This window comes from Schistocerca cancellata, chromosome 4 (genome assembly GCF_023864275.1).
Source record: "Schistocerca cancellata isolate TAMUIC-IGC-003103 chromosome 4, iqSchCanc2.1, whole genome shotgun sequence".
Taxonomy (NCBI): domain Eukaryota; kingdom Metazoa; phylum Arthropoda; class Insecta; order Orthoptera; family Acrididae; genus Schistocerca; species Schistocerca cancellata.
Genome location: NC_064629.1, coordinates 132,564,445 through 133,141,160, shown reverse-complemented (window position 1 = coordinate 133,141,160; position 576,716 = coordinate 132,564,445). Strand labels below are relative to the sequence as shown.

The following is a 576,716-nucleotide window of genomic DNA, read 5'->3' as shown; positions in this document are numbered from 1 at the left end:
GAGAAGATGCTAGTTGTGGTACGAGGTACCCTCCGCCACGCACCGTATGGTGAATTGCGGAGTATGTATGCAGATGTAGATGTAGATGTACTTCGCGTTCCGGCATTAGCTGGCTGCACTGGGGCGGAGAGTAGGCCTGTTGATATTTTTAAAAACATCGAGAATCCGATGTATCCATATTTGAGTTAATATCATTATCGGCCAACGATATATCGAAAAATTATCGAATTATCAATATTTCGACGGAGAAAACATCGACGTGTTGTCATAAAACAATATCGACCGCGCATTGTAAATATACTGCTATATATGTAAGTATCCATTATTTATTAGATGTTTGTACATCCAGAAGCTAGCTGCCTTGCTTATCCCTCTTACGGCAAGAATTGAAAGGAAAACAATGCACGTTCACGCTTGGAGATAATCACTTTCCTGACAATGGTAGCTGCAGGTGGGCCCAGGGGTTAGAATAAGCTCGAGGTATTCCTGCCTGTCGTAAGAGGCGACTAAAAGCAGTCTCACACCTTTCGGCCTTTATGTGACAGTCCCCTGTAGGGTTTGACCTCCATTTTTCAAACTTTTCCTGAAGAGCAAGCCAATTGGAGAAGGGCGCCTATGCCCATTTCCCCGGGGCATCGGGACTCCCAGCAATGGCCATGCTGCTGGGTGGCCCTTGCTGAGGTTGGGTGGTGCCCGTGGGAGGGCCCCTGATCAGAATGGGTGGCATCGGGCTGGATGACACGCCATGAAGCGTAGTACGTCACCTCTTGCTGGTGGTCCGGCGCCAACAGTCCCTAAGCGGCCAAAGTCTATCTCCAATGCTAAGAAACATGACCCCAAATCGTTCCCTTCCCTGGCCACACCATGGGAGGAACGCCAGGCTAAGGATGGCAGTGGAGTTTATTCACCCCAGTACCTCGTATGTACGAGAGTTCGTTGGGGAATCTTTCCTGTCCATGAAGCCTCAGTTTTGTTATGAGCATTTGGAGGACATGTTTGGGGAGGTGGAGGGCTTGTCCAAAATATGCTCAGGGTCAGTCTTGATAAAAATAGCATCTTCTGCCCAGTCATGGGCATTACTCGCTTGTGACAAGTTGGGGGATGTTTCTGTTACCATCACGCCCCATAAGAGCTTAAATATGGTCCAGGGTTTATTTTCCACAGGGACCTTCCTTCACAGTCTGACGACGAGCTGCACGCCGATTTAGAGTGGCGAGGTGTTCATTTTGTGCGGCGCATCCATCAGGGTCTGAGGGATAATCATGTTGGCACTGGTGCCTTCATCTTGGCCTTCGAGGGTGACACATTGCCCAAGAAGGTCAAGATGATGATCTACCGCTATGATGTCAAGCCATATATCCCTCTCCCCGATGCAGTGCTTTAAGTGCTGGTAGTTCAGCCATATGTCTTTCCGCTGTACTTCCAGCATCACATGATGAGATTGTGGATGTCCATCACATCCAAATATTCCATGTTCCCCAGCTCCCATCTGTGTCTACTGTGGAGAGCATCATTCACCTTGTTTGCCAGACTGCAGGATTTTACAGAAAAAGAGGAAAATCATGGAATATAAGACGCTGGACCGACTGACCTACACTGAGGCTAAGAGGAAATTTGAGTGCCTACATCCTGTGGCTGTGACCTCCTCTTACGCCACCAATATGAGAACGGTTGTCACCCCATCAGTTCCACCCACTCCTGTCGTCTCAGAATCAGAAGACTATACCTGCCCCCTTGATGGTGAGGGACACTTCCATCCCTGTTTCTCCTGCACCACCTACTTCAGGAGCAACACCCCCCAGCCATTGGGGATATAAATCCCCACTTCTGAGCTGGAGAAGCGTAAGTCTTCTTCGGCTCCTCTCGCCATGAAGGGGTCCCTTGGGTCACTCCCTTACTAGGTTTCTACTAATGGGAAAGATGACACCTGCCAGTGGCTGAAGAGCCCATAAGCAGCTGGTAGTAGGGCTTCATGGTCATCCTCAGTCCCGGAGACTGAATCAGTGAAGTCCTCCCAGCCAGGGAAACCCAAGGAGCAGCGAGCGAAACCCAAAAAGAAGGTCCCCAATACCAAGGGAATTTCAGTGGCACACACACCACAGCTACCTATAAGCTCTGCATCTGTGGATGAGATGGAGATTCTGGCGTCTACTGAAGACTTAGATCTCGCCGGACACTCAGACACATTGGATATAGACTGCTCAGGCAAAACGTCGGTGGCAGCAGGTGACCCTGATTCATAAACAGCTTCATTGAATGTTCCACGCCTTCCCAATATCACTATGATGTCATCCTCCAATGGAATTGCGGCAGTTTTTTCCACTGCCTGGTTGAGCTACAGCAACTATTACATTTCAGTGTGGATCATGGTAGCTACTCGGCCACTGATTTATCAACTTGCAGTCCAGGACTTCTTCCATCTATCCACTGGAGAGCACATGATGACCTGTGTGGTAGTGACTACTTCCCTATCTTACTGTCACTGCACAAGGGTCACTGTTGAATCTCCCCCACATGTACCATTGTTGTGACGGTTGAGCAGGTGACTACATCAATTGTTTCTGTGGCAGAAAACACGATCCCTCGCTCTTTAGGGTGCCCCCAGCGAAAGGGAGTCCCTTGGTGGTCGCTGGAAGTTGCTGAAACAATTAAGGGGCGTCGGCGAGCTCTACAGCAGCATAAGTGGCACCCTTCCCTGGAGCACCTCACAGCCTTAAAGGGCTCTGTGCCTGCATTCGCCAAGTTATCAAACGATGGAAGCAGGAGTTTTGGGAGCGATACGTCTCTCCCATACATCACCTTCCCAAGTGCGGGCAAAGATCAAACATGTTTTCGGGTACCAGACCTACAACAGGTGTTCGCGGTGTTAACATAAATGGTGTGTTCTCTACTGATGCAAAGCCTTTCGCACTCTCAAATGGTGGCTGGGAGGGAAAGTCCTCTCGAAGTCCTCTCGTTTACTACAAGCCACAGTGAATCCTATAAAGCCCCATTTAAAGAGTGGGAGCTCTTCATTGCCCTTGCACATTGCCCCGACACAGCTCCTGGACCAGATCGGATCCACAGTCAGATGATTTAACATCTCTCATCTGACTACAAGCGACATCTCCTCGTCATCTTCAACTGGATCTGATGCGATGGCGTCTTTTCATCGCAATGGCGGGAGAGCACCATCATTCAGGTGCCCAAACTCGGTAATAACCCACTTGATGTGGATAGCTATCGGCCCATCAGCCTCACCAACGTTCTTTGTAAGCTGCTGGAATGTATGGTGTGTCGGCAGTTGGATTGGGTCCTGGAGTCACATGGCCTACTGGCTCAATGTCAGGGCGGCTTCCGCTGAAAATCTTGTGTCCCTCGAATCTGCCGTCTGAACAGTCTTTTCCAGACGCCAACACCTTGTTGCCGTCATTTTTGATTTACGAAAAGTGTATGACACTACCTGGCGACATCATATCATTGCCACATTGTACGAGTGGGGTCTTCGACGCCTGATCCAGATTTTTATCCAAAATTTCCTGTTGCTTCGTAATTTCCGTGTCCAAGTTGGTGCCTCCTATAGTTCCCCCCATATCCAGGAGGATGGGGTCCCGCAGGGCTCTGTATTGAGTGTCTCTCTATTTTTAGTGGCCATTAATGGTCTAGCGTACCCGTGGTCTAGGGGTAGCGTCTTTGACTCATGATCAAAACGTCTTCGGTCCCGAGTTCGTTCCCTGCCACTGCCTAAATTTTGATAAATAAACAGCATTGGCGGCCGAAGACTTCCGGCATAAGAAGTCAGCCTCATTCTGCCAACGGCCTTGTCAAAGAGGGCGGAGGAGCGGATATAGGTTCAGGGCACTCTCTTGTCCTAGGGGTGGGAAATTGCCCCTAAAGGCGGAAGAATCAGCAATGATCAACGACATGAGGATGCAGAAGGCAATGGAAACCACTCCATTAAAGACACGTAACGTGTATCCACAGGGCATGTGGCCTGTAATTGAAGAAGTGTCATGATGATCTCTCCATTGGCAAAAGATTCCGGAATAGTCCCCCATTCGGATCTCCGGGAGGGGACTGCCAAGGGGGAGGTTACCATGAGAAAAAGATTGAATAATCTACGAAAGGATAACGTTCTACGAGTCGGGGCGTGGAATGTCAGAAGCTTGAACGTGGTAGGGAAACTAGAAAATCTGAAAAGGGAAATGCAAAGGCTCAATCTAGATATAGTAGGGGTCAGTGAAGTGAAGTGGAAAGAAGACAAGGATTTCTGGTCAGATGAGTATCGGGTAATATCAACAGCAGCAGAAAATGGTATAACAGGTGTAGGATTCGTTATGACTAGGAAGGTAGGGCAGAGGGTGTGTTACTGTGAACAGTTCAGTGACCGGGTCGTTCTACTCCCAATCGACAGCAGACCAACACCGACAACGATAGTTCAGGTATACATGCCGACGTCGCAAGCTGAAGATGAACAGATAGAGAAAGTGTATGACGATATTGAAAGGGTAATGCAGTATGTAAAGGGGGACGAAAATCTAATAGTCATGGGCGACTGGAATGCAGTTGTAGGGGAAGGAGTAGAAGAAAAGGTTACAGGAGAATATGGACTTGGGACAAGGAATGAAAGAGGAGAAAGACTAATTGAGTTCTGTAACAAGTTTCAGCTAGTAATAGCGAATACCCTGTTCAAGAATCACAAGAGGAGGAGGTATACTTGCAGAAGGCCGGGAGATACGGGAAGATTTCAATTAGATTACATCATGGTCAGACAGAGATTCTGAAATCAGATACTGGATTGTAAGGCGTACCCAGGAGCAGATATAGACTCAGATCACAATATAATAGTGACGAAGAGTAGGCTGAAGTTCAAGACATTAGTCAGGAAGAATCAATACGCAAAGAAGTGGGATTCGGAAGTACTAAGGAATGACGAGATACGTTTGAAGTTCTCTAACGCTATAGATACAGCAATAAGGAATAGCGCAGTAGGCAGTACAGTTGAAGAGGAATGGACATCTCTAAAAAGGGCCATCACAGAAGTTGGGAAGGAAAACATAGGTACAAAGAAGGTAGCTGCGAAGAAACCATGGGTAACAGAAGAAATACTTCAGTTGATTGATGAAAGGAGGAAGTACAAACATGTTCCGGGAAAATCAGGAATACAGAAATACAAGTCGCTGAGGAATGAAATAAATAGGAAGTGCAGGGAAGCTAAGACGAAATGGCTGCAGGAAAAATGTGAAGACATCGAAAAAGATATGATTGTCGGAAGGACAGACTCAGCATACAGAAAAGTCAAAACAACCTTTGGTGACATTAAAAGCAACGGTGGTAACATTAAGAGTGCAACGGGAATTCCACTGTTAAATGCAGAGGAGAGAGCAGATAGGTGGAAAGAATACATTGAAAGCCTCTATGAGGGTGAAGATTTGATTTGTCTGATGTGATAGAAGAAGAAACAGGAGTCGATTTAGAAGAGATAGGGGATCCAGTATTAGAATCGGAATTTAAAAGAGCTTTGGAGGACTTACGGTCAAATAAGGCAGTAGGGATAGATAACATTCCATCAGAATTTCTAAAATCATTGGGGGAAGTGGCAGCAAAACGATTATTCGCGTTGGTGTGTAGAATATATGAGTCTGGCGATATACCATCTGACTTTCGGAAAAGCATCATCCACACAATTCCGAAGGCGGCAAGAGCTAACAAGTGCGAGAATTATCGCACAATCAGCTTATCAGCTCATGCATCGAAGCTGCTTACAAGAATAATATACAGAAGAATGGAAAAGAAAATTGAGAATGCGCTAGGTGGCGATCAGTTTGGCTTTAGGAAAAGTAAAGGGACGAGAGAGATAGTTCTGACGTTACGGCTAATAATGGAAGCAAGGCTAAAGAAAAATCAAGACACTTTCATAGGATTTGTCGACCTGGAAAAAGCGTTCGACAATATGAAATGGTGCAAGCTGTTCGAGATTCTGAAAAAAGTAGGGGTAAGCTATAGGGAGAGACGGGTCATATACAATATGTACAACAACCAAGAGGGAATAATAAGAGTGAACGATGCATGGGGTCTTAATTAAATAAATAAGAATGCAATGCAAATACTTTTTAATTTTCTGTCGCTGTATGTCCGATTACGCAGTCTCGTAAACGGATGGCCCTGACTAGTTTTAGTACGCAATCTGACTGCTTAGAATGACAACAAAGAATGTAAGAAAATTTCTGTTAGCACAATTAATTAATTAAGTCCCCAGCAACTATAAAACCTACGAAACCAAAGCACAAGTATAACTGTTCTGTATGTGGAAGTATGACTCAACGCACATCTGGCACGGTTCTTCTTCAACAAGACAAGAATTTTTAAATACCAATTATATTGACGTGATAAAAGAAAATTAGAAATACTATAATTGTGCAAGAAAACCAAAATTACACTCTAATACAAGAACACAAGCCAGATGCTTTGTTGACTGAACCTGTAATGATGCATTATTTGAGACACACAAATAATAAAAGAACATAGCGTTTTATTACCTTCATATATATTGACGAAATGCACTCTGATCATTACAATATCTCCATTAGAATAACATCTGCTATCTCTCCCATCAAATAACTGCATAAAACATGGAACAAACACTCCCTACTACCACATATCCACTCCGACTTCACGACAAGCAGTGTCCACCACAACTTCTCGGCAAGAACTGCCTGCCGCTACTTCTCAAGAATCACTGCCAGTGGAGGCGGCGGAACAATACTGTCTGGCGCGATCTCTGGCGCTGTGGCTCAGTGTAGCCACCTTTCATATGCCCTTCCTCCACGGGCTAGAATTTGATGGTATTTTTGCCAGCATTGGTGGTGAAAATACCACCAAATTCGTCAAAAAAAATACAGACAAAAATAAAAGATAATATTAATACGTAAATATCATATAACTAGATAAAATTTGGCTTTGTACTGACCTTACAATAGCCTAATATATAAAATACAGTAAGGAATACAAATTCTTTCATACATATGACTTTACATAATAGTTTACACAAATATCATGTGGTTAAACAATTCAATCGATAGCGTCAGCAATGACGAATATGTGCAGGTAAGAGTCTCATAACTTTTCACAAACAGTAATACACAAAAAATCAGTTTATACAAATATTCACATAAAATGTTTTCACAACAAGTAGTTGACAGTTCCAGCAGTAGCACCCAGCAATGTTGAATAGGTGCTACAGCAACAAGTGACATCATCTCAGTAGAAGCAGTCCATCAGTGGCACCCAGCATTGTGGAATAGGTGCAGACACCATCAGGTGACATCATTTCAGTAGAAGCAGTCCATCAGTGGCACCCAGCAATGTTGAGCAGGTGCAGACAGCAACAGGTGACATCATCTCAGTAGAATCAGTTCCATCAGTTGCACCCAGCATTGTGGAACAGGTGCAGACACCATCAGGTGACATCATTTCACCAGAAGCAGTTCCATCAGTGGCACCCAGCATTGTGGAGTAGGTGCAGACTCCAACAGGTGACATCATTTCAGTAGAAGCAGTCCATCAGTGGCACCCAGCATTGTGGAACAGGTGCAGACAGCATCAGGTGACATCATTTCAGTAGAAGCAGTCCATCAGTGGCACCCAGCATTGTGGAACAGGTGCAGACAGCATCAGGTGACATCATTTCAGCAGAAGCAGTTCATCAGTGGCACCCAGCAATGTTGAGCAGGTGCAGACACCGACAAATGACATCATTTCCATAGAAGTAGCTCCATCTGTGCACCCAGTATTGTTGAGTAGGTGCAGAGAGTAACAAGTGACATCATTTCAATAAAAGCAGTTCCATCAGTTGCACCCAGCAATGATGAGCAGGTGCAGAGAGCAGTCCATCATATTCACTATCACTGATGACACTGTTCATCACAGTTTATAAGCAGAAATTAAACATGTCCTATTGGCACCAATCATGTAGAAAAAGTACAAGTAACAGTCCATAATATTCACTATCACTGATCACACTGTTCATCAGCAGAAATTAAACATGTCCTAGTGGCACCAATCATGTAGAAAGAGTACAAGTAACAGTCCATAATATTTACTATCACTGATCACACAGTTCATCAGCAGAAATTAAACATTTCTAAGTGTCACACATCATGTTGAAAAGTGCAGGTAACAGTTCATAATATTCACCATCACTACTCAGACAGTTCAAGCATGAACAATAGTTTGAATACACATACAAATGCTTTTACACTAAACATACAAATCATAACAAACACACAAATGATGTCAGATAAATGTCATATTAACTATTACAAGTACACAAACATCAGTAAACCTATAATATTTATGGGTGTCAGTGCAAGCCACTACAAACAAATAAAATAATATTTAGGAGATAGGTGGGTAGGATTAGGAAAGGAAAACACACAAAACACACTCACTCATCTTTCATCCACATTAAGTACTACTGTGTAATTGAATAGTGTTAACTGTATAATTGCAATTCTGTCAAAATTTGATGTTCATCATGTGTATCAAGTGGTAGTGGCAGCAATGTATAACAGTCAATAATAGTTAAGGCAACGTCATAGTCATCATGTCAAGACCAATGTTTGCCAAGCCAGATCAAAATGTACGGTTGCTGAACAACTGTCAGTGAGCCAAGATATGCAAACACTTCCTCTCTCCCAAAAAAAAGTACATACTGCTTAGTGATTTAACAAAGTGTGTGTAGACCATCTTCCTTCCACTTTAGTGTTCTAGTCTGCTATCTTCATCCTCCTTGTTCCATATAGACCAACAAAAAAAATATGCACCTCACTCACTTTACCTCTTATCCACCAAAACTCCAACAATCATCAACTTCACACAATCTCAATACCTCAATAATACCTCTTTAATACGTCGATACATATAAACCTTATTGCCAATATCATTTCACTTCCATAACAACTCTTTCCTCTAGTCAGTCTCCTCGAACAAGTACAGATAAAATCCTAATGCAAACCTCATCATCCCATACAATCCGATGACACAATGTCAACACACAACCTCTGTGTAATCCATCTGACCAAAATCTTCTGCTCATTATGAATTATAAACAAAAGAAATGCATACATGACCTCAAACAGACTTAGTTCGAATAACTCTCAGTAATTAAGTACGATTACGGAGTGTGAATGATTATAATATTTCACAGTGTGTACACCACTTCAAGAATTATGGCAAACAGAAGCAAACATGTGGAGTATTTCTTGTGTCAAGTGTCACTTCCTATTTCAATTGCTCACGAAAAATGCAGTGTAATAACTGTCAATGGTCTAAACCTAGTTTTGGTATGTCATGTCGTTAGCTTCCTTCCTATTAGCATAAATTTATACAGCTTCCATAAAACCTCCAGCTCATGTGACTTCTATGACGTTTCTTGTACTAAAGTCGCTCGTCGAATTATAGTAGTTCATTTTCCTATCTTAAAAATATAAGGCACTGAGCGTAAGCAAAACAAGCAATAGCGAGTAAATATACCAGTAGAGAACAGAATGTCAACAAGTGGATGCAGCACAATTCTTACAACGAGGCTCTGCCAAGCGAACAATCTGTAGCCTATACCATAGTGTAACCTAAACTCTATGTTCATACACAGTATATCAGCATTTCTATATACCAAATTAAAGAATAGTTATGACAACAAGCAGAAATGTGTAAATATGCAATCCATACGCAATGCAGAAAATATGTATCTTACATAATAAACAGGTCATTAGCATCGTATCAGCGTAAGCAAATAAATGTTCATATATAATTATAATAAGTAAACATGAAGGCGCAAGCAGATAAATCCCAAAGTATAACTTACATACCTAACCACAGTCAGCACAATTAATCAGGTGACAATTATAATTTAAATAAATAAGCACAGCATGCACATAATAAAAAAATATGACATCAGTGAAAAAGCATAGCAGCCAAGCGATGCATAATATACACAAGTTATAACTCAGTTCATTAATAATCATTGTCAAAATCAGTTAACGTACGCAAGCACGTCGCTTCACAAGTAAATTCATAGAACATGAAATTTAGCACAAAGTATGAATCACGTAATCGCGAGCAGCAATTTACGTCTAAAGTACGTACCTAAGTGGAAATATGTTACCTGAAAATGAACTCAATTAACAGTTACCTTTTTTTAGTTTATTAGTTTCTTCTTGGAAATTACATTCTTCCTGAAAATTTCTCGATAGCAAGTCGTCTTAACGTCGGACACGCATAGAATTTACCTGAAGTTCTTAAATATTTTATAGAACCGTATCCTGAAAAATACTGAATGTTAATAACAGAATTCATCAAGTCACTATAGCTTTATACTGAATTTAGTCGGAGAAATTAGACTGTGTATTTGTTTATGGCTGTCAGTGCATTCGCACTGAGCGCTCGATCAGCTGTAGGCGCGTGACGTAGAAAGCAATTGTTTGCGGTCAACGACTGCCTTGTGCGGCGCGCAGACTTGACTGTTGCTTTGAGTATATGCCGCCGCCCAAACACAGCGCGGTATCCTTGTACTCTCTGCATGTTTACATGTAGCTGTTAGTTTCTCACAAGTATGTCATTCTACAAAAATTTTAACGTTTGATATATGATGTATTCCCTTAGATCGTCGTGATTTAAGAGTTTCTACTTCAACAGTGTTATCATGAATAATTTTGCGAATTCTATATGGGCCGTTATAAAGCAGAAAAAATTTGCGACACAAGCCTTTTCCTTTGTGAGACAAACGGTGAGACTTAATTAACACTTTTTGACCAACTGACAAAATTTTTAAACGACCAGGACGCTTAGCTGATTTCTCTCTTCTAGCAGCCGCAGATGCAATATTTTGCAGAGCCAGGTTCACGACTTCAGAATGCCGCAGTTTCCGTGAAGGCGGAAAAGGAACGATTTCAGATATGCGATTTGTCGGTGCTTTGTTTTTTAATATCAGTATAGGCGGTAACGAAGTTGAGTCATTAGGAAGTTCATTCAGAATGTTTTGAAAAATATGAAGATATTGATCCCAAGTTCTGTGATTCTGATGACAATAAAGACGACACAATTTATTGATTTCCTTCATCCATCTCTCTGAAGCGTTAGATTGGGGGAGAAAAAGTGAAATGAAAATTGGTTTAATTTTACGACGCCGTAGAGTACGAAGCCAAATTTTAGAACGAAACTGTGATCCATTATCTGATATAACCTTATCAACATGACCCACTTCTTTAAGAAAATGTTTGATGAAAGCGTTAGATACTGAACGAGCTGTTGCTTTGCGTAAAGGTGTAAAACACACATATTTTGATGTCAATTCCACTGCTACGAAAATGTACGCAAAACCATTAGTAGATCAAACCACTGGACCGAACAAATCAACTGCAGCCATGTCCTTTAATTTCGCGGGAATGATAGGAAACAACGGTGCTCTGTGAGAAACTGTTGGCGGCTTAGCCTTTTGACATAATTTGCATTTGGCAAGAACAGATCGAATACGTTTTTCCATATTACTGAAGTAGCAATTTTCCCGTAATTTATGAAAGCATTTTCTGGGACCAACGTGTGCATAACTGAAATGCGTATACCAGCTTATTAGCTTATTAACCCACTCATCAGGAATACAAACTAACCAAACAGAGTTGTCGACCGATTTTCGTTTAAAAAGAATGTCATTGCGAACTAAATAATGCTGTCTAATCGCTACGCTTTCCTTTCTCCTCCACTTCTCCTTAATGTCCTTCCAGATTGGATCCTTATTTTGCTCCTTAGCGATGTCCTGGAGCGAAGACGAAATAAAGTTCTCAAATGCAACACCTTGAATATACATCAAACAATAATTGTTTTCCTTGCAGTCCTCTTCAGCACTTTGTTTCAAACCCATAGGTGCACGTGATAAAGCATCAGCAACAATATTTGAAGAACCCTGTATGTAAACAATACTAAAGTCAAATTCCTGTAAGTACAACGCCCATCGTGACAATCTGCCGTGAGTTAATTTTGTTGACATAAGAAATTCCAGAGCTCGATGATCGGTGTAAACCTTAGTATGTCTGCCAAACAAAAATGTCCGAAATTTTGTAAAAGCCCAAACAACAGCCAAAGCTTCAAGTTCCGTAATCGAATAATTCTTTTCTGATTTAGAGAGAACACGACTTCCAAATGCAATAGTTTTCTGGACTACAACGCCGTCTTCTTCTATCTCTTGAAATAAGTGTGCACCTAGGCCTTTGTATGATGAGTCCGTCGCCAAACAAAAATCTTTAGATAAATCCGGATGTGAAAGAAGTGGAGCAGCAACTAAAGCATCACGAAGCTGTTCAAATTCTGACTGAGCTTCCTCATCCCAACACCAATGAGATTTCTTTCCACATAGTTCACATAAACGAGGTGTGGCCAAATCGTCTAATCTAACAAAGCGTCTAAGAAAATTACAGACACCAAGAAAACTACGAACATCACGTTTTGTGGTAGGAACAGCATAATTACGAATAGGGTCAAGTTTTTCTGGATCAGGAAGAATACCTTCTGTAGAAATAATGTGACCGAGAAATTTCACCTGTGAACGTCCAAATTCAGATTTTTCCAAGTTCACTGTAATGCCAACTCTTGCAAAAATACGTAATAATGAATCCAAAATTTTGTTATGCTCACTCCAAGAATGTTTAGCAATAAGAATGTCGTCAACATATGAAGTAATATTGTCACGAAGATAAACAGGTAAAATTTCATTTAGGCTACGAATGAATGCTGCTGAAGATACAGTAAGTCCAAACGGTAATTTCCGAAACTGGTAACAGTTACCAAAGGCTAAAAAGGCCGTGTATTTTCTACAATCAGGGTGGAGTTCTATTTGCCAAAAACTTGCGCGCATATCAATCGTGGATAAAACTTTAATTCCATGAAAATGTTGAAGAAGTTCATCTAAATTTTGTGGACGGTCAGTTTCAGGAATGATGATATTATTTATCTGTCTGGAATCCAGAACCAAACGAATTGACCCATCCTTTTTAAGAACAACGTGTAATAAGGACTGACTGCAGGCTCAATAATGCCCTGATCTAACATGTACTGAAGTTCATTCTTAACCTTGTCTCTGTAAGCCAAAGGAATAGCGTACGTTTTCCCGCGAAATGGTGTGTGTTCTTTTACTTTAAATAAATATTGTAAGCCTTGTATAGTTCCCGTGTGATGACTAAATACTGTAGCATGTGAAGTCAGAATGTGGTACAGCTCTTCTCTTGCAACGTCATCTGGCACTTCAGCTTTCTTAACCTTTTCATTAATTAATTCTTCACTATTAATTATATCATCCATCGCGTCTCTGTATCTATTGTCATTGTCATGAATAAACACATTGTCGTCATAACGCTCAACGAAAACATCAGAAGTAAGAAACCTTAAACATTTTGTATCTGACTCAGATCTTGTTAAACACTCGAAAAATTTCAAACATTTCGGCATTCCGGCAACAATCAAATTCACACTTCCTTCTTTAAAGTTCAAAATTGCCTTATGTGCGTTAAGAAACTCCATACCTAATATACACTCCTGGAAATGGAAAAAAGAACACATTGACACCGGTGTGTCAGACCCACCATACTTGCTCCGGACACTGCGAGAGGACTGTACAAGCAATGATCACACGCACGGCACAGCGGACACACCAGGAACCGCGGTGTTGGCCGTCGAATGGCGCTAGCTGCGCAGCAATTGTGCACCGCCGCCGTCAGTGTCAGCCAGTTGGCCGTGGCATACGGAGCTCCATCGCAGTCTTTAACACTGGTAGCATGCCGCGACAGCGTGGACGTGAACCGTATGTGCAGTTGACGGACTTTGAGCGAGGGCGTATAGTGGGCATGCGGGAGGCCGGGTGGACGTACCGCCGAATTGCTCAACACGTGGGGCGTTAGGTCTCCACAGTACATCGATGTTGTCGCCAGTGGTCGGCGGAAGGTGCACGTGCCCGTCGACCTGGGACCGGACCGCAGCGACGCACGGATGCACGCAAAGACCGTAGGATCCTACGCAGTGCCGTAGGGGACCGCACCGCCACTTCCCAGCAAGTTAGGGACACTGTTGCTCCTGGGGTATCGGCGAGGATCATTCGCAACCGTCTCCATGAAGCTGGGCTACCGTCCCGCACACCGTTAGGCCGTCTTCCGCTCACGCCCCAACATCGTGCAGCCCGCCTCCAGTGGTGTCGCGACAGGCGTGAATGGAGGGACGAATGGAGACGTGTCGTCTTCAACGATGAGAGTCGCTTCTGCCTTGGTGCCAATGATGGTCGTATGCGTGTTTGGCGCCGTGCAGGTGAGCGCCACAATCAGGACTGCATACGACCGAGGCACACAGGGCCAACACCCGGCATCATGGTGTGGGGAGCGATCTCCTACACTGGCCGTACACCACTGGTGATCGTCGAGGGGACACTGAATAGTGCACGGTACATCCAAACCGTCATCGAACCCATCGTTCTACCATTCCTGGACCGGCAAGGGAACTTGCTGTTCCAACAGGACAATGCACGTCCGCATGTATCCCGTGCCACCCAACGTGCTCTAGAAGGTGTAAGTCAACTACCCTGGCCAGCAAGATCTCCGGATCTGTCCCCCATTGAGCATGTTTGGGACTGGATGAAGCGTCGTCTCACGCGGTCTGCACGTCCAGCACGAACGCTGGTCCAACTGAGGCGCCAGGTGGAAATGGCATGGCAAGCCGTTCCACAGGACTACATCCAGCATCTCTACGATCGTCTCCATGGGAGAATAGCAGCCTGCATTGCTGCGAAAGGTGGATATACACTGTACTAGTGCCGACATTGTGCATGCTCTGTTGCCTGTGTCTATGTGCCTGTGGTTCTGTCAATGTGATCATGTGATGTATCTGACCCCAGGAATGTGTCAATAAAGTTTCCCCTTCGTGGGACAATGAATTCACGGTGTTCTTATTTCAATTTCCAGGAGTGTAATTTGTGTACTGAGTAATGGAACAATAATAAAATTAGCAGAAAATTCGTATCCTTGACAATTGAAATTTAGGTTGGTCTGTTGTTTAACTTCTACACCTTTTCCAGAAATCGCTCCTCGAATTGTAGTTTTAGAAATAGGTAACACAGGACAGGCCATAGTCCTTTCACATATACGAAAAACTGATTCACTAATGACGTTCAATGGGCTCCCAGAATCTAAAACTGCAGTGAACTTATTCTTACCCACACATACTTCAATAACAGGATGTAAAAATGCGTCTACATTATTTTCCTTTTCGTCTAACAAAATGTCTCTCATGTCTTCCAGGCGTACGTAGGATAAAGCCGTAGTGTCATTACTTTCTGAACCGTCTATATTGCTGCCAGAAGCCGAAGCTGCTAGTCATTGTCGATTGTTTGCGTCACGTCTTTGATTATTCGCGTCATTTCGCGGATCCATTTCTACGATTTGCACTTGTCTCTCTGAAGTTCTGTCACGTGGAGGATGCCAATTAGGTCCCTCCTGTCTGTTAGATACAAATTCTTGGTTGTGTCTGTTATTAAAATTTCTGTTTTCCTGTCTGTCTGCATAGCTACTTCTTGTGTAATTTTGACTGTCACTTCTGAAATTATTGTTGTATCTACTACCCTGATTATTTCTGTAGTAAGAACTTCTATTACTGTTTGAATAATTTCTGTCTTGATAATACCGATTACTGTTTCCGTATGATTGATCATTCCGGTACGAATTACCGTCATTATAATTGTCTGTGTAATTTCTGTTAGAACGTCTGTTATTGTCATAGGGCTGGTATCTATTGTCCTGTCTGTTACGTCTGTCATTCTCAACATTACCCATATAACGCCCGTTCCGGTCACTATCCCTTTTCTCTGAAAATCTACTGTAATTACTGTTACTGAAAAAATTACAGGAAGTCCCATCGTCGTTGTCATACTCAACTTCTTGCAACAAAGTCTTAAAAGTCTCAATGTCGTCTTTACATCTTCCGGCTAAAGCAATTTGTCTTATGGATTGTGGCAGCTTAGTTAAACAAATGCGAATTAATTCAGTCGGGCTGTAAGGGTTGGAAAGGAACTGATTCTTTCGAATCATGTCTTCAAAATATTCCGCTGGCGTGCGGAACTCAGACTGTTTGAAATTACGCTGCATAATAAGACTGTGTTTGACTCTGTCTTGCGTGTTTTCGGACCAATATGCCGATAGAAATGCATGATAAAATTCATTTAGGCTATTACAATCTCTAATGAGTGCGCGCATCCGCGTCGCCGGTTCGTTTTCTAAATATCCACACATAAATTCCAGTTTGTGACTAGGTGGCCAATTTGGTGGAAGTGCATACAGAAATTGATCTAACCATGCACATGGATGTATGTCATTCTTAGAATTGCGGAAGATCTTAAATTTCCGAACAGTCAAAAAGTGTTTATAGTCAAAGTTTTCGCCTCGTGGCGACAAAGACCTACCGCGTCTGTCCCAGTCACACTGACGATTATTGTTAAATTCACGCGCCTGGTGCTCTCTTGTTGCATCCCGTAAATGAAACAAATTATTTTCTTCAAACCCCTCTGGTATCTGTGATTCTAAATTTCTTGTGCCGTCTTTTCCTACGATTTCGCCTTCAATCTGTTTGACTTGCTTTTTTAATGCCTCAACTTCCCTTTTAACGCGTTCATTAAATTTTCCCTGATTTTCAACATGTTTATTTATGTTCTGGTACTCTTCGGTTTCTGCGAATGGTAATGGAGCTGTATCATCCGAATCTTTGTCCCCCTGTAAACTAAGATTTGTCAATTTATCTGATATCTCCTCAACTCTTTCCGCTAAATCACCTATTTTTTCTCTCTGTCTATTTACGTCTTCCGTAAGTGTCGCGACTCGGGTTTCAGTATTGACACATTTGGTAGTTAACTGTTCATATTGTTGTGTTAGATTATTTATTCTATCATTTGGTACGGATTCCTCGATTCTCTCAAATATTTCTTCCTTATCTTTTGCACGTTGTAAATTTAACTCTGAAAATTTCTGTACTATAACGCGATCTCTTTCTTCCTGTTCTCTATCCTGTTCCCTTTCTCTAATCTCTACTGCAATTAATCTATTATTGTGAGAATTCAAAATCGGTTGTACTTCTTCTCTAATTTCTTTCTTTAATTCATCTTTCATGTTTTTGAAACATGTCCCTATTCGTGAATCTAACCGTGTTTCCATTGTTTTCAATTCAGATCCTAACTGCAATCCCAGTGAGTCTATCCGTGATTCCATTGTTTCCCTTTGTGAATCTAACCGTGTTGCCATTGTTTCCCTATTTGTTTTTAATTCAGATCGTAAATTTAATATTGCATTCATCAACTGCTCCATGTTAACTTGTTCGAAATTATTTTCGCCCCTAACATTTCCCGCAAAACCAGCTTCGTTTGTCGTAGCTGTAAAGCTATCTGTGTTCGATACTATTCCAGAATCTTCTGTCGTTAATCTCGTATTCTGAAAATTTTTTGATTGTGAAAAGTTTTGAATTGGTTCCGGACTATTTTCCCGACGTATTAAATTGTTTTCAACTTCATTATTCATCATACTGTTGTCCTGTGTTGGCGAGTTCGCCATGTCAACAATTTCGTCATTCTGACTATCCATCGTTTTTGCCTTTTTCATCGATCGCGTAATCATTTACAAAACATACAAAACTCGTCACTATATGAAAATTACACAATGACACTTTATCACCAACAATATCAATCACACGAAATGCTTCCTTCAAACACGATTAACGAACAATAGAAGAATAACAATCACCAAATCTACACATGCAATACAAACTACAATTACTAAACTACAAATTACTACAACAATACTACTGTCAATTATTTTACAGTCAGAAGAATTCCAAGGGACGATCCGAAGCAGCGGTCGCCACGTGCATGGGGTCTTAATTAAATAAAATGCAAATATTTTTAGTTTTAGTAGCTGTGAGTCCGATTACGCAAGTCTCGTAAACGGCTGGCCCTGACTAGTATTATTACGCAATCTGACTGCATGAAACAACAACAAAGAATGAAATGAAAATTTCAGTTAATACAATTAATTAATTAAGTCCCCAGCAACTATAAAACCTACGAAACCAAAGCACAAGTATAACTGTGCTGTATGTGGAAGTATGACTCAACGCACATCTGGCACGGTTCTTCTTCAACAAGACAAGAATTTTTAAATACCAATTATATTGACGTGATAAAAGAAAATTAGAAATACTATAATTGTGCAAGAAAACCAAAATTACACTCTAATACAAGAACACAAGCCAGATGCTTTGTTGACTGAACCTGTAATGATGCATTATTTGAGACACACAAATAATAAAAGAACATAGCGTTTTATTACCTTCATATATATTGACGAAATGCACTCTGATCATTACAATATCTCCATTAGAATAACATCTGCTATCTCTCCCATCAAATAACTGCATAAAACATGGAACAAACACTCCCTACTACCACATATCCACTCCGACTTCACGACAAGCAGTGTCCACCACAACTTCTCGGCAAGAACTGCCTGCCGCTACTTCTCAAGGATCACTGCCAGTGGAGGCGGCGGAACAATACTGTCTGGCGCGATCTCTGGCGCTGTGGCTCAGTGTAGCCACCTTTCAACGATCAAGAACGAAGTGCTCGTATTAAGAAGAGTGTAAGACAAGGCTGTAGCCTTTCGACCCTACTCTTCAATCTGTACATCGAGGAAGCAATGATGGAAATAAAAGAAAGGTTCAGGAGTGGAATTAAAGTACAAGGTGAAAGGATATCAATGATACGATTCGCTGATGACATTGCTATCCTGAGTGAAAGTGAAGAAGAATTAAATGATCTGCTGAACAGAATGAACAGTCTAATGAGTACACAATATGGTTTGAGAGTAAATCGGAGAAAGACGAAGGTAATGAGAAGTAGTAAAAATGAGACCAGTGAGAAACTTAACATCAGGATTGATGGTCACGAAGTCAATGAAGTTAAGGAATTCTGCTACCTAGGCAGTAAAATAACCAATGACAGACGGAGCAAGGAGGACATCAAAAGCAGACTCGCTATGACAAAAAAGGCATTACTGGCCAAGAGAAGTCTACTAATATCAAATACCGGCCTTAATTTGAGGAAGAAATCTCTGAGGATGTACGTCTGGAGTACAGCATTGTATGGTAGTGAAACATGGACTGTGGGAAAACCGGAACAGAAGAGAATCGAAGCATTTGAGATGTGGTGCTATAGACGAATGTTGAAAATTAGGTGGACTGATACGGTAAGGAATGAGGAGGTTCTACGCAGAATCGGAGAGGAAAGGAATATGTGGAAAACACTGATAAGGAGAAAGGACAGGATGATAGGACATCTGCTAAGACATGAGGGAATGACTTCCATGGTACTAGAGGGAGCTGTAGAGGGCAAAATCTGTAGAGGTAGACAGAGATTGGAATACATCAAGCAAATAATTGAGGACGTAGGTTGCAAGTGCTACTCTGAGATGAAGAGGTTAGCACAGGAAAGGAATTTGTGGCGGGCCGCATCAAACCAGTCAGTAGACTGATGACAAAAAAAAGTGGTCTAGCAGCAGCTGTAGGGCCGTACGTCTCACCTTCTCTATATGCAGACGACTTCTGCATTTTGTAGTGCTCCACAAGTACTGGTGTTGCTGAGCAGCGCCTACAGGGAGTCATCCACAACGCGTAGTCATGGGCTCTAGCCCACGGTTTCCTGTTTTCGGCCGTAAAGTCGTGTGTTATGCACTTCTGTCGGCGTCGTACCATTAATCCAGAAACAGAACTTTACCTAAATGATAATCCACTCACTCTAGTGGAGACATAAGGATTGTTTCTCGACACCCGATTGACTTGGCTTCCTCTCCTTCGTCAGCTTAAGCAGACATGCTGGCAGCAATGCCCTCCGCTGCCTGAACAACACCAACTGGGGTGATGATTGCTCTACGCTGTTGCAGCTCTACAGAAACCTTTTTCAATCTCGCCTTGACTATGGGAGTCGGGTAATGGTTCAGTGGCACCCTCATTGTTGCGTTTACTCGACCCAGTGCACCACTGTGGCGTTCGACTAGCAACAGGAGCTTTTAGGACGAGTCTGGTGACCAGCATCCTTGTGGAGGCTGGAATCCCTCCATTGCAGGTTATGCGTGCACAACTGTTGGCCAGTTACGTTGCACACGTTCATAGTTCTCCTGCGCATCCAAACCACCATCTCCTTTCCCCACCTGTTATATCCACAGATGTGAGAACAAATATTTTTATTAGGTGGAGCATGGCCACTTCTTAATTTTACAAAAGGATAAACTTTCTTATAAAACAAAAGGCTTCTTGTCCTACCAAAATTTTATAACTAGCCAAAGAATATGCCACCTAATCGCGTTGAAATATTAGCAACTAAACTGAATTTACGTTCCTTTGTCGGGTTTTCTCTCGATGCTTTTCGGCGGATGCCGAGGAAGTAGACGGGCGCAGGGTCCGGGGTCGGTGGCCGCCGCAGCGAAGACGTGGCACCTGGACGTTGCAGCTGTGTCGAAGTATCTTCTGGGCGGCAGTCCGCGGCGGATCTAAAGACGCTTGTTTCCCTTTCTTCCGGCTATTTAACACGGCGGCTCCAGTCTTCCTCCGCTCCTCCGGAGCGATGATTGGCGGCCGTTGGCGATCCCTGACTGGTGGATGGTGATATCATAGTGTGACCATCCGCGCTGGAAAAAGGCTCGTGCGCGTGCGTAGTTCGCGGCTGATTGAATGTTTGGGGGGAACGCCTCTAGCGCCGGCTGGCGCAACACGCCGGCACTAAGTTGCAGGCGCCGCTTAACTCTGCGACGGTAGTCGACCGTTTGTGTGGCTCTGCGCGTCGTGGCACCACCCACGGCGGTTCAACTCCCACATTGGCGGCCCAGGTCAATTGCAGTTCGTGTCCGATCCCTTCTTTCCGAACTGGAGTTCCTGCCTTTACCATCTACACTTTAGGCCCTTTAACATACACCTCCATGGTAGGAAACCTAGGCCGCGGCTTCGCCTGGACCTTTCACATGGCCCTAAGGACTCAGTTAACCCCGAGGCTCTTCGCTAGCACTTCCTCTCGATTCTTGACATGTACCGAGGCCACAAAGTGGTTTACACTGATGGATCGATGGCTGATGTTCACGTCAGCTTTGCGTATGTCCACGGATGACATACTGAACAGCATTCCTTGCCCAACGGCTGCAGTGTTTTCACGGCCGAGCTGGTGGCTATATCTCGTGCTTTTGAGCACATCCGTTCATACCCTGGGGAGTCGTTTCTTCTGTGTATTGACTCCTTGAGTAGCCTACAAGTTATCGACCCATACCCTGGGGAGTCGTTTCTTCTGTGTATTGACTCCTTGAGTAGCCTACAAGTTATCGACCAGTTCCAACCGCGTCATCCTTTGGTAGCGACCATCCAGGATCCATCCGTACCCTGGAATGGTCCAGTCGTTCAGTGATATTTGTCTGGACCCCAGGTCACATCGGAATCCCAGGTAACAACGAACGTGCCGACACACTAGCCAAACAGGCGACGCGGAAACTGCTTATGGAGATCAGCTTCTCCGCGACTGACCTGCGTTCAGTACTATGCCGCAAGGTTTTGCGGCTTTGGGAGACGAAATGGCATAACCTGAGCACACACAATAAACTTCATGCCATTAAGGAGACTACGAATGTGTGGCCGTCCTCCATGCTGGCGGCTCCGCACTGGCCACGCTTGGGTGACACACGGCTACCTGCTGCGCCATGATGACCCACCTCAGTGTCAGTGCGGCGCCCGGCAGACAGTAGACCATATCTTGGAGCGCTGTCCTTTGGCTGCCCTGCGACGGACTCTTCAGTTACCGGACTCGTTGTCATTAATTTTAGCTGACAACACCTCATCAGCTAATTTAGTTTTACGTTTTATACGTGACGATGGGTTTTATCATACCATATAAGTCTTAGCGCATGTCCTTTGTCCCTTTGTGTTCTGCACTCTAATGCTTTTAGGGTGGGTGTTTCAATGTGTCGCAGAGTGGCTGGCTTTTCCGTTTTATTCTTGTGGTCAGCCAGCCACGGTCATCTGCTCTCTTCTTTTTACCCCTTCTACCTGTTTCTTGCTTCTCCCTGTGGTGTTCTTTTCCTGTTTTGTCCATGGTAGTGTTGGTTGCCCTTCTATCGATCTTCTGGTTCTTCCTTTCTCCTGCTATTGTGCTGTATGTCTCCTTTCTTTTCTTCTTTCCATTGTGTAATTATTTTACCGGGAACAAGGGACAGATGACCTCGTAGTTTGGTCCCTTCCCCCCCTCTTTTAACCAATGAACCAACCAACCAACCAACCAACTGCAGGTAAGTGGTACAATTAAAGGGGTCCGATGGGTCCGCCGTTCGGTTTCCTCACATATCGGATTTGTCTGGAACACTTCATGTCGACTTCCCTGTTTTGTTTTTTTTTTTTTTTCATTTCTGTAAACGCCAGCCACATAGCAGCTGTAGTGTTAAAACTGCTTGGTGAAGTTAAAAGTTGAGTTTCTGTTGGTAGCGCCGAGCGTCGATTACGTCAGCATTTCCTCTCACACGTCTCCGCCCACCGCAAAGACTAATCCTGTCATTTACATTTTTGTTCATAAGTTTCAGCAACTGTTTTTGAAGAATGCCGATGTGAAGAAATAGCACACTAGTTGCGTTAAAAATTGTACTTTAGTGCAACTGCTGTGCTATTTCTTCAATCGGCTATTTTGTTATTCCATTCACTCTGCCACCCCTCAGAGCAATCGGACGTCTTCTTTGTGCCATTTATACTTGCTCCATACAGTCAAAGAGAAAGACTGGACGTGATGGAAGCTCAAAAACTAGTAGGACTCCTTCACACAATGAAAGTAAAATTGTTCTACTATAATTTCGGGCCGGCAGCGGTGTCCGAGCGGTTGTAGGCGCTTCAGTCCGGAAACGCGCGGCTGCTACGGTCGCAGGTTCGAATCCTGCCTCGGGCATGGATGTTTGTGATGTCCGTAGGTTTAAGTAGTTCTAAGTTCTAGGGGACTGATGACCTCAGATGTTAAGTCCCATAGTGCTCAGAGCCATTTGAACCATTTGAACTATAATTTCGAAAGAATAGCTTCAAATATTTATGGAAAATTGCAGAAAAAATATAATATAAAATAAAATTATTGACATTCGATACTGCCATTTCGATATCAATATATCGGTACATCGGTGAAAATAAATCGCCCTTTACTACATCGATATTTTATCAACAGCTCTAGCATAGAGAGTGACAAACAACCAGTGCGCGTAAAAGTTTAAAAGCTGTACATGCAGAAGACCATAACTGCCTACTGTCAGAACTATGGCCCAAATTTTCGCACAGAATCGACGGGTGCGGCTGATGCCTGATACATAGCAACAGAGCTTTTTTTTTTTTCAAGATATGAGGTCGAGTTGGTGATGTTCCCCTGTCAGTGCCGGTTTTGATGTAGCAGTTTGGTTATAAAAGTACTGCAAAGAAAAGGAATTATCCAGAAGAGTACTGCAGTCCGCTCACGAGTATAGAAACGACTGGTGTTTTGTTGTTGTTCACGCGGTCACGGCGTGGAGCGCAGGTGGATGCATCCAGTGGATGGGAAGCCAGAGTCCGAGTTGGACGACAGCAGTGAAGCGCACAATGACGAATGACGAGTCAGTGCGTGCAAAAATGTTCATAAAATTATTTGGTACAGAATATCAAGAGCGCAAGAAAGACGCAAGTAAAATAATACAACAAGTTTTGTTCAACAACGTGTCGAACATGATCAATGTTGTGCAATCGGTACTAGGTTTGTGTATCAACAATTGCTCCCAGTAAATTGAAAATAATAATCTACAGCTTTAAATGAATGGTTGTTTGTCTCTTGTTTCGCTTAATGACTTTCCAACAAATCAACGAGAAAGTGGCGATGTATGCAACTAGGGCTCACCACCACACTGCAGGCAAAACGGAGAGTATTTCTGGCTTGCTCCAGAGGACACTTTTTCAGATGTAGAAGACAGGTCATGGCACTTTTTGAACATAAAAAGTATGGAATTCTGTGCTCAAGAATAAATATTGCATGTAGCTGACATTTTCACTAACATCTTATTTTGGAGTCAGATTACATCCTGTTGAGAGAGGAAAAGTTACTCTCTCACCTGTTTTTCTCATATGGAAAATTATTAAAGATTTTATTACAACCTGACGCACCTTGAGCGAGACTCCAGAAATTTAGCACCTTGTGCAGATGTGGATGGAGCCTGGTAGAGCGCTAAAAGCATGAGGAATTTTTATGATTCTTAACTCATAGAAACGGCCTGTTGAGAGTTGAAAGCAATTGGCAGCGAGACCATCCCTTAGTAAATCTTGCCAGACAGGTCCACAGCCATACAGGGCAGACAGGGCAGCCCCTCATCAGGATGTGTCTCCAGCAGAGCAATGCCATGATACCTGCTGCCAGCAGAAGCCTGGGCAGGCGCGAAGGTCTAAAGGAATGCGTTTACACAGTGGAGTCGTAAATCGGGCATTTTGTGTAGAGCCATGCGTAATAAAAAATTCGCATGTTTTCGTGTTCACTGATAGTGCAAGAAGACCAGTGAACCACTTCCCTCGGCCGCCCCTGTTGTATAAGAAAACTCCGGCATCTGAGAAACATTTAGAGATGGAATCTTTATTACACCTCATAGCTAGGACTAACAAGCTCCAAGCACAGGCCATTTAGATAAAGATCTTTGAGATTGTATCTGTTCGCTTGTTGCTGTAGGAAGAGACACAACAGCGGAGAAAATCATCTTTTCTCCCTCTGCGAAAACTTAAAAGCCAGTAATTGGCGGCTTCCTTTTTTTTTCAGAGACACAGGTTTCTTAACTCTTGCCTGGTTCGACATGGGTTTGTGCTGTCATGTGGGAGAGGAGATGTAGCGCCTCTAGAAACTTGTGAATGGCTCAAGGTGGTGTGAAGGCAGTGTCGTTCGTACACTTTGCGGGAAAACGGAATTTTTTTCTGGATAGGTGGGAAGCACTCGGGTGTGGGACTTTGGTCTGGGAAGCACTTCTGACCGAAGCTCTGGCATGTGTGGTTGATACTGGGGACCTGTCCTGAGACTAACTTCACTTGCGAGTAGTTTAGACTGGGGAGCCCGTGGTGAAGTTCTTACTGTACAGACAACGTGACTTCAAACGTCTCAGACTACTCGTTTGCCGAGAGCACACTTATTCGTTTTTGGTTTACCAGTCCTGACGTTTGGTATCCTTGTGCGCTCTATCGTATAACTGAGCCAAATTGGTTCTTGGTACGAACAGCGAACGGGTGTGTCACACACTGAAATCTACCGTGATTTCAGGGCTCTGGCTGAGAGTAAATTGCGATCCAGCTACCTGATCGCTAGACCTTGAGATTTTTGCATTTCTTTCGTGGCTGCGATCGATTCACAGGTGCTGCCTGCACATCTCACCTCCTCCGCCTCACACACCTCGCCAGCTGCAAGTCACGCCGCCGCACATAGTAAACAGGGTAACGTACTGCCGCTCCAGCACTGTCAGGGCGTACAGATCTCAATCGCTACTTGCTCTCAGCTGCACCTATGTAGAGAAACTTCAGTAGATTTGATCAATCAAAGTCTGCTCAGCGTCATATCAATTCAGCTTGCGTTATCCACATTTTTAGGGCCAGAGTACTTGCCTCGCTGATCACATAGTTAGACTGTCTTTGCCAACCAGGCCCCACCCACTGGAGTGTTTAATCATCTGTTAGTTGTTTAGGGAATTCAATCTATAACTTCTTTAGTATAATTTATGTCTTGTTTGGTAAAATAAATGTTGTCAGTACACTAAATTTTGTCAACATTCTCAATCAACTAAACAGTCCAAACAACTTACCTTCCAATATAAAAATAGAACCGTAGGGTAGATAAACAGTAAAACTGACATATAAAGAAAATAACATCAATAGTGCAGTTTTGTTATAGGTTAGCTTTGATTTTATTTCATTCATGATTACTTTTTTCTGCCATAACATTGTAACTGGGACCCACTGAAGGCAATAGTTTATTTTTCGACTTCGAGCTTACCAGAAGTAGGAACTGTTCTTTACTACAAAGTTTTCCATACAATACTCATATGAATTGCTTAACGGCTGTACCGTTTTTGACTAACTGGCTATTATCAATAACCTATAAATTTCTGTTCGACAGTACCTGTGGCAAACCACTGCTGATGACAGTAGTATAAACCACTATAGCCATTAAACAGTTTGTATAAGAATTGGCTGAAATAAACTTTATAGTCGATAATAACGTATTCGCTGGTGCTATTTGCCAGTAACGTGGAAAATATGAATAAGAACTGTTTTCAAGTGCTCAGTTTTTACATTTTCTGTTGGAGTCAAAATGATTGATTTTATTTTCTTTTTATTCAAATTAGTTAGACTGCAGTACAGTAGTCAAGCCGTAGTCACAATAAATTACGCAGTTTACATGACTAATTTCGGTGTAGCTCAGTTACCAAATGTAACAAGCATGAAATAAGTCTGTTATTAATTATGAGAACCTTAAATATAAGTAACATCTAACCACAATAGCTTTGTCACAGGAAACAATACTGTGAAATCATCATATTAAATTAAACCTTGTTATGTAGTAATGACAAAGAAGCAACATCATTGCAATTGATTGCTGTGAAGCCTTTATCTAAACAGACATTTTGACGTCGCATATGTTTTATTAGAATCGGCGTTGTCCAACTACCTGCAAAAAGAACCTGACAAGTGAAAATCTTGTCGCATTAACCTTAGCAATTGTGCTGTTATTCTGAAACACACATCGCTCAATTATGACGTGGAACCGCTAATTGAAGTATCAGTATTTCATTAACTTCATCATGGTGCATTCTGATACTTCAGTTAGCGGTTTGTGTTGTTGTTGTTTTTGGGGAAGGAGACCAGACAGCGAGGTCATCGGTCTCATCGGAAGAGGGAAGGACGGGGAAGGAAGTCGGCCGTGCCCTTTCAAAGGAACCATCCCGGCACTTGCCTGGAGCGATTTAGGGAAATCACGGAAAACCTAAATCAGGATGGCCGGACGCGGGATTGAACCGTCGTCCTCCCGAATGCGAGTCCAGTGTGCTAGCAGTTAGCGGTTTCACCTCATACTTGAGCGACGTATGTTTCAGAATAACAGAAGAATTGCTAAGATTAACAACACAAGATTTTCAGTTGTCGTGTTCGTTATGGATGTAGTTGTACAGCGCAGATCGTAATCCAACATGTACGACGTTAGAATTTTAATGTTCTCTACAGATAAAGGCTTCACAGCGATTAATTGCAATGATGCTGCTTCTTTGCCATTACTGCATAACGAGATTTAATTTAATATGATAATTTCACAGTGTTATTTCCTACAACAAAGGTGTCGTGGTTAGATGCAACTTATATTTTGCTCTCAAAATTAATAGCAGACTTATTTCACGCTTGTTACATTTTATAACGGTGACTGAGCTTCTTCTCCGTCTTCTTTCTTCTTTGTCCTCACCTCTTCGAGTCATTCGGGTTCAGCTTTCCTAATCATGTGACGCAATCTATCCTGCTCACAGGCATCATCTTCGCTAATAGTTAGCTTCATCATGTGACTTTCGATGCTCTTCAACCTTCTGGTTTGAGGCCTTCCTCTCCGTCTCCTCTTTGTAGGGACGGAAAGACACTTTTCCCCGACGTATTCTTCAGGTCTTCGTCTTACGTGGCCGTACCACATCAGCCTGCATTCTGAGCATTTTTTGTTTATGAGAATGACTTTAAAATTCTTTCTTATGAATTGATTGTGCACTTTATCGTTCATGCTCCTCCTCGTGCTCATCATAACATGCGCATTTCTACTCTGAGTCTTCTTTGATGGCCAGAATTTATTGGTGTCACAGCCGTTTTATAAATTTAGCCCTGAAAGCATACGCCACTTATTTCAGTCAGATGTTATTCTTTGAGCTATACGTCTTTTTCAGCAGAACCGCCCTCTGATATGATTGGTCCCATATACTTAAAAATTTTAACTCTTGGAAGTGTGACGTTATTATAATTGATATCTGTGGTTTTTATTGCATTGGGGCTGAAACTTCACATCCTGAGTTCGGTCATTGTTTACTGTGCGTAAGCCATTTGTTTCAAGTCCCTTACTCCACTCCCCAAGGTTCTCGTGAACTTCTTCGACGTTACCGGGTATTATGGCGCCACCATCAACATACAACAGGTTCTACAGTGTTACTGTCTGTTTAAATATACTTTTAAGTAACTAATAAGCTGGCTGTGCACCACAGTTGCCAATTGCCAGTAATTAATTTTTTTTTAACTCTGAACTGATTTGTGGATCACAACAGATCAATGGAACGTTGTTAGATGGCCCAGACAGCCAGCGCAATAGACTGAAAAATTAAGAATATTAACCCTGAAGCAAAGTACTCAGCTCACTGACATGCTTTATCTGTATAGTATGATGTTTACGAATTCCGAGAAGATAGTTACACTCATACGATACGTATTGCGTGAGTTGATAGCTTAATGCCGTACTAGAAATCCAGAAATTGCGGGTTTATTCACTACTTGGTTCTACGTTTTTTCTACGACGTACATATCTTTCAGATCTGCCAGTGCTTTACGTTTTAGAAAGATGGCAAATTAAATTGCGAGTTGAAATAACCTAAAACTAGGTTCGCGTGTAACAAAAACGATGAGGCAGTGACATCTCGGGAGGACATAACAGCAAACAGAGGTTTGCGTTGGATAATTTCCTTTATCCTTCACTATAGGATTTCTTTTTTTTATCATCTGACTGATTTGATGCAGCCCGCTACGAATTCTTCTCATGCGGCAACCTTTATATCTCACAGTAGCAATTGCAACCAACGTCCTCAGTTATTTGCTACATGTATTCGAATGTCTGCCTTCCTTTGCAGTTTTTACCCTCATTGCAATAGGACTGAATGGAAGATATAATGAGTTTCAAATTCTGGTCAGAATATTGATACAATATTCCACACTACGTTCCCGTAATTTGTGTCTGAATGACATTTCACTAGTGTTACGTAGGTAAGCAATAACTGAATTAGTCTGGAACGTAATTACATTTCCTAAGATTAAATTCTGAATTAAATTTGAAAGTGGCGAACAGAAATACTACGGCGTACGTTACGGTGAAATTATCCACCTCTAAAAATTGAACGTCGGCGCACCATTCAGTCTCAGCAGTTAACTGCACGCTTGCCAAACGTATACCTGCTACGTAATCTTATATGGAAACATACAGGGCTGTATTACGCCGTTACTCGACGCATAAATCCGTTGACCGCCTTTTTATGGCACCGCTACACGCGTAGAATATTAAGGTTTCCTATTTTCTGAATGTGGCCTACGCCTCCACGAAGCAATTTAGATAGCAGCTGAACTTTTCATAAGAGATTAGTAATTTTCTCAGTTAATTAGAGTTCACTGGAAATAATTTGAAGTGGGAAATACTGAATTTAAGTTTTATTTTTTTGCTCTGTTCCAGTACATTTAATGAGCTCTAAATCGAAATTGCCAAGTTACCCGGAAACATTTCCAGAAGAGCGAAATCTTTACTGTAGCTGAAATATGTTTGAACGTATCTTTAACTAAACACTGTAAACCAAAAGTGACTGAAACTAACCTTCAGAGTAAACTATCTGCACGCATGTCAATCAGTTGGATGAAACGCTTAAAGCAACGAAGAAACAGTGGTCTGTTTTTCAAGACGTTCAGGTAGCATTCCTTTAAAAGAATATTTAAGCAGGGCCTTGAATCTAGGAAGGTGCTAGCCTGCACATCTTAGTTCAGTGCAGTGCAATTTCAGGCCGATTGATACTGCATCGCCCGCATCTCGTGGTCGTGCGGTTGCGTTCTCGCTTCCCACGCCCGGGTTCCCGGGTTCGATTCCCGGCGGGGTCAGGGATTTTCTCTGCCTCGTGATGGCTGGGTGTTGTGTGCCGTCCTTAGGTTAGTTAGGTTTAAGTACACTCCTGGAAATTGAAATAAGAACACCGTGAGTTCATTGTCCCAGGAAGGGGAAACTTTATTGACACATTCCTGGGGTCAGATACATCACATGATCACACTGACAGAACCACAGGCACATAGACACAGGCAACAGAGCATGCACAATGTCGGCACTAGTACAGTGTATATCCACCTTTCGCAGCAATGCAGGCTGCTATTCTCCCATGGAGACGATCGTAGAGTTGCTGGATGTAGTCCTGTGGAACGGCTTGCCATGCCATTTCCACCTGGCGCCTCAGTTGGACCAGCGTTCGTGCTGGACGTGCAGACCGCGTGAGACGACGCTTCATGCAGTCCCAAACATGCTCAATGGGGGACAGATCCGGAGATCTTGCTGGCCAGGGTAGCTGACTTACACCTTCTAGAGCACGTTGGGTGGCACGGGATACATGCGGACGTGCATTGTCCTGTTGGAACAGCAAGTTCCCTTGCCGGTCTAGGAATGGTAGAACGATGGGTTCGATGACGGTTTGGATGTACCGTGCACTATTCAGTGTCCCCTCGACGACACACCAGTGGTGTACGGCTAGTGTAGGAGATCGCTCCCCACACCATGATACCGGGTGTTGGCCCTGTGTGCCTCGGTCGTATGCAGTCCTGATTGTGGCGCTCACCTGCACGGCGCCAAAAACGCATACGACCATCATTGACACCAAGGCAGAAGCGACTCTCATCGCTGAAGACGACACGTCTCCATTCGTCCCTCCATTCACGCCTGTCGCGACACCACTGGAGGCGGGCTGCACGATGTTGGGGCGTGAGCGGAAGACGGCCTAACGGTGTGCGGGACCGTAGCCCAGCTTCATGGAGACGGTTGCGAATGGTCCTCGCCGATACCCCAGGAGCAACAGTGTCCCTAATTTGCTGGGAAGTGGCGGTGCGGTCCCCTACGGCACTGCGTAGGATCCTACGGTCTTGGCGTGCATCCGTGCGTCGCTGCGGTCCGGTCCCAGGTCGACGGGCACGTGCACCTTCCGCCGACCACTGGCGACAACATCGATGTACTGTGGAGACCTCACGCCCCACGTGTTGAGCAATTCGGCGGTACGTCCACCCGGCCTCCCGCATGCCCACTATACGCCCTCGCTCAAAGTCCGTCAACTGCACATACGGTTCACGTCCACGCTGTCGCGGCATGCTACCAGTGTTAAAGACTGCGATGGAGCTCCGTATGTCACGGCAAACTGGCTGACACTGACGGCGGCGGTGCACAAATGCTGCGCAGCTAGCGCCATTCGACGGCCAACACCGCGGTTCCTGGTGTGTCCGCTGTGCCGTGCGTGTGATCATTGCTTGTACAGCCCTCTCGCAGTGTCCGGAGCAAGTATGGTGGGTCTGACACACCGGTGTCAATGTGTTCTTTTTTCCATTTCCAGGAGTGTAGTTCTAAGTTCTAGGGGACTGATGACCATAGATGTTAAGTCCCATAGTGCTCAGAGCCATTTGAACCATTTTTGATACTGCATCAATCTGTTCTTATTTACTGAAACAAGCTTCACGGTACATTTGATCCCTCAATCAAAACTACAAGATCTACAAAACCTAGTTTGATGTGGTGATGTGTTTGTTCATTAATAACATAGGAACATCTAATGAAAATCTAAGCACTTCTGACGCGTAAATCCCGAAACACTGGTACGCTGTTGAGAAGCGGGTAGTTTTAAGTGAACTGATTTTGAAGTTCTTACTTACTTACAATTTGAACTTTTTAAGCGCAGTTTATGCAACTAAAATTTTCTGTTACATACTCGGTTTCTCTGAGTCGAGGGCATCACTATTCTCTGTTCGTTTTACACTTCACTTGTTTTGTGCTGTAGAACGCATCTACATCTGTGTTTAGAATTCCAAAAAACATAAAATTACGGGTAGCCTGCCCTGTGTTTGCCTGTGGATTAACTCCTAATCTTTCCAAATAACTATTTTTCCCAATCAATGTGTAATAATGAATCCTACAGCCCCAAAACTCAGATCACAACCCAAAATTCGTAAAGCTGTACACCCGTTGCACCTGAGTGTGAATTCATTAAACAGTCCTGGCTACAAAGTCACCAAAAACTGTACGAAATCCTCAAGAAAAACTTTTCATTCCCAACCAATTAACCAAAAGAACACTTATGGCAACGTCTACACCAACGTACCTATAATAGATACCCTCCGAATAATAAAAAAATAGCCTAATTCATCATAAAAAGCTAAGTAACGTAGAAATCTATGAGCTAATGGAATTGCCTGAGCTAGTACTTTCCCACAGTTACTTTACCTTCAATATCAAAACATATATTCAAAACGACGGTCTAGCAATCGGCAGTAGCCTAACTGGCCTTCTTGCTGACATTTACATCAATGATCTAGAAAACAAATTATTTAAAACAAACCAAGTAGGAAAAGGCAAAATCATTTATTATAAACGACATGTTGATGACACACTGCTGATGGGACAACCACTGATATTGACACCTTAGCTGAAAAACTTAATAATGTTCATCCCAACATACAGTTTACAGTATAACATCAAACTCAATCCGGAAACAATTTTCTTGACCTAAATGTAACACATCACAACGAAAAACATAAATTCCAAATAAACAGGAACCCCATCACATCAGATGTCATAATTAAGAATACATCATGCCACCCAGATCAGCATAAACTAGCTTTCTTTAAATCAGCACTCAACCAAATAAACAAAATTCAAGCAGAACTTACTATAAAAGTTAATGAAATAAATATTTTAAAAACAATAGCGATGAACAATTCTTATGATCCAACCATAGTTGATAAACTGGATGACAAAATTAAATCCAATAAGACAACATCAACAAGCCAGCCCTCAGCAACAGAAGAAACCAAATATGTCTGTATGCCTTTTTTTAGAAACATCTAGTACAAACTCGCTAACCCAGTCAAACCACACAATGTTAAAATAAGTTTTCACATGAACAACAAAATACAAAACAAAATAGTCCATAATACTAAAAGAGTCATCACACCTTTTCGCAAATATGGCACATACAAATTGACATGTGATTGCTGCTCTTGCTACTATGTACAGCAAACAGGAAGAATCTTTGGAACGCGATGCGAAGAGCACAATGATACACTCGGTATACACAACTTAAATAGGTCCACATTTGCCACCCATCCCGCAGAAAACAAACATTCCATTACGGACATAGAAACCTCCATATCCTACACGCTGTACACAAGGGAACAAAGATGGTCCTTCTTGAACAATTAGAGATTTTCACCCACAAACATAAATCACCTCACACCATTTTAAATTAACAGGCAGAATTAACAAATAACCCCTTCTTTCAGAATTTTAAAGACACTTTAAACTTTAGGAATTAAACTGTCATTCAGAGGCCGGCAGCGGTGGCTGAGCGGTTCTAGGCGCTTCAGTCCGGAACCGCGCTGCTGCTACGGTCGCAGGTTCGAATCCTGCCTCGGGCATGGATGTGTGTGATGTCCTTAGGTTAGTTAGGTTTAAGTAGTTCTAAGTCTAGGGGACTGATGACCTCAGATGTTAAGTCCCATAGTGCTCAGAGCCATTTGAACCATTTTGTCATTCAGAAACAAATACACAGTACACACACACACACACACACACACACACACACACACATTCTCTCTCTATCTCTCTCTCTCTCTCCTCCCCTCTCCCTCCCTCCCTCCCTCCCACGCTCCCCACCCCCCTCTCACTCTCTCTTCCTCTTCATCCACCGCACCCCTCTTACTACTCCCCACCAAATGCCCATATTACTTATTATTTTTAAAGTAACCATTAACGTGCTAATCTCAAATGTTGTATGCCCAGTTCAGCCAATATATCTAGCAAGAAAGTAGCTGTTAAAACTAATTCCAACACCAGTACTATTAACTGTAACAGAAATATCATGTGAAAATCTAGTTTCACACACCTTGTAAATGCACATATCAATTTGCATCTAATTTTACTAATATAAGTTAATTTAACATTTGTATTCTCTGTAAGTAAGATGTAACCTTCACCAATGGGGTTATTTATTTAGTGTATGGCTAATGCAGACATATCATAAAATTAAATTACGTAGACATTTGTACATATTTACACACAAGAAACTTAAGTTTGCTTTACAACTGAATATCCAGCCCTTCAATCCAGGGCACTAAATCTGGAGTTGCTAGTAGCAAGTCCTCTTCAGCACCATGATAGGCTCGAATCCTGCATTGTAAAAAAATGGTTCAAATGGCTCTCAGCACTATGGGACTCAACACCTATGGTCATAAGTCCCCTAGAACTTAGAACTACTTAAACCTAACTAACCTAAGGACAGCACACAACACCCAGCCATCACGAGGCAGAGAAAGTCCCTGACCCCGCCGGGAATCGAACCCGGGAACCTGCATTGTAAAATTGTAAATTTGTGGTAAGATCTTATGGGACCAAAGTGCTTAGGTCATCGGTTTCTAAGCTTACACACTACTTAATCTAACTTAAACTAACTTACGCTATGGACAACACACAACCCATGCACGAGGGAGGACTCGAACCTCCGACAGGGGGAGCCACGCAGACCGTGACAAGACGCCTCAGGCCACGCAGCTACCCCACACGGCGAAACACGCATTCACTGACAATGCGATGAACAGTCTGATATGGAGCTCTGCAGTCACAGACTGGAGTAGGCAGCTTGTTCCACTTAAAGAGTGCATCCCTGCATCGACCATGGCCGGTAGGGATTCTGTTGAGGGTAGTCCAGGTCTTGTTTAATAGGTCGAATCCACTTGGAAGTTTAGCAGCTGAGAAGATGTTATGCAGGCGCACATCTGTCACTGCTTCCCATCGACCTTTCCATTCTTCAAGGGGTTTGACATCCTTAGCAACCATGTCAGTTAGCATCGCACAGAGTTGGATGGCGTGATTTCAGTCTCTTACGATTTAAAAGTGGCAGGTCGCTATGCGCGGGTAGGTTAGCATTCCTGGAGATCTTGTGGAATTCCCTCATAAGGGCAGTACATTTCCGTAGATCTGGAGACATACTGGTTAGCAGTGGAAGCCAATAAACTGGAGTAGTTCTGATTGCGCCAGATATTATGCACATTGACGTATTCAGCTGGGTGTCAACAAGCCTTGTATGACGACTGTTCATCCAAACGGGTGCACAATACTCAGCACTTGAGTGTACCAAACCCAGAGCTGAAGATCGCAGGGTGGTTGCTGAAGCTCCCCAGGTAGTTCCGCATAGCTTATGGAGGATGTTGTTTCGAGTCCTCAGCTTTTGAATTAAGTTAAGAAGGTGTTGTTTGAACCATAGTGTACAGTGCAGAATGACACCAAGATATGTTTGGTTCCAATTATGATGAAGAATTCGGCCTCTGAAACTTACTTCCAGTTTTATATTCGCCAACCGATTATTTAAATGGAAGCAACAATACAGACAGGTCATTGGTTAGAATCTCTTCTGTTGTCTTCATTTCCTAATGTTGTCCGGCTGGAGCCAGGCCATCGGCATAGCAGAATTTTCTGGACGAAGTGTCAGGTAGATCAGATAGATATAGGTTGAACAGTAATGGTGAGAGACCTAATCCTTGGGGCAATCCGTTGTTTAGCTTCCTCTCCTTACTTACGTTGCTTCCAGTGATTAACTGGAACTTCCGATCGCTTAGCATGCTATCAGCCAGTTGAACCATTGTTCTGCACGATATGATGCGTAAGATGGCAATTAGATCAACAAACGCCACAGATGTTTTATGCTTCATTTGGTATCCTGACTCCATGAACGATGTAAGAGACCAGCAGCAATGCCCTGGACTGATGCCTACCTGATCAACTGGAAAACTCTCTAGGATAGCGCTACTTATCCTGTTATACACTAGCCTTTCAAAAAGCTTGTAGCAGCAGCTAAGTAGGGTTAATGGAGCGATAGCTTTCCACCATGTTGCTGGGTTTGTCAGGTTTCAGAACAGATATTATCTTCGCCTTTTCAAACTCCAATGGAAGTTGACCAGTAAGCAGGATGTCAGTGGAGAATTCTGCCATCCATTTCTTAGATTTTCCTCCCATATGGATCAGGAATTCTGGATGGATACCATCGAATCCAGGCGCTTTAAGAGGTTTGAGGTTCTTCAGTTCAGAGTCAATGTCTGACACTGTGAAGGGATGGGCATACTCAGATGAGGGAGATGCCGTCATTTTCAGGTCATGAAGTTCTCGTCTGATATGTCTTGTATGTTTCTTGTCAGGAGGAACTCCTGATGTGGTAATGATGTGGGAAGCAATTTGGTCTGGTGTTACTTCAGAATTTTTTCTGCATGCTCATGCTCTTCCGCCCAGTCTTCTCAGAAGACTCCACGCTTCCCTGCTCGAGTGGGTAAAATGCACATTTTCGATTGTTTCTGTCCATTTCTGCCTCCGTGACATATCCCAGCTAGACAATAGTTCCGTAGCTATCTCTGGGTCACCACTTCGCTGGAAGTGTTGGTACAATGTTTCACTTCCATTATTCCATCCTGGAACATATTCTTTTCGGCATCCTCTTGGCATACACTTTTTAGCCGTTGCTGTTACTTCACCAATGAAACGTTGATAGTTATTATGTGATGCAGGGATCCAGCGAATGGTCTTATCCAGTTCTGCTGACAACTTCGTCCAGTCAGCTTTGTGGAAATTCCGTCGAGAATGCAGGGCTGGTGGTATGACAGGAACTGTGCAGATAATTCGTATTATTACAGGTCTGCGGTGGCTGTGAGGAAAGACATCTATCACTTTTCTTGTGGCATTGATGGGAAAGCCACTTTCATTGCAGCTAACAAAGCACAAGTCAGGATTTGAATCCTTGCCCCAAGCAGTTGACCTGAAAGTGTCTTTATCTTTGGCACCAAACACTAGATAAAGATTATTCTCTTCAACCCATTCTGCAAGCATGCTCCCATTTTGATTATTTTGAGAGTACTTCTGCGAGCTAACATCCCAAAGATGTTCGGGCTCACATGCTGCTCCTCTTTGTCGAAATGTCTTGGCTCAAAACTCTTCTAGGGGTTCAACCAAACGTATCGTATTACACGTCTTAAATTAGACACTTGTGACCTTTTGGTTAAATTGTCTGGTTGATAGCAAGTTTGCGAAATTGTGTGAGACACAATTGTTATATAACATATAACAACAGTAATAATAATATCGGGAGCTAAATTAATGACCCATAAATGATGTAGGCTACACAGTTGTGATATGGTTAGAAAAATGTTTATTCAGAAAGCAAACTAATAGCGAAAGTCATCGTATTTAGAATTACTATTACATTCGAGCGCATATCCATTTGACGCAGTTAGATCATTCACAATCTCATCGCGAAATACAAGTCCAATACTCCACCTCGTTATCTACGCGAAAAGTTGGAGTTCACACCAGGCGCGTGGCTGCCCACCGCTCAGAGACTAAGTCCCGCAATACCACACAACGCGAAATTTTCTAAGTCGTTTTCACTTCCTCGCTACCTAAAGACCGACTGTCCGCTTTCACGTCTCAATCCGACCTGTCCCTTTGGTGTCTAGACCAGACCTGTCCACTTTGGTGTCTCCAGCCGCACTGTCCCTTTCGCGTCTCCACCAGCACTGTCCCTCTGCCCGTTCCGGGCCGCGTTTCCCGCGCGCCGAACATCCTCGCTCAACTGACTAGCGCAGTTCCCTTTCCTGATGCCGTCCATATGATTGGCTACAGCTTATTCTACATTATTTTACATTTTAACATATTTAAATATTCAAAGATTGACCACTTTCACGTTCTAAATAAAGTCACAATAACATCCATTACATAATAAACGTTAATTTCTTTTACATAAAACCAATACAATTTCCTTCTTAACTTTGAATGTCACGGCCAGTAGCCTTGCACCAATGTGCTTTCTGATAAATAAATAAAAAACAAAAGTAACTATTATGCATTAAATTTTACAAAAAATATTATATTATCTAATTATTCAATAGGATGTCATGCTGTCATCGTTCAATGTGTTTTGTGTGGAGGAAATGATGATCTGATGCTTAACTGAAAATACTTAACTGAAAATACTGATAATTTAAATTTACTATATCTTTTAAACAAGTAAAGTTATAGAGTTGATATTTACAACATTTGTCATTTTAATGATGCGCTTCTATATGAAATGCCGATCGTTAAGATCGACCAAAGCGTTAGGATCTTAGTACTCAGGTCTATTATAGATTAGATCAGTATTCAAGTTTTATTGGGGTCATCATGAAAATTTATGAAGGATGGTATATTAAAATTACTGTGGCTTCATTCCCTGAATTACTACAGAATTAAATAGTTTTCATAAATGTTTCCCTTTATGGCCCATCTTAGATTCGCCGTATTTTACACTGCTACGTCTCCCTGGCCACAAACAGCTTCTACAGGGTTTCGCTATGACATAGGTTCTCGTCTGTCTCACTCGCACACTATAGCACTTAGGCCTCATTCAGCATAATATACTCCTGTGAATTTTCCCATCTTTTGTCGGATCTGCGCTCTTTGTGGCACATGGTCCTGGACGACAGGGTTCGTTTCACAGTTCCTGAAGGCTGACTCTTTCAGCCATATACTTAAATGAGAGCAAAATGCTCGTTAACTCACACTTCCAAAGTTCATGGTAACTACTGAAGTCTCCTATGTAAACTGCATGATGTTCTGCTGTGTGCATGACAAAATCGTGCCATTTTGTTTTGGGTGGTTTATAAACATTTGTAATAGTAATACCGTGCAATTGTACGACAACTGTATTTATATCTGCCTCCATACTTATAGAAATCAGTGAAGCTTCGTTTATGTTGTTACGGACATATGCAGCAATTCCATACAATTCATGGTAAGTTACACCAAGTGCAGAATATCCAGGAATTCGACCTCACCTTCGGACTATTTCTTCGCTGAATTGGCGACGACATCGATATTGTTGTCCAGCAAAAATTTTGACAGGTAGTCACACTTCGCCCTGCTAATGCATTCGATATTCAGTTGAAGGAGTCTGACAATTGGTCAAACGTTTCTTGTTAATGAGCTCTGAAAAGAACTTTTTCTGCCATTTAGTTGATATGCCATTGCCAGGAGATCCTATGGATAGTCTGGCTGCCTGTAATCACTGTTGCTCAATTAGCACTACCCAGGAGGCACGTGTAGGGCATTTTAAGGTTAAACCTACGGACGTAAACAACGCGACCTCCCATCAATGTGAGTGTTAACCAGCAACACCCTTCATTCAACACGAAATCTTTGAGCCTGTAGTTTAATAACACTCTTTGGTTTGTTTACAATTTGTAGAAAGTGGTAGTTGGTGTGTGTGGCAAAATCTCATAATTCTAGTGTGTGAAAGCATAATGTTTCCCGAAGTCCTACAAATAACAAACACATATCTGCAGAATCTATTAACTGTAACTAACACCTGTAAGTAGAACTTATATTGTAAATATTTCGTCAAACTGTAGAACATGTAACGCTTATTTGCCGTAATTTTCTATCTTGCCTCATATAGACAATAAGCCTCTCAAAGTTGCAACAAAAAGGCAGAGAATGTATATATGTACCATATGAAGATGAGCTGCCAGGCAGCTCGAAACCAGTCATGGTTTACTGAAATGCATTTATTTAAAAAGGCGATTGGTTGTGGTAATTTCTGAAAATTTTCGTAATACAGTCGCAGTGTTCCACATCCACAATGGATAAAAGTTTTAAACCGAAATTAGTTGTCAAAATACTCAGTACGTTGCAGTGGATGGCGTACTCGTATCCTCAATATAAACATAAGTAATGTCGCATGTGCTTTGAGGATGCGTAATGTTCTACCTATGCATAAATGGTCGGTCACATTGCTCTCTGACAATACACTTATCTACAGAAAAGTAGCCGGCCGTTGTGGCCGAGCGGTTCTAGGCGCTTCAGTCCGGAACCGCGATTCTGCTACGGTCGCAGGTTCGAATTCTGTCTCGGACATGGATGTGTGTGATGTCCTTAGGTTAGTTAGGTTTAATTAGTTCTAAGTCTAGGGGACTGATGACCTCAGATGTTAAGTCCCGTAGTGCTTAGAGCCATTTCAACCATTTGAACAGAAAAGTAACGTCGTTAGATGATCGTAAAGAAGTGTAAAAGGATTGGAATAGAAATTCTAATTGGTGAACTGAATCGCAGCTCTGTTTAAATGGCGATGGATTCATGATAATGGCCACAACAGGGGGAAAAACCCGGAAATGTGTCATTATGCACAGTACAGTCATATTAATGTGATTATGTTCGATGTGTAATATCGATTCACAGGCGGCAGGTGGTAGCAAGAGCAGTGGAGTGTATACATAGTGCGTCAAGCTCGGGGATGCGGGAAACACTGCAGCCGTCGTCGTATTGCGGAAACGTAGTTATTTTACTGACGTCCAAAACAGCATCATCATTGGCTTTCGGGTTGGGTTGTTTTGGGGGAGGAGACCAAACAGCGAGGTCATCGGTCTCATCGGATTAGGGAAGGATGGGGAAGGAAGACGTCTGTGGCCTTTTCAAAGGAACCATCCCGGCATTTGCCTGAAGAGATTTAGGGAAATCACGGAAAATCTAAATCAGGATGGCTGGACGCGGAATTGAACCGTCGTCCTCCCGAATGCGACTCCAGTGTGCTAACCACTGCGGCACCTCGCTCGGTTTGGCTTTCGAGCCAAGGCTAGAAGCATTTCCGAAAACGCTAAATTTGTAAACCGTCGTCCTCCTGAATGCGAGTCCAGTGTACTAACCACTGCGCCACCTCGCTCTGGTTGGCCTTCGAGCCAAGGCTGGAAGCATTTCCGAAATCGCTAAATTTGTAAAACGTTCGTTTGCCACCTTGGTTAAAGTATACCGTGCATAGCAAAATGACGCTATCCAAACCTGGCACCGAGGCAACTGTGGTGCACCAATGGCCATAGATGTCAGGCGTGAACGACAGCAGTGGAGATGTGTACGGGCGAATAGAAGTGCAACCGTTGAGCAGCTGACTACGCAGATGCACCATGGGCTACCTGAACCGTCTTCTCTATGCTGTTCAGCGACCGTTGTTATCTATGGGCCTCTTCAGCAGGCGCCTGGTTCATGCACCCATTCCAAACGCTGTTCATTGACGACAAAAGCTAGAATTTGCACGCCAATACCTTAACTGGACGACTGCCGAATAGTGACAGGTGGCCGACTCAGATGACTCACGTTTTATGCTCCGTCAGACAGATGGCTGTTGGCGTGTACAGCCCTGAAAAAATTGTCGGAAGGGTGCGAGCGGGAGGAGGGAGCGCAATGGTATGGGGAATGTTTTCGTGGAATTCCCAGGGTGATCTCGACATTCTGGAACGTACAATGGATCGAAACAAGTATGTGTCTATCCTTGGCGACCACGTCCACCCTGTAGCGGCACCACAGTTTAAGACAGGGAAGTTAGATTTGGTGCAATATTTCGGAGCACACAAGTTACAGCCAGCTGCAGTTCGGATTGCAGTAAGCGTCCCAGTCCACAGCGAGTCGTTGGTTCGACCCTCAGAGGCCGACGCGGGGTCCGCAGCCAGCCAGGGCGGGACACTCTTCGGCTCGCTACCGCGGGCAGTCGTCTCGGCTGCCGACACACGCTAGAGACTTCCCGAGGCGAGGGCTGCAGATTCGGACGCCGGATCGTGGGCGGTCGTTGCTGCCGCGTTCTCAGCTACGCCGGCGAGGAAGCAGCAGCAGCGGGGCCGACCTACGGCTCCCGACGGAACAGCGCGGAAACAACGAGGACGGTGGCCGCTGAGTCAGCTGCTGGCGCAGCCATCCTGACATAATCAGAACTCTGTAGCTGGCGTACAGGGTCAGCTCGACACAGCGCATTCAAATGGCTCTGAGCACTATAGGACTTAACTTCTAAGGTCATCAGTCCCCTAGAACTTAGAACTACTTAAACGTAACTAACCTAAGGACATCACACACATCCATGCCAGAGGCAGGATTCGAACCTGCGACCGTAGCGGTCGCGCGGTTCCAGACTGTAGCGTCTAGACTGACGACCTCAGAAGTTAAGTCCCATAGTGCTCAGAGCCATATGTAGCGCCTAGAACCGCTCGGCCACCCCATTCGGCGACACAGCGCATTGCACTGGGTCGTTGGAGCGGTGGCCTCAGCATTGCGGGACCCTGTGACACGGACCGAGGTGAACGGGGCACTGCAGCTAAAAAACTATAAATCATTTGGAAAGTTCTCACCGAGTTTTAATACGGCAACTCCTGGCACCCACCCACTACATTTGGTGTCTTCCCGCTACATTTGGTCATCCTGATATATCTGGTGGCAGAAGTCGCCATTACAACCCCTAAATGCTGTTTATTTTACCTCAGCACGACAGCCTCTACCAAGAGGACAATGCAACGTGTAACACAGCTGGCAGTGTACGTGCGTGGTTCGAAGAGCACCAGGAAGAGTTAACCATACGTCCCTGATCACCAAACTCCCCAAATTTAAACCGAATCGAAGATCCGTTGGACTACCTCATTCGGGCTGTTCACGCCATAGATCCTCAACAGAGAAACCTAGTGCAGCTGGCCATGCCACTGGAGTCGACATGACTGTAGGTACCTTCCAGAACCTCAGTGACTCTCTTTCAGCACGCCTGCACTGCAAAAGGTGTTTATCCAGGCGTTTGACAGGTGGCCACATTAATTTGAGTGGACCCTGTATTATTAGTGATGAATTAAAAACCGATATGAAATAAAATGGATCTGTAAATTCAGTACCAGGGAAGGTGAATGGAAAAGGTAGAACTGATGTTAGATTTTTCGGGAGTTCAATCCTACTGAAGTGAAACTGCGTACAAGACAATAGTAGCATCAGTTCTAGAGAACTACGCAGGAGTTAGGCGTCCTGATCAAGCAGGCACAAAAGCAGTCAAGGGTGTAGGCACTTGATAATTATAAACAAAAGAATGGCGTCAATGTCAAGATATGAAGTAATATGCTACAAGCAAAAACGAATTTTTGTCCAGCAATGAACTATTGGCATGTATGTAGTGCACTGTAAGCATTTTATACAATTTGAGACTGATGTCATTGTCTGTTTTGTTTGTAATTGTCAGATACCAATAGATGGATCGTATAGGACAAAACTAGTAGTAAATTTCAATAAAGTTGATACTGCAGCTGATAGTGCACATAAATATTTCTTTCAGTAAATAAGAATCTTTGGAAGAAAGGTTATATTGCTTTCGGGGAAGCCTATTAGGTTAAATTAGAAAATCGATATTCGAGAAGAACTGACAGGGTTGTGTTGCCTCCACTGTGTACCTCCCACACAGATCATGTAAATAATGTGAGGAAGCTTAGGCTGTGTAGAGATGAAGAGATACTATCAACCTTTCCTCATTCTCTTCGTGAATCGAATAGGACAGAAAACCATGATTACTGGGACGAAGTACTATCTGCCATGCGCTATGCTGTTGCTTGGCCACTTTATGTATAGATGCATTGTAGATGTGTAAGTGTGTCGGACACACATCTGGTTGAGTCACAAGAGATTCAGAGAAGACGTCTGGTATCTGCGCAGTGAGTGGTTTCCGGGACAGTATTAGTATGAGGGGTCCCGCTGTGAGTAGCTAGGCATACTGCGTTGGAGGCAATCTACATCTACATCTACATCTACATGGATATTGTGTAAATCACATTTAAGTGCCTGGCAGAGGGTTCATCTAACCACCTTCACAATTCTCTATTGCCGGCCGGACTGTCCGTGCGGTTCTAGGCGCTACAGTCTGGAGCCGAGCGACCGCTACGGTCGCAGGTTCGAATCCTGCCTCGGGCTTGGATGTGGGTGATGTCCTTCGGTTAGTTAGGTTTAATTAGTTCAAGTTATAGGCGACTGATGACCTCAGAAGTTAAGTCGCATAGTGCTCAGAGCCATTTGAGCCAATTCTCTATTATTCCAATCTCGTGTAGCGCGCGGAAAGAATGAACTCCTATATCTTTCCGTACGAGCTCTGATTTCCCTTATTTTGTCGTGGATGATTTCCTCCCTATGTAGGTCGGTGTCAACAAAATATTTTCGCATCCGGAGGAGAAAGTTGGTGATTCGAATTTCGTGAGAAGATTCCGTCGCAACGAAAAACGCCTTTCTTTTAATGATTTCCAGCCCAAATCCTGTGTCATTTCTGTGACACTCTCTCCCATATTTCGCGATAATACAAAACGTGCTGCCTTTCTTTGAACGTTTTCGATGTATTCTTTTCGTTATTTGGTGTCAACTGCCACTTTTCGCACCATTCAGATATTTTTTCTAAATCGTTTTGCACTTTGTTTTGATCTTCTGATGACTTTATTAGTCGATAAACGACAGCGTCATCTGCAAACAACCGAAGACGGCTGCTCATATTGTCTCCAGAATCGTTTATATAGATAAGGAACAGCAAAGGGCCTATAACACTACCTTGGGGAACGCCAGAAATCACTTCTGTTTTCCTCGATGACTTTCCGTCAATTACAACGAACTGTGACCTCTCTGACAGGAAATCACAGATCCAGTCACATAACTGAGACGATATTCCATAAGCACGCAATTTCATTACGAGCCGCTTGTGTGGTACAGTCTTCCGGAAATCCAGAAACACGGAATCGATCTGAAATCCCTTGTCAATAGCACTCAACACTTCATGTGAATGAAGAGCTAGTTGTGTTTGACAGGAACGATGTTTTCTTAACCCATATTGACTGTGTGTCAATAGACCGTTTTCTTCGAGGTAATTCATGATGTTCGAACGCAATATATGTTCTAAAATCCTGCTGCATATCGACGTTAACGATATGGGACTGTAATTTAGTGGATTACTCCTACTACCTTTCTTGAATATTCGTGTGACCTGTGCAATTTTCCAGTCTTTGGGTACGGATCTTTCTTCGAGCGAATGGTTCTATATGATTTTTAAGTATGGAGCTAATTCATCAGCATACTCCGAAAGGAACCTAATTGGTATACAGTCTGGACCAGAAGACTTGCTTTTATTAAGTGATTTAAGTTGCTTCACTACTCCGAGAATATTTACTTCTACGTTACTCATGTTGGCTGCTGTTCTCGATTCGAATTCTGGAATATTTACTTCGTCTTCTTTTGCGAAGGTATTTCGGAAGGCTGTGTTTAGTAACTCTGCTTTAGCAGCACTGTCTTCGATAGTATCTCCATTGCTATCGCACAGAAAAGGCATTGATTGTTTCTTGCCGCTAACATACTTCACATACGACCAGAATCTCTTTGGATTTTCGGCCAGGTTTCGAGACAAAGTTTCGTTGTGGAAACTGTTATAGGCATCTCGCATTGAAGTCCGCGCTAAATTTCGAGCTTCTGGAAAAAATCGACATTCTTGGGGATATTGCGTCTGTTTAAATTTGGCATGTTTGTTTCGTTTTTTCTGCAACAGTGTTCTAACCCGTTTTGTGTACCAAGGAGGATCAGCTCCGTCATTTGTTAATTTATTTGGTATAAAGCTATCAATTGCTTCCGATACTATTTCTTAGAATTGAAGCCACATCTGGTCTACACTTACATTACTAATTTGGAATGAGTGGAGATTCTCTCTCAGGAGGGCGTCAAATGAATTTTTATCTGCTTTTTTGAATAGGTATACTTTTTATTTATTTTTCGAGGATTTGAGATTACAATATTCATTCTCGCTACCACAACCCTGTGTTCACTAATCCCTCAATCGGTTTTGATGCGCGTTATTAATTCAGGATTATTTGTTGCTAAGAGGTCAAGTGTGTTTTCACAACCGTTTACTATTCCCGTGGGCTCATGAACTAACTACTCGAAATAATTTTCAGAGAATGCGTTTAGCACAATTTCGGATGATATTTTATGCGTACCTCCGGAATTAAACGTGAATTTTCGCCAACATATCGAGGGTAAATTAAAGTCATATGAGTCGGGTACGTGTTTGAAATGAAACAAGTTTTCTTTGAACCTTTCAGCAACTGTATCATCTGAATTGGGAGGTCGGTAAAAGGATCCAATTATTATTTTATTCCGGTGGCCAACAATGACCTCTGTCCATACTAACTCACAGGAAGTACCTACTTCAATTTCGCGACAAGATAAACTATTTCTGACAGCAACAAGCACGCCACCGCCAACCGTGTTTAGCCTATCCTTTCGGAACACAGTTAGGTAGCAATAAAGCGACAGGCTCTAATGGACAGCGAGCACTATATGTCACCCACGTTATCACAGGGTTTAAGTGCTGTGTAGCTATCGTTGTGGACGTATAAATGTCAAAAGCCGCCGATAATTATATGAGGAGACTGACTGCGAGACATCAGCCTGCCTGATGCAAAAACATCCAATTCGAACTCAGAGACGCCAGTGGCTGAAAAAACTCTCTTGCAATAATCATCTATATGGATGAACATCATTTCGCCCCATTCAAATATATATCGACATTGCCTAGATCTCTGGCTCCCCTAAATGCTATAAATCCCTTGAAATCCTGGAAAGACGTGAACTACACCTCGCCTTCCGCATATGCCTCCTTCCTCAACTTACATCCTACACCAGCTCATCCACTTCCCACACCTTGTCTTCTTGGAGCACCTTTGGATCCAATGCAACAACCGCAAAATTCAGTCCCAGCACCTAATTTCCTATGAAGTAATTACAATTTCAAGTGCACCTTCCTATGCAACTTTATGACTCATCCATCTTCTCCCATCAGAACTTCGACGAACTCCCACTTCCCAAACATGAAATCAGCCACGAGAGATATCCTTCTTTTCAGGTATAGTTACAGCGCTCCGACTTACACCACTTCACTTCTTCCTTGTTTCTCCCCCTCAGTGACCTTTAGCCGCTATCTGTGGTTCCACAGGACATCATAGTCATACTCATTATTCCAACTCTATCAGGAACATAACCATTTTCATGTTCCACCAACATCACCACTACACTATAGCAGCATTAACATTATCATCAACGATTTTGTTTTGTAAAGTTAGGGGAAGTTTCCGAGGGACTTGTGGAACCGATGTTAATGTATAGCTAGGCAGGGAAGGGGGAAGAAGGCTGTTAAATATGCCTCGTGGCGGCAGTGTGCAGGAGGTCGAGCGGCCAGGATTTGATAGTGAGCATCCAGGGCTGCCGTTAAATGACAAAACAGGAAATTAAGTACAATGAATAGGATATATTTCAATACACAGAGAACAAAGGGCGCGCTTAGGGTCGGAAGTTAGCAGGTTTAGGCCAGTCTAGGAGGTCGAATAATTAATTAAAATGGGCAACGGAAGGGGAAGTGGTTCATGTTAACTTACGTTGGTGGCCGGTCGCGAAAGGCAGAGCCGGAGGCTCTGCCTTCCAAAAAGACGTCTGTTCTGCTCGAGGTCTGGATTACAAGAGAGAGAAGCAAGTGTGTTCTACTCCTCAGAAAGCTCCGGCGTCCAAACACGTGATCGGTATCCCGCGCACTATATTGGCTAAAATCAATGGCGTGAATTCGCCATCAGTTGCAGCAGAGGGCTCAGGGCGTCTCCTGTCAGCAGCTTTAACAGGACAGAACCGCCTCCGTTTTGAAAGGCAAGCAACTTGTGTCACGTAGACACGGCGTGAATTACTCTGGGAGAAAACTGGACCTGTAAAATAAATTTATTAAACCTGCGAGGTGCCGGGGCTAGCAGTGTATTTAACACTAAATTCTTCTCGAATTTTCATATGGAAATGATGGTCTAAGCCCCCCCCCCCTTTTCTAACTCCTACTTTTGCGGTTGCACATGGATTAAGAAGAAATGCAAACTGACTGTAATCGACCCTGCAAGTGGAGTATAAAAGAGTTTTGCACCTGCAATAATTTAATTTGATAGACATTAATTAAATAAAGGAAAGTTTCAGTAACGTAGTGAGAAATGAAAGGGTTGCTCTACCGATTAACAGAATGAAAGTTCTGTCCAAAATAACAATTTGATTCATTATTACTAAACTCAAAATAATAAACAAAACACATGAAACATTTACAATGCATCAAATTGGCTCAAATTGGATACTCAAATAAATGCTGTGAAGGTGAAGTTGTCCCTAAACTAGATTGTGACATTTATGACGAAGTGGTATGTGGAGCCAATTCCTTGCAACTCAAATCTTAAGAGAAACACACAGCCAACCCAACATTAATTGCTGCTACAGTAGTGAGAACTCAGACAATGAACATCCAAGACAGAACAAAGTTAGAAAAGACGAACAGGCGCGCTCTCCTGAGCTCTGATTATCGCCTAGCAAAAGTGCCTGCTTTGCCGGTGCTGCGGACGTACATTATCAAGCTGTCTTCTTAGCTGCAAGGACACGATCTGGCGTACTGGAAGCGATGGCGGGTTGCTTCGACATCCCGTCGTGGTGATGATAATGTCGCGAGTATAGCCCGAAACAAATTTTCCTGGTCTGGTTGTTCCAGACTAAAGACTTCCTATCAATACAAATGCGCCTCTGAGGGAGACGAAGAAGGCTCGCCACAAAATCACTGATGGTACAGTGATTGATTTTCACAAGCGAAGTCACACAGTAACTCCAATACAGTCAACTTTAGCCAAAACTGCCCAAGACAGACAACGTAGGCCGCTTGTATGCAGAACGCTCAATTGCCAACTGTACTCGGAAAGTTACGTTGAAGTCGAAACTTCAGCAACTTCGTTAAACAGTTACAATCAAATAAAAGTATACTAGACAGCCAACGGAAGGCAGGCTGTCCAGAGCAGCGAGAGCTCAGTCTTGTAACGTACTCCGACTGAAAGGCGAGAGCCGACCACCCACAAGAGCACCCGTACAAACCGAACACAGAACATTCCCGCCCCCACGACAGTGGCCGTGGTTAACCGTTCCAATCAGCAACTCGAAAACTGGCGGAAAATTCCACTCTATTGCCGGAGCACTACCATTCCACCAATGGAGATTCTTGGCGCCAATTTCTGCGCCGATTTTGCTACGTCACGGAGCTATGCCCTGAGCAAGCCAATCACAGTTACGATTTTGCAGAAAGCGCGGGAATTTGCCCGCCACAACTGCCTGGGTACACAAGTCATTCCCACACCTCGCTGGTAGCCCGCCAGAAAGTGTTTTCGCAAAGTTTCTGCGAAGTAACTGAACCTCTAGCCCAGCCGCTACTTCAGGCCCCTGCGAGCGTGTCTGCCGCTATTCTGCAATGTCGGCGTCTGGAAAGCATTCACTCGACTCCCTCACACCCGTCGGCTTAAGCTTTCAAGATCAGCAGAGCCCGCCTGTCACCGGACCACCCGGGTGACGTGAGACGCTGCGTGGTAAGTCCGCGTGTGAAGGAATAGCAACTTTTCACTGTATACAATTAGAGAGGAAGATCGAATTACTCAGAGAAATATGAGAGGGGGCTCATGCCACCTCTCAAACCAATTCCCTAAAATATTCCTTGACTGGCTGCCATCCTGTACAGCTTCATCTTTAATACAAAATCATCTAAAAGCTTGGAAAATCATAAAAATTTGTCCATCAAAGTGTGCTTTAAAAAAGTCACTAGTTTTCATTTACTTTTTATACATTTTAAAAATTCTATTAAATATGTAAAACCTTTGTTTAAAAGGCGGTTTTATCCGCTGCCATCCCGCTTCTTCGTGGAGAAGAAGCTGGGAGGAACGTATACGACTTCCAAAAATTCGTGGACTCACTGCAGCAAGTGTTGTGCGTGACTCCGTACACAGTGTTATGGAGAGATGGGCTACAGAGTGGCGCGGCAACTGTCACTGTAGGAAAGCTGTACAGGAGCAGCAATGTTTAGCGAGCAAGTTGTCACAAGAAACACAAGATTTACTAAACTTATATTCCTCCGAGCGAATGACGGCTCATTGCAAATAAGCAGCAAGAACTAGAGTCTAGTTCATGCAATAGTAACTAGGATGAGACTCAGTGTCCAAAGCACGAATGAAGGTGTCGTAGCGTAGTGGCTAAAAGTGCAAGCGGGCGACTGGCCATCCTATATTGTGGCGGCAGAGGGCGTTCGTAGTACAGCGCTGCCAGAGCACGGGTCAGTGGGCGTGCTCCAGCGGATCCCGCACAACCGCTATCGGCGAGTAAAGGAAACTTGCTATTCAGTTACCGACTTTTCTGGAGACTAGAAATCTACTCTGTAGGAATCAGCACGGGTTTCGAAAAAGACGACCGTGTGAAACCCAGCTCGCACTATTCGTCCACGAGACTCAGAGGGCCATGCACACGGGTTCACAGGTAGATGCCGTGTTTCTTGACTTCCGCAAGGCGTTTGAAACCGTTTCCCACAGTCGTTTAATGAACAAAGTAAGAGTATATGGACTATCAGACCAATTGTGTGATCTCGCGTCCGGCCATCCTGATTTAGGTTTTCCGTGATTTCCCTAAATCGCTCCAGGCAAATGCCGGGATGGTTCCTTTGAAATGGCACGGGCGACTTCCTTCCTCATCCTTCCCTAATCCGATGAGACCGATGACCTCGCATTTTGGTCTCTTCCCCCGAAACAACCCAACCCAACCAATTGTGTGATTGGATTGAAGAGTTCCTAGATAACAGAACGCAGTATGTTATTCTCAATGGAGAGAAGTCTTCCGAAGTAAGAGTGATTTCAGGTGTGCCGCAGGGGAGTGTCGTAGGACCGTTGCTATTCACAATATATATAAATGACATTGTGGATAACATCGGAAGTTCACTGAGGCTTTTTGCGGATGATGCTGTAGTATATCGAGAGGCTGTAACAATGGAAAATTGTACTGAAATGCAGCAGGATCTGCAACGAATTGACGCATGGTGCAGGGAATGGCAATTGAATCTCAATGCAGGCAAGTATAACGTGCTGCGAATACATAAAAAGAAAGATCCTTTATCATTTAGCAACAATATAGCAGATAAGCAACTGGAAGCAGTTAATTCCATAAATTATCTGGGAGTATGCATTAGGAGTGATTTAAAATGGAATGGCCATATAAAATTAATCGTCGGTAAAGCAAATGCCAGACTGAGATTCATTGGAAGAATCCTTTAGTAATCGCGAAAGCGTTACGGAGATGATAGATAAACTCCAGTGGAAGACTGCAAGAGTGACGCTCAGTAGCTTGGTACGGGCTTTTGTTGAAGTTTCGAGAACACACCTTCACCGAGGAGTCGAGCAGTATATTGCTCCCTCCTACGTATATCTCGCGAAGAGACCATGAGGATAAAATCAGAGAGATTAGAGCCCGCACGTAGGCATATTGACAATCTTTCTTTCCACGAACAATACGAGATTGGAATAGAAGGGAGAACTGATAGAGGTACTCAAAGCACTCTCTGCCACACACCGTCAGGTGGCTTGCGAAGTATGGATGCAGATGTAGATGTAGACCTTGCGACGCCTGTGGCGTGGTATCGATACGTGATACCACAGAAAGAAACCCGGGTAGACTGTATCGTGTTGGCATCCCACGAAAACCTTTGCTTCCATTACTAAAACATAAAGAAACTATGTAACCATTCTCTAGAAACTATACCCAACAACATCTTGCCCATCCAAATGCACTAGCTAAATCGCAAATGGCGAATGTGCCTGAAAACTGATATACTGTTGCACATAGACTCCCATGTTAGTTCCATGTAATGACAGTTCATGCTAATGACGCCCATAAAAAGTGTATAACTGTACTGATCAACAGGTAGTGATGATGGCATCGTTAACAGTTACATGATGCTCACGTCTATCGCAGTTTTGCTTTTCTTTGTTCTCTACCTAAACTGGGTGTCTAACTCAAATGGTTCAAATGGCTCTGAGCACTATGGGACTTAACATCTATGGTCATCAGTCCCCTAGAACTTAGAACTACTTAAACCTAAGGACATCACACAACACCCAGTCATCACGAGGCAGAGAAAATCCCTGACCCCGCCGGGAATCGAATCCGGGAACCCGGGCGTAGGAAGCGAGAACGCAACCGCACGACCACGAGATGCGGACGGTGTCTAACTCCAGCTATCTGAGAGTGCCAACTATACATTATCGTACTCTGTTTCATGCCTGACTACAACATTGCCACTTGCATCGATTAAAATAAACATATAACACGTCAGGCTCAGTTGTAAATAGAAACCAATCTTCACCAAGGTTTCAGCCAAAATAATTTGGCCTTCTTCAAAAGCTATTGACGCTAAACTATTGCATGCCAAAGTTTGGCCATGTCGAATTCTTCAAATGGCTCTGAGCACTGTGGGACTTAACATCTGAGGTCATCAGTCCGCTAGAACTTTGAACTACTTAAACCTAACTAACCGAAGGACCGTAGCGGTCGCGCGGTTCCAGACTGAAGCGCCTAGAACCGCTCGGCCACATCGGCCGGCGGCTATGTCAAGTATAAAACTATAGCACCGTAGTACACAGTCATAAATCTACATTATTTAGTTGAAGAGAAACAGCAGGCCCCACTGCACGGACGAGGTCGGTAGGCCGCGAGAGCTGCGCCGGGACTAATCCCAGCGAGCAGCTATGTACCGACCACCGCTGATCATGCGGATGCGAGCGTGGAAATATAGATGCTTAACAGTAGCTACCTTTACGTTACGAACTGGATTAATATAAGCACTAAAACTGTTAATGGCGTAAATTTAACTGAACTTCCTTCTGAGGAGAACGAGAACCCTATAAACGGCTTCGGAGCTCGTAAGAAAGACTAGCTATTACTCGGCAAAATTATTTCTCAATTTTAAATACATTAGTATTCGACTAAAGAAAGTGGGGCCAGGCGTCGGCGACTGCAAAGGCAACGTAATATCAGGCCCGCTGAAGCAAAGGTTGAAAACCTTCGAAAAAGTTCTTATTTCTCAATTGTAGCTGGTCATTAAGTAGGTTTTTTTACAAAGTAACATGTGTTTAAAGATTTGCAACGGCTCAAGGATGTCAAGCCTAGCGTCTTTAACCTCGCAAATAAGACAGATCTATTAGATTGCGAGGTTAAAGGCACTAGGCTTGACATCCTTGAGGAGTTACAGATCTTTAAACACCTGTTGCTTGATAAAGAAAACCTAATTAATGGCCGGTCAGAGTAGCCGAGCGGTTCTAGGCACTTCCGTCTCGAATCCTGTCTCGGGCATGGATGGGTGTGATGTCCTTAGGTTAGTTAGGTTTAAGAAGTTCTACGTTCTAGGAGACTGATGACCTCAGATGTTAAGTCCCATAGTGCTCAGAGCCATTTGAACCATTTTTGAACCTAATTAATGACCAGTTACAATTGAGAAATAAGAAATTTTTCGAAGGTTTTCAACCTTTGCTTCACCGGGCCTGATGTTACGTTGCCTTTACAGTCGCCGACGCATGACTCCACTTTCTTTAGTCGAATAATAATGTATTCAAAATTGAGGAATAATTTTGCCGAGTAATAGCTGGTCTTCCTTACCGGCCTCGAAGTCGTTTATAGGGTTCTCGGTCTCCTCAGAAGGAAGTCTGGTTAAATTTACGCCACTAACAGTTTTAGTGCTTATATTAAACCAATCCCTAACGTAAAGGTAGCTACTGTTAAGCATCTATATTTCCACGTGCGCATCCGCATGATCGGCGATGGTCGGTACATAGATGCTCGTTGCGATTAGTTCCGGCGCAGCGCTCGCAGCCTACCGACCTTAGAGAGCCTGTATAGGGAGAGAGTGGCCAACCGGACGACACGGCGGCCATTTTTCTGCCAAACTGCGGGCGGGACTTTTGAATGGCCAGTAGTGGAGTACACACTCACCGAATCAAAAGCACAAGACAATATGGCGAAATCATTCGTTAAATGCACTTCTTTACAGCTATAATATACTCATAGTAGCCTACTACGTACAGCAGAGGAAAATTTGATACAGTGGCTGTAAAAATTATTCGTTACTTGCATTTATCTCCTTTAAAGTTCGTTTACTAGACATATTGCAATGAAAGTAAGGAAAATAAAAAAATATAGTGTATAGCATTTGCTTTGTATCGGAAGTGCATAACGCTAAAGATTTAACGTACCTGTATTACGCCAGATGAATGAAAGACGTAAGGAGTTGTTTACTTGTGACATGCAAAAAATGGGAGACGTATTAGTACTTCTTGTCACGTCTTCAAACTTTTTGCATGTCACAAGTAAACAAACAACTGCTTACGACTCTCTTTCATATATATATATATATATATATATATATATATATATATAGAGAGAGAGAGAGAGAGAGAGAGAGAGAGAGAGAGAGAGAGAGAGAGAGTCATATACATACAGGGTGTTACAAAAAGGAATGGCCAAACTTTCAGGAAACATTCCTCACACACAAAGAAAGAAAATATGTTATGTGGACATGTGTACGGAAACGCTTACTTTCCATGTTAGAGCTCATTTTATTACTTCTCTTCAAATCACATTAATCGTGGAATGGAAACATACAGCAACAGAACGTACCAACGTGACTTCAAACACTTTGTTACAGGAAATGTTCAAAATGTCCTCCGTTAGCGAGGATACATGCATCCACCCTCCGTCGCATGGAATCCCTGATGCAGCCCTGGAGAATGGCGCATTGTATCACAGCCGACCACAATACGAGCACGAAGAGTCTCTACATCTGGTACCGGGGTTGCGTAGACAAGAGATTTCAAATGCCCCCATAAATGAAAGTCAAGAGGGTTGAGGTCAGGAGAGCGTGGAGGCCATGGACTTGGTCCGCCTCTACCAATCCATCGGTCACCGAATCTGTTGTTGAGAAGCGTACGAACACTTCGACTGAAATGTGCAGGAGCTCCATCGTGCATGAACCTCATGTTGTGTCGTACTTGTAAAGGCACATGTTCTAGCAGCACAGGTAGAATATCCCGTATGAAATCATGATAACGTGCTCCATTGAGCGTAGGTGGAAGAAAATGGGGCCCAATCAAGACATCACCAACAATGCCTGCCCAAACGTTCACAGAAAATCTGAGTTGATGACGTGATTGCACAATTGCGTGCGGATTCTCGTCAGCCCACACATGATGATTGTGAAAATTTACAATTTTATCACATACTGACGAAACTAAAATGTGCTCTAACATGGAAATTAAGCGTTTCCGGACACATGTCCACATAACATCTTTTCTTTATTTGTGTGTGAGGAATGTTTCCTGAAAGTTTGGCCGTACCTTGAATACCTCTCGTAGATAACAAACGAAAAAGATTACAAAAATCAGGTAATGTTAAATGTAGGCTACTGTAATAACAACCAAATATAACAAGAAAACTACTGTATCCCTTCTACCCCACAGTAAGTAGGCCTATTAAAAACTGTATCCAAGAGTACCTGCAATTATTTACTACGAATAATGTTTCAGCAACCACGACAACTGCGGAAAACGTGCTTACAACTTGACTGCGTCAACAGTCAGGCAATAATACTGAAACCAAAATAATGTCTAGTGTTCTGTTTCGGAACGAAATAAAGTTTAACGCTATAAAGTGGAATGAGCATGGCACAACAATTACAGGAACTTTCCGTTTCCAGCAAGGACGTCAGATATTGGCTTCAGGAAAGCTTGTGATGCTACCAGTATGCACGAACTGTTAAAGAAATAAGAGCTTAAAAATGCAGTAAATTGTAATAGGCCTACCTGTTTTGCGTGACTAAAAATAGTTAAAAAAACTGCCCACTGCTTTCGTCATTCTTCATTGCGTGGAAATGCTAACATGCGAAATCCACGCGAAGGAAATTGCCCCTCTTCTTGCAGCGGTGTACCGTAGGTCTCTAGAAGAGCGTAGCGTTCCAAAGGATTGGAAAAGGGCACAGGTCATCCCCGTTTTCAAGAAGGGATGTCGAACAGATGTGCGGAACTATACAGCTATATCTCTAACGTCGATCAGTTGTAGAATTTTGGAACACGTATTATGTTCGAGTATAATGACTTTTCTGGAGACTGGAAATCTACTCTGTAGGAATCAGCATGGGTTTCGAAAAAGGCGATCGTGTGAAACCCAGCTCGCGCTATTCGTCCACGAGACTCAGAGGGCCATAGACACGGGTTCCCAGGTAGATGCCGTGTTTCTTGACTTCCGCAAGGCGTTCAATACAGTTCCCCACAGTCGTTTAATGAACAAAGTGAGAGCATATGGACTATCAGACCAATTGTGTGATTTGATTGAAGAGTTCCTAGATAACAGAACGCCTAGATAAATCAATGGAGAGAATTCTTCCGAAGTGATTTCAGGTGTGCCACAGGGAAGTGTCGTAGGACCGTTGCTATTCACATTATACATAAATGACCTTGTGGATGACATCGGAAGTTCACTGAGGCTTTTTGCGGATGATTCTGTGGTATATCGAGAGGTTGTAACAATGGAAAATTGTACTGAAATGCAGCAGGATCTGCAGCGAATTGATGCATGGTGCAGGGAATGGCAATTGAATCTTAATGTAGACAAGTGTAATGTACTGCGAATACATAGAATGAAAGATCCCTTATCATTTAACTACAATATAGCAGGTCGGAAACTGGAAGCAGTCCATAAATTATCTGGGAGTATGCATTAGGAGTGATTTAAAATGGAATGGCCATATAAAATTAATCGTCGGTAAAGCAGATGCCAGACTGAGATTCATTGGAAGAATCCTAAGGAAATGCAATCCGAAAACAAAGGAAGTAGGTTACAGTACGCTTGTTCGCCCACTGCTTGAATACTGCTCAGCAGTGTGGGATCCGTACCAGATAGGGTTGATAGAAGAGATAGAGAAGATCGTTACAGGATCATTTAGTAATCGCGAAAGCGTTACGGAGATGATAGATAAACTCCAGTGGAAGACTCTGCAGGAAAGCGCTCAGTAGCTCGGTACGGGCTTTTGTTGAAGTTTCGAGAACATACCTTCACCGAGGAGTCAAGCAGTATATTGCTCCCTCCTACGTATATCTGGCGAAGGGACCATGAGGATAAAATCAGAGATATTAGAGCCCACACAGAGGCATACCGACAATCCTTCTTTCCATGAACAATTCGAGACTGGAATAGAAGGAAGAACCGATAGAGGTACTCAAGGTACCCTCCGCCACACCGTCAGGTGGCTTGCGGAGTATGGAGGTAGATGTAGATGTAGAAAACGATATACAACTAATCGGACATGCATGCACAACGCATAACAAGTCTCTCAATAATTCTAAAACCTTTTAATCGTTTCCAAAATTCCTCTGAACTTCAACTCAAAAGCACAGCGAACATAGGAAGCGCGAGAGACGTTTGGCAAAAAATGGCGCCAAAGCTAATCAACCAATCACAGGCAACTTCACCTGTTGCCACTCTCTCTGTATACAGGCTCTCTAACCGACCTCGTCCGTGCAGTGGGACCTGTTGTTTCTCTTCAGCTAGGTAATGTAGATTTCTGACTGGGTACTACGGTGCTATAGTTTTATACTTGACATGGCCAAACTTTGGCATGCAATAGTTTAGTGTCAATAACTTCTGAAGAAGGCCAAATTATTTTGCTGAAACCTAGGTAAAGATTGGTTTATATTTGCAACTGAGGCTGACGGGTTGTATGTTTAATTATCACAATTGCTGCGGGGCTGCACGATGTTAAAAATTCGATTAAAATAGCTTTGTGACTGACAGACTGTAGTGCTGGGGCAGCAGTGTTGTCACCATGCAGACAGCCATGGTTGACAAGGCGCTGCATGCATCTACAGAACAGGCCACTCAGCGGGCATGTGGCGCTCGAGGAAGAAGTGAGATTGGGGTCCCTCACATGTACAGTTTTAATTCTGCGACTGATTGGGACGGATCAGCTCGAGCGTATGTCTGTGAGTAGAACGATGGTGCTCAGGTATGAGAAGGGAACTTTACGGACATGTACTTAACCATGCAAAAGTCGGCAGGGCATCCTGCGCAAGCATATGCATGTAAAGGTGTGCACGGGAAGAAAGCGAGCCGCATGCACTGGGGGTCTAGCACGAGGTGACTTGACCCATGTCATCCAAAAAGAAGAGGCCACAACGTTTGGATCATGGTTTTACTTCAAACTCTGCACACGTTTAGCAGGTCATTAAAACAACATAATACGAAAGTAGTAAGGTGCACTAGTCTCGCAATTCCGGGAACATCGCAAGAGAACTTTTACGTGCCTGTAATGTAAATGATGTATCTGTGTGAAGATATAGGCTGTAATTAGTCATCGTGGTCAAGTGGTTAGAGATTGCACATAGCAAGAGGATCATAGATGATGCGACGGTACGAATCCTTAACACTTATTTTTTTTCTCTAAATTTTTTCATCACTGATTACATTATTTAATTTATATGACGTTGAAGACATAATATAATGAAAAAAACCCACTTGCATTTTCATGAAGTAGTAGTGAATTTCAAATGTTATCTGTCTATTTACTCAAAAATGATTCAAATGGCTCTAAGCACTATGGGACTTAACATCTGAGATCATCAGTCCCTTAGACTTTAGAACTACTTAACCCTAACTAACCTAAGGACATCACACACATCCATGCCGGAGGCAGGTTTCGAACCTGCGACCGTAGCAGCCGTGTGGTTCCGGACTGAAGTGCCTAGAACCGCTCTGCCACAGCGGCCGGCTTGTCTTTTTACTATTTTAAATTAAATTTTCAAGGACGAGGGACAGGCTTGGAAAACCCAAGTCAGACCTCGATAAACAATTATGCAAATGAAACTAATTCAGTAATATGGTATGTCAGAATGTGTCAGACCACGAGAGTAATGTACAGTTACTAGTCGGATGTGCTCTTGACATCACATGTTGAAGGATAGTATTTGTCATACAGACATGGAAAACATAAATTGAAACGGCATCTACTACATCGATGTATGCAGTTTTCCCGCATTTACAGGCAATGTTCAGAGTTTCTAAGGGTAAACACACCTCGTTGACATTTTGAAAAATTTCTCTTTCTTCCGATAGCATAGATTAAAAATTAAGTTTTAGCAGGAGTCAAACCGACACCTCATACATGTTCGTATTAGGAAGCTCGTACGCTAACAACTTGACCGCCATGAATTCAACGTGCAACACCTGCTCACAGATGCCGGCCGCGGTGGCCGAGCGGTTCTAGGCACTTCAGTCGGGAACCGCGCGACTGCTACGGTCGCAGGTTCGAATCTTGCCTCAGGCATGGATGTGTGTGATGTCCTTAGGTTAGTTAGGTTTAAGTAGTTCTAAGTTCTAGGGGACTGATGGCCTCAGATGTTAAGTCCCATAGTGCTCAGAGCCATTTGAACCAACCTGCTCACAGATACATAAGGCACATAATAAACGCGTAAAACTTCTCTCGCGATTTCCTCGGAATTGCCAGACTAGTGCACCTTACTTCTTGCACATTGTTGTTTTAATGGCCTACTAAATGTGTACAAAGTTAGACGTAAATCTGTGATCCCAACGTTGTGCCCTCTCCTTGTAAGAGGCAGCAAAGAATGGCAGCCGGGTGGCGGTGCCAATTCATGCAGCTCCACTCCTGCCGACGAACCGGTGCCGGCACGGTAGCTCAGCGTGTTCGGTCAGAGGGCTGCTTGCTTTCTGTAATAAAAAAAACGGAGTCAAAGAATCAACGATGAACTTGAACGGATGTCTTGTGACGTCCGCCCAGACTAAACGCAACGAACTATTTCGAACAAAATGAATTAAAAAAAAAAAAAAAGCGGGAACGCAGGAGAGAGCACTGCATCCTCGGGGCTTATCCGCGTGACCAGCGATCGTCTACGTCACTCGCTATGCCCGCGCACGCGGAAGCACGCGGCTGGTAGTTCTGCAGCGCTTATGCACGGAGTGATGGACAACAGCCGCATGGCCTTGCCACGTGGGTAAGGAAACATAGACTCTACTTATACAGGCTCGACACAACGTAGCGGCGCCGATGCGCCCGACAAGCGTTCAAATGCAGTTATAATTAGAATTTCTTTTCAGCTGTCGATTTTCTATGGATGAGGTGTGTACCGTATACCTGAGGTTCACCAAGTATTACCACAGTATAATGAAAATTAAAGTAATAACCGAATATTGAATGTTGTATTGTATGTTAACTGGGGTCCTAGAAACGACGTAGAGGCTCCGTCCCCGCCGCAGCCGCAGTGGTCCACAACTCCACGACGACTACCGCAGTCCACTTCGAATCTCCGCCGCCCCACACCGAACGACTCTTTCAGGGTAACTGTGCAGTTTGGCCCCCGGTGGACCCCCCAGGGAATGTCTCACACCAGACGAGTGTAACCCCTATGTTTGCCTGGTACAGTAATGTTGGTGTACGTGTACGTGGAGAGCTTGTTTGCGCCGCAATCCCCAACATAGTGTTGCTGAGGCAGAATAAGGGGAACCAGCCCGCAATCGCCGAGGCAGATGGAAAACCGCCTAAAAACCATCCACAGACTGGCCGGCTCACCGGACGTCGACGAAGTCCGCCAGGCGGATTCGTGCCAGGGACCAGGCGTTCCTTCCCAATCCGGAAAGCCGTGCGTTAGACCGCACGGCTGACCGGGCGGGCGTATAGAATGTTACTGAATATCATTGTTTCAGTTTTGAAACTATGTAGTTTCGTGAAATAATAGCTGATCAAGTTGTGGTCGCTTTCTGTCACCTGCTAAAACCACATTGACATTCAGACATATTTTGAACAGAACAAATTAAAAAGATTTACATTGAAAATGTGACAAAAGACTATACTTGTCGACATTCTTTATAATTAACTAAAAGCTTCAATCTAGCTACACAGTAGACTTTAGTGAGTAAATCAAGCAAATAAACTAGTAGCACTCGTTACATCTGAAAACATGGACAGAAGGAGAAAGGAAACGTAAGGTGTAGTGGTGAAAAGAGATGGGTATTATATGAGTAGATTTCTATCTGCATAATTAATCGAATAAGTACATCATACAATTAAATTTTTTCGCAAATAAATTATACATAAATTAAATAGCGAGTAACATATAATACCATTATATTTTTTGTTTACTTTTTGTACAGAATTAGCATCTGTTCCCATGGCTCAGTGCTGTTTCTGTTTTATAAATAACTTATTAATGTATGTGACTGTAGGCTTTCCCGGCGTAAACTATTGATGAACATTTTTCGGGTCTCCAGCCGGGTGGTAGCGTTGATATCTCGCGACGTTTAGTTGATGATGATGATGATGTTTGGTTTGTGGGGCGCTCAACTGCGTGGTTATCAGCGCCCGTACAATTACCCAATCTTTGCTCAGTCCAATTTTGCCACTTTCCTGGATGATGATGAAATGATGAGGACAACACAAACACCCAGTCATCTCGAGGCAGGTGAAAATCCCTGACCCCGCCGGGAATCGAACCCGGGACCCCGTGCTCGGGAAGCGAGAACGCTACCGCGAGACCACGAGCGGCGGACGACGTTTAGGGAAGTGTCATACTACCCATCTTCTGGCGAAGTGTCGAGTTTCGCTGACGCTGGAATGATGAGCCTGTCCTTGGCTCGTGGTGGTGCAGTTTAGACAAAATTTGTCATTCCTGCGGTTCCTGTAAGAGAGAGAAACATATATTGTCGATTGGTCCTGTCTGGTTTAACCTGAAAAAGAGAAAGACACATTCTGTTGAGGGATTAGTAACACTTAATCCCTCAACAGGTCAGGCCAACGCGTGGCTGGCCTGTGATGAGGTTGTTGGCCCAGTCCAGGGATGAGCCGGTTGCGAGAGCGACCCGTTGTAACGCCGGAAATGCATATCCTCTTATTTCCATCTATTGTACTGTAATTTTTTTCCTTGTTTTGTTACCTCAAGATATGACATTTCTGTCTCTTTATATATTGTAATTGTTTTACTGTTTGTATATATATATATATATATATATATATATATATATATATATATATATGCATTTATGTTGGTTTGTTTCGTAAATATTATTTGTATTTTTACGCTGGGTCTTGCCTAGGGAAAACTGCTATCGAACGATTACATCGATAGGTCGTGTGAAGAATCAAAGAGTGTAGGATCTTTGGTAGTGTTAACTCTGCCTCGTGGAGCGCGGGCAGAGCAGAGGGAGTCTGGCTGGGGTGGTGCAGTGGAGAAGGTTTGTTGTGTGAAGCTCCCGCGAGTTGCCGCGCTTTCGGGATTTGGCAGCATGTAATTGCGCTCGACTTGCGATGATAGTTGCTGACATGGTGTCGCGGACGGGAAGCATTAGCTGGCGCACATCAAGAGCCCGTTTCGTCTGGTGACCGTGTCGAGAAGAAGGCGCGCCAACATCCAGCTTCTGCAATAGCGACGGCCGATAATGAGTGACTGTCGCCACCTCCTCGATCGACGGCTTCAAACCTTCAATCAATCAACAAGGAAGACTGGAAGCACGTAAAGTTTTAGAACTGTATGGCAGACCTCAGCTTTTCAAACTTTTAAAATTGTTGCATCACAAAATTACAGCAACTTAGCATGAACATTTGTTGCTCATTGTCCCAATTGCATTACCAAGCAGGGTCCCTTCCTTTTCCGGAATAAACCCGAGTGTCGTTGAAATTCAAACGCCAGCATCATTCGATTTCACTGCTTTAATTTCAAAGTTCAGTTAAGGTATTCATAGCTGGCTACAATATTCAGATTACACAAGCACAAATTAAGAGTGCGAGTTTTGTTACCGTATTTTAGCTTACCTGTGACTGCAGCTCAGCTTGGTACGTATTAAATTTTACTATTGTTAATTGTTCAGAATCATTTAATTCAAGTTCAAAGTTAAATCTCTTATTTCTAAATTGCGTAGATTCAAGTAGCTTTTGAAATAATTGTTGAGGTAGTCCAAGACTAACCGTGTTTTGCTGAATTTCGATGTGCTTCAGAAAGAAAGCTCACTATTAACTTCAGTCACTAAATTAACTTTCGATTTTCTGGTTTTTGCGGCTTTCCCCCAGATCACGGCCGCATACTCTAACAGTGGGCGAACCAATGTTAGGTAAAGCGTGATGCCGTGTTGCAGTGGCAATGACGACTGCGGGTTTAGCAGCGGATACAGGGCGCGGAGGCGTCCTATTGCTCTCCCTTTCACATCATCCCTTTCACATGAGCCTGCGGTCTAGGGTAACCCCTAGGTATTTCGCCGTCCCTCTCCATGGGATAGGTTCTCCCAGGATTTCGAGCGGCGTAAGCCCTGGCGGCAGAAGTCTTCGAGTGAAGACGACTGCCTGGCTCTTTGTGGCGTTGAATTTCAACCGCCACTTTGTTAACCCATGAGCCCAAGGCGTCGCACCCGCGTTGGAGGCGGTTTCTCAGCACTTGGGCGTTCATGCTGCGGGTGAACAGGGCTGTATCATCAGCGTACAGCGCCAGTTCGACTCCTGCCACTTTCGGCGCGTCTGCAGTGTACAGGGAGTACAGCGCGGGGCCGAGAACCGACCCCTGCGGCACCCCTGCACGTATCTGCCGGTCTGTGGACGTACCGTCGTCAGTCCTCACGTGGAGGGTTCGTTCGGACAGGTACGACCGCAGTAGCGTCATGTGGGACGTCGGTATCTCTTGTTCAAAAAGTTTGAACTCGAGACCGTCGTGCCACACCGAGTCAAACGCTCGGGAGACGTCGAGGAACACTGCGCCAAGGAATTCCCTTGTTTCCAGTGCCCTCATCGCCGGTTCTACCACCCGCAAGAGCTGGTGGGAAGTGGCATGCTCTTCTCGGAACCCGAACTGCTCGTCCAGGATGATGCCCTTCTGGGTGACGTGTCGCATCAGTCTTCTCGCGTACAGCCTCTCGAAAACTTTCGAGAGGGACGGGAGTAGGCTGATGGGTCGGTAGCTCGATGCCTGGCGTGGGCCCTTGCCGGATTTCAGGATGCCCACGACCTCCGCGTGTTTCCACGCAGAGGGGTAGTCACCCGATCGGAGAATCTCGTTGAAACCATCGGCAAGTTGCCGGTGTAGGCCCGGCGGAAGGTTCTTCAGCAGGAAGTTTGTGACGCCATCGCTGCCTCCAGCCTTCTTGCGGTTCAGCGAGCGAAGCTGCACAGCAACTTCCTCCTCCGTTATCGGCTCGATAATGTCGCCTTCCTCCCTTGCGGCGCGGAAGGTTGGTAGTTGCTCGTGGACCCACCGTATGTGGTCGTCGTCGATGACGTCGGCCACCGGTGCGAAGTTTGCTGCAAAAGCCAGGACGCTGGCTTTCGCGTCGGGGTCGCTGGCGAAGTCGTTCCCGACGTGTAAAGGCGGTATTCGCTGTCGCCGGCGTAGTAAGGACTTTACCACCCTCCATGCACTGCCATCCTCAGGATTGAGGGTAGACACAAGGTCTTCCCATTCCTGGTTCCGGTGATGCTCTACTGCTGCCTCCCGTCTCATGCGGTTTAATCGGCGCTTCGTGTCTGGTTGGCGAGTGAGCTGCCATTCACGAAACAGTCGGTTCTTCTCGGTGATCGCGTCCAGGATAGGGCGCGGTAGCTGTCGCGAGAAGTCTCGTGGTCCTTGGCGACGTCTCGGCGTGGGTTTGGCGCGTCCTCGAGCAGTTCGAGGGCTTTCGTCTGAAAGCGCTCGGCGTCGAGCCTGCGATAGCTCGGACGGCTGTCTGGAAGAGAAGCTCCGGCCACGTCGAGACCAAAAATGACAGGTACGTGGTCGGAGGAGAGAACGTTGCGCGTCTCGGCGGTCGCGAAATGCCCGATGCCCTTCAGAAGGGCAATATCGAGCACGTCGGGCTGTCCCCGTGCAGGGAAGATCGTGGGGTCGAACGGCCCCACGGTGAACAACGCGGGAGAGGCGGCGCCCGCTGCGGCTAACAGTTCGCGAGTTCCATTCTGTGTGTTTCGCATTGAAATCCCCGGCAATGAAAGCTCACCCCTCCAGCGACTGCAGGACGTCGAAGTCGGCTTCGTCTAGCTGCCGATAGACCGACACGAAAAGAATCTTTCCGGCGGTGGTGTTGACGGCCACTCCGGTGGCTTCCAGCGCGTTGAGCGCCGGCAGTTGAACTCGGTGGTGGCGCAGTGACTTCTTCACGTAGATGGCAGTGCCTCCCCCGTGGGTGGCTCTGTCATCTCGGTAGCAGCAAAACTTTGCTGCTCGCACGTCGACCCCGGGTTTGAGGAAGGTCTCCTGCACGAGGCAGATGTCGACCGCCTCGTCCCGTAGGAATTGGCGAAACTTTCCCTGCTGGGGGTGGAGACCCCGAGCGTTGAACGTGCATATGGTTAACCCATAAATATGGTCGTTATCCATATTAGGGCTGGCTTCTCCCGGCGGTGGCCTGGAGGGCCGCCGTCACTGCTCCGACGAGGACTGGTAGCTGCGTCATCAGCTGGTTGAGCGACCGCAGAAGCGCGGCCAGCTCGGTGGTGTCTTCCTTCGCCGTTTCGGGAAGGTTTGACTCCTTCGCGACGTTTCCCGTAGTCGGCAGCGGAGCGGCGTGCTGGGAACGCCCTGCGCGGGCGGCAACCCCTCCTACAGCCGCGGGTGCCGGCAAGCCGTCCTCCCCGACTGCAGGCGGCGCCGCGGGCGAGCGCAGCTGCGACGGCTGGGGTGCCGGTGCGGCCTCCCTGCGAGCGGCCGTGGCCTCTCGGAGGGGGCGGCCGGCTTCCCCTTAGCAACGTCCGCGAAGCTGCGGCTCGGGTTTACGCGGCTGGCGCGTTTCCCGCTCTCGAATGCGGCGCATCCCCGGTAACAGGCGACATGGTCCCCATTACAGTTGCAGCACGTCGGTTGGTCCTCCTTCTTCGGGCAGTCACGCGACGCGTGCTCTTCGGCGCACTTGCAGCAACGCACAGGCATCCTGCAGAACTTTGCCACGTGGTCCATCCGTTGGCAGTTGAAGCACTGGGCTCGCCTGCCTTTCGCGCGGAGTGGCTCGACTTTCACGTCGAAGTCGGCAACCTGAAAAATTTTCCGGTTGTCCACATTGTCGACTAAGACCACAAGGAACAAGGGCATGTCCCTGTGGGTCCTGGGTGACCTCATCAGGCCGACGTGGCGGGTCTGGAAGCCGAGTTCCTCCAGCTGCCGCTGTAGGAACGCCAGTTCCATCTTCAGCGGCAGGTGACGGACGACGACCTTCAGCTGCTCCGTACTCTGCGTGAAGCAGAACAACTTCTCGGTCTCACAGAGTTGCACGAGTTGCGCATGGTCCTCTATGGACTCTGCTCTGACCTTGTAAATATTGGTCCCCGCGAACATCTTCAGCGGTTTTGCGATGCAGTACAGCTTCTCTCTGAGCTCGCTGTACTCCTTACTCCAATGGATGGTAATCAGCGGAGGGCGGCGGGGCGGTTTTGTCGCCGTAGTCGGTGTTGTCCCGTCCCCGTCGGCCTCGGCTACTTCCGGTAGATCTGCATACCGGTTTGCAGCCTCGACCTGTTCTGGCGTCACCGGTCCAAACGACCTGGGTCTCGCTGTGTGGCGCCGGGAGGGCGCGATGAAGCCTTCTTCGTCCGGCTTCCTCGGCGATGCGGTCGTCGTCCTGCGGCGTACCATCCTCTTCTTCCGCCTGGCGCGACCGGAACTTGCCTGGGGGGGAGGGAGTGTCCTCTACGGCCGCGGCTGGGCGCTTCCGTGAGGTTTTCTCGATCTCGGCAGGCTCGTCAGGTGTTGCCAGCCTGGACGTTGGTGAGGGCGTGGCGGCTTCAGTAGCCACCACGGCTGGTGCGACTGCTGGCGCGGCAGCTGTCGTGGCAACTGCGACAGGCAATTGCTTGTCGCGACCCACAGGTAACAGGGACCGGAGTCTCGTTAGAACCTCCTCCCTGTCCGCATCTGTTCCCGTGGCCAGACGTTGCATGTCGATGCAGTACTCATCGGGAGTGAGCATGGCCATGGCGGCGGCAAGTTCCTCCTTTGTCAGGGAGATCGGCGGCAGAGAGAGTGTGCGGGCGCAGCGCCGTCCGTTCGCGGAAGTTTCCACGTTCGTCCGACGACCGCGAGCAACACTCTCACTCGTCGTCCTCGTCGGTGATGGGGGGCCAGACGCTGCCGTCGTCCGGGAAACTTCCCTTAGACCGCCACCTGCCTCACCCTCAGTCTCGCCGGAGTGATCGTCTCGTTCGAGCTCCTCCTCCATGTCGCAACCCCGAACACGACAATTTTGCCTATTTTGAAAGACACGACAGTTTGCTTTCTCAGAGAATGGGGTCACGCCACGTGGATTTTGCCGCACGAGTTCCTAAACGCCCTTGCAGACTGTTGTCGACTCTGAAAGAGAAAACGCTGGTTAGCGAGAACACGCAAGGCGAGTAGCCAATTGCGTGAACCCGCGCAACCGATCGCTACAAAATCACGAGCGAGAGGTTTGCCTCGGCAGCTTCAGCACAGAGGGTCCGCACACTTCGGCAGCCACAGCGCAAGTCCGTGTGCGTGCGTCGCTTGTGTCGAGATTCGCGGAGAGCGGGCTGTTTATATGCGCGGTCACCCCCCTCCACTAGACCTAGGGTGGCTGCGGTGGACAAGCGCCGTGCGCGCGACCGGGGGGGGGGGGGGGGGGGATGGCGGTCGCCGCCGGCGGCCGCGTTCGGTTCTCGGTGTAAACATTCTGTCTGCGTCCGCGGCGGAGGACGTTGACGGGCGCCCTCCCGACGGTTGACGCTACCGCAGGGTTCCATGCTGCGCTGAGTTGGTATCCCTCATCTCTGTTGACCAGATTGTCATGAATCCTTATTTCTGTGGATTCTTTGATAACGTTTTCCCAGAAGCCAGATGCTCGGCGCAGTACCTTCGTGTTTTCGAAGTTGAAGGTGTGTTCTTCATTTATGCTGTGTTCTGCTATGCAAGATGTACGTGAAATATGTTATCCCTTTTTTCTAATAACAAACGTACTTTACTGTAATTATAAAATTATTTTTCCGTCGTTTTACTTGCTTTAAGCGCAGCGGATTATATTTTCACTTACATAGATGTTGGAGCATACGGAAAAATATAGTCACTCATCCATTTTTGTGCAATGAATTTTGTGTGAAAATTCGTTAGTAAAAATTTACGAATATCGGAGGAAAACCCCATATCAGGAAGGTGAGTACCAAAGAGTGAGTCATTGTCAGAGACAAGGCATTTGTTATATCCGAAAATTTAATGTGTCCTTATGGACAAAGGAGTTAAACAAACAATAAAAGCACTTCTGTAAACCGACTGTCCCGGACTACGCGGTTTATAGAATACCTCTAGCAAATGAATGGAGAACGGAAATTTTTTCATCGCCCAATGGATGTTCGAGGTGAATTTGCGAATGCCGTAATAAATGCATGCTGTGCTTTCCAAAATAATGTTCCAGAAATAGATGACTATAAATTTGAAGACATAAGAGGGTGGTTTGAAAAGTTCTCGGAATTGAATAGAAAAAATGTACTTACATCACTGAGCCGGCCGGTGTGGCCGAGCGGTTCTAGGCGCTTCAGTCTGGAACCGCGCGACTGCTACGGTCGCAGGTTCGAATCCTGCCTTGGGCATGGATGTGTGTCATGTCCTTAGGTTAGTTAGGTTTAAGTAGTTCTAAGTTCTAGCGGACTGATGACCTCAGATGTTAAGTCCCATAGTGCTCAGAGCCATTTGAACCAACTTACATCACTGAAACTTTTTTTTAATTTTTCAATGTAGTCTTCTTGTAGATTAATGCACTTGGTCCAACGATGTTCCAGTGCCTTGAACCCATCTCTAAAATTAGTTTCCTCCAGGCCTGCAACTCAACTCCGGCTATCAATTATTATTTTGAAGTGAATCTTCGTCCACCTAGAAAAATTTTCAGTTTTGGGAAGAGATGGAAGTCTATCGGAGCCATATCAGGTGGATAAGGCGGGTGTGGCAACAATTCATATCTTAGTTTGTGTAATTTTGCCATGGAGACGGAACAGGTGTTTGATCTAGCGTCAAGAGTTGCGTCACCCATCTCGCGGATAATTTTTTCATTCTTCAGTTAAAATGTGATATACCCTTTCAGATGACAGCTGACAAGCGTGAGCAATTTCATGCGCTGTCAATCGGCGATGCTCCGTGACCATTTAGTGCACTTTTGCAATGATTTTTGGAGTAGTGACACATCTTGGCCGACCACTGCGCGGATCATCATCTAAGCTCTCCCGACCAAATTGAAATTCATTTGTCCACTTGGCAACAGTTGACTATGAAGGAGCAGAGTCCCCCAGTGTATTCTGGAAATTGGCATGAATGTCTTTTGCTTTCATACGTTTCTTTACGAAGTACTTAATCACTGCTCGAATCTCGACTTTTGTCCATCTTCGCAAATCACTACGCGGGAACAAAAACAGAGCCACGCCAACGCCACAGCTCTCTTCCCAGAGAACTGATGTGGCACGTGTTTACAGGTAATAGTCCAATGAATATCACGTGAACAACTCTTTGCGCTAGCGCTGACCTCTCGTGGTGATTCCGAGAACTTATCAAACCACCCTCGTATTATACGTCTCTATATCGCAAGACATTCCCCCAGGTCCTACAAGCTGTCGAAAGTCATCATGAAATTTGTTTGAGGATACAAGGAAAGTCTGGCTGCCTCGACATGTTCATGGACACTGAAGGCGGAGCCGTATTTTGTTCTCCACGAGACAGCCGCATCTAAACTGGCAGCGCAAAGCAGGCTGGGTGTCACAGCAAGCTACAATGCACGTATTTTTTTTTATTGACTGCAGCAGACAGCCTGCCTCTTGTGTTTACAGCTCTACCCGGCCCCCTTCATCTGGCTCTGCAGTTCCCAGTGTCTCCCCATCCCACTGCTAACATGGCGCGAGAATACTACGTAAGCAGCCAACGACGAGAATGCGATCGATAAACTCAATTTTCAAAACCTTTCTTAGATTGCTAACACTATCGGATATGCGAGTCTCCTTAGCAAATTATGCAATTCGTGGTTGTAGTGCTACAAAATGAGTAAACCAAGTGAGAACTCAATGGTTCCAAATGATTAACATCACTAGCCTTTCAATCTAAAGTCTCCTAAAATGTTTGTGGAATGCTGCTGGACGTCCGGAATCATCCAAAGTGTTTTAGGAAACTCTGAGTGAGCTTGCCGTTAGAATATAGAATAGTTCTTCGATCCGACATCCGCCTAGGCAATTACGTGGAAGTTTGAGATTCAAAAATTTCGGAAGAGACTCTGGGTTCGAGTGTATAAAAGACTTCGTAATATTGCAGCACACTTGCAAGATGTGTATCATGAAAGTGTCAAGAGTCGACTGGAAGACGTTTTTTGCCTTTCTATACCAACTGCAATTATTGCAGCGAAGTTTTGCCCACGATTTAAAAACAAGCAGTTCAACTCTATTGCTCTCCATGACCAACGGAGGCCTACAACAAACTTCAGACAAATAATAGCCAAAGAAACGTCAAAGAAATCGAATAACGAGTTTCGAATTATCTTATGATGTAAAAAGATTTTATTTGGAATATAATTTCAGAAGGAGAGTTAAAGTGGCATCACAACGAATTATTTGCCAAAAACTAAAGCGGAATTGATGATTTCTCAATTTCTGCTGAAGAGCTAAAATTCGTATATCTTTGCCATGATTAAAGACGAATTCAGCAGTGCACTGCATGTCTCAAACGTATTTTCTTTAGTGTCACAACGGTAATCTCCGTAAATAAAATAAGGTTTCCACTGAGACATTTCAAAAAAAGAGTTGCCCTGAAAACTAACTTTAAAAAACGAAAATTACATTCGTTTAGTAAATGACAAAGAATTGGAGCTATAAAAGCAATTGTATTTCAAAGTTATCTCTTATTCTTAACCCTTTTTATTCACAGATGACGAGTAAGTGTTTTTATTCGTGTATGTCAATAACGTTTCGAATAATATTTGTTATTCACAGGTAACGAATACTAGTTTATATCAGTATTTGCTAGTCCTGATTCGCATAAATTTCACCCAGGTCTGGTGCTAAACCATGCGCATTGCGCATGTCCACACTGCAAATTCCGCAGCGGCTGTCATCAGCTTCGGTAATCCTCGGCAACTTCCGCCAACGTTCGCGACGAGTACTAGCGCTCTCACACACCGGAATGTGCGGGCCCTGCGGATCGGGATAGACAACGAGGTTGCAGGGATTCTTTTCCCGTTTGCGGCGCGCCGGTTGGCGACACGCTGTGCTGACAGAATCGAGATGCACGCCCTGAAATTTTTTTTCAAACGATTTTATAGAAACTAATCAGTAAAGAAATGATTTCCACATTACTTATGGCTTTATATGTCAACATCACTGTGAAGTGCCCGAAATTTCGATAATCGTTATACTTAATGCGATATTCACATTTAAGTACAAGGCTGCCCAAAATTCGAAACGTTTGCAATGAAAAATAGAGGTCGCCATGATTTTGCGTTTAGTGCATATTACACCATAAAATTTAGCTGAGATATTTAATTTTTCTTTACACTTGGGAGGAGATGTCTACCTGTCTCCAGTCTCAAGAAAGAGAATGATATATTCGTAATATCCTTCATATATCCTAAATCGTTCGACATATCGATACGAGCTTTTGGCAAATGATAGCACACAAAGAGGTATTTTGCTGTGAGCTTAACATACGGAACTTCCTTATCTACGACGATATAGCAGAAGCTATTGTTTTTATTTTATTTTTTCATTCCAGGGCTGTAATCTTTTAAGTGTTTTCAACGGCTATTTAAGAGGGAATTTGCAAGTATGAAAATAAACATGAATTTTCTTCTCTACAATATGAAACAATAAGGTTTTCGTACACTATTGACCTCTCTTGTCACCACTTGCCTGTTTGATATGACACTGTTTCAAAATTATGTCGCAATAGGTACTGAGAGTCCTGTTTGACCATATTATACTATATTTTGGCAAAAGAAGGAAAATTAAACCTGTCATCATGAGGAATGTAGCCGTTACTTATAACTGACGCTGCTTCTTCAAATGAGAAAATATTAACAATTTTGACAAAAATAGCTCGTCGATTCTGTTGCAGTATTGGTGAATCCTGGAAATCATCACATTTTTAATACTGAACGACTAGAACGGTAACTATTTTCTCCCTGTTCTTCATTTGAAAAATATGAAAATGATCTGTATAGTGTTCCATCTTTTTGTTCCCATCTCCATTCAGATGGAAGTGGTGATCTTCACCTTCATTGTCTTTTAATATGTTAAAGATAGAGTATATATACTTACAGTCTATTTCAGACTTAATGAACATTCTCAAGTGGTTCGTAGAGTAATGAGTATCACGTTTTTGTAACCTTTTTATCCACAAATTCACAGGCACCAAATTTGTTATTTCTAACAGAACGACGTTGCATTTTTGCTGTAGAGTAGATCTAGTAAGACTTTTTGTCGATTTGCAAAACCTTCTCAACTATTTGTCAAAGTCAATATCACTGATAAATTAAAAGACATTTGTAATGAGAATATTCACTCCTTCACTCTGTACAGGGATGGGAGCGGAAATGTGGTTCGCTGTTTCCTGTACTGTTTCATGTGTCAAGTATGGCTGAGGTGTATATATAGCTTTGATACGATAAACTCTATCATCTGGTGAGGAAGATGTATGAGACAGGCGAAATACCTTCAGACTACAAGAAAAATATAATAATTCCAATCCCAAAGAAAGCAGGTGTTGACAGATGTGAAAATTACCGAACTATCAGTTTAATAAGTCACAGCTACAAAATACTAACGCGAATTCTTTACAGACGAATGGAAAAACTAGTAGAAGCCGACCTTGGGGGAGATCAGTTTGGATTCCGTAGAAATATTGGAACACGTGAGGCAATACTGACACTACGACTTATCTTAGAAGATAGATTAAGGAAAGGCAAACCTACGTTTATAGCATTTGTAGACTTAGAGAAAGCTTTTGACAATGTTGACTGGAATACTATCTTTCAAATTCTGATGGTTGCTGGGATAAAATACAGGGAGCGAAAGGCTGTTTACAATTTGTACAGAAACCAGATAGCAGTTTTAAGAGTCCCGGGGCATGAAAGGGAAGCAGTGGTTGGGAAGCCCGCATCTCGTAGTCGTGCGGTAGCGTTCTCGCTTCCCACGTCCGGGTTCCCGGGTTCGATTCCCGGCGGGGTCGGGGATTTTCTCTGCCTCGTGATGGCTGGGTGTTGTGTGCTGTCCTTGGGTTAGTTAGATTTAAGTAGTTCTAAGTTCTAGGGGACTGATGACCGTAGATGTTAAGTCCCATAGTGCTCAGAGCCATTTGAACCATTAGTGGTTGGGAAGGGAGTGAGACAGGGTTGTAGCCTATCCCCGATGTTATTCAATCTGTATATTGAGCAAGCAGTAAAGGAAACAAAAGAAAAATTCGGAGAAGGTATTAAAATCCATGGAGAAGAAATAAAAACTTCGAGGTTCGCCGATGACATTGTAATTCTGTCAGAAACAGCAAAAGACTTGGAAGAGCAGTTGACAGTTGAACGGAATGGACAGTGTCCTGAAAAGAGGGTATAAGATGAACATCAACAAAAGAAAAACGAGGATAATGGAATGTAGTCGAATTAAGTCTGGTGATGCTGAGGGAATTACATCAAGCAATGAGACACTTAAAGCAGTAAAGGAGTTTTGCTATTTGGGGAGCAAAATAACTGATGATGGTCGAAGTAGAGAGGATATAAAATGTAGACTGGCAACGGCAAGGAAACCGTTTCTGAAGAAGAGAAATTTGTTAACATCGAGTACAGATTTAAGTGTCAGGAAGTCGTTTCTGAAAGTATTTGTATGGAGTGTAGCCATGTATGGAAGTGAAACATGGACGATAAATAGTTTGGACAAGAAGAGAATAGAAGCTTTCGAAATGTGGTACTACAGAAGAATGCTGAAGATTAGATGGGTAGATCACATAACTAACGAGGAAGTAGTGAATAGAATAGGGGAGGAGTTTGTGGCACAACTTGACAAGAAGAAGGGACCGGTTGGTAGGACATGTTCTGAGCCATCAAGGGATCACAAATTTAGCATTGGAGGGCAGCGTGGAGGGTAAAAATCGTAGAGGCAGACCAAGAGATGAGAATACACTAAGCAGATTCAGAAGTATGTAGGTTGCAGTAAGTACTGGAAGATGAAGCTTGTACAGGATAGAGTAGCATGGAGAGCTGCATCAAACCAGTCTCTGGACTGAAGACCACAACAACAACAACAACAACAACATGATTATGTAGGCTTTCCCGGCGTAATAAGTCTTGAAAGTCACTACGTGTTTGCAGTCGGATCCTGTAATCAACTTGACTCGATATTTCGGCGATCCAACTGGTCGCCATCTTCAGGAAAATGCTGCTTCTGCTGATGAGTCCCGCTGAGAACTGACGCCAGGCTGCAAATCGACGTCCTATATAGGCCACCGTTCAGTACACGGCGCATGCGCCGCCCATCACGGTTTATGCCTTCCTAGACAGGGAGGTGGCGCCGCCCTTAGTGAAACACTGCTGGCAACGATATATCGCAATCAAGGCCGCACCGAAGAACGTTCAGTTTTGATGCGAGATAATACAGGATTCCACGTCTTGCTACGAGGTAACCCATTGTCTCTGTTGATTAAATTATCAGCCAACCTAATTTCAATCGCCTCTTTATAGACACTGTTCCAAAAACCGGAAATGTTGGCAACAACCACAGTTTCATCAAATTTCATACTGTGTCCATCATTTAGGCAGTGTTCTGCTACTGCCGAGAAGCAGATTCGTCGGGCTATGGAGTTTGGACCATCTCCGGAGGTGTATGAAGAGGAACATAGATATGTGGCCTTTCTTCCTTATGCTGGAGGCTTATCGTTTAAGATTGGACGAATTTTAAGGAATTTTAACATTAAGAGTGTGTTCCGTCCACCTTCTAAGATTAGGGCTCTACTCGGCTCTGTGAAAGATGATTTGGGGCTTAGGAAACCCGGTGTGTACAAAATTCCGTGTCAATGTGGGAAAGCTTAAATTGGCCGTTCGATTCGCACAATGCATGGCGTGTGTGGAACATCGCCGTCATACGAGGCTACAACAGCCGGAAAAATCGGCAGTAGCAGAACTCTGCCTAAATGAGGGACACAGGATGAAATTTGATGAAACTGTGCTTGTTGCCAACATTTCCGGTTTTTGGAACAGTGTCTATAAAGAGGCGATTGAAATTTGGTTGGTTAATAATTTAATCAACAGAGACAATGGGTTTCCTCTTAGCCAGACGTGGAATCCGGTATTATCTCGCATCAAAACTGAACGTTTTTCGGTGCGGCCTTGACTCCGATATATCGTTGCTAGCAGTGTTTCACTAAGGGCAGAAGCAGCATTTTCCTGAAGATGGTGACCAGTTGGATCGCCGAAATATCGAGTCAAGTTGATTTTAGGATCCGGCAGCAAACCCGAAGAGACTTTCATAGCTTTGGTATGTTTCAGTGCTGATTATTAAAGATACAGTGAGTTAAGGATTCATCTGAAATTGCAACAGATTTGGCGATTTATTTTCATTTTTTCTTCAGAGAAGTGTCAACAGTGACGAGTTTTGAGTAACGCATACATTTATCTAATTTCAACATTAAAATTTGCTTTTTTGCCGAAACACAGTATGACTTCCGCAAACTCACCTTGAAAATATCTATTACTAAATAATCTTGAGAGAGAGCATCTCATTAAACAAGCAATAGGCAACCAGAGGGGTCAATACCTTACAGGATACCTCATTGTGTCAGTTTGCTGTAACATAAGAACAGAAATTTCACGTTTATTTTCATACTAGCAAATTCTCTTATCATTAGCTATCAATGACTTTTTAAGAGTTACAGCATAGATTGAAAAAAAAATTAAAATAAAACTGTAGCTTCGGCTACGTAGACGTAGATAAGAATGTTCCGTATGTTAACCGTGCTATCATTGACCAAAATCTCGTTTCGATATCTTTAACGGCTTAAGAGATACTTCATTCTCGGGCGCGTGCATTATGAAGTGGACATACTACATAAATTTGTTTTTCCGAGACTGGAGACGGATTGAGGTCTCCTCCCAAGTCTAAAGAAAAATTCAATGTCTTAACTGAAACCCAATCGCAGCAACATGTGGTGTAATATGCATCAGTCGACCCATATTTTTCATTGCAAACTCTTTCGAATATCGCGCAGCATCTTATTTAAATGCGAATAATAAGTATGATCATTAGCGAGACGATAGGCACTTCACCATAAAGCTGACATATAAAGCTATACGTAATGTAAAACTCAAATTTTTTGACGAATAATTTTTGTAAAATCGTGTGAGAAGGACCACAGAGCTAACGGAGCACATATAAAGCTCTTACCCGTAATGACACCGCTACATCTTGACTAATAGACTAATAGTTTGCGCTTATAATGGAATGGCGTGGCAAGATCAGAGCAGCGATGGCGAAACAAACCATTTTTTGTCAATGCTCGCGATTATAGTGACGCTGCAAGCAAGGCGGCGCAGAGCGGCTTGTGGGCGTGGCGAACAGAGCATTCGAGTGACTCCGGCTGTGATCGGGCAATGTCGGCGGCATTCGGTTGTCGCTGCGTGTACTGTTCAGAAAATGGTATCAGTGGAAGCTTTGATAGCAGCTATTTTTACGAGGCGTCCTTTATGGAACCACTGAAACAACTATCATCACAACTGACTCATTTTGGGTAAGTTACGTGATGAAGTGGCAGCAGAATTACAGACTATAAATACAGAATGCATTTCATCTATATCTTATTTGTTTCATTGTTCTAAAACTAAAGGCGACAATAAAGATGAAGTAGCATAACTGAGAAACACATGAAAATCGAATTTTATTATGTGAGAAAAAGTTTTCAAAACTGTGTCATTTAGACAGCTTAGTTTGAAAGTCTGTTAAAGTTTAGTCCTGCCTTGTATGGAACGCTCAGCGTCTACTGCCTGTGTTGCTCATCGACACTCGGGGAGCCTAGTAGGTCAGTGACAGTACTGTGGAGAACATGTGCATTTCACAATACCGTCAGCAAATTCTGGTTGGCTTCCAAAATACGCTCTGCTCACAACTCATTATTCCAAAAGCACATTCTGTTAATATTTGTGGTCTAGAAACGTGTTTGTTGAAATATTTATTCCACGGATCTAAAACACATTGACTGTAATATCTGATAAAATGCCTAAACAGTAGAGATACCTAATCCCCAATAAATACAAAAGGCAATCAGTAGATGTATTTAGTAGTGGAGAGTCTGGCAGCAAATTAAGTTCCCCTTCTTGTATCAATCGAAATACATTAAAAGAATAAAATCTACCACCTTCCCTTTCCTTCCCATATCCTCCAACTTCGGTTAAAATGAATTACCCCTGAGGATCCGCAACTGCTTATAGCACGATTGAATCAAAATTTTTGTAACTATAAAATATTGAACCCGAATTTTGCGGGCATTTTAGATCTGTTTTTTCTGTCAACATCACCGACTGCAGTTGGGAAGTTCTGTATGTTATATAAATCATTTATAGTATTTAGGAAAAAAGCACTCACATGTGGTGAGGCTGGAGGCAATCCCACATTCTGTTAGTTGACTCCACAATATTTACAATGATTGTGAATCCTAGTGAATGTCAGAGCCATGTCTCGAAAACTTCTTCTGGTTTCTAGGAAACTGTAACAATTCTCGTTTCATCGGTTATCGGTGATGTAACTACATTGTAAACATCTGTAATAGCTCACATGTGGTGAGGCTGGAGGCAATCCCACATTCTGTTAGTTGACTCCACAATATTTACAATGAATGTGGTTCAAATGGCTCTGAGCACTATGGGACTCAACATCTGAGGTCATCAGTCCCTAGAACTTAGAACTACTTAAACCTAACTAACCTAAGGACATGACACACATCCATGCTTGAGGCAGGATTCGAACCTGCGACCGTATCAGTCGTGCGGTTCCAGACTGTAGCGCCTAGAACCGCTGGGCCACCTCGGTCGGCTGACTGACAGAGGCCGCCAACAGTTGAAGAGGGTCGTAATGTGTAATAGGCAGACATCTATCCAGACCATCACACAGGAATTCCAAACTGCATCAGGATCCACAGCAAGTATTATGACAGTTAGGCGGGAGGTGAGAAAACTTAGATTTCATGGTCGAGCGGCTGCTCATAAGCCGGTAAATGCCAAACGATGCCTTGCTTGGTGTAAGGACCGTAAACATCGGACGATCGAACAGTGGAAAAAAGTTGTGTGGAGTGACGAATCACGGTACACAATGTGGCGATCCGATGGCAGGGTGTGGGTATGGCGAATGCCCGGTGTACGTCATCTGCCAGCGTGTGAAGTGCCAACAGTAAAATTCGGAGGCGGTGGTGTCATGGTGTGGTCGTGTTTTTCATGGCTTGCACTATCACAGCACAGGCCTACATTGATGTTTTAAGCACCTTCTTGCTTCCCACTGTGGAAGGGCAATTTGGGGATGGCGATTGCATCTTTCAACTCGATCGAGTACTTGTTCCTAATGCACGGAATGTGGCGGAGTGGTTACACGACAATAACATCCCTGTAATGGACCGGCCTCCACAGAGTCCTGACCTGAATCCTATAGAACACCTTTAGGATGTTTTGGAACGCCGACTTCGTGCCAGGCCTCACCGACCGACATCGATACCTCTCCTTAGTGCAGCACTCGGTGAAGAATGGGCTGCCATTCTCCAAGAAACCTTCCAGCACCTGACTGAACGTATGTCTGCTAGAGTGGAAGGTGTCATCGAGGCTAAGGATGGGGCAACACTATATTGAACCTCAGCATTCCGGATGGAGGGCGCCACTTACTTGTAAGTCATTTTCAGCCATGTGTCTGGGTACTTTTGATCACATAGTGTATGCTTATCACCTAAAGTACGATCGTATGAGGCACCAAGTGAAATTTGTGACTGGATTGAAGAGTTTTTGTCAGCGAAGTTGCAGCAAGAGATGGAGAGTCATCAACAGATGTTGACGTACATTCGAGTGTACACCAGGAAGTTATTGAGATCCTCGCTTTTCATGTTGTGCAAACAGTATTAATAGTAGCCTCAGATTCTTGCATGTAATGTCATTATCTGTTATGAAGTACTGTCTCAAGGAAGCTGCGTAAATATTTATTGAGGTATTACTAAAATTTTGATGTGGAGCACACATTGGTATCTTGCTTTAAATGTGCAGAAACATAAAATTGTGCTCTTCACAAGACGAAAAAATGAAATATCATATGACTGCAGTGTCAATGAGTCACAGTTGGCATTAGCCAAGTCGTACAAATATCTGGTTGTAATACTTTGTAGGGATATGAAATGGAATGATCATGTAGATCCAGTCACGGGTAGGGCATGGCAGGTATCAGACTTCGGTTTATTGGCAGAATACTGGGGAAATGCAAACTTTCTGCAAAGGCTATCTGATTCATCTTAGACTATTGCTCAAGTGTGTGGGATCCATACCAAACAGGGCTAACAGGTGATACTGAACGTATATAGAGAAGGGCAGCACGAATGGTCACTGGTTTGTTCGACCTGAGGGAGAGCGTCACTGAGATGTTGAAAGAATTGAACTGCAGATACACGAAGATACACGTAAACTAGCCCGACAAAACCTACTTACGACGTTTTAAGAACCGGCTTTAAAAGATGACTCTAGTAATATACTACAACCCCCTAAGTATTGCTCCCATGTGGATCGTGTGGATAAGGTTAGAGTAATTACAGCACGCATAGAGGCATTTAAACGGTCTTTTTTCCTGCGCTCCATACGTGGACGGAACGGAAAAAGCCCTTACAACTGTTGCAACAGGGCATACTCACTCCCACATACTTCACAGCGGTTTGCACATTAGATATAGAATTATGTCTGGATGCACAAAAAAAGAAGAGATGTCGCTTGGTTCTCTTTCCCTTAAAGCTATTCATTTATTCAAATGTAGTACTGTAGTAGCCCACGAAGCTACCCATTACTGATTATGCGACACAGCTAGCTCTGCAGTTGACTCCGTTATGAGCTACTAGAGATAATATCTCTGTGGCTACGAAAGGCTCAGCTTGATAACTGTTGACAGAGTGCAGATAATATGTTATGTAGTTGTGAAAAGCGTGCTATGTTGTAATGGAAACTAGCTCTCATGTGTTGAAAACGGTAGAATGTTCTACCTGAAGTGAAAATGCGGCTGTTCTGCTTTGGTTCGTATTTGCTAGGTATATGGAAAAACGCCATTTACAACAAAATAAGTAATAAATAAACCACTGTAGTTTTCAAAGTATTTTGACTTTTCTTGCTTTAGCGTTACGGCTCATTTCGCGTTTGGTGTTATTGGTAACAAATATCTATTTGGTGAATTCTTCCCTGAAGCTTCTTTTGCCGGATCTAGGAAATGGTTAAACTGGGAAATATATAAAGTGAAGAACTGACAGAATTTTGTCTTCATTTAATAAATGACGACTGATGAGTGTCGTAACCGAAAATTTGTCAAGCCTTGATTTAAAGATAGGACATGTTTCAACTTTTCCATTATTCAACTGTTGGAATAGAATGTCGTCTTCTTCATAATTTCTTGCAACAGTAAGTACAATAATAATTCGTGATTACTAATTTGAAAAAAGTGCGTAATTTCCCACGAAATGGTCACGACTGAGCTGCAGGCTAGTGGTATAGTGCGTCCTCTCTCCTTGTCAGTTTAGGCAGGTTCATGGAGGTTAAGTCAGGTTAGGTTAGGTTAGAATCTATTCTATGTATGAAACAGGTTAGATTGTAACCTTTTGGGGCGGAGGTGGATACTACGATCCCTCTGTGCTTGCATACGAGTGCTACATAGCGGCTTCTGCTGTTAAAGAGAGCCGGCCTCCGTGGCCGAGCGGTTCTAGGCGCTTCAGTCCGGAACCGCGCTGCTGCTACGGTAGCAGGTTCGAATCCTGCAACGGGCATGGAAGTGTGTGATGTCCTTAGGTTAGTTAGCTTTAAGTAGTTCTAAGTCTAGGGGACTGATGACCTCGGATATTAAGTCCCATAGTGCTTAGAGCCATTTGAACCATTTGTTAAAGAGACGCCGAATGTATGTGAATGAGCTTTCGTAAAAGACGTGGCAAGTACCATAAACTCTGTCCTCAGTTATCGGAATACCCAGACAAGTTTTACAAATATATGAGTTAACGGATGAACCATACATACTCGAGATTACTCGTGGTGACCTTGAAAAGTAAATTATAAACACTCTGTTTCGCTGTATTTGTTTAACGTTGCGCACACGCGTGAAAGCCAAGCATAAAGTGTAGCATAAGATACTCTCCAATCCCAAAGCACTTAAAAGCGAAAATACATACCATACACCATATTTGCAAACCGCTTCATATTAACAGAATCACTACCCTACTGGTAAAAAACGCCAGTAAGCAGTAATAATAATTTGTAGACAATTAATGACAACCTACCACATAGAAGATCCAGTACAGTAGCTATAAGCAAATAAGATACGTCACCTTTTTCACTCGAACTAATTAATTTTTGAGGTTATAGTCTAAGCTTAAAGTTTCCAATAAAGATTTTTCCTATTTGAAGTTAACCTGCAACTTGAGTCCATAGATTCCGAACTGTATCCCGATTATGATATTTTTCATGCTCAGGATGTCACAAACTCAATCTTTCCTGGCCTAAACTTACCAATTTCTCACGCTCCATATTTCGTGTGCGAGAACGTCGGTCGATTTGACCGAAGAAAACAAACTGATCTGAATTTCATCGATTATCGTCCGAAATCTGTACGTTCGAGAGATAAGATCGGCTATAGTGTGACCGCGTAAGTGTTGGCGCATTCATTTGAAGAGAACGGCCATCTCCGGCCGATGTCGGTCGTCGGCGGAATCCACCGATATCAGAGCCATTGTGATCGCAGCCTTACCGCGCCGCCAGGCCGCTTTCTGTATGGCCAGCCGTTAACGCGGGCACGCGCGCCCGTGTACGCACTCTACTGCCTTCCCGCGTCCGGCAGTTTGCCCTTCTCCCCTCTGCTAACGCGCAGCCTGTTTACTTCGTGTTGCCGTAGTCGAAGTCGCTTTTGTGTCAATGGTAGGACAAAATTACTGAGAGGAAAATGGGCGACGAGAAATTAAGGTTCTTAAAACGAAAATCGGTCGTATTCCTACGCTTCTGTCCGCATTGGTAAGAAGATGACGTTTTTATTGAAACACAAACGTGCCCCCAGTGTCTCTTTTGTAATGCTATTCTATCGACATGGAAGTAGTACAACGCCAAACGACGTTTCCAACTTCTCCATGAGAAACTCGTACTTACTTTCGATATGGGCAAAGGAATGCCAAACTTCTCCGGCTAAACAGATGAGAGAGAAAGCAGCAAGTTAAAGTAAAAGTCCTTTCTTGAAAATATTACTGTTATTTATAAAGCGTTATGTGGTTTTTTTTCCTCAATTTTACCTCTTCCTTGTAAACGTATTTACAAGAAGAGAGCCATATCGTTCACAGTGATGGTGTAATGAGAATGAGCTATCACATAGCACTTAAAATAGCCCGTCCCTTCAGATATAGAGCATTTGTTTGGGAGTGTTTTGCTGATGCAGCATTAACCTCGTTCTGAGCAACTCTTTCTAGTTTCGGAACAGTTCATCTTTAATCGGGAACAGTTTGCAGACGCATCGAAGTAGAGGCAAACCACGTGGAAACGGAACTTATACATAAGACTAAAGATTTAATTTGTTTCTCCTTGGCATTGGATGAAAGCGTGGATGTAATGGACGTTGCTCACTTTCCTGTATTTGTGAGAGGTGTTGACGCCGAGTTCAGTGTGAAGGAAGGATTCCTTGGTTTAGTGCCTGTGCACGGTACAACTACAGCCGACGACATATTTTCCTATTTGGAGAACGATACTGACATATATGGCCTTTGTTGGGAAAAACTTTCGTCGTCTTCGACAGATGGAGTTACTGCAATGACTGGTCAAAAGTCTGGTGTCTTTGGCTTGATAAGAAAGAAGGTGAATTAAGCGGCATCGTGAACGTTGTAAAATCAGTTAATAAACTGAGATCGCACTGTTTGGGACTCCGGCAGTTTAATACTTCCTGGCAGAGTTACACTGTGTGTATGGCGGTGTGCCGTTTTTAGTGAAGTACACTCGATTCGAGGTGTTTTTAGAACGTTTTTCCAACTTGCGTAAGGACATTGCGTTATTCACGGACATGAAAGGAACGCCAGTTAATGTGTTTGATGTCCCCAAATCGATATTACAGCTTCGATTTCTAGCTGACCTTAGAAAGCACCTCAGTGTCTTGAGTACAACTTTGCAGGGTAGATAGAAACAAATTACCGACGTTTTTGAGACCGTTTTAGGTTTTAAAAGGAAACTGCTGTTGTTAATAAAGCAGCTTTCAGAAGGATTATCTGTACACTTTTCGAGTGTTGCACTAGTTATAAATGAAATAAATCATGAAAAGAATACACTGAGCAAACATTTTTATTAATTTGTTACTGTGTTACGGGGTTTGTTAGAAAACTTTGATAGTAGATTTAGTGACTTAAATCGATCTTAACTTGATATTAGTATTTTCGCAACTCCTTGGCCAGTGGACGTGAAATTCAGTTGGAGCTCATTATCTTTCAGTGTAGTCGTGTGACCAGGGAGAGGTTTCAGACTACAGACAATGTTGATGCGATTTTCAAGAACTTACCTCGAGAAAACTTCCTGTAGTTTTTTCGAATAGCCCCTTGAGTCTGCAGTATGTTCGAGACCACATATTTGTGTGAAGGTGTTTTCTTAACAAATAAATTTACAAAATCTAAGCCTAAGAGTAGTAATACCGACGTTCATCTGACTGGACCAATACGTTTTATGGCCAGTAATCTCACTTCAGAAGTCGAGAAGTTACTAAAATAAAAAAAACTTGTAGAGTGATGAAAGCAGGGGTATCTTTCTTTTCGTAAGTAGTTAGCCAGCTCCGAACTTAACACTTCTCAGTAAGATGTACTCGTAAAAAGTTAATAGATGTTTAATAAGAGAAACATGTGTTCTTTGCGTCTTATTTTATGTCTGTGTTGTATTTGTGATCAAGAAATTAAGTTTACTTGTATGTTACATTATTCTAATCTTAATCTCTGAACACCCCACCCCCACTCAAGTTGTCCACTGAGCAAACGACAAAAATTTTTCGAACGTATAGTAGTGATATCATGTTCAGCGTATTACTTTGCGGCGTTGCTGTGCTCATTAGTGCAATAACGAGTGAAAAGATTATTCTTTATTTGCTTTTTTGTGGCTGGGTGTTGTGTCTCTATCGAACAGCAGATGGTCAATCGCTTTTCTATCGTGTACCGTTATTTTCGAACGAAGCGAGAACGTTGTATTTGCATTCTGAGGAAAGTGGAATCTGAAGTACAGACTTGTCGCACAGGATAAAAAATGAAAAATGAAAGGTCCCTCACTGACAAAATAGAAAAAAACTTAATAATTGACATGCAAAACCTTATGTGACGAGATGGACGCATAGAAACATGCATATTAGTGTAAAGTCATCTGATTTTCTACACGACGGAGTTTCGATAAGCTAAATATCATTGCTTTTTCATTCGTTGGTACTTCAGTGTAACGCAAGGGAGGTTGCACTTCCGAAAATACTGTGCCCACGTTATATTTGCGGTGTCCTATTATAATAACTATGACAATGAAAAGATTGTTAAATGTAACGTGACTACGAACTCGAGCTTCAGCTGTCGATCGTGTATTGTCGGCAGTCTTCGGTGCTATTCGCGAGTAAGAGAACAAGAGCGGCGAGCCTTCGTGATCGCTCGGCGGTAGTAGTGGGCAGTTCCGCAGACAACTGTGGTGTAAATGGTGAAACCCGCGCGCAAGCGTGGCGTGTGGAGTTTCTTCGGTTCGAGTCTTGTGTGGCGTGTGTGCCGAGACGTAGGCGCAGCTCTGCGATACTCATTCGTGACGCCACTGATGTTTATAAGACTCCTATAACCTGAACCGAACTGCCCGCCATGTTTTCCACGAAAGTATATGGTAGTCATATTTGTGTACATACGAGTCACGATGCGATAGAAATTTCTAATTACAATTAAATGTATTGAAGAATTCGTCGTATATTTGGAGGGCTGCTTAGCTGTGAACTGAATTAACTGTTGCAAAAATGGTTTTCGCATGTTTAGCTTTCCTAGTGACCCTGAATTAAGAAAAAGATGGCCGCAGACTGCCGCAGTGACAATTGGAAACCACTAGACGCTCAGTTGTGTATTGTAAATATATGGTAATAAAAGTAATTACAAACGTGAAACCAGTTGTATGCAGTTGCGTTTCTTCGCAATCGTAAACTGTACTGAAGCAATTCATCTCAAAATTTTTCGATTCCTGAGATATTTTCGCAATTGTAAAAGTGGAAAGGAATATTTCTGATGTATTTATACGTCTTACCATAAACAGACATACACAAAATGAATCATAGTTTATCCTGTTACTTACACAGGCACGGCAGAACGAGTGGTAATTCAGATATTTGTATAGCGGGCTGGCCATTGTGAGGGAACCTGTACAAGTAACATAACCTTAAACGCATAATGTTGTTACAAGTCAACAAGCAACAAACCTATCATGAAGTACATAAAATGAATACTGGAAACTATTAATAAAAGTTCGTTTCGCTGTAAGATGAAACTATTACTTCCCCCCAACTCTGTAGAATAAAAATGCTGCATTTCTTAAAATACATCCTTTTGAATAAAAAAACAATAATCACCTCTTTTACAAGTGGCTATATACAGGCAAAACTAATAAATAGCCACAGACTGTCATCGCATAACACCCATATTTGAAGACATTGGTACATAGTTCTCAACTCATTATTAATTCATCTTTACATTCAGTCACGCAAGTTCCGAGCCTGAGTTTCTATAGTTGTGTAATATTAATTTTCAGCTTTTCTGTTATATGAAAACGACATTCTGAATATCTCTATAAACATTAATACAACTGTTTGGTTCGTTTCATAGATACAATATCAAATACTTTATAAGAAATACTGCAAAAAGTTGCGTGAATAGGTTAATCACCCACATCGTAAACGCTGTTGAATCCTCAGAGATGGGGATACATGGGAGCTCTAGACGTGTACATTTCCATTTTCGACCTTTCGGGATTTCTATCGACTTTCGCGGTCGTATCGAGTTCTGAGAAGCAGGGAAGCCGTACTGAATTTTGTCATTTTAGTTGAAGCTCGTATTTGATAGGTTTTAAATTACGACGTATATCCTGTATGCTTTTTCAAATTTTGAGGATCGTCGTCATTGGTACTGTGTTATAATTAAATGTGAGCTAAAACATATTGGCGGTTTACGTCTTCAGTAGATTAAAGTGAAAAACAGACTCACAAACTGTAAGCTTCAAAAACTAGAGAAGAATCAGTAGAGGCAGCAGCGCGGGCAGCTCTTTAGCCACAACAGGCAGAGGCCAATTCGACGCCGCACTTGCAGCAGCAAGTCGCCAAAACAAAACACGCTGGACCACAAGAACGAAGTCTTGATAAGTAGAACAAGGACAGAGCAGTGCTTGTGCACAAATAGAACAGCGTCCGTTCCAAATCTAAAACAGACACGACGAAAGACGTGACTACAAACAAGCAGGAATCAAAGGGGAAAGCGAAAGCAAATTGCCTATAGAGGGAAATGCAGTTGCGACGCAGACACAAAAAGTGACAAGAGCAGGTGGATTCCGATTCGGTTTCCGATTCGGGTAAGACTCTCCGATAGATAAGAGAAATTAACTCCGTAAGCTCGCGAGCGGGTTCTGTGACGTCATCCCCGAACTCGCCCTGTCCGCACTGCCCGTTTATAATCGTAAACTCGTCAATTCAGGCTGTTAGGGTACAAGTGGGCTTTAGAAACGTAGAAAGGAGAGAGAGTACACGAGTGCGCGAGTATAACGGAGGACTAGCGGCGTTGCCAGTACACTCGTACAAACGTTTAGGCATGACGATTATCCAAACAAACAAAAAATGGTTCAAATGGCTCTGAGCACTATGGGACTTAACATCTGAGAGGTCATCAGTCCCCTAGAACATAGAACTACTTAAATCTAACCAACCTAAGGACATTACACACATCCATGCCTGAGGCAGGATTCTAACCTGCGACCGTAGCGGTCGCGCAGTTCCAAGCTGAAGCGCCTAGAACCTCTCGGCCACACCGGATGAAGAAAATTGTACTGGCAGCACAAAAATGTCTGTCACAAAATTTCATCCTGTGCATATTTCGGGCAGTAAATGGACGTTACAGATTGGCAATCTGGCAACACTGTACTCTCATGCTCGGTGACTACCTCTGTCAGAAGATACAGCAGTGTTGTGCAGTAGGTGCGGTGGATAGCGTTTTGGGTTAGCATGCAAGAGGTCGAGGGTTCGATACTAGGTTGGATATTATTTGTATGTATTTGCTAAAAGTAGTCTGCGTGGTACGATATCTGGCATCTTAATCGTCATACGCAATTACAGTGGGTCTTCTACAAAATATTTGCAGTTGTGTACGAGGGCACTTCAATAAGTAATGCAACACATTTTTTTTCTGAAACAGGGGTTGTTTTATTCAGCATTGAAATACGGCAGGTTATTCCCCAATCTTTTAGGTACACAACACTATTTTTCAACGTAATCTCCATTCAATGCTACGGCCTTATGCCACCTTGAAATGAGGGCCTGTATGCCTGCACGGTACCATTCCACTGGTCGATGTCGGAGCCAACGTCGTACTGCATCAATAACTTCTTCATCATCCGCGTAGTGCCTCCCACGGATTGCGTCCTTCATTGGGCCAAACATATGGAAATCCGACGGTGCGAGATCGGGGCTGTAGGGTGCATGAGGAAGAATAGTCCACTGAAGTTTTGTGAGCTCCTCTCGGGTGCGAAGACTTGTGTGACGTCTTGCGTTGTCATGAAGAAGGAGAAGTTCGTTCAGATTTTTGTGCCTACGAACACGCTGAAGTCGTTTCTTCAATTTCTGAAGAGTAGCACGAGTGTGTTCGCACGCTCCGCCATTGCAGGAGTCACGGGTGTGCAAGGCCGGCCCGCACGCGGGAGATCAGACAGTCTTGCTTGACCTTGCGGCGATGATGACACACGCTTTGCCCAACGACTCACCGTGCTTTTGTCCACTGCCAGATCACCGTAGACATTCTGCAAGCGCCTATGAATATCTGAGATGCCCTGGTTTTCCGCCAAAAGAAACTCGATCACTGCCCGCTGTTTGCAACGCACATCCGTTACAGACGACATTTTAACAGCTCCGTACAGCGCTGCCACCTGTCGGAAGTCAATGAAACTATACGAGACGAAGCGGGAATGTTTGAAAATATTCCACAAGAAATTTCCGGTTTTTTCAACCAAAATTGGCCGAGAAAAAAAATGTGTTGCATTACTTATTGAACTGCCCTCGTACTATGAACATAGAAATGGAAGTACAATCGTTTTCATTGGACAGCTTTTAAAGAAGCCTTTCGCACGTCGTGGATGCGAATTGTTTCTCACCACGGCACCTGCTATACTCCAAACCTGTTTTCTGTGTACTCGCCCCGAATGGGTCCATCAAAATTATTTGCAAAGCACGTTGCTAGACCTACTGGTGACGTAAGGCCCTAACAGAATGTAATGGACCTGAACATGACAAAAATAGTATAGTTCGTATAATCGATGGGACCATTGGGGGAGGGTACACACAAAACAAGTTTGGAATCTAGTAGACGCAGTGGTCTGAAACAAGTCGAGCCCATTCGTTCCAAGTATTTCTTTAAAAGCTGACCAATGAAAACGATTGTATTTCCATTTCTGTGTTCTTCGTACACAACAGCAAATGTTTTGTAAAAGACCCCCTATAGTAGCCATATAACGATTAAGACGCCATATATCGTACCATGCAGACTAGTTTTATCAAATAAAATCAAATAAGCCTCGGCGGAGAATCGAACCCTCGACCTCCTGCAGCTTACCCCAAAACGCTATCCCGTGCACTGACTGCACATCGCTACTGCTGTATCATGACAGAGGTAGTTCACGGTACGTGTGATTACAGTGTTGCCAGATTGCCAATCTTGAACGTGCATTTACTGCCCAAAATATGCGCAGAACGAAATTTTGTGAGACACATTTTTGTATTTGTCGAATCGCGCTTTCAAGTCCGAGTGCGCGAAGTTTTCGTCACCCAGTATATAAGTCAAGGTCCCTCGCCGCTTTTTTCTGTGTGTATGTCGGATATGATCTCAGGAACTACGTGGGGCTCCCGCCCGGCTAGCTGCGTGGTTTTACGCGCTGCTTCCCGAGCGGGAAGGCGTACAAATTAGGAAACTGAAACAAAATCTGAGTCAAATTAATACGCAACACCAAAGAGAAATCTGGGAAGTACAAGATCAGCTGACACAGGTAATACAAGAATTACGTATTTCAAAGGACACTCGCGCTCCAGCACGGGAAGAGGACCATAGAAATACGGAACAGCCACAAAATAATAACACAGGGCACTTCGGAAATTATGAAAGAAATTGGCAAGGTACACCGAATTTTGAGATGGAACCGCCGAAACGACAAGCGTGGCTCCATCAATTCTCTCATTGTTTTCCTCCCAACTGGTCATTAGAACACAGGTTAGAATTTATGTGTGGCTACTTGGAGAATGAACCAGCTGTAAGAATGCGATCGGTCATTCATGATTGTCACAGTGAAGGAGAATTTTATCATGCCTTCCTCTCAGCGTATTGGTCTCAAGCTACACAAGACCGAGTAAAACATAGCATCATAATGATGAAACGTTTCGAACAATCTGAATTTTCCAGTCTTATGAAATATTTTGAAGACATGTTGCATAAGAATCAGTATCTTTCAAACCCATACAGCCCCTCAGAACTCATCCGCATTTGCTTAATCAAACTGCCTGAACATTTACGACATATTTTAGCAGGACGTTGCAAAGACGACATTGAAGCTTTTCAGGGACTGTTACAAGAACTGGAAATTGACACAGACAGTCGCAGGATGCGAAAACAGGGAAACAATCACTACAGGTCACATCCGTCACAATTCCGTGACGACAGAAATAATAACTGGACACAACAAGGCTATTCTCATAACACAAATCGTGGCCAAAACAGACACCACCCGTATGACAACCACTGGCAGAGTAATAGTTACAGAGAAAGATCGCATTTCCGTAGTAATGAATATGATAGAGACAATCATAGAAACAGACAATATGGTAACCAGCACTATTATTATCAAGGGAGACAGAATAATTTCAGACGCAACAGTTCAGTGGGCAGTTACGACTCAGGGAGAAATTCTCCACCACGTGACAGACAAGAAAGAAACTATGGAATCTACCGACATGACGACAGACGATATGATCGTAACGACAGACCTGAACTGCATCAGAACTGGCGGGATTTAAACAGGGCAGGGCCCTCTCGTCACGGTGAATTTGTAGAAGTTAGGCCTCCTAACCCCAGTAACGACGCGCGCCGACAAAAAAACAGACAATGACTCACACCGCAGGCAGCCACTTGCACCCACTGGCTCAGGGAAAATAACATTGACGCTAACCTTGAGCAAAATTCCAGTATTCTTTACGGACGAATACCTCATGATAATTGCATTCAAGTTGAAGCTCTGCGTACTGAGAAGAGCAAAGGGTTACACCGCATCTCACATGTAAAACCGTTTATTGAAAGATAATCTGCTTTTTAACTTTGTCTTTGCCATAAAACGTTTCACTTCACGTTACTAGTATACTTAAGAAACTGTTAACATGCAACAATGTTTGAAGTTAAATATCCAGTCAAGAACCAAGAGAACTTATTTAAACAGAAATTACGAATGCATTGTTATTGTGAACAGACGACACAGTGTTATTGTGTGGGTGCATTCTTGCTTGTTAGTTGCACGATTACGTAACGACTATAAGGCTCACATACTTAGAACATTTACCAGTACTGCTAATGAGATTCTAATGCAACATTTTGGTTTACTTGAAAATACATTCTGGATTTAAAGTACTTTCTGTGAGATACCAGATGAGACAGTGGTTAGTTTATGTGACAGATACACGATTTTATCACGATACTACTAATGAGTGACAAATTACAATGTTGCTTTTGCGGTGTTTCTGTTTTATATCTGCACAGTTTTTCTGAATTATTCTGGAAAGTAAAACATGTTTTAGTAGTAACTTTTGTGGTATAGCTACAAGGAGACAGCCTCTTTCGTAGCACAACAATACGTTACAGCACAGTACTTTCTTCATCATAACAATAAGTGTAATAACTAAGATATCTATACTCAAAGCATTTCACTTTTGTTTATCATGAGGTAAGTACATTGACTTCTGCAGAACTTAGCTTTTGGAGGACGATAATTACGACACTTCCACAGAATTATCTTACAGCAAGACACACAGTTTAGCGCTACAGGACACGCATTTCAGTGATTAATTTTGTACTTAAAACATTTATTTTTAAAGATATTTGAAGTACAATGATACAAAGGTTTTCCGTAATACATTTAATTCCATTCTTGTAATCTGTAACACCTGAGGGTATCATTACATTGATCCTCAGGGGGGTACACGCCTACTTTGTGTATCATGTGTTTGGCAAGCACAAGGAGCCCTAGCTAATATGGTATTTGCTTATACAACCTTACACAATCGGTACCATATTTCTCTAACACAAATTAGGCAGCTATCTGATCATTTAACTGAGAGAGACAAACTTTTTTATTACGTCAGTGACACATGTTTACGCAATTACACTGTTGGATAACTTCACACTTACAAAATTGTATTTTGTCTGTACTTTGTGAACTGTTCATATTTTTTCGGACCCATTGTGATATTATGAGAGCTTTGAATGATATATTTGGTATGGGATCACGATTTTTAAAGTATGTTTGAGGCAGATGACACTTTTGACATGAGCAGAGAATTTTTTTTAATTATTGGAGGAAGCTATGACAATTTTGAGAGTTGACTGAGGTGTTATGATGTTATTATTACGATGACTATGTGTATTATGCTGTTGTGGTATGTTTATGATCAATAAGCTGATGCTATATGAGTTATTTGATTAAGCTACGTATCTGTTATGCTGAAATATTGAAGTGTCGACGAATAAGGTAAGGAATAATGAGTAGGGTTTAGGGACTCTGGTTTGTGAAAAAGGTTGTTGGAAACCAAGAATCGTACTTTAAGAGTTATGAAATGTATGTAAATGCGTGAATGTATTACAATGCCGACGAAAATTTTTTGGACACTGTTATATCAATAGCATTTTGTTTCTACAGATTTGTAACGCAAATTCTTGACCTGTGAAATATTTTTATATGAGACTGTCACTGTAGCGGAAACTGCTGTCATAAATATTTCCGTAAGAAAGTTAAGTGACCACCTGCACGTAATGCGTCGTGGGCATCCAGCTGTGTCAGACGCCTGGAGAAAAAGCCTTTTCAGAGGCACAGGTAGAAAAAAAAAGGGAGGCCATTATCCTCGCTATTGACATTCCTTTGTAGAAAGCATCGCAAATACGACACACTCCAACTTGAAAACATATGATTACACTGTGGAGCTCTTAATTTATGATTTTTACTGAAATGCCTAATGAAATGATGAGAAACATTTTACATCTATTGTCTTTGTAGTTGAGAGATTTCTCATTTTGTTTAATATCTGGTTTCCAGCTGTCTTGCAGCATTGGTTTTATAAAATAAAATTAAATGCATTTGCTAATGTGAACACTTTCTGTCAACAGATCTATTAAATAATTATTTTATGATCCACATTCTTCGAAAAAGGAGTTCTTGGAATGGAAAGAACAATAAGAAGGGGCTAATAACAGTAACTGCATACATAATTTTCTGTTCAAGTACTTGGTAATTTCTTTTGTAGAATAATTTGTGGTGCACCACGTTAATTACATAGACATTAAGATGTGAATATACATTTCCCCTATCTGCATTGTTGTTTTTACTGTAATATTTTTTATGCTTGAGCTTTGTCATGTATAGATATAAGTTTTATATTTTTAATATTTGCTGCTGCTGTTTGCCAGGCATAGTGCTACTGAATTTTAATTTGTCTTACTCTTCTAAGTTAGTATTACTACTGATTTATTTTTCTTGTTTGCTGCACAGTGCCTTATCTTAGTTGTAACATTGTTGCTTCACCAATTTCCATTTTTTTGTCATTGCTGTTTGTGTTAATTGTTTTGTGCTGCTGCATTGTCTCGTCCCTTAGTTTAGCATCTGAGCTCAGTAGATTTAAGTTAGCTTAAGAGGGGGTAGACTATATAAGAAACTAACTATGATGAATTGGAAGAAATGCATTGAGAAGCTATAAGAAAATGGTGTGGCCAAAAAAAGAATTTTGAAAGAGGATATGAACAAAAAAAAGTAGGGTTTAGGGACAACAGGTTTAGGTAGGATTTTCTTGGAAATAAATGTTGAGGTAAGATAATGGTAAATAAATAATGAGGTAAGAAATGTGTGAACAGAATACAGAAAGCATGCTTGGATAGAATTTTTTTCGCTGGAGCAAATGTCGAAATAAGACGAAAGATCTATGGAATGAAGTTTTGGGTTGGACTGCAGTACCAAATGTTACACTGAAAACGAACCCTGTCCTTTCCTTTTGTGTTATCCCACTATGTGTTTGTGTACCCTTGTGTATTTGTTTTCTTCCTGTCTCTGTGTAGTTTCATAGAATTTTTTTCTCTTCTAATATTAAGCTACATGAACTATGATGAGGAATACTGTTATCCTCAAATATAATTTGCATTAATAGTATGTTATTTACCTTGTAAATATGCTTAGACATTATTTATTCTGTTCTGTTTTAATGCTCATGTGTGAAGTTGATGTTTCAAAAGTTATTCTGATCTTTTATGTAGGTACTTATAATTCCTGTAACACTGATGTATATGTTTATTTCTATTCTGTTGTAAAGCCTGTACTACAAATGTTATCTTTATTGTTATGTTTTTAATGATGTATTTTGTACCTTTGTAATTGTATTCTAATGTTATAATATTGTAATTGACACCAGTTCATCAAATTAAGTTACTTGTAAGCATTCATTTCACTGCACACATTTCTGTTGGTCATAGTAATGCACAATATGTGAGAAGTTGGGACTGTTAGTGTTTGCATGTGGGTTACTAATTCAGCAAGGGACTGGATAACAGCATTGCTGGTTCTAAGGACAATTCCAAAAACTTCTGAGTGTACAAGTGGTGGTTTATGGACTTGCTATATTGTCTGCAAGACTTCTAAGGACAATTCCAAAAACTTTGTGCGTACACAAGTGGTGGTTTATGGACTTGCTATCTTCTCTGCAAGACTCTTTGATGGTGATTGTGCACCTGCACAGTCGCAGCAGATGGCTGCTGGCCATCTCTACAAGAACTGCAGTGGGTCTGCACCTCTGGTGGCCCACCAATACCATAATCTCTAACAAGACTACAGTGGTCTACTCTGTGATGACCTACATACCAATATTCTTCAAAACTTTGACTGACTCTGCGGTGGGTTTGCTCTGTTGTGCCCCATTACCTGTCTGCAGGTCAAGAGTCAGCTCTGTCTTTTCGTTGGAAGGACAACACTACTTCTTCAAGACTGCATGGAAATCCACTACTTCCGTCTGCATTTTCTTCTACTGCTCAGACTTTGAGAAAAACACTGCTATTTTACTATGACGAACGATCTGGACTGTCTTTATGGACTGTGAGAAAATTTTAGCTTTTGACCAACATTGTATTAATAAGTGTGTACATTGGATATCTTTGTTATTGTAATTATGAAAAATTTTATCAAATCATTATTGGCCACTGCCCAAAACAATTTGTAAAATTTTTTGTGGGGAGCATGGGGGCTATGTAAGTAGGCTGTTTAGATTTTTATATTGGTAATGCCACGTAGCGCTCTGTATGAAAATCACTGGCTGTGCTGTGTGCAGTCTGTGGCTAGTTTGCATTGTTGTCTGCCATTGTAGAGGGGCAGCTGGATGTGAACAGCGCGTAGCGTTGCGCAGTTGGAGGTGAGTCGCCAGCAGTGGTGGATGTGGGAAATGAGATGGCGGATTTTTGAGTACAGAATGGATGTCATGAACTGCTATATATATTATGACTATTAAGGTAAATACATTGTTTGTTCTCTATTAAAATCTTTCATTTGCTAACTATGCCTATCAGTAGTTAGTGCCTTCTGTAGTTTGAATCTTTTATTTAGCTGGCAGTAGTGGCGCTCGCTGTATTGCAGTAGCTTGAGTAACGAAGATTTTTGTGAGGTAAGTGATTTGTGAAAGGTATAGGTTAATGTTAGTCAGGGCCATTCTTTTGTAGGGATTTTTGAAAGTCAGATTGCGTTGCGCTAAAAATATTGTGTGTCAGTTTAAGCACAGTCATGTATAAACTGTTCTAAGGGGACGTTTCAATGTTAATAACAGTTTATTTTATGATGAACAAAATTAAAACAACAAGGCAAACAATTAAGCAACAGAGCATTAAAAGAATAAACTAGACAAATCGACCCTTCCTGGCTTTCGCTTCCACAAACTCTATCGCTCGATTCGCGTAATTTAGTCGCCTGTTAGCTCGTCCTCAGTAGGTATTGTAGGACCTTCACTTAAACGAGTTGGCTCGTCATTGTTCTGAGATATGTTTTTATCAATTTCAGCTTTGATAAATTACTCTCTCCGCTTGTATCACCGGGAGTGTTAGAAAAATTCTTAGAGCACTGTTAACATTGGGGCAGAAATTATGTCTTCTTATAAATGTCAAAGTCTCTGTTGGTCCTATTCAGGGTTTCACCAACGTTTAAATCACTTTTAAGTTCTTCTCTGAACTCTAGCGCATATACATTGCTTGACTCGTTGTCTTGCAAAACCGCTACGAGGATTCTTCACTTTCCGTCCAGGCTATCGGGAGGCGTGCTCTCCTATTTGCCGATGTCGTACAGAAGATCAACGTGATCGCAATGAGACTTCAGCTGAGTGAATCTCTCGTCCAAAGATATGTTGACTAAGTCTAAATATAATTGTAGAATTCAATTTTATAACATTTCGTTGGATCCTCTATTGTCTCATCTCTTCCTTCGTAGGTAAAGTGTCTTGGCTTCTTGCTTTGTCGTGGGAAACACTTATACTTTAGATCTTCTAGCTCTAAATATGTGGCCAATTCTTTGGAATCCGTCAAGAAAGACGCAAACTTTTCTTCTGTTCTGCAGTTCTCAAAATATGCTTCCGTACTTTTCAACCATTTCCGCGGCCTCGGAAACATTCTGATTTGATCTATTATAAATGGTTTTTTGAAAGCCTGCGACTGTGAAAACAATAGGTATCTTTACAAATAAATAAGCAGATTCTCACACATAGACTACACCAATAGAAATGGCCTAACACACACAAAAAAACACACTTGAAAATGGAATCATTTCCTGAAATGCGTCGTGTGAATAGTAAATAAAGAAAATCGTGACTGGTAGCAGAAGATTTATTTATAAACAAACCTCAGAAACATTGCTGTCAGTGCTTTGGAATGTCTTCATGGCCGATGCGAAACAGAAGGTGGTAACAGATTACCAGAAAAGTGAGAAAGATGTAATTTTTATTCGATTCGCAAATGCCGTGGCTTTGTGAGCGGTCATGCCATCGAATTCTTCTGATATGTGAACAAGCGTGCCCAATTTGAAACCTCAGGGGAGTAATTACGTCGATAAGGTTTTCCGACTAGCATCGCTCAGCGGCTTCAGATACTTCTTCAAGACATCCCAACGCGAAACGGAGGACAAGAAGAAATGTAACAAGATCTTCACTGTCGAAAACATGGAAAGAGCGTTTTGAGAAGACGTAGCGGAATCGTTTAAACAAGATTCAATAAGTGACTGCTACATGCTACATAGAATGTTGTTCAAATCTAAAATTCGTTTCTGGAGACTGGGATGTTTTCACTTCATGTTCGCTCCATTGTTTAAAAATTGTTCAAATGGCTCTGAGCACTATGGGACTTAACTGCTGAGGTCACTCTCCCCTAGAACTTAGAACTACTTAAACCTAAATAACCTAAGGACACCATACACATCCATGCCCGAGGCAGGATTCGAACCTGCGACCGTAGCTCGCCCCATTGTTGTACCCTCGATCTCTCATATCAGACAACAGGATTTTTTGATCTTCCAAGAATTTGAGTACGACCTGTGTCAAAACTGAGCTTGAAGAATTGGGCATTGGAATAAATCCTAGGAAGTGCTCGCGAATTCGGACATTGTGTGCCTCTTCGAGTTGTGTCTCATGGACGAAGCATCCCACAACTGTCATCTGCGTAACTTTTGAAATATCTGGCGTGCAATCCAGAATGTAACAATCATGCTTAACAAATTTCATCATTAATAAAATGTTGTTGGTTATAGCTGACCCAGTTAGATGAATTGTTTCGTTCTGTGTGTCTTTTCCAAGATAATGATAACACTTGCTCTCACCTTCCTTTATTCTGTGCGGGTGGTTCATCATCACAGTCTCGATGCTTGAAAGGGATTTACTTTATTTAACAGTCCTCCTTTCACTCTGCTTAACTGTATTAAGAGTTTGATTTTATATTTGTATCAGTCGGGGTTGCGCACCTCGGTATTGGTAATAAAAAATCGGTCATTACTGTGATCTGAATCAACAGTGGTAGTGATGGGGAGCTCGTGAATGAGTCGTTCAAATGAACGCTTCACTTCAGTGAAGTGTGAACTAACCACTCAATTTCAATGAACTGGTATTTCAAACTCTTCACAGATAGCACACTCCACACTTTTTTCTAGTTCACTCACTCACTTCCCCTCTCCCTCTCCCACTAAATCGGCGCTACGTCACTCATCCTGCCTTCACTTCAGTCCTCCCGCTGCTGCCTGTCGACGAATCGCGCGAGGTTTGTGGGGAACGATAGGTTTACGAGGGGTTGGGGTGGTGAGGGGCGAGGGGAAGGCAGCGTCAGCTGCTACGTGCTGTGCTGACATAATCGTGACTATTTGTGCAGTTATACTTCGCGTCTACGGGTAGCCTACCGTTGGCAGCGCTTGCAGACAAATGAATATTAAAGATATAAACGAAGGGGCTGGCTGTGTGAGCACGCACAGCCAACATGAAAATAAAAGGTTTGTTAATAACACTGAAAGAGGGAGTTTACCTGAAATCGTATCAATGACTACAGGTGACAGTTAACGTTTTGAATCTGGAGGGTTATTATTCTCAACAAAAATAAAATCTACAGGAAAACTTCTGAATAATTACTTAACGTAGGTATATAGACTGTGACAGTGGTAAACATACTCATTCTATTTTGGATTAAATTTTACAAGGAACATAAAATTGGACTGCATTTCGTTGGTAGCCCTATTTTTCAGTTCATGAATACAACAAACGATATTTCATTTGGCAGATAAAGACTTTTTTGGACGCTTCATGAGAAAATTTCAAGCAAGATTAAATGTGATACCTTCTTTATATGTGACAGGCTTCTCTGTTTATCTTTCCTTTGTCCCTTTCGACCATGCTCTATTTAAGTTAACTCAGACGCTGTAAGAGCGTAAAACGTTGCGTGCACGTTATTGCATAGTTCGGTCATCTGTTGGTAAAATTATGAAGTATTACGAAGCTTCATTGTACGAGCGAGGCGAAGCGAGCGTAACAGCGGCTGAGCGGCGAACTGGGCAACTTCGACAGGCTTCTGTACTTCACGAATGAACTACTTCATTTGAATGCTTCACAGCAAAGAGTGAAATGAATGAAGAAGTTCACTGGAATGAACGAGTTCGACCCATCTCTAAACAGTGGTATCACAAGGTTAACATTATTTGGAGACGTTCGATGGATTTGGTAGTGGTGGCTTCATTCCGTGTGCAGAAGTGGTTTTTGGTCGCGGTGGGAGCCGGCGGCCGGGCCCTCACGCCTTAGGTGTTTGCGGTTTGCATTCCTATTGTAAAACCCGGAGGGGGGAGGAGCAGGCGCAGACGGATTTCAAAGAATTCTGAACTGTAGGGCGACTGTAGACAATAGTCGAGGGAGGACTCGCCAGGGCTCGCGCCAAGCCGACGCCGTAATGGCAGGCTGATTTCCAAGGGCCACTGCTAAAAACATTGGTGTCCAAAATTAAAGCAACAAACCGCTATTTCCCCGTATTGTGTCTAATTAACGGCATAATCATAAAAAATGTCAACCGATGTCTGTACAATCGTGTTCTGCACGGAAGATAGCAATCCGGTCAGAGGACAACCACGTCCATGACGACGTCAGGGCACCTATCAAACGGGGTAGTGTTCTCCGGGTAGTCCTACATCCACAATCGCTGTGTATACAGTCCCAGATGGTGCAGTATGGCACAAGGAAGACGCCTGCCGGAATGTCTTGCGGTGGAGGGCCATAAGACGAATGAATGCAGGACAGTCGAAAACTGATGCGACCTGAAGGCTTAATGTGAATCGTTCTGTTGTTGCTCGTATGTGGCGACAATTTATAGAGACCGAAACAGTATCCCGAAGATCAGGGTACTCTTCAATCAAATCACACAGTTGGACTGATAGTCCATATGCCCTTACTTTGTTCATTAAACGACTGTGGGGAACTGAATCAAACGCCTTGCGGAAGTCAAGAAACACGGCATCTACCTGGGAACCCGTGTCTATGGCCCTCTGAGTCTCGTGGACGAATGGCGCGAGCTGGTTTCACACGATCGTCTTTTTCGAAACCCATGCTGATTCCTACAGAGTAGATTTCTAGTCTTCAGAATAGTCATTATACTCGAACATAATACGTGTTCCAAAATTCTACAACTGATCGACGTTAGAGATATAGGTCTATAGTTCTGAACATCTGTTCGACGTCCCTTCTTGAAAACGGGGATGACCTGTGCCTTTTCCAATCCTCTGGAACGCTACGCTCTTCTAGAGACCTACGGTACACCGCTGCAAGAAGGGGGGCAAGTTCCTTCGCGTACTCTGTGTAAAATCGATCTGGTATCCCATCAGGTCCAGCGGCCTTTCCTCTTTTGAGCGATTTTAATTGTTTCTCAATCCCTCTGTCGTCTATTTCGATATCTACCATTTTGTCATCTTTGCGACACTCTAGATAAGGAACTACAGTGCAGTCTTCCTCTGTGAAACAGCTTTGGAAAAAGACATTTAGTATTTGGGCCTTCAGTCTGTCATCCTCTATTCCAGTACCATTTTGGTCACAGAATATCTGGAGATTTTGTTTTGATCCACCTACCGCTTTGACATAAGACCAAAATTTCTTAGTATTTTCTGCCAAGTCAGTACACAGAACTTTACTTTCGAATTCATTGAACGCCTCTCGCATAGCCCTCCTCACACTACATTTCGCTTCGCGTAATTTTTGTTTGTCTGCAAGGCTTTGGCTATGTTTATGTTTGCTGTGAAGTTCCCTTTGCTTCCGCAGCAGTTTTCTAACTCGGTTGTTGTACCACGGTGGCTCTTTTCCATCTCTTACGATCTTGTTTGGCACATACTCATCTAACGCATATTGTACGATGGTTTTGAACTTTGTCCACTGATCCTCAACACTATCTGTACTTGAAACAAAACTTTTGCGTTGAGCCGTCAGGTACTCTGTAATCTGCTTTTTGTCACTTTTGCTAAACAGAAAAATCTTCCTACCTTTTTTAATATTTCTATTTACGGCTGAAATCATCGATGCAGTAACCACTTTATGATCGCTGATTCCCTGTTATGCGTTAACTATTTCTAATAGTTCGGGTCTGTTTGTCACCAGAAGATCTAATATGTTATCGCCACGAGTCGGTTCTCTGTTTAACTGCTCAAGGTAGTTTTCAGATAATGCACTTAAAAAATTTCACTGGATTCTTTGTCCCTGCCACCCGTTATAAACGTTTGAGCCTCCCAGTCTATATCCGGAAAATTAAAATCTCCACCCAGAACTATAACATGGTGGGTAAATCTACTCGAAATATTTTCCAAATTATCCTTCAAGTGCTCAACCACAACAGCTGCTGAGCCAGGGGGCCTATAGAGACATCCAATTACCATGTCTGAGCCTGCTTTAACCGTGACCTTCACCCAAATTATTTCACATTTCGGATCTCCGTCAATTTCCTTCGATACTATTGCACTTCTTATCGTTATAAACACGCTTCCCCATTCACTGTCCAGCCTGTCTCTGCAGTATACATTCCAATCTGAGTTTAGAATTTCATTACTGTTTACATCTGGTTTCAGCCAACTTTCTGTCCCTAGTACTATGTGGGCATTGTGACCGTTTATTAATGAGAGCAGTTCTGGGAGCTTTCTATAGACAATCCTGCAGTTTACTATTAGCACATTAATATTGTTCTCCCCTGTTGCATTTTGCCTACTCCTACCTCGCCGCGTCTCAGGAGGCGTCTTGTCGGGCCTAGGGAGGGAATTCTCAAACCTAAAAAACCCACATGTGCACTCCACACGTACTCCGCTACCCTTGTAGCCGCTTCCTGCGTGTAGTGCACGCCTGACCTATTCAGGGGGACCCTACATTTCTCCACCCGATAGCGGAGGTCGAGAAATTTGCACCCCAGATCTCCGCAGAATCGTCTGAGCCTCTGGTTTAAGCCTTCCACTCTGCTCCAAACCAGAGGACCGCGATCGGTTCTGGGAATGATACTACAAATGGTTAGCTCAGATTCCACCCCGCGAGCGCGGCTTTCCGCCTTCACCAACTCCGCCAACCGCCTGTATGAACCCAGACGGCAGGAGTCATTGGTGCCGACATGAGCAACAATTTGCAGTCGGGTGCACCCAGTGCTCTCTATCGCCGCCGGCAGGGCCTCCTCCACATCTCGGATGAGACCCCCGGCAAGCAGACAGAGTGAACACTGGCCTTCTTCCCCGACCTTTCCGCTATTTCCCTGAAGGGCTCCATCACCCGCCTAACGTTGGAGCACCCAATCACTAATAAACCCCTCCCCCGGTGTGCCTGCTCGGACCTTGCTGAAGGGGCGGGCACATGTCCACTCACAGGCAGAGCGGGCGATGCCACACGGCCAGCTTCCACATTGACCCTCCGCCTCGTGTGCCGCGAACGCCGCTGAACCCGCCACTCCCCTTCGGGAGAGGGTGGCCCAACCGCGCCCGGTCTTCGTGGAATTGTACAGGTGAATCAGCAAGGTTTAACTGTTGTCAGGTATTGTGAAGAGATCTTGGGACCTAATGTGCGAGTGTTGCGCGGTGGTGTGGGCCCAGACTTCGTGTTGATGGACGATATTGCTCGACTTCATAGAGAACAGGTGGTTGATGTTTTCTTGGAAATGGAAGGTACTGCATGCATGGCGTGGTCTGCTCGCTCTCCCGATTTCAATCCCATAGAGCATGTCTGGGATGTGCTAGCGAGGCAGGTTGAATCACGTCAGCATCCACCAACCACTCTCCAAGACTTGCGACCAGCTCTGCAGGAAGAATGGGCGTTATTGCTTCATCGAGAGACGATTGACATAACTCACACCATGCTCCGTCATTGTCCGGCCTGTATTGCTGCCGGAGGTAGTAACACCCCAGAAGGCGGTAACACCCCATGCTGATCACATTAACCAGTTGTATGAATGTGTGTGCAAATCCGTTAAGTTGGTAAAAACGAAGAACATTTTTGTCTACTGTTATGCATGTTGCAGTCGTTCATGTACTGTGTTCTTTACACTGTTTCTACTTCACTGCTACCTATTTACACTGCTTTGTGGCAAAATAAACGCAACCTTGCAAAATTTCCGCTTGTTGCTTTAATTTTGGAAACCAGTGTAGCAGCAGTTGTGGCTGTGAGAACGACGGTGCTAGAAACTTTTGATGTTGACCGGCCCGCGACTCGACAGCTCCGAGCGCAGACGCCTAGTCTCCACCTTTTTACTTTATTTTTGTCAGGCGAGGCTTCGGGCTAATTTTGGTGGAGTGTAATTTTCGATTGGACGGACGCCTTGTGACGTCAGCATCACTGAGAACATTTGCACGTCTCTGGAGCAGACAGAGATCCTATTGGTTCGATTGTACACTCCTGGAAATTGAAATAAGAACACCGTGAATTCATTGTCCCAGGAAGGGGAAACTTTATTGACACATTCCTGGGGTCAGATACATCACATGATCACACTGACAGAACCACAGGCACATAGACACAGGTACAGAGCATGCACAATGTCGACACTAGTACAGTGTATATCCACCTTTCGCAGCAATGCAGGCTGCTATTCTCCCATGGAGACGATCGCAGAGATGCTGGATGTAGTCCTGTGGAACGGCTTGCCATGCCATTTCCACCTGGCGCCTCAGTTGGACCAGCGTTCGTGCTGGACGTGCAGACCGCGTGAGACGACGCTTCATCCAGTCCCAAACATGCTCAATGGGGGACAGATCCGGAGATCTTGCTGGCCAGGGTAGTTGACTTACACCTTCTAGAGCACGTTGGGTGGCACGGGATACATGCGGACGTGCATTGTCCTGTTGGAACAGCAAGTTCCCTTGCCGGTCTAGGAATGGTAGAACGATGGGTTCGATGACGGTTTGGATGTACCGTGCACTATTCAGTGTCCCTTCGACGATCACCAGTGGTGTACGGCCAGTGTAGGAGATCGCTCCCCACACCATGATGCCGGGTGTTGGCCCTGTGTGCCTCGGTCGTATGCAGTCCTGATTGTGGCGCTCACCTGCACGGCGCCAAACACGCATACGACCATCATTGGCACCAAGGCAGAAGCGACTCTCATCGCTGAAGACGACACGTCTCCATTCGTCCCTCCATTCACGCCTGTCGCGACACCACTGGAGGTGGGCTGCACGATGTTGGGGCGTGAGCGGAAGACGGCCTAACGGTGTGCGGGACCGTAGCCCAGCTTCATGGAGACGGTTGCGAATGGTCCTCGCCGATACCCCAGGAGCAACAGTGTCCCTAATTTGCTGGGAAGTGGCGGTGCGGTCCCCTACGGCACTGCGTAGGATCCTACGGTCTTGGCGTGCATCCGTGCGTCGCTGCGGTCCGGTCCCAGGTCGACGGGCACGTGCACCTTCCGCCGACCACTGGCGACAACATCGATGTACTGTGGAGACCTCACGCCCCACGTGTTGAGCAATTCGGCGGTACGTCCACCCGGCCTCCCGCATGCCCACTATACGCCCTCGCTCAAAGTCCGTCAACTGCACATACGGTTCACGTCCACGCTGTCGCGCCATGCTACCAGTGTTAAAGACTGCGATGGAGCTCCGTATGCCACGGCAAACTGGCTGACACTGACGGCGATGGTGCACAAATGCTGCGCAGCTAGCGCCATTCGACGGCCAACACCGCGGTTCCTGGTGTGTCCGCTGTGCCGTGCGTGTGATCATTGCTTGTACAGCCCTCTCGCAGTGTCCGGAGCAAGTATGGTGGGTCTGACACACCGGTGTCAATGTGTTCTTTTTTCCATTTCCAGGAGTGTATTACAGCTGGGCTCTGAGCAGGACATTAGGGTGACGACCACCGTAGCGAGAAGTCTGATTCCGTCGGCGATCGCCATAGTGAGAGCTTTTACTTGGATGATTTGGCCAAGGGCTTCTTGCTGTGTGGCAACCGGGCCAGCCGTTGCAGATTCATCTCGCGGCGCTCACGCAGTTCGACGCAGCCGTGATGCTATTGCCTGCCAACTCGACACAGTACTTTCTAGTGAAATGACCCGGCGCTTTTGCGGTTACGAACTCTGGAGTGCTAACTTGCCGCAGCTTTTCTATAGGATTCCGTTTCATTCAGAGTGGTGACTTTAGCGCAATGTTTCATTTGCCTCAGACGATGTTTAACTGTATGATAGCGGTGCCCGCATCTCGTGGTCGTGCGGTAGCGCTCTCGCTTCCCACGCCCGGGTTCCCGGGTTCGATTCCCGGCGGGGTCAGGGATTTTCTCTGCCTCATGATGGCTGGGTGTTGTGTGCTGTCCTTAGGTTAGTTTGGTTTAAGTAGTTCTAAGTTCTAGGGGACTGATGACCATAGATGTTAAGTCCCATAGTCCTCAGAACCATTTGAACCATATGATAGCGGTCAGATTTATTTTTCGTATTATCCGTTTGTAATTATTGGTGGAGAAGATAAGCTATTGGCATTTTTTGTCAAGACTAGTTTTTGAGATAGCATTATTCATTTTCTCAGTCAGTATTTTGTGTGAATTTTACCATTTAGGGAAAACGAATGTAAATTCCTTCACTCTAGGTTTGAGTATTAATCCTAAAATATTCCCTACGCCATTAATTTGGAGGCGCTGTTGAATTAACTCTTATTTATAACATTTGTGAGAAAGTGCACCGGCACTTACCCAGTAGGGGCAACTGGTAGACGCGTGTCTTTGGCAACTGTGATAAGTCTGTCAGGTGTCGTCTGTTATCTCAGTCTGTAATTGAAGGACAGGAATAAGGAATTTGTACATGTCAGTGACTATTTACGACACTGCACTTTCCAACAGGGGAGCTGTTGGCATGATCACATCTTGCTTTGCAGAAATAATCGAAGGTGTCGATCACGAGCCGGCAACTTGTTTGTTTTGTCATGGAGCTTTGTTTACACTACTGGCCATTAAAATTGCTACACCAAGAAGAAATACAGATGATAAACGGGTATTCATTGGACAAATATATTATACTAGAACTGACATGTGATTACATTTTCACGCAATTTGGGTGCATAGATACTGAGAAATCAGTACCCAGAACAACCACCTCTGGCCGTAATAAAGGCCCTGATACGCCTGGGCATTGAGTCAAACAGAGCTTGGATGGCGCGTACAGGTACAGATGCCCATGCAGCTTCAGCACCGTACCACAGTTCATCAAGAGTAGTGACTGGCGTATTGTGACGAGCCAGTTGCTAGGCCACTATTGACCAGACGTTTTCGATTGGTGAGAGATCTGGAGAATGTGCTGGCCAGGTCAGCAGTCGAACATTTCCTGTATCCAGAAAGGCCCGTACAGGACCTGCAACCTGCGGTCGTGCATTATCCTGCTGAAATGTTGGATTTCGCAGGGATCGAATGAAGGGTAGAGCCACGGGTCGTAACACATCTGAAATGTAACGTCCACTGTTCAAAGTGCCGTCAATGCGAACAAGAGGTGACCGAGACGTGCAACCAATGGCAACCCATACCATCACGCCGGGTGATGTGCCAGTATGGTGATGACGAATGCGTGCTTCCAATGTGCGTTCACTGCGATGTCGCCAAACACGGATGCGACCATCATGATGCTGTAAACTGAACCTTGATTCATCCGAAAAAATGACGTTTTGCCTTTCGTGCACCCAGGTTCGTCGTTGAGTACACCATCGCAGGCGCTTCTGTCTGTGATTCAGCGTTAAGGGTAACTGCAGCCATGGTCTCCGAGCTGATAGTCCACGCTGCTGCAAACGTCGTCGAACTGTTCGTGCAGATGGTTGTTGCCTTGCAAACGACTCCATCTGTTGACTCAGAGATCGAGACATGGCTGCACGATCCGTTACAGCCATGAGGATAAGATGTCTGTCATCTCGACTGCTAGTGATACGAGGCCGTTGGGATCCAGCACGGCGTTACGTATAATCCTCCTGAACCCACCGATTCCATATTCGGGTAACAGTCATTGGATCTCGACCAACGCGAGCAGCAATGTCGCGATACGATAAACCGCAATCGCGATAGGCTACAATCCGACCATTATCAAAGTCGAAAACGTGATGGTACGCGTTTCTCCTCCTTACACGAGGAATCACAGCAACGTTTCACCAGGCAACGCCGGTTAACTGCTGTTTGTGTATGAGAAATCGGTTGGAAACTTTCCTCATGTCAGCACGTTGTAGGTGTCGCCACCGACGCCAACCTTGTGTGAGTGCCCTGAAAAGCTAATCATTTGCATATCACAGCATCTTCTTCCTGTCGGTTAAATTTCGCGTCTGTAGCACGTCATCTTCGTGGTGTAGCAATCTTAATGGCCAGTAGTGTGATTTTAGTGCTGTTGCAACCTATATTTGACAAAACGAGCAACCTATTTCAGTTTTGCCGACCCTGCCAGGATCACGAACCGTTGGTTCGTTTGTGATGCTGCCACAAAACACTGTGGCCAAAACTACTAAATTACCAACAGTGTTTGGACTCCGAACTTGTATTGTGTGGTCCACAGCGAAACGGTTTTCACTGTTTCATTACTGGTGCAAAAGTCAGAGTCAGTAATGCTGGAACTGTTACACGATTTTTTTTCAATCTCTCTTATTACAGATAGGCTCTGATTTCAATTAACTGAGATTCAGTTCTAGCAGTAGTTATTTAGAATAAATAGTGTGTATCGCTGGCGTGAATATGCTAACAATGTGATGTATTTCAACTTTAACTTCTGTGGTTTGTGGTTTCTGCATTACTCTACGATGCATACAACTGCATTATCTACGGCGTTGAGTTTATTTTGGAGGGTTATATTGATTTTTTTGTGTGTGTGCACGTTCATTCACCTTAGATAGGTTTCAGGGGCTCTGATTTTCACACGAATTTCATGTGTATGATTCCTGTATGTTAACGAGGAGCAGGGCAAAGGCTGAGAGCGACAGGCGCGTCCGGAATCCTGTGGAAAAGATGGAATCGCAGAGGGAAAGTAGACTTCATCCATCACAGGAGGAGATAAATTTCTGTCCGGAGCTAAACAGCAGTCGTGACAATAGCCCCACTGGAACAATTCCACGCAGAAATGCGCAGGTCTATTCTGTACATAATAGTTTTGACGATGATGTCATTGTTCATAGGCAAGTTAACGCGGTTGTGCATACAAAATAATTTTCACGTGGTCTGAGAGATGGATCAGTCTGGCCACCTGCTGGAGGTAGTGAGCGAAATTCACGACGGGCATCACCTATCGCAACACGGAACCCGAGTCCGAATTAGATATGCTTTTAAAAACTTTTAGCGCGTTAGGGGAAGCGTAAAGAAGGTAAAGAAACAGAGATTTTTTCCTCTATCTCTCCCACGCGGAGAGAGATAGAGAAGGGTAGGTTGGGGAAGGAAAAAGCAATACGAAGAGGGTGGAAAGAACAGGCTAGGTGGGAAGAAGAGGAGAGAAAAGAACAGGAAATGCGTTTAGGAAAGGAGATACATAGGAAACAAATGGAAAAATTTACAGCGGAAATTCCAGAGTTTGTCAGTAAAGTGACTGGTGCTTTGAACGAAGTGAAAGATGTAGCGGCCAAATAGAAAACTGTCGCCATCGAAGCGAAGAAAGATGCTCATGTGCAAGGTTAGATGCGATACAGGCAGAAAAGCGTTTTTACGTAAAGGAGAAACATGTTAAAGTCGTTCAAAGCACAGTGACAAAGATGAATAAGGTATTAGCCACACTAAAAGAACAGGGCCGACAGATTTTTCGGAAAACCGACGAGAAAATAGCCAAAAATTCGCAAAGGATAGACACTCTGGAATAGAACAGAACAGATTTGAAACAGATAACTGATAAACTGGAGGACATTAGTGCACAACAAAAGCACGTCCTCCATGAGGTAAAGGGAACGCAGCTGCTCATGAACGAAGAGATTACGTTTAAGTACAATGCGATCGTAGATATGTGCGAGAGGCTTCAGTGAACAATGAAAGGTTGCAACACCTGTAGCGAGGGCTGACACTATGCCTGCCACTACAGCAGAAGTGATGAGCCAGCAGTAGGCAGATGACGCGCTCCCGAGATGCAGATCACTTTAGACAAAGCAGAAGTGACACACAGTTGTGCACATCTGCGTCGCACAGAGTCTTTGATTGAACAAGAGGTTAGCTGTACAGGCAGCAAATGGTGCAGCGCAGATCGAGAGTGAAGGGGAGATGTGTGGAATTTTGAGTGTAGAGGGGCATGTGCGGTGAGATCTACGCCGTCCTTTGATCACAGGCATTTCCTTTTCGTGCATAACTTTCAGAATTATATAGATTCGGGCAGTACTTCACATACCGAAAGTTTCATTGCCCAATTTGACTAGACACTATCTCCAAATTGGCCACCAGCATATAAACTTGTATTTACTTGCGGGCACATCGAAGATTCGGTGGCGGGAAAGATGAGTGGCATAGCAATCCTGTGAAGCTCGTACCGGACTTTCGAGAAATATACGTTATTTTCAGAGGCCTTCATAGTTATACAATAGTTCTAGATTTCTCTGTACAAAATTTAAATAGTTCTGCAGAATTTCGCGAAGAAAACAATAATGGCTGAGAAAACTTTAATATTGCAAAAAGTTAATTGCCAAATTTGCGAATAAATAATAATCACAATTCTGAATAGCTCCTCAGAGTTGTAAAGAAAACACTAATGACATTTTTTGTGCAGATAAAACTTAATGAGATAATTGCAATAATGAGGGACCCATTTCTGCAGTTACGTGAAGTTGGCACCTGACTTTCCAGAAATATACATTTTTTCAGAGTTCTTGGTACAATTTCTGTAGTTCTAGAGTTTTCTGTAAAAATTTTTAATATTTCTGTAGAATTTTGCGAAAAAAAATTCTATCACAATTCCAGATAGCTGAATAGCTGTGAAGTTGGCAACCAATTTTCGAGACATACACATTTTTTCAGAGTTCTTTGTAGATATGCTATAGTTCTAGAGTTCTTGTAGAAATTTTTAATAGGTTTGTAGAATTTAGTGAAGAAAAAAACTTTGATCTTTCTGAATAGCTGACTAAGTGTGATGTTGGCATCCTACTTTCGAGAAATATACATTTTCTCAGATTCCCTAGTAGATATGATGTTGTTCTAGAGTTCTCTGCACTGCATTTTAATAGTTACGCAGAATTTTGCGAAGAGAACACTAGTAATCTGTAAAATTTTAATGTTGTAATAAATACTTGCCAATTTGCTAAAATAAAATTGTGATCACAATTCTGAATAGCTCCGTGAGAGATCTGCAGAAAACCTTAATGACATTCTTTGTGCAGGAAATAGTTTATGAGGTAATGGGGGACCTGTTTTCACCATAGAAAATATACGAAATCGCACTAGAGTTCTGATTATGGTTCTGATAACGGTTCTGAATAACACCCCAAGAGTTTCATCGAAAACCTAATGTAATTTCTTGTGAAGGTAATCATTTGTAATTGCAATAATGTGGAACCCACTTCATTAATATGTAGCTTTTCATTTGGAGGCAGAGCTTCGCTGCCTTACTTGTGATCAGTGGATGTAGGTAGGTACAAACTAGTACATATCATGTCAATTGTTGCTGTGCATCCGACGGCTGACAATCTAATTGCTATTTTTTCGTCTACTTATTGTGTTGTATTACAATAATTTCAATTTAATTTGATATTCTTTGCTACAATTACCTAAGTACTGCATTTATAATTTGCTATAATGTGCTTTCACGAACACCTGTTACTTCAATGCTCGATACACACTGGGGTTTTGCAATACTTAGCGAGGTATAAGCTATGTATTTTCACAGATGAATTCAGATGCGTCATACGATTCATTCGCCTTTTGTACATTCATACGATAATTGTCAGGGTTGGAAAACAGGGGCACTAAAGCTGCCAGAGATTCTCGTTTGGTGCAGATACTCTGGGACAGATATCTGGATGCGAAGAGTGAGAGTGAGGAAGTGAGGGAGGAAGAGAGAGAGAGAGACAGAGAGATAGAGAGAGAGAGAGAGAACGCTCGAAGTGAGATGGACCATTGAGGACCTTGGAACGTGGAGTTATCTGTTGTCCTGCTCACTAGAAGGAGTCCCAGATGATGCTTAATAGTGTGAGGTAACAGGCGAATTGTGGCGCCTAGAAAATATTCGAAGTTGGCGTGGCTGCACGGGACGCTTGTCAAAGCCGCGGCCCGGCAGCAACCACGTGGTCCCGAGCGTTAGCTTAGCAACTGCGTTATGCCACACAACGGCTGGTCCAGCCACGTGGTTGGGAATTCCTTGGTGACGCTGTGCGCCGAGAGGGCCAAAGATGGCGGATTGTGTGAAACCTTAATGGCAGACATTTCACAGTTCGTATAGAAATTAATAGTAGCCAGATGAATCAAGATACCTCAAAAAGAAACATGTACATTGCTATTATTTGCACAACGATTCTGATGGTGTAATCAGATTTTCAACATCTTTATTAGTTTAAAATTTAGTATCTGACTGTAAATTAGACAAGTAACACCCAGCAACGAATTTCCGAAATTTAAATGCTTCATCTGATTTGTTCGATCGACGTGTCTTTAGAAAGCTAGTAGTGTGAACCTAAATTGGTATAAATTACAGGCATATAACTTGAATAGTACATGAGTTAAGTGGCCGATTACTATCGATCGCGTCAGGCCATAAGTACTCCACAGTTACACGAAAAAACGGTAGCAGCATGCTTATAAGTATATTTATTCGTTTATGTCTTTCTTTATATCCGATATACACTATTCATGAAGAAATTGATTAAATATTTACTGTGTTTTAGAAAGCACAGAGACATTAGGCTACTGGCCTACCTTTTGTTCTCTTCCTTTGATATATGTTTATTTAATTTGTTTATGTATCTAATAATGTGTGTTAGAGCGTGTTTATGGTCCAGCCGTGGGAATATTTATTTAATTTCAAGACGTTTAAATGTAAATCCAGCATTTCGTATGTGTTTCAATACGTTTGTGAGCTTGGAGACATGGAGGGAGCACTCTAGCCAATCACAGCGCTCGTGAATGGGGAACTGGGTAGAAGTGGGAGAAGAGCATCGTTTCGAGACAGGACACATGAGTACCGAAAGGGGTACGACAGACGCACAGTCGAAAGAGGGACTTGGAGAGTGTGAAGCGGTTTACGCGTGGTATCGGAAGATAGAAATAGTTTTTAGTACTGACTTGTGCACTTGTGAGATTTCCGTGGCTTCTACAGTGAAGACGTGGTGTGCATTTAGAAGTGAATATCTCGCGAACTTTGTTGTTGTTCATAACTAATTACGTGCAGTAGGAATCTATTGTTTCCCTGCTATTCAACTTATATTTTATTTAATTGCTGGACCATCGATACCAATAAGTGTTTGCAGAAATATACCGCATTCTCAAAAGTACTTCTACTATCGTACTCATCATTTAAAATCGTTAATATAACACCTGCAAATTTTATTTAATTGCAATCTTTCATTTATAAATTTATATGTTACGTTCATAATTCGTAATTGCCGAGTGATAGAAACCTTCGACCATCCGATTCATGTGTGTATTCTTATCGCATACTGTAGATCCAACAGCAGTATTTGGCCTGCAGTGCCGCAACAACGTATCTCAGCCCCTAGACAACGAATCCAGCCAAAACTTTTAATATTGCAACGTTAAGTCGGAGGGTGCGTAGTAATTCGAAAGCCCGCAATAGCGTAAAATAAAAGTTGATTGTAGATTTAATTAACATTTTTAAATTATTTAGTTAATGTATTGAAACATCATCGGTTACAGCTCAGGGACCTTGGATACTATTAGTTTGATTCTTTTATCTGTACGTTGTTTTTCCTTCAGTAAGTGTCATGGATGAAAAGCCTTGTATTCATTTGTATGTCATCTCAGAGAGACACAAGCCTGTGTAGTAGTAGTACTAGTAGCTTTATTCATCCATAGATCTCTTTTTATAAGGTTATAGGACATGTCAAAGTATTTACAAGTTCAGACCAATTTAAAATAAGCTAATTCGTATATACATTTACAGACTTTAGTTAGAGACAATCATTAAATTTACTCCTGGTATACAATACTTTTTTACAAATAACTTATTAAATAATGTAATGCCACACTGTTCACTCATATCTCATTATTAGTCACTGCACACACTATACAAACATTGTTTCATTACACCTCACTCACTACACACACACACACACACACACACACACACACACACACACGTGATCTCTGGGCCATTTTCTGTACCACAACTACTCATTTGCCATCCTGAAACACTGAGTCAGCATCCCTCTATAATGTGAGATGTTGAGCTCAGGAAGAGAAAGAGGTGTTAGTATTGTGCTATGCATAGCTTGGGGTAAGTATTTCTAGAAACGGAAAAAAAGAAGGAAAAAGCTTAGTGTGAAGGTGTTATGTGGAATGTTGGATGTTTTATAATCACAATTATTATTTATTTGTGTAACATATTTTTTACCTAATCCTTACTCTGTTTTATCTATGTAATCCTTCAATGTATAAAATGTATTGCATAACAGGTACTTTTTAGCTGCCTTTTTAAATAAGTGTATTTTTGAAATTTCTTTACTCTCTTTTGGTAGTTTATTGTACAGCTTTATTCCTTTATAGAAAATGATGTTTTGAGTTTTATGTTTATTTTTTCTTGGTAAATGTAAGTTGAGGCTAGCTCTTGTTTGATGGCCATGGACAGAGCTATTTGTGCAGTAATTACCAATGTTATTTTTGATGTGCACAACTGACTGGTAAGTGTATTCACACAGAGCAGTTAAAGATCCCCAGTGTTTTGAACAGATCTTTACAATGAGCTTCACTACTATTTTTGGTTATTATTCTTATGGCTCTTTTCTGGAGTTTGAAAATTGTGATCTTATTTTGTGTATTTGTTCCCCAAAAAAGAATGCCATAGCTAAGAATTGAGTGTACATATGAATAGTATGTAACTGAAAGACACTGCATGTTACACACTGATGATAGGATTCTGAGGGCATAACATGCTGATGACATTCTGTTTGCAAGTACCTTTGTGTGTTCACACCACTTCAACTATGAATCAATAGTAATTCCTAGAAATTTTGCATTTGTTACAGTCTTTAGAGGTGCCATGTACAATTTAATTTAAGATTGTTTTTTTCCCGCTTCAAACTGAAATTCATGGCATTAGTTTTCTTTATGTTCAACGTCACATTATTGCTTATTGACAAATCGTGAAGTTCCTTGAGAGTTTCATTTGCTTTTGTCTGCTCTCCCTCTCCACCTCCCCCCCCCCCCCCATAGTTTTTACTTATGACCAGATTCCATACTGATTCACAAGATTCAGTTAAATGTTTAAATGAGCTCTTGACAGTTGATTCTCTCTTGAGAAAAGTTTTCTTTCCTATTTTTCTTATTTCGTTTCGGCATCTGTGTTTCCCAACTGCAAAGTCACAGTTGCCATTGTGGATTGTGTCAACGTCGTTTTTTATACGTCTCTATTCCCTATACCCTACTTTATTTGCTGCATTTTTATATTTTCCCTGTTGTCAGTTCAGTTCAATATATCCAAGGATTTCTACTGTACCTTTTTCTCATTTACATCTTCTGCTGCTGTCACCTCTTCTTTTCTCAAAGTGATCCGTTCGTATTGTAGTGGATTCCTTCCTCTGTTTCAGTCATTCGTTACCTAATGGTCCCTTTAAGATTATCGAAAAACTCTGAATCTTAACATATTCAAGTTCTGTTTCCTTAATTTGCTACCATTTACTATCTCTCTAGTTGTAAACTGCAATTCATAAGCAGTAAATTATCGTCGGTTTGCATCTGCAACGGAAAATGTCCTACAATTTAAAATCTGCTTTCGAAAACTCTGTCTCAAAATTAAAATCTGGTTTCGAAAACTCTGTTCCAAATATCCATCCTGCGTTCATGATTCTTAAGCAAAGTGTTGGCTTTGACTAAATTATGTTCTGTGCGAAAATTCTCTCAGCTGGGTTCCCCTTTCACTCCTTCCCCCAACCCTATGTTTTCCTACTACTTTCGTTTCCTATTCCTGCTAACGAATTCCAATCTCTCACCGCTTTATAAATTTTTGTCTCTCTTAACCAGGTAGTTAAGAGATACAAATAATTTAAAATGCGATGAGAGATTGGAATTCGTTAGCAGGTATAGGAAACGAAAGTAGTAGGAAAACATCGCTTTTCTCATACATTGTTTCAATCTGTTCATCATTTGTGGTGTAGGTAGGCATGTAAACTTGTATCACTTTTGTGAGGGTGTTAGCTTTATGTCTGTCTTGGTAATGATAATGTTAATGGCAGTTTAGAGATGCAGCTGAGTTTGGTGATACTATTTCATTGGTAGTCAAGGGGCGGTTAAAATACATGATCTTAACACAACAAATACTAGGAATCAACTGTCAGACGTTTTCAATTATAAATAAATGACTACCATATAAGAGGTAATTTACTATCATTATTGTAAACTGCGTTTAGGTACTGCAATTTGCAATACTAAAAGCTGTTGTGACAGTAACAATCTGTTCCAGGGTGATAGGTTTTCTAAATGGGATAGTAAATAGTTAAGAACAGTAATCATCAAATCTGTTTATGGTGACATAACAAAACATGAATAATGAAATAGACGAAAGAGCACATCATAAAGAAAATTAAAAAAAACTGGTATGTCTTCACCCAACAATGTCTTTCTGTCATGTAGGTTCACGGTATAGTTAACCAAATGCACTTAGTCAAATGCAGCGGGCGTTTCAGTGTGTTCCACCCCATACCGCAGTGGCGGTCGGTCATTGGCTACCGCTAGCGCCTGCCACTTCTGATGGGAACGCCAATTCCGCCAGCCGCCGCGTCACTGCGGAAAACGCTTGCCGCTGGCGTTGCCGCTTGCCGCACTGCCGAGCTGACGGCCTGAATACAACGGAAGGCAGCGCAGCGCGCCTCAACCACAGTCACGTGGCCTCCTCGGTTCACAGGCGTCGCGTCAGCGAGGGGAAACTTGGACAATGTGGCGCAAACCAGGCACACTCGCTGCTAATTTGGTTCCACGTTGTACCGTGTTGCTTCCTTCCTCTCACTTGGGAGACTACTTCCTTTCTCTTCTACAGACACTTTCTTTCTGCCTGTCTCTTCCACTGCAGCTACTTGTAGCAGGCGTTGCTAAAGTTTTCTTTACGTCGGAGGTTCCTATAGTGCGCGCCATTTACGACGGCGGCCGAGTTTAGGTTCGTTCTGCGCATCTGACGTCACAAAACACAGTCAGCCAATGAACAGAGAACGACGTTGCCAGATCTCGACTGCAGTGCAGAGCACAGGCGAGTGGCTTCAGTTTTAGAAATGTTCAGTCATATATAAAGTAATTGAACAAAAGCAATATCTTTATTGAAAGTTTGGAAAAAGCATTCTTTATACCAATTGCTTCATATTCTATTAATTAACTAAACCAAACAAGCAATAAGCCTCCTAATTCAGGCGATAGCAAGGAAAGGTGTTTGTATCATTTTCACGAACCGCTTTTTCGCAATAACGAACAGCAGTAATTGTTTATTTCCTATTGTACTTCGACGAAACGTGAATAATTCATAGTGTTTGTCGGTAATTTGCGTGATATTTTAGTCCTCCAGGAGATCATTTGAATGATGAGCTGCGTTAGCGTAATAGTTAAGGTGTCTGATTGTTGAGTTAACGGTTTTGAGTTCAAACCTTGTTCGGTGCATAATATTTTCTTTATTTAAAAAAAATATCGAAGTGTCTCACTTCATGAATTTTATTCGTTTGAATGTAATTTTTTTTTAATTTCTAGTGCTTTGTCTCTTCATTATAATCATAATAAGTTTTCATTTTTTCTAATTTTGTCCTCCAATATTTCTTTTCACAGAAATTATAAACAATGAAAAGGCACACATACAATATTCATGTTATCTGTTTTGTTTGTATATCTTCTCTTCCGCAGTCGCTGTTTTACTATTCACATTGAGATATATTCTTTGCGACAGTATTAAAAGTATTATTTAGAGCAGAATTTCGGCTCGTACGTAGCCGAGCTACTTGATTGTCTGACGCAATTCTTTGCTTCGCTGCTTTGGAACATCATCATATTCAATGTTTTGTCAACTGATCTATGTTTTGGCAAGTATTTGCTTTCCGTTGAGACAAACACAAATTGTTTGCACACTGCATCTCATTGACAATATATTTTATTTTCTATGTTTTATTACGTCCACAATTCAGTTTTGTGTACTTCGCCAATTTTGTTTTAATCAGACCTTTTTAGAAGAAAGCGAAATGACTCTGGTATAAATAAAACTTTTATCACAGTCGCGAAAGACGGAATATTTCTCAATATTACACACGACACCTATCTTGTACTTAAATGAGACTTTGTTATACAGTCAATTTTATATGAAATTTAGGTATCTTGTTCACATTTCATTCTCAACATTGTGGCAACTAAAATCGACCATACGGAAAGTATACGCCATGGACTTTTACCTCTGCAAACTCTTCAAAATTTCGTGCAATGGTTTATTACATTTAATGCTGCACAATAACTGCGTTGAACATCCAAACAAAATTAAGTCATCTATGGTGGGAAGGTATCAGTCAAGAAGATGTGTAAAAATCAAATTTTTGAGCCAAATAGTTTTTGTGAAATCGAATGGTAAGTGTGTCAAAGTAGTCAGAACACCATGTGTCAGCACAGGCGAGCAGTGCAGTGATGTCAAAATCGCACACAGCGCGGAATGCGGGGAGCACGTCTCTGTAGCAGCGAAAGGGTTAATACGGCCGTGGTGGCTTTACTTCATAAACTTCGCGCTCCCCCCTAAACTAAGTTTGCGAACTATACTATACTATGGCGCTGCTTCTCTTGGAGCGTACGTATTCAACTATTGTTGCCGCTAGCGTTGCGCCGCGCAGATCTCTCTGGAATCGACAGCCGCTGCGACGGCTCAATTACAACAATGGTAGAAGTAGACTGGACATAATTTACGTGAACAGAGTAGTAGCCGACAACGTATCGCCTTTAAAGGTCTACCCTGTAATAACCTCGGACCACTACTGGTATGAATTCAGCATAGTCTTTCAGAGAGCCGGCCGGAGTGGCCGTGCGGTTCTAGGCTCTACAGTCTGGAAGCGAGCGACCGCTACGGTCGCAGGTTCGAATTCTGCCTCGGGCATGGATGTGTTTGATGTCCTTAGGTTAGTTAGGTTTAATTAGTTCTAAGTTCTAGGCGACTGATGACCTTAGAAGTTAAGTCGCATTGTGCTCAGAGCCATTTGAACCATCTTTCAGAGAGAAATGATTGTTCGAGCGAGAGGCAGCTGGAAGTTGAACACCGGCCACTACGCAACGAAATAGCAGCCACGTGGCAAGAACACCTGGCACAGCGGACCCAATACAGCACTGCGACGTTCTGATGGGTAGCGCGAACAAAACAAATGTTGTGAAAAGTCGATTAATTCGTTATTATGCGGACAGTATATCGTTGGAGTCAGCCGCGACCGAAAACAAACGAGAACTTAATAAGCCCCGCCTCCCTCTGGAAGACTGTCATCCTATGTTCGCGTTCTTTACTTCCACGAAAGCAGAACTGACATAACAGTCATCGGGATCGCTGATTCCATTCGTTGTGGTGAGAGTCGCATTCGAATCCTTTTATGCACCAGGATTAGTCTCTTCACTAACTCCAAAATAAAATAAAAAATGCTAAACACAAATCATTTTGGAGTACATCTACATTTGCCCGACCGTCTAGCCACGCGGTCAAACGCGCAGCTTCCCGAGCGGGAAGGCGTGCCAGTCCCCGGCACGAATCCGCCCGGCGGATTTGTGTCGAGGTCCGGTGTGCCGCCCAGCCTGTGGATGGTTTTTAGCCGCGCGGGATTAGCCGAGCGGTCTCAGGCGCTGCAGTCATGGACTGTGCGGCTGGTCCCGGCGGAGGTTCGAGTCCTCCCTCGGGCATGGGTGTGTGTGTTTGTCCTTAGGATAATTTAGGTTAAGCAGTGTATAAGCTTAGGGACTGATGACCTTAGCAGTTAAGTCCCACAAGATTTCACAAACATTTGAATATTTTTGATGGTTTTTAAAGCGGTTTTCCATCTGCCTCGGCGAATGCGGGCTGGTTCCCCTTATTCCGCTTCAGTTACACTACGTCGGCGATTGCTGCACAAAACACTGTCTCCAAGTACGCGTACATCATAATTACTCTACCACGCAAACAGTTGGGGTTACACTCGCTTGGTATGAGACGTTCCAGAGAGGGAGGGGGGTCCAGTGGGGGTCGAAACGCACAGTAAACCTGGGTTTGGTGTGGGGCGGCGGTGGGGTGGGTGGACTGCTGTGGCCTGTTGTGGGGTCGTGAATCACTGAGGGCTACGGCGGGACAAAGCCTCTCCGTCGTTTCTAGGTCCCCGTTTCAATACACAATACAATACATCTACATCAACGTGATTACTCTGCCGTTCACAATAAAGTGACTGGCAGAGGGTTCAATGAACCCCCTTCAAACAGTCTCTCTACAGTTCCACTCTAGAACGGTGCGCGGGAAAAACGAGCACTTAAATTTTTTCCGTGCGAGCCCTGATTTCTCCCTATGTAGGAGCGTGCCAACAGAATGTTTTCGCAATCGGAGGGGAAAACTGGTGCTGAAATTTCATGAGTAGATTCCGTTGCAACGGAAGACGCCTTTGTTTTAATGATTTAGTAGTTTAATGATTTGGTAGTGTCTACGGTTGGCAGGCCCTACTTTTACCAGTATCTTACGCAGTCATAGTTCAAAACACTCCCCGCCTCAAACTGCCACGATATAATGTCAGCATCATAGCAGTGCAGTGAAGTCCTTTTAGAGGAGAAGCACAGCAGAATTTTAGTCACACTGCCATAAAGACGTTCTGAATCCACGACCGCTTCTGCTTCCAGTGCGGAGAATTAAAGCAAAACTCACGCAGATGAAGCGCAGGCAACTAAGAGCTGTGATCACCAGCAGCGGAACCTACGGTAAAGTAGAAGACAAACCTGTCATAACACAACATCTTAGTAGATACAGAGAAAGAGTGGACAAGAAATTTACAAAGAAAGAATAAAAAAATGGTTCAAATGGCTCTAAGCACTATGGGACTTAACATCTGAGGTCATCAGTCCCCTAGACTTAGAACTACTTAAACCTAACTGCCCGAGGCAGGATTCGAACCTGCGACCGTAGCAGCAGCGCGGTTCCGGACTGAAGCGCCTAGAACCGCTCGGCCACAACGGCCGGCAACAAATTTACAAAGTAGCTGGGTGACAAGGGGGAAAAACACTTAAAAGTAGAAGTAAAAGGGCAAATCGGAGAATATTTCGAAGACCTCTTCCAAATGGAAGAAACAAACAATGCGTTAAATGCAAACATAATGTAGCAAACAAGGCGCATGCTAATAGATACAAACAGGACACTCCTGATAGAGCGCCGATCAAGAATTCAAAGACATAATAAAGAGCAGCGACGAAGGAAGAAAACTGTGTGCCGACGGCATTCCGCTCGAATTCTACCTCGTCTAGTTGGAGGTAATAGGTCAACACACGGAGGTCATGAAACATTTATTGAATGAGGAAGAATTTCCATCTGCGCTAATGGAAGAAACAATAATTGTGTTTCCTTATATCAGTGGGTTTCCGCATTTGTGGCCCGTATTTTCGCTATAATGATTGCCCATTCGTCTCACTTCCTCTTACATTCTTTCCTTACTGCATCACGTAACCGCGACACCATTGGGAACCATTCAACCTTGCGGTGGGCACTGGTCGCTCATCAGTGTTAATGCTGCATTATGTAAGCCAACACGTAACAAAGGTGGGTGTTTCAATATGATGTTGTCTAAAATAACAAGATTACCATTGAATGTGGAAAGTACAGAGCAAGAATTGTTGAGCCCTAAACACGTCGCACGTGCTAATGGCTACCCTCATGGTTTGGTCGAAGACCTTTATAGAAAACTAAGTAGCTTAGTAAGAAAAATAAATGGAAAATGTCACTGAAAACGAACCCAGTATAAAATCAAAACCTAAATTAAAATATATTCCTATGGCATATAGAGGGAAGATTTCAAATAAAACTGAATGAGAATTCCGGAAAATTAAATGTTATTCTTGCATTTAGGACTGCTAATACTTTGACATCAAAACTTAGACAATAACGAGGAATAACGAAGGCAAGTGCAGAAAATCAGGAGTGTATAAATAAAAGTGTGGTGAATGTAACGGCTTTTACGCTCAACTTCTAGGAAGACCCTTCTTCTAAAGATTTGAAGAACATACGAGCAGTCATAACAGAACTACTTTCATGGATCACCTTCGTGGTGAGAAACGTAAAATTACTGACATATGTCGTAATATAATAATCCTACATGAAATCCATAGGGGAAAAAACTAGATATTTTAGAAAACTTGGAGATATGCAGTAACGGGAAAAGATGCCCGAATTATCTGTAAAATGATCAGCTGGGATTCAGTTAAAAATATTTTTTACAATTTTTGACAAGTTATTGTAAAATTGAACAGTTTCATTTTGCAGCAGACTTGAATATGTCTGATGTGTACCCATTGGTAGCTTTCCTTATAGTGAATGGCAAATGATTACGTTTCATTCTCTTGAACAGCAATTAATCATATCCTTTCACGGTGCATGACATGTATCACCTAGGCATTGGTTCTCACACGACTGGGTGGTCGCACATCTGAGTTACGACTTTTTCATTAGTCTTATTATAGAAGCATATCGCTGTGTAATCATACTTTGAGCTTTGAATATCAAGCACACAGAAAATACATGATGTTTCAAGAAGGACTTTACAACTTTAAAAATTCATATAAATTTATTGAAAGAAGATGTAGAGCTGGGTTTAGTGTTACTTTGTAAGGAAACACTTCAAGTTTTTTACCTTAAACTAAAGATGTTGTATGTGGCTTCCGTTGGTTATGCTGCACACATCCCACTGGAAATCAGTTTCTTCCCAAACTCGCTGATGCTTGACTAGTTGATTTAGACGGACTCCGCTGAATCGATTGCCGAACACGATCAACAGTTGCATCACTCACACGAGGCTAAAAAAGGTTCAGATGGCTCTAAGCACTATGGGACTTAACATCTGAGGTCATCAGTCCCCTAGAACTTAGAACTACTTAAACCTAACTGACCTAAGGACATCACACACATCCATGCCGGAGGCAGGATTCGAACCTGTGACCGTAGCAGCCGCGTGGTTCCGGACTGAAGTGCCTAGAACCGCTCGGCCACCGCGTCACTCACACGAGGCCTGCCACATCATCTACATCTATATGGATACTCTGAAAATCACATTTAAGTGCCTGGCAGAGGGTTCGAGGACGATCTTCAACGCTGCCTGTTTCGTTAAACTTTGCATACCATCGCTTTATTGATTTAACGTCATATGGGCTGCATCCATAAGAAGCCCGAAATTTACGCTGAACACTGATGGGCGATTTCGTTTCGTGAAACCAAAGCACACATTGCAATTCCTCCTGCTTCGACGCCATTTCGCCAGCAAGTATCGTGACCTAACAGACCGCATCGGTGTTGTGGAGCACTAGCGCCATCTATTGGTCACAACAACTAGTAACACTAACCTATGTAACGGCATCAAATGTAACTTATTATGCAAACGGTTATTCTGTTATAATTTTTTTTTAATCAGGCTAAGATTTACTGTACGCCTTTTATACCATCCTCTAAGGACTTGCTGGCTAAACTTGAGACATTTCTGGAGGTTTAGTTCAAGTGCAAGTTCTAGCGTTTGGCAGCCCTTGCGTGTGATGAACTGGCTGCATGCGGAAAAATTGCAGTGGATGTATCGGGCATCTTTAGAGTGTGAAATACGATCGCAGTTGCGTAACCTGCGCCGGCAGGAAGTATTTATTACAAATTTGTGTGAAGAACAGAAAGTGCAGTTTGGAAGCAAATTCAACGGAAAAGGAAGCGGAACGTGAACAATAAGTATCAAAAGCGACGGAAATTAGTGATTTGCTGGCAGGTACATTAAAACAGTGCAAGTGTGGAAAGTGTGTCGCCTATCGCAACAAGTTAACGTAGCGGAAAATACAAATCGCGTCCAAAGACTACGAACCTTTCGCGAGTCAAACTCAGCGAACGATCGTCGAGGAGACGTCATGGCAGAGAAAAGAGGAGATAGTTATGTCCAGCATGGCAAGGCAAGCCGCATAACCAGAGGAAACACAACGCGACTTGACGGCATCGCGCGGGAAGCTGCTAAACGCGACGAAGTGTCAGAGATAGGGTGCGTAAGGTATGAATGTATTTATTACACAGAACTGTTTCTGTTCCAGTATGAGAAACGTTTCGATTGCGGGCATTAAAGATATAATATTCATTTTGTACTAAGTTTGCCTGCAGAATCCTATTTAGTACCGATTTGATTTTCTTAAGGCAGAATATCAAATCGCGTAAAACTGCAATTTGCAATAGACAATGCTGTGAAAAGTGTAGAAGATTATGTAGAGTGTGCATTAGTTTCCTAATTTTCCACGTGTGTGACAGTCAAAGTTCTCTGTGGAAATTATTATTTTTTATATAATAAATTGAGGATGTGTTAGAGTTCGTTACCAGTTCCATGACCCTCATTTTCCACACATTGTGAATAATTTTGCTGAAAATGCTGTTGTTCATCAGTTGTTCTTTGTATTCAAGCATTAATATCTATACAGGGTGGTCCATCGATCGTGACCGGGCCAAATATCTCACGAAATAAGCGTCAAACGAAAAAACTACAAAGAACGAAACTTGTGTAGCGTGAAGGGGGGGAAACTAGATGGCGCTATGGTTGACCCGCTACATCAGGGCTTAACAACTGGCCGGTTTTGAGCGCGAGAACTCGCGTCTGCTCAGGCACCTGCTCGCGAGCAGGTGCAAGGTCGTTGAGTAGGGAGGGCGGGGAGGGAGGGGAAATGCGCGCGCACGTATGAATAGGACCGCAGCGTGCCTATTGAATTCGCGCCGACTGTGTAACGTTAAAAGTACTACGATCAGCTCTAACAGTCACTTCGCTGGTTAAGAATCATGTCAAGTCGCCGTTGTGTAACCCCAACCATGCTTTCGCAGTTCAACCTCCATTGGTAGGAATTGTATCTGTTTACAGTAAAAGGTGGTGTTGCAAAATGTTTAGTATGTCACAAAACGCTGAATTCTTTTAGGAAATTTAATTTGCAGCGACATTATATGTCGTACCACGTGAAAGACTACGGAAGTGGAAAATGTGATGGACCACATCGTGCACAGGAAGTTATTAAACTTAAAAGGAAGCTATCCGAAGAAGATCTAGATGACGAAGAAAAATCAACTGAGGCAGCTCTCAGAGTGAGCTACAAAATTGCTTTGTTTTTAGCAAAATCCCTGCGCCCCTTCACTGATAAAAGATGTTTGGTAGTTGCAGCGGAACATTTGTGTCCATCTCAAGTTGAACAGTTTCGAATTGTGCCATTATCTGACATGACCATTATGCGTCCTATACAGGACATGGCAGACGACGTCCACAGCCAGCTTGCAAATATCGATAAAGATTTTATGGCGTATTCTCTAGCTCTGGACGAAAGTGTTGATATCACTGGAACAGCGCAGCTTTCCATATTTGAGGTGTTAATAGAGATCTTCAGGTGAGGAAGGAGCTCCTCGATGTAGTAGCCATGAAGAACACTACAACCGGAGGTGATATTTTAAGTATTTTAAGTATTTTAAGTATTTTAAGTGTTGAAGAAAGTGTTGAAAATATAGGATTGTCGTGGAATTCTTTAGTTTCAGTGTCTGCAGACGGTGCACCAGCGATGACAGGGAAAAAATTAGGTTTCGTTGCGCTGTTGAAGGAGAAAATGCAAAAACTGACCGTGCCGAATGAAATAAGGGGCGTTCACTGTGTGATCCACCAGGAAAACTTATGTGCAAAGAGTATCACTCTAAAAAATGTGACGAGTGTTGTTGTTCGTACAACCAATTATATAAGGAAGCATGGGCTACAACACAGACAATTTAAAAACTTTCTTGAGAATGTAGAAAGCCAGTATGGTAGCCTGCCTTATTACAGCGAGGTCCGCTGGCTTAGTCGTGGCGAATTATTAAATCGAATTTTTGCCTATTAGATGAGATAAATATGTTCATGGAAATAAATAACATGTGTGTTCCTGAATTGAAAGAGCCTTCATGGAAATGTGATCTCGCGTTCTTAGCAGATTTAACTAGCCATCTGAATGCTCTGAACATTTCACTACAAGGTAAAGATCTGCTACTCATTTCATAGATCGAATACGAGCTTTTAAAATGAAATTGACACTTTGGGTGAGTCAGCTGGAAACAGGAAATCTAGCTCATTTTCCTAAATTATCATCCATGCAAGATGTTCACAAAGACTGTGATCGTTATTCACATAGTTTAGTTCCCCTTAAGGAAGAATTTGATCAACGCTTTCAAGATCTGACAGCACTAGACAGTGATTCTGATCTGTTCTCCTCTCCATATTCAGCGAATATTGAAGAGATTCGTCCTGAGCTGCAACTAGAAATTATTGACCTGCAGTGTGACAGAGAATACAGAGACAAATTTCAGAACAAGAAAAACATTTTGGAATTTTACAGACACTTCCCTCAGGATAGATTTCCTCATTTGCACAAACTGGCGGCTACAATAATATCAATGTTCGGTTCCATGTATGTTTGTGAATAACTGTTCTCTGCAATGAAATGTAACAAGATGCGCCTGAGAAACGCATTGTCTGATCGAAATTTAAACTGTATGCTGCGCCTACGATGCACAAGAACAATTACTCCGAACATAGACGCAATTGTAAAGGGCAAAAAGTACAAGATAACAGAGAATCCAACACTTCAGTGACACCTTTTATTGTGTAACAGTTCACAAATTAATACGAATGTAGAGGCATACACTAAGCTAATAAAATTATGTGGCACGTGTACATTCTCCTATATTTGTTTCATTTGTCGCAGTAATAATTCGTGAGTGATATCCCTGCAGGTGGCCGCGGATTTACATTGACTGGCGGCAGCTGTTGTGTGCCCCACGTGACTCTCCCCACTCTCCGCTCTGGTCCGGTAGTGGGGGTAGCGTGCTCGCGCTGCTCCGTGCTCGCGCCTTGCTGCTCACAGCTTGCTCCGCGAGCAGGTATGTTGTGAAGCCCTGCGCTAGATGGTGCTGCCATAGGTCAGACGTATATAAACTGCGTTTTTTTTTTAAATAGGAACCCCCATATTTATTACATATTCGTGTAGTACGTAAAGAAATATGAATGTTTTAGATGGACCACTTTTTTCGCTTTATGATAGATGGCGCTGCAATAGTCACAAACGTGTAAGTACGTGGTATCACATTAACTTTCCGCCAGCTTGTCCCGGCGGAGGTTCGAGTCCTCCCTCGCGAATGGGTGTGTGTGTGTTTGTCCTTAGGATAATTTAGGTTAAGTAGTGTGTAAGCTTCAGGACTGATGACCTTAGCGTTTAAGTCCCCTAAGATTTCACACACATTTGAACTTTTTTTTTTTTCATTCCACCAGTGCGAACGGTATTTGCTTCGTAATACATTACCCGTGTTAAAATGAACCGTTTACCAATTGCGAAAAAGGTCGATATCGTGTTGATTTATGGCTATTGTGATCAAAATGCCCAATGGGCGTGTGCTATGTATGCTGCTCGGTATCCTGGACGACATCATCCAAGTGTCCGCACCGTTCGCCGGATAGATACGTTATTTAAGGAAACAGGAAGTGTTCAGCCACATGTGAAACGTCAACCACGACCTGCAACAAATGATGATGCCCAAGTAGGTGTTTTAGCTGCTGTCGCGGCTAATCCACACATCAATAGCAGACAAACTGCGCAAGGATCGGGAATCTCAAAAACGTCGGTGTTGAGAATGCTACATCAACATCGATTGCACCCGTACCATATTTCTATGCACCAGGAATTGCATGGCGACAACTTCGAACGTCGTGTACAGTTCTGCCACTGGGCACAAGAGAAATTACGGGACGATGACAGATTTTTTTGCACGCGTTCTATTTAACGACGAAGCGTCCATCACCAACAGCGGTAACGTAAACCGGCATAATATGCACTACTGGGCAACGGAAAGTCCACAATGGTTGCGACAAGTGGAACATCAGCAACCTTGGCGGGTTAATGTATGGTGCGGCATTATGGGAGGAAGGGTAATTGGCCCCCATTTTATCGACGACAATCTAAATGGTGAAATGTATGCTGATTTCCTACGTAATGTTCTACCGATGTTACTACAAGATGTTCCACTGCATGACAAAATGGCGATGTACTTCCGACATGATGGATGTCCGTCACATAGCTCGCGTGCGGTTGAAGCGGTATTGAATAGCATATTTCATGACAGGTGGATTGGTCGTCGAAGCACCATACCGAGGCCCGCACGTTTACCGGATCTGACGTCCCCGGATTTCTTTCTGTGGGGAAAGCTGAAGGATATTTGCTATCGTTATCTACCGACAACGCCTGACAACATGCGTCAGCGCATTGTCAATGCATGTGCGAACTATTCGCTGTTGAGAGGAATGTCGTTACACGTATTGCCAAATGCATTGAGGTTGACGGACATCATTTTGAGCATTTATTGCATTAATGTGGTATTTACAGGTAATCACGCTGTAACAGCATGCGTTCTCAGAAATGATAAGTTCACAAAGGTACATGTATCACATTGGAACAACCGAAATAAAATGTTCAAACGTACCTACGTTCTGCATTTTAATTTAAAAACCTACCTGTAACCAACTGTTCATGTAAAATTGTGATCCATGTGTTTGTGACTATTACAGCGCCATCTATCACAAAGCGAGAAAAGTGGTCCAACTAAAACATTCACATTTCTTTACGTACTACACGAATATGTAATAAAAAGTGGGGGTTCCTATTTTAAAAAACGCAGTTGATATCCGTTTGACGTATGGCAGCGCCATCTAGCGGGCCAATCATAGCGCCATCTGGTTTGCCCCTTCAAGGTAGACAAGTTTCATTCTGTGTAGTTTTTTCGTTTGACGCTTATTTCGTGAGATATTTGGCCTGGTCACTATCAATGGACCACCCTGTATATGCAGCGAATTTTACCTATAATAAGTTTATTCTTCAGATACTGCTGTAAATTTCTGTTACTAATTACATAATTTGTAGGTTGTGGAAATGGGCTTCTTTGGAATGCCCGGCTTGTTGTTGCTACGTGACAGTACAATTTTCTCAATACATGGAGGTAGATCTCATCCCTCCAAAACCCAGGCGATCATTGTAGGCAAAACCACCCCTTCCTTCCGCCTCCTTGATTTCTACCTCACCATCTATGGCCGTCCTATCGCCCTCACTCCCACCCTTAAGTATCTTGGCGTCACCCTCGACCGTCGCCTCTCCTGGACTCCCCACCTCCGGACAATCCAAGCCAAGGCACGCTCCCGACTCAGTCTCCTCAAGCTCCTCTCCGGCCGTACGTGGGGTCTGGACCCCTCCACCATCCTCCACACCTATAAATCCCTCATCCGCCCTATCCTTTGTTATGCCCATCCAGCTTGGATCTCCGCCCCCCCTACCTTTTACAAATCCCTCCAAATCCTTGAACGCCATGCTCTCCGCCTCGCCTATCGCATCCGTCTCCCCTCCCCCACGCGGATCCTGTACGATCTCATCCCCTTCCCCCACCTCCTCCTTTTCCTTGAAAGGATACGGATCCTGTACACCTCCCGTAAACTCGATCCTCCTCACCCGCTAGTCTCCCCGATCCTCTCCCACCCCCGCCCGCTGCCGCGCTTGTATTCCCACGTCCCATCCGGTTTCCATCTCTCCACCCTCCTTACCCTCTCCCAAGGTGATTCCGCCAGCTCCCCCTCCCTGATGATGTCCTCCTCCCCTCCATCTACCCCTCCTATCAACTTTGATCCTCCCCCCCTTCCTGTGTCCTTTCCTTTAGGCACCCTCCCTCCCTCCCTTCCCTTCTCTTTCCTTTTCCCCCTACCTCCTCCCCTCTTCCCCCGGGCTTCCCCTCCCCCTTCCTCCCTCCCCCTCTCTCCTCTGCCCATGGCATCTCTGCTCTCCCCTCTCCCATTCCCCTCCTCCTCCTCCTCCTCCTCCTCCTCCTCCTCCTCCACTCTTGGCAGGTCCCTGGACTCGTACACGCTCAGTGAACATTCGCGCGCCGGAGATCGTCGCCGTCAGTGTTTCGTGTGTGTGCCTTCGTTTGTGTGTAGTGTTGTTCGCCGTCACGCCACCACCGTTCACATGCCGTCGCCATCATCCATGTTCTGTGCACCGTGTCGCCTAGTGTTAGTGCTGTTTCTCGACCAGCGTGTTTTTTCGATTTTTAGTGTCTACATTTTTTGCCCACCTTTTTGACTGTCTTCTCTGTACCACCTTTATGTACTACTTGTTGTCAAACTCGAGGCTGAAGAGCGGCGTATTGTGCTGCTTACAGCCCGCCTTTGTATAAGGTGTTTAAAATCACAATAAAGAAAAAAAAAAGAGGTAGATCTCAGTGGGAAAAAAATGGCTCTGGGCACTATGGGACTTAATATCTGAGGTCATCAGTCCCCTAGAATTTAGAACTACTTAAACGTAACTAACCTGAGTATATCACACACATCCATGCCCGAGGCAGGATTCGAACCTGCGACCGTAGCGGTCGCCCGGTTCCAGACTGAAGTGCCTAGAACCGCTCGGCCACAACGGCCGGCGATCTCAGTGGAGATCATGTATATTATTAGGGTACTCAAAATCTACTTTTAAGATATAGCCCACATCTGAATCATCAAGTACGCTCATTATATCGAAACCGTCGACAGGCTGCCGCACAAACTCAGGAATGTGGTAGGCGTTGCATCACGGCCCAGCTGTGCAGACCATTAACATAGAGCTATGTAATTCTTATTTTTATCGTACTCAGCAGTGCACCTGTCGTTTTCAATTGCATGTCTATGATAGCAGTAAATGATACCTCTTCTGATAAAACACTGTTAAACATCTTAAGTTGCAATTTATGTTGGGATTTTTTGCTGTGTCCCAGGCCCAGCCAGATAAGTTCACATAAATAGGTGGGATGTGGTAATCTCCCAAGTTTTAGGATTCAGATAAGCTTCACACTTTGCATATTCTTTGATAATCCTGTTCTTTGATTGCTGTTCATCACTCAGAAATCTTTTACAGGCCTCAGTTGGCGGTATTGTTCATCCGACAAAACGGATTCGTCATTTACGTGCCCATATGGAAAGACGCCTATATTGTTGATCAAATTGAACTGCTCGTTGTCAGGGAAATACCCTCTCGTTATTTTTAACTCTTCGTCTTTAAGTACGAGGAGCGTTTGACCAGAGAGCACGCCAGAAAGTTGCAATAATCTAGAGAGCGAAATTTTATGTCAGTATGATATCCCACCGCGAATGTTTTGTATTTTTTATAATTCTCTGAACTCATAGACATATGTCGTGTATTTATTTTTGCTCTTCTTCTGTTTGTTGTCAGATACTCATTATTATGAAATGTGCATCGTAATTAGATTGTGAAACACAATAGGAACCGTAAAATTAAGTTGGTTGGTTGGTTGTTTGATCTGGGGGAGAGGACCGAAGAGCGAGGTCATTGGTCCCAAAGTCGGCCGTACCCTTCGAAAGGAACCATCCCGGTATTTTCCTGAAGCGATATACAGGGTGAGCACAAAGTCTTGCCCTGATTATAAAAATTTATTACAGAATAACCGATTGACATAATAATTTACATTTGATGGCGTTACATGGATTAGTGATACTAGCTTTTTTAAAAAAAAAAAAAAACACTTACGTTAGTAAACCTCAACGTGTGCTCCCTTGGTAGCTCGAAGAATGTCGAGGCGGTATTCCAGCTCCTGCCAGGTGTTTCGTAATATGTATTCTGTCACAGTACCCACAGCAACTTATATCCTAGCCTTCAGTTCGTCGACGTCAGCAACTGGTGTGACGAACACTCTGTCCTTGATATAGCCCCAGAAAAAAGTCAAGGGGCGTAATGTCTGGAGAGCGGAGTGGCCAGGGTGTTGGACCGTTCCTTCCAATCCACCCAATCCACCGATCCGGAAATGTTTCATCCAGGAAATCACGCACTATCAAAGCCCAGTGGGGGGGGGGGGGGGTACCTGCCGCATACCAATGCTGCCAACTGTTGAAGAGTTACGAAGGTGAAGGCATTACTTTTCAGCCAGCCCTCGTATATTGGGGAAGAATGTAATGTATGTCATTCAGGAGTTTCATGTTTTCAGATGTAATTTTATAAAAATTAATAAATGAAGATTCTGAAAATGAATCTTAGTTATAATTATTTCCGTAGCAGTTTCCACACCAAACACCCTCTTTACATCAGTTCGTAAAGAATTTGTGATCGAGAACACCCTTTCTGCACTAGTATTACTGTCAGGTAGAGATAGCACAAACACAGCAATGAGCTGCAGATTCTTGCAGCAGTTATCTTCAGATCTAAGGAAGTTTAAAATGATGGACTTCGTTCACTTTGCTTTAATCAAAGAGCGTATTTTCTTTATTCTTTGGGCATGAGCACTTTTGTTCTCCATTTGATTATGCTGCACTTTTCTTAAAGACACGCTGTTTCAAAATACACGGGATAGTTAGTAAAAAATGGAACAATATACATCCCACATGTACATTTTCAACTTTTCCCGGCGTAATGAATAGTCCATTAAATTTCGAGCATGCAGCCGCGCAAATAAAATATCAGTGGACGAAGTTTTATTTGCGCGGCTATATGTCGGAAATTTAATGAACTATGCCATATGTATTTTGTCGGAACAACCGGATACTTAAGTTAAATTAGGGATGATCCCGTAAAGTAAAGGACGTCTGATCACATTACAGTATGAACCGTCGTGTGGTTATCACAATTTCTAGGCAGCGACAATAATAACGAAATCTAGTTTTAATGTGACATACAAAGTCAGTTGCTGAGTTCTCGTTCTGCTTCACTATACTGTTTGGGAACGATCACACGTTGATATTAACGCACTGAAAAACGTATGTTCATTGAGTACCGTAGACTGTTTCAGCATATCACTATTCCAAATATTAATCACAAGAGAGGAGTTCTGTATTCTGCGTTGTGCGTAGGTGACCGTTAATGTTAGAAGATATTTACAGTCCTCAATGAAATGTCTACAGAAAGTGTAAACATAAGTCTTTGTACTTCATTCTGTTAAAATGAGAACAGAATGAAAATCAAAATATGTGCATCGGCCGGGAATCGAACCCGGGCCGCCCGCGTGGCAGGCGAGCATTCTACCACTGAACCACCGATGCTACAAGGAATAAATGGGAACAGACATAAATTTCTTGCAACACTAAAGTAAAGTATTAGAAATGTGTTGGCCTTTTTGTGCGGTGATACGAGGTGCAGCGAAGCGTTAGCATGCAGTAACCGTGATGCCAGTAAGTGAACAAATACGAACCGTCCAATAAAAACTTTGGCGCGGTCGACAGACAAACAGCGGTAATGAACAGCAGTGTGTTTGGTTCTCGAAGAGCTACGTTTTTTTGTTTCTGTTTTCTCATTATGTCTCTACTTAATTATTTTCCAGGAATGATATTAATTTTAAGTGAGGATATTTCCATATTTTATTACATCGGTTCTGAATGCAATATCTAGTCCTCAAATACGCAGTACCGTAACATCGTACATAATGACGCAAGAACAAAGTGAGGCCATGGAGAGCTTTATGTAAATTATTTTAATAAAACAGTGTTCCCATCCGCCCCAATGTCGGAGTCAACAGAAACAGACATTTAGTTAACTTATCTGTATGTTTCCAATGTACTTTCTTTGTGCTGAATAGAAACAATGAAAGCATTTTTAAAAAGGTACGGAATTTTACAAAGGTGAATTACATAAATATGATAAAACGGGCACTTAAGCTTTTATTAAGTACCAGCTTTCTCTAGTTTTAACACTTATCACTCATCAAAAGGTACATTAAATTACATGCGTTCCCACCTTTATAGTTTAGGGAACCTTAATAGTTTAGGATGTTTCGGCACACCTACAACACAAAGTTTATTAGTACTATATCACACAAGTCTTCTCTCTGTGGCCATTTAGATATCTGTCCTTTGTCAACTTTCGTCAGCACATTTTTGGGAAAGCTTGCAGTGTAAAGTTCTTTGGGAGGCAAGAATAACTTGTAGAGTCTCTTCCAGTTTTTACGAGATAGCTTGCTATATCCTTCTGAATCATGAGAGACAGCACCCAGAGTTCGCTTGATGTTCTGGGGTATTAGTTGCGACAAATCACTTCTGTGACGTTGGAAAACGCAGAGGGCAAATTCGTAACCTGACATATTGTCTTTGAATTTCTTCATAGTGATACCTAGTCCGTCAAGGTACCGTAAGCCGTAACAATGCACCTACGGCTGTAACTATCTAAGGAATAACTCCAAAAAGAGCGTGTTATAAGCTATTCCGCTATATAAATGCTTTTCGACTGCGGCACTCAAAATAGTTTGTTCACCATTAGATATAATTTTTTTAAAAGTAGGATCTTGTATACCAGAACATTTAAAGTGTTTGAACAAACAGCTGATGGTATATCATATTTCTTCGAATATTTTCTTTGTGGTATACCATTCCCAATTCCGCTTCTGGTCTTGGAAATAAGATCCTCAGGATATTTTCTATGAAATCTGCCCCTCCCATCAGGCTTCGTATTAATCTGAGAAAAAAATTAAATTGAATATTTACAGCATCTAAATGTACATAAAATAACTTTTTAATGTGATTTTGCGTGTTTCTGTCCTTTCATAAGGCTATTTCTTGATATCTTTTTTAGACCGTTTTAACTTTTTTCTGCAAATTACAAACCATATTGTTTTTGGTGTAAAGTGAGGTTATGTCAACCATCATTATCTTAATTAAATTTTTATCGAAACGTTATAAATGTTTTATGTGAAATATTTATTCACTCACCGGTACTTGCAAAAACTTCCTGGACCTGCATACATACATACATACATTAATCCTTGTTTAGTAGATCGTGAATACAACATTTTGTACTGATTTGGAACGTGTCACTTACACATGTTTTCTTTACACAAAATGATTAATTAATTTTTTTTACAGTTACAACTTCATACCTAAGAATTCATCTATTGAGTAGAAGGAGTTGTCATTCAGAAATTCTTTTAATTTGCGTTTAAATATTGGTTGGCTATCGGTCAGACTTTTAATACTATTTAGCAAATGACCGAAGATTTTTGTGGCAGCATAATTCACCCCTTTCTGTGCCAAAGTGAGATTTAATCCAGAATAGTGAAGAACATTCTTTCTTCTAGTGTTGTAGCTATGCAGTTCGCTGTTATTTTTGAACTAGGATGGGTTAATAATGACAAATTTCATAAGCAAATATATGTATTGCAAAGGTACTGTGAATATCCCGAGTTCCTTAAATAAATGTCGGCAAGGTGATCTTGGGTGGTCTCCAGCTATTAATGAAAGCAGTGAATGAAAATAGGCATAGTAGGCAAATTTACTGATATGTTTATCACCAAAATTTGCAATAACCCTAATAGCATAAGTAGCTGAACCTAACCATTTCAGCAGATCATCGATGTGTTTCTTCCAATTCAGTTTCTCATCAATGCACACACCCAGAAATTTTGAGTATTCTGCCTTAGCAACAGACTTCTGTTGATAGTCTATATTTATCAATAGTGTTATGCCATTTACTGAACAGAATTGCATACACTGTGTGGAGAAAATTTAATGAGAGTCCATTTGCAGAGAAACACTTAATAATTTCCTTAAATACATTATTTACAATTTCCTCACCTGACTCTTGCTTGTTGGGTGTGATTTCTATACTTGTATCATCATCAAAAAGAACTAGCTTTTCATCTTCATGAATATATAGTGGTAAGTCATTAACATATATTAAGTAAATAAGGGACCCAAGAATGAACCGTGTGGGACACCATTCTTGATTACCCCCAGTTAGAGGACTTCGCTGATTTTTGCAGACTATCTGTACTGTTAATTTCAACCTTCTGCAGTCTTCCAGTGAAGTGTGAATTAAGCCATTTGTGCACTGCCCCACTCATACCACAATACTTAAGCTTATCTAGAAGAATTTCATGATTCACACAATCACAAAATATTCCAATAGGTGATGTTTGGTTATTCAATGCATTTAATATTTGATCATTGAAAGCATATGTAGCATTTTCTGTTGAAAAGCCTTTCTGAAAACTCAACTGACATTTTGTTAGTACTTCATTTTTACAGATATGTGATGCTACTGAGATGTTTGGTTTGTGGGGCGCTCAACTGCGTGGTTATCAGCGCCCGTACAATTTCCCAACCTTTGCTCAGTCCAATTTCGCCACTCTCCTGGATGATGATGAAATTATAAGGAAAACACAAACACCCAGTCATCTCGAGGCAGGTGAAAATCCCTGACCCCGCCGGGAATCGAACCCGGGACCCCGTGCTCGGGAAGCGAGAACGCTACCGCGAGACCACGAGCGGCGGACATGTGATGTGATGCTACTCTTGAATACATTACTTTTTCAAGAATTTTGGATAAATCTGTCAGAAGTGAGATTGGGCGGTAGTTGTTAGAATCAGACCCCCTTTTTATGCAATGGTTTAATGATAGTTTATTTCAGTCTATCTGGAAAAATGCCCTGTTTTAGTGAGCTACAACATATGTGGTTAAGAATCCTCTTAGTTGTTGGGAACAAGCTTTTAGAACTCTGCTGGAAATGCCATCAATTCCATGTGAGCTTTTACTTTTGAGTGAATTTCTGTAGGATAGGAGAGATGGGTTGAATTTCAATTTTATCAAATTGCATAGGTACTGCTTCTTCCATATACTGTCCCCCCAGGCGGTCCACAACTCTTTTGTGGATACGTGCGTGGCGAGCACGGGGCCCCGAGCCATTGCAGCCTTCTTTCTCTCCAGGGCTGCATTTCCTTTCCCTTCCCCTCCTTTCCCCTCCATGCTCCTTTCCCCTCGCCCTCTCCTCTCCCTCTCTTGGTGTCCTTGCTTATGTTGGCCCCCGCTATCCTCCTGGTTCTGTTGGTTTTACAATTCGGCTTTGTTGCATAATCATCTCCTCCTTTTGGCATTCCTTGGTCCCCCTCTGGGGTTTGACCTCCATTACAAAATTTCGCCTCCGTAGTGTGAGCCATTTGGGGAAGAGCACCTTACCTAGTGTCTCCGACATGCGCCCTCCTAGTACATTCCACCTTTTCTTTCATATCGTTGTCTGATACTAGGGCGCATAGCCAGCACGGTAGCCAGCCCGTGTGGTGGGGTCGCTATGTACCCTTTTGGTTGAGCTCCCTGAACACACAGGGATCACACTTCTGATACCTGAGCTGTGATCTCCTCATGCCTGCCTTGGAGTGGTTGCTCGTCATCCTGGAGCATCAGCTCTCCCGGCAATGGCCGCCGTGCCAGACGGCCCTTGCTGTGGCTGGGTGGCGCCCATGAGGAGAGCCCCTGATCGGAGTGGGTGGTATCAGGGCGGACGCTATGCAAATGAAATGCATACGGGTCCAGAACTCTGGCTGTTCTTCTGCGGCCGTCTCTCTGCGTGGAACTGATTCCTCAAGTGCTGCTTCTCTTGCCCCTTCGGCCTTCCCTTCCGTGGCTACCCCCTGGGAAGAGGGTCAGGCCCGTCGGCTAGGGGCAAAACCTTTCCCCCATTATCTAGTTTGCACCAGGACTGATGGAGATACTTTCACCAAAACCTTTATTCTTTGTGGAACACATTGAAGACAAGTTTGGCGAAGTGGACTCCCTGAGCAAGATGCGGTCGGGTTCGTTGCTGATAAAAACTGCTTCAGCTGCCCAATCTGCGGCCCTACGTGCCTGTACCCATCTTGGCACAATACCTGTGTCCATTACCCCCCACCATTCTCTAAATATGGTACAAGGTGTGATTTTTCACAGGGACCTCATCCTTCAAACTGATGAGGAACTTCGGGACAATCTCGGACGGCGGGGTGTTCACTTTGTTCGGCGTGTTCAGAAGGGTCCTAAAGACAATCATATTGATACTGGTGCCTTTATCCTGGCCTTTGAAGGGGATACCCTCCCTGAGAAAGTTAAGATTATGGTCTATCGCTGTGATGTGAAGCCGTACATCCCACCTCGTATGAGGTGTTTTAAGTGCTTCCGTTTTGGACACATGTCTTCCTGCTGTTCACAGGCCCCTCTCTGTGGTGACTGTGGACGTCCACTCCATGAGGGGAGTCCCTGTGTTCCCCCTCCTGTCTGTGTAAATTGTCATGGTAGTCATTCTCCACGTTCACCAGATTGCCCAGTATATAAGAAGGAAAAAAAGATACAGGAGTATAAGTCCCTCGATCGTTTAACCTACACAGAGGCCCGTAACAAATATGCACCACTCCCCCCTGTGTCCATGACATCTAGTTTCGCCTTGGTTACATCTTCACCCCTTTCCTCCCCCTTCCTTACCCCCATCCCGGACCCCTCTCCTCCCCCCCCCCTCCCCTGCGGCTCCCACACCTTCTCCTATGGGCGCTGCTCCCCTCCCCAGCCGGAGAAGTGTCCCACTCCTTCGGCGTCTGCCGGTCAAGGGCGCCTCTCCCAGGATGCCCCTTCCCGGCACCTTCCAGGCCAAAGGTCTGCTGCCGCGCGACGACCGCGAGAGCCGCGGTCTGTCGGCCCCCAGGTCGCCCAGTCTCTTTCTGTTCCTGATCTTGCTGCAGCTGGCTCCTTCATGCCACACAGCCCCCCTCGATCTCAGCCTGAACGGAAGAAGAAACATAAGTCCCGGGACAAAGAGCCTCTGGTGTCACCGAAGGTCCCTTCCCCGACTTCACAACCGGATTCTGACCTGTCGTTCATGGATGTCGCCCCCTCCTTGTCGGTGACGGCTGGGGACCCGGCGGTATGACTGGATTTAAAGTGTTCAGCCCCCATTTAAACCATTGTTCTGTGGTTCTCCAATGGAATTGTAATGGATACTATCGTCACCTTCCGGAATTGAAATCCCTTCTTTCGTCCTACTCTGCAGCTTGTGTGGTTCTCCAGGAATCTCATTTTACTGATGCTCACTCACCGACCCTCCTTGGGTTCCGTGTTTTCTGTCGAAATCGGGTCGGACCCCTGCAGGCTTCTGGTGGCGTTTGTACATTGGTCCGTACAGACATTGCTAGCACGTGGATTCCTCTTCAAACTACATTGGAAGCGGTTGCTGTTAGGGTCCACTTCGACTCTGCAATCACAGTTTGCAATCTTTATCTCCCTCCTGACAGGACTCTTACACTTGCTACCTTAACCGCCCTTCTTCAGTAACTTCCTCCTCCCTTCCTCCTCCTTCGGGATTTTAATGCTCATCATCCTTTGTGGGGCAGTGCCTTTCCATCTAGACGAGGTCTTCTTATAGACTAATTTATTGCAGACCACGACCTGTGCCTTCTTAATGATGGCTCCCCTACTCATTTCAGTGCCGTTCATGGTACCTTTTCTGCCATTGATCTTTCTCTTTCTTCTCCCTCTCTCCTCCCTTCATTACACTGGTCGCCACACGACGACCTTTGTGATAGTGACCATTTCCCGTTGATTATCACGCTCCCTTCCCGCTCCCCAATGGACAGGTTGCCTCGTTGGTCTTTCCAACGCGCCGATTGGCCTCTATACACTGCACAGGTCGCGTTTTCTCCCTCTTTGTCGGGTTGTATTGATGACGTCCTACGTGACGTGTCTGACGCGATTGTTCGCGCTGCTAGCCTTGCTGTCCCGCGCTCATCTGGACCATTTCCTCGCCGGCAAGTCCCGTGGTGGAGTACGGCTATTGCCATTGCCATCCGTGATCGCCGTCGAGCTTTGCAACACTTTAAGAGGCACCCATCCGTAGCCAGCCTTACTACCTTTAAACGCCTCCGCGCTAAAGCCCGTTATTTAATCAAACAGAGCAAGCGGATATGTTGGGAACGATTCGTTTCTTCCCTTGGTTCTACTGTCCCTCTGTCACGGGTATGGGCTACCCTTTGCTCTCTCCAAGGTTGCCATCGGCAGTCCACCCTCGCAGGCCTTCACCTCCCAGATGGCATTTGTACGGACCCATTAGTTCTTGCAGAACATCTAGCGACCCATTTTGCAGTGGCATCAGCGTCAGCCTCCTATCCAGCTGCTTTCCTTCATCAAAAACAGCGGGCTGAAGCTTCCACCTTATGTTTCACCCCTTGTGAGTCAGAATCTTACAATGAACCTTTTACTGAATGGGAATTTCTTTCTGCTCTATCTTCTTCTCATGATACGGCCCCTGGCCCAGATTCCATTCATAACCAACTGCTTCAACATCTCAGTGCTCCACAACGGCAACATCTTCTTCGGGTGTTTAACCGTATCTGGCTCCAGGGTGACTTCCCTTCTCAGTGGAGGGATAGCATTGTGGTCCTGTCCTTAAGCCTGGTAAGAACCCCCTATCTGTTGACAGCTATCGGCCAATTAGTTTGACCAATGTTGTTTGTAAGTTACTTGAACGGATGGTAGCCTGTCGGCTCAATTGGGTCCTCGAATCTCGGGATCTATTGTCCCCTTACCAGTGTGGCTTTCGAGAGGGACGGTCTCCAATCGATCATTTACTCCGCTTGGAATCCGCAGTCCGGCAGGCTTTTTCCCAGCGCCGCCATTTGGTTGCAGTGTTTTTTGACCTTCGCAAGGCCTATGACACGGCCTGGCGCCATCACATCTTACTTACCCTTCATCATTGGGGTCTTTGGGGCCCACTCCCGATTTTTATCCGCCAGTTCCTGATCCATCGGTCATTCGGAGTCCGAGTTGGTACTGCTTTTAGTTCTCCACGGACCCAGGAGACGGGCATCCCACAGGGTTCTGTCTTGAGTGTCCTTCTTTTCCTCATTGCTATCGATGGACTTGTGGCCTCTGTCGGTCCCTTGGTCGCCCCTGCCCTGTATGTGGATGATTTCTGCATTTGGATTAGTTCCTCCTCGATGGCATCTGCAGAACGGCAGCTCCAGGTAGCTATACGGCGTGCCTCTGCATGGAACCTCTCACACGGGTTTCAATTCTCTCCTTTAAAATCGCGAGTGGTCCACTTCTGTCGCCGTACTACGATCCACCCTGATCCAGAGCGCTATCTCGCTGCACAAAGATTGCCTGTGGTCCCACAGTTTCGTTTCTTGGGTCTTCTTTTCGACAACAAGCTCACTTGGCTGCCCCATATCAGACTCCTGAAGGTAGGATGTTTCCGTAAACTCAATGTCCTTCACTTCCTTGCCCACTCCTCTTGGGGTGCGGACCGTTCCCTCCTCCTCCGACATTATCGTGCTCTAGTTCTGTCTCGCTTGGACTATGGTTGTCAAGTTTATGGTTCAGCTGCTCCTTCCACACTGCACGTGCTGGATCCAGTCCACCATCATGGTATCCGTTTGGCCACCGGTGCCTTCCCTACTAGCCCTGTTGATAGTCTCCTGGTTGAAGCTGGGATCCCCCCTGTTTCTGTTCGGCGGTCCCAGCTTCTGGTGTCTTATGCACTCACTACCCGTTCCTCTCCCACTCATCCTTCCTATTCTATCCTGTTCCCAGACCACGGACGTCGCCCACCCGATTCCCGCCCTCGGGCGGGTTTACCGGTTGGGCTGCGCCTTGCGTCTCTTTGCCGTGATTTTCAGCTTCCTTCTTTGTCCTGTCTTCCTCGCTCCCTCCCCTCTACCCCTCCTTGGTTAGTTCCTCGGCCTCGAATTCGGATGGATCTCCGCCGAGGTCCGAAAGATTCCATCCCCCTGGTGGTGTTCCGTTCCTTTTTCCGCCAAATTTTATGGGAGTTTCGGGATGCTGTTGTTTTTTACACTGATGGCTCCAAATCTGCTGATCATGTTGGGTATGCCTTCACGTCCTCTGTTGGAACGGAAAGTCATCTGCTGCCACCTACATGTGGGGTGTTTACTGCAGAATTGATGGCAATTTCTCAGGCCCTTACCTTTATTAAACAGTCCCAACACAACCGCGTTTTGTTATGTACGGACTCGATGAGTGGCCTTCTTGTTATTGACCAGTGTTTTTCGCGCCATCCCTTGGTCTCTGCCATCCATGACCATCTCGCTGATATTCACCGTGCTGCTTGTTCCATTGACTTCCTTTGGGTCCCTGGCCATGTGGGTATCCCGGGTAATGAGCTCGCTGTTCGTTTGGCTGGGGGAGCAGTTACTTACCCCCCCGTTTTCTGTAACCCCTCCTGCAGCGGATTTACGGCTTCACATCAAATCCCAGTTCGCACAGTCATGGGCCAATTCTTCCCTGTCTAATAAACTTCGTGCAATTAAGATGACACCAGGCCCGTGGAGTTCTTCCTTTCACCTCACCCGAAGGGACTCAACCACACTGTGTCGTCTCCGCATTGGCCATACCAGGCTGACCCATGGTTTTCTTTTGCGTGATGAGCCACCCCCACTATATGGTTGTGGAGCCTTCCAGTCAGTAGCCCACATTTTGGTTGAATGCCCCCTTCTTTTGGCTCTGCGTGCTAAGTACAGACACCCCACACTTTACCTTTAATGTTGGCTGACGATTCCCGGATGTTCTCTGGTTCTCGGTTTCCTCCGGGAAAGTGGTTTTTATTCTCAGTTTTAAGGTTTTTAACCTCTCTCTGGTGTTGGGGCAGGGCAGTGAGTGTTTGGGTGTCTCCCACTGTAAGCAGTGTTCGGAGATTCCCGATTCCCCTCCCTGACCGAAATCCTCTTTTCTTCCTCTTTTACTCTGTTTTTACCCTTTTTTTAAGGTTTGGTTAGTCTTTCTATTCCCATACGTACTTTCTACATTCTAGCAGTTGTACCTTTTACGTCACAGGTGGTCTTGCCTATGCTGCTTCAGCATAGTGTTGGGTTCGTTCTCTTGCCGACTTCCCTCATTTTGTTTTTTACCAGTGACAACATGACTGCCCTTTTACGTTTTTACCTTTTTCCGTTTTATTTTTCTGACTTTACTGAGATGTCCCATTAGCGGAATGGAGCCTATTTGAAACAAGGGACTGATGACCTTGCTGTTTGGTCCCTTAAACCTCAAACAACCAACCAACCATTCATATACTGTCTTGCATTTTCTAATGAATAGCTGGTGCCTATTTTCTACACAACTCTTAAGAAATGATTATTAAAAGTGTTTTCTACTTCTGACTTCTTGTGAACGACCTTCTCATTGTGTTTGATAGAAATGTAGTCTTCCTGTGCTCTCTGTTGCGCTGTTTCCCTTTAACTTTTCTTAATACAGTGCAGTAATTTTTATAATGTTTCACTGTTTAGGGATCATTACTGTTCCTAGCTATAAGATACACTTCCCTTTTCTGTTTACAAGATATTTTTATCCCTTTAGTTTTTACATGGTGTCTTTCAATTATATTTCACTGCTTTATTAGGGAAACTGTTTTCAAATATACTCAAAAAAATGAAATGAAATGGATTAAATTTTAAATTAGCATCATCTTCCCTGTACACCTCATCCCAGTCTAACTGTTGCAAGCTTTCCCTAAAATTTTGAATTGTTAAATTGTTAATTGAATGCACTATTTTCGAGGACTGTTTTGCATTACTGTATGGAGCTATATCATATACTGTAACTAGCTGTGCATCGTGATCAGACAGACCATTCTTAAGAGGAAAGGTTTTTATTTGATTAAATTTATCTCGGTCTATGAAAACATTATCTATGAGAGTGCTGCTTTCCTGTACCACCTGAGTAGGAAAATCAATAACTGATGTCAAATTGAAAGAACCAAGTAATACTTCAAGGTCAAGCTTTCTATTGGACTCTTTCAGAAAATCTACATTGAAATCTCCACAAACAATAATTTGATTTCCTCCGTCTGACAGATAGCACAACAAAGAATTCAAATTTTTCAAAAATAGTTGATAATTTCCCAATGGGGACCTATACGTGGCTACAATTATAAAAGTGTCATTATTATTATTTATTTTATGGCCTTCATTGGACCACTCTAGTCAAAAATGTAAAGTTGTAAACAAGTTGTTACACAGGGATACAATTTGTCTCATAATAACTTAATATGATATTTAGGTAATATAATTGTTAGAGTCTATTCTTATATGAAAGGTATTTTGCTCTTCTGTCTGCCCAATATTTCTTCATTCTTTCAGATGTTTTCTTTCTTTCTTCATCTGAGACCACTTTTCCTGTAATTCTTTTATTGATTTTCATTTGTAGTCTGGTTTGCGGGTCTTGCAGTATTATGGTATTCTCTGTCTTGTTTTTTAGGTCATCTACTGCAATTTGGAGTTACTTTATATCTTCCTTAATTTCTGTGATCCATTTAATGTCACTCTTGCTATTTCATAATTTTTGTATTTTTTTTTACTAAATCTGTTTTCTGGAGTTCTCATCAGATGTCCAACGAATGAGATGCGTTTCTTCCCAATCGTGCTCACGGCTGGTTCTATTTTCTTATGTACTGTTTCATTTGATGCTATTCTCCAATGTCCATTTATTTTATACTGTTTATTTATACATGTCCTAATTATTCTTTTTGCTATTTTAGTATTCTGTCAATTTCTGCTGTATTAGTTGTTTTGAAGGTAGTTTCAGCTGCATACGTTATTTCTGGTTGTGTAACTGTTTTATAGTGTTTTAATTTTGCATCTATAGATAAGCTTTTTTTGTTGTATGTAGTTTTGGTAATGTAATTTGCGTAGTTCAGTTTATTATTCTATTCTGCCATGATGGCTTCTCATTTAGATTATATGTTATTATTTCGCCTAAATATTTAAATTTATCAACAATTTTGATTTCCTGTTCTCCTATTGTAATTTTGTTTGCAAGTAGTGGATCAGTTAGCATAATCTCCTTTTTTTTCAAATGATATTCTAAGGCCTACTTTCTCTGCTATTTCTTGTAGTGATTTCACTTGTTGCCTGGATTCTTGAACGGTGATGGCTACGAGAGCAAGATCATCAGCGAATCCCAAGCAGTTTTGCACTTCCAATTCTTATCATCTTCATATTGTCCTTGTACCATTCTCGCATTATGTATTCCAGTGCACAGTTGAACAGTAATGGTGATAGGCAGTCACCTTGTCTTAAGCCTGTTTTTATGAGGAATGGTTCCGTAATTTCTCCTCTAAACTTCACTTTTGATTTGGTGTTGGTTAGAGTGAGTTGTATTATTTTAATTAGTTTTGGATGGAGTCCTAGATTTCTTAAAATTTTTAATATTGAAGGTCTGTGGAGACAGTCATATGCCTTCTTAAAATCTACAAATGTTATTGCCAGAGGTTTGTTCCGTTTCTTGTAGTATGCCATAATCAATTTTAAACTAATTATCTGCTCGGCACAGCTTCTCCATGGTCTGAAACCTCCCTGACATTCCCCTAACTCCTGTTCTAATTTTCTCCTTGATTCTTTCATATAGGATCTTGGATAGAATTTTGTATGTGCAATCTAGGAGAGAGAGTCCTCTGTAGTTGTCTGGGTTGCTCTTATCTCCCTTTTTGTGTAGTGGGTGGATGATAGCTGTGGTACAATGTTCGGGGAATCATTCTGTTACCCAAATTTTTGTTAGAGCCATGTGTAAGAAGGTCTTCACTGTGTCACTTGCATATTTCCACATTTCAACAAAAACCTGATCTTCTCCACATGCCTTATGATTTTTGGTTCCATAAGAATTTTTTCTGCTTCTTGGAAAGTTAGAGGGTCTAGTTTGTTAGGTTTGGTTTTTATTGGGGTATTTATGTTGATTTGTAAGGGATCTTTGGGGTCCTCGCAATTCAGAAGTTTGTTAAATACTTTTGCCATGATTTCTGCATTTTCCTTGTTACTGTGTTTCATTCTTCCATCTTCATCTTTCAGTATTAGTGTAGGGGCCTCATACTGTTGTAGTTGTTTCCTAAAGATTTTATAGTAGTTCCTGGAGTTAGTTTTATGATAATTACCTTCTATAGAGTTTATAATATGTTTATGGAATCCTCTCTTGCTTCTTCTAATATTTTGTGTCATTTTTTTTCTTTCATTTTTTAGGTTGATGGCTTTTTCTTCAGTTTGTGTGTTTGAAACTTTAACCATGCTTGGTGTCTATCTTCATGGAATTTGTCACATTCTGATGTCCACCATACATGTTTTCTTCGTGGGTTCAAGGGAGTTAGATTCTCGGCTTCTTTTTAAAGATTAGGCACTAGTTGTTCTAGATCATCTGTTAATTTGATGGTTTGTGTTATTTGTTGGTATTTATTATTTTTAGTTATCTGATGTGGGTCAAACCTCCTTTTTATTTTATTACTTTTTCCGGTCCTCTTCTTTAATGGAGTGAATTTGATTTTAATTTTAACTATATAATGGTCTGAGCCTGTGTCTACTCCTCTCAGTACTTTAACATTGTGGATCTCCTTATGAAAATTTTTGTCCATACAGACATGGTCTAGCTGCCACTCCCCCTTCCTCCAGTCTGAATGTTTTCATGTTTTAAGTTTACTTGGCTTCCTCTTAAAGTATGTTGATTTAGATATAATGTTGTGTTCTCTGCAGAGTTCTACAAGTCTTTGACCGTTTTTGTTCGTAAATTTATATGGGCTCCATTCTCCAATTATATCTTTATATTTCCTTTCTTTTCCCAACTGAGCACTGAAATCTCCCAATAAGATTTTTACATTCTTTTTATTTACTCTGTTCACAGTTTGTTCTAGAAGGTCCCAAAATTTATATACGTCTGAATTTGTTTTTGTTAGACAATTTTTTTCATTTGTTGGGGCATGAGCATTTATTATTGTATAGGTTATATTCATTGTTTTAAAGCTTAGAGTCGCAATTCTTGGTGATACTGCTTGGGAATCCGTTACTGATCCTATTATTTTTATGTTTACTAAAAACCCTGTTCCAAACTGGGGACATTGTTTCATTGCCCTCGGTCCTGGTTTCCCATTATAAATTCTGTATCCTTGTGATTCAAATGGGTCCTCTGTGGTGTTTCTCATTTCTTGGATCCCTGTTATTAAAATTTTTTGTTTATTTAGTTCATCTGTGAGCTCCTTGAGTTTTCCGGTCTTAAGTAGTGAGCTTATGTTGTGTGTTGCTATATAATTTATTTGCTCATGTTTAATCTTCTTTTTGTGTTTTAGTGTGCATTTTGGTGGTTGCAAACGCTCCAATTCGTTGCTGTCTTCTAGTTGACTACCCACCGAATCCGATGTAGCCTTTTCCTGCCTTTTTGAGCAGGGCGGTGGAATTTTTTTCCTAAAAGACATTTCCATTTTTGACTTTCGAAGGTTGTCAACCTTAGTTGGAGCAAGCTCCGATTTACAACTACGGTTGTTAACCGCAGATGGTGTGTTTGGTCTATGAGAGCTATTTTATTTCACTCAAGTCCGCCAGTAAACCGGTGAGGACTTCCCTATCCACCACCTGGGATGCGCCACGTAGGAGTATCACCTCTCCTCCTACTATGACTGCATAGTAGGTTCTTGGAAAAGTGTCATTATTTAGTTTAAGCTCACACGCACATACTTCTATATGTTGCTCTACGTAACATTTTTTAGTTTCCAAATTTTTCTTACTATGACAGATATTAACATATCTCTATAGTGTCTCTACTTACATGTGCTGAAAGCTTATATCCACCTACATTTACCATTTCCATACCTGTGACTGTATGATATTCAGCCAAGCATAGTACATGCATTCCACCATCAGTTTCTAAACCTTCTAAACAAACAAGAAGCTCATCTACTTTCCTTTTTAATCCCCTGATATTCTGATGCAATATATTATCATTATTTTTCACTGAGCTTTTATGTGAATCTTGTGACATACTAACATTATTTTCCACTGTAGTGCTATGAGAATCTTGTAGTATTTTAACATCTCTAGTACCTGCCTGTCTGAACTTCTCATTAAGCGTAATTTCAATCAATGTAGGATGATTGGACACTGATCTTAGCCTAAAAAGTACTTCGACTAGTTTCAGTGTCCCCCCTTAAAGATTTTGCTATCATCCCAGCCAGTATATCCTTCCCTTTCCTATTGAGAAAAAGGTTATTCAATTTTTTCTTAAAACAGCATAAATTTTCAACACACATACTGCGACATTCAAACAACTTCTGTAACGTCACAACCAATGATTTGGGCGGGAAATCAGATCAGGAAACATTAACAGGTAAAATATCAAGTTATTCAAATGTTAAATGTGCTAATAAGGCTTAAACCCTTTTCTATAGAAATTGTTGCTATTCACCCCATTCATTTTACAATATCACAGGAAAAAAGTGAACATGACATTAAATAAACTATATCACAACCAACTGAAGGGAATTGTAAAATGCTGTGGCAATGCCAGTGTAAAATAAGAATTCGATAAGACAGGAGTTGGTTGGACCTTTAGAAACTGAATACAGAAATTCGTCTCTCAAACAGAAAAATCCTGCTCACCAATTATATCTCGACGGAAACCGAACGATAGTGGATTAATTCAACTTAAAAACGAGCAACGTAGACGAGGGAAACACGCTCTTATTTATTTTCACATACAGTGGAAAAACTCCACAAGGAAACAGTGCCTTGCTCACTAAAGTCCATCAATAATGCACGGAATATTTATTCAGAGAAGTTATTAGTTTGTTGTAAATTAATATTTTCGTACAAGACATGGGCGTCTGTTGGAACACCTCCAAATGAAATGTTCCTTTATATCTACAGGTGCTTTGTAATACTCAGACACGCTCTGCATGTTCCCACAAGTGTACATGTGCACAGCATTCTGTATGTAGTATTCGTATACACAACTGATGTGCGTGAAAATGAGACATGACGTTGTAAGATGTAGTACACATAGGCGAGGACAACATTTACAAACGGGTAACAGCAACTAGACATACTCACAGTCCTTTAACAGACCCCTAGTCAAAACCATTTTTTTAAGAAATCTGTTTACTCACTACACACTCTGTGTAGGCTTCAGTGGAAAACGATAGGTATTTTCAACGATGTATGGCAGTGTCAAGGACTTTGAGACAGCCGGCCGGGGTGGCCGAGAGGTTCTAGGCGCTACAGTCTGGAGTCGCTCGACCGCTACGGTCGCAGGTTCGAATCCTGCCTCGGGCATGGATGTGTGTGATGTCCTTAAGTTAGTTAGGTTTAAGTAGTTCTAAGTTCTAGGGGACTGATGACCTCAGCAGTTAAGTCCCATAGTGCTCAGAGCCACTTGAACCATTTTTGAACTTTGAGACATGTAATTTTTATGTGGAGTATTTGCGATCCATCGTGTTGGGAATATGTTAGCCAAACTGTAAAGCATGACAACCTAGTCATGCAATTAACTGAAAATTAACAAAAAAATTGTGAATAGGATACAAAATTGAAATTGAAACTCTTGTACCATATACTACACAGCAAAAGATACCAAAAACACAAAAACCAACAGATAATCTTGATAAATACTGTAGATACTGGTGAGTGGAAAAGTAAGTATGCCATTATCAGAAATTTGCACAAGACAGAATCTAATTGCTTCACAAACTTGTTACTTTCATAACTCAACGTCACTCAAGAAAGTATCCATCATCGGAAATAATAAAAACATGTAGCATGTAGTATTTTACAAGCCATATCCATTTTGCTTAGGTGTACGCACTGCAACGCTCTGCCTTTCTTAAGTACACTTGACAAAAAAAATTGTCGCCCCTAGTCATACACCGTCCATTTTCTGCGTTTTATGACCCAATGAAGATGTCGTTAACAACATTTTCAAAAAATGTTCAAATGTGTGTGAATTCCTAAGGGACCAAACTGCTTAGGTCATCGGTCCATAGACTTACACACTACTTAAACTAACTTAAACTAACGTTTGCTAAGAACAACACAAACACCCATGCCCGAGGGAGGACTCGAACATCTGGCGAGAGTGGACTAACATTCTGGCAGTTACACCGGTTACTAATGTATCAAAATTTCACATTTGCAATGGCTCATCTCGCGCTTACATTAACCTGTGCTCTTGCAATGTTACTCAAATATGTTACCTAGACGAATGTATTCCCGAAATTTCCTCACTCTACATTATTTATTTTTTGGTGTTACGACTTTTTCCGTCAATCTATGAATGTATCAGCAACTTCTTCTTTTGAAACTAAGAAAATTATATAATCTCTCGAAAGATAAAAGGCTTGTTAGGATTTCATCCAGTTTCCGATAGAGTACCAGAGCTCTGTTCATATATAATAAGCCCTGTCTTAGCTGAAACGCGTACTTCATAACTAACTCAAGGCATTTTTCCAGAGATGCTTTTAAACCTCTCTTGAAAAAAGCTGATAAAAGAGAGATGTCGGTAACTATCAACATGTTTCACAACTGACACCATTTTCCAAAATTTTTTAGAAGGTAATGTGTTCTAGAATAATATCTCACGTGCGCACGAACAATATCCACAGCAAATCACAGTTTGGCTTTCATCATAATTGCTCTACTGAGAGTGCCATTTATATGTTCACTCACGTAATTTTACAAGCATTAAATACAAAATAGAGCCAGTTGGTATTTTCTGTGACCTATCTGCAGCATTTGACAGTGTGAATCACAATATTTTCCTGGATAAACTGAAGTTTTATGGTATTGATGGCACAGCCAACCATGTGGAGAAATCAATCACGTATGTGCTTCCCAAATGCTCAGTCTTAGGTCTGCTATTGTTGCTCACATATGTAAACGATTTTCTGGATAATATACAACAAGCAGAATTAGTTTTTTTGCAGATGGCACTAGTGTTGTAATCAATCCAAGCAGACATACAGCAACAGAAGAAATGGTAAACAAGACTCTTAAAAGTATCATTGACTGGTCTTTTGTGGATGGTCTCACCATCAATTTGAAAAGGATACACCATATTCAGTTCTGCACATTTAGAGGAAGGAAGTGTAGTACATCGCGAGGAAATAATAAACAGGGCGGAAACTTCAAAATTCTTAGGTTTTCATATTGATGAGAATTTAAACTGGAAAAAAGGACATTTTGGAACTCCTAAAACAAATTAATTCTGCCGCATTTGCACTTACAGTCATTGCAGATCTTGGGGAGAGACAAATCTGTAAGTTGATATGTTCCCCACATTTCCGTTCAGTAACATCATACGGAGTAACGTTCTGGGGTAACTCATCTTTAAGAAAGGACGTCTTCAATGCTCAAAAACGTGCAGTAAGAATAATATGTGGTGCTCACCCACGATCATCTTGTAATTTTTGATAACTTGTAACATAAAATATCTGAGAGACAGCAAAATAAAATTTGAAAACAAACTAAAAAGTTTCTCCTTGACAAGTCCTTTTTTTCTGTAGAAGAATTTCCGTTATCGTAATGCGGTCAGAGACGTTATATTTCACAGAAAGAAGCATGAAGGAAGTAACAAAATAGGAAGTAAATGTCCAAATACTGAATGGGACGCTGTATGGAATAACATCAACATGGGTGGCCTTTCATGTGGTGAAGTAACAGCATGTTATAAAACTGTGATTACTGTAACCAGCACAAACGAGAAGCTGAACGGAATCGGGATTAGCCGAACAAACCTTTGTGTGAGACGTAATCTCATCAGTACAGTAGTCTATAGATTTACATGTGCTGGCAATATACAAAACTGGGAGTGGGTCAGATCAATCAGCTTTTACATCAAGACTACTGTACAGACCGCAAACTCAACAGTATCCTATAGTAAAAAACAGTCATCCGTTAGTTATTAGGAAAGTACATGAGCTAGCTCATTAATGATCTGGGAGGTAACCACACAAATGAATTCCACGTGTACACTAAAATCGAATTTCATAGAATTATGAAGTGCTCAGATCATAAAAGTAAGTATGGAAATATGCTTAAAATTGTTTTTAAAACAGTGGGCTTAAGATAAGAACACCAATCAGGTACATGTAATGAATTACTGCTAATAATGACTGCTAATAATCAATAATTATTATCTGACAATTTTTAAGAAATTAAATAAATTTTCAAGGAAACAAATTACTTCCACTTAAAACAAAGTGGTTGTGCCCTGCAATATATTCCACAAGATCTTAGGTTCGATCCCTTGTTCCTTGTCTGATTATTTTCAAACATACGCTTCGTTCGCCTTTAGCAGTGCTTGTTCGTGTGCAAAATGCCGAATTGTTTAAGTTCAGAACTCAGGATATCACTAAATTTTATCATTATTATAGCCGAATCAACTGACAAAAACAATATAATATACACTCCTGGAATTTGAAATAAGAACACCGTGAATTCATTGTCCCAGGAAGGGGAAACTTTATTGACACATTCCTGGGGTCAGATACATCACATGATCACACTGACAGAACCACAGGCACATAGACACAGGCAACAGAGCATGCACAATGTCGGCACTAGTACAGTGTATATCCACCTTTCGCAGCAGTGCAGGCTGCTATTCTCCCATGGAGACGATCGTAAAAATGCTGGATGTAGTCCTGTGGAACGGCTTGCCATGCCATTTCCACCTGGCGTCTCAGTTGGACCAGCGTTCGTGCTGGACGTGCAGACCGCGTGAGACGACGCTTCATCCAGTCCCAAACATGCTCAATGGGGGACAGATCCGGAGATCTTGCTGGCCAGGGTAGTTGACTTACACCTTCTAGAGCACGTTGTGTGGCACGGGATACATGCGGACGTGCATTGTCCTGTTGGAACAGCAAGTTCCCTTGCCGGCCTAGGAATGGTAGAACGATGGGTTCAATGACGGTTTGGATGTACCGTGCACTATTCAGTGTCCCCTCGACGATCACCAGTGGTGTACGGCCAGTGTAGGAGATCGCTCCCCACACCATGATGCCGGGTGTTGGCCCTGTGTGCCTCGGTCGTATGCAGTCCTGATTGTGGCGCTCACCTGCACGGCGCCAAACACGCATACGACCATCATTGGCACCAGGGCAGAAGCGACTCTCATCGCTGAAGACGACACGTCTCCATTCGTCCCTCCATTCACGCCTGTCGCGACACCACTGGAGGCGGGCTGCACGATGTTGGGGCGTGAGCGGAAGACGGCCTAACGGTGTGCGGGACCGTAGCCCAGCTTCATGGAGACGGTTGCGAATGGTCCTCGCCGATACCCCAGGAGCAACAGTGTCCCTAATTTGCTGGGAAGTGGCGGTGCGGTCCCCTACGGCACTGCGTAGGATCCTACGGTCTTGGCGTGCATCCGTGCGTCGCTGCGGTCCGGTCCCAGGTCGACGGGCACGTGCACCTTCCGCCGACCACTGGCGACAACATCGATGTACTGTGGAGACCTCACGCCCCACGTGTTGAGCAATTCGGCGGTACGTCCACCCGGCCTCCCGCATGCCCACTATACGCCCTCGCTCAAAGTCCGTCAACTGCACATACGGTTCACGTCCACGCTGTCGCGGCATGCTACCAGTGTTAAAGACTGCGATGGAGCTCCGTATGCCACGGCAAACTGGCTGACACTGACGGCGGCGGTGCACAAATGCTGCGCAGCTAGCGCCATTCGACGGCCAACACCGCGGTTCCTGGTGTGTCCGCTGTGCCGTGCGTGTGATCATTGCTTGTACAGCCCTCTCGCAGTGTCCGGAGCAAGTATGGTGGGTCTGACAGACCGGTGTCAATGTGTTCTTTTTTCCATTTCCAGGAGTGTAGCTATCAGTGCATCGGATGAGAAGCCGGAAGCGGATGACACTGTGTTTATGTCGAAAAGAGTCTACGAAGAAATTCCAGTCCCAACAGAAAATGATGTTAAAAGGGGCACAGTTCAATGAGTGTGACATTCACGATCAATGTATTTACATAAAAATAATTAAAAAAATTAAATAAGTTACATAATATCACTTTGATATCCTGATATTTTTTCATTTTGTTGTTCCAGTTCCTTAATTTTCTTTTGTAAAGCTGATATTTCACACCGGAACGAGAAGTGATGTGATGATCCCATGGATAGAAGTGACATAAAATCGGTAAAGTTACGAAAAATCACGGAAAATACATATAGATTGAGGGAAACGACACCGAAATGTGGGGAAATTGAGAAAATACTTGCGTGTCTTCTGGTTGGTGCAGAAGAATTTTCGAACTCGGAAACGAGTATGCGACAGCAAGAGGAGTCCGAGAAAACGTTGACATGGAAGCATTGGGAACCAGGAAAGTGTAATTTTTTTCTTCGAGGCAACATTCTACTGCATGTCTGTTGAGGTAATAGTGATACACATGAGTTGATCTCTGTCTTTGATGCTTTCCTGGAAAAACAAAGAACCATCTGCCTCTAAACTTACTTGCCTCTGCATTAAAGTATAACAGCGAGTGGATGGAGTCATCGGCTGAGATGGAGCTGTAACGAGATACGATTTAATGGCGGACTGATGATGCATTCTAGAGAGGGAGAGAGATGTAGCTGCAGGTCATTTGACCATTTTTTATCCGATGTTCTGTCCGGATGCATCAGTTATGTGACACAGCCTGCGTTCGACTCATATACAACCACGTGTTCTGTGTGTGTGCCTTAGAGCACTGTCTACTTGCAATCGTTAACAGGAAACCTCTCGGTCATCAGAGGACATCCATTTCACGTGTGATGAAACATGACCATCCTGTTTCGACACATTCCTCTAATCGAATGAAGATTTATACGATGTACTCCGTTCCCCTGTCGCATCTTAGGTGTGAAATCCAGGCTCCAGTTTCGTAACTAAGATGATTATAAGTTAGCTATAGGTGTTTCTGAGGCACTGGAATCCCTGTATATGCGTCTGCTTGACAGATGTTCTGTTTACAGAGTTAGTGGTGGCATAAGGTGTAATTTCACATGTCAAACGCTGCTGCTATGTGTCTATCTGTTTCCTTGTAAGAGATATTCTCCGTTACTAACAATCATTTTGTATAGGACGGATGCGGGCGTAGTATAATCTCTGAATCGTGATAGGATGTGAACAGTGGACGCTATACATCTCTGGAAAGCTATATTGTGCATGTATCACACAGAACCGACGTTTTAAGGAAGTAGTTGTTCTCATTTTACAGTTTGTTACCATAGTTTACCGTAGAGAAACCTCCAAGAAGCTGAGATGGAGCTAGATTTCTTACGTTGGATTATTCACAGCATTGCATTCCACACGACTAATAGTTCTGAAACTGAAGCGATCTAACACTATAGCCTGAGTCAAGTGCAGAACCGTGTAGCCGTAGGAGTGCATGTGCTAATGTTCCCTCTTGCCAATACCCTCCTGGTACTGATCCCAGACACTAGAACAATACTTTAAAATTGATAGCGGTAGTTTATTTACGTACAATGGTTCAAACTCCATTCTTCTGGAGCTCTTCACCGTCTGCTATTACAGCACAACACTTTTAAATCTACTACTATACACCGTTAAGGGGTGCTAACCTCCTCGACATGTGTGCATCTGGAGAAATCTTGTGCACTTGGATAGGTGTGGACTCGGCAAGCTCTATTCATTGACGAGACGTGGAATGTAGCGATCTACTCGTCAGATGCACATTAAATCAGTAACAGTGCTGCAGGGCGGGTTGATCAAAGACAGTGCGAGGGGATCTTTCAGTCTCTAAGAAACTTTATCCTCAAAATATGAGTACACCCTGTGACTCCCATCTACATAGAGAAAGATCGTAAATTACGCACTATGCTCGAGGTGTTCGAAACAGCCGGCCGTTGTGACCGAGCGGTTCTAGGTCTGGTACCGCGCGCCGCGGAATTCGAATCCCCGCCAGACGTCATGGGCACCAAAGACCCCTAGAGGTGTCTGCACCATCGCGCCGTAAGCTGTGGCGGCGCACGCGTCCTGGCCCGCATTTAGTGTGAGAGCGCCACGGTGGAACCCGTGGTTCCAGTGGCCAATAGCGGCGCCCCCCGATAGAATATTTAAGCGCCTGCCTCTCGCTCAGCCAGCTGTCAACTACATCCGTCTGATGGCCTCTTTCCAGTACACCTCTTGCAGTATGCCGATGACACCGCATTCCTTGCCCTCGCTCCTACCCTCCAATGGTCCCAATGCCTTCGCCAGAATCACCTTGACGTTTTTGCCACATGGTGTAATCAGTGGCTCCTGAAAATCAATCCTTCCAAGACCCAGGCAATCATCGTAGATCGTACCACTCGCTCCTTCCGGCTCCTGGATTTCTCCCTTACTGTCTGCGCCCGGCCTGTCCGCCCCTCCCCCACCCTCCTATCAACTCTGATCCTCAGTCCCCCTCCTTTCCCCCATCCTTTCCCTGGGCTCCCTCTTCCCCATCTTCTGCTCCATCCAATCCAAAGCCCACAACCGCCTCTGACTCCTCAAACTCCTCTCTGGCCGGACATGGGGGTTGCACCCCTCTACCATCCTCCACACCTACAAATCTTTAATCCGTCCCATCCTCTGTTATGCCAGTCCTGCCTGGATATCTGCCCCCCCCCCCCCCCAAATTCTATAAGTCCCTCCAGATCCTTGAGCATCATGCACTCCGCCTCGCCTTCCGTATATGCCTCCCATCCCCCACGCAGATCCTCTATGACCTCATTCCTTTCCCCCATCTGCTCCTGTTCCTTGAACATACCCGCATACTCTACACCTCCCACCGCCTTGATCCCCCTCACCCCCTGGTTGCTCCTCTCCTCTCCCATCCCCAACCACTGCCACGTCTTCACTGTTAAGTCCCCCCTACCCTCCATCTCTACACCCTTCATCCCCTTTCCCAAGGTGGCTTCCATCAACTCCTCCTCCCGGATGATGCCCTCTCTCCCTCCATTTATCCCTCCTATCAACTCTGATCCTCAGCCCCCCTCCTTTCCCCCATCCTTTCCCTGGGCTCCCTCTTCCCCCCTTCCATCCTGTGTTTCTCCCCGCCTAACCTCTCCCCCCCACCCCACCCCACCCCTGAGTCCCTTTGTATTCCCGTCCTCTGCCTTCCCCACTCCCTGTCGCGTCTGCCCAGTACCCCCCGCCCCTCTTATGGGTCCTCATACTCCATTGGCTCCTTTCCCCCCTCCTCCCCTTCGCTTTTCCTCACCTTCCCCCTTTTTTATCTTCCCCTCATCTGTCTAGTTTCCCCCCACGTGCTCTCGGCTGTGGTATGTCATATTTTAGCGCAGTGTTCCAGTGAATGTTCAGTGTTGTTTCATCTTTTCCCGTGTTGCGAACAGAAACCATGCTGTCGCTGGGTGTGAATTTTATGTCCTTTGCGAACAGAACCCAGACTGTCGCCGTGTTTTTTTTAATTGTCTGTCTATTATTTTACCTGTCTGCTTCGTATGTATTTTTATTAGCATCATCATTCCTTTGTTCTGTGTTACGTTCCACGATTTTTCGCCATGTTACCCTTTAAGTCTTCAATTTTATCGCCTGTTTTTTATTATATATTATCTTCACCTTTTTAAAACAAAGTCTGTAGGCTGAAGAGCGGCATACTAAGCTGCTGCCAGCCCGCCCCCTTCGGTGGGAATTGAAATTCAATAGAGAGAAAAAAAAAAAAAAAAGCTCAGCCAGCGAGTCTAATCGTTGCGTGAGTCTCGACACGTCGCCTCGACAACAGGCAGCGTGTCTATCGTTCTTTGTTTTGATTACTCGTGGACGTCTTGGATTCGTTTGGTTGTCTCTGTCACTCCGTTGCTTCTAACGTGTTGTCATAAGGTCTCGCTCCATCGTCCGTCGTTGTTCGTGTCCGTCCTCTCCGTTCGTTTGCTCGATCGCGGGCCGCTCTCTGTTTGGTCCCGCCGCGCTTTCTCGGCCACCCTCGACCGTTCCGGTCGCGGTCACAACAGGTTACAACACTAGGCGCTTCAGTCTGGAACCGCACGACCGCTACGGTCACAGGTTCGAATCCTGCCTCAGGCATTGATGTGTGTGATGTTCTTAGGATAGTTAGGGGACTGATGACCTCAGATGTTATGTCCCATAGCGCTCAGAGCCATTTGAACCATTTTTTTTGCTAGAAATATGTAGATCGCTATCTCGTATCCTGTGATGATGTGTATATTCGAGAATTAACAATGAATGGACGTACTGCACAGTCACCTATCTACATTCGCAATTGTACACGCAAAGTGGAGGAGGGGTGGTTTAGCGATGATACTGAAACTGGGAAGCATGCAGTCACATCATTAGTCGGTGTTGAAATTACTGCAAAATCGCTAAAATTGTTCGCACTATCAGCTGTCAAACGTATTATCACAGTACGTCAACGGAGTCTTTCCGTCCCATCCGTCCACTGGTACACTGTTTATTACCACATAATGATTCACTGACATCGCTTGTTTGAGATGGAGAAAGAGTCTTGCTGGAGGGGCAACACCTTCTAAGGATGGCTAGCACCGAAACAGTGATAGCGTCCATGACTACAATATGACGAATCAATCGAAACGGAACACAGAGTCATCAGCTGTGCCATCACTGTGACAGATGGGTTTAAATGTAGAGGTCGTCAATCACCTTCGAACAACGGTTTGGAAACGCTCCACAACACTGCAAAACTCTTCCAGTTTCCTTAAGTTGTGACTGTCTTATATTTAAAATCATCCAGAAAGTGTGTGTGTGTGTGTGTGTGTGTGTGTGTGTGTGTGTGTGTGTGTACGTGTTACGGTAACAGCAGCAACAACATGATTTACTGCGTCCGACGTCTAGTTTCCTGTAAGAGGCAGTGGATCAGAATGTGTTAATGTCAGTTTAGAACCCTACACAGACTTCGAAGTCGTGTCAGTAAAAACAAACTGCATGGCAGTGAAGAAAGCGTGTTACAGCAGAAAAAAAAATTGTTTCAAACAACGACGCAGGAAGCCTCTCTTGCGACTGACAGTATAGTCAGTGGGATATGGTCATCCTACAGTTCGGGCGTTGACACTTTACCCTGGTCTGTCCAAGCGAATTTGATTACTGGCCACCTGCTCCAATGGATCAGCACCTGTACATTGAATAGGATCGCCACAGGTCTTCGATGCCGTCACGCAGACGGAATTTGTTTTCGATATATCGGAAGAGAGAGAGAGAGAGATGCGGTAAAAATCTTATCGATTTCCCTATCGGATTAAGTTAGCGGAGCTTTTATATTTCGTAATTTTTCTCTGTTGGATGGTACAGAATAACGATGATAGTTTGTTTCTACACGGACTGCAGAATGTGGTAGATATAGCTTTCTCGGACTTCTGCTCAGTTCCGACTTAACTTGGAACGATCACATGCGCAAAGCTGCAGGGATGTAAACGCAGAGTCTGAGGGGCAGTTGCAAGATGCATAGGGACTATCTAAAACCACGTTGGAATTTTGCTGTAATAGATTGGTTCGAAAAAGGTGACTCGTTTCGAGATATGAGGGTGCCAGAACTATGATTCACTAGTGGCTCTAATCATTAAAAGACATAGGATCCAGTGCATGTATGTGGTAGAATAGAAAGACTTGATTCCAAATCGTAGATCGCATTTTTATCGGAAAGCGTGGCACTAGAGATCTGAAAAGCCTGTGTATATTTCTTAAGACCTCAATCCGCACACCACCTACTGTTTGCGATCATTCTCAATCAACCATCACCTATAACCCAGTGGATATATTGCAGAACCTCTGACGTGCCATCGAGACAGAATGCGTTACAAATGTTGGAGAAATATCTAGCTGCGTCATGAGGGAGTTGCAAAACCTGGCTTCATACCACGTTCCTTAGCCGAATTACTTTTCAAATTCGGTGATTTTATTACAAGCTTAAACCCGTCGGCTACGTGTAACCGCACTATTGGTCTGATAATATACACTCCGGCGGTCACTGTCTATATTCAGTGTCGCTGTATTTGTGTGGAGAAAGAATTTCATTCGGAGGTTACGCCATACCTCGATTTATAAGGCTTGTATAGTTTATAACACAGATATCATCAGTGATACTTGTGAGCACCTGTAGAACCAACACCGATTGTGATAGGAACATGGTCGTTGCGATCGTTTTTTTAACAACTGGCAGTTTGTAAGGCGATTACGCCTCTCTTTCTACGACACAGTGGTACCACTCGCAGGAATAACTTATGAGACATGATCACCCATCGCTGATTTTCGAACGGAATTGGTTCGTATAGCCAGCAGTCAGTTATTGGCGAAGTATTATGCTTAGTAGTAGTAGATGCATGATAGGTTCACCTTGAGCCTGAGGCTTATAAAGTATGTGTGTGTGTGTGTGTGTGTGTGTGTGTGTGTGTGTGTGTGTGTGTGTGTCCTGACATGTGCAAAGAAAATGACCATGTCCAGTCATAAGGAAGGTATGGATTCGACGAGGAATACTGCGATACCGAAGGGAATGGAAGATTTTTTTTACTTGGAAGAGTATCTTAAGTCATAAGAATGGTACAGATATTTCTATTTCCCGAGCCACAGCCGTCAGTAGAGAGTATTTCCGATACTTCGCTCATTGTCGAATGTCGTCCAACTGAGACAGCAATCGTAATATTTAACTGTAAGTATAGCGATCAAGTATGTACGTAGCCGGTTTCGTAGGACGATTCTGTCTGGGAATGCATGGCTCATGGCGGAGGTGACCTGTGGTGGGAATGATTCACGTTTCCGGCTAATGGCAGGAGCTGTCCGAATGGAAAGGCCTGTTAGGTTACAGGAATGTAGCTGACCTAACCATGTCAACCTCTAGACGGCTGAACAGCGAACTAATAGTCAGTATGTGTTGGATAGCCTTCATGATCGCGTGTCGTCCCCGTAGAAATTTGAAAAGATTCAATATGGGTTTGTGTTGTGTGCATCTAGCAGGTGAAAGACGGGTAGAAGACACATTTGCTGGTTTTCTAGACATGAGAATCACCTTGGTTGACTTTGTAAATTATAATGATGTTTTGGAAGCTGTTATATCACCGACATCAGTATTCGTGAGTGGAAATATCAGTTTCCTCAATTTTTTTCGAGTTTTCAGGTAAAGGTCTTCACAGACTAGATAAGTTTCTAGTTACTCAGTCGTTTTCAGCATGCTCCACCACGCTAAAGTTTCAGGTTTCTAGAGAAATAATTTCCAGTCTATAATTTCGGAATTATACTGCCCAAGCGATACTGCTATCCAAGCGATATTGCTATGTGCTTGATATCGAGAAGTATTCCGAAAATGGTACGATATTCTGGTAAATGTGAAAATATGTATGTTTTTGTAATCCCAGAGTCTTGAGATAGGTGTAGAAAGCAAGCAAGCAAGCAGTTTGGGGCCAGAAACAGTAACGCCTTTGTGACGAGGAAAACCGACCCAGCCTTTGTACAACAGTTTGGAGATTGACCTTAGTCCGCTGAGGGTGCTCTGGTCACGAGTCGGGCAAGTGTGTGTGCACGGCAGATGACTTGTGAGTGTTGGCTCTGGTGGATGACCTGCTGAGCTCGGGGGAAATATCTACTGCTGCGAAGATTATATACGGTCCATGCGCTTATGTTGTCTGTCTTTGCGGTACTAGTATATGTACAAGTGTCTGATGGTCGATAGCTATATGCAGGATGCAGAAGTGGCGATTTTGTGTGGCGCAGGGTACGAATTGTGTGTTTACTACATCGAAACGGTATATGGTGATATATAGCTGAAATATTCAAGCTCCTGTCGCCAGCGACAGAGCAGTGTAAATGAGGACGTATCTTTCGGTATTTGACGATCTGTAGACCACTTTTGCAAGGTTTAACTGTCAGTGAAAAATGGCGATCTGTCAAAATAGTTTTGCCACTGAAAGTCATCTGCAGAAAAAAATGGCGGACAGTGTTTCCATACTGGCAGAATCAGTAAGTTTGTGGGTAAATTTAGTAAGAACCAATCAGAATGCTCCATTCATTCACAAGAGATCCTTAGTGCTGGGCATAGCCTTTACATAGCAGTGAGAACGTTTACCATTTCCGAGACTTCGTTGAAAGCATGACATCACGATTTCCAGGAAGGGTAACACGTGATGGACTTGGTGCCTCGTCATCACCATCAGGATGAATGCATTCAGCGTTATTCTGGGCTATTTTCGTGAACAGGTCCTGTTAGGACAAGAATTTCCATGCAGACAAGCTGAGACATCACGAAAGCTCCTACAACAACAACAGCAACCGTTAACTATTTCTGCGACAACCTTTTAGCTGTGCCTATGAGAGTGAGCCACTACGCAAACATCTCGCTAAGCATTGGACCCACAGCTATGAAAGCCACGTCAGCCGTTGTGGCTCGGTAAACACACATGCGGCCAGAGGCGCCTCACATGTGAGACGGGCTGTCCTAAGAGGATCGCTAGGAAGAGTGCTTCCTGCGTTATTCTGGGAAGCATTGCAAAAGATTTCTATAGCGCGTCCAGAGGGGTACTTGGCTGTTATTTACATAGATATGAGACATCAGTATAACACTGTCAACCTTTTAGCTGCCCCAGCGCAGTTGTGTCGCTAGGGAAACATCTCACAGCTACGCGTCATTGCGCCAGCAACGGTGCCTAGGTAAAAACGTTGAGTGCTGCCAGAGGTGTCTCGCAAGTGGGACGGATTGGAGTGGCATGACAGGGCCACCATGGGGTGAGTTCCTTGGGAACTCTGTAGAGAACAGTTCGCTGAAATGTTCTGGTTGAAATTCTTAATGATAGATTGAAAGCTTTTTTACGTGCAGTGAGTGTTTGTGCACTGCATTATTTTCGCCTGTTTAAGCGTTGTGGGCGTGTTTGCATAGCGTAATACATGCATTATTTCGCCAATTTTACGTGTAGTGAATGTGTCTGTGCATCTGTGTACTGTATAATTTACGAGTACTGTATAATTTACGAGTAGTTTGCAGGTATGTGGGCTGTGCAATTCATTGTTTCGACAGCTTACAATTTGAGAGTGTGTTTTCAGAGCATTATGCACGCTTTATTTTGACAATTTATGAGTTGTTTTTGTGTCTGTACATCACTTTACAGCCGGCCGGTGTGGCCGTGCGGTTAAAGGCGCTTCAGTCTGGAACCGCGTGACCGCTACGCTCGCAGGTTCGAATCCTGCCTCGGGCATGGATGTGTGTGATGTTCTTAGGTTAGTTAGGTTTAATTCTAAGTTCTAGGCGACTGATGACCTCAGAAGTTAAGTCGCATAGTGCTCAGAGCCATTTGAACCACATCACTTTACTGCATTATTTCGGTGATTTTCGAGTAGTCTGCAGGTCTGTAGGCTATTTACCGTGACCCTAAGCACGTCAGGGCGAGTTTTTTGTATCAGCGTAATAAGTAAATAAACTACATGAAATCCATCCCTAAATAAATTGTTCCAACTCCTCACTGAAAGTAAATAAAGTACACTCCTTCCTCCCTCCATCTGGAAACAGACTGAGTCCTTTTCCCGCCATTCTACATATACATCTACATCTACATGATTACTCTGCAATTCATATTTAAGTGCTTGGCAACTGGTTCATCGAACCACAATCATACTATCTCTCTACCATTCCACTAACGAACAGCGCGCGAGAATAACGAACACCTAAACCTTTCTGTTCGAGCTCTGATTTCTCTTATTTTATTTTGATGATCATTCCTACCTATGTAGGTTCGGCTCAACAAAATATTTTCGCATTCGGAAGAGAAAGTTGGTGACTGAAATTTCGTAAATAGATCGCGCCGCGACGAAAAACGTCTTTGCTTTAATGACTTCCATCCCAACTAGCGTATCATATCTGCCACACTCTCTCCCCTATTACGTGATAATACAAAACGAGCTGCCCTTTTTTGCACCCTTTCGATGTCCTCCGTCAATCCCACCTGGTAAGGATCCCACACCGCGCAGCAATATTCTAACAGAGGACGGACGAGTGTAGTGTAAGCTGTCTCTTTAGTGGACTTGTTGCACCTGCCAATGAAACGCAATCTTTGGCTCGCCTTCCCCACAATATTATCTATGTGGTCTTTCCAACTGAAGTTGTTCGTAATTTTAACACCCAGATACTTAGTTGAATAGACATCCTTGAGAACTGTACTATTTATCGAGTAATAGAATTCCAATGGATTTCTTTTGGAACTCATGTGGATCACCTCACACTTTTCGTTATTTAGCGTCAACTGCCACCTGCCACACCATACAGCAATCTTTTCTAAATCGCTTTGCAACTGATACTGGTCTTCGGATGACCTTACTAGACGGTAAATTACAGCATCATCTGCGAACAACCTAAGAGAACTGCTCAGATTGTCACCCAGGTCATTTATATAGATCAGGAACAGCAGAGGTCCCAGGACGCTTCTCTGGGGAACACCTGATATCACTTCAGTTTTACACGATGATTTGCCGTCTATTACTACGAACTGCGACCTTCCTGACAGGAAATCACGAATCCAGTCGCACAACTGAGACGATACCCCATAGGCCCGCAGCTTGAGTAGAAGTCGCTTGTGAGGAACGGTGTCAAAAGCTTTCCGGAAATCCAGAAATACGGAACCAACCTGAGATCCCCTGTCGATAGCGGCCATTACTTCGTGCGAATAAAGAGCTAGCTGCGTTGCACAAGAACGATGTTTTCTGAAACCATGCTGATTACGTATCAATAGATCGTTCCCTTCGAGGTGATTCATAATGTTTGAATACAGTATATGCTCCAAAACCCTACTGCAAACCGACGTCGATGATATAGGTCTGTAGTTCGATGGATTACTCCTACTACCCTTCTTAAACACTGGTGATACCTGCGCAATTTTCCAATCTGTAGGTACAGATCTATCGGTGAGCGAGCGGTTGTATATGATTGCTAAGAAGGGACCTGTTGTATCAGCGTAATCTGAAAGGAACCTAATCGGTATACAATCTGGACCTGAAGACTTGGCCGTATCAAGCGATTTGAGTTACTTCGCAACCCCTAAGGTATCTACTTCTAAGAAACTCATGCTAGCAGCTGTTCGTGTTTCAAATTCTGGAATATTCCATTCGTCTTCCCTGGTGAAGGAATTTCGGAAAACTGCGTTCAATAACTCCGCTTTAGCGACACAGTCGTCGGTAACAGTACCATCGGCACTACGCTGCGAAGGTATTGACTGCGTCTTGCCGCTTGTGTACTTTACATACGACCAGAATTTCTTCGGATTTTCTACCAAATTTCGAGACAATGTTTCGTTGTGGAACCTATTAAAGGCATCTCGCATTGAAGTCCGTGCCAAATTTCGCGCGTCTGTGAATTTTAGCCAATCTTCGGGATTTCGCGTTCTTCTGAACTTCGCATGCTTTTTCCGTTGCCTCTGCAACAGCGTTCGGACCTGTTTTGTGTACCATGAGGGATCAGTTCCATCTCTTACCAATTTATGAGGTATGAATCTCTCAATTGCTGTTGCTACTATATCTTTGAATTTGATCTGGTGGATTTGGAAGAAACGGTATTGAGCCTAGCAACAACGACCTTGTGATCACTAATCCCTGTATCAGTCATGGTGCTCTCTATTAGCTCTGGATTGTTTGTGGCTAAGAGGTCAAGTGTGTTTTCGCAACTTCGCAACTTCTTCTTCAGAGACGGTAAGACGACCTGCCTGATGCATGTCTGCCACAGTTTGCTGACCTTCATTGAAGGCTTTTACCCAAAGCGCCACTGTTCTGTAAGAGCAATGCCAATTCCCCGCATGCCTCTTGAAGACCTTGATGACACTGTCATGCTATACGACCTCTGGCACATTCAGTCTTGATCCAGCTCCATTGTTCCTATTTCGAAAACATAGTGATAACATTACGTTAGACTGCTCGCTCACAAGTGACTGTGTTTCATTCGATTGTGCGCATGCCGGTGAAATGGGATGGGCGAGTCCATTTGCTCAGAGGTAAGGTAGGTATGTCAACAACGTGTGCTATCAGCTACAATAGCAGATTCCATTGCATAGTGTCTCCACAGCAGTGTTGCCACTGTTTAAATTACGACCTACATAAATACACTAGTCTTGAACCACTTCTCAGTGATCTTCACCAACTCTTGACAGAACTTACAGGGGCCGGCCGAAGTGGCCGTGCGGTTAAAGGCGCTTCAGTCTGGAACCGCAAGACCGCTACGGTCGCAGGTTCGAATCCTGCCTTGGGCATGGATGTTTGTGTTGTCCTTAGGTTAGTTAGGTTTAACTAGTTCTAAGTTCTAGGGGACTAATGACCTCAGCAGTTGAGTCCCATAGTGCTCAGAGCCATTTGAACCATTTAGCCATTAGAACTTACAGGGCCACACTTTTCAGTGTAAGGTGTATCCAGACGACCTATTTCTGGTGAGTAGTTGGGCAAACTTCGTTTTGGTGTATTTTGTTTGTGTGGGTTGCCTACATCAGGGGCAGATATGTACTCAGGGGCAAACCTATTGTTCTCCTTTGACTGACAGGTCATTAACCTATTATTCTCCTTTGATTGACAGGTCCTCAACATATTGGTCTGCTAAAAGGATCCTTCCTTTTGATTCACAGGTCCTTAAACTATTGTTCCACCACCCCTTCCCCCACTTCTCCCCCAGCTCCTATGGAAACCTTCAACCCGCCCCCGCCCCCTCGCTGCTACAGGTACACTTTCAGGTCTGAATTACTGGAATAGCCCTCTCACTCTTATCAGTTTGATTCACTACTTAATTAAATTGATCAATTAATTAACCTCCCCCACTCTGGTAAACTATCTGTCCTTCCACCCTCCCTACCCGAAATTGGCAGGAAAAAGAATCAGTTGATCGGTCATTTGGAGGGAATTTGATTGCAGTGTATGGAATATTGTTTAAACAATTTAGACAAAATGTGGAACATAGTTTATTTAAACAATTTATGGGTTTCAAGACAGTGTATAGAATATAGTTTATTTATTTATTTAAAGAATTTTTCTGAAAAACAATTCCCCCTCCCCACCACCCCCTTGCCCCCCTATCCGCCTCCCCTCCCCCCCACCCTCCTCTGCTTGGAAATTGGTGGCTCTGCGGTGGAGAGGAAGGGCCTCAAGAAGGGAAATTCGAGGGTATATTGTTTATTTATAAAAAGAAATCAGTCTGTGGGGGTTGGGTTTCTCTTGCTCATCATTCTCCGCCGTTTGGAAAGATGCAGGTCTCGTAAGAAGTAATTAAATCGATCGCCTTTCTTTTTATTCCAGTCCTTCAAGGAATACCGTAATGAAACACCCATTACCTGTAATTACACAGTTAAAAATCTTTCGATCGCGAAGCACGCACCGCCCGCCTTCTCCTGTCCACTGGACCACTCAGAACACCCCCGCACACGCTCCCAGGAGTCAGGATGCACTGGCTCATGCAAGAATAATAATAAAAAAGCTTCGTAAGCGGTGGATAGATGGATCAACTCCCTCTCATTTTTTTCTTTAATTTATAATTTTCTCAACTCAAAAAATTTGGTCAGCACGTCTGACTACCATGCAGGGGCCCAGGGTTCGATTCCCAGCCCGGGGTGGAGATTTTTTTCCACTTGGGGATTGGCTATTGTGTTGTCCACAGTATTATTTCAGCATCATCGACACAGAAGTCGGCAACTCAACGACCGAACTTCCCCAGGTGGGGAACCATAGCCGAAATAATTAATAAAACTTTTATGATCCTTCACAACCAATACTGTCACACCTTGTCTAACTCTTTTCCATTTTGAATTTGCTACACGGATGTAATGGACAAACCACTGTGAAACTCACTCTCTACAGGCAACAATCAGCAAGTTTCAAAGCAGACAATGGTGGTTGACAATTACAAGCGAAAAACAAAACTTGATGAACACATGTTAGGTTAGGATAGGTTAGGTTAGGTTGGGTTAGGATGGGTTGAGTAAGGTTGTCTTAGGCTGGCTTAGGTCGGGTTGGGTTGGGTTGGGTTAGGTTGGCTTAGGCTATGTTGGGTTGGGTTAGGCTGGGTTTAGTTGGGTTCAGTTGGGTTGGTTGGACTGGGATAGGTTCGGTCAGGTTGGGTCAGGTTAGGTTAGGTTGAGTCAGCATTTAAAAATTTGTACCTGTAACATTTAAATTTTAGTACAACATTTTTCAGCATTTATTGTAAAGTAAATAAACTATAAGAGAAATGGAAACTGCTTATCTAGAGCAGCCAAATGAGGATCTGTATATCATTTACGCCTGCTTTGTCCTCGTTTTATTGTCCTCCTCTCCATGATTATCAAATAAAGTCCCTAATTTCTCCTCTCGTTATACATAACACATTTTACGCGGAAATTCCATCCGATAACAACCCTAGTAGATCATCCAAACATAGCTTCATACAGCGATAGACCAATTTGTACAAATTAACAAAGATATGAAGGTTAAATCTTCCACAAAAAACACTACCAGGTTTACAAGAAATTTAATTGTAATCTTTGTCAAATGTAGCCCTTTGGTATGAAAAGTCCTTACCTGACTGGAGAGCCCGATATTTCTGAAACAGAATGAACTGCAATCCTATACCTCTTCCTAGAGTTTGATTCTGCTCCATCCACGCACCTAGCATTTCTTCAATATTCCAGTTCGTCCTCTCAACCAGACACTAGCTCTGGCTGTGTCATGGTTCTCTATGGACGATTTTAATACCATTCCACATACTATATATTTCAGTCAGGATGGAATAGCAAGTGCCCAATAGCGTGTATCGGTCCAGTGCATTAAGTAGCTTCATTTTCACATGTAGTACGCAAGAATTCCTTAAGCTACGTTGCGCATCAGAATTAAAGTTTCACTTTTTCGAAAACAATGACTGCCATTATGAAGCAGACTTCTACAATTTGGCACAGTGATGCCTACAATCTTTCTCTGTAAAGGTGCAAAATGGGGGCCCTCGGACATCACTTTAGGGCTCACACATGCGAATAAAAGGCTAGAATCCAGAAGTTCATGTGATGTGTTAGGTGGGTGAGTGATGTCACATTGGCACCAAATATCACCACAATTCTGCCCGAAGCCATCGTGAACGTATCGCTCTAGGGGAAGGTCGTCACAGCCCTTGTTAACTGTATTTCACCCCTACATTTGACGTACATAGGATAGAGTAACCTTTGGTCTAAGGCAGTCGGCTTTCAGCCGTGATACCGTGCGGACGGCCTCGGCGCGCCGAGCAGCGCTGCGCAGGAGTTGTTTACCCGTTAGCGCGCGGTCGTGCGTTGTTGTATTGACTTACTCGTATACTACTGATACCGACCCACCATGGCGTTATCATATCGACAAGCCACAATCAAACTAGCGTTCAACGCATCGTACACGAGACAGAAGGCCCATGAAATAGAACGCTTTCTTCGAGACGTCATGCAAATAGAACCGCAAGAACTAATAGACATCCAGTTGTCTATTGTATCCAGCGCAGTGTACCTCAAACTGATTGACGAAACGGCCTGTGACAGACTCCTCCAACGATCTAAAAACGGCTTCCGCTTCTGCCGCGCTGACGGTAATGTGAGTGTGGTGGCAATTGACCATGCTGGACTGGGGGGTGCGTACCGTGCGCGTCTTTGAACTACCGTTCGAAGTTCCCGCCAACCTTGTCGTTGACCCGCTGCGGCCATATGGTACAGTTTTGAATCACACACAGGAGGAATGGAATACATTCGGAACGTATCCTGTTCTTAACGGGTACGCTAAGTACGTATAGAACTTACGGTGCATGTTCCATCATATGTTTTTGTTGGCGGCTGCCGCGCAGTTGTTATATATGATGGCCAACTGAGGACCTGGTCAGGTTGCGGCCAGGAGGTCCATGTTAGAACTGAGTGTCTGCAGCACCGCCTCGTTCAGGTGTCCCACAATGAACTTCCCCAACGATCCACGATGACCTCTCTCGCGCTAACATATGTGGAGGCAGCATGACATGGTGTGACGGATGAATGTGACGGATGATCAAAACCTGATACCACCTCTAGCCATTGCAAGCTCCTTTGGAGAGTCGGCACTGACGACGACGACGACGACGACGACGACGACGACGACGCCACCGCAGCCAAACAGTGCAGAAGTTCATGCAGCCTCTGCCCATCGGAGCGTCGGGGGCACCCAGTCGCCATCACTGTCGGGATCGGACACAGGGATTCCCGATGACCGAGACCGTGCCGAGCTTCACCCTCCAGTGGATGTCGAGTCTCGGACCTGCAAGCAAAAATCACCCAAGCGACACACGAAGAGATGACTGTCAGCTGAAGAACGGGACAGGGATGTGAGACTGACGCAAGACATCGACTCCGTTGCTGCGTCTGCAGTTGCAATGTATTCCAGCAGCCTCATTCGCCAGAAGGCGCCTGACGATAAGGGTCACTGTCCGACACGTTTTGTCCCTGAAAACGAGGCGCATCGGATCGACTCCCAAAATGTGGGCTCCTGTGAAAGTGGCCGGCCACCACTGACCTTCCAGTCCTCTCTTGGTGATCGGGTAGACGACATGGAGGCAGATGATGCACAGCACACATTGTTAACTCCTCTGGAGCCCACGGCTGACACAGAGCCCGGTGGGCCCTGCCAGTCAGGGGATCATCCGGCACAGTAATGCAAGCCATGTGGCCGAATGGCTGTGTGGAGTACGAGCTCACCATGGGCTTGCACCTGAACAATGCCTACACCACTTGATATGTCTCAGTCATACCGTGTGGTGTGGTGTGCGTACTGTAAGACCTTCGGTACACACACCATCAGATTATTTGACTTGTCGCTCAAACGAAGTAGGCGAGTGTCAGCAATATGTCTCGTGGTCTTATCGTGGCGTGTTTATCTTCTGCCGTTAGGTCAGACAATAGAAATGCCACTTGCACGCTTAGAGTAGCAGATTGATGGTGACCAACTTTAAACAGAACTTGATTAATTTTCACACACATTTATTAAAATAATAAGTCATAAGCCTTACTTAACTTGATTCTGGATGCTATTTACAATTGACAATCTGAAGTTCCTTTGGTCTTGGTATGTTAATCTTATTCTCACATATCTCTGATACTTGACAAAGTGTCTATACATTTATCTTCAGGGCTATGTACAGGTATATGGTAATCTTATTAGGCGCAGACTCAAAGTTGACTACAGACTAATGCAGACTAATGCAGACTGACTGATCGGAGGTTTGTACACTCATTATAATACCTCGAGCGTTCAGGTATCACTGCGCGAATGTGACCCGTGAGAAGAAAAGGTTCTACGTTAGCAGCAATCTCATTGGCTGCTTTACATACTAATACGCGGATCGGCGGAAGCAGAGTTTGGTCCATCTCTAAGACAGCGCCATCTCGTAGTGCGGAGACGGACGAGCGCTGAGCCTGCGCTGTTGTGCTTAGCGGGGCGCGCTCTAGTGGTAAAGTTGTGTACGCGCTGACTACGCGGAACTATGTACACAACATGTGGGAACAGTCAATGTCAATGGTGTCCATTCCACTGTCAAGACCGAAATGTTACACGACATGATCAGAGCGGCAGACTTGGACATTGCCCTTTTCCAGGAGGTCTGTCCCGACCTGCATTTAGACTTGTATGGCTACACCAACTACAGCCTACGACCCGGTGATGGCACAGGAGGAACGGCCTTCCTTCTCTGAGATGGCACGGAAGCGAAGGACGTAACATACTTGCCGAACGCGTGAGGCATCGCTCTCACGCTTGGCGCAGTCCGTGTCGTTAACGTCTACGCTCCCTACGGTACTTCACACCACGGTGACAGGCATGTCTTTTATTTGGAGGAGGCCACCCAACTTTTGCAAGGAAATATGGACCATTACATAACGGGTGGCGATTTTAACAGTGTTCTGCAGCCTGAAAACCAGTCATCGCATTACGTCCCGTGCCCGGCTCTACTAGCACTGGTATGTGACCTCGACTCCATGAGCCATGGCTCTTACATCATGGGAACCTGCGCGGATATACGCATTTTACTGGCCACTCTGACAGTCGTCTGGACCAGATATACGTCTCACGTGGCCTCCACACAGCGACCTGTGATGCATAACTCTGGCCGATGGCCTTCACGGATCATCTCGCGTATATCTGCACTATTACCGTACCCCGACAACTCACCAGGCGCAGCAGAGGCCCATGCACGCTAAACGTCACCCTCCTTCGCGAGGAAGCGTGTCGGCAAGCAGTTACTGACACATGGCGTCGTCGTTTCAGGCGCCTGCCCACGTTGCTGTGGTGGCTGAGATGTGTCAAACCTGCACTCCGAAAGACCCTGATGCCCTACGGGCGTGACAGATCGAATTGGCAAAGGACGGAATCGGAATTTTACTATACAGCGTTACGTGAGATGGCGATGTAACCGCCGTCTCCCGAACGTCAGATGTCCATACGACGCATCAAAGCTCGTCTACTTCCCATCAGGGCACAGCAGCTGGAAGGTGCCTGCATCCGTGCGCGAGTGCAAGACTGCATCCCCAACGAAACGGCATCAGTGTATCACATTTTGTATGAGAGGCGCCACCGCAAACGTCAGCTCATTATGGCGATAAGCGCGGAGGCATGCAGCCGCGCAGTGACGGAAACAGACGCAGCGCAACGTTCGCCCGACACTATGGGATCTCGTACATGGAAGATCCGCGGAACATAAGTAATTATGACGAGCTACTGCACGATTTTCCCGCGCCTAGGGACGTGGCACCCGATGACACTCTGCTGTCGCCCATCTCATCCGACAAGCTGACATCGGCCTTGGCATGTGGAGCACCGTATAAATCGCCAGGGTCGGACGGTTTACCCCTGGAATTCTACCGCACTTTTTATGACCTTATGGGCGACAAGTGGCTCCAAATGTTTCAAGAACTGGTCCGCCCTGATTTAACTGTCCCCATGGAATTCACAGACGGCATCTTGATCCCAGTACCGAAACCGAATGATGGTTGTAGTTGGTAGGACTTTCGCCCACTCACACTCCTCAATAACGACTACAAGATCTTCGCCCGCATCCTCCGCGTGCTTCTCAACACTGCTATCGGGAAAGCCATCCACACCGATCAGACACGTTTAGGTGGTGTCAGCAGCATTCATGCAGCGTTAGCAGCATACCGCGACGTAATTGCTTTGACGGCGGCCTGCAGAATACGAGGCGCCCTTGTCGCCGTCGATTTTGACCACGCATTCGACCGAGTCGACCACGGCTCCCTACGCGCAGTTTTGGAATGATGGGCCTGTCTACAGAGTCTCCACAGGTGGTCCTTCGTCTGATCCACGGAGCGCATTCCCGCATGACGGTGAATGGTTACCAGTCTGGTCACATTGTTGTTGCACGGTCAGTGCGACTAGGATGCCCCTTGTTGGGTATATTATTTGCGGCAGCTCTTGAACCAGCTTTGCATGGTCTAAGGAGGCGAGGCACTTGCATACGGGACGTGACCTTTCGTTGTGGTGCATTCGCCGATGATGTGGTGCTCCTGGCCAGATCAGAGGATGAAATGCACAAGGCGCTTCAGTGGCTACGCCAGTACGGGGTGGTCGCTGGGAGCGTCATCAACGTGAAGAAGACAAAATACATGGATGTCGGAGGGGAGCTTTCCCACGCAACGGCGGTGCCCTTTGACAAGGTGCCCATAATCAAATATTTAGGGGTGCAGTTCTAGAGCAATGTTCACCACACGGCAGCGGCTATGGACTGCCAGCTATTACACCAGACACGTGCTCTGATACATGGCAACAAATTGCGTCGAATGGACATGCTCCTAAGAGCACGTAATGTCAACACGTATCTTGTCTCCAAAGTGAACTATTTTGCGCATGTCCTTCTCTTAACAATTGCGATGGCCGACAGATTTCAGGCAGCATATGGACATTTCGTGAGCGCCGGTCTTGTTTTTAGAATCTGATACGCCACCCTGACACTGCCGCAGCGGGCGGGCGGTATCGGTTTAAATTCATGTCTATAACCGTGCGCGATCGCTTTATCTCAACACTATGCGTCGCACGTGGACCTCCGCCCACGCCACTCTGACAGGCACCCTGATAGCGGAAGTGGCACCACTCTCTCTGCATCCCCCCATTTCTGTAGGACACATTTCATCGGCACTCGCCCACATCAGAGAGTTCTTTATTGGCCTCAACTACTTAAGATCAGACCTTCCGATGACAAGGATGCCCAGCACGAAAGACTATTATCGCCTTTATCAACAGCAGCAGCCTGTCAATACGGTCGCCCACAGACATACCGAAGTTGGCTGGAACACTGTGTGGCGAGCAGTACACATGCCTTTTCTACCTACGACGGTGCGTTTATTGTGGTACGTGGTTGTGAACGGTAAGTTCACTACTCGTCAGAGGCTACACTCCATTCATCTGACAGACGACCCCTTGTGTCCGACAAGCTCAGTCATTGACTCGGATGCACACCGCCTGACTTGTGCCGAGGACGACTGCTGGCTATTCACGCAGCGCATGCTGGCATTACTCTTACGGCGACTGGCGGAATCAATCTTCCCTGATGATATATTGCGCCCCGACGGCGTATACTTTCCACCGGCCAGGACGAGCGCCGTCAACTGGCTAAAAGGCATGGCCCTTTACCACATATTTCGTGATGCTCGCAATGGCACACTCGACTTTTGGTCCCTACTGATGTCGACACATGCAGGCTTCAGCAGCAACACGAAGTACGGGACCCACTTCCCTAATTATTTAGGTTCATTATTTGCAGACACTCCTGCTCAAAATGGTCCAAATGGCTCTGAGCACTATGGGACTTAACGTCTGAGGTCATCAGTCCCCTAGAACCTAGAACTACTTAAACCTAACTTACCTAAGGACATCACACACATCCATTCCCGAGGCAGGATTCGAACCTGCGATCGGAGCGGTCGCGTGGTTCCAGACTGTAGCGCCTAGAACTGCTCGACCACCCGGCCGGCCCTCCTGCTCAATGGGACGTTGCAGTTGTAGGATCTTTTTTTTTTAATAAAACAAAATTAATTCCATAAATAAAAATAAAATATAATAAAATTAAATTAAATTAAAATTAAAATAAATAAACATAGACAAACCAGCCAAATCCTCCCCTGATCCTATGGCGACGCGATGGCCAGGCCTGGGGTGCCAACCCCTGCCCTACATGTCATCCTGCTCCTCGTAATCAAAACGTCATCAGTCTTGCTTTTGAAACCCGTGACAGTTTACATTTTGATTAATAATCAGCACTGGAGGCAGAAGACATCTGGCATAAGAAGTCACCCTCGTTCTGTCAATGGCCTGGGTGGTTCAAAATGGTTCAAATGGCTCTGAGCACTATGGGACTTAAAGTCTGAGGTCATCAGTCCCCTAGAACCTAGAACTACTTAAACCTAACTAACCTAAAGACACCACACACATCCATGCCCGAGGCAGGATTTGAACCTGCGAGCGTAGCAGTCGCGCGGTTCCAGACTGTAGCGCCTAGAACCACTCGGCCACAACGGCCGGCCAAAGAGGGTGGAGGAGTGGACAGAGCTTCAGGGCACTCCCTTGCCCTAGGTGTGGGAAACGGCCCCTGAAAGTGGAAGAATCAGCAATGATCAATAGCATGAGGATGCAGGAGTCAGTGGAAGTCACAGTATTAAAGGCATATAATGTGTATCCACAGGACACATGGCCTGTAATTGAAAAAGTGTCATGACGATCTCTCCATTGGCAAAAGATACTTGTATAGTCCCCTATTTGGATCTCTGGTAGAGGACTGGCAAGGTGAATGTGACCATGAGCAACAGATTGAAATCTAGAAAATCTGAAAAGGGAAATCCAAAAGCTCAGTCTAGATATGGTAGGTGTTAGTGAAGTGAAATGGAAAAAAGACAAGGATTTCTAGTCAGTTGAGTATTGGGTAATATCAACAGCAGCAGAAAAAGGTATAGTGGGAGAATGCTTTATTATGAGTAGGAAGATAGGGCAAAGAGTATGTTACTGCGAACAGTTCACTGCTACCTCAGGTCAGGTCAGGTCAATTCAGGTTGGTGGGGTGGGGTGGGGCGGGGTGGGGTGGGGGTGTGATGGAGTTGTGGACTGGGAGTTAGGAATTGGGGTTAGGGTTGGGATTGGGGTTGGGGATGGGCATGGGGATGGTTTGGGTTGGGTCAGTATTAAAAAATTCGTACATGTAACATTTAAACATTTTTCAGCATTTATCATAAAGTAAATAAAATAGAAGACAAATGGAAACTTCTCACCTAGAGCATTTTAATAACTGTCTGTGTTTAACTTATGTCTGCCGGCCGGAGTGGCCGAGCGGTTCTAGGCGCTACAGTCTGGAACCGCACAACCGCTGCGGTCGCAGGTTCGAATGCTGCCTTGGGTATGGATGTGTGTGACGTCCTTAGGTTAGTTAGGTTTAAGTAGTTCTAAGTTCTAGGGGACTGATGACCTCAGAAGTTAAGTCCCATAGTGCTCAGAGCCATTTGAACCATTTAACTTATGTCTGCTATATCCTCGTTTTATCATTCTCCTCTCCGCAATTATCAAATAAAGTCTCAATATTCTCTTCTCACTGTACATAACATGTTTTGCATGAGAAATTCTATCAGATAACAAACCAACTCTAGTAAATCATCCAAACATAATTCATACAGCGATCGAACAATTTGTACAAATTAACAAATATGTGAAAATTCAATCTTCCACAAAAAACACTACTAAGTTCACAAGAAATTTAATTGGATCTTTTCTCAAATGTAGCCTTTTGGTATGAATATTCCTTACCTGATTGGAGGGACTGATTTTTCTGAAGCAGAATGAACTGCGATCCCATAGCCCTGTCTAGAGTCGGATTTAGCTTCATCTAGCACTTTTTCAATGCCCAGTTCACCCTCTACACTGGACCCTGGCTTTGGCTGTGTCTTGGTTCACTGTGCACGATTTTAATCCCATTCCACATACTTCATACTTAAGTCAATATGGAATAGCAAGTGCCCTATAGCGTGTGTCGGGTCAGTGTGTTACAAAATTCATTTTCTCATGTAGTACACAAGAATTCCTTAAGCTGCATTGTGCATCACAATTAAAGTATCACTTTCTCGAAACCACTGATAAGGTGCACGTAGGTGAGGCCCTGTGACGTCACTTTAGGCCTTACATATGCGAGTAGAAGGCTAGAGTTCAGAAGTTGATGTGATGTGGAAGGTGGGTGAGTGATGTCACATTGGCACCAAATATGACCACAATTCTGCCCAGAGCCATTGTGAACGTTTCACATTATGGGAAGGTCGTCACAGGCCTTCTTAGCTTCATTTCACCCCAACTTTTGACATTTGTACAAAAGAGTAACCTGTGGTCTAGGGGTAGTGTATTTGTATTTGTAATCAATATGTCATTGACCCTGGTTTCAAAACCCGCCACAGCTTAAATTTTGATTAACAGCCAGCATTGGTGGTGGAAGACTTCTGCCATAAGAAATCACCCTCATTCTGCCAACGGCCTTGTGAAAGAAGGCAGGCGAGCAGAAAGAGATTCAGGGTACTCTCTTGCCCTAGGTGTGGGAAACTGCCCTAAAAGTGGAAGGATCAGCAATGATCAGTGGCATGAGGATGCAGGATCAGTGGCACGAGGATACAAGAGGCAATGGAAATCATTGTATTAAAGACACATAATGTGTATCTGCAGAACATGTGGCCTGTAATTGTTGTGATGATCTCTCCATTGACTAAAGATTCTGGAATAGTCGCTGGGTGGGGACTGCCAAGGTGGAGATGACTATGAGAAAAGATTGAAAACTAGAAAATCTGAAAAGGGAAATGCAAAGGTGTAATCTAGATATGGTAGGGGTCAGTAAAGTGAAATGGAAAGAAGACAAGGATTTCTGGTCAGACGAGTATAAGGGAATATTAATGGCAACAGAAAATGGTCTAATGTGAGTAAGATTTATTATGAATAGGAAGGTAGGGCAAAGAGTGTGTTACTTGAACAGTTCACAGTTGTGTTGGGTTGAGTCAGGTCGCATTGGGTTGGGTTGAGTTGAGTTGTATTGGGTTGGGCTTGGTTGGGTTGGATTGTGTGGTGACAATTTAATCTAGATTAGATCAGTCTGAGTGGGTAATCTCAGGTATTTTGTGGTGGGCATATGTGTGTAGTGTTGCAGCAGTAAGCACCCTGACATACAGGTGAAGGTATCAGCACCTAATAGAAACATCCCAAACCAGTCAATCAAGTAATGTCATTTCATCAGTAGTGTGTCAATATGAGTTCTAATTTTAGGAGTTATAACCGGAAATGATGTCATGTTAATGTCAGCAACTTATAAGCACAAAGCAATCTAGTGTTCAGACCAGAATTACATTCTTAAGTGATTTCTCATGAAAAATGTAATGAGCGGCTAGCTGCAGTATCAAGAAAGGTAGCAGTTTTATGTAAAAAGTAAAAGTAGGAGGAATGAATGATTTGATTTGTATGTGATTCATGTGTATACAAGGTGTGTTTGTGAGAACACAGACCTAAAACCACATATAACTGAATGTCATCTATAGTAATTATTTCTTTAGTTATGTAAGTGCGATATAGGTTATTATGTAGAATTCGACGATCCTACCTGAATGAGGAAATGCTGTACTTCATACGACTTCACTTTATGGAGCCTAACGTCATTAGGGAACGCAATCTGTTTTTTTTTTTTTTCAATTTTGGCTTGAAATCAATGATTTTTTTCATTTAAATAGATTTTCCTGCAGTTTGCATCTAATAGCGAATTACAGAGGATGATTGCTGAAAGTAAATGTAACATACTATGTATAAATAAGTGTAAACCCACTAATGTTCTATTACACTATTGCTGACAAATAAATCATGGATATTTGCTGCTGGGACTTTGTTACTTGTGTTGTGCATGCACACAGATCATACCCCTTTGGCAGGGGGCTTCTTGTAATTTTATCTGTAGTAGTAGTAGTAGTAGTAGTAGTAGTAGTCAATGTGTGATCCATGTGTATGGTTTTTTTCCTAACTGTTTTATGGCCTCATTCCATTTTAGACTCCATCAAATAGTTACTCCCAAATATTTTACAGTTCCAAATACATGTGACTCACATCTCACACTTACTGGGAAAGTGGTTCAAATGGCTCTAAGCATTATGGGACTTAACATCTGAGGTCATCAGTCTCCTAGACTTAGAACTATTTAAACCTTACTAACCTAAGTACATCACACACATCCATGCACGAGGCAGGATTTGAACCTGCAACCGTAGCAACAGTGCGGTTCCGGACTGAAGCACCTAGAACTGCTCGGCCACAGTGGCCAGCTTACTGGGAAAGAATCCCACAAAATTCTAAGACCAAGAAAGCAGTGTCTGACAAATCACACTCCACTAATCTAACATCAGTAAAAAATCACTCAAGGGAAGAGGACTTAGTGCATGTCAGCAATTTATCTCCTTACATTCTTGTGTATACAGAACTAGAGTTTCCAGCACTTTAGTGAATGAATCGATGCTTACCAATTTACATAACAACAGAAGTATATAGCATGCACATATTGTAACTTTCTGTTAGGTAATATGAAAAAAATACGTAGCAAAACATCTGTGCAATACTTGTATCATGTCTGTTAACATTTTTCTCCTGTTATGTAGGTATATAATTAAAACTACGGACAGACAGAGAATAGTTTATAACTAGTCTTGATTGTTAGGTCTGTTTTATAAATATATAACCAAAACTATAGGCAGGCACAACATAATTTATAACCTTTTCTCGATCTTGATTTTCTGTAAGACCTACTTTTACACCAGTCAACTTTTGTGCGTTCTTATTACCTCCTCCTCCCATTGGACAAGTTGCAGAACGAATTATTTAATAGGGTGTACAATCCTACCACCAAAAGAAGTTTGACACTATCAGTTTGTGCAATTTTAGATCACTTTTGAATTATTACCAATGCCGTTTGTAAGTCTCCCTTATTATGATGTTACACTACTGGCCATTACAATTGCTACACTACGAAGATGACGTACTACAGACGTGAAATTTAACCGACAGGAAGAAGATGCTGTGATATGCAAATTATGAGATTTTTGGAGCATTCACACAAGGTTGGCGCTGTGGCGACACCTACAATGTGCTGACATGAGAAAAGTTTCCAACTGATTTCTCATACACAAACAGCAGTTGACTGGCGTTGCCTGGTGAAACGTTGTTGTGATGCCTTGTGTAAGGAGGAGAAATGTATACCTTCACATTTCTGACTTTGATAAAGGATGGATTGTAGCCTATTGCAATTGCGGTTTATCGTACCGCGACATTGCTGCTCGCGTTGGTCGAGATCCAATGACTGTTACCCGAATATGGAATCAGTGGGTTCAGGAAGGTAATACGGAACGCCGTGCTGGATCCCAACAGCCTCATATCACTAGCAGTTGAGATGACAGGCATCTTATCTGCATGGGTGTAACGGATCGTGCAGCCACGTCTCGATCCCTGAGTCGACAGATGGGGTCGTTTGCAGGACAACAACCATCTGCACGAACAGTTCGACAATGTTTGCAGCAGCACGGACTATCAGCTCGGAGACCATGTCTGTGGTTACCTTTGATGCTGCATCACAGACAGGAGTGCCTGTGATGGTGTACTTAATGACGAACCTGGGTGCATGAATGGCAAAACGTCATTTTTTTCAGATGAATCCAGGTTCTGTTTACAGTATCATGATGGTCGCATCCGTGTTTGGTGACATCGCAGTGAATGCACATTAGAAGCACGCATTCGTCATCACCATACTGGCATATCACCCGGCATGATGGTATGAGGTGCCATTGGTTACACCTCTCGGTCACCTCTTGTTCGCATTGACGGCACTTTGAACAGTGGTAGTTACATTTCAGATGTGTTACAACCCGTGGCTCTACCCTACATTCGATCCCTGTGAAACCCTACATTTCAGCAGGATAATGCACGACTGCATGTTTCAGGTCCTGTATGGGCCTTTCTGGATACAGAAAATATTCGACTGCTGCCCTGGCTAGCACTATCTCCAGATCTCTCACCAATTGAAAACGTTTGGTCAATGCTGGCCGAGCAACTGGCTCGTCACAATACACCAGTCACTTCTCTTGAGGAACTGTGGTATCATGTTGAAGCTGCATGGGCAGGTGTGTACATGCCATCCAAGCTCTGTTTGACTCAATGCCCAAGCATATCAAGGCCATTATTACGGCCAGAGGTGGTTGTTCTGGGTACTGATTTCTCAGGATCTATGCACCCAAATTGGGTGAAAATGTAATCACATGTCAATTCTAGTATAATATATTTGTCCAATACCTGTTTATCATCTGCATTTCTTCTTGGTGCAGCAATTTTAATTGCCAGTAGTGTACTATGAAGACAGGTAGACAACAGCTGGCAACATGCCACTACCACTGTCACCGTCACTGCAGCCCCAGCCACAAAAGGTGGCCTCCCTTCAGCCTGCCGCCTTCCAGTGGCCACTGTGAACCCTTCGATCTCTGTCCCGTCTTCATCGATGTAAGATGATGATCCGTCCCTGGGTATGGGTGCCTTATCCCTGGTTTTTCGGCCAGTGTTTCCAGCCATTCACAAGATGCATGTCAGGATGTGGGCAGATGCTTGGCATCCATTGCAGTTTCAGCTCCTACCACCTCTGTGGCACCTATGTTCAGACCACCTCCTCAATGTTGTTTCTGCTAGTACCAATATACAATGACAATGGTAGCAAGGAGTTTTTTTGGGGGAGAAGGGGGGGGGGGGAGGGAATGTGGTGTCATCTGTATCAATACCACACAGGGCAGAAACCATCCCACTCTTGACAGTGCCACCAATCTGCACCCGGCTCGAATACTCACCTCCTGCTGCATGCACACATAGTGTCACCACAGAACTGGCATAAGAAGACACTGCAATGAGGTTACTAGTGGTTTCACCAAAGCCTCAATACTGTTTATAGTAGCTATCTGTGATTATGTATATGTTGGTGACTAGGCTCTGACAGATGTCTTTTGAACTCTCTGTTTGAAGTTAAGTAGAGATAGTGCCATTCAGATTAAGTCTGCTTCTAATCATTTCTGCTGACTGTTTAAGCACCTACCCTAATCCTTGGCATCCACCTCTGGCAGGTACAACATTGAACACTTGTCCTACTACAAATTAATTAAATATTCTGTACCCCAAGGATCAGTAACGTGGCACCTTCTGTACATAAATGATCTAAGCTTAAATGTGGATGCTCTTAAAACAATCACATTTGCTGATCACACCATTCTATGAAATGGGAGGGGGCGGGTGGCAGCAAGGAAGAGGTACAGCGATCAGTAAACAGTGCCACTAAACAACATAGCAACTGTGGACAGAATAATTAGCTTGTAATAAATAGTAAAAAAAAAAATGAGAAATGTAGCAAAAGATAGATTGCTACTTACCATAAAGAAGACATGTTAAGTTGCAGATAGGCACAATTAGAAGACACTTAATAAAGCTTTCAGCCACAGCCTTGATCAGTATATCATTCATACGCACAGGCAACCACATCTAATGCACACGACTGCAAACTCAAGCATCTTGGGACGAAAGCAAATGGCAGTCACGAAATTCAGCCCGAGACGCTGTAGTTGGTGGTCATGTGTGCATGAGGTTTGCTCGCTTGTGTGTTAGAATGATGTATGTCTCTCTTTTACTGATGATGGCTGTTGCCGAAAGCTTTATGTAAGTGTCTTCTAATTGTGCCTATCTGCAACTTAACGTGTCTTCTTTACAGTCTTCCCCTACATTGTTGATATTCCTGTCTGAAGTTTCTATCATTTGATAGCAAAAGAAAAAAAAGCTATTGCACTAAAATTCCAAATCCTCCAAACAAGAATATGTACATCCCATTTGTCTCCATCAACCAGGAACCAATTGATAACAGTATAGAAACCAAATACTTAGGATTATGGCTGGAAAACAATATAAATGGAATAAACATGTTGAATACTTTAATGCAAAACTGAGCAAGACATACCACCTTCTTTGTTCAGTAAAACCTTGCTGTAGTGAAGAGAGCGAGCAAAAAAGAATGGATAGTGTGTCTACTTCCATAATTGCCTTAGATATGGGGTCACTTTCTGGGGAAACTCTAAAACAGCTATAAAAAAAAAAAAAAAAAAAAAAAAAAAAAAAAAAAAAAAAAGGCAATTAGAATCATGTTTGGATGCAAACCTAGACTTGTGAAAACTTCTGTTTAATATCTCTGGTATCTCTGCTTTGCTATGTATCTACATTATGGAAACCCTTATATTCTTTAAAATAAATGTAACAGGTAAAGACTGCAGATTACAAAAAACTGTGATATTCATGATCATTTTACCAGACACAGTAAAAATTTTTTTATGACCCAAATCACCACATCCCTGCATCAAAATGGTACTTTCCAAATCGGAATTAAACTTTATAACAAACTTCCTAAAAACATAAAAGCCATTGCCGAGATCAAAACATTCAGGAAATCTTTAAAGTCATATTTACAGCATCACTGTTTTTACTCCATTGAAGACGATTTAAATTTATGAATACTTAACACAGATAGCATATTATTGTAATCTTAAAAAAGCGTGCATAGAAATCACATTATGAACTGAAATGTCTTGTGCGTAAGTTGCTTTGTGGACAACAGTAGCAATAAAATACAATCTACAATACACACTGCAAAGAGACAAGACATTTTATTAAAGAAGACTGATGAATTTTGCCCTAGGAAAAAACAAAAATCTGTTTAAAGAAACTATGCGTGATGAGATGAAAGAAGAGGCAAGACTCTAATTATTTTCATCAAACTTCTGGGTCATGTATGTGAACGTTTGGCTGAAATTAGCCATTGGATTCACAGTGACACATTAGCTGACAACATTTGATTCATAAACTCTATCCACACAGTGAAATTCATGGTTTCCCTTTTTGTAAGCGAATTCATCTTTAGCTATTTCACTGTTAAGTAGATATCTACAAAAAGATTTGGGTTTAGCTGACACAACCAAATGCTTAAAGCGCAATTGCTAGATATCAGAAAATGTGGAGAAGACAATTTTTTACTAAAGCAAGAATAAAGTGCAAGAAACATGAGGTGCCAATCATTATTCTGAGGACAAATAAATGAAAAGTCAATCGATTCAATATAGACATTGCTGATCTGAATTGTGTTTTTATTCTTTCATTATCTGATAAGAAATAGGGAGCAGGCTTTTACCTTATAAAAATATTCTGGCTTCCATTTCCTGTCTTGTGTCTGTCTCAGGAAATATAAATTATTTTGAAACATTGATCAAATTTTATGATGATTTTGGAAATGGTGCCTTCATCGGAACTGAACACACACATGGTGAATATTTATTATGGAAAAGACAAATGACGGAATTTCCAGACACTAAATCATTAGTTATTGAAACACTCCGCAGACGTGAAAGAGAGATGTTTCCAACCATATATAAACTGATTAGAATAGTTGCAATGATCCCTATGACAGAAGCAACTCCAGACAGAAGCAATAATACATTAAAAAGACTTAAGAAGTATCTGAGGAGTATAAGATGGGAAAACAGATTTACCACTGAGGATATTATAATGTAGACGTTAACAATGAAGTGCTCAAAACGTTAACCCTTGTGATTATTTTTGTGTAATGTGCTGCTTTCTCGACTTGTTCAATTTAATTTTGAATGCCAGTTTATTTTGTTGTGACATTTAATAATAAAATGTGGTACTGGTACCACTTTCTACATTTGTATCATTGTTTAGTATTTAAAATATCAATTACATTTTTTCCAGTTAGCTTGATTGAGGAAACGCTTGTTTACTGTGGAGAATTTCGATACATCACAATGATACTAAAGTTTTATGAGACCAGTGGACTCTCCTCTGCATTTTCCAACATCACATTTATCTGCTTTCCGTATCTGGTGACTTCTACATCCTTCTTGTAGTATCTCACTACCTTCTACTTTATCACTTCCTATTACACTACTACGCCATCAGCAGTCTTAATTCTTATTTTATCCCTTCTGAAGTATCACTGATATAAATTAGCACCAATGGCCCCAATTTACTGCCTTGTGGTACACTTCTATCATCACTATTTCATCTTTCCATTTTGTCTTTGATGAGAGATCGTCCACCTTCATGCTCAGCTGTGACCCAACATACTACCATTTCAAGACCCAGACCTTACAGTATTTGTTATAGTACCATGTGATTTGCCCTATTAAAGGCTTTGGAATGATTGATAGGTATATACTCACATTTCCCTGTCCTGTGTATCACTTCTGGCATATCCTGCCGAAAACCAGCTACCTGTATCTCACATTAAAAAAGCTGCTCTAAATCCATGTTAACTGCTACATTACTATCTTGTTTTATGCAAACAGATGCTTACATATCTGTCGATGACTCCTCCAAAAATTTTATGTAGAACACAGGTGAGACTAACCGGTCTGTAATTTTTGCTTCCATCCACAATTGTAGGTATTAGCACCACTTCCTCCAGTTCATCTGGCAGCACCCTACCATTTATACAAAATTCATATAGGTATCTCAGGTGAAGATTAATACTCCAATTCATGACCTTTAGAATTCCTCCACTTAGTCTGTCCACTTAAACATTGCACCTATTGGCTTTATGGTGAAATATGTGTGTCTTATCGCACATGGTAAGGTAGCTAAGGCAGGCCACCCAAACTTATATATCCAGAAGAAGTAATTATGTAGAGAAACAGTTTTTGGCAAGTTGTAATGGACAGTGGTACAGTTTTTGTTAAGGTATAGTGGACAAGGTGGCAAATTTTCTGATGTACACAGGTAATTTTGAAACTGAACTATATACTTTTACCTGGAGCACTGGAAAAAGCCAATGAAGAGGACTTCAGGAACATATCATCACAAAACAATGTTCCACTGTCAGGAAACGGGGTCCCACAAACATCTGCCCTCCTGTTCAAAATGTAAGTAAACACTTAATAAAGATACAGATCATGTGTTTTCCCACACCCTTAAGCTGTTGTCTGTGCTCTGCTGTTGTAGATATCAGATAACTCATTTGTGAAGCTATTCATACTGTCAACATGTATATCAGTCAAAAAAGTGGATGTAATATTTGTTTTTTCCAAATGTCACCAAACAGAGCAGTGGTGTAATTGTATCAGAGTGCCCAAAAAGTACTTTGATTGTACCTAACTCTCATGATCTGTCTTTGCAAAAACATTATACAAAGTTAAAGGCACTCTCTCATTGTGGTGCTACTGACACTCACTGTTGGTTTTTAACAGGACCATTTGAAAATATTGTACGTACTTGAAAACTACATTTTTAATGTAATATTGAAATTAACATTTTCCTGTTCACAACTAGAACAAAAGTATGAAATAATTAGTTTCAATTCACTTCTCATGAAGGAACAGGGAAAGTAAACACTACAAAAACATTTTTCAGAACATAATGAGGCCAGAATTGGTTTCCCCACATCCATTTACTGGTCATTACAATAATAAATATTGCTTCAACAATGTCTACAGTTTTTGGTAATAAAAAATCTTTATTATGAAATCATATCAACTGAAGGACATATGGAAAAAAATACATATGAAAGTAGTATGGAAATTTCTCAAACAATTCAACACATTCTGAAATCAGTTGCACGTTCTCAATGCAGAATCATAAAAAAAAAGTCATCTACAAATACAATCTAAAGTGATCCCATTTTTTTAAAAAAAATTACAAACAAAACATTTTTCTATACATTGTAGCAATGTGAATGAAATGTAAAGCACTTGTCTCTAAATTACCTAGGAATGTCATACCTAACGCACAATTTCAAAGCAATTTAATGGACAAAAGTCATGTACTTATAGGCCTGACTAAACAAACATTGAAGCTTTTGGCAAAACATAATCCATTATGATATGTAAAGTTACATATTTGAAGTACAAATATCTACAGCTGCTTTGAATTGGTATGCATTTTCTGTACCCACAAATCTAATGCCAGGCCTTATAATTAATCATGTTGACATATATTCAATAAAGATATCAATTAGCTTCCAACTAATACATTTGGAAATTTTGCAAACATTAACAGTAAAATTGCCTGGAACAATGTGTATTTTATAAAAGTTTCACTGTTAAATGTGTATTACAGTAAAATAATACTAACATTCTATCCTAGTAATTACATGGTATGGTATCCATCAATTTGATATGATCATTGAAATGTATGAGACATGGGGAAATGGTATGCCATCTACAGATAATTTTTAACATATTCTTCATTAGAATGTCTTTACAGTTCAAAATAATTTTCAGTTTACAGTTGGCAAATTAAAACAAAAACTGCAACCCAGCTCCAATTTTTTCAACACTGAAATGATGTCAGCAGTATGTGTGTATCAGGGATTTTTTGCCAACAGCTTTCCAGACCCAGTGTAGTTATGTGGCATGAAATATCAGTAATATGGCTGTGTGTGATCCATTTGACATAAATGTAAGAATAATTATTTATTTTTGGATTATTTTGTGACTTTTTCAATGAATAATTACTGTGTATGTAATATCCAGAAATGAAAGCGTCAAATATGAAAATACCAACAAAAAGATGATTTTCAACTGTGAATACAGTCAAGAACACATGTAAGACTGGAAAATGAAATCCCCTTTATACATGTTACAAATGTATTAACACAGCATACAATATTAAAATAGCCACTCTTCTTTTTCACTTTGAGTTCCAGAAGAGAGCAAATACTGACAAGATCTGAACTCAGAATCAACATTAAAATAGTATACAAATAGAAGGTGGAATGAAGACCTCTATATACTCCTATGAAAGGAAACATTGACCACAAAAACTTTACATTTTGGAATACCGGTACATGTACAGTGAAAATGTAATTTTCTCTTAACAGATATATTAGCTTTACTCCATCCACATTTATTCACTTTTGATCCTTTAATGTATTTATTTCTATGTATGGCACACCATCATACAGTATTCAGTCAATTGTTTTCATTACAAACTACTACAGCAATCACATTCGGCATGTTACATCCACATATTCCATAGAGACAATTGCAGGTAAAAAAATCTAGTATTTCTAATTAATCACTGTGAGACAGTTCAAATAAACATGTCCACTGCTAACTTATGGGAGTTACCAGTATCCTGTATCTTTTCCATAGCTTATATTCCTCAAAACTACTGTGATTGATTGCTTCACTTCAACAAAAACTCTGAATTAATGCCAGTACATAACTTTATTTTCCATTTTTCTCAGAAGGGCAATAACTGTATAAGTGAATAATACTACTTCAGAAAAATATGATAGTGGCATTAAATGCACAAATGTAAAAATTGAGAAAATGTGGATGTGACATGCATAGTCAAAATAACATTAACACTACAATAGGGACAAGTATACAAAAAAGTAGTACCATTATTCCATTTCTTTTTTTAGAAATGATGTGACATTGCATTAGTTACTTATATTTATTAGTACCATTCACATATGTAATACTTTACTCAGTTTCATTAAAATAGTCATAGAGGTGATATGTTGTGAATAGGTATATTTTTCAGGAATAAATACCAAAAGCTGTAGTTTTACTCATTATAATCTGGGAAAGAAACAAATTCCATTTGTATATTTAACTAGAAACATTTTACAATATCATTATTGGGTTTTGTATGTAAGCGATTCTAAACACGAATAGTTAATTTCCATATTTATAACAACAGCTTTAAACTTCTACGAAATACCGCAAATTAGAGGGAATTATTTTCACTACTCATTCGAGAAAGACTTGCATATAATAAAATAAAATAATATCATCAAAATAATAGTTCAATTTGGCAATGAAAATGTCAACATCGAAGATATGTGCTATATAACCACCACTGCAGATAATTCACAAATCTCTTTGTCTTACATTCTGCAATTAACAATAACACTACAGTAGCTTGTGCCACATTTATTTTCTCACCATACAGAGTTTGCATCTGTTCAATTTTTCTTTCAATACATATTATTCATAAGCTTTTCCTCTGCTGTACTTAAATTTACTGCAAGTTGCAATGACAATATAAAGTCCTTTCCAATCAAACAATTATCTCTCAAAAGCTAACACATTTATTACTCTAATGGCAACAAACATACATAGAACCATACAGCATATCACTATGGAGGGCCTAACAGCGAAAGAAGTTAGACAATACCAGTTTGTGCAATTTTAGATCACTTTTAAATTATTACCAAAGCAGTTTGTAAGTCTCCCTTATTATGATGTTACTATGAATATATATGATTTTTGAATGTGCACATTTATGTACTGAATATATAAGTGACTGCAGTACTTTGGTCATTTATTTACAAAGATACATCTGTGGTTACACATTAACAAGATTAAACTTACTCTATCTGATAGTATTAATAAAGGAACCATATGTTTCCTTCATGAAGATATGTTACGTAGGATGTGTTTTGGTTTCAAAGTTCAACATTAATTCAGGTATGTAACACTACACTAAATAATTTTTTCGCGTGTGATGTATTTTGTGCAAAGCTGATTTCAGTTTAATATGGAATTCTGGAGCAATAGTGAAAAAGAATTCATCCCAAATTTCTTTGTGAGTGGACATTTAGTTCTCACTGTATTAAAACTGAATGACTGGATTGATTATCAGCCCTTGGTTAACTTACAAAATTAAAAGGAAATCACTCCTGACATGGACAGCTATAAAAGTTAGCTGTCTGATATGAACGTTTATTACAGAGTCTTAAAATGATGTCATTTTTTATTCTGCCTAGCTGAACCATGGTCAGCTTAATTATCATTGTCATCATCCTGTGGGCCCAAATGTGGTTCATCATCTGTCATCACTGTCACAAGCTCGCCAACTGCTTTCCCCAAATCTCCTGAAAATTCAAGAAATCATGCTATAGAATTACATGATTATGTCACAAATTTTCTAACTTAAGGGTGTATCTTCAATGATAACATATCAAACAGTTAATCATTATAAAGTGTACACTGACAGTTTCTCAATCAAAACTTCCTGAATAAAGCTGATAATTATTGTTTCTTTGCCTTCACATGCCTATCAAAACCTATCTTTGAGAGCAAATAATCAACACATAGGTGAATGTAAATCTGCTGATGGTGACTTTGATTTCGAAGCATTATAAATTATGATGCCTGTTATGCATAGAATGCATCTCTAAATTGTGGAGAGGAAATATCAAGCCATTTAAGCTTATGGTGTAAATATTTCCTTTGATAACACAACAAAGAAGTTTTCAGTTCTTCAAGCACAGAAAATTTCCCTTACGAAACAAAATGAACCCAAAGAATGCTGATCAAGCTCTTCTTCATAGCAAAGAACTAGGAATATGACAGAAGTTTTTTTCGTAATGACTCATGCACACAGCGAAGAAGATAAGTAACAGGTGTGAATAAATCTCTTCCCCTGCTTTTTCTTTTGGAAAAAGCATCTAAAATACACATATCTTTCAAACTGTGTAATGTGTATTTGTTAACAGTGATAGCAAGCATGCTCTTTAGAAATTGAAAATAATGATGTAGGCAAAGCATGAAAGTGCAGAAAGAACTGTCATTGTGCAAAACTGTTCCTCAATACAGTATAACTGACAGTTTCAGAAAAAAACATTTAGAATATATTAACAAGCAATTTCAAAGTCTGTTTGCATATAACACAAAATAAGACAAGTTACCAAATACTACAGCAGATGCAGCAAGTTAGTAGTGCAATAGCTGCATATTATAAAAGGCTGTACAAGGGAAAATTCCTGATTATAGAGAGAAATTTTTATTCTGGGTGACAATAAATATGCTGTCTTGAAATTATTTTTCATTGCCACAAGAAGAATTTATTTATAATCCCACATAAACAGAAGAGTTGTCTCATAAGTATTAAGTTTTCCTGATTAAGTTTACATTGAAGACAGTATTATTTAAAACAGTTTTAGTGTAACTGGTATTATAATTAATTTACAGGGGTCCTCTTTGGTTGTATTAATTATTTATTCAAACAATGACTGGTTTCAGGATTTTAAAATCCCATCTCCAGATGTATGAAATTAATGCATTTGGTAACATATTACATGCAGTTGGGACAGCCAGTGCAAGACGTCCAGCAACTGCAGGCTGGTGCAAACTGTCTGCCACCAGGCAGCTGCACGGCAGGAACGCATGGTGGATGACATATAGTTGCTGGTGAACTTAAAATTCAGTTAATATTCATTCAGCACATCTAATACTGTGAGAAAGAATTTTGTTTATTGAATTTCATTACAGTTAAATGGAGAATGAAAACAATACCAATGACACAAGATTTGGTACATAGGACATCCGCAACTGATAATTAATTTAGAAAGATCTGCTTCAGTTGTATTAATTATTTATTCAAATCACAACCAGTTTTGTGATTTTAAAATTCCACCTCCAGGTGTATGAAATTATTGTATTTGGTAACACACAACATGCGGTAGGACCAGCTCCAAGCACTGCATGTTTGCAGAAACTGACCACCACCAGGCAGCCACATGGTAGGAATGCCTGTGGCAGACAATTTCCGCCAACATGCAGTGATTAGAGCTCTTGCACTGACTGGCCCAGTCACATATAATGTGTTAAAAAAAAAGTTCAAATGTGTGTGAAATCTTATGGGACTTAACTGCTAAGGTCATCAGTCCCTAAGCTTACACACTACTTAACCTAAATTATCCTAAGGACAAACACACACACCCATGCCCAAGGGAGGACTCGAACCTCTGCCAGGACCAACCGCACAGTCCATGACTGCAGCGCCTTAGACCGCTCGGCTAATCCTGCACGGCTAATGTGTTAAAAATACACCTCAAGATGTGATTTTAAAATCCTGAAAACAGTTGTGGTTTCAATAAATAATTAAAACAACTGATGTGGATCTCTCTAAATTAATTATCATGCCTCTCAGTTGCCAATGTCCTACATACCAAATCTTGTGCCATTGGTATTGTTTTTTTTTTTTTTTCATTTATCTGTAATGAAGTTCATTAAACAAAATTCTTTTCCACAGTATTAGTTGCACTGAATGAATATGTTTGTATAACAATTTATTACATCAATGAGAAATATATATAAAATATTCGCATTCCCAGTTCTGGCAAACAGCTGCCATCTTCAAATGTGACAAACCTTTGGTACAAAGGTTTGTGGTGAAGTCTGCCACATCTGAACAGGGCAGTTGTTTAATGTAACCAGTAATGTGAATATTTCATATGTATATAAGTGATTGCCCATAATAAATGATCAAAGTCATATGGACTATCATTTCATGGTAACTGTGGAAACTGAACAAAATATACAGCACTAGGTACACTTTTGTAGTAAACTAGTAAATATTAGTGCACAGATGTTTTGTATGTATTCAGATGTGTTGGTCTGGAAATGATTTTACAAATATTGGGTAGTTTACAAAGATAAGTGTATTCTATATAGTGAACAAGCAAAAATATCTTGCAAAATGTTCAGCTGCAACAATTACATGCAAGTGCATTTTCATAAGAGTCATACTTACTTCTCATAAATATTATAACATATTAATTTTCATACTGACATTTGTGTTGTACAGACCAAAATGAATTCAAAACTTGATTACAAATGGGACACAGAAAGAAAGTATTTTTAATACTATAAAGTTGTTATTGCAATTACTTTATGTATTTTGAAAACAAAGTAGTTACAATCTAACACAAAAAAGAAGTCATCTCTGTTAATTTATCTCATAATGCATTAATATCTCTGAGTCTCATGTTATGTGAGTCATTATTTCGTACGAATTAATTAGATTTTGTTTGTGATATTTATTCACAGTTCTTATTTAGCCAAAGTGACCACAGTGGATTCTGGTTTGTTTTACTTTGCACATTCCTTCTCATTTACACCCATATCACATACCTCAGTAAAAAGAATATCATAATGTATTGGAAAAAGTGAACTCCCAAAACATTGTTTTGTAAATAAGTATAACAGGGTAACTACAAGTTGTCTAAAATTATTTTGCATTTATATGTAGAATTTAAAATATTTGTCTTGCATTTACAAACATGCATATTGAATATGGCTTACATGGTTCTCACACATTTATATTATTTAATTGTAGTCAGTTTTTGAGGCAACTAGAATCTCAAATATTTTCTGTGAATCTGCAAATACAGATATATAATATTCACTAACCTACATTCTCCCTGCAGCTTTAAAAACAGTAAATATATATGTCAGTAGAGGAACAGAAGATAAATCAAAAGTACATTAAGTACACATTTAATTACCACAAAAGATTCAATTACTACGTAATTAACAACAGTGTATGTTCTTGGTCTCTGTAAACAGTGTAGTATATTTAAACATGAAGTTCAAAGAAGCAACACTTTGATAACATCTCATAACTCAAGTGATGTCATAGCTCGATTGGGATTCAGTATTTGACCTGCTCCGGTAGTAGACACAAATGTTAGATTTACTCAAGATGTTAAAAATCTTTTTTAGAAACTTAAATTTTTGCAGATGGTTGGCATTATGGAGTTCAAGGGACCAAACAATGAAGTCATTAGCCCACCGGCCACAAAAAAAGCCCTAAAAGAACATTGGTAAAACCCATCTGGTGATACTGCTGCGGTGTGTAGTACTAATAGGCTCATAGTGTATGGAGCAATAATGATGTCTGTGGTTACAGTAGTTGCACAACACATAAAGTGAATGTTGAGTTGTCCTGTGAGTGTGAGTGTGAGCTGTGGAGCAGAGGGTTGGGGGTCCGCCTCCCCCATTCAAGTTTCATCTGCAGCAGTAGACTGCCCCATCCCCATACCTTACCCCAGCCAACTCAATGCAGGGACGAAACACTGATGTAATAAACAGTACCCCATCTCTACTATGGAAGGGAACTCGATATAAGTAAAAGGAAAGGAACTAAAATCATAGTAACAATCAGAAATACACAAGTGATGATATCTACATCTGCATACATATATACTCTGCAAGCCATGGCGGAAGGTACCACATACCACTATGTCATTTCCTTTCCTGTTTCACTGACAAATAGAATGAGAGAAACAGGAGTGTCTAAAAGTCTCCATAAGGCCCTAATTTCTCGCATCTTACCTTCATGGTTCTTATACAAAATTTTGAAATTTACATTAGTGGTAGTAGAATGGTTCTGCAAGTGGCCTCAAATGCTGATTCTCAAAATTTCTGCAGTAGCGCCTTGTGAAAATAGCATCTTTCCCCTCCAAGCATTCGCATTTCAATTAAAAAAGCACTTCCATAGCACTTGTGCGCTGATTGCACCTATCAGTAACAACTCTACCAGAGTGCTTCTGAACTGCTTCGAAGTCTTACTTTAATCTGACCTGGTGGTGATACCAGACACACAAATGCTACTCAAGAATGTGTCACACAAGCATTCTATACGACATCTCCTTTATGGATGAGCTACAGTTTCCCAAAATTCTCCCAATGAAATTAAGCCCAGCGTTCGCCTACCAATCTGACATGCACATTCCTTTTCATATCGCTCTGCAGTGTTATGCCTAGATATTTAATTGAAGTGACTTTGTCAAGCAGCATCCCACTAATGCTGTATTCAAACATTACAGGACTGTTTCTCCAACTCATGTGCAATAACTTACATTTTTATACGTTCAGTGCATTCATCACATCAACTAGAAATTCTGTCTGTGTCGTCTTGTATACTCCTAATCACACAACATCAACATCTTCCTGTACACCACAGCATCACCACCAAACAGCCACAACTACCCTGGGGCAATCTTCACAATACCCTTGTCTCTAACGAACACTCGCCTTTCAGAACAACATACTGGCTTCTATTACTCAATAAGTCTTTGAGTGACTCGCATACCTGGGAACCTAAACCATATGCTTGGACCTTCATCAACAGTCTGCAATGGGGCACCTTGTCCAATGCTTTCCAGAAATCTAGGAATATGGAATCTGCCTGTTGCCCCCAATTCTTGGTCTGTAGGATATCATGTGAGTAAAGCCCAAGCTGAGCTTTGCATGAGTGATGCTTTCTAAATCTGGGCTGATTGGTGGACAAAAGCTTGTCTGTCTCCAGAAACTTTATTATTTTCAAACTCTGAAAGTATCCAAGAATTCTGCAGCAAACTGATGTTAATTTCTCTAAATCCATCACATTGTAGCTAAATGGTGTCCATTGTCCAAGTGGGATGCTAACAGCTACTTATTTCACAAGCTGTGATGTGGTAGTGAATAAAACAGTGTCCCAAATATAGAATAAATTTCCTTTACTCTATGTCTATGGTCACATTTTTTTTTTGTTATCAGATTACTGGTTTTGATCTATAATGACCATACAACAGATCTGAAGATGGTCATTATAGATCAAAACAGACAAAAAAAACTTGTGACCACAGACGTAAAGTAAAGAAAATTTAAGCTACTTATTTGCTTTTTCTAACATAAGTCCTCTCTCAGCCTTCTCAACGGGGTTATTAACTTTAGTAGCCATCATCACTACGATGACATCATATCACTAATCCCTGTCTCTATACTGACTCTGTCAATAGGTCAGAAGTGTTTGTAGCTAAAAGGTCTTAAACATTTTCCCTCGTGTGTGGGTTGTCTAACTAGCTGTTTAAGGCAGTTTTCGGAAAACGTGTTCAAATGTGCTTCACAGGACTGTATGTCTGTACCACCTGCAGTGAATATACAGATGTTTCAGTCTATATTTGGTGGATATCAGTTCCCTCCAACGAATTAAACACGATAAAGGAAAAAGACTATGTCAGCAGGCAGAACAGATGCAGAGGATACATCAGAGCACAGCATACTGTGGTAGGTAAACTTCCCACAGTGGTCCCACACCTGATCTGATAAATTCAAAGTATTAAAGTCAGGAATAACACCCACTCTCATGGAGAAAGTGCAAAACTTATTTCAGGTGTTCTTTCATCATTGGCCAATATCAAGGACAACAAATCCGTGACCTTGCAGTTGTTGAAGTGCTCTAAGAGAACACTCCACTGGCATGTAGGCCACTGTCCCACTGTCAGCAGCATACCGTAGGTACATTGGCGTGAGAGAGTGGGCAATGTGGAGGGAGAAGAGATAGTATCATTATGCAGGATGAAACTCTAATTCAGATGAGGGTGTCAAACACAGAGCCACAATAAAATCACGGATTCCCATCAAGATGAATCGAAGGAGGAACACTGAGCTGCAGTTGTCTCTTAGATGACACAGAGTTTGATGTAGAGAGGGGTAGCCCACCATTCTTTATTCCAACTGTGATAGCGCACCTGTTATGGATGCATCCATATGTTTGGGCTCAGCATCCCCATTGCCAGAATCAGTCATGAGGTTACTTCCCTGACTAGGCCATCAACCAATTCATTTTAGGTGATCCCCTATGACTCGGGGTCTAGAGTAAAACAACTGAGTGGCCATTATGGCTGTGGACAAGTACAAGATCATGAACAGTGGACACTATAATGTGGTGAGGTCAACACTGACTAATAACCTGTGTACTGCTCATCAAGTCATTGCACATCAGAAAACTACTGTTTGTCTGTTTGTGGTATTTCTCCTTACAAAATGGAGAGTGTTGGCAATTGTAACCAATTCTGTTATGAAGACTGAAGGTCTCTGGGCATTAGTATACTTGAGAATGTATCCTGTCCTTCCATGTTTTCTTGTGTGTGTGTGTGTGTGTGTGTGTGTGTGTGTGGATGCATCATGCAGTCAAGTGGTTGGAGAGAAAGATCTGTACAGAGGAATTCCAGCACAGAATTTAAATTTGTAGGCCTGTCCTAGATCAAGGATCAGGGGCTTGAAGCATCTGGGAAGGTAGAAGAAAGAGACATAGTTGAGTAGTAGCTAGTAACACCAAAGCCACAAGGGTAGGGTCTCAGACTCTGCCAGAAGTTTGCCTATTGGGCTCATTTGGAAAGACCCAGTGGTGAGCTCTACCCCACATTGGTTGACAGGGTCACACAATCAAAATGCTGATGATGCTGTTGAACCATATATCTGGCATCCATAGTTCAATCACGCACAAAACAGAGACTTATAAAAGCATAAGCTGCGTCTGAAAAGATGTGCCCCAGAAACCTGAGTGTATTGTTTCGCATGAGACTTAATTTTAGCTGTCAGATGTGAAACATCCACATCAGTTTGTTATTAAACTGGATGTCCATAATGCAGGCCTGGACACATATTTTCAGATTTTGGGTTCCAAGGAAAAGTTTCATGTCCAAATGGATGCATTTCCCGGTAAAAGTGTATTTCCTGCAGAAATGAAAGCCATAGTAGTGGGCCTTCACATGGCTCCTTGGAGTTGACACTCAATAAGGGCCATGGACTGAGAGCTGTTCCAAATATAAAAGTCATTTACTTAGAGGGCAGTAGTAACTGACAGTCCCACAGAGTCCACCAGTCCTTTAATAAATAGTAGGAAAAAGGTAACACTGAAGACAGAGCTCTGGGGTACACCATTCTCTTGCAACAGGGGGAAGCTGAGGTATGTTCCGACTCTAACCGTGACTGATCAGTGAGACAAGAAGTTGTAGACAAATGTCAGTAAAGAACCAAAAAGTCCTCAGCGAAGGAGAGTAGTCAGATACAACTGCACCAGGTAGTATTACAGGCTTTACATAAGTTGAAGAAAACATCAATGGTGATGTTTGGTAAAAGTCAGTAGTATTCCCGTTTCTAATCTGACCAGGTGGTCAGCTGAGGACCACCCCTACCAGAAATCAGAACAAGTGGATAAAAGGCCCGGTAACTTGAGAACCCAGCACATCTGAAGAGCCACCATCCTCTGGAGTAACTTATGTAGCACACAAGAAAGGTTGACTGGTTGGTAGCCATCAATGGAAGTTGACTCCCTTCCTGGCTGAAGGATCTGGATAATGATACTACTCCACCACTCTGAGGGGAATTCACCTCTGATCCAGATACATTTCCAACTCTGAGAAGGTATTTTTTATGATCTGCATTCAGGGCCTGAAGCTGTGTCATGGGATGAGTAATGGGCACTAAGCAACTGTCATTCCATTAATGATTCATTACATGACTCTGAACAGTATACACTACAGTGAAGGATCGGAACGTGGTGCTTACATGCCTGAAAAGCAGGAGGGGAAGAGGCCATCACAAAATGTTCCAAGAGGACATATCCAGTTAAGCAATATTTCCCTGTCTGGTGGCAGGTAAATATAGCAATTAGCGATATCAGTGTTTGTTCGAATCCCACAGCCACCATCTCAAATCATGTTTGTAGGGTAACCCATTCACAAAAGACATCTGTGCAAATGACTACACAGACTTCTCAAAATGCCCTCTTGGGGTTGGCATGGCTCCTACTGTAAATATAGTAGGAACTGAGCTTAAGATAGTGATTATTGGGAAAACAAGCTCCTTGCAGGACAATACAGATTGCAGAATAGAATAGCAGTTGTCGTAGTTCTGGGAGTGGCAGTAGTACCCATTACAATTTCACAGTGATATTTGTGCCTGCAGCAGTGTGCACACTATGGAGCACACATTATGGAACTGTACCCTCTTATGAAGATGCAGCAGGTAACAGTCATCAGGCATTAAGGATGCTGTACTGTAGAACAGATCAGCCTAGTGCATGTTTGATGAAACTGCAGCGACAGTATCAAGGAAAACCAAGAAGGACTCGACAATGGATTCAACCACATGTCAGCATGCTGCCATTCCTACAACTCAAAATTTTATATAAGTGGAGAAAAGGTAACTGACATTGTTGATCACAGACAGAAACAGTCTTCAGTTCAAGACTATTCATTGCATTAAAGCATGTGCCTTCAGAAATACGAATTCTAAGAATTTATAGTGAATTGTGGAATTGACTGCCACAGTGGAAACACTGCTGACATGTTGCCCTATCTCCAATGGATCCAGCAGACAATGGCTGTTGACGGGTAGATTGAGGGCAGATCCAGAACAATGAGTGACTACACAAATAAGCAAGTATATAGATAGATAGATAGATAGATAGACAAATAAATAAATCGAGTATGGGGATCTGGGGCTGCTAGGATCACCTTCACTTGGATTTCTTTGTAAACTTGACTTTTGAACTTTTGGAAGTATTTCATGTTGGAGAAGATTTGTCAGATTTAACACAGGGATTTGAAATAGAGCATACTGCTCTATGGTCCACAACCTGTGGTTCCTTGCACTACAGCCCAGTGACAGGATGAGAGTCTTCATGGTTCTGGGAGGAGGGTTCCCAGAGGCCATCCCTCTACCAGGTAACACAAAAGAAGAAGAAGAATGCTTCTTGAGCTGAGAATGGATGATTGGAGTCCCTGACATTGGCAGGACAGCAGATGATAAAATAGTCTAATCCACCTCGGATCAAGGGGGCTTTATCACGGTGTGATGAGGAGTTGATTTTATTTCGATGAGCAGCGAGGTATTTTCCACAGATGTATCAAAACTGGTCATCACAATAACAGAGTCAAGACATATACACTTCTTTTTAGCAATAGCAATAGCATAGGACAATAATCAAAAGTTTTATATTCTTAGATTGTCTGTTCCTTCTTGTATGGCAGCTACAGATCCAAGTTACAGAATGGATACATAGTGTTCTGTCAAGATGAGTATATCCCCAATAGCCATAAGTGGGTCAACTGGGACAGCGACACATGGAAGCACTTAAAGCACCACATAGGGTATGACATCAATGATAAACTGTGATCTTAACCTTTTATGTGCATGAGGTCCCCTCAAAAACTAGAATAAATCTCCTCATGTCAACTCTATTATCGTCTGGCCCCTTGTAGATACAGTGGATAAACTGCACCTCCCGCAGTTCCATGTTGGCATCTAGTTATTGATCTGATTGTAATAGCCAACATCTGTGAAACATAGTGCCCTGTCTTTTGTTTAAACATCTAGGAGGAATAAAAGGAATTGGAATACTGTACAAAGAAGTACATGTAAACAAGGGTCTAGACTGAAAGGAGTCCACAGTTGTGATAATGAAGAGCCTCTCCACGTCTGTTGCAATGCTGCCACCTCCACAACCACCCTCCAGGGATTTTGTGATTCTGTGAGAGACAGCAAAGGACTTTGAAAAACAGTTGAATGGAATGGACAGTGTTTTGAAAGGAGGATATAAGCTGAGCATCAACAAAAACAGAGCAAGGATAGTCTAATGCATACCAATTAAATCAGGTGATGCTGAGGAAATTAGATTAGGGAATGAGACTATGAAAGCAGTAGATGAGTTTTGCTGTTTTGGAAGCATACTGATGATGGCCATAGCAGAAAGAATAACAGTTGCAGACTGGCAATGGTCAGGAAAATGTATCTGGAAAAGAGAAATTTGTTAGAAGTTTAGGAAGCCTTTTCTTAAAATATATGTGTGGAGTAAAGCCATGTATGAAAGTGAAACACGGGAGATAAACAGTTTAGACCAGAAGAGAACACAAGCTTCTGAAATGTGGTGCTACAGAAGAATGCAGAAGATCAGATGAGCTGATCCCATAACTAATGAGGAGGTACTGAACAGAATGTATGCAGTGAGTAACTGACATTTAGTAATTAGAAAGGTCTCACCATTGGTTCCAGTACAGACTAAGAACTGTGATGAGCAGAGTTGTCTATGTTGACATTACTGTACCTCACCTCATGGCATAGCCAATGGCGGGAACACATTTGGGTTGGACTGATGAGCAGCATAGTAAGGGTTCTCATCTGAAGAGACTGCCACAGTCTCACAACTGTCAGTTGATATAGTTAAAATAACCTACAAAGCCCAAAAATTAATATTAATGATGATGCACTAAGTAGGACTCGGTTGTGTTTGAATACGTTAATAAAGAAACCAACAGATATCATAGAGGGAGGAGGAAAACACACAAGTGAGCTTGCTTTGTGCTTAACAGTGTATCTCATTTTGCACATTCTTCAAATGGCTGTCTTGTGAGATACAATTCTAAAACTATACAGCAACTATCCAAAAAATGCTGATTCTGTGAAATTAAGTGATAAGGATATTGTGTAAAAATGACTGTGATAAATCTTTCAAAGGACTCCTCAAGAATATTACTGTTCTTACACTCACATGCCAGTATAGTTACTCTTTAATAACATTAATGGATTTAATATCACTTTTGAATTAAATGTCATACACAAAATCATAACAAACATGAGTTTTCACTCTTGTGTATGGTTGAATTACAAGTTTTAACTGATTGCTGTAATCACAAATAAAACAATTCAACAAATTAACCCTTATCTGAAAGATGAATTTCCTCAGGCTATACAGTTTATAATAATCGCAGCACAACTAAATATGAGCTGTGTTTCAAAACTTGCAAGAGTAACTTGTTTAAAAATTTTAGTGCAAGCATATTCAAGAAACATATGCAAAAATTTAGAACATAAATGATGAGAGAGAATTCTTGTAGCCCAGCCATGCTCAAAATTTAAGAAAACCATAACAGTTTCAGATCAGAGTCAGATCTCTCTGCTGTCAGCCAGAGACTATATCTACAATATGGTAACTATCTTTAAAACTGACTGCATCCAAAAATTTGTAAAGCAGGTTGACTGTCATTCAGGTACATATCCAGTGGGTGCCAATGCTTGAAATCATACTAGGTAAGTAACAACAGAAAGAGTCATGCAAGTTTCCTCCCCACAATTTTTTGATATTGTAACAATGAAAAATCACTTACTTTTCAATAAAACCAGGGAAAAAAATATGCTACTACTGGAAAAGGCACACAATAAATATGTGAGAAAAATTTAAGGTGAATCACTAATAACAAAACCGATGTAAGTAACTTACTGATAACAAAAACTGTAACAGCTTATTAACTAATTTTAATTGGTTTAAATGTAATTGTGGATAATGGAAATGGCAAATCACACAGGCACATTAAGCACATTTAGATGGAAACAGTGGCTTCAACAACTGTAAATATAGGTGGAAAAATGTGATTAGTAATTAATGATCTGTTAAAACCCAAGACAAATAATTTTGCATATTAGCACCAAACAAATAAAACACACACACACACACACACACACACACACACACACACACACACTGACCTTTATATTTCACTTCAACTACATTTAATTCTATGCTCTATTTTTCTCAGTAAACAAAATATATATGGTATCCATCACACACCAGCCCCAAAATATGCTAAGTTATCTATTTTTCCCAGTAAACAAAATATGTATGGTATCCATCACACACCAGTGTGCCCCAAAATATGCTAATTTAAAGTTAATACAAGTGTTTTCTGGAGGCACGCACCTGCCATATGAAGCAAATTACCCACATTCTGTGCAGTGGATGCAGAAGCTGAAGCCATGTTGTGTGTAGCGGGGGGCGGGGGAGGCCGCATATCTGCACGATCGAGGCTGCTCCTACCACCGTCAACCCAGCGACCACCTACACATGCACCACCTACTGCACTTCTTGCTACATTGTTAGTAACTAATTGTTTTGCACACACCTTATAGTACCACAGCCACATTGGTCACCCCGTGTTAGTTTACTACTTTGATGAACAATTACTCATAAACCCAAAGAACACATAAGCAGTGGAAAATTAAACCATAGGACACTTCACAACATACCTGATTAATTGTCAATACAGACAAGTTAACCGCAAAATAGCTTTGGTGTACATAAATGGTAGTATTCTACTGAGTAATATCAAATTTCCATAATTTATTCATGTAATTATATAAGAGTAATAGAAACATTTACATTCAGTTGTAACTGGGATACAGACATGACCTCTTAAGTTTTGAGGATTCCAATCTTTACAGAGTTAATAATTCACTATTTACTAAAACCTGTTGCCAAAACAATCAAATTTATTTACTAGAGTAACAAAACACAGAAATCAAGAGAATAAGGGAATGTTGTAAAGCAACTTTATATGAGTCTATATTTCAGGTAATAAGTAAACCTAATGTTTGGAATTCAGATATTATCAAAAAGCACTTGGAGTCAATTCAACAGAAAACAATTCAAGCTTCACAGATTTAGATGCAGTGCATGTCTGTAATTAGGGGACTGGAAACTGAAAGAAAGCATTTGTTGGCAAACAGTAATATTTCAGTTAATCAAAGACTGTTAAGGCAGAAATGGAATGCACATTATTGAAAGGAGGCTATGATTTACAGCTTTTAAAAATATTTGTGAAAAATCATGATGTTGCACAATAGCTCTATGTCACTTTGTTACAACTACCAGTTTTGCTCAAACAACAGTCCATCACCAGGTATATAAAAGAAGGACATTAATTACAGACTCAAGCCCAAACATGATCTTTGTGTCAGTATCAACAGTATACATTAAATGCAGCAATCTTTCAGAATACCAGAACAAGAAAATATCCAAGTTATACATAAAGCAGTGTGTTAACTGGGTGAAGGACATGGTGAGATTGAATTGACCTTTGCTCTTGTGTCGCAAGTATATACTTCCCATTTTTGTGACAAGAGCAAAAATCATTTGAGTCAGGCCATCCATTTCACACTGTTAATGTATTACCTTATGTATAAATAGTGTACTTTTGGGCATACAAATGATATAATTGAATGAATGCATGTGCTGTAACTAATATTTTTTGTAAACCTTAGGATGATCTGTCTGACTGAAACTGGTAGTTATTAAAAGTGACCAACAGCTATTGTGCAATCATGAGTTCTCGGAAGTGGAATGCATTTTTTTTTTTTTTTTTTTTTTTTTTTTTGAATGGCATTCAAGTTTTATTGAAACTTTAAGACATGGCTCTTATCTTTGTGGAGTGAGTTTAGGTACCTTACAGTGCCAAATATACAGGAAATACAGTTGAATCCGATATATATCTAACTCTGTTCTGCATAATTCTTATTTATATGTAACGTCTTCTTGGTCTCAGAAAAATATAATTTAAAAACGTGTTAATTAACAAATTCTGGTAAAAAAATTGAGTTTTGCATAACTGTAATGAGCATTGTTGCTTTAAAAGAAGCCCCATCATATTTTCCTCAACTTTATTGATGTACACAAATACAGTGAGTGGGTGGTGCAGAAAAGAGAAGGGACAAAGACATAATTAACCAGAGTGGGCTGCATTAAAACAAAGACACTACTGGCACTGTTGTTTCCAATATGAGAATTTCTTTCATAGTAACAGTCAAGTAGTTAATAGTTGCCAGCAGACGTTTATTATTGAACAGTAGTTCTATCCTTCAGTTGCTTGGAGAAAAAAAAGGAGTAACTTACACACTAGATCAGAAAGTAAAATTCATATGAGGTGGATCTGAGATTGATTCAGTCTTAGAAGTTGCCTATATCATGCTATGTACAGTCATCAACAAGAAACAATATTTTGAATGAGTTTTTAAAATTGGGTGCAAAATCAATAAAATGCAGCTGTCTGCAAAAAACAGATATATGTAGATTTGTAAAAGGCACTTTTTACATGGTTCCAGCAAAAATAGGCTGCAGCTCTACCGATCAATGGCAACATGCTAAAAGCAAAGATGATAGATTTAGCTAGAAGTATGAATATCACTACTAATTTAAAGGCTTCATCAGGATGCTTACAAGGATTTAGAGATCATCAAGGAATCATAGGGAGAACAATTTCTGGTGAATGGAATGCTGTGGACAATGTCATGATGCAACACTGGACTGATGATGTTCTGCCAGGTAACTTAAAGGGACTATCAACCTAAAAATATCATCTAAAACTGTAATGAGACTGGTCTACTCTACAGTCCACTTAGTAGTAAAACATAAGTTGGAAAGGTAACAATATTGTGAAAAGGAAAGCTGTCACTCACCATATAGCGGAGATGCTGAGTGGCACATAGGCACAACAAAAAGACTGTCACAAATATAGCTTTCGGCCAGTAAGACCTTCATCAACACTAGACAACACACACACACACACACACACACACACACACACACACACACAAATGCAAGTCACACACACATGACTGCAATCTCAGACAACTGAGGCCATACTGCGAGCAGCAGCACCAGTGCAAGTTATATTTGTGGCCGTCTTTTTGTTGTATCTATGTGCGACTCAGCATCTCCGCTATAAGGTGAGTAGCAACTTTCCTTTTCACAATATTGTTAGCTGGAAAATGCTGCTCATGCTATGGAGGGAAGAAAAGTAAAATCTGTGTGACAGTTCTTCTCTCCATGAACGCAAGTGGATTTGACAAACCTCCCCCACTGGTGACAGGAAAATCTAAGAATCCAAGGTGTTTCAAACATCTAAAGATGGAACATATGGAATACAATTCCAATAAAAATTCTTGGATGACGATGATTTTAATGGAACAGCGATTTAAAAAAACAGGACATTAGAATGAAAAAGGGAAAAAAGGGGATCCTCCTCCTTATGGATCGATATGTAGCGCATCCACCCCAAGTAGTTTTGGAAAATGTTTCAAGTGGAATTTTCCCTCCAAACTTTACTAGTGTTCTACAGCCACTTGATTTGGGCATTACCACAAATTTCAAAGTGCATCATAGGAAAAAAAAACTCGTTCAAGATATGATAGTGCTGACTGATGCAGGAAATGAAAATCTCTCCATTAAATTACTACAAGCCTGGAATTTATTTTGGCTGCCTGGAAGCTGGTGTCATCCTCCACAATCAACAACTGTTTCTGTAAAGCTGGTGATTTATGAAGAGACTGCCATTGATGATGATGATGATGATGATGATGATGACAGAGGTGATGGTGAAGTCGTATCTGGTATGAGCTATCTCTATCTCTATCTCTACTGGAGGGTGCAGATTTTGACAGTTTTGTACATTTTGATGATAATCTCATCATGTGTGGGGAACTACAGAATGAGGAGATCATTGCTAACATGTGCCAACAACGCAGTGATGGTCAAGAAGATGGACCCTGTTCAAGTGGCAGTGATGGAGATGGCGACTCGAATACTGAAACACTTAAACTGAGTGAAGTGTTATGTGCGATCAATGCGTGCAGACATTATACCAGAGCAAACAGCTGTAGTGAAAAAGCTATGAACTCATTAATAACTTTGCAAAATGAGGGGTATATACACAATGCACAAAAAGTGAAAAAGGCAAATTATCTGATTTCTTTAAAGCAGGATCAGTTTCAAAATAATGTAATTTTTTTAATACTGTATCTTTGTTGCTTGTACAGTGCAAAGCACAACTGAGCAATATTTTTTCTTTCTTACTGTACTCTGTCTCCATCAATTTTAAAGTTTACATATTATGTAGGCCCATTGTATGCTTTTTCCCAGTGAAAAATGTGATGTGTATTACTGTATCTATATCTGACTTTGTAGTAACTCTAAGTTACAAGTAATCTTTTCACTTCCCCTTGATATACATATAAATCAAGTTCAACTGCACTTCAGTAATATATATATATTTTACAAATGTCTGCTTGTGTCTGTGTATATGCGGATGGATATGTGTGTGTGTGCGAGTGTATACCTGTCCTTTTTTCCCCCTAAGGTAAGTCTTTCCGCTCCCGGGATTGGAATGACTCCTTACCCTCTCCCTTAAAACCCAAATCCTTTTGTCTTTCCCTCTCCTTCCCTCTTTCCTGACGAGGCAACCGTTGGTTGCGAAAGCTAGAATTTTGTGTGTATGTTTGTGTGTCTATCGACCTGCCAGCGCTTTTGTTTGGTAAGTCTCATCAGCTTTCTTTTTAGACATATTTTTCCCATGTGGAATGTTTCCCTCTATTTTATATATATTATAATCAACTAAAATTAAGAAACACAATAAGTATCTAGAACTTCAGTTCTACCAATGAAATTGTTTATACATATATGAAAGTGTATCATACAACATCTCTTCATCTCCCTCTACAATTTTTATCCTTCTCCCCTTCTCTCTCTCTCTCTCTCTCTCTCTCTCTCTCTCTCTCTCCTCCCCCTCTGATACCTCAGAATGTGTGTGTGTCCTACCAACCCATCCCCTCTCTTAGAAAAGTGGTGCAATTAACTTCTTTTTGCCCCCAATGTGATTCAGTCCCTCCTCATTCAATATATGATCTACCTATCTATTCTTCAGTATTCTTCTGTAGCACCACATTTCAAAAGCTTCTGTTCTCTTCTTGTCTTAACTGCTTATAGTTCATGTTTCACTTTCATACAAAGCTACACTCCTGGCAAATACCTTCAAAAAAGACTTCATAACATTTAAATTCAAATTAGATGTTAACAATTCATGGGTAATCTGACAGATTTTGTTTTCAGAACTGTATACTGAGGCCATCAGTGCCCACTTTAAACAATATGACAAATGGAGGCCACTGCAATAACAGCATATTTAGGACTAGCAGTGGTTGGTTATGAAGGAACATATTAAGTTGAGGGGAGGAGGTTCACATTGTATCACTGTCCCAGAAGAACAATGTCACAATTGCAAAAATAAGTCATATATAGTGAAGTAAATAAACGGCTTTAAATGCATCTTGGATACATGACAGTACACCTACTGAACAACAGTTATCCTTGTCATGCCAAAAAGTAGTCAAATCATCATCAAAATTTCAGCTCTTTACTGTGTCACTTCAGAACAACTTCACAAGTTGTGTCAGTCATATGGTGGAGGTACAAGCATAGTATCAGTTGGAATATTCTTCACAGTGGGCACTATAGCCAAAAACCTATTGAATGAAGGAAACATTTTTTCCACTTTGGCAGCAATACTTCCATACCCGAGAGGTTCAATTTCAGAAATTTCAACATCAAACAGTAATGATAACACCCACACAATATTTCTTATGTGGAAGAAGGGAGGTGACCGCACTCCAGACCATCACTGATTTAGTTAAAAGGACACATGTCCATTTCTTATCTAAATGGTTTCCAAACACAGACTTCCCATGCGGTCTCAATTTGAAAGTTGATTCATAATGCACCTAAAAAGTTCATGGTGCCTGTCACTGTTTAAGTATGGTTACATGTTACACAGTGACAATCTAGTGAGGAGTTTATCAAACATTGGAGATAGGAAGAGTTCATGAGCTAAGTTACTAGTACAACTTGCTCAGGTAGAAGAGAGCAAGGATATGTTCATGTTATTTATACAGCTTCTCTGTTATTAATAATTCCATTTTAAAATCCATGAAATACCATTATACTCTCCAGTGAAGTTTCACATGCAGTAGTCAATAAGATCATAGCAAATGTGTAGCAAGTACACATTAATTTTCCCATCACTGAATTAACTTTTTAATTCTTTAGAATTCTGTGTCACTGTTAACGGTTCTTGTTCTGAAAGCTGATCATCTCCTTCAGCACAATCTCCAATATCTGCTGGATAAAACATATTAGACAGAAAGCACTCTAATATGTCAAATATCAGATCAGTCATATCAAAACAACATGTGCTGCATGATGTGGAACACTTACAGGGAAAGATTTTAAGGACTTAGATCCAGAGTACAAACAGCAAAGCAATGAAAGCAATTCAAATCATGAAGAAGGTTCTTTCAAATAAAGTGTTAAGCATACACTTAGTGCAATAATTACTAGCAAATTATTTGCATCTCCTTTGTTTGTTTAGCAAGTATATAATACTGCATTTTATTTTCATAGATCTTGATTGCTGCAGAGAAATATGCACAGCCACAATAACTCAACAACAATAATGAAGAACATAATGGGAGACATGGTATGATAAGAATTCATTATAACAGATAGTTAAAGAAAAGAGGTTACATGGATCACCATAAAAGTCACCAAGAGTGGTAAGGAAATAGGCCCTCATTTGCTCAAATGTCTGTGTGCTTGCAAGAAAAAGTGCAGCATGAAGATTGCTAAAATCAAAAGACCAAACATTTTAATGATTTTTGGAACTTATCACCTGATGACCAAAGATGTGAAGTAATTGTGGGGCTAGTACATGAAAACCACAAAAATACACAGACCGCATAAGATAACCAACAAAAGAACAATGAGTAGGATACACACACTCAGGACTCCAATATGTAAAGTGATGTAATGTATTTGAATAGATTTAATGTGTCATAAAAGTCTGTTAAGAGTACTCCCCAATCAGAGAAGAAATGTCATAATGTTGGAATGTTCCTATTGCCAATGAGGTACGGCCCTAATGCTGCATAGATGAACTGCATTTCATCTTACAAGAGAGACTTTTCAGATAATAGTTTTCAAGAAATTGATAGTGTTTGACAATATATAGTTCCTCTGAAGCTCCCACAGCTTCTTAAAGCACTTCTTAGAGTTCTTCTGAAGTTCAGCTAAGTATGCAGACCGCCAGATCTTGACCCAGTGGATCTCACAACCCTAAACAAAATTTTATAGAGCCATATTCACAAATATAAAGGTGGTGATTACTTTGTATGTGAGTGAGAGACTTGTAAAGTTGGAATATTCAGAGCAACACAAGAATATGCAATACTGTATTCTGTTTCCTGAAGCCTTTTTGACATACTTTATTTGGAAAGTCATATCAAATCTCTGTTGTGCTGATAAATAAAATATGTCTGAGGCAGTAAATCATTTATTAAATGTGCTATCAACCTGGAACGGTTCTTCACATAACTTTGTAGACAACAGGTGTATGCCCTATTTTTCTAGATTCTGGACATAGTAATAACCAAGGTGACATTTCTGCATAACAATTACATCAATAAACAGTTCTTTACCGCCATAAAAACAATCAGTGTCATTATGAATGTGTATCAGAGCACCTGAAAATGTGGCACACCAAACAGTCATTTGTTTTTCCTTCAAACTCAATAAAAAGGACATATACTCATTTACCTTTCAGTAATGAGTTTATTAAGACATTTCAGTCAGATAACTAATTTTAGCTTAAATAACTATGTTTGATTCTTTACCTGTGTAAAAAGCACATAGCATTACAGACATGAAACGGAAACACAGTACGGTGAATGTAACATAATGGAAAAATAGTTACCCAGCACAAGATACCATAGACATCACTAGTGTATTCTCACCTATTGCAGAAGCTGCATACAAAGGACGGCTAGCGACAGAAGCAAAAGCAGACTTGATCTTATCTGTCAATCACAACAAGCTGAAGGAAGTAAAGAACTGCACATCACATCAGGTAAAATCCCTGCTTTCTCCCAAGAGAAATACTCGAGTGGAGAGTTGGGGATTATCCCTTTCATGAATTACAACACCCAAGTCAGGGACCAGACCCAACAACCTACTTGGGCAATTAAGCTACACATATCAATTACTGCTGTCCGAGGATAAGGTTGTAAGTGTTTCACAACGTAATTAGAAATGCAATCCTGGTCAGCTTCAAATATGATTACGTGTAAGCATATACGGAGACCAACAGCAGAATACATCAATTCATAACTGTCTTAAGCCCCCCTAACATGAACTGCAATTAACAACCACTGACAGGTTTAAAAGAGAAAAACAATCATAATGACACTAATACTGCCACAGACTCCATCTCCAGCTGGATACTCCAGTATAAACCTAATCTGAAAACCCGCTGAAGCACGAACAACTAAACTTGGTGATAAAACATGAGCATCAATGTCTAGTGATGTATTATAAAAATTTGGTGAATGAAGCCCACTCAATTCTCGATGTACTGAAATATAATCATGAGCAATGTCACCCTATTACTATTTGCCAATGTCCGTCTGCTTAGCTGACTGGTAACGGGCTTGCCTACCACACAGTGGGCCCGGGTTTGATTCCCAGTTGGGTTGGAGATTTTCTCCACTTGTGCACTGGCTGCTGTGTTGTCCTCATCATCATTTCGTCCTCATCATCATTTCATCCTCATCACTGGCATGCAAGTCGCCCAATGTGGTGTCGTCTGCAATAATATGCACTCTGAGGCCGAAATTCCACGGATGGGGCCTCTCAGCCAGCAACGATATGCGATCATTTCATACTTTCATTTGCTGATATGATTCAGAAGATGTCAATCAACTGCCAACAAATTGGCCCTGATAGAGGTATAAATCCAGCAGGCTTTCCTACGTAAAAAGCATTGTTTAGGGGTATTTTTTGATATCAATAAGGCACACAACACTACTTGGAGGCACAGTATTCTCTGAAGCTACACCAATGGGGCTTTCGTGACCATCTCTCCATCTTCATTTGGTCCTTCCTCTGAAGCCACCAGTTTAGGCACAGAGTTGATGGTAGACTGTCAGATAGTTTTGTGCATGAGAATGGTGTTCCCAGGTCATTGTCTTGAGTGGCACCCTCTTTACCATAGCTATTAACAGAAAAACATCCACAGTATGGAGTCTTGTGTCCAATGCTCCTTATTTGTGGAAGATTTTGCGATCTTCTACTCTTCCTCCGGTTCTGAAGCAGCAAGTCATCAATTGCAACTTATTGTGAAGAGGCTGTAGGTATGAGCTGCAAAGACTGGTTTTACAGCTTCTGCGAGGAAGAGTGTGTGTGTGTGTGTGTGTGTGTGTGTGTGTGTGTGTGTGGTGGAGAGGGGGGGGGGGGTTCATTTGAATCGTTGTGATCTTTTTACTTTACCTGAATTGCATATGTGGGACACCATTCTACCTTTTAAAGACTGTGAGGTTTCTGGGCCTCATTTTTACTCCAAAATGTCATGATTACCACACCTAGAGGACCATAAATCCAGGGTTTTAACCACCTACCACCTGGTTATGCAGGCACCCAGAGTAGTTTTAGATTTAGTGCAGTACAGGCGAGGCAGCACACCTGCTTTTAATACATGCTTTTATAACATTTCAACTGAGCACCACGACTCTTTAGCTGTATTTACAGATAGGTCTAAACAGAGTGACTCTGTTGGTTGCTCTGTTGTTTGCCCTGATTGTGTCCTCAAGATCCAACTGTCATCAGACTTTACTATTTGGACACAAAATTACATGTGATCTTGCAAGCACTGGAGCAGATGAGACATGTTTTGAGTGATAAATTTCTTGTCTGTTCTGATTCCCTGAGAGCTTTCGCTCTCTAGAGCACTTATACCCAGCAGATAAAGCAGTCCAGAATATCCAGGTATCCTGAATGCCCTCCTCCAACTACAAAGGCTGGGGAAGGAGGTTTTTTTTCTATTAGGTGCCAGGGTACATGAGTGCACGAAATGAAAGGGTGGATGTGGTGGCTAAGGAAGTGTTGTGATCCTCAGTTCAGCGTGCCACCCCCTGCATTCGGTATTACCTCACTGTTGAGATCAGGAGCAATGTGTATGCAGGAAGAAAAGTGGCTGAGAGTGACAAACAACATACTTAGAGTTTTAAGGTATTATGATATGTCCAACCTGTTTCTTAAAATTTTAGGAACATGTTTTTAATATGTTAACAGGATGACTAGCTCAGCCATGTTTTATGTATGTGGTCAGCCAGTCACAGTTTCCTGTGCAGGTAGTTTAGACCCTTGCTGTTTGATTTATATTTTAATCACAGTTATAGCATCTTTCACCCTTCCTACATTGTCTAATAGCATGCGAGATAGAGTAATTGTGTGGGTAAGCCAAAGTGAGATGGGAGTGAGTGAATGTCATTTTGTAGGTTTAACTCCTCTCCCTGGGTGGCAACATTTTTGGCCATTTTCTCTACATTTGTTTCTTTTAATATTTGTCAAGGCACTGATAACCTTGATGTTGAGTGCCCATTAACTCCAGACAAAACACACACACACACACACACACACACACACACACACACACACACCCACACACACACACATACACACACACACACACACACACACACACACACACACACAAACTAAGGACTCAATTCTTAATTCATAACTATAAAAATTGAGGGGGCATGTTTAAATTCAAATTTTACTAACCATGTAATGTCTTTGGTACCTACAGACATCACCATGCACTTCAAAGTAACTTCTGTGTAATTCTGCATACAGTGGGTCACAAACATGTTCTGTAATCACGTGTTGTGCCTGTATTATCAAACCACATTCCAACAATGTTAAATCCTAAATGTTCTTCCTTTCTTTCGTCATCAAAGACATCAGTAATTTTCTTCATAAATTTTAATAACTGTTATGACCTCAGTCCTTTTATATCTGATGATTTTGAAAGTACTAGTGTCACTGTAGCACACTTTTGTTCACATGAATGACAATATTTCATTTTCTCTTTTCTTTGTATGTTCACTTTTGTATTTCATCCCTTAGTTTATTTAAATAAATCAGTTAATAACAAAGTTTGAACAATGCCTCTGAGCACTATGGGACTTAACATCTGAGGTCATCAGTCCCCTAGAACTTAGAACTACTTAAACCTAACTAACCTAAGGACATCACAAACATCCAGACTGAAGCGCCTTTAACCGCGTGGCCACACTGGCCGGCAAAGTTTGAACAATCCGGAAGTATATGATTAACACACAGATGCTTACATATAGTTCCTTACCAGCAAAGCTTTGTATTACATCAATTAAGTGACTTTTGTATTGCAGTGAAAGCCCCCTTTATGTGATAATCTTGCTACAGACAATTTTATTACTCACCTGGAGAGTCTTGATAATGACCATTCAGTTTTGCTGGAGAATCTGTTGCCAGCTGGGAGGCAGTAACTGATCGTGTCTGCAGGGTTCCCGTCTTTGATGGTGAACCAGAACTTGGCTATAAAATAAACACCACCATTACATGTGAGAATGTATGTCTAACTTTACACAGTACCTGCAACTACAACACGTAATTTGTCACAATAATTATAATGCTCATGTCACAATCACAACAATGAATGTGTTCAGTATTGTCATGTTGAGCATCTGTTGTACTACAAGATTCTAAACAATTAATTCACAAAACTGGTTTACAAAGTAACATGGTCACTCTGTAAGTCCAAATTCACCAGTTCTCCCTCATCAGAAGTCCCTCAGTGTTCTCCATGTGTTTAAAGGATATTACTTACATTATCCCCATTAGAAAATAGCAAACTTGGCTATGAAAATGAAATGAAGCTTGCACACAACATATCCCAAAAGCATAAGAAAAGTGCAAACCTAAAACAAAAGAAGGATAGTTATAGCCAGAAGAAGAATGGCTCTAAGCACTACGGGATTTAACATCTGAGGTCATCAGACTTAGAACTACTTAAACCTAACTAACCTAAGGACATCACACACATCCATGCCCAAGCGCCGGCCGTGGTGGCCAAGCGGTTAAAGGCGCTACAGTCTAGAACCGTGCGGCCGCTACGGTCGCAGGTTCGAATCCTGCCCCTGGCATGGATGTGTGTGATGTCCTTAGGTTAGTTAGGTTTAAGTAGTTCTAAGTTCTAGGGGACTGATGACCTTAGAAGTTAAGTCCCATAGTGCTCAGAGCCATTTGAACCATGCCCAAGGCAGGATTTGAACCTGCGACCATAGTGGCAGCGCAGTTCCGGACTAAAGCACCTAGAACCACTCGGCCAAAGCGGCTGGCAGTTATAACCAGTACATCACATCACCTGAGAGGCATGAAACAATTAAGAGAATGGTTTTCCATCAGATCAACACATTTGGAACAACAAAAAGTCTCCTGATGCCATCTGACAACTGGTGATGCTCATGGGGTTTTTAAACAAATTTCCAACTCTTCAGCTACTGTAAATACACTCTTCCTTTTTACCTGTTCCGTACCCTTTAACCTCTTTACAAATTCTAAAAAGCAGAGATGTAATTGTGTTTTTAAATTTGTGTTTGTAATGCAAACTCCAACAGTACCTCTTTCGATGGTCATTAAATAGTTGCAAGTTAATCAAAATATCCACGGGTATGCTGCCGGTCTATAGTGTCCAACGGGCACAATATTTCGGCGATCAAACATGTCGCCATCATCAGGTGAACTGACGGACTGAGCTCCTGTGAACGTGCCGGCACGGAGATCCGTACGCTATGGCTGCTCAGAGGGAACTGGGTTCGGTCGCGGCGGCGGCCGATTTAAATACCCTCCGCCCGCGGCGCGCTCCCTCCGCCGTCCGCGCCCAGCGCCACGGTCGCGCGGTGGAACAGATTGCGACGGCGTCTGAGATGACGTCGGTGTGATGGCTCTGTCCGCCGTGGTCGTCACAACTATACGTCTGCTCTTGATTAACCCGATCGCTGGTTCCCAAGCCTTGCTAAGATTATAGCCACAGTCCCGGTTTATGAGGTCGTCATTGGTGCGAATTTCGATGGCCTCTCTAACAACGCTGTCCCAGTATCTCGACGTCTGTACCAGAATCCTCGTGCGGTCATACTCCATGGCGTGATTTTCCGACAAACAATGTTCAGCGACCGCCGACTTGCTCGGATACATCAGTCGAGTGTGCCTCTGGTGTTCACGGCATCGATCCTCGACGGTACGCATCGTCTGACCAATATACGACTTGCCACATTGACACGGAATCTGGTACACGCCGGCCTTCCTCAAACCGAGGTCATCTTTGGCGCTCCCCACCAGTGCACGAGTTTTATTTGGAGGACAAAACACAGTTCCGACCCGGTGTTTCTTCAGAATGCGGGCGATTTTCCCCGAGAGTGCGCCTGTGTATGGAATAAATGCAGTGCCTACCTCCTCCCTCGTGACTTCATCCATCTCAACAGGTTGTGCTGCAGTGGTTGGGCGGAGAGCACGTTGAATCTGCCACTCTGAGTACCCATTTTTTCGAAATACAGTTCTCAGATGTTCCAATTCCTGGGGTAGACTCTCTGCGTCAGAGATAGTGCGCGCCCTATGTACTAGAGTACCCCATTCCTCTGTGAAGGGTGGTGGCAGCTGTCTGCATGCAAATACAGATCAGTGTGCGTAGCCTTCCGATACACCCCATGACCTAGGGTGCCGTCAGCCCTTAGGGCGCGCACTATCTCTGACGCAGAGAGTCTACCCCAGGAATTGGAACATCTGAGAACTGTATTTCGAAAAAATGGGTACTCAGAGTGGCAGATTCAACGTGCTCTCCGCCCAACCACTGCAGCACAACCTGTTGAGATGGATGAAGTCACGAGGGGGGAGGTAGGCACTGCATTTATTCCATACACAGGCGCACTCTCGGGGAAAATCGCCCGCATTCTGAAGAAACACCGGGTCGGAACTGTGTTTTGTCCTCCAAATAAAACTCGTGCACTGGTGGGGAGCGCCAAAGATGACCTCGGTTTGAGGAAGGCCGGCGTTTACCAGATTCCGTGTCAATGTGGCAAGTCGTATATTGGTCAGACGATGCGTACCGTCGAGGATCGATGCCGTGAACACCAGAGGCACACTCGACTGATGTATCCGAGCAAGTCGGCGGTCGCTGAACATTGTTTGTCGGAAAATCACGCCATGGAGTATGACCGCACGAGGATTCTGGTACAGACGTCGAGATACTGGGACAGCGTTGTTAGAGAGGCCATCGAAATTCGCACCAATGACGACCTCATAAACCGGGACTGTGGCTATAATCTTATCAAGGCTTGGGAACCAGCGATCGGGTTAATCAAGAGCAGACGTATAGTTGTGACGACCACGGCGGACAGAGCCATCACACCGACGTCATCTCAGACGCCGTCGCAATCTGTTCCACCGCGCGACCGTGGCGCTGGGCGCGGACGGCGGAGGGAGCGCGCCGCGGGCGGAGGGTATTTAAATCGGCCGCCGCCGCGACCGAACCCAGTTCCCTCTGAGCAGCCATAGCGTACGGATCTCCGTGCCGGCACGTTCACAGGAGCTCAGTCCGTCAGTTCACCTGATGATGGCGACATGTTTGATCGCCGAAATATTGTGCCCGTTGGACACTATAGACCGGCAGCATACCCGTGGATATTTTGATTATCAAATACGCCGGGAGAAACTCAAGAATCACAGTTGCAAGTTCTTTCATAAAATATTAAGAAATTATTTTACAACATTTCATTATCAGAAAGATGGTTTTGTATTCTAAGTTTCAATGCATGTGTTCTTACTGACTCCTTATTTTGAGCCGTTGATTCTCTCTCTAGCACATGACAGTCCACCTCCACAATTACCTGATACCATATTCAGAGCATGGAGCTGAGAAACATTGGACAAGAATGGTGAACCAGTTTGACAGCAAGTGTTTTCCACAAAAGGAATTAAAACAAGAAAAAAACTGTCATTTGTCATATTATCTTTTGTGTGGCAGTTTACATGAGTTGATACTAATAATACCTAACTAACACTATCTGGATTTACAAAGGAATAAAACAGTAAAAATAATCCAGCTGATTGGGCAGTTAACGATTATTTCCTCACTTCAAGAGATAGATAATGAAAACTATCTCTCAGTATCAATGCAAAATTCTCTGGTGCACAATTCAGTAAATTTACTGAAACAATTTTCCTCAGTCTTACCACTAAGAAAAATGAATACTGTTTATCTCTGGTGTCACATTTGCAGCAATAGACAAGCCAGATTCTGATCTAAGAGCATATTGTGTTAAATTTTGTAAATGTTTTTAGATTTATACTGATCCCCGAGAGTCACATTTCAGTTGGAATCAGCTCCAGTAAGAAAAGTAAAAGGCCACTTTACACTACACAATCAGAAGAACAAGGGGAGAAGGTTATGGTTTCACCTCTTCATGGTGTCATCATTACAGAGTGGCTAGGATCAAAAGGAAATTTGTTATTACCATTTTGAAACAATCATGCAGCAATAATGAGATTAAAGGAAATCATATGAAACCTGAATCAAACAGACTGGATGATGCACTGAACACGACTCCTACCAATTACGATTCCAATGTTTTATGCAATGTACCATTTTACTTGAACAACAGTCACCTTCTGAAGATATTGGACATATAGATTGCACCTTACAGGACATGACATGGGATGCAGCATGATATGGACATAAGATCCAAAAACTAAACTGGCACTTTCCTCTATGGATGCTACACGTAAATTTAAGATAATCATTAAGGCATGCATTGGGCAATTTTAATTTTGCATTAAGTTTTCTGATGAACTGAAAGTTTCTAACTGGTGCACAATAATTCAAAAAAATTCAGAAAAACATGCCAAGACTTCACTTATTCACCTTGATAATAAAAATAATCATCTCACTACCATGATCAAGTGAGTGTGAATGGCAGAGGTACTTTAGTATATTAACTATTTAAGTTATTTCATTGCAGATGTGTGTAATAGATCAATTATTCCATCATGTAATTTCCTACCGAATCTTACCACAAGGAACAGAAGATGTTTCAAGTCTTCAACACTTAAAATGTCAAGAACATTGTCAGAAATGACACCACATATCTCCAAAGTTTTTATGTATCATTTGTTTTCAAAGAATGTGCACTTCTTTGTAGGCTGTTTCTGAAAAGCTACAAGCTTTCAAAAAATGTGATCCAAAGGCTCAGCAAACATTGTATATTGAAGATATGCTTTCACTTTACACTCTCCAGTTTTGTCACTCGTAAAACTATTATTTTTTAAATGTGAGTGAAGAATGATTTTGTCTCCAAATGACAAAAATTTTGTGTACACAGGCCTAAGAGTATCTGGAAACTGATAATAAAGGTGGTATTCAAGTTGTGGAAAACAAATGATTAATAGAGTCGCCACCAAAATTTCTACCCAAGAACAAATTGGCAACTACCCAATAATAAATGATGGGGGAACACATTTGAACGTGGTTAGCAAACAAATAGTAAAATATTATATATGTATGGTAGTTTCCCATTCTTCATGAACACTCTTAGCATGTGAACTATGTGAAGATTTGGTATTAAAAATGGTCAGGCACTTTAGTGAAATATATATTAGTATCTAGACACTAAGATCTCAATCTGCTCACAAAATTTAATCATTATCTGACAATGAACAATGGCCCGAAAGAGCTTCAGTAAGCATCCACCCCCTGCAACCATCTACCAAGACACAAACGCGAAATTTAATGTACCTGGCTTTTTATTCCTATTAAATTAACACAGGATCTATTACCTATCAACAAAAATGTATATTTCTGGAAGTAGCAGTAACACAACTATCAAATAAAGTAACAGGAGAAAACAGGTAAGTGTGATAAACATGTATTATTTTACTATCAAACAACGGAACATCCTGGCCACTGAGGTTGGACTGCAAGCAACTGCACTTGATGGGAGAAGCAATTCGTGGGAGGTGGGGGTAAGGAGGAGGCTGGGGCAGAGAACGGGAGAGATAGCAGAGTAGGGGTGGATGAGAGAGTATTGCTGCTTGTAGGAGTATGCAGAAACATGCTGGGGCCTACTTGGTGCAGTTGGAAAATTTGAGGGAGAGGGAAGGGGAGTGGAAAAGGAGAAAAGTAGAGAAGGGGAAAAGACTATTTGGTGCACTGGTGGAATAGAAGGCTGTGTAGTGCTGTAGTGAGAGCAGGGAAGGGGATAGGTGGGTGAAGGACAGGGACTAGTGAAGGTTGAGGCTGTGGGGGTTATAGGAACATATTGCAGGGAGAGTTCCCACCTGTGCAGTTTAGAAAAGCTGGTGTTGGTAGGAAGGATCTATGTAGCGCAGGCTATGAAGTTGTCACTGAAGTGAAGTGAATTATGTTGGACAGCATGTTCTGCAGCTGTAAGGTCTTTACCACAGTTTGTCAGTGGCCATTCATGCGAACAGGGAAGTGCTCCACTGTGGCTAGACAGTTGGAATGCCAGAGATGGTAGGTGCCTCGGGTCCTGTCATGACTCACTACCATCCAGGACTGGAGTAACTGAATCATGTTCTCTGTCAGGGTTTGGACTAACCCTTATCGTGCCCTGAAATGAGGAATACTCTACCCACTATCATTCCCACCCTTCTAAAAGCAGTATTCTGCCACCCACCAATCCTACACAATATCCTTGTCCATCTTACTCTAACCCTGCTCCCAATCCCTTTCCTCACAGCCCATATCTCTGCAACAGACCTAGATGCAAGATCTATCCCATACATCTTTCCACCACAACACACTCTAGTCCAGTCACAGCCATCACCCACCCCATCAGTCACACAGCTACCTGTGAAAGCAGACATGTGATCTACAAACTAAGCTGCAACCACTGTACTGCTTGTTACGTGTGCACGATAACCAACAAGTTGTTTGTCCGTGTAAATGGCCACCACCAAATTGTGGCCAAAATACAGCTGGAACACCTAGTCGCTGAACATGTTGTCCAACGTGATGATCTTCACCTTCAATGGCTGCTTCACAGCCTCCACCATCTGGATCCTACCTACCAACACCAGCTTCTCTGACATGCACAAGTAAGAACTCTCCCTGTAATATATCCTACCTACATTCCTGTTAACGCCTCTGGCCTCAACTTTCACTGGTCTCTGTCCTTGACCCATCTATTCCTTTCCCTGACCCCACTTCAGCACTAAACAGCCTTCTATTCCAACAGCATGCCCACTAGTCTTTTCCTCGCCTCTATCCCCCCCGCCGTCGCCCCACAAAACCTCCAGATTGCACTTAGCAGCCCTACCCTATCTCTACCATGTCCCTACTAAATGCTCCCACAAGCAGCACTACACCCTCCCCCACCCCCATCCTGCTATGCCTCCCACTCCTGTCCCCAGCATCCTCCTTATGCCCACCATCCACAGACTACTACTCCCATCAGTTGCAGTTGCTCGCAGTCTGACCTCAGTGCCCAGAGGCAGTAGTGATGTGTGTGAGAGCTGTGTGTGGGTGAATGTGTGATGTGTGTTTTCTACTTTAGAAGAAGGCTTTGTCTGAAAGCCTAGATGTACAGCAGTCTTTTTGTTGTGCCTGTCTGCAAATCAAGATCTCTTCCACATGATGAGTAGAAAACTTTTCTTTTCATAACAGTGTCATTATTATATTATTGTGGTATTTTAAAAGATATACACTGTCACTACCTCATCAAGGAGCTGTCGCAGACGCTGCAACTGTGCTTCAAGCTGCCTGTTGTGGTCCTCAAGAATTTGCATGCGAGCCTCGAGCCGGCCTTTGTGTTGACGTAACAGTTTTGCCTCAGCCAGCATGTCTGCGCCTCCAGCACTAGTACTCGGCATCTGGCTAGCTTCCTCTGGGGTTGACCCAGGTGTCTGGCGAGCACGAAGACGTTCGTACTCTGCCTGCAAGGACGCGTTTTCCTCTTCCAGTTCCCTGTTTGACAGCAAGAAGCAATGCTTGTCAGTAAATAGTTCTGATTGGTGAAGTGATTACTGATTGCAGCTTATAGGTACAGGGGTTAGCACAGTAAGAATGTGTTGAGAAACTGTGCAGTCAATGATATGCAACCATGACATTTACATTTTATTTAAAAAAATAATATTATTAATTTACTATCACAGCTTTATTTTTTCTACCTGTTAATAGAATATGTTTAAATGTGTTCAAACAACAATAGTTAGGACTCCGAAGTGTTTGGTACTATTTTCATGTTGACAGTCTTTGGAGAAGAGGAAGAAGAGACAGGATGGGGTAGGGAACAAAAGTCTGGTTTGGTGTAGTGAGATGGGGCAGGGGAAGGGGATATAAATGAGAAGTTGGGAACATGTAAAGGGAGGGGCTATTAGTGAAAGAGTAGGGAGAAGGTACAGAATGGAAGAAAGTGTGAATCTAACACTCTGGTACCATTGAGGTCATTAGGGACAGATGAGAAAGAAGAGGGGAAGGAGAAAGGTGGATTTAAGGGTATGACATAGTGGTACAGAGACAATGAGAGAAGACAGGAAGAGACAGTAAACAGATTAATATCTTTCATGTAGGATGTAACCAAATTACAGCAAACTCTTCCTCTGGACAGAAATTCAAATTACTGTATTAGTACCTTATCATTGCCTCGAGTTCTTCTCGTTGCTCTGCATCAATTGCAACCATAATCTGTACTGGGCTGCGAGGTACTGGGACACTTTCACCTCCATTGAGCGACTGGCAATACTGGGCAATCAGCTGATGTTCATCATCTCTGTAAAACAATGAAGCATTTTGGAATTAATTATAGCATCCAAGCATAAGCTTCAGTCTGCCCTTTTGGTACAACTTCTGACTACAAAAAAGTGTTTACAATAAAATTTTTTGTTAAAAGTATTTTTAATGAAAATAATTTGACATATGGGGCCTATTTTATGAATTCAGTCTTGTTTGTTTATTTTGGGTCTCGTCATTATTTGAACAGCACTTTTTTTCAGAGTGCTTGTGGATAATCCCATCAGAAACTGATGCTCCAAGATTTTGTTAAAACCATTTCATAAGCACAAATATTGCCATCCTTTATCCTCTTCATATGTGTGAGTTAGAATGATATGGCATGATGAAACATTATAATGGTACACAAGCTTAGTCATTCTTCTAGCTACTGCTATTTGAGTTTTAGCTAAAATATCTGACCATTAAACCAGAAAAAGAACATTACAGGAAATATGAGAAGAAACTTTTAACTCAACATACATATTTGATAGTTCTACAACTCTACAAGTTGTCTTGCACTCACTGAAGACGATTCAGGAGTCCCTCTTTGATTTATGAACTCTGACTGAACTCTTTATCATATCTGAGTGACAAAAACTCCTGAATGTATATCACATCCAGTTTTCCACTTTTGGTCTTGTTGCAATCGTTATGCAGACTACACTATAATTTGCATCAAAGCAGAGCAGTAGTTAAACCACTGAGAAAGGGTACACAAACGCCCATCCTGGGTTTAGGGTTTTCATTGTTTCCCTAAACCACTTCTGGTAATTAACAGTGTAACTTCTTTGAAAGAGACACAGCCAATTTCCAGCCCCATCCTTGCCTGAAACAAGCTTGTGCTGGACCTCTAATAATCCTCTATCTTCATTTAATTTGAAGTAATGCTGCCTAAAACAGCTATCAATAAATCTCCTATAAAACTGTTAATCTCAACTGTTCTCCCCTTGTATCTTCATTTTGCACACTTTCAGTTTTACTGAGATAACTGCAGAGACAGCTGAAACACATTAAATCTTGATACACTGTGCATCGTCAGGGCCACTTTTGTGAATTGTATTCCATAAACTCTTCTTAAAATTAAAGATGAGTGAAGTTTGATACATTATCTGATATCCTACAACTTTCTTGGCTAATAAACTTCATTATTTCAATCTTGAGATGTCTAGAAGTCATTTTCCATTTGATTTCATTTACTTCACCCACCGTAACTGTCACATGGCAACTGACCGTTCATGTGAAAATTATTATAACTATCCTTAGTGATTGTTTAAAATGAACATATCTACACCTTATCTCAAATAGTTTGATTTCTTACTACAGCTATGTAGCTTTCACCGTGTGCAATACGCATCGTGAATATTTCCCTGGCAGAACTAAAAATATAGATTTAGCTTTCCTTGTGTGCAATGCACATTATGATGATTTCTCTTGTCTTTGACGGAGTCAAGTCTTTGATGGAGTTACTCTGTGATTTTTTGGTTCCATCTGAAATTCAGTGATGTGTTATTCAAAGCTGATATACAATAACTTGCAGAAATTCTCTCTCTAGATGTATTCCCATGTCATTTATTATTTAATGGATACTGTCACATTTGATCTTTTAGCTTTACAGCCATTACTAATGTAATAACAGAATGAACATCCCACTAAAAATTCTAAAAGAAGTAATTTCAGAACCAAAACTTCTCATGGAGAACCACAAATGATTCCATCTCAGCAATACCACAGAACTTTTTTTTCTGTTTCTCTGATGTATGCACATTTGAGTATACAGACTTAATGAAAAGGCATTCATATTCCTCAAAACAGATGATAATTGACCATTCTTGTACTTTGCAAATTTTATATGTAGGGTTCTGACAGTTATTTTCTGATGCAGCTTCTGATTTCCCAGTCAAGTGCCAAGAATGATGGTAACTGCACAGCATTTATTTCAAGTTCTAAAATAAGTGCTTCATAAATTCACTACTGTAAACTGCAGATTACATTGTATGTTTTCACTATATCTCTGCATGTGAAGTAGAAGACCACAGATAGCTGCTACAGTAAACAGGTGGATTCTTCATCATTATATCACAATAATGTTGCTTGTGAAACCCACATATTGCATCCAAAATGTTAGTATCATTACAATTTCTTCTAGCTTATTCTTTGTTTGGTCAACAATATCCTACAAAGAAACACATACTTCATTCAGGCTGCGCATTTTCTGCACAAACTGCAATTGAATTTTAAAAATAATGAAATTTCTTACCACAAAATTTAAATACAGAAAGAATTTGAAAGTTTCATCATAAAGTTCACTGCAAATTTTCAGTTTGTTTCACATGACAAAGGAAATGATTACAAATCTTCTGAAACAAATATCAAATGATGTTATATTTTCATTCACATCTTGGTTTCTTTCCTTCACTTGCATACAATTAAACAATGTTAACCTGCTGTGAAGCAATAGAGAGAGAAAGTATGTCATTTATAAATATCTCTCTTTTTGGCACTTGATTCTGGGTGTTAAGTTGAAGCTCTTCAAATTAATTCAATTTAGCAGATTGTTTGTTTCTTATATCCATGTAACCCTTGTATCTATCTAAGTCCTTCCATTACTCTCTTATGGAATTTTTCCACCAATTTGATTATATTTATTACTGCAAACACAGTCAATGCAAGAGCAGCAAAACTTAATGATGGGTAGATTATATTGCTCAATGAGTACAGTTGCACTGCTTCAGCTTAATAACTTTTCATTCAAAAATCCACTGCACAACCTCTTAATATTTTGTTATAAACACTTTGATTGCTCCTTGCTAAAGTAACTTCGCACTCTTTCTTTTCCAAATTTCCCTGACAGAATTTTAAAAAAGTTTACAACAGCTGTATCAGTTACATTCTATAATAAGCTGAAACCATGTATCCAATCTGTTGACTCATACAGTAATTATCTTGTGAATCTTCCTTTTTCAACCAAGCTTATTACAAATTAAGCATACTGTTAGCTTTATAGCATACTTGTGGCAGACTTCCAATGCAAATTTTTCCATTACAAAATTCCACTTCCTTTTACTGTAACATTTCTTTGTGACAGTCATTTCAATTGCATCCATAATTTATTTGACAACTACTAAAGGAAACTTGAGTTGCATTCAGGACAATAATGGTTAAATCTGCATCCTGCCATTCAGATTGAGGTATTCCGTGGTTTCCCCAAATTGGACAGGTTTTCCATGATATTCCCAAGTTGGACTAGGTAAACGCCAGAATGGTTTCTTTGAAAGGGCATGGCTGATTTCCTTCTTCACCCTTGAAACAATATGATCTTGTAGTCTGTCACTAATGACCTTGTTGTCAACATGATGTTAAACCCTACTCTTCCTTACTCCCTTCAACAATTACACAGAAAGAACTGCTTCAGTTATTTAAACAGATGGCAGTCTGCTCTACAGGATGTACTGAACTGATTAAGAGTTTCACTTTCCATCATAATAAATAAGTTTTTCTAAAACAAATTTTCACATATTGATGTCAGTTCTTGTTGGTGAATGTCGGATTCTTCCCAGACTGCCGGTGGAAAACAGTTGTCTTCAGGTCTTCTGGCTCCACTGTGTACTGGGTAAAGGGCCAATAAGAAAAGTTGTTTTAGCATACACTGGGAGAAATGTGAAGCATCATATGTGTTCTGGTACTTGACATAGCAAACTAATTTCATCTTCATGTGAGAATTTCAGTTGCAGTACAGCAGAAATCTTTGATGGACCATTTTGTGTAGCATAAGAACATGCTCTCTCTTCAGAATGTGTATAAAAAACATGCAGAAATCATTAATGTAATCCATTTCCCAAATACTCACATAGAACATACTGGCAGCTGCTTTACACATTGTGTGTGAACAAATACAACTTCTCAACTCCGTAGTGAAGAATGTAATCCAGCTTTCAAATACTCACGTAACACATATTTGTCCCTAGACTACTCCTTAGAAGATAATTTATATGGCTTCTCAGTTTTGGGGCTAAATTCTTGCACATAACATTCTGATTTATGCAGGCTTCTTGAGACGCAGTTCAATCTTCAATCTTAATGCCATTTCCACTGTTATTTTGTACAAAATATACTTGAATACCAGTTTTTTCTTTAACTTCTTTGTTGAGTGTTGATAATATCCATATAGATGTCTGCTTGAAGAAGTAAAACAGTTTAATTCAATGGTTGTGATGGCAACAGCACACAACTGTAACAATTACATGACACGTTACTGTGCAACATAAGTCAATAATCCTTACTAATGTCACATCACTATTTTCATGATGTGTATGTCACAAAGCACTGAGAAACACTACTGCTTCTGCTGCTTTCATAGTGATCTAAGTGGAAGTATGTGCAAGTTTAGCATACAAACAGTGAAATAAGATTACAGTACATTTACGATTATCTTTGCTTTGTAGGCAAAACATATGCATATATTTTTGATAGCACAGTCTTGCAGTGTTTATAATATGCCAACAAGCAATTACAGTATTTGAAAAGTAATCCACTTTTTTCACTTTTCTTCATAAAATATACTGATTGTTAATAAACCCTATATGACTCTGCAGATTCAGCAAAAATATATTTTCCTCCACATACTTTAATAAAAATTCCCATGGGAATATGAATATGAAGGAACTAAAACACTTGATAATCATTCACTAAACTTTTATGAATTTTGTTTTATGTCATACACATCTTTTTCTTCAATTACTTTGGTTCTGGAGCAGCATTATTCCCAAATTAGCATAATTTGCCAACCTATCTACAATTTTTATTTTGATTCGTAATGGACACGTTCAAGCTTTGTTTGCTCTGAAACTAAAAACTCCATATCTTCTTTCTTCATTATTTCTTGAAATTCATTTAAAATTATGAGAGTATTCAAAAGAAGAAGGTACTCTTCTTTGACTGTCAAATTCTTCTTGGTTGATTAATGTTCTTCTTAATATTAGTCCATGTCTCTTATCGTAAAACAAGAATTTTCTATTGGTGTTCAGTAGAGAAACATTGTAAACAAATGTTTACAAATTGCATTTATTCTGAAAAAGCTGCATTGGATTTTGCTAATGTTTCTAGCTTCAAATTATCACCTTAATCTCAGAATGAACTAATCTGAATGGAAATAGAACATCATTTCTTCATTTCCTAAATATCTGATTCCAGTAATTTTAATCAGTACAACAAATACATCTCCAATAAGTAGGAGTTCCATCACATGACAATGTCAAACTGTAAACTTGCAGTGATAAAAATTACAAAGGTAAGGTTGTCTAAGGTGACAAAAATGTGTTATGGCAAAGAATGCCACAAACAAACAGGGATCAATAAGGGACAGTAGTTGTTTTAGCAAGCAGTTTTAATGTTACTAGAAGAAGGTTGTTGGTGTGCTCTACTTATACCACAACACATATTTCATGTCATGTGTGACTTGGGAAATACATACGAGTCAGGGGTAGAATTACTCCTGGTTCGCAATTCCACCTCTGCCAGCCGCGATGCGTACATTTCTAGACGAGAGTGCATGTCCTGGCTGAGGGTTGAATGTTGAGGTGATGGTGCAGGACTCTCCAGAGCATCTCCTTCCAGAACTGTTTGGACTGGCAAGTAGCCTACTCTCGGATGTTTCTTGAAGTATCGCTTAGACTTGAACTTGTTGCGTAGAGCACGTGTGAAGTCACGGACATCTTCACCGGATGTAGTCTGAAATTCAATGTGAGTGAACATTCTCTTTTAACAAATAAATTCATTTACAAAACGCCATTCGCCTCACTATTCAATACCATGTGCACTGAGTTTCATTATGCCTTATACCAACATGGGACTTATTTCACTGCAACCCCAAACTTGTTTTATCAATGAGTAATTTCTCAATGTAAATTTCTTTTCCACATCAATATCAGTCTAACTACAACAATTAATTATCCATATCACTTCTATGGTCTATAGGACATGCTGTAAATAACTTAAAATGAATAACTTTTATCAATGTGGTGTTTAACTGCTTCTTCTATGTCTTCTTGAGAGAATAACTTCATTATTATAAATGAAAAGCATGATGTTGTTTATTTTCTACAATATTACTTTATTTTGTTACTCTGTTTTTGGCATACATGACCATCACCAGACTTTAACTGACTATCAGTTAGAATCTGATGATGGCCCAGTAAGCTGAAAACTGATTAACAAAATAAAGCAATACTGTAAAACATAAATAACATTATGCATTTCATTTATAATTTATCAGTATGTCTCATTGCTGTATTAATGCCATATATCAAACAAGCATAATAAGACATTGTAGACAGTGAAATTTAACTATGAAATATCGACTGGAGTAAATGCCATATTCTGCTAACAAATAAATCATCAATATTGCAGATTAAGTCAAAAATATATTTTCAGAATGATTGCTGTCCATAAATTTCCTTGTTTCCTTCTAGTTCCATTCTTTTACACTTTGAACGTGTACATTTGTTTATATCACACTCTGAAGTCACTCTCTCGGTCAAGGGAAATCTTTTTTAGAGCAAGTTGAAACAACTGTTAATTACAACATGATTGAACTCAAACAAATATTCATGAATGCCATAACTGATAGTACTAATTTTGTACATTGCAGTATATTGGTGGTAGTAAATATCTATAACACTACACAATGTGCTAGTCTTTGAATATACTCATATTAATGGCTTGATATCATTGCGGTAAATGTAAAAAAACTGACTATGTCCAAGACTGTAAAGTTTTTATGGACAAATGAAGATTATTATTATTATTATTAACTCATTTCCCTACACACCCTTCATAGCATGTTTATTGCTCCTCAGTCTTTGCTTTTCTTGCACTTTATCTTTGTTACCTCTAAATTCACCAAACAAAGAAACATTTATCTGTTTGAAATCAACTGCACTTTATCTTTTCTTTGCTAAAAGACTTCTGCAAGCAACCATCCCACTTCAAGCTAAAACATGTCAACTGACTGTTTATAAATAATTTCACATACTTGCAAAGTTTTGATGTAGTAAATATAATACAAAATAACAAACAAATGGCCACAAAGATTTTACAGTGCATATTCTTAATATGTCTGGAGCAGATTTTCTTACTTAATTGTAGTTTCCTTAATTTACAGAACATTTTTTTTTCACTAGACACTGTGCGAACATCGCTGGTTTAATTATATTGTGGAATTATATAAAAATGTAGCCACTCCCCTAGTTATTTGGATGTTTTATTATTGTTACATTCACTAGCTGCAAGTAACGAACTCCTCGCTATGGTAACATCTACATTTCACTTCCTCTGATTAATGTCCTGTGGTTTCCTCTAACTTTAATGTGGCTTTCCACTTTTTCCCTTTGATGTACTTATCACTGGCTTTTATATCCTTACTTTACTATGACTGTAACAGATTACAGCATTTTCAGTCTCCGTTCACAGTTTTAATAAACAGATATAATGCTGAAATATCTGTGTACTTCCCTACACCTTAGATCATAGCTCCCTGCAAACGTCTCATTGCTGTACATATATCCCTTAACATATATTATTTCCACTTGCCCTTAATCTTATTTATTTTGTTGTCCCCATGTTCATTTCTGCTTCTATTCCTCCAAACTAATTCAAATTGGCAATATAGTGTCCTTTGCCTTACAACTTCTCTGATTTCTTTTCCTTGAGCCACTCTCTCCTTCTTTCTAACAACTCATGAATGCCTCTTATTTTGAGTCCTGCATGAGCTGTTCTAGCTCTCCCTCACTCCTCAACTATTTCCTCCCCCCCCCCCCCCCCCCAAAGATGAAACTTGTTGCTTCATTTGTTAGGAGAACCATTTTTTCATGTATTTATGTGTTTCATTAACTTTACTGAAAATTTTGTCTCCTGAAGGTATATATTTGTCAATCCCTCAGCTTCTCTGCAAATTTCTGAAAAGGATTTTTCTTCTGAGAATTTATTCCCCTCTTACCGTTTTTATTCCTGCTTTTACTTTAGATACTTTGTCAATGTGAACGAATGTTCAACATACTGATTAACAATGAAGCAATCTGAATTATTTAATGTCCTGTTACCTCTACAAATTATTTAGTGTCCTGTTACCTCTCATATGTTACATGGATTCTTTACAGTTAACTACACTCCTGTTATTTTGAACCACAAACATAACTGTAATCTTCCTGTGTGACACACAGCATTTTTCTTGCATTTTATGAGAAATCCTTCATATAAACGGTTACAATGTTCAGGACGAACTGTTCTTATATGAAAATCATATGTTAAATGGACTTCTGAATTACTTGTGAAACATATTTTTTATCTGTTGTTTTACTGATCTGACCCTTTTCGCAAAAATGAAAGAAATGACTTTCCAACAAACCACATACTATAACTGATTTAAACCATTTGATGAGCTTCTCACAGACACTGCACAAGATTCCTTCACATTCATTGTTGACAAAAAGTAACTAACAAGAGAAGAGAAGTGGGTGCATTTTATAATCTTATACATCACTATAACTATAAAATTCTAGTGTGTAAGTGATTACTCACAGCTGTACAGTATTCTTGCATGGGGTGTGTAAGTTTATGGTTCTTAGCCTTCCTTCCTGAAAAGAAACAGTTCTGACACATGTCAAAATTGAAGCACTTCAAGCAGCGGTACCTGTGAACCAAAATTATATTACAAACATTACTATTATCAGTTCTTCACAAATACTACAATAATTCACTATGTTTTAAGCAAAGAAACATACCTAAATCCAACAATAGGATATTCTTTACATATATTACATTTAGCTTGATGTTTTGCTGTTTCTGCAGCAGAAAGTCGATGGAGAACTGGCAACCATACCATGCTCTGTGGCTCTTGTTGCAACCAGTTCAAGAAGTGGATAGCCTAGAAAAGTTAGTAATTGCTTGTATGATTATGCTAGTAGTTGCCCGCACTAAAAGAAACATGACATTTTATTTTAAATACAAAATCCAGAAGAGAGACAGAACAAGAGTGTGAGAGAAGGGGGGTTACACAATTGGAGGTTTGTATATCTTTTGTTATTAGGGAATATAGCGGCCTTTCTTTTCTACTCCCTGTGAAGAAACTCTCTCCCCATGATACTGATGTTAAATATCATCTTCTGCCTTACATGAATGAAAAAACAAGGCCCCTCATTATTTTTATGAGTACAATCATTCTAACTGGTAATTAAGTTTAGCAGCTTACGTATCTGATTTTAAAAAATCTGTGTCTCGCCAAACAATCACACTGGGTAGGTCTCTCTCCACCTAGAATCTGAGTGGCATATCCCTCCTTTCCAGCCTTGCCCAACCAATCCCTCTTTCCTCTCTGGGAGAGGTTAACGCAAAATCTAAAATCTAGGAATTGTATTTTCTACTTTTTACTGTTTCTATTAGCAGCACTTGGAAATTAATCTCCTGAAGGCAAGTACTTGCCAGCCATTCTTCTCCTTGGAATTTAAAATATAACACTACTATATTTATCTACTTTACATCCAATGTAAATATTTCATGGTGAAAAAGGTAAAATTACTGTAGCACAGACAACTAATCAAGCAAGAACTACAATCATATTTACGCAAAGACAGAAGGTATGTCTACTGAAGAACCCCTAAACAGCATTCTATAAAAATCATTAATATCTGTACATACATTAATTTCCAAATTTTGCAGCTTTCAGAGAGTACAGTAGCATGAAAACAGTCTTGAAAATAACAAGAAATTCTAAAATGTTAAAAGTTTTGTTTAATGCAGAATAATTTTCAGATGCATTCCTCAGGGTCAGTCATCTGGATTGGTACATGGCCTGACAGGCTGCAGCAAACATTCCAACCAGGAAAAGGCACCCACTCACAGGCTGACCACACTTGCTGCTCACAACAAATCTGTCACAGTTCACGAGTACACGTGTGGAACTGTCAAACCACAGGAATTGTTAAGGTTTTCATGGCCACTTGTTGAGAAACTGCCTGTTGGCTTCTGTCTCGGGTTCTTCGACCGACGTTCATGTAATGATTTTACTGACGTTTCGCTAGCACGAGTGGCTGGCATTGTCAAAGCTTCACCCTCCATTGCCGGTGGTGAACTGGAGCCGAGCTCAAGGCCGCAAGCTCGGCTTCAGTTCACCACCAGCAATGGAGGGTGACACTTTGAAGCTTCGAAGCCGCAGGTACATACAGTCTGCAGCTGCAAGCTCGGCTCCGGCAATGGAGAGTAAAGCTTTGACGATGCCAGCCACTCGTGCTGGTGAAACATCAGTAAAATAATTACATGAACGTTGGCCGAAGAACCAGAGACAGAAGCCAACAGGCAGTTTGTAAACCACAGGAAATTGAGGGGAAGCAAAATAGAAAGTGAAACATGCTCCATTAAAGAAAAATAACAGCCTTAATTCTGTGACAGTAACTGGAAAATACAGAAAGATGCACCATTGCCCCTGTTTATATTCTCTTATAGCGTTATTCTGCAGACCTGTGTTCTCAGGCTTACAGATAAATGCAATTCTGGTAACAGCAAGTGCACACTTCGATTATATACTGTCCCATGAATGGTCAACATTCAGCAATATGACAGAAATAATCATTCAAAGCAAAAAAAGTGTAGTAAACATGGGCATACCTTAACAGGTATACGCACTTGTTCATCTTCGCTACTGTGGAACACACCTCTTCTACTGAGGATGTGCTCAGAGCTCTCAATGTATGCATTTTAAAGCCTTCAAATGATGGTTCCTGACACATCCCTCAACAGTGACCGTTCCTTCTGGGACACCTTGTATACCACATACATAATGAATTTGGCAAAGTTGTGAAATACCACAGAAATTATGAATTTCTCATATTTGTGAAAGTTTGGACAAATGTTTTCCAAATCATGCATTTACCTGCGTTACAATTTCTTTGAAGTTATTCTGAAGCAATTCAGTGAGCAGTGATGTAAACAAATTATATATTTTAATGGAACAGCAGCAGCAGCAACAAAAACAACAACAACTAGGGCATCACATTGTCATCATATTTTTCATCAAATTTCAAGATGGCAGACAACAACTTGTTATTATGTACTGCAGTTACTAGTATCACAATTGGACTGTGTGTGTATTTGGAAGAAAAGCAGAAGGAAAAAAAGGAAACATACTTGGATGAAGCCATTGGTAGTATGTCGAGATTGTAAAAGCATTCCACAAAATTTGTTACGAGAGCTGCTAGTGGAGAATGTTAAGTCTTAATGTATAAATTACTTACAAATGGATGAGAGTGTATTTCAGTATTTGCTCAGTAAAGTGGCTTCTCATATTACAGAACAGTGTACTCTCTTGAGAAATGCTCTGTGTGCAGAAGACAGGCAAACTGTGACACTGGTATTTCTTGATACAGGAGAGAGCTACACTAGTTTACAACACAGCACTGGAATATCACATTGCACATTAAGCAAAATAATTCCAGAAATGTGTGAGGTGATTTAGAAAGCACTAAAGGGGGAATATTTGAAGGTAAATAAATATTTGGCACACTATATGTGCAATAAGAACCATTTTTATTTTTGAATAATTTAGTTAATGGAATTAGTGTTCCAACAACTAAAAAAGTGATAAAAAGTACAAAACAGATGAGGTGCTTTAGAGTTCAAAAATAAACAAAATAGAATGGAAAGCTAAGAAAGGATTTTTTATTTCAGAGTGTGACCACATCCTCTATTCCGGCTCGCTGAAAAGCTGCCTGGATGTTTCCAGATGCAGAGGTGGATGGCTGTAGCTGTGACATGATGTCACCTTCAGCGTATTCCACTTTCCAATCAACATCCAATTAATAGCATGCGCTGTACCCCTTGCTTACACATTAGAGAGATATCAAATAGCTGTAGCAATGCCAGCGTTCCAAGCAGTTACATTTTACATTGCAGTGAACAGAAGGCGAACGACTTTTATGATCAAATCTACGGCGAGGCCTGATATTTGATCATATTTATTTGATTACAGGTAAGATTTGACAACATTCCCTATTACACTATCAAGTTTCTGTGACATAAATATTTGATATATCAACTTTGAGAGAGAAATATGATAGTGTAATCCTGGCTTAAATAATTTGAGTTGCGATTCTCTGTTCCAGGTAGAATGGCCAGCAGAGTGCATTAGTGTTGTTTGTGTTTAGTGTTGTTACCAAGCTTGGTAGGATATACAAGGTATGACTGACTAATAACCAGATTAGGAATATAATATTGATTATTTACACTTCCTCACAACTTTTACATTGTCCCCTTGAAAATGTTCCTCTTACAATCCTTACAGTGTCCATGCAAATTTTCTACTGTTCAAAACAGTGTCTGAAATTACATTCTACAAGCATGTTCATGGTCTCCACCACTTTTTCTTTCAACACTAACTGTCTAAAATTTTGTTCCTTTCAGTGCATATTTCACTTTTGGGAACAGAAAAAAGTCTCACAGAGCAAGGTCTGGCAAGCAGTGTTTCAACACAGGGATCCCGTGCTTAGTCGAAAACGTCTTGACACGTATCAGGTTCTTGGATTCCATTTTTGAGTAAACGTTCCTCATGTGAAAATATTCATGTAAAACCTGCTAAACTGTTTCTTTGTTGATTTTTCCAATATCAGCAACTGTACAAATAGTCAACCAAGAGTGTTTTCAGATTAAACCTCCAACATTTTCTACGATTTCATCCTCTGTTGACAGTGAGGGTCGCCCTAAACACGACTCATCTTCAGTCTCTTCTCGACCCTCTTTTAACTGTTTAAACCACTCAAAAACTTAAATGTGTGACACACATTCATCACTGTACCCTTGTTTCAATAAGGAATGGGCTTCTGTAGTGGTTTTTCCAAGTTTCACTCAAATTTTCACATTAAGCTATTGCTCTTTCAATAGTTTATTGACACACAGCAGATACACGGTCCTATAATACAAACAAACGCCACAGCCCGACAGAGGGGTCGCAAGGTGAATGGGCGAAGGGAATCGAGATAAGAGATGTCCCATGACTCAACAGTGTAGTCGCTGACCTTAAAGCCTGCATTGTTTGTCTGTCAGTTCAGTTATTTCTTTGCCAGATTTCATGTAAGGGGTGTCGAGAGTGTCAGATGTCGAGTGATCAGTGTGAAGGATGCACTGATAATGCTGTCTCACATGAATATACAGCATCGTCGACTGACAGAGTTCGAAAGAGACTTCATCGTGGGTCTCAATTTGGCCAAGTAGTTAAATTGCATAATATCTATACTGGGAGAGCATTCGGATGTGACAGTGGCTTCATGATGGAAAGTGTGGGAATGCAAGAGCAAGCAAGCACACTTGTCGTCAGGACTCCGCCTGATCATGTCGGCAACCCCAAGGGAGGACTGCTGTACTGTGCACCGAGCACATTATAACGGTTTCCATCTCATCTGGGAACAAGTACTGGGCTCTGTGCGACAGTCTGTGTCATCCTATCAGTTGGCGACTACCGGTAGGTGGACTAGGGAATTACCATCCCGCGCACGAACTGCCACGTGGAGAGATACCGTGACCAGGAAGCACAGATGCCGACAAATGGCATCCCAATGTTTTAACGATGAATCACAATTCTACACTGCCCCGGATGACCATCGTTGGGGACTATGGTGGTCACGTAGGAGGAGGTCCCATACATTCAAGGTTTCAGAGAGGCACAACAGTGTTACTCCTAGTGTCACAGTGTGGGGAGACACCAAATATGACTTAGGTCACAGCTGGTAGCCACTGAGGGACCCCAAAAACCACAACAGTACATCAAAAACAGCCTGCATCAAAATGTGTTCTCTCACATAACTATCACAGTAACATTGTTCAACAGGAAATGCTTGTCCACAAATGGCATGCATGTCTATGAACTACATGCATGATTATGAGGTATTCCCATGGCCAGCAAGACCCCAGATCAGTTCCCAATAGAATGTACATGTGACCAGTTTGACTGTAAACTATGTCCCAATACCAGTATAAGGAACATCAAGGACCATTTGAAATAGTTCTGGGCCAATTTGCCCCAGGAGAGGATACAAGAGCTTTATGTCACACTTTCCAACTGAATGCACTGAGGCCAAAGGAGGTGTAGTGTTATACTAGCAAGTGGGCTCATTTGGCACAATGTGCCTTCATATAATTATGGAGTGCAATAGTCAGTCTACATTGAAATGATGAGTAGTAAACTCGGAGTTGATTTCACATACAATTTATCATAACTGAAACGTGTTTCTCCATTCAGTTATGTTGCGAATCTGTGATATTACCTCATTGGTGATAATTTGTGACTAAGCAGAGAATTACCTACTGTTATTTTAGTAGCCTAATACATAAAATAAAGATATACGGTACTGCAAATTTTGCTGTGTTTTAGTTGACCAAGTGTTTTAAATACTGTACTGTAAAAAAAAAAAAATAAATAAATAAAATAAAACCTAAGTTTCCATTAAGTCTTGCTTCCAAGAACTGAAATGAAAAGCAGGAAATCATGAAAATATATATTATACAAAACAAAGGCCATCAGAGAGACCCCATTACTGCAGTTGTGTTCCTGTCAACATCCACAGTAATTTTGGGTAAGTAGTAATTTAATTTTTTAACAATTTTCCTTATAAACATACTAATTGTAATCAATAATATACATAATCAATCAACCTCTATAGTTGTTCTCTCCTTTCCTGCTTTCTCAAAACAACTTCTCACAGATGGTTCAATGTTGGATCCACCAAAGGCAGCAACTTCTCCCAGTTGTCGAGGTACCTGGATACAATCGTGCAGTAACAGCCCCAATTTCCGTTGGTCTACTTGCCGATTAGGATCAGCAATAAGTCTGAACAAATCTGAAACAAAAATGTGAAATTTTAGAACTATTATTCATTGTAAATAAGGATTATTCACAGTACCGTGTAATTAAATATAACACGACAAGATGGCGCCTGCAGAAGAATGTCATGGCACAACGTCCCAGAAAAATGTTAAGTTGAGGTGCATTATATAAAAAGTGCCTGCAATTAGTGGTGAGGGAGATTCTATTGGTTGCGTGAAGAGTGCGTTAAAACCCTGCCGGAAATCAGTGACCATTCTCAGTGGACACGCTCTGACTGCTTACATGACGAAAACGCGACATTAACTTCCGTCGTGAATTTAAAAGCACCAAATATCAAAATGCCACGAAGTACCACTGACACTCTAAAAAAGTGAATTTTATAACTGAAACAAGTAAACGTATACCTATCTGAATACTGAAAAAGTTATGCTTCCAAGAAAGTCGAAGCCATTAATGTAATCCGGGTGACACCGCTACATACGAATAAAATTCCTTATCGTTAGGGACAGCTTTGCCAGAAACGTGAATAACCAACAGCAACTGAGGGTAGCGAGAGCCAATAGGATTGGTTCGTTTCGGATGAGCCAGTGCGCAGCCCAGCGTTGCCAAACTAGCTTTTTAGAGCTGGCAAACGAGTGTTTTGGGTGGGGTCTAGAAGAATGGCTGTTTTCACAATCATTTTGCTTCTTTTCTAGTTTTTTCCTCGACAATATGAAAGAATTAAAATCCATGTTAGTCAAAGGAAAATTATTTGCATTGAACTAAGATTCCAAAATACGCTTTAATATACTATGAAAATGTATTATTAGTTTGAATTAAAAAGCACAACAAAACTAAAAGTGCGTCCAGAAGATACCTTTTGTGTGTTCAACTTTGCGCTTGCACATAAATTGCCAATATGCAATACTTGGCGCTACTTGGCAGACGACAGGCAATTGGGGCCCTTATATGTTCATTGTGTAGTGTGTTGAGATTATGCTGTGGAGGGATTTATGTGCAATAATGTCTGCTGATTCCAGTTTTTATTTGAATAAAAATTCGAAATGCGTTATGCTGAGCGTCACCTATTAGATAAAATGTCTCCGATCATACATCATAAGCCAAAAATTTATGGGAAGGGTATACAAAAACTGTGGACGAACAATCATGCTATGGAAACTTAAAAGCACAACAGCTGAGGAGCCTGACATCTGAAAAAAGAAGTGATGAGGTATGTGTAATGCTTCAACAAACTACTAAAAATTGAAATGACAACCCCCATTCTAGCGGATTCTGGCGTCTATGAAATTTCCAAGTTTGTCGAGTACGAGGATATTAATTTACATATCATATTTCATGATTAAATGCAAACGACACACTGAAAGTTAATTAACCTTCACCTAACGATTAATAACCGCCTTGAGTATTTCTCAGTTTCAGTAATAATCATTTTTATTTATTTATTTATGTATTCGTGTCCAGTTGCTCCAGTGTACAAGACAATTGCATGGATATTGAACGAGTCACAATGATACATGAGAACAGTACTTACAGGCGCTAAAAGATACAAATTTCAGTATGTGTATAGCAACAAAATATGCCAATAATTACAAGCTTAGGTTTTTCCGACAGTGAAGAGAGGTATAAAACAATCAAATAATAAAATACAATTATTCCGTACTACAAGCTACAAATTTGATAGAATTGAAATGCTCCATCGTGAAATGAGGAGTTGATAATTCAAACTAGTATATAAATTGCCAGTTAGTAGGTAACAAAAGTTCACTGTCGGTCTTATTGTTGCAATTTCGCAAGCAGAAAATCTAAAATCTCGTTCTGACCTCCTTCTGAAATTTGCAGACAAAACGTTGTCATCACTTCATATTTCTTGTAGCTCTATTGTTTATATAATTCTTCACCTACATTCGCTTTTGCGTTTTCTTTTTTTATTGTCTTTTCGTTGCAATAAACGCAACACAAGCTCCCAAGCAAAGGAAGGGATTCCTAGCAGGCTACTTGCGCAACAAGGCAACGTCTGGACATGAGAATACCCATGTGTAAATGTGTTCTTTCCACAAATTCTTGTGCATGCCCTTTTATTCCCGTGCGTCTCCGATTGAGCACGACGAATGAGGCGTCGGGTGGATATACCTTAAAACCGTGTCGGTATTCGTTCCAGGCATCTCAGTATAAACACACACCACATACAAAACATAAAATGTCACAATTAATAAAATATTCCGGGTTTAGAAGTGAAATCCCTTAGATCGCGGCATAATAGCTACTGAACTGAGGAGAGGAACATTGAACTACTTCTGTTCACCGCAGTAGTTTGCTAAGCATAAGAAATGTAAAGTTACAGTGCTAATACTTGGAAGTTTGTGCTGTAAGTACCTAGAAGAAGCATTATTTATATTTTTACTGTAAGAAAAAGAAAGTTACATGAAACAAACTTACATGAAGATATTTATCTGAATACATTTTTGCATCAAAATTTTCAAAGCGAACTGATATTTTACATTCATATCGTAGAATAAAATCTCAAATTGTTATATCTGCAGTCGAATTACAAGTGCATCCAGAAATCATATCTCTAATGAAATGCACATGACGTGCCTCTAAATTTATATTCTTTTGTGCTTTCCAGAAACTGTACATTTTTGAATATCTATACGTTTTCTATCTGGCTATTAATGCGATTAAAATGAAACGTCTTACACGCAATTAAGAAACGATGCAAAATCCTGTGTAACTATTATTTCCTTAAGTTGTTTTAAATTTATTTACATACTTGATTTGAGTAAATCTGAGTATATTATTTTTCTGGAACTTTATTCCACAGAACAAAAATCGAAATAATATCAGCGTTGATTACATTTTGGCTTGTCTTTGTATAAAATTTGATCAAACTGTTCTTTCTTCATACAGTTGGAGCTATCTAACAACCTAACCTTACTGCATTTTCGTATACGCCCCTCCCCCCTTCTCAAACGCCCTAGGCAGTATAATTATGGGGAAAATAAAACTTCAAAACAATACACGATGTTTTATTTCAGCTCTTTACTGTCTTTTTGTACACACATTTAGATTCTTTCGTTTTGGAGTGTTGGCAACACTGGTGCAGTATGGTAGACATGCTAATCTTTGGTTTTCTGTGGACGCTGGTCGCTGTGGCAGATGACAACTGGAGCTGGCTCTTTGTATGTGGAACATTGTAGGAACAATTTGTCAGCAAATCATTCATGAAACTGCGAGTTTTGTTACTACGTCACTACAGTTCTGTTTCTGAAAAAGGGGAGTGAAATAAATCTTGGTCGCGTTGCTGGCTTTTGCTTCTGGAACATTCACGTATAGTAAAGATTCTCCGAAAACTTTTGTAAAAAGTGGCAACCAGAATATCGTAGAGCTGTCTTGGAGAATAGTGTTGCTTGCTACAATTAAATGTATATTTCGTCGTTAAGTGATACATAGCGAGACGTAAAAGTGAAGTGTAGAAATTATGGCAAAAAATCGCAGTCGGTTACCATAACATCAATGTCCATTCTTTATTTTGCGCATTGTTCATTATCACTCCTGTGATGCGATCTTTGTCTTGATCCCTGAATTTCGGAATGTGTCGTTGACGATTCGATCGAAGTTACATATTTGCGACAAGCAACATACCCTCAGAAATCGGGACGTATTCGGAATAAATAGCAAAGAATTTCCGACAAGCGGAAATATTACTGCTTGATCACTCCAGCAATTTAATCTGCCGTCTTAGGTTCCTGCCTGTACACATCCACGAAAATTGCGACATATTCGGAATAAACAGCAAAGTATTCGTAACAAGCTGGGATACAAATATCATTGCTTGTCGTTTCAGTTGCTGGAGTTTCATCTTTAAATTTTAATCAGACTTAAGTCAGAAAATAGAAGCAACTCGTTCCTGAGAAAGAACGCTCTTTTTTATAAATGGTATCTAATATTGTAGAACATACTTCTATTACATGAATAAGAAAGAACCAGGATCTGTTACAAATGCGAAAATGGAAAGAAAAACGACATTTCTCTAACCACACGACCACGTCATTCACAAATAAATTTGGCCTAGGTATTATTTTACGATCTTTAAAAAGTTTTTTTTTTTTACCGCTGATGTGGCCTTAACTGACATTTAATTGTAACAACTTAAACAAGAGTGACGTTTGTAATAAATCTTCAGTGCGCAATTGACCTGGAAAAGATGCGATCGAAACACGCAAGTCATAATGCAGTAACAACCGAAAACGACGAAATCGAATATGAAGTCTCCGAAGTAGCAAGCGAGAGACGTCACGTGACCCGACCCGAATACCGTGAAATGCTAATGGTTGTTCTTGTCTTGGGCCGAGCTGTGCGAAATGTTAAGGATACGATTTTGCCCTGACACATCGTCTGAGGCAAATCAAACTGAAGCTCGAAAACCAGTAAATAAATACAAATGCAAAAGTGAAACAATTAAAGCAACAAGATGCGTTACAGTGCCGGAAATGAGGGCGAAAAAGATAAATGGGCAACGTTGTAGTGTCTCATTGGAAAGTTGACTCTTCCAGGAACCAACACGTGCCTTTTCAATATTATAGAGTATTTATCCACTCGAGTACAAACTCTATCTGTTGCTGCAGCGAAGAGGAATATAAACGAATCCAACACCAGAAACATCTGCAAAAGAAGGCACTTCATCAAAGAAAACGTGCTTATTTAGGTGGGATCAGCTCGTCAATACAGCAGACGGTTTCATAGTGAGAAAGTTTTAATAAATTTCTAGAAAATATTTTCCTTCTTTTTAATGAAACGTTTCCACCCACAGTATACCACAATAACTGACAAACTGCACTGAATTACCACGGGGAAGAAGTCTACGTATGTAGTCAGTAAACCACTAATCACTGCACTGCAGAGAATATTATTGATTTTCGGACCTGTATCATAAGCATATCAATCAAGGGAAAAAATGGCTATCCATATGCCTTTGTACATGCTATGATCTTTCTTATTATCATGAACCCCACATCTGCAATTATGCTCTACAAACCAGTGTGAAGTGCATGGTAGAGAGCACTTCCCATTGTTCCACTTATTAAGACTCTATCCATTTCAGTATTGGGGAATGGAGTGCTGAAAGAATGATGACTGTACTCAAACGCGTCTGTCACGCTGTAATCGCGATCGCTATGGGAGCAATATGTAGTAAACAATATTCCCAGATTCGTCACTTCAATGTTGGTTTTTGAAACTTACTACGTACTGTAGGCTTCCGCGGGATAGTTTGCATCTATATTCGAGTGTGTGCCAGTTCAGTTCTTTCAGCACCTCCATGAGGCTCTCCCATGGTTCGAACAAACGAGGCACGAGTGTTTGTACGCAATCTCCTATGTAGATTGACTGCATTTCCCCATAATTGTATCAATGAACACGTCTACCCCCAGTGTTAGCTACGATTGAGCCTGTGTGATCGTATCCCCAAAAGTTACACCGAAGTATTTGTATGACTTGACCGATTCCACCCATGATTCACTCATAATTTGACACTGTCATAAGATACTACGTTTATTCGTTTTGTGAAGTGCAACATTTTACTTTAATGAACATTTAAAACATGTTGCCAATAGCTGCACCACTTTGAGATTTTATTAAGGTCAGACTGAATATTTATACAGCTTTTTTTCAGGCATTTATTATAGATAACTGTGTCATCTGCAAAACATGCGGGGTTACTATTAATATTGTCAACAAGGTCATTAATATACACGATGAACAGAAAGGGTGGCAACACAATGCCCACGGGCACAACCGTAGTTTATCTTCATACACGAGATGATCGATCACGGCAGTCTTATTCAAATGCAGTTTGTTTATATTTACCCACCTGAGATTTCGCGATAATATCGTCGATTTTCCCATCTAAATTCTGCGAGTACAACACCTGTTACACGTTGGTATGGGCCATACCGACCTGTTAGGTTCTAGGCCTGTCTTCGATGTCTCTTGTCATACTTATTAGATAACAACTTAAAGACATAATGTTCTACAACTGGTAGCAACAGCGTCTTATATGCCATTTCCTTTACACGGGCACCACATTTTTCCAACAAATCTCTCTTCCATTCACCTTTCCTGACAGTAATTTTACGTGATCATTCCACTGCATATCGCTTGTTATTATTACCTTTTAAACATTTACCGGTACTCGATGTGACGGACTACACTACCACAAAACTTGTAATCAGATACTATCGGATTCTCTCTCTTTGACATAGGCATTTGGCACATTTAATGAGTGGTGTACACTTCGTTTTTCTACAGTTCCATGTGATCATCCAAAGACAATACTTTCCTGTGAACGACAGCATTAGGGAACAGTCTTGTAGTGTTTTTGATCTTACCTGGTAAATCATTTATTTTGTCACTTCCTTGTGTGTCATATCTAACCAAAAGAATGCAGAAAGTTGTACTTGGCAGTAATCCAACCAACAGAATCCAGGGAACTAATTCTGACTGGGGAGAAATCACGTATGGGGTTTCCCAAGGCGCAATCTTAGGTCCACTACTGTTTCTTGTATGTGTAAATGATCTACCATCTAATGTTCAACAAGCAGAATTAGTTATTTTTGCAGATGACACCAGTCTTTTAATCGCTACCAGTATACATACAGAAATGGAAGAAATGGTGAACAAAGTTCTCAAAAGTATCATTGACTGGTTTTCTGCGAATGATCTCACCCTGAATTTCACAAATACACATCATATTCAGTTCTGCACCTCTAGGTGTACTGCACCAGTGGTAAGTGTAACACATGGTGATGAAATAATACACAGGGTGGAAACTTCAAAATTCTTACATGTCCATACTGACGAGAGTTAAATTGGAAGAAACACATTTTGGAGCTCCTGAAACAACTTAGTTCATCCTTGTACTTAGAATCATAGCAAATTTTGGGGAGAGAGAAATCAGTAAGTTGACATATTTTGCTTATTTTCATTCAGTAATGTCATATGGAATGACGTTCTGGGGTGACTCGTCTTCATTGCCCAAAAATGTGCTGTAAGAATAATATGTGGTGCTCACCCACAACCATCTTGTAGACATCTGTTTAAGGAGTTGGGCATTCTGACTACTGCTTAACAGTATATTTATTCCCTCATGAAGTCTGTTGTAAATAATCCACTACAGTTCAAAAGGAACAATGAGATACATAATTACAATATTAGAAGAAAAAATGACATTCATTATTCAACATTAAGGTTGTCTTTAGCACAGAAAGGGGTACACAAGGCTAAAACAAAAATTTTTGACCAATGATATAAAATGTCTAACAGACAGCAAGGTAAAATTTGAAAATAAATTGGAGACATTTCTCCTTGACAACTCCTTCTTTTCTGTGGAAGAATTGGTATGTTTGTAATGTGTAAAAGGTGGTGGGCAGGGATTGCTAAATCAATCTGTATGTCTTGTTTTCATTTTGGGAAAAAAAGAAAAAAATAATAACTACACGGTTATGTTTAGAGTACAAATATATGTACAAATTAATTTGCAATATGAATGTAAAATGACTCATTCCACATCATGACGATCTATCATGGAAAATGATCCATGGAACATGAAAGTAACTAACTAACTTGGGTGACAACCAATGTTGCTTCTGTTTCTGTGGAACATTTGCCATCCATTATAGTATACTGGGTTCTATTAGTCAAATTTAAAATTTCCTCTAGGCAATCACATATCTGCGAAGATACCCTGTATGATCATATGGTGGTTAGCAGTGACGTCTGACGGTATGGTACTGTGTCGAATGTCATTGAGAATACTAGAAGACTGAATCTAGATGTTCACCAGCATCAATTGTTTGCAATTTGTCGTATATGAATAAAGCATGCTGTTTTTCACATGAAGTTTTTTCCCCCTTTACTGTATTCGTGCCGAACCTTTGAGAGGAACTTGTTTCCCTCCAGGAATGTAATAACTTTTTCACTTAGAATATGCTCTAGGGCAGTGGTTGGTCAAATTTTTTTGCTCAAGAGACAGTAACAACATTGTGGGGCATCACCTTTGGACATATACACTCCTGGAAATGGAAAAAAGAACAAATTGACACTGGTGTGTCAGACCCACCATACTTGCTCCGGACACTGCGAGAGGGCTGTACAAGCAATGATCACACGCACGGCACAGCGGACACGCCAGGAACCGCGGTGTTGGCCGTCGAATGGCGCTAGCTGCGCAGCATTTGTGCACCGCCGCCGTCAGTGTCAGCCAGTTTGCCGTGGCATACGGAGCTCCATCGCAGTCTTTAACACTGGTAGCATGCCGCGACAGCGTGGACGTGAACCGTATGTGCAGTTGACGGACTTTGAGCGAGGGCGTATAGTGGGCATGCGGGAGGCCGGGTGGACGTACCGCCGAATTGCTCAACACGTGGGGCGTGAGGTCTCCACAGTACATCGATGTTGTCGCCAGTGGTCGGCGGAAGGTGCACGTGCCCGTCGACCTGGGACCGGACCGCAGCGACGCACGGATGCACGCCAAGACCGTAGGATCCTACGCAGTGCTGTAGGGGACCGCACCGCCACTTCCCAGCAAATTAGGGACACTGTTGCTCCTGGGGTATCGGCGAGGACCATTCGCAACCGTCTCCATGAAGCTGGGCTACGGTCCCGCACACCGTTAGGCCGTCTTCCGCTCACGCCCCAACATCGTGCAGCCCGCCTCCAGTGGTGTCGCGACAGGCGTGAATGGAGGGACGAATGGAGACGTGTCGTCTTCAGCGATGAGAGTCGCTTCTGCCTTGGTGCCAATGATGGTCGTATGCGTGTTTGGCGCCGTGCAGGTGAGCGCCACAATCAGGACTGCATACGACCGAGGCATACAGGGCCAACACCCAGCATCATGGTGTGGGGAGCGATCTCCTACACTGGCCGTACACCACTGGTGATCGTCGAGGGGACACTGAATAGTGCACGGTACATCCAAACCGTCATCGAACCCATCGTTCTACCATTCCTAGACCGGCAAGGGAACTTGCTGTTCCAACAGGACAATGCACGTCCGCATGTATCCCATGCCACCCAACGTGCTCTAGAAGGTGTAAGTCAACTACCCTGGCCAGCAAGATCTCCGGATCTGCCCCCATTGAGCATGTTTGGGACTGGATGAAGCGTCGTCTCACGCGGTCTGCACGTCCAGCACGAACGCTGGTCCAACTGAGGTGCCAGGTGGAAATGGCATGGCAAGCCGTTCCACAGGACTACATCCAGCATCTCTACGGTCGTCTCCATGGGAGAATAGCAGCCTGCATTGCTGCGAAAGGTGGATATACACTGTACTAGTGCCGACATTGTGCATGCTCTGTTGCCTGTGTCTATGTGCCTGTGGTTCTGTCAGTGTGATCATGTGATGTATCTGACCCCAGGAATGTGTCAATACAGTTTCCCCTTCCTGGGACAATGAATTCACGGTGTTCTTATTTCAATTTCCAGGAGTGTATGTACCAATCTTATTATTAACTGGACACCTACATAAATCAGTATGTTACGTGATCCCCCCCCCCCCTTCCCCAGCAGACTATCCATAATCAGGGAGCGACAAGTTGGCTGGCAGCCCTAAAGTACTGATCATTATTTGGAACCCTTCGTGTTAACTGTGGTCCATTTAAGGTTACTACCAACCTCAGTGATCTAACAGTTGTGAAGTTATACTCACACGGCGGAGTGTTGTTGGTTTTACTGTGTGTATAATTTGTCTGATGGTAGTATCCCTAAAAGTGCCAATGGCCTTGCCACAGTGGTAACACCAGTCCCCATCAGATCACCAACATTCTGCACTGTTGGTTCTGAAAAGCATTAGACTGAGCACCACACATACACTTATTACTGACAGTATGATTGTATGGGGTATCATGTGAATCTCAGATGGAGAGACACCAACAGGTGTAGAAATAATTTTGGGTGTGCCCCAGGAAAGCATGTGGGACTCTTGCTGTTCATTGCACATTAATGATCTTGCAGACAGTATTAACAGTAACTTCAGTTTGAATTAACTGCACAAATATTCAGTCGGATATTGATAAGATTTCAAAGTCATGCAAAGATTAGAAACTTGCCTTAAATGTCCACTCCACAAAATCAAAAAGACATAGCACCCTATATCTACAATATTAACATGTCATGGTTCGAATTGGTCAGTGTATACCAATACCCAGGTGTAATAATTTGCAGGGTTCATTACTAGAATAGTAGGTAAATGCAATCAGTTCACAAAGGTGATTGCTTAAAAAACATTTGTGCAACTGTGTTACAAAATTGCTCAAGTGTGTGGGACCCATACCAAATACAAGGCTAATAACAGCGATAATCGAGATTCTGAAAGAACTGACCTGATAAATGCTTTAAGATAGACACAAACTATCCCATGAAAGCTCACTAGGCACATTTCAAGAAAGAACTTTAAGTGATGAGTCTGAAAATATATTAAAATCCCCAACATATTGCCCCTGTAAGGATTGCTAAGACAATGTAAGACTAATTTCAGCAAGCACAGAGGCATTTAAGCAATCATTCTTCCTGTGATCTATATGTTAATGGAACAGGAAAAAGCCTTACTTAGTGGTACAATGGGACATACACTCTGTTATGCATTTCAAAGTGGTTTGCAGAGTATGGATGTAGATGTAGGCAAGTACATGAGAAAGACTGTGTATCACTCAGATTTTGAATTTATTTTAAGATATGGATCACTTGTTCATAAATTAAGTCATACATCACAAACATTAATAGTTTCTCCATGTTTGGTGACTACTGATTCCACAAGTGTACATTCAACTAAAGACAAGCTGTTCCAGTTTCTATTAAGACCCTAATTTTTTGAGTCCACAAACTGTTTTGGCCTTTAAATCAGACCATTTTCAAGTGGATACTGTGTTGCAGAGAAACAATGTCAACTGTCATTGCTTCTCTGCAGAATAATGTCTACTTGAAAATTTCCTGATATAAAGACTGAAATTAGTTGTGGAATAAATAAAGGTTAATTCTACAGAAGAAAACAGTTAGAATCAAGTACTGCAATGGATCAAGTATGCAAAACCTACAGACTTACATTGTCAGTTATTGAGAGATCAGAACACACTACTTATTGCTTCTCTGTATTTTTTTGAGCTAATTTGTTTTAAAGAAGCTAACCATAAATTAATTGAAGAAAAACATTTCCACCATTCATATTAAACGAGAGATTACTAAAGTTTCATGCTCCATCCCACAGGTCAAGCCACTATAGCAAGACTCCACAATACATGCAGGCCTAGGTGTGCATGAAATCTATTATAAATTAAAGTGAAGACAAACCCACTGTACGGAGTTCAGGACATTGAAAAAGAAGCTGTACAATGTACTCACAGAAAACACTACTATTTCCTATGGGGCTTTTTAGATGAAACTGGAACATTATAATAGCATGTAAAACACTTACAATAAATTATGTTCTGGAAACTCGCATCTCATATTAATCTGTGGGAAATGTTTTCAAGAGCTGTAGTAGTGTAATAAGATAACTAAAAATTTTGACCAGTCTCCTGTATTACAGAATCAAATGATTTCATACATTTGTAATTAGGCAATAAAATTCTGATTCTGATCTCATCAGAAAGAATAGTTAAAATGTATCACTTAGTATCAATTTTATTTGTGACACAATAGTTTTATTTTTATACAGCAGTTAAATCCCACATGTTCCCAACTGTGTTGGTGGTCGTTTATCTCTGACAGAAAATAGGCTTCTGATGAGCAGGAAAAATGAGATGAAGTGTTATGTCTGATCAGGATGTTACATAAGTTAAGAGGACTGCTAGTTGTGTTTTGGTACATGATATGGGATAATCATACCAAAAAATGCACATCACAGTATCATTAAAACAGGAAGAGTTAAACACACCAATTGTGTTTATGTCTCATACTAAATGCTTATAAGTGAAGAAGCATTATCTGGAAAGCTTTACATGGCTGCAAACTATTTTCTGCCAAATTCAAAATGTACAATTTTCATGAACAGAAACTGTAAAGGTTACTAAATAATTGATATATTCATAAGATCTTTCAAAATGGGAGCAAGGAAAGTTTTTTTGAAGTGGACACATTGTTTAGAACTATTCGGTGGACTTATGTGACATATCTCAAAAAAGTATTTCATTACTACTTCTACATCCCACTATCATGAATTTAACACAGTGAAGACTGTTGAGGGTATGATATTTCCTTTATCCCATGACTGTCCTTCACTTTCTCCATCCAAGCACAAATTATCACATGTGGCAGTATCAGGTATTTTTCATTTTTATACATTGCAGAAATGCAGAGCAAACCCATCATTAGACTAAATGGTGTTGACAATCTATTAGAAGAGAAAAACCCTTTTCACTACTGTCGCAATTTTTTTGTAGTCTACTTCTGTGGATTAACCTGATATGGACTGCACTGTCTACTTAAATTACCAATGTGAAATATTATTGGCTACCCTAGACTGTTTCTTCTGTATGTGTAAATAAAAACTGATGAGGTGTTTTAGCCAAGTAATTCTAGTATTTAATCTGATACTTACATCTATACTTCTCTTCAAGGTGTCCTTTGCACAGAAGGACAAGGCCAACCTTGAAAGACAGCACACGAATTTGGCCGGTACGTTGGCTGAAACAATTATACAATGGATTAAGATCACAGAACAATGACAGAAATTCACACCTTATCCCCAGATTTGATCAAAATACTAACCTGTCATACACATTCAACAGCCAGTTTATAGCAAGATCAATACAAAGAGGAACATTCACCAGTGTTGGATTATCAGCTGCCATTAGGTCATATAATGATGACAAGATAGTAACCATGTCTGGAACATCTATCAGTTTGTCATTCTGGGCCCTCAATCCATGTGAGTCAAATGAATCAAGTGCTGATGACAGGTTCAGGAGATCCACTGCAATTGTAAATTGCATATTTCATGTATTAGTTTGAGACTAACTATACTGCTCACAGTATCATTACAGGAAGTCAAATTTTTTAATTATATATTTAGTAACAAAAAATTATTTACTGGTGCTATGTCAATAAATGGAGAAACAAAATAAATTGAGCACTTTCAAACAACTTTTGTTCTACAAATAAAACTGATACATACAGCAGAGGCGCTTCTGAACAGTGCGGAGTTTCATTGCTGTTCTATATGCAGAGAATCGAACTTCATTAAGATTTGTCAGAGAATTCATGAGTTCAATCATCTTGGGGTGATCCCAGTGAGTAGTCTCCAACTGATGGCTAAAAAAATAAGAAAACATATTGTGCATATCTCAGCATACACTCAAGTCACATTATCCTTTTAGAGAAAGCTGTAATTTTTGTGGAACCTATGCTTGGTCAGAATTTGGACTAGAACACATATGCAACTGATGTGAGGAATTCCTGTTCTAATAAGAAGGTGACATAAATTAAATCTCTAAATCAACAAGGTGCTACTATGTAGTAAGAAAGTAGGGGATAGGTTACAACAGACAACATACTTTATATAATAAGGCACTTTGTTCGCAGTGATTGCACGCTCCCACGGTGCCTCCACAGAAGCTGCCAGGAAAGCCTGATTAGGTGGTGCTCCTTCCTTTCCAAAATCATTGAGCAGCTTATAACGTTCATCCACAGCTATCTGAAGAACTTTCCACCTACAAAAATATGCAACAATATAATACTGGTTTGCACTTTTTTTACATCGGGACAATATATTTATAATAATAATAACTTTCATCGTGGAACATAACGGTGAAGCAGAAGTGCTGCAAAATTAGATAAAGAACTTAAGTGTGGGAAAGATTCACTCAAAATGTACAAATAAAATTATTTGAAAACAACTAGTGGGAGGTAACAACATTGTTAGAACTTATGGTGGTGAAGTACACAACTCAAATAACATTTCTCGGCCATTATGAAGTGCTGTTGTTGATGGACACCATTGGTGAACACCATTAGATGCACTGCTGAGAGTTTTGTGTAGCTTGTTTATGAGCTCAGAACATCAGTGCACATTTGGCTACACCTTTGCATTTATATATTGTGGACTTAGTATCAAGGTAAAACACAGTTCATGAAATACAGTATAGTATCAAGGCCCCTGCTGATATGGCAGATTAGATTAGATTTGATTCACTTTCCATTCCAGTGGATTCACAGTGAAGAGATCTTCCAGGATGTACAACATGTTTGAAAAACATGAATGTAACATAATACAATCAATATTTACAAAGAAAAGCAAATATGCTGATGTACCTTACACAGATCCCAAGTGACATAGTCCTCATGGATGAAGAATAAATAAAAATAAAATTTTAAACATATTTTTATTTAAAAAGTAATAACTAACTCGTCACAAAACACACCAAAGGTCCATATACTGTGGTGCATAAGATAATTCTTAGACTATTGTAGCCATGCATAATCAAACAGAAAAATCATTTATAGCATTTATTTACAATGATTACATTATTGCAATGAATCTGTACAGAAGGCAGCTTGTACTAATACTTGCATTACTTGGTACTCTTAGTAACAAACACACATCAGTTGGTTCCACAACAAAATTCATCAATGGAGTAGAAGGAGTTGGCCACCAATAAATTTTTCAGGCTCCTCTTAGAATGAAGGGGTATGTTAAACCTTTTAGAGCTGGAATCAAGTTATTGAAAATGTGTGTTTCTGAATAATGGACACCCTTCTGTGCCAAAGCAAGAGAATTTAAATATTTGTGAAGATTATTCTTATTTCTAGAATTGATTCCATGAAGGACAAATATATTTTTAATGAAAAATTTCTTTAAGAAATAAATATAATGGAGAGCAATAGTTAGTATCCCTTGTTCCCTAAAAGGGCCTCTGCAGGATATTCGTGAGTTCACATCACAAATAATTATTATGTGTTTTTGGCTCCAGGAAACTTTACCTTGGCTTGATGAGTTATCCCCAAAAAAAGTTCTGTATGACATTTTGGAATGAAAGTAAGCATAGTATGATAACATTTTTTATTTTTATATCATCTACATATGACAACATTCAAAGTGGAAATAAATACGTCTTTAAGCACTTCAGCAGTTCTGGGGTATGCTCCTCCCAGTTGAATGTACCTATTATTAAGCTGTTATCCCAAGAATTGAATGCTGTAAACTTATTCTATTGCCTGCCATCATGTTTTAGGTGTTTACTGGTAGGAAACCTCTTACATGGTCTAAACTGCATTTAGCGATTTCAAAGTATAGTAACAAAGAACTGGCTGAGACAATGTCATTAAGTGACCTTCCTAAGACTATACTTAGTATGTTGTTTATTGCAATGTTTGTATAATCTGCAAACACAGTAAGTGCCTTAAGCTGGAACCCTCTGGGACACCACTTTTAACTAGTTACCAGTTGGATGATGGCTGATAGCTTAATACATGTCTCTTTCCTAATGGTACCCTTTATTTTCTGCCAGAGATAGTGCAGCATGTTTTAAAACATGTGGGTTCAGCATGATGGGATCTCATGTTACACTGTACATTGCATTTGTATCTTAAATGTACTTACCCTCTGAAGTTAACAAGAAGAACACAGTCTATTCCTCAACCAGTGTATCCATCTATTGTAACACATTTTGTTTTGTGTGTTATTGAGTAAGGTGAAAACAGAAGGGTGTGCTGAAAAGTAACACCTCCAAATTCTTCAGACAAAAACTCTTAAAGCTTTCTAAATAAAACAAATGTTATTAACAGTATACATATTTATTCTTCATGTCTACATATTTATTTCTCAACACAGTCACCATGGTTATGAACACATTGGTCCCAATGAGAGAGCGATTTGTTGATACCGTCAATGCAGAATGTTTGACTTTGTCGACAGAGCCACGACATTGCAGTGCTACATAACTAACAAAGTGAAGGCATCAAAGATGTTCTTCAGGTTTTGGAAAGAGATGAAAATCAGTTGGGGCCAAGTTGGAACCGTATGAAGGATGATCGCTGTCAGTGAACCCAAGGCGTCCAGCTGTTGCACACATTGCATCGCTTCTGTGGGTCTGGTATTTTCATGCTGTAGGAGAAGTTGCTTCATGTGTGAACAAACTCTTCGAATTTGAAACTCTGTTACAGCATGCTATTTCTCACACACTGACATAATTACGTTACACACTACCATGATACATGCTACAATTCAGAGCAGTCTAATGGCAGAGACCTGCAAATATGTAGACATGAGAAATAAAGATGTTTCATGTTAATAGTGTTTGTTTTATTAAAGAAGCTTTAAGAGTTTTCACATAAAAACGTGGCATTACTTTAGAGCATAGCCTCATATTTGTCAATAGGACACCTGCAGTAGAATGTGAAGAAGAATCCCAGGTAATTATTTAACATTAATGTCACTTACAGTGTCTGAACAAGTCCAAAGTTGCCAGAACAAATATGATACTTTCTAGTGCCATATCAAGATCAAAGCTGAGAAGTGTGCAGTGTTGAACATTTCCTGTCAGTGTAGGAACAATCTCCTCCTAGTTTCCAGCTGCTGGCTTGTGGACACAGTTTAGATTATTACTTCCAGCTGGGTTATTTTTTGACTAGTAATCATGATCATATTGTACTATTTTAGTTTCTTCTTCATTCTGGGAAATCTGAATCATCATTGCAGAAACATCTCGTATGTTAGCAAAATTTTTGCTACTCTAATGTAACTTCCACCAGTACTGAAAAGTATACAGACTCTTACCTGCCATTTAGATCTTCAAGGCGACTTAAGAAAATTGGTGACACCAGAACATTATTAGCTGAGAATATAGCTGCCTGGTCATTTACATCATCTATTGTCCTTTGTATTGGGCCAAGGCGTTCACCAAATTTCTGGAAGGTTAAAGTTTTGACATATCAGTAAAATAATTTGTATGAATTGTGCCTAATTATCACAGGATAAACATCAATAATTTCTATTATCTGGTGGTTAGAAAAATATCACTTGATAAAATTTACTGAGACTTAATCAACAGTTCATACCTGTAGCTGTTCAAGCATTTCACCAATATCTGTGATGTCAACTGGAACTTGCCAGCTATTCCGAATTGCTTCTGCAGCAGTCATACGACTAACCAAGTCATCCATATTCTTCTGGAATATCCGCATCTTCTGGGAAATAAAGCAAATTAGTTGAAAGTTTTACATGTAGACAAACACAATTAATGTCAATCAATGATGGTGGTGTAACAGTGTAAACTACAGTGAATGTGCTATTCAGCTCCTGTTTTACACTGCCAGACAACTACAGCTTTTTGTTGTATATACACACTGTAGACAAAGAAGATAAATTATGTCCAAAATTTAAAATTTTATGGAGTAAGCTGACTTAAATCACAGTACATTAATTTTCTTAGAATAAAAGTTGGATAATGCACAATGAACCATCTGCTCACATTGTTTGGTTTCAATACAAACATAAAAACTTCTGATGCAAGAAGCAGCTCTCGACTTTAGCACTTCCTGAGCAGTGAAGCATTTATGAAAGAGAAGCACCTGGAGCAGAAAGGCTACAAGATAATGTCAATCATTTCACATCCACCCAACCCTGCAGCAGACAATTTCATTTCCTCCTTTTCTGTTCTGAAAAGGGGCAACTTGCCGTATCGACTCTGCCTGTTAAATTATGGTGCTAAGTCTTAGGCATAAGAAAAGATGATGACAATCAAAACCCAAAAAATTATTTAACATTAAGTCTGCCCTTTCTGTATGGTTTCAGATACCCTAAACTAGTAATACTAATTTACTTTACCTTCCACAAAAAATATTTACCACAAGGTAGACAGAAAATTTGTTCTAGCCCTTAAATCAGCGTGACTCAAAGACGGCTCACAATGATTTGTATTGCTTGTTTGCCCTCTTGTACATCAAAATGCTTGCAAGAGAGTGATAATGACTGGAGACAGAAATCTATTTATCTTTTTTACTCAAAAAGAATCATACCTTATATTTAACAAAAGGGACAAAACAGGAATCTATAAAATTTTAATTTAGCTTGATAATTTTGTTTTGAAGGGCACACACATGATTAATAACATTTCTTGACGTTACATTACATACACTAGGGGAACAAAGAAGACTGTCTGGAAATGTAGTCTGTGAAAGATGCAAAAGCCATCCAGTAATCCAAAATCCAGAAAAGTTCAATGATCATAACATTTGTTTACATTGTATTTAATTTTGCTGACATCCTACACTTACAATAAATATTGCAACCAACAGCTTTCAGAAATTTCTTGTAAGCTCTAGGGCATATTGTACAGTCTAAAATACAACTGTGGCCATGTACACTGTGAACAAAGTTACAGGTAATGATGGTATGCCACAAGTCTGTTCGTGATATTATGAATAATCTGCAATGTCATGACTCTGGACAAAATTTTTAAATCAGTCTTTCTTTTCTACAATATTATGTTTAATATCATATTGCTAATGACTATTAATATGAAGGTTTCAGCTAAATATCGTCTACGATAGTACTTCTCCACAGGATGTACTGCACAAATAATTGACAACATCCAGGCAATACCTGGGCATCTAATTAAAATTACTGCAGAGTGTCCGATTCATTCCAGAAGTAAACTTAGTAGGTCACAACTACACAATCAATCAGATATCTTTAGGAACACTAATAACAATAATTTCTGTAAATACTAATGCATGTCAGTAACTGCTTTAGGAACTGTGTCACAACAGTAACTACAACATGCAACAGACACAGGGACCAATAGCACTTGTGACAGACATTTCCAGGAATGATTTTAATTGCAGAAAGATTGTGTACATATAACAAAAGCAAATTTTTTGTAAACTTTGAGTCAGCATTAGCAGTATCCATTACGATCAAGAAAATAAGAAAGAGTATCTGTGGAACTCAGTAACGCCACTGCTATCTCTGTGTATAAGTCCCCAAATCAGAATTTTTTGTTTCTGCTCTCCAGAAAACTTCAGACAGACACGTAGGTACAATAGTAATTGGTGACTTTAGCAGCTATAGCTACATATGTGGTTTCGCCTGGAGAATGGAAGTGGAGAGTCTGTCCTTCCATGGGCTAAAGTGCATTAACTACATCATTCATGGCTGCAAGTTACTGTGCTTCTACTATGGTGACAGATAGCAAAGACTATACAACCCATACCTCATTTTTGTGAAAGACTGCACTGTGTAACAATGCTCTAAACACTGTATCAATTCCTTCTAGCAATACGGCACCAGAGATTCCATTTTAAATGGGAAATCAGGAGCAGAAATGCAAATCTGTCTAAATTATCTCATATTTTGGTGAGGGTTGTTCCTGTTCTTAAAAATTATGAGTATTTAATCTAAATTGTCAAAATCTTTAAATGGGTGGACTGGGGTCTATGTGAAGGCGTGAGAACGCCAACTGACTATGCTGTAGCAGCAAAGGGCTAATGAAGAACTGAACACTTATTAATAATTACGAACCAAAAACAATAGCTCTTAAATATATGGAGCCCAAGAAAACTCTAGATGTTTATTTACAACGTCACTATAATATGTCAACATTAATAGATCACTGATGACGAAAACAACGGACGTTATTAATAGGAGACGATCATCTATGAACGAATAAGAAGATGTACGAACTGTTTTTCAAATAATAAAGCACTGAAAAGGTTACTGAGCTGGAAGTCGTTTCTCAGGAATGGTCCCGTCAAATTATCCATGATAGACCCAACATTATAAGTCTATATAGTAGTACTGCATTATCCATTCTGGTAATAACGGTAAGTATTCTGGTCGCCAGCGAGTCAAATATCAATGACAGGTTCCTTTCTACTATTAGTTAATGACGGTCTGGAAGGCCGCTTGTTGTAGACGGAATGTTACTGCTTTGACGGACAATCGCACAGGATGCAGTCCCTAAAAAAACTCAAGTTCCACTAATTAATCTAATAATAAGTCATTCGTGTCATAGCTTAGCGTACGCTTACCCAGAGCCACCTATTTCTTTACTTTTCAGAGGAAAGCCTGGATTCCGGGAGCAAAGAAGTTGGCACCGATTGGTAAGTAGAAAGGAACTCAATGTGTGAGCGACGCAGTAAGGAAGATCACGACCTTTTTTTTCTTAAATGCAACTTCCCCATGTGCTACTAAATTACTCGATGAAGATTGTACGGTTTGGTGAGTACAGATAGAAATGGCGGGAAGATTGCAATGTAATCATGTCGTTTTTGGAAACTCAGAATCTACTATGTAGGAATCAACATGGATTCCGGAAACAGCGATCGTGTGAGACCCAACTCGCTCTATTTGTTCATGAGACCCAGAAAATATTAGATACAGGCTCCCAGGTAGATGCTATTTTTCTTGACTTCCGGAAGGCGTTCGATACAGTTCCGCACTGTCGCCTGATAAACAAAGTAAGAGCCTACGGAATATCAGACCAGCTGTGTGGCTGGATTGAAGAGTTTTTAGCAAACAGAACACAGCATGTTGTTATCAACGGAGAGACGTCTACAGACGTTAAAGTAACCTCTGGCGTGCCACAGGGGAGTGTTATGGGACCATTGCTTTTCACAATATATATAAATGACCTAGTAGATAGTGTCGGAAGTTCCATGCGGCTTTTCGCGGATGATGCTGTAGTATACAGAGAAGTTGCAGCATTAGAAAATTGTAGCAAAATGCAGGAAGATCTGCAGCGGATAGGCACTTGGTGCAGGGAGTGGCAACTGACCCTTAACATAGACAAATGTAATGTATTGAGAATACATAGAAAGAAGGATCCTTTATTGTATGATTATATGATAGCGGAACAAACACTGGTAGCAGTTACTTCTGTAAAATATCTGGGAGTATGCGTGCGGAACGATTTGAAGTGGAATGATCATATAAAATTAATTGTTGGTAAGGCGGGTACCAGGTTGAGATTCATTGGGAGAGTCCTTAGAAAATGTAGTCCATCAACAAAGGAGGTGGCTTACAAAACACTCGTTCGACCTATACTTGAGTATTGCTCATCAGTGTGGGATCCGCACCAGATCGGGTTGACGGAGGAGATAGAGAAGATCCAAAGAAGAGCGGCGCGTTTCGTCACAGGGTTATTTGGTAACCGTGATAGCGTTACGGAGATGTTTAACAAACTCAAGCGGCAGACTCTGCAAGAGAGGCTCTCTGCATCGCGGTGTAGCTTGCTCGCCAGGTTTCGAGAGGGTGCGTTTCTGGATGAGGTATCGAATATATTGCTTCCCCCTACTTATACCTCCCGAGGAGATCACGAATGTAAAATTAGAGAGATTAGAGCGCGCACAGAGGCTTTCAGACAGTCGTTCTTCCCGCGAACCATACGCGACTGGAACAGGAAAGGGAGGTAATGACAGTGGCACGTAAAGTGCCCTCCGCCACACACCGTTGGGTGGCTTGCGGAGTATAAATGTAGATGTAGATGTAATGATTGGAAATGGTTTACCTGTTGGAAATTACTAAAGATTTCACGGGGATGATAGTGCGAAAACGCTTCAGGCGACACGCAGGATTTTGTTTATCATGTCTGAAGCCTAGAAAGAAGAGTTGATAAATCTCATCACAGAAGTCCACACCAGAACAAGTAGCCAAAAGACCTGAAGGCTCTTAAGCTACCTAAGCAACGATCCTTCCCAAAGAGTTAGGCAAACAGAACATCAACTTCTGAAGAATGGGAAACCTAAAATTACTGCCGACGTAAGGAAGCAACCACTACAACTCAGACGACCAAACAAGGAGAAAAAGTATACACATGAACCATCTTAAACTTACACCCCTTCTTATTCCTCGAACCGTTCGAGATATCAAAATGATATTTTTCCCTAGCGGTAGTTGGCATTGGAGCACTTAATTTCCTCGCATGTTTAATACACCTAACTTTTGCATCAACTGAGATACTGAAACAAGTATACTTTGTAAATGGAACGTTTAAACAGGGGAGATGCGACAGTTCACCCTTGTATTCACAAAACCAGTCCTGGAGCTATGTGAACAGGGGCCCTGTCGATTTGGAACACATCATCAACGCTGATCAACAAACATTGTACTATGGAATGGGTCTGATCAGTCAAAATGGTCACATAATCCTTGGCAGTAACGTGATTTTAGAGAGTACTCATGGGGCACACGGAATACCACGATATGACTGCCGAAATCATCACCGAACCCATGCCATATTTCACTCCCGTGACGTAAACTCGGCCACAAATAGGAAGCAGCGTACAACAACACTCATCCGACAAAATGAATTTCTTCCATTGCTCCATACTCCACGTTTTATGGCTCCGGCACTAAGTTTTCCTGTTACGGGTATTTGTAGACAGAAATGATACCTGGCGTTCCCTAAGTGCTATAGGCCCTCTGCTGTTCCTAGTCTATATAAACGATTTAAGACACAATCTGATCAGCCCTCTTACAATGTTTGCAGATAATGCTGTCATTTGCCTTCTCCTAAAGTCACCAGATGATCAAAATCAATTGCAAACTGATTTAGACAAGATATCTGTATGGTGCGAAAACTCGCAACTGAGTCTAAATAATGAAAAGTGTGACGTCACCCACATGAGTACTAGAAGGAACGATCACATAGGTAATGTTGTGGGGAAGGCGAACTGAAGGCTGTATTGTATTGGCGGAACACTTAGAAGATACAACAAATCTACTAGACTGCCTACGCCCTCATCTGGAGTACTGCTGTGCGGTGTGAGATCCGCATCAGCTAGGAGTGACGGAGGGCGTCGAAAAAATTCGAAGAAAGGCAACTCGCTTTGTACTGTTGCGAAATAGAGGTGAGAGTGTACCGGATACGATGCACGAGTTGTGGTGGCAATCGTTAAAACAAAGGCATTTTCGTTGTAGCACGGTGTTACCGTGAAATTTCCATCACCAAAATTCTCCTCCGAATGTGAAAATATTTTCTTGGCGACCACCTACACAGGAAGAAACTATCACTGTAATAAAATAAGAGAAATCAGAGTGCGCACGGAAAGATGCAAGTACTCGTTTTTCCTGCGCGCTGTTCGAAAGTGGAACGTTAGAGATTATTAATTATGTAGATGTAGGTGCATTACTGACGAGTAATTTTGGAGTTCCAACTGCCAGCTTACGCAGCGCCCTTCGTCTCGTTTTGTTGCTGACAAGGCTCGCGAGTATGACATTCAGTTCTGCACTGACTTTTGCTGCTGTCTTCCTCTAATTTTCCGCCACAATGCTGTTCAATGGCCGTCTGTCACCATCACTCAACACACACACTTTCGTCTGCATTGTGACTTTGATCAAACATGCTTTTCTCAGGGTGTTTCCATATTTTTGTCCAACCCCTGTAGCGCTATGAAACTTAGTCCATACCTAAAAAGAACTGTTAAGTATAGTACAGAAACTACATTACTGACCATTAAAATTTCTACACCACGAAGAGGACGTGCTACAGGCTCGAAATTTAACCGACAGGAAGAAGATGCTGTGATATGCAAATGATCAGCTTTTCAGAGCATTCACACAAGGTTGGCGCCGGTGGCGACACCTACAACGTGCTGACATGAGGAATGTTTCCAACCGATTTCACATACACGAACAGCAGTTGACCGGCGTTGCCTGCTGAAACGTTGTTGTGATGCCTCGTGTAAGGAGGAGAAAGGCGTACCATCACGTTTCCGACTTTGATAAACGTCGGATTGTAGCCTATCACGATTGCGGTTTATCGTATCGCGACATTGCTGCTCGCGTTGGTCGAGATCCAATGACTGTTCGCAGAATATGGAATCGGTGGGTTCAGGAGGGTAATACGGAACGCCGTGCTGGATCCCAACGGCCTCGTATCACTAGCAGTCGAGATGACAGGCATCTTATCCGCATGGCTGTAACGGATCGTACAGCAACGTCTCGATCCCTGAGTCAACAGATGGGGACGTTTTCAAGACAACAACCATCTGCACGAACAGTTCGACAACGTTTGCAGCAGCATGGACTATCAGCTCGGAGACCATGGATGCGGTTACCCTTGACGCTGCATCACAGACAGGAGCGCCTGCGATGGTGTACTCAACGACGAAACTGGGAGCACCAATGGCAAAACGTCATTTTTTCGGATGAATCCAGGTTCTGTTTACAGCATCATGATGGTCGCATCCGTGTTTGGCGACATCGTGGTGAACGCACATTGGAAGCGTGTATTCGTCATCGCCATACTGGTGTATCACCTGGCGTGATGGTATGGGGTGCCATTGGTTACACGACTCTGTCACCTCTTGTTCGCATTGACGGCACTTTGAACAGTAGACGTTACATTTCAGATGTGTTACTACCCGTGCCTCTACCCTTCATTCGATCCCTGCGAAACCCTACATTTCAGCAGGATAATGCACGACCGCATATTGCAGGACCAGTACGGGCCTTTCTTGATACAGAAAATGTTCGTCTGCTGCCCTGGCCAGCACATTCTCCAGACCTCTCACCAATTGAAAACGTCTGGTAAATGGTGGCCGAGCAACTGGCTCGTCACAATACGCCAGTCACTACTCTTGATGAACTGTGGTATCGTGTTGAAGCTGCATCGGCATCCAAGCTCTGTTTGATTCAATGCCCAGGCGTACCAAGGCCGTTATTACGGCCCGAAGTGGTTGTTCTGGGTACTGATTCCTCAGGATCTATGCACCCAGATTGCGTGAAAATGTTATCACATGTCAGTTCTAGTATAATATATTTGTCCACTGAATACCCGTTTATCATCTGCATTTATTCTTGGTGTAGCAATTTTAATGCCCAGTAGTGTAACATTCAACTTCGTCAAAATAAGCAGGGAGGCAAGGGAGCCAAAACGAAACGAAACAAAAAGAAACATTTTTAGGACTTCTGAATAGTAACATCAAATGGTTGAAATGGCACTAAGCACTATGGGACTTAACATCTGAGAAGGTCGTCAGTCCCCTAGACTTAGAATTACTTAAACCTAACTAACCTAAGGACAACACACACATCCATGCCCGATGCAGGATTCCAACCTTCGACCGTAGCAGCAGCGCGGTTTCGGACTGCAGCGCCTAGAACCGCTCGGCCACACGGCCGGCTTATTAACATCACTCTTATTGTTTGCTACCAAAGTGATGCCGTTACTGCACGTGGAACACCCGCCAAACGAGTAATTTAGGACATCCGAGATAAGCTCGCATATTTTTACTATCTTCTCGCCGTTCTATATCACTGGCGGACGATAACATCTAAGTTAATTAAAAGATGAGCTGCTGATACGCCACAAGAGACATGAATGGAACCAACTGAAGAACATCTGCCACTACGTTTTGAAATAAGCCGTAAAGTTATAGCGAAGTGAAGTTGTACGTATTGTTTCAGTGTTTACACTGTATCTAACATACTCTGACAATGAATCACGAGATTTATCTACATGCGCAACATTCTTCACTTCGTGGAGGGTACCCTAGGTGGCACAAATTTCTTTTGCTCACATGTTTACTCCATCCGTAGATGGCGCGTAGCAAAAAATGACGGATGCGCGCTTCGGGCTCAGATAGATGTACCTAACGGTTACTAACATGATTTTCGATCGAGTCTGCGAATAATGAGTGTAAATACAAGAATGTGATGAACATCGTTTAATAGTCTATTAGTTACGCCACGAAGCGAAGTGAATTGAAAGGAAGAAATAAAGTCTGTTGTATGTGGGAGAACAGAAAGCGACTTGTCAGGAGAATTCTACCGAGATTAACATATTATGGAAAGACACTGTGTAAAGCAGCAGCACATATGTAGCCTATGTCTATCCGAATGTGTATTAGAGTACCGTGTAAAAATCAGAAGTAAATCGACCAATAACTTTTCGAGATTTTTGCTAATAGATTTCCCCCTTTATATATTCATACAGATAATAGTTCTGAAAATCAAATAGATGACACCTATAGTCATTTGGCCCCAATTAGCAAAGTACTCGTACGACCGTTGTGTCCAAATTCAATTATAATTTTTACGAAGAAATGTTCAGTCCCTTTGGTATTCATCATTCTTTCTCTCTCTTTGCAACACGCCGTTTCCTACTCTTAACTGAAATACTTGCGTTACGAAATCTGCACGTTGGGCGGCGTTTAAGGTCAAGTGCTTTTGACTTCAGACTTGTTCCATTCGAGGAAAAAATGTAGCAAAACGATCGGTCTGCACTAATGCTATATGAAAATGTTTTACCTTGCAAAGACAATATCACATCTGTAAGAAAGCAATGATATATAAAATAAATGAAATGTGTAACAATCATCAGCTATATAAGGGAATGACGACAATGAAAACTTGTGTCGGACAGGGACTCGAACCCGAAATTCCCAGTATAAGCGAAAAGTTGCCTTAATCACTTCTGTTATCCGTACACGATTCACGGCCAGACCCAAACTTCCATATAACGTTGTTCCTCCGTCACAACCTGTTCTCTTATACACATTACGTAGCTGATGCACGCATGTCCGATGAAACATTGCGTCGGTCTTCTTAACATGGCAGACGACGATATCAGGCAGCGACGTTCAGTTAAAATGTCCTCCTCCGTACGGGAATGACATAATATGTGTAGGAGTGCAGGTTGCTACGCAGGGACGACATATGGAAGTTAGTGTTTCGCAGTGAGTCGTGCTCGGAAACTCTAATTTGCTTAAATTGAATGGATAAATCGGTCGGGATCAGTAGTGTACGGTGTATGAGGAAGACCTCTCACGATGCTCGATTTATGAGGATAGTAGCTTAGGTGACATTGTTTCGCCTAGTTTTAATCTGGGAACGGGTGATATTACAGAGTTTTGACGATTCATATTGCCTAATAGTATTCGAATCATACGCCAATCCATCTTTCGTAGTATAGAGGTCTTCTGTTAAAGTCGCCAGCGAAAAAGGAAACGAAACCGCCCACTTTCACAGCACAGTACAATATTTTCTTTTCTCGCAGTGAGTTTTAACAGAAAGCCTATAGATTGTGTAAAATTATGTAGCCTATGTCAATGCGAATGTTTATTAGAGTTGCGTGTAAAAATCAAAAGCAAATCGACCAAGAACTTTTCGAGATTTTTGCTAGCAACATCTCCCCTTTATATATTCGTATAGATCATAGTTCTTTAAATCAAACAAATGACACCTACACTCATTTGGCCTCAATTAGCAAAGTACTTGAACAACTGCTGATTCCAAAGCTGGCCGGAGTGGCCGTGCGGTTCTAGGCGCTACGGTCTGGAGCCGAGCGACCGTTACGGTCGCAAATTCGAATCCTGCCTCGGGCATGGATGTGTGTGATGTCCTTAGGTTAGTTAGGTTTAATTAGTTCTCAGTTCTAGGCGACTGATGACCTCAGAAGTTAAGTCGCATAGTGCTCAGAGCCATTTTTATTGATTCCAAATTCAATGCTAATTTTTAAGAGAAGTGAAATGAAATATATTGTCGTGTGGCCAGGGCCTCCCGTCGGGTAGACCGGTCACCTGGTGCAAGTCTTTTTAGTTGACGCCACTTCGGCGACTTGCGCGTCGATGGGGATGAGATGATGATGATGATGATGATGAAGGCAGCACAACACCCAGCCCTGGAGCGGAGAAAATCTCCAACTCAGCCGGGAATCGAAAACGGGCCCCTTGGCATGGCATTCCGTCGCTACCGATGCGGACAAAAAAAAATGTTCAGTCTCTTTGGTAATCTTTATACTGGAGAATAAAATGGGCTGCATAGCTCCGAACAACTTACGGCACACGTTGGGCGGCGTTTGAGGTCAATGCAATATCGTATTTAACCGAATATACCAGCCAGCGACTTTCAATTAAAATGTCCCCCCCCCCCATACGAGAATTACATAATGTGTGTACGAGTACAGCTTCTGACGCAAGGACGACGACATATGGACGTTTAGGTCTAGCCGTGAGTTGTGTTCGGATAGTCAAAGCGCTTAAGGCGACCACTCGCTTAAAACGGGAAATCCCGGTTCGAGTCCCGGTTCGACACAAATTTACACTGACGTCATTCCCCTGTACAGTTGATCGTGGTTCGTATTCTCAACTGCGAATACATTTCCTGTATTTAATAACGGCTGTAGTTGCCGCGCTGCCTGCTCCTTCGGGCGTGTCTCCATGTCCAAAGAATCACAGCATCATTCTTGTTAACAACAAGGCACTGCAATATCGAAAGCAATATTATAGTAAAGATCTCCTAGTATTGGCCAAGGCTTTCCGAGTTGTTTTTGGTCGTTTGGTAACGATACCCGACGCTCTACAGTGAATATGAAACGTGGAACTACAAAACGAAGAAAACCAACGATCTGTACAGCTGACAGGAAGCCCGCCAAGTGAAGATATTTTGTGATTATCTTAATTAGAAGTGAAGAACACAGCTGGGTGCAAAGGATGTGTAGGAAGATCGTGAGCTTTCTCTCCCGAACGGCCATTACCACGACCGACCGTATTCAGTCAGTAGAAGAAGAGTAAAACTGTGCAGCTCGTTATTAAACGGGTTTGTACAGTTGGTTATGGACGAATTTATTCCTTCCTCTGTCTAGACTGTGGGTGACACCGATCCGTGACCACTCGGGTTCTACAGTACCGAAAGGGGACATTTTTTCCCTTCGTTGTTTAAAATTGCCTGAATTTCACTGGTTAAAATGTGCCTTCACGATTAGTAGGTACGCCAAGCCTCGGTTTTGACATCTACATCACTACTCTGCCATTCACAATTAAGATCCTGGCAGAAGGTTCGTCGAACTACCTTCAAGCTTTTTCTCTACCGTTCCACTCTCAAAAACCGCGCGGGAAAACGAATAGTTAAATATTCCTGTGCGAGCTTTGATTTCTCTTATTTTATTAGGATGCTAATTCCTCCCTATACAGTAGGGTGCCACTATGAGGAGAAAGTTGGTGATTGAAATTTCATGAGAAGATCCTGCCGCGACGAAAAACGCCTTTGTTTTAATGACTGCCATCGGAATTCGTGTATCATTTCCGTGGCGCTTTCTCCCCTATTTCGTGATAGTACAAAATGAGATGCCCTTCTTTGAACTTTTTCGATGTCTTCCGTCCATCCTGTCTGACGCAGATCGCACACGACACAGCAGTACTCCAGAACAGGACGTACCAGCGTACTGTAGGCAGTCTCTTTAGTAGACCTGTCGCGTTTTTCAGTGGTCTGAAAATAAATCGTAATCTTTGGTTTGTTTTATCCTCAACATTAGCTATGTGAGCGTTCTAACTTAAGTTATTCGTAATTTCAATCCCTACGTATGTAGTTGAATTTACAGCCTTTACATTTGTGTGATTTATCGTGAAACCGAAATTTAGCGGATTTTGGTACTCGTGTGGACAACTTCACACTTTTCATTGTTTAGAATCAATTGCTATTGCAAGAGCAAAGAGCCTATACTGGTCGAGGCGCAATAGACGGACTGGAAACGCCATACTGCGTGTGGCAGTGGCGCTGTAGCGCGATTTCACTCTACTATGCCACTGCGGCTCTCGTGTGAGGAAGGAAGCAGCAGCGACAATTTAAAATACACGCCTGGCGGCTCTGCCAATCTCGCGAAGTGGCCAGCATCGAATGCGAGAAGCGGAGAGTATTGGCGCCTCGGTCCAGCTAGCGTCGGTGCCAGCACAATACACGAAGAAACTTCTCTACGCCTCATCGCGTTCCAGAAAGGGGCGCAATTGGCACGCGGAGCGGACCACTTCGCCGGAAGCGTCGGCCGGGACAGGCGTCGCCATCTCTTCGCAGATGACGGCAGTGCTACCAGCACAGAGTGGTACGGGCTCTAGGTCAACGAGTAATGCGGGAGACATTGGCATATCGACAGGATGGCAGGAGAGTGTTGGCAGGGAACGGGGCAGGGGCACTCACCGCCAGGCTGTCGTCGAGCTTCCGCTGCCACTGGTCCGAGCGGTCGATGAGCGCGTTCCACTTGTCGGACAGCTTGTTCACCTCCCTGCGGATGCTGCGAGTCAGCTCGCGCGCCTGCTCCTCCGCGCTGCGATAGCCGCGGGAGTCGCCGTCCAGCTCGCGGCCCGCTGCAACACACCCAAAACCTAAAAATGCTGCTCCACATGTCTGCATTTTCATTTATGTCATTCAGTCAAAATAGCTAGTTATAAACGTCTCGTTTAAAAAGCATGTCGCCAACTTCTACTTAATGCAATGGTTGTGTTATATTGTTTCTTTCTCGAGCCTTTTATCTGCTTAAGGGAAGGGTGTGCCTGGTAGCAAGGGCAGGATCTAGGCTGTTTAATCGTCGGTTTTACGTGCCTTCGCAGGGGACGATTACGAATTCGTAAGGATCAAAGGCGACTCGAGAACACCGAAGATAATGATGAGAGAGATGATTTTACGGTTTGGGAATCCACAGCCTATATAGAAATATTTTTTAAAAATACAGAAAACTATGAGAAACTTCTAAAAAAGTTTTGGTAGCCGCATGAGCTGTTACTAGTTCCTTTATTACAGGATCGTACACAACCGGTTTCGCGACGGTTTAATCGCATCCTACGGTGTATGCATAAAGCTAATTTAACATTGGTTCGTTAAAAATACACTGTCTCTCAGAGTCCTGGTGGCGTTCGTATTGCCAGAACCGCCTGAATTGGATGAATACAAGACGTAATATCAAAAATTCCGCCGGCCGAAGTGGCCGAGCGGTTCCAGGCACTTCAGTCTGGAACCGCGCGACCGCTACGGTCGCAGGTTCGAATCCTGCCTCGGGCATGGATGTATGTGATGTCCTTAGGTTAGTTAGGTTTAAGTAGTTCTAAGTTCTAGGGGACTGATGACCTCAGAAGTTAAGTCACATGGTCCTCAGAGCCATTTGAACCATCAAAAATTCCAAACCGAGGGAGGTGGCGCAGTGGATAGCAAACTGGACTCGTATTCTGGAGGGCAACGGTTCAAATCTGTGTCGGACCATCCAGATTTAGATTTTCCGTGATTTAGCTAAATCTCTACAGGCAATGCCGGGATGGTTGCGTTGAAAGGGTACGGCCGATTTCCTTCACCTTCCTTGACACAATCCGAGCTTGTGCTCTGTCTCTAATGACCTCGATGTTGAAGGCACGTTAAACCCAATCTTTCTTCCTTCCAAAAATTCCAATAGTTATCAGGCGCAGGCAGTGTACACGAACAATGCGAGCCGCGAGTATGGAGCGGTGATGAAAAATCGACAAAAAAAGGGGGGGGGGGGCGAATGGCTCTGAGCACTATGGGATTTAACATCTGAGGTCATCTGTCCCCTAGAACTTAGAACTACTTAAACCTAACTAACCTAAGGACATCACACACATCTATGGCCGATGCAGGATTAGAACCTGCGACCGTAGCGGGCGTGCGGTTCCAGACTGAAGCGCCTAGAACCGCTCGGCCACACAGGCCGGCAAAAATCTACAAATGCCCACGAAAGCCCCATGGTGGAGACGTGACTATCTGTGAAGAAGGAAGGGCAGGCCTCCAAACAGCACAGTTGAAAGTGTCACTGAAACCGCCGGCGCGCAGTGCGCCCGAGAGAAGCGGCCAAGAAGAAGTACTACTGGCTCATACCAACACCGACTGAAAGGAAGGCCTCGGCGCTTGTTGGTGACGTCACGTCAGCTAGGCACGGCGAACGCCAGGTCTGTTGCAGGCAGAAACGCCTAGGCGTGCTTATCACTATAAATCTCTTATTTTTGGACAAAATGTTTGGTATTTTTTTGGATTCTGCAGTCTTATTTAGATGAAAGATTTTCTACTATCGTAAAGCTACAAATGAAGATCATAGTTCTGTATTACTGAATCCTGTCGAAACAAACGTAGATCAATATGAGAAGATGCTTTGCCCCATTGCAAGCTTCGGAAATTTTACATTCAAGTAACTATATTTACTTGATCCATTTTGTTATCGAAACTTACCCCGACCCCCTTACAATGAATTCGTTTCTTTTATTTATTTATTTATTTTCGTTTGACATCGTCACTGGAAATGCGAACTAATTTACATGTGTAAATGTCCAACTGTTGCCAGTCATTAGATTACAGTCGTTTTCAACGAAAGGAATTCTAAACAGGAAACAAAATAGCTTCATACATCGTAAATACTGCTGGGCTTAAACTTTTTTCAACATGCACATTAGAAAAGATAAATATTCCCCTCTTGCAACTGAAAGGAGAAACTTTATAAGATAAAAAATTTTATTTGATAAAACAAGTAACTCTCTTTTGCCTCTTCTTCTGTCCCCCACCCCATCCCCAAACGTGTAAAATCGCAAGATATTTCATTAACATTCAGAGCTCCTCACCCCATAGTCAACCAAGATACCTAAAGAAGAGCACCAATATGTTAACAGTTTCTTGTAAAAGCAACCGTGTACAAACTTAACTTCCTGAGATTTACAAATAAGGTAAAGAAGCACGAATTCTGTTGCTGCTGGACCATGAAGTTGTTTTTGTATGTCAATCCTTAAAACAGGTTGAAATTTAAGTTCAGGAGTACACTATTTATTTAGAAGTGTAATGAATTGCACAATTAATTGATTGCAGAAATCTCTCAGAACAATGTGTGTTGGTCAACTATCGCCAATAGTTTCAAATTTTCCTGTGTCAGAGAGGGGGACACCACCATTATGAGTATGCCTACAACAGACCTGGCGTTGGCCGTGCCTAGCTGACGTGACGTCACCAACAAGCGCCGAGGCCTGCCTTTGAGTCGGTGTTGCTCATACCCGCGGCTCGCAGTGCTCGTGTGCACTTGCCGCCCCTGCTAACCACTGGAATTTTTGGCGCGTTATCTTGTAACCGTCCAATTTAGCCTGTTCTCGCAATTCGAACGCCTCCGAACGTTGGAAGACCGTGTATTTTTAACGAATCAGTGATAAATCAGTTATTTGTTTAAACATGAGGATACCATTAAATCGTCGTGAAACTGGTTGTGTATGATCCTGTGGTAAAGGAACTACTAGAACTAATGCGGGCACCAGAAGATTTTTAGAATATTTTAATAGTTAAAAAAAAATTTTTTAATGTTTGTGTAATGAAGGAATAATTCTATAAATAAATCTTAAAGAGCAAAGACATCTTGAGAACATGGAAGGTAACGAAAAAAATAGCTCCATATATATATTTTTTAAAGTACTAGCGGAGTGTATATGCTGTTGAAATGAAACTGTGTGCCAGGTTGGGATTCGACCGCGGACCCCTACAGTAGAGTTCTGATAGCCGTCTGAGCATATCCACTCCTCGCGGACCAACTCGGAGCTTCTACATGTTGCCGGCTGCTCTCCTTTCCGCAGGGTGGGAGCATGCATCCGGGAACTAATCCAGGCGCCGCACACAGTTTTAGCATCCAATAGAGATTCATTAAATTACTTATCGACATTTCTTTAAATGACACATACAAAAATACTGAAAGAATTTGTTTCATGTGGAAGAAACAAAAACAGGCAATCAGTTGCAAAATGGACCGTTTATTCAAACCCCTTGACCATGTTTTCGATGTTTATAAAAAACGTCTTCTTCAGAAGAACACCCTGGTTTGAGGATTTTCAATGAAGATGATTCCAGAATGAGATTTTCACTCTGCAGCGGAGTGTGCGCTGATATGAAACTTCCTGGCAGATTAAAACTGTGTGCCCGACCGAGACTCGAACTCGGGACCTTTGCCTTTCGCGGGCAAGTGCTCTACCAACTGAGCTACCGAAGCACGACTCACGTCCGGTACTCACAGCTTTACTTCTGCCAGTACCTCGTCTCCTACCTTCCAAACTTTACAGAAGCTCTCCTGCGAAACTTGCAGAACTAGCACTCCTGAAAGAAAGGATATTGCGGAGACATGGCTTAGCCACAGCCTGGGGGATGTTTCCAGAATGAGATTTTCACTCTGCAGCGGAGTGTGCGCTGATATGAAACTTCCTGGCAGATTAAAACTGTGTGCCCGACCGAGACTCGAACTCGGGACCTTTGCCTTTCGCGGGCAAGTGCTCTACCAACTGAGCTACCGAAGCACGACTCACGTCCGGTACTCACAGCTTTACTTCTGCCAGTACCTCGTCTCCTACCTTCCAAACTTTACAGAAGCTCTCCTGCGAAACTTGCAGAACTAGCACTCCTGAAAGAAAGGATATTGCGGAGACATGGCTTAGCCACAGCCTGGGGGATGTTTCCAGAATGAGATTTTCACTCTGCAGCGGAGTGTGCGCTGATATGAAACTTCCTGGCAGATTAAAACTGTGTGCCCGACCGAGACTCGAACTCGGGACCTTTGCCTTTCGCGGGCAAGTGCTCTACCAACTTTTTTTTTTTTTTTTTTTTTTTTTTTTTTTTTTTTTTTTTTTATGGACCGGTGGGGGCTTGGGGGGCAAAGTGGGCAGGGGTCGAAAACTGAGGCCTGGCCACAGTGTCCCCCTCACCACCACCGAGCCTGTGGTGCTTAGGGAAGTGGGAGAAACAGGAATCAACAGTAGTGGAAGGCTTTGTTATTTATTTATTTGCGTGTGTTTTTGTAAGATTCACTAATAGCATGAAATTATGGGAACACATATGCGAAAGAGAAAATGAAATATAAATTCTGGGTAAAGAAAAAGAAAGGAAAAAGGAAAAGCAAAAAGAAATAAAATCCGCGCAATCTGCGACGCGCTCTCCCATCCGCGGAGGTCAGAAGTAGAATAGATCGTCGGCGGTTGAAACTCAGACACCGCCGGGGGAGGAGGGGTGGGTGCCCTCTGTGCCAGGCACCCCCCAACTCAGTGGAGGTCTAACAAAGACCGCTCGAAGATAGTTAGCAAATAATGTTCGGTAACGTGGCGTGTTTTCGAGAGCTGCATGGGCTGTTCGTAAATAGGTCCAGAAGTCGAGGCGGGATTTAGGTCCCTCATGAAAGAGGTATGCGACCGCCCACCCTTTGACCCACGTAATAGCATGACATTTGGCGGCGGGAAAATGTCGGTCCTCTGGGTATAGAAACATTCGAGGCTCGACTGTGTCTGGTGGCACCCGGAGACAGCAGGCAATGATTTGCTGCACGAAGCGCCATACATCTCGCGATGAGGCGCATGTCAGACGGTGTTCATCAGTGTCCAGTTGCTGGCAAAGGAGACAAAGAGGGGATTCTGACAAGCCAATGTTGAGCAGGCGCTGCTTCGTGGCAAATTTCCTGTTTACTATGTGATACCACAGTGCCCGGACGTTCGTAGGGAGGAAGGGCTGGTGGACGGTAGTCCACACTATGGGCCACTGGATGGAGGGGTGTTTGGTCTCCATCACATTCCGGGGAACACAGCGCAGCAACAGGCTGTAAAAATCCTTAGTCCGAGGTGGGCGTGTATCTGGGAGACTGGTATGTATGTAACTGTAGTCGACGAAAAAGGTCGAAATATGGGACAAATGAGGCACGATATGGCCGACAGACACCGGTGGTGAGGTGGAAGCAGGTAGGAGGACCTCAAGCAAGCTGCGTGTTAGAGATGTACCCTGGCCCATCCACTGTTTTCTCATGGTACTCATGTACAAGGCTGCAGCTCGCATACGGACATTGACGACCCCGACGCCACCATACCGTGAGGGCAGGGTAAGTGTCTCATAACGGACTTTGAACAGTGAACCAGCCGTGAGATAATAGCCAAAAGCCGCCTGAAGGTTGCGCCCAATTGCAGTTGGCAGAGGGAGAACTTGCGCGATGTGAACTAATTTTGATGCCACATAAAGATTAATAAACGCAACCCGTTGAAGTGTGTCCTGACGGCGCAAGAGGTTCTGGCGGACGTCGTTGCGGATGACGTGTAACAGGCGACGGAAATTCGTTGCCGCCGTGCATGTGACCGTGGTGGTAAAGGTAATGCCCAGGTACCGGAAAGTCATCACAAGCGGCAGTGGTGCAACTTCACCCTCCTGGAGGCCTCGTCCAATGTGCATTGCAGAAGATTTGGCGATATTCATGGCACTGCCAGCGGCAGCCCCATAACGGGTAATCAATTCGAGGACATCCCGAATCTCAGAGCCGGAGCGAATGAGGAGGAGGAGGTCATCAGCATATGCCCGACAGCGAAAAGTGTGTTGGCGTAGGGTGAGGCCAGAGAGCTTGGTCGTCAAGCCTCCAATAAGTGGCTCAAGGGCAATAGCATACAGGAGGGTAGAGAGGGGGCACCCCTGCCGTATCGAACGGCAGATAGGTACCGGCCCTGCTATACGTCCATTGACTTGGACACGTGAACTGGCACTGTCGTAAAGACGCCGGATGACGTCGAGAAACGGAGGGGGGATGGCCATTCGGGCTGCCACCGAAAACAGGAAACGATGACGCACTTTATCGAAGGCGCTGTCGAAGTCTATAGCGACGACCGCTGCCCGGAGCCTGCAGGCCGCCGCTATCGCAATTAAGTCGCGGCATTCCCCTGTGGCAGTCTGTATGTTAATCTGTCCGCCAGGCGTCGTTTGCTCTGGCGAGAGGATATGAGGGAGTGTAGTTCGGAGCCGCATTGCCAGTAAGCGCGCGAAAATCTTGTAATCGGCATTGAGGAGGGTGAGCGGTCTGTAACTCGTGACCATCGAACCACGGGCGGGTTTGTGGACTGGTATAATGATGCCCTCAGCAAAGGCGGGTGGGATTGCTTGGTCAGATGTTATCAGTTCTTGATACATAGTCGTCCACCGTGGGGCCATGAGGTCCCGAAAGGTACGGTAAAACTCAATCGGTAAGCCGTCAATGCCGGGCGATCTGTTGACTGCCCCCTTGGCGATTGCGTTGTTGACTTCGTCTAGCGTGACCGCCACTGTCAAAGCATCCGCCTCCGTGTGGGGGAGGGTGCGCGTGACGTAATTCAAAATGGAGTCGTCTGCTGCAGTTTCAGCGTCGTCATCACTATAAGTACGACGGTAGTGCTCGACGAATGTGCGGACGATGTCATTCTGAGTGGTCACCTGCGTTCCATGAGGCGTGGTCAGAGTGCTGATGATCTGCCGACGACGCCTTCGTTTGTCGGACACTATGTCATGCATGGATGGAATTTCTAAATCCGCGCGATCGTGGCGCCGCGTCCGGATCACGACCCCTTGCAGTTTCCGGCGTGCCAGCGCAATGATCTTCGCCTTAGTTCTTTGCCGTTCCAACTGGTTGTCCGGGGTTGGCGGTTGAGCATCCAGATCTCGGAGAATCGCGTAATAGAAGTCAACAGTGGTGCGATGCCAGTCGGCCATGTCCTTCCCGTATCTCATCAGTGTCCTCCGGATCGCTGGTTTGGCGCAGTCCAACCACCATGTCAATGTCGAGTGGTAGTGGGGAAGGCGTCGTTCGCAGGCTGTCCACGTTTCAGTGACTTGTTGGCGACACGCCAGGTCATGCAAGTGTGAGGTATTGAGTTTCCATGGCGCACGGCTGCGCCATACTGATTGCGGCGGAAGGAGGACCGTACAGATGTAACCGCAATGGTCGGAAAAGGCCAGCGGCCAGCGTTCGGCGCCCCGTATCGCAGATCTAAGAGTGTGCGAGACATATATCCTATCTAGTCGGCTTGCGGAATGACTTGTAAGAAAGGTATGGCCAGAAAGGTCGCCGTGTTGTACTTCCCAGGTATCGTGAAGCAGGAGGTCTCGCACCACTATACGTAGCTCCTGGCATGTAGTATAGTGGGGAATCTGATCTTTAGGATGCAGAACGCAATTAAAGTCACCTCCTAGTAGGCAATGGTCATAACGCCCTAAAAACAGGGGAGCGATTTCCTCGGAATAAAACTGGGCTCTTTCATGCCGTCGGTCGGTGCCTGAGGGAGCGTAGACATTAATGATGCGTGTCCCCATGGCAGTGAGTGCCATGCCCCGAGCTGATGGAAGGAAGGCGACATCGGTCACAGAAATCCCGTGGCGGACGTAGATGGCCACCCCGCGGCCCATAGGATCACTCGCGGAGGCGTGGGCGGTATAGCCATTGATATCCGGGAGACTAGCCAAATGAACTTCCTGCAGAAGGGCGAAATCAATATCCGAAGCCCAGAACATCTCCTGCATAAGGCGGATTTTCACCCTGGAACGGATGTTGTTGGTGTTGATGGTTGCTATCCGGTAGGCCTGGTGTCGGATTGCTGGAGGCTGGTCCACTCCGCCGTCCGCGCAAGGGTGTGGGCGTCGCAGCGGAACGTTATCCCGCTGGCCCGCAGGGGAGTCTGAGGAGAGTATGATTAGTGGTGCGGCCGTGACGGCGCAGGGTCCCGTAACGGCTCCTGCTCCGTGACCTCCTCCTCGTGCCACGCCGTGGAAGCGGAAGCTGGTGTATCGTCCATTTTGTCTGCAGAAGATGTTGTAATTGTGCGTGGTGTAGTGTCGCCTGTGGGACGTCCATGATTTAGTTCAGCGTCAGCACGGGGCGCAGGCTCACCGATAGATGTCTCCGCGCTCATTACGTCTTCGGCAGCAGTAGCGGGTTCGGAGGCCTCGTGCTGGTCGACGGTTACGTCCTCCTCGACTTGTAACATCTCCTCTTGGCCGGAAACGGTGCGACGTCTTCGCTTGCGACGTTTCGGGGAACGTTGTTTCCTTGTGCGACCCTCCGTGTCCGACGACGGAAGGGAGTCGCGTCGTTCTGGCAGAAAGGCTGCTGTAGGAACGATGAGCGAGTCGATCTCCATCGTGTTTCCGAGATCAGGGTCAGCGGCTGGTTGCGCCGGCATCTTCGGAGCGGCGTCAATGGCCGGCGGAGGCGGCGGGTCGTCCGAGGCGCTCTCCGTCGGTGTTTGGTCGGGCTCGTTGGTGGCGTCGTTTGTGGTGACCGGGTGACGTTGCAAAGTGGTAGGAGAAGCCAGAGCAGCGGCATAGGTCACCGGTAGCACTGTAGGTTGCGACATGGGTGGTTGTTCGGCAGCTGGAAGTTGCGTAATACGCCGTTGTAGGCATTCGGATCTAAGGTGGCCTTCTTTGCCGCACCCGGAACAGGTCCGAGGCTGGCCATCGTATATAATTATGGCACGGCATCCGCCGATCTGTAAGTAGGACGGGACGTGGCTTCGGAGATCTATGGTGACCTGTCGGACCCCGTTTAGGACAGGATACGTCCGAAACTGTGTCCACTTCTCCGCAGTGTGGCCGTGGACTGTGCCGTATGGGCGTAGTGCCGCGACGACTTCCTCAGCTGGCAGTTCGAATGGCAATTCGAAAATGCGTATCGTTCGCATACCTAAGCCTGCGTGGTCGACGGTTACCTCCCCCACATTGCCATCAGCGTGACAGAAGCGGAGCCCCTGTTTGGTCTCACGTAGTATGCGTTCGCACGCCGCGTCGTTAATGATTTTCACATAGACCGTGCTGCTCACGATGGACAAATGTATGCCGATAATATCGGTCGCCGGGATCTTCACTTCCTCTCGCAGAAAACGCTCCACCTCGAGCGCTTTGGGTCGGGCATAATCGTTGCAGAAAGTAAATCGGAGTGTTGATTTACGGTAACGGTTCGCCATGGATCGTACAAAGTAAGCCGGCACTTAAGCAACGGCCGTCAGAAAGTAAACAAGGCGAGCTCGCGCGCCGCACGAAGTCAACACGTACGCGTCCGCTCTGTTGCCCTGCCGAAGGCAGACTCCCAACTGAGCTACCGAAGCACGACTCACGTCCGGTACTCACAGCTTTACTTCTGCCAGTACCTCGTCTCCTACCTTCCAAACTTTACAGAAGCTCTCCTGCGAAACTTGCAGAACTAGCACTCCTGAAAGAAAGGATATTGCGGAGACATGGCTTAGCCACAGCCTGGGGGATGTTTCCAGAATGAGATTTTCACTCTGCAGCGGAGTGTGCGCTGATATGAAACTTCCTGGCAGATTAAAACTGTGTGCCCGACCGAGACTCGAACTCGGGACCTTTGCCTTTCGCGGGCAAGTGCTCTACCAACTGAGCTACCGAAGCACGACTCACGTCCGGTACTCACAGCTTTACTTCTGCCAGTACCTCGTCTCCTACCTTCCAAACTTTACAGAAGCTCTCCTGCGAAACTTGCAGAACTAGCACTCCTGAAAGAAAGGATATTGCGGAGACATGGCTTAGCCACAGCCTGGGGGATGTTTCCAGAATGAGATTTTCACTCTGCAGCGGAGTGTGCGCTGATATGAAACTTCCTGGCAGTTCTGCAAGTTTCGCAGGAGAGCTTCTGTAAAGTTTGGAAGGTAGGAGACGAGGTACTGGCAGAAGTAAAGCTGTGAGTACCGGACGTGAGTCGTGCTTCGGTAGCTCAGTTGGTAGAGCACTTGCCCGCGAAAGGCAAAGGTCCCGAGTTCGAGTCTCGGTCGGGCACACAGTTTTAATCTGCCAGGAAGTTTCAATGAAGATGATGTTTGGTTTGAGGGGCGCTCAACTGCGCTGTCATCATCGCCCGTAAAAAGTCCCAATTTTTACACAATCCAATTTCTTTCATACACCAATCTAGTCACTGACACGAATGATGATGATTAAATGATGAGGACAACACAAACACCAAGAATATGTGAGATGCTCTTGTTTTCCGCTAAAAGAAACTCAGTGACAGCTTCTCTACGGACGCCAGTTTGAAGGCTATGTATGGCATCGCCACCAATCGGAACGTCATGAAATTATAGGGCTGAAGCGGGAATATTCCACGATGCCCCACAACAAATTCCACATTTCTTCCCCCACAACAAATTCCACATTTCTTCAACCAGAATTGGTCTAGAAAGAAACTGTGTAGCATTACTTATTGGTCGCCCCTCGTAGTACAGCCACACTAGGTGCAGTGTGTTCCTGGTGCGGCAACGATGCATTTTTGGATGAGTGCTGCCAGTGTAGTCGATTGCGCGGATCGATTAGAACTCCACGACCTACCTGAAGAAGATGCGAGGCAGCAGTTCTGGCAATGTCTTCTTAGTTAGGAGAGACAGTCCGTGGACAAAGTGAATTGCTGTCAGTGGTATTAGATTTGCAACAACGGAAAGACTAATCGCCGTCAAACATTTCTGCACACGATTATAAAATGTGTTGCAGTGACAGAGTGATACGGCAATAGAATCTGCAAGACCGCGAGCAAAGTCTAGTGAGTGACGTCACCTACGAAAATCGTAGAGCAGAATGTCAATGAGAATTTGAATCACGCTCCTGCTCCAGCGCCATTATCACTCCGCCGCTTTGCTCGACAGTATCGAAATACTCATTGCCATACAAATTTTTATCATGTAACGCATGGTTCAATATCGATCGGTGATTGTTAAAACGAAAATAAAAATAGCAGCTTCAGCGTGATGTATCGGCCGGATACGTCTAGAGTTCTACACTACTATTTCTACTACAAGTGGTGAATATTTTTAAACGTATTATATTACCCACATATATGAAACAAGCAAGAAAGTGAAGCTTCTTCGTTTCTCTCTCTATTCCTGGTTCTGCACCTCTACACAGACATCGAGCGTCGCGGAGCAGTGGTTCAGAGAGTGGACTCGCTTTCGTGAGAAGCGGAGTTCGGGGATCCGTCCCGTCCGACCATACATTTAGGTTTCTTACAAGTTAAAGAAGTCGCTTCAGACAAAATGTTGGGATGGTTCTGTTGAAAAGGTCACCATAGATTTTCTATCCGACTTCTGCATAGCGTTAATGTATGACTGTTGTTACTTCTTACACAAAGACAAAAATTTCCTATTTCTAGCTCCAGTAGATGCATCCTAATTCTTCAGCCATATCCAGACTTCAAAACATGTTTGGAACCTCATAACACATTACAAACATAGAAAACTTGAAAAGATAAGACACCAACTTTCCCCATTACTTCTGTCTCAAGACTCGCATAAAGGCGAAGGTTGTACCAGAGCTGAAAGTACCGCAGGTTTTTGTACACACATTCACAAACGCACAGCGCAAGTTCTTATAAACAGCTCGAACTTAAGGAATACATAGGCCTTTAAAATAAACACTCAAATATACAGCCTCTGACAACTATTTTAAGAGGAACTACAACGAAATATCTCTCTCGGTCTATATGCTGTGCCACAATGCCCGTTTATGAATAATTTCAGCTTTAGCGTGCAGTGACGAAAGTGAAGTTGAAGTGCAAGGCAGGAGTCTCGGCTGCTTGCAAACGAGGATTTGGAGTAAGACACACCGTATGACGGAGTCGACGAAACATTATCCAAGCGCCGTTTATTGACACAAGTCGGAATTAGCGACGAATAAACTCTGGCCGTATTTCTGTCACGCGTGAGCCTCCCGTTAGCATCGCTGTGTATCAACGTTACGTTAGTCTTGTGGGAGTAGCTCAATTAGCTCTTGCCAACTACTGAAAGACGACATCTCAGAATACAGTTGCAGTAAGATACCAACTTTTTCTTTCTTGCACTAAAAGACAACATGTCAACATTCTCTGAAGTCGATGAAGGTCATACAGTGGGAGTATTTTTTTCCATTAATGTTAGGGTTTCTGCATTCTCAAATACGTGTTAATTATTGCTCTTAGTGACTTCTAAAACCAGCATTATCTGGCGTTAGTTTATGCTGTGAAAGCTACGTTTACTAACACCGTCATTCTGAGTTGTCTTCATCATACCATACAAGTAATTACAGCACAGCCAGAAACGAACTGATCAAGAAAGACAAACACAAATTCGTCCGTCGAAAGTTAGTCAGATTTTAGTGAAACGGCACTTCTACGAGTATTTGATGTTACGTGCAATTCCATGTTTTTGGACCTGCAAAAGAAAGTATTAAGGATACACAGTTTTTGGTGAGTGGGCCACATCTTTTGAACTGCTACAATTACGAAACCTCGGCAGATGTTTTTGGTCACCTCTTATATTTTCGATGGATGAAAATTTAAATATGATGCAAAACTAAATCTAAGTGATCGGTAGAGGGCAGTAAAATGTAGTGTCTAAAAGATATTTACTGCGCATGAAGTGTGAAACAAATCACAGTATTCTGACAATCACTTGTAGCTAACTCAGTTTTCTTTCAACGTTCTCTAAAGCCTTACTCTTTCACCCGAAACTGTTAAATCTTAGGTAGCATTTGAAATAGTGATAAATAGTCTGTTCCACAGCCGTAATATTTTCTTTATATCGCATCGGAGCTTACTTTTCAGTTGACTATCGCACGAAGCTGTTGCTGCTCACAACATACAGTGTCCAGCGACAAAGCAAACTATGTTGCTGCATGGTTAATACATCTAGCTGATCGATCTGCGGAGATACTAAAGCGAGTTCAAGCGGTAGTCATGTAGTTTAAATTATCATCTCGACAAAATATATTTGTGTAATTAATTTTTTGTTTATTTTCAGGTACAGGCAGTGAACGAAAATATGGAAGCACCAAAAACACAACACATTAGCATGCCTAATACGTTGTAGGAAAACTGTTGGCATTCAAAACAGCCTCCAGTCGATTCGGAATACATAAATATAGGCCATGTATGTTTTTCAAAGGAACCTTACTCCACTCTTCCTATAAAATAGTGGCGAGTTCAGGTAACGTTGATGAGGTGGGCAGCGATTACCCACCCCTTTCTCCGAAGTAGACCTCAAGGGCTGAACGATACTGAGATCTGGTCATTGTGGTGCCCAGGAGACATGCGAATAATAAATTTCCTTGAGACAGGAAAGCTTCTGTCCATAAATCGTGCGAAACTCAGCTTTTTCTTTTCTCACATGATATCCTACAAACTATAGATGGAAGGCAACAGGCAGATTCCATACTCCTAGATTTCTGGAAAACGTTTGACAAGGTGCCCCAGTGCAGTCTGTTGAAGGTCCGAGCATGCGGTTTGGGTTGCCAGATATGTGAGTGGCTCGAAGATATCTGAATTAACAAAACCCAGTCCGTCATCCTCGATGGCGAGTGTTCATCAGGAACAAGGGTAACGGCAGAACTGCACCATGTAGATGCGATAGGAGCTCTCTTATTCTCTATATACACAAATGATCTGACGGGCAGAGAAAGCTGCAGTTTGGGCTGTTTGCTGGTGACGCTGTGGTGTACGCGAAGGTGTTGTCGTTGAGTAACTGTAGGAGGGTACAAGATGAAACAGATAGATGGTGTGATGAGTGGCCTCTTGCTCTCAGTGAAGAAAAATTTAAGTTAATGCGGATGAGTAGGAAAAACAATACTGTTCAAAATGGTTCAAATGGCTCTGAGCACTATGGGACTTAACATCTGAGGTCATCAGTTCCCTAGAACTTAGAACTACTTAAACCTAACTAACCTAAGGACATCACACACATCCATGCCCGAGGCAGGATTCGAACCAGCGACCGTAGCGGTCGCGCGGTTCCAGAACAATACTGTAACGTTCGAATACTGCATTAGCGAGTTGCCTCTTGACACACTGACATCGATTAAATATCTAGGCGTAAAGAGATATGAAATGGAATGAACACATCAGGTTCATAGTGGGGAAGGCGAATGCTCGGCTTTGTTTGATTGGGAGAATTTGGAGAAAGTGTAGCTCATCCATGAAGGAGACGGCGCGCAGAAACGCTAGTGCGGCCCATTATTGAGCACCGTTTGAGTGCTTGCCCACCCCCCCCCCCCCCCCATTCCCTTGGTATTTGAGGGCGATCACATAGATAAGATGCGAGAAATTAGGGCTCGTACAAAGTCTTTTAGACACTCTTTTTTCCTTCGCTCTGTTTGTGAGTGGAACAGGAAAGGAAATTATTTGTAATGGTTCCCTCCGCCATGCACCTTATGGTGGCCTGTCAAATGTGTATGTAGATGTAGACAATTCATCCCCGTGCTTTCAAACACAGTCCTTCACTACGCGAGCTGTGTGAACATGGGCACAAACAAACAATATACCATGGGTTGTACCTGATCAGCCAAAATGGTCACCTAATCCTTGGCAGTAATGCTAACTGGCGGAGTACCCACGAGGCACATGGAATACAGCGCCATGGGTGCACAAATCATCACCGAACCCCTACCGTGTTTCACTCCTTGGATGTAAACTCGAGTGGAAGTTGAAAACAGCGTGCAACAAGACTCATCCGACTAAATGAATTTCTTCCATTGCTTCGTAGTCTATGTTTTACCGCTTCGACACCACGTTTTTGGAAATTTGCATCACTGATAAACAGCGTTGGAATTCCAACTCGCCCTGAAATTCCCAACTAACGGAGCTTTCTTCGTGTTGTTTCAGTGCTTACAGGGTAGCAATATTCATTTCTGCAGTGGCTTTTGCAGCCGTCATCCACTTATTTTTCGTCACAGTCCTCTTTAGTGCCCGTCTGTCACGATCGGTCAAAACACACTTTCATCCACACTGTGACTTAGTGGTGACGTTTTCCCGCATAGCTGCATGTGGTCTAAATCTTCACTGGTTACGGAAACACTCACCATACGAGCACCAACAATTTGTCCATGCTCTCACAACTATCCAGAGCATTGTTCTAACCACAATTGAGACTTGCGACGTATTGAGGACACTGCACAGGTGCTGTTCGTGGTCAAATACAACAGCGCAACCCGCAGAGTTGGCTAGTACCCACTCTCACGTTCAAGTTTGCATTTCTCTCGATGTTTCCGTATTCTTGTACGACCCCTGTTAGAGGAGCCAGAACAAAATGGCGGAGCCCGTAGATAAAGTATAGTATCGTGGGTTAATTCGTTTCCCGTGTTTGAAAGAGAGCAACGCTGCAACACTGCATGCTGAGCTGTGAAAGTAAACAGCAACAATGTGCCGTTATATGACACAATGCCAAGTGGCGCAGACGCTTCCAGTGTTGCCAGACAAGGCTGCACCGCGAGGAACGGAATGGTTGAACAAGCTTCTCTCAAGACCCACAGTCGCAAGAAAAGTGAAGGCCCCGATGTTCGAAGAGCGTTGTATCACAACCCAGGTGATAAGAGAGAGAGTGAAAAATCAGACATGGATCAATTTTTAACATCGTGCACGACGTTTTGAACATGAAGAAGGTCGCCGGACTAATTCTGGACTAATCACACCTATTCAAAAAGTCCGCCCAACTGATGGAGCGACGGAAATAATGTAACTGTGACATCTTTAGCCTTCCACTGACCATGGACGAGTTTTGGATGTATAGCTATGACTCGGAGGAAAGGGAGTAAAGAAAACATGTGGATTCACCACCGCCAATAGGCGAAGACCCAACCATCATCTAGCAAGGTTTTCTAGGAGTCTCTTTTGGAGACTTCCCAGGTGTAGTGCTACTAGATTATGCTTGGAACGGGCAAATCGTCACAGGTGCGTACTACCGAACTCCTGTCGAGGTGGTTTTGTTACTCGACAACGCCGCATCTCATTCTGCACAGGACAGTGACACATGCTACTTATTTAGGCAACCAAATTTTGACTGACCTCACGTATTCTCCTGACACGGCACCCAGAGACTTCGTCCTCTTTCCTCGAATAAAGAAACCACTGCGTGGCATGCATTTGCAGACCGATGAGGAGCTGATTTACGAGGTACAACTTTTCCTGGACAACCAAAATACAGACTTCCACAACCAAGGTCTCCATCATTGGGAAAAATCTATCGCGTTGAACGGTGAATACGTATACGAAGACCAAGAACATCGCCGAGTTTCGTGGTCACGGCACGAATTTTTCCGAATGATAATTAAAACTTTATGACTACACTCGTATGTTTTTTTAAGCCATTTCATAACAGGTGGAAAAAGAAGTAAAGTGGTATAGCACTTGCAAGTGAGAGTAGGCCGGCATTACTTAGTTTCACACCTTATTTACTCAAAAATACAGCCCAGCTGGGCTGAGCTGAGCTCAAACTGCACTGTGTTCGTAGGCTTCGGGCTCGCATTTAGCACTGTCACGAAGAGGAAGGAAGATACCCATGTCATTAGAGATGAAGTACAAGCATGGATACGGGAACGAGTGGGAATTAAATCGGCAGTGTCCTTTTCAAAGAAACCGTGAATTAGTGAAACGACGAGAACCGGAACGCCGGATGGGAATTTGCACTGACCACCCAGAACATTATGACCACCTACGTAACAGCCGTTCTGTCCACCACTGGCACGGATAACAGCGGTGACGCATCGTGGCATGAAGCAAGGAGGCCTTGGTAGGTCACTGGAGAGAGCATCACCACATCCGCACACACAATCACCTAATTCCCGTAAATTCAGGGGAGCGGGGCAGGAGCTCCTGGTGTCACGTTCAGTCACATCCCGGATGTGTTCGATCGGATTCAGATATGGCGAGTTGGGGGACCTGCACATCGGCTGGAACTCGCCACTGTGTTCCTCGAAGTACTCTATCACACTTCTGGCCTTGTGACATGGCGCTTTATCTTTCTGGAAAATACCACTGCCGTAGGGACACATTATCGTCAGGAAGGGGTGTACGTGGTCTGCAACCAGTGTAAGATACTCCTTGGCCGTCATGGTGCATTGCACAAGCTCCACTGCACCCATGGATTCCCACGAGAACGTTCCCCAGAGCATAGTGAAGCCGCCACCAGCTTGACTCCGTCCCGCAGTGCAGGTGTCAAGAAGTTATTTTCCTGGAAGACGACGCAATCGCGGCCTCCCATCGGCATGATGAAGAAGGTATCGGGATTCATCAAACCATACAACGCTCTGCCACTGTGCCAACGTCCAATGGTGATGGTGACATGGCCATTTCAGTCGAAGTTGCCTATGTCTTGGTTTTAGCATTGGCACATACAAGGGTCGTCGGCTGCGGATGCCCATCGTTAGGAGTGATCGGTGCACTGTGTGTTCGGAAGACACACTTGCACTCTGCCAGGCAATAAGTCTTTCCTGCTTTAGCAGTCCGTCCAGCCTATGAGTCCAGCATGTGTAATGAGGGGTGGCCAACCAAACCCACGACGTCTGAACGTGGTTTCACCTTGGTTTCGCCACGTGTTGGAGACACTTACGACAGCACTCAACGAACACCCGACAACTCGTGCAGTTTCCGAAATGCTCGTGCCGAGCCTCTTGGTCATCACAATCTGCCATCGGTCAAACTCTCACAGATAGCACACCCTCCCCATTCTATACACGGACAGCACGCACACTGATACTACATGCACAGTTCGTGCGTCTGATTACTAATGATTCCTCACCAGGTGACATTACTGTCGCCTGGACAGGTTTATATTGACAGTAGGTCGGTGGTCATAATGTTCTGGTTCATCAGTGTAAAGAGAGTTTACGGACTTCCATTTTGAAACATTTTACTTACATTGACTGACATTCGCTATATCTCTGTACTCCTTTTACACATCATTAAATGAAGAAAAACAATACATTGTTCCATTCATAAACCACATCTCTCTCAGCACGCTGGTAGAAAGAACATTATTAATCACTAAGCTGAACAATTGCCCCTTTATATAATACCTCATTTCAATATGTTTGATCATTTAAGAAATATTGTGTGTTTTCACGTTACTTAGCAGACATGGTATACGCACAATTTAACGGATAGTGTCATACCGCCCATTGGAATGCATTTCGCGTTCTCCACGAGACAGCTGTTTATTTACTTGCAAACTGTTTTCCACAGTTTCTTTGCGAGGAATTTTATAAAGTCTCATTGACCATCATAAAGGATATATATACTCCGATTACCAGCGGATTTCAGACTGTTCCGTATGCCTAACGTGGTCTTACACTATACTGGACGAATGTACATATTTTTTTCCTTAAGTCATTGTAAGAGCGGAAAGTATTCTTTCTCCCCTAGAAAATGTCAGAGGAGAGATAAATCACATTCCGCCACACATCATACGTTGGATATCGTGACAACTAGTAACATCCTTCCAGGCAACACACCGCTGTAGTTGCTACGTTCCTGTTTTCGCTGCTAGGTGGCGGAGGCAACTGGCGCCAATGTGTGCCCGACACGCGAAGCTCAGGATGCCGGCAGAGAGCTTATCTCAGGTGAACGCGTTACAGTACACCCTGACAACCTGCAGCACCCAACCGCCGCCCTTGCAAGTGCCCTCGTCACGCCGCCTGTGGCAAATCTATTCATGTCTGCACAGCTCGAGGCTGCGAAACTGTGCTCCAGGCTACATCGCACCGTCAACAGTTCTTGCACAAAGTTGATGAGGAACAAAAAATGCGTTTATAAGCGTCGGAAAAAAAGCATACTGTTTGACATCAAATTTAGGAAAAAATATAGAAATTATCCTGTCTGTGGCATTATTGTGTAGTATTCAGTCTAGCGACAGGTCCGTGTCTTCGTACGGAGAATTTGTGTCGCCTGTGTTTCTTGTCTTCAGCTTCGTCCTTCAGCCTTCTGTATCTCCTTCTACCTCTCATGTCACCCAAATGTTGCGTTCTTCTTTTTCCTCGCCCTGTTGTTCCTTTGATCTTCCCTTAGATGAAGTCGTGTACGAGCCCTTCGTGTCAAAATATGTGTTCGATCCGGTTGGCCTTTCTCTGAAGAACTGTATTCAGAATAGTTTTCTTCTCTCCTATTCTTCTCAATACATCGTCGTTTGTCACCCGATCTGTCCACTTGATCTTCTCTATTCTTCTCCAGAACCACATTTCAAAACTTTGCAGGTATTTGTTCTCCTTTTTCCTCATGGTTCAAGTCTCTGCTCCGTACAGTGCAATCAATGCTCCAGATGCAGCACTTCACTCGTTTCTTCTTTAATTCCAAGCTCAACTTCCGGTCAGCACAGTCCTCTTTTCGTTGAATGCTGTTTTAGCCAAGGCGATTCTTGCTTGAATTTCATTTCTGCAGTGAGCATTCTTTGTCAGCAAGTTTCCCAAGTACTTGAACCGCATAACATTCTCCAGTTTTCGATTGTCAACAGTTGTCCTCAATGGTTTCTCCCGTTTTGATATCCGCATCACTTTTGATTCATCGATGTTGATACCCGTGACATATTTTCTTCCAGTTTCCACCAACTAGTTCATCACGAGTTGCAGTTGTCTTTGAGTTTTGGTGAGTACTACCAGGCCATCTAAAACACTTGATAGTTCAAAATTGTTAAGGCTTTCATGGTCAATCGTTGACAAACCGCCTATTGGCTTTTGTCTCGGGTTGTTCGGCCGAAGTTCGTCTGACGATTTTTCTGACGTTTCGCCAGCACGAGTGGCTGGCGTTGTCAAAGCTTCACCCTCCGTTGCTGGTGATCAACTGGTTCGTCACCAGCTATGGAGGGTGAAGCTTTCACAGTGCCAGCTACTCGTGCTGGCGAAACATCAGAAAAATCATCAGACGAACGTCGGCCGAAGAACCCGAGACAGAAGCCGTTAATAGCAAAAACTCTCTCCGACAGAATCCTAACCATGCCGATGGCGTCTCTGGATCGTTTGCCTATCCTAAATCCAAACTGGTCCTCTCTTCATTTCTGTGTCCAGTTGTCTATTCAATATTCTTGCAGTAATCTTCACCACGAGTGAAATCAGACTAATTGTTTTGCAATCACTACATTTCTCGGCTTGCTGTTTCTTCTCAAGAGCAACCATACAAAAAGCCCTAAGGCCATTCTCCGGTTTCATAGCTTTTGTCGATGAGTTGCGTCAGCGCTCTGTGATTCCTTTCAGCAAATCCACCACTATGTCGTCATCTCCCGTAGCTTTCAAAAATGGCTCTGAGCACTATGGGACTTAACATCTATGGTCATCAGTCCCCTAGAACTTAGAACTACTTAAAACTAACTAACCGAAGGACATCACACAACACCCAGTCATCACGAGGCAGAGAAAATCCCTGACCCCACCGGGAATCGAACCCGCGAACCCGGGCGCGGGAAGCGAGAACGCTACCGCACGACCACGAGCTGCGGACTCCCGTAGCTTTCCTCAACTTCATGTCCTTAATCGAATTTTCTGCTTCCGTTTCCATATGCTGGGCCCTTTTTCGTCTTCGTGAATCGCCTCCTCTGTATCTATTTCGATGTCTTGCGGACGATGTTACTTAGCGTAGAGTTCTTTTACGTACTATTTCCATATTTTTTGCACCTCCGATTGTTCAGTAACCATTTGACCTCTGCAGTCTTTTATTCTGAAGATCCTTACTCCTTTGTCTTCTCTGCCTCCCAGTTCCCACAACATATCCGGACGAGCAAAAGAATGAAAGTATTATGATTGTGCTCTCGACTGAGGATTAGATAGCAGTATCACAATACGGTACAAGTCCCACTATTACCCTTAAAAACAAAACAACAGCAAACGATGTAAATATGTAACACAATTAGTTGCCGTGTTTAGCGCAGATGCGCTTTCTTAAAAGAAATTTCTTGCTCAGTTCAACAATACAATGCATTGTGGTCCGCTCCAGTGGTTAGGCTATGACGCGCAATTAAAGTACCCCGAAATCTGCTGCAACTGAGTAATGCATCGAGATCAGAGTAATATTAATTACGAAGCACCTTCTTAATGTTCTGCAAAACTGTATTTATTTGGTGACGAACCGGCTTTCGGCTTCTCAGGCCACCGTCAGTTGTTACCTATCGATGGTTTGAGACGCGGAAATCCAGCTCGTGACCAAATAAATACAATTTTACGTAACACTAGGAAAGTGTTTCCTATTTAATGTTACTGTCATGTCCTGCCAAGCATGGACGGGAAATTCAGTTAATGTTACGTATGAGAATGGTTTGATATTACAAATGACACATTTCAAGACTTACAGGGCAACAGGCCGACAGGAATATAAGGTCTTTGAAAAATTGTCAATAAAGACCCAAATACGTTCTAATCTTTCCACTGTTACGACAATCCAAGCGTGTAGTTGCAAGAAAATCTTCATTTATTCACCATTCCTCAAAACTGATAGAAGAAATTTGTATAAACATCAGTCTGACATGAAAGATGTTGGACGGAAAAGAAGGATGAAAAAGCAGAATTTCTCTAAAGCCCGCGCTTTACCCCTGCGCCAGTCGTCGGAAGGTAATTTATGGCAGTCCTTAATTGCGATTAAACTTGCGACTCACTTTTTTCCTGCTGCTCTGCGAAAGGCCGTAACAGTCCTGCTACACCGAGACGTGCACGCTTTAAAAATTGCGTAAATATGTCTGGCGCCAGATGGCAGCTTAGCGATGAATAATACCATTAATTAAGGCATTACCAAAAAGTAAAGCCGCGATTCTACCAGGGTTATTTGCATATTTTGGAGAGACATTTATTACGAGTAACTGGTTTTCAGGAATGAAACGTTCATATCATATAGCTTTAAGGAAGACGTGTGCTTTAAAGGCGGGAAAACATTACAAACAGCAGCTCTATGAATGGCAAAACGCCACTAGGGAAATCATTACGCATAAAAATGCCAGTCAACGAAATCATAAGAGAGCCCACCAATCACTCCAAAACCTTAGGCACAGGCTGTACATTGGAAAAACACATCTGCACTGTACGATGCAGTCAGTAGGGTGTAAGTCTTTCGTGGAGTCGAAATATTCGACGCACCTACTACACTCAAAGACTGTGTTTGAGGCCGCGGTGATGATAAAATTTACTGCGTTCATCACGGTGAGGATTCTCAAATTGCTTTCTGCTGTCTTCACTATTTCATCGGACTTCTGATTCAGTAGCACGAAAAAATAAACTGAGCATTCAGTCTTCTGATGGAGCAGTAAATAAAATAATGATAAACTGCTGCGCTTTTCAAGTACAGATGATCAACATGATTCGCAACTCTTACATAACGAATTAAGTCTTCCAGACGGAGACAAAAAAGAAAAACTGTAGTAGATCGGCTACTCTGAACAAAACGTTACCCTCCGAAACATATCACAGCTATTTATTTACAAATAAATTTTTCTTCGAAAATGTTATATAATGTTGAAAGGAAACTGAACGTCGGTATATGTTCAAATGGCTCTGAGCACTATGGGACTTAACTTCTAAGGTGAACAGTCCCCTAGAACTTAGAACTACTTAAACCTAACTAACCTAAGGACATCACACACATCCATGCCCGAGGCAGGATTCGAACCTGCGACCGTAGTGGTCGCGCGGTTCCAGACTGTAGCGCCTAGAACCACTCGGCCACTCCGGCCGGCTTCGGTATATGTTCCAGGAATGTGTAGCAGCGCATTGCATTATCACTTCTGTTAACCTAATTCATATCTACCGTCTAAATACGTTTCTTTCACTTCTTTTCGCGAATCTAGTATACCACATTTCCTCTCCGTCAATATAATACGCTGCATTTTAAGATTTAATTATGTCCCACGCCCGGGTTCCCGGGTTCGATTCCCGGCGGGGTCAGGGATTTTCTCTGCCTCGTGATGACTGGGTGTTGTGTGATGTCCTTAGGTTAGTTAGGTTTAAGTAGTTCTAAGTTCTAGGGGACTGATGACGATAAATGTTAAGTCCCATAGTGCTCAGAGCCATTTGAACCATTTTGAAGCCATTTAATTATGTGAACATACCTTTTGAATCTGAATACCGCGGAGTCCATAACGAGAGCCCTCTATCACGTGCAACAATCACCAGAACAGGACCGCAGTAAATTTTTCATTCTTACTGTAGCAATATGAAAGTAAAAAATTAAATCAATGAGTAAATAATAAAACCATTCGGAATTCTAATTTTTATTCGCTGTTAGTCACTCAGAACTAACACATACGACCAGTTTTAAATTTCATATTCCATTGTAGGTACTTGACATTTTAGGCTACAAATTCAAACGGCATATTGCACGTAAAGCATTCCAATTACGCTATAAAATTCAACAAGTCGTAATACTTCAAGATTATCGGCAAAATATCAGTTTGCAGCGAAACACGTAAGCGATTCATAGGAACGAGGCTGCAGAACGTAAAAAGAGAAGGCGCTAAAGCACTGATCGAGATTTATGGCCTTTTGTTACATCATCAGATAATATTTCTTCATTTCCGGTCACCCTGAAATGAAATTCTTTCCCAATTTATAGTTAAATGACCACAACCCCAGACCTGCTTTCGATACGATAGGTCTTCAGGCGGTTTTGTAGCAACGTTAAATGACAGAAGGCACATTTAGAACCGACGAACGATATGTGCGTCAGTGTTGACTGAAAAAACTGAAGCCAGATCAGAGTTTGGCTTCTTTCACACTGATGATTTGGCTGCGGCATCAGCCACGCACCCGCTGGTCCAACGCGGAGCAGCAACTCGACCGTCTTCCATCTTACACATTGTGAGAATCAACACTGCGGCTAAGTTCCTATCTGCAGTAGAGGATGGGCGCTGGTTAGAATTTTGTGATTGTTGAATCGTGTGCGTTTCCCAAATCGCTTTAAGATCTTTTTTGGTCTTTTGTTGGACAAAAATTAGTTTCGATAACCCCCTCCTCAAATTCATGTTTTATAACTAGGGCACTTGAGCGGATGGTGTTCACACTGGAGCTGGCAGAATAGGGAAAGAATCAGGCAGTGTGTATTTGTTTATAATAAATTACGTTCAGCCATGTCACTCCAGTTCCATTTATTAAAAAAAAGCTTAATAATAAAGTGATATTCGTCATTCAAGGAGCTAGCGGAGAACACAGCGTAAGTGCTCTCATTCTTCCACAGTTTTATTTATTTTTCAAAATTCATCGTATTTTTCCATATATTGCTCGATTTCACGAATTTGTCCACATTGTTTTGTACTTTTCTAAAATTTCATCCTGTTAAGTGCGTTCTGTCCCATTACTCCTGACGTCGTGTGGACGTCATGATAGTCACATCCAATCACAATGCAGCATGTGCCCGACATATTTATCATTGCTAAGCCACCACTACATTACTAGTGTGTGTGTGTGTGTGTGTGTGTGTGTCTGTCTGATGTCATAGAGTATGTTTTAGAAATGAACATGTTCGTCTATTAGTAGAAGTAACGACGTCATAGCTTATTATACAAAATGGCCGTAAATATTAATGTATTTAATGGTTTATGACACTATAACAATACAGTGTGCGGCTAAATTAATGACGTCACTATATGTTACGCAAAAATTGCAGAAAAGAATTCTTCAGTAAGGTGGAGGAATCAAAAATGTTCATTACAAAGTAATACATTGCTTCTAAATTTGATTTTTGTTCGTTAATAGATATTTCTGCAAAATGTCAGTTTATCGACTAATCTAGGTGTATTGAGTGCGTCCATCACCTACGTGAGGTTACACTGGTGGCAACACCTAGCAGAAATACCACAGCTCGACGCATAAAAAAAAAGGTCTTACAAAGTCATCCCTGTAGTGCTTGTGTGTGTTAAAACGGGCTCGTTCCCTATTCATACGCCGGCCGGAGTGGCCGAGCGGTTCTAGGCGCTACAGTCTGGAACCGCGCGACTGCTACGGTCGCAGGTTCGAATCCTGCCTCGGGCATGGATGTGTGTGATGTCCCTAGGTTAGTTAGGTTTAAGTAGTTCTAAGTTCTAGGGGACAGATGACCTCAGAAGTTAAGTCCCATAGTGCTCAGAGCCATTTCCTATAGGTACAAATAATGAAGTCACGGCATATTCCGGTAAAGATTAATAAAATTTATGATACTGGCTGGGTCTGGCGCTCCTTGAGTGGCCGCGGCCGTCACCGAATCCCCGAAACAGCTCCACATCACTGCCCAAGACCATCTTCGCAGGAATGGGAGAGAAATATGCATTATTTAAACAATGTGTGTGTGTGCAGTCGTCTCTGATAAGACTGACTTGGTGGCTGGCACCAAAGGCACTGCTATGAAATGAGTCATTCAGTGAGGGAACATACCACCATAACAAACAAGTCGCAATGCGCCGATGCCAAAACGTTCATCGTCGCAAATCTGTGGGTGCCTTTGTGGATAAACGTCGCTAACAATTTAAGCGCCAAGCATTCCCTTCTCCTCCCCTCCCCATTTCTCTCTGGATTAATAATAAAAAACCTCCCCCTCCTCCCACAACCATCTCGTTTTTAGTTCTAGAATGTGTGTGTCGATGATATCTTTCTTGTTCTGTTCACCATAGGGAGCGGATCATTATGACACACCAGCAACACGAGGGATCAGCCAGAGCTCCTAGGTGGAATGAAGACACGCAACACGATATAAACTACCGCATTATTATTATTATTATTATTATTATTATAATTATTATTATTATTGTTAGAGAGTGTATGACATTGCTGGAAGAGACGTAAAACATGTTAGTAGGAGAGCTACGAATCCTTCTGTGTTCCTCACACTGATAAGGCTAGTCCGGAGTTCCCTTCTAACGTGGGCAGGAGTGGCACAACTCCTAAACCCCCCGCCCTCCACGTGGGCCTTACTGGACGAGATCTGCCTGTGCCCCCATACAGAATAAAAATACATGTAATTCTCGCAATATTAGTGTGTGAGGAGGAGGGAATTGCTTGCCGCTTATACTATTGGCAACGTTTATCCGCAAAGTTGTCCACAGATTTCCAATGGTGAACGTGAAGGCGTCGGCGAAATACGACCGGATTGCTAGGGTGGGATGCCCCCTCCCTGAATATCTGATTTCATACCAGGGCTTCTTTTTTTTTGCCAGCCGCCAGCCGGCCGCGGTGGTCTAGCGGTTCTAGGCGCTCGGTCCGGAACCGCGCGACTGCTACGGTCGCAGGTTCGAATCCCGCCTCGGGCATGGATGTGTGTGCTGTCCTTAGGTTAGGTAGGTTTAAGTAGTTCTAAGTTCTAGGGGTCTGATGACCACAGATGTTAAGTCCCATAGTGCTCAGAGCCATTTGAACCATTTGAACCGATTCGGTGACGGCCGCGCCTGCTCGAGGAGCCCGACCCGCATTATCAGGCGAATATATATTTGTATAATGTTCTATGATGTCTTTATTTCTACCAATATGAGAACGTGTTCATTTCTAAAACGTACTCTATGACGTCACACACACACACACACACAAACACACACACACACACACACACACACACAAACTAGTAATGTAGTGGCGACTTAGCAGTGAAAAATAATTCGGGCACATGCTGCATTGTGATTGGCTGAGAGCGTCGTGACGTTGACACGACGTCGGAAGCAGCGGGACAGAACTGGCGTAATTCGATAAAATTCTGAAAAAATGCGTAAAATAAGGGACTATATGGAAAAATATGATACATTTTGAAAAATACGTATAATTGTGAAAGGATGAGGGAACTGTGTGGAAGAATTTTAGATTTTGCTTATTTGCAATGGAACAGCCTCTTCGGAGCTAACAAAGTAATCGCCGAATTTGTCTCTTACACTGGTATTGTACATAAGTGCTTTTTATAGACGTATGTCCGTATCTTCCTCGTGTTGTTAAGAACGGATGAACATTATATTTACGCTGATTTCTGTATTTTGTTCTGAGTAACAAACCTTCCCTTCCAGAATTCCTTTCGCAAATGGCCCTGGCAAGCACACAGCTCTTGTCGAAGATATACAGCTGCGCGGCTCATTCGTGCAAGCCAGTATGAAAAAGCCAAGACGCATAATGGATGTCGAGATCATTAGACCCGTTTTACAAGAATGCGGTGCGGCATTATCATTTCCTGTTTTAAGTTACCTGAACTGATTCAGGAAAACCAGAGAAGATAAAAATCTGGATGGCGGCATGGGAATTTAAATCCTGCTCCTCCCAAATACGAATCCGGTGTCTTTATATGCTGCACCTCTACGCCGAGTGTACAAATATCCGACACTATTCGTGAAACAATATAACAAAATTTCCGTCTCGGATTGCAGTTTCCATTTATCCGTATTTGCCCAAAGTCTCGTTCAAGATATGTCATGCGTGTAACTAGTTTCTTTTATTGTAAAGTGTTACCACCAGCCTTCTTCTCACGAAGTTCTAATGGAGACTGCTGAATCCGGAATTTGTACATCGCGGAAGCGTCCGATCAGGTTCAAATCAGGAATTTTAACAAGCACGCCAAGCAAATGCAACTAATTTTCATTCAGACGCGATGCTTTGTGAACAGAAGCATTATCCTGTTAATATAGAAAAGTTCTGCGCTAATGTCTAACATGTTTTCAAAGGCACCAGCTCCACAGATCATAGACGGTGTTGTTTGTACCACTCTATGCGACATATGCTTTTCGTTCTCGCGATGACTGACTTTCGGACTGCAACATCACTAGGAAAGCCGAACTGCATCACCTCTCAGCGGATGTTTCTGTCACTGACCTCATTAACGAGGTCGTTTCGAAAGGAAAGGGTATCTATCAAATTATTGAAAGAAGTTCACAGGTAGCTCCAGATATGAAAAAAAAACTATATGGAAGGTAGCCGGCCTCGGTGGTCTAGCGGTTCTAGGCGCTCAGTCCGGAGCCGCGCGACTGCTACGGTCGCAGGTTCGAATCCTGCCTCGGGCATGGATGTGTGTGATGTCCTTAGGTTAGTTAGGTTTAAGTAGTTCTAAGTTCTAGGAGACTGATGACCATAGACGTTAAGTCCCATAGTGCTCAGAGCCATTTTTTATATGGAAGGTAATCGAAATAAGAGGAAAAATTGGCACAATGTGGAAGAAGCAAAAATCCAAAATTGACAGCGATGGAGTGGTTTTATTCGGCGACCAACTTTCTTAATAGAGTGACGCTGTACTTACACTTTGTAAAGGGAAGTAATAATAAAACAATTTTCGAAATTTAAAAACGTCTTTTAGCACTGCGCTACAGGCATCGAAACAAATACATGTTTGATTATTAATGAACACCGTAATGGAGAGCGGCCAGTCTTTACGATACTGAAGCGTACACGTAAAAATTTCTGTCTATTCTGACAGGTATTGGAAATACAATCTTTGCTAAATGAACGTGAAATGAAAGATCGGCAAATGAAGTTAAAAATAATAAGCAGTCCAATAATTCGAAGAGTCAAATTACGATCGCTCACCAGTACAGGACAGTAAAAAAGAGCTTGCGACCCTTCTGCAAATTTCCTAACAACTACGGTAGGTCCGAACCTCTTCCGAAACGATCGGGACGCGCATTCTTTGGATTCTCTGTCCGAAGGCAGTATGAGGGCGTTCCAGACTCGTGACCGGAATTCGCAACAAAGGATTTGATTAAACTGATTGCCATGCCCGCCAACGTCGGCTTATCTTCACGTCGCAGTTTTGTAGTCCCTCCTCCCACCTCCTGCCCCTTCCACAGTTTGCCTATCACGCTGGCATTTTGCGAAGCACAAACGGGCTCATCTTGATGAAACCGACAGCCGGCCATCGTATGCATAGCCAATGCTGTCAGAAAGTTACCAGAGAATTGAAACGTAAGGGAAACAATGCGAATGAAAAAAAAAAAGAACTCAGTGTAACATAATCGAAACACAGGCTTCCTCCACAGGCATATTAACATAAACAAACTCTTATTCTAGTGATTTTACTCAGATAAGAACTAAATCTCCGGATGCATCAACAGTGACTGGTTTGATATACCGGCTAGCACTGGATGGATTTCTAAGTTCGTACAAACCAATGCAGGAGGGTTCATATTTCACCCGTAGATACACAATACAATTCTTATACTTGGGAAATATGTCTGAATTATTTTAAATATTCTACATTTAGGCTACCTCTAGTGAAACAGTTGACTGTTGTGTTCTAACAATATGTTTGTTATATGACAATGTTTTCAGCGGTATATGTTAGTCTCACTGTAAACGAATTTAAGTAAGTTAAACAACTACTTATATGCTTGAATAAAGTGAGATGATACAATGGTGCAGGAATGGATTGTATTAAAAAGGAGGCAAGTTCGAGCTACTACCCGGCATATTGCCAAATGTTTCAGAAGTTTCTCCATGAGTAAATCCAATGAAAATATGGTTTCTTCATCAAGAACATGGTGGATTCATTCCACGTGTATGTTCAGCTGCGGGAGCTTTTTGTCTCTAATAGATACGCTATCGGATGAATATTATCTTCCTTCCACTTCAAACGAACAAAAACCTCCATTTCAATTGCATAACATAATGCAGTGCTTCATGTTGGGATACTTTTTCCTTAACATTAGCATGACTGCCATCTTCATAAAATGAGTAAGTATAAGTGCACTTACATCGACGTTCGTTTTCTGCCTTGTGGTGCCACTATATTTGGTAGTAAAACATTGGGTACTATATGTTCACTTTATTAACACATAAACAAAGACTATTGGAAAAAATCTTGCATTTGCTTCTCGTGGTGAGCTAGTAACAATCTTCTTCAAACTGTTTCGACCTGTCTGCAAGCGTAATGCAGCCAGAAGTCAAGCTGTTTCCATTCGCTTCGCCAGAGCTTTGTTCTGTCGAAAAGGTGTCATCAGATGACATTAAGAAAGGAAGAAGAGTGAGGAGCAGTGTGCTGACAATTTTTTCTAGAATTCTGACAGCATATCAGTGCTCCGAGAAAATAACTCTAGTGTTTAAACAAAACTATCGACAGTGCCCTATAATAGGCAGATGACTCAGCGATTCATTGACGGAATTTCGACCCCAAGAACTCGCATCCCAATGGCTAACCTCCATCATAGGTTACCCAAGACAATATCGCTGCAGAACAGAAACTAGAGGAAGGAGACCGGTGTATATACACAGACCAGCCACAACATCATGACCACGCACCAAATAGACGATATGCCCACCTTTGGCACGGATGACAGTGGCGAAGAGACGTGGCATTGAACCAATAAGGCCTTGGTAGGTCGCTGGAGGAAGTTCGTATCACATGTGCACACGAAAGTCACGTAATTCCACTAAATTCAGTGGAGGGAGCCGATGAGCTCAAACGTCACATTCGCTCACATACCACATGTATTCGATCGGGCTCAGATCTGGCGATTTGGGGGGTCAGCACATTAGTTGGAACTCGCCACTGTGTTCCCAAAGCATTCCATTACAATCCTGGCCTTGTGAGATGGCGCTTTATCTTGCTGAAAAATGCCACTGCCGTCGGGAAACATTATCGTCATGAAGGGATGTACGTGGTCTCCAACCAGTGTACGACACCCCTTGGTCGTCATGGTGCCTTGCACAAGCTCCACTGGACGTAAAGCTGCCCACGAGAATGTTTCCCAGAACATAGTGGAGCCGGCATCAGCTTGTCTCCATCTCACAATACAGATGTCAAAATGGCTCTGAGCACTACGGGACTTAACATCTGTGGTCATCAGTCCCCTAGAACTTAGAACTACTTAAACATAACTAACCAAAGGACCTCACACACATCCATGCCCGAGGCAGGATTAGAACCTGCGACCGTAGCGGTCACGCGGTTCCAGACTGAAGCGCCTAGAACCGCACGAATACAGATGTCAAGGAGCGGCCTCTCATCGGCATAATGAAGAAGGTATCGGGATTCATCAGACCATGCAACGCTCTGCCACTGCGCCAAATTCCAGTGCCGATGGTCACGCGCCCATTTCAGTCGTGGTTGCCGATGTCGTGGTGTTAACGTTGGCACATGCATGGGCCGTCGGCTGCCGAGGTCCATCGTTAGGAGTGTTCGGTACACTGTGTGTTCAGACACACTTGTACTCTGCCCAGCATTAAAGTCCGATGTTAGTTCCGCCACGGTACGCCGCCTGTCCTGCTTTACCAGTCTGCCCAGCCTTCGACATCCGACATCTGTAATGAGGGATGCCGCCCAACCCCACGACGTTCGGACGCTGTTTCACCTTGGTTTTGCCACGTGTTGAAGACACTCACCACAGCACTCCTCGAACACCCGAGAAGTCATGCAGTTTCCTAGATGCTCGTGCCGAGTCTCCGTGGCATCACAATTTCCCCTCAGCCAAACTAAGATGGATCGCGTGCCTTCCGCATACTACACATGGACAGCACACTTACTGAATACACTACTGGCCATTACAATCGCTACATCATGAAGATGACGTGCTACAGACGCGAAATTTATCCGACAGGAAGAAGATGCTGTACTATGCTGTATTAGCTTTTCAGAGCATTCACACAAGGTTGGCGCCGGTGGCGACACCTACAACGTGCTCACATGAGGAAAGTTTCCAACCGATTTCTCATACACAAACAGCAGTTGACCGGCGTTGCCTGCTGAAACGTTGTTGTGATGCCTCGTGTAAGGAGGAGAAATGCGTACCATCACGTTTCCGACTTTGATAAAGGTCGGATTGCGGATTGCGGTTTATCGTATCGCGACATTGCTGCTCGCGTTGTTCGAGATCCAATGACTGTTAGTAGAATATGGAATCGGAGGCTTCAGGAGGGTAATACGGAACACCGTGCTGGCGGCCTCGTATCACTAGCAGTCGAGATGACGGGCATCTTATCCGCATGGCTGTAACGGATCGTGCTGCTACGTCTCGATCCCTGAGTCAACAGATGGGAACGTTTGCAAGACAACAACCATCTTCACGAACAGTTCGACGACGTTTGCAGCAGCATGGACTATCAGATCGGAGACCATGGCTGCGGTTACCCTTGACGCTGCATCACAGACAGGAGCGCCTGCGATGGTGTACTCAACGACGAACCTGGGTGCACGAATGGCAAAACGTCATTTTTTCGGATGAATCCAGGTTCAGTTTACAGCATCATGATGGTCGCATCCGTGTTTGGCGACATCGTGGTGAACGCACAGTGGAAGCGTGTATTCGTCATCGCCATACTGGAGTATCACCCGGCGTGATGGTATGGGGTGCCACTGGTTACACGTCTCGGTCACCTCTTGTTCGCACTGACGGCACTTTGAACAGTGGACATTATATTTCAGATGTGTTACGACCCGTGGCTCTCCCCTTCATTCGATCCCTGCGAAACCCTACATTTCAGCAAGATAATGCACGGCCGCATGTTGCAGGTCCTGTACGGGCCTTTCTGGATACAGAAAATGTTCGACTGCTGTCCTGGCCAGCACATTCTCCAGATCTCTCACCAACTGAAAACATCTGGCCAATGGTGGCCGAGCAACTGGCTCGTCACAATACGCCAGTCACTACTCTTCATGAACTGTCGTATCGTGTTGAAGCTGCATGGGCAGCTGTACCTGTACACGCCATCCAAGCTCTGTTTGACTCAATGCCCAGGCGTATCAAGGCCGTTATTACGGCCAGAGGTGGTTGTTCTGGGTACTGATTTCTCAGGATCTATGCACCCAAATTGCGTGAAAATGTAATCACATGTCAGTTCTCGTATAATATATTTGTCTAATGAATACCCGTTTATCATCTGCATTTCTTCTTGGTGTAGCAATTTTAATGGCCAGTAGTGTACATGCACCGTACGTGTGTCTGACTAGCAATCATTCCTCGCTAGGTGACGCTGCTATGGCCTGGACGGATTTATATCGACAGCAGGTCGGTGGTCATAATATTTTGGCAGATGTAACTAGAATGAGAAATTCTCGTAACCCTGGTGGTGGTGGTGGTATGTACGAACGAAATGGACGAAAAAGAATTTCGTGCCGTGATTAAACATTACTTTGTGAAAGGCAAAACCCCTCAGGGGACTAAAGAGAAGCTTGATAAACATTACGGCGACTCTGCACCTTCGATTAGAACAGTTTATAAGTGGTTTCAAAATGTTCGGAGTGGCCATATGGGCAAAAGTGATGCTGAACGTTCTGGACTCCCTGTGGAGGTTACGACTCCAGAAATCATTGATAAAATCCATGATATGGGGATGGATGACAGAAGAGTTAAGGTGAGTCAGACTGCTAGTGCTGTGGGCATCTCGAATGAACGGGTACATAATTTTTTGCATAAACATTGGACATGAGAAAGCTATCCGCAAGATGGGTTCCGCGATTGCTTACGCTTGACCAAAAACGGAATCGTGTGAAGTGTTGCAATGATAGTTTGCAGCTGTTCAGGAAGAATCCGCAGGACTTTAAGCGCCGTTTCGTCACTGTGGATGAAACATGGATACGTTACTATACTCCTGAGACGAAACAAGAATCTAAACAATGGGTTACTAAGGGAGAATCTGCACCAACAAAGGCGAAGACCATTCCTTCGGCCAGAAAGGTTATGGCGACTCTTTTGGGATTCAGTCACAAACCTTACCGTTACGGAAGAATTGTCCCTCTTGGTACGAAAACGAATGACCACCCCCTTTCAACAATATGGATAAATGGTCTTCTGTATCTGCTACGGACTAGCGTAATGCGTACTGGTAGACTTTCAGTTCTGGTTACACACTTTACCAGCGCTCATCACATGACGTAAATCATGTGCTACCCGCTGCATAGGTCACAACAATGCAACTCGACCGTATTTGTACAGGCAGACACTTTAAAGAGGAGCTGAAGATGTTGGGAAAGTTTACGGTAGTACGCGCATGATGTTCTCCGAACTCACAACCACTAACGCCTACGGCAGCGATGCCTGACCACTGTTGTAGATAAGAAAGTGGGAAGAAACCGAGGTAAGAGGAAGGACAGAGGCGCGGGTTAATAACAAAATTGACCTTTTGTGGGAGACAGCGGCGCGGAGAAGCCGCGCGACAAAAGCGCGCCCTAACAAAGGCGGGTTATCAACTGTCCATCACGGCCACCGCAGCCGCATTGTCTTGGCTGATTCCCCAGACAGATTAAAATACACCCGCGTCTGGCACTCCTGTGCGTAATTTCTTTGTGCGTGCTCTACCTGACCGCTCCAGCCTTTCCAGCACGCTCGTTCGCTGGATTTGTCGCCGGGTGAAAGGTAAAAGGGTCGCAGAAATGTTCAAGTCAGTCCATGTAAGTTGGCAGGGCAAGAAAGTACGCTGAAGCGATGGCGGAGCAAGGTGAGACGAAGATACAGAAATTGAATGTAATGAGCACCTAAGAACGAGTTGCAGATAAATTATATTGAAGACAACTCACACGCGTTCTTAAGATGAGCAGCAAGGTCTATAAACAGGAACTGCAGACATTTGGCGCTGACGTCAGAATACTACAGCGGGTGGGAGGCATTTTGTGATCGAATACTACGGACGACGTTTCTTCTTGCTGTCGAGGAGGACACGGCAAGTGTTATCACCTGATTTCCCAGAAACTTCGCTCAGAAGAAGAGGGATCAGGATAAGCGGATAGTGCCTCGGCTTAGCCATAAATGTTCGACCGTTTCAGAGAAAACGACGTTCAAAGTTTTCGAGTCACTGTATGTGCCTCTCAGCAAATAAGTAATTCAACCGAGGCGGTGACACAGTTGTTACCGTCTCGGCTTATCACTTTTGCGCCCCATGTTCGAAACCCGATTACTATTTTATTTTTGTTTTTCATTAATCTACACATTTTTGTAGAAAATTACCACACGAATGTTTTCTAATGTATATTGAAATAACGTTATTCGTCTAATAATTGTATGTGTGGTGAATGAATAAAAAAAAGAAGAACACGATAAATGAATGGAAAAATTATTTGAAATTGTTTTCGGTGAATTTCCTGTAGTGTATCTTGATTTATAATCAACTGCTAGCGCCAGTTTTCGGAAAAGTGATCCGTTAAGCGTCGTTTTCCACGAAATTATTTCTAACGTATGAAATCTTCAGCAATGTTAACGACGTTTCTTTCCAGAGTCAGATTCATTCGAAGAAATATCGCTGTGGCAAACTTGTCTTCGCGCGATGCTAGTGGTATTCGGATTTTCTGTATTTCGAATGTTCCTACGACCAGTATAGTCCATGGGAATGCACCAACTCTTCCTAAAGAATAAGAATTAAGAACTGATTTAAGAATGAAATATAAGAATATGAGAATTTAGAAAGATTGTAACGCCTGAAAATATCATTCACACATATTTTATGTAATAAGTATATGACGCTTATTATGAAACCAAGTTATAATTTTACAGTTAATGTAACACCCTTGTATACCACAAGTTGATAAGAATCATCCGTTGTGTAACGTTCTACGGACACGGGTAGATAAATGAAAAAATAAAACAAATAAAAGCAATAATCGGGTTTAGATCACGGGACGCGAAAGTGAGAGGCCACCAGTTGGGCGTAGCTTATCGCGCGCTAAAAAGACACCTAAATTACGTCAAAAACTTTGACGGTCGTTTCCTCAGTAACTGTCGAATATCTTCGGATCAACCTCTTCCACTGAGTGAAGTTTTTGGAAGCGGTTCTAGGCGCTTCAGTCCGCCACCGCGCGGTTGCTACGGTCGCAGGTTCGAATCCTGCCTCGGGCATGGATGTGTGTGATGTCCTTAGGTTAGTTATGTTTAAGTAGTTCTTGTCCGACGCCACGCTGTCGGCAAATTTCATTACCACTAGATGTAGTATATGTAAACTGTGACCGAACTGAACCTAAGTGTTGAAAATTACTTTCCTGAAGTTGTCGATATACCTCAAACTCACGTTCGTGTTAGTGGTTCTGGATGCAAGGGTACGGTAGCGATCCTTCGCGCCAGATTATTTTCTTCACACAAATCTGGGCGGCATGAGGTAAGGAAACGATAGAGCACACACGCTGATCAACATATCATGCACTGATGCACTGATTTCATTCCCAATTTTTACAGGCCTTTCTGCGAAGTGAAAGCAAAAGAACTGTGTCACAATAATACGGAGTGATCCCCTCCAGTTTATGATAGTAACAGTCGCAGTTTACCACGTCTTCCCTACACCAGTTTAATACCTACAACAATTACAAAACTTTCTTACAATTCACTGTCTAATGTTAAACTATTGAAATATATATTACATTTCCTTTCGAATATAAATTTTTTTCATTATTTCCTTCATTACTACCAGATTTTATTGACGATATGGTTTTCTTAGGGTTTTTTTTCTTTAATTACTCTCTGGACACGAGCCACTGCTTCAGCGTACATAGTCATAGCAATTTTGATTGATTTGCTGTAGTGGGTGAAACTTGCTATGCCATATTTTGATTTAGTTGTAAAGAAAAGTTATTTTTAGCCACTTATGCAGCTGTAGCTTATCTTTATTACCAATACTGTTTTCATTCGTTTCACCGATCCCTCGCTGCCCCATGTTCTTTGAAACGAAAGGTGCTCACCTTGAGCCTCTCCGTGAGAGAAAGGCAAAATAGCAATATTAGCTTTGACGTTCTCCCTTAGTTCTACTCTCAGCACTGAGGTCCATCACTGTCTCTCTCTTTTTGTAGACACTACACGGCGCCATACAAGTAAATGATAAAGACGATACGGAAATCTGCGCCCAAGCAAATTTCTCATCTCAATTGAGTTTCTCTGCGATTATTATTAAATGTAGACGGTCTGCGTAGGACGCAGTAAGAGACTTCTGTTGTATTGATGTATGACAGACGTATAGCTGAAAGTATTTTTTATTGATGAAAAATTTAAAATGGTTCAAATGGCTCTGAGCACTATGGGACTTAACAGCTGAGGTCATAAGTCCCCTAGAACTCAGAACTACTTAAACCTAACTAACCTAAGTACATCACACACATTCATGCCCGAGGCAGGATTCGAACCTGCGACCGCAGCGGTCGCGCGGCTCCAGACTGTAGCGCCTAGAACCGCTCTGCCGCTCCGGCCGGCTGAAAAATTTAAATCGACACGAAAAACTTTATGACATTTTGAGAGGTAGATGATGGGCTATATTTTAGATTACACAAGCGCAGTCACAGCAATTGAGGTTGCCCTCTCCAAGCAGCCACTCTGATCTGTTTTAGACTTATTTAATGTTACTGAAGTGCCATATTCTGTTGGTGATTCCCAATTCTTAGCGTGTTTCTTTTCTGCAACTTTCGCCCACTAGGGGATGACATCTAAGGGCGTTTAAGGCCTGTGAGTCCCTCCGCCTCCATTCCTTTTCATTCAAAATCCTGAAAGTCACTTGTTATTTTTGTTGACTATATGTACGCCTCTATGCTTCCTCTGAGAATACCAACGTCTTGTGTAAGTCTTATATGTCGCTGCTGGTCGAGTTTATTATGCATCTGAGTGGTTCTTCTCTTATGATTCTTCTACTGTTTTCGCGTTTAGATCCGTGTGCAAGTTTTGTTGACGAATATATATTTGCTCGTAGACCGCATCGGAACATTTGTTCTGTAGTTCCCACATTTGGTTCAGTTGTGTTGTCACTCCCCCTGCCCTCCCCCCTCGCACCGCTGTTAAGGGGCGTTGCCATTTCTTTTTTTGCCAGTACAGTTGCCTTAAAGAATCTAACTTTTGGTGTTGTACTGAGCCCCTCAGTCACGTACAGTGGTAATACTACTCGATATTTTGGTTCAAAATTCCCTCACATTCAAGAGCCCTACCAAACAGCGCGGTTTCGCTTGGAAACATGCATTATAATCCTCATAAGTCTCTGTTCTGTGAAACAAAAGATTGACATCGGCCGCAGCATGAAGTAAAAGAAACAAATGTCTATTACCGGAGAAGGATGTTTCAGTGTAAACTAATTTCATCCTTCCATATGAGCTCGAAACAGTAGTAACGACGACTTCCTGGACTTCTAGGACTTGCTTTTACACGAAGGCTACAGCTCATCAGAAACTAGAATAGGCGGTGATAGTGTTCACGTACACACATTGGTAGCGAAGACGACAGGAAAAACTTGATCGTCTTTTTCTAGCCTCTGACTAGCATTTGTTACAATTTAAGACGTCTCATTATGTCACTCCACAATCTTCCCCAATTCTCTCTCTCTCTCTCTCTCTCTCTCTCTCTCTCCAATAACTTTCTAATAAAAAGACAGTAACAGCGCAAAAGTGAATATTATCTGCAAATCGTGTTCGGATTCACATTAGTCGAAAGGTCTTTCTGTTTCTAAGAGTGATCCCAGAAACCAACTACCAGATCATAACTACACAGCCGCTAAAATGACGATGGCAATTTGTGTTGTCCCAGTAACAATTTCTGGTGTTTTCTCCGTTTCTGTTTCGCTAACGTCCGATGATTCTATGGAGGACAAAAATGAACAGTTTCCAATAGGCAGTCAGCAGAGGCCCCATTTCCACACGGATGTCTCTCTTCCTGCGATGTACCTAGATGCTCAAAGGTCAGTCCGCTTGGAAGCCCCTTGTAACAGCTGGGCAGGTGGTTCGTTCTTAATTTCGACGGTGAGCTATTCCACAGCAGCGTGTCAGAAGGCACTCGCGCACCTGTACGCCCTGTTCATCTCTCTCACGAGTGATTCGCTGTGCCCTCAGGTTTTGGATGTGCAAAGGAAGAAGGAAGATTAATGTCTGGTCGATACTGAGGTCACTAGAGATGGAGCATTAGCAAGAACTGACAGGTATGGGAAGAAAACAGATCGTGGCATTTACCAGATGTGATAAAAGGAAACCGCAAATTTGCACCTCATTCAGTGATATTTGAAACTTGCCGGCTAATTGAAACTGAGTGCTGGACCGGGGCTCGAACATGGTACGGCAACGCATTTACTGAGTGAGCGATCTAGGCACAGCTCATGATCTGCCCTCACAGCCGTACTTCCGCCACTACCTGTCTTACCTTCCAGACTTCACAGAAGGATATTGCGGAGAAATGGCTTAGCGAGAGCCTAGTCAAGGTTCACTTTCACCATGGAAAGACACGAAAAAGTTCGCGAAACTGTTGCTGAAAGCTACAGTCGTGGACTGTGCGGTTGGTCCCGGCGGAGGTTCGAGTCCTCCCTCGGGCATGGGTGTGTGTATTTGTCCTTAGGATAATTTAGATTGAGTAGTGTGTAAGCTTAGGGACTGATGACCTTAGAAGTTAAGTCCCATAAGATTTCACACACAATTTTGAATTTTTGTTGCTGAAATATTGTCTGTTTCGCACGAAAGCTGGCAATTTTTGCCGTTAAGCCCCCCCCTCCCCCTCTTCATAAACGATTTAGAGTCATGTGCTTGTAGGCGTTTTGTCCCACAGCTCCTAAGTTACCACGTGTTTCATACTTTCACCACACGCTACACTCTGCCGCCGCCAGAAATATAATTTGAACTAACAGTGGAAAATCAGTGTGGTACTGAATGACGTCCCGAACTTCTTTCGATTTCGACGTATCTGCAGTGCCAACAAGGGCTGCGGGGAGGGAGAGGTGGGTGTTGCGGAGGCGAGAAGTTGAACGTGTTATATTAAATGAAGTTTAGCAATTTCCGACAAAGTAAGACTTTCTCGAAACGTGGCATTTCACAAGAGATTACTACCTGCGCGGAAATGAAAATCGAAAAAAGAGTCAGAATCTATAGCGACGGGAGTGAAAGAGCCGTGAGTATAAATCAAAATGAGGCAGCCGTGGGGACAGGTCGCTATAAATTGCGCCTCGCCGTCACAGGCTTTAATTCCGCCGCTGACGGCTGCTGATAGCCGCCTCCAGCAAGAAACGCCGCAAGATCCTCCCGGCTATAAACTCTCACGACCGCACGCCAATTCCACGTCTTGCTCGTGGCTCTGCACAGTTTACGCTCTATGAGAGCCTACATGTAGGTCTCGACCCGGAGTAAATTCACGTTTTTACTGACGTCGAGACTACTTCCATAACACGTTTAATATCAAAGATTATTAGCCACAGATGAGGACTTCGTGCTTGACTGAAAACATGTCAGTAGTAGCTGCGCGCTAAGTAGTCCAGCGGAAAGGCAACCTGCACTAATCCCCGGTCGATGATTGGTATGTATCTGATACTTACGGCCCTTTAATAGATTGTTGTTAATTTCAGTATTGAGGTGTGTACCAAACACATAACAATAGCAACTACAAAGGGGTATGCAGAGCAACGTAATTTATGCAGCTACTTTGTTAGTGGTGAACACCAAAACGAAGCTCAAAACATATATGGTGTCCCACTCAAACCTCCCTGATTTCAAGGACCCAGAAAAGAAAAAACACAGTAGATACGACAATGAAAAATGCACCACATTGTAGAGTATCTCAAATAATTTATATTCCCGGAAGTGCGAAGTATCACAGCCAGAGTGCAGCATGGTCATATGAAGTGAAAATGGCGATTCCCCAGCAACGCGAGCAAGCAGTAGTGTGGTTTGCAGATAAGAAATCGCCGATTACTGAGCAAAGAAATTATCGTCGTGTGTATCAATGTGATCCACCTGATGGGAAAACAATTAAGGAATGGTATAGGAAGTTTCTGGCAACAGGAAGTGTTCTGAAACATTCTGGCGGTGCTCGTTGCGGAGTTTCAGAAGAGACAGTGGAGGAGATCAGGCAAACTTCTCTCAGAAGCCCACGTAAGTCAGTTCGTCCAGCATCTAGGCAACCTGATGTACCTCGATCAACATTGCATCGTGTAGTTCACTAGTGTCTTCGTATGTGTGCTTACAAAGTGCATATTCTGCAACATCTGACGCCGAACGACAAACCACGCCGACAACAATTTGCTGCGGATATGCTGCAGCGTATTGATACGGATGCCAGCTGTTTATGGATGCCAGATGTTTATTTTCAGATGAGGCAACCTCTCATCTATCAGGAAACGTTAATAGGCATCATGTTCGGATCTGGGGTTCGCAAAATCCGCACATTGTCATTGAAGATGTTCGTGACAGCCCTAAAGTAAACGTCTGGTGCGGGCTAATGCACCACAGGATTGTCGGACTGTTCTTCTTTACGGAACAAACAGTGAATGGGTCAGTGTATCTGGACATGTTGGAGCAGTTTGTGTACCCTCAGATGCAAGACTTGCAACCCAACATCATTTTTCAACAAGATGGAGCTCCGCCGCATTGGTCAACGGCTGTTCGCAAGTTCCTGGATAGGATCGGACGCGGAGGACCCATTGCCTGGCCACCACGCTCACTCAACATTACGCCGCTTGATTTCTTCATGTGGGGATTCGTGAAGGACCGCGTGTATGCGACCAAAGTGGACGATAGTACTACGTTGTGACATCGTATCACTAATGCGACTGCAACAATAACAGAGGACATGTTACAAAGAACGTGGCAAGAAATTGTGTACAGACTCATTATTCTTCGTGCTACAAATGGTTCACATGTAGAGCTGTATAGATGATAAGTAAATAAATTCTTTGAGATGTTCTACAATGTGGTGCATTTATCATTGTTGTATGTACTGTGGTTGTTTTTTCCTGGGTCTTTGAAATCAGGGAGGTTGTAGTACTGTATAATTTTCAGAGCTACGTGACTCGTCAGGAAAACTTATGTCTGGACAGGAGTACGTGGATTTGAACCGTCCTCCCCCTGGATGCGAGTACAGTATCTTAGCGACTGAACCATCTGGCTCAGTAACAGAGGTCCGTTATTTAACCTAGGACAATGGCGCGGGCTCTGGTGACCAACACCTCCACCTCTCCTCCTGCCTTCCTCTCGCCGAGTAAACACTGGTGAAGAAAATTTCTCTCTCCACCACTACTCCAACTGCTTGCCTCCGCCTGTGACTGTGCATTAACGACCTCGGTAACTGAGGAAGATATTCCGATTACTGCTAACACGCTGGGGGTTGAAAACATCAACAAACTTATCCGAAGCTACACCTAAAATTTGTTCAAGGATTCACCTCACGGGGTGGCGCTCAGCAAGGGACTAGCTCCTCTTACTTTTCAGAGCCTCCAAACTCGCCGACTATTTCGCGTCAAACGGACAACTTGTTACGGAGAATGGCTGCTGATTATTCACTTACGCTGTAGTTGGAATAAGTATCGAAGTAGGTCTTCCAGCTCTAACCGCGTGAGGTGATGCTGTAGTTAAATACTCGGCCTGGCCATTCTGATTTAGGCTCTTGTACTTTCCCTACATCACTTCACGCACCTGCTGAGATGATTTTTTCATACGAAGCCACGAGCAGCTCCTCTGCACATCTTTCTCCAACCGAGCTCACATTCCGTCTCTAAGCATCCTGCTGTCGACAAAACACGAAATTGCAAGGTCATCCGGATTTAAATGAATCGTACGCATGGCAGGCGACGCAATAATTAGGGTGCCCTCAAAAATTACGAATGAGGAAGCTTACGATTACTAAATGAGACACCAATGACAATTGCTCTGATTTATTCCGACAAAATTATTGACAAAACGAACGACAAAGAGCGACAACACGAATATAAACCTTCGCATACCTGACAAAGAGGCCGGGGAGAGGGGGAAGATGCTAATAATCGGACAAGTGTATCCATTGCAATCGCGAAGTGCCCAGTGATTGTCGTGATGTTAATTGAAAACAGATAGTACTACAGAAGGCAATACGTTACACTTGTGGTTGGAGCTGAAAGCAGACTGTTCTTTGATTGAAAATATAAGTCTTCAAAGGAAAGCTTGCAGTGAACGAAATGTTATAAAATTACTTTAGTTTCCCTGCACATCGTCTGGCAGTTGCGGCTCGAGAAGTAAGAGGATGAAAAGTAATGACTCCGAATTTTTTATGTGAAACGTTCGTAAGGCTTTAAAAAAATAAAACAAACGCTATTACCGTCACTGTAGAATGTTTGACTTTGTTGACGGAGCCACAACCTCACATCTGCTTGCACATCTGCTATCACTATACAAGTGAAGTCATCGAAGGTGTTCTGGAAAGTGATAAAGCTCTGCCACACACAATGAGGTTAGCACCACCGTTTCCTTTATTACGAGAACGAACAACCCAACGTCGCACATTACTGATGTCGATACAGGCAAAACCCTACACAGCTTTCACTTTTCTGTGGATTTTAGTTCGAGGCACGTTTCCTGCGTTCAGAAACTCGTTTACTGACATAGTTACGGTACACACCGCCATGATACACGCTGCAATTCGGATCCCTCTAGCGGCAGAGGGTAGAGACAGCGAAGCAAGGTCGACCGAGTAACATGCATGACTTGTAATAATTCAACCGGTATTGAGAACAGAGGCATTATTATTCGGCACGCCCTCGTAATAACGCTAACAAGTACTTGTAAAGTATATTCGGAGTTATGAATGTAAATGGAAAAGAAATTAAGGACGAGAGTAAAGCAACCTGAACAGCTTATCATCTCTACTGAGCATAATTTCCACGTGAGTATAATTTAACCATGGCAGGCGGTAACTTCCCATAAATTGCACCTTGTGGTGGCCCGCCTTCCCCGTCATCTGTCCAGGTTCCCCCCATCTGCCCTTGGCTGTGGTATATCATATTTGTGCCAATTTTTTAGTGCAGTGTTCAAGTGAATGTTCAGTGTTGTTCGTCTTTCCAAAGTGTTGCTGTCACTGGGTGTAAATTTTATATCTCTTGCGAACATAAACCAGACTGTCGCCGTGTTCTTTTAATTGCATGTCTATTCTTTTACCTGTCTGCTTCATATTTATCTTATTAGCATCATCAACCCTTTGTTTTATGTTTTAAGCTCCACGATTTTCCACCATTTTACCATTTACGTCACTATTTTATCGCCTGCTTTTATTATTTATTATCTTCCTCTTTTTAAAACAAATTCTGTAGGCTGAAGAGCGGTGTACTAAGCTGCTGCCAGCCCGCCCCCTTCGGGAGGGAATCGAAACTCAATAAAGGAAAAAAAAAAAAAAATGTGGTGGCTTAGGTCACGGGGTCGCAGCGTGATGAGCGTAAAAATTACCAATGATATCACACATTTATATTGACTGAAATACAAAACATTTGTCCTCATAAAATAGGAGTGGAGGGACGAGGAATGCTAATGTAACGTTCAATTCTTTATTTAAAAATTCGACTGATGCTGAAGCAGTGTACCATCATACGTATGGAAGCTCGCTGCATAGACTTTCCTAAGTATTAAGAGATTTTGCATGAATCTTTTCTGAAATTAGTGTCCATAACAAGCGGTGTCACATTCCCTGGCACACCTCTGTAACTTATAAACGAAAATTTGAATCTGGGAATTTTTTTCAATAGAATTTTCGTTTTTCTCAGGATATTAAAGACTTATGACTACTGAGTTCAATAGAGAGAAGGACTGGCTAAGGTGAACAAGGACGTTGAAACCATCTGCCACGGTCTTTCAGAGCCGAACAGCTTGGCCTTCATCTGAGTTCTTTAGCGGAACTGTGGAAGATGAAAAAACAGGAAAACCATAACCAGCTAAGTGCGACCCCGGTGATTTCCTACTGCTTCGCCTGACTCGGCTTCTGTTGTTCACCCCTTCGTGTAGGAGTTTCTTTCACATTGTGGGCACGGAGCAGACTACTTCTGTAGGAACAAATACTGGAGATATAGTAGTATTTTTACGCCTCGGCATCCCCTTGCAGAAACCATACGATCGCATTTCTCCGGCGGTCGCAGCTGACTGACGTGAAAAGAAAGTGAGGTCTGCAGGCTCTGTAACAATACCTACGTTAGGTAAGCATGAGAGGCACGACAAATGAAACTGTAATCGAAAGGACCGCTCACAGACTTTTAATAGCTACCACAAACACAGGTAGCAAAACGCTGTAATTCGAGAATAGCGCATCGCAAGCAGTATACAAGTTGCTTATCGGTGTTCTTTAACGGCTACTACTGCTAATGAATAACAAATGCGTTGACTGTGTTTGTAACTTATCACGCCGCACCGCTGTACCCTAGGAAGCACATGGGGACCGTTATTTCCAAAGCTGCTACAGTTTGGTAGTCTTTAATTATCTCGTTTATTATTACAAAAAACGGGGGAGGGGCAGCTGCATCATAAAGCAACAAAAGATGGAGCAAGGTACTTCACACTTTTACTGGTATTAATGAAAGTGGAGTTTGAAATTTTCTAACTGCCGATTAAATCTTTAAAATACTTTAAGTACTGGTAAAAGAAAAATATTCGCTGTCAGTCAAAAACTGATTTTGTAGTTTTTAGTTTTTTTTTCCTTTTACTTCACCGGAAGCTCGCTGAACATATGCTAGATTTGTACACTGGCTTCACTTTGAATATACGATACTGGGAAGTCTCTGTCTCAGATTTTGCGAGGCCGCGTGGGGTAGCCGTGCGGTCTAGGGCGTCTTGTCACGGTTCGCGCGGCTCCTCCCGTCGGAGGTTCGAGTCCTCCATCGGGCATGGGTGTGTGTCGTCCTTAGCGTAAGTCAGATTAAGTAGTGTGCAAGCTTAGGGACCTATGACCTCAGCAGTTTGGTTCCATAAGACCTTACCAAAAATTTCCAATTTTCAGATTTTCAGATAAAGCAAAGTGTCCTCTAGAACAATAAGTGTAAAGGGTCTTTCCACGTATTTGGTTGGTTGGTTGATTGATTTGGGGGAAGGGACCAATCAGCGAGGTCATACCTACCACCGATTAGGAAAGGATGGCGAAGAAAGTCGGCCGTGCCCTTTGAAAGGACCATCATGTAATTTGCCTGAAGCGATTTAGGAAAATCACGGAAAACCTAAAGCAGGATGGTTGGTCGCGGGTTTGAACCGTCGTCCTCCTGAATGCGAGTCCAGTGTGCTAGCCATTGCGCTAACTCGCTCACCTTTTAGCAATTTCTGCGATGGCAAGATATAATATTCCCAATCATTCGTAGTATCAAATATACATGTCAAGTGAATCAAATTATATGAAGTTGATTAAGCCAGATCTGCAAATCATCTGAACTGTAATGACAGCAAAACAACTGCTCACACAAAAAAATGTTCAAATGTGTGTGAAATCGTATGGGACTTAACTGCTAAGGTCATCAGTCCCTAAGCTTACCCACTACTTAACCTAAATTATCCTAAGGACAAACACACACACCCATGCCCGAGGGAGGACTCGAACCTCCGCCGGGACCAGCCGCACAGTCCATGACTGCAGCGCCCCTGACTGCTCGACTAATCCCGCGCGGCTCACACACAAAGGTCATGTAATTTCATACGTGAATTGTGAAAATAAGGATAAATGGTAGTGGGCATGTCTTTATGATCCAATCTGAAGACACCGACGCACTGAAAGTGTTTATTACTGCGTAGGTGTTAATATAAGTAAGCTAATGAAATTATTATGGGTCTTGTGTATGTTACTAAAAAGTCTAACGATCTAAATCTGTATGCTTATTAAATATTCATTTCCTTTGGCAAATACTAGCGCATCAGCCGCAGTATGTGACGTCTTACGATATATTACGTTCCACTGTTCCATAGTTCATCGTTTTGAAAGTTTTGCGTACACGAAGTTAGTCAGCCCTGAAGTAAAAGTGTCAGTTTCTAATCATTCCCTCCGAACAATTTTATGCCTTTTAGAAATCCTCGTACATAATCAGATTACGGGAAACAAACAATTTAACTTCTTCTTGCACAGATCTCTGCCGAAATGCATTGCTAAACTGACACGAGCATCCGCACCGAAAACACTATTTTTCTCTTCGTTGATTTCGTATTTATTTTCTCGCGTTTATAGTGCAATTTTCCCTATACAGCGCTAAAAGGGTTCCAAATACGGTCCGAAATCAATGCAAAACTGGTCGTAAATTCCCTGTTAACAGATGTAGATCGTTCAGACTGCACATGTAGCAAGACTGGCTCTTTTCCTGTACACAGGTATTTCAAAACTTTTGTTTTCCCTTGTGGGTGTCTCTACCATGGGTCGTCAGGCACATTTTCTCTAATGTTTTGGCAGATATTTATAATTCGTTTTCGCAGCGTGTAGCTGGTGTCAGCCCAAATAAATTCTGCTCATCACGTCTTTCACGCGACCTGCCGGGAGAGAGTGTCGGTCTGTTTCCAGTTACGAGCAAAATGATTTTTCAAGCGGAATTGCGGTGGCCGTGCGGTTCTAGGCGCTCCAGTCCGGAGCCGCGCTGCTGCTACGGTCGCAGGTTCGAATCCTGCCTCGGGCATGGGTGTGTGTGATGTCCTTAGGTTAGTTAGGTTTAAGTAGTTCTAAGTTCTAGGGGACTGATGACCACAGCAGTTGAGTCCCATAGTGCTCAGAGCCATTTGAACCAAGCGGAATTTTACGTGCCCATTCGATAGAGCGGTCCAAAATTAGGCTAATGCAATATTCGTTTTATCGATATGTATTAAGAGGAACAGCAAAAGACGAAAAATTCTCAGAACTGCTCTCCAGCATGGCGGTCAAGGGCAGCGCCGTCACTGCTGGTGCACTAATTATTCTTCAGTGTTACTGTTCCTGTTAATACACATCGATAAAACCAACATCACATTAGACTAATTAAGGACTATTCTGTCGAACGGAAACATATAAAGCCATTTTAAAAATCATTTTATTTGTTGCGGGAAACAAACAGATATTTTCCATCGACACTGGGAGTCGCTCGAAAGACGTGATAAGCAGAATTTGTTTGGGCCGACTCCAGTTACACGCTGCAAAAAAGAAACTGGAAATTTCTGCCGAAACCGCAGAGAAAATGCACCTGAAAACTCTTACGAGAGACACCTTCTATAGCAAGTATACCACCACGAGCTCAGTTCAGCAAGAAGGCTTCATAGGGTTGAAGAGGCGCGCGCAAATAGTCACACGGTTAGTCGAAACAGTGAGACAAACAGAGAGAATTTCTCGTAGATAGGTAACGCAACAGTATTACCACGTGACCGTAGTTTGGGACTGCACAACGTCTGCGTTAGGTTTCTACGTTAAGTTGAAGGCACCTCCAAAATATACTTAGAACTAAGGTGGGAGGAAGCCAAAGAAATGCTACTCCATAAAGGTCCTAGCCTAGTAAAGAAACTTTGGTCTTCAAACAAACTTTCAGACTGATGAATTATTTATACCTGGATGACAATTTTTTTATTTATTTTGGATTTTGGTAACTCGAGTGTTCAGTCAAGGCCCGACCTGAGCAATATGTGTGTGCTTGGCGATGAAAGTTGCTTAGTCGTGCGAATGAAAATGGGGCAAGAGGTGTGACAATGAACAGGGTGTATCCCCTTCCTTGTGTCTTTAGAATAAACGGAAAAAAATTAGGTCAAAAACGACTTTGACAAACAGGACGTCACGCAATTCTAAAATACATTTCATACTTCCAGGCAGACATTTCACATGGTGGAGCTGCACACAGAATGAGTGGCAAAAGAGGACAATTAATTACAGAACACAATGCTGTTTTGTACAACTAGTCTTATAATCTTGACACGTTATTCTTCAGAAACTGCCATGGCACACCAGTGAACTTATTTGGATCGGATAGTGTTTGGAAGATAAGCGCAGAACCACAAATTGCCAGCAGCGATAAATTCTCAAGTCACGCGGAGTTTGAGCTATAATCAGAAAGAGCGGGCACTGAGTCAAGAGAGAATGTCGTTTGTTGTCGTGGTTACATCTTATATGCGCCAAAAGCTGTTAACGGATGTTCAGTAGTGCTACTATCATAGCAACTCAGTTTGTACAAACGCAAAAGGCACAATATGTTCGGCCGTGAAGATAGATCAGAAGCTGCAGAGCAGCTGTATCAAGAACAGTTTGTCAACAGGCACCTCTCGTCAGCAAAAATACGGATAGAGTAATGTGCATTTGTGACGACTCCAGGATTTACAAATGTCCCGGGTCGACCATTGACGTATAGTGCCGGTGACCAGGAGAATTTCTTGCGAACTGACAGTCAAAGGATAAATGCTGAATCGACGTAAGGAAATCATGTAACGTAATTACATGAATCAAAATACACGTGACTAGAAGCACCGTGCAATTTTTAAATATTAGCTACTATGATAATGCAATATGGGTACACCAGAAGCCATTTATAAATATTGCACCTCCATTTTTCGAAAGAGTTTTTTTGTTTCTTCTGTCTCCTGTGTATCTGTTTTTGGAGGCAATTCTATGCTTCTTGGACAGTCAGAGGGTTCACAATTCCAATTACATTAAGTTTGTTCTTCCAGCATAAGGGGCCCGTGTTTTCGCTGCTGCCACTTAACTAGGTTGTCATAGTTACAATATATAATAGCGCTTGAGAAACACATTCAGAACCTAAAGGAAAGAGGAGGATTAGGATTTAACAACCCGTCAATGAGGTCATTAGAGACGGAGCACACAGTCGGAGTGGGAAGGAAATCGCTCGTGCCTTTTCATAGCAACCATTCATCTTAACCGATATAGAGAAGTCACGGAAAACTTAAAATCTGGTGGCCTGACGGGTATTTAACCGTCGTCCTCCCGAATACGAGTTCAGTGACTTAGTACTGCGCCACCTCTTTCGATTTCAGCAGTTTTAGTCACTGTTTCGCGTACATTTCTGATATGAACTTCATCAGACAAACAGTTACTGCAGTTCATCTTTCTATTACTTCTTTCTCTGCATCTTTGAATGTTTTATAAAGTTACTGTTTCTAACGGGCATCTCAATTTAACCACGGCTTCCTAGGTCTATTACGTTCGAGATCGTCTTTTATGTCTCACAGACAGCTGTTCGATCTTCCTATAAGCATCTGTTCACTGACTCTGATCTATTCACTGTCTCGTTTCCTCAAACATACGAAACAACCTCCGTTACTGCTCTTGAACCTGAATCTCAATTTTACCATTTGTCTTGATGGGAACAACCCGCTAAAGAAGCCGAAACGTCAGTTTTCTGATTAAATTGTGGTGCACACAACAGTAAGTAGTTTACTGAATATAATTTCGACAACGAAAGAATTACTTTCCTTTCTCAACCTGCAGCCTTCACTAGCATTCTTAATAAATTATTCCTCATTCTCCGTGCCTTTATTTCAACACTCATCAGTTAACTATACTTAATCATTAACGAATGTGGTAATGTACTTTATCAAAGGCCTTATGACGCTCTCAAGGTACTAACTTCGCTATTCGAATGTAACTGTGGAATTCTCGCTTGCTCAAAATCTACCTTCTTGTATTTTTCTTTCTTACATTTACCGTCAACGTGATTTCAAGCCAAGAGTCGAAACTAGTTACACTGCATTATAAATATGTGGGAGCACGTAAGCAGAAGTTCGCGTGTTATAATCCTGAGGTAACGACATTCTGGTTTGTGGCGAGTCGTGAAACACCAGTGACCTCTCTTTCTATTCACAGTTCAGAGTTTTCGTTGTTCAGTTATTGTGATATACATAGAGAAATATTTGATGAACAGGGAAATGAGCTGGTTCGGTAGTTATGACCTTATATTCACGTTTAGATGCATTTCGCTGCATGACTCGTCATCACAATTTGTTATAGGGTCAACAGCACTATAATATTATTCGTTGACGATGCTGTGGCTACAGGTAGTATCGTAATACGCTCTCTAAATGTGAATAAATGTAAGACAACGCCTACAATAGAGAGGTGGAACCAAATATGATCTAATCACAAGATTAACACGTCTCATCGCATAAGCGCAGCGTGGTTATAATTAAACACTCCCTACTCGTGATGGTTCCTATGAAAGACAAGTGATCGTAGGACAATAAAAATTTGTGGGCACAGTTGTAGGGACATGCAGAAGAGAAATAACAAATAAATCATTGAAAGAAAAACATTTCTACATAAGAGGTTAACATTTGCTACTTGTGTACCATGTTTCCATTCTAGGTTACAAATGTTGCTCAATGTGACGACCATCTGTGTCCGCGACGAGAGAGTGCTCTAAGGCTGCTCGTCACAACTTTGGAGCATGGAACGTTCGTATGTCGTGACACACCTCGGGCACTGCTTGAAGGTCGTATATTGTGTCCAGCATTCTCATCCACGACAACAGTAACTTCTTTAACAATTTGTGCCGCTATTGGCCGTCGGCTTCTCACCGGTGCATTTGCCAAATCGCCAATTAATTGCAGCTTCCGAATCACGTCCTTCAACACTGTTGCGGAAAGATGACCTCTCCGTATCCCTATAATGCGTCGATACTCACGAAGAGCAACAGCAATATTGCCCTGCTCACCTTGTCCAGACCTATGTTGACTGTCTGCAGATGTAATGGACATTGGTGCTTGTGTTTCAACCCCACGTCGCCGTATCCGTACCGGCGCCTAACTGCAGGTCAAGACACTAACACTATCAGGATGGTTCGATAAATCTGGTAAATTTCCCTGAAAGAATGGAGCATTTTCGTTATGCCTTCATGGTTGGTAAGCTTGTTTATTCCAAAGATCGTATATAATATTACAACAATGTATAGCGTACAGTTCACTGATGACAACCGTTTGAATTGGTCAGTGTATCGACTGCGATTGAAAATGGAGAAAACCGAGTTTCGTGCTGTTAGTAGACATTTTCATTAGAAGGCTTGGATTGTCGCACAAATCAAAACAGAACTGGATGAAGTTCATGCGGACCCTGCACCATCATTGAAGACCATTTACCTCTGGATTAATGAATTTAGACGTGGTCGGACAAGCATCGTAGACAAAGCGCGCTTCGGCTGTCCAATTGAGGTCACCACAAAGGAAATGATTGACAAAATCTATGATATAGTAATGCAAGACCACCGAATTAAAAGTCGTGAGATTTTTGGAACTGTAGGCACTTCAACTGAGCGAATGTCTAATATCCTGCATTGAGAATTGACTATGAAGACTCTGAAGAAGCTGTGTGTGGTGGATGTCGCGTTTGCTCGTACACGAACAAAAGCGCATCCGGCACTGGTTCTATCATTACACACCAGAGTCAAAACGCTGGTGAAAGTGCACTGAAGAAGGTAAAGACCATTTTGTCAGCTGGTAAGATAATGGCTACTTTTTTGGGATTTCCAAGTAATAATCCTCATAGATTACTTGGAAGGAGGCAGAACGATAGCTGGATCCTATTACGTTTCATTGTTGGATCGCTTGAATCTATTGCTGGCTGAGAAAAGACTAAGGGTGGCATGCAACAAAGCGCTCTTTCACCAGAATAATGTACCACCCCACACATCTACGATAACAATGGGCCGGCCGGGGTGGCCAAGCGGTTAACGGCGCTACAGTCTGGAACCGCGCGACCGCTGCGGTCGCAGGTTCGAATCCTGCCTCGGGCATGGATGTGTGTGATGTCCTTAGGTTAGTTAGGTTTACGTAGTTCTAAGTTCTAGGGGACTGATGACCATAGAAGTTAAGTCCCATAGTGCTCAGAGCCATTTGAACCATTTTTTTCGATAACAATGGCGACAGTGTAAGCATTTGGCTCTGAACTGGATCCTCATACACCCATGTTCCAGACTTAGCAATGTTGGCTTTGGCTTGGTGGGTAGAAATTTTAATTGCTGTCAATGAGCACTTTGCAGTGTTTGACAGAATCCATTTGACAGAACCTTTCTTTCGCTGGGATGAAAAAGCCGAAAGATCGCTCGATCACGTGTATATCCCTTAAAGAAGACTATCTCGAGAGGTTCGGCGAGTTGTTTACGAAACAAACTTTTTCTTTTACAAAACTTATCAAATAAAATCGTGTAGTGCACAGTGTGAACACCAGTCCTATAAAATAGGGTACTCATACGTAAATATTTTTCCGGCTACGCTGTCACAAGAAGCGGAAGTTTAATTACAACCGCCCTGTATTTAGGGGTAAAAGTAAGAAGCGATATGAAATGGAGTTATTACGTAAATTTAGCACCAGGGAAGGTGAACGGAAGACTTCGATGCGTTGGAAGGTTTCCTGGAAAATGCAGTGCCTCTGTAAAGGAAATCTCATACAAGAGACAAGTGCTGTATTTATAAGGGTAGTAGCTTCAATGGCATTGTTTCACCTAGTTTTGATCTAAGAACAGGTGACATTACAGAGTTTCGTTTATTCAGATTGCCTAGTAGTATTCTAATCATACGCCGATCCATCTTTCTTAATATACAGGTTTTCTGTTAAAATCGCCTGCGAGAAAGAAAACGAAATCGCCCAATTTCAGAGCACAGCAGAGCCATTCCTTTCTCACTACGAGTTTTATCAGTATTCGTACACATTGTTTAAATACACATGTAGCCTATGTCCATCCGAATGTTTATGAGGGTATCGTTTATAAATCTCAAGTACATCGATCAAGAACTTTTCGAGATTCTTGCTAACAGCGTTTCCTCTTTGTTTACTCGTATAGATAATAATTCTGTGAAAACCAAAAGACGGAACTCTTTACTGGGTATCGAACAGATGATACCTACAGTCATTTGGTCTTAATTAGCAAAGTACTCGTCCAACCGTGTGACAACAGACAGTGTACGAGTTGAGATGCGTGCTGTTACGACCGTAACAGACCGGTATATACCATCAAAGTTTAGCAGGAATGCCCGGGGAACTTAAATGGTAATCCTCGTAAGAGAGAGACGTATTTCACGCGGAACTCTGCTAAATTTAGGGAAACTGTAATCGAAGGAGACTGTGCCCCCATTTTGTTGTTTTCATCGTATATCTCATACAGTGACGATAAGAATAAGTTAGACATCACGATACGTACAGAGGCATGCATTTTCCCTCGATCAATACGCAGAACGAATGTAATAGAAAATCGATCGCATTGGTACGATTCACGGCCCGTAAACAGTGTACACTGTCTTGCGGTGTATAATGAGTATGTAGATGTAGGCTTTCGTACATTTCCCAGTGCACTTCAAGCGCATACTTGTCAGATTTGTAAAAACGACTGTCACTGGTTCCGTCCTTCATTCCACCCACCTGAGCTAGAATGTCGTCTCTAAGTCGTCAAAAATCTTTAAATCCCAGCAAAAATAGAAAGAGAAGGGAAAAAATAAACTTGGTGTCGGAGCTGATTTTTTGAATACAAATTTGCAGTTGACAGATACAGTACTGGTACGAGTATGACTCAGTTTAGTTCAATACGTCGGTTTGCTGCGCGTGCTGTAAACTTACGTGGTAGTAGCAGCTGTCCGCTTTCCGCTGGCTTCAGGCCCACTGCTTCGCCATGAGGGACTAGGATGCCAAGTTGGTGGCTGTTACTGTATGTCTCGTGCAGTCGGAAGTCGGTTTGGACTGGTGATGTCAGTTGCTTCTATAGTCTGGCGGGAGTATTGAGTTGCGCGCCAGAAGAAAAGGAAAGAGAGAAAGAAAAGGAAGATGACTGGCGGCGTGAGAGGTGGAGGAGGAAGGCGAGACAACGCCCCGGGCTGTGCCTGCTCACAGATACGGTTTACGTTTCGCTTCGAGTTAGTGGCAGTCTGGCAGCAGCCGGGGCAACGCAACGCATCCACAATCTGACTAGGTTTGGCGGTCCTTAGGGACGTCTTGTTTAAACGAAGTAAAGAGTCGACACTTTGTGTAATTTTGGTAGTCTATCGAAAGTCCGTAATATTTGTTCCAACTGAAATATAAGTTTCAAATTGAGATGTTTGTCTTAGTAGTTGCACGTTAATTGAGTTGCCTTAATGTTGTATAGCAAGAATGGTGTATCTACAAATTTTGTCAATTTGTATGGTACACGTACACTTCAGTATCTAAGTTCTATGGCACACATTCTCAGCACAAAACGTCGACATTTCTGAGTGTGCACTTCAATCTACCTAAAATGTAGGAAGCCATTACCTTGCAGCTTTTATATTCGCCACCTGTCAAAGCTCTTCGCGCCACAGGGATCAGAATGGACCGCAGGAGACGAAGAATGCAGGTACATGACGCAGAGAATTTTCTTATTGTTATATGTTCATATTTCATGTTCCGTCTCTGGCAGCGTATTTCAGTTTGCCAGCAAGTACTGAGACGTCAGATTACCCAACATGCAAGCGACACGATCCTCAATGGTTTTAAGCATTTCTTAACTAGAAGCGAGTAACATTGAAAAGTATTCAGTGATCTAATTATCGGCTGTCGTGGCAACTTCCAACGGTTGAACCAAGCGAGGCGGCGCACTGGTGGCGGTCCAAATACCCGTCCGACCACTCAGGTTCAGGTTTTCGAAATTTCCTTAAATCGGCTAACGCCAGTGCCGATAAGGTAGATTTTTCTTCCGCCTTTCCCAATCCGACCTTGTGCTCCGTCTCTAATAATCTCGTCGTCAGCAGTCGTTAAATCCTAATCTTCCTTTTTTCCCTCTGGTTTCGGGCGGCCTGCTGAAATGGTAAAGACTGCCAGTCTTCCTTGCGAGATTAAGGTGGAGCTCACCATCTGCAGCATCGTCGATATAACCGACTGTGGTCCTTCGGTGCAGAGCGGAGTGGAGGGTCTGAATCAGAGGCTCATGCGGTTGTGTGACCGTGTATGTTGCAAATTCCTTGAATTGCGCCATCAAGTAATGGGTTTCCGGCTTCCGCTCAATAGGTCAGGAGTCCACTACACACAGGAAGCGGCTACACGGGTAGCGGGCGTTGTGTGGAGGGGACTGGGCGGTTTTTTTTAGGTTAGATGGTGTCAGGAAACCACAGAAAGGGCGTCTGTCTAAAACGGGGCAGGTAAAACACAGTATGGTAGTTGTAGGAACGATCGGTATTGTAGTTGTAAATTGTAGCTGTGTTGGGAAAACAGCTCCAAGCCCTAATAGAAAGTGCTGAAGCTCAAATAGTTATAGGTACGGAAAGCTGGCTAAAGCCGGAAATAAGTTCAGCTGAATTTTTTTCAAACGACCTAACAATGATCAGAAGTCCGTCCCCGATAGCTGAGTGGTCAGCGCGACAGAATGTCAAATCTAAGGGTCCGGGTACGATTCCCGGCTGGGTCGGAGAATTTCTCCGCTCAGGGATTGGGTGTAGTGTTGTCCTAATCATCATCATTTCATCCCCATCGACGCGCAAGTCGCCGAAGTGGCGTCAAATCGAAAGAATTGCACCCGGCGAACGGTCTACCCGACGGGAGGCCTTAGTCACACGACATTTACATTTACATTTAGTGTTCAGAAAGGATGGATTAAATACAGTTGGTGGTGGAGTATTTATTGCTGTCAGAAGTAGTTTACCTTATAGTGAAATTGAAGTAGCTAGTTCCTGCGAAACAGTATGGGTAGACGTTATACTTGACAGTCGGACCAAACTACGAAGATTGGAACTTAAATAGCGGCAACTATGTATTCACAACCGATACAAAAGAGTTACATGTTTGCACCTGTTACTGTCATTCAAAGTAGTCACCAGCGTTGTATACCGTTAGCAGAGCCTGTTCTGTTGATGGTGCGAGTGTAGCGATCTACTGCCTGTCGAATCTCTGGAACAGTTCTGAAGTAAAAGCCACGAAGAGGCTCCTTCATCTTCGGAATCAAATCAAAGTCACGAGGACTTAAGTCCGGGGAGTATGGTGGATGGTACAGTACTTCCCAGTCCCATCGACCGAACAGAGCAGCCACAGCTTGCGCTGTATGCGCCCGCACATTGTCATGCAAAATGATGGGTGGGTTGCACAGAAAGTGTCGCCGCTTCTTTCGCAAAGCTGGTCATAGGTGATGTTCCAAAAATGAACAGTAATACTGTGCATTGACAGTCTGCCGTGAAGGAACGTAATGCGTTAGGATAACACCATCACAGTCATACACGAGTATCATTATAACTTTTACCCATAATGACGCCATTCGTTGGACTGGGGTTTCAGTTTTGGGTTTGTGGCATTCGCTTCAGAACTGTTCCAGAGATTCGACAGGAAGTAGACCGCTCCATTCGCACCATCAACAAAACAGGCTCTGCTAACGGTATACTACACCTTCCATATCGCTGGCAACGGGTTCTACACAACGCTGGTGATTACTTTGAAGGACAGTAACAGGTGAAAACATGTAACTCTTTTGTATCGGCTGTGAATAAATAGTTGCCACTATTTAAGTTCCAGCCCTGGTATTAATTGGATCGTTTTACCGAACCCCCCCCCCCCTTCCGTCACAGAAGATATAGTTGCCGAACAGTTCAAAGAAAACTTGAGTCTCATTTCAAATAGGTACCCCAATCATACAATTATAGTCGGTGGTGACTTCAATCTACCCTCGATATGCTTGAAAAATTATACGCTTAAAGCCGGCAGTAGGCATAAAACGTCACCCGAAATTGTATTGAATGCTTTCTCAGAAAATTAATTTGAACAATTAGTTCATGAGCCCACTCGAAGCGTAAATGGTTGCGAAAGCATACTTGACCTCTTAGCAACAAATAATACTAGACAAATAGGGAGTTTTAGGAGACAATCTTCAGTCCTTCGTTCTGATCATGTAAATCGTAGAAAACATGTGGAATGATTTCAAAGAGATGGTATCGACGGAAATGGAGAGATATATATACCACATAAATTAATAAGTGATGGTACTGATCCCCCATAGTACACAAAACGGATCAGATGGCTGTTGCAGAAGCAACGAAAAAAGCATACCAAATTTAAAAGAACGCAGAATCCCCAGGATTGGCAAAGTTTTGCAGAAGTTCGAAAGATAGCGCGTACTTCAATGCGAGATGCTTAGAATAATTTCCACAACGAAACTCCGTGTCGGAATCTGGCAGAAAGAGATTCTGGTCATATATAAAACACACCAGTGGCAAGACGCAATCAATACCTTCACTGCGCGATAACAACGGTGAAGTCACTGATGACAATCCCACTAAAGCAGAGTTATTAAACACGGTTTTCCGAAACTCCTTCACCAAAGAAGACGAAGTAAATATTCCCGAATTCCAATCCAGAACAACTGCCAAGATGAGAAACATAGAAGTAGATATCCGCGGTGTAACAAAGCAGCTTAAATCACTTAATAAAGACAAGGCCTCCGGTCCAGATTGTATACCAGTCAGTTTCCTTTCAGGGTATGCTGATACAATAGCTCCATATTGAGCAGTTATATACAACCGCTCGCTCACAGAAAGATCTGCACCTAAAGACTGGAAAAGCCGCAGCAATACCCAAAAAGGGAAATATGAGTAATCCGCTGAATTATACGCCCATATCACTAACGTCGATTTGCAGTAGGGTTTTGAAACATGTACTGTATTTGAACATTATGAAGTACCTCGAAGCAAGCGATTCATTGACACGTAGTCAGCACGGATTCAGGAAATATCGTTCTTGAGAAACACAACTAGCTCTTTGTACTCATGAAGTAATGAGTGCTATCGACAGGTGATGTCAAATTGATTCCTAATTTTTAGATTTCCAGAAGGCTTTCGACACCGTTCCTCACAAGCGTCTTCTAAGCAAACTGCGTGCCTATGGAATATCGCCTCAGTTGTGGGTTCGTGATTTCCTGCCAGAAAGGTCACAGTTCGTAGTAATATCCGGCGTTCCCCAAGGAAGTGTGTAGGCCCTCTGTTGTTCCTGATCTATATTAACGACGTAGGAGACAATCTGTGTAGCCCTCTTAGAGTGTTTGCAGATGATGCTGCCATTTACCCTCTTGTAAAGTCATCCGATGACCAAAACGAATTGCAAACTGATTTAGGTAAGATATCTGTACAGTGCGAAAAGTGGCAATTGACCCTGAATAATGAAAAGTGTGAAGTTATTCCCATGAGTACTAAAAGCAATCCGTTAAATTTCTATTACGGGATAAGTCACACAAACCTGAAGGCTGCAAATTCAATTAAATACTACAAATAACCTAAACTGGAACGATCACATAGATAACGTTGTGGGTAGAGCAAATCAAAGAATGCGTTTCATTGGCAGAACACTTAAAAAGTACAACATGTCTTCTAAAGAGACTGCTTACAACACGCTTGTCCGCCCTATTCTGGAGTATAGCTGTGCGGTGTGGGATCCGCATCAGGTGGGACTGACGGATGACATCGAAAAAGTTCAAAGAAGAGCAACTAGTTTTGTATTGTCGCGAAGTAGGGGAGATAGTGCTACAGACATGGAGTGACAATCATTAAAACAAAGGCGGTTTTCGTTGCGACGGGATCTTCTCACGAAATTTCAATCACCAGTTTTCTCCTCCGATCGCGAAAACATTCTGATGACACCCACATACATAGGGAGAAATGATCATCACGATAAAATAAGAGAAATCAGGGCTCGCACAGAAAAATTCTAGTTCTCGTTTTTCCCGCGCGCCGTCAGAGAGTGGAACGGTAGAGAGACAGCTTGAAGGTGGTTCATTGAACCCTCTGCCAGGCACTTTATTGTGAATAGCAGAGTAATCACGTAGATGTAGATCTACGACACTGGGCGCTCTGAATTGCAAAGAAGATGAGCATTGCTGATTTCCAGACTTCGTTGACATGGTTAAACAAATTCATTCGCAAAATTACGAAGTTTACCTCAAGCAAACGTGTACAGGAAATATCATTAATAGGTAATATTATACAGAAATTCGTAGCTGACGTTCGACGAAGCTTCTTTTTATCCCTTAAAATGCCGCGTGTAAAATGAGTCAGATTTCATGCAAATCATACTTTCTCTTCAACGAAAAAAAAGACAAGTGACTCGCGCAGTCGCTGAATGGTATGTATGACACATTCGTATACAAAAATGCCTGTGATAAGTAGATTACTCTTCCCGCAGCTTTATATCTGTCTTCAGGAGCAAGGCAAATCAGGACCAAAAATTTAAAAAAAGGACGGTTTACTTGCAAATATTTTGTAATCGACGTAGGAAAATGTGGAAAAATGGGAGAGAATAATTTTTAGTGTTACATCCGAAACGTCTTCTCACCATTTGCAGAAAATAAGTAATCGCTTTTTTTGAAATCTTTGTCTGGACATAACGACACCTCTGCCTTTTGGAGGACGACGAAAAGACTTTTAATATAGTTCGGATTCCACTCGGAACTCATAGTGTGATGCAGCCTCTCGATAAAAAAAAATGTTTTCAACAGTTTATAGCGTATTTCATAAAATTGTCGGGCAGTGTAATTTCCGTTAGCTCTTTGTCATTTCAGGTTTATCAGCGGAACAGTACTTTTAAACTTCAGTCATTTCTGCACTGTCAGTTTGCACTACCATATTTTACGAATTTGATCAAGTATGTCTGCACAATATGCAGAACAATGGCCACGACCATTTCTTACACCATTCCAGTTCTGTATACATAAAACTAGTGATTACTGTGAAGTGCCTAAACGCATTAATTTTTCTTTTATCACGTGTGCCTGGTGTAAGGAAAATCATTGTTTTGGTCATCCAATAGACACTTTGTATTTTTGTGACGACTACAGGGAATAAACAAAGAACTGTTTTATTGTTAGCAAAATATACGTTATTCAAAAATTATCATATGATTTGTGGTACAGGAATTGTTATAAAATATTTAGTGTCAACAAATTAAAGTTCCGATCGATGGAAGTCGCGTGTAATGAAACATCATACACTTCCTCGAATTTTGTTCCCCCGCTAGTCACTTGCGTAAAAATTACATTTGCAATAGTTTAGCTGACGACATGAACTGCAAGTAATTCAAAAATTAATATTTGTGACATTTCTGAGATGGTTTAAGTGCTAAAAATCCGCGTGTGTGCACTTAAGACTTCGCGCTACGCGGCGCTACGTCCTTTTGTCACGGCCTCGTCTGCTTATTCGCCGAGTCGCGCTCTAGACAGGACGGGTTGTACAAACGGCTGTTATAAGCAGTTCTTTGTGCGGCAAAAATGAGTAACTTTAAAAACGTTTATTAAAAATATCTGCACTGCGGCTAGGCAGCTAAGATTTTAACAGTGCATTTCTTTCGGTATATTCTTCTTGTGTGAAAAATTTCACATTAGCTTTCAACATGTCGGATTGGACTATTCCCTTGTCAGTTTCTCTGAGGTGTAGTTGATACTACGAGGGTGAGTCAAATGAAAACCTTAAATTTGTAACAACAAATCGAAATTTCGCGCCGTTATCCTGTAAGTTGGTAAGCGTGCTACAAACAGCGTGCAGAATGGCCTGTAGGTGGCAACATAGCGCAGATGCATACATACCGTCGCAGTATCAGTATAAAGATGGCCGCCCCACTTGCGACTTGCACTAGGAAGAAAAGCGTTCTGTTATTCGGTTTTTCCGTAGTGAAGGTGTGAAACCTATTGAAATTCATCGACGAATGAAGGTTAAGTACGGTGATGCATGTTTGTCACAGCAGCAAGTCTACGAATGGAGTAGGAAGTTCGCAAATAGTGTGACTTCAGTGGAAGATGCTCCTCGTCCAGGTCAGGCACAACGAGTTCTGACTCCACAGAACATTGCAGCAGTTGAAGCCATAGTGTAGGAAAACCGCCGAGTGACACTGAATGACACTGCAGCATGTTAACAGATTAGTCATGGGTCAGCACACCACATTGTGCATGATGTACTCCAGTTTCACAAAGTGTCTGCAAGATGGGTGCCACGGCAGCTGACTCCTGAAATGAGAGAACGACGTGTTGATGCTTGTAAAGAACTTCTTCGGCGCTTTGAACGAGAAGGTGATGGCTTCCTTGCAAGAATCGTTACTGGGGACGAAACCTGGGTTCACTTCCACCAACCTGAAACGTAGACCACCAACCTGAAACGTAGAGAGAGAGCAAGGAATGGCGCCATTCCTCATCACCAAAACCAAAGAAGTTTCGAACAGAACCATCATCAGGGAAGGTTATGCTGACTCTCTTTTGGGACGAAAAAGGCGTCATTTTGGAGCGTTACATGCCTAGAGGGACCACTGTCACCAGTGCATCATACGCAGATCTCCTAAAAAATCATCTGCGGCCTGCAATCAAATCAAAGCGACGTGGATTGCTGTCAGCAGGTGTCCTTTTGCAACATGACAATGCAAGGCCCCACACTGCCCGTACAACAGTTGCAACAATCACAGACCTGCATTTTGAGTGTCTTCCGCATCCACCATACTCACAATACCTTGCCCCAAGTGATTTCCATATGTTTGGACCACTCAAAGACGCAATGGAAGGAAAGAAGTTTAGTTCTGATGAAGAGGTACGCCACACGGTGCATGAGTGGTTGCGCGGACTACCAAAAGAATTTTTTTCTAAAGGAATTTATGCACTTTGTAAGCGCTGGAGGACTTGCATTGAGCGTGGGGGAGATTATGTTGAAAAGTGACACAGATCTGTACCACTTCTGCACGATAAATAATATTAAAAAAATATTTAAGGTTTTCATTTGACTCACCCTCGTATTTTGAGTATTAGGCTGAGCATCTGGCGCCATTTTGTTCCCTATTTGAGATGAGCGCTAAAATAATTTGATTGGTAGTCCGTGTACCAGCGGTGGCTCAATGCTAAACCAGTCCACGACAGACGAAAGATCTTATCGAAACTCGGACTTAGACGATTCGAATCCTTGTGGTGGAAGAAATTCCTCAAGTAAACTGGCAAACAGAGGAGATGTGGTTTTATGCAGTCATCAATCATCAGTCTCTCTCTCTCTTTATCTCTCCAGGCTCTACTCACTTGCATACACTCAACTGTCACGCCTAAGACGAAATAACTCAATGTTTAGGACTCCCTCGGCCTTTATCCGAAACGTTACAGTAAACAAGTACAGTGGTGGCTAAGGAAAACGTGTTGCATTGCGAATGATTTCATATACCATATACTATAGCATGTCCTCGTGAAACACCAAGATAAAATTCACGACCGAAGCGAACTCACTCCAAGGTACAATAATATTGTGGTCGACTAGTAACTACACAAACAATTGTTTGCATTGACATATCGAAAAACGATCACGTTTACCGAATGAGTTGGCTACGTACTGAATTTACTGTTCAGAATAACTGAACAATTTAGTTGTTTATACGGTGCGCTAAATCGGCACGTCCGCGTGGAGATCTGTAATCGAAAACTGAGTAGTATTTCTTTTTAAATCACGAACTTCCGACACATAAATAGTATACACTGCATTCTTTCCTTACGTACGTAAAATGTAAGGTATTGTCGCGCCCAGCCTTTAATAATCTCAAAGACGGCGCGAAACTGGAAGCGAATAAAAGTTGTAATACGCTCGCTAATTACGCTGGCTTTTTAACAACGGGGGTGAAAGTTGGTACGTCACGTGCGATCAGACGTGCAGCGCCCTCAGCCAGTAATTGGAGGGAGGGCGCGGTGACAAAGCTGACGTCAGCTCGTGTCTAAACACGGCGGTGCGTGTGGCGGCACTCAGCTGACTGCGGCGCACCTGAGCCCCCGCAGCCGGCTCTGAAACGTGCGCTGCTCACCGCCACTACGCCGCCTTCAAAGCGTGCGGCGCGCCGCAACGACTTGCCGCGTGACACCACCCAGCCCCTCGTTACCTTTGCTCTGCCCCCTGCCGCACGTGCAAGTGTGTGCGTCACAAGGAAACCGTACGATCTTGGGACGAAATCGCCTCACAAAGAACGACGTATTTTTTGGCGAACTGGAAGGCAAAACAAAGAGCCAGTTCTTGTTATCCGACGGTAATCGCCGCCTACATTGCAACCCGTAAGGCTCTGGTATCTCCCCCTCTCCCTGTCACGTGACCCAGACGCAGATTGGGAAGCTTATTTGTCAGTTTACTGGCTTTCGGGCCGTGATCATTCAGTCGTCTCAATAGTAATGTCAATTATGACGATACGAAAGTAAGGACAACACAATATCCAGTCCCCGAGCGGAGAAAATCTCCTACCCGGCCGGGAATCGAACCCGGGTCCCTTCGCTTAACAATCCGTCGCGTTGACCGCGCAGTTAATTCACTTAAACAAGTTGGCAGCGAATGTCTGCGACAGTAAAGTGCTTTATCTGAAAACTACCTTGAGCAGTTAAACAGAGAACCGACTCGTGGCGATAACATATTAGACCTTCTGGTGACAAACAGACCCGAACTATTTGAAACAGTTAACGCAGAACAGGGAATCAGCGACCATAAAGCGGTTACGGCATCGATGATTTCAGCCGTAAATAGAAATATTAAGAAAGGTAGGAAGATTTTTCTGTTTAGCAAAAGTGACAAAAAGCAGATTACAGAGTACCTGACGGCTCAACACGAAAGTTTTGTCTCAAGTACAGATAGTGTTGAGGATCAGTGGACAAAGTTCAAAACCATCGTACAATATGCGTTAGATGACTATGTGTCAAGCAAGATCGTAAGAGATGGAAAAGAGCCACCGTGGTACAACAACCGAGTTAGAAAACTGCTGCGGAAGCAAAGGGAACTTCACAGCAAACATAAACATAGCCAAAGCCTTGCAGACAAACAAAAATTACGCGAAGCGAAATGTAGTGTGAGGAGGGCTATGCGAGAGGCGTTCAATGAATTCGAAAGTAAAGTTCTATGTACTGACTTGGCGGAAAATCCTAAGAAATTTTGGTCTTATGTCAAAGCGGTAGGTGGATCAAAACAAAATATCCAGACACTTTGTGACCAAAATGGTACTGAAACAGAGGATGACAGACTAAAGGCCGAAATACTAAATGTCTTTTTCCAAAGCTGTTTCACAGAGGAAGACTGCACTGTAGTTCCTTCTCTAGATTGTCGTACAGATGACAAAATGATAGAGATCGAAATAGACGACAGAGGGATAGAGAAACAATTAAAATCGCTCAAAAGAGGAAAGGCCGCTGGACCTGATGGGATACCAGTTAGATTTCACACAGAGTACGTGAAAGAACTTGTCCCCCTTCTTGCAGCGGTGTACCGTAGGTCTCTAGAAGAGCGTAGCGTTCCAAAGGATTGGAAAAGGGCACAGGTCATCCCCGTTTTCAAGAAGGGACGTCGAACAGATGTACAGAACTATAGACCTATATCTCTAACGTCGATCAGTTGTAGAATTTTGGAACACGTATTATGTTAGAGTATAATGACTTTTCTGGAGACTAGAAATCTACCCTGTAGGAATCAGCATGGGTTTCGAAAAAGACGGGCGTGTCAAACCCAGCTCGCACTATTCGTCCACGAGACTCAGAGGGCCATAAACACGGGTTCACAGGTAGATGCCGTGTTTCTTGACTTCCACAAGGCGTTCGATACAGTTCCCCACAGTCGTTTAATGAACAAAGTAAGAGCATGTGGACTATCAGACCAATTGTGTGATTGGATTGAAGAGTTCCTAGATAACAGAACGCAGCATGTCATTCTCAATGGAGAGAAGTCTTCCGAAGTAAGAGTGATTTCAGGTGTGCCGCAGGGGAGTGTCATAGGACCGTTACTATTCACAATATACATAAATGACCTTGTGGATGACATCGGAAGTTCACTGAGGCTTTTTTCAGATGATGCTGTGGTGTATCGAGAGGTTGTAACAATGGAAAATTGTACTGGAATGCAGGAGGATCTGCAGCGAATCGACGCATGGTGCAGGGAATGGCAATTGAATCTCAATGTAGGCAAGTGTAATGTGCTGCAAATACATAGAAAGATAGAACCCTTATCATTTAGCTACAAAATAGATCAACAACTGGAAGCAGTTAATTCCATAAATTATCTGGGAGTACGCATTAGGAGTGATTTAAAATGGAATGATCATATAAAGTTGATCGTCGGTAAGGCAGATGCCAGACTGAGATTCATTGGAAGAATCCTAAGGAAATGCAATCCGAAAACAAAGGAAGTAGGTTACAGTACGCTTGTTCGCCCACTGCTTGAATACTGCTCAGCAGTGTGGGATCCGTACCAGATAGGGTTGATAGAAGAGATAGAGAAGATCCAACGGAGAGCAGTGCGCTTCGTTACAGGATCATTCAGTAATCGCGAAAGCGTTACGGAGATGAAGGATAAACTCCAGTGGAAGACTCTGCAGGAGAGACGCTCAGTAGCTCGGTACGGGCTTTTGTTAAAGTTTCGAAAACATACCTTCACCGAAGAGTCAAGCAGTATATTGCTCCCTCCTACGTATATCTCGCGAAGAGACCATGAGGATAAAATTAGAGAGATTAGAGCCCACACAGAAGCATACCGACAATCCTCCTTTCCACGAGCAATACGAGACTGGAATAGAAGGGAGAACCGATAGAGGTACTCAGGGTACCCTCCGCCACACACCGTCAGGTGGCTTGCGGAGTATGGATGTGGATGTAGATGTAGATGTAGATGTAAAGCGAGGCAATTAAATCCTGATTTGAACACCACAGTGATTAACCAGTGGACCGTACGAATTCTCCTCAACGATTTGATTCGTATTGCCATCGTGTGTAGGGCACGATTAGGACTTCATCATCATATGTCAACAGCAAGACGCAGCTCTCAACCATTTTCGAGAAAACCGAGTTTGCAAATTTTAGGCCTTATTTTATACTATGTATGGTCGCCAACATTCAAGGGGTCAGAAGCCGAGCGAGTAAGCGCTAAGTTTTTTAAGCGCGAGGTTTCGGGATCGAATCTTGTTGTCACTACCGTTTTTGTGTTTAAGTTCCACGTTAACTTTTCAAAAAGGAGATGGTCTGGCCACGTGCATTATTAACGTAATTCCTCCAAAATGTATTCCGTGTGCAGCCTTGCCACGTTTACTTTTACTGGCACGCGAAGAACCTTATAAAATGACTATAAAATTGCGCGCACATTGTCTAACAGAAGAGAGAGACACTTTCTAGTGAAGACTGAATTTTTATGCAATTAGCCAAACACTGTCAGTTATCTTCTCCAATATTCTCCATGCTTCTGTATCCGTGGTATGCCGTGGAATTGTGTGATGACCCAGAACAGTTTATGAAGCGCATTCATTACATGTGCTGTGTGTCGCAATAATTATTGATTTACATGATTCTACGATCACTATCATCCTGATTCGTGCAGTGCATTATAGATTACAGATTTTATTTGTCACTAATGTACATACAGTAATATAAATAAAATGGCTTTACTGATTTGACTGAAAGTTGTGTATCATTTTTTTTATTCTCAGTCTCATTAGGAAATAATTTTCTCTGCTCTCTTCAGGATGAAAATTATGAAAATAATAAAATGATTCTTTAGATACTAATAATTTGCACAGTCATAATAAACTACGTGAGATAGAAAAAAAAATTACCAGCAGCCGATATTCGATCCCGAGATCTCAGGAATACGAAACTACGCGCTTGCTCGCTTGAGTACTAGCGACCAAACAAAATGCGTAAATACGCCTAAAATTTTCAAACTAGATTTTCTCGAAAACGTTTGAGAGTTGCTTCTTCTTGTTTATATATGTTCAAGTCCTAGTCGTACCTACACACCCTGTCAATAAGAATCAAATCGCTGAGGGCAGTTCATACGGTCCCCTTGTAAGCATTATCCTTCATCCTATGCATCCAAGCCTACATTTAAGCCAGGTTTTCCTACCAGCAGGAGTTTTGCGCCGCGGAGTAATAATGAGCTCAGCGCAGTGCGTCGAGTAAATCGATAGTGAGAAAATAATAAAGCTGTTTTTCGATAGAGCGAAATGCGTACTACGCCGGTGCTGTACGCCATGCGTGATACGCCACCGGATTCTACACAAGTATAATGCGTTGTTCACCGCATTCAAATGAATCAATTGCTGCAATTCACGTAAAGTTCTGGTGCATAATGGTAACAAAGTGTGTTAAGAAGCTACAGGTGCATTTCGGTACAGAGTACGATGAACTGTTGATTCACGCAGTGTCAAACGCATATTGTTGCCTGTTTTTCTGCATTTCGGGTAAGTCTGGACCAAATAATCCTTTTCTTCATCATCCATCATATGTCTAACTATCAGCCAACCCAAACGTTTCCTTTTCTACCACGCTATCCATCAACACTGCACAGTAGTCGAGTGACTATAGGAGGAAACAAGATGACTTAGACAAAATTTATAGTTGGTGTGATGAATGGTAGGTTGCTCTAAATGTAGAAAAATTTAAGTTAATGCGGATGAGCAGGAAAAACAAACCCGCTATGTTCGGATACAGCATTTGTAATGTCCTGTTTGACACACACTCGTCGTTTAAGACACCTGGGTGTAACGTTGCAAAGCGATGTGAAATGGGACGAACATGTGACGATTATAGTAGGGAAAGCGAATGGTTGGCTTCGGTTTATCGGGATAATTTTGTGAAAGTGCGGCTCATCTGTAAAGGAGACCGCTTGTAAGATGCAAGTGCGACCTATTCTTGAGTACCGCTCGAATGTTTGGGATCCGTAGCCGACCGGAGTGGCCGTGCGGTTCTAGGCGCTTACAGTCTGAAGCCGAGCGACCGCTACGATCGCAGGTTTGAATCCTGCCTCGGGCATGGATGTGTGTGATGTCCTTAAGTTAGTAAGGTTAAATTAGTTCTAAGTTCTAGGCGACTGATGACCTCAGAAGTTAAGTCGCATAGTGCCCAGATCCATTTGAACCATTTGGGATCCGTAGCAGATCGGATTAAAGGAAGGCATCGAAGCAGTTCAGAGGTGGGCAACTTGATTTGTTACCAGTAGGTTCGAACAACACGCAGGTATTACGGAGATGCTTCGGGAATTCAAATGGGAATCTCTGGAGGAAAGTCGCAGTAGTTGGGAGGAACACTACTGAGAAAATTTAGAGAACCGGCTTTCGTAGCTGATTGCAGAACGATTCTCTTGCCGTCACCATGCACATCGCTTAAGGACGACGAAGATAAGATACGAGAAATTAGGGCTCAAAACGAAGGCATATTGATAGCCGTTTTTCCCTCGCTCTACCTGCAAGTGGAACACGATCTTCGAACGTGGTCAGGTGATTAGGTGTCACTTGTGTCATACGTCTGTACGCGAGATTTCCACACACCTAAACATCCCTAGGTCCACTGTTTCCAATGTCATAGTGAAGTGGAAACGTGAAGGGCCACGTACAGCACAAAAGCGTCCAGGCCGACCTCGTCTGTTGACTGACAGAGCCGGCCGGAGTGGCCGAGAGGTTCTAGGCGCTATAGTCTGGAACCGCGCGACCGCAACGGTCGCAGGTTCGAATCCTGCCTCGGGCATGGATGTGTGTGATGTCTTTAGGTTAGTTAGGTTTAATTAGTTCTAAATTCTAGGTGACTGATGACCTCAGAAGTTAAGTCCCATAGTGCTCAGAGCCATTTGAACCAACTGACAGAGACTGCCGACAGTTGAAGAGAGTCGTAATGTGTAATTGGCAGACATCTATCCAGACCATCACACTGGAATTCCAAACTGCATCGGGATCCACTGCAAGTACTATGACAGTTAGGCGGGAGGTGAGAAAACTTGGATTTCATGGTCGAGTGGCTGCTCATAAGCCACACATCACGCCGGTAAATGCCAAACGACACCTCGCTTGGTGTAAGGGGAGTAAACATTGGCCGACTGAACAGTGGAGAAACGTTGTGTGGAGTGATGAATCACGGTACACAATGTGGCGATCCGATGGCAGGGTGTGGGTATGGCGAATGCCCGGTGAACGTCATCTGCCAGAGTGTGTAGTGACATTAGTAAAATTCCGAGGCGGTGGTGTTATGGTATGGCCGGGTTTTACATGGAGGGGGTTTGCACCCCTTGTTGTTTTGCGTGGCATTATCACAGCACAGGCCTACATTGTTGCTTTAAGCACATTCTTGCTTACCACGGTTGAAGAGCATTTCGAGGAGGGAGACTGCATCTTTCAACACGATTGAGCACCTGTTCATAGTCCGCCTGTTAGCTGGGTGGTAACGTGCACGCCTCCCATGCAAGCGGGCCAGGGTTCGATTATCGGCCGAGGAATGGGTGTTGTGTTGTCCTCATCATCATTTCATACCCATGACCGGCGCGCAAGTCGCCCAATGTGGCGTCGAATGAAATACAACTTGCACTTGGCAGCCAAACTTCCCTGAATATGGGCCTCCCGACCAAGGATGTAATACGCTCATTTCATTTCTATCTGTTCATAATACACGGCCTGTGGCGGAGTGGTTACAGGACAAGGACAATAACGTCCCTGTAATGGACTGGCCTGCACAGAGTCCTTACCTGAAACCTATAGAACACGTTCGGGATGTTTTGGAACGCCGACTTCGTGCCAGGCCTCACCGACAGACATCGATACCTCTCCTCAGTGCAGCACTCGGTGAAGAATGTGCTGCCATTCACCAAGAAACCCTCCAGCACCTGATTGAACGTATGCCTGCGAGAGTGGAAGCTGTCATCAAGGCTAATGGTGGGCCAACACCATATTGAATTCCAGCATTAACAATGGAGGGCGCCACGAACTTTTAAGTCATTTTCAGTCAGGCGTCTGGATTAATTTTGATCACAAAGTGTAACTGTTCTTATATGAAGAACCTTCTGTCTTTTCTACTTTGTTATCACAGTATTGTGTTGGGATATCTATTGTAGTTTGTTCCAAAGACGCCAACGAAGCAGGTAATAGCGCTCGTAGCCTTTGTTTGTTAGTGTTACAACATTTGATTTTCGATTAAGCTTATCCATTAAACTTCCGAGAACTACAGGTGTAATTGGCATCCATTCTTGTTATAGCATGGCGAGCATTTGTCGCTGGGTATCTGAGGGGATTGATCCGACGTCCAGCTAACGGTCTGTGATCGATATAGAGCATCCAAAAGTTGTTTCATGGGGTCAAGGACGACGCTTTGACGAGGCCAGTCTACCAAATGTCTCATTTTCTTGACCCACAATGATTGGTAACCACAATCACTACCACACTAACATAATAAAGATACGTTTTCAAACTATTCCACAGAGCAGGAAGCGCCTTAATATCGAAAATATTTTGACCAACATGTGTGTTCGCTTTTAGGTCGAACGAAACTAACGTTCTGAGTCCAAACTAAGGAAAAATATCCGCAAATAACTACAATGCCTCCAACGAATTTCACAAACTCAGGTAAATACCGTCTTCCAGGAGCCCGCGAAGTTTAAACGAATGTTACACCACTCTGTAATAACGTCTTCCACTGTTACACATACCAATGACAAGCCGGCCGAAGTGGCCGTGCGGTTAAAGGCGCTGCAGTCTGGAACCGCAAGACCGCTGCGGTCGCAGGTTCGAATCCTGCCTCGGGCATGGATGTTTGTGATGTCCTTAGGTTAGTTAGGTTTAACTAGTTCTAAGTTCTAGGGGACTAATGACCTGAGCAGTTGAGTCCCATAGTGCTCAGAGCCATTTGAGCCATACCAATGACAACGTTGTTGGCAACTCTCTAAACGATGCATATTCGGTCATATGTCCAGGACCTCCTGTGCAGCACTCTGTCCATCAAAGCAGACTAATAGTTCTCGTACTGAGCTCTATACGTGAGCAGTAACGAAAGTCTTCTTAAAGACGTTCGCCGTTTAGATCGTAAAGTTCAGTGATCGCTACCATTTAATTTCTTTGAAATGTCAAGAGAGGTAACTGGGTTTATTTTTTGCGACGCTTTCGAATTTCTCAATAATTTGACTAAAAGCGAACGCAGGTACGTGCAGCTTCTTGAAAGGACGCCCAAACTTGTGTTTCTCTATGATCGTACCCCCTTTCAAGCTCAATTACAATTCTTAGCGGACACTTTCTGACAGAAAGCACATTTATAGCGCTGGCACACTGTGTTTGTACCGTTATACCTTCGTCTGGACAGCCTTGCATTGTATGGACAGCATTCACTGAAGTGTCCGGAAATATGTGGCCATACAGTGTATGCATTAAACCAGGCGATGCTAAGAGAATTTGGCTAAGAACTAACACACAAAATGTGGTACGTGAGTTTTACTGTTTGAGGATCAATGAAACTGAAGGTATAAAATGCAAGATGGCAATAGCAAGAAAAGCGTTTCAGAAAAAGATAGGTTTCTTAACTTCGAATTTAAATTTAAGCGTTAGAATGTCTAATCTGAAGGTATTTGTCTCGAGTGAAACCTTGTACCGAAGTGAAACGTGGACGTTAAACTGCTCAGACAAGGGAAGAACAAAAGCTTTTCGAAATGGTGTGCTACAGAAGAGAGCTGAAAATAGTAGGTACATCGCCTAACTAAAAAGGAGGTAGCGAATCGAAATCGGGCGAGAGCAATTTATAGTCCAACATGACTAAAAGAAGAGATCGGCTCATAGGACACATCCTGAGACAGTAAAAAATCGTCATTTGTAATGGAGGACGGACTAGCGTGGACGGATGCATCGCATGATACGTTTTTACACTGCGGGAATCCACAGCTTACGAGGAGAACACCTGAAGTGCCATCACATTATTTCCAAGAAATTTCGCTCAGTGGAAGAGAAGTCAAAATTGGGAACTCGTGCATCGGCTTATCCGTAGATACTTGAAGTTTCTGGAACAAAAAGACTGTCATAGTTTTCGAGGTACTTCCTGTGCCTTTTATCGCGCCACATCCTAAGACGAAATTGTGGCTCAGTGGTTATGGCCGCAGCTTTTTAATTTTGCGCGCCAAGTTCGAAAATCGATTTTTGTTTATTTTATTTTTATTTTTTTCATTTATCTACCCATTTCCGTGGAAGGCCACTGCACGAATGTTTCTTAACAAATTAGGGGATATAGGGGCGTTATATTAATTGTAAAATCACAAGTGCATTTCATACTAAGTGTCACGTATTTATTATATAATACACGTGCGTATAGTATACTGAGCAGTTACAATTCTTCTAAATTCTCATATTCTGACATTTCCTTCTCATACCAATTTTTATATTAATTCTTATATGTTTATTCTTCAGGAAGATTTGTTGCATTCCCCTGGATGATACCGATCGTAGAAATATTCGAAACACAGATATTCCGAGTACGACGACTATAGCGCGAAGGCAGGTTTTCTATAATGACATTATGTCGTATGAATCTCACTCCGGGAAGAAACGTCGTTAAGATTGAAGATTTCCCGCGTTGTCAATAATTTCAAGGAAAACCATGCACAGTGGATCATTTTTTCCGGAAACTGGCGCTTGCAACTGACTATGAATTATGGTACACTACAGGAAATTCACCAAAAACAATTTCAAACAATTTTCCAATTTCTTTTTAAATTGACTCATCTGACAAAAATCAGACGAATAAAGACAAGTACCCGGTTTTAGCAACTGCCCTGTTCTCCTCGTTTGTTGATATATGTTAAAAAATTCTTTTAATTTTTTTTTATTAAAATACTTTTAAAAAATTTTGAGATTCGCATAAGCTGTTGACTTAGAAGATCTTAGTAAAAAATATTAAATTTTTTTAACACGCATCAAATCAATCTACGGACCGAAGACCACAACAGCAGTGAATGAATATGTCTGCTAAAGTGCTGGCTGTTCCTTTTCCCCATCTGAAACTACATTCGTGGGAAATACAAATAGCGAAGTGTATTTCGACATAGTTAGGAAGTTAGCAGCGAATGGGCGGCGGCGCGGCGGCAGCCCGGTGGCGTGTCTCGGCGGGGCGGCGCGACGGCGGCCGTATTATTGAATTCCGGGAAGAAATGCTGCGGGTGCGATCCCCAGGGAGCCTCAGCCCAATCACATTAATTGCACTCGGCGACACATTTATCCTAATATTTTAGCGCCTGCCCCAACCCCGTGAAGCGGACAACTGCTTTTTAGTCTGACTCACAGTCATTTCAGCTGATGCGGCGTGCTAGTGGTATGACTATCTGAAAATGGATGCACTTTTTCGTTTCTGTTTCTATTGGGAACCAGAATTTTAAAATATCTTGTCTAGTACTCGTTGTCTAGCTCAAACAGGATAAACTAAGATTGCGGCTGCTAGTAGATGAGGCACCAACGGAAATAGACTTGTTCTAGCAGGCTGTTACGTCAGCTACGTGGGAATGTAGATATCGATGGGACATCAGCAGTCGGGAGATAGAGCGCTTCGGTGTTTATGAAATAACCAGAAAAGGCAGCGTTAGTGTGCAAGGAAGAGTGCTAAAGTCGGATAAGTTTTTCGAATTGGTGCACTAAATCACTAAATGATACGAACTAATATGAGACGAAAATAAGAGTCTATAAAGTTAACGAACGAGTGGAATAGCAATGCAGAGTACCCCAATTTTCTTCAAAGTCAAAGCCAACTTCCGACATGATTATTACGTGGTGTAGGTGTGAATATACCGGGTGATCAAAAAGCCAGTATAAATTTGAAAACTGAATAAATCACTGAATAATGTAGATGGAGAGGTACAAATTGACACACATGCTTGGAATGACATGGGGTTTTATTAGAACCATAAAAAATACAAGAGTTCAAAAATGTCCGACAGATGGCGCTTCATCTGATCAGAATAGCAATAATTAGCATAACAATGTAAGACAAAGCAAAGATGATGTTCTTTACAGGAAATGCTCAATATGTCCACCATCATTCCCTCAAAAATAGCTATAGTCTAGGAATAATGTTGTGAACAGCACTGTAAAGCATGTCCGGAGTTATGGTGAGGCATTGGCGTCGGATGTTGTCTTTCAGCATCTCTAGAGATGTCGGTCGATCACGATACACTTGTGATTTCAGGTAACCCCAAAGCCAATAATCGCTCGGACTGAGGTCTGGGGTCTGGGAGGCCAAGCATAACGAAAGGGGCGGCTGAGCACACGATCATCACCAAACGACGCGCACAAGAGATCTTTCACGCGTCTAGCAATATGGGGTGGAGCGCCATCTTGCATAAACATCGTACGTTCCAGCAGGTGTTTATCAGCCAGGCTGGGGATGATGCGATTCTGTAACACATCGGCGTACCTCTCACCCGTCACGGTAGCAGTTACTGACGTTTTGCTGTCCAGCGCCATCTGTCGGACATTTTGTGAACTTTTTTTTGTTCTAATAAAACCCCATGTCATCCGAAGCATGAGTGTCAATTTTTACCTCTCTATCTACATTATTCCGTGGTTTATTAAGTTTTCAAATTTATACTGACTTTTTGATCGCTCGGTATATGGTGATTCTCATGAACGTTTAGAAACCTCCAAAGCGACGTAGGTGATGCTGAGACAGTTAATTTAATGTAAGACACATGGGGTCGCAAATGTCGGGGAACATCCTTTAATCGGATGATGAATGCTGAACATGTGAGGTACCCCGCCGCAGCTGATCCTATCAGTCTGTCGCACCTCCTCATCCCAACGTAAGTCAAGCATTCCGGTCGGTGTGCCTCTGGGCTCAGTACCTGGGGCTCAGGTTCGAGTTTGCGCCTGGCAAGCATTATTTTTTTCCGTGGCTTTCGACTCTTAAGTGTTTACAATGAGGTGAGATTTATTATTTTGTTTACCGGTCTCGCGGTCTGCGCTGGTTTACAGTACAACAAAAACCTACCTATTGCGTCGAAAGTAAATGAGCACAAACTTCCGAATTGCGTCCTTACCATTAAATGACCTACGTTTTCTTTATTAAATAATGTCTGTGAACAAAAAAAGGAGGAAAAAAGGGAAGAAACACAAAATAAGAAAAGCTTTTACTGGGCCAGAGCGAGGTCAATGATTTTCTAATTTGTACGTTTACAACAGATCACATTTACAAAAGGTGTTCGACATTTGCACCATTTGCTACAATGCAAGTATTGCATCGCTCAATGTTCCCTTCACGCCCAAGCCCAACCGCTGCACGTGCGACGGGTTACGTCATCTGGTCAACATTCAAAAATGGTTCAAATGGCTCTGAGCACTATGGGACCTAACTTCTAAGGTCATCAGTCCCCTAGAACCTAGAACCACCCAAACCCAACCAACCCAAGGACATCACAAACATCTATGCCCGAGGCAGGACTCGAACCTGCGACCGTAGCAGTCGCGCGGTTCCAGACTGTAGCGCCCAGAACCGCTTGGCCACTCCAGCCGTCCTGGTCAACATTTCTCATCCATTTTTGGAGTATTTCCCGACATTTGCGACCCCATATGTTTTATATTAAATTACTTGTCTCGGCGTCATCTACGTCGCTTCGGGGATTTTTAGAGGTTATATTCACCCTGTATACTGTGGGGTGCATCAAAACTGTACGGATATAAGAGTGTAGTTAGGATGATCATGAAAATCATAGATAGGAGGAAGGCCGAAACTTATTCCCGACAATCACGTGAGATTAACGTTCCAACCCGACTAACAGGTTATCGTCGACAAAGTCCCACGACGTCACTGAACACGACGCAAAACGGAATTACGGTGTTTAATCCAAAACACTGGTACGGTCAGATATCTGTCCCACATTCTCCCAGACCGATAATTAATTTCGTCCTCTACGCTGTTTTTGCCACTGCTATCTGTCAGTCAAACTATAAAAATTATTCTACTGGTGTGTGTGAGAAGCAATGACTGATTTTGATTTACCAATGTTTTTATTTTTTTCAAACAATAATATTGTCCCCTTCAAAGTAGTTTCGTTCGGCAGCTATACATTGGAGGAATCGTTGTTCTCAGTCTTAGTAGCAGCGCTGAAAGGCTTCAAGTTGTAGGGCCTTTAACGTGTCGGTCACATTCTTCTGAATGTTTTCCAGAGTCCCAAAATGACGTTCTTCATGAAATGTTTCAGTTTAGGGAAAGAAAAGAGGCACTAGGACTTAGATCAGGCTGAGGGACAACAGGAGGGAGTGAGGTGGCACAGTGGTTAGCACACTGGACTCGTATTCGAGAGGACGACGGTTCAGACATGAGTCCGACCATCCTGATTTGGGTTTTCCGTGATTTCCCTAAAGTGCTCCAGGCAAACGCCAGGATGGTTCCTTTGAAAGGGCACGATCGATTGCCTTCCCCATCCTTGAAATAGTCCGAGCTTGCGCTCTGTCTCTAATGACCTCGGTGTCGACTGGAAGTTAAATTCTAATCTTCCGTTTTTGAACAACAGGAATGCCTTTTGAGGTAAGAAATTCCGTGATGGAAGTGGCTGAATGACACGGCACGTTGTCATGATGCAGCACCCACTTGTCTGCAATGTCCGGTTTCACTCGATTCACTCCTTTCCTGAGACTTTCGAGGACATCTTTGTAAAACACTTGGTTGACAGTTTGTCCTGCAGAAACAAATTCTTTATGTACGATACCCCCACTGTCAAAAATGCGAATCAGCACTGTTTCGATCTTTGATTTGCTCATTCGAGATTTTTTCGGTCGAGGAAGTATCTGAGTGTGCCACTGCTCACTTTGCCGCTTTGTCTCAGGATTGTACTAAAACTTGCAGGATTCATCACCTGCGATCACACGAATGAACCATTCACTCATCAGTAATCCTCTCAAGAAGATCAACGCAAACGTTTCTGCGATTGTCCTTCTTTTCGGTAGTGAGATCTTTTCGGCACCATTTTGGCACAACCCTTTCGCATGTGCAAAACTTCGGTCAAAATTTGATGTACGGTAAAAGTATTTAAGTTTAATAAGTCATCCCTCATCCCCATTGTTAAACGTCGGTCTGATCTCAAAAGAGGACGCACGCGTTCGACGTTTTCGCCAGTTTTTGGAGGTGAAAGTCTCCCTGAGCGAGGTGCATCTTCGACGTGTTGTCGGCCTTCCAAAAATGATTTGTGCCGGCGAAAAACTTGTGCTCTTTATAAGAAATGTTCCCAATGGGCTTGTTTCAACTTTTCAAAGGTTACGCTCACGGATTTACCAAGTTTAACACAAACCTTGACGGCATTATGTTGCTCTGAATTCCGCTGCTCCATTTTCGCAACACACGACTTCACTGACTGCGCTCTCAAAAATCACGTGATGGCTGTAGTGGGCTGAAACTTGGACTGAGCATCCAGAAGGGATGAACGCACCAGTCTGCACAAGTAGAACACGACGCAGCCAGATTGCTCGCCGTATTGTCAGTCTCATTACTTTTCTCACACACCTTCTATATCAGGAAAAATATTTTTCCACGTACTGTAGTCAGTGTCTAATTATGTCGCATTGCTGTGACTTGTAAGCTGAGCGACACCGTGTCACCTTTCTGATCACCACGTATGGCTGTCGTTCAGGGCGCCTGCTGACTGGAGGTAACAGCGAAGAGGCTTTTTGAAAGTTTGAAATAACGTGCCACGTGTATTAAAATATAAAGATTAGTAAATGGAAAAACCAGTATGTAAGGAATAATAATTATACGTAACAGGTTGTATTAATGAGTACAATGAATATCTAAAGTTATGTGAACCGAAAGAAATAACTGAGAATCAATATCGGAAGACAAACTGTGTGCTATCTTATTCGAGAGAGACCACTTGCCTGGAACAGAGGGCAACGCAATCGAGGGAAGTCTGTGGTGTGAGGTGGACGTATCTCGTGTTGGTTGCAGACGCGATGGCGCGACGGAATACGCAGTTTGTAGAGTGATGCAACCAAAATGACGACTAAATAAACAGTTTATGTTATTTACATCTCGACCACGATAATATTGCACCTGGCCTTCCGTGGCCGTTATCGGAAACAGGCGGTGACGTTACAGTGAACAAGAACAGTGCTGACAAAAGAAAACGCATGCTCTCTGAATGAGTTCAAGACAGTTGTGCATATACTGTCAAGTGTTTCGGCGCGTCCTCGATACAAACGCACGATAAGCCAACTGAAGCAGCCTCACTCCCTGGTGCAATAATGCTGTGATCAACTAATATGCGTGCATTGCGTCGGACAGAAACAAACAAGTCGTGTTGTATACATTAAACACGTTTGAAATCGAGTTGACTGGAGATAATGACTTCTTTGGTATCGAGAGATACTTCAGAATCAATAAACAGATCGAAAAGTGAGCAGCAAGGACAGCGGTGAAAACCCCAGATGTAGTATTCTTCCCGTCCGCGTATTGTTTGGAGAAAGCTGATAAAACAATGCACAGTTCCTGCATATCCACACCGTACGTGGTATTACTCGTAATTCTTATTAGTTGATTTCAAGCCGCCTTGGTTTTCTGGCCATCGTGTTATGACAATGAAGTAGCCAAAGCTCTAGTATCTTTCCAATCTGATGAAGATGGTTTGTCGAGCAGCATGAGTCTTCTGGAACAAGCGCCATTGCGATGTAAGTCTCCGTAAGAACGAGGGAAAAATGCTGTGCCACCATCTTCGTTGTTTTGTTTTCCTAACTTGCTCTGTTTACTTTTGTCCCAGTGACGAAAACACCGCCATACAAGAATGCTAGCTAAAAAAAAAAGGAGAAAGGAATACCAGCCCCAGTAATACGGACGGTACAGCAGTAGAAACCTGCCGAGCTAATTCGGAGGAACCGTTTGATATTTTTAATAACATCGATTATACCGGGAATTGAATTCTATGCATTTCGAAAAGGAGCATAATGTACCATGTTAGCACCACGTTGCTCGACATAGTGGTTTAAAATATTGGAAATACCGATGCTTCTGCAGGAGAGTATAACGAGAAGACCAATTTTAATTTGTTCTCAAAGGACGGTTTCATTTTGAGAAAAATGTTGTCACTGCGAACAATCAAATGGAACAGATTCGTTGCCAGCGTTGGCTCTAAATCTCTCTCTCTCTCTCTCTCTCTCTCTCTCTCTCTCTCTCACACACACACACACACACACACACACAGTAGAAACACTCTGTATTCGTTTCATGCTAAACGAAGGAATTCATAACACGAGCCCACGACGAGAATGCCTTTTTTTTTTTTTTTTTTTTCCAGCTGCAAGCTTTGCTTTCATATTAGCCTGCCCCGAACTCTCGCAGATCTTCCAATACCATTTATTAAACGATAGTCGTTTCACACAGTATATACGTACCACATTACACACTGTGATTGCTATTTCTCCTTCCCAGCAGCAGTTTGCAGCTAATACAACTCAAGGATTAACATATCGCAGCGTAGAGACGCTACAGTTAGTTCGAGTCCGTGGAGATGGAAATGTACTCATTGTCAGAGGAAGATATTTATAATGGGTTTCATTAAAAAACTGTTTGATGTTCGCACGTGTTATTCAGGGGAAAGCACAGGAAAAAAATTAAGACTGTCGAGCTGGAAATTCATTTCTAACCGTACTCATTACCAATACAGCAATACAGGTCACTGCTAGCTCACTTAGACTCGTCACTCTCCGTGTATTTACACGCCGATGAGTTCAAGTTACTTAAAAATGGAAGCGTTATATTGCGAAGGCAAGAATGATAGTCTAAATTTTAAATAAACAAGTTCACGAAAGTAGAAGGAACTGAAAATCTAATTCTTAAAAAAAAACATCAATAATTCCCACTATAAAATAACATTCTGTCTTCATTTATTTACTAAGTGGTATACAAAGTAAATCTTGATCGCGATTGGTTCGTTCAATTAAATGCTGAAAGTGTCGATATTCGTAAGAGCTTCAACATTTTAATACCCCAATAATCTGATTCTATCTGTGAAGATGACAGAATCCTTAAACTCACAGTAATTGACCACATATTCACATTTTGTAATAACAGTAGATAGTAAAAATTGGGTCACGGGCGTAATGGGGTAATAAAATATTTTCACGATATAGTTGAAAATATATTCGTAGTACGAGCAGTAATAAAAGTGGAATGCTTTCCGCAGCGGAGAAGCGTCGTGTTCTCCGTTTTATGTACTATAAAACAGCTCTATTAAAAAGGGGAACCGACAGGGCCGCCGTCGTCGCTACCCGGGTAAATAATGGATACTTCCCATCATGAACGGCCTTCCTATCTTCTTGCGTGGCTGCGGGATTCTGCTAACACGGTTAGAGAACACCGGGACTTCTCAAAGTTGTTAATTGAAATAGCCTGAACATCTGGGATTTATTTTATGAGCATGGTGTCGTAGGAGCAACGACGTACATGACATAGTTTACTACAAAGAAAATCATCCATAAAATACTTGAAAATTACCTAAAGCCGAAATTGTACAATCGTACATGAAATAAAGATAATGGCAGCTGAAGGAATCAAGAAAGCTTTCAAAAAATCCATCGCGGACCCTATCGCATCGGAAACTATATTACTTAAAAGACTTTAATAATTCCACCCCCAAAGAAGGCAAACGTTGACAGGTGTGAATATTACCGAACCATGATTTTAGTAAGTCAAGGTTGCAAAATACTGACACGAAGTATTTATAGGACAATGGAAACATTGGTAGGAGCTGACCTCGGGGAATATGTAGATGTGTTTGCGTTCCGGGGTAATGTAGGAACACTGAGGCAATACTGACCCCTCTGCTTGATTTGTGAAAAATGGGGTTCCGGTGCTCTGGCGTTCAAGGGGCTGTTTTTGAAATTTAGACTTTTTAAAACGTTATTCTAACACCTTCCCTAGCATTTTAAATCTGTGAACAGAACGTTTGTTTTAAATCGCTTCAACAGCAGCAAAAGTTCTATCATATCACACCTTAAAAGCTGTGGTTCTGTTTCTTATTTTTATTTCCGTCATAGGTACCGGAACGGCGTATCGGTGCGTACCGCCACAAATCAAGTACAGACTGACGTTTATACCATGTGTAAATTTACAGAAAGCTTTTGACAATGTTGACTGGAATACACTGTTTGAAATTCAGAAGGTACCGGGGATGAAAATATATATATAGGGAGGCAATGAATGCTTATGTTTAAATTCTACAAGAATCGGACTGCAGTTTTAAGAGTCGAAGGACGTGAAAGGGAAGCAGTAGTTGAGAGTGGAGTGAGACAGGGTTGCAGCCTATCCGTTACGCTATTCAATTTTTACACTGGACAGACAGTATACAAAACTAAAGAGAAATTTGGTTGGAAAGAGGGCTAAAGTTCAAGGAGAAGACACTAAAATTTGCGATTTGCCAGTGGCGTTGTAATTCTGTCAGAGATGGCAAAGAACTTGTAAGGGCTATTGAACGGAATAGATAGTGTCTTGAAATGGACTTGTAAAATTAATATCAATAAAAGTAAAACAAGGGTAATGAGATGTAATACAGTTAAATCAAGTCATCCTGAGGGAATCAGATTAGGAAAAGAGACACAAGCAGTGGTAGACGGTTTTTGCAAGAGAAGCGTTTCAGAAACAGAGACATTTCTAACAATAAATACACTCCTGGAAATAGAAAAAAGAACACATTGACACCGGTGTGTCAGACCCACCATACTTGCTCCGGACACTGCGAGAGGGCTGTACAAGCAATGATCACACGCACGGCACAGCGGACACACCAGGAACCGCGGTGTTGGCCGTCGAATGGCGCTAGCTGCGCAGCATTTGTGCACCGCCGCCGTCAGTGTCAGCCAGTTTGCCGTGGCATACGGAGCTCCATCGCAGTCTTTAACACTGGTAGCATGCCGCGACAGCGTGGACGTGAACCGTATGCGGGAGGCCGGGTGGACGTACCGCCGAATTGCTCAACACGTGGGGCGTGAGGTCTCCACAGTACATCGATGTTGTCGCCAGTGGTCGGCGGAAGGTGCACGTGCCCGTCGACCTGGGACCGGACCGCAGCGACGCACGGATGCACGCCAAGACCGTAGGATCCTACGCAGTGCCGTAGGGGACCGCACCGCCACTTCCCAGCAAATTAGGGACACTGTTGCTCCTGGGGTATCGGCGAGGACCATTCGCAACCGTCTCCATGAAGCTGGGCTACGGTCCCGCACACCGTTAGGCTGTCTTCCGCTCACGCCCCAACATCGTGCAGCCCGCCTCCAGTGGTGTCGCGACAGGCGTGAATGGAGGGACGAATGGAGACGTGTCGTCTTCAGCGATGAGAGTCGCTTCTGCCTTGGTGCCAATGATGGTCGTATGCGTGTTTGGCGCCGTGCAGGTGAGCGCCACAATCAGGACTGCATACGACCGAGGCACACAGGGCCAACACCCGGCATCATGATGTGGGGAGCGATCTCCTACACTGGCCGTACACCACTGGTGATCGTCGAGGGGACACTGAATAGTGCACGGTACATCCAAACCATCATCGAACCCATCGTTCTACCATTCCTAGACCGGCAAGGGAACTTGCTGTTCCAACAGGACAATGCACGTCCGCATGTATCCCGTGCCACCCAACGTGCTCTAGAAGGTGTAAGTCAACTACCCTGGCCAGCAAGATTTCCGGATCTGTCCCCCATTGAGCATGTTTGGGACTGGATGAAGCGTCGTCTCACGCGGTCTGCACGTCCAGCACGAACGCTGGTCCAACTGAGGCGCCAGGTGGAAATGGCATGGCAAGCCGTTCCACAGGACTACATCCAGCATCTCTACGATCGTCTCCATGGGAGAATAGCAGCCTGCATTGCTGCGAAAGGTGGATATACACTGTACTAGTGCCGACATTGTGCATGCTCTGTTGCCTGTGTCTATGTGCCTGTGGTTCTGTCAGTGTGATCATGTGATGTATCTGACCCCAGGAATGTGTCAATAAAGTTTCCCCTTCCTGGGACAATGAATTCACGGTGTTCTTATTTCAGTTTCCAGGAGTGTATACGCTTAGGAGACAGAAGTCATGGGATAGCGATTGCACAAATAGAGATGACGGCAGTATCATATACACAAGATATAAACGGGCAGAAATTGACTGAGCTGTCGTCTGTACTCGGGTGATTCATGTGAAAAGGCTTCCGACGTGATTATGGCCGCACGACTGGAATTAACAGACTCTGAACGCGTAATGGTAGCCGGAGCTAGGCGCATGGGACATTCCATTTCCGAAATAGCTAGGGAATTTAATACGTGCCAAGAGTGTCCCGAGAACAGCAAATTTTAGGTATTGCCTCTCACCGCGGACAACGCAGTGGCTGACGACCTTCACTTAACGACTAAGAGCTGCGCGGCGTTTGCGTAGAGTTGTCCGTGCTAACAGACAAGCAGCAATGTGCAAAATAAACACAGAAATCAATGTGGAACGTATAATGAACATATCCGTTAGGACAGTGTTGCGAAATTTGGTGTTACTAGGCTATTGCAGTAGATGACTGACTCGAGTGCCTTTGCTAGCAGCGCGACATCGTCTGCAGCGCCTCTCCTGAGATCGTGATCGTATCGGTTCGACCCTTGGCGACTGGAAAACCTTGGCCTGGTTAAATGAGTCCCGATTTCAGTTGGCAAGAGCTGATTGTTAGATCGTGTGTGGCGCAGATCCCACGAAGCCGTGGACCTAAGTTGTCAACAAGGCACTGTGCAAGACGGTGGTGGCTCCATAATGGTGCAGGCTGCGTGTTTACAGGCGTGGACTGGGTCCTCCGGTCTGTTCAGTTACTTGGAGACCATTTGCAGCCTTTCACGGACTTCATGTTCCCAAACAACGATAGAATTTTTGTTGACAACAATGCGTCACTTCACTGGGTCACAATTGTTTACGACTGGTTTGAAGAACATTCTGGACAATCCGAGCAAGTAATTTGGCCTCTTACATTGCCCGACACGAATCCCACCGAGCTTTTATGGGTCATAATCGAGAGGTCAGTTCGTGCACAAAATCCTGCACGAGCAACACTTTCGCAATTACAAAAGGAGATCCGACACGATATTAGGAGGTGTCCCATGAATTTTTTAACCTCAGTATAAATGTACGTGTTAGGAAGTGTTCTCTGAACTTACTCGTCAAACATGTAGTATTGTACGGAACTGAAACGTGGACGATAAACAGTTCATACAAGAAGATGGTGGTTTTTGAAACGTAGTGCTACATGAGATGCTGAAAATTTGGTGGGTAGATCGAATAACTAACGAAGAGGTACTGAATCGAATGGAAATTAAATATGTGGTATCGATAGCTACGAAGCCACGTCGTAGGTGCGCTCTGCTAGCTTGGCACTGCGACACCGACACCGACGACAGCGCCCTCTAGCCGGCGCTGTGCAGCTCTACGAGCGCCGCTCCAGATTCAGCCCATTTGATTCCGAGTAGACGACCAAGCAACATTGTTTATATTTCATTGTGGGCGAGCCACTACAGATTTTGTCCTTGTAACATTTGGTAGCGTTGATACCTGTACTGCTTCGCATCTACCTGCTTATCTTCAGTGCTAAGTTACGTATGTCATTGACTAATATTCTCTATTAAATGTTCTGTTAAGTTAAACGCAGTACTGAAGCATTTCACCTTTTCCTGCTCCTACTCACTTCCTACATTCAGCCTACCCTTCAGTTTACAGGAGCAGACTCACGCGCCGCCTTCCACGCGGGATACAAAAAAAGCGTATTGTACAATTTGACAGAATAAAGGGATTATTTCATGGGACACAGCCTAAGGCCTCACGAAATCGTCAGTTTGGTAATGGAGGGAAGTCTAGGGGTTATAACTGTAGAGGGAGACCAAGAGATGAATGCAGTTAGAAGGTTCAGGCGGATATTGGTTGTAGTAGCTATACATATAGGAACAGGCTTGTACAGAATAGACAAGCGTGGAGAGCTGCATCAAACCAGTTATCAGACTGAAACCACCACCACCACGACTACTGCTACTACTACTACTACTACTACTGCTACGGGTGTTTATTTCATAGCAGTTACAAAGTAGGACAAGAAAATTTATTGTTATTGTGAAAAGTCTCACTAGATCGAAGACGTGTGGAAGACTTTCCCTTACATCGGCTCCATAAGATGAAGGCCTTTGTCAATGCAAGTGAGTAACTGCTTGGACTGACTGACCTTCGCTGTCACTGGTGTCGGAGAGCGGCGGCTCGTTGGCGATGTACTGCCGGCCGCTCAGCAGGTTGTTCTCCACCACCGGCCTTTTGTCCTCCAGCTGGCGCCGGAACGCGCGGTGGTCATCCTGCAAAAACGCAGCCACTCTTACTTAATTACACTCACCGTTAGTACGAAAGGTTGATGGCATAAGCTCTATAGAGAGTGCCGTTGGCATAATATAGCCTTCATAGAGAGTTAAGGCATATCGTCGTTGAAATAGTAGCGCGAAAGTGACTGTTCCAGTTTTCCAGGCCGGCCGGGGTGGCCGAGCGGTTCTAGGCACTACAGTCTGGAACCGCGCGGCCGCTGTGATCGCAGGTTCGACTCCTGCATCGGGCATGGATGTGTGTGATGTCCTTAGGTTAGTTAAGTTTAAGTAGCTCTAAGTTCTAGGGGACTAATGACCTCAGAAGTTAAGTCCCACAGTGCTCAAAGTCATTTGAACCATTTTTGAAAAAGTTTTCCATATTCCGGTCAGGTGTCCTATTTAGCGCACTTGCTATTACCGTGGGAATGACGATTTGTCTATTCTTAACTATGAAAATGAAGCTAAAGAATGCAGTGTGAGGGAAACGTGGTAAAAAGTTTAAATTCCGGCAAACTGCGAAAGAATGAAGTAGCACATGACTGGAAAGTCGGAAGATCCGTCTGCTGCTCGCTGACAATGCTGATTCCCGGAAGGGGGCTACAGACAAGATTGTAGCGAAATGCAGGACGATCTGCTGAGAATCGACGGCTGGTGCAGCGGCTGACAGTTTTTTTCACTCTGTAAAACAAATGACCATCTCCATACGCTACGAGGAGCGTTCAATATGAAATGGAACATCATTTTCTTCGGCCAGTCTCTGTTGATAACAAGTATAATTTGTTGTGGAGCACTGTGGAATATTCCCGCTTTAACCCCTATAGCTTCACGAAGCTCTGATAGGTGGCGACACTCCACGTTGTCTTCAAAATAGCGTCTGTAGCGAAGGTGCGTTTCAAACAGAGGAGAGTCATTGAGTTTCTTTTGGCGGAAAACCAGAACAAAGCAGTTATTCATAGACGCTTGCAGAACGTCTACGAAGACCTCACAGTGAACAAAAGCATGGCGAGTCGTCGTGCGAGACGTCTGTCACCATCGCAGCAACGTCGCACAAACCTGTTTCATCTTCCACCTGCGGGCTGGCAGCACACAGTTTAACTTCTGCTGCGTTGGAACGTGCGGACACTCTCGTTCGAGGTGGTCGGCTGATCACAATCAAACACCTCGTTGGACAACTGGACGTCTCTGATAGTAATATTAACACAATCGTCCACCAGTCGGGGTACTCAAAGGTATGTGGCCGCTGGGTTCCGCACTGCCTAACAGGAGACCACGAAGTGCAACGTAGCACTATCTGTGCGGAATGGCTTTCGCGCTACGAGGCTGATAGTGACAAAGTTTTGTCGAACATTGCAGGCGACGAAAAATGGGTCATCACTTCGAACCGGAAGCAAATCGGCAATCCAGGGAGTGCCGCCACACCATCTCTCCACCGAAGAAGAAGTTCGAAGCCGCACCCTCTTCTGGTAAACTCATGGCGGTGGTCTTCTGGGACTGTCATGGGGGTTATTCTGTTTGGAGTTCTCTCTCGCGGTGGAATGATCAGTTCGGAAGTGTACTGTGCTACCCTCAGGAAATTGAATAAGCGACTTCAGCGGGCTCTTCGCAACAAAAATGCAAACCAACTTCTCTATGACAAAGCAAGGCGTCAACAACTCTACGCACCTGGGAGGAGCTCACAAAACTTCATTGGACTGCTCTTCGTCATCCTGGATCTCGCATCTTCCAACTTCCACCTGTTTGGCGCAATGAAGGATTTCCTCCGCGGGAAGGAAGTTGATGATGGGGAGATTACTGATTCAGCACGACGTAGGCTTCGAATTCAACCAGTAGACTGGTACCGTGTGGGCGTACAGGCCCTTACAGTAAGGTCCGAGCGAGGTGGCCCGGTGGTTAGCACACTGGACTCGCATTCGGGAGGACGACGGTTCAGTCCCGCGTCCGGCCATCCTGATTTAGGTTTTCCGTGATTTCCCTAAATCGCTCCAGGCAAATGCGGGGATGGTTCCTTTGAAAGGGCACGGCCGATATCCTTCCCTAATCCGATGAGACTGATGATCTCGCTGTCTGGTCTCCTCCCCCAAACAGCCCAACCAACCCTTACAGTAAGGTGGCGTAAGACCGATACAAGGAACGGAGATTATGCTGAAAAATATAGCTTGTAGCCGAAAGAGTGAAGAATAATATTGTGTATTCCAATCCCCGACAAAACGAACCTGCTTTCTGAAAAAAATGTGTGTTGCATTACTTACTGGACGCCCCTAGTACCTTTAAGTTAATGAACAATTTCTTTTAAACATTTTTGGAAAGTTACTGTCAACAGCCGTTAAGTAACGTATAAAATGCATATTTGAATCAACAGCTGTTTTCATTTTACACCCGAACATCTACCGGTTTCGGTCTTGGACCATTTTCATATCATCAGTGAAGATGGTCCAAGACCGAAACCGTTATGTGTTTGGGCGTAAAATAAAAACAGCTGATGGTCCAAATATGCATTTTATCAAACAATTTCTTTCTTACTGAAAATATTGTCTTGTGGAACGTTCGACATTTCCATCAACGAAAACCTTGACTCCAGGAACTGCTTTCCGCCACTAAGAGATAAGCGGCAATCAATAATCGTGTACCGAGTCTGCGGGCTCTTTTGCATTTGCGCGACAGAACGACGCAAGGCCAGTTAAGTGGTATTTTCTCTCCGAGTACGATAGAAGCAAGTCGTAGTCACAGAGAAACCTACCTAACTGTGTGCATTAACCATGCCAGGTACGAACATCGAGCCGTGGCTCTCATCACGGACTGACGCTACTTCCTTCTCGGCGCTTATTTAGGCCAATTCGCACAGAGCTGTCAGTAAACAATCCTCACGTGTCGTTCGACGTCCTTATGCTCGTCGCTTTGCGGAAGCGTCCCGGCCGTGCTGAGGCTCTGTTCCACTGCACTATTCCTTGTGGTATTTCTCTCATCTGTCCCACCAACAGCACTGCTGGGTCTTCTTCCGTTTCGTATTCGCCTCAATTGTTCAGTATCTTAATACAAACTATGAGCCGAAATCTGTCTTATTCGTTTTAGTGCTATATTCTATTTATTCGTTTACTTTCTAGTTCCAGGGAATGATTAAATTGCCTAAGAACCTTGTCAATAAAATGGCTGTTCATCTAAAAACTGTCTGTCAATTACACGTCATTTAGGAACTTCTCACTGACGAGGAGAACACGCCAAGTACCATAATGTTATTTCACAGAAATTCATTCAATGGAAGAGAGGTCAAAATGAGCGTACACGTGTCTTGGCATAGCCGTAGATACTCTACCGTTTCTGAAAGAACGACAGACCAGATTTTCGAGGTATTTTCCAGGTACTTCATGTGTCTTTTACTGCACGATTTCCTCAGGCGAAATAGTGGCACAGTGGTGTGCGGTGCAGCTTCTTAATTTTGTGCCCCGTATTCGAAACCCGATTATTATTTTTATTTTTTGTTTTGTATTCGTACTGGGTGTTCGAAAATTCCCGTTACAAATTTCTAGGATTTGTAGAGGGAGTGAGTACTTAATATTTTGATTAGGAACCTATGTCGGGAAACTTACCGCTTCCGTTCTACGACGGTTACAGTTCAGATCTGTAAAGCGTCCACGTCTGCTGAGGGAAAGAGAAAGGTCTCAAAGTTGCTCGTCATGGACCAGAACATGCTTCGTAGGTACAATATCTGCAACAAAGTTAGTGGTCGCCACCTCTAGCTGCTGATGAAATGCATCAGTACTGGTCTGTACGTACAGTTTGCTTGACTGTTTTGGACTACGTACAAGCAAATGTGCTTAGATAAATAGGTGTTTCGTTATGTTTCCTTTCGAATTGTTACTTAATACTTGTACTGCATCACCCCTAGTTCCTCAAACAGAGCCCGCCGCTGTGACAGAGCGGTTCCAGGCGCTTCAGTCAATACCGCGCTGCTGCTACGGTCGCAGGTTCGAATCCTGCCTCGGGCATGGATATGTGTGATGTCCTAAGGTTAGTTAGGTTTAAGTAGTTCTAAGTCTAAGGGACTGATGACCTCAGATGTTAAGTCCCATAGTGTTTAGAGCCAATTGAATCATTTGAACCTCAAGCAAAAGTGGGCGATTTAAACATCTGAACTGAAACCATCGTAGAACGGGAACGATACGTTTTCGGGCATGGGTTCCTGTTCAAAGTATTATGTACTCATTCCGTTCTATAAGTCCTACAAGTTTGTAACGGGAGTTTCCGAACCACCCTGTACACCAATGTCCATAGAAAATTACTGCGCGAATGTTTTCCAGTGTGTACTGTTATAACGTTGTCCTTGTTCGTCATAGCATGTCAGATGAATGAATTAAAAAAAAATAGAATGAGAAAATTATTTGAAATGGTTTTCGGTGAAACTCCGTAGTTATCTTGATTCACAATCAATTGCAAACGCCACATTGGAAATATTTTTTTACTATAAAAATTTCTTGATTTCTTGTTCGTATTGCAGTTTGTATTTTACCACACGATGTCCCTCAAACGAAATGGTGGCTCGGTGGTTAGCGTCGCGGCTTCTTAAGTTTGGGTCCGAGTTCGAAACTCGATTATTGTTTTTATTTATTTTATTTTTATTGCTTTCATTTGTCTACCCATGACCGTAGAAGGTTACTACGCGAATGTTTCAAATGGGCCATTTAAATGGTATACCGGGCTGAGACTGGCGCGATTAATATTTTGTTTTTCCCTCGCAATCAATGCTCTTACCATCTGATCTATCCGGGAACAATAAGGGTGCGACTCACAGTTTCATTTATTCAGTACTTCTCTCCCCCTTCCCTTACACTTTGCTGTACATCTTTCTAGACAAGCATTCCAGGGATTTTGTCCAACTTCTATCACAGTAAGCCACTTTGACAGGTCGTATATCTGGGTGCAGGAAGTCCCTTCCTGCAACCGGCCTTCGACACACAGAGCCAAGTTCGGCTCACTGCAGTTCACATGTCACGTGGTAGCTGAACTGCCGCTTGTCGACGTATTGTTGTTAAACTACTCGGCTAAAGAAAGAATCAGTGCCACCCAATAAGTAGTTCTCGATTAAGGTTAGGAGCGAGCTTTGCCTCTACGAGACACTTGGAGCATGCTCTGAGGAATTTTTTACTTTCCATTGGTCTGTGACGTCTTCTGTAAAATTAGCGAAATTGTTCTTTCAGACAGTGGACCCAAACATATAAATGTGAAAGGAAGGTGGCTGTGACACTGAGATGGGTAAAAAAATAAATTTGTTTGTTGCAAAAACACAGAAACTTTTATTTCTTTTGAAAAAAATTACTTGCAATAGACAAGTATTTCAGTCAACTAATAATCTAATGTCAGTGAAGGTCTTTGTTACGAATTTTATACTTGTCGAGGTACTGCATCTATTAACATCAAACGAAAACCAGCTTTTCAAGGTCTTAAAATGTACTAATGATCCGATGTGTTTTCGATTTCTGGATTGGACTGACGGAAACGCCGTCTCTGTGTGGGTGGATAAGGAGGAGTCTGCTGTCATTTTCTTTAGTGTCACTGTGTCAAAATCTCTCTTAAATATTCTATGACTTTTTTCCACGCATCGACTTTTTTTAATTTATACGATCAGCTGCGGAAGGCCCCACAGTAAATCCGCAATGATACTCACTACATGGAATGTAGTCACTGTTCTTCCATCGTGAGTCACGCACACAAGACATTTACTGTATCGTACACTAACGACTGGCAGTGAGCAGTATCTATAGAGCTAATGCCTTGATAGTGTCTACCGAAATTCTGTGTGAAGAGCGAAGGAACACGCTTGGTAATAAGGGGCTCAATGTACCGGCGATTCACTTACAAGCTACACGACGAATGCAGTTAGCCGTAGACGATGCTCAGCGCCTCTTGTGTGAAAGCACACATAAGGGGCCATAAGGTTACTAACTTCTATACAAAATTTATGTTACCTCTTTCAGATCAAGCTATGCAATGTAATTTATGGTTAATAGAAACACGTGCAAGGCGGAAGTCTAAACAAATTGTACAGAGATGTTCGGAGTTGACTGTTGCGCCAAGGTATGTGATGCTATACACCGAGGAGAAGCGAAAGAAGCAAAAGCAGTGGCTGGCGCCCGGTACATGATGAAGTGCAGACGACATGAGAGCCGCGAGTGAGTGATGATGACGGATAGGTGGTGGCCGCCCAGGAAGTGAACCCATTATTACACCTGCTAGGGCGCAACACGGAAAATATGGATACAGAGTAAACTGTTGATAGTTCACAATTCCAGACTGGTCGTCATAAGGTGTTGTTAACACCAAGAAAATAAACTAGATAATCCACGATGAAGCAAAACCGTCAACAATCCACAGAATACAAATCCAAATCGAAGTCTAGTTGAAATCAAATAAGCAACCAGGTCACGAAAAACCTGTGTACGCGAGGTAGAGACTTAAGCACAGCACGAATCGAAATGTCTTGTAGGGGCCCAACGGCTGGGTTTTATCTACGGCTTGACGTCAGTTGCCAGGCCCACGTGACAGCCTCCTGGCACCTTTTACCGGCCGCCAGAGGAGTCACTGATAGCGGAAATCGCAGGTTAATCTGTCAGATTGCCTACGTATAGCAGTTCCACTCCCCTTAATAAGAGCTTAGGGACAGAAGTGTCGCTGCTGGTATTGTGATCGCTATATTAGGAGGAGGAGGTGTGAGTGTCAAGCCAAGTAAAGGTTTGCTGTCCATCCCTGTGTCTGGTGTCGCTGTGTTCTCCGCTCGTGGCGACGGTGTAGTAATAATGCTGGAGTCAGCTGGAGCATTCCAGCCTTTCGGTCCATGCTATAGGTCAATGGTGCTGATGGTGAAAAAGGGTCCCATTGCATAGGTTACCAGCCCTGACAGCAACCTGGGGATGTGCGTCCGCCAGGCGTCTGTTGTTATATTGAACCAGCTCCAGGGCAGTGGTAGTTGTCTCGCTCTGGAAGCCACTAAGATTGGGTGCAAGATAGTTGGCGTATCATACCAGCACGGCGCCATTGGTACACACTGCAAACATCTATTTTTCCCGGGCGGCTCTGAGGACGGTAGTATACATTCTGGAACTCTCTCGAAGATGAGAGCTAAAATCTCTGTGCCCAGCGGTACTGGTATAATGCTTGGGCTGGAATGGGCTTGTTGTAGGTCTCAGGACATCCCAGTGGGTCCAGATTCGTCGGCCGTGCAGCAGTGCCGCTGGAGTGCGCCCTTGTATTGGTGTTCTCCCGTAGGGGGTCAGGAACGGGGACAGGACCTTGGCCTTTGGTGTGGTTAACAGTGTTTTGAATATCTGCACCTTAAAGATGCGGACGAACCACTGACTTCACCACTGGAGTTTGGGTGGAACAGTCCTTTATGACATTCCGAGAGCAAACATCCTTAAACATACTGGATGGTAACTGATGGCGATTGTTGTAAATGTTTGTTTACAGGGACCCTTTAAAGCTGGATATTGTCTGCAAGATCCTTGTTTTCTCCCTTGTTGTTACATTTGATATTCGAAATACGTAAGACAACGTGGAAAATGGGTCTATAACGAAGAACCACATCTCTCCGAGGGACGGGCTCGTGACGGACACATGGACGCGCTCCCATAGGCGCTACGGCGTTGACCAGGCATGGAACCGTTGGGGGGGCGGGGGGGCGAGGGGGGTGCTGACTGGGTTGACGGCTTGACGCACAGGCCAGTCAGAAGCGGGCTGCCTCTTGAAGTCCTGTGTAACGCCGGGTCAGTTCACGTGCTGTCTTGTAAGCGCCTTCATGCGTATCATCCTCCAGTGGTCATCGTGCAGAAGGTATGCCACAGGAATGCAGTGGTGTCGGGGTGACTACCGTCAGTAGTCATCGTCTGATGTAGGCATCAATACTGCATGTACCATCGCCGGCAGTTGTGGCGGAGCGGTTCTAGGCGCTTCAGTCTGGAACCGCGCGACCGCTACGGTCGCAGGTTCCAATCCTGCCTCGGGCATGGATGTGTGTGATGTCCTTAGGTTAGTTAGGTTTAAGTAGTTCTAAGTTCTAGGGGACTGACGACCTCAGAAGTTAAGTCCAATAGTGCTCAGAGCCATTTTTTGAACCATGTACCGAGCTAGGTGGCGCAGTGGTTAGCACACTGGACTCGCATTCGGGAGGACGACGGTTCAATCCCACGTCCGGCCATCCTGATTTAGTTTTTCCGTGATTTCCCTAGACCACTTCAGGCACATGCCGGGATGGTTCCTTTGAAAGGGCACGGGCGATATCCTTCCCCATCCTTTCCTAAACCGAGCTTGTGCTCCGTCTCTAATGACCTCGTTGTCGACGGGACGTTAAACACTAATCTCCCCCTCCTCCTTGAACCATGTACCATCTAGATCCTGTTTCTTTTTGGAAAAATATTTGCCGAGTTCTGGAAGGGAATGGGATAGGAGGCGTTCCGGCCAACCTTGGCGAATGTATTTCATATCGTGTTTGAGATTAAGATCCTTAGCTGTGTCCTTCACAATTAGGATGCAGTGATAATAAACTCTTATACGCGGTTTTGTAAGGAGTCTATTTGAAAACGTAGTATTTCCCGAAAGTCAAATGTGGGATCTGGTCCTATAGGTGGTCTGTGTATGGCATCGACGTTACAATGTTGTGCTGTCGACCAATAGTGCGTTCAATAATTATAATGGCTTAGGAAGAGGACGCAGAGTTGTAGGCATTGTGCTGTTTTGACTGGAAGGCGGTTATGAGGACCGAGCAATGTCAATGACTTATGGTTCGTTGTGAGGCGAAATTATGTCATATATATAACGTATGAAATTTTTGGATGCCAAACGTGATGCCCAGTGCTTCTTTATCGATCTGTAAGTAACTCGTCTCGGTTGAAGCAGCGGTTTAGAAATGAATGTGAGGAGTTGTTCATATTCATAATCGTTGTGAGAAAGAATGGCCCCTTCTGTCGCGGTACGACATATCAGTGGCCAGGAGAAGACATTTTGATGAGGCATAGGTCGCCATACAAGTAGTGAACTTTAGACAATGTTTTAACTCGTAAAAAGCCTCCCATAACAGCGGTGACCATTCGCGTTTTCCACTTTTCTTGTGTGGATTTTCTTGTGTGGATTATTAAGGGGACTGCCGATCCGCATGGCATTTCGTATAAATTTTGCTTAATAATTTCTTTGACCGCGAAATGAGTGAAGATGTTTTCAGTAGTTCATATGCACTTCGATTTTTCTATGACTTCCACATGTTGCTGAGTCCACTTGCTCTTGACAGAATTTGTGCTTTTGAAGGTTGCACTTTAATCCATTTTGTTTTAGTGTCTGGAACAGCAGACGTAAGATATTGTTTTCTTGTAGCGCCACTTACTAACATCTTGGCCAGATAGCTGACTGCGATCGAGAACGTATTGAATTAAATACTCCAAAAGACTTTGGAAAATTGGACGTGCGTCAGCAATTCCGACAGGAGACCTGTTGTATCTGTAAAATCCAATCGGAGCGTCGATAACCATGAGCTGGTGGGAGTGTTCGTCTAGCGGCACTTGTAAATCGGCTTCGGGTAGATCAATTTCGGAGAATTATTGTCCACTGACAATCTTGAGATGAGCTCTTATTGCCCTGGAATGGGACAGACACAAAGTTCTAATTGTGCATTTATATTTGATTTAAAGTCACCACAAATAGGAAGTAACCAAATGGCTGAGCTACTTGGTTTTTGTAACACGGGTGTGAGGGTGTCTTGTTGCGTAAGACGACCTAATTCGGATATGAGGCTATACCGCAATGCTACAGATACTGGTCTAGCTCTAAAGTAGCAAAGTGCTGCAGAAGACTGAAGCTGAATGTGAGCTACATAATTATTAGCACACCCTTAGCCTGTTGCAAATAAGTATAAAAATTCGGTGAACCAAAATGGTCGATTGACAGAAGTGCTGATACACTGTTGATGTCATCTGCTATTTTAAAACCAAAAGATAAAACATCATGCATCCCAAAAATGTTTTGTGCCTTTCAAATGGCACAGCTAAAAAAGTAATCAGACAGCTGACTTTTTTTGTACAATGCCTTCACTATGTACTTATCGTGCAAAAGTATGCGGTGCTTGCTGCAGGATTACAACCTTTGTGATGTTGGCTAAAGAGACAGAGAACGAGTGTGAGCATATGTTTCCCCATTTATAGCCGGCCGCGGTGGTCTAGCGGTTCTAGGCGCTCAGTCCGGAACCGCGCGACTGCTACGGTCGCAGGTTCGAATCCTGCCTCGGGCATGGATGTGTGTGATGTCCTTAGGTTAGTTAGGTTTAAGTAATTCTAAGTTCTAGGGGACTGATGACCACAGCAGTTAAGTCCCATAGTGCTCAGAGCCATTTGAACCATTTTTGAACCCCATTTATAATAGAAACAGGCGAGCTGAAACCAGCAAGAAATTTTACTGACATCTTGAGATGTTGGGTGTTCTGGCCGATATCAGTGTCGTGCATGCACAGTATTTCGACAACGTGACTCGTTATCTCTATCAGATGCTACCTAAGACTGCTAGCGGAGTGAAACGGATCGAATATTTATACATACTGCCTCCGCCCTCCCTGGTAGGTTCTACTGCCACTCTGTCTGTGGTCCTTTCCCATTAGAATCGTTCTGTTTTCGGTCTGGTGCACCCCAGGTGGCGATCTGGTATTTACTTTTCGGTCCGGTGCGCCCGACGGCAATCTGTAGTTCTGTTCTCAGTCGGTGCACATGGTGCTCTGTCTGGGGTTTGCTCCTGACGTCCACATTCTCAGTTCTTCTTTTTATTGAGTAATACTGTAGCAACTGCTGCATTTTTAGCAACTCACAGATTTGGCTGAGTTGGTTCCCAGTGTCATGACTCGCCAAATTTTCTGCCATCTTTATCTCTACTGACTCTCCTGTAACGCTTCCCAGTACCTGGGGGTTTGTGTCCTCGTTTCTTCATACCTGATGGTATGACTAATACCCAGACAGTGGCTGATTTAGTTGCCTGTCTCAGCCGTGTGTGTCTGATGTGCTTGGCATCTGATGTCCACTGTCCCAGTTGTTTGGTCAACGTACGACATGTCACATTGGCATGGTGTATTATAAATTCCTGGTTTTCGTAAACTAAGTTAATCTTTCACATTTCCCAGTAGTCCTCTTATTTGGTTAGGTGACAGAACACACACTTAATGTTATGGCCGGCCGGGGTGGCCGAGCGGTTCTAGGCGCTACAGCCTGGAACCGCGCGACCGCTACGGTCGCAGGTCCGAATCCTGCCTCGGGAATGGATGTGTGTGATGTCCTTAGGTTAGTTAGGTTTAAGTAGTTCTAAGTTCTAGGGGACTGATGACCTCAGATGTTAAGTCCCATAGTGCTCAGAGCCATTTGAACCATAATGTTATGCTTCTAGAGAATCCTGTGGATCTTGGCAGAAGTAGATCCCACAGATGGGAGGTATGCTTCATCTTGCTTGTCTTCTCTATCATATGGAGAATGGCTGACTGGGCGGCGTTTTGAATCTGTTTGACTGTGTATTCATTTTTGCAGAAAACTTAGCGTATATGCTCCATTTCTGATGTCAAACTACTGTATATTGGTACGACAGCCGTGTTTGCCCTGTGGACCTAAGTCTTTAGAACTCCATTCTTCTCCACTGTATGATAACACTGGTAGTTTGCAGGTAATGGGTGTGTGTTGGTATATGATACACCCTGTAACCAAACGACCCACTGCTTTCCTTTTGACCATCACATCCAGAAATGGCAGCTGACTATCCTTCTCCAGTTCCATGATGAACTTCATATTTGGGTGGCGTGAGTTGAGACGTTCGAAAAACATATTGAGCATTTCCCCACTGTGAGGCCAGATCTCAAAGGTATTATCCACATACCTGAAGAAGCATGTGGGTTTCTATCTAGCCATCTATAATGCTTCCTCCTCATATTTCTCCACGAACAGATTGGCAACCACTGGAGATAGGAGGCTGCCATGGTTGTTTCTTCTGTCTTCTAGTAATATTGGCCCACATACTGAAAATATATAGAAGTCAGTATATGCCTGAACAGGTCCATCAAGAGCCTTGACAGATTTCTCTGCAATCAGTTCCAGTGAGTTGACTGGTTGGTTTGTGTGATTGAAGGGACCAGACTACAAGGGCCATCAGTCCCTGTTCCAGTGAGTCTTCCAGCGGTACCTTGGCAAAGAGGCAGATCACATAAAACTAACAATTATATCAGATTCCGGGATATGTAGTTGCTTGAGACATTGTATGAACTACTCTGAGTTGCTAATATGGTGGATACGCTTTTCCACATATGGGCACAGCAGTTTCTTCACATACTTCGCTCTTGGTAATTTGGCGCTCCAGTGTTGCTGAAATTGGACGTAGTGGCAACCCTGTTTGTGTACTTTAGGCAGGCTATACAGTTTAGATGGAAGTGGCAGTGTTGATCGTAGTTGTTTGATGACATTTTCAGGCATGTCTGTTGACTTCAAAAGAGCCTTGGTCTTCTTGTCCGCCTTGTCCGTAGGATCACTTTCCAGCTGTCTGTATGGCGTGTCCTCCAGAAGTTGACGGACATTCTCATCACAATCAGTCTTCTGCATAATGACTGTGGAATTCGCTCTGTCTGCTGGCAAAACCGCGATGGTGCTATCTTCCTGGAGTTTCTTGAGCGGCAGCCACTCGTTACTGGAAATGTTCGATTGTAGAGGTCTCGTCTTTGTGACCAAGGCCGGCCACGGCTTGCAAAACTTGACGCAAGCAGGATGTGCTGCACACGTGCGGTCTGTCATGTCTCGGCACGATTTGGCTTTGCTCGGTCCTTCTCGGACCTGCTCACTGAATTGCGACATTTTTTTATCAGCGACGCTGTTTCTTCCAGCATTTGGTGCGGTATTTTGCGGTCGGCATGACTTTTTTCAGTTCCGCAGCATCATGGTGTCAGCACTGTTTATTCTTCGCTATTTATTCGTGGTATAAAGAAAGTTCGTAGGTCCAGAGACTGTTTGCACAAACAGAGGTAGTTCAGTGATCTATTGTCTCAACTTTTAAAAAGGAATGGAAATCTCAGAAGAGAAACGTTTCTATTCTAAATATCTCTTATGCCGTCGCATAATCGACGGGAACTGCGCATCTGCTAAATGGCGTTATAACGCCATGCAGAAACAATGTATAGACTTAGTTGACGATGAAGGAGCAAAAAATTACAACGGTCAACAGACGATTTGTAGAGAATTCAGTGTTCTGTACACCAAGAAGCACTTTGTGGCAAATTAACAGGCATGGAGCATATGATGGAATTGGTGGTACGAATAGTAAATTTTCTTAAGTCGCACGCATTATTACATAGCCAGCTGCAGCTGTTCTTGATGGAATTTAACATAGAATAGGAGACGTTATGTATTACTGCAAAGAACATTGAGTTTCTGAAGAAAAAAGGAAAGCTGAAACGAGGATTCAAATATCCAGAATGGATTGCAAACCCCTCACTTTAAATAGATTTGACTGCATGCTACCCACTGTAGTTGCAAGGTGAGAAACAACTTATTTCTGATTTGGTGAGGTGGATTTAAAGAGAAAATCGCATTGTGGAAGCGACAAATTCTGACAAAAACGCCGTCAATTTTCCTGCACTTTCTGGCGTTACGGAAAACGCCAGTTTTCAAGAATTCATTGTGGTGTTGAAAGAATTACAGGAATAGTTATCTAAACGTTTTGAGAACACTGGCAATCTTAGATCTGCTTTTGAGCTATTTTGAACACTGTTTGCCTGTTCAGCTGAAAGCGCTCTTCTACATGTGCAGAAGGAACCGATTGATCTGCAGCGCAAATCCAGTTTAAAAGACAAGTTCTTTTACAATAAAACTGTCCAGGAGTTCTATCCTGTTTTGCCATGGAAGAATTTCTACGTCTCCATAATGTGACTGTAAACATGATACAATGTTTGAATCAACATATGTGTATGAAATGCTTTTTTCGATTACGAAACTAATTGAGTTATGATTACGTCGCAACCCGAGCGACAAAAATCTTCGTAGTTCTCTTTCTGTATCCAGACAGTCTGTACCAGATATAAATTTTATTGTGTCTCGAGTGCGACGAATATAATTAAATAATACTGACAATTTTTTTGTTTGTGGCCTATATGCAGTATATTGCAGTATGAAGCCAAGCAGCATGAAAAACGTTCAGTGTTCCTTGGCATCTAAATGCAGTGTGTTCGCAGTTTTCGCCCTCTTCCCACTCAGACGACAAGTTCTGATAGTGGGGGAAGTGTGCAGGCAAGCGACAGAACTTCACACACGAGCGAAAGCAATGCAAACTTGCACAATTCTTGGCTGCCCCTAGTATAAATACCGAACCTGTTCCACTGGACTAGCAGTCTCAGCACCTGATGTACATATCGAGTAACACTGTTAAAATACTGTGCATGGACGATTATGATAACTGACAGAGCGGCCAGCACCTCAAGAGGTCAACACATCACTGGGAAAGCCTTTCCCTATAAGGCCACCGAGTGCGCCTACGTTTAGCAAACCAATTTGGATACCTGTATACACTTCCTGCTGCTGTCGTAGCGAAGTTGGGCGGTACAGTGACTACATGCAGGCTGAGCCAAATACGTGCCACTGCCGATATGTTGCTTGGCATTTGTACCAAAATCGACGTAGGGGTGTGAATCCCAAGTCGGATGACGACGGTAAACTTGGTAAGTTCCGATCACACTTACTGTGGCGTGAAGTGGAACAATATTTCACACAATTTACCTCCCTTTGATCAAAATTTTGTTATGCTGCATTCGATATTTTAAGCGGTTTACAGGAGATTCGCTTCTTTCCTCAAAATAGTGCTGTCCTGCAGCTAACATTTTAAAAGTTTTTGCTTCTGTCAACACTTCTTTGAGAGTGCGATGTGTTAATGTTATTGGCTGTGCAAAATCTTCTTCATTTGGTAATTATTGCATCACGACTAATGATACAACATAAGCCTGTTTCCTGCTAGTCCTTGTTGGTCTCGCGAGGTATGCTGGAGAACTCCTGTGAAGTTTGGAAGGTATGAGATGAGGTACAGGCAGGAGTAAAGCTATGACGGTGGGTCGTGAGCTGTGCTTGGATAGATAAGTCGGTGGAGCACTTGCTCCTGAAAGGTTTAAGTCCTGGTCAAGCGCACAGTTTTAAGTGCCAGGAAAGATTCGAAAGTTTCACCTTAGGATTATTTATAACTTTGATTTCCACACAATACTCGACACTTGCGGGTCAGCCCTTTGAGATCGGTTGCTCAAGCAGTATAGACCGATGCGACTTCTCGTGACAACGAACAAATGGGAATCTAGCTGCTACATCACGTATTCGCAGATCGTAATGCTTAGAGAGGTAACTAAGGATTTGAGACAAATCTGAACACAGAAATTTATCGAGAGGAAGTAATTTTTGTAGAAGATGAAGTATTAAGAGGTTAATAGATAGTAGAAAATCCTCTGTTTAGCAAAGTCAGTTATGCTACTGGCCTAGAAGTGGAGCTGCAGACTTCTATAGAGTGAATCCCAGTCTTCATCTTCTCGATGAAATGATGCGTATGATGGTGGTGGATGATTGTTCTGGCCTGATGAGCTGCTCTAGTATAAGCTGTTGATCCAGAGTTTGCTTATGTAGTTCTTCTTGTCGTGCCTGGTACTGCATTTGAAGTTTCCGCTGCTACTGCCACAGTTTCATGAATTTATGGTCCACGATCACTGAAATTAAGTCTGATGCTCTACACACATGCGGAGTTCGAATCCTCGTCTCCAATATTACACCAGCTACGGTGCTACGCGCTCTTTATGACACAGAAAATTTGGATACTCGGTAAACACTTGAAAGTTCACAATTCCAGTCAGCATCAGATCTTCGTAAATTCTAAAACACGACAAGAGAATAATTCAAATAGTCCAGGGCCCAGCAAGTCCGTCAATAATGCATACAACGGCAATCCAAAAATGTGGCCCAGTTGAAATCCGGCAAACAGCCAGGTCGCGAAAGTACGGCTCAAGCGAGGTAGAGACTTCAGTTGAGCACTATTCAAAGTGCCTTGCAGTGGCCCAGAGGCAGGGTTTTGTCTCCGGCTCGACGTTAGCGCGCAGCTGCCTCTCACCGGCCGCCAGAGGAGTCGTTGATAGCGCACATCGCAGGGTATCGACCTCGCTGTCGTATGCCAGGGTCGGAGCACCTGAGGCTTGCTATAAGGAATCTGCTGCTGCGCGCCCACCTGATAAAAGTGCTTTATTACAACCACATGCGTCGTGTCACTTCTTTGAAAATGTGTGTTAACTGCCGGAAAAACACATTTCCGGACATCCGCATATAAGGGGGATAATGAAGGCCAGTCTACAAACATCTATAGAACTAGTCCGTGTGGACAGCCGCGCAAGAGAATCAACTGCCGCCTGCACAAAGGAACCACACGAGCATTTCGCTGAAATTATTTAAGGAAAACAGCGAAAACTGGGGAGAGGAAAGCGGAGCAAAACTCACTGTAGATAACCGTCACAATTTCACCAAAAACCTAAATTGCGCGAACTACATACGAAAATATAGAAAAGTAATACATTAAATCTACAACGGCTCAATTGCGTTTTCACTTTGGTTGTGAGGAGATGGTAGTATCTCGAGAAAGAAAACAAGACACTGCCATAATAGTGACATACCTATTTCACAGAAAACACTATCTCAATTACAACATGCTCTAGGAAAAAGAATAAAATACGCAATTCATCACATGTCTGCTTAAGTCAGTACGGCTAGACCTCCAGTGGACTGTGTTCCGCCTACCGGAGTGTAAAGCAAGTCAGTTTATTGTGGAATCAGCAACGTCGAGTTGGGCCAACTGTCACAATCATACAAAAAATTGTGGAAGGATGGCAGTTTGGTGGTAATGAGGTCTTGGCGTGGGGAAGCGACATGTCAGATGGACGATAGATGGACTGCAACTTCGTCGCTAATAAAAAAAAAAAATAGACGTTACATGCTTGAGCTGCATCCACATAAAGAATTCATCGCACAGACTTGCCAATGAGGTCTTGGAATAGTTACAGTATTCAGTGGAGCTCATCTGGGATGCACTAGAGAAATGAACTACATTCCGCCAATAGTCACCGCGGACGTTGGTCGCCGTGTAGTAATTATAACAGAAACATCGCAGAAAATTAGAGGGTATGATACATACAGGCATATCATTTACATTGAGGAACACTAAATTTGTGGCAAAGAGATAAATATACTTCTCAGTATCAATGTAAGAAGTCCTACTAGTATTATTCTATCATTAAGAATTCTACAAAATTCTCTGAAATCAGCACAGAATAGAGTACGGTTTGTTTTGCTATAAAAATTCTTCCTCATCCATAAGCATTCTTACAACACATCCTCTGGTGCAATGCAGAAAATTGAACAACCTTTCGAGGAAAAATTGCAAACAATGGGTATCAGATGTAAACTGAAGGTGGAGGGGGAAGAAAGAAAAGGGAAGGAAAGGGATTATCGATGTCAGCTGCACCGTGACTTCGGGCGGAATAACGGCGACGAGTAAAAATGTGTGCCACGCATTCATGTTATGGGTAGTACGTTCAGTTTGCTTTGAATCTGCTACTCAGGTGAACATTACGAGACTCCTTGGGAGAAAAGGTGAGATTGATGTGTTATGGGTGTCATGTATAGTATTTTGAGACTACAGTCGTGGTAATTGGAAAATCTCAGATAAAGACGATCGCACACTAATCATCCTATCCAGAGACAGGAACAAATAGTTGCCAGAGCAACAAGAGGTAAGTTTTTGAAAAAAGTGAAGGTAATTATTTTTCATGTAAAGTAGTACGTCATTCATCTAGCCACATGCTTTCCAGCCGATAATCCTGAAATGTATTATGAAATGAAATACACTCCTGGAAATGGAAAAAAGAACACATTGACACCGGTGTGTCAGACCCACCATACTTGCTCCGAACACTGCGAGAGGGCTGTACAAGCAATGATCACACGCACGGCACAGCGGACACACCAGGAACCGCGGTGTTGGCCGTCGAATGGCGCTAGCTGCGCAGCATTTGTGCACCGCCGCCGTCAGTGTCAGCCAGTTTGCCGTGGCATACGGAGCTCCATCGCAGTCTTTAACACTGGTAGCATGCCGCGACAGCGTGGACGTGAACCGTATGTGCAGTTGACGGACTTTGAGCGAGGGCGTATAGTGGGCATGCGGGAGGCCGGGTGGACGTACCGCCGAATTGCTCAACACGTGGGGCGTGAGGTCTCCACAGTACATCGATGTTGTCGCCAGTGGTCGGCGGAAGGTGCACGTGCCCGTCGACATGGGACCGGACCGCAGCGACGCACGGATGCACGCCAAGACCGTAGGATCCTACGCAGTGCCGTAGGGGACCGCACCGCCACTTCCCAGCAAATTAGGGACACTGTTGCTCCTGGGGTATCGGCGAGGACCATTCGCAACCGTCTCCATGAAGCTGGGCTACGGTCCCGCACACCGTTAGGCCGTCTTCCGCTCACGCCCCAACATCGTGCAGCCCGCCTCCAGTGGTGTCGCGACAGGCGTGAATGGAGGGACGAATGGAGACGTGTCGTCTTCAACGATGAGAGTCGCTTCTGCCTTGGTGCCAATGATGGTCGTATGCGTGTTTGGCGCCGTGCAGGTGAGCGCCACAATCAGGACTGCATACGACCGAGGCACACAGGGCCAACACCCGGCATCATGGTGTGGGGAGCGATCTCCTACACTGGCCGTACACCACTGGTGATCGTCGAGGGGACACTGAATAGTGCACGGTACATCCAAACCGTCATCGAACCCATCGTTCTACCATTCCTAGACCGGCAAGGGAACTTGCTGTTCCAACAGGACAATGCACGTCCGCATGTATTCCGTGCCACCCAACGTGCTCTAGAAGGTGTAAGTCAACTACCCTGGCCAGCAAGATCTCCGGATCTGTCCCCCATTGAGCATGTTTGGGACTGGATGAAGCGTCGTCTCACGCGGTCTGCACGTCCAGCACGGACGCTGGTCCAACTGAGGCGCCAGGTGGAAATGGCATGGCAAGCCGTTCCACAGGACTCCATCCAGCATCTCTACGATCGTCTCCATGGGAGAATAGCAGCCTGCATTGCTGCGAAAGGTGGATATACACTGTACTAGTGCCGACATTGTGCATGCTCTGTTGCCTGTGTCTATATGCCTGTGGTTCTGTCAGTGTGATCATGTGATGTATCTGACCCCAGGAATGTGTCAATAAAGTTTCCCCTTCCTGGGACAATGAATTCACGGTGTTCTTATTTCAATTTCCAGGAGTGTATTTATTAAGGAGGATCAGGGTGATAGATATTACCCGAAGAACAGTTTAGGTCAGAATAACAACACGAACGGCAGATAAAGACAACTTAGGCCTCTCAACTTAAATCCTCGAATTCCAGATAGTCGTAGTAGCCAGCTCCGACAGTTGTCAAATAAACCAGCACAGTTTCAGCGAAAATACCGAGTGAGGTGGCGCTAGATTCGCATTCAAGAACGGAGTTCAAATCCCCCTCCGGTCATACTTATTTAAGTGTTCCGTTGTTTTCTTGAATCACTTGAGACGAATGCCAGCACAATTCATTTCAAAGGGCGACGAACTATTTACTGCCTAATCCTTGTACAAACCGAGCTTGCGATACGTCTCTGATGACATCGTCGTCGATGGGATGTTAAGTCCTAATTTCAAATCTTTACAGAAGTAGACAGAAAAATATGCAAATGGCAGATACATTAAAGCTGGGGATGGACGAAGGGCTACCAGACCAGATCATCTTGATCCATGCCATCTCTCATTATTTCTTCATGAATGATAGTGAAAAATACAGATACTGACAATGCAGAAGCCCTCAGGCAGCTTAAGTTAATGGGTATCACAAATAAGTGGTGTATTTTAGTCAGTGCTATGTCATGAATCACAAATAAACGGACAATCACAATTAGCATGGTCTTGGCGTGACGGCAATAGACAGTAACAGTTGATCGCAGAAGTGTAACAGAAAGCAAAGTGTCGCTATTTTGCTTTTCCTCTTCTTCTTCTTCTTCTTCTTCTTCTTCATTTACGGTCTCATTGGACCACTGCAGCGAATAATTTTCTCGTCAGCTTCTTGGGCAGGTTTTCTTCCGAATTGCCCAGTATATTTCCATTCGTTCCGATTTTTTGGTCGTACCTCATTGTAAATACTCTTTTTATTCCTTGTAGTTCGTCTATTTTTGGTTTAAATCTTGTTTTTATGTTTTTCGGTTTCTTTGAATTTTCTGTTTTGTTTTGCAAATCGCACAGGGTTAATTCTAGCTCTTTCGTATCCTCCCTGATTTCCTTTATCCATTCTTCTTGTTCTGAAGTTTTTCTACAATTTTTCTGTGGTTTCTAGCGTCGTCATAATGTGACAAAACAAAAAAGAGAGAGAAAGAGAGAGAGAGAGAGAGAAAGAGAGAGAGATCCTTTTTCCGTACAGTACTTGTAATGGGCCCCAGCTCTGAAAAAGAGTTTCACTTCCGCATGTCGCCTCTGACTGAACTATCGTCTTGTAATGTTTTAATTTAGTTTTGATTTACAGACATTTTTATTGTATGTGGACCATATTAATATCTGAGTCGTTATAATTTTGTTAATTCTTGCTTGCCATGTAGGTTTCTCTTCCAAACTGTATGTTGAAATTTCTCCTAGGTATTTAAATTATTTCACTGTTTTTACTTTCCTGATGTTTACTGTTATGTGGTTGATTAGTACAGGATCTGCTACCATTATATAAGACTTTTCGAACCATATCTGGAGTCCTATTTTTTGTTCTTTATTTTGTAGGATTGTTATTTGATTTCTGGCTTCTTGAATGTTACCAGCCACTAACGCGAAGTTATCTGCGAATCTGAAGCAATTTAAGTTTATTTGGTCTTTCTTGGTTCCAGTTCTTAAGTTTTTAGGATTTTCCTTGTACCGTTCTCTCATCACGTATTCGAGTGCACAGTTGAAAAGTAACGGCGATAAACCATCTCCCTGTCTTAACCCCGCTTTAATCGTAAATGGCTCAGATATTTCTCCTCTGAACTTTACTTTAGATTTGGTGTTTGCTAGTTTATCATTTTTTTAATTTGGGATAGAGACCGAAATTCCTTAGTATATTCATCGCTGTAAATTTGTGAATACAACCATAAGCTTTTTTGAAGTCTGCAAAGGTTATGACTTGTTTTTGTTTTCTTTTGTAGTAATCCATTACCAAATTCAAAGTGATTACCTGTTCTGGGAAGCTAACCCAGTGTAGAAATCCTCTTCTTGGTATTCTCCTAGTTCCAGCTCAAATTGATCTATACAACGATTGAATAGAATGATTGACATGACTTTGTATGTTATATCCAAAAGGGAAATTTCTCGATAGCTGTCCCGATTTGATTTATCTCCTTTTTTGTGCAATGGATGTATTATGGCTGTAGTCCAATTATAGCTGTAGTCCAATGTTCTTTTTCGTTCCAGGTTTTCACTATGCATTGGAGTAATGGTGTCTTCGCCGGTTCTGCTGCATATCTACTCCTATAGTCTTTTTTTAGTGTTTTGGTTCAGTTAACAAATTATGTTATTTAACCTTAGTCGAAACAGGAAACAATGAGTTGGAAAATTTCATACGATAATCACAAGTTTTATTTCTAAACGAGAATATCACAAAAGATAGCACATTTAGTTAACTTAATATGAGCTCGGTAAACTGCAGACGTTGATGGGAAGATTCCGATATGTGGCTTTCGTCGTCTTAATTGGAGACGATTTTATTAACCGATCTCACTGCCAAAACTTCTTGCGAAATATGTCGTAAGTATAACTAGTTCGTGTGAAATTTGCGGTAAGTGCATGTACAGTGTATTGTTGTTGCTAATGATGATGAAGGGAGAGGGAGAGGGAGGGGGGAGGATGATAGTCAGTGCCACTACATTTCGCTTCCCACGCCCGGGTTCCCGGGTTCGATTCCCGGCGGGGTCAGGGATTTTTCTCTGCCTCGTGATGGCTGGGTGTTGTGTGCTGTCCTTAGGTTAGTTAGGTTTAAGTAGTTCTAAGTTCTAGGGGACTTATGACCACAGCAGTTGAGTCCCATAGTGCTCAGAGCCATTTGAACCATTTTTGGGCCACTACATCGCTTCCCTTGCATCTCTAAATGTGGCTGTCTATCTGAAACTCACTCGTCAGCCAGACATATCACTTACAGGTTTGGAGCGTGAGACACATTATCCCACGAAATTGCCCCGAAATGAGAGATGAGATAGCAGTGCATCAGAATCTGCGCAATAGTCTGCTGACGAAATTTTTCTCCATCTCATCTCCAATTCATCCTTGCCGAACACACAGCAGTGGTGTGCGTAGTCGGCTTCGACAGGTCACCATGAGTCCGATTAGCTATAAAAAGTACTGGTGACAGTGCTAACATGCGTAAATTTCTTCACGAGTTTAATGTAAACTACTAACAGATTACAAGCGGATAATAGTGTAAAAACTATGAACGTAGCGTATACTGTGCTGAGGGTAAAATAATTGTCCCCTCAGCTGCAAGCTTGAGGCGCCGGTAAAGTTGAACTATCCGCTGTATTCATTTTTCTCTGGGACCTAGTCCAGCAACGTCGCAGGGGAGCCACTGTGATATTTCCGCGGGATGGAGTTAAGCCAGTGACAGTTCATAATTTCGAGTCGGTATATGAAACGTACGTGAAAAGCATCACCTGGGAAAGGTAGCTGTGCGGATTCCAGTCTTCGTCCGACACTAAGTTGAAATTCGAAAGGGAAAAAATACCTCCAACAACAATGCGTACACTTAGCCGAGAGGAAAAAAAATTAAATCTCAAAATGTAAATGCCTCACAAGTATTACCTATGTCAACACTTCTTCTTTGGACAGAAATGCAGCTCTGCATAGCTAATTGATAGTAGGGGACCATTTCAGCCCGCAGTTCTCAGCTCAGTGCACGTTGAAGTACGAGCCCCTCAGCTGCAGAGCGTGTGCTGGTGCTATGCATTTTTGTGAACGATGAGGCAGCGCTGGGTATAAAATATACTCTGAGAGAGCCCCGTGGGGAAAGCTGTAGCTTCCAGCTGTCACTGCTAGCGGATAGTGATGCTCGTTACACGCTTCGTCCTGAATACGAAATTGAGGTAAGTTATTTAAGCTTAACACCAATTGACCAAATTACCAACATTCCGACGCGCATGCGGTAAACGAACAGTCGGCCGCTCGTTTTTCTTTTTTGCGTATGCTATTTTGACGCAATGATATCAGCGCCAGCATGTATCGAGAGAGGCGATAACATCTGCGATGCACCGCCCGTCGCGCCATCGCAAAAAAAAAAGAAAAAAAAAGAAATACGTTAAAACTGCAGTGCGCTACAGTTACAGCGGAAAATTTCCCTAGCAAAGAGTGTCTCTCGAAACTGAAATTTTTTTATATTTTTTTTCTCCACGGCTAGATTCCAACATAATTCTCTTTCAGCGATGCAAACATACTGGTGAACAGATTAAATGACTGAGTGGTGGCAACAGTATGTTGATTGGCTGATTCGGGGGTGGGGACCAAACAGCGAGTTCATTGGTCCCATCGGATTAGGGAAGGAAGTCGGCCGTGCCCTTTCAAAGGAACCATTCCAGCATTTGCCTGAAGCGATTTAGGGGAAATCACGGCAAACCGAAATCAGGATGGCCGGACGCGGGTACAGTATGTGGGATTTACCGTACACCACAACTACGACGCATTACATCCTTGATGGGCGTAGTCTGAAGGAAGGACATTAATAAATATGCGTGAGAGGCAGCATTTCCTTATTGTAATACAGTTATCTCTCTTCGCAAAAATAGCAAACAAAGGATAGAAATGAAGTTCGTTTCGTCAGTTCTACGTAGTGACTAAGTAACCTCTGCAACTGCCTTATAAAGATCAGCAACGTCTAACAATATGCAATGTAGAATGTCAGTTATACAGCGTATGCCGATTAAAGGTTTCTGTATACAATTCCCTTGCAACTTGGAATCTACACACAGATCAAGTTTCAAGCTTTCAAAAATACACCTTGTATGGGACTGTGACTCGTGTCTATCAGGAGCAGCTGTCTTTAAACATTGTGTCAGTGCAGCTCTACTCAGCATGAGGAACACAGTGTTGCTAGTAGGAACCGCAAAGACCGAGCCGCTGCCTGACCAACAACCGCAACAACGTTGTTAGCGCGTGGTTTCCTAAATCACTTAAGCCAAACGTCGGAAGGCTTCCTACGAGGAGACCACAGGCGATCTCCCACAACTAAGCTAATGACCACTGTCTCTCGATGGTACATTATACTCCTTCCTTCCTCAACAGTTACTTCATTCTCGTGTGGCGACACTCGTACTGTCAAGATGAAGGGAATTATTCGATTTATCACGGAATCAAAAGCGGCCTGGCCTTCCTTCTTCCTACAAATTCAGCTTTATATTTGTCTGGCAAAAACAAGTTCACATATATGGTAATGATTATGACAAAACATTTCTCGCGATGGCATTCACGAATAAAAAACTTCTCACTAGCCAAGTGTCGTCAGTTCTACGTAAACACGAAGGGAGTTCAAAAAGTAAGATACTAGTGCAAATGTCGTCCCACGCTAACATCCTCGCCAAATAAGGGTGGTGCATGCTCTGGGATTCTGCTGCGGTACAGTTAATATGGTGCATCACAATATGGTAGCGAAATGGCGCAGCAACTGGAAACGCACACCGAAGTTCAAGTAAGCGGACAGAACGGCTTTTGCTAGCAAAACCTCTAAACTGTACACAGATTCACAGTGAAATTATGGTGGTATGTGGACCAAATGCGTTACCGCCTCCAGCCATAGTAAAATGATGCCAACAATTTGTCTAACACCGCACGGGCGTGGGTGGTGCTGATCGGGAAGAAGGGCATCGACGTCGACCACAGGCAACAATTTTCGGACAATCGAGGAACTGACTCGTAGCAGTCGCACATTTTCCACGACGACGACGGCCACAAAGCGTTACGACCGTTGTTTGTCAAGACTTGGTTCTATGTTGAAAAATGTAAATCCATCTTGGGGTCAGGAGCGTGGGACAGCGGCTGGTTGATGAACTGTAATAATACTGTACCAACAGCCATTATTTTGATATTATTTTATTGGGCAACCACTTTCGACGTTCCAGTCAAGTCATCTTCAAGCCTGTCGCGTGAATAACACCAACTATCACTCGCGCACGTATTAGACAAGGCACCAATATTCGTATCTCGTTCCGCAGATATCCAAACCAAAGAGAGAAATCACTTCTCAAGGCACCAATATTCGTAACTGGTTTCGTAGATATCCGAACTTTACTTCGGCTATCTACGAGGAGACCATAGGCGATCTCCCACAACAGAGCTAATGATATCGAAACGAATATTGGTGTCTTGTCTTATACATGCACGAGTGATACTTGGTGTCATTCATGAGACAGGCCTGAAGATGACGTGATTGGAACATCGAAACTGGTTGCCTAAGGCTGCGGTCACAGTAGCTGAGATATCGATGGATTCCGTCGACGACTGACATCGGCCGGAGACGGCAGATGTTTTCGAATCACTACGCCACTATATGCGCGGTCACACTATAGCCGATCTTGTCTCTCTAACGTACAGGCTTCGGGCGACAATCCGTGAAATTCAAATTAGTTTGTTTTCTTCGGTCAGTTCGACCGACGTTCTCGCACACGAAATATCGAGCGTGAGAAACTGATACGTTTAGCCTAAGGTGGCGGTGGTAAGTTCCTATGGGACCAAACTGCTGAGGTCATCGGTCCCTAGGCTTACACACTACTTAATCTAACTTAAACTAACTTACGCTATGGACAACACACACACATGACCGAGGATGGACTCGAGCCTCCGACAGAGGGCGCCGCGTGAATCGTGGCAAGGCGCCCTAGACCACGCGGCTTAGTACAAATGAAGCGTGAGTTTGTGGTATCCTGAGGATTAAGATATCATAATCGTGTTATCGTTCGCAATCTATGGACTGAAATCGCAGGTTTATTCGAAACTTCAAACCGGCAAAATCTTTATTGCATATTTTAGGCACAGATTACAACCTCGAGAAATAATTTGTTCAAGTGAAAAGAGTGGCGTATCTTATATGCTTATAGCTACTGTACTGGATATTTTTTGTGGTAGATTGTCATTAATTGTCTACAAATTATTATTAGTGCTTACTGGCGTTTTATGCCAGTTGAGTATAGATTCTGTTAATACGGAGTGATTTGCAAATGTGGTGTACTGTATGTATTTCCACTTCCAAGTGCTTTAGATTTTTAGAGTTTCTTATGCTACATTTCATGCTTGCCTTTCGCTCGTGTGCTAAATGACAAGTCACTGAAGGTTAACTGACGTACGTCTGCACAGCTTTAAATAAATACAGCGAAACAGAGTTTTATAACTTGCTATAACTTTCAAGGTTACCACGAATTATCTCGAGTATGTGACAGGACGTTACTCCCGTCATCTCACATATTCGTAAAATTTGTCTGGTTATTCTGATAACTGAGGACAGAGTGTAATGTACTAGCCACGTTCTTTACGAGACAGAAGGCTCATTCAAATGCATTTGGCGTCTCTTTAATACTGAAGGGGCTATGCAGCACTCATATCCAAGCACAGACGTGCCGTGGTATCCACCCGACCCTAAGAGGTTAAAATCTAACCCAGTTCATACATAAAATATAGTCTAATCTAACCTCCTTGACCCTATCAAAAACTGACGAACGAGATCGAATGCACTATGCCCACGCTGTCGGCCGATGTTATCGGGCGACCTCTGGCGATAATGTCTGACGACCGTTGTCGGTGCCATTGTGAACGGAGCCTAATAAAACAATATCAAAATAACGTCTGTTGGTACAGTGTTATTACATGTTGGAAAATAGTGTCGCGTATCTTTGTGAATTGGAAGTGCAGTACAGTTCTCAATAACTTATTTTCTGAAGTCCCCCTGCATCGAGCTTTAGGTTTCGCTTCACCACGACGGGATAAAAACGACACAAGGAAGGCACCTCTGAGCCACACTGCTTCAGCACGCTGGCAGGTTAAATGCGACCCCATGAATCATGAATAATAAGCCGGCGGCGGAGCAGCTGTTGCGGCAGAAATCGGATCCGCTTGCAGAAATCCCGCCGGCGCGCCGTTTAGGCCAGCCGGTCGCCTGGCCAAAGTAATAACGGCCCGCTGCTTAAGGTGGATAAATGGTTCGCTAAGAGAACGCCACAAGCCGCACCAATTCACATCGGTTGCCTGGATTCGCACGCATTTGGGGACCGTACATTCTGATTCTTATGTCACATATACATATATACTCAACAAGCCAATATACAGGATGTTGTTGTTGTTATTGTTGTGGTCTTCAGTCCTGAGACTGGTTTGATGCAGCTCTCCATGCTACTCTACCCTGTGCAAGCTTCTTCATCTCCCAGTGCCTACTGCAGCCTACATCCTTCTGAAACTGCTTAGTGTATTCATCTCTTGGTCTCCCTCTACGATTTTTACCCTCCACGCTGCCCTCCAACACTAAATTGATGATCCCTCGATGTCTCAGAATATGTCCTACCAACCGATCCCTTCTTCTAGTCAAGTTGTGCCACAAGCTCCTCTTCTCCCCAATTCTATTCAATACCTCCTCATTAGTTATGTGATCTACCCATCTAATCTTCAGCATTCTTCTGTAGCACCACATTTCGAAAGCTTCTATTCTCTTCTTGTCCAAACTATTTATCGTCCACGTTTCACTTCCATAAATGGCTATACTCCATACAAATACTTTCAGAAATGACTTCCTGACATTTAAATCTATACTCGATGTTAACAAATTTTTCTTCTTCAGAAATGCTTTCCTTGCCATTGCCAGTCTACATTTTATATCATCTCTACTTCGACCATCATCAGTTATTTTGCTCCCCAAATAGCAAAACTCCTTTACTACTGTAAGTGTCTCATTTCCTAATCTAATCCCCTCAGCATCACCCGACTTAATTCGACTACATTCCATTAACCTCGTTTTGCTTTTGTTGATGTTCATCTGATACCCTCCTTTCAAGACACTGTCCATTTCGTTCAACTGATCCTCTGACAGAATTACAATGTCATCGGCGAACCTCAAAGTTTTTATTTCTTCTCCATGGATTTTAATACCTACTCCGAACTTTTCTTTTGTTTCCTTTATTGCTTGCTCAATATACAGATTGAATAACATCGGGGATAAGCTACAACCCTGTCTCACTCCCTTCCCAACCGCTGCTTCCCTTTCATGCCCCTCGACTCTTACAACTGCCATCTGGTTTCTGTACAAATTGTAAATAGCCTTTCGCTCTCTGTATTTTACCCCTGCCACCTTCAGAATTTGAAAGACAGTATTCCAATCAACATTGTCAAAAGCTTTCTCTAAGTCTACAAATGCTAGAAATGTAGGTTTGCCTTTCCTTAATCTTTCTTCTAAGATAAGACGTAGGGTCAGTATTGCCTCACGTGTTCCAACATTTCTACGGAATCCAAAATGATCTTCTCCGAGGTCGGCTTCTATCAGTTTTTCCATTCGTCTGTACAGAATTCGCGATAGTATTTTGCATCCGAACTTATTAAACTGATTGTTCGGTAATGTTCACATCTGTCAACACCTGTTTTCTTTGGGATTGAGATTATCATATTCTTCTTGAAGTCTGAGGGTATTTCGCCTGTCTCATACATCTTGCTCACCAGATGGTAGAGTTTTGTCAGGACTGGCTCTCCCAAGGCTGTCAGTAGTTCTAATGGAATGTTGTCTACTCCGGGGGCCTCGTTTCGACTCAGGTCTTTCAGTGCTCTGTCAAACTCTTCACGCAATATCATATCTCCCATTTCATCTTCATCTACATCCTCTTCCATTTCCGTAACATTGTCCTCAAGTACATCGCCCTCGTATGGACCCTCTATATACTCCTTCCACCTTTCTGCTTTCCCTTCTTTGCTTAGAACTGGGTTTCCATCAAAGTTCTTGATATTCATGCAAGTGGTTCTCCTTTCTCCAAAGGTCTCTTTAATTTTCCTGTAGGCAGTATCTATCTTACCCCTAGTGAGATAGGCCTCTACATCCTTACATTTGTCCTCTAGCCATCCCCGCTTAGCCATTTTGCACTTCCTGTCGATCTCATTTTTGAGACATTTGTATTCCTTTTTGCCTGCTTCATTTACTGCATTTTTATATTTTCTCCTTTCATCAATTAAATTCAATATTTCTTCTGTTACTCAAGGGTTTTTACCAGCCCTCGTCGTTTTACCTATTTGATCCTCTGCTGCCTTCACTATTTCATCCCTCAAAGCTACCCATTCTTCTTCTACTGTATTTCTTTCCCCCATTTCTGTCAATTGTCCCCTTATGCTCTCCCTGAATCTCTCTACAACCTCTGGTTCTTTCAGTTTATCCAGGTCCCATCTCCTTAAATTCTCACTTTTTTGCAGTTTCTTCAGTTTTAATCTACAGTTCATAACCAATAGATTGTGGTCAGAGTCCACATCTGCCCCTGGAAATGTCTTACAATTTAAAACCTGGTTCCTAAATCTCTTTCTTCCCATTATATAATCTATCTGATACCTTTTAGTATCTCCAGGGTTCTTCCATGTATACAACCTTCTTTCATGATTCTTAAACCAAGTGTTAGTTATGATTAAGTTATGCTCTGCGCAAAATTCTACCAGGCGGCTTCCTCTTTCATTTCTTAGCCCCAATCCATATTCATCTACTATGTTTCCTTCTCTCCGTTTTCCTACTGTTGAATTCTAGTCACCCATGACTATTAAATTTTCGTCTCCCTTCACGATCTGAATAATTTCTTTTATCTCATCATACATTTCATCAATTTCTTCGTCATCTGCAGAGCTAGTTGGCATGTAAACTTGTACTACTGTAGTAGGCGTGGGCTTCGTGTCTATCTTGGCCACAATAATGCGTTCACTATGCTGTTTGTAGTAGCTTACCCGTACCCCTATTTTTTTATTCATTATTAAACGTACTCTTGCATTACCCCTATTTGATTTTGTATTTATAACCCTGTATTCACCTGACCAAAAGTCTTGTTCCTCCTGCCACCGAACTTCACTAATTCCCACTATATCTAATTTCAACCTATCCATTTCCCTTTTTAAATTTTCTAACCTACCTGCCCGATTAAGGGATCTGACATTCCACGCTCCGATCCGTAGAATGCCTGTTTTCTTTCTCCTGATAACAACGTCCTCTTGAGTAGTCCCCGCCCGGAGATCCGAATGGGGGGCTATTTTACCTCCGGAATATTTTACCCAAGAGGACGCCATCATCGTTTAATCATACAGTAAAGCTGCATGCCCTCGGGAAGAATTACGGCTGTAGTTTTCCCTTGCTTTCAGCCGTTCGCAGTACAAGAACAGCAAGGCCATTTTGGTTAGTGTTACAAGGCCAGATCAGTCAATCATCCAGACTGTTGCCCCTGCAACTACTGAAAAGGCTGCTGCCCCTCTTCAGGAACCACACGTTTGTCTGGCCTCTCAACAGATACCCCTCCGTTGTGGTTGCACCTACAGTACGGCTATCTGTATCGTTGAGGCACGCAAGCCTCCCCACCAACGTCAAGGTCCATGGTTCATGGGGGGATGTACAGGATACAACAAAGTAATACTATCGATTTGCTTTCCTATTCCATTCGTGTAACGAGCGAGGGAAAAATAACTGCTTATATACCTCCGTACGCTCCCTAATCTCTCTTTTCACATTCTCATCATCCCTACGAGAGGTATACGTTGGTGGCAGCATATTGGTCGCACAGTCGTCTTTCGTGTTTTTTTGTTTATTGGCTTTTGGTTTCATGACCATACAGCCAATTATAACATATACATATTAGTACCAACTATTAGTTTTGACTATTATCTATGCACAACACTTAAGTCCACTCAGAGAAAAAGAGGTAAAATTTTTATAAAATTCGTATGCTCATTTATTTACAAAAATTTAAATTAAATTCACCTACAAAAAAGTACTGGTTTTTTCAACTAAAAACATGTACGTGTTGACTACACTTTGTGTGTCCGGTTTGTCTTCTGACGTATTGGGTGTCTGGAGTCTGTCGGCCAGGTATTGCGATTCCCTCTTGTTGCTAGTCTCTTCTGAACAAAGGAACACACTTGCCGTTCAGACAGGATTTCGAATTTGCCGTGGCTGGTCATACGGAGTCTCGTGATTCCTTGAGAGCTTTGTATATGAGTTTATACACCCTACCGTCTGTTGTTCCCAGTTGAGGCCTTTGTACCCCATAGCATTCAGTCTGTCCTGTCTGTCTTTTCGGGACGTCATAATATTTATGGTTCATGTCTTCTTCTTCTCCACAACTACAAAGAGGGTTGTCGATCAGTCCCAAGCAATTTAAGTGTTTCTTTTAAAACAACCATGACTGAATTTTATTCGAACAATGGTTATATAATGTTCTTGACACTGTGTGCTTCACACACCTAGGAGGTGTATCGCTCTATAATGTTTCCCTTTGTTATTGATTCTTCTTCTCCATTCCTCGTCCCACCTCATTCGCATCGTCGTTTGAAGTCTGTGTGTGGTAACTTTGGACGACATGGCGTTCCTAAAGCTACGCCTCGTTCAGCCAGCTGGTCGGGCTCTTCGTTGCCGCGTGTGCCGCTGTAGTCTTGGATCCAGATTAATAGGTCTTCTAGTTGCTGATTGTATAGCCGACTGGCGTCCTGTATAATTTCATAAACGACTGGGTTGTGGTGTCGCTGAGTAATATGGTCTTTCAAGATCACGAATGCTGCCAGGGAATCGTTTAAGGTAATAATTTTGCTCTTAATGCCGCTTCCTGCGTACTTAAGTGCCTCTAAAATGGCTACTAGCTCTGCTATCACGATAGACATTTCCACAGGTAATTTACAACATCCCTAAGCTTGTATTGTCTGATCTACGAATGAACATTCGGTGCCATTTGCATTTTGATCACATCTGTATAAAGCATTTGGACATCCTTTTTGTGTAGTAAGATTTCTTGTGTCGTCTTGACATGCTCCGCAGGTTTATCATAGGTATCATTCATATCGTTTACTTTGGTCTGTTTGAAGGATATATGATAACATTTGTGGCACGGTAGAGCTGTGTGTGCGTCTCTCTATGCTGGAGTTGTTCTCCTTCAAAGTAACCTAGAATATGTGTCGGAGCTTGTTGATCTAATAGCGACCGGTAGAATAATCTATCGTAAACGTCCGGATATTCTGCATACCCGACGATCTCACAAACTGGTTCCATTTTAACAAGGACTCGGATGCGACATAATGCCGTCGTAGGTAGGTAGGTGGTCCTTCTAATGTCTCCCATAAAAATACATTTGTTGTGTCGATTTCATCTTGTACTTGTTGATTTCATCTAGTACTTGCAGACCCACTGAAGATGCATGCATATTGAGGTATGGACGGGTAAGTGCTTGATAAATGCTGACAGACAAATACGGGTCTGCTCCCCACGCAATACTCCTAACAGCTCATAGGATATTTATTGCCCTTTCGCGTTTTTGTGTTCCCTTCAAACATGTGGACCTTACATGCCAGTTTGTGGTCTATTTACAAGCCTAAATACTTGAAATTTTCTTGACTGGAAATGTATATGAGCCTAGTTTTTTTGATTCAAGCATGCACATTTGTGTCTGGTGAATAAGCAGATGGAAGTCTTACTAGGAGATATTTCAAATGAGTTATTTAACAGCCAAGACCGGAAATTTTCCATTAGATGTCCTAATGTCTAAATGCACTGGTTTAATGTCTCTTCAGCTGCGACGGCCGGGGTGGCCGAGCGGTTCTAGGCGCTACAGTCTGGAACCGCGCGACCGCTACGGTCGTACGTTCGAATGCTGCCTGGGGCATGGATGTTTGTGATGTCCTTAGGTTAGTTAGATTTAAGTAGTCCTAAGTTCTAGGGGACTGATGACCTCAGAAGTTAAGTCTCATAGTGCTCAGAGCCATTTGAACCATCTTCAGCTTCATAAATGCACGGATCCTCAGCTAATTGGAACACCTTAATGTTATATCCCCTAGATCATGTACATCCCTACTGTATATATTGAACAGAAAATGAGACAAAATAGTTTTTTTGCGACAAGCCAGTATTCGTCATCCGCGGTCCAGTTGTTTGTAGACTATTCCTAATTGTGATTTGTCGGTGCCATAATAACTGTTGTAGACGTTGAGCAAGTCTTTTGGGCAGATCATAGTCAATCAGCTTATGTGATAATATCGGTAGAGATTCATTATACATCCCTGGAAAATGGAAAACGAACTCCACGATTTCGTCGCTGCAGCAGGGCGAAATTTTATTGGCACAATCTGGAGGACATATACAACACACGATCGCACAGATAGAGCCATAAGCACGTGAGTACGGTCAACAGAGCGTGCACAATGTCAGCGCTGGTACCGTGTATACCCTCCTTTTGCTGCATTGCAGCCTGCAATTCTCCCACGGAGACGATCATAGAGGTGCGGAATGTAGTCTTGCGGAATGGCCTGCCATGCAGTTTTCACCTGGTGCCTCAGTTGGGCCACAGTTCGTGCCGGCCGTGCATCCACGCAAGAAGATATCTCATCCGGTCCCAAACATGCTCAAAGGGGGACAGATCCGTGGATTGCGCTGGCCAGGGAAGTTAACGAACACCTTCAAGAGGGCGTTGGGTGGCACGGGATACATGTGGACGTTCACTGTCGTGTTGGGAAAGCACATGACCTTGCCGGTCCACGAACGGTAGCACGATGGGTTGGATAACGGTTTGAATGTTCCCTCGACAATCTCCAGAGAAGAACGGCCAGTGTAGGATACTGCTCCCACACGCCATGATGCCGTGTGTTGGCCCTTTGTGCGTCTGTCGTATACACTCCTGATTTTGGCGCTCACCTGCAAGATGCTACACACGCGTACGACCATCACTGGCACCGAGGCAGAAGCGACTCTCCATCACTGAAGACGACAGGTCTCCATTCGTGCTTCCATAAACGCCTGTCGCGACACCACTGGAGGCGGACTGAACGATGTTGCGGCACGATTGGAAGACGCCCTAACGGCACGTGGGACCGTAGCCCTGCTTCACGGAGACGGTTACGAATGGTTCTCGCTGATATCTCTGGGGCAACGGCGTCCCTAAGTAGTTGTGAAGTGACGGTGCGGTCCAGTACGCCACTCGGAAGGATGCGTCGCCGCTGTCCGGACCCAGGTGGACGGGCACGTGCAGCGTCTGCTTCTGTGGAGATCCCACGCCCCATTTGCAGCGCAATTCTGCGGTACGTCCAGCCGACCTCCCGCGGGCCCACAATACGCCCTCGCTCAAACTCCGTCTGTTGCACAAAACGTTAACGTAGAGGCTGTTGCGGTATGCTAACAATGTTGCAGACACAGACGGAGCTCCGTATGCCACGGCAAACAGGTTGCCACTGGCTCTGGCGGTGACCCAACTGCTGCGTAGCTAGCAACATTCCACGGCCGATAACGCGCTAGCCGGGTGTCCGCAGCGCCGCGCGTTCGATCATCGCTTGCACCGCCCTCTCCTAGTGTCCGGTGCAAGTATGGCGGGTCTGATTCACTTGCGTCAATGTGTTCGATTTTCATTTTCCAAACGTGTATATGGGGGCGATCAAAGAGTTACTGTTCGAATGACGTACAGGTAAAATCGCCGTGAGCACTGAGCCAATTACCCCACCGACGCACCAGGTTGAATATGTATGTTTGGTAAAACACCGTGCCCTACTATGTGAAGAAGTCCTTAACTGCCTGCAGCACATCCACGTTCGATGGCATTTTTAAGAGATCGAAGACGTGATAACGGAATGAGGAGAGATAAATGGCAAGCGTGTCTCCCAACTGATTTGGCGTAACTTCAGCGATGTGGGGGCGTGATTTACCGTGAAGCACGGCCATCCCTTGGCGCACCATTCCACACCGGTGGTTTCCGACAGACATGCTACCCCATACATATTCTTCATTCTCCGATGGATGTCTACCGGCAAAGAATAACAGCACGTTAGTCCTGTTTGGACGCATTTGGTAATAAGGTCGCCATAGTTCACTCTTCCGCATTTACGGGACGCACGTCAGAAAGACACGAATTCCACACTAATCCCTTGCCTACATTTCAGTGCTCATATATCCGCATCGGAGTCACGCTACGTTGTATATATGCTCCGGCAACACCCTCAAGCGGAAACCTTCTGCTCGCCCCTTATGGTATGCGTTCGCTAAATCTCTGAAAATGGCTAACAAGTGTTCATTTTTCTTAGGGATTTATGAATGTCGGTTGTTAAAAGCATAAGAATTTCGTTTGTGTTCATTACTCTTCTCCAGCTTAATTGGTAAGACGACAGAACGCCTGCCTTTTCAGCTCACCACTCCACCTTTTTCACTGTTTTTTGTGTGCACCTTGACAAAGTTATCGGTCTACAGGTTTTAATCTTACTACTAATCTTATTATTAAAGGAAAGTAGACGACGACCAGAAACAGGAGGGAAATGGTCAGATGGAGAATCGCTGTCAGTGCGAAATTAATGTGAATGGATTATTATCAACAGTTAAAGATAGTCTCATATCGAGACAATGAAGATTCTCGCTTTGGTGTCACGTGCAAATTAGTAGCTTTGCTATTATCTTCCTCCGACCTCTTGAGTAGTGTCAAGAGTGTGTCTGTACAGTATGGACGGTTGTGGTGAATGCTGACACTCGTAACCTGTACAATAGTGTCTCGACTTATTGTGGATGAGTGCAAGATGAAGTGAGGGGACGTTATGAAACCAGCCCGAAGACATGTGACGAAGATTTCTTTTATTAGCAGGATTCTAACTGGTTACCTATAAACTGACCTTGGCTACAGAGTGGAGTGCGTGGCACATTGGCTACAGAGTGGAGTGCGTGGCACATTGTAGCCAATGGGAAATTGATGGCAGTTGTACTAGAATGCAGTTGCCTTCCAACGAAACCTTGCCGTCAAAGCAAATAACATTTTATTTCAAGTTCAAGACTTCAGCAGAAGGTGTTGACTTACGTACACCTCTTATTTCAGACCCGGAACGGTTAAACAGGGTACCAAAACATCGGAATTCTGCAACATTTCTGTAAATTTGCGTCCACTTTTACGCATTTATACGTTATCAGCTCGAAGACAGGAATTGAGATGTAACCGGCTGAAGAGAAAATTCATAGAGGCTAGTAAATCAAAGCAATCATTGTCCCAAGAACACAAGCGAAACCAAACACAAGAGTTAGATGAACGCAGTGCGAACTGTCTGTGCCAGACGCAATATAATATTTTATGAAAGGAAAACGATAAAACTTTACTCAAAATGTGTTACTTGTACGTGACTCGCTTATTACGTAGAGATGTTGATGTGGATATAAAACGAGTATAATGAAGAAATATATATATTAGAAGTCCATATGAATTAACGAATTTATACACGAGGAGTGCCGTCAGATATGAAGTTTGATAGTTCCACGTCGTGCCACATATTATTTAAAGTGCAATCGAAACGTATTCGCATCGAAGCGCTCAACGATTACAATGAGAGAAAAGGTATCACATCCCAAATGAAGCGGATAAAATGATATTTCACCGCCAACTAAGTTGTTCAGCTGCTCCGATAAAATCCAGTACATACAAAAATAGCTTAAAATGATAAGCTATAGTGTTTATATAAAGGAATCTTACTTAGAAATTGAAAAATGAATATCGCTTGGGCAAATTTTATATACTGTAGACGACTACGAATGTCACAATTTGGCAACTATCTTAATTTAAAATTAATTAACTTCCGGTGATTAAACTATGTATCACTTGATTAATGCACTCAGTAATGTGAGGGAATATGCTTTAAAAAATTAGATCATTTAACAACGATTGCTGTCTGCAGCATCACAAATGTATTAAGTTTTTGGATCCTTCTGCGCACGTAGTTTGTTTTCATATGAATTCTAGTGCACATTATTGGATAATAGTCTGAAGATAATTCTAGTTGGCGAGTCGTTTTTGGGGATGAGGTGGGAGTAGCAAGTGGGCCAGGAGCAGAGGTAATATAACGCACTTGCTAACATACTAAAACATGTATTTTGCAGTGTTTCACACACAAATGATAAGTTTGGAAGAAATCTATCTGCGCATCACGTTCTAAACTGTGCATTTTGTTATCACACACAGATTTTCAAGGTGTCGAAACAGGTACCGTAAGTAAGTGAGAATATTATGCACAAATATAAAATTCGTATCTAGGGGATAAAGGCAACGAATCGATTTATTTATTCGTTAGACAATACGTTAAAACGTACAACTGAAAGTAAATGCCTTTTCGAAAAACTGTCTGTGCAAAAGCAAACAAAAAAGTAGGCGCCGATAAAGTTTACGGGCGACAGCACGACAGGAATTATCACTAGCGCTGTAAGCGCCATCACTGTGTAGCAGAGATTCGCGCATTTGTATTTCCAGAACTAGCTACGCTTTCGCTGCGAGCACAGGGGTTTTTGCCGCGTACACATGTTATGGAAATGCGAGGCGAGGCATTGTATAAATATCTGTTCCTAGCGAGGACTTGCTGACGACTGCAAGCAGCAAAATAATGCAACAGGCTGCTGCGGTCGGACGACAGAGCGACAAAAATGCGCATTAAAAACACAGTTTTCGTCCAACAGTACTGCAATGACTTCAGCTTCACTTCTGCTTCCTCGGGAAAAATAAAATAAAATCGGCAACTATTTCCAACAGCGCGCCACCAGGGCATTCCCGGTTTACAAAATGTTCCTTCTACGTTTAAACTACACGCTGTAATTGTACATCTGTGAGTCAACAGCTGTCAGAAACTGACCTAGCTCTCTCTCCCAGCTAGACCGACGAAGAGAGAGGTACGCCGTAAGCACCAGTAGATTTTTTAGGAATTTTCTCTGGTGTTTCGGCAGATATTTGCAGTTTAGTTTTTGCATTCCGTACGTAGTGTCAGCTCAGACAACTAGTGCTCGTCAGTGCTTCGTGCAGTGACAACAGAAAGCGTTGGCCTGTTTCCCAGCACCAACAAAAATATTTTTTAATCGGGATTTTACGTGTCTACTCGATAGAGCGCTTCCAAATTTGTCTAGTCCAATGTTCATTTTATTGATATGTATTAACAGGGACACTAAAACATGAACATTAAACAGTAATCCAGCAGCGACTGAGTAGCGCCGGATGGTTGGCGGTAGCAGTCTGTTCGGGCCAGGCCAGTTTGGTCGATGCTAGTGTACAATTTATGCTTCGTGATTTACTGCCCCTTTACATACGTATCGATAAAATTAAATAAAATTAATGTCGAAATAGGCTAATTTGGGACCACTCTATCGAATGAGCACGTAAAATTCAGCTATAAAAATAATTTTGTCTGTAACGGAAATCAACCGACGCTCTCTGTTGGCACTAGAGGTCGCATGTAAAGACGTGATGATCCCTAGTTCTCTGGGCTGACTCCAGTTACACAACGGCAGAAACGAAATTGCAAATACCTGCTGAAACACCAGAGAAAGCGCCTGATGGCTCTTACGAGTGACACCTTCTATATACACACATTGGAGGCCATTAAATTTGCAACACCGTGGAAGGGGCATGCCACGAATGTAAAACTGCACGAAATTTACTGCATCATTGAATATGCAAATAATTAGGGTTTCAGTGTAACGGCACGAAGTAGGTGGGATTAACGCCACCTAACGTACATTCTGTAAATAATAAGAGATTACGAGAGGGTTTCTGATCCAGAAATCGCATTTGAATGTTGTTTGTTTCCGAGAAGATCCTATTATGCCTCGTGAAAAAAGGTGAAGCGTCTACGAACACGTTTCATAATTCAAGAGCGTCAGGATCGTGGCTTGTCGTGACAGGTTTTTCGTTGCACCATACTGCTGCTGGGGAGCTAACGACCGTCTTCTGCATATGGAACAGATGGATTCAGGAGGGCTATACTCAGTGTCATGCCGGATCTCGAAGGTACCATGCAACTAGTGCCCGAGAGGACGGAGCTTATTATTTGCTAGGACGTGTAGGATCGAACAGCCCTGACACGTATCTCGAGTGAGGAAATGGTTTTGTTTACAGCAAGAGAGTAACCAGACGGTCAGCGGACGACTTTGGAGCACCACGGACGATTAGCAGGGGCAGCACTGTTGTGGCTCTCCTTGATGTGGCAGTAGAGATAAAGAACGATGACAGTGGTACACCCAGCAACAACATTTGGACATCGATGTGGCTGCAGGTAATTTTATCAGATTAGTCTCGATTCTACGCAGGTAATGACTATGGGCGTATTCACAGGTCGAGGCTCCGAGGAGAATGAACGTTGCCAGACTACATTCGTTATCATGATACCAACAGCTGGCATGGTGGCATCGGGTGCCATTGAGTTCACAGCACGATCGCCCCTGGCTGAAAACAGCACGTAATTTGGATGTCAGTCGTTACATTTCGGACATGTTAAGACCAGTGGCTAAGCATTACTTTCGATGTGTCTCGGACGTGGTACACCCACTGTGATCAACAGGATGCTAAAACCACCACTCACCCGTAACGAGGAAGTGGGAGAATTAAATATGATTCGACAAGCAGCCCGGGCGAAGGCATGCAACGACCGTGATGTTACTGAACTTTACAACAAGCTAAATTAAAAATACGTGCCAAGAAAGAGACAATAGATCAGAGGGCAAGAGGTTTGTTGCTATGCCACATAATAGCGGATTTTCCGACCGAATTGCGCAAACCACCATAAAAACTAAAGTAAAAACTGGATCTGAAATGAAAGGTACAGCTGGTTCTAGGCTACGTCACAAAGCTGCCAGCAAATGTTTAGAATCTGCTGCCTATAGGACCGGCTGCCGCGACTGTGATTAGTTTTATATTGGTCAGACGGGAAGGAATTTCAAGATTCGTTTTAGAAAGCACACATACAGCCGAAATAAGAGAGCAGTCGGTACACATTTGGCTGGAAGAAACAGAAATTTTCGTACACAGAAAACAGCAACCGGGATTTCCGCAGAATGAACAGAATGAGTTTAACCAGAATGCTCATTCTGATGTCTACTGGTCTGAGCAGCGTCGAGTACTGTAGGAGGGTGGCGCGTGGCCGTAAGCGCCGGCCACCAGCCGCAATGAGACTGGGAATTCTTCCGCAAGCTCCGCCACAGGAGAACAAAAACTTCTTACAGAAAAGCCACGAGGCTCCGCCAGTGACAGTCCACTCCGACCGTGTTATCAACTATAGAGATTTTAATCAGGTCACACTTATCTTACACTTCCGGCTATATTTAATTGTTTTGTCATGCTGAAGGGTTACGATTTATATTACTTTGCCAGGTTAGAAACTTCTCACACGTTTTATATGCATTTTAAGTGTGGATTTTATTTCCATATATTGCGTGTCAGTTCCTGTTTTATTGTCAGGCGCTCTTTTTGCCATGTGAAATAACTTAATTAATTACTACGTATAGTGCATTTTAACTATTCAATTTACGATACTGGTTACTCATGTTCCCCAGCATTCGTGTACTCTACTGGCCTCACTTATTTGAATAAATACAAGACGCACCCAGGTCATTACTAGCAGTTACTATGCACCTGTATATATAGAGTGAAGATACTTGCATCAGCATATTTTTGTGGCATGTATAGCTGACTTGCACGACTGGTAATCGAGTTAGTATTTGTTTTTAATCCTCTTATGTGTCACAGGACCTGTTGTAGAAATTGCTTCAGGTAATTCAACTTAGATTGCTACACCACTCTTTTTCTATTTGTAACAGATCTGAAGTTGGCAATGGCCGAAAGCAGTAATTGTGAATTGTACAGTTCACGTGATCGAGACGGACGGTTACAAATAAAGTGATCGCTGACTCACTTAGAGACTTTATGTCCTCAGTTGATAAATTTGGAGCAATATATAAAGCGCCCATACTCTTCTTGTTGCAACTGACAGTGGAATATTGCGCGCGATCACCAATTTTTTCAAGTGCTGTATGTGTGCAATTGTAGCACAAAGTCTTTCTCGATGTACAGAACAATATATCCCGTCTATCGCTCGTTGTGATTTTTTGCTCTTTCACTGTCAACTATATTTTTAAATTCTTTCTGCAAGGAGTTGTAATGTCATTTCGTGGCAGATTTACAGTACCCGTCGAATATACGACTGCATACCCACTCATCTCTGAAAGCTTGTGACGACAGATCGCTAGACTGCACCTGTTTCTGCAAACAGCCACTGAACCTGTGAACGTCCTTCATACCACGAGCAAATAGCGACGAGTTAACAGCGCTGCCGCACTAAAGAGAAATGTGCCGACCAAAACATGCCACAATGCGAGACTAAATGAAATGACTTTTGAGACAGACCGGGCAAAGCCGAGACAGACAGACCGACCCTCAGCCCTTACACCCCTCTCTGCTGCCACGGCCAGCCCTCTTTTAAACCATAGATACAAAGGCGCCAGAGACGTTGACCGAAGGCAAAAAGTACGCATAAATTAAATCTGCGGTTACGCTGCCGATCCATGATGGGATATACATACATCATTACTAGCTGCACTGGATCAAGCACGTTTCCACAGATTCATACTATTTGCCATTAGTCAACGTCAGTGGCCCTTGTGGGGTTAAAACGACGGAACGTGTAATGTAGCTTCACTCTGTTGCTTCACTCTGAAGACGGCCGAAAGATATAGGGTAGAAGTATTAGCGGGAGAATAAGAATAAGAAGAAACAGAGTTTATGTGTCTGCGCACTGCAAGTTTAATGGATCATGAACGTAGCTGCTTACACTTAACAGAACTAACACAATAACAAGTCACATGATATACGCTGAACTTGTAAAAGACCATACAGAATTCATTCTACGCAAGTACTGCCACGAGCTGTCGTGTCTGCTGAGTAGTGTGCCGGTTGGCGTCGCTAACTGGTGTGCTGCGGGTCGCTAGTTAAATCTGACTACCAGCAATTTTTTCTTATTTCGTATTTATAATTTCTGGACGCTTCTCGAAATATCTTCTATTTCTATATCTGCAATATCTAACAGTACTATATTTTGGATTATTCGATGTACGAATAAATAACTACACTCGCCGCCTAAGAGGTCAGTTCTGTTCTGGTTGTTCAAAAGTGTGGCAGTCACTGGCGATCCCGCTTTCAGATTTGGACTCGAGTGTGGTTACGATATGACACTGTGTGGTGGAGATGCAGGGTATTTCATGGCACATACTCGATGTGATAAAAAGTATCCGGACACCTGGCTGAAAATGACTTACAAGTTCGTGGCGTCCTCCATCGGTAATGTTGGAATTCAGTATGGTGTTGGCCCAGCCTTAGCCTTGATGACAGCTTCCACTCTCGCAGGCATACGTTCAATCAGGTGCTGGAACATTTCTTGGGGAATGGCAGCCCATTCTTCACGGAGTGCTGCACTGAGGAGGGCTATCGATGTCGGTCGGCGAGGCCTGGCACGAAGTCGGGGTTCCAAAATATCCCAAAGGTGTTTATACGATTCAGATCAAGACTCCGTGCAGGCCAGTCCATTACAGCGATGTTATTGTCTTGTAACCACTCCGCCACAGGCCGTGCATTATAAACAGGTGATCGATCATGTTGAAAGATGCAATCGCCATTCCCGAATTGATCGTCAACAGTGGGAAGAAAGTTGGTGCTTAAAACATCAATGAAAGCCTGTGCTGTGATAGTGCCACGCAAAACAACAAGGGGTGCAAGCCCCCTCCATGAAAAACACGACCACACCTAGTGAAAGGCGATGGTGTCTGCCCCGATTCAGAATGCTAATATTTATACGACTATCGAATACTATAGTAAGATGAACATTTCAAACATAAGATATTTCAACAACCTTCCAGAAATGATAAATACGAAATAATAAGTAACTGCTGGTGGTCGAATCTGAAACAGCGACCCGCAGCAGACCAGCCGCAAACGCTAACCACAATATAACGATGCAAGATCACACAATTCGTGGTATTGCACCAAAGCTGTGCCCACAGCCAAAGTTCCGAAAACTACAAAGTTCCTCGTAGAAGACATCATTCTGAAGAATGGAGCACCTCGTGTAATGATCCCTGATCGTGGAAAAGTTTTACAGTCGAAACTAGCCTCGGACGTAATTTTACGTTTCCACATCAGCCACACAATGACAATTGCCTACCATCCACAGACGAACGGTCTCACAGAACGTCTTTAATAAGAAGTTCACAGATATGCTCTCAATGAATATTGATGTCGAACAGAAAGACTGGGATACAATACTCTCCGTCGTGACATTCACATACAACACAGTGAAGCAAGACGCTACAAGCTTCACACCGTTCTTTTTGTTCCATGATCGAGAAGCCGAAACGATAATGGATACACTATTCCCGTTTCAACTGGACGACACTTAGGATGGCTACGCGAAACATCTCATGACTAGGACTGATGAAGCCAGAAAGCTGGCTCACATAAGGAGACTGGACGCTCAGCAGAATGACCTATAGCGCTATAACGCCAACCACTCTCCAGTGAGGTACACCCCGGGATGGTTGGTCCTTTGCGGACAGTGTGGCTATTGGAAAAGGTACTAAAGCGTTTCTTTGGACCTTATCGTACTCTTCGTCGCTTGCCGAAGGTCACATATAAAGTCGAGGATTATGAACCTTCCTTAGAAGACAAAAGCGCAGATACGTCGTCCAAGTCCTCCGTATGCAGCCCTACTATAGTCCACAGGCGCAGATGGGAGGTTCAAGGAAACTGAAAACGCACTCGACAGCACGGATTAGGTTCGGTGCTCATCATAGTGAAGAGGATGTAAAAACCCGACCAGAACGGGAGAATCCGCCAGCGCCGCCATATAGAGGGCCACTGACAAGATCTAGCTAGATCCAGGGTGCTGTGGTCGTTTCCAATGAGGACTTCTGAAACAGCAAGACGCTGTTCCGTCAGGGGAGAGAGAGAGTAACGCCGCAAACTGTCCCGCATGCAGTGTGGAGGTGTGCTTACGGGCATGGCTGACGTGCTGCGGGTCTCTCGTTCAAACCCGACCACCAGCAATTATTTGCTATTTCTTATTTATCACTTCCGGAAGCTTCTTGAAATATCATATGTTTGTAGAGTTTGTATGTATGAAATATTCGATAGTTGTAAAATACTAGCGTTCTGGAATATTTTATTGTTGTATAGGCCTAAATAATTACACTCGTCAACCAGGAGATCAGTTCCGTTCTAGTTGTAATAAACGTGGCTTCAGTTCGAAGTGTTGCCCTTCATTGACGACCCTGATTTCGGAACTGGAACTGAGTATGGTTACGACATGAAAATATTAAAGCAATATAAACTATACAGAGAAAAATGAAGGACTATTAGGATTTAACACCCCGCCGATGAAGACTTCATTAGAAACCCACACAGAGGGGTTATAAACAAAATTTTTCAGCCAACAGTACGACACAATTACTACACGGTTATTGGTTCAAAATGGTTCAAATGGCTCTGAGCACTATGGGACTTAACTTCTAAGGTCATTAGTCCCCTAGAACTTAGAACTACTTAAACCTAACTAACCTAAGGGCATCACACACATCCATGCCCGAGGCAGGATTCGAACCTGCGACCATAGCGGTAACGGCGGTTCCAGACTGTAGCGCCTAGAACCGCTCGGCCATGCCGGCCGGCGGTTATTTGTCTGAGCAAGGAGTAACGGAGACAAATATGTGCATTTAGGTCTGTTTCATGCTATGTAATACATAAGATGAATGCGGTCGGTGACGACATAGTGAGATCTGCCGAAACAAATTACTGTTGTTTAAGACATTCGATAATGAAATTCTATACTAGCGAAAACAAGGATCACTATATGGGATTAACTGCACAATGAGCCTTTGATGCCTTGGGGAGAAAACGGCGAATAGGCGTTTATGCACTATCACTAAAAAGAATTATTTCTAAACAGGACAAGGGACGAGATGGAAAACTGCTGCACGAGAAATGGCCAGTTCCTGCATCTGACAGCGCGGTACAAAACGTATCGACGTTTGTAACGAGTCCAATACGGTTTTTCGCTGAAAGGACCTATCTGGCTTCTCTCTCGTAATCTGATGCATTAAATGCATCAGAGAGATATGCACAGAGCGCAACTCTATGACACGCTGGAGTTTTACGATCTTTGGCTGGATCAAGACTATATTTGGCAGGAGAAGAAAGTGGACGACGATTTCACTGGTTTTCAGCAGTAGTAGATACAGATTTACCAAAAGATACTGAAATCACGAAATTAACCTAATCAACAGATTCCGCGATGTTCTTGTAACTTCCTACAGTTCTTCCAAGGTAACTTTTTTTTGTGGTAAGGTACTATGGGACCGAACTGCTGAGGTCATCGGTCCCTAAGGTTACACAGTAATTAATCTAATTTAAACTAACTTACGCTAAGGACAACACACACATCCATGCCCGAGAGAGGACTCGAGCCTCAGACGGGGGAAGCCACGCGAACCGTGACAAGGCGCCTCAGACCGCACGACTACCCCGCGCGGCAGGTAATGGTTATTAACAGCATTAGCATTTATTATGGACAACATTTATTTTTCTGTTACTGTGACTGAAGTTGACAAAGAAATGCTTACAAATGATCTGTGATAATGTAGACTTTTTGTGGAAGTCTTTATCATCCTACATTCTATTGCTTCAGCTACTAACAGGGTCCTATTCGTTAAGTTTTGGAATGCACAACTGCTTGCTCTACTGCCATCTTCTAGGTTGAAGGCAACGGGTTTCACATCCCCGTTACTACTGCATAATGGCAGGTACGCTTATACAGGGTTCAAATGTCTCTGAGCACTATGGGACTTAACATCTGAGGCCATCAGTCCCCTAGAACTTAGAACTACTTAAACCTAACTAACCTAAGGACATCACACACATCCATGCCCAAGGCAGGATACGAACCTGCGACCGTAGCGGTCGCGCGGCTTGTACAGGGTGTAACGGATATAAGTGCAGTTATTTGTATATGTGGTACATTAATATGTACGTTATAGTGGAAGTGGAAGATTAGAGAAGGTAAACCTTCCCTAGTGGATATACGCCATCACTAAAATAATCACTGAGAGCTTACCACAAACCGAAAAAAAAACATCCACTAGTGAAGGTGAACCATCGCTGTACTCGGCTAGGGAAAGTGTACAGCAGCATGTTATCCACTAGAGAAGGTGTATCATCGCTGCTCCCGTGTTATTAACGGTGCATCCAACAATGCTACCACACATCAGCATGAATATAATTGTCGTCAACTCGTTATTGTTATGTTATACAGCAGTGCAGTTATGGTAGACAGTAGTGCAGTTACGGTTTACAGTAGTGCAGCTATAGTTGAATCTGTGTTGTTCTACGAACATCGTAGAGTGGAACGGGGAAATCTCAGTTATAATTCTGTCTTCATGGACAGGGAAAAGTACGAGTCACTTATTAGTAAGGCTAAATCACTAAAATCTGGACGAAAGAGGGACGGCAACGACTACAAGTTTTCAAAGAGATATGAAGTGCTGGAAGTGAATGGAGTTACCAAATTAATACAACCTGTAACTGAAGACGGTAAGATTAAATACTATGTTTATGATGAAGAACTGTATGATATTCTGCATGATGCTCATGTAATGACTGGTCACAGTGGACGCGATGAAATGCTTGAAGTCAAACTTCTGTAGTGCAACATACAGAGATGTCCAAATTTATCTTAGTTTGTGTGAGCCTTGTCTGCAAACGCAAAAAGGTCAGCAAAAAGGAATGGTAGTGAAGCCAACGCTGTTCAAGAAGCTAAATTCCATATGTCAAGTTGATCTCATCGACTTCCAATCGCAACCAGATGGAGATTACAAATTCGTAATGATTTATCAGGACCACCTCACTAAATTCGTTGTTCTCAGGCAACTAAAGTCCAAAACAGCTGAAGAGGTATGCCATAACATTACTGACATTTTTATGTTGTTAGGCGCTCCCTCAGTATTGCAGTCTGACAATGGTAGAGAGTTCGTTAGCAAAATAATGAGCAGCTTAACTGAACTATGGCCCAATTTTAAGATTGTCCACGATAAACCAGGACACAGTCGGATCAAAGGCAGCGTAGAGCGAGCAAATCAAGACATAAAAAATATGGTAACTACATGGATGCAGGAGCACAACACGACGGAGTGGAGCCGTGCATTAAGATTTGTGCCGCTAATGAAGAATAGCGCTGTACATTTTTGAATTAAAAGATCTCTGTACGAAGAGATGTTTGGCTGCTCTCCTAAACATGGTTTGTCTTCAACAAGCTTATCTCCTGAAGCATTGATGAGCGTTCACTCTGAGAATGACCTTGAAAATACACTCCTGGAAATAGAAATAAGAACACCGTGAATTCATTGTCCCAGGAAGGGGAAACTTTATTGACACATTCCTGGGGTCAGATACATCACATGATCACACTGACAGAACCACAGGCACATAGACACAGGCAACAGAGCATGCACAATGTCGGCACTAGTACAGTGTATATCCACCTTTCGCAGCAATGCAGGCTGCTATTCTCCCATGGAGACGATCGTAGAGATGCTGGATGTAGTCCTGTGGAACGGCTTGCCAAGCCATTTCCACCTGGCGCCTCAGTTGGACCAGCGTTCGTGCTGGACGTGCAGACCGCGTGAGACGACGCATCATCCAGTCCCAAACATGCTCAATGGGGCACAGATCCGGAGATCTTGCTGGCCAGGGTAGTTGACTTACACCTTCTAGAGCACGTTGGGTGGCACGGGATACATGCGGACGTGCATTGTCCTGTTGGAACAGTAAGTTCCCTTGCCGGTCTAGGAATGGTAGAACGATGGGTTCGATGACGGTTTGGATGTACCGTGCACTATTCAGTGTCCCCTCGACGATCACCAGTGGTGTACGGCCAGTGTAGGAGATCGCTCCCCACACCATGATGCCGGGTGTTGGCCCTGTGTGCCTCGGTCGTATGCAGTCCTGATTGTGGCGCTCACCTGCACGGCGCCAAACACGCATACGACCATCATTGGCACCAAGGCAGAAGCGACTCTCATCGCTGAAGACGACACGTCTCCATTCGTCCCTCCATTCACGCCTGTCACGACACCACTGGACGCGGGCTGCACGATGTTGGGGCGTGAGCGGAAGACGGCCTAACGGTGTGCGGGACCGTAGCCCAGCTTCATGGAGACGGTTGCGAATGGTCCTCGCCGATACCCCAGGAGCAACAGTGTCCCTAATTTGCTGGGAAGTGGCGGTGCGGTCCCCTACGGCACTGCGTAGGATCCTACGGTCTTGGCGTGCATCCGTGCGTCGCTGCGGTCCGGGCCCAGGTCGACGGGCACGTGCACCTTCCGCCGACCACTGGCGACAACATCGATGTACTGTGGAGACCTCACGCCCCACGTGTTGAGCAATTCGGCGGTACGTCCACCCGGCCTCCCGCATGCCCACTATACGCCCTCGCTCAAAGTCCGTCAACTGCACATACGGTTCACGTCCACGCTGTCGCGGCATGCTACCAGTGTTAAAGACTGCGATGGAGCTCCGTATGCCACGGCAAACTGGCTGACACTGACGGCGGCGGTGCACAAATGCTGCGCAGCTAGCGCCATTCGACGGCCAACACCGCGGTTCCTGGTGTGTCCGCTGTGCCGTGCGTGTGATCATTGCTTGTACAGCCCTCTCGCAGTGTCCGGAGCAAGTATGGCGGGTCTGACTCACCGGTGTCAATGTGTTCTTTTTTCCATTTCCAGGAGTGTATAATTAATCAAGTGAGTGTTAGCAGTGAGACAGGGACTCAAACGTTGCAGGATAATGATCACCGTAAATCTCCATTGCAAGACGATAACATACCAATAGGGGCAGAGGTTAAGAACAGAGAGAAAGAAAGTATTCCTGACAATAATGACTACTGCCTGACTGATTTAGACGAATCAACTCGTGCTATTAAAAAACACGGGACTGAAGTGTACAAGTACTTAGAAGAACAAGCGCACAGAGTGCGGCACTGTTCGGATCGCTGCTTTCCAACAGTGGAAAAGGACTGTACTGAGACAGTTCCAGTTCCCGACTTCGACAGAGGAAGAGGAGATTCCAGGTCGATCTTGGGTGTCGCCCACAAGACCACGGCCGATGGCTTCTACCGAATCGGGACGAGAGATGATGTGCTGAGCCAACTATACGCGTGGTAATATATTGTTTGTTTGTAAATAATTATGGAAGGGACGATACGATATGCCACTGCGGCTACAATTGCAACATTTTGTTTCAGGTCCCAGTTCGGTACTAAGCATAATCTTAGAGGAGGAAGTTCCGACAGAGAAAACTGTTGCCCTGAGGACAGTTGCGACGTCTCAGTCGATGGTAAGTGGCCAGGGATTCTTCAAATGCAACTGCCAGCAAAAATGTCAGGCTCTGAAATGCTTTTGAAAAAACAAATATGTGTTGTGCAACTCAAGGTGCCAAGGTGCCACGTCCGTGCTGCAATCAATCAATTTTACATAATATGACTATGTTTTCAAATTACGGGTGATAACGCAACTTTCGAAGTACGTCTGTTTTGTTACTACAGCCATGCTTCACATTCCTTACCTCTTGGCAGTGAAGGTATACATTCACTAGTGATAGTGCACTGTCCGTAGCCAATGTGAATTGTTTCACAGAACTGAAATCAGTAATCCACTTTCTCTAAATGGACCAGTGAAGGTTCACTATCACCAGTGATGGTATACTTACCCTGAAACTTTCACTTCCACTATAATATGTACACGCATGATTTTGTTGGTTGTTCTTTTCTCTGGATCGAACAGTCTTCCCACAAACACGTCACATCACGAACTTTGCGACCTGATGTTTTCTGCATGGCCATAACTGCAAAAACTAAGTGGCCTACCCTCCAGTATAGACTGACCGTTTTGTGTCCATGTGTCCAAATTTGAACACCTGACCTGGTGCCCATGAAAAAATAAGCTACAGTGGCTTGCTCTTGCCACATGAACTTGGAAGTACTAACCTAAAAACGTGCTACTCCTAATAGGTATAAATACTGTGTGCAAATAAAGTAAATACTGATGTAATGTTGTTCAGTACATCGGCCTCAGACACCAATAGAAATATCTGCACTCATACCTATTAAACCCTGTATACCCATCTGGTCGGCGGCCAGTAGCTTCCAGCGATGCACACGTTTTCAGTCTCTGTAGAATACTGTTTTTTGAGGCAAGTTCGATAAGGAAAATTCCAACTATGAAATGGATCACATGTGCTTCTGTTAGAACTTGGTCCTTTTTAGTGGCTGCTGTATCAGCAACCAATCAGTGCAACACTGTGGATGTCCATCCTGTATTTGGGTTTAAGGTGGGTTGACATTCCATCATAGAGCAGTGATCTTCTGGCTGATCGCCATTGCATGCAGGCAGCTGCTTCACCAGTGCCGATGATTCCATCATTCTGAAGGCAGGAACCACGGAGACGGAACGCGATATTCAGTAATTTTTGGAATCCTCTGGCGGTAGTATCATCTCCAAGAACCCCAATTTTTACTACAGCCATGGTTCACATTCCTTACATCTTGGCAGTGAAGGTACACATTCACCAGTGACAGCACTAACCGACGACGGCCATTATTAATTTATTCAGCGTGAGTTAGGGAGAGCGCTATGTAGGATTACTGAGGAGGTGTCTGAACCAGATCGATTTCGTATATCATCTCTGTGTCGCTACAGTTCGTGCTAGACGTGAAACAGGCTGGAAATAACGCTGGTCTCCCGTGCCAGTAAATTTCATAGCTCTATTAATTGAAGTAATTTTACTTTAAAATTTTGGAATGAGGACAAAACAAAAGTGAAAGCTAATCGATTTCTTCTACATTAAATTCTGAAATAAAGAGAACATGAAGAGCCTCCGTTACTCGCCTCCTGAAAGAATTTCATTATTCAAAAGAAAGGAAAGTAATCAGTCACCTAAAATGGGAAGCTAACGCCTCCTTTTATTTGTGTATCAAACTGTTGACAATTGCTTCGGGGCATTGTGTAAATGGTACTAATTACACCTATAAAAGCTCCTGCACCGCGTTCCACCTTCTCTTACGCTCCAACTACGATACGCAACATGATTAAAAGATAACTTATTCGAAACACCGTAATTGTCTCCCATTGATACGTAGAAATTGGCTCAAAGTTGTCTGCAACCCTCCACTGTAACGACGCCGAAGCGTGGCGCCTGGCGCCTTGGGGCGCCACCCTCGTACTCGGCGAAGCTTCAAGCAGCAAGGTGTCGACACAAAGGCCAGAGCTAATATCATGTCAGCTGTAAGGTGTTTTTATGTTCTTATGGTCTTACCAAAATTCGGCCCAATGCCACCGTGGACGCGTCACACGACGGGAAGGTCGCCACATACCCTCTTACCCACATTTCACCCCTTCGTTTGACGCCTCAGCGATGGAGGACAGAACCGCGACTCCTAGTACCAAAATCAAACAGGTTTCTAGCAGAGAAAAAACATTTCTAACACGCGACCGCCCAGAATCGACACGAAAATGTCTCAGCAGGTGTCAATGAAACCACCCCTTCCATAGCGGTGGTTTCGCGCTCGAAAACGATAGTTTGCAGTGTCATGTACAACAGGACGACATTCTTGACAAATTTTGTCACTGCTGACACCGCTTCCCTCCCTCTCCCCCCCGCGACGACATTTCAACCCTTTTATAAGGGCATCGTTAGATGGAACCATAACGAAGTGCTCTCATCCCTTTGGAGTGTAGCGTAACCGTAAGTTTTGCTTTGGTGGAGCCGCTAGGGACAGTCAAAACCATTCGAGGAAATCTTAGCATGATCAGAAGCAGAAAAATGTTATTTAGTCTTTTTCACCCCTCTGTGACGTATGTAAGGGGGGATGTGACACTGAAACGCACGTGAATAAAACGGCAATAGTTCTCTCTGAGGCCTCCCATTTCAGCAACAGCGTCAGTGCCACCTGCGCACCTTTGTTGGGCACTTTAAAAATGTCTTTGTACAGAGATGTCCGTCTGCCTAGAGGGTGACAATTACTGAACTATATGAAAAAAAACGTAAATTAGTTACAAACTGCGGCGTGCACACACTTTATTCAACACGTAAAAGCACTCCGTCTTCAGGCCACAAGCGGCCCATCGGGACCATCCGACCGCCGTGTCATCCTCAGTTGAGGATGCGGATAGGAGGGGCGTGTGGTCAGCACACCGCACTCCCGGGCGTTATGATAGTTTTTTTGACCGGAGCCGCTACTAATCGGTCGAGTAGCTCCTCAGTTGGCATCACGAGGCTGAGTGCACCCCGAAAAATGGCAACAGCACATGGCGGCCCGGATGGTCACCCATCCAAGTGGCGGCCACGCCCGACAGCGCTTAACTTCGGTGATCTGACGGGAACCTGTGTATCCACTGCGGCAAGGCTGTTGCCCTTATTCAACACGTAAACGTTACTAAATATATTCGGATTTAGGTTATGACATGTTCGTTCTGCCTGCCATCATTGGTGATGAAGTGGCACAGACAAATAGCGAAATTCTGCATGAGCCGCTGAAGTGTCGAAACATCGATGCTGACGATGACCTGTTAAAAGGCTCTTTTCACCTCAGCAATGGTTTTGCTGTTATTGTTGTACACCTCTTCTTTAAAATAGCCCCACAAAATGAGTCGCATGTGTTTTGATCCGGAGAATAAGGTGGCCAATCGAGGCTCATGCCAGTCGCCTCTGGGTACCACAGAGCCAGAATGCTGTCCGCAAAGTACTCCTCCAGGACATCAAACACACTCCTGCTTCGATGGGGTCGAGCTCCGTCTTGCATGAACCACATCTTGTCGAAATCAAGGTCACTTTGGGTAACAGGGATGAAATCATCTTCCAAAACCTTCACGTACCGTTTGGTAGTCACCGTGCCATCAAGGAATATCGCACCGGTTATTCTGTGACTGGAAATTGCACACCACAGTCACCCGTTACAGGTGACGAGACTTCTCGATCACGAAATGCGGATTCTCAGTCCCCCAAAAATGCCAATTTTCCTTGCTGGCGGATCCATCCAAATGAAAGTGGGCTTCGTCGCTAAACCACGCATGCATGCGCATACTAATTCCCGCCATGCCCACGGCTAACCGTGCAGTTTGAACGTCCTGACGCAAACCGTTCAGAAGTAAAGATGATTTTATTCAATGTAGTCCAATAGCTGTCACCCTGCATCTCTACCCACCGACTAAACAGGCAACGCTTTCGCTACCCCTTTGATTTCGCATGCGGTCAGCAGGTGCTAGTGTAGAGCGGGTAGCTTGTCCCGCCTGTGGGTAGGGATCGGTGCATAGGGATTCTGGAGGGACACATTTTAACAGTCCCCAACAAAGGTGCTCGAGTGCCACCAATGGTGTTGCCGAACTGGAGAGGGTCTTAAAGGTATTCTTTGTCATTTCATTCACGTGCATATCAATCTTCCGTGCACACGGCACAGGAAGGCGCGAGACGTGAGGGATGAGAAAGCAGAAACACCCTTTTCTGCTGCGGATCACGATCAAATTTTGTCGGATGTGTTTGAATGGTCCCTAGTGTTTCCACCCTGTATACCAAAACTTACGGTCACACTATATTACAAAGGGGTGAGGTCACGTTCAATGTGGCTCCAGGTCTGCCATGTCCTTAGAAAAGGGATGAGTCGTCCAGAGGGCGCCAACAGCAAAATTTGTCTGTTGTATATCGCACTGCAAATGTCGTCTTCGAGCACAAAATATATGAACTCCCCGGAGGGGGAGTGATTTCATTGAAACCCTTTACGTCAACTCACGAGGCCTTTTCGTGTCAATCCTCTGCGGTGGTGTGTTCGATATTTTCCCTCGGCCACCCATTACAAATCAACATGATTTGTACGCTAGGATGATGATGATGATGATGATGTTTGGTTTGTGGGGCGCTCAACTGCGTGGTTATCAGCGCCCGTACAATTACCCAATCTTTGCTCAGTCCAATTTCGCCACTTTCCTGGATGATGATGAAATGATGAGGACAACACAAACACCCAGTCATCTCGAGGCAGGTGAAAATCCCTGACCCCGCCGGGAATCGAAACCGGGACCCCGTGCTCGGGAAGCGAGAACGCTACCGCGAGACCACGAGCGGCGGACTTTGTACGCTAGGCGTCGGGGGTTCTGACATTCAACGCAGAGGCGTTAAACAAAGGTGCGAAATGTGGGTAAGAGGGAGTCCAACGACCTTCCCATAGCGTAACACGTTCAAAAATGCTCAAATGTGTGTGAAATCTTATGGGACTTAACTGCTAAGGTCATCAGTCCCTAAGCTTACACACTACTTAACCTAAATTATCCTAAGGACAAACACACACAGACCCATGCCCAAGGGAGGACTCGAACCTCCGCCGGGACCAGCCGCACAGGCCATGGCTGCAGCGCCTTAGACCGCTCGGCTAATCCCGCGCGGCTGCGTAACACGTCCACAGTGGCATTGGGCCGAGTTTTGGTGACATTTGGTGCCACTGTGACATCATTAAACTACCTCGCACCTCACATGAACTTGTGGGCTCTGACCTTTTATTAGCACGTGTCACCGAGCCCGAGGCTGACGTCGTTGGGTGCCACGCTTTTGCACCTTTACAGAAAAAGGTTGCAGGCACCCCTGAGACAAATTTTAAGCACATTCCAGGGTGCTTGATATCGCATAACTAATATTTAACCCACCATATCTGGCAAGAACAACATATACCAAAAGAAAAAAATCGAAGTTTTGCCCATAAAGACCACGTTTTTGTAGTGAAATTACTATCTCGAGCTACCCTCTCGCGTTTGCGAACCAAAGTCTTAGTCAGTCGACACAGCAGCTACAAATTCTTACGAACAACACATTTCAATCAAAAGTGTTTACGTGTACAATAAAGGCATTTTTAATTTCCAATGCGCTTCACCTCACTATAACCTCTGTGTGAGAAAAATATGCGTAGAGAAAGAAGAGGTGAAGTATTTCATTAACTTTCCACGCATTTACTCCTATATAACAAACCTGATGATATCTAATATGGTTTCATGAGAGAGAAGAATACCTCCAAAAACCTCATGCAATCTCACTTCAGAACAGACGTCTAAGTCGATTCCGTTTGGAAGAAATCAATACTGAACAAGGGTGCATGGCTCTTTGTAGGGAAGTGTCTACACGGCGCACACATCGTTCCTGAGGCATGAAACACAGGCACAGTGCTCATATTGTACGCTTCGGTGGTGACCATTCGTAATTAACGGAACAACGGAACTAACTACACAGGCCGCTGCTGCCTGTCATTCATTTGCTCCATGCCTATTGCGTAATTATGGACAATACAGCAATCTCGACGTCATACACAGAACTTCATCAGCCGTACTGCGAACGATTCATCGCGTTCCTCCGACTCAGGGTCATCCGCTTACACTAAAACGTGAATGCTGGTTTCAAAGCCAATGTGCGTGTCGTTATGACCAGACGCATATCCATGCGTTTTATTCTCACCCTCTAACAAATTTGAGATGTTTTTGAACCATATATGGATCGATCTTCGAGTGTGTTACAATACGATCGTGTTTGGTTACGTCACTGATAGAAAACAACTTCGTTGCAATAGTTTGTAGCGGACAGAAACTACGATTCGACTGGAACTCTTGCAGATAATAGTCATAGCATCATCGGAAACATCCTAATGTAATGTAATTCAGCAGTCGCTCATACATAGGGCTAGGGTTTTTATGACAGGGCACATACTTTTCGGTAGGACTGATATATTCCTTAAATACATACAAATGCTTCTTATGAAAAAAAAACTACACGAATTATTGTAATTTGTTCAGTTATATTTACGCATATGTGGTCAATTCTCTCTGATGGAGTATACTTTACTGTCCGATTAAAATTACTTGATTTGGCTTCGTGAACTCTCCCGGGGTCTATAACATTCCCTGCCATTGCGGGAGAGCCTACATTGGACAAACGATTCGTACGGTCCTGGATCGTTGCGTGGACCATCATCGCCAAACGCGTTTATTTCAGCTAGAAAAATCTGCAGTGGCGGAACATTGTCCTACTGAAGGACATAAAATGTTGTGCGATGAGACACAAGTGGTTGCCCCTGCGTCGCGGTATTTAGACTGTGTAGTGAAAGAATATTATAGACAGAGACAAGGGGTATTCTTTAAGTAAGAGTTGGAACCCAGTTTTGTTTGACATTAAGAAACAACGGGCCTTGTTTCGGTCATCAAAAACCGTCAATAGTGTCTGTTATCGATTTATCGTTTCCGCGAGCTTTCACCGACGGCGCGCAGTTGTGTCTGTCGCTAGAGGGCAGTTATGTCCGCGCACCCGCAGTGGACCCACTGCCGGTGTATGAAGGAGCAGCCGCAGCGTGTTTGATTTCAGTTCCGGCAAGTTGTTGCGACGGCCTACTCAGCTGAAGATGGCGGTCAGGTGGACCACTAAAATACTGTGTCCAGATGACGGTTGTTCCGGCAGGAGACCCGACACCGATACAACCAAAAAATTACTTGATAGTTAACGCTTCAAGTGTTGGAGCTGGGTCCGTAGGTCGCGGTGGCCGTGCGGTTCTAGGCGCTGCAGTCCGGAACCGCGTGACCGCTACGCAGGTTCGAATCCTGCCTCGGGCATGGATGTGTGTGATGTCCGTAGGTTTAAGTAGTTGCAAGTTCTAGGGGACTGATGACCTAAGATGTTAAGTCCCATAGTTCTCAGAGCCATTAGAGCTGCTTCCCTCTAATCAGAGCGCTGAACGTCACGCACGAACCGCTCACCGTTGCCAAACTGTCACAACAATTGCCCAGTCCACTTCCAGTTCCTCGTCCGGCTGTCTTTCTTGGTACGTTTGGATCCCGAATCATGGTTCTGGAACTTTTATTTCTTATTTCATCTCACATGATAACCACACCAAAAGCAAAACACAAACACACACACACACACACACACACACACACACACAATGAAACACACACATCTTACAGCACTGACCAAATACTGCTCGATACTTCCGCGCAAGACGCGATTCAGCGTCACATATGCAGTTATCATAATCGCAGAGATCGGCTTGTGTTAGATAAGCTTCCCACGACATTGCGTGAAACCAAATTTTTGAAGGCTCAACACATAACTGCTTCACCCAGTGTTTTGGCATAGCGCAATGGTTGGCGTTCAGACCTTACACTGAGAATACGACACAGCAGTGCCTCTGTTATTCAGAAATACGAAGCAAAGTTCCTTCGGACATTCATGTATGTATTCGCAGTTGCGAATATGGACAACCGTTAGCTCTATAATGGAATGACGACAATGAAAATATGTGCCAGACCGGGACTCGAGACCTGATTTCCCGTTTGTCGCGAGCGATCGCCTTACCTTTGGCTACCAGAGCACAGTTCACTGCCAGACCCAAACTTCCGTATGTCGTCAATCATGTGTCTACATCCTATACTCGTATATCCATTATGGATATTCCCGTACAGGGGAGACATTTTACTTCGAAGTCGCCAGCTCGGTGTCGGCGGATAAATATGATATTGCAGTGTCTGTGTTATTCAGAAATACGATGCAAAGTTCCCTCGGACATGCATGCTTGTATTTATCCGTCGACACCTGGCAAGCGACTTTCAAGTAAAATGTCTCCCTGTACGGGATTATACATAATGGATGTACGAGTACGGAATATAGACACATGATTGACGACATATGGAAGTTTCAGACTAGCCGGGAATCGTGCTCGGATAGCCATATGGTAAGGCAACCGGTCGCGATAAGTGGGAAATCCGGGTTCGAGTCCCGGTGCGACACAAATTTTCGTTTTCGTCATTCCATTATACAACTCATGGTTGTCCATATTCGCAACTCCGAATACATTTAATGTATTACGTGGAGCAAGTCGTAGGTCCGGATCTCGTCAAATGTAGCTAATTTTTTTTATTTCTAAATCTATTCAGTTAACTAACTTAAGTGCAGTATCCAAGGTTCTCGGGTGTCCAGCCGGATCCGATCGTCGAAGTTCGACGATATTTCGGCGAATAACCGTTCCGCCATCATCAGGTGTTGCTGATGAATCACCAGCACCACCTGATGATGGTGATGATGGCCACCCGGAGTGGCCGAGTGGTTCTAGGCGCTACAGTCTGGAACCGTGCGACCGCTACGGTTGTTGGTTCGAATCCTGCCTCGGGCATGGATGTGTGTGATGTCCTTAGGTTAGTTAGGTTTAATTAGTTCTAAGTTCTAGACGACTGATGACCTCAGAAGTTAAGTCACATAGTGCTCAGAGCCATTTGAACCAACCTGATGATGGCGGAACGGTTATTCGCCGAAATATCGTGGAACTTCGACGATCGGATCCGGCTGGACACCCGAGAACCTTGGATACAGCACATTCGCAGGGAAAGCCTCAGATCACAACTTAAATGCAATTTTTTTTATTTCTAATACTTTGGCGTCCTATTTTCATCAGCGCATTCACCTTTTTATGAGCTTTTTTTCTCCTCCTAGCATTCTTTTTACGTCTGGAATCTACCTGTGTCGCTTATAATCTGCAACCAAATGTCAACGGGGACTGATCATCGGCTGGCAACGCGGCAGCACGTGTAGCTAGCGTCAGCATAATTTCAGGTACATCGAAATCTAACATATACTCCTCAAGTCACCGAACGCTGCGTGGCAGGGGCTGTACCACTACTAGTCATTTCCTTTTCTGTTCCACTCGCAAACAGGGCGACGGAAAAACGACTGTCTATGTCTCCGCACGAACCCTTATCTCTCTTATCTTATCGTCATGGTCCTTAAGCGAAATGTATGTTCTGCAGTCAGCTTCAAATATCGGTTCTCTAAATTTTTTCAATACTGCTCCTCGAAAGGAACGTCGCGTTCTCTCCAGTGATTCCCATTTGAGTTCCCGAAGCATCTCCGCAATATCTGCGTGTTGTTCGTACCTATGTTAGCGAAAAATGAAAGTTTACTTTTAGTGCTGAAACTGAATTTTTTCTGTCTTCAATTTGCACGTAAAGGTTAGCTTTAATAGCCGTGAACAAAGCGATCATTACTTTAGTCCTGCTGCAGATTGCTGACTGCCATTTTGTCGGATACACTGCACATCACGAGGCTGTGGTTAGCTTGGGACACGAGTTTAAATTCAAGGCTACAAAACGCGCCGTCTGCGGCTGTTTAGTCACTAGTCACTTAAAATCAGTCGCACTTCCGCCATACCTCGCAGCGGCCACTTCCAACATTGCTCCACGTTACACATTAACAGCATTTGTGAAGCGACCCGCCGTGTTTTCGTGTCACCTACAACCGAGCGGTAGCCGGCAGCCGATGTGGCAACACGGTAGCAGCAAGTGACACACGAAAACTATCAAGTAATTTTAATCGGTCTGTAGTAATTAAATAATCGTATATATTACATTTTCATTATTTCGAGAACTAAAGAACTTTTCTCAAGTAATTTCTTTCTTCGGCATTCACATTTCCCAGAATGTTCAATGAGGCTTTTTGCGGATGATGCTGTGGTATATCGAGAGGTTGTAACAATGGAAAATTGTACTGAAATGCACGAGGATCTGCAGCGAATTGACGCATGGTGCAGGGAATGGCAATTGAATCTCAATGTAGACAAGTGTAATGTGCTGCGAATACATAGAAAGAAAGATCCCTTATCATTTAGCTACAATATAGCAGGTCAGCAACTGGAAGAAGTTAATTCCATAAATTTTCTGGGAGTACGCATTAGGAGTGATTCAAAATGGAATGATCATATAAAGTTGATCGTCGGTAAGGCAGATGCCAGACTGAGGTTCATTGGAAGAATCCTAAGGAAATGCAATCCGAAAACAAAGGAACTAGGTTACAGTACGCTTGTTCGCCCACTGCTTGAATACTGCTCAGCAGTGCGGGATCCGTACCAGATAGGGTTGATAGAAGAGATAGAGAAGATCCAACGGAGAGCAGCGCTTCGTTACAGGATCATTTAGTAATCGCGAAAGCGTTACGGAGATGATAGATAAACTCCAGTGGAAGACTATGCAGGAGAGACGCTCAGTAGTTCGGTACGGGCTTTTGTTGAAGTTTCGAGAAAATACCTTCACCGAAGAGTCAAGCAGTATATTGCTCCCTCCTACGTATATCTCGCGAAGAGACCATGAGGATAAAATCAGAGAGATTAGAGCCCACACAGAGGCATACCGACAATCCTTCTTTCCACGAACAATACGAGACTGGAATAGAAGGGAGAACCGATAGAGGTACTAAGGGTACCCTCCGTCACACACCGTCAGGTGGCTTGCGGAGTATGGATGTAGATGTAGATGTAGATGTAAAGCGAGGCAATTACATCCTGATACTGATTTGAACACCACAGTGATTAACCTGCGACCGTAGCGGTCGCTCGGTTCCAGACTGTAGCGCCTAGAACCGCACGGCCACTCCAGCCGGCAATATGGACTTCACCTTTACGCAGCACTGAGTTTGTGTGGCCTCTTGTTACTCTATGAGCAGGTAGCTGCTTAAGCCATTCTGGACCCTGGACTGTAACCGAGTGTCTCATTTTGTTATTCAGTTTTGTTCAAGTCGACTTCGTGTGCAGCATAGTTCAGAAAAACTGCCTGAAGTGAAGCAAAGTGCTGAAGGAAAAGTACAACAGTTGATGAGAAAGCAATTTCGACTGATCGTAAAATAACGTGTTGTAAACTATGCGACGTCGTAACAGTAACTGCGGAGAAGCCATGTAACGTTCAGCAGCATGTGGCAACAGGAAACACAAACGTGTAGAACAACGGATTGAAGGTGCAAAAACATTACAGCAAACACTCCTAAGGAAATCCCGCCAGTCGTATTCGCCATTCTGTGAAGAACTTTGTCCTCAAATTCCTCTAAGTAACTGAACCGCACAGAATTTCGTGAATTCTTATAGAAATACACAGGCAAATTTCTTCCCGATTCTTCCACATTAAGAAAAAAAAACCACATCAGCTGAAGCTACGAAAAAACAATGCAACAAATCAGACAACGGTTGGTAAACATAAAAATATGGATATTAATTACTGAAACCACAGACTCCTTGGGAAAATGTATTGCAAGTGTCATTGTGTGAATTTTGGAAGAAGATGGTCGAGCTGAAAGGTTTAAAATAAACTGTAAACATTTAGAAGAACTCAATTTCTCTACCATTAGAAAATTGTTCGACAGTTCTGTGGGTGCCCTATGACCCGAAGATGATACATATGAAATGTACTACTACTTAACGGATGCTGTCCATTATGATAAATGTTGCCGATTCACTAAAAAAATTACACAGTAAAATGGCGCATGTGAATTGTCTAGTTCACGCCTTACAGGGATTCGCAGAAGAGATTCGTAGTAATCTCAGCGATTTTGACAAATTTATTAGGCGTGTCAAAAAGGTATTATTGAAAGCTCAGCAGCATTAGGTTGTTAGCTCCAGAAATTTCCTCACGACCGTCTTTCATTTTGACAAGGTCGGAGTCATGGATTTTTAACTGCAACTACACTCCTGGAAATGGAAAAAAGAACACATTGACACCGGTGTGTCAGACCCACCATACTTGCTCCGGACACTGCGAGAGGGCTGTACAAGCAATGATCACTCGCACGGCACAGCGGACACACCAGGAATCGCGGTGTTGGCCGTCGAATGGCGCTAGCCGAGCAGCATTTGTGCACCGCCGCCGTCAGTGTCAGTCAGTTTGCCGTGGCATACGGAGCTCCATCGCAGTCTTTAACACTGGTAGCATGCCGCGACAGCGTGGACGTGAACCGTATGTGCAGTTAACGGACTTTGAGCGAGGGCATATAGTGGGCATGCGGGAGGCCGGGTGGACGTACCGCCGAATTGCTCAACACGTGGGGCGTGAGGTCTCCACAGTACATCGATGTTGTCGCCAGTGGTCGGCGGAAGGTGCACGTGCCCGTCTACCTGGGATCTGACCGCAGCGACGCACGGATGCACGCCAAGACCGTAGGATCCTACGCAGTGCCGTAGGGGACCGCACCGCCACTTCCCAGCAAATTAGGGACACTGTTGCTCCTGGGGTATCGGCGAGGACCATTCGCAACCGTCTCCATGAAGCTGGGCTACGGTCCCGCACACCGTTAGGCCGTCTTCCGCTCACGCCCCAACATCGTGCAGCCCGCCTCCAGTGGTGTCGCGACAGGCGTGAATGGAGGGACGAATGGAGACGTGTCGTCTTCAGCGATGAGAGTCGCTTCTGCCTTGGTGCCAATGATGGTCGTATGCGTGTTTGGCGCCGTGCAGGTGAGCGACACAATCAGGACTGCATACGACCGAGGCACACAGGGCCAACACCCGGCATCATGGTGTGGGGAGCGATCTCCTACACTGGCCGTACACCACTGGTGATCGTCGAGGGGACACTGAATAGTGCACGGTACATCCAAACCGTCATCGAACCCATCGTTCTACCATTCCTAGACCGGCAAGGGAACTTGCTGTTCCAACAGGACAATGCACGTCCGCATGTATCCCGTGCCACCCAACGTGCTCTAGAAGGTGTAAGTCAACTACCCTGGCCAGCAAGATCTCCGGATCTGTCCCCCATTGAGCATGTTTGGGACTGGATGAAGCGTCGTCTCACGCGGTCTGCACGTCCAGCACGAACGCTGGTCCAACTGAGGCGCCAGGTGGAAATGGCATGGCAAGCCGTTCCACAGGACTACATCCAGCATCTCTACGATCGTCTCCATGGGAGAATAGCAGCCTGCATTGCTGCGAAAGGTGGATATACACTGTACTAGTGCCGACATTGTGCATGCTCTGTTGCCTGTGTCTATGTGCCTGTGGTTCTGTCAGTGTGATCATGTGATGTATCTGACCCCAGGAATGTGTCAATAAAGTTTCCCCTTCCTGGGACAATGAATTCACGGTGTTCTTATTTCAATTTCCAGGAGTGTATTATTACCGTAACTTGATCGTTGTGAAACGCATCATTTATTCACTCGATACCGCTGAGGCCGCTTCAGTTGGACCAGCCGTAGAATTAATGTCTAATGATGAAATTTCAGGCAAACTTTCGTAAATAAAATCAGATTTTGGATTTATTCCTGTTGCTGTAGCTACTCTAAAGCAATCAGATATGCCACTAATAAAGCAGGAAAAACAAGTGACAAAATGTGAATAAATTAGAAACTGTTTGTGATAAAGTGGGAAAAGAAGAGTCAAAGAAAATATAAAAAACGTTACAAAAAGAAGAGTATCAAACACTTTGCTCCGTTTTAATGATCTTATTGGGTGAAATGTTCTCTAAATCATTTAGGTTTAGATTCAACTGATATTGTCCATTTCAAACATGCTTCCATTGTGTCAATGTAGTTGTCTGACAACAGGAAATCTTGCTCATTTTAAAATTTGCACAAGATATTCATTGTATACTTCAACTGGCAGCTCTTCAATTGAAGTAAAGATGAAGGTTTCAAAAAAAAAAATCACAGGTTAACTGCAGTCTGATTAGGTTAATAAAAAATCACGCTACATCACCACATTTCATAGTTCAATCTGCTTCTCGTGTGTATTTTTTAAAATAAATAGTTCATTATCATATACTGACTTAATAATTTAATTTACAACAGACTTTTTGCCTCATTTTATTGCTCTTAGGTCACTTTTTTGTTATTGCGCATATTTTTGTAAATTTTTGGTCATAACAGCATTTTTTGGGCATTTTATGGTGACTTTTAAGTCATAAAAATCCTAACCCTACTCATACATATTTTTCACCGGTCTAGGATCCTTACCATACAGATTTAATGAGCTGAAGAAAGATAATTATGAGAAGAATTGCGCGATTCTCCGCCAGTCTGATTAGTCGTGAGAGCGTCTCAGGAACGGTCAAGCAACTCCAATGGTAGACACTGCAAGACAGCGTTGTGCATTGCAGGGTGTCGTACTCTCTAAAGTTCGCAAGTTCCCGTTTCAATGAACATCTTGCATAATGAATACGGAAGGAAAGGTACGGAAATATGGGATTATACGCATGGGAACCGACAATACATCTCCTCGCACCGACAATCTTTCCTCCAGCATACCATCCAGCCAAACATGGCTGGATGGCTTACAGAATAAAAACGAAGATGTAGAATAAGATAGAACTCGGATGAAATTTTCTCAAAAAATCAGCAAGTAATATGTTCGTTTCCGATCAACGTTGTGACAAATTCCTTAAAGCGTTTATTAATGATTCTTTCAGCAGCCGCAGTACTTATATTAGGAGACTAGTTTCGAATCTTACAGGTTCATTTTCAAGCCTGGCCTACCGAGGCAGCACTGATCTTAATAATAAACATTACAGTGGCAACACACGCTTTATACATGTTTACAGAATGAATGTCACAAATCACACATGCCTCTTACAAAGTCAAAATGAGTCTGATGTTGACTTGGCAAGAGGCATGTGTGGATTGTGACATTCGTTGTGCGGACATTTACAGAGGATGTGTTGCCAGTCTGACGTATATTATTAAGATCAGGCGTTGTCAGTACAGTCTCAGTAGGTCAGGCTTGAAAATGAACCTGTAACGTTCGAAACTAATCGCCTAATATAAATACTGCAACTGTTGACAGAATCATTAATAAAAGCTTTAAGGAATTTATTAAGGAATTTAAAGAAGTTACTGGTTCCCTGTCAACAAAATGTTAAAACTGAAGAAAGAGTTGTGACTGGTATCTTACTTATCATGTGGCGAATTCAGAACAAGGGCAACGTTTTGAATCCGATTTTTGTGAAACGGTATTCGAATTTATGATCTGACACCAACGACTTTCTCGACACACCAAGAATTAACAGAGGCACATCAATGGATCTTTTGGCAGCTGAAAACTGAGCAAACGCTAGATTGAGACGTACCTGCTGCTTCTGAAGGCTGGGCACGTCTCCACCTATGGGGCCCAGTCCAGTGAGCTCCGTGTCCTTGCGGATGACCCATTCGATGAGCTCGCGCAGAGACAGCAGAAGCGCGTTCCAGTGCTCTGAATTGCTCTCCAGTCGGTTTCTGCAAAAAAGAAGACGATTTCTGGGGTGACCGATGAACGATATACATTTACATCGGAGAGATCTTACAATAAAGTATCTGTAATAGTGACTTCACCTCGTCTTTCTTGTTCATTAAAAAACAGCAACACTGACTAAAAAAGGGTGTAAGACAGGGACGTGGTCTTCCGCCCTTGCTGTTCAATCTGTACATTGAAGAAGCGATGATGGAAATAAAAGAAAGGTTCAGAAGTGAAATTAAAATTCAAGGTGAAAGGATACCAATGATACGATTCGCTGATGAAATTGCTATTCTCAGTGAAAGTGAAGAAGAAATACATGATCTGCAGAATGTAATGAACACTCAAATGAGTACAGAATCTGCACTGAGAGTAAATCGGAGAAAGACGAAAGTGATGAGAAGTAGCTGAAATGAGAACAGCGAGAAACTTGACATAAAAAAAAACTCAACATCTGAGATCATCAATCCTCTAGACTTAGAACTACTTAAACCTAACTAACCTAAGGACATCACACACATCCATGCCCGGGGCAGGATTCGAACCTGCGACCGTAGCAGCAGCGCAGTTCCGGACTGAAGTGCCTAGAACCCCTCGGCCACAAGGGCCGGCACTTGACATCAGATTGATGGTCGCGAAGTAGATGAAGTAAAGGAATTCATTACCTAGGCATTTAAATAACCAATGACGGACGGAGCAAGGAGGACATCAGCAGGAGCACTGGCAAAAAGGGCATTTGTGGCCAAGAGAAGTCTACTAGTATCAAACATAAGCCTTAATTTGAAGCAGAAATTTCTGAGAATGTACGTTTGGAGAACAGCATTGTATGATAGTGAAACATGGACTGTGGGAAAACCGGAAAAGAAGAGAATCGAAGCACTTGAGATATGGTGCTACAGACGAATGTTGAAAATTAGCTGGACTGACAGGATAAGGAATGAGGAGGTTCTGGGCAAAATCGGAGAGGAAAGGATTGTGTGGAAAACACGGACAAGGAAAAGGGACAGCATGATAGGACATCTGATAAGACATCAGGGAATGACTTCCACGGTACCAGAGGGAGCTGCAGAGGGTAAAAAAAACTGTAGAGGAAGACAGAGATTGGAATACAGCCAGCAAATAGTTGAGGACGTAAGCTGCAATTGCTACTCTGAGCTGAAGAGGTTTCGACAGTGCACAGGAGAGGAATTCGTAGCGGGCCGCATCAAACCAGTGAGAAAACTATTAAAAAAAAACCTCAAGCGAAGGTAGAAACAAATAGATGAAGTGTTATATCAGCTGGCTTCTTCGTCAGGAACTGGGCGAGAGAACCCACAAAATAAGAGTAAGGGACGGATAAAAATGGAATGGTGTATGGCATCTGGGATGTTCGATCGCCTGGTGCAAGTCTTTTTATTTGGCACCACTTCAGCGACGTGCACGTCTATGACGATAAAATGGGGATTAAGACAACACACACATCTAATCTCGATCGGAGAAAATCCCCGTCTCGTTGGGAATCGAACCCGGGACCCCGTGATGGATAGTCAGTAACCCTAACCTCGAGGCAGCGAACTGCCCGGAGCTGCTGACAACAGAAAAAAAGAGGAACTAAGATGTAAAGGATGCACTCAGCACTCATATCGGACGGAGATGCTCAAGCCTCTAAGGCACTGCACAGATTTTCTACACCTTCATCCACACTCCGCAAATCAACTTGCTGTGTGTGGCGGAAAGCATTCTGTGTGCCACTGTCATTTCCCCCGTTCCAGTCGCGAACATTTAGCGAGAAGAGCGATTGCCGCTAAGCCTCCGCGTGGGCTCGAATCTCTCTAATTTTATCTTCCTAGTCTTTTCGGAAGATAAGTGGGAGAAAACAATATATAAGGAGGCGATCAAAAAATATCCGTTCGAAGACCGTAGAGTCCAGAATCGGCATGACAATCACGCAAAACCACAGTGATAATTGAGGCAATCATTCCATCAAAGACCGTACAGTCCAGAATCGGCATGACAATCATGCGAAACCACAGTGATAACTGAGGCAATCATCCCATCGACGCATCAGGTTGAAGATACCCGTTTGGTAAAACACTGTGTTATGCTTTGTGAAGAAGTGCGTGATTGCCTGCTGCACATCCTCGTCCGACAGAAATCGTCGACCCTTCAAGGTATTTTCTAAGGGACCGACAGCTTAATAACCACAGGGGGAGAGATCAGGACAATACGGCGGGTGCTCGAGCGTCTCCCACTCTTGTTGGCCTAACTTCTGCGTTACGACATTTGAGACTTGGGGACGTGCGTTATCACGAAGCAGCAGCACACTTAGTCGCAGTTGTTAGTTTTCAACAGATATGCTGCCCCAAACACATTCTTCATTCTCCGATGGCTACCTACCGGTGTTTGTCCTTCGGCGGCCAAGAAAAGAATAACAGCACATTGGTCCTGTTTGGACGCATTTGGTAATAACGTCACCATAGTTAAGTTTTCCGCATTTACCGCATGCACGTCGGAGAGACACGAATGCCGTACTAATCCCTTGCCTATATTTCGGTGCTTATATACCCGCATGAGAGTTTGATCGCCTCTTGTATTTGTTGGCTCTTCTAGGAACGTACGCTCTCGGAACTTCAATATTAAAGCACACCGTGATGTGGAACACCTATTTCGCAGCGTCTGCCTCTGGATTTGGCTGATCATCTCTGTGACGCTTTCGTGCTGACTAAATGAACCTGTAATTTCTCATGGAACGTTATATCAGCGGCTTTGCAGATTACCTGACAGACACTTCCTATGTCGAATATTTACCATGATGAAGGCTATGAAATGCAATACGATTACAATATAAATATACATATTCCTGGGCATATACCTCACACAAATTAAATCAAATTGTTCATTATAGTGAAGAGAGACGAAAGTGGAATCTGTACGTTTTTATTCCAAAAAATAAAGCAGTCTACAGTAGAAGTTTTATCTGAACACCACAGTACTTTAGTAGGTGTAATGGTACTTGAATTACGTAACCATTACGGCAGCTCATCTGAACCTCTCGATACCAGAAATAATATTCTACTGTGTTTCTGTAAAGTAGTTGACATATTTCTGAGACAACACTCAGATTTGATTTCATTAATGTAGAGGTACTTTGATACATCGATATGTTTATGTTGCAATGATATTATTCTTATGTGTATTCTTTCTTTTGTCACTATGATCTTTGTCATACTTGTAACTCTGATTTTTGGGTGCGTAAGCGATTATGAGTTAGTCAGAGAGTCGGACCTTAAAAAAGTCAAGTCTTGGACGTCATGTTGGAAAGACGCATATTGTAGTCAGCTTATAAAATGTGAACTTTAACAGTGAGGAAGATGTTTTCAAGTATGTTTTGTATTGTGAAGTGATGTTTTGTGTGTTACGAGCCATTGCAACAAAAGCAATAAAAAGGAAGTGTAACTTAAATTCGGAGTGCTGATTTTTTTTTACATCACCATTGTGCTAACTTTCAAAGGTTTAATCTTCAAGAATGGTTTGTGAAGCACATCTATAAGACTTTTGAACATCGCAGAATAAAAACCTAGGCCTCTTTGCATCCGAGCTTGGAATCATCCCCACCTAGATTTTCGACGATTGAGCCATGATTTTACAACGAGACCAGCGTGGGAAACACGAAAAGATGAGTGCTTAGTTTATTTATTATTACATGAAATTACTTTATTAACTGTGCTCTAATGACACATGCCACATAATAACTTTGTTGTTGCTCGAAAATGCAGTATTTAGCAGCGTGAGCAACATCACAGTCATTAAATTTTGACCTTTGTTGTGGTAGGGTTGTTAGATAGGGATGATAATATTGATGGCGATCTGCCTTTTCCTTCCTCCTACTTTTCAAACAGTTTACCAACTTTCCGGTTTGATAAAGGTATTATTTGCTATTAGGTACTTAAAAGTGTGACTATATCCTGGGTATTAGTGGAAAACTATGATTCTGAGGATGAAACTGCAAGTTAAGTTTAACTTCATTATAACAATACGAGGTCGTTTAGCTAACCAGTGCGTTTCTCGGAGTGTCGTGCTGAGGAAGGAATTGTTAATTACAAGGTTTTAATGTTACATGATTAGTGAGGACGTATGTCAACTTTACGCATTAAAATTCTTGCGAAGCAGTATCAGTGCTACAGAAGCGAGCAGCTTTCGATCTAAAATTAAACACCGTAAAATCCGACGAGTGTGTGTATCTACGGTTTCATACGTTCGGTAAACCCGATTTCAATTAAAACAGAAACGTGCAGAGAATACAATGCGACTGCTAATGACGCCAGAAAATGCCAGAGTACTAACTGGGTGGGTGTTCGTATCACAATATACTAATCAATGCGAGTGATGTGTCGAATATCGTAATGATTATAAGCGCACACTGCGAACTGGATAGGATTTCGTGGCTGACTAGTTATATTTCATTCTGACCGATTCATTCTCCGACTGCTTTCGAAATCCAGAGAGGAAGAGTGAATGATATCTCACACCAAAACCTTACTCACAGCTACAATGAAGCAAACTGTAAAACACATTCTCACTCTGGTGAATGGCCATTCACTCACTCTCTCTCTCTCTCTCTCTCTCTCTCTCTCTCTCTCTCTCTCTCTCACACACACTCACACACACACACACACACACACACACACACACACGTGGTAAATGATAACGTCACACAATTTTCTTTTTGATCTTTTAACTTGCCAGGTCTGAACTGTTTCAATTTCACTCCTTTTTCCTATCTCTTTTCACAGATCTTCCGCCTGAGAAACTGTACATAAATTGTGTGGAAATCCTCTCGCAGTTTTGCAGAACATCTTTCAATTTAATATTGTTATCTGTTATTTTTTCTGTTGTTTTTGCACACTGCACTCACATTCGGGAGGATAACGATTCAAATGCCCGTCCGACCATTCAGAGATAGGTTTTTCCATGATTTCCGTAAATCACTCCAGACAAATGCCGGGATGGTTCCTTTACAAACAGCACGGCCGGTTTCCTTCCCCGCACTTTCGTAATCGCTGCTTGTGCTCTGTCTCTAATGACCGCGCTGTCGACGGGACGTTTAACTCTCACCATCCTTCCTTTAGCAGCGCACCTAGTTTTCTCCTTAAATGCAATGTCGGTTTTATCCACTTTGCGATAGTCTTTTACCGATCTGACGAACTACATTTTGGATGATAGCCCTTTTTCAAGGTACTTTTTCCTTTGGGCCACGCACTCCGATCAATACTAAAACGTGAGAAGTACCAACTTATTGTAGAATAACATTTGCCTCTTTCTCCTTGGTTTACCTTCGAGAGTCATTGCAATCGTGCAGCATATCCCCTTTGTCGTTCTCACGTAGAATATAACGCCTAAGATTCTGGAAATGTGACAACTGTTCTAGCGTTATTCAGTTAATGTCAATCTACAATCTAAATGGATTATTTCTTAAGAAAGTCATTAACTTTGGTTTTAAATAGTATGATAAAATGCTTTATAGGCGTGGAAAAAAACAAACATCCAGAGGCTGAATGTGTCCAGTGGTTCCAGGTGGCACGACCTGCAATGTCACATACTTTTCTGGAGGAATTGTTTACTCTAAAAGAGTATGATTTTTATACACAGATCATGAATCAAGCAAAATCAAGTTATTTTTACCAGCTACTGGCCAAAAATACTGCTCATACGTTAGCTGTAGTTCTCTTACACCCATATCCCCACTCTTGCTTTCTGTGACGTAAATAATCCCTAGTGCTCTTGCAAGATCACGCACACGAGAAATAATCGTTGGGGCAAGAGTACCTCCAACTTCTCGCAGCATAATAAATATCTTACCAGCCAATTTACCATCCAGAGTAACAGACATAATTGTATACGAATGCTTTAAGGCATTGCTGTTAGTTAATCTTGATACAACTCTCTTGGTACCTCTGATCTCTAGGGATCCTTTCAATTTCATTTCTTCTTCAAATCCCCACTGGTCGGAGTTGAAAACAAATTCCTTATTGAACGATGGGATAAGTTTTTTTATTTCATCTACAAATTTTGGGGCCGATTGCGGAGTTTGCTTTGCACCGTCAAGTTGACGCTTTGTTTGACATTTCGTTATATTACGTCTTCCAATACTGTACCACTGTTTTATTCGAAATGTTTTTTTTTTACTATGCTGTGGGTGATCTTCCTACCCGCTCCTTGGACAACGATTGTTCATTGTTCATTACTACGTCCCACTGGAGACGGGATTTGTGGCTTCCGGTCCGACAAGGATGATGAAATACACGGTTTGACACCTATTTAGATATCACTTTCACTTGTTAAACACCTATCGCCGTCATTGTGCTCCTCACGTACATTGCCCTCACTGTCGAGCATACAAGACACCACACAGTCCACTGAATCACCTTGCAGAAACGCAAATATTTCATCTGCCGCTTCTTTCTCACTCTGCGTAATTCCTGGGGTTCCTTTCTAACGAAATGTCAACTTCGGCAACTGTTGTTGTAGATATAATGAAATTTTTGCTTTGTTTATCGTTGCCATTGCTCTGTTTTGTATCATTGCCACCACCACTGTTGCACTGTTGTGAGTTACTCGTCGACTAAAAAGTTCAATTACGCTCCGTAGCCTTACGGCGTGCTCACCATTGGATACCTGCAATCCCCCCCTCCCCAAAGCAGCCAATATTGTGGCTACATGGTAAACAATATGTGGGACGTCGAATGCCGTCAACATCATTGGCCTTTTGCGACCTCTCATTCAGGGGGTTCCTTGTGAGTGAAGTGATCAGTTACCTATCATTTGCAGTTTTTAAACCCAGAGGTACACTACCTTCCAACCAGACAGTTACTGAATCATCGATAGGAATGTGAAATAGACTTGAGGATATACTAAAATGTTCCCTTATTTCTTTTTTTCTCGAATAACAGGAGTTTTTCAGTATCTAAAACAACTTTTGCGTTGATACAGATACTTTGGATGACTTAAATAAAATATTGCGGGTACCTTCGTTTCTAATTTCTCTCCTGGGTAATTTTCTGTCTCCAGAGTCAAATACTTCCGAAAGAACTATGAATGTTAGTTTTGTCTCCAAATTCAATTTCTTATTTTTCTATCATCTGTTTTATATTAAAAACATTAATAACACAACAACGGGAAATATTGTGATTTCAGGTTACTTCTACGGGTGTATTAATAAGATAAATAATCAAGCGAAGGGAAACAACCAGATGCAACTGCCCAGCCACTATAAAAGTATGAGCAGAGAAACACGTAGGAAAAAAAGGAAACTACTATTATTTAGAATCACTAAACGTTGTAGTAGTACTATTATCTTTTTTATGAAGTGACGCAAATTACAAGCAACTTCAATTCGCGAAAAACTCTTGTAACTGTAAGCGAAACATTCAGCTGTAGAATGGCTAGAAGAATAAATAGGCAGCACGGGAATAAGAGTGCTGACACTGTAGATAAATTCACTTTGTTGCAGGACAATTGGTCGAGAAATTGCGGAGAATCCTCCGCGAGAGAATTTAAAAGCTCATAAATTAAAAAAGTTCTCTCACGTCTTTCCATTTGACACATTTTTACTTCAAATTCGCAACAGCTGTTGGCTGTAACGCTGTAGGCGCAAGAAATAGTGTGCCACGAGTGAGGTAAAAACGAAGCCGGTGTTTGAGGCTCATGTTATTCCATCAATGAATCAAGCCCAGTCCCGGCCGGGATCGCGCCGCTGCTCAGATATATGGCTCCCAGTCCCAATTCAATTGTCTCCGAAATCACGTAAACTCCCGCTTCTAATGGTCCTATATGAAATTTGCCCGCGTCCAAGTTAGAGAAAGGGGGGCGACCGGCGGGGAAATATTGCTCGCGATTGAGACCCCCGAACCGCTTCGATCCGGGCGCAACCCATGCTGGCTTCTTATATGGGAGGCCGGAAAAGCCTTTCTGGACTGTTTGGCGAACGCCGGAAGACACATCCTGATTTCATTTCGTTCGTATTGCGCATTTGTTTAGAGTCACTCTTTTCTTTTTATTCCAGCCCTGAAAGACTCCCCTCTATATGTTCGGAGTACGGGAGAAAACGTCTTCATACGTTGCCAAGCTTCTGGTGTTTCTTTTAGTAACGTGTCGTATTTCTCGAACTTCATACGCAGAGCTAGAGCTGGTCATAATTTAGAAAATTGGTGCAGTATATGTGAATTAACTAAACTCCTAACTGAATCACCATCGCTATTATTATTATTATTATTATTATTATTATTAATACTGCTACTACTACTGGTAGCAATGTTTTGACAACATCGAAATTAAAAGTAGTACGTAACATTTACTTATTTTAATTGTAGCTTTAAGCATCGTACATCTAGATTATTAAGAACAATTTCTTAACGGAAAACTATTTGCTATGTAGGCTGGTCTTTATTCTGAAATAAAACCTCTTTCATTACTTAGCAATTAGCTCATTTTGTCTCTGTGTGTATTACCAAGGTACATGTTTTAAGAGTTTCGCAGAACCATAGCAGGCATGGGCACATGTAGAACAAATGTAAATTCCATATGTAAAATGAAGAAGTGCGGCTCTTACACGGGTTTCTTCACTGTACAAGCATATGTAACATATTAAAATACGTTAGCGTAACTACTAAAATGGAATAAACACAATGTGCGATCAAAGTCTCAAAATAAAATACTGGGGCCTTAGTAAGAGTTTCACTTTTTCCATATTAAATATGAACTTGTGGCCACACCTATTATGTTGGTCGAAACTCTTATTCGGGCGTTATCAAATGTTCAAATGTGTGTGAAATCTTATGGGACTTAACTGCTACGGTCATCAGTCCCTAAGCTTACACACTACTTAACCTAAACTATCCTAAGGACAAACACACATACCCATGCCCGAGGGAGGACTCGAACCTCCGCCGGGACTGGGCGTTATCACATGTTGCGTTCACCCCACAATTCTGTATGAATCACAATATGCTGTAAGCATAAAAATTTTACTGCAATATGGCTTGAAAATGTCGAAGGGTGGCGAAATGAGCTAACTGCTAAATTATAAAATATTTCAAAATAAAACATCAGCCCTACGCAGGAAAATGACTTCCTTTGAGAAATTTAGAGTCCTTGAATTCTGTAGCAAGATTTCATGGGAGCAATGACTATTTTCGTGGACTGAATGAAATTTTGAAACATACAAACCTTCAGTTTGCTACTTAACAGAATGCCCAACGGCCTATAGAAAATGGGCTATAAATCATCGCATGGCAGGTAAGAAACAAATATTGGAGTATAACGCTTCGTCGACATCGAAGTTATTGGACTGCTCCAATTGTAGAAACACGGCGAAGGATATCGGCCACAGTCTGGTTGAAGGACATTTGTGTGAAGTGCTGTAGGTCATTTTTTTTATATTTTTATTCATTATTGCTTATAACGTCGACACCCGCCTGCCGTAATCTAATGCGGATCGTGTTTCCACATGTAAGGAAACCACAGAAAGCCTACATCTGTGGCTAGTACGCTTTAATAATGCGCAACCTCGCTTAGTTTCTTCCCGGAGAACAAAGCTCTCATTCCACCCCACTGGCCAGATTCAGTCGTCACTTGCAGAACATTGGAATAAACTTGAACATCTCCCGTCGCCCTCCCGATCACACGACTGAATACCATATTCTTCCTGCCCTTAGTTTTACTAGGCATGTACAAATATGGTGAGGGCGCTGATGACCTCGTCGTTTAGCACCCTGTAACACCAATCCCGTCACATCACATTTGTGTGTGCTCGGATGCACTGTCTCGTAGTGGGGTAGTAACGGAAATAGTCACGAGTTCTTTCTATGTTCATGACAGTTTACCTATTTCTGTAGTCGTCGGAGGACTATAAGTATCTTGGCGGAGTGCCATGCCACTGCTGTTGTCTCTTTGTGAGCGGAAGTGTTCTTGTCGCCACTGCACCTTCGTATTGTAATACCAGTTTCCGGAAATAAACGCTGTAGCAACAGACGCACTCGGGCGCAGCTACTTTACACGACGCTACAGATACTGTTAACATCAATGCAAGAACAACAGAAAACTACTTATGACAGTAATATTCCCAGTTCCAGCAAAGTGTTTTGCTGAATTTATAGGAACTATTAACGCTGATACCAGAAAAGTATGGTAAAAGCAAACCAGCAACACTTGAATACAAACCATTTTATAAATACGGTGCGACTGTGAAACCAATCAGAGTAAAAATAATTTAATCGGGTTATATCTTGGTTTAGTTACAAAAATTACGTGTTTCGCAAGATGGTCATTCTGTTTTGAAGATATAACACCCAACAGTACAGTATTCTGTTAGAAAAAGTCTTCAGATTACGTTTAACATCTGCACGTTTTGTTATATTATGTCGGGCCACATATATAAATATAAATCTTGTTCAAACACAGAACCAGCTGTGAAAGAAAATCTTACAAGACGTACTGTACAGTTTTACGAACAGAAACATCGGGATTGGGAAAGAAAGTTGTAATAAAACTAGACAAAACGCTACATTCACATTTATAGGGAATCACGAAAGCTCATGTTCCGTCGAAAAGGGTAAAAACAAAGTCGAAGGAAATTTGCGGGTAAGGTTGTATACAAACAGGCGTCAGTTCTTCGAAATATAATGAATTGTGTAACAGTTATGTCATTATGTGGAAACGAAAAAACCACCTTCTCCTGCAGTTAGCATACGATATTTCTCACACGAAAAGGGTTAAATCTCTATAGGATCGTAAGTCACATGTTGAGACATAAACTTTGATGAATCGGAGAAAAGAATTAAGTTAGAAGCACCCATAACATACTTCTTTTTTTTTTTTTTTTTTTTTAAGAAATGATAGGTGGCAGATACAAGAAGACAAGTAAGGCGCGGAACAGTGAAGATGAAGAAATTTGTACTCTGGCGGAGCCATAGGGGCCGTGTCAAATGGCATGGGGGCCCGCTCCGCCAACAATTAATACTTGTCCAGGCAGATTTGGGCACTTCCCACTTATCTTAATGGCACCATCCTTTATCTAGCTTTCATGGGGGGCCAGGCGGCTCTCTTAATACCACGATACTTCCTGTAGTTAGGTGTATCAGCGTCTCTCGGTATCCGAAGTGTTATAGCATGAAACAGCATAACACGATTAAAGGACGAGTATTAATCTGAGTCCTACATGTTACAAAATAAAAGCACATACACAGAAACAATTTCCTCTCAATCTCTAAAAGCCAGAAGACGTACAATGGTGAAAATCAGTATAAAGGCAGCGTTCCTACGAAAGTAATATACAATGTCTGTAGCATACATACAACGAATTTATTATGAAAGTAGTAGATGCGTATAAGACAAACAATGATGACGGAACTACATAGTCTCTTTCACAAAACAAGTAATAAAATAAGGAGTTTGAATTCCCTGGATGGAAGTTGGTATAAAGGCACTCACTGTCCTGTTGTGTTATTGCACTGTTAGTACTTTGTCCATCCGTTCTTCCTAACTACCTCAAAAATTCTCTTTGGCATTGATTTTGTTAGAGTTTCTAGTTCTTGCAGTGAAATTGTCACCAACTCTTCTCCAGTCGCTCTTTTCAGCTCCAATACGGCCTCGAATTGTCTTCCACTGCAATAAAAATCATTTCAAGTATTCCCCAAAGATTTTCCACGGAGTACATATCCGGGCTATGTGCAGGCCAGCGAAACGCTTCGATATTTTTATCTTCAAACCACTTTTTTGTTTTAGCAGAAATATCAATTGATGCATTATCTTGATGGAACATAAGGCTTTCCTCTCCTAGGTCCTCATATATTCTAAACCATTCTGTCTCCAGCATCTCAGTGTACATATTAGAGTTCATTATAGCGTTCACTCGAGTGATGCGTGATTTATGTTTACTGCAGAAGGCTGCCCAGATCATAGCACTTCCACCACCAAGACTTCTGCTCATTCTTACCTGCTGCTCTCTTCTCGGATCATGCCAATTATATTGAAATCCATCCGGACTATCTAAATTAAACTACTCATCACTGAAGATCATTTTATCCCATTCTGAAGTTCATGACGTATGTTTTTCAGCAAACTCAAGTCTAACCTGTTTATGTTTGGCTGTTAGAGCTGGTTTCTGTAGTTGTTTCTGGAATGCAGAATTATCGTACACGTCTGGCAGTTACTGGCAATTGTAAATCAGCAACAAGTTGAGAAGAATAGCTGTTTGTGGCCCTTGCTTTGCGCGAAAGTAACCGTTTCGTAGCCTCAGGTAACTTTCTACTTTGGTTATATTTCCCGTCCTGTCCATATCGTGCGCCCAATCTAACGAAATTATGAATCACTGTTCTTGAACGGTTCAACTTCTATTTGACGATAAGAGAGTCCCATTTCCTTCTGCGCAACGATTTTTGCTTTTTCATCACATAACTGTTTTCCGCGTAGCAATGTCAATCGTGGTTTATGTATACAATACGCATTGTCACGAATGGTGTGAGTTTCCTAACGAGAGGAAAGCCACGCACGCACAAACTAACACCGCAAAGAGCCGACTGTCTTTATACCGAGTTCCACCCTCTCCAACACCTGAATCGTCGATGTGTTGTTGTATACTGTACTATTGACATCAAATGCAATAGCAGTTGACTGGATTCGTCAGTAGTTTGGCTGCATGTCCCAAGGAATTTTGCATCGTAATTCAGAACAACACAGGCACTGCAATATCGTATTTATCCGCTGACACCGGGCAAACGATTTTCAAGTAAAATGTCTCATCTGTATGGGAATATACAAAATGGATGTACGAGTACGGGTTGTAGACGCAACGCTGACGACATATGGAAGTTCGGGCTTGGCCGTGAGTACTGCTCGGATAGCCGTATGGTAAGGCGACCGCTCGCGATAAGCGGCAATTGCCGTCATTCCATTCTACAGCTGACGGTTGTCCAGATTCGCAATTACTAACAAAATTACTGCATAATATACGACTCTACAAAATAAACAGCATCGTTGGAACAACTCCTACTCACTGTACATGTTGTGAGGGTCCAATGCTGAGTTCTCCAGGAAAATAGATGAGGCAGATGCAAGGAAACTACAGGTACATTTCATTTCTAATCTAAGAATTGTCGTATTTGTTAACCCATCAAAAAAATGATTCAAATGGCTCTGAGCACCATCACTTCTAAGGTCATCAGTCCCCTAGAACTTAGAACTACTTAAACTAAGTAAACCAGACTGTAGCGCCTAGAACCGCTCGGCCACCCTGGGCTGCTGTTAACCCATCGAAACTGTTCTAATGACAGAGGCGAATTTCTAATACTTTTAGAATTGCTGTCACCAGATAATGCAGCACACACTTTGAATCGCATCACGATTAGAATTATTAAAATTTAGTGAGCGGTTACGAAATGTATTCTTATTTATAGTTCCAACACATAACCGCGGATGAAGCCAGTTAACTGCGCAGATGTTTCACGGTGCAGTCGCTGTCTCAGAAAATAATGTTGCTCAAACGGCTTACAATATTAACCAACCATCACAGGTCTCAAAAATGGTTCAAATGGCTCTGAGCACTATGGGACTTAACATCTATGGTCATCAGTCCCCTAGAACTTAGAACTACTTAAACCTAACTAACCTAAGGACAACACACAACACCCAGTCATCAAGAGGCAGAGAAAATCCCTGACCCCGCCGGGAATCGAACCCGGGAACCCGGGCGTGGGAAGCGAGAACGCTACCGCACGACCACGAGCTGCGGACATCACAGGTCTCAAATGTCCTCATACAAATGTTTGCTAATATTTCCATACGCAGTTATTTATTTTTCAGAGTAACGTGAGTTTTGAGTTAATACCTTACACCACAAGTGACAACTTTCAAATTCGCTAATATAGGACGAGAGCGAGTTACCTATCTTTTCTGGCAGATGGTCACATCGGACCACAAAGTACACAAGAGCTTGGCGTGACCTCAGGTGAGACGGTCGGGTAAAATACAGCCACGAATGCGTGCAAGTGTACACAGTGGGCCTGCGTACGTGCTCGCCAATTTACACGCACAAAACTCGTCCGCGGCGTAAGAGGAATTAGTATTACTGTTTATCAGGTCGGCACAGCTCCCAGGCGTGCCGTGCTAGCGCTATTAACTATTTAAGCACACATCCCGGCACATACGTGCAAGTGTAATTATAACGTAACATATTACAAAGGCTAGGATAAAGCTGAAAACAGAGCAACGGAGCGCCTCGAAAATTAATTAGCCGCTTATGGAAGATGGCTAGTGGCCAGAGATTACTGGATAACGACGAAACTTCTTATCGGCGCGCCGTGGCCGGTGTGCGTGACTCGGAACCGATCGCAGCGCCTTCGACCGCTGCGGAGCGTCCTCTGTAGTCCAAAATTCTTCGCCCTCATTAAGAGAAACGACCGAGTTTATTTTTACGCGGCAGAAACTCCTCCCGCCGCCTATACCTCAAACTCTACCAAGAACTTAAAATAGAAGACACGATTTTCATTACGAATCTTCCGTCGCTCTGTAAAAGGCTGAAAAATTCCCATTAGCCTTGTATTTATTTATCAGAAACAGAAAAGACCGATTTATAGATTCGACTGCTGCATCTCCTAACCTAGTTGTATTGACAGTTCCATATATGTAAGTGTAACATTCACGTACGAGACTCAGCCACCTGTAAACGAAAACTTAGTGCCTAAATTCGCGCATCGTCCCCATGATTATTTCACTGGAACTCTGCTTATCATTAGGGCAAGGAGAAAACTTTACAAGCTTACACAGAGATGCCGTCATATAGTTTAAAACACATTTGTGTCAGTATATGTTGTGCAATATTTTTACCGAAGTATCGACTTGGCTTACAGAATAATTTTCTCCACCTACATCTACATCTACATTTATACCCCGCAAGCCACCCAACGGTGTGTGGAAGTGGGCACTTTACGTGCCACTGTCATTACCTCCCTTTCCTGTTCCAGTCGCGTATGGTTCGCGGGAAGAACGACTGATGGAAAGCCTCCGTGCGCGCTCGAATCTCTCTAATTTTACGTTCGTGATCTCCTCGGGAGGTATAAGTAGGCGGAAGCAATATATTCGATACCTCATCCAGAAACGCACCCTCTCGAAACCTGGACAGCAAGCTACACCGCGATGCAGAGCGCCTCTCTTGCAGAGTCTGCCACTTGAGTTTGCTAAACATCTCCGTAACGCTATCACGCTTACCAAATAACCCTGTGACGAAACGCGCCGCTCTTCTTTGGATCTTCTCTATCTCTTCCGTCAACCCGACCTGGTACGGATCCCACACTGATGAGCAATACTCAAGTATAGGTCGAACGAGTGTTTTGTAAGCCACCTCCTTTGTTGATGGACTACATTTTCTAAAGACTCTCCCAATGAATCTCCCGCCTTACCAACAATTAATTTTATATGATCATTCCACTTGAAATTGTTCCTACGCGTACTCCCAGATATTTTATAGAAGTAACTGCTGCCAGTGTTTGTTCCGCTATCATATAATCATACAATAAAGGATCCTTCTTTCTATGTATTCGCAATACATTACATTTGTCTATGTTAAGGGTCAGTTGCCACTCCCTGCACCAAGTGCCTATCCGCTGCAGATCGTCCTGCATTTCGCTGCAATTTTCTGATGCTGCAACTTCTCTGTATACTACAGCATCATCCGCGAAAAGTCACATGGAACTTCCGACACTATTTACTAGGTCATTTATATATATTGTGAAAAGCAATGGTCCCATAACACTCCGCTGTGGCACGCCAGAGGTTACTTTAACGTCTGTAGACGTCTCTCCATTGAGAACAACATGCTGTGTTCTGTTTGCTAAAAACACAGCTGGTCTGATATTGCATAGTATCTTACTTTGTTTATCAGGCGACAGTGCGGAACTGTATCGAACGCCTCCCGGAAGTCAAGGAAAATGGCATCTACTTGGGAACCTGTATCTAATATTTTCTGGGTCCCATGAACAAATAAAGCGAGTTGTATCTCACACGATCGCTGTTTCTGGAATCCATGTTGATTCCTACAGAGTAGATTCTGGGTTTCCATGCGGGTTTTCAATGTAGAAGAGTTACAGGGCGACAATTTATTGAACTATATGATATAAAATCGTCATAACTTCTGATCAGTTTGCATTAGGAGGTTCAAATTGCACGGTTGGCCGTGCGGCATGACGGGAATTAGTATGCGCATGCATGCATGTTTTAGCGACCAAGCCCAGTTTAATTTGGATGGGTCCGTCAACAAGGAAAATTGGCATGTTTGGGGGACTGAGAATCCGCGTTTCGCGTTCGAGAAATCTCGTGACCCTCAACAGGTGACTGGGTGGTGCTCAATTTCCAGTGACGGAATAATCTGTGCGATATTCCTTGATGGTACGGTGACTACCAAACGGTACGTGAAGGTTTTGGAAGATGATTTCATCCCCGTTATCCAAAGTGGCCTTGCTTTCGACAAGATGTGGTTCATGCAAGACGGAGGTCGACCCCGTCGAAGCAGGAGAGTGTTTGATGTCCTGGAGGAGTACTTTGGCGACTGTGGTACCCAGAGGCCACTGGCATGAGCCTCGGTTGGCCGCCTTATTCTCCGGATCAGAACACACGCGACTCCTTTTTGTAGGGCTACATTAAAGAAAAGGTGTACAGCAATAACACCAAAACCATTGCTAAGATGAAAATAGCCATTTAGAAGGCCATCGTCAGCATCGATGTTTCGACACTTCAGCGGCTCATGCAGAATTTCGCTATTCGTCTGCGCCGCATCATCGCTAATGATGGCAGGCATATCGAACACATCATAATCTAAATCCGAATATCTGTAGTGACATTTACATGTTGAACAAAGTGTGTTCACGCCGTAGTTTGTAACTAATTTACGTTTTTTACCATATAGTTCAATAATTGCCACCTTGTATGTGTGTGCGCGCGCATAATTCTAATGGACCGACTGGAATATCCAAAGTCGCAAAATTCTTGGTTTTAGACGTTTTATCGCCAACGGAATTTCATCCAAAGTTGGCGAAGAGTAAATTCCTTCTACTAGTCTCGGTTCCAACTAATTCTTCTATTAACAACGCATGCCTGTGTGCCCAACTGACACTCCTGACGTGAAGTTACGGCGGCAACACTAAATAACGTTTAAATGTGTACACTTGTTTGTGAGTGTGGTCCTACCACTGCACCATTCATGCCTGCTGATACGACATTATTATGGTGTGTCTCATTCACTTGCATTATTTATTTAGCATTCTATACCGCAGTTATAAGATATTATATTAGTTTCTTTTTACTAGGACTCTGCGAGTTCATCTTATTCGACGCTTTCTCAGAGCCGTTCTATAGTTTTTAATATGTAGTGAAAGGAAAATTTTAAGTCAGCAACAGTTTCTTATTCACATTTAGAATCGTGTAAGCTCGGAGTATAACCTAATTTTTGCTTATTTTGTTATCCCATAGATAATCTGACGATGCCTCATGAAGACGAAACGCTTTGTTAATAAAATAATAAGTTGGAACCAAGATTGTTTTTAATTCAAATATTGTTGAACAGGGGGGTCTACTCCTCCTTTTGAAAAGTTTAGAAATGGGGGATGAATTCAGACATGAGAAGTAACCACTGATCACAACATCGTTAAAGTGGGCGCAAAATGGTGCTTGACTTCCACACGAGAAACTGGCTTTGAGAAACCTTTGTGCGGGACAGACGCCGCTGTTGTTGAATGCTGATAAAAGGAAAAAGAGCATAAGAATTTATCAACAAAGATTAGACTGATTTAGAAAGAGTCCAACCGATTTTGCACACAGATATTTTTAATGTGGATGAGACACGTGTCCGTTAATTCACATCAGAAACGAATCAGAGGTCAAACCAGACGGGTTGCAAACCTATGACAGTTCACGAAAATATGCAAAGTTGATTTCATCTGGTGGAGAGGTTAAGGCCGATATTTCACGGGGTGCTTAAGGGATTCTTCTAATTGATTATCTTGAAAGCCGGTAAAAATGTCATAACGATGATGGTTCATATCTACAGATGCAGTAGAATGGCAATGCTCAACAGTTTCAGTTGAACACATAAAAATTAAGAAACTTTTGTTATATTTGACTGATCCAAATATGACCCAAGACTGCAACATTTTTTGGGACATATGTCGCCTACAGTATGCCAATACTTACTGCTTGCGTTCTGTTTCACTCATTGACGATTTCTTTAAAGCTTGATTATATGTTTACTTACCTGCCATTCAATTTTCTCTCTTCGAGATGGTATCGATCAACAGAAAACTATTAAAATTCAAGATCCATAACAAATCACTTAACAAAGGTCATACGGTCCAGAGTGAATACCAAATATACAGGGTGGTCCACTGATCGTGACCGGGACAAATATCTCACGGTATAAGCGTCAAACGAAAAAACTACCAAGAACGAAACTTGTCTAGCTTGAAGGGGGAAACCAGATGGCGCTATGGTTGGCCCGCTAGATGGCGCTGCCATAGGTCAAACGGATATCAACTGCGTTTTTTAAAATAGGAACCCCCATTTTTATTAAATATTCGTGTAGTACGTAAAGAAATATGAATGTTTTAGTTGGACCACTTTTTTCGCTTTGTGATAGATGGCGCTGTAATAGAGACTGGAAAACCATGGCCAGGATAGATGAGTACCGATTTCAGTTGGTAAGAGCTGATGGTAGGGTTCGAGTGTGGCGTCGACTCCTCGTAGCTATGGACCGAAGTTGACAAGGCACTGTGGAAGCTGGCGATGGCTCCATAATGGTGTGGGCTCTGTTCACTTGAAATAGACTAGGTCCTCTGGTCCAACTGAACCGATCGTTGACTGGAAATGGTTATTTTCGCTTACTTGGAGACCATTTACAGTCATTCATGAAGTTCAAGTTCCCAAACAACGATGTCACGTCATCGGGGACCGTTCGCGACTAGTTTGAAGAACAATCTGGACAGTTAGATCGAATTTTTTGGCCACCCACAATCGCCAGACATGAATCTCATCGGACATTTATGCGACACAGTCGAGACGTCAGTTCGTGAACAACACCACGCACCGGCAATGCTTTCGCAATTCCAACGACTTGTTGAGTCAAATGGTTCAAATGGCTCTGAGCACTATGGGACTTAACATCTGAGGTCATCAGCCTCCTAGAACTTAGAACTACTTAAACCTAACTAACCTAAGGACATCACACACATCCATGCCCGAGGCAGGATTCGAACCTGCGACCGTAGCAGTCGCGCGGTTCCGGTCTGAAGCGCCTAGAACTGCTCGGCCACCGTGGTCGGCTTTGTTGAGTCCATGCCACATCGAGTTGCTGCACTGAACCGGGCAAAAGGAGGGGGCGACGCGATATTAGGAGGTAGAGCATGACTTTTTTCACTTCAGTGTACGTATAAAGTTTAGTACACTTACAAAATATGAAATATTTTTTCGTATCACGTGAAGTGTATGCTGCTAGAGAGGGGCAAATTTTATCTCAATTTAAACAAACGAGATGTCGAGTTCAAGAACCTATCATCAAGAATACAATGAATTTGTCGAACCGCACAAACCTTATGTAAAAGTGTATGATGGTCTGCATGTATAAGGAAATATTTAACATCTGAGGTTTGACAGGATAGTCTTCTTGATTTTCGCTCTGCAGTGCACAGGCAGAGCTAAGTACATAGACCTCATGTCTAAGAAATGAAAACCACAACATTACACAGGCTGCGCTAGTCTGTCCTCTGCTTAACCCGATGCCTACAGCCACACTTAGAGTTTCAGAGCTGTTCTGTGTAAATAGTTGCTGTACCCCGTTCAAGAGCACGTAGCAAACATTTACGGTAACGCGGTCGATACACACATGGACCACCAACAGCGAGTACAAAATCGGGTTTTCGAACTTGCTTTGCACCTACCATAATAGTCCCCGCCTGTGGAACTCCACTAGCTATCCGAAATACGCTGTTCTGCAAATCCTAAGGACGAAAGTGACTTTGGCATGATACGTTGGAAGCTCTTTAAGACTGTTGTCTTTAAGACAATAGCAACGCCAGAGGACAGTATCGATTTTAAGACTGACCTACAGAGGATTGATGAATGATGCAGGCTCTGGCAGTTGACCCTGAACGTAAATAAATGTAACATACAGCGCGTACAAAGGAAAAGAAACCCGCTACCGTACAACTACACTACTGGTGAAAAATTTCTGGGAATAGTATCTACCGCAAAATATCTGGGAGTAAGTATCCACAGCGACCTTAAGTGGAATGACCGCATAAAATAAATAGTAGGAAAAGCAGATACCAGATTGAGAGTTACAGGACGAATCTTAGGGAAATGTAACTCATCCACGAAGGAAGTGGTTTACAAGGCGCTTGTTCGACCACTTCTTGAGTATGGTTCATCAATCTGGGACCATTTCCAGGTAGGACTGATAGAAGAGATGAAAGATCTAAGGATCAGCGGCGCTTCTCGTCGCGCGATAGTTTGATCGGCGCGATAGCATTCAGAACTGCTTAACGAACTCCAGTGGCAGACGCTACAAAAGAGGTGTTGTGCATCACGGAGAGATTTATTATAAAAATTTCGACAGAGCACTTTCCGGGAATAGTCGGAAAACATATTACTTTCTTCCACATACACCTTGAGAAATGAGCGCGACGAGAAAATTCAAAAAATTACAGCTAATACAGAGACAGTCACAGTCATTCTTCCCACGCGTCATTCGCGAGTGGAACATTGAAGGGGGATCAGTTAGTGGTCCCAGAAATACCCTCCGCCACACACCGTCTGGTAGCTTGCGGAGTATCGATGTAGATGTAGATGAGAGGAACAGAAATAAGACATTTACTCGACAGTAAGCACAGAAGTTACTGTGATTCGAAATTGCCCCCTGGACATTACAAGAGCCGGAACATGGTTCTTAATAGGGTGTGTGATCACGACACACGGCAATGCTAGATCTGCAACGTGCTCCCGTGCTGGCCACAATGTTGGTAGGGATTTCTTGTGGTAGGGCGTGCCACTGCTCCACCAGTGCTGCCGAAAACTGCTGGATGGTCGTTGGTGCATTTTGACGTGCTATAATATGTCTCCCCAACGAATCCTATAGTGCTCGGTGGGATTATGTCGGGGTAGGCCACTCCACTCGCCGAATGTTCCCTCGCTCCAACAGTTCCTCCACCTGTCCTTTTTGAGTCGGTCGCGCGATGTTATCAGATGTTCAGATGTGTGTGAAAGCTTATGGGACTTAACTGGTAAGGTCATCAGTCCCTAAGCTTACACACTACTACTTAACCTAAATTATCATACGAACAAACACACACACCCATGCTCGAGGGAGGACTCGAACCTCCGCCGGGACCAACCGCGTTGTTACCCACAGAAATTAAGTTACAACTGAATGCACCCCTGAAAACACGCGGATTGGGAAGGAATACAGAGTCACAATAACGTTGATCGGTGAGTGTATCGTGTTCAAAGATTTGGAGGTCAGTACGCTCAAACATTATTATGCTTCCCCACACCATACGCCTGGTCAACCAAAACGATCATGTTGGGCTATGTTCATCGGTGCATTACGCGTTCTCCCTCTCACTACAAGATGGTACGCCCAGATTCACTACTTAGACTGTATCTGCTCCAATCCGAGAACACCATGCGACCCCACTTCTCGTTGGTCCAATCCCTATGCTCTTGGCACCATCGCAAACCGTACAGACGATGTGCGGATTTCAACGGAACACAACGTACTGGTCGTTGGGCAAAGAGACCAACGCCACGCAGTAGCCGTGCCACTGTGAAGCGTGAGATAGCGTGCGCTGCAGTTCTGTTAAGTGTAGTTGCAATTTATTGTAACCGCTGTTTGACGTGGGTCCCGTCTTGCCTGTTGCACAATGTAGCGGTCATCTGTTGCTATAGTTAACCGTGGTCAGCCACCTCCTTTCCTTCAGGCAGCACTGCCTATAATTCGGAACGCTCCCAAAGCATTTAAAACAATGCTGTGGGCAGTACCAAACTCCTAGTCTACACTCGTCATACTTGTCCTTCTTCCGGTTTCCCGATGATTCTTCTCCGTGCGAATTCATGCAAATGTTGTCTCCAGACCATGTTATAATAAAGAACACCACAAAGACTCTCTGAGTGATACACACAGTCTTGTCCCGCTCCCCTAACTGCTCACGTCAAGTAACATCCAACTTCCTCTGGCAACATGCCCCCGCACTTTCATTCATAGCTACCGAGTTTTTAATATGTTACGTTACTTTATCTAGCTCGTGCCTAAGTTTGCAGTCAGTGTACATAGGTACGTTAAGTGACAGGTTATCGGCATGGGGCTTTTACGACCAATCTAGAACACCGTAGACTCGAAACTTCCTGACCTTGGGGATCAGGGTGGAGCGCCATATCGCCACAAGATGGTTACGTCTGCTGTAAACCTAAGGTAGTTCTTTCCAACAATATTATTATTATATTATTGTGCGTGTTGCAGATCGACAATGGTGAAGAAAAACATGGACAAGCCACTACCATCCGCCTTCCTCTACATCAGAAGAAAAACCCCACTGTGTTTAGCGTTCACAGAAGAAATGGAGTCGAAAATTCGGCTGCGGAGCTCTTGTGTTTCCATTATTTACTGACGGACAAATGTTTGTTACGAGTCAGATAGTAATGTGAATTAAAAAGTATTCGTGTTTTGTTCAACTTTGATCTAGGTGTGTTTCTTGCGATTCGGGACACCCGAGACTTAAATTTTCGCGGGCACTCTAAGCTCCGTATTGAAATTTTATCCCGGATGATTATGTATCTAAAGCTGTCATTAAGGACAGATGTACGAAAATATTGTAAAAAATTCGATTTTTTATTGCATAACTTGTTAGATTGATTCTTTAAGAATAACATCGCAAACTTTCATAATCGAAGTCTGGCTGGAAATATGTTTTAAAAACGTTTGCTTGGGGGTCTGCAGCTACCACGCCCCCTCTTTCTATTCTGTAATCCACGCCTTCTCTACGCTAGAAATTTTTTGTGCGTTATTTTTTGGTCACACAATCGAAACGAACTGCAGATGAGTCTACAAGACTATGAGAAAGATTATCTTTGCCTGTTCCTTTGTTTACAACGTGTTTTTTTAATAGTACGTGCTACAAACGTATTCCTGTTTTTAGTTTTGAGCATGTCAACGTGCCTTGATCGAAATGGGTCGTAAAAGTGGACGCATATTCAAAAAGTGAGGGAATGTCGAATTTCACGTGTAAAAGGTACAAGAAATTTAAATAACAGTGTTACAGATGCTGCTCCTGTGAAAAACAAGTCACTGAGTTCATAGAAGAATAAATTAGCGAAGGAATCGATGATGCTGTATACAGTGCCAAAGACGAGTCTTCCAGTGGATTTAGCTTAAATGTCTTAGAAATACTTGCCCATATGATTAATGTTTCATGTGCATGTGGTAACTGTGTGGACATGGTAAAACACAGAACACAAATGAGAACTACAATCGCCTTATGTGGATGCGTTGTCCAAACACAGTATTTGTGTCCTCAGTTGTTGTGAAGATAGCTGCATGTGAAGCCAGTCTAGTATCCAGTAGTGGAAATATGGGTACGATTAAGCGTCTGCAGAGACTAGGCTTCCATCCAGGTGCGTTCACCCTGGAGATTCTCAGAAGCATCGATGAAGCGCGACTGGACAAAGGTCAGGCAGCAGAAGAAAAAATGCAAAAGTTGGCTAGGCAAAGGAGGCAAGGCAAGAAATTACGCCTGTCAGACGAGGAAGAGAATACAGAATATGGATATGGGCAGCATTAGTCACTAGAGGTATAGCAATATTGTCAAAAATTGAAACAAAAACATTAAATGCGAGTTGCTGCAAACTAACTTTTTTCAGGAACTACAGAAGCTAACATCCTGAAATTTTCATCTTTTCTCTGAGAGTAGTTCTCTTTTAAAATTCGAGATAACTAGAGCAGTTCTGTGTAACGCAAAACTGAAAAATTAATTTCAAAGCAACTATGGCCTATTAAACAAAAATCTGTTCCACAGGCCCTATGCACATGTAAACTGTGAAATACCAGATTTTATTGCTTAATTAGTTAACGAGAAAAGGTACATCATAGAAACAATGGTAATTAAAAATTCAAATCCTTATAAAATGTATGTCGATGCGCATTTTGAAACAGAAATTGCACAAAATATCAAGTTGTACATAATAGTCTCAAGTTTTACTATTTCGGCTGTAATATTTTTGGAGATAAATATATATATATATATATATATATATATATATATATTTAAGTACAAGAGTGCATTTTGCCCTACGTCTGTCCTTTGTTCATAGTGCATATAAAGATAATTTTTTTCTCTGATACTGTCGTAATGGTCTTGCCGAACCTTGTGTTTTGCCTGACTGACTTCCATTTTAAAGGAACTAGCAACTTAGCCTCGGTCACTACTCTATAAGCTCCTACTACACAATGATTCTGCGTAGTTCACCTAATTTTACAACACTACTTTAATGAAATGTTTTAGTTTACTTTAGAATAACAGTTCATTCTATCTTGAAATGCTCTCGCTGGAAGGCCCTACACTGTGAAGAAATCGGAATGTTCATGTTACTAGTATCTGACAAAGTCTCGAAACGATAAGAATACCTCTGAATCAATCACCTTTTGTTGACATGTTCTGCCGAACCTCTAAAGAACAACACTATGGTCTCAGACGGAGAAGGCTCTACAGAAAAGATTTTACAGACGTGAATGGAAACGTGAAATGAGTGGCAGTGACAGGCTATTACGGCCAGAGCAGTGCAAACGGATCTGCCAGAGACGCCAATACCAGTATATTGAACCAAAAGCAAAGGCCCCTTGTTAGCCCTTCCTTTTATGCCATCAAACAGATTAATAGGATTCTGCAGTAAAAAAGCGACTCACAAAGCAATTACACGAATCATTTCACACGACCCGAAAGTTATTTCAGTAAATACGGAGATTCGGATTACGTCGCGGATATTTGAGGGAGAGACGGATATAAAACGTGGCCTCTCGACTTCAGACGAGAGAAAACCCACTGGTACGGGTTATTCATAATACTGAAATATCTGAAAACGGAAGGCGTAATAAAGGTGATGTTCGGAAAAGATTTTTACAATTGATGTCGTTCCTGGAGATATAACAGGCGTTCAAAACGATCGACCAGCTCATTTTCTTTCTGAAACAAGATCTAACCAAGCAGCAAAGAAAAAAGAAATGCAGCTTATTTCACATCGATTTTATAGGATGTTTATTTGGGAGGGGGGGCACTATCAGATGGCTGCAGACATTCCTGGTACTATTGCAAATAATACGTACTGGGAAAAAATATTTAATAAACGCAGTCAAGTGTTTTGTGTAAGAAGTAAAACAGATTAGAGGAATATTTGACGCGACTTTGAATGATGTTCGAAATAATGGACAGCAAGTGAGGTGCTGATAGAGAATTTAAGGTTCAGTGTGTAACTTAGAATTTTATAGAGTATTGGAAGATATTTGTCAGTTGAGATACTACTGCTGAACATAATTTAGAGACACATTCGAAGGTGCGTCAAATGTTTCTCTAACGCGTTGTATTTCTTAAATGTAGACATTGATCATTTTCTCAATTTTTTATTCTTCAACCATTGTTCTTAATTACCCTGATTGCTTTCAAGTAATTATTATTATTATTTTTTTTTTTCAAAACTAGACCTCACGCTGGTGCATTCGATATCCCCTTTGCCCATTTCCTGCTCTTCGTTTCACTACGAAAATTCTGACAAAAAGCTATGGTGTAATTTATAGGCAGTCTTATTTTCGTTAAATCGAACATCTGTTGACTATTAAATAGCACTTTTCATGCGCAACATAACTAGGCTTAGAAGAGATGAACTTTTTGCCACTTCATTAACACAGCTAGCAGCAGCTATTCGTGAAACATTGCAATTTTCCCTCACATCACTAATAATGTTTTTCTGAGTTACCCTGATTACTTTCAAGCATTTAAATTTTTCATTTCAAAACTGGACCTCAAGCTGGTCAATTTGATGCCCGCATTTGTCTGTTACTCCACTCTTCATTTGATTATGAAAATTCGGACAAAAATCATGATGTAATTTCTATGGCGTATTCTTTTGCCTCCGCTCAAACATTTGACGAAAAAAAAACAGAATGTGCTTAATTGGGCCATGTGACGCAGTGGTTAGCACACTGGACTCGCATTCGGCAGGACGACGGTTTAAACCAGCGTCCGGCCATCCAGGTTTAGGTTTTCGGTGATTTCCCTAAATCGTTTCAGACAAATGCTGAAATGGTTCCTTTGAAACGGCACGGCAGATTTCCTTCTCCGTCCTTCCCTAATTCGAGCTTGTGCTCGGTACCTAATGACTTCGTTGTCGACGGGACTTTAAACACTATTCTAAACAGCAAATTCTGTAGAACTGTCAGCCACGTTGTGCAACAAACGCACCGCAACCGATAGACCTAAGGTCGGTGAACGGTATTTTATATAACTCTACCTGAGAAAATTATTATGGACGCATCACTACGGTTTCAAATCTACAATAGTGACAATAATCTTTAGTTTTAGTCATTAGTACACATTCGATTTTCATCTGCTCGGTTTAGAAATCGCATCAGATTTACATGTTATCCTATAAAATATACAGATAGCCTACAGGTGAGAATCAATCCCACTTCACATCCAGTTTTGGGTACAAATTTTTCTCTCTCTCTAGAGAGACTCACATGGTTGTCCAAAGTGGTCGTACAAGGTACTTACGAACCATATGTTTCATATATTACTCCAGTAGTTCGCATTCTTGCAATATCTGTAAGGAATATAGGGAATAAATGTTAAACTTACTGGAAATAATATATATATATATATATATATATATATATATATGAAGATGGTATCTGTTCATTCGGACGTCCGAAAGAACAGATACCATCTCCTCTGTGCGGATGCACAAACAGTGCCCGGACTCTTACGGGAATCGGCAAAAAGCCGCGAGTAATGAGTACAATGGGCAGGGGCACTATGAATATAGTGCGGGACAATAAGTTGGGAATGTGAGTCTCCCGGGAGGTGTGCCAGAGATAAGTCCCTGCAGTCGCACTATCCTCTGGGTCCTCGGTGGCTCAGATGGATTAGCTGCCCTCTGCAATAAAAAACTGAGTCAATGGCTCACCGCTGAACTTGAACGGGTATTACGGGACATCCGCACCGAACAAATGCAACGAACAATATCGAACAAAATAAGAAAAAAATGGATAGAGCGTCTGCCATGTAAGCAGGAGATCCCGGGTTCGAGTCCCGGTCGAGGCACACGTTTTCAACTGTCCCTGTTGACTTGTATCAACGCCTGTATGCAGCTAGGGGTATTCATTTCATTGTAATTTCATAATAATGTTTTTGTCGCGTGTACTGCTTAATAATTTGGAAATAATATTACTGATAAGATGTAAGCAGTATTTGTCCACACAGATTAATTATCTTTTTTTTTTCATTTTACCAAACGACATATTCAGCCTTTCGTCTAGCAAAGCACCTGCGCTCCGCTATGTAAACCAATTCAAGCAGTTGCATGAGAGCGCGGGGCATCGTAGCATGACAATTCAGGTCTGTAATCACATTGTTAAAACACGCAGAATCCTGGCGAAGAATAATATATTTTTTATTACTTTAAATTAACTATCTATTCACGTCGGCAGTTAAAATTTTTCATACGGGTTTTTGCTAAACTGACTACCACTGAACGATAAAAATATTGAACTAGTTATCATTATGACAGGTTGAACGGTTCCCGTGTCAGGAAAAGATTACGTAGCTATAAAAATAACAAAGTGGAAAAACAAAACCATTGTACGGCATAAATTTGAGATTTCTATCAGGGAAACATACAGTCAGCCGGAATGTTTGTAAAACCGTGGGCAGGAACAGTCACGGCGTGATTATCGGTTGGAAAACGTCGAATGATTTTAGAGAAAGCTTCTGAGAGGCGGAGCCTCATGTTAAGAATGGCTCCGATGGATTCACACTGCATGCAAAGAAAACAATATAATAACAAAGTTTACAAAAGCAATCATATTTAAATGACGGAGAAGGGGCGAAGGTTCTGGGTGTTCAATGAACAATCGTCGTAGAAACGAATGCTCGCAGAAGCATTTGGAAACGCACACAGCGTGTGCACGTGTAGCTGCGATAATACAGCAGGGACGAGCGGTGTGGCGGCACGTGTAAATGGCCGCGAGGTCCCACGTGGACGTGTCGGCGTGCTGTCTCCCCACCCCACGCACGTATACGCATGGCGCGCTGCGGCCACCTCACATCGCTTATCTGACGCGCCATCGATATTTACATCCTCCTCTGCTGCTTTAGCGTTTTTTGGAGCCTGAATACGTCTCTCAAATTTTCACAAGCTTAACTGCTCAGTGCAGTGAATTAAACGCAGACTGGAAAGGCCAACATGAGTAACTTGCGATATTAAATACTAAGGTAAAATCTTCGTGTCCCCATGTGTTCGAGTACACCGCGTAGAAATACTGTGAATCGATCAAACATAATAGAGTTTCCCTCAGCACTTCCACATTCACAGATACTGTGGAAGAATTGTCAAGGCGTTCTCAGAATTTTTCTTTATTTCTTCGTCACGCACACTAGCGCGATAGCTCGTGCCTCAGGTATGAAACTCTTTTATTGCTTCTATTTGGTGGTCACCTTGTATTGTCTCGACACAGACACATTACTACCAGAGTCGGGCAAAATTTATTCTAAGGTCAAATAACGAATATAAAGAAAAATTATTATTTGTTGTTGGTTGAATAACAAATAAAGATATTTATTAGAAACATTATTCATTTTCACGAATAAAAACATTTATTCGTCATCTGCGAATAAAAAGGGTTAAGAGAAAGAGATAAATCTGAAATCAAAATACATTGATTGCTCCACTTTTTTGTAATTTATACAACGAATGTACATTTTTGTTGCTTTGTTTTCAGAACAACTATTTTTTCAATCATCTCTTAAAATTAGTGATTTTGTAACATTTTGCCAATGCGGTATATTAAAAAAATACGTTCTATACATTCGAAAGTAGGTAGCGGTGTGTTGCATTTCCTGGAAATCGCCTTTGCTTCAGGATAACGATACACGACTTTCAAATCACGTATGTCGGGTGTCGAAAACCTACTACCTTTTTAAAGCAAAGGTTATGGAGAGTACTGTAACGCTTTCAATTATTTCTTATGACTCAACGTCCCGCAGAAATCCAGAAAGCATTACATTTGTGGGTAATTTTGCGGTGCACTTCGAATACTGCCATTTTAAGAGACTTTAAATATAAAGCCTGTTGTTGGTATCACAGAGCCCTGATTTTCTGGCAATACAAACAAGAGAGAACCGACGAATCGCCCATATCACATAGCGTTAGCAATCTTAGTACAATTGGGAAAGGTATTGAAGATTCGGGTCTCCGTTAGCTGCATTCTGTTCTTTGCCTAGTTACTCAGAGTGCTTCCGCATATTGCCAGGAGGAAGGAGTGTAATCTGGAACTTCCACCGGTGATCCACCGAGGCACGCTTTTGCACAAGCATAAAAAAAATTATTTATTAAAAAAAAACTGCGCTGCGCTCCAAGAACAAAACTGGTTATAAATGACAGACTTCTTTTCCATAATTAAACAGAGAAATTGCGGTGATGCTCTACGTTATTCGTTGTTCAAGTTACTAATTAAAAAATAATTATTTGTATTCGCAGAGAGGAATAATGCCGTTATTCATGAATTAAACTTTTTGATTTATCTATTTATTCGAATAATTACCTACGTAAAAATGTATTCGAGTAATGCCCATCTCTCCTTACACATATCTGCGAACCGCACTTGCACTACCAGTGCGAAACTATGAAGTTCATATGAACATATAAACGCTTAGATATCATGCTGGTCGGCGATTGCATCCAAGGATTTTCGCCACTACCTCCGGAGTCCGTGTGTGTATGTGGGATGATATAAATAGCAGACTTACCACCAACACTAGAAGGATGGACCCCATTCGGGGTAGTGTGTGAGCTTCAGGATAATAAGGGTACGGCTCACATGAAAAACTCTAAAGAAAACACGGAAAACAAACCATAGCAGACTTACAAAAGCTAGCCATAGTGATACAGTAAGAGAAACGAGGGGAACTTCATAGAGAATTGCAAGTGAGCTCAATAGCCATGCATGTAAGCAAAAAGGAAGTGAATGTGCAACTGAGAAACACTTGAATCTTCCGTTTTCGGAAGTGAAGATGGTGACCCATTAAAAACGTGGCATAGGTAAGGATCATAGACGAGCAATTGTATACTTTTAAATGAATGGCATTTGTATGGGCGCGACCAGAAATTATCCTGCAACGATATGGTAGGAGGCTTCTAGGCCAGTGGCTCGCTCGAGAGCTCTATAAATTTTTTAAAGGAGATGTAACTGTAAACTATCAGGCCGTAGAAAACTGTAACTTCATCTGAGGAGGCTACACAGAAAAGTAATTGCGTAAGCCTGGATTATATGTCGTTTTCTCGCACTGTAATTTGATATAAACAGAATAGCTACGATGAACTACAAGTTTTTCACCCGCATGTTTGTAATCACCTTTTAGATTTCTTATTATTAAACATAGTCTCACCTGAAACGCAACTTCATGAAATACGTTGTTCTTGTCTATATTAAACATTGGAAACTTTCTCTTACTTTTAATAGACACGCGATAAATGTTTGGTTGTTGTTGCGTTCTTCAGTCCGAAGAGTGATCAGATGTAGCTCTCGATGCTACTCTATCCTGCAAAAGCCTCATCATTTCCGAATAATTACTACAAACTACATCCTTCTGAATCTGCTTACTGTATTCATCTGCTGGTCTCCCTCTATGATTTTTACTCCCCCTCCCAGTTCCTTCCAATATTAAACTGGTGATCCCTTGATGCATAAAGATACTTTCAGAAAAAGACTTCATATCGCTTCGATCTATATTCGATGTCAACAAATTTCTCTTCTTCAGAAAGGATTTTCTTGCCATTGCTAGTCTACATTTTATGTCCTCTCTAATTCAGCCGTCACCAATTATTTTGCTGCTGAAAGACCAAAATTAATCTACTATTTTAAGTGTCTCGTTTCCTAATCTAATTTCCTCACCATCACCTGATTTAATTCGACTACACTCCATTATCTTTGGTTTGCTATTGTTGATGTTCATCTTATATCCTCCTTTCAAGACATTGTCCAGCTCTTCCAAGTCCTTTGCTGTCTCTGCTAGAATTACAATGACATCGGCAAACCTCAGAGTTTTCATTTCTTTTCCTTGGACTTTAATTCCTACTCTATATTGTTCTTTCATTTCATTTACTGCTCGCTCAATATACAGATTAAATAAAATCCGGAGTAGGCTACAGCCGTGTCTCACTCCCTTCTCAACCACTGCTTCCCTTTCATGTCCCTCATCTCTTACGGCCGTCGTCTGGTTTACTAACATTTCGCTCCCTGTATTTTATCCATGCTACCTTCAGTATTTCAAAGAGAGTATTCCAATCATCATTGACGAAAGCTTTCGCTAAGTCTGCAAATGCTATAAAAGTAGGAGTGCCTTCCCTTAACCTATCTTCTAGCGTAAGTCGTAGAGTCAGTACCGCCTCGCGTGATCCTATATTTCTCCGGAATCCAAACTTATCTTCCACGAGGTCGGCTTCTACGAGTTTTTCCATTCTTCTGAAAAGAGTTATTAAACTTAATAAACTGATACTTTGACAATATTCACACATGCCGGCACCTGCTTTCTTTGGAATTGGGATTATTACATTCTTCTTGAAGTCTGAAGGTATCTCGCCTGTCTCACACATCTTGCACACGAGATGGAAGTGTTTTTCATAGCTGGCTCTGCCAAGGCTATGAGTAGTTCTGACGGAATGTGTGTCGCTTAGGACTTTCAGTGAACCGTCACATTCTTCTCGCAATATTATATCTTCCATCTCATCTTTATCTACGTCGTCTTCCGTTTCCAAACTGTTGGATTCAAGTTCATCTCCGTTGCATAGATACTTTACAGACTCCTTCTACCTTTCAGCTGCTTTGCTTAGAACTGGTTTACCATCTGAGCTCTTGATGTTCGTACACCTGCTTCTGTTTTCCCCAAAGCCCTTTTCACTTTTGCCATAGTCGGTATCTATATTTCCCCCTAATGAAATATGCTTCTAAATTATTACATATGTCCTCCAGCCATTGCTGCGGAGCAATTTTGCACTTTCTGTCAATCTCATTTTTTAAACGTATGTATTCCCATTCGTCATCTTCACTTTCTGCATTTTTAAATTTTCTCCTTTTGTCAATTAAATTCAATATCTATTGTGTCGGCCAAGAATTTCTACTAGGCTTTGTCTTTTTATCTATTTGATCCTCTGCTGCCTTCACTATTTGATCTCTTAAATCTACTCATTCGTTTTCTGCTGTACTCGTTTCCCCTCTTCTAGTCAACTGTTGCCTATTGCTTCCTCTGGAACTCTCGACGAACTATGGTTCTTTCAAGTGATCCTGGTCCCATTTCCTTAATTTTCTACCGGTTTCCAATTTCTTCAGTTTTAATCTAAAGTTCATAACCAATATTTAGTGGTCTGAGTTCGCGTCTGCCCCTGGAAATGTTTTACCATTTAAAATCTGGTTCCGAAACTCTGTCTAACCTAATCAATCTGAAGCCTTCCGGTGCCTCGAGGTCGCTCTCACGTATACAACCTTCTTTTATGATTCTTAAAACAAGTATTAGCGATGATTAAAATTATGCTCTTTGGAAAATTGTACCAGGCGGCTTCCTCTTTCATTCCTTTCCTCTAATAAATATTCACGTACTAGTTTTTCTTCACTTCCTTTTCCTACTATCGAATTCCAGTCCCCATCATTAAATTTTCGCCTCGTTTAACAATCTGTTAAATTTCTTTTACCTCATCATACATTTCTTCGATGTCTTCACCATCTGCGATGGTAGTTAGCATATATATTTGTACTACTGTGGTGGGTGTTGGATTCGTGTCTATCTTGGCAACGATAATACGTTCACTGTGCTGTTCATAATAGCTTACCCTTATTCCTACTTTCTTATTCATTATTAAAACTACTCCTGCATTACTCCTATTTGATTTTCTATTATAACCTTGTATTCACCTATATCTATCTATTGCCACTATATCTGACTTCAATCTACCTCTTCCCATTTTTAAATTTTCTAAACTACCTGCCCGACTAGGGGATCCAACACTTCACGCTCCGATTCGTACACGGACAGTTCTGTCTCTTCTGCTGACCACCTCCTCCTGAGTAGTCCCCGCCCAGAGAAACGATTGGGGGACAATTTTATCTCCGGAATATTTTATGCAAGGGGATTCCAACATCACTTAATCATATCGGAGAGCTGCATGCCCTCGAGAAAAACTACTGTTATAATTTCCCCTTGCTTTCAGCAAGGCCATTTTGGTTGATGTTACAAGGCTAGATTAGTCAATAATCCGGACTGTTGATCCTGCAACTACTGAAAAGGCTTTGCCCCTCTTAAGGAACCACGCGTTTTTCTGGCCTCTCAACAGATACCTCTCCATTGTCGTTGCACCTACATATATGGCTCTCTGTATCGCACCCAAGGCACCCCACCATCGGCAAGGTCCATGGTTCATGATGCTTGCAGTTTTCAGTGACAGTAAGTGGCTCTGAGCACTATGGAACTTAACATCTGAGGTCATAAGTCCCCTAGAACTTAGAACTACTTAAACCTAACTAACCTAAGGACATCAAACACACATCCATGGCCGTGGCTGGATTCGAACCTGCGACAGTAAGTAGTGACTGATATACGCGCAATTTAAACGACAAGAAAACGACACAAATTTTCGCAAAGTGAGTGTCTAACCACGAAATATCAAGGTATACCTTAAAAACTGTGCTGACAAAACTGATACGATGGCAACAAGTAGTGAACAAAAATTAGTTTCCTGTGCTTGATTTGAGTTCCGAAACCGGAGAAGCTGGGCTGAGCTGCTTCCATGTTATTTCAGGAAAACGTTTGCTAAATTCAAACACGATGTATGCAAATAGAAAGGCTCAATGTTTTATTTTCCCACCGACGCAATGAATAGTCACACATTTCTTTTTTTGGAAGCAATAACGATTAATGTACAGAGTTAAAACATTGTCTGCTTTCTCCTGGGACTGGGAAAACACAGCAAGGAGTATACAGTCACACTGACCACGTTTGCTTCTCCTCGAACGCAAATAAATGATCTTCCAGTTCACGAGCGTACACTGATATTGGCAAAAAAGTGTACGAAGAACAAAAGAATACCCTCGGATAGTGATGTAAATAGTGAAACGCTTGGTACAACAATCATTTATCCCGTTTTAGTTTCCTCCGGACACACCTAGAAAAAAAAAACAGAAACTTCACCTTTTGTATACCAGCGCTAAGGATTGGTCTTTCTTAATTTCTCATTAGTGATTCATTGTGCGGAGTATTGTATGGCGCAATTTTGTCGCCACTCTTTCCGTGGAATGTGTTCTGAAATATTTAGCCTGTGGACATGCGTGAACTACCGAAATGATTTTTTAAAAATATGGTCATGTACCGAACCGCCTTAGTGGACAGACAGCATAACTCCAAAAAGTCACCTTTTTTCCCTCGCTCATTCCTTCCCTGCAGTGGTTACACATGAAGTTAGATGGTAGTATCATAACTGTGTGTGATGGAAACGTTTCGCTCCTAATACTCGTGAGAAAGTAAATTTTTAAGTAAATTAAAGTAACAATATTGAATTTACATTCGCAGCATTGTTTTCACATATCTGAGTTATTTCTTTCTGAAGAACTCTTATGATAGTTGCAATCGAAGGTATATAAATTCTTCACTCTGCGATTTCCAGTGTAATAAATGCTGTTCTTTAATGCATGTAACGGCAAGCAACTCATTTTTTTCATTCTAATAAAAACAGAAGCTTGTATGAATAATAGTCATACTCTCGAGTCTACTGACATTTGGTGGACAACATGGTCTCATTTGGTGAAATAAAGGAGAATATAATAAAGCTAATGACTTATTACCTGAGGGAAGTGTGTTAATTTCATGCTTCCAAACAAAACAGAAGGAAGATTAAGATTTTGTACTCTTTTAACGGCGAGTTATCAGTGACGGAGGGCGACTTCGGATAGCCCTAGTAGCACTCGCCTCAAGTGGTATAGATCAGACAGTTAAAACTTCAATCTCGATGGATGGACGAAAGGGGATTTGAACCCTTCATCCTTTTCCTGAGAATGAGAAAAGACGTGAGGGGTTGGGCGAGGGGGGGGGGGAGATTGAACGAGTAAAGTAAATCGTAGTCAAAATGAAGTAGTGGGGACAGATGGAATCAGTGAAAGAACGAAAGAGTGAGGAAGAAGAGGAGAAAACAAATGCGAGGAAAAATGACGGGAAAAAGATTTTCTTTTACACAGTTAGACAAAAAATACATCGTTAAAAACGGGAAATCTTGCGGCTCTTTTTAAATGCTCGGTGTAACATTGGTCGGTGCCTCGTTTTAGAACTCAATGGCTCATACAATAAAAAAGACTCTGAAGAAAGTTATAGCGTTCCGTACAGGAACAGCGAAGACGCAGACTATAATGACCTGGGATTGCCGCGATGTTAAGAAACTAAGTAACTGATGTGGAAGGAGATATATCGTAATGTGCACAGGCAGATAACCCAGGGAAAGAGAGACAGCATGTGGTAACAAAAACTACACTCACAATAGCTAAGGAACAAAAACAATGCCGTACTCATTCTATCTTACGATGCGTACACAACTGGACTTTTCCACTGTTCCACCGTTTCATATTTATTTATATCACAGACTTTCTTTTTTTTATCATGTCGTGCAGATAATAAAGCATTAATCGTCAAGAAAGAGTATTATGCTGCACATCTCGTAAACAAAAATATACGGTAGTATATGTATAGTCGTACTTTCTTAGATAAGGAATCATTATAGAGCTTGCGCATCTGACGTTGGATTATGCACAGTTCCGGCAATGTAGTTGGCTTCAACATTTAGCAAGACAGAGAACGTTACAAAACGGAAGAACCGTTTTAGAAGCTGATCTGGTACTGGCAGGCACAACAGCCAACTGTTTTTATCGTCTCGTCTCGTCTCCTCTCTTGCTAACTCCCTGGCCCCACCCCAACCCGGTGGCTGTGTAAACACACACACACACACACACACACACACACACACACACAAAAGCAGTGGCCTCGGGGAGGAGGGATAGAGAGCATGTGAGTGGTGGAAGGAGAGTTGGAGAAGGGAGGCAGCAGCAATGCGAAACGGTGCTGCCTTCGCCTGGCTCGCAGCAATTTACATAATGGCGGGTGTAAATATTTGGTTGGCGCTGGTCAGTCGACTGACTGTGACAAGTCCTCGCAAAAAACCAGAACTGCGTGCGCCTTCGAGCTTAGCGGGTCTCCGGCTGTAGACACAGGAGCTGTGCTGGCAGCTGATACAACCTAGCACAGGTTAAGAATATTGAATATAACGGAATGGTAACTCTTTCTAGTCCATCACTTGCCAAATTAACAATTACAAGGCATCCACTTTTATGTAACAAATAGTTATTTTTATATTTATACCGTACGTGTGTTTAACTCACTTAAGCCATGTTCAGTATGTATATTTTTAACCTGAAAAACCCCTATGTAATACGTACACATGTGGAACTGTGAAACAATGGACATGTTATGCACTAAATACATTTTTATTGATAAACCCTCACCTTAGTTTATATTTCATGTTTGATATGCATGCTGACAGCTTTCAAGCTCATTGTTTAGTCTTACATGAGAAACAGAAATACTCTGATAATTACGGAAGATCAGAGTTTAATGCCCTAGAGGCGACGAAGTAATTAGAAATGGAGTACGAACTCGGAATGGAAAAATGTTGCAGAACGAAATGGGTTGTTCTTTCCGAATGAATTATGCCGTTGACCAACTTACTGAAACCACAGAAAACCTACAGCTAAATTTGCGGACAGGTATTTGCTCCGGAATGCGACTACTGAGCCTCTTCGGTTAGGTACTTTGCGAATTTGAGACATGAGAGGTGCATGAAATCTTCCTTAAGTGTCGAAAATGTTGCACAATACATCAATTACACTACTCGATGGCTTGTTCTTGATGTATAATACACTGCGACCGACGAGTCACTAGCTGCTCATTGTGATCTGTAGCCATAATTTTAGTTTCATCGTGAGCTGTTGATGGGACAAATGTTTCGATTTCTGTAACGTGGTGACAGCAGTTGTTTGTAGAGTATTATGAGACACATGTTACTGCAATAGTGCTACAGGGTCATTTACGTTTGAAGTCATCTATCTTCACTTTCGTGGCTGAAGAGCCAGTGATGATTTTCATTACATTTTTGTATTACGACTAAGTGGCCTATGTTCATCTGGTTTCGTTCTGGGATCGTATGGACAAAGGAAACTACACTGGTGTCCGAAATTAAAGCAACAAACCACTATTTCAGCGTCCTGTGTCTAATTCTCGATATAATCAGACAAAATGTCAAAAGATGTCCGTACGATCGTGTTCTGCACGGAAGATAGCATTCCGATCAACGAACAACCACGCCAACGATGACGTCATGGCACCTATCAAACGGGGTAGTGTTTGCCGGATAGTCCATATCCACAGTCACACAGTCATAGACGTTGCTGTATAGCACGGTGAAGACGCCTACCAGACTCTGTGCGGTGGAGGGACATGGGAAGAATGGAATCAGGACAGTAGCAAACTGATGTGGCGCGATGGCTTAACGTAAATCGTTCAGTTGTTTTTTGGATGTGACGACAGTTCATAGAGGCCGGAATTGTATCCTGAAGATCAGGGAAGGGCCGACTACGTGTGACATCAGAAAGAGAGGACCATTATTTGGCTGTAAGGGCACGACAGTTCCGCTTTAGTACTTCACAGCATCTGGTTCAAAATGGTTCAAATGGCTCTCAGCACTACGGGACTTAACATCTGTGGTCATCAGTCCCCTGGAACTTAGAACTACTTAAACCTAACTAACCTAAGGACATGACACACATCCATGCCCGAGGCAGGATTCGAAGCTGCGACCGTAGCAGTAGCGCGGTTCCGGACTGAGCGCCTAGAACCGCTAGACCACCGCGGCCGGCTCACAGCATCTGGCATCTGACCTCGCAACACCCATTGGACGTGTTGTATCGAGGCAAACGGTGTACAGGAGGCTTCGGCAGAGTGGCGTTTACTGCTAGAGACCTGCTGTATGTGTACCTCTGATGCGTCTTCACAGAAGGAAACGTCTAGAGTGGAACTGTCAACAAGCAACCTGGACGGTCGAACAGTGGGCCAATGTTCTTTCCACAGATCAGTCCTGATTTGGTCTGGAGAGTGATTCTCGACGGAATCGTATCTGGAAGTAACGTGGAACGCGATTTCGGGCCAGAGACCGATATCGAGGAGGGCCCCTGTTGGTGTAAGCAGAGACTATTTTGACCACTCGAAGACGTCTCCATGAGCTTATATGGTTCAAACAGCAAGGTGATGAGATCTTGGGATTTCATGTGCCGTTTCAAAAATGGTTCAAATGACTCTGAGCACTATGGGACTGAACTGCTGAGGTCATCAGTCCCCCAGAACTTTGAACTACTTAAACCTAACTAACCTAAGGACATCACACACATTCACACCCGAGGCAGGATTCGAAGCTGCGACCGTAGCGGTCGCGCCGTTCCAGACTGTAGCGCCTAGAACCGCTCGGCTACTCCGGCCGGCTACATGTGGGGTTTCTGCGAGGTGCTGTCGCCTCAGATTTCGTACTGATGAAAGATAATGCGCGACCTCATAGGGCACGGGTGGTTGATATTTTCTTGGAAACGGAAGAATTTGCACGCATGGCACGGCCTGCATGCTCTCCCGATTTGAATCCAATAGAGCAAGTCTGGAATGCACTAGAGAGGGACACGGGTTGCATCACGTTACCATCCAGGAACCACTCTCCACGACTTGCCAGCAGCTCTGCAGGAAGAATGGGCGTTATTGCCTCAACGTGAGAATGATGTCATTATTTGGTGACAGCATGCCCCATCGTTGTCAGGCCTGTACTGATGCTAGAGGTGATCACACCCCATACTGAGCACAGTAACCCGTTGTCGGAATGTGTGTCTAAATACATTAAGTTGGAAAAAATGAACATATTTGTCTACCGTTACGCATCTTGCAGTTGTTTACATTTTCTATCCTTTACATTGTTTCTACTTTACTATTACTTGTTCATATTGTTTTGTTGCAAAATAAACGCAACTTTGCAAAATTTCTGTTTGTTGCTTTAATTTTGGACACCATTGTACATGTTAGCAATAAATATGCGGATATGAAAGCACGCATCAAATTGTATGCACTCTGCACCGGTATTTCCTCCCGAACTATGTTGGTTCAAATGGCTCTGAGCACTATGGGACTCAACTGCTGAGGTCATTAGTCCCCTAGAACTTAGAACTAGTTAAACCTAACTAACCTAAGGACATCACAAACATCCATGCCCGAGGCAGGATTCGAACCTGCGACCGTAGCGGTCTTGCGGTTCCAGACTGCAGTGCCTTTAACCGCACGGCCACTTCGGCCGGCGAACTATGTTGTGAAAACTAAGTGCACGATAGTTCTAATGCGTTTCTAATACTAACAAATGACACCAAGTGCCATGATGGAAAAGAAGGGCACAACGGTTACTCTGTTATCATTTATTTGCTGATAGTTTTTTTCTTAACAAAAAGTATGCTTGAGATCAGACTTGCAACGAATAATATATTCGGCCACAAGCCGAATACCAAATATTCTGCAGACTTTCTAGCCGATTAGCCAAATATTAGGCAAATGTATTCGGCCGGCGCGTGGCGGAAAGACTGGTATCGACGTGTTTGTTTCTCGCTCGGCCGTTCAAATGTAGTTAGCCTACCTCCTTCCCACGACACGCCGTCCCACACGCTCAACCGCGCTGCGTGTTTTGTTGACAACTTCAGTTGACACACATCATCGATACGTAAGCACAGTTTATCGTACTCTCTACGTTTTGATTTGTTTAAAAGTCTAATTTCGTAAGGTCCAACTAATAATAATGGATTATGGCTTCTAAAACAAAATCGCCTATATGGACATACTTCGAGGGGGATGCAAATAATTCGAAAAGTGTTCCGTGTAAATTGTGTGAAATAAAAATTTCTCGTGGTGGCGTTGGAAATACGGCGACTACATCAGATGTGATAAATCATTTGAAAACAAACACAGCGACGAACATCGTAAGCTGCAGCCTACGCTTCCTAAGGGGCAAGAAATTACGGATCAAGACACAAAATGAAAGTAAACCTTCGACATAAAAAAAAGCAAACGAGTCTTGAAGAGCGTGCTGAAATACGTAAATCATGGAATATTAATGATCCCAAGGCTAAAAAATACCATCTCTTAATTGCCGAAATGATAGCAATTGAGAACAAGGCAAGAAATGTATTCCAAGGGGCTGGTTTTAGAACGGTGACTGATAGTACTTTGTCGCGGTATAAAATACCAAGCCACCTTTAATTTTTCAGACAAAATAATTCCAGGAATATATCATGCGGTGGTTGAGACAGTTAAAAGATTACTTGCAGAGACTGATTATATTTCCGTGACATGCCACATATGGACGTGCTTGCATAATCAAAACAGTGTTTTAAGTTTTATTGCACATTTTATTGATCGCTAAATCAATGTCAAACATGTAGTATTGAGCATCAAGCATTTTCAGGGACAACACACCGCTTAAAACATAGCAATTAGTAGACAGGAAATTGCAAATTTATGGGAAATTCAGCTTGCAAACATTCATGTCGTTATTCGTGATAATGAGCGAAACATAGTGAACGATGTTGGTAATGCAGAGTTGGCCTCAGTACGTTAACGATTGTGTGAAGGCTCAATCGAATGTGACTCAGATGATAGCAACAGGTTCAAAAAGCATGAATTGGTGCAAGATGTCAGTACGCGATGGAATTCCACCTATTATAAGGTTGCAAGGCTAATGGAACAAAAACTGACCATTTCGTTCTTCCTCACGGACTGTGATATTGCCAACTCACTGCTGCACAATGGGAGTTTTCAGAGCAAATTATGAAATTATTACAGTCATTTGAGGAAATAACAGGAATTACAAGTGCCGGATACGCTTGCATTTCTGAAACTATTCCGTATGTTATTAAATGAATGCGATATTGCAATAAGACGAGCACATCAGAGCTAACACCCAAATAAAGCCAGGTGAGGCTTGTCAAGCGACAAGAGTTGCAAGAGCGATTTGAAGACATCACAACAAGTAAAAATTATATGCTTTAAAACCAATGTTTCCACCAGTAAAATGTGAAGAGAAAAAGTAAGGCAGTAGATTTTGATCTATAGCCTAAAGATGAACTACGAAGCAAGCTGTGACAATAGCGCGGACTCTTCCGCCATTCGTGCCGAGAGGATGGGAACCGAAGAGCAGAGTCTAAGCCAGACTATTCACTCATCTTTTATGGATTTTTTTCGAAGAGGTGGTTGCAGAAAGAAACACAGCTCATACCGGGACATCGAAAGAAAAAAAAGGAGTTGCCACGGCAACAGACCTTTATTTAAGTACACTCCTGGAAATGGAAAAAAGAACACATTGACACCGGTGTGTCAGACCCACCATACTTGCTCCGGACACTGCGAGAGGGCTGTACAAGCAATGATCACACGCACGGCACAGCGGACACACCAGGAACCGCGGTGTTGGCCGTCGAATGGCGCTAGCTGCGCAGCATTTTTGCACCGCCGCCGTCAGTGTCAGCCAGTTTGCCGTGGCATACGGAGCTCCATCGCAGTCTTTAACACTGGTAGCATGCCGCGACAGCGTGGACGTGAACCGTATGTGCAGTTGACGGACTTTGAGCGAGGGCGTATAGTGGGCATGCGGGAGGCCGGGTGGACGTACCGCCGAATTGCTCAACACGTGGGGCGTGAGGTCTCCATGCTATGGACCCAGTAACTGCTGCGCTCGTGTGAACAGCTAATGCCTATGACTTAAATAAGCGATAGAAAATATTTAATAACTCAGCACAATGACTAATTTCGTGTTTATGAACAATAAACAGCAAAATTCGAACTTTCTTCTTTAAAAAGGTTAAATTCTTGAGCATAAAGGCTTGAATAGTTATTGGACATGTCAGAGATTTCATCTGATCTTCATTAATGCTTGTCAGCCTTTTGTTAGCAAAGTTTTCTTTGCTTGTTTGGTATTTCACTCATCCTTGGTCGTCTCTTGAAAGCGTCACCGCGTCCTCTGCGTGGGTACAGAACTTTTAAAATTCCAGTTCATTTACAGAGCACTTCAAAGTAATTTCTCCCTCAACTTTCTCGAGTACCACGAGGAAGGGGGAAGTGCTAGCCCGTCCACTATAGACAAGGTACAGGTAGCCTCATTGCTATTCCCAATTTTTTTATCGCTATCTTACTACTGCGCTTCATAGTGGTACGTTTAACACTTACTTGGCAGATACTAGTTATACATCACGACAGTCTTGCGGGAAACAGTTATTACAATTTAAATAACTTTGATCGTAAGCTAGCATTTGCATGAAGCTGCAGAATAATATGAAATAGTCTTTCCCTTACGAATGTAATTAAATAAATACTGAGGATTAAATGGACCCCACATGTATCAGTACGTTGCGAAATTCGTTTTTAAGCACTACTGACACACGCTGTAGATATTAAACAGGAATATTTGATTGATTCTCTCAAAACATCCCGTTGCTAAAGGTTATCAAGGCGGACATAAAAAATTAAGTCAGCAATGTTTTTGCTCCTCTACACAAAAATGATTCCACCATTAACAAAGACATTTTCTTGATTTTAGCCCCGCTGTGCATGCTAGGAAGATGTCACCTCAGTATACCCATTCTCACGCTGTAAGGGGAGCCCAACAATAAGTAGTTGGTTTTGCCGAGTAGAAGAGAGAGGAAGGAAGATTAGGGTCTAAAGTCCAGTCGACGATGATTTCATTAAATACGGAGCACTAGCTCGGTTTGGTCAACGATGGTGAAGGAAATGTGCAGTGTCCTTTTCGAAGAAATTATTTCGGCTACCCCCCTTAACCGAACTACAGAACCCTTGGAAACGCAAACCTTAGTGATCGGACGAGGATTACACTCTCGCTTCTCTGAATGCGAGTCAAGTGTCTTACAACTACACCACCTCAGCGATTTACAAAGACTAATGAGTCTTCAATAACCAAGTTACAGCAAGTACAACAAGAGGCTGAAGAGGTGAAAGAGCTACGTCAAGTGGCGGAAGAAATCCCTTCTTGGACACGCCATGCGACTGAATGAAAGACGTTTTATAACAACATTTTGTAGAAGCAGTATGATACACAGTATTCCAAAAAGGAAGGAAGATGGGGTTTAACGTCACGTCGATGACCAGATAATTAGAAATGGAGCACAATTGCGGATTCAGGAAGGAAATCAGAAAAACTCTTTCAGGGATATCATCCAGAAATTCGGCTTATGCGGTACAGAGAAATCAAGGATAATTTAAATGTGGATAACCAGACGGGGATTTGAGTCACCGTCCGTTCGAATGCTAGACCACTGTCTTACCACTGCGTCACAACACTCCCTGACAGTATCAAAACTTGCTCATGGAACCGTATATTAAAAATTAGGATATACTAATTTTAAATGGTTACAGATATTTTTTTGCTTAATCGAGATGAAGTATTTCACATGTTATCACCCATTAATTACTCATTTTCTGTCGGCGAAGGATAGTAGCACTGACGCCTGGCGAAATTATTTTTTTCCCAAGGAACAACTAAAGCACTTCAGAATTCATAGGAGCCTTAGTTCCTGGTCACGTTTACGTTAAACCGAGGTCACTGGAGAGTTTTCCACCAGAGAAAATAAAACGATATCAAATGCGACGAAATAAGCAACGGGCAGGCCCAGGCGTAGAGTTCGCAATCCTCTCGAAGGTAGTGAAACATGGAAGCTTTAAACTCGAAATCTGAGAAAATACTACACGCCTGAAATGAAATGGAGAATGATGCTCCGCATTCATTGGCTAGATGTCTGACAACATTCATTCTGAAACTTCCTGGCAGATTAAAACTGTGTGCCCGATCGAGACTCGAACTCGGGACCTTTGCCTTTTGCTGGCAAGTGCTCTACCATCTGAGCTACCGAACTCGAGTTCGAGTCTCGGTCGGGTACACAGTTTTAATCTGCCAGGAAGTTTCATATCAGCGCACACTCCGCTGCAGAGTGAAAATCTCATTCTGGAAACATCCCCCAGGCTGTGGCTAAGCCATGTCTCCGCTATATCCTTTCTTTCAGGAGTGCTAGTTCTGCAAGGTTCGCAGGAGAGCTTCTGTAAAATTTGGAAGGTAGGAGACGGGATACTGGCAGAAGTAAAGCTGTGGGTACCGCGCGTGAGTCGTGCTTCGGTAGCTCAGATGGTAGAGCACTTGCCCGCGAAAGGCAAAGGTCCCGAGTTCGAGTCTCGGTCGGGCACACAGTTTTAATCTGCCAGGAAGTTTCATATCAGCGCACACTCCGCTGCAGAGTGAAAATCTCATTGTGGAAACATTCATTCTGATGTTTTATGTTCCATCGGCGGATATATTATTATATGTGGCAACTATTTGTTCAGTTATAATTGGCAGTGGGAAGAATTCGATGTGGGTTACACCTGGAGCATTTCGGTAACTACTGGACACGAATAAATAAATCAGAATAAACAGTCAGAGATTGTGATCTCATGATGTTCAATGAAAATATCACTGCCTGAAATTGAGTAGTTTACAAGTTCTCCAAGACTCACACACAACTCGAATGATTCTACATTATAGTCATATTACTTACACCAGTGGTTGTTTTTAGGCATTAAGTGTGTTATATTCTGATCGCCATCACTGTTACGAGATGAGAAATGCGTAATAAGCAAAATTTATGATCAAGACAGAAGGGAATTAAAGCCATTAGCTGCCAGTGGGCAATGCGTTACATCGAAGGGGCAAGTCGAAAATTTGTGCCAGACTGAGAAGCGAATCCAGGTGTCCTGCTTACTGGGCAGATGCACTGACCACTACGGCGTCCGGATGCAGCAGTCGCCACAACTGCACGGACTACCCTAGCACCCCTTCTGCCAAAATCAAATTCTCAACTTACACCACACACCACTGATGTACTGCCCCTGCGCGTAATGGGCTAACGAGCAAGGGCACTACATCAGTAGTTTGTGGTATTAAGTTGATAATTTGGGTCTGACAGGGGGTGTGCTAGGGTAGCCCGTGCAGCTGCGGTGATCACTGTATCCACATGGCGTAGTGGTCAGTGCGTCTGTTCACTAAGAAGGACCTTGGGCTCGAATCTTGGTCCAGCACAAATTTTCGACATGACCCACGGATATAAATCAATGTGCAACGAGAGATAATGTCTTAATTCTTTTGCGTCTTGATTCATAGTGGCTGCAGGATGAAAATGGTCTCTCTTCTTTCGGACATGTCTGCAACAGTTGTAAGTAGGCTGTTTATGTTTTCTTATTGGCAACGTTACATAGCGCTCTGTATGAAAATCACTGGCTGTGCTGTGTGCAGTGTGTGGCTAGTTAGCATTATTGTCTGCCATTGTAGTGTTGGGCAGCGGCAGGTGGATGTTAACAGCGCGTAGCGTTGCGCAGTTGGAGGTGAGCCGCCAGCAGTGGTGGATGTGAGGAGAGAAATGGCGGAGTTTTGATATTTGTAAGAATGGATGTTATGAACTGCTATATATATTATGACTATTAAGGTAAATACAATGTTTGTTCTCTACTAAAATCTTTCATTTGCTAACTATGCCTATCAGTAGTTAGTGCCTTCCGTAGTTTGAATCTTTTATCTAGCTGGCAGTAGTGGCGCTCGCTGTATTGCAGTAGTTCCAGTAACGAAGATTTTTGTGAGGTAAGTGATTTGTGAAAGGTATAGGTTAATGTTAGTCAGGGCCATTCTTTTGTAGGGATTATTGGAAGTCAGATTGCGTTGCGCTAAAAATATTGTGTGTCAGGTTAAGCACAATCTTGTATAATTTTTCTAAGGGGACGTTTCACAGTCTGCATGATTGACTGATATGGCCTTGTAAAATGAACCAAAACGGTCTTGCTGTGCTGCTAATGTGAACTGCTGCTAGCAAAGGAAGACTACAGTCGTAATTTTTCCCGAGGACGTGTAGCTCTATTGTATGTATGTACACTCCTGGAAATGGAAAAAAGAACACATTGACACCGGTGTGTCAGACCCACCATACTTGCTCCGGACACTGCGAGAGGGCTGTATAAGCAATGATCACACGCACGGCACAGCGGACACACCAGGAACCGCGGTGTTGGCCGTCGAATGGCGCTAGCTGCGCAGCATTTTTGCACCGCCGCCGTCAGTGTCAGCCAGTTTGCCGTGGCATACGGAGCTCCATCGCAGTCTTTAACACTGGTAGCATGCCGCGACAGCGTGGACGTGAACCGTATGTGCAGTTGACGGACTTTGAGCGAGGGCGTATAGTGGGCATGCGGGAGGCCGGGTGGACGTACCGCCGAATTGCTCAACACGTGGGGCGTGAGGTCTCCACAGTACATCGATGTTGTCGCCAGAGGTCGGCGGAAGGTGCACGTGCCCGTCGACCTGGGACCGGACCGCAGCGACGCACGGATGCACCTGTGGAGGAATCGGTTGACCTATGACCTTGCGATCAAATGTTTTCGGTTCCCATTGGAGAGGCACGTCCTTTCGTCTACTAATCGCACGGTTTTGCGGTGCCGTCGGAAAACACATACACTAAACTTATTACAGTGAACAGAGACGTTAATGAACGAATGGACAGATCATAACTTTGCGAAAATAAAGAAAGTAAAATGTTCACTCGGGGGAAGACTTGAACCAAGGACATCTCGCTTCGCAGCCACTCACGCTAACCACAGGACCACGACGCTGCTGAGCTCAGGTTCTCCTGAATATTGCTTATGTTGCGCATGGAGTGCTCAGTTTGTATATTTTATAAATTTTTTTCATAGTTCCATAGAACTTCTTCCTGTTTTCTCGATTGATATGTGTTCAGTTTCTCAAGGCCTATCCACTGTGCCAACTTATAACTAAATCTGAAGGGGGTGCGATGGGGAGGTTCCCTTGTGAGAATGCTGGACGCGATGTGCGATCTTCAAGCAGTGCATGGGCCGTTACACGACAACTGAATATTCCACGGTCCACAGTTCGAAAAGTGCTGCGAAAATTGAGAAAACAATGGTATCCATACAAGCTTCAAATTACTCGTGAATGCATATGGTCGTCACATTGAGCAACTTCTGTAACCTGGAACGTAAACTTAGTGCTCAATTAACAAATTTTACACCCTCATGTCCAAATTAAAACGTTTCTTTCAATCACTGATGTCCATACGACAAATGTTTCTGTGAAGTATTATTGTCCTACGATCATTCGTTTTTCATGGCTGCTCTCTCAAGCAGTTCAAGTTTAATTATAACCACCCTGTATGTACAAGCTTATTACGCAAAATTCTGAGTTATGGAATCACTTTTAACTAACACGAAGCAGTAAGTTTTACGAAGAATACGAGAACATGGATATTAGTTTAATCGAACCGTAGCTGTTGCAAAAAAATGCTTCTCGAAACGAATGGAGTGGCGAAATTGCAAACATTCTTTGGCAGAATAATTACTTGCAAAAAAGCGAGACATCTGCAGTCAGAATTTCGGTGTAGAGAAATTTATCGTCGCAATTCCGCGTGCTAAATACAGTTCACTGGGATTACCAGGCTAAACCACAAGCCATGCTGGACTTTATTTACGAGCCCAAAGGACCCGGCCGATCGCAGCTGGACCATTTCAATATTGTTGTGAGCCAATACGCTGTTGATGGTTAGTGCAACAGACAATGTAGCACGCATTAAACCAAATTTACTGAGAACGGTGCCTCAGGTACTTTATAATACCGAATCTAAGGAACGTAGCTTACAATAATTTAGTTTGTGTTTCTCTGTGATATCGTTTATGATGTTTCGGTTTGACACAGTAATCGGGAAGACAAACTTGTTCATGATAAAAGAAGGAGTCGTGGCTGGGGGAAGGGTGGGAGGCAGGGATAAGTGCATGGGGATTTGCTGCTGAGAATTTACGAGGCAATTTCGTTAGTTGTAAACTATCTTGGCACCAAAAATCAAGTTTTAGAATAAATGTAGAATCGGATTAAATCGAGCAATTTACGATGGCAAATGAATCCTCGCGATCTTGCAGTTGGCTCGCGCAAACTGTACCATTACGCAAGGAATAATTTCACGTTTCTCAGTGCATGCATATGCAACACGCTCTTAAGTCACTAAGTAAACAGAAGCAGACTAGAATTAAATAAGGACATACAGTCGTTCATTAGACTAACGGATTAATACAGAATTGCCGTCCTTGCTCTAACTGTTGCACCATCCGTTGTTCTCTTCGCCTGCTGTTCGGTCTGTTCGTTCATTTCGCCGTCTGACCACACGAAATGATATTCTGCCGGCGGTGAAACGCACGTGACTAACTTCTTCAACACACAAACTAGCACAATATCTTTTGCAGGCAAAATATCACAAGCTTTGTAGCATTTTACTTGAGCAAGCAGTTTGCGTGAAGGCAAATTCAGTTTCCACTGCGAAGTAGAAGCCCGGCCTAAAAGATCTGCAAACTATTTATGGTATGTTGTACTTCGTAGAGCAAGTGAACAGCTACATTCAGTCTTTCTAAATTTCCGAAAAAATAAAAAAAAAAATCAACAGTATATCACACTTGGGGTCATAACAACGAGATGTTAACATGGATTCCACCCACCTGTATGCTCTAAGATAGGGGCATAAAGTACGACTTGCAAGTATGAAATGTATAATATTTTTATTTTAGCTGCAAAACCAATAACAGAGTCGTTTCCATATCCTAAGAATTGGAGTAAGTTATAAATTTATTGCGCGCTGGTGTTATAAGTAAAAATAATTATATAATTCGCACATTTCATACATCTATCAACGACTTAAGACATAGACTCTTACTGAGGAGCTTTATTAAAGAATAAAAAATAGCTTTTACTACGTGATAATGAAGAGCTGTCTACAAAAGCAAGTTATAACAGACAACAAAAAAGTAACTGCAGTTATCAGTTTAGTCTAAGTATTCTATGTCTTAAGCAAAACAGCAACATTTTAGTTCCAACATTCATTCAGACAAATGGAAAATCCTTTTATCTTTGAACTTGTCTTATGCGCACTGCATTATAGCTCATTGGCACCATACGACTCAGTTACTAGGGATGCTGAGAACTTTAGGGTACTCAGGTTCATAGGTAATTTATAGGATTTATAGCGGTTTAATGACCATGGCTCAACGCTTGAAGCAGTTTGAGCAATAAACCGGAAACGTTGTCGTTATAAAAATGTTTCATGGCACACTCTCGCGCTTATAGTATGTGCAAGCCAGTTCTCCACGACTCTGCACCATGTGACGGTTCTAACTTGGCAGAGAGAATCAACTGACTTCATCTGTTATTGTAATACGTAAGCTCTCGTAAAATGTACATTATACGCTTCTGAGAACAACTTAATTGAAATGTAAATCATATTCACACTCCGTATTAATCTACACTGCCGTGCAATATCGCGCGGATATCAGATACAAGTTTACTGACGAATTAAATGAGGCCGTGCTGTTTTGAGACTAGTAGAAGTAAGTGGTTACTGCGATCACTAAGACTGTATCAAGACTTAAGGCTGTTAGTTTTAGCATGCTCTGCCATAAGCTCCGAATGAGAATATCGAAAGGACAAGCTTATTTTCAAGATTAAACAATTCTTACAACGACTTTTTCCTTTAGCCACATTTAATACATTGACGCATGGAAAGGAAAAAACCTATCAATCCACTTTAAAAAGTACAGCGTGAACACACTGTTGTTCGGATAGAACGCAGGCTATTTTTGCCTAACGGTAAACCAGCGGAGTCGAATACCGCCGTAATAACCTGACTTAACAGCGCTTATCATCAGAACTGTATTGATCCTCTGCCTCTAGTGCTCGAAGATTACAACGAACAAAGGCGCTTCTGCAATTTAATGCCACTGAAATTTAACGTTTCTGTGTCGGTTCGCACTTATCCAACAATCAACAACACGGGTGGATTTGGGCACAGCGCATTAAAAGCACCTATCCCTGGTGGTTAGGGCTTAGTTTATAGCTTTCGATACTTATGTAACGGACGGGGAGCCGTTTTTAGTATGTTTCTCAAATTCATCTCAAACATACACGTCTAAGAGAATAATTAAATGATCGCACGTTCCATGTTACCTGCAATTTTCAAAAGTATGTACGCAAACATTTACGTTATGGCAGTATCGAGTGACATGTGGACTTCGTCATATGGAAACTCGTTCACGAACAAAGGACTGACGTATGAGGGCCTCCTCAGTATTAGTGGACAACGGATATCTAACCGTGGTCAACCGAGGACATCTATGGGTTCACTGCAGGTTGAACAGACAGACAGTGCTGTGAAGTATTTTTGAACACTTTTCCGAAAACTGCGTTGAACAATTAGTTAGACAACACCCATACGCAACGTAAATATTTCAGACTTTGTATTAAACATGTCTAACCTTATCGAAAGTGAATACAGGGACAGGGATTAATGATCATGATGCCATCATGGTTGCAATCGTTACTGAAGTCAATAAATTCATTATAAAGGCTAGAAGAGTATTTATGCTAGAAAACTCCGGTAAGCAGTTCTTAACATCTCACTTAGACATTGAATGTACCTGATGTTGGTCCAATATGACGAACGTAGAGCAATTATGGGCGAAGTTTAAACTGAGTGTAAAACGCGTTATGAAGAGTAAGTGCCGAGTAAGTGGATTAAGAACGATGAAGACCATCCGTGGTTTAACAATCAAATTCGGAAAATGATGTGAAAAGAGACTGTTGCATTCTCGGTTCAAAAAAGAACGTGCAAATGTCGGCAGGCAGACGTTAGTAGAAATTCGTGCGTCCGTAGGAAGATCAATGCGCGAACTATGCAAGAACTTTCACCGTCATACCATAGCGAGAGATCTTGCCGAGAACACGAGAAAATTCTGGTCGTACGTAAAATCACTAATCGCGTCGCAGGTTTCTATGCAGTCACTCGTCGACCATCTTGGGTGGCAACAGAAGCCAGCGAAGGAAAGGCGAAGTTTTAAATTTCACATTTAAGAAGTCATTCACGCCTGAGGGTCAAACAAACATATTTTCGTTTGACTGTCGCTCAGACTCCTGCATGGAGGACACAGAAACAGGCATCCCTGGGGTAGCGAAAAACTGAAAGAGTTGAAAACAAATAAGTCGCCCGGTCCAAACAGAATCCCAATTCGTTTTTCCAGAGAGTAGTCTGCAGCATTGACCACTTACTTAGATTGCATTTATCGCGAATCTTTCGCCCTGTGCGAAGTCCCTAGCGACTGGAAAAAAGCACAGGTGACTGCTGTATATGAGAAAGGTAAAAGAACGGAACCGCATACTTACAGGCTATTGTCCTTAACATCGGTTCGCTGCAGAAGTCTTGAAAACAATCGGAGTTAGAATAAAACAAGTTTCCTTGAGACAGAATAGCTTCTGTAATAAAATGGAACATCTACAGCTCTTAACTGACGCTAAGGGGGGGTTAACTCCAATCGTATACACGATTCCATCAGTGGCCAACATTTATGAACTGGTTTTCACCGACAACCTGTAACAACGATGCTGTGTCTCCAACCATTAACTACTAAACCGTTGGTAGTTGATGGTTGGAGACACAACATCGTTGTTACAGATAGTCTGCGAAAATCAATTCATAGATGTTGTTCACTGACAGAATCGTGCGTACTATTGGAGTTATCCCCATCAGCGTTAGTTAAGGCCTGAAGTTGGTGTACTGAAGCACAGAAACTGGTAGCCGTATAATAAATAACATCGTAAGGATGGCTGTAGGTGTTCCATTTTATTACATAAGTGAACAGCCGAAGTCCCTCAAACCTCCAATCAGAAGGATCGACATACGACAACAACTCGTCGGGCGCATTTCGTCTGGCATTTTGACAGATATTTGCAGTTTCGCTTTCTTGAAGTGTAACTGGACTCAGCCCAAAACAGATGCTGCTTCTCATATCTTTCAGGCGCCGAGCAGCGTCAACGGAATGCTTCGGTTTGTTTCTCCTTACAAGTAAAATCCTTTTTATAATTAAAGTTTACCCGAGACATTTAAGTCACATCTTTATCTACGATAATGTTGGAAGCTGCAGATATCAACTAAAATTTGTACTTCGAGCATTATGGGCTGCCAACCATCATATTGCTATCGCAGGTTCCTCCTGATCTGCAGACTAACATCTTTAGCATCCGTAGAAGATACATTGTTAGGAGGCTGCGATACCTGTGAGCGTTCAGTGTTCCGTCTATGAAAAACGGGCCTGTGAACTAATAGTTCGCCATCTCTCACCACAAACTTACACTCCATGGACGATGACGTTCCACCTGACGAGGTCAACGGGAATTGTCGACGGGTCAATAGTGCATGTTTCGAGGGTTTTCCTGACCACGACTGGTGAATCATTAAACAAGATACATGACACATATGGAGTATCCTGTCTGAATGTCCATGTACAGAGGTCAACACGATTCTCGTAATCGTTTCCACGTAGCTCTTGATGGACAGAAATGTGATACGGATGAAACCTATGTCGATGGAGAATACGTAGGACATTTGCCTGACTTAAGCCACAGTTTAGTGCGATTGCGCGGGAACTAACGTGCGGGTCAACTGTAACAACAGCAAGAACATTAATTTCCCCCTCTTCTGTCGTCACTTGTTTCCTTCTGTTACGATGTACAGGTGTTACACTAACACTTTCACGTAACTGGGTGAAGAGATGTTCGACGTCTACTGGCATGTCTTACCGCTTACATTGTACAAGAACGAATTGCATTCTTCCTACACTCTCCATACACCACGAGCATGTCGGTTTTTCTCCGTTGGTAAACGCCATCGTCTGCTCAGACTGGAACTGATGACCATAGGTGTTAAGTCCCATAGTCCCATAGTGCTCAGAGCTTAGACTGACACACACTGACTGGAAAGTCGCCATGCACTCAGGGAACACACAAGTGTACCGCAAGCACACATAAAAACATCGTACCTAGCAATTACGCAGGATGAATGGTACAACCAAGTGAGCACCGAGCGAGGTGCCGCAGTGGTTCGCACACTGGATTCGCATTCGGGAGGAAGGCGGTTCAATCCCGCGTCTGGCCATCCTGATTTAGGTTTTCTGTGATTTCCCTAAATCGCTCCAGGCAAATGCCGGGATGGTTTCTTATTTATTTATTTACACGTCAAGTTCCGTAGGACCAATTTGAGGAGCAAATCTCTAAGGTCATGGAACGTGTCAGTACATGAAATTACAACATAAAAGTAATAACAGATAAAAACAAATGTTCGTGAACCTGAAAAAAGTCAGTCCATAAGTTTAAGTAAACGTTATCAGCAATACAATAAGAATCAGCTTAATTTTTCAAGGAACTCCTCGACAGAATAGAAGCAGTGACCCATGAGGAAACTCTTGAGTTTCGATTTGAAAGCGCAAGGATTAATGCTAAGATTTTTGAATTCGAGTGGTAGCTTATTGAAAACGGATGCAGCAGTATACTGCACACCTTTATGCACAAGAGTTAAGGAAGTCCAATCCAAATGCAGGTTTGATTTCTGCCGAGTATTAACCTAGTGAAAGCTGCTCATTCTTAGGAATAAACTAATATTGGTAACAAGAAACGACAATAAGGAATATACATATTGAGAGGCCAATGTCAAAATACCCAGACTCGTGAACAGAGGTAGAAAAGAGAGGTTCGTGAACTCACACCACTTATTGCCCGAACCGCCCGTTTCTGAGCCAAAAATATCCTTGTAGAATGGGAAGAGTTACCCCAAAATATAATACTATACGACATAAGCGAATGAAAATAAGCATAGTAGACTAATTTTCGTGTTGAAGTATCACTCACTTTTGATAACGTTCGAATAGTAAAAATGGCAGCATTAAGTCTTTGAACAAGATCCTGAACGTGGGCTTTCCACGACAGCTTAATATCTATCTGAACACCAAGAAATTTGAACTGTTCAGTTCCACTAATCATATGCCCTTTCTGTGAAATTAAAACGTCAGGTTTTGTTGAATTGTGTGTTAGAAACTGTAAAAACTGGGTCTTACTGTTAGTTTATTTTCTACAAGCCATGAACTGAGGTCATGTACTGCATTATTTGAAACCGAGCCAATGTTGCACTCAACATCCTTTACTACCAAGCTAGTGTCATCAGTAAACAGAAATATTTTAGAGTTTCCTCTGAAAGGGCACGGCCGACTTCTTTCTCCGTCCTTCCCTAATCCCATGAGACCGATGACCTCGATGTGTGGTCTCTTCCTCCAAACAACCCAACCCCCAACAACCAAGAGTAGGTGCTGAAACTTTTCAAAATATGATATCTCGTAAGCGACTCGCACTAGACGCCTGCAACAAACACCACTGACATTTTAATTTATCCTACTTTTAGTTTGTTAATGACAATAGGCATTGTTTCATTTAAAAATTATATGTCTGCACAAAAAATACACTTTCTAATTATTATTACAGTCTGTTGATTAGATAACAATACGAGCCCCTGACTACCAATCCATTCTATGAAAACAACACATCAAGAGCACTTTCCATTTCCTCAAGATTTGCGGTGCACGTTTTACGTGATTCACCCTGTACACATAAATGATCTGACGGAGAGGGTGAGCAGCAATTTACGGCTGTTTGCTGATGACACTGTGGTGTACGGGAAGGAGTGGTCGTTGAGTGACTGCAGGAGGATCCACGCAGAATTTCTAGTTGGTATGATGACTGGCAATTCGCTCTAAATGTAGGAAAGTGCAAGCTAATGCGGATGAGTACGAAAAAAAATCTTGTAAGTTCGAGTATGGCATTAGCAGTGTACTGCTTGACAGTCACATCGATTAGACATCTGTTCCTAACGCTGCAGAGCGATATGTAATGGAAGGAGCACATCAGGTCGGTAGTGGGATGAAGGTGAATGTTTGCCTTCGTTTTGGGAAAGTGTAGCTCACCCACAAAGAACACTAGTGCGAACCATTCTTGAGTATTGGTCGAGTGTTTCTGGTCACCACAAGATCGGATTAAAGGAAGACATCAAAGGAAGAAATTCTGAGAGGTGTTACTAGATTTGTTACCAGCAGGTTCGATCAGCACGCAAGGATTACGGAGATGTTTCGTGAACTCAAACAGGAATCCTTGGAGGGGAGACGACGCTCTTTGGGCGAGGCACCATTGCGGAAATTCAGAGAACCGGCATCTGAGGCCGACTGCAGATCGACTCTACAGCCGCCAAAGGTACATTTTGGGTAAGGACCACGACGATAAGAATAGAGAAATTAGGGCTCGTACAGAGGTGCATAGTCTGTCGTTTTTTCCTCGCTCTATTTGCGAGTGGAACAGGAAGGAGATGACTAGTAGTGGTACGTGGTACCCTCCGCCATGCACCATACGGTGGCTTGCTGAGTGTGTATGTAGATGTAGGTGTGGAATATACGATAAAACCATTATGTAACTTCTACTATGGTGACATAAAACACTAGATGACACTTAACAGGAGAAGTACAGGAGCCGTAGCATACCTGCGAAAAGAAATCAACTATGACAATCACGGTCGAACACTTCGACGAATATTTGTTATTCGTCTTGAGTACGTAATTAACTCAACGTAATAATTGCAAAGGAAGAAACACCAGTGGCGAGTTTTTTCCTTAGTACAAAAGTGCTTTTTTACGTGTACTGGTCGCAACAGACTGAAAGGACCAGGAAATGAAACCAATAGCTTTTAATACGAATATGCCTTCATTTGCAGATTATTTATCACGCATGACCGACTTTTTACAGATAACCGCGGTCTCCTTTGCAGAATGTGGATCATTAAAGCGTTTGCGAGACTGTAGTACGATCGAGAAAAAGTGTTTGCCTGCTAATTAGAATGTAATGTGCTGCTTTCCGGGAATAAACAGATAGAACGAGTCGTGTGCTTAGGAAAATGAAAGTGGAATATTGATTAGAACCGTTATAGATCCAATTACACTACTGACCATTAAAATTGCTACACCACGAAGATGACGCGCTAAAGACGCTAAATTTAACCGTCAGGAAGAAGATGCTGTGATATGCAAATGATTAGCGTTTCAGAGCATTCACACAAGGTTGGCGCCGGTGGCGACACCTACAACGTGCTGACATGAGGTAAGTTTCCAACCGATTTCTCATACACAAACAACAGTTGACCGGCGTTGCCTGGTGAAACGTTGTTGTGATGCCTCGTCTAAGGAGGAGAGACGCGTACCATAACGTTTCCGACTTTGATAATGGTCGGATTGTAGCCTATCGCGATTGCGGTTTATCGTATCGCGACTTTGCTGCTCGTGTTGGTCGAGATCCAATGACTGTTAGCAGAGTATGGAACCGGTGGGTTCTGGAGGGTAATACGGAACGCCGTGCTGGATCCCAACGGCCTCGTAGCACTAGCAGTCGAGATGACAGGCATCTTCTCCGCATGGCTGTAACGGATCGTGCAGCCACGTCTCGATCCCTGAGTCAACAGATGAGGACGTTTGCAAGACAACAACCATCTGCACGAACAGTTCGACTACGTCTGCAGCAGCATCCACTATCAGCTCGGAGACCATGGCTGCGGTTACCCTTGACGCTGCATCACAGACAGGAGCGCTTGCGATGGTGTACTCCACGACGAACCTGGGTGCACTAATGGCAAAACGTCATTTTTTGGGATGAATCCAGGTTCTGTTTACAGCATCGTGATGGTCGCATCCGTGTTTGGCGACATCGCGGTGAACGCACATTGGAAGCGTGTATTCGTCATCGCCATACTGGCGTACCACCCGGCGTGATGGTACGGGATGCCATTGGTTACACGTCTCGGCCACCTCTTGTTCGCACTGACGGCACTTTGAAGAGTGGACGTTACATTGCAGATGTGTTACGACCCGTGGCTCTACCCTTCATTCGATACTTGCGAAACCCTACATTTCAGCAGGGTAATGCACGACCGCATATTGCAGGACCAGTACGGGCCTTTCTTGATACAGAAAATGTTCGTCTGCTGCCCTGGCCAGCACATTCTCCAGACCTCTCACCAATTGAAAACGTCTGGTAAATGGTGGCCGAGCAACTGGCTCGTCACAATACGCCAGTCACTACTCTTGATGAACTGTGGTATCGTGTTGAAGCTGCATAGGCAGCTGTATCTGTACACGCCATCCAAGCTCTGTTTGACTCGATGCCCAGGCGTATCAAGGCCGTTATTACGGTTCAAATGGTTCAAATGGCTGTGAGCACTATGGGACTCAACGTCTGAGGTCATAAGTCCTCTAGAACTTAGAACTACTTAAACCTAACTAACCTAAGGACATCACACACATCCATGCCCGAGGCAGGATTCGAACGTGCGACCGTAGTGGTCGCGCAGTTCCAGCCTGTAGCGCCTAGAACCGCTCGGCCACTCCAGCCGGCCGTTATTACGGCCACAGGTGGTTGTTCTAGGTACTGGTTTCTCAGGATCTATGCACCCAAATTGCGTGAAAATTTAATTACATGTCAGTTCTAGTATAATATATTTGTCCAATGAATACCCGTTTATCATCTGCATTTCTTCATGGTGTAGCAATTGTAATTGCCAGTAGTGTATCACCTTTTCGGCGGGGAAACTTAGAACATTAAAAACAAAGCCGTCCAACGCACTACAGGGAATTTAAAAAAGTTTCATCTCATTTCACAAGACAATATCTTCTACATGAATGAAGTCAGAAACTCGGGGTGTGATTTAGTTTGCGTGACTAAACTAAAAGTTTTCCGTAGTACCAGTAATAAGATGTCTATTGGTGTGGTGGCTGGTAGGAGTGCGTCCCCCCTCCCCCCCGCCCTCTCCCTCCCCAGAACGCTCGTTATCAGATGTGAGTCAGGTTCAAATAGCTCTGAGCACTATGGGATTTAACATCTGAGGTCATCGGTCCCCTAGAACTTAGAACTACTTAAACCTAACTAACCTAAGGACATCACACACATCCATGCCCGAGGTATGACTGAAGCGCCTAGAACCGCTCGGCCACTGCGGCCGGCGTGCGTCAGGTCGAAATGGCGGTAACACAACCGCAAAAGTCGTTTCAGATTTTCTGTTGGAGCACGTACAATTCAGTTACAACTGAGTAGTGTGATTTTCGTTGAGAGAACGACATAGGTATATGTCATAAGGGGCGTGGTGTTGTGGTCTCACATTGCACCACTGGCCTAGAGGGTCGGCTGGGGAGGGGGTAAGGTGTTGTGGGAGACTCTCTATGTGCAACCCTCTCAAAAACTTTGGGTGAACTGCGACGCCGCGTAGAAAGAGCGGTGAAAAACATGCTGGCAAAAGTACGGGATATGTTTGACTATCGTCTGGATGTTTGTCGTGCGTCCAGTGTAAAGAGTATAATGAATACTTGTAGAAACTAAACGAAAACTTTGATCCTCAAGGTTGTATATGTTTGCAGTTAAAATATATAGCGTATTAAAATCGGATATATCTTTATAATATACGAGGGGTCTTCAATAAGCAATGGAACACGTTTTCTTCTCGGCCAGTTTCGGTTGACGAAATGTGAAATTTGTCGTGGGACAACGCAGAATATTCCCACTTCTGCCGCTGTAGTTTCGTGAAGTTCCGATAAGTGGTGGCGCTATACGCAGCCTTCAAAATGGTGTCTGTAACGTGGGTGCGTTCCAAGCAGAGAGCTGTGACGGAAAACCAGAACATCGGAGATATTCGTAGGTGCTTGCAGAATGTCGACAGAGACCTGTCAGTGAATAAAAGCACGGTGAGTCGTTGGGTGGCGAGTCTGTCATCATCGCAACAGGGTCGCTCAGACCTGTCCGATCTCCACCGTGGCGGCCGGCCGCTCTCAGCTGTGACTCCTGCAATGTTGGAACGTGCGGACACACTCATTAGAGATGTTCGACGGATCACAATCAAACACCTCGCTGCTCAGTTTGACGTCTCTATTGGTGGTGTTGACACACCCGTCCTACCCTTGGGGTATTCAAAGGTGTGTGCTCCCTGGGTTCCTCGCTGCCTAACAGAACACCGCCGGTCGGTGTGGCCGAGCGGTTCTAGGCGCTACAGTCTGGAACCGCGCGACCGCTATGGTCGCAGGTTCGGATCCTGCCTCGGGCATGGATGTGTGCGATGTCCTTAGGTTAGTTAGGTTTAAGTAGTTCTAAGTTCTAGGGGACTGATGACCTCAGAAGTTAAGCCATTTGAACCATTTTTGAACAGAAGACCATAAAGAGCAACAAAGGACCATCTTCTCGGGACTGACTGCGCTTTACGAAGCTGATCGTGACGATTCTCTGTCGAACATCGTCACGGTCAGCTTCGTAAAGCGGAAGCAGTCCCGAGAAGATGGTCCTTTGTTGCTCTTTATGGTCTTCTGTTAGGCGGCGAGGAACATCGTCACAGGCGACGAAACATGGGCTCATGACTCCGAAACATACGTGCATACAGGCCTTCGCAGTAAGGCAGCGCAAGGCCGTCACACTGAACGGAGATTATGTTGAAAAACAGAGTTTTGTAGCCACAAGAGTACTGAGTAATACGGTGTTTTGGAATCCTGAATAAATGCAACCTCCTTTCAGAAAAAAATGTATTCCATTACTTGTTGAACACCCCTTGTAAAAATTTTGTAGTCCTATGGAGACGTTAATATTTACGTTAAGTGTCTATCTTCATTCGTGTAGAAGATTTAGTCTTCGGGAACTGAATGAATCTTTTCTTAACACCCTGTATTTCCAAAATACATAGGTGTTCTTCCGTGCACATGCCTTAGTTGACCAGCATTTAATTGATATTTTCGTTAGAAAACACACAATAACACAGTTTGAGAGAGTCACAGAGAGGTGAAACACTAAAGACCTTTCAATACAAATTATCTGAGTGTTAATTGAGATTCGTACGTTCGAGAACTGGTAGAAGTCGACCTCGGGGAAGATCAGTTTGGATTCCGTAGAAATATCTGAACACCTAACCCTACGACTTATCTTAGAAGCTAGATTAAAGAAAGGCAAACCTACTTTTCTAGCATTTGTAGACTTAGAGAAAGCTTTTGACAATGTTGACTGGAATACTCTCTTTCAAATTCTGAAGAAGGCAGGGGTAAAATACAGGTAGCTAAAGGCTATTTACAATTTGTACAGAAACCATATGGCAGTCGAGGGACATGAAATGGAAGCAGTGGTTGGGAAGGGAGTGAGACAGGGTTGTAGCCTCTCCCCGACGTTATTCAATCTGTATATTGAGCAAGCAGTGAAGAAAACGAAAGAAAAATTCGGAGTAGGTATTAAAATCCATGGAGAAGAAATAAAAACGTTGAGGTTCGCCGATGACATTGTAATTCTGTCAGAGACAGCAAAGGTCTTGAAGGAGCAGTTGAACGAAATGGATAGTGTCTTGAAAGGAGGATATAAGATGAACATTCACAAAAGCAAAACGAGGTTAATGGAATGTAGTCGAATTAAGTCGGGTGATGCTGAGAGAATTAGATTAGGAAATGAGACACTTAAGGTAGTAAAGGAGATTTGCTATTTGGGGAGCAAAATAACTGATGATGGTCGAAGTAGAGAGGATATAAAATGTAGACTGGCCATGGCAAGGAAAGCGTTTCTGAAGAGGAGAAATTTGTTGACATCGAGTGTAGATTTAAGTGTCAGGAAGTCGTTTCTGAAAGTATTTGTATGGAGCGTAGCCATGTGTGGAAGTGAAACATGGACGATAACTAGTTTGGACAAGAAGAGAATAGAAGCTTTCGAAATGTGGTGCTACAGAAGAATGCTGAAGATTAGATGGGTAGATCATATAACTAATGAGGAGGTATTGAATAGGATTGGGGAGAAGAGAAGTTTGTGGCACAACTTGACTAGAAGAAGGGATCGGTTGGTAGGACATGTTCTGAGGCAGCAAGGGATTACCAATTTAGTATTGGAGGGAAGCGTGGAGGGTAAAAATCGTAGAGGGAGACCAAGAGATGAATACACAGATTGAGAAGGATGTAGGTTGCAGTAGGTACTGGGAGATGAAGAAGCTTGCACAGGATAGAGTATGATGGAGAACTGCATCAAACCAGTCTCAGGACTGAAGACCACAACAACAACTCGTTCGAGAGCTGCAGTGGTACGCGTGGGCAGGCAACTGACTACACAGACAGAAGAGAGTGGATGGAAGAGGGGGCAGGGCAGTTGAAATGGGAAGGAGGGAAAGGGGGGGGGACGGACTGGCGTAGGCGGACGAGCTGCCGAAAAAGGCGCGGAGGGGGGGGGGGGGAGACAGCTAGCGGAGACATATTGGGACAAGCTGCAGCAGGCTGGTGGCTGGCGCGTACCTGATGGCCATGCTCTTGGCCTTGAGGTGGTGCCAGCGCTGGTTCATCTCGTCGAGGCGGCGCTGCAACATGACGGCGTCGTCCTGCGAGGCGAGGCTGCTGAGCAGCTTGCGGCCCGTCCCGTTGAGCGACGCGAACACATCGCGGTGGCTCTCGATCTCGCTCTGCAGGTCCTGCACAGTAAAACAGTCGTCCGTGTCACTTTCCGTGTGTTCTGTACACAACCGTCTGAATAAGGAGAGGTATATACCAAAAACAGAATTTCTTTTATTGGTCATAAGTGTTTCAATTATTATGAGGACGCCGTAACCAGATCACTTTGTATAGAAGCACGATAACCGAATAAAAATAATTTCCAAATTTGTCGCACAATGTGGATACAGGAAAATGATATCTAGAACAAGGTAGTAAAAACTGCGTAGGGGTTCAAACTCTAGAGCATCGTGACGGGTGTGGCTGCATCGGAAGCTGGAAACTTGCCGAAGTGGCTCGTCGCGTGCGGCTAACAATGCTACAGACAACAATGTGCATCAAGAACGCTGTCGATCTCGAAGTAAGGAAGGGTCAGAGAACATCTCTGTTGTCCGTCATGTTCGCCGTCGTAGATGTAGAAATGAAACCGATGGAATTCGACACCGACCCTGTTGCTTACCCTTCCTTTACTTACGCATAGAAGACGGTACGTCATCTACTTCGTAACAATGAGTATCGCATCTTTCGACTAACGGATCAAATAAAGGGAATGTATACCAGCTATAGCTACAGCGTATGCCGCGGTGAGAACTGAGTGCTCACTTTAAGCTACGTAGGTACTATTATTTTAACCTGGAAGGAATAAGAAAGGTAATGGTGGAAGTACAGCAGCTGGGGAGGATCCTTAGAAGTGCTCGGATAGCTCAGTAGATAAAAACATTGCGCATGAAACACAAGGCTACGGGTTTGAATTCCTGTTCGGCACACAGTTTTATTCTGTCAGTAAGATTCACGATTATTTTAATCATACATCTGTACCTTCAGTGAGAAAACCATAAAAGAACGTATTAACATGTTTTGCCAATTTTTATATCAACTAGACGTGACCATTTCAGTTACTTAAATCAGTACAAAAGGCGCAAAAAAGCATCTCAGTGAAGTGTTTCTGTCAAAGCATACATTTCTAAATAATATCCCTACTCATAAGAGATTTTTCAGTTTGTAAAAGATAACCAAAAGCATTTCAGTTACAAATAGTTGGACCTATTGGTCTATTGGTAAAGCGAGTGATTGGAAACCGAGAGGCTGCGTATTCGACTCCTGGGCAGACGATGGAAATTTTCAGTGTGCATTTGATTTAGCGTTCACCTCTGAACGATGTGAGAAGTCGCCAGGAACGACTCGTTGTTCGCATTCCCTTTTAAACAGTAGCTCACTTTCCCCGGTTAGACGAACTCGGGTGGGTTAGGGACACGGAAGTCGCCGAAGTGTTGTCCAATCGAAAGAGATGCACCAGGTCTTATGCCACATGCAATTATTATAGTACAAATGTCTACTTAGTGTCCACATCCAGAAAATTATTCACAAATACACAACGAAGGGCCAAGAAACTGGTATAGGCATGCGTATTCAAAAAATGGTTCAAATGGCTCTGAGCACTATGGGACTTAACTTCTGAGGTCAAAAGTCCCCTAGAACTTTAAACAACTAAAACCCAACTAACCTAACGACATCACACACATCCATGCCCGAAGCACGATTAGAACCTGCGACAGTAGCGGTCACGCGGTTCCAGAGTGTAGAGCCTTGAACCGCTCGGCCACAGCGGCCGGCCATGCGTATTCGAATACAGAAAGATGTAAACAGGCAGAATACGGCGTTGGGGTCGGCAACGCGTATGTAAGACAACAAGTGTCTGGCGCAGTTGTTAGGTCGGTTATTGCTGCTACAATGCAAGGTTATCAAAATTTAAGTGAGTTTGAACATGGTGTATAGTCGGCGCACGAGCGATGGGACAAGCATCTCCGAGGTAGCGATGGTGATTCTCCCGTACGACCATTTCACGAGTGTATCATGAATATCAGGAATCTGGTAAAACATCAAGTCTCCGACAATGCTGCGGCCGGAAAAATATCCTGCAATACCAGGACCAACGACGACTGAAGAGAATCATTCAACGTGACCGAAGTGCAACCCTTCCGCAAACTGCTGCAGATTTCGATGCTGGGCCATCAACAAGTGTCAGCGTACGAGGCATTCAATGAAACATCATCGATGTGGGTTTTCGAAGCCGAATGACCACTCGCGTACCCTTAGTGACTGCACGGCGCAAAGCATTACGTCTCGCGTGGGCCCGTCAGCACCAACATTGGACTCTTGATGACTGGACACATGTTGCCTGGTCAGATGAGTCTCGTTTCAAATTGTGTCGAGCGGATGGACGTGTACGGGTATTGAGATAATCCCATGGATCCATCGACCCTGCAAGTCACGGTGTGGGGCGTGTGCAATAGGAGTGATACGGGACCCTTTATACGTCTAGATACGACTCTTGACAGGTGACACGTACGTAAGCATCCTTTCTGATCATCTGCATCCGTTCATGTCCATTGTGCATTCCGACGGATTTGGGCAATTCCAGCAGGGAAATGTGACACGCCACACGTCCAGAATTACTACAGAGTGGCTCCAGGAACACTCTTCTGAGTTTGAGCACGTCCGCTGGCCAGCGAACTCCCGAGACATGAACATTATTGAGCATGTCTGGGATGCCTTTCAACGTGCTGTTCCGAAGATATATCCACACCTTCGAACTCTTACGGATTTATGGGCAGCCCTGCAGGATTCATGGTGGCGATTCCCTCCAGCACTACTTTAGACATTAATCGATTCATGCAACGTCGTGTTGTGACACTTCTGCGTGCTCGCGGGGGCCCTACACGATATTAGGCAGGTGTACCAGTTTCTTTGGCTCTTCAGTGTATTTTCAAAACAATCACATCTGCTACAAAAATATTGTGTTCATTGTAGATAAAGGGTTTCCGCAACTGCACTGACAGACGTGGTGTATTCGAATTTCATAACTATGACTAACTGTTGTCATTCCAATCCAACCCGCAAATCTTCTTTACTCTGTTTGGCGTGTAACGTGGGACTTTCGCAGTAGTCAGTTTATTCGTGTTGACATCAATAGTGTTCTATCCCCCGGGGCAGTTAGTTGTACAATACGTGCGACCGACCCGAACGCCGCCTCAGTCGGTTACACGCCATTCACAGTAGTGTAACTAACGGCCACATGCGATTACGCGCACTAGCCGTGCTCGACTGGTCCTTTCGGTGGGTCTCTAGCCTAAATGTCAAGCTATAATCCTTCTTATTAACAGCAGTATATTGTTAGTGTTATCTTCCAAGCTAGAAAACTAAAATGGAAATCAAAACAAACACAGTAGCCTAAATTTAAAATGTTGTCATAGTTAAATCGCACATAGAGTAGTGAGACTCAGCTATTCACCTTTACACAATACTGGAAAAAACTAGTTGTTCGACATATGCATGTTTCAAGAAATTGTGACACTTCGAGGAAAATGTCATAGACTTCCTTACGTTAAAGTTAGAAGTCGGAATTTTCATCTTGTTCGTAGCATGTTACGCATCGCTGGAAGCATTTACAAAAGCTCATTATGGGTGACAATAAAAGGACATGTGTTTGAAGATAACGAAGCACTTACAATTCCCATTTTTTGTGTAATACGGTAGATTCGTCTTGATTTGGCAAATGCAAGAATATGTCACTATCTGTGAAACATACGTGACAGGGATACCTAAGCAAGAAATAGTCATTTGTGTAAGTTTATATATCTTTACTTTAAAGCGTTGACCCACCCTGTCTTTTTTGTGACTGCGCCATTCGTACGTGCGACGATTTCAAGAACACATATTGATGACCTCATGAGGGGTAGAATACTAGGGCGACTGGCGGCTGGTCAAACACAGCAGGTCGTAACACGGGCCCTCCGTGTGTCACAAAGTGTGATCTCAAGATTATGGCGACGATTCCAGCAGACAGGAAACGTGTCCAGGCGCTATAGTACGGGACATCCGTAGTGTGCAACACCACACGAAGACCGATATCTCACCATTAGTGCCCGCAGACGGCCACGGAGTACTGCACGTAGCCTTCCTCGGGACCTTACCGCAACCACTGGGACAGTTGTATCCAGACACACAGTCTACAGATAATTGAACAGACATGGTTTATTCGCCCGGAGACCTGTAAGGTGTACTCCACTGACCCCTGGTCACAGGAGAGCCCGTAAAGCCTGGTGTCAAGAACACATTACATGGTCACTGGAACAGTGGTCCCAGGTTATGTTCACGGACGAGCCCGGGTATAGTGTGAACAGTGATACTCGCCTGGTTTTCATCTGGCGTGAACCAGGAACCAGATACCAACCCCTTAATGTCCTTGAAAGGGACCTGTATGGAGGTCGTGGTTTGATGATGCGGGGTGGGATTATGATTGGTGCACGTACACCGCTGCATGTCTTTGACAGAGGAACTGTAACAGGTCAGGTGTATCGGGACGTCATTTTGCACCACTATGTCCGCCTTTTCAGGGGTGCAGTGGGTCCTACCTTCCTCCTGATGGATGATAACGCACGGCACGACCGAGCTGCCATCGTGGAGGAGTAACTTGAAACAGAAGATCAGGCGAATGGAATGGCCTGCCTGTTCTCCAGACCTAAATCCCATCGAGCACGTCTGGGATGCTCTCGACCGACGTATCTCTGCACGTCTTCAAACCCCTCCGCCACTTCAGGAGCTCCGACAGGCACTGGTGCAAGAATGGGAGGCTATACCCCAGTAGCTGCTCGACCACCTGATCCAGAGTATGCCAACCCGTCGTGTGGCCTGTGTACGTGTGCATGGTGATCATAGCCCGTATTGATGTCGGGGTAAATGCGCAGGAAAAAGTGGCGTTTTGTTGCACATGTTTTTCTGGACGGTTTTCTCAACTTATCACCAATGCCATGGACTTAAAGATCTGTGTCGTGTGTGTTTCCTATGTGCCTATGCTATTAGCGCCAGTTTCGTGTAGTGCCACGTTGTGTGGCACCGCATTCTGCAATTATCCTTAATTTACGAGCATGAGTGTATATGGGGCTCCAGTTCTTTCATTAGGGTGACCTACGTTCTCACCCGAAACACACCTCCCAATAATCTTTGTCAGAGATAAAGCTTAACTATAGATTGTCGCAGGTCATGAATAGAAATTCATCTATCGATTCTGCAGAGCGACTGTCATATGTAGCTGGGTTTCACGACTTCATCTTTTCTGTTAAAATTATCAATGTGCTCTTACATTTCGATGGCGCCTCTGAATAGTGAATAATAGTTTGTCATGGTGGGTAAAATTTTGGTTTCAGAAAACTTGAGTTAATGATTTCTTGACTGAAGAGCTGCTGTAGATGAATTTTCCGTTTTCCATAGTCGGGAAAGACTTCTATGTTATTCAGTCTTGTATTCGCGAGTGATAGTTCTAATCTAGACCTTTCCACAAGTACATGGGGTTTTACATACTCCAGTCGCTGACAGAGGAAGATGTTCGTTCTTTACAGGTCTTAGGAATTGACATATTTTCTTATTTGGTCTAAAAACAGTCTGTTATCATGTTGCCGTAAACCTTGCCGAGCTGATAAGTTACTTTCTTGATCGCTGTGTTTTATCGTTTTACTTCTTTGTCTGAATAGTCATTCTTCTCGGACGCCGGCTTCAGATATTTCGGGTATATATCCTTTTGGCTCTGTGAACAAGACTTTTAATGGCACCTCTCTGTTGTTGCGGATGATGGTTGGAGTTCTTACCCAAATATCTATGGTTCAAATGGCTCTGAGCACTATGGGACTTAACTGCTGAGGTCATCAGTCCCCTAGAACTTAGAACTACTTAAACCTAACTAATCTAAGGACATCACACACATCCATGCCCGAGGCAGGATTCGAACCTGCGACCGTAGCGGTCGCCCGGTTCCAGAATGTAGCGCCTAGAACCGATGGGCCACAACAGCCGGCCCCAAATATCTATCCGTTGATCTGATTTCCCGGAAAACCTTGTATTTCAACCTTCCGTCAGCCTTTAACACAACTAAAACATCCAAGAAGGATAATGCGATGTGTTTTTCCATCTCCACGGTAAACTAGATTTATAGATTTACACGAAATGACAAAAGTGTTCTTCTAAAGCTTTTTTACCATGTGTCAAAACCACGAATGTATCATCGAGAAACCGGTACCATCAAATACAAGGCTAAAAGCACATAAACGCATTTGCCGACTACGGAAAACAGAAAAACCAGCTGTAGCAGAGCATGCTCTTCAGTCAGGAAATCATGAAGTGAAGTTTCCCGAAACCAAAATTTTATCTACTATGGCAAACTATCATCCACGAGTAGTAGAGAAGCCATCGACATATACGAGCCTAGTGATAATTTTAACAGAAAAGAAGTAGTCCAATGATACATGGACAACGGCTGTGCAGAATCGATAGTTTTATCACTGACAGGCGACAATCGATAATTACGTTTTATCTTCGACAAACATTATTTCTGCTTAGCACGTGTAAACTCTAACACACCCACTTTACCCACTATTTACAGGGTGACAATTGTTGAACTATATGAAGTAAAATCGTCATATTTTCTGAACGTTTTGCGTTAGCACGATCAAACTGCACGGTTGGCCACGGGACATGATGGGATTTAGTATGGTATGTACGGTTTGGTTTAACGACGAAGACCACTTTAATTTGGATGGGTTCGTCAATAAGCAAAATTGGTGCATTTGGGGGAGTGAGAATCCGCATTTCGCTGTCGAGAAATCTCGTCACCCTCAACGGGTGACTATGTGGCGTGCAATGTCCAGTCACGGCGATACTCCATGATGGCACGGTGACTACCGAACTACACGTGAAGATTTTGGAAGATGATTTCATCCCCATTATCGAATGTGAACCTGATTTCGACAAGATGTGGTTCATGCAAGACGGAACTCGACCCCATTGAAGGAGGAGAGTGTTAGATGTCCTGGAGCAGCACTTTGGGGACCGCATTGTGGCTCTGAGGTACGCAGAGGCCACTGGCATGGACCTCGATTAGTCGCCATGTTCTCCGGACCTGTACACGTGCGACTCCTTTTCGTGGGGCTGTATTAAAGAAAAGGTGTACAGGAATAACCCCAAAACCATTGTTGAGCTTAATACAGCCATTCAGGAGGTCATCGACAACATCGATGTTCCGACACGTCAGCGGATCATGCAGAATTTCGTTGTTCGTCTACGCCACATCATCGTCAATGATGGCAGGCATACCGAACATGTCATAATCAAAGCCGAATATCTGTAGTGACGTTTACATGTTGAATAAAGTGTGTGCACGCCATAGTTCGTAAATAATTTACGTTTCTTTCATATACCGGGTGATCAAAAAGTCAGTATAAATTCGAAAACTTAATAAACCACGGAATAATGTAGATAGAGAGGTAAAAATTGACACACATGCTTCGAATGACATGGGGTTTTATTAGAACAAAAAAAAGTTCACAAAATGTCCGAGAGATGGCGCTGGACAGCAAAACTGCTACCGTGACGGGTGAGAGGTACGCCGTTATGTTACAGAATCGCATCATCCCCAGCCTGGCTGATAAACACCTGCTGGAACGTACGATGTTTATGCAGGATGGCGCTCCACACCATATTGCTAGACGCGTGAAAGATTTCTTGCGCGCGTCGTTTGGTGATGATCGCGTGCTCAGCCGCCACTTTCGTCATGCTTGGCCTCCCAGGTCACCAGACCTCAGTCCGTGCGATTATTGGCTTTGGGATTACCTGAAGTCGTAAGTGTATCGTGATCGACCGACATCTCTAGGGACGCTGAAAGACAACATCCGACGCCAATGCCTCACCATAACTCCGGACATGCTTTACAGTGCTGTTCACAACATTATTCCTCGACTATAGCTATTTTTGAGGGAATGATGGTGGACATATTGAGCATTTCCTGTAAAGAACATCATCTTTGCTTTGTCTTACTTTGTTATCCTAATTATTGCTATTGTAATCAGATGAAGCGCCATCTGTCGGACATTTTTTGAACTTTTGTATTTTTTTGGTTCTAATAAAACCCCCTGTCATTCCAAGCATGCGTGTCAATTTGTACCTCTCTATCTACACTATTCTGTGATTTATTCAGTTTTCAAATTTATACTGACTTTTTTGATCACCCGGTAGTTCAATAATTGTCATTCTGAATATCGCTCTCCGACGTCCAAACCTTCAGTCGGCAAGACTCAGCGTCGCCACGAGTAGCTCCGGAGATGTCCAGCGCAGCTCTGGACGAAACGTCAGGAACCGAAAAGTTTCTTCGAGCACGGTCACACTGCCCGGAAGACTCAGCAACAAGTACACCTTGGGAAGACGAATGGAATATTCCAGAATTTGAAACACAAACAGCTGCTAGCATGAGTTTCTTAGAAGTAGATACCTTAGGGGTTGCGAAGCAACTCAAATCGCTTGATACGGGCAAGTCTTGAGGTCCAGATTGTATACCGATTAAGTTCCTTTCAAATTACGCTGATACGATAGCTCCCTACTTAGCAATCATATACAACCGCCCGCTCACCGATAGATCCGTACCTACAGACTGGAAAATTGCGCAGGTCGCACCAGTGTTTAAGAAGGGTAGTAGGAGTAATCCATCGAACTACAGACCTATATCATTGACGTCGGTTTGCAGTAGGGTTTTGGAGCATATACTGTATTCAAACTTTATGAATCACCTCGAAGGGAACGATCTATTGATACGTAATTAGCATGATTACAGAAAACATCGTTCTTGTGCAACGCAGCTAGCTCTTTATTCGCACGAAGTAATGGCCGCTGTCGACAGGGGATCTCAAGTTGATTCCGTATTTCTAGATTTCCGGAAAGGTTTTGACAACGTTCCTCATAAGCGACTTCTAATCAAGCTGCGGGCCTATGGGGTATCGTCACAGTTGTGCGACTGGATTCGTGATTTCCTGTCAGGAAGGTCGCAGTTCGTAGTAATAGACGGCAAACCATCGAGTAAAACTGAAGTGATATCAGGTTTTCCCCAGGGAAGCGTCCTGGGACCTCTGCTGTTGCTGATCTATATAAATGACCTGGGTGACAATCTGAGAAGTTCTCTTAGGTTGTTCGCAGATGATGCTGTAATTTACCGTCTAGTAAGGTCATCCGAAGACCAGTATCAGCTGCAAAGCGATTTAGAAAAGATTGCTGTATGGTGTGGCAGTTGTCAGTCGACGCTAAATAATGAAAAGTGTGAGGTGATCCACATGAGTTCCAAAAGAAATCCGTTGGAATTCGATTACTCGATAAATAGTACAATTCTCAAGGCTGTCAATTCAACTAAGTACCTGGGTGTTAAAATCACGAACAACTTCAGTTGGAAAGACCACACAGATAATATTGTGGGGAAGGCGAGCCAAAGGTTGCGTTTCATTGGCAGGACACTTACAAGATGCAACAAGTCCACCAAAGAGACAGCTTACACTACACTCGTTAGAATATTGCTACGCGGTATGGGAACCTTATCAGGTGGGATTGACGGAGGACATCGAAAGGGCGCAAAAAAGGGCAGCTCGTTTTGTATTATCACGTAATAGGGGAGAGAGTGTGGCAGATATGATACGCGAGTTGGGGTGGAAGTCATTAAGGCAAAGACGTTTTTCGTCGCGGTGAGATCTATTTACGAAATTTCAGTCACCAACTTTCTCTTCCGAATGCGAAATATTTTGTTGAGCCCAACCCACATAGGTAGGAATGATCATCAAAATAAAATAAGAGAAATCAGAGCTCGAATAGAAAGGTTTAGGTGTTCGTTTTTCCCGCGCGCTGTTCGGGAGTGGAATGGTAGAGAGATAGTACGATTGTGATTCGATGAACCCTCTGCCAACCACTTAAGTGTGAATTGCAGAGTAATCATGTAGATGTAGATGTACACATTACAAATTTCGGTGGTTCCACGATGGTGTTTTTCGAGTACGCCGAACCCGTTTACAGAAGTATTTTTGAGCTGGAACGGTGGTGGGTGTGAGTGGTGGAGTGGGCGGATTACCTGCTCGAAGGAGGCGAGGTGCGCGAGCAGGCGGAAGCTGAGGTGTATGTAGCGGGCGTCCTCGGCGCCGTGGCGGCGGCCCGCGCGCGCGCGCCGGCCCGGCCAGGTGCGCCCGCGGCCACTGCCGCGCCTCCCCACGGCTGCCGCCTCCGCCTCCGCCCCCGCCTCCGCCCCCGCCGCACGCAGTGTCGCCGCGCCGCTCGCCCCGCTGCTTCACCGCCGCTCCGCCGCAGCCCGACCGTCTCCTTCCGCCGACATCCCACACCGTCCCTTATCTCGCACACGTACGTGCACCTCGCCGGTAACGCGGTCCACTGTCGAGTCTGCACTTTTCACAGCGTCGCATTTCCGCAAACGGCGAGACACTAGTATGCTGAGCTCCTGGAAACTACGCCGCGCACACTTCCGATCCTGTCGTACCTCTACTTAGGAGTTTGCACACGATAAATACAGTGAGAAAACGTCACACGTGTAACCTTCGAAGTACTAGCCACAGTGCGAATCTTCATTTCAGATGAAACTACTTTCCACAACTTCACTCGGGACCGAGAACTGTTGCTACAATACGTATTAGCTACGATTATCACACGATCGATTCTAATCGCACATCACTCATTTCACTTCTACGTGACACACGCTTCTACAGAAACTCTCTTCTTTCGTTAACTGCATCCGACTTACTATATCAAAACATTCTGCGGATGACGCAAATCTGTCAAAAAATTCAGCTACAGTATTTCAGATCTCAATAAATTATTTAACTCTATTCCAGAGACACCCGATTAGAAAACGGTCGATCAGCACCGCCAGGACTACACACCGCCTGCGCCGTCGAAACGTTATCATCGACCATTTTTCAGAATATCGTGAAAATTCAAATCACTGCTCGGCTTTTTGGCTTTCACCACTCCATTCGCGGTCACCGTAGCCGTTTATTGCTCGTGACCAACTCTCTCGTTGTCCGTGGCCGCTTCATCATTGTCACTAACCGCTAACTGTGACGAGATAGAAATCTATAGTGACTGACGCTTACATAATACTCAAAAATAGGTAGGGAAGTACTTCCACAGAAAGGCAGATGTCCTCTTTTCGTGGCGCTTCTAAAACCTTGTAGAAACAATGTGGCCTGAGCGGTCATTCAAAGACGTCGGTCTGGCGACTGCTGATTTGCTTCATAATCATACTCGGAAACGTTAGCAGCTGATAAGAAAATCGCTTCTTGGGAGTTGTCAGTATGCTGTGGAAGAAGGAGTCACCGGTTAAACAAAAACTAAAGAAGTGGAAATGTCTAAATCTTTCTAAATAATACTGTCAACGAAATATAGCACGTAAGATTGTCAGTGGAAACGGGAAACCAGAGAGGAAAGAACCACAACTACAAATCACCATCAGCTCGATTTTTCGCAGCTATCAACCGTGCCACATTATTTCCAACCTGTTTCCATACTATCAACGGTGGCAAACAAGTTACTATTCAAATGTCATACACTTCAACATATAAAAACAAGAATAATGTAGAGAAAAATCGATTTTAAGCCACTTTAGCCACGGTATTTATGTGCTAAAACAAAGTTACCTTTGCACTCCCTGCGAGCACTGAAATTTCTTTTATCATTTCGATTTATTTTTCGTCACAAATTTGGTTACAGACTTGATCAATGTAACCTGCTAACAAATTACTCTACCAGGACGTCTGGATATTACTTGACACTGATCTGTTTACAATGGGCGAATGCTGAATTTTACTGTAATCTCTACATTCTGCAGTCTATACTATAAATGTAGTGGGGCTTATTTTATCGAGACTATACTGTCATATGTGACATATGTTTCATAACTGTTAAATCGAGCGGAAGGTTCAGAGTTCCTTGCCAGTCCCGATCGACCAAATTTTGGTTTGACTCAAACTACACACAATATATAAATCTCTTTCACAAACGCTGCAATTTATTCCTTTCCACTTTCTTGTTGAAACTAAGCTACGTGCGTATCCTAAGCACTTTGGTGTTAATGGATCACCTAGCGTATAATACACTCCTGGAAATTGAAATAAGAACACCGTGAATTCATTGTCCCAGGAAGGGGAAACTTTATTGACACATTCCTGGGGTCAGATACATCACATGATCACACTGACAGAACCACAGGCACATAGACACAGGCAACAGAGCATGCACAATGTCGGCACTAGTACAGTGTATATCCACCTTTCGCAGCAATGCAGGCTGCTATTCTCCCATGGAGACGATCGTAGAGATGCTGGATGTAGTCCTGTGGAACGGCTTGCCATGCCATTTCCACCTGGCGCCTCAGTTGGACCAGCGTTCGTGCTGGACGTGCAGACCGTGTGAGACGACGCTTCATCCAGTCCCAAACATGCTCAATGGGGGACAGATCCGGAGATCTTGCTGGCCAGGGTAGTTGACTTACACCTTCTAGAGCACATTGGGTGGCACGGGATACATGCGGACGTGCATTGTCCTGTTGGAACAGCAAGTTCCCTTGCCGGTCTAGGAATGGTAGAACGATGGGTTCGATGACGGTTTGGATGTACCGTGCACTATTCAGTGTCCCCTCGACGATCACCAGTGGTGTACGGCCAGTGTAGGAGATCGCTCCCCACACCACGATGCCGGGTGTTGGCCCTGTGTGCCTCGGTCGTATGCAGTCCTGATTGTGGCGCTCACCTGCACGGCGCCAAACACGCATACGACCATCATTGGCACCAAGGCAGAAGCGACTCTCATCGCTGAAGACGACACGTCTCCATTCGTCCCTCCATTCACGCCTGTCGCGACACCACTGGAGGCGGGCTGCACGATGTTGTGGCGTGAGCGGAAGACGGCCTAACGGTGTGCGGGACCGTAGCCCAGCTTCATGGAGACGGCTGCGAATGGTCCTCGCCGATACCCCAGGAGCAACAGTGTCCCTAATTTGCTGGGAAGTGGCGGTGCGGTCCCCTACGGCACTGCGTAGGATCCTACGGTCTTGGCGTGCATCCGTGCATCGCTGCGGTCCGGTCCCAGGTCGACGGGCACGTGCACCTTCCGCCGACCACTGGCGACAACATCGATGTACTGTGGAGACCTCACGCCCCACGTGTTGAGCAATTCGGCGGTACGTCCACCCGGCCTCCCGCATGTCCACTATACGCCCTCGCTCAAAGTCCGTCAACTGCACATACGGTTCACGTCCACGCTGTCGCGGCATGCTACCAGTGTTAAAGACTGCGATGGAGCTCCGTATGCCACGGCAAACTGGCTGACACTGACGGCGGCGGTGCACAAATGCTGCGCAGCTAGCGCCATTCGACGGCCAACACCGCGGTTCCTGGTGTGTCCGCTGTGCCGTGCGTGTGATCATTGCTTGTACAGCCCTCTCGCAGTGTCCGGAGCAAGTATGGTGGGTCTGACACACCAGTGTCAATGTGTTCTTTTTTCCATTTCCAGGAGTGTATAATAAATGAAATATAGCTTCTCTGAAGATGACTGTTATCGTCGGAAATGTCAGTGGGGAAGTTAATAATTTACTTCACAGTCAGAGAGAAAATCATGTACACCTGCTCGTAGTTTGTAAAGTGTCGACCAGTACTTAGCAAGAAGGCATCTGAGGCAGTCCCGGATTAAATCAAAGCCTTCTAGATACTAAAGGCTTTGATCGAACCCGAGCGCCTGTGGTGTACCGTGGCGGACAACCTGCGTATATGTTTTGGGCGGTTTCAAACGCAGGCACCTGTCTGATTCAACAGTTCCCCCATGTAAACACTTCACATGGAAAGCTAAAACTTACAGGGGAAAAAATACTGCGTGCAAAAGATTACGTGATATTTCTTACCTTGCGCTGAGGACATGCGACTACAGAAAGAGCATCCAAAACGCAGAACTTAAATAATTCTCTATCCGTGATGAGTGACCGCCTATCACATTCGAAAGCCCAAAACATGAGCAATACTACCAAAGGAAAACAAGTAAAGCTTTATACAGGCCTAATATTAAAGATACAGGTAATTATGGCTCGGAAGACCTAACTGCATAGGTTATTCTGAAGGATATCTACCCTAGATGTTATATTGTTTATGATCATAGTTAAGAAACTGTCTAAAAAGCCTCCTCCCAGTCACACTACGGCTCAAACACGTTTTGAATTCCATAATACTCAGTTAAGAAGGTAGAGCAAGAACGCAAGACGAATTTACAGATAATCAAACCAATATAACCGGACGAGAATTATGATCACCTTGCCTCTGCGTCAGAGCACAATTGCTTAACAGCTTCTTCGTGTAGATCGTTGCAATGGTTGACTTAAAATACGCGACGCTAAGAAGTAGAATACAAATTGATGAAGCAAAAGGCAGTCGTACAATCTCACTTTCTCCTACGTTCGTTGAGCGCAAAATTTTATATCGTGGCGAGTGAGGGAAAGAAGATAAGAACTACTATTACGAAGATGGCTCATAATTATTATATATTTCTCGTTGTCCTCAGAAATCTTGAAAGGTACTTTACAGGCAGGAAAGATTCCTTGGAATTTCGATGGTGAGATATAGTTCTGCAACTAGCCATTTGTGTAGAGTTTCTCGAGCTTCGGCAAAGATGCAGTGTTGTTCCTGATAATTTCCATTAATGCCACGTCTTGGAAACAGAACGGTAATGAAAGGGCCGCAGTAACGTACGGAACTCAAGGCAACAAATACAAAGGCTAGGAAAAGTTTCATACTGCAGAGCAGGTTCTGCAAGGAGCCGTCAGTAAGTATAGATAGAGTGGCTGGGCCGCCTTGTTAGCTGGCCTGGTAATGCAGCAGGGGCGGCTCCAGCGCCGAGCTTTTGGCTCACCCGAGCGGCAAATGTAACGATGCGATTCACGCTCACTGCTGCCACGGGAGAATGCTCACCAGCGGAAGAAACACACCTTTCGCTGCAGCTGATCCGTCCACATCTGTTTCCTCGCGGGAGGACACCTCGTACTTTCTACCTTTATTTTATCAATATCGGCGCAACACCTACATGGTACAGAAAATCAAAACAGGGGGCGTCGAATCGAACAAAACTTTCCACATAACCATAGGAAGGAAGGAAGGTTAAGATTTAACGGCACGTCGACATCGAGGTCATTAGAGCTCGGAATGATTCTGGGATGGGGAAGGAAATCGGCCGTGCCCTTCCAAAGGAACCATACCGGCATTTTCCTGGAGTGATTTTGGGAAACCTGAATCAGGATGCTCGGACGCCAATTTGAACCGATATAACCACAGGTCGGAAACGCGCGGACCTCGAGCTACGTCCATAAAATGACGAGGTGCGAAAAACTAAACTGCCCCACCGAATACCTGTTATGCTAAAGATGGCAGTTACCAATAAATTAGGTGAAGATAACGATTTCCACAGAACAGTCAATACCAGGGAAATTTTAATTCCTACCTACGGCTGTTACATCAGACGCGAGTTTTCTGTGATGTTTATTGAGTAAAGCTCTACTATTAACTCGCCTGCGCTAAAAGCACCGTAATCTTCTCTATGATTGGCTATTTTCCTATGGCTGTTGCTACACATAGTTGAATTTCAGAGATAGGGTTACCTGAAAAATTTTGCTAGATTTGACGTGCCGTACCCCGCTCTGCCCTTATAAAGAGATTCTTTTTTCCCCACCCTCTGTTTTGTGATAAACGCATCACAGTATTAGTATATTTCGTGTCTTTATAGGCATATAACTTTCGTCAAGGCCGCAGAACCATAGATTAGCTAGTACATACCAGGTGTAGAAGATGAAATTGGAATTTCCCTATAGATGGTGCTAGCCAACAGTGTAGGGCACGTGAGGTAGCGTCTACAGCGCCATCTGCTTCCTGTGACGGCTGATGACGAATGTCAACACGCGATAACCTAGGTTCCATACATCGGTATCTGTTTCAAACCCGTAAACATATCGAGTTTTGTACCTACGAACTACGATTTGCGGACAGCGTTGGTGTTCTGTTATCATTTGAAGTAAACTGCTGCAGAATCGCATCGAATGCTTGTCGAAGCTTTCGGCGAACATGATCTTGGGAAAACACATTGTTTAGAGTGGTTCCAAAAATTCAAAAATTGGTGTTTTGACGTGAGAAACGACGAGCGCGGGAAACCACCGAAAATTTCGAAGACAACGAATTTCGTGCCTTATTGGAGGAAGATGACACTCAGACTCTAGAGGAACTCGCGGAAAAATTGAATGTGACGCAGAAAACCGTTTCTCTTCGGTTGAAAGCGATGAGAAAGGTGCAGAAAATGGGAAAATGGGTTCCGCATGAACTGAATGAAAGACAGCAAGTAAAACGAAAGAACACTTGTGAAATGCTCCTCGCCATATACAAAAGAAAGTCGTTTCTCCATCAAATAGCGACAGGTGATGAAAAATGGATATATTTTGAGAATCCCAAGCGTAGTAAATCATAGGTGAATCCAGGCAGACCGTCGACAACCACTGCAAGATCAAATCGCTTTGGAAAGAAGACAATGCTCTGTGTTTGGTGGGATCAGAAGGGTGTTATCTATTATGAGCTGCTAAAACCTGGTGAAACCGTTAACACTGATCGCTACCAATAGAAAATGGTCGATTTAAATCGAGAATTACGTAAAAAACGGCCGGAATATGGAAAAAGGCAACACAAAGTCATATTGCTCCATGAAACGCCCCATCACACATAGCAAAACGGGTCAAGCAAACGATCGACGGGTTCAGTTATGAAATACTACGGCATGCGGCTTATTCTGCAGACTTGGTTCCGTCCGATTATCATCTATCTGCATCACTGGGACACGCGCTCGCCGAACAACGCTTCAATTCGCATGAAAATGCATGAAACTGGCTCGCTGACAGGTTAGCTTTAAGAGACGATCTTTTTTTTTTCTTTTTCTTTTTTGCTTTTTGGCGTGGCATTCATAGCCTGCTGGAGAGGTGGGAGAAATGTATAAATGACAATGGAGATTATTTTGAATAAAATATTGTTTATCAGTATCAAACAATATTTGTGTAATTACTGCAATACGTGTAATAATTGCAACCAAATTCCGGTTTCATCTTCTACACCTGGTATTTGCACGTGTACCCTTCTAAGAGTCCGTGTACTCAACATCAGCTTCGTCCATAAGTGGTCTAGTGCTTTTGCTCTTTCGTGGGTCTTGTAATACAAGATATTTTGTTCAGTAGGATAAAAATGGCGGAGAAAACAGATCCGACCTCGTTCAGGAGCAGTTCTTCCTTTTAGCAGAGACTATGGACAAAAACCTAAATCATAATGACTGGGCTACAGTGTTATTCGACTGTCTTGCTCACTGTGCCACCTCTTTCTGCATTACGAGTAAACTCAACCTATTCGCAAGATCTTCAGGGTCATTACTTGTCAAAAGTTACGTTAGTTTTATCACGTAAAAATGCTGATATAATAGTATATTGAATTGAATCCTGCTCCTGACAGCGGAAAGCACAACAGAGGTAAATCCCTTAACTACCCGGATGAGCGAATATGGTCTGATACACGGGGAGCTCCGGTTACGCTTTGTACGAACACACACATGAAGAGATGGACGCACTAGTGAAGCAAACGGAGACGCATGAAACTGGCTAAAAATGCACCAATGTCGGCAAATGTCGTTCCCAGTGGCACTAAGGGTACAACTTTACAAATAACTCCTCACAAAAACAGGTCAAGACACACATCTCCTCATCTTTAAACAGAATAATGAGTAAATCTGAAAACTGGTTCAACATATACTGCGTAATTCTTAATATGTGAACTTAAGTTAAAAGCGGATCAGGGACACTAAAACGAATCGAAAAATCTATGTTAAGCCATACTAGCAAGCCACACTCTGTCGTTTCCAATTTCAAATTGGCCAGCTGGGGTGTGAGAAAGGTGAAAAAACGGTTCAAATGGCTCTGAGCACTATGGGACTTAACATCTGAGGTCATCAGTCCTCTAGAACTTAGAACTACTTAAACCTAACTAACCTAAGGACATCACACACATCCATGCCCGAGGCAGGATTCGAATCTGCGACCGTAGCGGTCGCGCGGTTGAGAAAAGTGATTGACATTATATGAAGGAGGGCCAGATTGTTTGCACAAGTGTCCTCTCTCCTTACGCAGCTCATTTTAATGCTGTGCCGTGGTAAAGTAAAGAGCGTTCTATGGCAGAACTAAACGCCAGGTACAACATGAAGAAGGCCCATGACGTTCGGTTTCCGCTGAAAGGACATAAAAACGAGCGAGTTTCAGTTTCCGGAACACGATTATATGTCTACATTTCACTAAAATGAATGAAGCCACCATGGAGCGCTTTCAATGAAATATGTTACGTTCAAATAAAACATTGCGCCTAAAAGTGGAACACGCAGAATGGTTGGAAAAGTTCTGCGCAAGTTCAGCATATTTGTTACGGGAACTGCGTGGAGGGCTCTCGTGCAACATATTCTCGACTGCTGATAGACTGTTGGGCTCTTCATGAAGTGAGCAGAGAGGAGAAAAGGCAGGGATAGAGGCAAGGGTAGTAACCAAGTGGTTTACTCAACACAGAAGTGTGGGACTTGTTGCAAGAGAGCTAACAGTTTCCAGAATGAGATTTTCACTCTGCAACGGAGTATGCGGTGATGTGAAACTTCCTGACAGATTAAAGCTGTGTGCCAGATCGAGACTCGAACTCTCGACCTTTGATTGTAGCTGTGAGGACGGGTCGTGAGTCGTGCTTAGGTAGTCCAGTTGGTAGAGGACTTGCCCGCGGAAGGCAAAGTCCTGAGTTCGAGTCTCGGTGCGGCACACACTTTTAATCTGCCAGGAAGTTTCCAAGCTAACAGTGCTCAGGCAAAATGTTGTTGGAACAATATTTCTCATATATCTTGAAGACTTCTACTGGCAACAGTGCGTATTTCGCGGATGTCACGTAAGGACATAATGAGGAATATTAGAGTTTGTGTGGTCGCATACATTCTTACCTTACTCCTTACACGGATGGGACAGAGAACGGAACGGATAACAGTGATACGGAGTACCTTCCACAGCAAGTAACCGTCAGCGGCACAGCAGTATACATATACAGGGTGTAAAGTGAAGTATAAGTGCAGAAAGTTTTGTTGGTGCTACCTTGATATGTACACACATGAATGTGTTGGCGGTTTTTTCTCTGCATCGAACAGTCTTCTCACAAACACGTCACATACTGTGCGACCCTATGTTTTCTGCAAGGCCGTACTGCACCATTAAGCGGATTGCGTCTGTCAGTATAGATTAACCGTTTTGCGTCCACGCATCCACACTTAACCTCCTGACATACTGCCCAAGGCAAAATAAGCATTAATGGCTTGGCTGTATCAAATACAGAATGGGTAAAGAAAGGGAAGGGATGGATGGATGGGCATTCGTGACTTTCATTCGCACAGGGCACTGCGGAAACGCAATGGCGAAAGTCGAAACTTTGTGCCGGATCGGGACTCTAACCTGGATTTACTGCTTCTCATGAGTGGTTGCCTTAACCGCTTCGGCCATCCGGACAAAGTCACTGACCGACTCAAATTTCCAACTTTCGCTCGCTGCAATGAAGCGTCCATTAACCCCCAACTCGCACATCATCCGACATAACAGACACCAATCAAATATATACATTAATGGCTTGCTGTTGCCACATGTACTTGCAGATACTAAACAATCAAGACTTGTAATGGCCACAATCTTTTCACATGACGCAAATACCGATGTAATGTCGTTTAGTACACCGTCCACAGTCACCAGTACAAACATCAGTACTTATACCCGTGACATCCTTTATATGACATATCCGGACCGTTCTCTATGACTTTCAGAATATCCCGACCTCCACCGAGTTTCGAAGAAGAAAGTATCTGTTAACGTAAACTTCACCTGAGCCAATTGAAACGTGTGTAATATTTGAACTATTCCTTAATGTAGATCATAGTAATATAGGTACTTCAGAATTATGCGATGACCGGAGCATTCTGCGTTAGAAGCACAATTTGAGTTTGCCCTTCTACCGTTTGTGTACTCACTGGAGCGGCTCCGCAGCGCTCCATTGGAGCTGGATAACCGCCAAACGATCCTCGAGGGCGAAAGCGTTCCACCACCCTTTTCACGTCTTCTGTCGTCGTTCCGCAAACCACAGCGAATCTCGGCGCTCAACTTAGGCGCCGCCTCGCACCGAACATGAGCGCAGCTGGAAAGGTGGTAATTTTGTGTGAGCGGATTACAGGGCTGCAGGCTGCTGTTAGCGCATCGAGTTGAGCGCGTGCCGCTCGTCCAATTAACGGCTCCACTAGCCGTTCTTGTTGTCACACCACACCGGTGACATTTTAACACATGCCCACAAAGCCACCCTAATACATTTCCCATTACTTCCCGACTATGTTCGTTGCCTTTCCAGACGTCTCCAGGAAATGGAACGGTCACAATATTCAGTGAATCTGGAGACTCCGAAGTCTCTAACACGATTATTTAATCTGTGAGAAATGAAATAGGATGTGAAGAATGTGAAAGATATTGTTATTTATCTACCCACATATTCTTCAGCAGCCAATGTTAAATAGAAATCGCAGATTTTGTCTGGAGCAGTTTAAGTCACATAGGCCGACACATTCAGTTCACAAACCACCTCACTCTACGCAGCCTATAAAAAGTTTACCAAGTAAACAACTTCATAATCGAGCTAAATCTCCACTGGACAACTTTAATCACATTTTAAGTATATAGTATAAGCCAATGAACGCAGGAACTACTTTTACCGTCATGACTTCTGGTAGCATTTCACAGCTGAATTAAGTTCTGTATCGTAGTTTCTGTTGTATTATAATATTATATTAGCAGCGTTAATGGAAATTTTAAAGTATAGTATTAGTAGATCGAACACGAGAGACCATTTTTATGACTGACGTAGAAGAATCTTTTTAAAAAAGTCAGGATTTTTATGCAGCAGTAACGAATGTATCTGCCTGTATTAATGATGTTATTCTAAACACTTTTAACAATTTCACCAGGTTTGTGTAACAAAAGCCTTTTGAATAACTGTACTTCCATAAATAAATAAATGTCGTGTGACTAGGGCCTCCCGTCGAGTAGACCGTTCGCCGGGTGCAAGTCTTGCGATCTGACGCCACTTCGGCGACTTGCGCGTGATGATGATTAGGACAACACAATACCCAGTCCCTGAGCGGAGAAATTCTCCGACCCAGCCGGGAATCGAACCCGAGCCCTTAGAATTGACATTCTGTCGCGCTGACCACTCAGCTACCGGGGGCGGACTGTACTTCCATTATAAGCATGTTATGAACTAATACGTGGAAATGTTTTTAGCATCAAGACGTATAACAGTGTTGCAGTTATTAGGTAGTAGTGACTGTTGTAGTTTATTATACTGATGAAATAGTTTTTTGTTTTTTTTAGGTATGATACAAATTAATTAACATGAGAGATCATTTCTAGCACTGGCACAATTTTCAACAAAACCTCGTTACGTTTGTGTACAGCAGTAATGAAAAAAATTGAGTGTATTCATAACGTTATTGTAAGCAGTTTTAGTTCCACTGTGTAATGTTGTTTCATTAAGAATAATGACAGGAACATAATGGATGCAGTACTGTAGACAGACGACTGTATCTCTCTCTGCTGGCATACATTGCCTTTCTGCAAAGGATGCGTTGTGCTGCTAAATACATTAGGAAAGGACTCTGAAGCCGTTTAGTACCAGCAATTTAGTCAAATGACGTGTTACATCCTGAATGCAGTAAGTAGTGTGCAATATTATATAAGCGGATTTAAGACGGACGCGAGTGTGTGTGTGTGTGTGTGTGTGTGTGTGTGTGTGTGTGTGTGTGTGCGAGCGCGCGCGCGCGCGCGCGCGCGCGCTAAGTGTAACGAAGTTACATAAGCGGTTTACCTTTTTTACTTTGTTGGTGTTGTTCATTCCGGCAATTAAAAACGGCCACAGGCAGAAACAGGACAGTAACGTAATGTGTTGTATGATTTAGTAAATTTCATCTTGTATAAAGAATTTCACAACCATGATGGATGTCTATAATCGTTTTATCATTCAGAAATTCGAATACTAGAAATCACGTATGCCAGCATTTTTAGTCACTTTTAGCCACAAATTGACCTGTTTCACATAGAGCACAACAACCGAAGATCTGTTGCTAAAGCAATGGATCATGTACGAGACATAGGTACTAGCTGAAAATAGGCGTAACATCTTGCAGCCAATTACGAATAAACGTTAGCGTTTACCACCGGCTCGAAACCGAGGAGATTTCTGTTAGAGAAGAATAGGGAATGGTATGTCTGTGACCGTACCAACGCAACAATTGCAACATACCCCTCGAATGATTTATGTGGTTTTGAAGCCGGCTTCCTCCGAATACGAACACAAGTTTCTACCCACTGTAGCGCTCCGCTCGCTCGAAACAGGTTACAAGGAAAGTACAGGAGGTACTATGTAGAACAGTGTCGTTGATTCTATAATAATGGACATTAAACGGTTAGGGATATAAAATTGAAACACGAACAGGAACTAGTCAAAGCAGATGCCAGATGTGGATTTTCTGGGCGACGAGTAAGGCAAGAGAAATTGATTTGAAATATCGATATGGAAGAGAGAGAGAAATGGAGCTGCTGCTAGTGGCAGAAGGATGCAAGGCAGGAAACGACAACGTTTCAGTACTGGCAGATACTTGTAGAACCGGAGAACCAGAAATCGCTGACTGGCGTGCACAAGAAATACTCAAACAGTGGTGGAACACCTCAATAATGTGAGCCTGCAAAAGCGTGCAAATATAAAACAGGAGACAAGGAATGTACTACTGAATATTTTGCGATACATAGTGCACAGAATGCAACACGAACAGGTGGGGATAAACCTCATCCTCATTAGTGATGGTATTGCGCGATTCGTCCTTAGACCTACAGACATTGTCCACAGACAGTGTACTGAGACTGTGTATCGTCTAGGTCGAAGTACAAACTACGATTTCGTATTCTATAATGACGGACGTTGTTAAGTGCTAAGTAAATGCATTCTAAGCAATAATTGTGAATGAAAGTACACGACGTGAAAACGTACACGCTGGTGCACGCGTAGGTGGTTCGCAGTAAAAATTTTCAGAAGTCTGGGGTAGTTCCCACTATCTGCAACGCCATTTGTTTATATTAAATTACTTGTCTCTGTGTCACCACATCGCTTCTGAGGTGTTTAAACGTTAATAAGAATCATTCTATATAAATCACTCTGTATAGGACAGCCTTCTTCATACTCTGCAATAGCAGTCATAACGTTATTAGTTTTATTACATATGGCGCGGTCACAAATGCAGAACGATTTTATTCAAATGTATGTCATTAATAATACCACATTGGATATGCAAAGCCAGATTTTGTAAGTAATTCGTTCTTTGCCTACAAAAAGCTACAGTTTATACATAAATAAGTAATGGAAATTGAGAATAGAAACAGGACAGTAAAAATAAATGTTGTAGGACACTACGTCCTCTAGTGGAAAAATTCGGAACAGTAAGGTCTGTGAAGCAGGACAGAAGCTAGGAATATAATTGTGCAGGGGCAGGCCGCAGGCTCTACAAACAGGGGCGAGGCGCGGCCAGCAGGCGAGTGGCCAAGGACTAATTGTCTGCGGGACGAGGTATCCGGCTGCAGTCAATTGCTGGCGCTGTTCATGCAAATCGCCTGCTGTGGGTCACCCATTACCACTTCAAGCGATTTGGGCCAGCGCGACAATAAATTTCTCGCCGGCTGCTCTCCTCCGTCGCTCCCGTCCGCGTCCAGCCCGTTCTGCAAGAGCTATTCGCTCCGGAAACGGCTCAAAACTTGTCAATTCCTCGGACGGTCAGTGGTTTCCGACCAAAAATGGACGTCAACCGCGCATCAGGACAGTATTATCGGGCTTCATTTATTCACAATACACATCAGTGTAATAAACGATATCAGCTGCTTTCTCACGAAGCTGGTTGTTCGACACATGGAGTCAAGGCTGTACCCACTGAAAGATATGAGATCCGCGAATAACTGCACCTAATATACACTGCGGTGACAAAAGTCATGGAATATCTCCTAATATCGTGTCGGACCTCCTTTTTCCCGATATAGTGGAGCAACTCGACGTGGCATGGACTCAAGTTGTTGGAAGTCCCCCTGCAGAATTCGTGCAGTCTGCGCCACAATCGAACCCTACCATCGGCTCTTACCAACTGAAATCGGCACTGATCTCACCAGCCCACGGTTTTTCATTCGTCTAGGGTCAAACCGAACGGTATGAGCGCTGCAGGCGCTGTCGGGCTGTTACGAAAGGTACTCGCATCGGTCTTCAGCTGGCATGGCCTATTAACGTCAAATTTTGCCGCACTGTCCTAACGGATACGTTTGTGGTACGTCATACATTGATTTCTGTGGCTGTTTTACTGAGTGTTGTTTGTCTGTTAGCATTGAACTCTACGCAATCACCGCTGCACTAGGTCGTCCACAATGTTGTCCGCCGTGAGAGGTAATTCCTGAAATTTGGTATTCGTGGCGCACTCTTGATACTGTGCATCTCGGAATATTGAATTCCCTAACGATTTCCGAAATGGAATGTTCCATGCGTCTAGCTTCAACTCCCTTTCCGCGTACTAAGATTGTTGATCCCCGTTGTGAGGCCATAATCATTTCGGAAACCTTTTCACATTATTCGCCTGAGTAGAAATGACAGCTCCGACGATGCACTGTCCTTTTATACCTTGTGTATACGATACTACCGCCATCTGTACAGTGCATAACACTATCCCATAACTTTCGTCACCACAATGTAAGCAATTCAATGAAACGTTCAGATACCAAGCGACCGAGCCCCAAGAGGCAAATCCTTATAAAATGTCGAGTAATAAGGACATTAACAGTTTAACATCCCACTGATGGGATGATCATGAAAGACATAGGACAAGATTGTATTCAAAAAATATTGGAAAAGAAGTTAACCGTGTCATTGTCAAAGAAACCAACCTATAATCGACTTTAAGAGATTTAGGGGAACCACGTGAAACTACGAGCTTTTCGCAGTGGTAACACCGGTTCCCGTCAGATCGCCGAACTTAAGCGCTGTCGGGATGGGCTAGCACTTGGATGGGTGACCATCCGGTCTGCCGAGCGCCGTTGGCAAGCGGGGTGCACTCAGCCCTTGTGAGGCAAACTGAGGAGCTACTTGACTGAGAAGTAGCGGCTCTGGTCTCGCAAACTGACATACGGCCGGGAGAGCGTTGTGCTGACCACATGCCCCTCCATATCCGTTCATTCATGAAAGCGACGAGATTGGGCTGAGCAAAGGTTGGGAATTTGTACGGGCGCTGATAACCGCGCAGTTGAGCACCCCACAAACCAAACATCATCATCATCAACATCATCATCGTCCATATCCGCATCCAGTGACGCCTGTGGGCTAAGGATGACACCGCGGCCGATCGGTACCATTGGGGCTTCCAAGGCCTGTTTGGACGGAGACGTGAAACAAAATGGTTCAAATGGCTCTGAGCACTATGGGACTTAACATCTATGGTAATCAGTCCCCTAGAACTTTGAACTACTTAAACCTAACTAACCTAAGGACATCACACAACACCCAGCCATCACGAGGCAGAGAAAATCCCTGACCCCGCCGGGAATCGAACCCGGGAACCCGGGCGTGGGAAGCGAGAACGCTATCGCACGACCACGAGATGCGGGCAGACGTGAAACTTAAATTTGTGTTGCCGGAAGTCCTCAAATGCGAGTTCAGTTCTTGAACCACTGCGCCATCTCGCTAGGCAATGTCACTGGACGCGGTACGCCTAACGGGGTAGAACAATGGTTAAGAAATTTGATCTGAACAGACGAGCGTGGCTTTCAGATCAGCATGTAGAAATCGTTATTTACGTTTTTCATGGTTTTCTTCAACCATTTCGGGCGAATTCTACGGTGACAGCATCAACAATGGTTGTCTGGTTTCCTTCTAAACCTTCGTTACGTGCTACAGATAGTGCAAAGTCCAAATCGACTTCGCTACTGAAGAGACTGTTATTTTCTTTCTTTGGCGCGGTATCTAACGAAACGATAACGTCAGCATTTTACATCGCAGACTTAGGTTTACACGGAGCATTAAGAGCATGGCAGAGATCGCATAAGAGAACTGAAGAGCTTTTCAGACGCCAAAAAATCCTACGTAATCAAGAGACTTTATTAAAAGAAAAGTGAAAATGCAGAAAGAGACAACAGGCAAAACGTGATGCATGATGTGTAGAGGGCCTTTAGATTTCCGAGAGCGGATTTCCATTGACTATTCTACGAAGTACTTCACACACCTGCGAACAAGAAACATGACGCTTTAATCAGAGAAATGACCTAAATACAGCAGTGTTGTGGGATGTGTTTTCCTTACCCGAGTGGGACAGAAATGTCGAAAAGTAATACTAGAGCCCCGTATTCTCCGCCGTGCATTGTAGTACAATAAACGTAGAAGATCTAATAGCAGATTCATACCTGACGTTATAGTCACTAATTTTTTTCCGCAATTCTGGAATTTCCTTCGTTGTTTAAGTTTGTTAATGTCACCTTTTGACACTTCCATATTTTGAATCACTTAGATACTCAACTCGTTATTCTTTCCGGTTTCTTGTTAACAACACACAAAATTTATGTCTGTGAAATTTCCCAATATACGTTCAAGGCCACAACGACAGCACATTTATCTCACCGGTGTTAATTATGTTCTTTTCCTTTGTCTGTTTTCAACTTCATTTTCAAGTAGTCATCTTTCTTGAACAACTACGACAAATCGTACTTCAAGGAGTGATTCTTCAGCAGTTGTCTGGAACTTTCCTGGTCACAATAAAAAAGAACCTTGATCCGAACAGGCCCAAAGGTACCGACCGGCCGCCGTGTCATCCTCAGCCCACAGGCGTCACCGGATGCGGATATGGAGGGACATGCGGTCAGCACACCGCTCTCCAGTCCGTGCGTCAGTTTACGAGACCGGAGCCGCTACTTCTCAGTCAAGTAGCGCCTCAGTTTGCCTCACAAGCGCTGAGTGCACTCCGCTTGCCAGCAGCGCTCGGCAGACCTGATGGTCACCCATCCAAGTGCTAGGTCAGGTCGCCAGCGCTTAACTTCGGTGATCTGACGGGAACCGGTGTTACCACTGCGGCCCTCCTTCTTGCATTGCCACGAATAAATCGTCTGTCTTATATAACCTCAACTATACTCGGCACTTGAGCGAAAGTTGAGACATGACGATGTGCTCTCATTATAGAGCAGATGAAATTCGGTATTGAGTTGTTTGCCCGAGTCCCTGATATTTAATTTTTAGTATTTGTGTTATTTCGTTGAAATAATTCGTTTCTAAATCAAACATCTGATATTTTGCTAACCTCTAACGAACTCCTGCAGAACCTTAACACTTTGACTGCCGTTTCTTAAAATACCGTCAGTTTTTATGGCTGTTTTAGAAACCACTTGTCCCTCGCAAAACAATGAAGATCTATCGAGCCTGTCAGTACAGGTGATTTTATATTTAAAAGCAGGAGAAATCGTACCTCATCAACTGACGGGATCGACAGCCTACCGAAATTTTCGCGTCCCGTTAAAGTGTTAAAGACCCCAGAGAACTAAAGTTTGGTACCTGTGTTTTAGGGAATAGTCCCGAGGGCCACGAATGGCTCATATCGAGACGAAATGCTCTGTTCGTATTTATCCTTACTATTTTGTAACTAGTATAATTATTCTTTGTTCTTCGCTGAAAGTTCTTTGACACTGCAGTGCACTGTAAAGCAATCATTAACACGAAAACTAGTTTCATCATAACAAATGTTTTACTAGGGACGACCCTCTGACCTGCTGCGAATGAACTTACGTATCAAGTTCTGGGACAAAAAGGGAACGGAGGCGTGGACAGGACACACAGAATGCAGACAACTCACAAAATCGCATCTTTGGTGCATACGAAGTAGTACCAGCGGTTCACACCTCATTAAGCGATTGACAGAACTTCCTCGGACACAGCGGAATCAATAACCGACTCTTCGGTTCGTAGTGATATACTAGCACACTGAGCTACGATTTGTTTTCAAGAAATTAACTGCAGTTTCCTGCCTCCAATCTACACTAGGAGACGTGGAAGAAGGTAACGTATACTGTAACTACAGCGCTTTAGTATCACTGATGACGTCGTCTTAGTCTGACTCCGAAATGTCGTTCAACTGTGATATTTACATCAGACGAGATACCCGAAAGATGTTCGCAGTTGATCTATTACGCATTTAACCTGTGGAAGGCAATTCCACATAATGACTTCCACCACTGGTCTAATTTAAGTGACAGTACATACATCCTTCTGTTTCAAGTAAACAAAAGTTTATCTTGGAGTTCGTTTACGTGCTCTCTACCAACACCAGAGTAAAGATGTAATAAAAAAAGGCGTCATATAAGACAAACATTCTGAGAACATTGCAGAGAAAATTACAGACGGATGATAACTATACAGGGTGGATTACGATGGATGTTGACAACTCACAGTGCCTCCGACGCATGCAGCTAAATCGAGTGAACTGAGTAGACGGAGGTTTGACGCTGTTACGATGTCACGTCCTTCAAGGCTTCTTTACGTCTTCTGACGTTTGCTCCGTGGCAAAATATAAAGGTTCCACAAATTTACCGACCTCAAAGCCGCTAACACGAAGTTTTGTGGACGGTCCATTAGCTGTACTCTCGCCATTCCTTGTTTCTCCCGTTCCCTCACGGACAAAATCGCTCTCTTTCTTCCTTCAGACGTTTCAAACTGGAGTAAATACGTTTACATCTTCTACTCTTACCCGACTACTACCAGCATAGGAAAAATGCGTAAATTTTAGAACCTGTTTGTTGCCAATATTTAAAAGACAATACCTGACATTTGTTGCCTAGTACTTCGCAATTGCTTGTTTTAGAGTATGACAATTTTTCTGTGATACGAAATATAACGCTACGTAAAAAGGACAGGAAAAGCACAGCAGATGCGATCATATTATATGCCCTTGAGTAATTTATACAAACCATTTCTCAGTCGACCGGTGTGACCGAGCGGTTCTAGGCGCTTCAGTCTGGAACCGCGCGACCGCTACGGTCGCAGGTTCGAATCCTGCATGGGGCATGGATGTGTGTGATGTCCTTAGGTTAGTTAGGTTTAAGTAGTTCTAAGTTCTAGGGGACTGATGACCTCAGATGTTAAGTCCCATAGTGCTCAGAGCCATTTGAACCATTTCTCAGTTTATGTGTAACTAATTGATTACCCGCCGTTTTATTTCAATCTTCTATTAGTCGATCTCCTCTTTCCCCTCTCTGCCCATCCCCTCCTTCACCTCCTTTGTCCATCTCCACCACCTCCTCTCTCTGTCCACCTCCTGCTCCCCCCGCCCCACTGTCTGTCCATTTCCCTTCCCCTGTCTCTGTCCATCTCCTCCTCCTCCTATCTGTGCCTATTTCCTCCTTCCTTCTCGTTGACTTCCATCTCCCCACGCTCCCTTCTCTCTCCGCGTTATCACACTTACCCCAACAGAAGGTTGGTGGTTCTTAATTTTACAGTATTTCTTTTCAAATTGTAACTAGTATGTCTACCAAATTTGATTGAAATCGTCCCTGGGGTTTAGGATGAGCGTTTTACCCGTGTTTTTGCCCGCATACGCACATGTGAAATATAATTCACATATATTTAACATATTTCGTGCGTATTTGTACACATGTCACCTGTACGTCTAGCTAATTTCGTTCTACTCTTTCTTTTCACACAGCCCAGTGTTTATGGCGTCGTATATCCTGAACTATGCTGTACAATGATATACTTTTGCACGTACATCCAGAGGCATATGTGCCTACCGTCTGTGAAATGTATTGTAAATAGTGTCAGTAGCAAAGAAGTAATAAATTAAAATGTCGTACACGATGCCGCAGTTTTTTACCCATCTCAGTATTTGACGTCATCTCTCCTAAACTGTAGGTCGTACAATGACATATTTTTGTAGCTATACTCAGCAACATATACGGATACTGTCTACGAAATTTGTCGCAAATAGAGTTATTAGTAAAGAAGTAATAAATTAAAACGTCATACACGATGCGCCAGTTTTTTACGCATCTCAGTGTTTATGACATCGTATCTCGTGAACGAAATATCGTAAAATGATGTAATTTTTCTGGTACATTCAATTGTGTATGAGAATAATGTCTGCAAAATGTGTTATGAAACAGTCACTAGTAAAGAAGTAATAAATTAATACGTCACGCTTCATGCAGCAGTTTTACTGCACGAACCGCGAAAATGGATTGAGCGATAAACTTTTTTCCTTCCATCATTTTGTGGGAGTCGTCAGTGAGAAAAAAATTCTTAAAGGTTTGAAATAGTGTGTAAAGTTTGTTGCACGTCTCTGAGTGCTCTCGTTCTCAAACACTGAATGCCTAAAATACGGGTATTCACGCGTCGCGGGCTACACTGCTTTTTCCTTCCCACCCTTCTGGTAAGTGAGTCTTTCCCACTCCCACTGTGGTTCTCTTCAGACACCGAGCGATATGTGTACCACGTTTGGTTCAAATCGGTCGGGTGGTTTTGGAGATGCGGAACATTCGTACATAGTTCTACAGCATATATATTTATAATTTATATGGATATAATTAGGTAAAAGAATGACAGAAAATGTTTAATATCAGGCACAGTCGATTGTCGCTTTATGACAATAGCAGGAAAGGATATTGGAATGGGAAAATGCTTTCAGTAATTCTGTGTGCTTAAACTTGACCAGAAGCGAGAAAGCACGGAAATATTATGGAACCGTTTCGAAAGAAAATACTCTCGGCCACTGTTTAATACCGAAAGAAGGAAATTAAACAGCTTAAACTGAGGCGGAAGCGAAACATCGACTCCATTATAGAAAGCTTGTTTTATACAACTCGTGGAATCCATAAAGCTTTTCCGTTCCTCGAATGACTAATCATCGACTGAACCTGCAGCCCTTCGTGTGATGAAAATGTATTAATTCATGCACCGGTAAATGGAAAGCCCACAAGCGTCAATGTAGCGCACGGGGCTAAATACTGCCTTCATTCGAGGATGGCTTCTGGGATTAGTGCATAAGCCGGCTGTGCGTAATACTGGACTTCCAGTTTAATCCACTGCACCAATTTCTGAAGTTTATATTTGCCAAACAGAAGAGCCGCAACACTGGAGGCACCGCAAAATGCGCCATCAAGGAGGCTGAATCAATTTCTGATATGTTTAGTCTGATAACGGCATTTCAAGAACTCAGTTGTAAACAATAGTAAGAGACTGTTGGTGAGAAACAGAGTTATTGCATGTTAAACATGGTAAGTGATGTGCTTTATTCAGATGCGTTGATAGTTCTACCATAAACTGAGAAATGGCAGCTCTCTCTCCAATTTGGGATTCTCGCTAATGGTAACTTTGTCAGGTTGTGTGCATGTAAATAGTGGTAATGATTGCTGCCAGTAATTGAAACGCGTGTTTGCTCATGCCAGGAAAAAAATAATTTTCAGGGACGATTTTTACAAATCTGAGGATGATGTGCATAAGTAGGACTCAGATAAAGGTAAGTAATATGTTCCTCACCGCAAATGACCTTCAAACGTTGTTGCTAATCACGTACGTGTGAATATATATTTAAGCAAGTAAACAATGTTGTGTTCCTTACCCTAGTTTACTTGAATTTGCGTGACGGGGTAAAGGCAGAAATGTTGATGAACATGCTTAATACTCCAGAATGAGATTTTCACTCTGCAGCGGAGTGTGCGCTGATATGAAACTTCCTGGCAGATTAAAACTGTGTGCCCGACCGAGACTCGAACTCGGGACCTTTGCCTTTCGCGGGCAAGTGCTCTACCAACTGAGCTACCGAAGCACGACTCACGCCCGGTACTCACAGCTTTACTTCTGCCAGTACCTCGTCTCCTACCTTCCAAACTTTACAGAAGCTCTCCTGCGAACCTTGCAGAACTAGCACTCCTGAAAGAAAGGATATTGCGGAGACATGGCTTAGCCACAGCCTGGGGGAGTGCCGGGTGTGAGTCGTGCTTCGGTAGCTCAGTTGGTAGAGCACTTGCCCGCGAAAGGCAAAGGTCCCGAGTTCGAGTCTCGGTCGGGCACACAGTTTTAATCTGCCAGGAAGTTTCATGCTTAATACTGTTTACGCAACCGCTAAAATTAATTTTAGACTGTGCTGAAGTTGTAATACTTTATTATTATAACAGCTGTTACGGAAAAATAGAGCGAGTTGGCACACCGTACTCGCATTCGGGAGGACGACGCTTCAAACCGGCGTTCGGCCATCCTGATTTGGGTTTTGCGTGATTTCCCGAAGTCGCTTCAGGCAAATGGTGGGATGGTTCCTTTCAAAGGCACGGCCGATTTCCTTCCCCATCCTTCCCTAACCCGAGCTTGTGCTCCGTCCCTAATGACCTCGTTGTCGACGGGACGTTAAATACTAATCTTCTCCTCTCCCCCCCCCCTCCTCCTCTTCCTCCTCTGTTAAGGCAAATCTGTATACTAAAACCTGAAACAATTCGGACCTTTGTTAATTAGTATTATAAATTAGTATTTTTGTTTCTTTAATTCGCTCAGCAAGAAAAAAGTGGTACATAAATGCTAAGTGCACTCAGTTTGAAAGCAAACAATGTTAAGTATCCATTGACGAATTTTTACGAATAAAATTTTGGGTCTAATTTACCAGTTTAGAAACTGTAGATAAATGTGAAATAAATGACTTATCTGAATTTTTAAAAAAATCACGTTTCATGTTTTTGAAATATCTTATTTACGAGATTTTATTGAAACCCACTGCCCAGTTTCTCAAAACAACCAACTTGTCCATTCCCATTGTTTATAGCCGAGGTCTTCATTTCTCAGACTTAATTTTTTTTCATTTTGCGGCACACTGACAGCGAGGTCATAATGTAAAAATTATCCCAACTTCCCTCGTCACACTGAGCTGTACCACTAGTTGGCAACATCTGAAAGCTTCGTCGTAACATAAATCGAATCAAACAAACTCATTAAATAGCACGTGATCTGAAACGTTGCCCATAGCGAAACACAGAGAAACCATACCGACTAGTCTGTAGTTCCTTTCTATTGACGATCACTTTAGTTGTCGACGTACAGACTGTCTCTCCTACGAGTCGTTCCGCCCATTTTCTCTGTCGTTTCAGCAGAAATTTTTGCAATTTCGTTTTTGCATTGTGTAGCTGGAGTCACCCCAAACAAATAGTGCTCCTCACATCTTTCATGCGATGCTAAGGGTCGACGGAAAGCGTTGGTTCTCGTCCCGTTACAAACAACATGTTTTTTTAAAGCGGAAATTTACGTGCCCGTTCAATAGAGCGATCACAGATTAGCCTATTACAACATTTACTTTATTGACCTGTATTCACAGGGACAGTAAAAGTCGAAGAACGAAATTGCAAATATCTGCCGAAACACCAGAGAAAATGCGCCTGATGACTCTTAAGAGAGGCATCCGGTATTTCGACGAGAATTGGTAATGATTTAGAAAAAGGAAGGTACTTAGAGTTTTACGTTACGTATACATCGACGTCATTATAGGTCTGTGGTAGAATATCGGCCGTGGTCTATTGAAGCGCCGCGCGGGATTAGCCGAGCGGTCTCAGGCGCTGCAGTCATGGACTGTGCGGCTGGTCCCGGCGGAGGTTCGAGTCTTCCCTCGGGCATGGGTTTGGGTGTTTGTCCTTAGGATAATTTAGGTTAAGTAACGTGTAAGCTTAGTGACTGATGACCTTAGCAGTTAAGTCCCATAAGATTTCACACACATTTGAACATTTTTTTTTTCTACTGAAGCGAATCATCGTTACATCCGTCTTAACCATTTCACGAAAATTACGGGTAACGTAAACCTGGGTAGTCGAACTGCGATCTGAACTATTTCGAATACCATCAAACACGTGCATTTTTTATCAATCACAACATCAAAAATTTCCAGAATGGTAAAGAATATTTCTATTTAGATTAAACACTCTTCCAGTGATGTAAAACATCAGTAATAGGAATGCAACCGCAATGTTGCCCATAATAGCACGCAGGGAAATACAATGGAGGAATTATTTAGAATTACGGACTGCCTGAGATGAGCTATAGACGACATAGACCACTCGTGGCATTCGTAATCCTTGCAAAGCCCACGCGATTTTCTTGACGTCTCGTCTCCCAAGTCCTCAATCGGGCCAAGCAGGAAAATTTTTACTGACAATGCATCTGAATCATCACGTAAATTCAGAAGTTAATAACTGCAGAGCTTGATCACCAAAACTATCGATGTCATAACAATCTAGTTTTACTATCGGATTCTTGAGAAAATTAGTATTTGTGATGAAATAATACATATCACTTTGAACAGGGCTGGCCTAGCAGCGCTCCACGAGAGCTCAGGCCTCAATCCTTCTTACAAGGTGACCACACGAACTTCCCCTCGCCGATTTGATTCATATTGACAGGATGTGTAGGGCACAGCTACGACTTCGACAAACGTAAACAGGAAGACGCAACTCTCAACCGTTACCGACAAAATCGAGTTTGAAAATTTAATGTGTGTTTGTATAGTTTGTACGGCCAGAAGTACTCCAGAAGACCGCAGCTGAGCTTGTTAAGCGGCTTGTTTCACGAGCGCGAAGTCCAGGGTTCGAATACCCCTTCCTGCACTTCTTTTTTTTCTTCCCATGTAATTATCATGACTGTGCAGACTGTCGTTACTGATTGATTCATTTATTATTTTCTTAACATTTAGCTGGAAAAAAGGAGAAAATGTTTTTCGTAATGATATTGGAAAAAATGGATACACAAGAACTTTCAATCAAATCAGTACAGTCATTTTATTTATATTATTTTATCGGCATGCTTCTTTCAATGTGCCAATTGCAAAACAAACTTGGGTCATATAAAACTTTCTCGGAATTCTAGCCGCTTCAATTCAGGATAAAACCTCGAGATTTCGACGATTTCCACCATCGTCTTCGTCAGGAGCAACTGACTGTCACAATTGCTTCTGTGGTGGCCTGATATAGCCCAAAGCCAGCTTTTGATTGGTCAGTAGTTACGTCATACTGTCGCAGATGGTGTCAACGTTGGCGCTGGTGACGCCACCGTCCTCGCCGTAGCGTAAACATTGTGACGAATATCTCTGGCTCTTCTCTGCATCGAGAGTTCGCTTTCATGCACCGTTGAGATTACAGCCGCCATTACGGTTGAAGGTTTTCTCACACATTCTTAATTCTACAGCCTCTTTAATTACACAGTCCCAGTATGTGGAAACCTGGGACAAAAATTGTTTCTTCAAACAGTATTTCGTGTTCGTCTGTGAGGCTGTATTCAGCAACTGCAGATTTCTCCAGTTCTCGATTTTTGATATGCTGTTGATGCTCTGCACGGCGGTCGGAAACAGTGCGGATGGACTGAGCAATGTGATTGCTCCTGCACTCTCATAGGATGTTGTACATCTCAGGAATCCTGAGGCCAGTACTGTCCTTAACAGGGCGTGATATCTCCTTTATCTTCTTAGGAGGTGAGAAAATACATTTGATACTTCGTCTTCCCAGGACTCTTCCTATTTTGCTGGATGTAGCGCCCTAAAGGGAAGGAATGCACTCGGTGTCTCATCACGTGAATGCTCAACATTTTCACGTTTCCGTTTCTTGAAGAAAACGTGTAGGGCAGCATATTTTATGAAAAGACGGATGGAATGGCTATGGGTTCTCCGCTGTCTCCAGCAATGGCCAATGAGGAGGAAGAGGAAAATGAAGGCTGCAGACGCAAGGCGGTCATGCCAAGTAGTTTTCTGACAATACTACTTGCGTTAAATTGGATTTACGTTCTGCGTTACGATTACTACGGGGTCTACGCATTCTTCCAGAAAAGAAGTGGAGTAGCCACATCATTCAATGCTGAATGGGAACTGCCTTATTTTCCGTACGTTTAAAGGCCATGCAGAGTGCTTAATATGCCATCGCACTGTTAAGAGCTGGAAAAAAGATTTATTGGAATGTCACGTCAACATTAGCCACAAAGACGATATGACGCACTTGTCTTCTGATGAACGACAGTGAATATTGGCTAAACTGAAGGCGGCCATTTCGGAAGAAACTGACTTCAGGATAAGTGGCAAGTATAGTGGTGGCAAAATCCTTTATTGCGGATATCACCCCTTATTTGAATTCATTAACTGTCTTAATGCAAGGGGAGAGTCATCTGGTAACAGATATGGCGAACACGGTTGATACTATCAAACAAAAATTCATCCTATGGAAAAATCAATTCAACTTCAGGACATGGAACATTTCCGAAACTAGAGGCAGTCATTTGTGGACCAGGTACAACTGACTACATTTCAGTAATGAAAATAATTCATTCTGAGCTCTCAAGTAGTTTCTTCATGACTGAAGACGGATTTCGAGTTATCGGTCAGACAGTGCTTGCTTTTGGCTGCAAATGAACCTCATTAGTTCCAACTTCAGCTGATGGACGTACACTGTATCACCCAACTGTCTGTCCAATCCAGGAATTTCCAAGACTTTTATAAAACGCCAATTTATCAAATTGGCACATTCTGTCAACCTTCATGTTTATCACATGTAACCTAAATAGCTCGACGTGTTTGACTGTATCACAAACCATAGCTCCAGATATAGAACATATTCCAAAATCAAAATGTGCACAAATTTTTAAACATCACACCTTAATTTTAAAAGCCTATATATACAAAGCTTTTGTAGTTCTGCTCACCATTTTAGCAGTACCCAATTTACTTACTTACTCCAGTTAAGAGAAGTTACTGATTTGGCAGAAGAAAGTTGAAAATAAATACACACGATAAAAAATTCTGCTTGTAACAGTATGCTGAAATATTTGTCTCTCAAAAGTAGTTGCACCATGTTGCAAATAAGTCTTCCTAAGCTTCCGCGTGTACAGCCTTCGGCATATAGCTGGCTCACTCACACAGCCAGCTCAGAATAGAGCAGTGGTGGGGAAAGTAGACTCAAGTTAGCCCGCAGAGCTCGCTCCGGGAGCTCACATCTTGTCCATGTCTCACTTAGAATATCTAGCACTTTATAAAGCGGTTTAAACTACAACTTTACCTCAAACTCAAACTTTTGTTATTTATGCCAACTCTAGGTGATGCATGCAGATTGTGTTTCCTCCACTCCTTCCTGTCCTTCCCTCCCCCATCCCTCTTAAAATTGGCACAGAAAGCGTGTGCATACTGTTAACGATGCGGAAATATACGTCAAGACGACATATATTACCATTAACGTTCTGCAGTACAAAAGAAAATGCAAACGGAAAGGTAGAATATAGATAAATCATACTGAGGACGAATATCTAAAATGTGGTTTTGACAGTGACTGCAAATTGTGTACATTTACTTTTTATGATTTTTTTTCTACAAATGGTTTGTATGTTGTCTTTCTAAGACAAGACAGGGCACCTGTATTGGTCTAGATGGGTGTGGTAAACTGTTTCGAAACCGAACCCAGGCTGACCAGTGTACCAGATAAAAGAAATCTCTAATCCTAAAACCAAAATATATTATAAGACCACAAACAGCGAAAGAACCATCACGGTTTATAAGCTTTGCCGGACGGAGTGGACGTGCGGTTCTAGGCGCTTCAGTCCGGAACCGCGCGACCGCTACGGTCGCAGGTTCGAATCCTGCCACGGGCATGGATGTGTGTGATGTCCTTAGGTTAGTTAGGTTTAATTAGTTCTAAGTTCTAGGCGGCTGATGACTTCAGCAGTTAAGTCGCAAAGTGCTCAGAGCCATTTGAACCATTTGTTTATAAGCTTTCAAATTTATTCGTGATGTGGGACCGGTCAATGAACAAATCTTTAGTTTATCACTAACTGTAACTGCAAGATTTTTGTTTAAAATGCACGTATTAAAACACAATAATAAGAACTTAACAAACTTTAGTAGCGTTAACATAATCTCGAGCTAAAAATGATCTGCGTCATTCAAGACTGATCTAGAGATAAACGGAAATACGCATCGCAACAAAATTAAAAGGCCACTTTTTTGAAATCGCGTCATTCTCTCTCATTGTGACAGAGAAGTTTGACATTAGGCTCTAAGGTGCCTACAACATTCACTGTAATAGTGACAGTGCCCTGCGATGTCATCCGCAGGTACTGGTCATGACAAATGGTTCAAATGGCTCTGAGCACTATGGGACTTAACTGCTGTGGTCATCAGTCCCCTAAAACTTATAACTACTTAAACATAACTAACCTAAGGACATCACACACATCCATGCCCGAGGCAGGATTCGAACCTGCGACCGTAGCAGTCGCGCGGTTCCGGACTGAGTGTCTAGAACCGCTGGGCCACCGCGGCCGGCCTGGTCATGACACCTTCCCTTACTTTCTTTCCTCGACGTCTCCGTGACGGCTGTCAGAACTGTGACGTCCAGCATTAAAATCACCCAGGTTTCTTATGAGTGGCTGAGGAAAGTATTTTGGACACACCGCTGCTCATAATCGACACGAAAAAGCTTCAGGAGGTGTCATAAAGGACGTGAACGAAACCCCTCCTTCGCTTTCGGCGTTCATTTTCGCACATTTCGTGGTCGTAGTGCCATGTGAAACAGGACGACGTTACTGACAACTTTTGACAGTGTTGAAAACTCTCAAATGATTGAACCCTTCTCTAAGAACACATCACTGAGCGTGATCTCACCCCCTTTGGAGTATAGTGGGGCTGCAATTTTTTTCTAATATACAGGGTGGAACACCTAAGGAGCGTTCAAAACCATTCGTCGAAATTTGAACGTACCGAAAGCCGAAAGGTGTTTTCTAAGTATTTTCATTCTTCCTCCTTCGCGCGCCCCTGTGGTGTGTGCATAAGGGATACGACACTGATATGCATGCGAGTAAAACGGCGAAGAGTCCTTCTCCGACGCGCACCTTTGTTGGGCACTTTCAAAAGTCTGTGTGCAGAGAAACTCCTCCATAAATCCCTACCCGTCGGCAGGACAGGCAAACTTCTCGACACTAGCGCCTGTTGGTCGCATACGGAAACTGAAGTCTGTCGAAAGTGTTGCCTGTCATGCCGGCGGGTAGGGATCGAAGAAGACTAGGGTTTAACATTTAACATTGGTAGACGTCGAGTCATTAGAGACAGAACACAAGTACGGAATGTTGCAGAGATGGGGAAGGAAATCGGCCACGCCTTTTCAAAAGAACCACTCTAGTTATAGCCTGGATCGATTTAGGGAGATTGCGATAAAAGTAATTCTGATAGTCTGACGTGGATTTGAACAGCCGTCCTTCCCAATGTGAGCCCACTGTTTTAAGGGTCCCAGCAGGATGCACAGATGGCACCATCACATCAGCGTTGCTGAAATGGTGGGGGGGTTCTTAGAAGGACCTTTCACTATATTATTCACACATACATAAGCACGTACGTAAATGTCGCAACACCGGCTCCCCCCGCTACGCCCCCCGCCCCCCTTTTCCCAATGACACGCCACAGGAGAATGTGAAAAACGTGGAATGAAAGAGCGTGAATTCCCTGTATACCAAAGCAAAAATTGTGATCATACTACAGTTCAAAGAGTTGAGGTTCCAGCCGGTGGGGTTGCAGCCCAGTGATGTTCTTAGAGAACAGTTGAATCGTCCGTAAAGATGTCTGCAGAGTCAAAGGTTTTCTAGAACATGGTCCTGTTGGACGGCAAACTGTCAGACTGCGAAATGTGTGAAAATGAACGTCCCAAGTTAAGTGATGGTTTCGTTTACGCCATTTATAACACATTCTTCGGTCTTTTCGTGTCGATTCGGAAGAGCGGTGTGTCCGAAAAGTTTTCCTCGGCCTCCCATACGAAAACTGTGTGATATCAACGCAGCATGTCACGTTTTTGACCCCCGTCGCAGCGGTGAGAGGACAGTAAGGGGAGGTGTGACAACATTCCCACTTCGAAGTGGCGATGGGTAGAATTGTAGTAAAATTTGGTGCCAATGTGACATTAGTAACCCATGTAACATCTCACATGAACTTCTGAGCTCTGGCCTTTTTTTTTTTTCTTTTTGCACGTGTCGCAATGGGAGAAAATTAGGAGGGGTTTTTGAAAAAAAGTGTCCCTGTAACATTGTTGTGCAGTGTAATTTGTAAGATAATATATTACGAAGGCATAATATATTTGGGGTGGTGTGGGAGTGATGAATGAATTTCGTCGACTACATGGAAGATGGCTCTTCAGTTTTGAAACACAACGTTTGCAGCGGGAAATATTGCTTATTGTAACTACAGTATAAAATCGTGAAATTCATTTAAGTTGTAGGGTAACTGTCTAGTATTAGTCTTATTCTGAAATCCAGTACTACTGAAATACAAAGGTACTTCGATGATACAATTTAGAAGTGCAGCTGTAATTCTCTCTACAAGAAAAATTTTCCTCATGTCACTAGTCTAGCCATGCGGCAAAAAAATCGTACTCTGAAAGAAAGCTTTACCCGCGCCTCAGTCGTAACAGCAGACATCGAAGACACACTGGAGTTGTTAAGGCGCGTGGACGACTATTTACCTTCTATATTAGCAGAACTCGGCGGCCGCTGCCGTCCAACTTTGCTGCAGCACGTACTTCTATGCAGTTCCAGACGGGCAAGAAGCAATCGAGAGCACCAAAGTCAAAGACAAGGCGAAACCGAACTGTGAGCGCGGCGGACGCTGCCGAGGTAAGAATAGGCGGCAGTAAACGGTCTGTGAACAAATCGCCTAAGGGGCACTCGCTGGGAGTGCTGCGCTTAATGATCCGAACAAACCAGCCGCCACCACGGACTTTGGCACCACCGCCACACTCTGTCACCTTTCCCTTTAATTACGCTTCGCTTTCTACTCCACCTGCACTTTCTGCATAAATTTTCCGCAGTCGTTTCCTACTAACTTCAGCGACGACAAAACGAAACAAAAAATTTCTCTGAGTTAAGAGAGGAACTGGACGTGGGGAAACATGAATGATTATGCACGAGTAGTCTCGATAACATGGTTCAGACTTTCATTATTATGGTGGTAAAAATGTTCGCAACTGTGAATCCTATACAAACATTTGTGGGGTTACATATCACACACTGTCATTCGATATACCTCGCATAAGCATATCGTCACCGACCTTCCGCATTAGACATATACCGGCTTCGAGTGCGCGCGCGCACACACACACACACACACACACACACACACACACACACACACACACACACTCTCTCTCTCTCTCTCTCTCTCTCTCTCTCTCCCTCTCTCTTTCTCCTAGTGCCACCACCTTACAACACTGTCACATCGGTTACTTGCTGCACATAATTCGAAAGGACTTTCTCAAATACCGGCTTCGAGCGCCCCCCCCCCCCCCACTCTCTCTCTCTCTCTCTCTCTCTCACACACACTCTCTCTCTCTCTCTCTCTCTCTCTCTCTCTCTCCTAGTGCCACCACCTTACAACACTGTCACATCGGTTACTTGCTGCACATAATTCGAAAGGACTTTCTCAAATACCGGCTTCGAGCGCCCCCCCCCCCCACTCTCTCTCTCTCTCTCTCTCTCTCTCTCTCTCTCTTTCTCCTAGTGCCACCACCTTACAACACTGTCACATCGGTTACTTGCTGCACATAATTCGAAAGGACTTTCTCAAAAGAGGAAGGGAGGACGGTTAGGTCGTGTCGACATCAAGGTCATACTGTATCAAGGATGGGGAATGCAATCGGCTGTGCCCTTTCAAAGGAACCATCCCGGAATTCCTCTGGAACGATTTAGAGAAATCGCAAAAAAATCTTATCCGGATTTCCGGGCGCGGATTTGAACCGTCGTCGTCGCAAATGCGAGTCCAGTGTGCTAAACACTGCGTCATCTTGCTGGGTGAGATTCCAACGGTATCAATAAGGTTGTCACAATTTGGTAATCGTGCACTCTGTCCCTGGTCGCTGAGTGGTCAGCGCGACGGCATGTCATACCTAACGGCCCGGGTTCGATTCCCGGGTGGGTCGGAGATTTTCTCCGTCAGGGACTGGGTGTTGTGTTGTCCTTGGCGTCATCATTTCATCCCCATCGACACGCAAGTCGACGAAGTGGCGTCAACTCGAAAGACTTTCACCAGGCGAACGGTCTACCCAACGGGAGGCCCTAGCCACACGGCATTTCAATTTCCATCGTACACTCCAGAGCTAATTGATCCTGAAGCTAAAGTTTACAGAGCGGATGCGTTTGAAGTTTTTGATTTAATATTGAGCATCTTTACTGTGTTAGCAAAGTCCATATTAAAATTATTAATAGATAACATTTCCCGAATACGTATACTGGTAAGTCGCTGTTTCATCGTAGTTTTCTCTTCTATAGAAACATTTTCCGCTGTCCTGAACACGCATAAGCAAATTCGTTAATCTTGAAAAATGGCGATGAAAGAAAATTGACGTACAATATGTGATCAAAAGTATCCAGACATCCCCACGAACATACGGTTTTTCATATTAGGTGCACTGTGCTCCCACTGTACTCCATATCAGCGACCTCAGTAGTCACTAGACCTCGTGAGAGATCAAAATGGAGTGTTCTGCGGAACTCACGGACCTCGAACGTGGTCAGGTGATAGGGTGTCAGACGTCTGTACGGAGATTTCCATACTCATAACCATCCCTAGGTCCACTGTTTCCGATGTGATAGTGAAGTGGAAACGTGAAGGAACACGTACAGCAGAAAAGCGTGCTGGCCGACCTCGTCTGTTGACTGACAGAGTCCGCCGACAGTTGAAGAGGGGCGTAATGTGTAATAGGCTGACATCTATCCGGACCATCACACAGGAATTCCAAGCTGCGTCGGGATCCACTGCAAGTACTATGGCAGTTAGGCGGGAGGTGAGAAAACTTGGATTTCATGGTCGAACTGCTGCTCATAAGACACACATCACGCCGGTAAATGCCAAACGACGGCTCGCTTGGTGTAAGGAGCGTAAACACTGGACGATTGACAGTGGAAAAACGTTGTGTGGAGTTACGAATCACGGTACACAATGTGACGATCCGATGGCAGGTTATGGGTATGGCAAATGCCCGGTGAACGTCATATGCCAGCGAGTGTAGTGCCAACAGTAAAATTCGGAGGCGGTGGTGTTATCGTGTGGTCGTGTTCTTCATGGAGGGGTCTTGAACCCCTTGTTGTTTTGCGTGGCACTATCACAGCACAGGCCTACATTGATGTTTTAAGTACCGTCTTGCTTCTCACTATTGAAGAGCAATTCGGGAATGGCGATTGCATCTTTCAACGCGATCGATCACCTGTTCATAATGCACGGCCTATGGCGGAGTGGTTACACGACAATAACATCGCTGAAATGGACTGGCCTGCACGGAGTCTTGACCTGAATCCTACAGAAGATTTTTGGGATGTTTTGAAACGCCTCACCGACCGACATCGATAGCTCTCCTCAGCGCAGCACTCCGTGAAGAATGGGCTGCATTCCCCTAGAAACCTTCCAGCACCTGATTGAACTTACGCCTGCGAGAGTGGAAGCTGTTATCAAGGCTAAGGGTAGACCAACACCATACTGAATTCCAACATTATCGATGGAGGGTGCCACGAACTTTTAAGTCATTTTCAGCCAGGTGTCTGGATACTTTTGATTACATAGTGTATTGGGGCAGGAGTGGGGGGGGGGGGGGGGGGGGCAGGAAATTGGGGAGAAGACGGTTGCTACTGTTGGGAAGTATTGTGCAACCACTTGATCCATATGAAACTTTTGAGAGCTACTATGATCTGAATGGATTCCGAGACAGCATAAAAGGACATTGATGCAATTACGAAACACGGTAGGAAGACTGTGTGTGATATTCTGTGATGACGGTATCGAATGTGAGCCTAGCGCTTTAGCGACTGCGTCTCAATTGTTATCGCAAATGTATTTTTTTTATCGTTCGTCATTGTTTTACATAGCATTTTGTGTTAAGGACTGAATGGTGGTGGTGGTGGTGGTGGTGGTGGTGGTGGTGGTGGAGGTGGTTGTGGTGGTAGTGGGATGGCGATAGGAAGAGCATCTGGCCAGCCCTTAAACTAAACACGTTTATAACCATGTCGCTCTGCGCCGATGCAGGGCAAAGGCACAACGACGACAACAATAATAATAATAATAATAATAGTAGTAGTAGTAGTAGTAGTAGTAGTAAGAAGACTATGATAAAGTGAGTACCGTTACGTGGAGTCATTTTCGTGAAGGCAGCTGTGTTTGCAGAAAGAGGTGATTTTAAACTGATTTATCTGTAAAATACTGGTTGTGATTTTAATGAAGTGCATTTATAACCTACATGTTTAGCTGTATTATGATAATGAAAATGTAACATATTGATTGTAAATGTATTACGAAAAATCGTAATTGCAGCACACTGGTCAGAAATGTATTATGAAAATGTAACGAAAAACTTCCATAATATTCGAGGTCGTCCGAAACAGTCTCAAAAGCTTGCCAGCATATTGCAGAGTAAGTTTTGTTGAGAAATAACTGTTAAGAAAAAAATCGATACGTTACGCAGTTTCCGAGTTAATTAGCATTGAAGTTAGCCAATTAGGGCGATGCGCGCGCAAATTCAAGGGGCCCACCAGAGACGGTGTCGCCAAAAGTGTGCTTCGTTTGGTTTCCTAAAACACAACAAGAGTACGGTGAATCGGACGATATTAAGTATCGAACCTCAGCCAGAGGTTGAGCAGTCTTGTGCGGCATTATCGACGGTATGATAACAACTGAAACTAATTGTATATGGTGGACCGCTTGAATTTGCATGCGCAATGGCCTGATTGGGGAACTTCAATGCTAATTAACTCGGAAACGGCGCAACGGTATGGAATTTTTTCTCGGCAATCATTTCTCAGCACAACCTATCCTGCAACAACCTCACAAGCTTTTCAGGCAATTTTTGATCACCTTGTATTATCAGCTACATGTCTCTGTTGTGTTTCTTGTGATTTATACCTACCATGCCTCTCTGAACCAAAAATCCGGACAGTTGCGCAACTGCCATCATCACTGGACGAAAATAGTCATGCCCCACCCATCCTTAACGTATGAAGCTTTCTGACTGGCTGTAACATTTTCATGGCTGTAAAATACTGAGCTCCGCTTGGAAGTGCAAAATACAAGTATATCTGTGTTCGCACAGAAGCTCTCTGACTGGCCGAGGAACGGCTGAAACGCATTCTTGACCCAAAGTCGCTATTTCATTCCTTCGCTTCAACTATCTTCAACTGTTAGACGATAAACTAGCGACATAGGTGGCAGAATAACGGAGGGAATTGTAATCGCATTCATAACGAAAGGCCATCTTGATTTAGATTTTTGGCGGTTTCCCGAAACGATTACGGCGAATTCCTGAAATACACCTGGTAAATAATTAAATCCATAACCTTTTAGGGTTTCACCTCACGCCTGTGACTTTCGGCGCCATACGGGCAAAATATGAAATTTTTCAGCATACTTCGAAACACACAGTTTTGGAAATTTTAGGTTTATTGTTAAATATTATATTGTACATTAACGCAGAAGGTTCTCAAAATTTACCGTCACGCATCTATAAGTTATAACTGGGCACGCTCTTAAAATGCTAATTACGACCTTGTGAAGATTATGAGGATAGGCTTCTTTACCTGTAATCGGTATGTAGGAAATTCCAGTCATCATCATAATGAGAGACCAAAACAAGTTATTTCACTCGAATAAAGCGGCCACAGAGACTTTCTCTTTAAAATTTCATTTTTTAACGCTATCCATTCAGCTAGCCATCAGCAGCCAAAGTTCGAATGTAATATATCCTACTCCGGCTTTATATACATGCTTTAAAAAGGATGAAATCCCCTAAAAAAATATAACTTGCGAATGCCGTCCTGTCAGACTCTCAGTCTCTATGGCCAAGTGATTGCTTTTATTGTTGTTGGATATGAATGGACCAAGCTTCAGTCGCTCTTATCACTCCAGATTATTCCCCCGGTTGTGTGGTCGTGAAGAAGTTCCATCAACCCCCGCCCCCGTAGAAAGAATTGTCACTGAAATCAACTATGTGACGCCTAGCTGAAATACTTACAGCAGGCTGTGAATCGTTGCAACTCTTACGTTTGCGAAATAATTCTTATTGTATAGAAAACTTTCATGACGAGTGAATTTGAATTCTTTGATGTTTCATCGCACACGTCATCGCACACGTCATTGCCAATATTTTTCAACTAACCTAATCATCAATCATTAATGATCTTGATCTCGACGAAACGTGTATCACTGGACCTTCCTTTTCTGTTTCGACAACTGAGGTAGAGTGACAAATCTTCACTTCAGTACAGTTCGTTCGTTTCCTCTAATAACGTACCTGTTTCACTTTGTGTTTTCATCAGATGCTGTTCTGTATATTGCGAAGGAGGTATCCATAAGCTGCTCACGTAACACCCATAAAAACTCATTAGCAGCCACAGTTCTGAAGCAGAGATCTACTGATTTGCGCGTTGCTTCACTCTGTGGAAATGACTGATGTAGGCGGGACAAGCTGAAAGTATTCTGCATACAGCAAGCGGACTGTCCTCGTGGTGGAACAGAGAACAGAATATAAAAGGCAGACTGGTAATGCGTTTGCCTGATGCCCATTTATATGCAGTCACACTCATACTTCGGAGCTTTTGTTACTGTGACACATGTCGCATCCATAAAACGCTGCCTGCTGAGTATGTATTGTGGCGGATTCAGAAACAGATTTTTCATGCACTTGTTTTTTGAAGTGTCACCAGTACTTTAAGGAAACGTCAGAGTTCATTTATACTGAAAATTTTGGTACGTGCATTTGCGTATCTACTCGTGCTGAATAAAATGTGGATCCTGATAACTGAATGTTACGTCCGAGTATGTTTTCTTATTGTCGTCTCCACAATGAAGAATATGTTCGTGTAGAACTGTTTAATAGGAGAGACAAAACGAGCTATACGAATCGTCATTCACAATAGATAAAAAAGTCTAATTTTCGTCGATTAAAATTTTCAGTTTTTTTTGTCTTTAGCGTAATGAAATAGCGTTAAAGTAGTTTATTTCAGCCACAGTTTTGTTTACGTTAGCACAACGTATCTAAGAAAGAGCTTTCTTTCGAAGTTAACGTCGTACTTTGCTGCAATAATGCTTAATTTTAGACGTGACGGATTGCCAGATCTGTTATAGTTTTAGAAGCACGACAGTGAAGAAGAAAATATAAAAATATAAAAAACGCTCTTTCTAACCAATCACAATTTCATTCAGTGAACCGCTTGTTTATTCGTAACTACCTTCGATTCGAAATTTACAATAAACAAGAAAATAGTACAAGAAATGCGAATATAGGCTTCCGTGTGAAGATAGGCGTAGCCTGTAACTGGCTGCAGTGTGTCTCCCGGTACAGCAGTACTCAGACTAGACGGCATACAGTTTTCGCACATTTACACTGTCATTCACGATAGTCTCCAAACACAGAAACCTGACATGTTTGCTGAATAACATCGATCAGCAAATTTCTTGATGTACGCAAAACATCGCTCCTAAATTTGTGCCGTAATAACATTAAGCTTCAGACAGTGACTTACTGTAATGTTATAACAGACTGAATGCATCGCGCTTTAGTTCGGTGGTTTCCTGACCGCCTTCTTACAGTTCCGCGATTGAGCTTGTCCTACATCTGGCCTCCAAGTCAGCGGCAACTCTCTTGTCTCTCTGAGAATCTGAATTTCAAATGAAACTCCGTACACGCTCCTCTTGCTTCACTCGGTCTCTCTGTATAATCCTTTCGTACTCTGCAGATCCTTCCAGTTCACTGTACTTCGGTTTATAATTGGGCGAGAAACCATTATTTATTTTACATGACAAAGGATCGAGTTTCAATAGAATTAATGGAATATTGCTGTCTGAAGGATGCAGCTAAAAATAATCTCGAGAGGTGTACGAGATGCACCTGTGTTGAAGTAGGCTGTCGACACAATACACCCCCGCACCCGTTATTTTCAGCTGGAAAGATAAATCGTATGGCCGAGAGACGTGGTTTGTTGCTAACAAGTTCAGCCTCGTGTTAAGGAGATGCTTGGTTCAAATTTCGATATGAACACACCGATATATGTTTATCACTGTTTTCACAAATTTCTTGTGGGCAGGCTAGAGGGAGGTGGTGGGGGGGGGGGGGCTGGGGGAGTGAGTATCACAGTATTTCTTGAAATTTCCTTGCCCGAATTATTTCCTATCTTTGGGCGTCTTAGCTAGCGTTTCACCCATAGCGACCATGCTATCGTCACCACAGTGAAACTGTTACAACAGACAGAAAAAAATACGTTCGTAGAGACAAAAACAATGTTCTACCGGCCTTTGGTGACTGTGTAACGTCGCTGCCTCGTAAAACGAGAGGTAGGTAGGTAGGTAGGGCGGTAGGATTTAACGTCTAGTCGACGATGAGGTTATTAGAGATGGAGCACAAGCTCAAATTGGAAAATGACGAGAAAGAAAATCTGCCGTGTCCTTTCTCGGACGAACTGTCTCGGCATTTACCGTGAACTATTTAAGCAAAGCGGGGAAAATTGGTGGCCGGACGGGGATCTGAACCGTTGTTCCCAAATGAGTGCAAAGTGTCTTGTCACTGCGCCACGTCGATCGGTCGGGAAGAAGAGGTTTGCGTGTGGATTTTAAGATTGCCGTTACTGCTTCCTTTGAACTTGTTTCTGTTTTAATTCTTCGGAATAACTTGTGAAGTGCATAAAATGCAATAGATTTGTGTTCATAGCAAACACTCTCTTTTTATATCAGCTGTGATTACACCCTACCAGCACCGAGGTGCATCCAATCTGGTATGTGTTTTCAGTTTACGTGCCCGAGCTATAAAATACTTGATTAAAATCATGTTCATGTAATTTGATCCCGAAACAATTTGGATAAACCGCAAATTGTTTATTAAGTGTTACGCAATCAAATACATTGAGTGGCCACCGCAGCATAGCAGCACAGCAACGAGAACTGGAAACACATATGAGCCTCTTTCGAATAAGGGAAGAGCTTAAATCTTAGGCTGCTTGAAACTGAAATCTTTTTGCATAAAACCACGAAGAAACTGACCATCTCATGTTGTATGAAATGCTACAGCTCAAAACATTTAGCATGAAAGGATAAACACGTCTGGTTGCCGTAATTCAGTAACATACAGAATATAACGTCAGTTCATTTACTCGCGCTCGCCGGGACCAGATAATGAAAGTGTCTCAAGTTCAATTCGCGCCTATTGGGACTCTTAACGTGTACCTTTGACCGCGTTTTGTATTCTCGTCTAGTACTGACTGGAATGCGTGATGATGTCCACTTCTACATGGGAGCTGCGACTAAATCTTTGTGTAGAGTGATCTTAGAAGCACACAGACGAGCCCTATTCCTTGTCACACAGTGGTAACCGAAGAGATCGAAATAAAGTTGTGCGGCCAAGGAACGGCAATAATGGTAAGATCTCTCAAATAAGGACTGTACATCGACTTCCATCATCTCCTTCGACCTGTAGTAAATAATATCAGGAATAGACGAACGCATACATCTTTTTTGAAGTCTAATCATACGGAAAATTCGAGTAACTTAAGTGGTGGTGGTGTTCTTTCTCAGCAGATTGACAAAATTTTACGTACATCCATAGTGAAATTAGTGACTATGAAAAAATATAAAGACTTTTAGCGTAATAAAAGCATAACTACTGGATACAAAGCAGAAATCCATGGATGTTGAACAGAATTAACTATACAATGGGGGAATTCAGGAGCATACTCAAGCTCTGCTATATTACGTACACTTTATTAAAGTTCGTTCTTAGCCTAACCGTATACATTTGGCAAATATTAAAACTATGTTTACACGGTTAGTCTTAACTGCTAAGACGAGTAATCGATAGCCTACACGTTACGAGTACGAGCCTGTTGGCTATACGGCGATATATTTTTACGTGTACGTCCTACGTCTATGTTACGTCTGGTGCTGACCATGGTCAGTCCGCACCATTGCCTCAGCGACTCATACTTGTTTCAACATCTAGGGGGAACTAAAGAAAAATGGTTCAATTGGCTCATATCACTATGGGACTTAACTTCTGAGGTCATCAGTCCCCTAGAACTTAGAACTACTTAATCCTAACTAAACTAAGGACATCACACACATCCATGCCCGTGGAAGGATTCAAACCTGCGACCGTAGCGGTCGCGCGGTTCCAGACTGTAGCGCCTAGAACCGCTCGGTCACTCCGGCCGGCAACTAAAGAAAAAAAAAATCTCTGCACCGAGCTGTAAATGGATTAACTGCTAAAGAAGGTATTACAGCAATAATACTGCATCTCTTAAATATTATCTAAGTCTGTTCATCGCGTTGACTGTTAAAGATCCTCAGCAAAAGGGCTCAAAACGCTGCTTTGAACGGTTAACAGCCCACGACGTGCCTTCGGTGTTCACGAGGTCGTGACTGGCCATTCACTGCTACTAACCTCAATCACGTCCCCGATGAAGGTAATTGCTCGGAAAATCATTAGCAGGTAATCATTTGGATAATTTTAAAACTGTATTACCGCGTCCCGTAACTAACGCACTGGGGCTAAACTCAGCAGCCGTGAAATTAACACCGTGTTGACGTGGGCGCTTAAAGCAATGATCGACCTGATTTTATTGCAGTGCATCTCGACGAGACCCGGTGAATCATTAAATTGCTAAGCACTCAATATGAGGGGCAGGCAAAACAGTAATAAGTATAGAACAGACAAGCGCGCAACAGTAAAATTTTCAGTCGTAGCTTAGGGTACTGCGACTTCGACGTTATTAACAAAATATTCGACATGAAAAAAATATATATATACAAACTGCTAATTGCAGAATTTTCAACACCATCATTCCTTATCGAAATTGTTGTCTGTTTTCATACTGATAAGAAAAATACTATCGTGTCAGGACATTCACTGTTACATACACGGTGAGTCAACATTTCTACAACAGACGTAGATATTCGAATGACGGATAATTTTTTCGCCGTGAACGTAGTAGTTTTTATACAACGAAGGCAAAAAAATCGCAATACTCGCAATACTAAGAAGGAGTTGTGCGACATAAACGAAAGTTGATAGGCTGTTTCTACATCTTGTAATGGTACTTGAATTACGCAACCATTACGGCACCTCACCTGAACCTCTCGATACCAGCTATATTCTACTGTTTCTGCAAAGTAGTTGACATATTTCTGAGACAACATTCAGATTTGATTTCATTTGTGATACATCGATATGTTTATATTGCAATGATATTATTCTTATGTGTATTCTTTCTTTTGTCACTATGATCTTTGACGTACTTGTAACTCTGATTTTTGGGCGCGTAAGCGATTATTAGTTAGTTGTTAAGTTGTTAGAGAGTCGGACCTTGAGAAGGTCAAGACTTGGACGTCATGTTGGAAAGACGTGTATTGTAGTTGGTTTATAAAATGTGAGGAAGATGTTTTCAAGTATGTTTTGTATTGTGAAGTGATGTTTGTGTGTCACGTGATATTGCAATTAAAAGGAAGTGTAACTTGAATTCGGAGTGCTGATTATTTTTTTTAATCACCATTGTGCTAACTTTGAAACTTTTAATCTCCAAGAATGGTTTGAGAAGCGCATCTATAAGACTTTTGAATATAGCAGAATAAAACCTAGGCCTCTTTGCATCCGAGCTTGGAATCATAACCACTTAGATTTTCAACGATTGAGCCATGATTTTACGACGAGACCAGCGTGGGAAGCACAAAAAGATGAGTGCCTAGTTTTTTGATTATTACATGAAATGACTTTATTAACTGTGCGCTAGTGACACCTGCCACATAATATGACTGTTGTTGCCCGAAAATGCAGTATTTAGCAGCGTGAGCAACACCACAATCGTTATTAAATGCTGACCTTTGTTGTGGAAGGGTTGTTAGAATCTGAAAGATGATGTCTCGTCAGATATCGGGCCAGTGGCATACGCGTGGCCCTAATAGCCCCACTATGAGGATGCAAATCAGGTTTGCTTTAAATACGCAATGTAACGGTCGTGGGCGTTAGTTAGCTTTGAGACTGGACGTGGTGAGTTGATGTTAGTCAAGATTGCCTTTAAGGAGACAAAGACGCCGTTATCAACACCTCACAGAGTTTGAACGAGGTCGTGTAATACAGCTACGAGAGGCTGGATGTTCCTTCTGCGATATTACCGAAAGACTTGGTAGGAATGTAGCCACTGTACATGATAGCTAGCAGCGGTGGTCACGGGAATAGACGGTCGCTAAAAGAGCAGGCTCAGGACGGCCACGTGGTACTACCGAGAGGGAAGACCATGTTGCTACGCGTACGGCTCTGACGCATCGTACAGCATCTGCAGCAGCAATCTGAGTAGCAGTTGGCACCACATTCACACAACGCACTGTTACAGATCGGTTACTTGAAGGACAGGTTCGACCCAGATGCCCCGTAGCGTGCATTCCACTGACCCCAAATCACCGCCATTTGCGACTTCACTGGTGTCAAAAGAGAGCTCATTGGAGGCCAGGATGGAGGTCTGTTGAGTTTTCTGATGGAAGGTGGACCTATACCTGGAGTTATATACGTATAGTCTGTGGTGCGATTTCGTATGACAGCAGGAGCACTTTCGTGGTTATCCCACGCACCGTGACTGCAAATCTCTACGTCTGTCTGGTGATTCGGCCTGTTGTGCTGCCATTCACGACCAGCATGCCAGAGGGTGTTTTCCAATAGGATAACGCTCGCCCACATAATGCTGTTGTAACTCAACGTGCTCTACAGTGTATCGACATGTTGCCTTGGCCTGCTAAATCACCAGGTCTGTCTCCAATGGAGTACATATAGAACATTATCGGACGGCAGCGTCTTGCACAAACACCATTAACTGTCCCTGTATTGACCAGCCAAATGCAGCCGGCATGGAATTCGATCCGACAAACTGATATCCGGCAGCTGTACAACATAATGCATGCACGTTATCATTCGTGCTTTTAACATTTTGGCAGTTACATCGGTTATTAACGTACCAGCATTTCACATTTGCAGTGGTCTTGTAATGTTAATCACTTAAATAGACAAATGTATTCCTGGAATTTCATTACTCTTCATTAATTATATTTTCGTGTAGCGAGTTTTTCCGTTAGTGTATCTACAATGCCGAACCAATAACTTCTATCTGGCAACTAATTCTTCAATAGGGCTTCCACTGTGCCATGGGCAGTGTGTTCATATTTCATTCAAGATCATTAGAAAAAATTCACCTTTCACGATTAGTATCGCTTCCATTTCGACTACTGTGACTGCCAATTACATATGGGATGCTGTTACTTGAACATATCTCTCAACAGATTATCAACAATCCGAGATACGTCGGAATGTGGATTCTTAACAGTGACCACTATTAAGCTGTAGAGTTCACATGATCTTCATTCAGTACTTAGACTGGCTGGCGAGGCGTGGCAGTTAAGGCTCGGGAGGAGCACGGTTTAAAAAAATTTTAAAAAGCAATATCTCGCCACCTATATTTAAATTTTCCGTCGTTTCTCCAACCAACTTACGATGAATACTATAGCAGTTCCTTTGAAAAGCGAAAGAAACAATGCAATATCATATTTTTCCTTTACTTGTCATCAGGACTCTCTCTCTCTCTCTCTTTCTCTCTCTCTCTCTCGCCCCCTTCCTCCCTACATTTCAAAATTTTAGAGGGAGAATAAAGAAGTAGACTTACGGAATTCAAAACCGTTCGTGCCATTCTGAGAAACGGACGAGTCATTCAAAGAAATTTGGTTGAGTCGACGGGCATTTGAACTCTTTTCCTCTTGAATATGTGTCCAGTGCCTTAATCATTGTACCACCTTGCTCAGTCCACAGTTCTAGCAATACGGTAGGTATCCTAGATACCTGTTTACGCAGACTAACTACCGATCACTGTAGAAAGGTAATAATTTTACATTCGCAATAGAGAATAACGCCATACAATTGAACTAGAAATGTGGCATCCATTGGACTCCGTTAAGAATTTAAGAATTTCAGACGCTGGAAAGAAAGATTTAGGAACAACCGAAGGCAGCACTTTTTTCTCACGTCGCATTCAAAGAATGAAGACAATGTGATTTACAGTGGAATCATCAGTCAGAGAGCACGAACCTAAAACACACTCTTCGAAATATACAAAGAAATCATTTATAATTTATACAAGCGCCATTTACAGGCATACTGGCGACTTTCTTGCAACTTCAAAAAAGTTTTTTGACGATCCGGAACAAGGTTTAACACAGAGGTTGTCTTCCCCTTCCACCTACTCATGCACATCTTCATAATAATAATAATAATAATAATAATAATAATAATAATAATAATAATAATTACCATTAACATCGTCACAACCTAGGTCCTTTCCTGATAGCAGCTCCTGTCGTTCGTTATTCATTCCATATCTAATTTGAAACGTGCTGCCTTTTCATTGAAGGTGCCTTACTATCACAAACGCCCTGTAACAACGGCATGTGGGATCTGTTTGTTTTCCCCTTCAACTGAACAATAACAGCCATGGTTTGTTTTTGGATACAGTTTCTTTTGAGGACTACAGCAACACGAGTAATGTCCAGTTTCCATGATATTAAATATGATGTCCGAACAACTGTTGTCTAATTTCCAATCGTCTTACCTTTTCCAACAATAACCTATTTGAAAAGGATCCTCTAGCTTACTTCTCAATTCCAAGGTCTTAGACGGCCGGCCGGAGTGGCCGTGCGGTTCTAGGCGCTACAGTCTGGAGCCAAGCATGCCTCGGGCATGGATGTGTGTGATGTCCTTAGGTTAGTTAGGTTTAATTAGTTCTAAGTTCTAGGCGACTGATGACCTCAGAAGTTAAGTCGCATAGTGCTCAGAGCCATTTGGTCTTAGACCAACAGGACGCAGATCACCGTTTCCAGTTAACAAGTTCTACATCCGTAACGCATACTATTTTAAATATTTTATCGACATAAATGGATAAATGTAGTACTAGGGAGACAGTCTTCCCCTTTTCCTATATTAAAGATCGGCTCTGCACCTTCATTCATTATTTTAAAACCTCATGGAAAAAAATGGTGCAGTATTTAGGAGGAGGGAGAGCTCTTTCCTACATTGTCCCCCGTAATGAAGGCAAACGTAACAACATTGTTTGATACGATAATTTCTGGAGTTCATACACAAGTCCTGCGCATTATTGCTTCTTTCCTGTCCTTTACTATATACGACAGATAGATAAGTGAAATACTCTACCGCCATCGACATTCTTAAAACGTAATTTACGACTGTATGCAAAACATTATATACAGGGACAAAGAGTAAATACTGAAACAGGAATTTACATTTTGTTACAATACAACTCGGGTTCATCCATCTATAATTGAGCTGCGCCGCATAGTTATGAATTAAACAGCCTGTTATTAGCTGTAGCCAAATTGTTCAGAATGATCTGAAATCGTATACAGCATTAACGAGAATATCACAGCACATCTAGCTGCCGTTAGACATAGCATAACATTCAGCTCTCAAATACCAGATATTAATCAACACATCTCTTCAGGCTACTTCTTTCCGTTGGAGACTCACAAATGTAATTTTTGTGAAAGTATGCTCTTTTTGTTCCTCATAACCACTGACTGTGATTTGTGGTCATACATAGACTCCGTTAATGGGCACTGTGGGTGACGAAAGAGAGAAATTCCATAAATATTCGTCGTTCTAGGAACATCTGTGGGGACGTGAATCACAAAAAGAGTCTCAAATTCTGATGAAAACCTAGCGGCACACCACCCTGTTAAGGCAAATTTTATCTTTATCAGGAAGTTGTGTTTTCCTTCTATCCACGTATCTTCCTACCGCTCCACTGGACACATACACACATTCCATACGTCTTCCAAGCGACTAGACTGCCACCCACAGCGAGTCTAACGACGAACCTCCCTCCAAATTAGAGAATTTTAAGTCTTGGTACAAGAACTACAGGTTAAAGTCAATATTGTAAGAAAGTAAACATTCTTCTTGGTGCCGATGCTAATTTAAACGATTTATCACGAAAGTCGAAAATAGTGACTACCAAACATAGCTGAAAATAAAAAGGCCTCATTGCTTAATAGTAAACAATGTTTTTCTACACAGCAACGACCACATTCGTCCACAATTTGACAGCAGCTTCACGAATATAAGACATTTGGTGGTTAGAGCTGTTGCCGAGAGATTAAATTATCAAACTAAAAACGCTGTGAAGAGAGAATGAAAATCTACCGTTAGAATGTGGAGAATAAATTTAGCAGTCAGCCTGTTAAAGTCATGAAAATTATAAGAAATTACTGGATGCGAAGAGTGTCATCGTCTTCCCACGTAGCAGTATACCTACAAACGTCTTCAAAAAGAAACTTGCATCTCTGTGTGGGAAAAATCACTGCAAACTTTTCTTTAAAACGGCGAAGTCGAGATAGCATACACAATACGCCGGCCTACGGTTACAAGTTTGTTTCTCAGAGCTTAAGAGGAAATATACTGATACTGAAAGTGTAGCAAAACATTTCATATCACACTCCAGAAATAAGCTTCTGTAAAATTATTTCAAGGAATAGTTTTTCCCTCCATTCAATTTCCGTACTTGCTCTTGGGGTGCAAAAGGGAGAACGCTGGGAAATGAGATTGGCGTGTTGTAATCGGAAACGTCATACGGGGTATTTGTGGGCTGCAGCCAGCTCCATCAGTCGCCCAGAGAAACAGCGGCTGGTGAAATACGGGCCTCGGGAGAGCGCACGCCGTTTTTACGGGCGCGTCCATAACAATTTCCCAGCCTCGTGCGCTCGCTACCTCTTCGTTCCTGCGTCTCTTCTTACGGTCTGCACCACGCCGACCAATCACTACACGCTCTCGAATTTCTTCACGTTTACGAAGCTTTCCCGAGCACGGACATCTACCTCCGATACACGTAAGTGGCACAGTGTTAACGTACTCAACCTTACACGGAGGTGACAAAAGTCACGGGACAGCGATATGCATATAAACAGATGGCGGCAGGGTCCCGCAAACAGGGTATAAAAGGGCAGTGCATTGGCGGAGCTCTCATTTGTATTAAGGAGATTCCCGTGAAGAGGTTTCTGAGGTAATTATGTCCGCACGAAGGATATTAACAGACTTTGAACTCGTAATGGTATTTAAAGCTAGACGCATGTAACATTCCATTCCGGAAATCGTTAGGGAATTCAATATTCCGCGGTCCACAGTGACAAGAGTGTGCCGAGAATACCAAATTTCTGGGTTTAACTCTCACCAAGGACAACGCAGTGGCCGACGGCCTTCACCTAGCGACCGAGAGCAGCGGCGTTTGTATGGAGTCGTCAGTGCTAACAGTCAAGCAACACTGCGGGAAATAACCGCAGAAATTCAACATGGAACGTACGAAGAACGTATCCGTTAGGGCAGTGCGGCGAAATTTGACGTCAATGGGCTATGGCAGCAGATGACCGACGCGAGTGCCGTTGCTATCAGCACAACATCGCCTACAGCGCTTCTGCTGGGCTCATATTGGTTGGACCCTTGACGAATGGAAAACCGTGGCCTGGTCAGATGAGTGCCGATTTCAGCTGGTAGACGCTCATGGTGGGGTTCGACTGTGGCGCTGTGCAAGCTGGCGGTGGCTCCATAATGGCGTGGGCTATGCTTACATGGAATGGACTGGGTCCTCTGGTCTAACTCCAGCGGTCATTGACTAGAAATACGAATATTAAATTAGCAACAATTTTAAAGGAAACTGGAATAACGTTTGATCATTACGTTCTTCTGCAATGATCTCTTTTTCATAATGCAGTCAAATTTCACACTCTACTTCTATTTATTGGGTCCAGTCGTGGGTGACACAGATAATGTATTAGGTAATACGACGAACTTCGTCAGTTAGTCCAGATTTCACATGGCAGGGGTGCAACTAGGTTTATACTGGTATGTACAATAATATTAACCACAAGTACGGATGTACGGAAGACACGCCTTTGATTTTACAAATCCTTAAGCTCGGGAGCAACTACTATGGGCATTTTCATTGCCTCTACTGCGAATGCTATGCCTCATTTCCGCCTCAAAAATGCAAAACACGCCAACAACAGATTTTAACATATTCACGCCGTGAGTTTTCTTTTGAATGATAATTGGTCAGCGTGACTGACCAAGACGAAAAGATGCCCACTACCCCCAGCTCCAAGCCGCGGAACGTCCATAGGCAACTGATTGGTAGCTCTTAACTAAAGCCGGCCGGTGTGGACGAGAGGTTCTAAGCACTTGAGTCTGGAACCGCACGACCGCTACGGTCGCAGGTTCGAATCCTGCCTCGGGCACGGATGTGTGTGATGTCCTTAGGTTAGTTAGGTTTAATTAGTTCTAAGTTTTAGGGGACTGATGACCTCATATGTTAAGTCCCATTGTGCTCAGAGCCATTTTTTTGTTAACTAAGGCGAAATGAAACTGACGTGAGACACCGTCAGGCATTAGTTTTGAGGCGGGTCATGAGGCGTGCCCTGAGAGCTCAGTTTGTAACAACCCTGTTCCCTTGCCTCCTGTACTAGAACCAAGTTATCGATTCTACCTCGATATAAACTCAGATAAACCTAGCAACATTCAAAACACATCGGTTTAAAAGGCAGGCTCGTAAAACTTTACATGCAATAGGTGTATCTTCGCACATTTTGGCGATCCTTATATACATAACCGCGCAATAAGCACGTAGTTTTACTTATACTGGAATATTGCCGTTCATCCGCAGTGGGAAGTATTCCGCCACAAAACGAACATGTATGATACAAGAAAAGTCTTCTGCATATTTGGTACTCATACCACAGGAAATTAAAATTTTTTAACTTCAACGGCGATTTTGCACTAATTATTAAAGATAGGACAGAGAATTTCAGTGTGCAAGCATAAACACGCAAATAGAGAAGTCTAGGGTAAGCTCTTTTGACTTGCTCCTCTGACTGAAACCATTCAGGGTTTCTGAAAGCTGTTCCGAGGACATGAGCCACCACTCGAGAGACGTATTCTTAATTCACAGACATGAAAATCGCTGTGTGGCGGGACTTGATGTCAACACAATAGCCACACAAATGCATTGTGCTTGGGACGGATATCGCGTGTTGAACCCCGCCTATTCGCTGTGTTTAAAGCAGCAGCTTTCAATATCTCTCCAGAGCAGCAACTGTTACGCGACAAACAATGCGCCAGTTTCTTGCCACTCATCTTTTTTGGTTTCGTGTAGCAGCTGTCTTCCAAAGGCTTACTAATTACAGATTTCTCTTTGTATACGGTTATTTATTGTCCTGTACGAAATACGTATTCTCCGAATTACTCTTCAATACTGTATCGAATCTGCCTTCTCTTTTCGATTACTGATGACTACATAATCTATTCTGGCAACCTGACAGTTATCTGACAGGTTATGCGCACTGTTTTGAGTTCAAGTTCTTTAAAATGCATCAGTTATGAATGATAAGGAGTAGTTCTTGGAAATCAATAAAAATACGTGTCTTAGAACTTCTCGTTTTGTACATTATTCATAACCAGTAAGTGAACCACGAAAGCTATATGCTTTCGAAGAAATTTTATTCGTGTATATTCCTGGAATATCTCGCGCCTTACCAGTAGACTTATTCTGCTTATACATTTACAAATAATTTTACGCCGACATTTTTATATTTTGATGCTATTGTAAAGCACATGACAGAGTAAACAGGCTACTATTATTATTGATCCACGTACAACCTTTACCTGTGTTAATTTATTGGAGGCTTTCGATGAATTAAGCGAGTGCTGAAGAACGCCCTAAGATCGAAACATACTTAAACACTCCCTCTTATTTTCACTAAATGTTACATTTACAGTTTCCTCCATGTGCAATAATAGTACTAAAAGACTTAGTACCAACAAACATGCGGAGCGAAGATATCGGCATGAAGTTGTTTCGAGAAAATGAAGTAAGCCTATGTTAGACCTGCTAAGAGGTGATCAGAAGCTTCTCCCCCTCTAGAATATTCAGAGCAATGAAAAGTTCTGTATACTTGCTGAGAACTGCATGAAACTCAGAACTGTGGCAAAATGTGCGCACGCCGCAAACTGCATGCAGTCAGCTTACGTACAGATGCATATTTGATGACACGCAGTGTAGCGCTACAACCAACCACGGCCGGTTTCCATCAAGCAGGAGCTGCATACCCGCCTTGTCGTCCGACGGGCAATTCCATGCATGATGCATTGGGGTAGCCGTCTGGCCATTCTCATTACTATTGCGCAGGGATGCAGCAGACATTTTCTTCTCCTCTGCAGAACAGAGACAGGTTTAAGTACTCGATGAAAGGCGCATTTCCATCGTTCACTTTCTCTTCCTGTCGCTTAGGTACTCGGAACAACAACTACTAAAAAAGAAAAAAACGCACATATTCTAGAAAATCCTTCCCATTTCATAGAACAAACGTAAATCCGCGACACAATGAGAAAATTAAGGTTCTCATACGCTCTCCCTGAAAGGAGTAAAAGTGGTGCATGGTTAAGTCCTGAATAGGGTTGTGAAACTACCGTTGGCTACCGTAGACTACCATAAGTAATCGCAGACTACGGTATTTTCCGTAGTAGCCTTTGTCAGTTAAGTTTGTAGCCGCGTTACCTGTACGTTAGGTGTGTTGCATACCTATTGAGCATTAACTCATTTAGATCACTTTGTTTGTGTATGCGATCAGTGTCTTACAAGATTTCCCTAGACACTGGAACCGTCTAAAAACTGAGTGACGATATACTGTTTAAAGGGCAGAGCAACCTATGGAATATTTTTCTTCTACATAGACTGTCTGTTAATTAAATATAAATGTTGGTTATAGAAAAATTGATATTGTCAATGTTTAATTCAGATTTTATTCGAAAATGGTTGATTTATTAAATGAAACAGAAGGATGTTTTACTAAAAATTAAAAGAAAAAAATACAAAATTTCTCCAGATGTATCAGAATTACAGATCTAAACGAGAGGCCTTTAGTTAATGTGAGACAGTCTAATGATTTCGTCTCCACACCACCCTTACCTCACTCCAACGCAAATGGACGAGGTTTCACTACTACTATTTTATATGCTTGGTGATACCTTTTGCAGTGTAACATTCAGTGACTAAGTGAAAAATTCCTTGCCTTGTCTTAATTATAGGTTAACGACCGGTCGACAGCGACTACAAAGGGCGCAGTGGGATCTTTCCCCAACGATTGTTCACAAGATTTCTTACAGTGCCAATAACTCGAGTACCTGTCATTTTCAGGTAATTACAAAAATGGTTCAAATGGCTCTGAGCACTATGGGACTTAACTTCTGAGGTCATCAGTCCCCTAGAACGTAGAACTACTTAAACCTAACTAGCCTAAGGACATCACACACATCCATGCCCGAGGCAGGATTCGAACCTGCGACCGTAGCGGTCGCGCAGTTCCAGACTGTAGCGCCTAGAACCGCTCGGCCACTCCGGCCGGCAGGTAATTACAGCTCCTCTAAGTGTTACATATGCATTCGAACTTGAAGCTGCTAACGGACTCTACTACAGTGACATTTAAATCAAAAATAGCCAGCTCGAAAGCTGGTGGTGGGGAAATTTTCATAACTGCTATTCTGCCGGAAAGCAGTTACTAATTACGGGACTGGACACAGTGTCCTAAGTCCATCCAAAAACCTTCTTACAATTTCTCCTGGATAATGTGGCACGGTTGAGGCGAATTTTATTATGCACCCAAATAATTTTTAACGTCTTCAACTGCCGAACTATGAAACCGCCTTTTTATGTGGAACTGTATAATTTCTTTTGCGGCACTAGAAAGAACTTTCGAAGAAGATTACAGTCAAAATGCATTTACGAGGCAGTTTTGTGACTATCGAGTTGAAAGCTAGCCACGCCGCAGAGTGACGGTTTCTATGGGTTCAGAATACATCTGCCGAGTAGTGACACTGAATGGCTTCGCCCAGGGTAACAAGTCGAAAGCGCATAGTAATATGTGCCGACGAGATATCCGAACAACTTTATTCAGTTCGTTTCCGTAGCACTGCAGTGCACACAGCGCAGCACCATAGTCATCCACGCGATGAGTACGGCAGGACGGACCTTTTTGGGACCACTGTTCCTGGCGGTAGGACAGTGTTTTACAGGCTCTTATCTTACTGGTATACGATCAAGTTACACGCATGTTATGTCGTTAACGTCCTCTCCGAAGACCCTTTCCAATGCCACAGAACGACGTACCTACATAAACTGTCACGTCGCATTAATGTGACCACCTGTCAGAAGACTGAATAACCACCTTTTGCAGCGCGGATGGTTGCGAGACGTGAAGGAGGAGAGACAGTGAGGTGCTGGAAGGTACCGAGAGGATATCCGAGCCATGTCGACTCTAGTGCCGTGACCAGCTGCATTAAATTTCTCGGCTGAGCATCCATAGCGCGAACAGCCAGATCGAGGTGGTCCCGCAGATTCTACATCAGGTTTAAATCAGGGGATTAAGGTAAACTCATCCTGGTGCTCCACGAACCACACTCGTACACTGTAAGCTGTGTTACACGTTCCATTGTCCTTCTGGCAGATGCCTTAGTATCGAGGAAAAACAAACACATATAGGCTTGGACGTGGTACCCAGGGATAGATACATACTTCTGTTGATCCATTGTGCCTTCCAGAATGACAAGATCGCCGAGGGAATGCCAAGAAAACGTTCCCCAGACCACAGCGCTGTCTCCTCAGACCCGGACCCTTCCAAAGACTGTTATGAGGGCATACACACCAACGACCATCTGTCCGATGGAGCATAAAACCCTCAGCCGTCGTTCAGCCCTGTCATCTATGGCGCGTGTTGCACCACACTCGCCTCAACGCCACCGATTTTGGTTAGTGCCATTTTGCCATGCACGGTATACTTTAACCACGGCGGCACACGAACAGCTTACAGCCTTACCCGTTTCGGAAACGTTTCCACCCTAGGCCCGAAAGTCAGTTATCGTTCTCTTTTGGACATCAAATTAATCGCTCCATTTCCGCATTACTGGAATGTTTACTGCACTGTACTGCACTAACTAACGGACTGAGAGGGGCGCATCCTCCCACATGCTTTATATACCCTCCACTGCTAGTGCTGCCGTCTGTCGTCTGTCAGTGGTTATTGCATATTGACGTCGAACATATGCGGTGGTCACATTAGCGTGACTGGACTGTGTAGTTTCATAGAAAGAGGCGGTATCACAATTCGGCAACCAAGAAAGTTAATAATAACTTTGGTACGTCGATCAAAACCCGAATCTCGATATAAAATCCCCAGGAGACATTATGCTAATGTCGCATAACAGCGCCTCCATCCTTGAAAATGACCTCAATTCGACGAGGAGGAGTCCCTAACTTTTTCACATATGGCATATCCAGCGGAAGCCACTCAGTGATGACTAGATGTGAAGGTCTGCAAAAGTGGGAGAATGTTGGTTGCTACATTTCATCCGCTGTTCCGGACAGTCCCAGACATTTCATACGGGATTAAAATCGAGTGATTTAGAGGGGCATTCGAGATGAGATTGGGTGCCTGAGTTTTTGTCAAACGAGGAACGTACGCGTGCGGGAGAATGCACAGTCACTCACCTCGAAGATGTAGAAGAAGCGGCAAAACTTGATAACAGAGAATCTTGAAACAAACATCCTGCTTCAAGTTCACGGTACCCTGAATGAGTGGGGCTGAAGTCATGGTACGAAAAACACCCCAAAACATGACAGAACTACTTCTCGCTTGACAGAAACCCTGCACACAGAGCGGGTTACATGTCTCAACAGACAGTCGGTGCACTTGATGCCTTGCATTATTCGAAAAGATGTAAACTCGTGACTCGTCGGACCACACTGGACGCCTACATACAGCTAGTGTTCAGTCTCCGTATTTTTTGGCCCAATGACGACGTGAATCTTTATGTGGCGCTGTGAACAAGGGTCTTTTGTGAGGTATCCGACTCCAAGTGTCTACTGTAAGTAGTTCTGTTTGAAATATTCGCTCGGAAACTGGGCGAGGTGTACCTGATTTCACTGACAGAAGCGACTGCTAATCTGTTTGAAATCTACTGTTACTGACAAACGCCGTCGATTACAATCTTTTTATGACCAATGTTCTTCCTCCGTGTTAAATGGCTGAGATTGGTACACCGTTACTGTTAGACATGTTGGACAGTCCGCGGTGATACACTGACACATCCTACAATTTCATTCGTGTCCACGTCACGTGCACGTCCAAACACGATAGCTCTTTTCTGCCATCTTGTCACGTCTCCACGTCGACCAATACTGCCGCGCTGTTTCCATACAACCGACTGGCACATACACATCACTTCACTGCCATGACTTAAATCAGTGACGAAGGGTCACTGAGAGCCTGGTACCATTTCTACATGACTTACAGCCCTGCAAAGCGACCAGTCTGCTCTTTTAAGCGGGTAACCAATATTTTGTCTGATGAGCTTATTTACTTGTTATGGATACATCCGGGGTAACCTGTTTTCCTGCGGGACCACGTGTATGTATTTAACGCGTTAGGAGTATGTTCTGCGTAGCACGACAATCAATACAGGGTGTTTCAGAAAGAAAGAAGGGATTTCAGTTGTTTATTACAGACAAATTATGAAAGACAAACACATTGCGCATGTCACTGGATAGAGGAAGGATTAGGGTTTTATGTTCGAACAGACACTATACCACACTTAACACTGCACCATGCGTTTCTCGACAACCATCGAAAATATAGTCTGTTTCATGCCACACACGAATCAACGATTTCTCTGATCTTGAAGAGTAGTAGCCATAGGTGGGAGAAAGACTCTGTCTTTTATGTCCCGTCACAGAAATAAAAACGCAAGGTATGAGGTCTGGTGACCTGGGAAGCCAAAAGCAGTGAACAAGATCTGTTGTCCAGTTCTTCTAGTCCGACGTTGTTGGATGGTGGTGTTAAGATAACGCTGCACCTCAAGATGAAAATGGGGCCGGGTGCCATCGTGCATAAAAATGAAATCATTGAACGCTTCTTGAAGTTCAGGAAACAACCAATTCTGCAGCATGTCCAGGTATGGCATTCCTGTCACAGTTTCCTCCGCAAAAAAGCAATGTCCATAAACTGTGTAAACAGAAGCGGCAGAAAACACATTCACTTTCGGTGAGTGTCATTCATGTTTGACGACGCCAGGATTTTGTAATCTCGAAATTCTTACATTATGGCCGTTTACTTTACGCGAAAGATAAAACATCGATTCATGCAAAAAGATGAGGCGTTCGTAAAAAGTGTCCCCTGCTGTATCCTGAAGAACTCAACTGCAAAATTCGTACCCTCTGTTACGGACGCCGGGACGCAGTGGCTGCAGGAACTACAAGTTGTAAGGTATCATATACAGCCATCGTTTCGAAACACGCCCCACCGTTGCTTATGAATAAATTGAAGATCCTGACCTGGCCGTCTTGTGGACATGGGAGGGCTTCGTCTGAAAGCATCTCGGATACGCTCGACGTTATCCTCAGATGTGCGTGGCCGACCAGTGCTCCTCCCTCCGCATATACAACCAACTTATAAGAATTTTGTATGCGTGTCATAAATCTTCTTGCTGGATCGACTGCGGAATGCACCTTACACTTGAACTATGGTCGGATTTCGCGCATATTCCGACACACAAAATGATTTTTTTTTCGTTTAGTCGCCATTTTGCTAGAAACAAACAAGAGCGCAGCTGTGCCAAAATTTGGAACCTTCCTCTACCCAGTGCCATGTGCAATAGTTCGTCTGTAACAAACAACTGAAATATGTTCCTTCCTTATGAATCACCCGCTATCCTACGAATACAACTGACGCTTTCTGGTCATTATTGTATGCAATGCAGTAGCTCTGACGCCTTCGGCCGTTTCCAGCGCCCTGTGCCAGTAATTGGTATTCGGTCAGAAAAGGTGTCAATTCGGCCGTATTTCACGTGGGCGACAATAATGTGTCGGTGCGCGCAGTAAAAAGCGTGGATTTCCCCAGGCGCAGCACGCTCCCTTTGTTTCTTGACCTTTGGGCCGGCCACGCGCCGGCTCGCCCGGCCGTGCGCCAAAACACTTGTAATGTCGCTCCCTGCTGCTCAGCCCAGGCCCCGCGTGTCACCCTAACACCTGTCACGCCAATAACTCAAAACGGCAGTGAAGCACAGAGTTTTTAGGTAAAGCGTACTCATTCTTCGACGCAGCCCATTTAAGATCAATACTTTATGTCCGAAGTTTTTCCAACGAATAAATTTCATCCTCAATAAGTGGATGTGTTCCACCCAAACATTTCATCACATGTTTGCATAGAAAGAAGTCAGAGGATGCCAAATGTGGAAAACAGGGTGAATGTACGAGGGCATGCTGAAATGAGTCCGAATCTTTTGTGTGTAAACTCTTAAAGCTTTTTTCAGTAGAATAAACCTTATTAACATTCTACATATTCATTCTTCGCGTGTACATATTTACTTCTCACCATAGTTACCCTGGCGACGAACAAATTTTTCCCAACGAGAGACCAATTTGTTGATATCGCCACAAAATGGCTCTGAGCACTATGGTGTGATGATGATGATGATGTTTGGTTTGTGGGGCGCTCAACTGCATGGTTATCAGCGCCCGTACAATTACCCAATCTTTGCTCAGTCCAATTTCGCCACTTTCCTGGATGATGATGAAATGATGAGGACAACACAAACACCCAGTCATCTCGAGGCAGGTGAAAATCCCTGACCCCGCCGGGAATCGAACCCGGGACCCCGTGCTCGGGAAGCGACAACGCTACCGCGAGACCACGAACGGCGGACGATATCGTCACTACCTCACCTCTGCTTGCACTGCTTCATCACTACCAAAGCGATGTCCTCGAAAGTGTTCTTTAACTTTTGGAAACAGAGGAAAATCAGATGGGACTAAGCCGGGACTGTATGGAGGATGATCGATGACAGTGAACGCAAGGCGTCAGATTGTTACAGATATCGCACAGCTCATTTGCGGTCTGGCATTTTCATGCTGAAGGACAAGGTGTTCTATGCGTGGACGAACTCTTCGGCTTGAAACTCCATTACAGCAAGCTGTTTCTCACGCACCGACGTAGTTACGCTGGACACAGCCATGTTACACGCAACAACTGGGAGCCTTTTTGCGGCAGAGAGCTGCAAATATGTAGACACGAACAATAAAGATGTACATGAAGAACTGTATCGGATGAAGAAACAGAGTGCATTTACCGCAGCCTGATGTTGAATTTTGTGATCCACACGTAAACTCACAGGGGCTTTTGTATTTTTTTTTTTTTTTATGAAATACATCCCCCGTTACACGCAAGCGGTTTATTATGGCACTAGATTGTTTTATAATATAGTGATATTATCGTTTAAGCCCCAAATATCTCTCTCCTATGAACTGTAGGAAGTATCAAAAATAATTTATCGAAATATATACGAGGGTGAGGCAAATGAAAACCTTAAATTTGTAATAACAAATCGAAATTTCGCGCCGTTATCCTGTAAGTTGGTAAGCATGCTACAAACAGCGTGCAGAATGGCCTGTAGGTGGCAGCGTAGTGCAGATGCACACATACCGTCGCAGTATCAGTATAAAGATGGCCGCCCCACTTGCGACTTGCACCAGGGAAGAACAGCGTTCTGTAATTCGGTTTTTGCGTGGTGAAGGTGTGAAACCTATTGAAATTCATCGACGAATGAAGGTTCAGTACGGTGATGCATGTTTGTCACAGCAGCAAGTCTACAAATCGAGTAGGAAGTTCGCAAATTGTGTGTCTTAAGTTGAAGATGCTCCTCGTTCAAGTCAGGCACAACGAGTTGTGACCACAGAACATTGCAGCAGTTGAAGAAATAGTGAAGGAAAACCGCCGAGTGACACTGAATGACTTTACAGCATGTTAACAGATTAGTCATGGGTCAGCACACCACATTGTGCATGATGTACTCCAATTTCACAAAGTGTCTGCAAGATGGGTGCCACGGCAGCTGACTCCTGAAATGAGAGAACGTCGTGTTGATGCCTGTGAAGAACTTCTTCAGCGCTTTTAACGAGAAGGTGATGGCTTCCTTGCAAGAATCGTTACTCGGGACGAAACCTGGGTTCACTTCCACCAACCGGAAATGAAGAGAGCGACCAACCCAGACCTTGCCCCAAGTGATTTCCATATGTTTGGACCACTCAAAGACGCAACGGGAGGAAAGAAGTTCCGTCCTGACGAAGAGGTACGCCGCGCGGTGCATGAGTGGTTGCGCGGACTACCAAAAGAATTTTTTTCTAAAGGAATTTATGCACTTTGTAAGCGTTGGAGGGAGAGATTATGTTGAAAAGTGATACAGCTTTGTACCACTTCTGCACAATAAATAATATTTAAAAAAATATTTAAGGTTTTCATTTGACTCACCCTCGTAGAAGATACCTCACATAAAAAACAGTCCCCATGAACAAATTTCGAAATTCATTTGTTAGTTATTAACAAAAGAAAATTTCACCAAGTTCTCTAGTTCGAAATTCACAACAAATATTCAAAATGTTCTGCGCTTGTTTCTACCGGAGTCAATTCTCGTCGCATCATAGACACTCGCACTTGTTCAAACAGCCGGTGATTTTGAACAATTCATTGACATATTGACGAAGCGTCTCTGCAATAGGAATTAATGCTGTACAATCTTTTCAGAGGACCTTTCAGAAAGGACCGCAATCAACTGATCCTGGTGGCACGGATGTGGCTCTCCCTAACCTACTCATATGTCACAATATCTACGTCTACATTCACGCCATCTTTAACAATGTCCCTAAAATGTGCCGTATTCTAGTAGTGCTCATACCTCATGTGTTTCTTATACGCGGGAGACGTGCATGCGCAGACATTCGACAGAAACCGACTGATGCACGGGACACACGATTTCCAATATTTTCTGTTAAGGGCATTTCTGCTGTTCATTAGCAATTGTCAATTCCACATCGGTCTTATCAATACTTTCTGGAACAGTTTTACTTTACCCGACTTGTATTATTCACTCCATCTACAATTTCGGCCACCACTTTCATCTTAATATGGCAATAGAGTACTCGCTATCGGCCTGTGCAACTATTTTTGCTGAACAGATAAATGAGAACTACACTGGTCGGTGCTGACGAAGTCACAAAGGTGAAAATAAATCGTATTTACAAAAAGCGAACAGGTTCCATTGTTCGTTTGGGAGAAAGACATCGGTCGCTAGTGAAAAAGGAACCGTGACAAGCTTTCCGCGCACGTTTTCACAATGTATTAGCAAATGACCCATTCATCCAATATGTGCACTGCAGTAGATATAACTGAAACGGCAGAAAAGCGGTTCATCTGCAGTTAATGTAGGCAGAAGTGTACTAGGTGACGCCGCAGCCCGTGTTTCACTTTCTTTTCCTCATTTTAGAACTTTCCATGCTACTGGCCACGTGACAAGAGCAGAGGACATTCATTCCAGACAAAGCACACAACACACAAAACAACGAGAAGTGCGTTTCGCTTTATTTATTGTCGCTACAAAACCTTATACGGTTAAAAAATAAAAGTAGGTCACGAACAAATGTCACACAGCGTGGGCGAGAAGTCTTTTGTCTGTTTATAGTCGCGTCTAAAGCTCGACTGCGGATAATGTTCGACTATTTCTCGATTATGCAGCGTGAATAGCACAGGCCTATCTTTGAAAAGTTACAGTCACTTCGCACGAACCACTTTCTCTCCTACGCTCCACCCTCCCCCTCTCTACCCGTACAACACAGTCTAATTAATGGTATCACGCAGTATTTGCAGACGACAGTAATAAGATGGAAACGCAGAATGTACGCCACTAACTGGGATTGCACGACGTGTTTGAGATTCTAGCACAACCTGTGGCAGCTCAACATATTACAAATAATGGGCACGCTAATATACAAACTCTATTGACAGCTAGAGAGAATAGGTGTCTCAGACAAAGAAGAAGAAGATACTCCAGTAAAGCACTCATGGCGGTCGCGAAGTGGGGCCGAGGCAGTTTCATATAAGTTTTTACAGTCTGACGATAATTTATGGATCTGCAGTTTTAGCTTCACGATGTCCACTATGGACAAACGGTAGTTACTTTTGTTCTGAAGAAGGTTGGGTTATCCCGACTGAAACCTAGGTAAATCTAGGTAAACTTTGAAATTGAGGCTGTTGGTTTTTAAAATTAAAATTTATATTAATACAGTTGCTGACAGAGCAGCGAAATGTTGAAAATATTTAACTTCAGATATATTTACTTTCACTGTCAGTGAACTTCTCAGTATGATCACTGTAAGAAAAAAACATGTCACAATCTCCTACAATCATGTAGCACTTTGAACGCTGTGATTGCTACAACGCATTACGTACCTTAGTGTACACCACCAGATATATGTCTCGCAATAGCATTGCTGGTTTCATGCGAAAGAGACTGGTGTTTTTTTTTTAAACACTCATAAAATGGTGGTTTCAGGCGGAAATAAGTGGTATTCAAAGTGATAACGTAAACATATGGCGAACGAAACGTACACTCACACACACGGCGTAAAAATAAAAGGCGTGGAGTGTGGTCCTTGAGAACTTTCACGACCGTTTTCAATTCAGCAAATATTGCAACATGGAAATTACTATTATGTGACGAAGTGAACGATCACCAGAGCCCAGCAAAACCAATCCACAAGTGCGACCACTAAATATCAATTAATTTTTCACTAAATTACAAAATGGCTCTGAGCACTATGGGACTCAACATCTTAGGTCATAAGTCCCCTAGAACTTAGAACTACTTAAACCTAACTAACCTAAGGACATCACACACACCCATGCCCGAGGCAGGATTCGAACCGGACTGCAGCGCCAGAACCGCACGGCCACCGCGGCCGGCCACTAAATTACATTTCAGTAAATATTCGTCTGGTATTTTAAACACAATGAAGCTCTTGGAAGCTGTAACTTCAAATCAGAACAGCTTATGCTCCTTATAACCTAAGTTCAATAAATCCCTTTACATGGCGTTACCTCTCATCCAAACAACAGGGGAAAAACTCAAAGTTACAGTAAGATCTACAGGTACGAGTATATTATTTAACAATAAAATTATTAATAATATTTTCATTGCTTTTACAGTGATCTTTTTATATCAGATATAACAGCCAGCCGTGAATATTTAGCAGTACTACTAATGAAATAGCACGAAGGCGGCATGAACATCTCTATCACTTCTACAATCATCATGACTAAAAACGTGTCATCAGAAATACGTCACTTCTTTCTTCCGCTGTAGTTACTGTCGTCAGTAGTAATAACTCACGAAGAATTAGAAAGAAGCATCAACTGCCGCAACGATATTAAATGAGGAGCCCATGAATAAATCTCGATGAAAGACGCTAGACTTCAGGGCATGCTCGAGATTAATGTCAGCGGCTGAGGCTGCAACGTCGTGTTGGGCAGTTAACAGGCCGGCGAGGAACACAAGTTTTATCGCTCCCACCAAGTGTCGCTAACTGCCGCCGCTTTCCACATTTACGATGTAGCAGCATAGGATGGGCGAACCTCATGCGTCTGCATTACTCAACTTTATTCTGATGTGAGTAACAGGTTGTAATAACATGGAAAATTACTATCTTGCCCTCGTTGTGAAGACCAATATTTCGAGATTTCTAATGTCATTATTTTGAAGACAACCCCTCACGAAATATAATAAGTTTGCTACTATACCCACGTTGCCTACAAGAAAAATTTCCTAAAAATGGTTAATATGTTTCGTGAGAACAAGCAAATAAAAATATAAACACACAATCTGTACAAAGGAACAATCTGCTATCGTCAAAGTACGTAGACAAGTGTGCTGATCACTTTTCATTGTTCAAAATAAAATTTCTTTCATTTAAAATAATAGTATATGTTTCACGACAGATTTAAAGAATAAAATGTGCGATTAGAGTCCGCGCGGACATAGAGCCGACTGTAATCTAAATGCAGGAACTGTACCAATTGGACTCCGCTCCAGTTAGCAAGGGCTGTTCCCCTATAATATATCTGCAACGAATCGGAATCGCTAATTCTTCGATTTTTCGAATACTTTTAGGTTGCAGCCCTGCCTTGCATAAATAAAATTTGCTTATTTTAGAGTGTTCCAGCGATTTTACCTGGTACGAAACGGATCCTTTGACATGAGCTTTGAGTTTAATTTTCACGAAAACGGATGCGTAGGGAGCGAAGCCCTTTGACAGGATTAGTAAGTCGAAATATGTCGAAATCGATGGGTCGTAATTTCTGGCCTCTGCTTGTAAATGGCCTTCACACGCTTAGATTCATGCGGCCACGACTGTATTAGATTTTTTATAATCTGGTAGTTAGTATTTTGTGTTTCTGAGGCATAAATAAGGAACTAGGCTGGGATTTGCGTTAACAGATGTGGAAAATCGCATAAGAACCATAGGTAGCGTGCCTGGTGTACCATAGGAAGAGTCGTTTAACAAGTCAGCGGTTTGATCTGTTTGTGTGGCTTACTTCTTGCCACGTAAATATGTTGTGGAACTTTTCCTTACTGTCACGAAATTTGACACTGCAGAATGGAATGACTGAAGGGAGATTATGGTTTATGATCCCACAGATGATACGTTTCATGACAGATATGTCACAGAAGATTGCTTCCGGAAACTCGCTTCGACTGTTCGGTTGCTGAATGAAAACGCGGAACGTGGCTATCATAGGAACCAAATTATGTGTAAAAGGTACTGTTATCTCGTGCCGGTGCAGCGTCGCGTAAGTAAATTGGTTGACCTGCTGACAATCTGAGAGGTGCTCGAAACACAAGGAGTTGAAAATGGCCGCGACTAAGCCCGCGCTCTCCAGTAATGATCGATGGACTGCAGCTCTGACCAGTCTGGGTCTGGTTTCAAGCGTTTTACTGTACGCATTTCGGCTACTGTTCTGTTGGTTCCGGATCTATATCTCAGAAGTACAACGCACAAACACATCATAATATGAATACAACTGGATCGATTCGCCGATTGATAACGTATATGACATTTTTCCTCTTTTGAGGGGCGAACACTGATGAAATTCGGGGCACTACCAGTAAATACAGCTGACCTGGTGGGAGTATTTTTATATCTCTGTCTCCAGTGCCCACACTTCGTATATATACGAGCGCAACACTTTCGGACCACATCACGAACGGCCGTACATCACCACTGTAGTGCCCAGGAAACCCTACGAGTCTATTCCCTTGGTCTTCGCATGAAAGCTCGGCGGTGTGTCTCCACCTTGTGAAGTGTCCCACCAGGATACTGATCGTGGTCCTAAACACTTTTAGTCCTCTTCTGCTCTCTTCGAATACGTCACTGCTGTCTCATATACGAGCCTAAACCTCATTTTGACCCTCGCGCTAGACAAACTTTTAAAACTGTAGGATCGCTACGAATTTTCCAGCGACAACCAAGAGAAACGTACAAAATATTTTCTGATATGTTAATCCTTGTAGAGCGCAGGATAACAAAGACATACACAAAAAATTACACATTTCCAAAAACGCCCTAAATCGTTGGGGCTGTTTGTATATACTTTTATACATTCGCGGAATTTGGTATTCGGTACCTGGCGGGCGTCGCTACATCTGTTATGCAAATCGCTGAAAAAGAGGGTTCATCTCATTGCATACAGACACTCTGAAACAGCGGCGGCTGCGGTTTACCAGACGATGAATAACGGAAATGTTAGCATTTGCCTTCTGCCTCGTCTAAGACGACACCAGCTCTGCAAACAGACTAGCGTTTTGTACTTGCACAGCAAATACCGTAGAATTACAGTAGTTGTATATCCCACAGAGGTGCCACTTGTTATTAACACAAAATGCGCGCCAATAATTGCGAGTAATTGAAATAACGCTGTAAAAGAGGGTAAAGTACAAAAATGTGAGGTGGTGTTGAAGTCTCCTCGCTTGTGAGGTGAAACGATAGTCGATTCGGAACACAGTGTTATTTATCGTACAGGCAGTCGAATAAAGAATAGACAATTCTGTGAATAAAAAGATGCGGTATGACAATTATCATCTAAAGACACGAGATTACGTTGACAAGTTGTTCTTGTTCCGCAACTGTATTAGCGGTTTCTCGAATCATCGATACTTCGGAATTTCAGTTTCTTCCATTATATTACAGGTTTTTTTAGCCGAACAGTTGCAGTATATTACCGAAAAAGGAAATCGGTCAGTAACAGAATTTTGAGACATTATTGTGAGATTTTAATCGAACTGGTTTGACACTAAAGAGTCATTCTATTGATGTCAAGATGTCCCGAAAACAGTTTTCAGAATTTTCTGGGCATGGTTTTTCAGAGAGAAAATGTATAAATTAGTACCATACAAATATTTTTTGCCGCATGACTGTTTGATTCATTTTGAATGTTCGTCTTTTTATAACTTCATTTTTATGCTTGCTTTTATATCCATCACGTATTTGTTACTAAATGTTAAAGGCAATCGCACCTAACATCGAACAACGTGAACATTTTATTTCACTATCTAGTTTCCTTATTGTGTTTTTAAAACAGATCAGTAGATTTCCTTAATTATTTCAATGAAAGATCTTAAGTGCTACGACATAGAGGAACCGTGTAGTAAAACGAAGGACAGTTTAACAAAATACTGTGACAGAGATTGGGAGAAAGTTTAGCGTCCTGTAAGGCCCATTAGTGATGAAAACCTTTAAGGTTTGCTGGCAATACGGTTACTGAAAATCGTTACAATTACAAACGTTGACTGAAGAGAATACTACAATAGGCCACATGTTTTAATGCCAAAGCCGATACACTGTTTCAGTTAAGTTCAGAATACTTAAGTTATATAATCGGCTGCAGTGCAGAGCTACAGTGGTGATTAGATATGTATTTCTGATTCTCTGTTTTAGTGATGTTTTGTTATTTCTTGGTTTACGAGCAGCTCGCTTTCCGAAATCGGCTCAATGGATAAGGTATCTCCGTAAAAGACAAACAATCACATCTTATTCTGGCTGCCAGATAGCTCTGTTCCCACTTGTTCACAAAAAAGTGAAACATTGCTCCCTCGCATGCGATCTCGTAAGTCCCTGTAAAGTCTGTGACGCAGCCAGCCATTTAGAGAGGGCGCAGCTGTAGCATAAAGTGTGCAACATTTGCATTTATTACCGAAGCTCGCCCGAGAACAGTATCACGGAGGGGAAAATTTTTCGAAGCGAAGCTATAAAACTAGTGACTATAACATGCAGGGTGTTGTTAATGCCAATCTTTATGAAGATATATAGCTGCTAGCTTTAAGTCGCTGCGCGCTACGACACACGCATACACACGCACACGCTCAAACGCACACCCCTGGATTTCCAAATAACGGAATCGCGAATCAGTATTTTAGCACACAGACCGCAGAGAGGAAAAAATGGCTGCAGCGCTACCGGGAAAAATTTCAAGCGCTATCGTCATTTCCATTGGCACTTGAGGAAAAATGAATACCGGGAAAGCCTTTGCTGGTCATTTTCCGTGCAAATACGTATAAGTTAGAAGCTGACGACTTCAAAAGTTTACCAGCTGCTTCCCTATCTCAGGAATTGTAGAACTATTTTGTTGTATTGTTTTCGTGAAGATACGTTAACAAGTCGAGTGAAATTTAAGTATGGTATTAATGAAATAATGAAGTTGACATGTTGGTACGCGTTGGAAAACAAGTTAAGAGTCAGCTTGATATATCGAATAATTTTGTTTTTAAGGATTTTTTTAAAAATTGTATTTTGTGTGTTTCGTTCAATGGATGAACTATGTAACGGGCCGCTCATAAAATTCTTTGTTAAGATGACTTCTCGTCACTGGATATTCTTCCAAAATTTGTGACGGTTGATGAAAGTTGTGCTCCAACATTTTCAACCATTAAGAAACGGGCGGCTGAGACCAGCGATGACGTACTACCGATGAAAGACCAAAGACGAAAACATGGAGATAGAGCACAACGTGCTATTTGACGTGTAGCGTTATACTGACACAGCTTAAGGCACGGTCATCTCACATAAAACATAATGGTACTTTTTACATGAAATATTGCCTGTGATAAAACTTTGTGCAAGATGGATGTCCCGTTTGTTGAGAAAATAAAAGTGAAAACGAATATCGCAGCAATGTTGGATCCGTTTTAAATATAAGAGATCAATTCTGTGCCCACCTTGTTGCTCTGAATGCGACAAACTGCAACCCTGCGGCCTTGCACTGTAAAAGGCGAAGTCGTTTCCATATGCTGCAATCTTCATATCCTTTCCGAGGATATGAAAGAAATCTCTTAAACTGACTACTTTCTTAAGGATAAAACAATAACTACGCATGTCTTCTGGACAAGTAGGATGAAAATGAAGTGAGAAGATACATCGACTGAAAAGAAAAAAAGATACTTTCATCGGGAAAATGCATACATTCACAATAACATTAGCAATGGGAAAACTGACGAATTTCAAATACGGACTTTTGTAACATTTGTGCTAATCACCAGCTTTGAGACCCTTCACAGTTAAAAGAAATATGATGGGTAAAGGTTCTAAGTATAATGAAGAGATTATGGCAGCCGAGAGTTTATAATCTGAACGTCTTCCAGAACTGAACTTCGAGCATGGACTCTATTTACTGGAAAAACATTGAAAAAAGTGCCTTTAGCTAAACAGAAATTCTTCCACTGCCAAGTCAAGAACTTCTCATCTTGCCTTCGTGTAACTAGCAGTCTTACGAAAAGCCAAACAAAGGAATAAAGTTCGAATAATAAATGAGGATTATTTTTTTTCCTTTTAGTTATTACGTGGTACCTACAGAAACATCAAGTTAACAGCATTACGGGAAATTATCAGTTGTTTAAGTACTCATAGGCGCCATGAACGCCTCCTGAAATTATTTTTATATGCGGTCACGATCTCTAATAGACTATTCACGATTTTCTTACCTAATTCACAGCTTTGAAAGCTCGTAGCAAATAACGGAAATGGAGAGAGCGCTCTCGGGGTTCGGAACGTATCCGGCAGCAACCGCTTAAAAACGTCGCACGCTGCGCCACGCGGTGGGAGATTAACGGCCCATCGTTGCTCATATTTATGAGACACTGAATAGCATCAATGGACCATCTGACATAAACAATCGCGCAACCAATTACTCACTTCTGACGTTCTGTAATCGTCGGCTTGTTCAGCAGCACCATTCTCCACCAACTCTCCGGTGTCGGGTCTCCACGTTGCGAAGGAAAGAACCCACTGTCGTATTCACGACAAAGTGGTTTTGTCAATATCGTCACGCAAAAATTATTGTTTTACAAAAGTGTAATAAATAAGCACTCGTTCTCTAGTTTTATGCACGTATAGGGACTGAGAATATATTGAAAATACTATTACTAATGTAACCATGTATTAAGGATCACTGTTACGTTCTTATGTTTTGCCAACCCTTGCCGAGTCTTGTCATTGAAGCGAGTGATCCTCCGGGTACTGGCGAATGCTACAGATACAATTTAAGGAATATTAAAATATAATTAGTCGTCAATTTATCGAATTTATTGTTGCAAAGAGACTTGTTAGGGTTTCGTGAGCTTACCCGCAAAATCAATGGAACTTTCTCAACCGTGATACTTTCCCTATGTTGCAGTCAATTTGTTCAAGTAACACTTCCAGCCCCGCATAAAATCATGGAGTACTTCCGTGTGTGCAGCATCGAATATGAATTAGTTTTAATTTCCCTATATACAAATAAGTTCAAAGTGGTTACACATGTGCACCAAATTACGAGTGACAAATCTTTACCATTTCTGGAACAAAGTTAAAACATAATACACGAAAGTTCAAAATTAAACATTAAATCTCGAAGTAAGAAGCGAATCGTGGATAATCTTGTAAAAATATGTAGCGACGAAGTTTTTCGGAACAACGTTCCCTCTAAAAACGGTCAAAGTAGCACAAGCTAATTAATACATGTATCGGAATTCCCAAGAGTTTTGTCTCTCGAGAATGTAACAATTAACACTGCCATTATTTATGACTAGTTAAAACCGGGACTCGAACCTAAAAATCTAACTGCAGCTCAAGAGCGGTTTTATTCGGCTGTCGCACCACAACGTCGCAGCAGCTCATTGAAGATACAGCTTGAAGATCGTTTCTCTCGATTCCTTTCCAGCTGAACGGCGAGCAGTCAGTGCCAAGCTGACGGTCTGAGTGAGTGACTGAGGTTTCAAAGAATTGCTCAAACGGACGAGTGCTGCTCGCAAAAGGCACGTATTCGAGTTCACGCACGGCTCAAACTTAACACAAATAGCCATACTGATAACTGTTTCGTATTCAAAAGAGAGAAAAAAAATGAGAGTACATTTTGACAAGAGATCATGAATTTCAGTCGAATTCTCTGGGTGCAGTTAAAAGCATTAGAACTATATTTGCATACGCACTGTTCGATCGGCACAGAAATACCCGATTTTCCGAAAAAACTTAGGTCAACTCTTTCACAGGTTACTGCATATACGAGGGTCGTTCAATAAGTAATGCCCACATTTTTTTCCTTAGAACATATTTATTGTTATGATTCAGAATATGGTGACAATATGCACCAACACGTATCGTCCATGTCCTATTTTTCTACGTAGTCCCCATCACTTTCTATGGCCGTACGCCAACGTTGTGGAAGAACGTATTTTCCCTGCTGGTTAAAGCTCTTCTCCTGTAGGCGTAGCCATGTTTTCACTGCATGACTGACACTCTCGTTATTTTCAAAGTGTGTTCCCCGTAGAGAATCTTTAAGCGACCCAAAGAGATGGAAGTCCGAGGGTGCCAGGTTTGGACTGTAGGGTGGATGATGTCCAACCAAATTTGGCAATGTGTTCCCGCGATCTCAGACTTGTGTGTCGGCGTGCATTATTGTGTTGGAGCAAGATTTCTGCTGTATTCTTGTCCGATCGAACAGTTTATTCAGAGTCTTCACGTATGTCTCTAATTGATGGTCGACCTTCTTGGCCTCACATCCACGTGAATGACGCCATCACAATCCCAGAAGACTATCACCGTGACTTCTCCAGCAGAGGGGATTGTCTCGAATTTCTTCTTTTGTGGTGCATGAGGATGATGCCACTCCGTGGACTGCCTTTTTGTTTCCGGCGCAAAGTGGTGCACCCAGCTTTCGTCCCCCGTAGCAGTCCGTGACAGAAAGACCTCTAAAAAATGGTTCAAATGGCTCTATGCACTATGGGACTTGAGGTCATCAGTCCTCTAGACTCAGAACTATTTAAACCTAACTAACCTATGGACATCTCACACATCCATACCCGAGGCAGGATACGAACCTGCGACCGTAGCAGCAGCGCGGTTCCGGACTGAAGCGCCTAGAACCGCTCGGCCACAGCGGCCGGCAAAAACCTCTCCGTCGGTCTCTAAATGCTCCAACAATTCAGATGAAATGGCCTTTCTTTGAAACTTGTGGTCCGCTGTGAGCACCTCTTCGAATATCCGAGATCTCCATCACTGCAGACGCACTCCAATGCTGACCGACAACTGTAGATCTAACTGTCGACTTGTGATGCTCCGGTCGAATCGAATAATGACATCCGCACGATTCAGCATGTCTGGAGCAGTCCCTGTGATAGGACGTCCCGAGCGTGGCTGATCGTGGAACTTTGTTTCTGCATTTCCTGAGGCTGTAACCTTCTTTCCCCATCGCCCAACTGTACTCGTATCAACTACAGCATCGCCATACACTGCACACAAACATTTATGGATGTTCAGCACGGTTTCTTTTTCTACACACAAGAATTTAATAACAGCACGCTGTTTGTAACGTTAGTCGTACGTAGACGCCATTTTGACTCTGTACTACAGTTCTGCCATCTGTCAGAACGGTTCGATACATCACCGGCGCACAGAACAAACATCAAATGCGAAGCACCAACAAGGATGTTTGTCTATGTATATTAACGGCTTTTTTTTTTAAATGTGGGGCATTAATTATTCAACGACCCTTGTACGTGAGAGCCTTAAGCGTACTTTTATCACATGCGTACTCTTTTTCTTTCGGACAGAAAAATAAAATTAAAAAGTCTAATGAGAGGCAGCACTAAGGAGGGTATTACCTGATTTTATCGACAGAGAATGGTTTTTTTTTTAGTTAGACGACTGGCGGCGTCATTCAGACCTATTGCAGTAAATGAATTGTTTCTTACGTTCTCGTATTAATTGATATAACTTTTTATATTTATGGTACGTGAAGTTTACAACTCAAATACCACTCTCCCACAACAGTTCGATGGAACTCTCAAAAATTCTTGAGAGAACTGACCTCGAAATTTTCAGTAATTCACGGCCGATTTTGTTGACGGATCACATGGCTCTGTGGTGGCTCGGGTTAAATTCCCCGCTGATAATTTTTTTTTTGACAATGGTGCATGTTCTACTAACATTGCTGTAAATACGTAAAGATGGGAAAAAAGAAAATTGGTTGTGCTCGATACTGGTAAGCGCTGAACCGAGTCTTTTTTCAATCATAATTTTCTTCGTATCTTCCGTTCAGGTCTGATACATACGTCATTTAAACATAAACTTCATCCAATATATGCTTGTTAACAGATATCTAATAGTAATTTTTTCCGAAAAATGCTTGTTTTCCTATTTCTATATAAATATCGCACACAATATGTAAATTCTTAATTACCAATCTTTTATAAAAGACTGTTTAAATGAAAAAACATGAGGAATTAAAGTTTTTCATCTTTATGAATTTAACACTTCATGGAAATGCTTGTAGAACACGCACCATTGCTTAAAAATTTACGTCGGCCGGGAATCGAACACACGCCGCCCACACTGCAAGCGAGCATTTTACTACGGAGCCATGCGGCACATCCTCAAATTACACCTCGTATTACGGAATTAACGACGCACGGAAAATTTCAACGTAGATTTTCTCGAGAATTTTCAGAGCTGCAGCGAACTGCTGTGGTGGAAAGATATTCGAGTTCAGAACTTCACACACCATAACTATAAAACATTACAAAAATCCGATTTCAGTGCGGTCTCCTTGTAAGTATTTGGTTGTATGGTAATCTTGAGTTTTGCAATAATTAGAAATTACTAGTGTTAGTGCACAGCTGTAACACTACTAACTTGTGTGTTTAAAAATTTTCCCTGCGAAATGAATGTTCAAAAAAATTTCTGGCTTGTAGCCAGTCCTCGTCCGAAATCTTTTTGAACACTACTGCCTTCTTAAAACATCAAACCCCATCTTGTTTACCTTGTGTTAGACAATACGGTTGATCAACAACCGACGTTTTGAATGTTCATACCGAGTGAAGAGCCTAGTATTTAAGACACGGCAGTTATTATTCGAGAGTAATGGGATCCAAATTCCCTTCTAAATCACATACATAAGAAAGAGAGTACTTATTTCCCCGGAAAATTCTGAGCAGCAACTGCTAAAGCAACTAGAGCCGAATTGTTTTATTTAAAGATTTGATTATTTATTAGTATTAACGTGTGATTACGCGTCCGCAGCTCGTGGTCGTGCGGTAGCGTTCTCGCTTCCCACGCCCGGGTTCCCGGGTTCGATTCCCGGCGGGGTCAGGGATTTTCTCTGCCTCGTGATGACTGGGTGTTGTGTGACGTCCTTAGGTTAGTTAGGTTTAAGTAGTTCTAAGTTCTAGGGGACTGATGACCATAGATGTTAAGTCCCATAGTGCTCAGAGCCATTTGAACCATTTTTGTGATTACGCGGAATTGTAATATTTTACAGCAACGGGTAGTGACTGGTAAACAAGGTCAACGTTTCCCATTTATATGAGTAAAATAAAATTTTTGAGTGGACCACTAATTTCCACCTGTGTGATAGAGTCATCGGTACAATGACGGCGTTTCATCCACATTTGCTTGCAAATCTCAGCCAGTTCTGAAGGGGCAACTTGTTTGGTACGAAAGTTAGAAATTTGCACGGTGTGTTCTTGTGTAGTAGGAAGAGAGTCGATGTCCTTGCCTGCAGTAGGCGGGCTCAAGCGACGGCGGCCAGAGGAAGGGGGCATCAAATTAAAGAAGTAGGGCGCCGTAGCCTGATGGCCACTGTAATGGTAACGACCTCTTAGATACGACGTGTTCATTATCCGCAGCGCCCCCCCGGACACTGTTGGGAAAACGACGCTACCCGCTTTCATCGCGAGTGCACCCGGAAAACACGAACGCAACCGAGAGCACCACTCGCTACAAATTTCTAAAGATGTGACGTCTACCATCTTCATATACGTACAATGGAAGGCCGTTCTTCTTATTTATAAGTAAATCCACGAAGAGATTATGGAAATAGTTCAGCTTCCTTCAAGAACTGAATTTCTTCGCGAAGTAATGTACGGCCAAAAGCACCACGCGAAAGCTAGCTACGTCATCTGCGGATCCTCGCAACAGGCTTTTAAGCAGTGGGGCGTATTACGTTTCCCTTACTACTTCAAACTTCGGAAAAATTATCAGCGCAATTTAATCGCCAACGCTAGAATCTGCAACCGAATGTAAATTACGGCGAAATTTAGTTTTTTATTTGAGCAAAGACGCCAGTCTATCTTATATTCTATTAAAACTTAATTCACATCAAAGAATCGCCTTTCTCAAATCGTACATCCCACAGATTTTTTACTGATGTCCTCGTCAGTATTCTGCACTGTGTTTCAAGTACACGACTGAACTAAAAATGGTTCAAATGGCTCTGAGCACTATGGGACTGAACATCTGAGGTCATCAGTCCCCTAGAACTTAGAACTACTAAAACCGAACTAACCTAAGGACATCATACACATCCATGCCCGAGTCAGGATTCGGACCTGCGACCGTAGCAGTCGCGCGGTTCCGGACTGAAGCGCCTAGAACCGCTCGGCCACCACGGCCGGCGACTGAACTAAATAAACATATAGTATTGCGTCTGTATTCCTACATAGCCCATATTGTCATCCTACTGCCATGAAGTGTGCCTCGGCATACGTGCCTAAAGTAAGAAATTCGAAGCGAGGGCAGTGCGAAAACGACCAGAGTAGCCTGGTGGGAATCTATATTATGAAACGAGTATCCAGGTACCCGGAGCACAGTACCATGGTCCATTTGCATTTGTCCATCTAACAGCTTCCATGGGCAGCGAAAATTTGATTTTCAATATTTCGCGCAATTATTGGCCGATTTTAATATTTAAATGCTGTATAATCTAGTCATTAACAGGTTATCTTATGTTAAACATTTAATGCAATAAGACAAGTATTCCAGTTAGAAACGGTGTGTTTCCCTCAAGGCATCGTAAATGACAGCGTGCAAATACGGTGACTTCATTCATCCAGTACTTGAGAATGAGACCACTAAGCGAGGTCAAACAAACTTGGCACATAATGTCAAATGTTTTCTAAACGTCTTTTCGCTCACCCCCGCCCCCCTCCCAAACACACAAAATGATGAAAGGAAAATAGCTGATTGCTTACTACATTTCTGCTCTTCATGCGGTAAAACGGCAGCATCAGGCCTGGAATTTAAATTTATTACTCCTTCACTAATAGTTCTATTCGCAACACACTTTGCATACTCTACCTACATACAAGACTGAATGTACATGAAAAATTGTATCATTCATACTGAGAGCACTTGGACACTTCTAGTATCATTTACGCATAATTTCAAACCTGTCCTAAACTTTTCACACTTACATGCTAAAAGCAAATATTTAACACAGTAACTCATTTGTAATCAGACATATGAAGCCGTTTTATACATGGGAGTTTGATTCTTTAAATAACTAGGGGTTTACTGGCTTACTACCTAAAACTGCAAAATGGGGCAATTCAGCTGCAATGAAATTTAGCGGACGCTTAGTCAGTCTGTACTGCCCAATGATTTTTTTTCTTCTATACCGCTGGTAGGCTGATGGAACATACAGTTTATTGGTTTACAGTAAAAGTAGCTAATTCGGCAGTTTTTATTAATAAAACCCATCCGACCTCAATCTGAAAGTTTTTGTGCTTCCTTCGTTTGGAAGCATTCCGAAACATTCGTGTTTAAAAACTTGTGCTTCTTCACGGGCCATCAGAGTCCTCTTTTCCGATACAATGGTTGGTTGGTTGGTTTGGGGGGATTAAAGGGACCAGACTGCGACGGTCATCGGTCCCTTTTTCCAAAAAAAAAGGTAAAACCACCCAAAGAGAATAAAAAAAAAAAACGAACAACAGGAAAGACGTCAGACGACACAGGACAAGAAATACTCCTACAGAGATCAGACGAAACAAATTAAAATCACACAGAGTGTGACAGTGGTTGGCCGACCATAGAGATAAAAAGGAAAAGCCAACCACCGAGAACACATTAAAAACTCAGCGTAAAATCGTAGGCCAATGGCCAGAATCAACACAAAAGAACAGAACAAACACTCAGATGAAAGAATAAAAACTCCCTGCCCTAATAAAACGTAAAACTAAGGCAGCCATACCAGGGTCATCACATAAGAGGGCAGGGAGAGTATCAGGCAGCGCAAATGTCTGCCTGACCACAGCTAAAAGGGGGCAGGCCAACAAAATGTGGGCCACTGTCAAAGCCGCCCCGCAGCGACATACAGGAGGGTCCTCCCGGCGCAGTAAATAACTGTGTGTCAGGTGGGAGTGGCCAATGCGGAGCCGACAAAGGACGACAGAGTCCCTGCGGTTGGCTCGCAGGGATGACTGCCACACAGTCGTCGTCTCCTTGATTGCACGGAGTTTATTGGGCATGATCCGATTGCGCCATTCAGCGTCCCAAAGCGCAAAAACTTTTCGGCGGAGGACTGCCCGCAAATCAGTCTCTGGGAGGCCAACGTCCAGAGACTGTTTACTCGTGGCCTCTTTCGCCAGGCGGTCAACATGTTCATTGCCCGGGATACCGACATGACCGGGGGTCCACACAAAGACCACAGAGCGGCCGCAACGCGCAAGAGTATGCAGGGACTCATGGATAGCCATCACCAGACGAGAACGAGGAAAACACTGGTCGAGAGCTCGTAAACCGCTCAGGGAATCGCTACAGATAACGAAGGACTCACCTGAGCAGGAGCGGATATACTCTAGGGCACGAAAGATGGCGACTAGCTCAGCAGTGTAAACGCTGCAGCCAGCCGCCAAGGACCGTTGTTCGGAATGGTCCCCTAGAGTTAGCGCATACCCGACACGACCAGCAACCATCGAACCGTCGGTGTAAACAATTCCAGAGCCCTGATACTTGGCCAGGATGGAATAAAAGCGGCGGCGGAAGGCCTCTGGAGGAACCGAGTCCTTCGAGCCCTGTGCCAAGTCGAGCCGAAGGCAAGGGCGAGGAACACACCACGGGGGTGTACGCAGAGGCGCCCGGAAAGGAGGTGGAACTGGGAAAAACCCAAGCCCGCAGAGAAGCTCCTTGATGCGTACGGCGATCGGACAACCCGACCGGGGCCGACGGTCTGGCAGATGGACGACTGACTGCGGGAACAGGACACGATAATTTGGATGCCCGGGCAAGCTAAAAACATGGGCAGCATAAGCGGCCAGCAAACGTTGGCGTCGGAACCGCAGTGGAGGTACACCTGCCTCCACTAGGACGCTGTCCACAGGGCTGGTGCGGAAAGCACCAGTGGCAAGGCGTATCCCGCTGTGGAGAATTGGGTCCAGCACCCGCAACGCAGATGGGGATGCTGAGCCATAAGCTAGGCACCCATAATCCAGGCGAGACTGGATTAACGCCTGGTAGAGCCGCAACAGGGTAGATCGGTCGGCGCCCCAGCGGGTGTGGCTCAAGCATCTCAGAGCGTTTAGATGCCGCCAACACGTCTGTTTAAGCTGCCGGATATGAGGCAGCCAAGTCAACCGGGCATCAAAAAGGACACCCAAAAACCTGTGGGTCTCCACCACAGCTAGAAGTTCGTCGGCAAGATAAAGCCGCGGCTCAGGATGGACCGTTCGGCGCCGGCAGAAATGCATAACGCGAGTCTTGGCTGCCGAAAACTGAAAACCACGCGCTACAGCCCAAGACTGCGCCTTGCGGATTGCGCCCTGTAGCTGACGTTCAGCTGCTGCAATGCTAATAGAACTATAGTAAAGACAGAAGTCGTCAGCATACAGGGAAGCGGAGACAGAATTTCCCACTGCCGCAGCGAGACCGTTTATTGCAATTAAAAACAGGCAGACACTGAGGACAGAGCCCTGGGGTACCCCGTTCTCCTGGACGAGGGAGGAACTATACGAGGCCGCGACTTGCACGCGGAAGGTACGATACGACAGAAAATTTCTGATAAAGATCGGCAGAGGGCCCCGAAGACCCCATCCATGAAGCGTAGAAAGGATGTGATGACGCCATGTCGTATCGTACGCCTTCCGCATGTCGAAAAAGACAGCGACCAGGTGCTGACGGCGGGCAAAGGCTGTACGGATGGCCGACTCAAGGCTCACCAGATTGTCGGTGGCGGAGTGGCCTTTACGGAACCCACCCTGAGACGGAGCCAGAAGGCCCCGAGACTCCAGCACCCAATTTAAGCGCCGGCTCACCATCCGTTCAAGCAACTTGCAAAGAACGTTGGTGAGACTAATGGGACGGTAGCTGTCCACCTCCAGAGGGTTCTTTCCAGGTTTCAAAATGGGGATGACAATACTTTCCCGCCATTGCGACGGAAACTCACCCTCGACCCAGAGACGGTTGTAAAGGTCGAGGAGGCGTCGCTTGCAGTCCACTGAAAGGTGTTTCAGCATCTGACAGTGGATGCGATCTGGCCCGGGAGCGGTATCAGGGCAAGCGGCAAGGGCACTCTGAAATTCCCACTCACTGAATGGAGCGTTGTAGGGTTCAGAAGCGTTGGTGCGAAAAGAAAGGCTCCGACGTTCCATCCGCTCTTTAATGGAGCGGAAGGCCTGGGGGTAATTCGCAGAAGCGGAACTCATAGCAAAATGCTCTGCTAAGCGGGTTGCAATGACGTCGGAGTCAGTACAAACTGCTCCATGCAGTGAGAGCGCAGGGACGCTGGCAGGGGTCCGATAGCCGAAGACCCGTCGAATCTTGGCCCAGACCTGCGATGGAGTGACATGGAGGCCAATGGTCGACACATACCGCTCCCAGCACTCCTTCTTGCCTTGGCGGATAAGGAGGCGGGCCCGCGCACGCAGCCGTTTGAAGGCAATAAGGTGGTCCATGGAGGGATGTCGCTTGTGACGCTGGAGCGCCCGCCGGCGATCTTTAATCGCTTCAGCGATCTCAGGCGACCACCAAGGCACAGCCCTCCGCCGAGGGGACCCAGAAGAACGGGGAATGGCAGACTCGGCGGCAGTGACGATGCCGGCGGTGACCGATGTAACCACCGCATCAATGGCATCAGTTGAGAGAGGCTCAATAGCGGCAGTGGAGGAGAACAAGTCCCAGTCAGCCTTATTCATAGCCCATCTGCTAGGGCGCCCAGAAGAGAGACGCTGTGGTAGTGACAGAAAAATCGGAAAGTGGTCACTACCACACAGGTCATCATGCACACTCCAGTGGACAGATGGTAAGAGGCTAGGGCTACAGATTGAAAGGTCAATGGCGGAGTAGGTGCCATGCGCCACAGTGAAGTGTGTGGAGGCACCATCATTCAAAATCGAGAGATCGAGCTGCGACAATAAATGCTCAACGGTGGCGCCTCGACCTGTTGCCACTGACCCACCCCACAGAGGGTGATGGGCGTTAAAGTCGCCCAGTAATAAGAAAGGTGGCGGCAATTGGGCTATCAGCGCAGCCAGGACATGCTGCGCGACATCACCCTCCGGTGGAAGGTAAAGACTGCAGACGGTAAGAGCCTGCGGCGTCCACACCCTAACAGCGACAGCCTCTAAAGCTGTTTGTAGAGGGATAGACTCGCTGTGAAGAGAGTTAAGGACATAGATGCAGACGCCGCCAGACACCCTTTCATAAGCTGCTCGGTTCTTATAATAACCCCGATAGCCACGGAGGGCGGGGGTGCGCATTGCTGGAAACCAAGTTTCCTGCAGAGCAATGCAGAGGAAAGGGTGAAGGCTGATAAGTTGGCGGAGCTCAGCTAGATGGTGGAAGAAACCGCTGCAGTTCCACTGGAGGATGGTTTTGTCCATGGCTGAGAAAGGCGTGCCGGGACTGGGACGGCAGATTACGCCGCTGGGTCACCTGCTGCCTCCGATTGAGCACCCGTGCTAGTGCTATTGCTATTCACGGCGTCTGAGGGACCGGCGAGATTGAGGTCCTCAGCGGACGCCAGAATCTCCACCTCGTCCCCAGACGCAGAGCTAGAAGGTTGCGATGGGGTGGCTACCACCGCGCGTTCCTTGGGCTTAGAGCTGCTCTTCTTTGATTTCTCACGCTGCTCCTTGGGTTTAACTGGCTGGGAGGGCTTCACCGATTCAGTCTCCGGGACTGAGGAGGATCGGGAAGCCCTTCGACCTGCAGATTGTGGGCACTTACGCCACTGTCGATCGTCAGCCTTCCCGCCGGTGGAAACCTGGGAAGGGAGGGACCCAAGGGACCCCTTGCGAGCGTGAGAAGCCGAAGAAGTTGGACACTTCTCCGGCTTAGAAGCGGGGACCAACGTCCCCGATGGGGGGGATGGGGTTGCTCCTGAGGTAGGTGGCACAGGAGCAACCCGGTGGGTAGAGCCCCCCACTGGCAAGGGGGCAGGAGGAGTTGTACCACTCGTCGATCCGGCCGGAAGGCCTGAAACTGATGGGGCTAGCACAGGTGTTGTAGCAGCGGCGTAGGAAGTTGTCATTCGCACAGGATGTAATCGGTCGTATTTCCGTTTGGCCTCAGTATAAGTCAGGCGGTCCAGGGTCTTATATTCCATGATTTTGCGCTCTTTCTGGAATATTCTGCAGTCTGGCGAGCAAGGTGAATGGTGCTCCCCGCAGTTGACGCAGATGGGAGGCGGGGCACATGGAGTATCGGGATGAGATGGGCGTCCGCAATCTCGACATGTGAGGCTGGAAGTGCAGCGGGAAGACATATGGCCGAACTTCCAGCACTTGAAGCACCGCATCGGGGGAGGGATATAGGGCTTGACGTCACATCGGTAGACCATCACCTTGACCTTTTCCGGTAACGTATCACCCTCGAAGGCCAAGATGAAGGCACCGGTAGCAACCTGATTGTCCCTCGGACCCCGATGAACGCGCCGGACGAAATGAACACCTCTACGTTCTAAGTTGGCGCGCAGCTCGTCATCAGACTGCAAAAGGAGGTCCCTATGGAAAATAACACCCTGGACCATATTTAAACTCTTATGTGGAGTAATAGTAACGTTAACATCCCCCAACTTGTCACAAGCAAGTAACCTGCGTGACTGGGCGGAGGATGCCGTTTGTATCAGTACTGAGCCAGAGCGCATTTTAGACAAGCCCTCCACCTCCCCAAACTTGTCCTCTAAATGCTCGACGAAGAACTGAGGCTTTGTGGAGAGAAAAGACTCCCCATCAGCTCTCGTGCAAACTAAGAATCGGGGCGAATAACTGTTACCTCCATCCTGGGACTTACGCTCTTCCCACGGCGTGGCCAGGGAGGGGAACGTTTTCGGATCGTACTTCTGAGCATTAAATTGAGCCCGAGAACGCTTAGAGACTGCTGGCGGCTGGCCGCCAGCGAGAGATGATGGACCACGCTTCATTGCGGGTCATCCGCCCTGATGCCACCTACTCCGACCAAGGGCCCTCCCCACGGGCGCCACCCAGCCACAGCAAAGGCCACCTGGCAGGATGGCCGTTGCCGGGAGTCCTGATACCCCAGGAGGATAGGCATCTACTCCTTGGCATACGTGGGGAGTTAACGGCGCAGGCATCAGTAGAGCGATCCCTGTGTTGTCAGGGGGCTACAACCAAGAGGGTACATGGCGGCCCCACCACAACGGACTGGCTACCGTGCTGGATCTTAGGTGCAAAAATGGCCAAGGTCGTCGTCGCAGTTAAAAGAAACACTGCAGAGTGCAGTGTGGTAATCGCCCAAGAGATCGAAAACGAGCGGGACACCATTGCAACGACGAGAAAGACGGCTAAAGGTCTAATTGCACGACGGATACAGTGCACCATGTAAGGCGCCCTTCCCCAATTGGCTCGCTCTTCGGAATAATTTAGAAAGATGGAGGTCAAACCCGAGAGGGGACCATCACATAAGGCCAAAACATGTGAGACTCCTTTTAGTCGCCTCTTACGACAGGCAGGAATACCGCGGGCCTATTCTAACCCCCGAACCCGCAGGGGGGCCGATACAATGCAAATGAAATATTAGCAGTCGATACATTAAAATACGAGTGTAACATAATTTATATGACACACGGCACTCCAGTGATCTTTGTGGAAACGGTTTCGAGAGCCCCAGAGAACGCGAAAGGACAGTTGATTTACAACTGCTGGGCAAGCGAAGCTAAGGGCATTCACTAGGCACGTAGGGACACGAACAGAAGGGCATTCAGTGCGTACGAACACAAACAGAGCTGGTCTTGCTAGCTGCTGGTGGCAGCAGTCTTTTTCCCTTTTCGAACCTCGCTTTTAACGGGCGCGCGTATAGAAAGAGGCGCGTGAAATCCAGCGTGCTGTCCAGTGACTGTGATAACGGCTCCCGTGTTGTCGCCACCCACCCACGCTGCCGACATCACTCGTACCTCGTTTAAATGAGAGCCACTTTATCGCGGAATTTTGTTTCCCGGTGCACGTGCTAGGAAATGCCTACCGTCAGTGTAACATGTAAAAAAAAATATCTGTTGGTGTATCTAAATACGCCCAGGCCACCTCAATAGCACAGTATCACGAGATGTCCTTTCTGTTCGCTTAAACCAAGAATTGTAAATTTAGTTGCACGACTCACCTCCATTTTTATTTGCTAACGCGACACCATTGGATCAGCATCAAAGAAAGAAAATTCATTTTCTTAATGCTAATTTAATATGTACTATAAGATGGATAGCCAGTTTTCAAAGGTTTATAGATCATTGCCTGTATACTACTGGAAAAAAAGTGTTTAAAATTAATATTACGAATATTTATTTTTTCCGCGTGAAGTTAACATATAGTATACTATCCTTCATATATAAAAACGATAAAATTTAGGCCGAGATAAAAAACATGATTTATTTCTGGTAATGCCTCTCTGTTTTTCGAAATATCAAAGCTCTTCTAACATCTGCAACAAAGAAAAAAGTCTTTCCTAACACTGACGCCAGCATCAGACTCGATGAGACACCATGTAGATAAGAAGAGCACCTCGTCGGCGCTGCGCAGTTTTTTGTTATGAAGCACAGGTAGTTTACAAACCAGTACACACAATCAGTGCTCACTAATGACCTGAGATATTCATTTAAAAAAAGTGGTTCCCTTTCTCAAAATAACCTGTTTGGAATTTTCCACCGTTTGCATAATTTTGAGCCCAAAGTTTTGGGACGTGCCGTATACAGGTCGCACGAAGAATTTCGTATTTCTGGGGTCTTGAAACTCAGAATTTTGGAAACATTCATCAAGTCATACAGTATACTGTGCCGCACGCCAGGCGGTACATTCGAATTAGCGAGGATTGCTGAGACGCCCGGATCGGCGTGTAGTCGGGTGGAAACATGCCCTCTTGCCTCCAGCGCCATACTTCTCCATAACAAAAGAATGAGGAAGAAGTTAAAGTGACGGACAAAACAAGCCGCAAGACGCATACAGTGGTCTGAACTGATACAGCTCCTGTTGACGACTCCACAGCGTTGTTATAGTAGGAGAACCCTCATCCACATGTAGTCCGGAATTTCTTCTAAAAACGACGGGCGTCATTCCTTCTCTGGCGTCCAATGGAGCCTAGCGAGCAAGGCTAGTTGGCAGCTTCTTCAACAAGGCTGAAAGCTGCTAATATCTACTTGTAGTAACGTAGACGAAGCTACTACTGTGTTACTCGAGGCAAAAATTAGACGAAATGGATGAGGGCCTGGAATCAGCTGCAAATAAATTGGGTCTCCGCATCAACATGAAAAAGGTTATATGAAACTAAACACAGGCTGAAATAGGTCGCAAAGAAGACTCCCAAGTTTCCACATTGCAGGTGTACCATTGGAAATACAAATGTCCTGGGAGCTGTATTCATAGATAAACAAGCAGCCATGTCGAAATAATGGCGAAATTAAAAGCCAACAATCGCTGCTATTATGGCCATTCCATTCTCAAGTCGAAAAGTTTGTCAACAAACTTTACAGTAACCATTTACAAGACATTCAACCAGTCAGTTGTTCTGCATGCGTGTGTTACATGAAAAACCATAGAACAGGACCTGAATAGGTTGTCGGTGTTTGAAACAAAGATCTTAGTTAAGTCTACGCATCCGCTGCTGAAGCAAGCAATGGAAAATCCGTCGTAACTTTGAACTCTGCACCACTTACGATGAGACGAATATTGTGGCTGTAACGAACATACATCTACATTGTTCGTATACAAGGAATCTGGTGGCCAAACAAAGTTAAATGCTAAAAAGACTAGCACCAGACCAGTGGGAAGACTCCGTGTACGGTAGATATACTGTGTTTCAGAAGATCTACGGCAAGCAGGATTCCTGCATGAATGGCAGTAAAGAGCAGTGAAGTGTTATGGAGGCGATCTCTCAAAAAAGCGCGTCGTCCACTTGGCGTGATCGCGACAGCTAATCAATCGCAGAAAGAAAATTTTGTCATACACATCATCTACCCGCAAGCTATCTCTTTACAGTATTCAACTTAATCCTAATTGGCATCGATTCGTGCACTGTAACTCTGAACTGAAATGAAGCTAATGTACTGGCAATCACTATGTTTTCTCCCTAGAAAAAAGGAAATATGTAAGGAGACGGGTTTCAAGCTATAACAAAGCTGTTTGTAAAAATGTTAGGGATAAATTGTATTTATCCGAAGTACTTCGTCGTCATATTCAGTGTTAACTATCAAACTGGACAAAGAAACAGCTTCTGTTCAGTGCATCTGATAAATGATGCCCCAGTTTAGCAGTCCGGTAGAAAAGGGAGTTCCAGATTACCGAAAATTAATTAAGCGTGATACTCCCTTTATGCGCGTGTTGACAATTAAGCGGTGCCAGATATGTCAATTACGAACGTATACACAATATCGGCTGTCACAATAGCTTTAGTAAACAGTCAGTATATGAAGGCAGACCACGCATTAATGGATACGGCCCTTCAAACATTCATACACTAGACGTTGTACAACATGCCGAGGTTTGTGAAATACACTGCAACGGACAAACGCATCTTTTCACAGCAGGCGAGGCCGCTGAATTAAGAACTTCTGCCACTTTGTGCCACCGAATGTAAGTTTCTGACAACGTAATTAGAATTTTACTTCAAGTTTTGGAAGCAGTATTTACGAAACTGCACATAAAGCAAGCAAGTTAATTTTATCTTTTATGTGTCCCATTAAAACTTGCTTCCTCCATGTTTAGTGATATTTGAACCATATAGTTTCCGTTGGAGTACTTTTCTTTATAAGTAAAATAAAAAAGGGCGTCGTTTCTGTCAAAATAATATCTCTGTAATGTCTCGCAGCGGAACATTTTTGTCCTCGTGAGACATATTTTAAAAACATATTATGGTAACAGACTTCACTGCTTTCGCATTAGTGTCGATCGCTATCACATTAAGTCAATTACTGTTCAATTGTATGTTAATCTTCTGGTTTGACTACATGGTGTAAAATATTAAGGAAACAGAAGAAAATTTTTTAAATGGAAAAATACGTCGATACAGCATAATATCTTCCATGTTTATACAAAATTATCACAGATGGACAACTAAATTCGGATATCATCTATGCAGAATTGAAAGGCATGAAAACAATATAATAAATATTTCTTTGTACATATGTTATTTTAACTGAATCCTTATTTGGTGCTTGATACAATGTGATGGTTATTAGAAAATCAGAGGGAGACCTTAAAAAGGTTCAAAGACTTTTTCAACACGTAAGACTGTCGCTTCAGGTCTTTAAACACTTTCTTTGGATGAACGGCATGTTCCATGTTTTGCGTTCATTACTCAAGCCGTAGTAACATTTTAGTGGAGAGTATATTGCACTTTCCAGACAAGTTTGTCAAAAAAAAAATTACAAGCAGGTTGGTCTAAAGTACAAATATACACATCTAAAATGCACCTTGCGGAACTCAGCATGTATACACATGCAGCATTCCTTTGATGCATGTCTGTTGTTAAAATCCACGACATATAGTAAAAGTGCACATTTATGTCAATGTTTACATTTACATGACAAGTGAAGTACATCTTGGAACCTTCTCACTCGAAATACATAGTGTAACGTAGTTCAGAGACCTGCGTGGTATGTACAATATACTCTCCACTAAAATGTTAACATGGGACATGACGTAAAACCAAAAAAGATTTTAAAGATCTGAGGGTGACAGTCTTATATGCAGAAACCAATAAATAAATATCAGTTTCGAACGCGACCTTGGCTATAAAAAATTTCTTTAAAGTAATACAGATTGTCCATTCTCATTTTTCGTCACAGGAAACTTCAGTTTATGAAGGTTCTTTATGTTAACGATCACCAAGAAAGTGTGCCTCTCTTTATTTTGTTATGTTATATTCAATCCATACTGATCTGTAAGGAGAAATTAGCTCTATAAGATATGGCGTTCCGAACGAAACATAGTACTCAACAAAAACGAATTGTATTAAACTATCAAAATATTTATGTTGCTACAAAGCATGAAAGAACCCATTAACGTTTAACTTTAGTGTAAAAGAATATTTGTGTGTTGTAAAGACTTTTAAGTACGCGTCTGTACAATTTTACTTTTCTTTACAAGACATTCGAGCAAATATACACTGCCGGAAAACAATTAGTACATCCATTTGGATGTTTCCAAATCACTAAAGATGATTGTTGCAATAGTGCATATGGAGTACATGAAATGATTACATTTACAGATCAGTAGCACAAGCGGATCTGAGGTACAAGGTATCGACCTACGCTGAAACCCTAATATTAGTACGTCGTGTAGTCTCCACGGACGGAAATACAGACGCTGAGCCGGCCGTTGTGACCGAGTGGTTCTAGGCGCTTAAGCCTGAAACCGCGCGACCACTACGGTCGCAGCTTCGAATCCTGCCTCGGGCTTGGATGTGTGTGTGAGGTTCTTAGGTTAGTTAGGTTTAAGTAGTTCTAAGTTCTAGGGGACTGATGACCTCAGAAGTTAAGTCCCATAGTGCTCAGAGCCATTTGAACCATTTTTGAACAGGCGCTGACTCTGGCATCCAGACGATCCTACAGATGGCGAATACTGTCCTGGGATACGTTATTCCACGCCTGCTCGACCTGTTCACGTAGTTCTCTAAGAGCTGTCGGTTGACAAGTCGCGAGAGTCACTTCTCGTCCCATCATACCCCACGCGTGCTCCATTGGAGAGTCCGCACATAGTGATGACCAGGGAAGTTGCTGCACTTCTTCCAGAGCACGTTGCGTTTCACGGGCAGTGTGTGGGCGAGCATTATCCTGTTGGAACAACACATCAACCTTCCTGTTGCAAGAAAGGGAAAATAACGGGTCCAACAATATTCTGCACGTACCGAGCGTTGGTTAGGGTCCCCTCGGGAAACATCAAAGCTGAACGACAATTGTAAGAGCTTATCGCATCCCACATCTTTAGGCCTGGAGTGGAACCAGAGTGTCTCGGACGAATGTACTCTACGATGCAGCGCTCACCAAGTCTAAGCAGCACGCGCAAACGGCAAGCAGAATCTGATTTCATCGCTGAAGGCCGCGGCGCGCAGTTCAGTCTTCCAAGTGATCCTCCGACAGCACCGGTCGAGCCGCGCACATCGACGCTGTGGCGTGAGAGGAAGACGGGCTAGAGGTGTGGGTGCCCACTGTCCCACTGTTAACAACCGGTTCGCAACAGTTCGTGTAGACGGGATGGGGCTCACAAGCCCTCTTATCTGAGCCTTGGTAGTTGCACGCTCTGCCACTGCTACGCTTACAATACGACGATCCTGGCGGCGTCTATGCTGCGTTGGCATCCAGTACGTCTTCTACGAGTATAAGAATGTTCGCGTGACCACTGATACTAGCATCGTTGCATAACTGACGCAGCACGTCCAGCTTGTGTGGTAATTCTCCAAAAGGACCATCCCGCCACTCGTAACGCCGCTATTTGATCCCTCCCAAACTCGTTCAGTTGGCTGTAGGAAGCACGAGTGCGCCTCTGTGGTTTAGTTGCCACCTTGCCTCACACGGCTGCAACAAGCTGAGCCTTCTGGCTGTAAGCATTCCCTATTAACGGATAGACAAAATGGCGCTCTGGAGGTGTGCCACTACGGTATCTGTTGGCGGACGACGGTGAAATCGTAAAATGCCACAATTAATAAAATTGTTCCTGGTTATTATGCCGTGGTCGAATATATTTCACCTTAATACTCAACGTCCCGCAGTTGGTGACGAAACGTTGGGTTTTAAGTTGAAATCCATTCGACCACGGCATAATAGCCCGGAACATGCGGCTTTTCGCAGATGACGCTGTAGTATACAGAGAAGTTGCAGCATTAGAAAATTGCAGCGAAATGCAGGAAGATCTGCAGCGGATAGGCACTTGGTGCAGGGAGTGGCAACTGAACCTTAACATAGACAAATGTAATGTATTGCGAATACATACAAATAAGGATCCTTTATCGTATGATTATATGCTAGAGGAACAAACACTGGTAGCAGTTACTTCTGTAAAATATCTGGGAGTATGCGTGCGGAACGATTTGAAGTGGTTGGTAAGGCGGGTACCAGGTTGAGATTCATTGGGAGAGTCCTTAGAAAATGTAGTCCACCAACAAAGGAGGTGGCTTACAAAACACTCGTTCGACCTATACTTGAGTATTGTTCATCAGTGTGGGATCCGTACCAGATCGGGTTGACGGAGGAGATAGAGAAGATCCAAAGAAGAGCGGCACGTTTCGTCACAGGGTTATTTGGTAAGCGTGATAGCGTTACGGAGATGTTTAGCAAACTCAAGTGGCAGACTCTGCAAGAGAGGCGCTCTGCATCGCGGTGTAGCTTGCTCGCCAGGTTTCGAGAGGGTGCGTTTCTGGATGAGGTATCGAATATATTGCTTCCCCCTACTTACACCTCCCGAGGAGATCACGAATGTAAAATTAGAGAGATTCGAGCGCGCACGGAGGCTTTCAGACAGTCGTTCTTCCCGCGAACCATACGCGAGTGGAACAGAAAAGGGAGGTAATGACAGTGGCACGTAAAGTGCCCTCCGCCACACACCGTTGGGTGGCTTGCGGAGTATAAATGTAGATGTAGAACATTTTATTAAGTGTGACGCTGAAATAGTTTTCAGTACGTTCACTATCCCCCAGGTGGCATATGCTTTCAGGTGTACTAATTTTTTTTTCCGGCAGTGTAGTTTCGTCACGCACGGCTAGGCTGCGCACGTCACTGAGGGCAATCAGTGTTCAAAGCTGCAGGTGTCGATCGGAAACGGAAATTCGAAATGCGCCCGGTACGAAAGAGAGGGACAGCACGAGACAGAAGACTTCCGATTGTTAGCAGAAATGAATTTTATCCGGTTTCAATGAGAGAGGGGGAAGTGTGGGCGGGCGGGTGGGAGGTCACCAAAAGGGAAGCCGTGTCGGCGCGTCGTGCATTATTTGGCCGAGGCTGTCGCGTGGCCGCGAGCTCCGGCCTGCAGCCCGCGCCGCCGGACATCGATTGGAAGCAGGCCCCGGCTATCTATCATCTTGTCACTCTCGTTTTAAAACGCCGGCCGCCCTAGGGGAGCCGCCTCTACTCTATAACATCCGGAGCTGCTTCGTCTCCAGGAAGCACCGCCGACGACTACGAGCTCAGCGCTCGCGCGTCAGCTACAGGAAAGATACACACCTATCAGGAAAAGACTTTTTAACGAGAGCCACCTTCACAGTGAGATTTTCCGTGCGTTTGCGAGCGTGTATTTCAAATTAGACTTCTACAGACTGGACATTTGAACTCGTTTCATGACCTGAGTGCAAAATAAAATATAAAATATTAGTTTCTTTCGTAATGTGCCTGCTTTTCTTCCTTCGGTATTAGTCACAGACAATTACGTTATGTCATCACTCGCGACAATCTTCATTTTCTCTCCTCTTTATCCCGCATCTACGCGGGGTCGGCGTGGGGTCATTTCGGATTTGGAAAGGTTAAAAGCCGAGGCAGCCAACGTTGACGCGGACGGGACATCCTACCACACGAGAGACAGCGCCCTAGGCACACGGGACGAGCTGGTTAATGTGATTTGCGCTCTCAGCGCTCTCCAGCGGCTGTTGTTGGCTTTACTTGCCTCGCAAACAACACAGTTTCTTTACGAAAATGTACGCGCGTGAAATAGTTACGTTGATTCTGTTAGCGACTCACGAAGAACAGAGGAGAAAATCGTGAAGAAGATTCTGGAGTCTGGCTCGAACAGCGAACTGCTGGTAGAGGAGCATCACGTAATGCCGTAGAAGGATCTGATACATACTAGTCGAAGTTGTTCGTTGACTGAACTGCATTTTCTTTCCATTTTCGGTTTTAAATTGTATATAGTTAAGGTTTAGTGTCTAATATCAGTTTCCGCATTCAAAACGTCAATGTTCTCGATGTTGCATTCACTA

General features: G+C 43.1%; 1 protein-coding gene, 1 non-coding gene and 1 pseudogene across 2 annotated transcripts; all 3 read right to left on the bottom strand.

Moving 5' to 3' along the window:
* Positions 1 to 131,852: 131,852 nt before the first annotated feature.
* On the bottom strand, positions 131,853 to 131,923 carry Trnag-gcc (transfer RNA glycine (anticodon GCC)). The gene has a single exon. It is a non-coding gene; the product is annotated as a tRNA-Gly (tRNA).
* A 52,933-nt stretch (positions 131,924 to 184,856) lies between these two features.
* LOC126183924 (dystrophin-like) lies at positions 184,857 to 488,071 on the bottom strand (the record flags this gene model as incomplete). The annotated part of the gene is made up of 20 exons (XM_049926270.1): positions 184,857 to 188,305; positions 200,743 to 200,880; positions 211,944 to 212,058; positions 219,250 to 219,499; positions 220,167 to 220,304; positions 225,777 to 226,033; positions 228,881 to 228,992; positions 229,084 to 229,226; positions 234,998 to 235,182; positions 247,759 to 247,844; positions 247,929 to 248,133; positions 248,335 to 248,471; positions 248,714 to 248,869; positions 251,935 to 252,065; positions 252,216 to 252,344; positions 265,075 to 265,241; positions 350,799 to 350,922; positions 415,956 to 416,100; positions 477,817 to 477,989; positions 487,940 to 488,071. Coding segments are annotated over 20 exons (3,015 nt in total), but the record flags the coding sequence as incomplete, so codon positions are not given.
* On the bottom strand, positions 403,359 to 403,476 carry LOC126185678 (5S ribosomal RNA; annotated as a pseudogene).
* Positions 488,072 to 576,716: the final 88,645 nt, after the last annotated feature.